General features: G+C 39.0%; 9 protein-coding genes across 14 annotated transcripts in view; 3 read left to right on the plus strand and 6 right to left on the minus strand.

Moving 5' to 3' along the window:
- Positions 1-10896: 10896 nt before the first annotated feature.
- NDUFC1 (NADH:ubiquinone oxidoreductase subunit C1) lies at positions 10897-18911 on the minus strand. The gene is made up of 4 exons (XM_083368005.1): positions 18696-18911; positions 17561-17664; positions 16626-16704; positions 10897-11732 (listed from the first exon to the last, which is right to left on the minus strand). The coding sequence occupies exons 1-3, from the start codon at positions 18754-18756 to the stop codon at positions 16645-16647; spliced, it is 225 nt and encodes a 74-aa protein (XP_083224131.1). The 5' UTR covers positions 18757-18911; the 3' UTR covers positions 10897-11732; positions 16626-16644.
- A 1376-nt stretch (positions 18912-20287) lies between these two features.
- NAA15 (N-alpha-acetyltransferase 15, NatA auxiliary subunit) lies at positions 20288-65323 on the plus strand. Of its 2 annotated transcripts, XM_083366962.1 has the most exons (20): positions 20288-20678; positions 33682-33766; positions 35843-35947; positions 37493-37650; positions 39514-39648; positions 40146-40299; positions 41460-41579; positions 43862-43957; positions 44234-44340; positions 46380-46452; positions 47003-47172; positions 47573-47725; positions 48840-48968; positions 50139-50352; positions 52585-52778; positions 56115-56223; positions 57085-57183; positions 58192-58335; positions 61921-62018; positions 62207-65323. In XM_083366962.1, the coding sequence occupies exons 1-20, from the start codon at positions 20625-20627 to the stop codon at positions 62405-62407; spliced, it is 2598 nt and encodes an 865-aa protein (XP_083223088.1). In that variant the 5' UTR covers positions 20288-20624; the 3' UTR covers positions 62408-65323. The 2 variants fall into 2 exon arrangements, with proteins under 2 accessions (XP_083223088.1, XP_083223089.1); XM_083366963.1 differs by lacking the exons at positions 20288-20678; positions 33682-33766; positions 35843-35947 and having other exon boundaries at positions 39514-39667; positions 62207-65321.
- Positions 65324-67544: 2221 nt separating this feature from the next.
- Positions 67545-75964, plus strand: RAB33B (RAB33B, member RAS oncogene family). Its single transcript, XM_083366956.1, has 2 exons — positions 67545-67940; positions 70586-75964. The coding sequence occupies exons 1-2, from the start codon at positions 67701-67703 to the stop codon at positions 71024-71026; spliced, it is 681 nt and encodes a 226-aa protein (XP_083223082.1). The 5' UTR covers positions 67545-67700; the 3' UTR covers positions 71027-75964.
- A 2070-nt stretch (positions 75965-78034) lies between these two features.
- On the minus strand, positions 78035-88839 carry LOC310643623 (uncharacterized protein). Its single transcript, XM_083368100.1, has 7 exons — positions 88608-88839; positions 84718-84886; positions 81728-81787; positions 81144-81269; positions 79588-79734; positions 78347-78407; positions 78035-78236 (listed from the first exon to the last, which is right to left on the minus strand). Exons 2-7 carry the CDS (start codon positions 84880-84882, stop codon positions 78133-78135), a joined length of 663 nt encoding a protein of 220 aa, XP_083224226.1. The 5' UTR covers positions 84883-84886; positions 88608-88839; the 3' UTR covers positions 78035-78132.
- Positions 88840-93669: 4830 nt separating this feature from the next.
- On the minus strand, positions 93670-115709 carry SETD7 (SET domain containing 7, histone lysine methyltransferase). The gene is made up of 8 exons (XM_083366967.1): positions 115204-115709; positions 108109-108238; positions 106229-106430; positions 103680-103869; positions 100971-101052; positions 99188-99305; positions 97995-98152; positions 93670-97703 (listed from the first exon to the last, which is right to left on the minus strand). Exons 1-8 carry the CDS (start codon positions 115241-115243, stop codon positions 97523-97525), a joined length of 1101 nt encoding a protein of 366 aa, XP_083223093.1. The 5' UTR covers positions 115244-115709; the 3' UTR covers positions 93670-97522.
- Positions 115710-139838: 24129 nt separating this feature from the next.
- Positions 139839-472238, minus strand: MAML3 (mastermind like transcriptional coactivator 3). Its single transcript, XM_083366959.1, has 5 exons — positions 469340-472238; positions 270542-272071; positions 146825-147061; positions 145433-145523; positions 139839-141024 (listed from the first exon to the last, which is right to left on the minus strand). The coding sequence occupies exons 1-5, from the start codon at positions 469784-469786 to the stop codon at positions 140033-140035; spliced, it is 3297 nt and encodes a 1098-aa protein (XP_083223085.1). The 5' UTR covers positions 469787-472238; the 3' UTR covers positions 139839-140032.
- A 52983-nt stretch (positions 472239-525221) lies between these two features.
- On the plus strand, positions 525222-538397 carry SCOC (short coiled-coil protein). 4 transcript variants are annotated; one of them, XM_083367732.1, is made up of 5 exons: positions 525222-525320; positions 527022-527086; positions 527169-527252; positions 528121-528259; positions 538339-538397. In XM_083367732.1, the coding sequence occupies exons 2-5, from the start codon at positions 527065-527067 to the stop codon at positions 538367-538369; spliced, it is 276 nt and encodes a 91-aa protein (XP_083223858.1). In that variant the 5' UTR covers positions 525222-525320; positions 527022-527064; the 3' UTR covers positions 538370-538397. The 4 variants fall into 4 exon arrangements, with proteins under 4 accessions (XP_083223858.1, XP_083223856.1, XP_083223859.1 ...); XM_083367730.1 differs by lacking the exon at positions 538339-538397 and adding an exon at positions 529826-530319; XM_083367731.1 differs by lacking the exon at positions 538339-538397 and adding an exon at positions 529826-530319 and having other exon boundaries at positions 525249-525324.
- On the minus strand, positions 533149-567010 carry CLGN (calmegin). 2 transcript variants are annotated; one of them, XM_083367723.1, is made up of 15 exons: positions 566954-567010; positions 558584-558736; positions 557878-557951; positions 552584-552642; positions 547843-547984; positions 547265-547346; positions 544991-545183; positions 543222-543411; positions 542632-542745; positions 541008-541164; positions 538794-539009; positions 536955-537074; positions 536630-536756; positions 535501-535592; positions 533149-533850 (listed from the first exon to the last, which is right to left on the minus strand). In XM_083367723.1, the coding sequence occupies exons 2-15, from the start codon at positions 558725-558727 to the stop codon at positions 533770-533772; spliced, it is 1791 nt and encodes a 596-aa protein (XP_083223849.1). In that variant the 5' UTR covers positions 558728-558736; positions 566954-567010; the 3' UTR covers positions 533149-533769. The 2 variants fall into 2 exon arrangements, with proteins under 2 accessions (XP_083223849.1, XP_083223850.1); XM_083367724.1 differs by lacking the exon at positions 566954-567010 and adding an exon at positions 566311-566358.
- A 3312-nt stretch (positions 567011-570322) lies between these two features.
- MGAT4D (MGAT4 family member D) overlaps positions 570323-576716 on the minus strand; it is a gene marked incomplete at both ends in the record, with an annotated part of 57334 nt that continues 50940 nt past the window's right edge. Inside the window, one exon of the mRNA XM_083368029.1 lies at positions 570323-570463. Coding sequence (XP_083224155.1) covers positions 570323-570463 — 141 coding nt within the window. The remainder of the gene's footprint in view (positions 570464-576716) is intronic.

Consider the following 576716-nt stretch of genomic DNA (forward strand, 5'->3'; position numbering starts at 1 on the left):
ATCTGCTGCCAGCATCAACTTCCCTTCATCCAGTGTGCTCCCACAGAGAGGGCCTCCTTAGGGTGCCATCAGTCAAAGAGTGTTGACTGGCGGCTCCCAAGGGGAGGGCGTTCTCTGTGGGCGCGCCAGACCTTTGGAACTGTTTACCGGTGGAGCTCTGGACGACTCCCGACCTTCGCTCCTTCCGACGTGACCTAAAAACATATTTATTTGAACAAGCCGGCCTGGTCTGATGGGTTTAGGGGTATTTTAACGTTTTGTATTAATCTATTGAATTGGGCTATTGTATTTAATATTTCTTTTAATTTTTATATATTGTATTTTATTGTATTGCCCTGTACACCGGCCTGAGTCCTTCGGGAGAAGGGCGGTATAAAAATTAAATTATTATTATTATTATTATTATTATTATTATTATTATTATTATTATTATTATTATTATTATTATTATTATTATTATTATTATTATGCCTAAGATGGAACCTTGTAGTACCCCACTGCTTACTTCTCTCTATGTGGATGTAGTATTGAGGGCGACTCATTGAGTACGGTTTGTCAGCCAGCTACAAATCCATCTGGTGGTGATGTTGTCTATTCCGCCTCTTTCTAGCTTACCAAGAAGTAGGTTGTGATCTACTTTGTCAAATGCCTTACTGAAATCTAAATAAATTATGTCAACAGCATTTCGCTGGTCTACTAATTCAGTCACTTTATCAGAATGAAATAAGATTGGTTTGGCATGATCTGTTTTTAACAAACCTGTGCTGGCTAGTTATAATTTTATTTGCTTTTAGTTGTTTGCAGATCTGTGTTTTGATTATGTTTTCCAGGATCTTCCCAGGTATTGAAGTTAGACTGATTGCTTTGTAGTTACCTGGGTCTGTTTTTTCCCCCTTTCTTGAAGAAAGGAACCATATCAGCCCGTTTCCAAACCTCAGGTACTTCCCCGGTGCTTCAGTATTTTTGAAATATACGGTGCAATGGTTCTGAGATAACATCTGCCAGCTCCTTCAGAACTCTGGGATGTTATCTGTTGGGTCCCGGTGATTTATACTCGTCAAGGTCGGATAGGTGTTCTCTTACCATTTTCTTGCTTATTTTAGTTTTTGTTTCTAGTTTGTCTTTTGCAATAATTTTTTTGGTATGTTGGACTACAATTTCTTTTTGTGTGAAGCCTGATGCAAAGAATGAATTAAGCAGCTCTGCTTTCTCCCTGCTGCCTGTTACTTCCTTGCCATCTTCTCTCTTTAGTGGACCTGCAGTTTCCTTGACTTTTTTCTTGTTATTAATATGTTGAAAGAAACTTTTTTTATTGTCCTTATTTCTGCAAGCCTTTGTTCATTCTGAGCCTTTGCTTTCCTGACTTCATCTTTGCATGTTCTGTTTAGTAATAATTACTTGCCTGTTTAGTAATAATTACTAAAAGTATAGCTACATCAGATTTCCCACCTTTTATGCACTATGTCAAGTGAAAGTGCAGTTTGCCTGATGTGCCTTAGCATGTTAGGTGATTATATAACCAACTTAATCCTGGATTAATCAGTTGCAAATTAAGGCAAGGAGGGCATCAGAAAGTTTTTCCCCTGGCTATCATGCCCTTAACTTATTCACTGCCATACTTAACTCTTTAGTCTTTTCTTTTTATAATTGTCCTTATTTGCTATGTTTAACAATCTGCATTGTTTTTTTAAATGTTTTCTTTGACATGGTGAATGATTTAAAGTTTAAGTTCGATTTGGAGGTGTTGACAAGATATTGTATTTGTTTCCATCTCATGGTGTGAAAATTTTGCTTCCATCAAGGAGCACCATTATTGGGCTCTGATCAGAGCATCAGTTGGCCTTAATCCAATCCTGGAGTAACTGACTTGTTCAACAACAACATGTAAAGAGGTTTAATTTCTGATGACCACATGCATACATCAATGTAGTTTTCCTAGCAATGTTACAGATATACTGTAGCTTTGGAGCTATTATATTTTCATCCTGCTTTTAATATACAGGTAGTTTTCGACTTACAAAAGTTCATTTAGTGACCATTCAAATGTACGACAACACTGAAAAAAGTGACTTTTCACACTTACAACCATTGCAACATCCTCATAGTCATGTGATAAAAATTTGAATGCTTGGCAATGGATTCATATTTATGACAGTTGAGTGTCCCAAATTCATGTGATCCCCTTTTGCGACCTTCTGACAAGCAAACTCAATGGAGAAGTCAAATTCACTTAATAACTGTGTTACTAACTTAACAGTTCTATTTAGTCATTTGATAACAGTGGCAAGAGAGGTCATAAAATGGGGCAAAATTGACTTAAATGTCTTGCTTAGCAACATAAATTTGAGACTTAATTGTGTTTGTAAGTCAAGACAGTGAACATACTCATACACCTGCCTCCTATTTTGTCCACAAGAACTAGCTTGTAAAGTGGGTTGGACTAAGAGAGAGTGATTGGCACATCTAAAATTCAGAGTCCCAAAGTTGCTTTTTTCAGGAGGCAACTGAACTTTCTTGTGTTTCTTTTGAAGACGTTTTACTTCTCATCCAAGAAGCTTCTTCAGCTCTGACTAGGTGGTGGGGAGTGAAAGGATTTATGTTGCTCGCAGACAGCTGGGCATTTGCATTCTTTTAGAGAGTCCTTGAAATCATTTGGAGGTTTATCTGTGTCCTCAGGGTCACCTGAGTAGTGCAAATGTGTGTGGAGCCTTCTTGGTTGCAGGATGTTTTCTGGCCTGTGTCCCTTCACTGTTGAAAACAGGCACAGGCTGTTGAGGATGAGTCTGTGCTATCTGAAACTCAAAAGAAGCACAAGAAAGTCCAGTTGCCTCCTGAAAAAAAATCACCTTTGGGACAACCATACCTGGTTGACTAAGAACCTCCATGTAAGATTCAGAGTCTTTTAATTTCTAGACCATCAGCTTATTAGCAACTATACCAAACTGACTTTCTATAGTTGTATACATTAACATCCCAATCTAGTTTATAACCCTGGAATTGTCTGATAATTTTTTATTCAAGAACCAGTCAATCCAAAGCAACTTAACTACTAAGCCCAGCTGCCATCTGGCGAGATATTAACAGTGATTTATCTACCAATCTTTAACAAACAGGCAGCAGTTGTCATCATATGCTTTGTTACTGCCTGCTTTGTCCTAACTATATTTCTGATTTATTTACAAAATATCCAATTGTTTTAAAAAAATCCCCTAGGAAATAGATAGAAATGAAACTTCAAATACACTGTATTTATTCCAATATATGTTTTGTACTTCCAATGAAAATAAAGTCAGTTTCATTCAAGCCACCAAAAAAATAAACTTGGATAAAGAGTTGTAATAGGCATTAACCTTTAAAAAGTAGAAAATTATGAAATGGAAATATTTTATGTCCCATTTTTAAATATGTTATAAAACAAGATAGTTAACTTGTCAAAGGTTTTAATTGCTAATTTAGTGTAAGAACCGTAAAGTTTTTGTCGCATAAGCCCACAAACAAATCTCCCAGAACAATGCATATGTGAAGAAAAAATTACATTGCCTAAAGTATAATAGCTTTGTTTCAAAAGCAGTCACTGTGGATGATGAATACAATATGTTTATGAACTTCATGTTTCACTTATTTTATAAGCCACACCAACCATCAAGACATTCTTTCTAATGCAGAATGTTCTATTCAATTACTACTAAAAGTATTTCTTTATAAAAACAATAAAGCTAAAATAATAGCATATAGCCAGCATAACACAACTGGAATTTGCCTGGAGGTCTTCGACCGGGATGAACAAGTGTAATTTCTTTCATATCTTTGTGTGTTGACTGACAGTCCAATTTGATACTGTAAATGAAATACAGTTTCCAAGTATTTTCTGCTCACTAAAGGTTTCTGTATATGTATATGTTTTTTTACTAAAGTATAATAAAACATATCTAAATATGACTGTTGAATTGTCTGCATTTTTAAGCAAACTGAATTAAGTACAATTGAAAGTGATTTCACTTAGGTTGTTCAAGACAGAAAAGTGTTTGATGTACAGGCAATATTCAATTTTTCAGATTCATAAATCATAAACTGGTTAAGATTTTTAAGCCGCTAATGAGAAAATTGTGATTTTCCAAATATTCCTAAATTATAAATCCAATCATCCCTGACCACGAGCTCATTCTTGTTTAGGCTGATTGATAAGAGATTGCCCGCATATGTTTACAAAAGCAAAGGGATCAATCCTGAAATAAAAATAGGGAAACACTGATTAAATTGCAAATAATTAGAATGCAGAATTTAGGCATTTTACCATTTGGATCAGCGAAAATTAAAAAATGCCAGAAAATATCATTTCAGCATAGGGACAGGAAAGAATAAATAACTGTGGTTAACTATCAATAAATTGCTAGATGACGCCAAAATAAGGAACCACATATGTTCTCTTTTTTCCTGTCCCAGATTGAGAGGGACTAAAGTACTCTAGCACTACTAGAAACCTGGATATAAGGACCTACAGCAGACATGTCAAACACAAGGCCCGGGGGCCAGGTCCGGCCCGCGAAGTGGTTTCATGTGGCCCCCGAAGCCATCCTGGAAACAGTGAGGGAACGGTCCCTGCTGCCTTGGCCCTGGCCCAGAGACCCTCCTTCTGCCAGAGACCCCCAGATCTGTCCCACTCCTGCCCAGGCCCCCATAGGCACCCTTGATGCCAATGATATAGAGCTGGCCATGCCCACCCAGTAGGCCATACACACTCCAGCTGCGCCCACCCAGTAGGCCGAGCCCACCCTGGCCATACCCACCCAGCCCCCCGAGGGCAACCACAATGCTGATGTGGCCCTCAATGAAATTGAGTTTGACACCCCTGACCTACAGTAAATCCTGAAATGGCTTTAATCCTCCCACAAATGATTAATATAGTGTAATATAATATAATCCTGTTTAAAATGTATTGTTAATTCTAAAGAAACAAGTCTGTATTTTAGTATAATTTACAGATTTCTGTACTTATCTAGACTTTTAGGTTCTGCCCATTTTCAGTACCCAGCTAGGTTTTGCCAAGCAGAAGTGTAACTATCTAAAACTGGCATTTTAAAACTTTTTCATGTTAGTTTAAAAAAAGTTCTGAAAGCAGTTTGAAAACTTCTTCTCTAAAATTCATAGTCGGTCAGTAACAGTGCCAAAAGCCCCCAGCAAATGGCAATATGAGGCTACCTTGGCTGGTTTTAAAAGCTATGAAGAACCCACCTTGATTAATACTTGGAAGGAGATTCGCCTGAGAATTCTAGAGCTGTTAATTAGAATTATATTCCAGCATAAAATGCTTTCCAGGAGATAGTGACAAGCATTTCATTAAACACCTCTGCTTCGCAAGCTATATTGGTTATCAGTTTGCTATCAGGGTTAATTATTCAAGGTGCTGGTTGCTACCTATAAATCACTACAATAAACAGAACAAGCCCACTGGGCTCTTCCACTCCTGCTTCTCTGCCTCCAGCCTATCTCCCCCACACACTTTTTTTTTGTCAAGCTAAATGTTTTCCAACTTCGGCTGCTACAAACAATGCTTCATTTTGTTGTAGATAAATGTCTCCACTCCAGCCAACTACTGTGCATTGTGGTAAGAAACTCCCTATCTTCTAGCCACAAGTTGCTGTCCTCTTCCAGATGATACAACACTAGTGGGCCTTATTCATGATGACAATGTGGAAGCTTATCGCAAGGAGGTTGAGGGGTTGGTGAACTGGTGTAAAGATAACAGCCTAGTTTTAAATACCGGTAAAACCAAAGAAATCATTGTCGATTTCAGAAAAGGCAGGCACAGCCACAGTTCTCTGTGCATTAATGATTCACCTGTGGAGATCGTTACCAGCATCAAATTCCTGGGTGTGCAGCTAACAAGTAGGCAGGCTTCGTCGCTCAACAGTGAGAAACTGGTGAAGCGGGCACAGCAGGGCCTGCACTTTCTGCATCGCATGAGAAAAGCTCATCTTCCTTCCCCTGCTCTGACCACTTTCTACAGAGAGATGATTGAGAGCATCCTGTCATACAGCATCACAGTCTGGTTTGGAAGCATCCCTGCTTCAGACAGGAAGGCAGTGCAGAGAATGGTGAGGATGACTGAAAAGATCATTGGCAGTTCCCTCCCTTCCATCCAGGACATAGCATATAAGTGTTGTTTGAACAGGGTCCGTAAGATTATCTGGGACACTACTCATCCTCTTCACAACCTGTTTTCTTTGTCACCTTCTGAGAGGAGGTTTCGTGGTATCCATAGCAGAACATCCAGATTCAACCATAGTTTCATACCGTACAGCATTAACCGTTTGAACTCTCAGGCTTCCTCCTTCCGTTATATATTCAAGTTGGACAGTATTTAATATTTTATTGTTATGTATATGTAGGGGTGTTGTCTATACATATGTTGTATGTAGTATGTTTCCGGGGGTGTCATGTATGTGCCTCAGTTTGAGAGTGGGCAACTAAATTTCATTTTTGATGTGCGCCATTGTGCCCACAGTAAAAAAATGACAATAAAGATCTTATCTTATCTTATCTTATGACCACCTTCAGAAAGGACCCCCCCTCCTCCTGGTGGCTGCTATAACAATGGATGCTTTTAAACAAGTCCACCAATGGATTCTGATGATGGCCCCTTAGAAAGGAAAACAGGTGAAACTGATAAAAATTCTTCCATTTTTTTCTTCTAGCCCAAATGATGCAAAGAATGACAAAAGGGTGGTTTCTTTTGTGAGGGCATGTAATCTCAAAGCAGGGCAATCCACTTGTGAAGGTCTGTGGTAACCAGTATGCACACAAACCTGGCTAGCGTCATTACCAGACTGGAAGAACAGATTGAAATTTGAACAGCAACTTTATAAGCAAGTTTCCTTTACAACCAGTTTCAGATGGTTTCAGACAAGAAGCTTAAAGCTTCTTAAGGAAAGAAATATTATTCCGTTCTTAATCCTTATTACTTATTTCGTATAGCAAGGCAGATGAATTAGGTTTCCAACAGATACAAGTTTGCATTGAGAAATAGGTATTTTACTGCTTTTAAATCCCTCCCCAATATATAAAAAGGTAAAAGTTCCCCTGCAGGTGCGTGCTAGTCGTTTCCGACTCTAGGGGCCGGTGCTCGTCTCCGTTTCAAAGCCAAAGAGCCAGCGCTTGTCCGAGGATGTCTCCGTGGTCATGTGGCCGGCATGACTGGACGCCAAAGGCGCACGGAACGCTGTTACCTTCCCACCGGAGTGGTCCCTATTTTTCTACTTGCATTTTTACGTGCTTTCGAACTGCTAGGTTGGCAGAAGCTGGGACGAGTAACAGGCGCTCACTCTGTTATGCGGCACTCGGGATTCGACCCGCCAAACTGCCGACCATTTGATCGACAGGCTCAATATATAGGCAAAAGTAAAAAAATAACTTCAGTGTTTACTGTATATCATCATATTTATATAATTGCATACCACTGAATCTAAGTATTGTTATCTCTCAAAACATAATAAATGTTCAGCAAAAATGATTTTGTTCAGATAAAAGGCAGATTGGCAAGCAAAATTAAAGTCCAGTACTGCTTATTAGATGGGTGATTACAAAGTACAATAACAAACAAGTGCCTTTAAGGTGTTAAGTTTGCCTTTTATAGGGTTTAAAAACAGTAATTTCTTAGCATTGAAATAGTCTGACTGAAGAAATCTCACTTTTTGACTGGGTTTGAAAGACATTTACTTTTCTTTCTGAAAATGCAAAAGTAAAAAGACAGAAAAATTTCACACTGATTTTCTAGTATAGGAATAAAGAAGACAACACAGCAAACCAACAAGCGGAATGGATGCTACACTCCTATATACAGTTACCGAAAAGTCCCCCTGAACTCACCAGGCATTGTTTCAGTTCCAAGACTGCAGTTTCAAGCCCTGAACTATATAATGTATTTTCATAAACAACAAAAAAAATTCTACAAAATTTCTGGACTCTCTCTGTATTGTGATCGGAAGGAAATGATATGCTGGTCTGGTAATTTTTTCATTTATGTTCCAATCTTTTATAACTCTGCTTTGGTTAGTAAAGAACCCTTCTCCATACATCTCTACACCTTTAGATCTCACACAATAGCAATACCTCTGAAGTACAGGAGCTTGGAATAAGAAGGCCTTCAGCACAGTAATGAGAGGTAGCGATAGGTTCTTTTTTAAATCATGCCCAATTAGATTGATTCAAGAGAGATACAAAATCACTGAACCCTGGACAGATGATTTCTTTGTATCTCCCTCTAATGATTGAGGATATGTTTGATTTTGTAAAAACACACATATAGAAGTAATATGTGAGTGCTTCCTATATTGTGTTCTATTGCTATCTCTATGCTATTACTGTGACAATTATGACTTATAAGACAACTACCATGTCTTACTTACACTATTACTATTCACTCTGAGCTTGAAGTGAGGGCATTCCATGCTCAAAGAGCATTATTATTACTATTCAGTCAATCGATCAAATTGCTTTAAAAGACCAGCAAGTTACTAATAACATAATTTTGCTAAAATAGAAATGAAAATAAAGATTGATATTGATAAGAATAAAAAAGTGAAGATAAAATTAATGTAAAATTACAAAGTACAGATATTAAACAAATCCTATAAAATTACAATTAAATTTTTGAAGAATAATCTAGCACAAGGCTAGAAAGTGGAAGATCATGAGTTCTAGTCCTGCCTTAGCCATGACAGTCAATTGGGTGACCTTGGACCAATCATTCTCAGCCCAACTCATCTCACAGGGTTGTTATGAGCAAAAGAAGAGGAGAAAGGTGTGTTGGATATATTTGCTATCTTGCCACTTATGTGGGGCTTATATGAGGTAATAGTCTGAAAAACAATTCCTAGGTGATTCCCACCTCTCTCTAGACATCTTTGCCAATAAGCAGCTTCAATAGCGGGAGCTTTGAGGTGGTTAGTAGAGTGTGGATCACTTCCACACCATTGGTTTTCTCTGCATGTTATGGCTTGGATAAGTCAGGGAGGCTAGTGAACTGTATAACCCCGTGGTGGCGAACCTATGGCACACGTGCCACAGGTGGCACGCAGAGCCCTCTCTGTGGGCACATGCGCTGTCCCAGCTGGGTTTTTATAAAACCTTTTCGCTTTAGGCCTCTGCGGAGTGCAAAAAAAAAAGTTTCAATCAATCAATTTTAACTTCTCGTGGGGAAAAAAAATCTTGCAGTTGGAATTGATTGAACTTTTTAGTCCCACCCAGTCTGCTGTTACTACCACAGCCACACCCACCCAATGGGCCACACCCACCCAATGGGCCACACCCACCCGGCACCTGACGATACATAAGTGGGTTTTAGGCTGCAGTTTGGGTACTTGGTCTCGAAAAGGTTCGCCATCACTGGTATAACCTCTTTCTCCAACTTATTTTTTTTCAACACCAATAGAGCAAGCCACTTATATATAAACAGACCAAACCCTATTCCACTTTAGCACTGATGATGTTACCTAGACTGGTAATAAAACATTTGCAAGAAAACAACCAAACTCAGGGAGCATCAAGAACCCCAGTTCAACCCTGAACTACAAATCTTTTCTATTGGAATTACTATGTAGTGATGTAGAATTACTATGTAGGGCTAAGTTTTTCAAATCTATTTCCATAACAATCCCAACTTAAAGTGGTTCTGTCCCTCCTTCATTCTAGTGTGACTGATTTTCTATCACCACATTATTGCCTCTTGATCAGGGATTCCAGGATTTGTTTTATCTTAAGTGGATAAACCTGGCAATAGCTGATAATGAGCCTTGGTGGAGCAGTGGGCTAATGCCTCCTTAAGTAACACCAGCTGCCTACAATTAGTGCAGGTTCGCATCCCACCAGGCTCAAGGTTGACTCAGCCTTCCATCCTTCCGAGGTAGGTAAAATGAGGACCCAGATTGTTGGGGGCAATTAAGCTGACTTTGTAATAATGCCGCTTGGGGTGTGTGTGAAAGCCCTAATAAGCAGGCATATACATAGAATGAAGGCTACTGCTAAGCTTGTAAGCCGCCCTGAGTCTTCGGAGAAGGGCAGGATATAAATGGAATTAAAAATAATAATAATGGAATATTTGAAAGAAGAAAAGTTTTTTTGTGCAAAGCAGAAGAAACATTGACTGTTTCTCCTTCTCCTCTGCACAATCTGCATTTTGAACCATTTGATTATTTTTTCCAATTGTGGCCTTCATTTCATTAGTTCGAATAGCTTGTTCTTGAGCAGCCAAAATTAAGCCTTTTTTTAAAAAAATGTTATAAGCCATTGCTGTTTTATCTTTATCCACTTTCCCTTTGATCATTTGCAGAAATTTACCCTGTAATGTTTTTTCTTGATGGCATTTTGTTCTTGGTTTTATTACATTACTTTGATTTTCATCTTTTCTTTCCAGCTTATTCAGTAAGTTTCAATTTTTAATTTACATTAATGGTTGTTCTTGGCTGTCTTTTATGTAATCAGCCAGTGCATGCTTTTCTTTGAGTTTGTTTGAAGTTAATGTCTACTTCTATTTCTCCAAGGCAGATATAATCTATCAATATCACTATGGAAATGTAAGCTTTCTGGGGGGGGGGGGTTGGTCCAAACTGTCCCAATTCAGCTTGTGTCCAATTAATTATTCTAGCAGTATATCATATCACAGGTATGCCACAGGTATTGATGGCTTTCATAATGTTCCCACCATTTATGATTTTAGCACTTTTCTGATTCTTTGGATATGATTTACCAATCACATTTTTAACCTGCCCATGTTTGATGTTATTCAATGATAAAATGCCGATACTTGTAGGCTTCATCCCAATAGCTCCTAATGGTTTATCCATGTAAAATTTCAATTCCATTCCAGTGATTTTATTCAAATTTATTTTTATTGTGGCACATTACTCTAGCCCAGTCTTACCATATTTGTCAATTGCTGTATTTCAATTTCTAATTTTTTATGAAGCATCAGGTCATCCATATAAAGCAACAATGACATTTTATTAGCATTTTTGCTGTTTGATAACCAAGATTTGTTTTCTTCAAAGTACATATTTTTCATTTCCAAACATCCATTCTGGTCTTCCACTGCTTGTTTTCTATAAACATTCCAATATATTTTATGACACCTTATTACTATGGTTCATCACACAGTCAGCCTGATTTTCAGACTGGATTTGGCATTTTTATCCACCTAGAGTCCTTCCCAAGGACCTGGGATAGGCACATGCTATTATGGAGGGTTACAGTTAGCCAGATGTTTAGACTGGATTTCACATTTATTCATCTATCAAGTCCTTCCAAGGATCTGAGGTTGGCAGATGTTGTTGTTTATGGTGTTAACAGTATCGCAGGGTGTTAGTTGTTCCAAGTAAAGCTGCATTTTGCAATTGACTGGTGGCAATTTTGTCAATAACTTTGTGGTTATTGATGTATTTTGTCCTGTCTTTTTATACATAACTCATAACTTATTTTCCCCATAACCCAGTGAAATAGATTAAGGTGAGAAAAAGCAATGGACCCAAAGTTGCCTAGCTGACTTACAAAAATTTTCTGTGATAAAGCTCTTGTATAATTGGAATGTTTTATCATAACTCTTGCAAGAGGTCAAATGAAAAAAAAAATGTTTCCTTCCATACTAATCAGTGTTTTATTTCAGGAAGATTAATATTAATTAGGAATAAATCCAGCTTTGATAATTTCACTGCAGAATATGCGTCAGCTATATCTTCAATCTAGAAAAATAAAATAAAAAAACATTAATAATGGTATATCCCACAATACAGTAGGATTAAAGTCATATCCATCTACAGCCTATTTATAAAGAAATAATAGTCTCAAAGATTTTGAATTAAATTATTTATTTATTTTATTTATTTATTATATTTTTATACCGCCCTTCTCCCGAAGGACTCAGGGCGGTGTACAGGGCAATAAATACGAAAACAGGATACAAAAGTTAAAAGCGATTAAATAAATGCCCAAGGTTAAAACAATAATTAAGATGTATTAAAACCCCAACCCTAACCCATCAGACCAGGTCAGACTGCTCAAATAGATACGTTTTTAGATCGCGCCGGAAGGAGCAAAGGTCGGGGGCCGTCCGGAGCTCAACCGGCAAGCGGTTCCATAGGTCTGGCGCGCCCACAGAGAACGCTCTCCCCCTGGGGGCCACCAATCAACATTCTTTGATCGGAGGCACCCTGAGGAGGCCCTCTCTGTGGGAGCGCACTGGACGGAGGGAATTATAAAATGATTACCTAGTTCTTGACAAATCTTTGTAAATTTTCTATGTTGTTATGGTGACAAAACAGTATACGGGAGGCCACTGCCCCTCAGATAGACGGATGTGAATCCCTCCTCTTAAGATGGGGTCCTGGTGGTCAGTTGGGCCTACTTCTGGTATACCTCTCTCCAAGCTGCACAGCAACAGTTCTACCCAAGCTACCTGACGCCATCTCAGGATTGGCGGTCGAATTTCCAAAACGTATGGTACTGGGAGACTTTAATCTACCTTCCCTGGGCAGTGCATCAGAAGTGGCCCGAGAGTTCATGGCCTCCATGACGGCCATGGACCTGACTCAAATTGCTCAGGACCCAACTCAAGAGGGAGGAAACATGCCGGATCTTATTTTTGTCTCTGGGCAGTGGCTAAATGAACTGGGTGGGGTTACTCCAACATCACAACCCCTTTCATGGACAGACCACTACCTCCTGCGGTTGGGCCTCCGTCACGTCACCCCCCGATGTCAGGAGACGGAACCGACCAGGTGGTTCCGCCCCAGGCGCCTGATAGACCCAGATAAATTCCAGATGGCGCTTGGACCGATTCCCACCTCCCTCTCCCACAACCCGGTCGAGTCCTTAGTTAATGCCTGGCAACAGGCTGCTTCGGAGGCGCTCGACCGCGTTGTCCCTTTGCGGCCTCTAACCCAGTGCAAGTCCCAACTCGCTCCTTGGTTCTCCAAGGACCTGCGGGAGATGAAGTGCCAGAGAAGGGGCCTAGAGAGCATTTGGAGAGCCAGTCGGTCTGAGTCTGACCGAACACAGTTAAGATCCTTTTCTAGATCCTATCTTGTGGCAATGAGGGTGGCAAAGCGCGCCTACTTCACCACCCTCATTGCGCCCGCAGATAATCGCCCAGCCGCCCTATTTAGAGTGGTCCGCTCCCTTTTAAGTCAAGAGACGGGAGAGGACCCCCTACATAGACGAGCTGAGGAATTTAGTAAATATCTGGTGGACAAAATTGCTCAGATTCGGGCTGGTCTGGACTCTGACTGGGCAGTATCTAACGAGAGGAAAACGATGAAGTTGGCCGAGTACATTTGGGAAGAGTTCGATCCTGTGACTCCGGATGAAGTGGACAAGATCATGGGGAAACTAAGTGCCACCACATGTTTGTTGGACCCGTGTCCCTCCTGGCTAGTCTATGCATCTCGGGAGGTTACATGAGGCTGGCTCCTAGCAGTTATCAATGCCTCACTGAGTGAAGGGTACTTCCCTGCTGCCTTGAAAGAGGCGGTGGTAAGGCCCCTCCTCAAGAAACCAGCACTGGACCCAGCTGTTTTAAACAACTTCCGTCCTGTCTCCAACCTTCGCTTCCTTGCGAAGGTCGTTGAGAGCGTGGTGGCACGACAGCTCCCTTTGAACCTGGAGGAAGCTGAATATCTAGATCCATACCAATCGGGTTTCAGACCAGGGCACAGCACGGAGACGGCATTGGTCGCGCTGGTGAATGATCTCTGGCGGGCCCGAGATAGAGGTTATTCCTCTGTCCTGGTCCTATTAGATCTATCAGCGGCTTTTGATACCATCGACCATGGTATCTTACTGCGTCGTCTTGAGGGGCTGGGAGTGGGAGGCACCGTTCTGCGGTGGTTCTCCTCCTACCTCTCGGACCATTCGCAGACGGTGTTGGCAGGAGGGCAGAGGTCAAGCCCTAGGCCTCTTAATTGTGGAGTGCCTCAGGGTTCGGTGCTCTCGCCCCTCCTGTTCAACATCTATATGAAGCCGCTGGGAGAGATCATTCGTAGCTTCGGGGTGAAATATCATCAATATGCTGATGATACCCAGCTATTCATCTCCACCCCGAACCAACCCAGTGATGCCCTTGATGTGATGTCCCGTTGTCTGGAAGCGGTACAGATTTGGATGGGAGAAAACAGGCTTCGACTCAACCCGGCCAAGACTGAGTGGCTGTACATACCGTCATCTCGTTTAGTCCAAGAGGTTCCATCTCTGACTATAGGAGAGATGTTACCTCCCATTGATAGAGCACGCAATCTGGGCGTCCTCCTAGATTTACGACTCAGTTTTGAAGATCACATTGGAGCCGTGGCTAGTGAGGCATTTGCACAGATTCGTCTTATATACCAATTGTGCCCCTTTTTGGACCGAGATGCCCTACGTACAGTCACCCACGCACTCGTCACCTCCCGTATTGATTACTGTAATGCTATCTACATGGGGCTGCCCTTGAAGACCACCCGGAGGCTTCAGCTGGTGCAGAATGCAGCTGCACGGGTTGTGATGGGAGCTCCCCGATACTCCCATATTACACCCCTCCTGCGTGAGCTGCATTGGCTACCAGTTGCCCTCCGGGTGAGATTTAAGGTGCTGGTACTTACCTTTAAAGCCCTACATGGCTTAGGTCCGGGATACTTGCAGGACCATCTGCTCCCGGGAACAAATTCCCATCGTCCAGTACGCTCACACAGAGAAGGCCTCCTCAGGGTACCGTCAGCTAGGCAATGTCGGCTGGCGACCCCCAGGGGGAGGGCATTCTCTGTGGGAGCGCCAACCCTATGGAATGAGCTCCCCCCTGAGCTTCGGATGGCCCAAAACCTCCAATCCTTTCACCGCGGCCTCAAAACACACCTGTTCCACCAGGCTGACCTAGACTGACAGGCATTTTAATTAATTTATATTTAGTATTTTTAATTCATTTTTTAAATTCTCTAATTTTTTATTGCACTGATGTTCTCAATTTCATTTTATCTTGATTTATGTACTTATTATATGTTTTGTTGTTAGCCGCCCTGAGTCCTTCGGGAGATAGGGCAGGATATAAATCCCATCAATAAATAAATAAAATAAAATATATGTTACAATTACTACTGTTAATCAGATAGACCATAATGTTAACTGAGTAATGTGGAATTAGAAATGTTTCAGTGTATATTGTATGTGTGCACATTTGCAAACTTGAGTCAGTTTTTTACTCTTAGAAAATGTCTGGACTAATCCCTGCAATTCTCTTGTCAAGATTTGTTTGTCATTGCCTATTTCCAGCCTGAGAGAGAGAGTAACTGCCCAAGGTTACTCAACTGGCTTTGTACCTAAGGTAGGACTAGAACCAACACTTTCCAGGCTTCAAACCTTGTGCCTTAACCACTAAACCAGACTGGTTACAGTGTAGGCTGAAATTACTCCAATCTAAATTCAGGAAGTTAACAGGAAAATAATGGGTGATTATTCCCAGAATTGGTATATTGGGTTTAATACAGGGTTTAATATTAAATGGGGCAGTGCTTTCTAAGTCTGCTACTATTTACAATGTTGGGTATCAGCATTTTTGAAACTATGTTGAATTAATGCAAAGCAATTTTTAGTACAAATAACTGTACAAAAACTTGTGAAAACATGAAAGTTGGCATTTGCAAACTCCCACATTTAAATCTAGCTGCTGTTATGGCTGTTCTCTCTTATGATATTAGAAAATGTTACTCAAGAAAATCAGATGATGATCTAAACCAAAGCCAAGAATAAACCTTACTATCATTACTTAACAATTACTAATGCTGAGAAATCTGCTTTCCACTCTTCCCTTTCTGTTCTGCCATTTATAATGGGAAACAAGAATTCTGAGTGCTAATAAAAAATATACATAAAGACTGAGTTCAGATATAAAGGTGCTTTCTCTTTATGAAAATGAGCCAGATTCTGTCCACTGGAGTTCTGAGTTCTTCAAAAACATCTGCCATAGGTTTTAGTTAATCAAAATTTATCATATCAAATCTAAAACTATGCCCAGGCTCAATCACTGTTGGTTGCAACAAGCCAGCTTTATGGTTTGAAGTTGGAGTTTTTCAATTATCAGTATTTAAGATTAACCATTGCTTAATTCAAACACTGTGCTAATCATGGTACTGCTAAAACGGAAGTGAAAACACCTTGGTTGCATTTCAATAATGTACTAAGCTTCCATACCAGTTTAATAAACATGCATACATTGCCATCTTCACCCCCTCATGTTTCTCCTTGACCAGTGACAGAGTGAAGCAATTGAATTTTCAATTTGCAAGACCCAGAATTTGAAAACCAAGTGGACTAAAGAAGAATGGAGTAAAGTCTATCCAGGGCTTTTTTTCTCATAGAATGCTCAGAACGGAGTTGGATGGAACCTTGTAGGGTAGGCAAGGTGGGTTGTATGACATGTGTGAGTTCCGGCACTGAGTCTATCACTTCGATATGGAATACAGAACACTGAATTTCTCAAGGTCTATAATATGATGATAGAAAAAGCTACATAAAGCAACACAAGAGTTCAGAAGTATTTTTAAAACTTATAAGATAGAAAAAATCAAACCATAAAGAGTAAGGATACAGAGGTTTAATTAAATACTTACCATAACAATCAGATTGGCATTAAGAATCTTGTTTTCTCCTTTCGTATTCTGCCATTTCATAATTATGATGCTTGATAAGCTAAACGATAATCATAGATAAATACATGGAACACAAAAGGTTAGTATGTCCTTATAAGCTTCTATTATTTCATTATAGTGGCCTGAATACAACTTATACATTTAACATACATTTATTTTATTTATAATATTAGCATTTTCTTAAGTGATATTGAGAAAACGATAGAATTCAAATGATGATTTTAATGTCCTTTCAAAGTCTACATTAGTTCAAATTATTTAATGTTGCCAATTTTCAGCCTGGGGCTACGTTTATACACTATGTTAACCCATAACAAGTTTGCAGTAAGCTAGAACAAAATTATTATGCATAAGCCAATAGTGTCCCCAGCTAATTCACCAAAATTGTGTCTAAAATAATCTTTGGAAACAATTCTAACAGTACCTTCCTATTTGGAAAGCTGCAGCAAGATAATTCTATATTATGTTATTTCTATATTTTGAAGGAGAACTAGATAACACGTTTCCAACCTATATCCATAATGCTTTTAACAGAGAGAAAGCATAGAGCTTCAGTCTTATCTAAGTTGAATGCAATATTCCCTAACATCGCAGTCAGTTTGGGCTGTGGCTAGTGTGCCGTAAGCACAATTAAATCCAGTTTTAAGTAAGCTTCTTCCACAATTCTATGCAACCTAGCACATCTAATCTAGAGCCGATATACCATTTCCTGTTGATGGCATTCTATCAACTAGGAAATACATCTCATATAGCTCCTTGAAGTACATTCAGGCTCATATATAAGGGTAACTATGGAAAATGATCCATATAAATGGTCAACTGATTAAAACTCAGGAAAAGATTTAAAAAATAATCAAAGGTTACTTTACAAATATTAATTTCACACATATTCTTACCATAACCCATAATAGGACCGTTGAAGAAAGACTTAGGCCAACTTTTATCCAGTTAGGATTTTTTGAATCTTCCCTTCCTATTTGGAATACTGACCGAGACAATGCTAAAATAAAGAAGTTTCAAAGTACATTAGTTCTGAAATGAATGTAAAATGCTTTTAAAAATAATTCTTCATAAATTAGGTATACATTTCTCAATTTAACCAAAAACAATTAAGTCACATTATGACTTGTTTTATTATTTGAGCCTCAAATTACATTATTTGTGTCTCAGGTTATGTTTTCATAAGACAGACAAGATAGAAATAGGAATCAATTTTAGCTGAAGTGTCATAGTTGTGAATAAGTATACACTTATTAGATGAAATTAGAATTTTGTAAAGATCAATTCTTTTCATATATTGTATGGTTAGTTATACCAGAAGAAAAGTATCATACAGTTTATTTATTTTATTAAAGAGTTTTACAAAAACAAGATTTTACAATACATCCCAAAATCCCACCCACCCCAAGTATCATACAGTTTATTGTAAAGGACATTTAAACAGCATATATTATAACAAACAGGAAGAAGTAATTGCGTTTGAAATTTAAAATAATTTGTTTTTACACAAATCTGTACCCCATTTTTTTACTACTTAAAATGATTTTCTCCTACGCTCACGTGTAATCCCAGGCCGAAAAACGCTTAAAGAGGTTCCAACGATAAGACCGTTTTCCCTTCCAAACTAATCCTAGGAGAACACTAAAAACAAGTATCTTACACAAAGTAACCCATCAGGCTTTCGATGTAAGAAAAAAGAGGAATGTAACAACCGTGCAGTAAAGGGATATGCTCATATGCTCATCACTCAGATACAAATGCCACTGATGTACAAACACACTCAACCCGCTGCCCTAATTTGACCACACGGGGCACCGCAAAATTGTTGTATGCACAGAGGCCTCAGCAAAATGGTCAACGAAGACAGAAAGGCAACTGCAGCTGAAGGTTATACATTCAGTCTAGTAAGGCGAAACATTCACACATTCAGTCAAGATGGGTAGGGCAACAGAACACTCATGCAAATTAAATGTTTTCTTCTGAAGAGCCAAGGTTCCGAAAACAAGTCCCAACCGAGACCACAAAACTCACTTGGAGTCACCTTGCTTGGAATCTGCCAAAACCGCTTCGCAGCCCGCAAGGTCGCCGCCATGTTACTTTTCCTCTCAAGAGAAGCGAGGAGACAAACGCACCAATCCAAGAGTAAGAGGGGCGGCTGCTAAAAAGATCTAAGGAAAGGATTTGGGGCGTCATCTATCGACAACTCGGCAGAACAGCTCAAGTCAGCCGTAATAGAAGCTCATCCCCACGGCGATGACATTCGTTTTTAATTAATGCCGGCTTTGGATGTTTGTTTGATGTTATGTTCTGCTGTGATTTTTATTTCGGGAACTAAAATGTACACAACTGGTGTTGTTCAAGCTTTCCTTGAAATCACTGCTGTGATAAGCAGTCTCCTAAATTCATCTGTTCTCCTAAATTCATATATTGTCCTAAGTTCATCTGCTCTAAATTCATTGTTTTTAACTTTTGTATCGATCTTTGTTTTAAATACCCTGTAAACCGCCCTGAGTCCTTCGGGAAAGGGCGGTATATAAATCCAATAAAATAAATAAATAAATAAATCTGTTAAAGTGGATTGTAGTAATCACAATTACTGATTTCCAAGCGATTTGTAGTAATCAGAAAATAATGTTATTCTAATCACATTGTTTTCATAATTAAAAGGTTGCACTAATTTTAAAAAAATCATATATGATTTCTGAATAAATATGAAGTTTTCAAATCATAAATTCTGAACGTATTACTGAGTACAGAACAGATATAAAGTTGGACTTACATGATTTGTAATGAAATCGGAACTCTCAGAGTTACAAGATTACAATCCTTGTCAGCATCAAGTGGTTCCTCAGTTTGAAAAATGCTGATCATTTTAGAGCCCATATACTGTTTCATAACTAATAACGCTGGACTCCAATTTCAAACCTCAGAGGTTTCAGGAATGCTGTCTTACCCCCGGTTTTTCCAGTTTTTTTAGATTAATAATACAAACTTGTAAGAAGTGGTAAAAAGACTCTGTATGTATGAAGTTGATTGCATGCTTTCATACTGGAGATGAAAAGAAGCAGGACATCTTAATGTCAAACTTGTTTTCCTAGCCAATTTTTAATTGGAATTTTGTGCTACAGATTCCAAAGTGACAACTATTGTCTTTTTAAATAACTAACATCTAGATTCATAGCTATTGCGATAGTGGAGATGTGTAGCTTTAAGTGTAGAAAGATATGAAATGACAGGAGTCTATTTCCCCAATGCTTTTTGGGCTTCATACAGGCATCATCTGGGCCATTGCGACCAACGGCTGTTTGCTCTGACCATGCAACCTCCATAGCTCCTATGATTTTTTGTCCTTCGGTTTCCTTTTGCAAGAATGAGTCAAGCCTTCTTCACGTGGATAGTTCTGAAATCTCCAAGGGATTCAACAGCATCACGCGTACGTCTAGACACTTTCTCAGCCTCGGAGCTCAATAAACGCGCAGGCGCCACACTGCCCCAAGACGCTGCGAGACCTTAAAGATCTATCTTATTTCCCGACTTGCCCTGCTGCTGCCATTCAAGTCTATGGAGAAAAGACAGGAAGAAGAGGGGTCATGACGCATGCGCGCAACGCCTGATGACCCGGCTGGGGAAGCCCCACACTGGCGGCCATTTTGGCGGCGCCTCCTCTCTGTGGCCTGCTCAGTTACCACGTGAACCGGCCGCCGCCTGGGGCTCGCTGCGGAGCAGGGGTAACCGGGCACAGGCATCCCGGCGGCAAGGGAAGCCGCACAAAGTCGAAGGGGGAGTTGCCGTAGCAAACGACGGCAGTGCTGGTGGTAGCGACGCCCTGGCGTGGAGTCCCTCCTGAGAGGCGGCGGTAGGGGTGGTGATCAGACAGCGGTAGAAGGGAGCGGGTTTACCGGCCCGGTCGTAGCAAGAAGGGCGGAGGCGGTGACGGCGGCGACGACAGTAGCAGAGACAATGCCGTCAGTGAGCCTCCCGCCGAAGGAAAACGCGCTCTTCAAGCGCATCCTGGTGAGTAAAAGAAGCCCTCGTCTAAGCCTGCCTACCTACCCACCCGCCCGGCGGAGTTTTCCATGAAACTGGGGCCCTAGGGCAGGGGTCGGCAACCTCGGCTCTTTTATGACTCGTGGACTTCAATTCCCAGAATTCCTGAGCCAGCTATGCTGGCTCAGGAATTCTGGGAGTTGAAGTCCACGAGTCATAAAAGAGCCGAGGTTGCCGACCCCTGCCCTAGGGGATGCTTAACAACTCCCGGGTCAAAAAACAATCTCTCCCGCTTTCGTTTTGGTTTGAGCTCTGCTGACAAATCTCTCGGCCGTGTCAGCGTTTCTTGTTCCAGAACTGCCCGTAGAATGTGTTGGGCATGCTTTCCTTCATCACGCCCCAGGGCCAGCTTAGAAGGGATTTGGTTGCTGAGAATGGCTATTTTCTGCTTTTAGAAGCAAGTAAGAGATAGACAAGCCTTTGGTGGGCGAAACAATAGGGAGAACAGAGCAAAAAAAAAAAAGTTTGTTCAGTGAGAGGCAGGTTGTAAAAAATCTGGGTTTTGTGGTTTTGTTTTTTTATTTAAAAGTCAGACCACCGTTCTTACCTTTTCTTTGGTCTGATTGCTTTGAAAACAGCCTTTCAGTTACCAAAGGTTATTTCAAACATAAATCAACTGTTCTGTATGTGTTATCTTGTAGTATTGTTACACACTGTGCTGATCTAAAATAAGTTTGCCTAATGTGATATTAGTGAATTAAAGTGATCTACAAAATTCATCAGTTTTGTTTTAAAAAAACAGATGAAGTTAAATTATTTGAAATGCAACACTTTGTAAATCTAGCAGTTCGTCAAATGGACAAATTGTTAAAGTTTGCTATTTTATCTACTTAAACTTAAGATAGGTTTCTGTCTTGAACATTGTATAATGTATACGATATTTTTCCAGCATTTTCAAATTGTGGCTTAGTAGACAATGATTGTATAATGTTAAGCCAAAACAGAAATGTCATATTACACCATGTAACTCAATCCTGTGTTAGATATCTTATGATCATCTATTTTTAAGAACATAAATATGTTCTTAGGAGGATGTTATACCCAAAATATTACAGTAATTTAGAATACGACAACTGTAAATTACAGAATGAGTAATTGGGATGGACAGAAATGATGAGGCCATTAATGTCTTCTTATATTTAGTAACTTGTCTGAAACAATCTGTAGTAAAGGAATATTCAGAAAGACAAGCTGTATCATTCTTGAATAGGTGGATATAATTAATAAGCAAATAATTCAGCTATAGGGCCGATATTTAAGATCAAGCTGTGTAACTGGAAGATACCTAAATATGCACAGTGCCTATATTTCCTTGATGTTAGGTTTTATATTTGTGTGATCAACAGTTTATTTGCATGAATGCTGCATAGTAGTCTCCAAGATCTTTATATGATACATTATGGCAATATGAAATTGCTAAAATATTTTAGTTGCAGCCTCACATTTTACAAAAGTGGAATATTAGAATATAGAATTTAAAATGTGTACGTGAATTAATGTAGGATTTTTTTATGTATCCTTGTATTCTGTTTTGCCAAGTTTGTTTAAAGTGGAATGTTTGTTGTGCCACTCAGACTTTCACATTGGGCCTTATTTACTTAGTTTTGGTAAACATAGAATTTTGTCATATGTATGATCTTTGTGCATAAATGAGTAGACAGAAGTCAGCGATTACTTAGTATTATATCCCAATTGATATCTTTGCCCAAATAAGCCAGGATCATCAGGTTTAGATCATGAGTCATTTTAGATTATGAATGCCAGTTTATTTGAATATAACACTAAAATATTCTTAAGTCTTTTTATTGACCAGAGAATATCTAGAGAAATTAAGTGGAATAAAACTTTGATATTCTGAGAAATCAGAATTCCTGACATATTTGAATGTAGCAATTTGTTCAGGTGGAACCAATTCCAAACTGAATTATTATCATAAGAAATACATATATTCATAGTAAAGGTACTGTACAGAGTAATTATAATACAGAAGTTGAAAGAATGGTTTTGGAACAGGCAGTTAGACTTAAAGAACTTGTTTTAGTGTTCTTGTCTCAACTTGATTTTCTATGTTTTAATGCTGTTTTGCAGATAAACAGGTATTTAAATTGTTTATTAAGCACATGTAATAAATTCTTATTTTTCTGCGGAAAATGCTAAATATATCTAATGACTTATCTGAATTTGTAGAACTTTTAACACTTTTTTAAAATACAGAACTAAGATAGTTTTGCTCATTTTGACAACTAAACCTAGTAGTGCTTTCTCTATGTCAGTACAAAATGTATGAATGAAAGGCGTGTATCTTTATAGTTCTGTGAAGTAGAAAATGCTTTAGGTGTTAGATATGTGAACTAGCATACTTTTAAGTATCTGTAGGAATAAGATCCATATTTTTTCTCCACCTATTTGCATGTGTACAGGTAGTCCTTGACTTGTGGCCATTCATTCAGTGACTCTTCAAAGTCACAGTAATGCTGAACTAAGGGAATTATGAGCCTTCCTCAAAGTTACAACCATTGCAGTACCCCTGCAGTCAGGTGATTATGATCTGGGACCTCGGCAAACTATTCCGGCTGCTTGAGAACTAACTGGTTGCCAAGCACCCATGATTATGTAAGCCAGGGCTTTTCAACCTTTTCACCTATTGTACTACTTTTAGGATATGGCAACATCTGAGTACCACCAGTCGCCTAGCAAGGTGTCAAAAACTTGATGACCAAAAAAAAAGGGGAAAAAGTGACGAAGTACAGGTAGTCCTCAACTTACAACAGTTTGCTTAGTGACTGTTCGAAGTTACAATGGCACTGAAAAAAGTGTCCAGCAAGACACCTGCCTGCCTGCCCAGTGGTGCTCTTCCTCCTGTCTGAGGTTTTCATTGTTGTGAGCATTTCTGTTGAGGATTGGCAGCGGGGGTGGGGTGTGGGGTGTTTGGTTTTTATCCCCCCGCCATCTTCTGGGTGGTTGCAGAAGGTTTTGGTCACTTCACATGACCCCGGGACATTGTGACCGTCATAAATATGAATCAGTTTCCAAGCATCTGAATGTAAATCACAAGACCCTGGAGGTCCTGCAACATTCCAGGTGATTGGTGGTCGTCTGAGCTCAGCAGAAGCACCAGGATTAGCACCGAGCTCCAGCTGGAGCCTGGCGCTGATCCTGGAGCTTCCTCTGAGCCCTGACAGCTCCGAAGAAGTGCTGATCCTGGTGCTTCCACTGAGCCCTGACAGCCCTGCAGCTCTAGCCATCTCTCGCTCAGGCTTGTGCGGTGCTGCCACCAGTTCAGTTCATTTCCCTCCCCCGCTACACTTTTCTAGGATGGTTGCATAGCACCTGCCAGGTACCAATGTACCACAGGTGGTACCTGTACTACTGGTTGAAAAGCCCTGATGTAAGCAACATTTGCAGTCTTCCCTGCAAGCTCCAGCTGGAGCCTGGCGCTGATCCTGGAGCTTCCGCTGAGTCCTGACAGCTCCGAAGAAGTGCTGATCCTGGCGCTTCCACTGAGCCCTGCAGCTCCAGCCATCTCTCGCTCAGGCTTGTGCGGTGCTGCCACTGGTTCAGCTCATCCCCCTCCTCCGCTACACTTTTCTCGGATGGTTGCGTAGTGACCTGCCAGGTACCAATGTACCACAGGTGGTACCTGTACCACTGGTTGAAGAGCCTTGATGTAAGCAACATTTGCAGTCTTCCCTGCAAGCTTCCCCAGAAGGTCAGTGGGGAAGCCAGCAGGGAAGGTCGCAAGCCATTGCAGCCTACCTAGAAGACTCTGGGAGTTGGCTGGAAAAGCTCCATACTGAAATTCAAGCTTTGATATGGAGTATTTTCAGGCAGCCCCTCAAAGTTGAGAAGATTCTCCTTCAGCACTGAGCTTTTTCATTCATCCCCAAAGATGAGAAAGAAGAGTGGCAGCTTAAATTTCTTAATGGATTTCTGCTTGGATTTCAGTGTGGAGCCTTTTTAGCCAACCCCCAGAGATGAGAGGGAGCCTTTCCGCTAAGAAGGGGCTGACTGAAAACTGACTGTAGTGAAATCCAGGCACAATTTTCAGTCACAGAGGATTTTCAGCCGCAGAGTGGAAAGGCTTCAGAAACCTCTCGACTCTGGGGCTGAAAATCCAAGCAGTTCTGAGGCCCTCACCCACCCTCCCTGATGCTCTCCCTTGCTTCCTTCCCCACCTGGCATGGCCTGGAGCTTTAACTGCAGCTTCCCCACTGACTTGATTTGGGAAACTCGCAGGAAGTTGTGTTGGCTAACAATCAGGGCATTCACTTAACATTAGCAACTGGAGTTACCTGGATTGCTGCCACTAAGCAAAGCAGTTGCACTTGATGACTGCATCTCGTAGCAACTGAAATTCTGGTTTCAATTTTGGCCGTAAACTGAGAACTACCTGTTACGTTTATCCACCTTCAGATGTTTGAAAAGCTATTTGTGTATGTGTGCATATTCACATCTGCTTGTATATTCTTCATTGTGCATAATAATTATATTCAAGCTTCACCTCATTTTCATTATACATATTGTGCATAGTAAATGCATTACTTTTGAGATATATATCTTCTCGGTATAATAGATCAGGGCTTTTCAACCTTTTCACCCATTGTACCATTTTTAGGAAATGGCAACATCCGAGTACCACCAGTCGCCCAGCAAGGTGTCAAAAATTTGATGACCCCCCCAAAAAAAAGAAAGAAAGAAAAAAGTGATGAAGTACAGGTAGTCCTCGACTTACAACAGTTCGCTTAGTGACTGTTCGAAGTTACAATGGCACTGGAAAAAGTGCCCCCCAAGCCACAGCCGAGCAAGACAACTGCCTGCCCGCCTGGCGGCACTCTTCCTCCTGTCCGAGGCTTTTATTCCCCCCCCCCCCCCGCTGGGTGGTTGCAGCAGGTTTTGGTCACTTTACATGACTCTGGGACGCTGACCATCATAAATATGAATCAGTTGCCAAGCATCTGAATGTAAATCACAAGATCCTGGAGATCCTGCAACATTCCAGCTGATTGGTGCTTCTTCTGGGCTCAGCAGAAGCATCAGGATCAGCATCAAGCTCCAGCTAGAGCCTGGCAATGATCCTGCCACTTCCGCTGAGCCCTGAGAGCCCGGCAGCTCCAGCCGTCTCACTCAGGCTTGTGCGGTGCTGCCACCGGTTCAGCTCATTCCCCTCCCCCGCTACCGCTTTTCTAGGATGGTCGCAGACCACCTGCCAGGTGCCAATGTATCAGAGGTGGTACCCGTACCACTGGTTGAAAAGCCTTGTAATAGATAACAAATGTTATATAACATAGAATAGAATCTGGTTAGATTTCTGATGCAGGATTTTCTCCAACTGGATAAAAACAAAAGAATTGTAAACAGTAGAAACTCTAGCTTTAAGTAAAGTTCATCAATAGGAGAGACTATAGTCCTGTGGTGGTGAACCTATGGCACGCGTGCCACAGGTGGCACACAGACCCCTCTCTGTGGGCACACACGCCCTCGCCCCAGTCCTAGGTCTTCAGCTGGGTTTTATAAAACCTTTTTGCTTTAGGCTTCTGCCGTGTACAAAAAAAAAGGTTCAATCAATCAATTTCAACTTCTTGCGGGAAAAGAAAGATCTCGCAACGTTGGAATTGATTGATTTAACTTTTTAGTCCCACTCAGTCTGCCGTTACTGCAGCCATGCCCACCCAATGGGCCACAACCACCCAATGGGCCACGCCCACCCGGCACCCAATGATACATAAGTGGGTCTGGAGTTATAAATGGTTGGTCACACGCTTATTTTTTCACCTCTGTTATAACTGTAATGGTGACTAAACAAGATAGTTGCTAAACAAGGACTACCTGTATGAATGAAATCTCTTGTGGAGTCTTTGGTGCTCTCTAAGCTTAGTTGTTTTCTTGCAGACATTAATCATCCAACTAGGTAACATCTTCAGTGCTAGTTAGTGGGGTTTGCTCTTTATTTATATATAGTGGCTTGCCTTGTCAGTAGCATCTGGATACTTCGACATCTCTGATTCTGTCTTCTATTTTACTATCCCCTGGCATTGCCACATCTTATTATCCACCCTTTCTTCTTTTCAACCATAGTTATATCCAGTCTTTATGAGACAAGACTATTGATTTGTATTCAGATGCCCCACAATACATTAACCTCATTTTCTATTATTTTTTGCAACTATATTCCTACTAATATTTCATTAGTTGCACAGATGTGAATCATTTTGACAACAGTGTTATGTCATTTATTGTAAGTTTATGCAATTTTCTTGTATGAGTTGTGTGTATGATCTACAATTTCTTCTGCTTCTTCACAGTATGCACTTTTAATTATTTGATGTTTTTTTCCCCAATTCTGGCCTTTATTGCATTAGTTCATATAGTTTGTTCTTGAGCTGTCCAGTTTTTTTTAATGTTCCAGATGTTGACCTTTGCCATGTTTATCTATCCATTTTCCCCTCAGACTTTTCTAAAAATTGACGATATAATGCTTTCTTTTGCTAGCATTCTGTTCATGTTTTTATTATATTATGATATTAATATTTTGTTTCCTGCACATTCAGTATATGGTGCAATTTTTAACTTGCATCAAAGAACAATGCTTGTTCTTTACTGTATTTTACTTAATCAGCCAATGTACCGGTAAGCATTTCTTCAACTGTTTGACTCTATCTCCATTTCTATGGGCAGGAATAATCTATCAGTATCATTACAGGAATGTAATGTATAAGTGAATAGTGGAGTCCTTCCCCAGGACCTGGGATAAGCTAATGGTGTTAGAAATATTATTGCAGGATGTAAGCTGTTGCAAATAAAATTGCCTTTCACAGTTGGCTGATGGTAATTTTGTCACCAAAATGGTGACAAGTGGTGTCCAGATGTTTTGGAATTGTACTCCAGGTGCCTATTATTGGTACTATCTTGATTTTCTTTTACCATACTCATTCCTTTTGCTGTTTGCAGGTCTTTGTATCTTGTGATTTTCTCCACTCTCTTCTATTCTGCTATCTTCAGGTGCTCCATATCCACTATCCAGACGTTTTGTCTTTCTTATCAACAATTGTTAAGTCTGGGAAAGGTGGCAGGTGCTCATCATTTTGAGTTCTAAAGTTCCAGAGCACTTTAAGTTCTTCATTTTCTATTATTTTGTGGTCCCACTAATTGTTGCTTGCAGGCAAATAGTATTACTTGAAAATATTCCAATGCCCCATTGTCTCTACTTTGTCACTGTTTCTTCAGCTTGTTTGCTGTCACTGTGTTTGCTGTTTGTTGCTATCTTCTTAATACTTATTTTGTATACATTTGTTCTTAAGGTTTGGTCTTGTGCAGACAGAATTAGCCTCATTTATATGTTGGTTTCCCGGTATGGTTCAGTAAATGCTACCAATTATTTTGCTACCCCCTGTATCAAAAAGATAACTGCTTTTGTTGACCTGTAATTTGAACTGGACTGAAAATGCTTGAATGAACGTAAGTTTAGTTGCTACATCAGGGAAATGGTTGTCTTTAATATTTCTTGATCATAGGAAACATAAGTAAAAATGATATAGTACTGATTTGCATATATTTAACTGTTAAATAAATTTTGTAAAATATAAAGTTAATTTTGAAACAAAACATGTTCAGCTCAGAGCTATTAAATTGTATATTGAAACCATGACTATTTGCAATTACAATTTTGGAACTTAATAGATTTTATAATATCTCAATCCAAAGTCACATTTCCATAAATTCAAAAAATTAATATGTAAATTAATATTCTATATTTAAATCAGTATTCTTTGTTTATCAGAATTGCTGCAATGAATGTTAGGATTTTTTTCTTGTTTTGAACTTAAACTGCTTTTGACACAAAGAAAAGTGTGATGCTGCAGTTTGTGTGAAGAGTTCAATTTCCTCTTTCAGGGTGAAACTGATTTTTATTTATTTTGGTTTTAATATTGGGAGTTAAAAAATAAAGATGTGCACTTGGATTGTTCAACATGTAAGTGCTCTAGAGCAATGGTCTGCAAAGTGGGATGTACACATGATAGAGCTCTGCAACATGATCGATTGAGGTGTGAGAAGACCATATTAGAATGGCCATTTATATTTATTTTTTATTTTTTAAAAATAAATTGGCATATTTAATATACAAAACAAGTATTTTGGGGATATGTACATATTGGCACCATGGTTCATTTTATAATTTATAGCACTATAAATGGACGTGGTCATGTGACATTGGATGTGGGTTGGATGTGGTCATGTGACATTGCACTTTGCAGCCACATTGCTTATTGATGGAAATTCTAGTTCCAATTGCCACTGTAACCCAAGAATTACTGTATCGTTACTTTGGTGTAATAGCAGAAGATCATTAAATAAGATTGTATAAATTTGACATTTGGAATATTCAGAAGGTGCTTCTGGAAGATATACAAAAGAGTTAAAAAAAACTAAGCATCTAAACCAGGGATGTCAAACTGCGAGCCCGCAGGCTGGACACATCACCACAAAACCGCGCCCACTCCATTGCCAGCAATGGAGTAAAAGTTCCGACATGTCACGTGATGTCACGTGACGTCACCAGTTTGACATGTCCGATCTAAACAATCTAAGTTGGGGGGCTTTACAACATATTCAGATGATGGTCTTCAGACTATGTTATCAATTATTCCCTGTCAGGAATACTTTTCAGAAATACTGTTATCTTATAATGCACAAATCAGTGTGAATTTTAATATTTAAATATCACAGTGTCTTACAGTGAAAATATCTGTAAATAGATACGACTCATCAAAATACAGTAGTTTGGCTTTAGATCCCCATTAGATCTATAGGAATATTATTGTCATACTAAATTATTTATTTATTTATTGATGGGATTTATATCCCGCCCTATCTCCCAAAGGACTCAGGGCGGCTAACAACAAAAACATATAATAAGTACAGAAATCAAGATAAAAATAAAATTGAGAACATCTGTGCAATAAATTAAAATTAGAGAATTTTAAAAAATAAATTAAAAATTCTAAATATAAATTAATTAAAATGCCTGTCAGTCCAGGTCAGCCTGGTGGAACAGGAGTGTTTTGAGGCCGCGGCGAAAGGATTGGAGGTTTTGGGCCATCCAAAGCTCAGGGGGGAGCTGATTCCATAGGGCTGGCACTCCCACAGAGAAGGCCCTCCCCCTGGAGGTCGCCAACCGACATTGCCTAGCTGACGGTACCCTGAGGAGGCCTTCTCTGTGTGAGCGTACTGGACGATGGGAATTTGTTCCCGGCAGCAGATGGTCCTGCAAGTATCCCGGACCTAAGCCATGTAGGGCTTTAAAGGTAAGTACCAGCACCTTAAATCTCACCCGGAGGGCAACTGGTAGCCAGTGCAGCTCACGCAGGAGGGGTGTAATATGGGAGTATCGGGGAGCTCCCATCACAACCCGTGCAGCTGCATTCTGCACCAGCTGAAGCCTCCGGGTGGTCTTCAAGGGCAGCCCCATGTAGAGAGCATTACAGTAATCAATACGGGAGGTAACGAGTGCGTGGGTGACTGTACGTAGGGCATCTCGGTCCAAAAAGGGGCGCAATTGGTATATAAGACGAATCTGTGCAAATGCCCCCCTAGCCATGGCTCCAATATGATCTTCAAAACTGAGTCGTGAATCTAGGAGGACGCCCAGATTGCGTGCTCTATCAATGGGAGGTAACATCTCTCCTCCTATAGTCAGAGATGGAACCTCTTGGACTAAATGAGATGACGGTATGTACAGCCACTCAGTCTTGGCCGGGTTGAGTCGAAGCCTGTTTTCTCCCATCCAAATCTGTACCGCTTCCAGGCAACGGGACATCACATCGAGGGCATCACTGGGTTGGTTCGTGTTGGAGATGAATAGCTGGGTATCATCAGCATATTGATGATATTTCACCCCGAAGCTACGAATGATCTCTCCCAGCGGCTTCATATAGATGTTGAACAGGAGGGGCGAGAGCACCGAACCCTGAGGCACTCCACAATTAAGAGGCCTAGGACTTGACCTCTGCCCTCCTGCCAACACCGTCTGCGAACGGTCCGAGAGGTAGGAGGAGAACCACCGCAGAACGGTGCCTCCCACTCCCAGTCCCTCAAGACGATGCAGTAAGATACCATGGTCGATGGTATCAAAAGCCGCTGATAGATCTAATAGGACCAGGACAGAGGAATAACCTCTATCTTGGGCCCGCCAGAGATCATTCACCAGTGCGACCAATGCCGTCTCCGTGCTGTGCCCTGGTCTGAAACCCGATTGGTATGGATCTAGATATTCAGCTTCCTCCAGGTTCAAAGGGAGCTGTCGAGCCACCACGCTCTCAACGACCTTCGCAAGGAAACGAAGGTTGGAGACAGGACGGAAGTTGTTTAAAACAGCTGGGTCCAGTGCTGGTTTCTTGAGGAGGGGCCTTACCACCGCCTCTTTCAAGGCGGCAGGGAAGTACCCCTCACTCAGTGAGGCATTGATAACTGCTAGGAGCTAGCCTCGTGTAACCTCCCGAGATGCATAGACTAGCCAGGAGGGACACGGGTCCAACAAACATGTGGTGGCACTTAGTTTCCCCATGATCTTGTACACTTCATCCGGAGTCACAGGATCGAACTCTTCCCAAATGTACTCGGCCAACTTCATCGTTTTCCTCTCGTTAGATACTGCCCAGTCAGAGTCCAGAACGGCCCGAATCTGAGCAATTTTGTCCACCAGATATTTACTAAATTCCTCAGCCCGTCCATGTAGGGGGTCCTCTCCCGTCTCTTGACTTAAAAGGGAGCGGACCACTCTAAATAGGGCGGCCGGGCGATTATCTGCGGACGCAATGAGGAAGGTGAAGTAGGCGCGCTTTGCCACCGTCATTGCCACAAGATAAGATCTAGAAAAGGATCTTAACTGTGTTCGGTCAGACTCAGACCGACTGGTTCTCCAAATGCTCTCTAGGCCCCTTCTCTGGCGTTTCATCTCCCACAGGTCCTTGGAGAACCAAGGAGCGAGTCGGGACTTGCCCCGGGTCAGAGGCCGCAAAGGGACAACGCCGTCGAGAGCCTCCGAAGCAGCCTGTTGCCAGGCATTAACTAAGGACTCGGCCGGGTTGTGGGAGAGGGAGGTGGGAATCGGTCCAAGCGCCATCTGGAATTTATCTGGGTCCATCAGGCGCCTGGGGCGGAACCACCTGGTCGGTTCCGCCTCCTGACAGCGGGGGGGTGTGACGTGACGGAGGCCCAACCGCAGGAGGTAATGGTCTGTCCATGAAAGGGGTTGTGATGTTGGAGTAACCCCACCCAGTTCATTTAGCCACTGCCCAGAGACAAAAATAAGATCAGGCATGTTTCCGCGCCCGTGAGTTGGGTCCTGAGTAATTTGAGTCAGGTCCATGGCCGTCATGGAGGCCATGAACTCTCGGGCCACTTCTGATGCACTGCCCAGGGAAGGTAGATTAAAATCTCCCAGTACCATAAGTTTTGGAAATTCGACCGCCAATCCTGAGATGGCGTCAGGTAGCTTGGGTAGAACCGTTGCTGTGCAGCTTGGAGAGAGGTATACCAGAAGTAGGCCCAACTGACCACCAGGACCCCATCTTAGGAGGAGGGATTCACATTTGTCTATCTGAGGGGCAGTGGCCTCCCGCGGATGGAGGGTCTCTCTGATAACGACCGCCACGCCACCTCCCCTACACTGAGCTCGAGGTTGATGTAGCACACGGAAACCTGGAGGGGGTAAATTGATGACATAATACGTTCAGAGAAAAATTAGTTGATAAGAACTTAAATCATACACTTCTCCCCCCTTCTCCCTGATGCATAGCAGATATTTTATAAAAAGCCATGTGATTGTACCATATGGGTCTTGACTTACTTCTGAATACAGATATTAATTTATATACTTCCATTTTAAAAGTTGGCCCTTAAAAGACTTTGAAAACTAAGAGGTCCTTCTGTTAGCAGAATAAAATTTGATGCATAAATAAAATAAAATTGAAATTATATTTGATATTTGGGGCAAATTTATCTGTGTTCTTTTTACCTTTTTTATTACCTATATAGTAAAGCAAGTTTATAAACTTCATAAAGATAATTCCTTTGTGGCGCTTTAGTTCTTATATGGCTTGTCAGTTGTTTACCTGTTTAGTTTTTTCCATCTTGAATGTACTATACTATATATTTAAAAATATGCTATTGTTATTCCAGCTTAGCAGGATACTTTAGGGCACACCCTTCAAGAGTCATTGATAGAATGGTGTAGTTAAAAGAATTTTGAAATCTCTTAACCTAATTCAGGTTTTTGCTGTTCTGGCATTTCAAGTTCAGTGATGGGCCGTGTGCACTGATGGAAGAAACATGGAAGAAACATAAGGAAAAATCAGAGTACATTATTTTTCCGCCATTGGGCATACTTGATATAAGCAAATTGATTTAAATTGTGAAGCTAATTATTCTTTAGGACTGTTAATTATTTAAATAATTATCAGGAATGTCTCATTTAATTTTAATAAAGTACATTCTTGTCTGATATTTTCACTCAGTTGTACCTTTTTCATATAAAGAGTTGCAAAAATTTCATAGTGTAGAAAATTGATTTATGATTTTGGCAATGATTAATCTCTTCCAACCTCATTCCAAAGTTTTAAACTAAAGTGTATACAGGCCACCCCACTCTAATTAGGTTATTCTAGATTTTCAAGAAAATAAAAGGCAGAAATTTTAAAAATTAACAGTTTGATTAATTTTGTTAACAAATAATTGCATTCTAAGAATTTTTATGGTTTCCGGGAAATGACACTTTAGTTCTTATTATTTATTACTGTGTTCGTGATCACTGGTTTACTGAAATTAAATTCCATATTTTCTGACAGTTCTTATATTTTTGCACATTTGTATTAGAAATAATAGCTAGATATGATTAGGAACACTGATGGCTTTACATGTTTTTTATATTTGTAATATGATGATTTATAGTGTTTGGACTTCTGTCTCCTTACAGAGGTGCTATGAACACAAACAGTACAGGAACGGTCTGAAATTTTGCAAACAAATACTTTCTAATCCAAAGTTTGCAGAACATGGGGGTAAGTTTTCAGATTTTCTGCATAATGCTTAGCATTGTTGCTAAATTGGATTCTGAAACTAATAATAATATTGCTATTATGTTTTATCCTGAAAGTTCAGCAATCATAAACAATATTTTAATATACCTATATTATCACTGAATTTAAACACTTAATAAAAAGAATGTAGCCATATTCACCACCACCAAAATTATGCCACCCATCAACACCCACCTAAATATAAATGACTTAGATTAATTTTAAAAGCTTCTCTGATTTTGGGAAGGACAAAAAGCAGTGGGTTACTTTTAAGTTTATAAATTCCAGACATGCAGCTGTTACAAATAAAAGTATGTGATTTTTTATTTTAAATGATCTTTTAGGTTTACTAACAATAACCTAGTTTTAATTCATCTCATATTTATTTTCATTGTCAAGTCCTGAATATGGGACAAATGTCTGCTACTTTTATGTGTAGTTTCATCCTGCAAAATCAAACTACCGTATATACTTGAGTATAAGCCGAATTTTTCAGCCCACTTTGGCTTTTACTCCAGTCAACAAAAAAACTTACCGAGGACTTGTGCGCGGCCGAGGCTTTGGTGCTTCCGGGATCGCGCGCACCTCTCCCAAGCCACCGCCGTCCGGAGACCTGCCGACGTTTGGGGAGGTTTGGGGAGGTGCGCGCCTCCCCAAACCTCCCCAAACGTCGGCAGGTGTCCCGACCTCCGCGCCCTGCCTGCCTGCTTCTTTCCGCAGCGGAAAGAAGCAGGAAGGCAGGGCACGGAGGTCCGGAGACCTGCCGACGTTTGGGGAGGTGCCCAAACCTCCCCAAACGTCGGCAGGTCTCCGGACCTCCGCGCCCTGCCTGCCTGCTTCTTTCCGCAGCGGAAAGAAGCAGGCAGGCAGGGCGCGGAGGTCCAGAGACTTGCTGAGGTTTGGGGAGGTGCGCGCGCACCTCCCCAAACTTCGGCAGGTCTCCGGACGGCGGCAGCTTGGGAGAGGTGCGCGCGATCCTGGAAGCACCGAAGCCTCGGCCGCGCGCAAGTCCTCGGTAAGCTCCGGGCGGTCACTTGCTTCGCGTCTCCTGAGGGAAGGGGGGGCGACTGGAGCGGGCGTGTTTCCTCGCCTGCTGGGCGCCGCGATTTGCCCGGGGAACGCGCGGGCCCCGAATGGCAGCGTGGAGCGAGGAAGCGGACAGCCAGGGCTTCCCCGAGAGCCGCGGCCACACAGGGTATTCCTGTGTATTCAGGCTTGCAAAATGGATCGAGCCTCTGCTGGCGGCAGAGGCTTGCAGAGTGCAGATCCAGCCTCCGCCGGCGGCAGAGGCTTGCAGAACGGCGGATCGGCTTATACTCGAGTCAATAACTTTTTCCAGTTTTTGGGGGTGAAATTGGGGGGTCTCGGCTTATACTCGAGTCGGCTTATACTCAAGTATATATGGGTATTCTATATTTTCTGAGGAAATGTTTGGGCCGGTGAAGAATCAATGTACTTGTTCACACACTGATTTCCTAAAGCCAATTGATTTCAGCATTTCATTGTTTACAAAGGAGAAATCATTCAATAATATTTTTTTCTTCCCTGATTCACCTTTCCTTTTGGAAAAAAGAATAACTTGAAGAACAAATCACAAATAGATTCTATGATAAGACATTTGACCTGCAGGCCCTGCACATAAAAATATGTTAAGTTCCATTCACAATAGCAGGTCAGGTGTAAAAGAGGAAATATAATTTAAATTTGTAGTATACTTTTATAAAATACGATATTTATGTTTAGTGATTTGATATTGTGTACTCTATGATAACAATAAAATTAATTGATCATACATGTGATTTAATGAATATACATCATTTACATTAAGTGCCCTTTTTGGAATCTAAGTAGGTCTGTTTAAAAAATAATTTATTTCAACAAGTTGAAAACATTTTCTAAAGAACAAGATTTTATTTTGGAGCTAAGGAAACAACATATCTTATTTCCTACTTACACATTGAATAGGTATTTAACAAATAGCTTGAAAATTAGTATCTGCTGATAGTGATTTCTAAATAGAAAGTGTATTTATCATTTATATTTATGTGTTTGTTTTAGAAACCTTGGCTATGAAAGGACTGACATTAAACTGCTTAGGTAAAAAAGAGGAAGCATATGAACTGGTTCGAAGAGGGTTAAGAAATGATTTGAAGAGTCATGTCTGTATCCTTTTCAAGTTATAGATTAAATTTGCAAAAGTAAATATGGAAATATGACTGCTACCTACCTATTTTTTTTAAGCTGAAGAGTTAAAGTAAATACTTTTTAAACTTCAGAATTTGTAAATAGCACTGTAAGTTCAAAATTCTTCAGCATAGATATTTGCCTTTAGTCCAGTACTTCCTTAGTGGATATATATTTGTCTGTTATCTTAAGTTCTCATAAAACTTATTTAAGCTCTAGTAGCACTGTTTCATTTCTCAGCTCTGTCTTTGATTACATAATATTTAGGTGAATTCTAATCAGTATAGAATCTTATACGGGTGATCCTCCCTTTTAATAAGCCAGGAACTCCATTACTAAGTGACACAGTTATAAAATGTGACATCATAGATCATGCTGACTTACAACTGCTATCATTAGGTGAATCCCACACAATTGTAGCATCCCACAGTCATGTTATTGCTATTTGAGACATCTTAGTGGCCTCTCTGTTGACTGTGGGAAGCTAACAGTGAAGATTGCAAGTGGCGATCCCTTTGATACTGAACACCATAGGATGCTGCAAATGTTATAATTGCGAGCAAGTGGCCAATTGCTTGAATACCAACCACATGATTGTGAAAATGCTGAGATAACTGCTGTTATTAGGTAACTGTCGTAAATCTCTCTCAGTGCTGTTGTGCTTGTTCTACTAGAACTACCTGTAATCTATAGTTAATAAATAAATAAATAAACAATCTACTTTACTGTTTATATTTACTGGTGGCTTAAATAAATACAAATTGATGATATATTGATAAAATTTTATTCATAATTATATTGAAATTGCATCAATAGTTTTGATAGTATTTTGTGGCATACTAACCTATTAGATAAAACTTGCAATTCAAATACAGTCACAGGATCTTTTTTAAATTGTATCCATTTAGATGGCATAGACTCAAGACACACAAAAATGCTGGAACCTGGATAAGTTGTTTATATCTCACTATAAGGATTTTGAAAGGTTTTATTTTGTAAAAAGAAATATATAAAAATAATATGTCAGTGTTTCCTATGTACTATTGCTATCTCTATACTATTACTATGATAATTATTGTTACAGTACACTACTACACTTCAATTGCTATTACTATCAAAATGTTTGTACTATATTCCATAAAATTGCTATTCCATTATTATTACTATAACCTATTACTCTTTAACTTATTATTATTATTATTCTATGCTCTATACTACTACTGTTATGCATCAATATTGGCTGGTGGCTGCAGAGCTCCAAAATAATGCACCTCCTCCATTGTCTTCCTGCCCCCCCCCTTTAACGGTTGCAGCTTTATTGGCAACGTTGCTTACTGGTGCAGAAGAGGGTTTAGTATCAAATGGGAGGGGAAGAAAGTAGCACAGTTGCCTGTTATTTTGATAAGCAGATGGCTTTTCCAAAGAGACATGTTTTCTAATGTTGTGTTTTGTTTTTTCTGGAAATGAGTTCAGTCACGTCTGTTGTACTTTCTTCAAAATGTAAGTCCTTAACTGAGTATCCAGGCTGGCATGTCTATGGTCTTCTTCAGAGATCAGACAAGAAGTATGATGAAGCCATCAAATGTTACAGAAATGCACTGAAATGGGATAAGGACAATCTCCAAATCTTGAGGGATCTTTCACTGCTACAAATTCAAATGAGAGATCTAGAAGGTTACAGGGTGAGTGAAGAGCAAACCTCAAGAACGTTTTATAAGTTTCATAACAAATGGCTTTTCTTATTTATTTACTTACTCATCCAGCAATCATATTTACACTCAACCATCTCACAGAATTGTGACTACATTATTTAAATAAGATGCAAGGAAATTTTTGATAGAATTCTTGTTTAGTGGGACAATGAACAAGCGTCCAACATGAGATTTTATGTATAATTTAGCATCTGCATCTAGTTCTCCATAAAATGAGGATATGTTCTGATTCCAGAGAATAATTTGTCAGGGACTGTGATAGATATGTAGTTCTTTTTTAACAACTCATTGCTTAATGACCTTCAAAGTTATAATGGACTTCAAAAAAGTTACTTACAATCCGTCCTCAAAGTTATAATTGCTATGCACACGCACACTCACACCCTATGTAGTCAGTGGCTCACATTTATGAATGGTTGCAGCATCCTGCAAGTGCAATTTGCGACATTTTTTGACATTTTCTAGTAGAAAAGAATAAAAAACACCCATTGTAGGGTGTTTTTCATTCAGGTCACATGATGACCCCACTTAACAATTGCAGTGACTTAAGACCAAAATTCTGAGCTCAGTTATGATTGTAAATCAAGAAATACTTGCACAGGTAGTCCTCAGTCTATACTATTATTTCAACAGCTGTTCAAAATTACTATGGTGCTGAAAGAATTGTGGCTATTATTGGTCTTTTGAGTTTTGGCTATCCCAGCATCCAGCAGTCACATGATTGTGATCTGGATGTTTGACAACTGGTTTACCCTAACAACAGTTGTAGCACCCTGTAATAATGTAATTGGCATTTGCAACCTTCCCTACTGGCTTCTTCAGAAAATCAATGAGAGGACGGTGGGAAAAGTTGCAAATCATTGGAGTAAACCACCACCACGCACCTTGCCCAAGCTCTTCTGCACTCAGGCCCGCCACTCATGTACCCCATGCCTCTCTCACATCCCTTTCTGACCCATGCCTCTTGCATATCCCCTTGTACTCCCCCCAGTCTCCCATGAACTTTCACACACTATCCCTGACCCTCCCCTGCATCCACATACTCTCCCCCCCACAGCAGCCACCTATCTGCCTGTTATCCACCTGGGAATTGCATTTCCTACCAGTTTTCGCACTGACGTTGTGGGAGGCTAAGAGGAAGTTACTTCACTTTACAACCATGGGATTCAATTAAGTGATGCAGTCACTCTTCATGACCTCATTGCTTAGCAATAGGAATTCCAGTCCCGATTGCCGTTGTAATTCAAAGACCACCTTTAATCATTTTAGAGACTGTATATGCATTAATTATCTTTCACAGGCAAATGGGGATCTCATTTTATCCCCAAACTCAAAGAATAGGTTTGTAGCTCTAAAGTGATCCTCTTCCCAAATCTACAAAGATTTTCATATACAAAATCATACATATTCATTAGCAGTTGGATAACCCTATCCTATTACAGCAATAGATATGTAACTTTGCTTTCAAATATCGTATTTCTGTCACAAAAATAAAAGTACAACATGTAAGAAGGCTTCCTTCTCTTCTCTTGTCTCTTTATAATTCCAAATTTTCAGTTGACTAACTTTTGTTTTATCTCAGTTATAATCAGCTGTCTTCCATATCACAAAATCGGGATGCAAAATGGCTCTCTGCCTTGTTAAAAAGTAAATCAAAATTGTATCCACTTTCTGACATAAAAATATTTAAACACAATTAGTAAAGTTAAAAGATATTCATTTTTTTACTTGATATAACTTGTTAAATAACAGCAGTATAGATTTCTGCTAGATATTGTAGAATTCAGTACAGAAGGCTAAAATATGAATTTGGTATTTATTATTGTTATACAGGAAACTAGGTATCAGTTACTTCAGCTTAGACCTGCACAGAGAGCATCATGGATTGGTTATGCTATAGCTTACCATCTGCTGGAAGACTATGAAATGGCAGCAAAGATTTTGGAGGAATTTAGGAAGACCCAGCAGGTATTACATAGATTTATATGTAAGTCAACGAGCTGTTGATGAAAACTGTAAATTTGTTATTTTATATTTACAGAAATTTGTATATTTCCAAGTACTGTAGGTAACTTAAAATCAAACGAAAAGTTCTTATCTAGGAATGTTGGATGTAACTTTAGACGGTATTAATACATCTGCATATCTGCAGAAAGTGAAGGGTGGTGTCAGATGCTTTTACTTTACCAGTTCCCATTCAGAAAAAAGCAGGACTGTTGGGTGGAGGGGGATCAGATCAGGCACAACTCATATATATGTTCAACATAATATAGATATCCCCTGTTGGATTGAAGTTAAGTTATGGGTTAATTCATTATTTGTGTTACTGAAATTAAAAATATGAATAGTACTGAAGAAGCTTCTTGGATGAGAAGTTAAACAAAGGAAATCCAGTTGCCTTTCGAAAAAATAACACCTTTGGGATATGAGTAGTACGATTTTATTTTATTTTTTTGCCTTTGTAGACCTCTCCTGATAAAGTAGACTATGAGTATAGTGAGTTGCTATTGTATCAAAATCAAGTTCTTCGAGAAGCAGGTCTTTATAAAGAAGCTTTGGATCATCTTGGAACCTATGAAAAGCAAATCTGTGACAAGTTAGCCGTTGAGGAAACTAAAGGTAACTGGGCTGTTCAAATTCTCCTGCATCTAAAACTCTTTACAAATCTTTGTGGTAAGATTGATTTAAATGTCTGAGGAATAAAATCACTGCCAGTTCTCCATATAATCAGTGCTACCGATATGATTATATGTTATTCCATGAGTAATAGAAATAATTACTCATTTGTTCTGACAAATTATTAATAGTTTGATAACTAGAAAGAATGAAGCTGGCAAGAACCTTTCTCAAATTTAAATATTATAAAGTAGTTCCAATTGGAGTAATGTTTTACTAGGAAATATTACAAAAATCTTTCATCAGTATATATTCTGAAAATTGAACAGGACCTGACCCTTCAATTTGACTTACCAACGTCAGTTTTCTTAGTTTCCTAATCTCCATACCTCCAGTATTTGTTCTCCTTGTAGTCCTAGTACATATTAACAGGAACAGGCATGTTACATGCTTTTAACATCACTTTCACTATCCTTGCCCAAAGTTGATTTTTTTCCTTAATAGTTGCTATAGCTACGGAAGAATTGAATAAAACTCATTTATTTAATAAAAATTTCTGTGGACCTAGTGTTCTTCAAAGTGAACGGTGTTTCCTTTTTATCTGGGAGTACACTCAAGAGTTCCTCCCAAGTTGTGATTTGTAAAGTGACAGAAAAGGGAAATTGTTACAATCAAAATTATATTAAGTTTTGTCTTAGCTCTGCTCATGCCCCAACAAGTCATTTAAGTTGGTCAACGAACTAAACTTAAGTGTGGTTCTCCGACCAATAAATTGTGCTTTTTTAAAAACTTGTTGACTAGATCAAAGTTTATCAGAGCACTGAATTTCTGCACTTCTGATTGTTTTTCATGAAGGTATCAGTAGACGTTTCTGTGAATGAAGTGTTCCAGAGAATTTCAGAACATTCTATCTTATAAATTCTATTAATATATAAAAGATAAGTGTTTCAGCAAGTGCATCTATCTATTTTTTGCTGTTTTATCTAAGTAATTTTTTTTCTTGGCTTGCTAGAGTTTAAAGCAAGTAAACTATGTATGTAAATGGTTTTTTTTTTCTTTCATAAGGAGTTACTTGGCACAAATGGAAATTAGAACATTGATTTTATTGGTAAATGTAAACAATACCCTATCATGGTTGATTGATAACTCTGCATTTTTAACAGGAGAACTTCTGTTACAACTCTGCAGGCTGGAAGAGGCAGCTGAGATTTATAGAGGATTGCAAGAAAGAAATCCTGAAAATTGGGCTTATTATAAAGGTTTAGAAAAAGCACTTAAACCAGGTAATGATAAGCTTTAGTTTATATAGGTGTAAATAGCTCACATTTTATATGTAAAAAATTAAGAATTAGTAAAAATAAAGAAAATGTGTTAATATCTTTTCGGCTAGTCCTTATAAACAGCAATGAAAACAAGCCTCAAACTTGCACATGTTACTCTTTTACTTGTCAGGTGTTGAGTTTGAATAAAAGGTCATTGTAGTTGGAAAATACCTCAATAAAAATAATATCAGTATTATGAATATGGCAGAAACCTGAGCTAACACTGCTAAAGCTTGCACCTCAAGATGACATGAGGACAAGGTCACATCCTCTAGTAGTATTGTATATGGAGGTGTCTCTGTAAAGCAGTTTATGGTTATTCCTGTGTAAGAGTCAGGGTAAGATGTGGAAAAAGGAGAGGTGTTTAAGCCTCATGTCACCTCATCTGCTGATTAAAAGTGGAGCATTAGAAAATCATAGCCAAAGAATGTTGGTTGCCATCCTGGCGGATATACCCAAAATGATTGGAAGATGGTATTAAGTTTCACACTGGTCTCAGCTGAGTATGTTAGTTCACCAGATGTTTTAACTTATTCAGGATTTGGTTTACTGACAGAAGCCTTTCAGAGATAATTCTGCTAGATTAGTGTCTGTTTAGACCAGGGGGTAGGCAACCTTGGCTCTTTTATGACTCGTGGACTTCAACTCCCAGAATTCTGGGAGTTGAAGTCCACGAGTCATAAAAGAGCCAAGGTTGCCTACCCCTGGTTTAGACAAAGACGAAAGATTTGCCCTCCCCCTCCCCCTAGAATGCATAGAAGTCAAAGTGTTTTGTATCCTCAAAATTAGAGGGTTTTTTCTGTGCCTTTCCAAAGCAGTTTCATTCCTTGCAAGTAGTAAGATACCAAGAATTCCTAACAGTTTTCTCTGCTTTGATGCAGAGAAAAGATATCTTTTTAAAAGTTCTAAAATGACATGTTACATCATTCATTTATGGAAACAATCAGCTATCACAGTGATACCGGGAAATAGATTTGGCTTTGTCAGGCAGCTGGTCAAAACAAATGAGATTAAAATATTTAGGAGTATTTCCCTTTCCTGCAGCTATGCCATCTTTCAGGCCCTGGGCAGTAATTAGTTTCCTGAATGAATCTGTTCTTACTCTGTAATGCCAGCGGAATCCAAAATAAAATAGACCAATCATAACTTGTTTGATCATGGACGAGAAAGCTAATAAGTTATTTACCTTTAGACCAAATCTATTATTGTAAAGCAAATTCCATGATGTATGCTCTTCCTTCATTTTATTCATTTTACCATATGCTCATTGCATTTAATTTTGAAAAAAGGCAAATAATTATAATGCTTGTAACATTAAAGTTTGAAACTGTAATTCATACTAATAGAATATCCACTTTTTTCTTTTCTTTTATCTACATTTATTACTCCAGAGTACATAATAGAATATTAAGAATCTAAGCATATTACATAAATACTGTATCAAAATAACATATTGTACTAAAAATGAGAAGATGGAATAATAAATGGTTTATGTGGCATTAATCTGTATTCATATCAGAAGCATCTACAAAGCTAACCAAAGGGTGCTTCTGGATTGAAAGGATTTGCCGGTGACAATACCCTTGTCCAGGAACACCCGATTGTGAAAAGTAACGCAATCTTCAAGGAGACTCCTCTCATGTCCCCCAGATTTAAAAGAAGATTGAGCTAGTTCTGTATTAACATTTTATGGATATACTTTTAGTTTCTTCAAATATTCACTTCTATGAATGTCAATATATTCTATACATTCTTTTCTGATTTTATTACACTGCTATACTTTTGGTTAAACTTTATCATATCTTTTGGTTATTACATGTGTATGTGCCTCTGTGTGTGATTTTTTTAAAAAAGAGCTGATTTGACTTGTCTAACAGAGTAGGGGAGATAGGAAACTAGGGTGATAAGTCAATGAAAGGAAGGTGGCATGTCTGTGATCCAATAAGAACAGTGCTTTGCTTATTAAAATATTGCTGAGATCAGATTCACAGGATCAGGCTTTTAAAATTGTGCTTAACATTTGGCCTGAGTTACAGCTGTTTAAGAAAACATAATGATCATTTTTGCCAAAATGCTGGTCATAACTGGCACTCAAGAATTATCACTTTGATATTTAGCCAAATTAATTCTGTTTTGATTCTATAGCTTCTGTTACATTTTAAAATCTGTGGCAGTTAATGTAAGATTTGATTGGCAGCTTAGATTGGATGTGAGTCTATAACAACATGATTTTGTTATTCTAGCTAATATGTTAGAGAGGTTCAAAATCTATGAAGAAGCCTGGACTAAATACCCAAGAGGACTCGTTCCAAGACGACTGCCATTAAACTTTTTATCAGGTAAGTTTTGTTTGGATACTTCAACCTATCTCTGAAAGAGGCAGAGGGATTATTTTGCTGTTTTATCATTATCTTTGGTTTTAAAATGTCAGTAATGTTCTATTTAGCCTGGCATAGACATTATAAAGTACCAGACCAGCTATGCTAGCCGGGTGTAGAATTGTAATTCTAATTCAGTACATCTAATTCTTGGTGTTCATCATTGGAAAAGTGTGTAGCATTTGTTTGGTTTGAAACAACATATTTGCATCAGAATTCACACATATTTTTCTTTAGGTGACAAGTTCAAGGAATGCTTGGACAAATTTCTGAGGATGAATTTCAGCAAAGGCTGCCCGCCAGTTTTCAATACATTACGGTCACTATACAAGGATAAAGAAAAGGTTTGTGCCATCTATTTTAATGATTTGGACAGTTTTCTAGTACAATTTTCAATCAAATAGTATGCCAACTGTAATTATTTTTGTTATAAAACTATTCATGTAATGGGCAGTGAGTATTTCTGCATATCGGTTAAAGTTTTGCCCTTTGTAAATGTGAACTAGCCACGGAGCCCCATCGGCGCGGGCAGAGACAGCCCATCTGATGGGGGCGGCTTCTGCTGGTCAAGGGGCTTGGAGCAGCAGCAGGAGGAGCAGCCACCACTCCCGTCAAAGCCACCGTGTAGACAGGGCCCACACTGGGTGAGGGCTCCTTACCGGCTGTCCCAGGCCCATCTCTGCCCTGCTATGATGCAGGACAGCCAGCACGTCCCCATGCGCTCACTGGCCTTTGTGTGTATGGACTGATGGTGTCAGGCAGCAGCTGGTCCAGCCCCTGCCTTGCCTTGCCCCGCGGCAATTGGCACACCCGCCCTGCCTCACCTCGCCTCACCCTGCAGGACGAGCCTCTGGCCCACTGCCTCACCCACCAGAGACCTCCTGGATCTCCCCCAACCCTCCCCAGTCCCCACAAGCGTCCCTCCCCACAAGCATCATCGAGGTGGCCATGCCCATCCAGTCAGCTGTGACCACCGTGGCCACGCCCACCCAGTCGGCCACACCCACTCAGCATCCGGTGATAAATAAATGGGTTTTGGGTTGCAGTTTGGGCACTCGGTCTCTAAAAGGTCTGCCATCACTGATATAATGTGATCGTCCAGTACCATAGTCTTCATTTAGCAACGGGGTCAGATAGTGACTTTTTTCAAATTCAGCATAATAAATGGCAGTTCATTTTCTAACCAATGCATGCATATAGGACAACAAAAGCTTTTCAGTATGATTAAGGTCTGGTCAGTTTCAGGCAGCTAGAGGGCAAAAACAGGAGGGCAAAAAGCTCAGGCACAGGACATTACAAGAGAGAACATTATCTGAAGGAGGCTGCAGCAACTAGTCATCTTCACAATATCTCTGTATCTGTCAGTCACATGTTCACTTAGCAGCCATTTTGCTTAATGACTGAAATGTTGGAACCCTTTGCAGGCACAAAACAAGAACTACCTGCAATTGTTGCCTCTGACCTGAGATAAATAGATGAATGAATAGATAAACAGACCAAAAAGATAGAAACACATTATAGGATATGGATTTTGAAGTCTATCATGACTGCAATTTTGCTGGTGTGAGCCAGACATGGGAGTGAAGGAAAAGGTGGGGGGAAGCTCACTTGTGGTCTTGAAAGGCAGCTGCCATGAGGCCTTGTTGAACTGGTGGGTATATTCTAAGTCCTATTGAAAGACTGAGGTATATAGATATACTAGAGCCTGGGAGAATACCTACCCCCCTGTTGCTGGTAAGTATGCTGCCAGAATAACCCAAAATTGAAGAGAGAGAAGGAAAGGAATGAAGAGTAAAAATTTGTTGCTGGAGTGGAAGGGAGATGCCAGAGAAGAGCTGGAGAGTAGAATGAGGTGAACAGGGCAAGCTTCAGTTCCTGTTTGATGTAAGACGACTGAGATGGATGAACTCCACACCCAAGATTTCGGAGCATGAAGGGCTGGAGTCTGGAGTGGTTGCAAGCTGCAGCTTCATCCTAGGTCCTGGACAGAGCAGAGAGGGAAATTGGCTGCCAGAACAATAACCCTGGTATTTGGGGGGGGGGGGAACTGGACAAAAAAGCCTAAAAAGGGAGGAGGGAACAGAAAAAAGGAAGCAGGAGATGTAAAGAGGGAAAAGTTGCTGGTAGGAACGTAGGAAGCAACATTATTCACCCTGTTGTAAATACCTTCTGTATATAGTAAAGAAAGAGTGAAAAGTGCCCAGTCATGAGTTACTGTGTCCATTGCCATCTTTACTTGAAACGCCTCTGGTCCAAAATGAACCCCATCACATTGTGACACAGATACATTACATACTTGTTTTTAGATTTCTAAAGAATAATGCATATGTTCTACAATCCATTGAACTAAAATGTATATTTATACATATATATTTACACATAGGTGGCAAGCATAGAGGAACTGGTGGTGGGTTATGAAACTTCTCTGAAAAGTTGCAGGCTATTTAATCCAAACGGTAAGTATTATGACACTGTGGTATTCGTATTGACAGTAATCACTTATTTCATTAAAAAATACGCTGATTTGGATCATCAAGCAGTTTTTGCAGTTATAATATGTAATTTTGATATCTCCATTTCCATTACTTATTTCCATAAGCTGCAGATATATTCAGGACTAGGATTAACTTGAACGTAGGATATGTTTTAATGATACCTTTGTATAAGATGATTGGGGCAAGTTTGGATTATCAATATTATTTTAGCAGTAGATGAACTAATCATTCAAATATTCAGATCTGGTCTCCATTTTCATTTTAGTGTGATATTTATGGCCTTGAAAAGTTTTCCCAAATGATATTAAGTTTTGATATATTCTTTTCATGAAATATAAACTCAAAAGAAATATACAGCACGTTGTCCGTGAAATATTCTTAAAAGAAAAAATGGAATGTGTTGTTTGGTTAACCTTAGATAATTACCTCATATTTGATTAGTGATCGAAAGTAATGTTAGTTATATAGCCTAATTTAAAAAAAAACAAACCCTAACATTTTGTCCAAACAGATGATGGTAAAGAAGAACCTCCAACAACTCTACTCTGGGTCCAGTACTACTTGGCACAGCATTATGACAAAATTGGGCAGCCATCCATAGCTCTAGACTATATAAATGCTGCAATAGAAAGCACGCCTACCTTGATAGAACTGTTCCTTGTGAAAGCTAAAGTCTATAAGGTAAATTTTCCTTGTTGTACCATTGTGTTGGAAATCAGCTTTCTCTGTGGGACTATTGGCCAGCTGTCTACTGTATTTTTCTTTTGTTTTAAACTTTACATTTTGGAGAATTTAAATAATATTTTTGAAGAATTACAAAATTATAAACAAAATATCTCTAAAATTATTCAGGTTACAATTTATGTAAATTTGCTTGGGAGTAAATTATGTTAAGCTATAGGACTTCTGACTACATTTTATGCTTCCACATTTAATTTTTGAAAGAATAATTTATGGGGCAACATAATATTGTTACCTCTGTCCTTTTTTATCCTGACATTTTTATAATATATTAAAAAAATGATGGGCCAAACTGCAGTTAATGTTATACATCTAACTTGTTTCTCTCCTGTCATTTAAGCATGCTGGAAATATAAAAGAAGCTGCAAGGTGGATGGATGAGGCTCAGGCACTGGACACAGCGGATAGATTTATCAACTCCAAATGTGCAAAGTACATGTTAAAAGCCAACTTGATAAAAGAAGCAGAAGAAATGTGTTCTAAATTTACTAGGGTTTGTTCAGCTCGTTTGTTTTTGTTTTTTGTTTTTGTTTTTTTGCTTTTATATGGCAGTTAAGAGTGTCAGCCATTACATAGGTTGGGGGTCCCCAACCCCCAGTCCATGTACTGGCAGTGGGCTGCGGCACGCCAAAATCCAGTCTGTGCAAACAAGCAAAGCCCCATCCGTGGGATGCAGGCAGAACATGAAACCACACCCCCTCCAGTCCACGGAAAAACTTCTCTCCATGGAACCAGTCCCTGGTGCCCAAAAAGTTGGGGACCTCTGACGTAGGTGGTTAACATAGATGGATGGATGGATGGATGGATGGATGGATGGATGGATGGATGGATAGATAGATAGATAGATAGATAGATAGATAGATAGGCAGACAGACAGACAGACAGACAGACACACAATAAAAATAAAAGGCAAGAGTTTTGTTTAAGTTGAGCTTAACTCTTGATGACTCCGTACGTAGCATTTTACCTTCATAAATTTGTTTAATCCACTTTTAAAGTAATTAGTTACATATCAGTACATCTTATGATAGTGCATATCATATCTTTCATGCTTTGCTTAAAAAAAGTAATTTTAATATCTCTTGAGACTTTTCCATATGGTCCAGTATCTGGGAGAGACCAATTGTGAGGGTTCTTAGATCATATTATGTCTGTGGTCTTTTATGTTTATCTAAGCTAAAGAACTCCAGATTTAATCTTTTCATTTAAGAGGTTGCTGCAACCATTTCTGAGTTTTGGTTGCTCAAAACTTTATATATCTTTCTATTTTCTACTTCAGTATGGAATTAAAGGGTTTTTTTTAAAAAAAAACCCAACTCTTTAACGTATTGCATTTTCACAAAGCAATATTCTTGATTAGTTGCAGCCAGTTGTTACCTGATCAATGTATGTCTGATGTTTTTATGATGAACTTCCTCTCCTCCTAACTGTTAGTGGGAATGGAACATATAGAATTCTGAATCTTTTGCATTTGGATCTATGGGTGTATGTGGCTGCATTTCATAGCAGCATATTTTTTTTCTGCTAAGAGCTGCTCATTATAAAAAAAACCCTTCAGAATTAAAAAATAACAATGTCTGACACTCCTGGTTTGTTTTTTTTTCTAGGAAGGAACATCAGCAGTGGAAAACCTGAATGAAATGCAGTGTATGTGGTTCCAGACAGAATATGCCCAAGCATATAAAACAATGAATAAATTTGGAGAAGCACTTAAAAAATGTCATGAAATTGAGAGAGTAGGTATTTAATGACTTCACATTAATACTTCTTGTCTTATTTTTCAGGAATAAGGTTTGAGACAGTATTTTGGTTGTAAGGCCTTATTTGTGTTGTATGGTATATTTTTGTTTTCGTTCATATTATTTAATAATGGGAAGTACTATTTTATTTCTTTGTAAGATCACATATTTCTGTGTTTTTCTGTTTAAATTAGTGGTCTGTAAGTGTGGAGAGAAAAAAATAATTTCTGTAGGCAATCTTTCTTTGTCTCACCCTTTCCTACCCCTCTGCCTGCCTGGAGAGGAAAAGATTTCAAGTGATTACTGTGAGTTTTTTGTGAGCATGCTGCACCTCCCAGCCCTAGGCTGCTGACACAAATCACATGGCTTTTGATGTATAGAAAAACAAACAGTTTGCGCTCTTAAAATCCCTCTCCAGTTTTTCTGCTCTGCCGGAATGGAAAGACTCAGACAAAGGAGAAATTGTCTACAACACAGATGTCAAACTCGCCACGTCACGTGATGTGTTGCGATGTATCGCGACTCTTTGCATTGGTGACAATGAGGTGGGCATGGCTTCGGTATGATGAAACCGGCCCATAGGCCGGCAGTTTGACATCCCTGGTCTACAAAAATTGGTGCAGTTTCATTGCTTCATTGTAGGCAAACAGCTTACTTTCTTGCAAAACTTTTGTCTCCAATTACCCTGCTCTTGGGTGGGGGGGGGGGAGAGGGAGAGACAGGTCAGGCACATATAACATGTATTTACTGTAATGACTCTAGAGAGATATAGCAAAGATTATCTTCACAAATGATTCAGCGCCACTGTAACTTTGAACAGTCACTGAATGGTCAGTAGTAAGGACTACCAGTGGCCCCTCATAATTAGCATGCCAATTTTTAAAACCTGATCTTGGCCCTCATGACTTGACTGTTGGGTTTAACTCTTAGGCAGAGATTTCTGCCCTGCCTTGTTTTTAAACTACACATTTCAAGGACTGGAACTGATGCTTAATTGTTTCTGTGTTATATGCTAAACTTTGGGTACTGTTGCTTATGTGCGCTTGTATTAACAGCATCCATCTTTATGGTGCTAAGTTCAGTTTTAAAACCTCAATAGTCATTTCTAAGTTAAGTCTGTACTATTGTGATATTGGATGCTTGCTAGATAATTACATATTATGTTAGCATTTTGTAGAAATCACAGATGACCAGTTTGACTTCCACACATACTGTATGAGGAAAATTACCCTTCGGTCATATGTAGACTTATTAAAACTAGAAGATGTACTTCGACAGCACCCATTTTATTTTAAAGCTGCAAGAATTGCAATAGAAATATACCTGAAGCTCCATGATAACCCTCTGACAGATGAAAATAAAGAACATGAAACTGATACAGGTATAAAACATACAACCTCTTTTGCATGTATGCTATATAACTTTTACAGATTGCTATTCCTGCTGTTTTAAGAGGCAGAATTGTTGGATCCAATACAGGTAGTCCTTCACTTACAATGACAATTAAGCCTAAAATTTATGTTGCTAAATGAGATATTTGTTAAGTGAGTTTTGCCCCATTTTACAACCTTTCTTGCCAAAGTTGTTAAATGAATCACTACAGTTGTTAAATTAGCAACATGGTTGTAAAGCGAATCTGTTTTCTCCATTAACTTTGCTTGTTAGAAGGTCACGAGGTGATCATGTGACCCCGGGACACTGCAATCGTCATAAATATGAGTCATTTGCCAAGTATTTTAATTTTGACCATGGCGATGCTTCAAGGTTCATAAGTGTGAAAATGATCACTTTTTTCAGTGCCATTTCACTAAATAAACTTGTAAGTCGAGGATTATCTGTACTCCTAAAAATCTTATACTTCATTGTTTTTAAAACATTGTTTTTAAAATCAGCTACAATGTCAAAAACTATACATATAACATTTTCAAGAATTACAAACTATACTGGTCAGCTCAGCAAAAATTCATAAAGATGAATAGCACTTTAGTTGATGTAACAGCACAAAGCTTAAAAGTGGGGATTTGTAAATATATCAAATTTCTAGGGTCTAACATTTCTAATTTCACAATGACCCTGGGTGATATACAGTAATAAAACAGATTCAGAACAATATAACAAAATGTTTTAAAATGTAAAAAAAAGCAATAAAACAAACTGGTCATAAAACATTCCTATAAGAAGCTTGCTACTATCCTACCCCAGATCCTGGAGGAAGAGTCGGGTTTTTAGAGTCCTTTTAAATGAGGATAGGGTAGGCATTTATAGAAATCTTTGGGGGGGGGCGCTGTTCATTCTCTGCAACAGAGAAGAGCGTGTTCCTGTTTCCCATCAGATTATGCTGTTATTGATTAAAAGAAAGCAAAGCATGGCAAGTTCATCCAATTGTATAGAATGGGCAGGCCCTTTGCAATGCAAGGCTTTATAGGTAATAACCACACTTTGAATTGCACCTGGAAGCTAACTGATAGTCAGTGTAGCTTATGAAATAGATATCTTATATAAGTGTATTATAGCATCCCCTTGATTACTTATGGGATTGCATAGCTGCTCTTGAAAACCAATTGCAGCTTGGTGTGGTCTTCAAGAGCAGCCCCATGTAGAAAATATTGCAGTAGTTCACATATGAGGTGATCGAGGGATGACTGTCTAAGAGGCCTCGCAGGCTAGGAACAGGCCCAGATGCTATACAAGATGAATCTGAAAGTGCTATCCCAGCTACAGCTGCCACTTGCTCCTTGAATAGGAGCTGCAAGTCCAAAAGAAAACTCAAATTGTGCACTGGTCTGTAATAAGGAAATAAGTCCCATTCAGGACTAAAGATGAAAAATCTCTGGACTTGCTCCAAATATTCACAACCACTTTATTTTAAGAATAGTTAAGCTGAGTCTTTCCTCTTATTCCACAACTTCCACACACTGAGGCAAGAAGTTGACATCAAGTGCCTGGCATGTGGTCAAGTTATACAACTGAGTATCGTGATATCTGACCTGGCTGATAACCTTGCCCACTGGTGTCACGTAATGTTAAACAGGAGGTCAAGAGTTCCATGAAATTACACACACCAGAGGCTCTGGGCTCAATCTGTCAACTCTCCCTCTTCATTAAAAAATGACTGGAATTAATCAAGAGATAGGAAGGGAACCACTATATAATACAATCACACAGACCCCTCCAGTCCTCATAGGTAGTGAGATGAAGGTTGTACCATCCTTGCCAGAGATCATGAACAGGTATAAGCAAATGCCACAGTACTGAAAACTGACTGAAATGATACAGATACTGTATTTCATGCAGGGCCTTAAGTATCCTTGAAAGGTTGAAGACTGAGCAAAAGTCTCCTTGGACTATTAAGTTCTCTGACTTCTAGTAACGGGGTGTATTTTTGCTTCCTTCAACATAAGTAGAACCGTTCTTCTTTCAAAGAGGCCAACACTAGAGGGCAACAATATAAGTGCTTTGGAGAAGGTCAAATTAGGGAGTTATATGTATTTAGAAGTCACTTAATTTTGAGCTGGAAAGATTTGAACTAGAAAATTTAAATAGATGCTTAATTTGAAAAAGAAATAAAAAGTGGATTTTCTTGATACACAACCAAGTGTGTTTTTCTATAAAGCAAATATGTCTGATAAAGAGTTAAAGAAGCTACGCAATAAACAGAGGAGAGCTCAGAAAAAAGCTCAGCTGGAAGAAGAAAAAAAGAATGCTGAAAAAGAGAAGCAGCAACGAAACCAGAAAAAGAAAAAAGATGACGATGATGAAGAAATTGGAGGGCCAAAGGAAGAGCTTATTCCTGATAAATTGGCAAAGGTACCAGATTGTAGTATATTAAATGACTTCACACATTTCTATACAGCCCTATTTAAATCTCATGTTAAAAACTAATTATGGTTTATTCACCGATGTCTGTTAAATATGAAATTGTGTCATTGCCATGGTTCAGGGGTAGGCAACCTTGGCTCTTTTATGACTCATGGATTTCAACTCCCAGCTATGCTGACTCAGGAATTCTGGGAGTTGAAGTCCATGAGTCATAAAAGAGCCAAGGTTGCCTACCCCTGCCATGGTTTAATCAGCAGTCCCCGGTCATCAGACCAGTACTGGTCTGTGCCCCTTTTGGAACTGCCGCTTGCCACCGTTGCTGGTCTGCGGAGCCAGAAAAATTGGGGACCTCTGATTTACATCATATATATAATGGCTTAATTGTGCAAATGTCATGAGGCAAATGCTGTAAATTACTATAGAAATTTGTTTTGTTGTATCCATATCTGCTAAATTAAAGTTTCATTATTAAAAATATTACTTTGCAATATATATCATTTAAGAGTGACTTTTGCAACAAGGCATATCAGAGCTCTTGTAGAATCTGATATAGTTTCCTAGTATTAAAGAGATAATTAACAAATTAGATCATTAACTGAAGAGTAGCAGTTCTGAATATTCATATAAAAATATTTGGCCAATATAAGGATAGGCCACAAAGTTTGTCCTTCACTGATTTTTATATTTTTATATTGAGGTTAAAATAAGGGACTGTGTGGGACCTCAAAAAAGGTATACTTCTAATAGCATGCTGTATTTAACAGAAGCTACTGAGTCAGATCGTTAGAAGATTAGAAGGCTAAGGACTTGGTAGGAGCTGCTTTTTAATTTTTATTTTTGAAAGAATTTATTGAAAATTTATTGCTAAGCACATTGGTTTGTGCTTAAATTGTAAGCCGCCCTGAGTCTTCAGAGAAGGGCGGGATATAAATGGGATTAAAATAAAAATAAAAAATAAATAAAAAAGCAATAGAAATCTATAATTTCACTTATCTACCTCTTTCAGATTGTTAAGATAGACTCTTCTGTTTTTTTATTAATGGCCTCACTGTGAACAGGCATGATGGATGTTAATTTTCTGGGATACTCAAAACAGCTAATGCTTTCCTAATCAAAATCTGGTTCTCTCCTGGGGATGAACATAGTATTATAATATATGTGATTTGCTTATTTTTTATAAAATTATTTTTGGGTTTTTTTTATAAAATAAGCTGAATTCTTACAGCTGTATCATTTACTGCACAGATAAACACTAAATTTGTACTATATATGCACAATGTTGATAATGTATGAGAGAATAGTATATATTATAAATTTTATCATCTGTTATTTATGTATTATTACTAAATACATCAGGTAAAACAATGCATAAAACAATGTATTGTATTATGGTTTTACTGAACATCTTGAGCCAACATCCATTATCCACTGGAAAAAAAGTGATAAAGCCCCAAGATAATTGGCTCCATTAGGAGTGAAAGTATCCAGAGAATAAATCTTTCTCTTCACCACAACATAAGAATTAAGCAGCATCTTACAATGGTGAAAGTTTGTAAACTCTTTAAAAGGTTCTGCAATTGTGCAGTATTATAACTTGTGATGTGAACTTCATCTGAGTTGTTAATAGTTAAGATTCTGATTAAACAAGCAAAACACAAAATACTGTATTAACAACATTGAATAACATTCATGGCCTTTATTAGAAAATGTACATGGAATTTTAAATATGATAATTGGTGTCACTTCCTTTAGCAGAATTACTTCAACCAACTATTTTTAGTACCTGTTAATCCTGCTCATCTTTCTAAAGGTGTTTGGGTCATGAAGGTCAGGGTTGTTATTTGGCTATTCTAAAATGTCAGATTTCTGTCTCTTCGGCCATTATTCTGTAGATGCATGTGTTGTTATAAACACAAGGCAGCTTTGTTAAATTTTGGCTTGCAGATAGATACACTAAAATTCTGCAGTAGAATTTTCCAGCACAATACAGAATTTGAACTGTCCAGATCCTGAGATTCCCACTGCTGTGCTTCACTCTTGGAATAACATCCCTTTATTAAAATGCTTTTTTTTTTCATTTTCCGCAAACATAATCTTTCTCATTAATGTCCAGAGGTTCACTCTCATGTCATCTGTCCACAGAAAATACTTCCTCTAGCCTGCTAGATCAAGGTGATGTTTAGCCAAAGATGAAGTTATATTTTCTCAATTATCTGCCTGATAGAGGTTTAATTAATTATTTATTTATTGAATTTATATACCGCCCTTTCCCGAAGGACTCAGGGCGGTTTACAGGGTAAGTCTTTGATACTGGTTTTGTAGTCCTTAGAGGAACAAAAGTCTATACTGAGGTCTAAAGATATATTTTGATCAGGGAGTTTTTTCCCCATAATCATGTATTCTGAAAAGGAGACTGATGATGGCAACCAACTTTTTTTTTTAAAGGGAGGGCCTCTTAAATTTACACCTGATGTCAGCTAGTTACTGGTTGGAGTATTTGACACAACTGTCACTCTTAAAGGAGGCAATTATCTTGAGACTTTATTATTTTTTCCCCAGTAGATAATGGATGTTGGCTCAAGATAATTCAGTAAAACCATGATACAGTACATTGTGTTTTATGCATTGTTTTACCTGATGTACTTAGTAATAGGATATTAAACTCTGGTCACATTTTAAGTCACTGTACTGTAGGACCAAAGATAGTTCTAACAGATTTACAACTTTTCCCTTATCATGCTACTTTTTCCCAACAGTAATGAAAGACAATTATCACTTAAAAGGAATAGATTTGAAGTGTGACTAGGTCTGTTTCTTCAGCTTGGTGACATTAGGTATTTAGAGGCTCTAGGCCAGACATGTCAAACACAAGGCCCAGGGGCCGGACGCGGCCCGCAAAGTGGTTTCATGTGGCCCGCGAAGCCATTTTGGAAACAGTGAGGGAACGGCCCCCACTGCCTTGGCCCTGGCCCAGAGACCCTCCTTCTACCAGAGACCCTCAGATCTGTCCCACTCCTGCCCAGGCCCCCATAGGCACCCTTGATGCGAATGATGTAGAGCTGGCCACGCCCACCCAGTAGGACATACGCACTCTAGCCATGCCCACCCAGTAGGCCTCGCCCACCCAGGCCACACCCACCCGGCCTCCTGAGGGCAACCGCAATGCTGATGCGGCCCTCAATGAAATTGAGTTTGACACCCCTGCTCTAGGCTTTTTATTTTATTTTCTTTTGGCATATATTTAATAGAATAATTGATCTCTATAAGTATTTTGATCTCCTTGATTTTTTTTTAATTTTGAAAGATTTTTCTTCGCAATTTTAGGTTGAAGCACCTTTGGAGGAAGCGGTTAAGTTTTTAACTCCGTTGAAGAATTTGGTGAAGAACAAAATAGAAACCCATCTTTTTGCCTTTGAAATTTACTTCAGGAAAGGTAAATGAAAATTACTACAGCCTAGGAATGAGCAGTGGTATATTTTCAGGTGTAAGGTCATCTTTCTAAAGAGACATATGCACAATTTGGTAAGAACATGAATCTATCAGTTTTCCTTACTCTGTACTTTTTTTGTTTGCCTTGAATTATTGGTATATAAATGTGCATGTGTACAGTGGTTAAACCTGTCCCAACTATTTAAAAATTACATTCAGTTTGAAAATATAATTGAATAAAATCTGTAATATTATTTAAGCATTACTTTATGTACATTAGTCACTACAGCTTAAGCAGGAACCAGCAATTTTCACAAGTAAAAAATATATATATAGGAAAATTAGTCAAAGTCTGACTAGCCAAATTAAAACACCCCAAATCCTGTAACATTTGATGGACTCTTTAAGATTTTGATAATATTAAAAACATTTAATGTTAATATTTTTAATCTAAAGCTGTGTTTTATTGATTCAGTCTGAGATGCCTGCTGAGCTATTTGAATAAAAATTTCCTTAACTTTGCCTCGGTTAAAACTATGCCATATGCAATTCAGTGCAAATAATAAGAGTATACCTGTATGTTAAGTACATTTTGGGCAATATGCCATAACTACAAAGTCCAGTTTTGCCATATTCAGGTTCTTCTTATTCTGTGCCAGCCAAGAGCTCTGCAGAGACAACCTTGTAAGTTGTTCACATCTCACCAGCTATGATATATATGATCTGTACTATACTGAAAACGGTCAGGATGTATATGTTTATTCCAATTCTAATTTCAAATTGTATTTATACTTGTAAAGCATAACTGGGTATTCTGTTTGCATTTCTGATTATGGAAATTATTTTGTAATTTTGTCTCAAACAGAAAAATTTCTTCTTATGCTACAATCTGTGAAGAGAGCATTTGCTATTGATCCTAATCATCCATGGCTTCATGAGTGTATGATACATCTCTTCAGCAGTGGTATGAAGCTATCTTACGTTACCTAGTAGTCAAACGTCTAGAAGAGATGTAATTAGCTCTTGCTAATAAAGGAAATTAATGATTTATTCAGATACATATAATTTATTTTTACTAATTATTGGGTTATTTAAAATGACTAGGATTTGCATAGTATGATAAAATATACTTTAGGCTATTAAAAATGTATGTATAACTTAATGTAACAAGCTCATTTAAATATTTGTTATTGCTGTGTATATTTCCAATGCCTCTGTTACTCAGTTTATATCCTTTGAAATAAAACATATGTGGCAATTTTTTTAAAAAAAAGTTTTATATCTGCAAAACCTTTTTTTTATAAATTCAGGTAAGCAGTACTTAACAGTTTACTGAACTAAAATATTTGATGAAATACAGGAATATTAACAGAAAGAACAGTTGGCCTGAGCTTAGGTAGTTGTGAAGGTAGATTGTTGGACAGCACTTTTTACTATGCCTTTTCAGTTCTCAATTTAAAAGATTTTAACTATTCCCAAATGTTTGTCGAAGTTCATTCTTATACTTTGTGTTTCCTTGCTCAATTATTTATCAATATTTTTATCCTCACTAGATATACATTTCTCCCCATAATCAAAGAGATCATAATCCCTTTGAAATTTATATTCAGCAACAAATGTTGTCTCCTGTTTAAGATACTGTATCTTGAGTTGCAAGCAAATGTAACATTCAGGCCAGCAAATTCTTTTTAGAATAAACAATATTGGGGTAGCTAAATCAATGATATGCCTCATTGTAGTCTAGTTTTATGCTGATATCATTATAATTATCAACATAAAGCCAGCCAACTTAATATCTTGTATTCTGTTATGAAGATGTAGAATTATTGGGCACCACAGAACAATCTGGATTACAGGAGAAACAGCATAACGTAATAAATCTTAAAATATTAAAGCCTGATAGACACAATAAATCTTTAAAATATTAAAGCCTAATAGATTTTTCTGAAATTCTATGTTCTTAATACTGTAGTTTCTGAAAGTAAAGATCTACAAGAAACGGTCAGGACAGTGTTGAATCAAGAAATGAACCGACTTTTTGGGGCAACTAATCCAAAGAACGTCAATGAAACTTTCCTTAAACAGCACTATAATTCCCTACCACATAGATTGTCTGGTATGTACTTTACTCTGTATTTAAATTGGCATTAGGATTTTTAGAATGATTTGCTGTCATCTCTTGGGTACCTTTAATCGTTGTTCTTCCTATTATTTGTCCAGTGTGGTTGCAGATCTGCTTATTTTTGTACTGTGCTCATCTAGTTCTGAAAGCAGTGCTATGACTGCATGACTTGATGAGGGATATTGCTTATCAGAAAGTTTGCTGCAGAGCCTGACACTAATTTGGGCCTGAAAAGGAGTGACTGGCCCAGGGTCAGCTGGCTTCCATGCCTGAGAGAGAACTAAAAGGAGTGGGTTTCTCCACTCCTAATCCAGCAGCTTTGGGTACTTTTAAACAATATCATAATCATATTCTAATACTAATATTTTATAATAAAACATATACCATATGATTATCAATTTTGCATACTTTGATAAGTATTTCTTTTGGGTGCAAATGAAGAATCATATGTTTGAATGCTGTCTCAAATTTAAACATGTTCTCTGCAAAGAAGTTACCCAGTGTTTAGTTCACATATCTCTTCTTAATATTAGAATTGAAACGTATTGATTCTTTGAAATCCTAAAAGACATATAGCCTAATAACTTGATTCAAAAACAGCAAAATTAAAGAACGGTTTTTAGAAATAGTCTGTCAAATGCTACAGCTTCATAGGTTTAAGCAGAGAGTATTCTGAAGTCAGAAATGTGAAATTTCAGTTGAAGTATTAAAATAATATTTCTGTTAAATCATTTCTGATCAACTTTCCTCTCTTCCAAAGAGACTGTAAGAGAAAGTATAAAATTCCAAAGAGGCTGTAAAAAACCTCAAAACGAAGTTCAGAGTAGCAAAATTTGTGGCGTGTTTGTAATTAGTGAAGATTAAAAAGAACCATTACCAAGAAATAGTGAGCAGCTATGTTTTGTTCTCCTAGCTATAAAGTGCTAATAATAATTTGGGAATTGTTTCAGTCATGTTATAAATGATACTGATTTCTGTGTCAATTTACATTTCTCATAAAGTACAAGAGATTGGCTGTTTTTTTAAGTAGAGGCTTACATTGGCTTATAAGATGATTTAAATTTACCACAAGAGAGACTCTTACCGTTAGGATAACTTTATTCTTTTCATCAAAGCTAAGAACTATTTTTCGTATCCTTGCAAAAATCTGATTTCCCATGTGCATTGAACCCTTTTCCAGATTTTGAGATAAGATAGTAGTAATAGTCAACAGAAAGTCATGTATATACAAAGGGATGAGACACTGATATGTTGCTATGCCTGCTATGCTGTGAGCCATGGCCAACTGTCCAATGTGTTGCACATGCAACCTACCCTCAGTCATGTGATTGCAATATGAGTGCTTGGCAATCTGTTCACTTATCATAAGCTGCCCCATTTGCAATCACCATTTGCAAACTTCTCTGCCAGCCTTCCCAAAAAGTCGGTGAGGAAAACCAGCAGTGGTTACAAGGTGCTGATGCCTGCCAAGAGGATTTCCTCTTATCTCTGAAAGAACTCCCTGTTGATCCATATCTGCTTGAGTCTCCGTAGCTAAAATCTAAGCAGGCACAGAGCTTAAAATCCTTCACTCCATGCCTCTGGAGAGCTCTCCATTGGTGGTGGTGGGGAACGGGGAGGGAGAGATAGAGCTCAGGTTCCACACAGGTCTGGATCTTAGCTACCAACATTTAAGCTCTAAGTCCCTTTATCAGAGATAAAGTGCATTCCTGGTTCCTGGCTGCTCAAATCCAAATATAGGTAGTCCTCGACTTGTGAGCACAATTGAGCCCATTTGAGACATTTGTTAAAGTGAGTTTTGCCCCATTTTACGACCTGTCTTGCCCCAATTGTTAAGTGAATCACTGCATTTGTTAAATTAAGTGATTAAGTAAATCTGGCTACCCCATTTACTTTGCACATAGCTCACATGACCCTGAGCTATTGCAACTGTCATAAGTATGAGTCAGTTGCCAAGCATCTGAATTTTGATCGCATGACTATGGGGATACTGTAATAGCTGCATGTGTGAAAAATGGGTGTGAGTCCCTTTTTCAGTGATGCTGTAAAATCAAATGGTCACTAAATGAACTGTCATAAGTCAAAGACTACCTGTTGCATGGGTCTTTTAAATTTTTTCTCTCCCCGCCTGTGTGAAGCTCTTCACAGAGGCGAGGAAAGAAGGCCGTGTACATGCTTGGCCCTTGGCAGCCAAAATCCAAACATGCACAGATGCAGAGAGCCTCACAGAGGCAGGAAGAGAAGGACTTTAAACTTTGTGTCCACCTGGATTTCAGCAGCCACAACAGGGAGTGCTGGGATTGCAGTTGTTGAATGAAGTGTCTTATGACCACTTTGCTGAAGGACCAAGACTCTGGTTGCAATTGTGGTTATTAAACAAAGACTACCTATATTGCCCTCTTCTTTGGCTTTAAGAGGCCATAAAATGCATTTTTGATTAGGCATTTAATAAAATGTTATACATTTGTTTTAATTTTTATTGATTTATTCCATTTGTATAGACGCCCAACTCAAACAAGCAACTCTGGGCAGCGAACAGTCATAAAACAATTAAAAATAGTAATAGTATAGTACAAAATATATATGACAGCCAGAAAAAAATAGTCTTTTATGTGTTTATTGTAAACTGCTGAGAGAATTCAGTACCCAAGAATAATATAACAGATATATTCTGATTTGTAATCTACAGAATGATATATGCATTATACGGAAAGGTGAGTATTGGGTTTTAGCCCAAAGTACTTTCACTGGAGTTTGGTTCATTGGATATTTCTGCTGGCAAAAGGGAAAGCCAGTCCTAATCCATTTTTCCTTAATACCGTGGCATCTGCACTCTAAAGCTCTGGAAGGTTGCAGGATCTCCTGGAAAAACATGGTGGTCGTAATTGAACAAACACTCTCTGCCTCAGCTCTAACAATGGGAGCTGCAATGAATTAAAGCCCTACTATTCCCAGAAAAAGGGACGCGGTGGCTCAGTGGGTTAGGACGCTGAGCTTGTCGATCAGAAGGTCAGCAGTTTGGCGGGTCGAATCCCGAGTGCCGCGTAACAGAGTGAGCACCTGTTACTCGTCCCAGCTTCTGCCAACCTAGCAGTTCGAAAGCACATAAAAAATGCAAGAAGAAAAATAGGGACCACTACAGTGGGAAGGTAACAGTGTTCCGTGCGCCTTTGGCATCTAGTCATGCTGGCCACATGACCACGGAGACGTCCTCGGACAAGCGCTGGCTCTTCGGCTTTGAAACGGAGATGAGCACCGGCCCCTAGAGTCGGAAACGACTAGCACACATGTGCGGGGGAACCCTTACCTTTACCTTTACATTCCCAGAAAAGGACATTTTTATCTACACCTAGGCTTTTATAAATAGAGGTGAAAGAAAAAATCAGCCAGCACTTCTTTTCTTGTGTTTGATCATGATTTGTAATTCCTTTGTTGATCTTAAACAGATTGGCTTTGTGGACTGATCTGTGTGCTTAGAACCTGTAGTTGGTGAGAACATAAGAGGGTCGAATATAAAAGTGAATGTTTCAGTGTTATCTAAATGTGTCTGTGGACAAGTATTTTTGTTTCTTCTTTTAGCTGCCAAAATGATATACTATTTGGATTCTACAAGCCAGAAAAGAGCTGTAGAACTGGCAACTTCACTTGATGAATCTCTAGCAAACAGAAATCTTCAGGTAAATTTGATACATAGTCTTCCTATCAGGCAGCCTTTTCAAATTTCAAACAAAATAGCCCATGGAACTACTAACATTTAGCCGTTTTCTACATATAACAATATGCACAACCATCTTAACAGAATTAGCAGTTATCTCAGTTGTTGAAATACAGGATCTTTTAAAACATGTATTTTTTTTCCTTTTAGACATGCATGGAGGTATTGGAAGCATTGAATGATGGTAGCCTAGGAGACTGTAAAGAAGCAATTGAAATGTACAGAGCAAATTGTCATAAGCTTTTCCCATATGCTTTGGCTTTTATGCCTCCTGGATATGAAGAAGATATGAAGATCACAGTTAATGGAGACATATCTGCAGAAACTGAAGAACTGGCCAATGAAATATGAACTTTAAAAGGAGTGGAATGATTTTTGGACTGTATCTGGTGTATAATATTTTTGTCACGCACCTGCTGAATTGTTCTAACTTACAGAGAATGGAAGGAGAAAAAAAGTTGCCTTCAAAGTTTTACTTTTTTTATCCTGCTGACGAAGTATATAATATAAAGTAATGTATGGCTGGAAATAGATGGCTCAATTAAAGAAAATTAAAGAAAAGCTAAGCACTGCTAAAATTGAAAAGTATCCCTTATCTACATACCCAGGTTTTTAAACTAATTTATATGGAATCTGAAGGCTTAACACCCCACTGGAGCAGGTGTGTGGCAGAAATATTACTTTAAATTTGTCTTGTTGAGATAAGTATCTCAGACAGCAAAAATGCTGTTTTAGCACTGGATCTTTTTCACTGAGCACAAAAAGTTGTTGGGGCTTTAGCATCTGACTGATTTTGATACAGAGATGATTCTACCCTTTGAAAGTATGCAATGTGAATCACTATGTGCAAACAAAACCTGCAACACATATTTAATGTAGTTGTAGAGACTGGGACTTAAAATACGAAGCAAAATAACGAAACATAAGGTGTTCAGTAAGCTTGTTGTGTCTCCGAAATTCACTGCACATGATCAGTTTGGTGTTCTTGCACCACAGTTTTTAAATGAAGGAACTGGTTAGAATATATTTTTTTTAATTCAGTTTTGGGGGAAAAAAATTGATGTTTAGATGAGAATGACAACATTGTTGGCTGATTTTTTTAAAAAAAACTGTAATGCAAGAACAGATGAATTATGCACTGTGATGTGGCACCAACTCATTAGAAAGACAGCATGTAGGTTTTCACGTACAGTGAAAATATAAATGATATTCATTCAACTATGGACTGAAATTTTTAAGAGACGAACTCCTGACTGAATTTGACTGATTGAGAGACTAATTGTTTAAAACCTCAGCAGGCCTTGTTCACGTTATGCAGGAAAAAAAAGTGCTGCAGTTTAGATACCTCTGAAACTTTTCCACAGTGTCACAGGTTTGTAATACTTGAAGCCCTACATTTCTAAGAATATATTTCTTGCTCAGTTATTTCAGGCAAGCCCATGACTTTGTAACTTTTAAGGGGCCCAAGATTTTTTTTCAATAACAGACCAGCTTCTTATCCCTGCAGTTACAGATGTAATTTCCTTTGTCAAATATAAGGTACCAAATATAATGCAATAAAATGTTTTGAAAAAGAGTTGTGTGACTATAGAATTTGAAAACTGCTGTCAGGAGATGTAGTGCAAGTTCAAGGTAACATACTATCATAAAAGATTTATATTAGTGTTGGTGAAATCCCACAATGCATAATACGACAGTGTTTGGAGACACTACTCCCCCCCCTTTGCTTTCCTTCAATAAAGCTAACCATAATGACTGCCATTGTGAACAATAATTTGCAACTTGGCAATCATGGGTGCTTGAATTAGTAAATACCTCTGTGAAATATATCCCCACAAAGATAATGCTAATTTATATGAATTAACAAAGTTGCAATCAGAAATCTAAAGTACAGTGTAGGAAATGTTAAAAACAAATGCAAGTATGAAAAATCAAACAGCTAACACTTTGTGATTTTCATTGTTGTACATCTCTTTAGAGATATCATTACTCTTTCTGTGATAAGAACAATTTAAAAGATAAGTATTGACTGATCATTCATCGTCTAGAACCTTCATCTTTTGATATATGTGCATCTAAGAGAACTGTGTGGACCCTGTGGTTAATTGCTCCCTCATTTTCATGGGCCCAGTATATCTGACAAAATCTTCTCTGTGATTAGCCAAAAGATACTGTATTAACTATAGTAATACAAAATGAGAGTCAAAGGGTAAAGCCTCATTTCAAAAACCTTGGTAACTTTATTATTATTGATTGGTTGATTATACAAATTTGTTATTTACCGTTAATTCACAGTAACAAATACTGCCTGTAGCCATGAAACCACACTGCATTCTGCATTTTTTAGCTAAAAACCATACTGACAAAGGATAAGTTTTTATATGAGGGTTAATTTGAACCCTTTTTCTTCCTCCAATGATAGTTGATAATTTAAAATGATCAGATATCTCAAATTCTGTTGCAACTCTTTCCAAGCTGTCATTTCATTTATACTTACAATAAAGGGTATATTATAGCCCTGGCTTTTTATAGGCTACAATTTCATCAAGACAGACAAATTTCCAGTAAGTTTAAAACAAATTTAATGTCTTTAAGTTTTTTAAAAGAAAAAAGGTCCCTAAGGATTCATAACATTTTTTATAAAATTAGAAACTATAGTTACAAAAAATGCTGTTTCCTCCCATTTTGCAGAAATACTAATATTTGCAATATTGTTATTTGAAATGAAGATTAGATTTCCCAAAGTAATTTAAAATTGAGATAAATCATCTCATAATTATTTAATATTCTTGGGAACCAGAGATCAAATTAAATTCAAGGTTATCTCCTCAGATAAATAAGGTATATATAAGAAAAATTCCATTCTTGATAATGCTTGTATAATCACCTTCATAGGGAAAATAATCCCTAGTTTAAAGTTAACTGCAACTGATAAGAATGTATGTATATAAAGTGTAGTGGAATGGTCTAGTGTTCAAATATAAAATTCTAAGTTTTAGGTTCTTGCGCTACAGCTCTGATAAATACAAATATTGTCATTGTGGCTATGTGCAAATCATAATGAAAAGATTAAGACTTTGGATTGTTACACTTCAAAGATTTGAATAATGAAAAAGCTGCCTGTCCATCCAGGTGGTAGTATCTACTCTTTACCATTGGATGGGTCATTTAAGCTAGGTCTGAGTTGGTCACTACACGAATAAAGACCATCAGGAAATCCCTGTGAATTATGGTAAGTTTGATATTCAGAGGAGTATCCCAAAAGGAAATGATTGCTATGTTGTTACCAAGAAACAAGTTGCCAGGAATTAAGCTTAATTTAAAGGAAATCCGTTTTTACTTAAAAGATTAACTATGTTAAAATTACACATTATAATTGGTAGAAGGCATCTTGTTTTTGCTCTTACTGCAATGAAACAAATGGGATGAGGAGGAAAAATGCAAGGACTAATTCATAATTATAGGAGCTGATTGTTGTTCTTGGTGACAAATTGCCAGAACTGTTCTGGCATCACTGTTCCCAGAATGCTCCACCACTGTTCCTAGTGTTAGTGTGCCATAAGCTTTATATCACATGCTAAATCTGTACAATACTTTTCGCAGTTACTACTTTATGGATTAATACTGTGATTATGATATCTTGTCAAAAACAAAACCTAAGGCAAATACAAGCTGCTGCCGGCCGACAACTAATATCCGAGGGTATAGATGTAACCACTACGAAGCACTCCCTACGAATACAGCAGTTCCTCTCCAAGATCACCTAATCCCAGCCCCCAAATACTACTAACGTTTTACTTCGGGAGTAATAGTTGATCATGTAGGATCAGAATACATCTCATCCTTTTCTTGACAAGGTGAAGGTTCTTAGACCACTGAAATCAGACCATTCAGGAGAGTTTGTAAGCAATGAAATTAAAATTGTTTTGCCCCTCTCTTAAGTCTTCCGGAACCTCCAAATAATCAGGCTGACAGTGTGGGCCCTGGACAATTCAAGGGTGTTTTAAAGGCACCGGATGACTTGTTGAGTTACTTCCGTGCTACGTTTTTTGTTCCTTCCATTCTCTCTCTCACTTCTTTGCGCATGTCTACTTGCACAAACATAGTCCACAGCGCACAGCAATAGCAAATAAATTTTTAAAAGCCATTGTAAATAAATAGCAAAGCTAAAGAACACTTTCAACGATCACATTTCCCGTATTCCTTCCCCCCCCCACAACATAGTTTATTGATTCAACCACAATTGGCTTGGTTCTCATCATACCCTAGCCCAGGGGTAGGCAACCTCGGCTCTTTTATGACGCGTGGACTTCAACTCCCAGAATTCCTGAGCCAGCTATGCTGGCTCAGGAATTCTGGGAGTTGAAGTCCACGCGTCATAAAAGAGCCGAGGTTGCCGACCCCTGCCCTAGCCATAAAGCTCAGTTTACACTGGCTGCGTTCGTGTGATATTACGTTTAGACATGGGAGTAACCAAACAAGTATTTCCTTACACCCATTTCTTGCTTCTCCAAATTTAGGCGTTGCTCGAATTCAACGGCAGGCGCTTACTTAGTAGCATTGCACAGCAAGAGTCCCGAATCCCAGTGCTGGGCCAGAGCCCGCTTTGAACCGGGCCGCGAGACGGAAGACGAGCGCGCTTGCGCGCCCAGCTCCTATTTAGGCGAGTGGCCGGCACGCGCGCCACCCGCCGCTCACACAGAACCGTTTCCTCTCCCTCCCCGCCCCCCCCCCACCTCCGGAAAGGTTGGGGATCCCTGCTCTACAGCAGGGTTTTCCAACCTTGGCAATGTTTAGACGGCTGGACTTCATCTCCCAGAATTCCCCCAGCCAGCATGGCTGGCTGGGGAATTCTGGAAGTTGAAGTCCAGCCGTCTTAACATTGCCAAGGTTGGGAAACGCTGCTCTACAGCAGCGTTTCCCAACCTTAGGAACTTGAAGATGCGTGGACTTCAACTCCCAGAATTCCCCAGCCAGCTATTCGGGACTCTTGCTGTGCAATGCTGCTAGTAAGCGCCTGCCGTTGAATCCGAGCAACGCCTAAATTTGGAGAAGTAAGAAATGGGTGTAAGGAAATACTTGTTTGGTTACTCCCATGTCTAAACGTAATATCACACGAACGCAGCCAGTGTAAACTGAGCTTTATGGCTAGGGCAGGGGTCGGCAACCTCGGCTCTTTTATGACTCGTGGACTTCAACTCCCAGAATTCCTGAGCCAGCTATGCTGGCTGGGGAATTCTGGGAGTTGAAGTCCACGCATCTTCAAGTTCCTAAGGTTGGGAAACGCTGCTCTACAGCACCAGATGGGAGAAAAGGCGCTAAATCTCTACAACCCGCATCTGACCACCAGGGATTCGCCCACCCCGGCGCCCCCGCCTTCCCGGCGAAGGACCCCTCCCCCGTCCTCCGCCTCCTCTCGCGGTATCTTAAAGGCTCGTCGCGGCCGCTCTTCCGATGAGGAGGGAGTGCCTGGAGCGTCGCCCCGCCCCCTGGGTGGCTGCGTGGCTGCCGGTGGCGGCAATCGCTGAGGCAAAGCTTCCAGCCCCGGGCCGAGTTTCTCTGACCGCCCGCTTTCCCCCCTCCCCTCTCCGCTGGGCGGGCCCGAGGGCCTCGCGGAGGGAGCGGGAGGAAGAGGCCGCGTCCGATGGCGGCCGAGGTGGAGGCGTCGCTGGAGCTGAGTCTGTCGGGCAGTTACGCGGGTGCCGGGTCCTGGCCGGCCGCGCGCTCCCGCATTTTCAAGATCATCGTGATCGGCGACTCCAACGTGGGGAAGACGTGCCTCACCTACCGCTTCTGCGCGGGCCGCTTTCCCGAGCGTACGGAAGCGACGATCGGGGTAGATTTCCGCGAGCGAGCCGTCGACATCGACGACGAGAGAATCAAGGTGAGCGGAGGCTGCGGCCGCTTCTGGTGGTGCTCTCCTTTTTTTTTGCCTCGCCGTCGGCGCGGGTTCGCCAGGGCGGATAAAACCCGGGGCGGGAAAAGTTCCGGTGGGCCGGGAGAATCCTCGGCTTGGCTGGCGGAAGGAAGAGCGGAAAGCTTGAGATGGGAGCCAGCGATCCTGCTGGTGATGATAGCCCTTATTCTGCTACGGTGGGTGAGGATGGCACAGGTTTACCTCACGTGGTAGAAGAGGAAAGGCAATTGGTTCTACTTGTGTCTCGCCCTTTTTTATTTATTTTTTTTAATTTTAATTCCATTTATATCCCTTCTCCGAAGACTCAGGGCGGCTTACAAGCTTAGCACAGCGTTTCCCAACCTTAGGAACTTGAAGATGCGTGGACTTCAACTCCCAGAATTCCCCACCCAGCATAGCTGGCTGGGGAATTCTGGGAGTTGAAGTCCACGCATCTTCAAGTTCCTAAGGTTGGGAAACGCTGCCCTAGCCCAGGGGTAGGCAACCTCGGCTCTTTTATGACGCGTGGACTTCAACTCCCAGAATTCCTGAGCCAGCATAGCTGGCTGGGGAATTCTGGGAGTTGAAGTCCACGCATCTTCAAGTTCCTAAGGTTGGGAAACGCTGCCCTAGCCCAGGGGTAGGCAACCTCGGCTCTTTTATGACGCGTGGACTTCAACTCCCAGAATTCCTGAGCCAGCATAGCTGGCTGGGGAATTCTGGGAGTTGAAGTCCACACATCTTCAAGTTCCTAAGGTTGGGAAACGCTGCCCTAGCCCAGGGGTAGGCAACCTCGGCTCTTTTATGACGTGTGGACTTCAACTCCCAGAATTCCTGAGCCAGCATAGCTGGCTCAGGAATTCTGGGAGTTGAAGTCCACGCGTCATAAAAGAGCCGAGGTTGCCGACCCCTGCCCTAGCCATAAAGCTCAGTTTACACTGGCTGCGTTCGTGTGATATTACGTTTAGACATGGGAGTAACCAAACAAGTATTTCCTTACACCCATTTCTTGCTTCTCCAAATTTAGGCGTTGCTCGGATTCAACGGCAGGCGCTTACTTAGTAGCATTGCACAGCAAGAGTCCCGAATCCCAGTGCTGGGCCAGAGCCCGCTTTGAACCGGGCCGCAAGACGGAAGACGAGCGCGCTTGCGCGCCCAGCTCCCATTTAGGCGAGTGGCCGGCACGCGCGCCACCCGCCGCTCACGCAGAACCGTTTCCTCTCCCTCCCCGCCCCCCCCAATCCGGAAAGGTTGGGGATCCCTTAGCAGTAGCCTTCATTCTAGGTATATGCCTGCTTATTAGGGCTTTCACACACACACACCCCAAGCGGCATTATTACATTACATTATTACATTATTACAAAGTCACCTTTTCCTTGATTTACCTTGTGGTCATTTTCAACACAGACCAAACGATAAATTCGGTATTACTTGGGAAATGGAGATGGCCCGATGCAGTGGTTTTCGACCTTTTTTTTTCCACTGACAGTGCCTTAAATGTGGGCCCCCCTCTTCCATTGCCTGCCACTGTATTTGTCCCAAGAATGCACAGCAGCGATGGGTGGAATTACTGGATAAAGGGGAATTTATAAAGACCTACAACCTTAGAAAATGGTTTCTTGTCAAAAGACAACTTTTTGCAATTACAAGTTCAGTCGAAGGTATTCATAGATCAACAATTTCCAATTTTTAAAATTTACTATTGTGTATTCTTTATTTTTATTTAATTTATATAGTTGTCCATCTCGCATGCATGACCCTAAGTGGCTCATTAAATTTATGTAATCTAACAACAATGGCCTTGTCAATTCCTGGTTAGGTCACTGCAGTGTGCTCTAATGGAGCTACCTTGAAAAGCAAAACTCTAGCTGGTCCAAAATACAGCAGATTATTTGTTGGCAGGAAGAAGTTGTAATTCTAATGTAAACCCAGCACTGCAGGCTCTGCATTGGTTACAGGTAGACTTCTCTGTACAATTCAGAATGCTAATTTAATCTGGCTTTGTATCCTGGTAGTTGCAGGAACACTAACTTCAATTAGATCCTACCCATTCAATGTCACAAAGGTGCTTTTTTCACAAGGCAACTGGACTTTCTTGTTTTTCTTTGAAGATGTTTCGCTTCTCATTCAAGAAGCTTCTTCAGCTCTGACTGGATGGTGGGGAATGGCAGGATTTATACTCCTTGCAGACAGCCATTCCCCATCATCCAATCAGAGCTGAAGAAGCTTCTTGAATGAGAAGCGAAATGTCTTCAACGAAAAGCAAGAAAGTCCAGTTGCCTTGTGAAGAAAGCACCTATGGGACAACCATGACCTGGATGACTGAGGATCTCCATAGACATTTACTCATTCAATGTGTCTGCCTTAAGTTGGGATGCTGAAGTTTCCTTTGCCACAGATGCTCTGGGCAGCCCCTTACCAAAATTCCAGACAATTCCATCATTCCCAACCTTTAGAAAAATATTAAAAACTTAAAACATTAATATAAATTATATTGAAAATATGTTTTTATTTAGGCAGGTACTGTAAATATGCTATCATCAGTTGTCCATTTGAAGTTTGGATTGATTGATGTATATATGTATGTATTATGTTCTTTCTCTTATTCCTGTTTGTCCATTTCTCACCTCTAGATCCAGCTCTGGGATACAGCAGGACAGGAACGTTTTAGGAAGAGCATGGTGCAGCATTATTACAGGAATGTACATGCAGTTGTGTTTGTATATGATATGACAAATATTGCTAGCTTTCACAGTTTGCCACTGTGGATTGAAGAGTGCAAGCAACACTTGTTCACCAATGATATACCCCGGATTTTGGTTGGAAACAAATGCGATCTGAGGAATGCGATTCAGGTGCCTACAGATGTGGCTCAGAAATTTGCTGACACTTATGGTATGCCACTATTTGAAACTTCTGCCAAAAACCCAAATGACAATGATCATGTGGAAGCCATATTTTTGACATTGGCTCATAAGCTGAAGAGCCACAAGCCACTCATGCTTAGTCAGTTACCAGATAATACAGTTCACTTGAAACCAGCATCAAAACCTACAATGACATGTTGGTGTTAACTTGCAGTATATTTGCATTTAACATTGTATTATTCTCTTTGCCAGTGCTTTAAGAATGCAATGTTTTGATTTAATAAGAATTATCTTCTGCTAGGCACTTTATTCAGTCGTTTCATATGTAGAAGTTTAGTATGTGCACTTGGTAAGCTGCAGCATCTAAATGAATGACAAAGTTTAGGGAACTGTTTTTTGTTTTTAGGGAATTTTTTAATCTGTACAAATAGATTGTTTTACAGAAAAAATGGTCTCTTAGTTTTTAGAGCTTTTCTCCAATACAGTGTGGATATTTAAGAATGTATTAAATCAGATCTCTGCCTTTATTGTTCAGTTTAAGAATACTATTTTTCTATGGAGGCCCAAAAATCAGTTTAAAATTATAATCCTAGTTATTTGGTACATAATTTTATGAAATACAACAGAAGAAAGGTTCATTATGAATAAAGTATTAGAAATCTTTCCCCTCCACTTCTTTCCTTTTAAAATTTTAAAATTTTTTAAAATTTTAAGTTCATTAATTTTAGAAATATGTATACAGTGATTTTTTTCTATTTTAATTTCTGATTGTATTGCTTGTATTGAATGTTCCAAACTTTTTCTGTTTTGCATATAATCAGGAACAAGTAATGGTTATTCCCACTATAGTGTTCCATATAATTGTTACATTTTTCAAGATAAAGAGGAAAAGAATGTGAATCTCCTGCATATTATTGGAAATAATACCGAAAATTGTAGCTTATTTGCTTGTAAGATGGTTTCGTTGCTCTAGAGGCACAGCTAGTATCGTGTTTCCCCACAAGTAAGACCCAGTCTTACTTTCTTTTGAGCTCTCAAATAAGCACTAGGGCTTACTTTTGGGTAGGGCTTACTTTTACCAGTACTAGCAGGCCTTGAGCGCATGGGGCGGGGCTTGTGCATGGGGTAGAGATGCAACGTGGTGGCAAGACGTGGCGGACCAAGTACCAGGGAGGGCAGGGCACGTGCCCTTCTCGTGCCAGTCTAGTCTCTGCAGCCCAGGATGGCTGTGCTGGGCAGCAGCGGGAAGAGCACCGAGGTGGGGGTGGCCAGGGCGACGTTCCTCCAGCTGAAGCAGGGAGGCCTTTGCCCCGGGAAGGCCGCCTTCCTGGCCAGGCCGGACCCACCTGAGAGGTGAATGGAGAGGCGGCAGCCCAGGACGGAAGTGGCAGGTGGAGCACCAGAGGGTCGGGGAGGGATCTTGCCACCTGTTTTGGAGCTCCATCGCAGTTCTTTGCTGCTACAGAGCTTGCCACACCACCACCCAGATGCCCTCACTTGCCTCAGGAATTTCAGGTCTTTATTTACCTGACTTCCAGCCTTGTCCCATTTCTCTTTCATGCTCCTCCACTGCCATGTGCAGGAAAACAAAAGTTTCTTTTTTGGGGGGGGGAGAAGGTCAATTAACCAATTCCAACCAATTTTTTTTCCAAAAATAAAAATTGTCCCACCCAACTTTTTCTGGTTTTTTTCCTAGGGCTTCTCCAGTTAGGGTTGTGGGGGAGTGAGGGTTAGGGTTACCATATGCATGGGAGGCCTGGCTACGGCCTTGCATGGGTCAGATGGGATCCGCCAAGCCTCATGACATTGCTGCATTGGGTGCGATGTGGCAAATGGCCATGGCTGGCCGAAACTGGCTGCGGAACAAGCCAAGCGGTGGTAAGGGACTGGTATACCGCTGGTTAGCAGGGCACCTATATTAATAGACTGTATTAGAAGCTTTTTGCAGTATTGCTAGTATTAGACATGTTATGTGCCTCCTAACAAGCCAAAATATGAGCCTTGATTTGAAGATGAAAAATGGAAGATAGACTTCCAAATTAAAGGATTTAACTTCGCAGAATTGATAGCATATTTAATGAATCATAAACAAGTGCTAGCCAAAATTGTCTGTTTCCTTCCATTTATTTTAAAATAGTTGAAACAGCAACATCTTACAAAGATACCAATGCTTATATCATTTAACAATTAAAATGTGTAAGGGACAGCATAAAATGGGGAAAGAAGAAATCAATATAAAATTCATGTTCAGAAATTTCTGAAAGGGCTCTTTAAAACTTTGTTATTGATCTAAGGGGCTTCAATGATTTTGCACATAAATGCTCCTCCTGGGAAAGACTGAAGAGATGAGCAGGCTATCTGGTGATCATTGCATAAGTTGCACAACTTTAAATTCTTCTCTTTTGGCAGGCAGAGATCATGGTGCATGCTTTCAGCTCACCGCTCAAGCAGAGCTTTGGATTTTTATAGAGATCATAGGTAGATAATCGGCAACTTTCTGTTTAAAGTAGCCATTTGTATAAGTTTTTATTGGTTAGCTAGATTTATTTCTGTATTTTTGTAGTCATAAAATGATTCTAGGAAAAAGACATTCTCTGTTGGATGAAATCCAACAATGGCTAGAGTTTCTTTTCTGGCTACAGCTGTTCCTAGACATTCAGTAGGCTTGAGATATGTTGTGCAGGACACATTGGGCAAATGAAAGGTCCAACTCATCTCAGCAACTTTACTAGACACTGCTGCTCTCTGTAGGAATATACGATTGGATTTCGTTGTTGTTTATGATGCCTCACTAACACTGTGCTTGACTCTTGGGAAAACAAAAACCCATTTATATATCATTTTGCATTTGTACTTTTCTTTAATTTGAAAGGAAAACCAAAGCAGCTAATAATTGGAATAGTGCTTATTATTTGAACTGTTAGCAAGTACAGCAATAGAAATTTGGCCCAGGGAGAGGAGCTATCCTTTGAAACAAAATGTTGATTAATTAGTTATGATTATAACATTTTACTAATTGGTCCACCTGAATGTGAATTGTGTAGCGATTTATTCCTGTCTGTTCAATATGTTTATTTATACATAATGTTCCACTTGTCCTGTGTTCAATTTTGGGTTAGATTAATGTTTTGGGAGCACAAGCCATGAGACAATGGAATTTTAATGAAAGAAAATAGTATCAGTGTTATTTATTAATGCTTAGAAGAACAATGGCCTAATTATCACTAACTTGTAACGTCTGTTCCTCAACAATGAAAATTCTTAAAAGTGTTTATCTTTTGTACTCATTAGGGTAACTACAAAAGTTAAATATAGTTATACTATTAGGTGGTCAAATTATATGTATTCTATTGCAAGTTAATATACTGTTGTATAAGACTGTAACATTTCAGATTATAAAATATGTTGATTGCACCTTAAATAGAATAAAATACAGAGAATGCAGTACATTTGCATGGTTGGCCAAATGTGTAAATGGATTGTGTTCAGAATTTTTAGATTTCCCCCCCCCTCCTCATGTGTGTACTATTTATTTGCATAGCAAATACGGAAGGCTTTTTATGCTTGAAATAAGGGATTTTTGTAATAATCACTTTAAGCCTTAATTATAGTTTTGATTTACATACTGTCCAGGAATAATCTTTTTTAAGAGCTTTAATGAAATGTTCTTAAAATATTTTTCAAATGAGATCACACTTTAGAGAAGTTACCCGCCTACTTCATATGCATAATCCATGTTTTTAAAAAGTGTAGAAGTTTCACTAATGATGTAAGACGGGTGTCAAACTAGCCACATCACATGACGTGTTGCGACATATTGCAACTTTTTTCCCCTTGCCGGGGTGGGTGTGGCTTCTGTGTGACACATCTGGCCTGTGGGCCGGGAGTTTAACACCCTTGATGTAAGAGCTTCATTACCTCTTAGTAAAAACCTTTGAAATTGTTACTTTCAACTAATATAAATAACAGTATCATAATATTGATAAAGTTCAACTTTATAACATTATTTCAGGACAATTTATTTTTATAGGATTACCATACAGATACTGTTTTTAATGCAAGTGATTTGTAGGGTTTTTTTCCTCTAACATAATTTGCTTTACTTTCCCCTTTAAATGAAGGATCACCTGTCAAACTAGTACAGCATTTTAAATCAATAAATGCTACCAAATAAAATTCCTTTTCTGTAGCCTGTTTTCACTATGTTTGATTGCAAATAAGCAGTTCGTTACTCTACCAGTGAATATTAGAGATTAAAGATATGAATAATATTTTTGTTGAAACTTCCATCCTTGAAATGACTATATATTTTTGAGGACTTTGCATTGAGCTTGCAACAAAATTTAGCTGTTTCAAAAAACTTGTAACTGGTTTGCTTTTTTTTTAAAAGCAGACTTTCCAGCTTAATCAGTATAAAGCAGCAACCATCAATTACATCTTTGCCATTCCATGTTTGGACCAGGCCTATGCAACTTGTAGATGGGGAATGGCTACATGATAAATTACAAAAACCCATACACAGCAATGAAATAACTGGCACACCAAACAACTACCCAATCAATATGTGGTGGCTTGCACAGCACATGCTATGGAGTGGCATGGCACTGAAGTTGGTGGCATGGTTAACGTTTGGAGGCACTCGGCAGCACCTCATTTGATTTTGGTTGAATTTTCAGCATACATGATAAAATAACTGAAGATTATGTTGCTTTGTATGTTAATGAGTTGCCATCTTGTGCTGCTGAACATGTATGTTCTGTCTCAAGCTCTCTGTGCACATGTCTGCATACATATGTATACTATGTAACATTTCTTTGCCTGGTGTAAGCTTTTCAGATAACATTTGCTGTGCTGATTGTCGAGCAAGGGATTTTATTTTTTCCACAATTGTTTACTCTGTGCAGTAATGTTAACAATACTTCATAAACTCCTATAACAACAGAAAAAGTCTTCATACTGAAGAGTAATTTTGTATTGGCTGGCGTGGGTTTTTCTTGTTCTTTCTGAGGACTTGATTTCCTGCTTCTGTGACAGAGGTCAATGCCTATTTTAACCTCTAAAGAGGCACTAATGAAAAGAATTGGAAGTAGTCACTTTGATTTCTGTGTCTTAGCTAAGTAAGCAAATTAAAACATCCCGCTGCTGCGAACCATGGAAAATTCTGTCCCATGAGGATTTGTTTAAAACTACTCCAAAATGTTTTAAAGATATTTGGATGGCTTGTTTTTATACACATCAGCTGGCTGGTAGCAGTCAGCATGGACTGTTGCTTCACCTGCTCTTGTGCTGCCAGAACGACAAGCAGGGGTGTAATATCCAGTTCCTCTGGTCAGTTGCAATGTCATGAGAGCCTGGCCCTCTTCCCCTACTATGGTCTTAAAGCATAACAATTTTAAAGGTCCTCGCTTGTCTGAGGCAGGCAGTACATCTCTTGAATAGGATTGCCTTTTACCTCCAAGGAGACCCATAGACAGAGTCTTATACTTTCTCTCAAGGACACTTATTTCACAACAGTTGTTTATATGTCCTTATCAGTGAATAAATGTTACCACTTTGAAAAGAATTGCTGGGCATGGGAGACTATTCAGAACACGTGCTCAAAGAGTTGGCCATGAGCAAATGTCAAGGACAATTTCATCTGTCAGGAGGCTAGGACTAAACCAATCAGTTTGCCCCAGCTGCTCCTCCCCATAGGACAATTTCTCTGGATTTTATCACATTATATTCCAAAGATATACAATCATTTGGGGATCATGGATTTGTTTACCAAGAAGATTCATTTGTTTCTTGCAATGGGATCTACATTCTGGAGCTTGCGCAGCTTGTTGTAGACCACACGTTTTTATATAGTAGTCAGAAAATCTTAGCTTGTGATTCTGAATTTACATCCAAGTTTTGAAAGCACTGCTTCCACTGGGAATTTGTATTCATTTTTCTTCGTCTGAAATCTAATGGGTAATTGGAAAAGATAAATTATTTGAACGTTATTTTGCTATGTCTTACTTGCAGGACAAACGCAAGTTACAAAGTTATGGTGGTACTTAAGCCTGGTCCCTGAAGTCACAGCAGTTGTGGTGCCCCTGTGGTCACATGATCAAAATTCAGTCACTTGGTAGCCCACCAGTACTTACAACAGCAGGGGTGCTTCAACTTTCCCCAGCCTCTTGAACTCCTCCCATTTGGCTCTCTCCCCCTCCCCTCAACTCTATCCTTTTGGCCTCCCTGCACAGTAACCTTCCTTAGCAGTGGTGGCAGCATTGGGGCTGAAGTAGATATCTGGGGACAGCAGTAGGTGAATGAGACAACACACTGAGCATCTGCTTCAGCTTTGGTGCCGTTAGTGTTGCCATAGCCACCAAAAAGTCACTGTCAGGGCATCAAAAAGGGCAAAGATGGGTGGGGGAGAGATTGGTGTGTGGGAGGAGTTCAAGAGGAGGGCAGTCCCTTATCAAGACTCAAGACTGGGAATAATCAAGCCAAGAATGGCTTGGATCTGGGCTGGCCCTTGCCTAACAACCCCTGAAATTCATTTGATGGCAATGGGGACAATATTGCCTATCAATAAGCAATGGGGTCATGTGAGGTTTCACTTTAAATAATTTGGTCCCAATTACCATCTTAAACCCAAGGACCACCTATAAACCAAATGGCTGCCTCTTGCAAAATTTGCCTCTAACAAGCCCTCTTCCATCTGAAACTCCCACGAAAGCCCCATTCCCAGGAATTGCCTCCAGCACTGCCGGGCAATGGCCTCCAGAACAGAGATTGTTTGCTTCCTGAGACATTGGGAACAGGCAACAAGAGAGGAGGGGACACTTCAACTCCATCTAGCTCAGTGTTTCCCAAGCTAGGCATCTGAGATTGACAGATACTAGCAACCAGAATTTTAGCAATAATAAAACTGGGAAACATCAATATAACTTTTCCATACCACAGTTGTTAAATGGGAAGCTTAAATGAAGCTTGCCACAGAATCTGCTTTCTGATTATGCAGCCGATTTTCAGCATAGGAAAGAAATCTATCTGGGAGGTCATCTTCATAGTATCAGTATTTCTAACGCAAGAAATTTAAATATAATTTTTATTCATTTTTGTAATAAAACTGTACGTTAGTCAAGTCATATATTTGAAGGTGTACATGTGGACAGAAGGATAAATAAATAATAAAAAAGAAGGATAAACAATAATGTTAACGCCTCTATTTTCAGCATCTGTTCAAGACTATTTTTCAATTTCTTTAATAATTACACACATTTAATACCTTTTAAAAATTATTAAGGGTCTCTTGCATGACATCCCCCTAGAATTTGTTTCTAGGTCAGCCTGATGTATGAAGGAGGGTCACTTATTTCATAATCTGTTTCTTTGTTTAGTTGTGGAAGTTTTACTGGAGAATTAAAAATTCTGTCTGCTTGATCTATAATGGAAGAATATAATAAACCCGTCACATATAGAAAAGGCAAACATTTCTTCCATTTTTAATATAATTTAACACTGAAATTCTAAAAAGAAGAAGAGCCTACATACCACATGAAAGGCAAACTAATTCTGTAGCTTGTAACTGGTCTTCATTATTTTTTAGATGCTCCTAAGAATGTGAAAATATTAAAAAAGGCTTGCATGTGGATCAAACTGACATCAGAATTTAGCCATAAACTTAGGATTTTATTATATTGCACACCACTTAAAAAAGTGGTTGAACTGTGTACCATAATAAAATCAAGATTCAAAATAAAATAGCAACATAGGAATCATTTAGAAGCTCTTGCTAATTTTAAAGTATTAAACATAGTGCCTAATAAAATTATACAAAGACAAGAAAAGTTCATGGTAGCACCTGAGTTTTGGAATGTAACAAAGAATCTGTTTAGAAGGTTTTCAGAGCATATTTTATTTGCTCAGTTAATTTTAAATATATGTTTTTTGGTTATGCCATTGTGCTATTGTACGCAATCCTAAAATTAGATAATGATATTGCATATACCGGTATTTAAATAAGCAGCCACCAATTTTATCTATTGGAATAGACCTAGCTCTGCCAACTCACGAGGACTGCAGAAAAGCATGCAACTATGGGCTAGATAGCATCTTGAAGGATCTCCCCCACCTTTTGAATTTATTTATTCCAGTGCCCCTTATTGGAATACAAAATTTATATGGGTTTTCTGTTTAATTGGACACCACACAGAGTTACTCTGTAACTCTGTGAAATGGGTAATTTCCAAATCTGATATATGAACAAATGAATATATCTAATATCATATATGACATCATATTTAATTACTTTACAGATAAAATACTGACAAATTCAAAAGAGTATTTTTGAAAACCATTCACATAAATAACCTGGTAACAAGCTGTGCAAAAGAATTCCTTCCAGAAGAGGAATGTGTAATGAAACAACAAGGAATATTGTTTGAATAATGAACAAAGCTTCTATTTACAGGAAACTGCAATATATCCCATAAAAGGGCACCCTTGGAACTGAATTAGGCCTTTCTAATCAATAAACCTTAACATCAGAATTGTTAATTTTTTTTCTAAATTTAAGTAACACGTGAAAATTTATCTAGCACACACATAGGAAAAATAAACCTCTTTTTATATATGTATTATCTAATGTTTGGAAAGGTCATAATAAGTTATAGAGGATATAAGCTTTCTCCATCTAGGGACTGATTGAAATCTACAGTTATTTAATTTGAATGGTGCTACAATGTGATGCATTCATGACTGAACACAGCCTCCTTAATGATGTTGATACTTACAAGTCCAGTGATACTGTCATAGCATGAACAACATGGAACACTTCGGCAGCTGACATACACAATCACCAGCACAATAAATATACTAAAAATTGATGAAATCATCATTGTGATGTTAGCTCCTTGAACCAGTTTACCCAGGACAAATACCTGCAGCTCAAAATACAGAAAATTCACATGCATGTTTTATCAAAATAAAAGGAAACAACACAAGTACTGTAGATAGGTTTCTCACCACTCTGGAGAAGATTTAGGAATGTGTGGGAGAGGAGGAATCTCCTCTTTCCACACTGATGCTATGAAAGCTACAGAAAGATTGAAATGGATATATCCAAAATTCTTAGATGCTTTTTTCCCCTAATACTGTGTAGTAAAGGTATTACAGGTTTTCAAGCAAGGGATGGAATGTTTGAATTGCATTCCAGTTATAAGTCATGTCATTTGTTAAGCGGGACACCAAATGACCACATCCGATTTTACAATCTGTTTTATAGTGCTTAAGTGAACACTGCAGTCATTAGCCAAGCCTATTGTCCACAATGGGCATTTTTTGCTGGAAACTGTAACTGAACTCTGATTTCAGCAAAAATGTACATTGGTTCATGTAACCTCAGGATGCTGCAAACTGTTGTAAATGTGGGCCAGTTACTGTGTGCCAAAATGTGATCACATGACTGTGGGGGGGAGTGACTAGCCATCAGAATTTCAAATTCAGGTCATAAGTAGTCCTGAGAAAGTCCATCATAACTGAATTGTCACAAAGTGACTGGGCATAAATCAAAGGTAATTGCTTTTGGTTGTGCTCCATGTGCCTGAATTCTCAGAATTCACATCTCTCCTGCAAGCTTTACATTTAATTCTGTCTAGTTCCCTCTTGATGGATGAGGCAATTAGATGTAGTTTTTTTTCTTATTTATTATGTAATTAATAGTAGCAAGTGGAGAAAATCGCATTATGACCACAAGTAGTCCTCAACCTATGACTTTAATTCAGCCCTGAATTACAGTCATAAGTCATGCTGATCATTAAACAGGTCATTATGTGACCACACCTGATTTTATGATCTTTTTTGTGGTGACCATTAAGCAAATCCATTGTCCATCAGAAATCAGAAATATATATCACTTTCAGCACAAAGTGTTGTAAAACATAGTCATTTGACCACAGGATCTGCAAGCAACCATAAATGCAACCAGATGACTGGAGCAGCGTCAGTCAGAACTTTAAATCTGGATCATACGTAGCCCTGGGGAAGTCCATTGTAACTTTGAACAGTCGTTAAGTGACCAGTCATAAGTTAAAGAGTACCTGTACTCTATACCAGGGATCTTCAACCTTGGCAAGTCTTAAAGTTGCCAAAGTTGAGGACCCCTGCTCTATACCATTTGGTAGCATAACATAATGCTAATATTTGGATTTGCATTGTAAACCTCAAGAGTCCGAACGAATGCTTTCCAAATAGGTTGGATTTCATTGTTTATCATGCACTAGCTGTGCATTATAGGACCTGTAGTTCAAATAATCTAAAGCACTTACTGGACACAAAATATGCTACTTACGATAGCTGAGTGGTGAGAGGACCACTCCTCATATTTTTCACCATACTCTAATGTCATAGAGGCATAAATTATTACAATTGAAGTGGTGAAACAGGAAAATACTGAAGTGATTATCATGGCATTCACCTGTATAAGGAATACAGAAAACCTAAGATTTCATTTGATCTATTTATTTTCCTCAAAGAAGACAAAATGTAGATCTTCACACTGTAACTGAATATCTCAATATGAATTAATGTATTTGATTCTATGTGAAAGTGCAAAAAGGAAATAAATCTAAAGTTGTTTAAGGAAAGTTAACCACTAAACCACTTACTAAAAATAAATGCTAAATGGCTTTTCACCCAGTCCTAGGGGAGGCAGAGGGAGACCCTTTGCTTCCTTGTGTGTGGCATTTTTTATCTTTGTCTTTTACATTTTATTGATTTGATTGTAATATCTTTGACTGTTGTGAGCCACCCAGAATCGTTAAGAATTGGGTAGTATACAAGTTTAATAAATTATTATTATTAAATTATAACACATTCATTGTGTTTTGAAATCTGCTCTTAAACAATAACAAAACAACAACACTAGGAACTCACCAGAATGGGATTCTTCCTCTGAGATGAATTTAAAGCCATAATTCCAGGAATGCTCATAAACTAAAACACAGAATGCATAGGGACAGGGTAAGAGACATAGCAAAAAAAATGTAAAATTGTATTATGATTAAATATAACAGACACAAATGTAAATCTTTAGTTGCCCAAAAATATAGTCAGCCAGAGACATTCTTTATGAGCTATTACACAGTGATGAAAAGTCCTATTTTTTTTACTTAGCCTCTCAAAAGTTCTTTTTCATCCATGGAGCCTTCTTTATCAACAAAGGCAACTACAGATAATTTCCATATTTAGAATTATTATAGATTTAGCCCTCTTGGCTGATTGGAGTAGGTAATTTCATGGATAGAGGTCCCAGCATCTTGCTGTCCTTGTTTGGACACAGAAGTTAAGAGGGGTCACGTCTGGTTAGTGACTAAACTAGTAGATCAGTGAAATGATGTGGACATAGTATACTTAGTTTTCAGTAAGGCATTTGATAAAGTAGACCACAACCTACTCCTTGGTAAGCTAGAAAAAGGTGTAATAAACACCATCACCACTAGATGGAACTGTAGCTGGCTGGCAAACCGTACTCAACGAGTAGTCTTCAATGGGATTACATCCACATGGAGAGAAGTAAGCAGCGGGGTACCATAGGGTTCCATCTTAGGCCCAGTACTCTTCAATATCTTTATAAATGACTTAGATGAGGGAATTGAAAGGGAACTCATCAAATTTTCAGATGACTCCAAACTGACAGGAATAGCCAACACCCCAGAAGACAAACTCAGGATCCAAAATGATCTTGACAAACTTGAACAATGGGCCATATCCAACAAAATGAGTTTCAATGTGGTGAAAAGCAAAGTTTTACATTTAGACAGGAAAAAAAACCAAAGGTACAAATACTGACTGGGCGAGACCTGGCTTAAAAACAGTAACTGTGAGAGGGACCTTGGAGTCGTAGACCTAGTGGGCAATCACTTGACTATAAACCAGCAGTGTGCCGCTAATACAATCCTGGGTTGTATAAACAGAGGCATAGAATCAAGAGCACATGAAGTATTAGTACCACTTTATAAAACCCTAGTAAGACCACACCTGGAATACTGCAGCCAGTTTTGGTCACCATATCACAAAAAGGATGTTGAGAGTTTAGGAAAAATTCAGAGAATTTTGATTAAAGGCTTGGAGACTAAAACATATAAAGAACCGCTGCAGCAGTTGGGTTTGGCTAGTCTAAAGAAAAGAAGAAATAGGGGAGACATGATAGCAGTATTCCAGTATTTGAGGGGCTGCCACAAAGAAGAGGGGGGTCATGTTATTCACCACAGCACCAGAGGGCAGGACAAGAAACAATGGTTGGAAACTGTTCAAAGAGAGAAGCAACCTGGAATTAAGGTGAAATGTCCTGACAGTGAGGACAATTAACCAGTGGAAGAGTTTGCCTCCAGAAATCGTGGGCGCTCCATCACTGGAGATTTTTAAGAAGAGGCTAGATGGTCACTTGTCTGAGATGGTAGAGGTCCTCCTGCTTGAGCAGGGGCTGGACTAGAAGACCTCTAAGGTCCCTTCCAGCTCAATTCTATTCTTAGTAATCTGGTTGGATGGGACTGCTTCAAGATAGATTGGAAATTGAGGGGGGGGGGAAATCTATGGAAGAAGCTAATAAAAAAATCATTTCCATATTGTTGCCAAGAAAACTTCATGGCCATGTAAATGAATAGAAGTCAAAGCTTGATTCAAAAGAAACTTTAGCTTTATATATAGGATACTATTGTTAAAAATCAGATACTATGATGAATTGCAATAAACTTTATTAGTCTCCTGTCCTAATTTTAGCTACTCTTTTACATTTAAGGAGCTGGGGTATATGATAAGCTAAATGGAGTCAGGGAAATACCTTAAGATCACAAACTAGGACAGAGGTAGGCAGTAAACTCAAACATAAATACCCACAAATCAATCCTCATTAAAGATAAATGCTATTCAGTTGAATTAAATTCTCTTTGCTGACACCAAGAAATGACACTATTTTCTAATGCCCATTCAAAGCTCACTTCATACAGGACTCAGAAATCAAAACTAGGAAGTTATTTAAATGAGCAATCCCAGCAGCTGAAATGTGGCAGACACCACACTCCACATTAGCTGCCAGAGTTTTGCTAATAGGGGACAGTTGGGATAGTTTTAAAACAGGGTTCTTCAAACTTGGCCCTTTTATGACTTGTGGACTTCAACTCCCAGAATTCCTCAGCCAGCCTGGTTGAGGAATTCTGGGAGTTGAAGTTCACAAGTCATAAAAGGGCCAAGTTTGAAGACCCCTGTTTTAAAAGGATCTTGAATAGGCTCATGGAGGATCAGATTGTCATTAGCTACTATTTTTTTTATTGCTGTTTACTCCCTCCTGTATCATAAGCAAAATGTTATAATTGTTGGAAAGCAGTAGTGGAAGGGATCATTCACAGTCCTGTGCAAGCTCCCCAGATGCATTCAAAGGGCCATTCTGTGACACAAAATTCAGGACTAGATGGCCCTAGAACTGGATTCAGAAGAGCTTTTCACACCCGTTCTTTTCTTTAATCAATTACTTATAAAGGCACATATTAGATGTGAATTCAGCAATCCAGGCAGCAAAGTTATTGAGGAGAGATGTTGGTAAAAGCATCCAGTATTGAGAAACATCAGTAATCCCAGAATCCCACTTGGCAAGATCTGTATTATATAAAAAACCCTCTACAAATCAACAAGCACATTTTGGAGCCTAGAAAGCAACAATCTGCCACTTTAAAGCAAGTGGAAATTTTTTGAATGAATCTTTCTTCTTTATACTCATCACCATGAAACGCTATCTACTTAGTTATGCTTCTTACTATGAAATCTAGGTCTTATTTGCTTGAATGTGAAATAAGAAACAGCAACTTCCCTGGAAATAACAATACGTTCTTAATAAATTCTGGGAAAAAAAGATAGAAAATGTAGCTTACCACTCCAGCCCAAATGGGTATCTTAGATTTACTCAATGCTGATTCCTTTCTGACAACACCATCTATTAATCCACTGATGACACAAACTGTGGCACAAGCTATCTGAAATAGCCCTAATATCAACATGCTTCTCTGGTTGAAGATGAAATATCTGTAGCGATCCATTCCACTGTATACAAATACACAAATGTATTCAAGTCAGAAAGAAGCACAGAGATTATTGAAAATAAGGCAGCCCCATAATAGGTCCTGAACGGAAGATGCTTGCAAAAAATGTCCATTAACATTTCTTCAAACTTTAGGGGACACACTGATATTTTTAAAGTGAAGAAGCTGGATTACCTTATATAAAAGCAAAACAAAAATTAAGCAATTTTGTCAAATTTCTTTGAATTTTATTGTGCATGATTCCATTCTTCACATATTTTTTCTTTAAAAAATGTTTGCAATTATCATCAATTCACATGGTTTGAAATGGGTTGAAATTGTCTTCTCACTTTCTTTTAAAAAGCTAGGCTTCAGATTTTTTTATTACAGGTTGTTGTTACTTAACAACAGTAATTGGGGCCAGAATTTCCATCACTAAACAATGCAATCACAAAGTGCAATATCATATGATTGCGTTACTTAGTGATGGCAATTCTGGAAGTTACCATTGCTATTGTTAAATGAGGACCATGGGTCATTAAACAAGGACCTCATGTGACCATAATTTGTGACTTTCTTTCAGTTTCCAATGAGCAAAGTCAGTGGGGAAGCCGGCAGGAAGTTGCAAGCTCTGGTTATCACAAACCTTTTCTTACCGGTAGGCAGTTTGCAAGCAGGCCAACAGGTTGGTGAGTCTACAGAGTATAGGCATGCAGGAAGCAGATGCTGCAGTGTGATACAGCATGAATGCAGTTGAGCACTGAAGGGGTACTACAGCCCAGCACTTTCCTAGATCTACATTCTCACAGTCCATATCTCATCAGCACTCTATTGTGTTTTAGACTAGGGCTTTTCAACTGGTGGTATGCGTACCACCTGTGGCACTTTGGCACGTGGCAGACGGTATGCAACCATCCTAGAGAAGTGTAGCAGGGGAGGGGAATGAGCCGAAGCAACCCAAGCCTGAGGGAGAGGCAGCTGTAGCTGCAGGACTGTCGGGGCTTGGCAGAAGCCCCCAGGAGCACCAGCAGGGCTCCAGTTGATTGGATCCAGCTGATTGGCACTTCTGGAAGCAGAACAGAGCTGGAGGTGAACTGATGAAAAAGGGGGGAAGAGCATATAAAAGGAGTTGGTTTTGTCAGGAAAGGGGGAAAAAAGACAACAGGGAAAAAGAAGGGGATGGAGAAGAAGCTGTGGAAGGAGAGGAAACAGAGACAGGGAAGCAGCAGCAGCTGTTGCTGGAAGAAAAGGTCCCCTAGTTTGTTTTTTCCAGCCAGGAGAATGCAATCAGCGCTGATAAAATGAAAAGCAGGGAGACAAGCATGTCGGAAAGGAGGTGATTTCGGAAGCCAGTGGGTTCCTGATCAGCTGGTAGCTTGAATGGATTACCATAAGGATTTTTATATAGTTTTTACAGCGTTTTGTAATTCAGAGGCTCAATTTGTATGCTTTGGTTATTGGAAAATTTTAGTTTGTTTCACAAAGGCTAGCAATGAGTCCAAAGTGTTGGCTTCCATAGGTTTAATTCCTTTAAACAAATGTAATTAATTTTACCCCCTTATCTTGCATCTGTCTATGGCTTTTAGCAAGTTTTCTTTGTAGGTAAACAGGCTTAATTTAAGGTTATCACTTTTCACAATTGTTGAGCCTTTGCTACATTGTTTAAACTGAGACATGCCTGAGGCAGCTTAAAGAAGAAAAAAAATCGGAGTTTAGTGTTTCTTTATTCTGGGAGGCTTTTGTGAGCCTTTCTTGCTTTGTGCTTGATTCCTGTGTCTTTAAGGGTTCAGGGAAGGGCCTTGGGGATGCATTCTTACTACACTGTGGAAGGAGAACTCAGAAGGCAGGGAGGAAGAAGAGGAGAGGGAGAGAGGAAGAAGGGTCAACCAACTAGCTCAGAGGTCTACAAACCTAGTAACTTTAAGACCTGTGGACTTCAACTCCCAGAATTCCTCAACCAGCCATGAGGGCTGAGGAATTCTGGGAGTTGAAGTCCACAAGTCTTAAAAGTACCAAATTTGAAGACCCCTGAGCTAGCTGGTAGTGGTGCATTTTAATAAACAAATTCATCATACGTTTGTCAGTGCAAAGGAAAAGTGATTCAGCAAAGAATTCAGAATTCTTCAGCCACCGAAGAATTGAAACCGGTACTTTTTTACTTTTTTCTACTTTTTTCTAGTTTGTAACATTTTATTAGATATAGAATAAAATACAAAAATACAAAAGCAAGTAGTAGGATACAGTGGGAGGAAAAAGGGGGGAAAAGTGAGGGGGAGAAGGGAAAAAGAACAGACTTCCTCTGTTGCAATAGAAGGAAGCATTAACATTGAACCTCAACTTTTTACTTTACCATAATATTATAAACTAGCCATTTCTATAACAACAAATGTATCTAATCAGTAAAACCCAAAATCCCCCCCTTTTTTAGTCATCAAGTTTTTTGACACCTTGCTAAGCACTGGTGGTACTCAAATATTGTCATGTCCTAAAAGTGGTACAATCTGTGAAAAGGTTGAAAAGCCCTGTTCTAGACAGTCGCACTTAAGGACATCAATTCCATATAGCCCAGAGATTTCTTATCAATGAGATAGGCAGCATAGAAATTTAATTAGTTAATTATGAATAGGATTGTACCAAACCATGTTGCATCATCACTGGAATATTATCATTATCATAAATTTATGCCCACCGAGCATTCAACAATTTCTCATTATTTGGGTAAGTGGTGACCTACAACCATGATTGAAACCAAGTAACCATATACAGGAAAGAAAAGTGGCTGTGGCCCAAAATATCAGGAACTACAGGTTCTGTAAAGGGTATTAGTAACGGGAGATTTATGGATCCAATACAGCAATGAATACAGCTTTTCTGGTCTAAGAGTCAAATGTAACTGGAATTCTTTTATTTGTAGTGCTCAGCTTCCTTCCATAAAAGAGAAACCCTGTGAAATCCAGCCCTGCTAAAAAGAATTGAATGAGCTGCTGAGGTATTGCACGTTATTTCAAGCACATGTCACTGTTTTATTAATGTTATGACACTGATAGGTTTCTTGGGTTACAGACAGTCCTCGGCGTACACCCATAATTGGGATCAGAATTTGCATTGCCAACTAGGGCAATTATTGTGTTGTGCCCAATTTTATGACCTTTTTTTATCATGGTTGTTAAGTCAACTCAGTTTCCCCCATCGACTTTGTTTGTTAGGGAATGGCAATCCTGTAAACCCAGGATACTGCATCTGTTGTAAATGCATATTGGTTGCCAAACATCCAAATTTCGATCATATGACTATGGGGATGCTGCACCGGTCATAAGTGTAAAGACTGGTTATAAGTCACTTTTTCCCCAGTGCTTTTGTAATTTTAAACAGTTGCTAAACAAATGGTTGTAAGTTAAGGAATACCCGTGCTATAAATTGAAGACACAAAGCCAGTATCATGGAAGCAAGAACTAAAATTCAAATGTTTAAGTGGTACTGTTAATGCTGTGAGTCAACAATAATGAAATATCTCAAAATAGTCAGATAATTCTTCTCCTGTCAGCCCTGGATCATTTTCTGAAAGAATATGGGAAGGTTAAAATAACCAGTAATCAGAAGCTCTGCAGAAGATCAAATAAAAGCATGTGAGACAGAAAGGCAAAAGATTTTAAAGCTGGAAAAGCAGAGACAGACACTTTCCATCTCTCAAGCACATACAGTATTTGCTTTGTTATATAGGAAATATTCAGAATTGAACTCACCTTCGAACGCTCTTCTTTCTTCCACTATGCCAACAAAGAAAAGGAGCAATTACAGGAAGTTGGGGGGAAAACAGGCACAAAGCCTTTGCACCTCCTGCCAAAGCAAAAGAGAAACTCAGCTAAACCCTGTGTGTGGGAGCAAGGTGTGTGTGTGCTCAGCAATGCCTTACCTCAGCTAGGTTTAAGCTCCTTACTCAAAAAAAGCTTAAGAAGTTCACCAGCCTGGGCCAGCAGCTACAGTCTGGTGGGAATGACTTGGCCATCCAGGGACTGTCTCTGGCTGCCAAGCCCCACTCTTTCCTTCCTGCAATCAGAATAAAATCTTGCTCCACCCACATAATGCATTTACCTGCCCTTCCCTTTTGCAGGTAGTACTTTTTCTTGTGGCCTTCCCTTCCATCTCTGAATTTAACCCATTGCATACAATAAAAAATGCATTTCCTGTAGAGGTTTGGAGTTTAATCTGTTAAGAAGTATTTAGTAACTCTACCTCCTCCCAGTATAGAGCTATTTAATTAGAAAAAAGCAATTGCTGAATGAACAGCTATCAGGGCTTCCCATAAAGAATTTATTCTTATATTTTGCATGTGGAGAAGAGACATAGTCTTCCTGATTCTTGTGCCCTCTGGGTAACTTGATGTACAACTCCCAATATCCTAAGCAGCTTAACTATTGTAGTGATAAAGGTTAATGGAATCTGTGCTCTGAAACTTATTTTATGACACAAGACTCCCCAGATGTGATGTAAAGTAACATGTGGGAAAACATCTTAATTTTTCAGTTCTACGTTTTAAGTGACTCAGCAAGAAATACTTTTTTCTCATTTGGCAGAAATTGCTTGTATTGCAATGTTTCCCATCAGAGTTCAAATGTAGAATCTTGCCCTGAGGCAACATCTGTGCAGGAGATTGGCCTTTGGAAATGTAGTGTTCCATGTAAACATAATAAGCAGGGAGAAAAAGGTGCAGAAATACAAATGAGAGGTAATTTGCACGTCATCCTCTACTTTGTAATCATGAATATGTGTATATGTTCTTCCACAATAGAGAGGGAAATAACTGTTTAGAAAGTTGTTATGGGAGTTCTAAAGCCCTGAAGATTGAAAATGGCAGTGTGAGCTCTCCTTTGAATCAAGAGTAGAGAAAATACAGGTAGTCCTCAACTTACAACCACAACTGAGCCCAAAATTTCTGTTGCTAACATTTGTCAAGTGAGTTTTGCCCTATTTTATGACCTTTCTTACCCTCGTTGTTAAGTGAATCTCTGCAGTTGTTCAGTTAGTAACTCAGTTGTTAAGTGAATCTGACTTCCCCATTGACTTTGCTTATGAGAAGGTTGCAAAAGGCGATCACATGACCCCAGGACACTATGACTGTCGTAAATATGAGTCAGTTGCCAAGCATCTGAATTTTGATCAAGTGACCCTGGGGCTGGAGCAGTGGTCATAAGTGTAAAGAAAGGGGCATGAGTCACTTCGTTCAGTGCCGTTGTAACTTTGAACAGTCACTTAACTAATTGTTGTAAGTCAAGCACTACCTATGTATCTGGGTTCTGAAAAAGAAACTTGGAGATTGGTAGCAGCAGGAGCCACTTTCTGGAAATGGCTATAAATGGAGGAAGGTCTATCCTCAACTACTCTATGCAGGTTGCAATGGGGGTATTCTTTGAGAATGTCCAAATATGGGTACAGAACCATGATGAAATTGAAGCTAAAGTCTTAACCGAGGTCTGTGGCCACAACCTGTTGTTGGCTTATTAGTTTTAGTTTCCCTTAGCATATAAACTGGAAACAGAGGTAAGAGATAGGTGTAAGTACAATTTGCTGGGGGGGGGGGGGAAGAGGGAACCTTTGCTTCTGTAGTTTGCTTTCCATTACCTCCTGAATGTATGCAAGATATTCCTTTCAAAAATTGGGGGGCTGGGAGAGTTCTTGGCCTCCCTACCACTTGCTCCATATAGTGGTTCCAATCATATTAAGCTCACCTGCATCTGAAGATCCTTTCCATCAGAAAGGATAAAAGACTAGAAAGCTGCTTCCTGAGTAGTATGTCACACACCCAGGGAATCTTCTGCAACATTGTTTGGGATGATCTGACAATTCCTGCTCTGGGCAGGGGGATAACCTTTCCAACCCTATGATTTGAAGAATTCACGATGAGTAAATTTCTAACTCTGCACAAGTTAGAATCTTAGCTATGCTAAGATTCACTATATGTAGTTATTGAGGGGTGTGTGTGGAATTTTGCTGAACTTGTGCTGTCTCTAATATCATTTGATAGAGTTTATGATTAAGATTGATTTTAACAACAGTTTTGTTGATTGTTTGGAGATTCCAGAGACAGAGCTCTATGCAGGCAAAGATTAGATAATTAAGTAAAAATAGCAAATCAACATCTGAGAAACAGAGCAAAAAGGGCTGGATTTGGATCCAATAAGCACTCTTCATCTCACTAAATTATAAGAGCAATCTAATTAATAGAGTAATCTATTTCAGCTATCTATTTTGTATGATGTATCCCCATTTCCGCTGCTTAGACTATATGTTTGCAAACAAAATGCTCATATTATCCATCACCAATAAACACTCCATGATTTCTGTCCTAAAGAAATGAAACCAAAGCAGCAAACATATACAGGTGAAACTCGAAAAATTAGAATATCGTGCAAAAGTTCATTTATTTCAGTAATGCAACTTAAAAGGGGAAACTAATATATGAGATAGACTCATTACATGCAAAGCAAGATACTTCAAGCCGTGATTTGTCATAATTGTGATGATTATGGCGTACAGCTCATGAAAACCCCAAATCCACAATATCAGAAAATTAGAATATTACATGCAATCAATAAAACAAGGAGTGTACATAGAACAATATCAGACCTCTGAAAAGTATAAGCATGCATACGTACTCAATACTTGGTTTGGGCCCCTTTTGCAGCAATTACTGCCTCAATGCGGCCTGGCATGGAAGCTATCAGCCTGTGACACTGCTGAGGTGTTATGGAAGACCAGGATGCTTCAATAGCGGCCTTCAGCTCTTCTGCATTGTTCGGTCTCATGTCTCTCATCTTTCTCTTGGCAATGCCCCATAGATTCTCTATGGGGTTCAGGTCAGGTGAGTTTGCTGGCCAATCAAGCACAGTAATCCCACGGTCATTGAACCAAGTTTTGGTGCTTTGGCAGTGTGGGCAGGTGCCAAGTCCTGCTGGAAAATGAAGTCAGCATCCCCATAAAGCTCGTCTGTGGAAGGAAGCATGAAGTGCTCCAAAATCTCCTGGTAGACGGCTGCATTGACCCTGGACTTAATGAAGCACAGTGGACCAACACCAGCAGATGACATGGCTCCCCAAATCAACACAGACTATGGAAACTTCACACTGGACTTCAAGCATCTTGCAGTGTGTGCCTCTCCATTCTTTCTCCAGACTCTGGGTCCTTGGTTTCCAAATGAGATGCAAAAGTTGCTCTCATCAGAAAAGAGGACTTTGGACCACTGAGCAACAGACCAGGTCTGTTTTTCTTTAGCCCAGGTAAGACGCGTCTGATGTTGTTTGTTGTTCAGGAGCAGCTTGACAAGAGGAATACGATATTTGAAGCCCATGTCCAGGATCCGTCTGTGTGTGGTGGCTCGATGCACTGACTCCAGCCTCAGTCCACTCCTTGTGAAAGTCCCCAACACTGTTGAATGACCTTTTCCTGACAATCCTCTCCAGGCTGTGGTCATCCCTGCTGCTTGTGCACCTTTTTCTTCCACACTTTTCCCTTCCACATAACTTTCTATTAATGTGCTTTGATACAGCACTTTGGGAACATCCAACTTCTTTTGCAATTACCTTTTGAGGCTTTCCCTCCTTATGGAGGGTGTCAATGATGGTTTTCTGCACAACTGTCAGGTCAGCAGTCTTCCCCATGATTGTGATTCCTACTGAACCAGACTGAGAGACCATTTAAAGGCTCAGGAACCCTTTGCAGGTGTTATGGCTTAATTAGCTGATTAGAGTGGGACACTTTGAGCCTAGAATATTGCACCTTTTCACAATATTCTAATTTTCTGAGATTGTGGATTTGGGGTTTTCATGAGCTGTAAGCCATAATCATCACAATTATGACAAATCACGGCTTGAACTATCTTGCTTTGCATGTAATGAGTCTATCTCATAGTTTCCCCTTTTAGATTGCATTACTGAAATAAATGAACTTTTGCATGATATTCTAATTTTTCAAGTTTCACCTGTAGTGCTCATGGAAGTTTGAAGTTCTCATTGTTTGGCGAAAACAGAACATAAATGGTCAGTTGATGACAACTGGCAGCACAGAAGACAACTTGACATATTTTTTATATCAGCCAGATTTGGGTGTCAGAAATGTATTTTAATTTATAAACTCTGCAATATTTAGCATCTATCTAATTAACATTTTTTCCACTATGGAATTATCCAAAATTTGATTCTAAGCTAGGCTTAAACAGTTTGTCTGAAGATAGAAAGAAAAGCCTCTGGTTGCCTATCATAATAAATCTCCTAAATTAAATTCCATAAAAAACATGCTTTAATGTTGAAAGGAAAACCTAAGAGATTAGTCAAAGAAGGGTCATGATAAATTGATCGTGGAATTATAATGCACTATAACCATATACATTCACCATAGCATGAATTTATTTGAGTCTACTTTTTCAACATCATAGTTAACTTATCACTTATTTCCCCCACTATGTAGGTCAAGATAAATATTTTCATAGAGATAATCATCTTATATTGTATCTGCACTAAATTATTAATTATTCTTGGGTTGGTCCAGAAATTGAAGATTCTCTGTATGTATTCTTGAATTATTTTGCTCAAAATGTTTAATAACACACAACTAAATTTTAAAATATTGATAAAGGGCAGAAAACTAATACAAAATAATACAATAAGATACATGTTGAAATGGAGACTAAAACACCATGAAAAATCCGCCCTTTTTTTTGCTTTCCATCAATGTTCACGTTTGGCCAGATGTAAACCAAGTTATCAATTTAACACTTACTATCATAGATAATGTAAGAAATGGGAAAAACTGTGTCACAACAATTCATATAATACTTTATTTTCACAATGCAGGATAAAGCAATTTTCCCTCAGAGACATTATTCTATTTCTTTCACAATGTGTTCAGTGTGTTCAATGTATAGTAAACAAAGTCCATAAATAAAGTACAATTATTTTGTTTTAGGTCACTGAGTAATAGTTAATATATTATTGAAAGTTTTATAAATACACCGACCTAACCCAACACAAAATAAGTCTCATCTGAGGAAAAAGAAGTCATTCCACTAGGCTAAGGAGTTTTTTTCTAAGTCAAGGAAGTAGATTTCTGCTAGAAGCTTACATAAGTTACAATAGGGAAGTTCCACAGAAAATTCAGAGAGAGAAAAAGCAGTAGAGAGAATGTAATTTTTTAAAAAATCTAATCAGGTTTTTGAGGGGTCTTTGGTGCTCTCTGAGTTTGGTTGTTTTCTTACAGAGATTTCATTAGCTAAACAAGGTAACTTTATTATTGGTGAGCTGATGTGCACTGATGATGTTACCTAGTTTGGGTAATGAAACATCTTCAAGAAAACAATGAAGCTCACAGATCACCACGGACCCCTCATTTCAAACCCAAGCTACAAATATTCTGCTTTATCAGTCAGATTTTAAATTGAACATATGACCATTTTATTAAATATTCACTTAAAATATGGAGTACCCCTGAACTGATGAGACTTCCCTGTGACAATTATATAAAGCAGGTGTTTGTTTCTAGATGAAAGATAAGTATTTCAACATTGAATATGCAAGTGTTCTGGATATAATTGTATAGTTTGAAACTTTAAAAAAATGGCAGTCTGCCCATTAAAATTGAATGAAGATAGGGTACCTTTACTTCAATAGATGCAAATTTTATGCAAATAAGCTCACAATGCATCAGATTTACCATCTGTTGGCTTCCTTATTTTGGATACTTAGTACCTAGGACTTCTAGTTAGCATCACTCGCTAAGCTGGGCATTTTGAACAAATGAAAATGGTTACAGGTTTGGAAAATTCAACTGCAAATAACTTCTGTTGAACTCAGTAGTAGTAGTAGATACAGGATTATACACTAAATAATTTTGATCTCTATAAATCACTGCAGGGACTATGTGAATTAGAATGTAATGAACATGTTGAAATCTAAATTAGAATATAATGTACAATGGCAAATATCTAAATTTAAAAAGTGAAACCATTTTAATGTATTCCAAAAGTGTTGAACACAGTTTTAAAAATGACAAATCCATCCTTGGTAGTGTTAAAGGTTCACAGTATACAGTAATTGTGACTGCTTGTCAGGATTGGGTTTGATTCAGCACCCCTTACAAGCACACAGCATAAGCATGACAAAAGAATGTCTACATGTTATCATTTATGAAGGTAGTGATCATATTAGCTCCCATGAATCAGTTTCCAAATACTTCTCAATTCATGGACAATAACTATATTTGTCAACAATCCCCAATAATTGCTGTCTTGTGCCAATTTTAAATTGTCTATGGATGGCAAATGTTGGGTATGCACTTTCTGGGTTAATTGCTTGGCTTCATCAGTACTATAAGATTGGTTTTAGGATATGAAACAATGTTATGGAATAATAAAGAAGTATTTGCTGCAGACTGAACTCTGTGGATATCAAGGTGATGTTATCAATGTCTATTTAAAATGTCCATTATTCTCTTGACGTAGAAATCAAATGCAGTTTTGTAAAAATTTTTTAGTAAAACTTCCCTTCAGATAAACATATAAAGGACTGAATTCTTAATAATAAACTCTAAATTTAGCGTTCTTGAATTGCATCTGGAAACACACTGACAACACAGCTCACGAAGAAATGGTGTTATATGTGTCTAATAACTGATACCATTTACCACTTGTGCAAGTGTATTCTCCACCAGTTGAAGCTTCCAAGTGCTCTTCAAGGGCAGTCTCATGTAGAGTAATCCAGATAAGATGTCACAAGAGCATGAATGACTGTCAGTACCCAAAGTGTGCAAAGGGCCTACTAGTTAGAGCTGCCACAGGCAGGAGCCAAGAGTCCAAGAAATGTGAGTTATGCACTGAGTTTCTTTAGGACAATGCAACCTCATCGATGTAATGGTATGTGGGATAAAGGAGGAGATGCTGCCTAAATCTAATAACAAATCTATTTCTACTGCCAACCCAAATTTTATGGCCCATATTTTTCTCTGCGCTTAAATACAGGTGTTACAGATTTTCCCTTGGTAAATAAAATGTTTAGGAGCCTTTTTCTTTACATTTTTACCTGACCAGTTTCTATATATCTTGTACTCTATGCAGTATCCTAGATTTAAATCCTTATGAAACCGCAATATGTAGGTTCTAGCTTTGTTACTTACAATAAAACAGTAGTTTATTGCTGTAATGCTAATTTATAATCTGAACAATAGTTCAAAATTGATACATAAATTACATAAACTATTTTGGCAGTAATATGGCTCTTTTTAAACTAAAAATTAAAATATGCAAGTATAAAGACTGTAATTAGGGACTACAGTATTACATATTTAAAATAGTGAAATAAGCAAATCAGTTTCATCAACAGAATCACCAGTCTGTTGATAAGGATCATATTCAGAGTTCTTTTTCTGCATAGGAAACTAGCAATGCAACCCTCTACATTTGAAGAAGGTCCCACTGAGTTCAGTGGTATTTATTTTAAAATAAATAAGCACATTGCAAATAGACATTTCTACTTCTACAATAGAGAGCAAATATTCTGCAAGTATATAGTGCACATATCTGGAAATCTGTTTAAGAAATGCCAGGAACTGGCTACCAGACCCCTGAAAGTTTACTATTTTTGTCACAATATTATTAAATATTAGTTAGGATTAGTAAAATGTGCTTTCATGATGCCCATAAAACTATTAGACAATCATAAGTATAATTCGCTTGATAGTAAAAATTTTGAGTTTTCCATTTAATTCTCTGAATTACTCCGGTTTTTTTTTTAAAAAAAATTGCAATGTAGGATTTCTCTAGCTACTTTCCTAGCTCTACAGAAATCTGTCTTTGATGAATATTGGTAGCTCCCAGGATCCTGCAAGTTACCAATTAAAGGCAAGAAAAAGACAGATAAATTTAGCAAACAAGGAATTTCTTGGTATATCCTTGATTCATTTGTTCTATACGAGCTGACATTATGCTCTCCAGTGTAAGAAACCAAAAACAAGCAGTAGAAAAAGCTCATATACACTAGTAGAAGTCACTCAAATGTGATTATCATGATTAAAATTATAGCAGCTCTGGTCTTTCAGGCACATTATTTTATTCTCAGAGCCTTAAAAAACCGATATGTAACAATTAATTTAAACTTTTGTGCTGACTTTAAGAAGATAACGTAAAGAGAGGTCTGTTGTGCATCAAAACAAAAAAGGCCCTAAAGCAGTATTCTGAAATTATACTGCTTTTCTAGAATATTAAACTTAGCACAATTCTATTATCATCACAATATGGCAAATACAAAATGTAGTTGCACAGAATCAGAGAAACCAAGGTACAGATAAAAAATTGGTTTTAAAGATGCTCTTTCTATATTTTGACAGCTGCTGATGCAGACTACAGTAGTTGCCAAAAAAAAAAAGCCACACTTTCTTCGGTAGCATATTAAATAATTCATTTAGCACCATTAGCTAAAATGTAAAGATTATTTTAAAGGAGTGGCTAAAACATATTAGTCTGCAAGGAACAAAAACAAAAAAAAGGCTCCCACTCTTTCTAATAGAGGGGAAAGTATTGAAGAATCACAGCATGATCAACCATTGGCTCTCCCAATTTCAGCATCAAAGATAAGTGCATAGATTCAATGTACTAAACAGGGAAACTGCTTGCATTTCATTTTTTCAGGGAAGCTTGGAAGGCTCTTAGTTCTGCCAGATACCACTCTGGTGCTTCTGGCCCATTTTGTCCAGGGGAACTGTGATCATAGCCATAAGCCACTGTTAGTTCTTCATCCTTCTCCACTGCTTGAATTGTGCGAATACATTTAATCAGTCCAAAGCGAGGGTGAACAAACCTAGAAAATAAACAGGCATGGAGATTGAGTAAAACAAGATGAAAAATGCAAGTTATTAATTTCTACATATGAAACAATAATCACTGTGGTATTACATTTACTCTAAGATCTTTTATTCTTACCCACAAGAAATAGTACTAAATCTTATTGTGGGAAAAATAGGAGGAAGGTGTGTTGGATATGTTCGCCACTTCAAGGTATGTGTAAAAATAATAAATACAGTCACAAAATCAGTGCATTAATGTGTATAATTGTAACAGTTCAAGTCACAAGCAGAAGTTAAATACTTACGAATCATAAACAGAATTTGGGGTGAATGAGTGGTTTGCCTTGTGCCCCAAAGAGGCACAGTATTTGGTTACATGGCTGTAAGGTTCTGGTACATCTATGACTGTTTCATCATCAAGGGATATCGTATTTCCATTCAAAGACCAGTCCCTGCTGTCCACCTGGCATTGAAAACAATACTGCTATGACAAATATTTATTTTTATCAAGTCAAAATTCACATGCATTTTTTTTTTAGTTAGAAAGAACCAGATATACAAACTGTTTGCCAAATGTGCCACACAAGGTAAGAGCTACGAGGGGAAAAAGGATATTCCACTCCAATATAACTATTCAAGAAAAGTTTTATACCTGCAACCCTGGGTACACATTTTTCACATTTCTCTTTCATTAATTTTACACAAAAGCTGACTTTCTGCAGGTGTGTGTGTGTGTGCTCTCAACTCAGTATTGACTCAATCTCTCTCTCTCTCTCAAAAAACAGTCTAGTGTAAATTTTTCGTCACTAGAGAACTTACAAATTTACTTAGTATTTAACAAAATTATATTACAAAATGAAGAAGGATATGGCATTTATTATTGCCAAGAATAAATGCAGTACAGGTAGTCCTTGACTTACAACAGTTCCTTTACAGACTGTTTGAAGTTACAATGGCACTGAAAAAAGTGACCTATGACCATTTTTCACACTTATGAGCACGGTATCATGGTATCACAAAATCCCCATGGTCACGATTTATGTTCAGATGCTTGACAACTGACTCACATTTATGATGGTTGTAGTGTTGTGGGGTGATGTGATCATCTTTTGCAACCTTCTGACAAAGTCAATGGGGAAACCAGATTCACTTAACAACTGTGTGCCTAATTTAACAACTGCAGTGATTCAATTAAGAAATGTGACAAGAAAAGTCATAAAATGGGGCTAAACTCACTTGACAAATTTCTTACTTAGCACCATAAATTTTGGGCTCAATTGTGGTCGTAAGTCAAAGATACCTGTATAGCTACTAGGAAATCTTTATATATCTGAAATAACAGATGTGAATTAGTGCAACAGTTATTAATACAAATGGCATAAACCTACACTCCTTCTTTCTATTTAATGAAACATTTACTATGAAAATACTACTGAAATATCAATAAGCAATGTGGAAATTGTTTCAGAAGCAGTGAAAAGATTTCTTTGTATTTTACCTCTTGATGTGTAATTCGTATGCCATTGTAAAAAGATAAAACTGTGCCAGCTTCAGCAGCTATTTTAGTAAATAAACCTTCTCCAGCATTGGAAATAAGAGACGCATCAACATAGACCCTAAATTAAAGCAATGAATAAAAATAGTATCTGATCTACAACTTCATACATGTGCATTAAGGTTTCTAGGACAGATCTTATTATACATCAGAATCTAGAAGCGAAGCTCATATTGCTAAGTGTTAAGTTTGAAATATGTCAAAATAAACAAATAGTTTAAAGTCATTTAATGGAAAAGGCTACAGTAGGCATTCGTATCATGTTTTAGAAAGATTAAAATTACACATTTCATATTATCCTAAATTCTGGATATCTGTGGATAATTAAAAATGAGTCCTAATATACAATTTATTTCAAAAAGGTTTAAATAACCTTTTTTATTCACAATTGCAATCCTTTGAAATTAGCCTTGGAATTAGTCCTGTTTAATATACAACACATATTTCTGAGTATAATCATATGAAATTATGCTGTGGGAGTAATCAGAAAAACAAATGATAGTTATGACTGTAAGATCAAAGTTCCACCCATTTTAATATACGTATATACTTGAGTATAAGCCGACTCGAGTATAAGCCGAGACCCCCATTTTCACCCCCAAAAACTGGAAAAAGTTCGTGACTCGAGTATAAGCCGATCCGCCGTTCTGCAAGCCTCCGCCGCCAGCAGAGGCTCGATCCGCCATTTTGCAAGCCTGAATACACAGGAATACCCTGTGTGGCCGCGGCTCTCGGGGAAGCCCTGGCTGTCCGCTTCCTCGCTCCACGCTGCCATTCGGGGCCCGCGCATTCCCCGGGCAAATCGCGGCGCCCAGCAGGCGAGGAAACACGCCCGCTCCAGTCGCCCCCCCTTCCCTCAGGAGACGCGAAGCAAGTGACCGCCCGGAGCTTACCGAGGACTTGCGCGCGGCCGAGGCTTCGGTGCTTCCAGGATCGCGCGCACCTCTCCCAAGCCGCCGCCGTCCGGAGACCTGCCGAAGTTTGGGGAGATTTGGGGAGGTGCGCGCGCACCTCCCCAAACCTCCCCAAACGTCAGCAGGTCTCTGGATCTCCGTGCCCTGCCTGCCTGCTTCTTTCCGCAGCGGAAAGAAGCAGGCAGGCAGGTCACGGAGATCCGGAGACCTGCTGACGTTTGGGGAGGTTTGGGCACCTCCAAAAAGTGGGCTGAAAAATTTGGCTTATACTCAAGTATATACGGTATGTTGCATACATGTAAAAAGTGACTGGGCTTGATTATGTGTTCATGACTGCCATCTTGAATTTATTTCACGTGTATGTGTGAATGTGTTTGTGTGTGTGTAATGACACACACACACACACTCAAAGGCAATATACTCAGATTGGAGTAGACAGATTGGAGTCAAAACTGTTTGTGGGAAAACAGACTAGACCAGAGATTCCCAGTTTCTCAGTTTACAACATTCTGAGTATTTTGGTAATTTTTTCATGGTGCTGCTATGCAAAACAGTGAACTACTTCAAGCTAGCAGTTAATGATCCCATAGCACCATTGTGAATTCACTGGGGTAGCCTTGTGTGGCTCAATGCACAGTTTGAAAAGGATATGACTAGACTGATGTCAAATGTGGTAATCTCAATGTTGTCATAAAGGATTAAAATTTGGGCTTGGAAATCAAGTAAATGGACAGTATAGTCCTGTGTAATCTAGTGAAATATTATTTGCAACTATTTGCACAGAAAAACAAAACTATAACAAAACGTTCTACCTCTCTGATTCATAAGGGTCAGGAAGAAGTGGACTTGTAGAAATGCAGGATGAAGTAGATTTATCAAAACTGTAAACTGGGCCTATAATAAATCAGTACAGAAAATAATATATAGGATAAAAATGTACCCAGTGTGTTAAGCAAATTTAATATCTTAAAAAATACCACTATTTTAGGATCAATTAATATAGAATTTTGCACATACATTTCAATTTTCTTCCCAACTGTAAGTAGTTCTATAGGACTTTAGCTTCACCCAAAAATAATGCTTCTTGACTAATTGCAAATCAATTCTGAATTAGGTCTATTTGCACATACTAGGTATATAAATGGATCTCTTTTTAAGTGTGCTTTAGTCTTAAATAGTATTTTTGCATGCTTCTTAAAAACTTTAAAAATTACACATCAAACAAATGGCTAAAAATATTAAGTGTCTAAAATCTATTAGGAAATATTTTCCTTGGTAACCAAATTCTAAAAATGGATCTGTTCCTAAATGCCATCACCTTAGAGAGTTGCAATATACCTATTGTCAAAGCATACACTAAATCATAATCTACGTTTTGTTCCAAAGTAGTAAGCAGCAGCCACCATATCACATCTAATTCTTTTAAAACAAAAAAAAATTAGATTTCTTCATGGTTTTTATTTATTAAATGTATATGCCACCATCTCACTATTTTAGCCTGTTTATATAACTGGGGTCCTTGAAAAAACATCAAATAGTTTTAGATAAGGCATAAACATTGGGCGCTATCTAACAAAATGAAATTCAATGTGAAAAAAGTAAGGTTCTACATTTAGGCAGGAAAAACCAAATGCACAGGTATAGTATAGGTGGTACCTTGCTCAATAGTAGAAACTGTGAGAGGGATCTTGGAGTCCTAGTGGACAATCACTTAAATATGAGCCAGCAGTGTGCTGCAGCTGCCAAAAAAGCCAACACAGTGCTAGGCTGCATTAACAGAGGGATAGAATCAAGATCACGTGAAGTGTTAATACCACTTTACAATGCCTTGGTAAGGCCACAATTGGAATACTGCATCCAGTTTTGGTCACCACGATGTAAAAAAGATGTTGAGACTCTAGAAAGAGTACAGAGAAGAGCAACAAAGATGATCAGAGGACTGGAGGCTAAAAACATATAAAGAATGGTTGCTGGAATTGGGTGTGTCTAGTTTAATGAAGAGAAGGACTAGGGGTGACCCGATAGCAGTGTCCCAATATCTCAGGGGCTGCCACAAAGAAGAGGGAGTCCAGCTATTCTCCAAAGCACCTGAAGGCAAGGCAAGAAGCAACAGATAGAAACTAACCAAAGAGAAGCAACCTAGAACTAAAGAGAAATTTCCTGACAATTGGAACAATTAATCAGTGCAACAACCTGCCTCCAGAAGCTGTGAATGCTCCAACACTGGAAGTTTTTAAGAAAAGATTGGACAGCCATTTATCTGAAATGCTCTAGGGTTTCCTGCCTCAGCAGGGGGTTGGATTAGATGACCTCCAAGGTCCCTTCCAACTTTATTATTATTATTATAAACTGACTTGAAGTAACCCCTTGATAGTAGCAATATTCACTGCCTCTAAAAGCACAGGATTTTTCTCTTTTTTCATTTTTTTTGCTTTGTTCCAGCTACTATGCACTAGACACACAGAACTGGAGCAAAGGAGTTTATAATCTGGAATTCAACAACAGTACTCTCAGAAAGGGCTCAAGAAATGGCTGCTAGATAGGAAGTCAACACAGTGCTTGGTAGGCCCCAGAAAATAGACAAAGTTTAGGAGGACAACTGGAAATTAAAAAGGCTTGACAAATATTGCTGTATTTCTTGACCTGAAATGAGACTATAGATTACAATATTTATATTTATTTTATCTGCTCTCCATTTAAAATTAAATTCATACACTTGACTGAAAAAAGAAACACAGGGGAACAGTAATTACATATGGTTCTGAGAATCTTTCCTTTCCTTTGTATATTCAGCTATTGTAAATGGAGATCTGCATTCAAAATATAAAAAGCCAACGTAACTATTAACATCAAATGTGGCTCAGTGGGTTAAGACGCTGAGCTTGTCGATCAGATGGTCGGCAGTTTGGTGGGTCGAATCCTGAGTGCCGCGTAACAGAGTGAGCGCCTGTTACTCGTCCCAGCTTCTGCCAACCTAGCAGTTCGAAAGCACGTAAAAATGCAAGTAGAAAAATAGGGACCACTACGGTGGGAAGGTAACAGCGTTCCGTGCGCCTTTGACGTCTAGTCATGCCGGCCACATGACCACGGAGACGTCCTCGGACAAGCGCTGGCTCTTTGGCTTTGAAACGGAGATGAGCACCGGCCCCTAGAGTTGGAAACGACTAGCACGCATGTGCAGGGGAACCTTTACCTTTACCTATAGGTTCACATTGCTACATTATTTAGTAAAACACATAGAATTAGCTATTGGAAGAATTTTGGCCCTAACGGCAATATATATTGTAAATACAGTACTTTAATAAAGTAGTCAAATCTTTAAGAGTATCTAGACCAGGGGTAGGCAACCTTGGCTCTTTTATGACTCATGGACTTCAACTCCCAGAATTCCTGAGTCAGCATCTGACTCAGGAATTCTGGGAGTTGAAGTCCATGAGTCATAAAAGAGCCGAGGTTGCCTACCCCTGATCTAGACATTCACACATTATGAGATATAATATAGTACATCAGTGACAACTTACTGCCTGGCACAATATCAAATTGTAGTTTTTCTTCTTCTGTCAGTATAACTTTTGCCAGTCTTGCTTCTATCATTTCACCATCTATGAAGTGTCCATAATATGCCGTCTTTCCCTCAGGGTACACATAGGCCAGCTTTTCTCCAGTCATCTCTCCTTCTTCATTAACTTCTCCAGCCAGAAACCCACCATCCTGAAAAAGAACAACAAAAGCATTTCCAAAAATTAAGGGAAAATATTGTGTGCTATTTTTTTTAATTCAGTGAAGATTATTATTAGCCAAAATCTTTAGTCTCAATATTGAGATCAGGGGTTCTCAAACTTTTTCAACCCAAATTTAAAAAGTTAAGTTAAATTTCCAGTACCCTGATCAAAAGGCAAAGGTTAGACAACTGACTTTTTTTAAGAAATTGTCCTTAATCTCTCACAGAATCTTAGACTTACAGGGAACAAAGTGGGAAAAAAACTGATCTGGACAATAAAAGTGCCAGTTAGAACTTTTATTCTTTCATTTCCTATTCTTTCATTTACTCTGACTTTTGCACCTCTCCACTCACCATTTCAGTCCTATTAATGTTAAATGCTTGGTCTGTAAAGATGAAGGGATTTATTTAAACACATACTGTATACATTTAAAATTTAAAAGGCAGAACCTGAGGAAAAAGAAAGCCCTCTCACAAGGGATTCTCAAACTGTCTACCTCTAATGGAAAATTATTTGAGTGACAGGTTCCATTTTTCAAAACAAATTACAAAATAATCAATTTTACTGTGTTTTGCTTCCAAACCAACAGCTCAACCCTAACATATTCTAACAAAGCTAAGTCACCACTGAATTTGGAAAATATGCTGTATCCAAATTTCAGGGAGATTATGACTGAAAGGGTGAGTTAAAATACAAAGGACTATATTTTTTTTTGCTCTTATTGGATTTCATATGTTGTACTAGCCTCTATTACCATTTTTGTCATTTGAATGCAATGTAACTCAGCTCTTCTCTTTTCCCAGTTTTTCTCTATCTTTCTCTATTCTCTATTTTGAGCTCAATATATCTTAACCAACAGAACAATTCTGCTAGTGGGTTTATTTGGGTTTTCAAAAAAAAAGTTTTGACAGCTCATAATTTTAAAATCTTCCAATAAAATATTAAAAAATAGTTCTGTCAACTTTCAGATAACAGAAAGTTCTTTCCATGGGCAGAAATGTTATGTGTTTCATCCTGTGCTTCTCAGCTAGGATAACTTGGAGAAAAGATTATGCTGCATTTGAGTTCATTAATTTTGCCAAACATTCATATAGCTTTTTCCAAGCTGGCAATCTTCAGATATCATGCAACTGCTATTCCCATGTTGAGAAGTAAATTGAAGAACAGTAGTCCTCAGTATGTTTAAAGCAGGCATGTCAAACTCACGATGTCATGTGATGTCCTGCGACGTATCACGACTTTTTCCCCCATTGCCGGCATTGGGGTGGGTGCGGTTTCAGCATGATGCATCTGGCCTGTGGGCCAGCAGTTTGACAAGTCTGCTTTAAAGGGTATCATACTGAAGAATATTGCATATAAAATACTTTAGTAATATGGTTCTTTGCTAATTATGGCTGCAAAGCAAGATATATTTTTTCTTACTTTCCTAGGGACAATTCAGAACTGAATGCAAAGGGCTATTATTCAGTCTTCTTCCATAGCTTAATACTGCCTTCAAACCTATTTTGAAATAAGACAGGAAAAGCATGCTATGTATAGGAATCCAATAGCATGCTTTGTTCTTCAAGTTACACAACTGAGAACATTTTGTTGCCAATGGAGGGATGTCTCCATAGAACCAGCTCCGTATTTACCAAGGCAAAGTGTCACTAGCCTTAGCATCCTGAATAGAGCCATTCATTCATTCATGAAATAACAGCAATTCTGCTGTAATTATTCTATATCAAAATTGGTTAAGATTGTCTCAAATATATTTATTAAAACCTTTATCTAAGCCACACAAGATAGTTCATGCATTTGTTTATGTGCCCAAAATTGACACACGGCAGCAAACAGTTTATGTTGGAGCCAACCTGGATCCACTCTATAAAACTCCTAAGGTGGAACTTTTCTGCATTTAAACTTGCATTGCTATGAACAACTGTATTCCACTATGCTTATTTATTTTTCTTATTTTTTAATCTTCTTTCTTGTTTTAGTTATATACTTGTAGTATACATGTATACTTGTATAATTTTTATTATATTGTAAACTTCCATTAGTCAGTCCAGATTTGGCAATACTATACACAACTGTAATAAAATAAGATACTCATTTGCATCCAAACTGTAACAAGCTACTGTATCTCCATTTAGCTGTGAAGAAGTGAACAAAATAACGAAAACAGCATTGTATTGCTGTGTAACAATTTCTGCCACTTTTGTAATGCATTTTTCATCACATATATGTACTAAAGAGATGAAGCCTGCACTGTGTTGATGTGAAGCTCTCTCTTGAACCCCGTAGATTCTTTGGTATAACTGTTAATGTTACATGCTGAAATATATGAGAAAAATAATCCAACTTACTGAATAGTAAATCCAACAAAATCCATGCCGAATATTATCTTTGTATTGCCCTTTGAAGACCAATCGTCCATCAGCATCATATTCCTGAGCTGGCCCATTCAGTTCACCATCAATGTAAGTCCCATGAAGTGCGCCTCCATCCTCATAGGTGTATATTCCCTGGCCTTGCAGACTATCATCAACATAAAAGCCTTCTAGAGTGCTAGCAAAGAAAAAAAGGATAGTGTAGAAATGATTGTTATTTTATCTCTTTTGCAGAGAAAAAAATTAAGACCCTTCCTAATTTAAGATCTGTTTACCTAAATGTGTCCTCCTTTTAAATAGAAGTTCTTCATATCTTCTTTAAAGACCTTGCTGTTTGTACCTGAGATGGGTAACAAAGTGAGTGACCTTAAGAAAGATGGACTACTTAGTGCTTGCACCACAGTTCTGTGATATTACTCCTTTAGAGTTGTTTTTTCTTTCTTCTTTGGCTTCCTTTCAGTATAATTTGACAACCTGCCCTATCGGACAGACTATTCATGTCCAAGATTTTTTTTAAATGATCAATTTATTTCTGTTTTTTGTGATGTAAATCACAGCTTTAGTTTATTTAAAGAAGGTTTTTAAAAACCTGCCTTTTCTGATAAATTTTATATAGTGAAGAGTGATACTTTGTAATATGTCTTATACATTGTGACCTTATGATATAGCTATTGCTCTTTTCCATTTAAAGAAATGGTCAGTTATTGCAAAGTTGTGGCAAAGAGGAAAGTGACTTAGTTCTAGTTCCATTTTCAGCATTTTGGGTTAAAGAGCTTAAAGAGACAATGATATTTTATTTATTTATTTATTTTAATTCCATTTATATCCCGCCCTTCTCCGAAGACTCAGGGCGGCTTACAAGCTGTGGCTTCAAATCATATACACACTATAAAGGCATCGAAATGACTTCACAGAAAAGAACATGAACTAAAGAACTTAGAAAAGATCAAGAACATGTCTACTATTTATAACTTACTTATTTTTGGTAAGAACTTAATAATTATTTTTGTTCCATATAATATAGAACAGAAGTCAAAGAATGCAGGACCAATCATAAGTTCTACAGCACAAGTAATTTGTTACTTCACTTTATCAATGAATAAATAAAATAAATAAATAAATTATCCCACCATTATAAAGCATTATATTTTTTTTTAAAAAAAGAACATTAATATTTAAAATAAATAAATAACAGTATAAAGCCAATGGAGCTTGTAACGTATCATTGTACTTGATTGCATTTTTTTAAAGTAAACCCAGCAAATAAATAGTCAGGTAGTTCTTAATTCAGGACCACAATTTGGACCAGAATTTTCAATGTTAAACAAAGCAATTGTTAAGTGAGTTATGCCCAATTTTTTACAATTGTTAAGTGAATCACTGCAGTTAAGTGAATCACATGGTCATTAAACAAATTTGGCTTCACTCACTGACTTCGCTTGTTGGAAGCTGATCGGACTGGTTGCAAATGGGATGCTGCAACCCTCATAAATATATACCAATTGCCAATCATCTGAACGTCAATCATCTGACCTCCAGATGTTGCCATGGTTGTAAGTACCTGTTGAACTTTGTACAGATTTTTCAGTGCTGTTGTAATGTTGAACAGTCACTAAATGAATGGTTGTAAGTCAAAGACTATCTCTAACATCCTAAGTCATACTGTTGATTTATTTATTTCATAGATCAACATGTTTTATGTTTCCAAACACTGTGGTTTAGAAATCATAGGTACTAGTTCAGTACGTTAAGCCTACCCACTAATTTTGATACATCATATATTTGTGTCTAAAACACTCTGGCTAAATATGAATTCAGAATCCAGTAAAAGAACTCATAAACATTGTGATGTCTACCTTCCATCAAAGAAGAAGAATTTTCCATGACCATTCTTTTCTCCATGCACAAAGTTCCCTTCAAATCTGTCTGTGGAAGAATATGTGACTATACAAAACCCATGGGGCATATCATCATCATCAAGTGTTCCTAAAAAAATAACAATAAAAAACTATCTTGAAAAACAGTGGGACTCACACAAGCAATCTGTTCTTACAAGAAACAGCATTGGACACTGATTTTATCCAGCCAAACTAACTCAAATTCCTCTAGCACATTGCCCTTATACTGCTTGAGTATTTATAAATTCAGTAGAAATATAGTATTTATCCACTTAAATTATTATTTAAGACACTGATAAATACATCTCTCTCCTCTTTCAGAATCGAATATATGTTCTGAGTGGAGAATGAAAAAATAGCATAAGGTCCAAATGACCAGCATTCTGCAAAACTGGGAGAGATTACATTCTATTAAGGAAATCTATGCATGTAGAAATGTAGCTATCAGACAAGTGCTACTGACCTAGTACATTGATGTAAAATGACTTATGCCAAGCAAATAAAATAACGCAGACACCCCCCCCCCAATAAATCATGGGTGATATATTTTCAAACTTTTTTTATATCTGCATGATCCCAAAGAGTCTGTATCCCATGAATAAACCTGCACATTTTTGATATATGAAGTAGACAAGTGAAAACATTTTGAAGCATGACACAGTGAGATAAATAAATATGACCAAATCAGATGAGTCAACACAACTCAGTTTATTTCATTATATCCCAAATTTATACAGGACATCATTTTGACAGCAGGAATGTTGCAGCAAATTTAATGCATACTGTACCAAATTTGTATGGAGTCATAGGTTTTATTTTACTCCATTTTCTACAGATCTAGACATACAAGGAGAGAAAACAGGAACTCAATTCAAACAGTGGGACATTTTTAGATATACGAGAAATGTGTTTTTATTCAAATGTATCTTTTACTGTATCTTGTTATGCACTTGTAATAATTCTTAGGTTATATTGTTTCCAATGGTTTATTTCTTGACATTATAATATTTAGTCAATTGAAATATTTGTTCTTAGTTTTGACTCAGATCAAACAAACTGTTTTTTTTAAAAAGTGCATATTGCAGATAATGCCACTTACCTGGTTATCTGCAAGAGTGAAAACTGCATCAGCTGCCCAAGAAAGCATAGATTTTATTACTGTCAGTTTTCAGACAACACTGACTTGTAATTGTATCAGACTGCATTGCTAACTATAGTTGACATTTGTTCCACAGCATCTTTATAGAGCTTGACAATGAATTATTGATCTGATAGTTTTACTTCCTTGGAATCAACATGTTCAAAGGTTGATCACATTTTGCTAAACTTTCAAAGTTCATAATACTATTGAATATGAGAGAGATGTAGAAACATTGGCAATATTTGGATTGATTAGAACAAAGGATGTTAGAGACATTGGAAAATTCTTTCAGTGTGAATAAATGTAGAGATTGTACAAATGAAATAAATAGCACAGAAGTAAAGGTGAACAAAACAATCAGGGATCTTTATTATCTCACCTCTTCTAATAACAATACTTAAAGTCAAAATGCAAACAGTCCCATTACAGCATATTTTATACCCGAGTAACAGATTTCTATGTTTGTAGCAATATGAAAACTGGTGAATGGGATTTTCAAATATATCATGTTTCTTGTAACATTTTTATGTGGGACAAAGTGACCCTGAGACAAGCAAGAAATCCCCATCATCCAAGATCTCCAATTCCAGGGAAATGTGTTAAAATCCACAGATGTGTTATTATAATTTGCTTTTGTTGTTTAAGTATAAGAATTTTAAGTAAGCACCAACTAATAAAAAATAAGATGACCACCCTCCTTCCACTTATCAACATCCTCAAAGGCCTATTTGAAATGGAAGATTTTTAAGAAGCCTCCTAAATGGCTAAGTATGCTTTCAGGGTCAACATATTTCACAAAATTAGAGCCATATTCCACAAATTTATCTTTAGGCCCATGCCCACCTCACCTCACCTGGGGGCAGGGTCTTACAACAGGCTTCTAGGATGGGCAAAATAATTTGGGGCAATGTAGTTGCTGAGGTAACCCAGCGCTTTGTCCTGTATTAACTTCCTATGTAATAGCATTTTGAATGGTGCCCAAATCAGTGTATCACCCATAAAATAAGTTTTCTTTTGCAATGCTGGGATCACAGCAGCCTGGGTTCCTGCTTTCTATATCAGCAATACTTCTACATTATCCTCAAAGTAGAACATATTGCATTAGTTCAATGTAATAATCTCACTGTAATAAGCTCATGAATCATTACTGTGCTTGAGTCCGGGTAAGGTTATAACTGGCATATTAGCTGAAGTTGAGAAAAGACCATTCTAGTCCACTCAGAGCCACAGCTGGAACCAGGTTTCAGGAAAGCGGAATATTTTTATGGATGAACAATACCTCTGACTTACTAGAGTTTAATCAGAATTTGTTTCTTCACAACCAGTTCCTAACACTTACTTAATATCTTTACAACATCCTTGACATGGTCTAAAGTGGTGATGTACAGCTCAGTATCATTAGCATACCAATGATACTTTTATCTCAAACCAATTGATAATCTTTCCCACAGTTTTATAAAGACTTTAAATAATTTGGGGAGAAGCCTAGCATTGTGGTAATCTGCACTAGAACAATTATGGGCTTGAAACTCTTCCCCTATTAATACTGACTAGCCATTCAGGTCTGATTCTTATCAACAATCTTATCTAAAAGGAGTGAAAACTGCCCCAAATTGCTGGATCAAGAGATGGCCTTTTCAAGAAAGGGTCACTACTTTTTCCAGAGCCAGGAACATCCCTATCAAATCCAGGTAACCAGGTGTACACCCAGTAGTGGGATTCAAATATGTGAACAACTGGTTGTCTGTATGGATGCTGCTTCCGGAAGTCCATTCTGAGCCTGGGCAACAAAAAATTAGCTACCGGTTCTGCTGAAGTGGTGCAAACTGGCTGAATCCCACCACTGTGTACAACCCTGGCCACTCAAATCAGCCAAGTAACACTAGTGACTAAGATCATATTCTAATACAAAGATCTGATCATCTAACCAACCTAAAGAAAAAAGTGACCCAACAGAAGTCAGAATTACTGCAGGAATTCTTGGAAGGAACCTTAAATTCTACCAATATTTATGTGAAAATAGATAATTCATGATCTAACATTATGAGCCTGATATTTCATTTTAAAGGGAAAAAATCATTTTAAAAGAAAAAAAGAAAAAGTTCCCAAATGCTACTTTCCCTCTAACAAGACTTCTCAAAGAAATAATATCCACTTAGCTGCGTCTCCTCAAAAAATGTCTTCTTAGCTATGAAATGGTAGAAAAACCAAAAAAACCCTTGAAGTCACATATGCTATGTTATGCTCTCATGTTAATGTGATAAATTAGCTGAATCAGATCTAAATTCTTAAGATCTTTGCAAAACCACTCTAAGAAGTCTGATTTGGATACTTTGCATTGATTAAATTGTACCTCTCTGTTTAACAGGGTGACATTAAACAGATTAGGAAAAGAAATAAAACAAATTTTGATTTTTGTATGTAGATCTATTAAAATTCAATGGAGAAATGCCAATATCTTGTTATCAGGAGCAAGTCTGACATACTAACCTTTTCAGATAGTCAATTCAGCCCCAGTACCGGATATTACTAATTGAAGAGCAGTGTTCTACTCAAAGTAATATATGAAAGTTCCCATCTCAACAAAAGTATCCTACATGAAATAAAATTTATCCTGTTTTCTGAAAATATTTATGATGATCCAAAAAGCTTCAGGATTGGAATGTCTACAACAAAAACATTTTATGAGTCTTGTTTTAATAAAGCCATAAACTTGTTTTCTTAGTCCAATAGACAACTCATTAAAGAACAATGGATTTTGATGCTATAGACTTTCAGACTCTGTCATGCTAATATCTTGAGCACATCATTTCTAAAAATAATACAAAATAAAATTAGGACATTGGACTCAAAACTGTCCTGAAGCACTGTTTTTCTTCATCTTTATACTTACGATTTGCTCTATTGCAGAATCTAAAGTGAAAATGCAGTATAACTCCATTCTGTACATTGTCAAAAAAGCTTTTATGGTTCAAGAGTAGAGTTTCTCCTCCTAGCCTTTAATTTGGGAGGTTTAATTTTACATTAAATAAATCTGCTTCCAGGCTGCCTGATAAAGGCTTCTTCTTCTGTGCTGACAAGTTAGGGCACGGCACCCTTTACTACAAGCATATAATCTTGCAGAATATGCTCTCTCCATGTCCAGTCATGTAACAATCTCATCTTGTAAGACATACTTTGTGCACATCAAGTACTTGTTCTGGACATGCCCAGACACATAACATACCTCCTCCTGCAGGAAGTACATGTCTGAATTCATTGGAAGGGTATGTCTCTGCTCAGTTGAAGACTATAAATAAATATTCTGCACATAGGTGTGTTCATTTTTATTATCATTTTATCCAAAAAGGCTGAAAATAGGGCTGGCTCCACTATATTTATTTCTTCACTGCTTGCTGGAGGATTACAAAAATATATGTATGGAGTTCAAAAAACAAGCTATGGCTTTAACAATTCTTTTTTCCTCCATTTATATATTTATTTATTTATTTTACGTAATTCCATTTACCGTATATCCCGCCCTTCTCCGAAGACTCAGGGCGGCTTACAAGCTTAGTAGTAGCCTTCATTCTATGTATATGCCTGCTTATTAGGGCTTTCACACACCCCCTAAGCGGCATTATTACAAAGTCAGCTTAATTGCCCCCAACAATCTGGGTCCTCATTTTACCTACCTCGGAAGGATGGAAGGTGTGGATTTTTAAAAAATCCTATAAACTTAAAAAAATCTGTTTGGGCCATATTTATACTAATTTTTAACTTTAAGGTTGGCGATTCCTGATAGGATTAAATAATGCATCAATACTTGTAGGTTTATGACTTCGTAACATATGGATTTGACTGGTGACATTATTAAAACTGCTAGTAACTCCATTATATGTTAGCATACGCTTACTAATTATAGTATACTTATAACACTTATACTTACCTAATATAAGCTAGAGTGTGTTCAGATGACTGAATACAGTAAATAGTGATGTGTCCTAATGACTCATAGTGAGAATCAAAGCTTAGATCAAGTTTTCAGTTGCACAAAATTAGTAAAATATTTCTCCTAGTAATGTCTAGCTTGTCTCTTTCTCTTCAATTTATGTGCCACTTTTTTAGATTACACACAGATTAACCTAACTGATTTTAAAGTGTAGTCCCACATTAGAATACTGTACTCAAATTAGATTTAACTTTTCCTTGTCTTAAATGAAAAAATGTTTAGTATGTTAGGGGTGTCAAACTGGTGGCCTGCAGGCTGGATGCATCATGTGCAGGCCACACCCACCCTGCTCCGCAAAGGCAAAAAACCCGTCATGTCACATGACGTGATTGAGTTTGACACCCGTGATCTAAGTCAACACATAAAAAAAAACCAGTCCACAATGATGCTCACAGACCCTTAATTTGTATGCAACCAGGAATAGAATTCCATATTTAATGAATTTACTTAAAATACATTTCATGTTTTAAATGTAGCCACTATAAACATTAAGTCAGCAGTTAAACATACCGGTAATTTATATTAGTTCAAAAGGCAGAATCTTCCACTGATAATACAATTATTGTTTCCAAATTATATGGTGTCAGGATTGCAATGTAGTTATTATTCTAGATCAGAATTAAGCAATTTGACATGTGCCATTTCTAAAAGTCTTGCTAGAAACTTCCAGCAGTAACAAATGAATATTTAAAAATCCTAAGGTATTTAAACAGAGTTTAAATATTCAAACTCTGTTTAAATACCTTAGGATTTTTTTAAGACCAAATTTTCATTTTAACATCTCCAAATACTATACATTTTAACATTTTTCATTAGAAATATACATTCACATTAAAAATTACTGGAGAAAAGTTTGTGGGGCACGGAGCTCAACGGTGTATCTCCAAAAAAAAACACAATAATGCAGGAAATTAAAGCAGTTCAGTAGGATTTGCAGTTTTAGTCACATTTTAGCCACAGGAACTTTCCAATTTATTCAAGCAATAACGAAACGCTATTTGGAGAAGTCAGTATGAGAAGCTTTTCTCACAGATTTCACGGTCCCTGAAAACATTTTTGACGATTAATTCTGAACCTCTTTAAGGCCAGTGCAGAGAGAAACTAAGGCACAAAGGTGCAAACAATAGGTTTTTAAATCCCGTCTAAGAGCTTTTTGGTCTATTAACCCAGCGTTTCCCAACCTTAGGAACTTGAAGATGCGTGGACTTCAACTCCCAGAATTCCCCAGCCAGCATAGCTGGCTGGGGAATTCTGGGAGTTGAAGTCCACGCATCTTCAAGTTCCTAAGGTTGGGAAACGCTGTATTAACCGCCGAATGTATTAATCTGGAGCGGAAAGTGCCGGATGGTAGCGGAACTTCCAGCCAGCAGATTTCAGGCTAACTGCGAAGCACGCTCCCGTCCACGCCACGCTTCTGCCCGGGAAAACACGAGACAAAAGCTTGCAGTAACTCTGGAGTTAGATCGTCCCTGCCGACGGAAGCAGCGATCCCTTTATTTAAGGGGAGAAGGTTGTTCTTTACCACCACCCCCACAGCGACTTTTCCCCAAGTGTAGTCCAGGCTGTGCCACGCGCCCCAAATCAACTTCCCAATACCGACTCCCCAGAAGGCGGCAAACTTTCGGCGTGCTTTTTTTTTGGCCCGTCAAAGCGCAGCCCAACAGGGAGGAGCCCGCTCCCTCCCGCAAAGCTACAAGGCGCAAAGAACAGGCCCCACGTTTACTCCCGCAATTCCCAGCGGAGGAGGAGCTCTTTCCATTTTCGCAACGTTGGAGACGCGCAGAGCTTTGGGGGCAGAAAAAACAAAAAAACTCTCAGGCTTGTCCCCGCCTCGGGCTGCGAACTTCCCCCAGCCCGGCGCCCGCGAGCGACTCGCCTAACTCCTCCCTCCCTGGCCTCGGGCCCAGTTCGACGCATTTACCCTCGACGGTCTCTTCCAGCGTCTCCTCGTCGCTATCCATAGCTCGGGCCGCCGAGCGCAAAGCAGTCCGCCTGCTCGGCCGCAGCGCCTTTTTGCTTTGGGTAGGTGTTCCCTGGAGCCAGTCACGCTCCCGCCTCGCCCAGCCTGAGGAGACCCGCCCGGTTCAGCCACTCTCCCCCTCGGAGCTCGCTTTGCCCGAGGGCCTGGCCACTCGCGCACGCTGCCTTCTCCGCGCTTTGTTATAGAGCAGCTGATCTGCTGACATCAACCTGGGATGGGGCTCTTCCCTGACTGACAGCTCCTCGCGCAGCCCCGAAAGCGGAAGCTCCCTACCGAGGTCGTGGCTGCCCTGGAGTCCCAACGCCGCTCCGCCGGGCAACGTTGCTTTCCCGGTGCCGCTGCGCTTGTCAGGGTCTATTTCGGCAGCGAGGACAACTCGGTTTTCTGGTCCGCTCCTTGTACGCCTTGTGGACTTCATGAGCCGCGTAGATAACGACGAGTAACTCCCTGGCTCCCAATGCAATAAATAAGTGAACCCCATTCTCTTCGTGTATTTTTGTGTGTGTGTGTGTGTGTGTGTGTTGTGTTAGGAGCTGGGAAACTAAGGTTTACCGGTATAATCTGATATTCCCCCCCCCTTTCCAAACCCTCCTCTTCTGTAAAGACATTTAGCAATGCTGGTGAAGTTTAAATGCAAGTTAGGAGGTAGGTTTTTTTTTATATACTTGCATCAGGTGTCCTGGCTATTAATTTGTACATAAATATGCTTGTAAGCCGCCCTGAGTCTTCGGAGAAGGGCGGGATATAAATGGAATTAAAATAAATAAATAAATAAAATAAATAGTAATTAAGAACTTTGATGGTAAGCCTTAATATTCAATTTTAGTGGAGAAAAAAAACTATTATACAATCATTGTACTATAAAATTTTGTTAAGAAATAACACTATAACTGCCAATAAATGTATTTAATGTCTTTACTAATTTCTAAAATCATGTAATCTTACAAACAGAATGAAATCTAAACAGTCCTGCCACATTTAATTTGTAAAATTAAATTAAAATTCATGTAAAGTTCAACATGTTTACCCATAATTTATTTAATTATCCATTGGTCTTGACTCATATAACAAACCAAACTTTAAGTTAAGTACACTGGACAGATTTACATATGATAGTAGCTTAAATTCTTTTGGCTAATATGCAGTACAGAATTTTGTGGAAACCCAATATTGGCTTCATTCATTTGTCTAAAATGTGTAAATCCAGTGTATTATTATTTAATATGCTGTGATCAAGCAAGCCGTGACTTGTTATAATAAAGTTTGATACCAGTAACACAACTGAAAAACAGTGATAAAAATCTTACACTGAATCTGCTGCACAGGGACAAAACAGAGAAAAGACTCTAGTTGATCTCTATAACCAGCAGAATCAATTGTGTGACCAAATAAGTTAAGAACTGCAAGTACAGTAAAAACTCAATGTGACTCCTATTTAGTAGTGATTGTCCACATTTCCTTTGGACAGAAGTAGCCCAAAGGAAGAAGTTACATGTACATTAAAGTTAAGATTAATTAATGTCATTTGTGTAGTGACATCATTGTCGTATTATGGTAACCTTTTTGAAAGCCCTAAGTATAAATCTACTCAAAGGAGAGATTTGATAATATTTATTCTCCCTCTCTTACACACACTTAAGAGCTCTAGGTGTTTTTATGCAAAAATTTGTATTAAAGTACAAAAACATCAACCTGACAACAAATGTATGCCTTGTTAAGGCTATGGTTTTCCCATTTGATAAGTGCACCATGAGAAAGACTGAAAAAATTAAAAAGATGTCTTTGAATAATGGTGCTGGGGAAAAAAAATCTAGAGACACATTGAATCACAAGAACGGCAAAAAATGCAATAGTAGACAAAGTAAAACCAGACTGCTCATTGGAAGAATTAATTTTTGACACATAATGTGAAGGTAAGAATAATAGGAAAAGATCCATGGAAATTGCAAAGACAGGTGACAGAAGTCAAGATTGGATCTGGTCTTTGAGGAAACAAATCAATCAATTTTGTTCTGAAGATTTCCCTGAAGCTTCATGTTTTTCTTGTTCCAGTTTATTATCTACATGAGGTTGCTAGATGCATTACGGCAGGGGTCCTCAATCCCTGGTCTGTGGACTGGTACCGGGCCACGGCATGCCAGCAACTGGTCTGCACAAACAAGCAAAGCCCCATCCATGGGATGCAGGCAGCACACAAAACCACACACTCTCCGGTGCCTGAAAAACCTTTCTCTGTGGAACTGGTCCCTGGTGCCCAAAAGGTTGGGGACCTCTGCATTAGGGGATTCCTCTGCCAGCATCAGCCCTATAAGGTAGGTAAGGTTAAAAAACAGGAGCAGAAGAGATGTTGTTTATTGTTGCAGGGTAGAATAACAATCTTGAAAGCCTGTCATCTCACTCTGCCCCACTGTCTATCAAACAATCAAGGTGGTGTTATTTGATCTTTCTAACACATTCCTCTTTCTCAAACCTAGTAATCTTTTCTAAAAGCGCACACAGACACACAAACACACACACTGGTTCAGTCATTCCTTCACCATTCCCAAGGCCAAGGGTACATTCTTTCACAGTCAGCATGGCATCATCAACATCCCAGTTGCATATCCCCATCCTGATCAATCAAGTGATCCTGTCAAGGCTTTTCTGGTGAATGCTACTTGTTAGACTCCAGATAGGTAAGAATAGTCCTGGGCTCAAGCCAAGCAAGTCCAAATACTGAGGATTCAAAGGGTTTCCATTTCCAGAGCTTTTCCACCTTTCCTTATTGAGGGGGTTGCAAAATTCATATTTTATTTAATACTAACAAGGGCATCTGGTAATTGATAAGTATGACTCATCCACATACTGACTCATTTATTAAATGTTCCTGGAAAGATTAGCTGCAATGGCTGTTTATGAAAATTATGTCATTTCTAGAAGATTAACCCTAACCTCTGGTTGAAGAACTAATAAACCTACAATATTACAGTGACACATGTTTTGAACAGATCCTTCTTGAAAGTGGCTAACAAATGCTGGCTGATAATTACTTAAAAATTTTCTTGGTTGATGCTTTGGACCTAACACTTGTATTTTAGAGTAAAGAAAACAGAACTGCTAGATGCTGTACCTTGACTGGCTGCGAAGTACAGAACATTTCAGCAGATACAGTTTACATAATAATCCACATATTTTAAACGTTTCTTCTTTTATATAACCATTAAAAGTTTATAAGTATGTTGTACTTCATCATTTTGATGAAAACAATAATTTGGATAGAAATATAGTTTGGTGGGTCGAATCCCGAGTGCCGCGTAACAGAGTGAGGGCCTGTTACTCGTCCCAGCTTCTGCCAACCTAGCAGTTCGAAAGCACGTAAAAATGCAAGTAGAAAAATAGGGACCACTACAGTGGGAAGGTAACGGCGTTCCGTGCGCCTTTGGCGTCTAGTCATGCCAGCCACCTGACCACGGAGACGTCCTCAGACAAGCGCTGGCTCTTCGGCTTTGAAACGGAAATGAGCACCGGCCCCTAGAGTCGGAAACAACTAGTACGCATGTGCGGGGGAACCTTTATTCTTTACCTTTATAGGACATGGGATTATTGATGCCAAGATTATCCAGAGCTTATTCTTGTGAACAAAACCCGTATAAAAATGTGAGGCAGGTTATTATAAATATGATTAAATGATATGCTAATTTGTTAAAAACAAATTTTACTTTTGCTCCATAACCTGGTCAATCAGCAGTTTGCCAGACCTTTCTTACTGCCTGATATTAAGTCATATTAGTGTGGCTTGGCTAGGTGAAACTGTCCATTTCCTCACATTATCTAATTGCTTTCTTCTCCTCTTTGTAGGCCCACTACCACTGGAACGTCAGTGAATATTAAGGTTGCCATTCTGCAATTTACAAAGCAGAATATTTTCTTTCTAAAACAGAGAGCTGACCTTGTTCTGGAAACACGAAAACTCATTTTCAAAGAAAAGGAGATGTGGTAAAGGTAGTGGTGGTTGAAGTGCTGGCACTGTCACATACTGCTTCATTGTTTCATTATATTAGTAGCTGTATAATCATACACGTATAAATTTCCTTTCAAATGCCACATACAGATAGTCATTGACTTACAATAATTCATTTAGTGACTATTCAAAGTTACAACGGCACTGAAAAAACTGACTTATGAATGTTTTTCACACTTACGACCATTGCAGCATCCCTAGGGTCATGTGATCAAAATTCAGACTCTTGACAACTGATTCATACTTGTGACAGTTGCAGTGTCCTAGGGTCATGTGATCAGCTTTTGCAAACTTCTGACGAGAAGTTAATGGGGAAGCCGGATTCACTTAACAACTGTGTTTCTAACTTAACTACAGCAATTCACTTAAGAACTATGACAAGGCAAAACTCACTTAAAAATATGTCTCATCAGCAGAAATTTTGGACCCAATTGTGGTTGTAAGTCAAGGATTACCTGTAGTGCTATGGCCAAATTAAACAAGACAGTACAAACAGTGGGTTTAGTTTGTGGCTACAACTCTTTCTCTTAACCTAACTTTATCTGTGATTTGTATTTCAATAGTACCTCAAGTAGAGCTACCAAATTTCAGCTGCAAGGATCAGGACAAACCATAAATAACAGAAAAGAGATACAGAACACTCCATGCTTCTATTAATGGCACACCTGAAGCACCACATCCCCTAAAGCTTGGCTGGCCCTAGTATGTTTGACCTTGATATTCCTTAAAAACAGGGCTCTTTCTGGGTGTGAAGGTCAGGAAGTCAATGAGCCTGTGAGATGGATGTTATTAATGGCTGTTGTTGCCCTTGGCAACCACTATATTGATATGTAATTTTATTGTTCTTAATGATTATAGAATTTTTAATATTGTTAGCTGCCCAGTGTCACTGTTGTGAGATGGGCGGTCATATAAATGGAATGAATGAATGAATGAATGAATGAATGAATATCTGTAGGGGATTGTACTAGAAGTCCTCCAAAGTCCCTTCCAGTTCTATTGTGATTCTGATTCTTATTTGCAGTCAGTATCTGATAGCTTTAACTATCAACTCTTCAACTCTTGTATGTGAATTTACAGTTTACTCAAGAGACCATGATTCAGTATTACAATCAATATTACCGTATGTGTTGACCCAGTTATAGCTAACCTCAAACTTACTCTACACATCAAATTCACAAAGCAGTAGAGATAATTTTGTGTAATAAATCTCTAAGAAAAAGAAAAGTAGCCACTAATAGAGATACTAAGTCAAACAATGGCATTGCATGTGATTTGTAGACCAAACAAAGTATTTACAAATTCTGAAGTTTTACTCAGGCTGCAAAGTTTTAAAAAAATAAAAAATGTTTTCCTGTGACTTGCCAGTCTCTTAATAAAAATGAAATGTCTTTTAAAAATCTATTAAAAATGTGTGAAAAAATGAAAATCATCTGCTGGATTACTGAGAGAAAAAATAAGTTCTGTAAATATTGTTTGTTAATGATATGACTATGAACTTTGCATGAACACTATACCATTTTTAGATTACAGAATTATAGGAAAAATGAAATTATGATTATCATTATGATTTATGAAATTATTTATTTATGAAGTTACGCTTGTGAAAGTCTTGTAGGAATTTACTATAGAAATGAGGAACTCCCTGAAGTTGCTAATAGGCCTGACATTGTTACCTTATTTGCCATCCATCATGTGGCATCCTGTCAGAGACAACAGTTGCCTGCTAAAACCTGGAAAACTGTGTGCAACATCTCCACCTGCTGGCATCTCCAATTGAAAAACAATTGTACTGAGCTTTTATCATGATGATTCCTTGAAAAGGTCTTACCTAAGAGGTACACTGAATATAATTTACTTCATATACGATGTTATTTATGGGAGAAACTTAAGTATTGTATCACTGATAAATGTTTGTTACAACTCTATGCTAATACAAAACTGTGAGTTAGATACAAATCTGCTGGACAACTCTGCAATCATAAATGCCAAGGGGATGAAACAAAGATTCATCTTGGCCCCATTCCTGCTTATTTGTACAAAAAGTGTTTATTAAGCATTTATAAAATATAGATCTATACACTCTGAAATTAATGGGCAACTAACTTCCTGTTCTACTTTATGCAGATTATGATACAATTTGGTCACTAAGGCAGTTTGGTTTTATGAGAGTCTTAAGGATTTAGCAAACAGTAATATCAGCCATCAAAAAGGGAAAGTCGTAGTATTTTCCAATATCACCAAGTCTTATAAACAGTCTATAGACAATCAGACCACTGAACAAGTTAATTGGTTGAAATACATAAATGTTGTTTCTTCAGTTTGCTAGAAGGAAAACAGTTCAAGTTAATTATGCCAAGAGCCTTGGTGGAGCAGTGGGCTAATGCCTCCTTAAGTAACACCAGCTGCCTGAGATTAGTGCAGGTTCGAGTCCCACCAGGCTCAAGGTTGACTCAGCCTTCCATCCTTCCGAGGTAGGTAAAATGAGGACCCAGATTGTTGGGGGCAATAAGCTGACTTTGTAATAATGCCGCTTGGGGTGTGTGTGAAAGACCTAATAAGCAGGCATATGCATAGAATGAAGGCTACTGCTAAGCTTGTAAGCCGCCCTGAGTCTTCGGAGAAGGGCGGGATATAAATGGAATTAAAATAAATAAATAAATAAAAATGCCTCTTCTATATCCCTAAGAGTACAACAGGAAAGGAATTTTACCTCTGTTGCTATTAAATTATTTATTAAAAAGCTAGCCTCACAATTTTATATGGGGCACATATGTGTAGGGAAACAATTCTACACTTTAAAAACTCAAGGAAATGAGGATTGGGTGCTACGGAGTCTGTGCAACTGTGGGGAAAAAGGGAAGACTGGAAGGCAGGCTCTCTCACCAAGAGAGAATTGTCCCAGCCTTGAAGTATCTCATTTTCTAAAACAGATGGTTTTTTGTGTTGAGACTATAGACACAAGAGTGTGAAGGTCACTACTTCAACTGCCCACAGATAAGATGCCAGACAAGATGAAAAGAGGGATACAGTACATTGCTAGGGTGGTGCCAAGCTTGATGAATTCCAGTTCTTTGGTCATCATTTCACAGATGACCAAACATAGAACATTAGAATTGGAAGAGACCTTGGAGGTCTTCTAGTCCAACCCCCTGCTTAAGCAGAAGAACCTATACCATTTCAGACAGGTGGTTGTTCAGTCTCTTCTTAAAAGCCTCCAGTGATGGAACACCCACAACTTCTGAAGGCAAGCTGATTGTAGTGTCTGTTTTGGCTTCTGCCACACACTGCTAGCTCATATTTAAATGCTTGTCCACTAGAACTCCAAAATCCCTCTCATGGTTACCAGTACTGCTATTGAGCCAGGTTTCACCTACCTGCACTTTTGGTTTTTCTTTCCTAAGTGTAAGACCTTACTTTTCTCAACATTGAATTTCATTTTGTTGGATAGGACCCAGTGTTCAAGTCTGTCAAGATCCATTTGCATCTTGAGCCTATCTTCTGGGTGCTGTCTATTCCTGCCACTTTAGTGTTGTCAGTAAATCTGATGAGTTCCCTTTCTATTCCCTCATCTAAATCATTTATGAAGATATTGAATAGTACTAGGCCTAAAATAGAATTTGGGGATACCCCACTGCTTCCGTCTCTCCATGTAGATATACAGTAGTTCCATTAAGGGTAATGTTAGGCATATGGTGATAGCCTACAATGTTGGTTGAAAATATGTAAACCATGATGTTGTGACTTTAAGATGTTAATTGGCCAATGGGTGTGTAAGTGTTCTCATGGCCATAAGAGGGAGCTAGGAACGTAGCTTCTTTCTCTCTGAATTCACTGCTCTCTACTATTACTGTTTTTGCTCTGTTTTGCTGTACTGTTGGTTTACTACTGTGATAAACCTAAACAACTGTGTATTGACCTCTGGACCGGTAAGAAGACTTTGTATTTTGGATTACTCCTTGGACTGTTGCTTTTGTGTATGACCTGGATTGTTTTATTTTTGACCGCGCATTTTTGTTTTTTACACCACCTCAAAAGTAAAGTATTTTTTGCTTTCACAACTCAGTGTACTCTTGTGGTTACTGTGTGACTCTTACTGCTCTCAGTACCCTTCCTTGTCTGTGCAACTCCTTAGTAGCACAAGGAGACCTCTGCACAACAATTTTCCTAACAGGTTACATGTTGAGTGTGGTTTGTCAGCCAGTTTTGCTTCAGTAGCATTAACATGTTTTAAGTGTTCTGAGCAAAATACAGAAATAAATACGAGATTCTCTGAAAAACTCTAGGTTTAAAATAAATGTTTGGAGAAGGATTCACATTTTGATACAGAAAGTCCTTAAAGCAAAATCCTTAAACATGAAATCAGACATTTTTCTTTTGGGTTTAATGGAAAAAGACTTCGGGGGAAAATTCAGAACTTGTATATGTTGACGGAAGCAAGAGTACTGTATGAACAAAAATGGAAGGACATTTCAATTCCCACTATGGGCAAATGGCTACAGAAGCTGATGGAGTTGGCAGAGATGGCAAAATTGACTGTTTTGTTTAAAGAAAATAATATAATTACCTTCGTTTCTACATGGAGACCGCTTCTGGACTTTGTGCTTGAGGTGGAAAGAATGAAACTTTGATTTTGGTTTTCACTGATTAGATTGATTTGTTGTTACAGAAATGGCTAGTTTTTACTGTTGTGAAAAAGTAAAAAGTCAAGGCTTGACGTTAATGCTTTAGTCTACTGCAATAGGGGAAGTTGGAAGTCAATCTTTTTTTTCTTTTTCCTCCCTTTCTCTCCTTTCTTCTCCCTTTTTCCTCCACATTGTGTCCTACTATTTGCTTTGTATTTTGTCTTTTACTTTAAATCTTAAGAAAATGTTAAAAAAATGTTTTTAATTTATATAAAATAGCATTTCTCATTTTATTGATAATATATTTTATAATAAATTGCATAAATTGCAAAGGAAACAAGATGTTGACAGAAAAAGATAGCAGTTGAAATTCAGAGAAAAAAATCCAAGAATAGTACAACTTACCAATATCTAGCTTCACATATATACCCAACACTTTAAAAAAATGCTCATTTGTGTTTTTTCCCTTCCAAGGAGTATGTTTGGTGTAATCTAAAAAAATTGACAAAGCATAGAATACAGGAAAATAATGTTAAGGATGTCATGTAGATACTTCATGAAAAAAAACTGAGTGAATAAAGTATTGCGTAACTCACTATTGAGAAAACACTCCAACTCTTTAGCGCAAGCTAAAGCTGAAATTCAGACCATCATACAAGAAGATAAATTTTGCTGAGATCAATAGAATTTACTTAATTTTAAAATAAAATGTTCTAAAATGTTAAAAACAAACATGCATAAGGTCAGGCTATTCACTGCACAGAGTGAAAGATTATATCTCTGTATATATCCCACTAAGAATCCAGTGGATATACAGGTAGTCCTTACTACCATTCAGTCAGAGACCATTCCACGTTATGACAGTACTGAATGGATGGTGATTTTCACCAGTCCTCAGAGTTCTGGCTGACCATTACATGATCACAAGCCAGGTGCTTTTCTCAGTTTACATGAGTATCACAAGGATATTATCTGGGTTTCTTTGAAAATCATTATTTATTAATTTGATTTTTAGAACTTTCTGACTCTAAGCAGCACCAGGCAGTTTGCACTGGATTTTTGTTATTGTCATTGTCATTCTTCTTTCACACGAGAAAATAATTGCAAAACACAGTATCACATTAAAGTTCACAACAGCAAAATAATATTTTAATATTTTCATTACCCAAACTAGGTAACATCATTAATGCTAGTAAGGAGTGGGGAATAACACTGTTATACATCAAGAACATCTCAGAATTCACCAACAGACTACAACAACTATGTGGAATCAGTATAGCACACAAGCCAACTAAAGCCCTCCAAATCATCCTAAGTAAACCCAGCAGCCCCAGAAGAAAAAAAACAGAAGTCATCTACAATCTTCAGTGTAGTGACTGTAACAGTCATTATGTTGGGCAAACAGGCAGAAAGCTGGCAAAATGCATCCATGAACACCAACTAGCAGTCAGAAGACATGATGAGAACCCTTTAATTGACACCATAGTGTCAATTGGAAATAGTGAACGTCCTAGACCAAATCAAATCCAAAAATGCTAGGGAATTTCTAGAAGCCTGGCACTCTGACAAATTAGCCATCAATAGGCACATAGTCATAAACAATATATACACACTGTGCAAAAGAGACAACCAACAAGTCAAAAGGACCAAAACATGTCCCCACCAATAATTAGCATCCAGATGAGCATAGATTAACTCCAAGATTAACATTGGATCAACTATCAAATAAACAATACCCCAATCAAGGAACTGCCAAACAAGGAAACAGTAAACTTCTAAGACCACCCAACGAACACTGGCAGGACAAGCCATTAGAATATAAACTAAGAGCAAATTGCACTCGTTATTAGCACTGATGATGTTACCTGGTTTGGGTAATAAAACATCTGCAAGAAAACAACCAAACTCAGAGAGTACTAAGGACCCCTCATTTCAACTCTGAGCTAAAAATAATTTCCTTTATTGATAAGCCCAGTGGAAACTTATTCTCTAGGCCAGACATGTCAAACTCATGATGTCACGTGACATCACGCAACGTATTGGAACTTTTTCCCCATTGCCGGCAATGGGGTGGGTGCGGTTTTGTCATGAAGTGTCCGGCCTGTGGGCCAGCAGTTTGACACCCCTGCTCTAGGCCATTTCAAAATAGGAGATCTCTTATTCTAGCAGACAAAAGACGATCATTGTATAAAAAAGCATAATTCCTTGAAAAACTAGTTTGGATGGATTTTTTTTTCTACTCCTCCACCTTTTCAGAGTCCTGCTTCCCAGGTATCCTGTACTTCCCAACCTCTTGTTAATAATTAATAAACTAAGCAGAGCCTCTGCTCTGCAGTTGTTCCCTAACTGGTTCTGCTTACCTCAGCGAGGCTTTGCAACAGGCAAATGACTCATCAGAGAAGTGAGAAATGGTTGCCAGGCAACCCAGCAGCCTGGATGAGAGGCTTTCTCCATGTCATAAAGCTGACATGCTTGACAGGTCTCTAGATTTTAAACATGCAATAATTTTATAAGGCAGCTGAGACTGGAAGGGTGAGCATTATTCACAATGAAGGAAACACTGGCAGGCAATGATATCACACAAGAGAAAATTTTGTAGAGAGAGCATAGACTTACTAGATAACTGACAAAAATAAGAAAGAAGAGAGGAGACACAAAGCTAAGGAAAAGAAAATATAGATGAAATGAAAAAGGCTATAAAAACTAATAATAATTTAACAAATTAGTGTAATGTCTCTTTTCTTAGAAATAAGTACCACAGACATTAAAAGCCACTCACAAAATAAATAATCAGGCTGAAAGTCTTGCCTTGTCTTTCCCCTGTTAGCATCATTACATCACTTTGCTGATGATTTTTTTATAAATCAACATAATACAGTATGTGTGTTCTCACTAATCATAAAAAATGGCGTCCCCTTGCTGAAGACAATGCTATTCTGTGTTTTGTTGTGCAATTAGAATGTGTGGTTAGAAGAAATCTTTAAAAAAATAAAAAAAGATTCTTAAGATGCTTTAAATTTAAGTAGTTGAAATTACCATTTACATAATTACCGGTATAAGTGTAGTCTGAGGCAGAACTAATGGAAGTGATGCACAAAGGATCCTATCCTAGTGGCTGCTTCAGTGAACTATGTAATGAGTGATTCAACTGAAGCAAGTTGCTTTATGGAGAAACATACTATATTAACAGACTCTGTAAGTGGGACAGTTAGCATTGTGTGTCCTATAGTTTTCTCCAATTTAAAGGGTGTAATCTTATTCAGTCTTAATTTGAGAAAAAGTCCTGTTCAATTAAGAGGGATTTACTTCTGAGGACACATGCATACATTTGCTACAGAAAAAAAGGTGATAAGGAAAAAGCAGGTTAAAAGCTATTCACATATCTTTAGAAGGGGAAAAAGACATCCTTAGAATCACAAACTAGAATCTTACAGGTCAGTGAGTTCAACTCTTGCTCAATGCAGGAATGCATTAAACAATTCCTGAAAGTGCCCATCACAACTTTTCCTAATATTTAGCCAGAACCTTGTTTCTATTAATTTTAATAAATTGGTTCCTTCCTACTCTCATCTTTGACAGGAAACAGGTTCATCTTATTTTGTATGTGACAGCCTTTTAGACAGTTTGAGGCTGCTATCATAACTGATCTTGTTTTTTTCTTTGCAAATTTAACATGCTCATCTCCTTCAACCATCCATTCCCATAGATTACCAAACTAGTCTACTAGATCGACTAAAGAGAGAAGATGGCAAGGAAATAACAGGCAACAGGGAGAAAGCAGAACTGCTTAACTCTTACTTTGCATCAGTCTTCACACAAAAAGAAACTTTAGCCCAACATACAAAAAAAACCCACTGCAAAAAACAAACTAGAAACAAAAATTAAAATAAGCAAGAAAATGGTAAGAGAACACCTATCTGACCTTGATGAATATAAATCACTGGGACCCAACAAATTAAATCCCAGAGTTCTAAAGGAGCTGGCAGATATTATCTCAGAACCATTACACCACATCTTTCATAAATCTTGGAGCACCAGGGAAGTACCTGAGGATTGGAAAAGGGCTGATGTGGTTCCCATCTTCAAGAAAGGGGGGAAAAACAGACCCAGGAAACTACAGATCAATCAGTCTAACATCAATACCTGGGAAGATCCTAGAAAAGATAATCAAAAAACAGGTCTGCGAAAAATTAGAAGCAACCAAATTTATAACTAGTAGCCAGCACAGGTTTGTTAAAGACAGATGCCAAACCAATCTTATTTCATTCTTTGATAAAGTAACTAAACTAGTACACCAGCAAAATGCTGTGGATGTAGTATACTAAGATTTCAGTAAGGCATTTGATAAAGTAGACCACAACCTGCTCCTTGGTAAGCTAGAAAAGGGTGGAATAGACAACATCACCACCAGATGGATCTTAGCTGGCTGGCAAACTGTACTCAATGAGTAGTTCTTAATGGCACTACATCCACATGGAGAGAAGTAAGCAGCCAGGTACTACAAGATTACATCTTAGGCCCAGTACTCTTCAATATCTTCATAAATGACTTAGATGAGGGAATTGAAGGGGAATTCATCAAATTTGCAGATGACACCAAACTGACAGGAGTAGCCAACCCAGAAGACAAACTCAGGATCCAATAACATCTTGAGAAACTTGAACAATGGGCCCTATCCAACAAAATGAGTTTCAATGTGGAGAAAAGCAAAGTCTTATATTTAGGCAGGAAAAATCAAAGGTTCAGGTACAGATTGGGCAAGACCTGGCTTAAAAACAGTAACTGTGAGAGGGACCTTGGAGTCCTAGTGAACAATCACTTGACTATGAGCCAGCGGTGTGCAGCAGCAAACAAAAAAGCTAATATAATCTTGGATTGTATAAACATAGAATCAAGATGACAGAAAGTATTAGTACCGCTTTATAAAACCCTAGTGAGACCACACCTGGAATACTGCAGCCAATTTTGGTCCCCATATCACAAAAAAGATATTGAGAGTTTGGAAAAAGTTCAGAGAAGAGCAACTAAGGCCTGGATACTAAAACATATGAAGAATGGCTGTGGGACTTAGGTTTGGCCGCTATTCTAAAGAAAGGAAGAAATAGCAGAGACATATAGCAGTATTTTGGTATTTGAGGGGCTGCCACAAAGAAGAGGGGGTCACGTTATTCACCAAAGCACCAGAGGGAAGGATGAGAAACTAAGGTTGGAAACTGATGAAAGAGAGAAGCAACCTGGAATTAAGGAGAAACTTCCTGACAGTGAGGACAATTAACCAGTGGAACAGCTTGCTTCCAGAAATCATGGGCGCTCCACCACTGGAGATTTTTAAGAAGAGACTGGACAGTCACTTGTCTGAGATGGTATAGGTTCTCCTGTTTGAGCAGGGGGTTGGACTAGAAGACCTCCAAGTTCCCTTCCAGCTCCTATTCTATTCTATTCTATTCTATTCTATTCTATTCTATTCTATTCTATTCTATTCTATTCTATTCTATTCTATTCTATTCTATTCTATTCATTCTGAGATTTTAAAAAAAAGGCTTAAGGGTTGTTTGACATGACTTGTTTTTGACAAATACATGGTGGCTTCTAGTAGTGGTATCATTCTTTCTAACTGTTTGTGGACAAGTTGCCTACAACCAGGAAATTTTAATTCATTTATGGTAACAAAAATGGTTCTGAACAAATCTTGATTATTCTTTTATTTCAGACAAAATCCACCCAAACTCTTCTTATTATACTTCAACCTCTTTTTAAAACATTAATTGGGAGAGGGAGATCTGTCTTTCAGGATTGCTCACTGAATGGAAAAGTAGGATTATGAGGATTAATATCATTTCAACACTGACATCATTACACAAATTATATAAATCATTGCAGAGTTTGTTGTATCAAGCTCCAATAAATTGTGGTTTCACTTTGTATTTATTCATCACCAGGCTGATCTAATTTTGTCTATTAGGGTTCCTATCACCATCCCCATAGACCAGGGGTGTCAAACTGGTGGCCTGCAGGCCAGATGTGTCACCTGCAGGCCATGCCCACCCCAGCTCCACAAAAGCAAAAAACGTTGCAATATGTCACGAAACGTCACATGACGCAATTGAGTTTGATACCTGTGCTATAGACTCAAGCTACCAGTTTTCTGTGTTCCTCTTTAGTCATCATCCTCTGCTTCCATTTCCTGTATAGCTTCATTGTGCTTCTCAGATTGTCAGTAAGCTTATTATTAACTCATACAGGCCTCTTGAAGCTTTACTCATATTTTTCTTCTTGTGGGGATTGCTTATTCCTATATTTTCATTATCTCATTTTTCAAATTTATCCTACAGTAATTCAAAACATGTACTGTCTACCTTTCACTTGAATTCATTACAATCTACCTCCCTGAACTCCCAAGGTTTCTGATTGACTTCTCTTAGCTTTTTCTCTTCCAGTTATACTGAATTTCATAATTAGGTGAATGTTTTCTCCTGAGATGCTTGACAAATTCAGTCAATTAACCAATTAGATCCAGTGTAACTGATGTCCTTATTTTTTCTTCAATCTGAAAAATCAAATTGTCAGCCAGAGAGTTAAAGAATCTGTTGTGTAGTGGGTTTCTTGGAAGCAGGAGGTGAGACGAGAGGGTTCAAACAGGAACATTGCTTTATTGTAGTAACAGGAACAGAATTGAGAACAGAGGCTTCTACGCAGCTACTTATATGGTTGGCCACTAGGTGGCAGCCAATACGTTTGAAGGAACCTATTCCTGCCCCAGAGCCAACCAATGATCGTCCTGGAGACTGCATGTCTGGGCAGACAGTGACCGTTACACAGACACCCTAATTAAGCAATCTCAAGCAGCATTCAAAGACATGTGAAAACAGTTCAAGTAAAAGGCCCAATACATTACAGAATCTGTCCAACTTTCCATTCTTAGCTGATGAGTTATTCAGCAAATATCAGGGTAGTTGACATTTCTAATTATTCTATATCCTGTCTACTCAAGACGATAAGCTGAAAGGCATTGTATACATATTCTGCAATGAACTACAATATCACTTTTGTTTTTTACCCTTTAATCTTTGCCATTCTTCTGTTTTTATTACTTTGAACAAATAATATCCTTCATGTTCCATATTACAATTACTGTTCTTATCTCACCAAGTTTCATATCTATTGAGTCATGTTTAATTTTCCATGTCAGCTTTCTGTTTATTACCTATATTTGTATGCTGATATCTGACGAATATCACTGTTCTCTCCACTACCATGTATTGACTATTTTCCATATTTATTTCTGCCACATACTTCCTGAATTGTCATGTATAACCATGTTTCTTTTCTGCTTAATTTTAGTTGCAGGCTTAATTTTAGTTCTAATAAGTTCTGCAAGACTCTTGCCAAAAACATTTACGGTATATCTGCTCTTGAATCAATCCCATTTCTGTCTAAGAATCCCTTATACTGGTGGTGTTCCAGCTGTTTCACCTTCCTACTCAGAGCTTTACTATGGCTTGTATTCCTTTGTAATGTTTATTTTCTGTTTCTATATGGATAAGAAGGAATGGATAATGATTTGTCAGTTTGAATATCTTGATGACTTTACCATTATCATTTATATGTGTGCCAACAAGGTACTACATTTCTTTCCATAATTTATCTGGTCCATAGCAACTGCTTGTATCACCATCAATTCTTCTTTTCCTCTTCAATTCTGTGCTTTAGTTTTGTTGATTCCCTACAAAATTAAGAGGCATTTCCACAGTTCTGTCAGCCCAAACACTTAACAATCTCACATTCCATGTTAATAGCTTCTAGTTTTTTCAGTCTTTTAAAAATCTTTTTTAAAAATCACTTCATACCTTTTTCTTCTTGACTCCTTTTCCTTTCTCTTCTTGTCCTGGATAACTTTCTATCCACTGTCTTCCTTGGATGACATTCTGTTAGAGAGGACTTAAAAGAGATCTCTGTGCAAACTGTATATTCTTTAATTTTTCTAATGAGCCTGTCACTTCCTCTTCAACTTTTGTCTGCTAGTAGGGTGATGATGATAGTCTGGTCCTTATTCAGGTTTCTGAGGGCTGCTCTGCCATAGCACCTGCCCTCTAGATCTTACCTCCTGAGATTAGGATGATTAGGATAATCCACCCTGCTGGTCTTTCAGAAGGCCTTAAATATCTAGAAGCCTGGCACTCTGACAACTTGACCATCAATAGACTCATAGACATAAATAACATCTACATATTGTGCAAAAGAGACAATCAACAAACCAAAAAGGGAACAGAAAGACTAAAACATCTCTCCAACAGCAATCAAGACTCAGATGAGCATAGATTAACACCAAGATTAACACCAAACCAACTGTCAAATAGACAATACCCTAATCAAGGAACTCCCAAAAAAGCTAACAGTAAACAGCCCAACCAAAGAACCTCCAAGACCACTCCCACCAATACTGACAGGGCAAGCCACTAGAATCTAACCTGAGTGCACCACACTCCTTACTAGCTCTGATGATGTTACCTGGCTATGAAACTTCTGCAGGAAAACAATCAAGCTCAGAGAGCACCAAAGACCCTCCATTTCAACCACGAGGAAAAAATATTCCCCTTTAAAAAATAATTTAAAAGCTAAAATCTAGCCCTTGGGGCACTTATAGAGAATTACTCCTGCATTAAATTTGCTACTGTGCTTTTCTCGATCTTGCTTCTATTGCTTCTGGTTTAAGTCATCCCAGTCATCCCCCAATAAAAGTAATAAGTAACAAAGGCTAACAGCCTTTATACAGCTCGAGGAAATCTTTGGACAGGACTGGGATAAGGGACCAGGGGATGTGCCTTTTCTGCCCTAGCCCTTGCCCTTTGGAACATCCTTCCTCCTGAGAGTAGGATGTCCCTGACACTGCTGGTCTTTCAGAAGGCCTTGAATACGTGGCTATGTAACCAGGCCTAGGGTCCTGAGTGCATGCAGAGTCCCATTTCCTAGCTATGTTGACACCAATGGATCGGCTGCTGTTTGGGCTTAATTTCCTTTTATATTGTGGTTTAACTGTTTGTTTTATGATTGTTCATTGCCCACAGTCACTGGTTTGAGATGGGTGGCTATACCTATTGAATAAATGAATAGTCTGAAACAAAAACATAAATCAGGCAAGACATCTTTATCACAAAATTTCTCCCCGACAATAATTGTAGTTTCCATACCTTGACATAATTATTCTGAAATGGAATGCACTTCATATTTGTCAATCGTAAAACCCATTTGTTCATCAGTTCTATTTGATCCTTCATTTTCATTATATTTTAACATCTTCAGTTCTGATTTTTAAAACAAGCTACTGTAGCAAATTCTTTTACTTTTACCATAAATTTTTCTGTTTCTTTTAATGCAGCATTCCCCGACCTTTGCAGCTTGGTGGCTTGGCTGGGACGGGGAGAGGGGAACCTGGGCACGTGAACAGCAGGCCGACACACACGCACATGCACATACAGCTGGACTGCAAGTTCAGCTGCACTCACATGCCTTTGTGCGCCGGCCTGCCACTCGCATGAGTCAAGTTGCGCCCGTGCCCGTCAGCCTTCTGCTCACGTTGCAAATAGCCCATGGCCTTTTAATGGGCCATGGCACAGGGATTGGGGACTCCTGCTTTAATGGATTCTCCAAAATCAATACCAAAACATGCCCTTAACTTAAAAGTTTATTTTTCAACTTTTATTGCTACAATTCTCTTGTCATGTATCTCTATTCAGTATTTCAAGAACTAAAGTAAACAAGAGAGACATCCCTGTGTGATCTCTTATAGGGTTTTTTAGATGCCTGATTGACAATTATTTGTGCTTTCTGTGAAGTGCAAACCAATCTTACACATTTAATAAAATTCTGTCCAAAATTAATATCTTCCAAAACTTTAAATAGGAAAGCCTAATTCTAATTGTCAAAGGCCATCTCTGCAGCTATCAAAATCAAGATGACTTTTTGTCACTGTATTCTAAAATGTCCATCACGTTTTATTAACCTTTAACTCTTTTAGCTAAAAACCCATACTGAGCCTCATGAATACTTGAAAAATTATTTTCAACTTCTCAGCTACATTATAGTCATTATGCAATATTCAATATTGACTGATAGCAGTGCTTTTTTTGGAAAAGAAAAAGGTGCTGGAACTCACACATGTCATACAACCCGCCTTGCCTACCCTATAAGGTTCCATCCAAAAAAGGTGCTGGAACTCCGTTCTAAGCGTTCTATGAGAAAAAAAGCCCTGACTGATAGTATCTTGAAGTCAAATCTTGTCTCTCCTAGTATTAATGCTAAGACATGATTTTTAATTTGGGGAGATGTCTGGAGGGAAATTTTACTGTATTTATGGTCTGCTAAAAGGGGGATCCTCTAAAATCAATTATACAATGCTTTATTAATATCCTTAAGCATGAAATCTTTTGAATTCGTATTTTTGTCAATGTGTATTCTCTGTCTGTAAGCTCCAATTTTCTCATTGGACAATTTATCATGGCCCCCAACACCTCTTATCTTTTCTTTTGCTCAACCAAGGCTGGAGATGGGCTCCTAGATGATGCTATGCTTGGATGAGTGATGCATCTGTCACATTTGAAGAGAAAATCACATTTCACCAACAATGAGATCTGCTAACATAAAGAGAAGTTCTTGGCTTTTTAGTATTTACTGTAGATCACCAAACAATCCACCAATTCCATCTGTATGTGTCACATACTATCTCAGTGCTTTTGGAAACCACAGACAAATACGTATATATATGGGGAAATTCATGGATTATGTATGTGTCTTTGTGTTGGCTATTGTTAATATTACATTTCATTCTTTTTTCTTTTTCTAGTTATGGATTCTTGGAGTGCTAGAATTAGGTTGGGTGGGTGTTATCTTCTGTCAATGGCATTTGATGGCTGATTTTCTCTTAATATTGACCTGATGTTCCATTTGTTTAAGTTCTACCTGATATAGGCTATGCTGTGATTTGTTGAAGACATTGACAAGTTCTGGGCTTGAGCAATAGGCTAAATGATCTTGAGCATCATGTAGGAAGGACAATAATAAGGGGAAAAGCAGATTTGAACACATGCCTGGTAATTCCATTTAATTCCATTTTAATTCCATTTATATCCTGCCCTTCTCTGAAGAAGGGCAACGTTAGTGGTGTTTGCTTCTGGGACTGAGAGTGCAGCCCACAGGTGAGACTGAGGGTGATAACAATGAAAGGCTAAGAGTAGAGACCTGCAAGGGCCAAGTCCAAATGGCAATGCTGTAATACTGATAACAGGGTCTGAAGACCAAGCTGGCAAGTGAAGAAAATTGGAGTTGGCAGCTGGTGATTAGGGCCTCTGTGATAGTGGAGTGGCTGAGGGCCAGTGGCCCTCATAAGGGAACTATGAGTGCATGGACAGCTCAAGACTGTGGCCAGAGCTCAGTGGTCCCAAAGCCAGAGTGGTTGACTTGAAGCAGCGGCAAATGCCCAGTGGCCTTCATAAGAGAGTAGGAAAGAACTTGGAGGCGGTTTGGCCACCTGAAGTGAAATGGAGGAGACAGTGGTGCTTATGCTAGAGGAGCACTAAGGATCCAGAATCATTTGAAGTCTGCTCCAAGTTTGAAAGCCTGGGATCAGCTAATGTGTTGGTGATAGATATTTGGCACGTTCCCTCCAGAATGAGAGTTGGATATGAAGGGGTGAGTCTGCCCTCCCTCTGGCTGACCAGTGAGAGGGACCGGGTTAGGAGGGAGTAGGTTCTGTGTGTGTCGGAAGAGCAGAGAAATGGGAGCCATCTCTCCAGGATATCTAAAGAAGTAAGTGAGAAACATTGAAGTGCGATGGTAGAGTCCTCTGTCCGAAGAGTAGGTAGGTCAGATTGGGAGGGGGAAGATCATCTTTAGGATCTAGGAAAGGACAACACATTAAATTGGTGATAGGCATGGGTTGTTTCAGGAGCCAGAAGGCAGGCCATTACAAGTAAAGATACCCCCAATGTATAGTACCAGTGGTGTGTTCTGGCTCTCTGAGCTTATTCCCAGGACCTGGATAGCATAACCTCAGAGGCCCTGGGGTTTGGCTGCTGCTGGTGAATGCCAGGTTGGTCAATAATAAGGCTCCCATTATCCAAAATCTCATTGAAATGCGAGCAGACCTTGTATACATCACTGAGACCTGGCTGATTCTGGAAGGGAGGGTTCCCCTTTTTGGAGATGTGCACAGCCAAGTTTAGGGTTTGGCACCGAGACCCTAGGACAGGGGAAGTGGGGTGTCAGTGTAATCCAAGAATGTCTTCTGGCCTTCAGGGGCCTTGCTCCCCATGTTTCTGCTTCTGAGATCCTGTTTCTGAAGCTGCGCCCACCAGATCAATTAGTGCTGCTGTAACAGCCTCCCTGCTATGTGGCAACTCCTTGCCTGAGCTACTGGAAGCCATCTCAGGGTTGGCAGTGGAGTTCCCAAGGCTTATAGTCCAGGAGGACTTCAACCTGCCATCCCTGGGTTTGATCTTGAAAGCAGCCCAGGAGTTTATGGCCACCACAGTGGCCTTGGACCTATCCCAGATCATCTCGGGTCTGACTTGGGACAGTGATCACTTGCCAGATACGATCTTCTTTTTGGAGCAATGGCAACAAGATCTGGGACAGGGATGTATTGTTAATCCTCCTGTCATGGTCAGCTCATGTCAAGTGTCCCTGAGATACTCTTATGCCACCTTCCTTCAAGGAAGGCCAAACCCATTCAAGTGGGCCATTCCCAACAACTGATGGAATGCCACAACATTCATAAGTGTGAAAAATGGTCATAAGACATTTTTTTTCACTGCTGTTCTAACATCGAACATCATTAAATGAAATGTTGTACGTTGAGGACTACCTGTATTAACAGATCTAGCAGATAGCAGATGTACTGTACATAAGATTTACTAGTTAAAGACTTCCTCATTTTGAGTATGATTCCACTATTTCGACACATTTGTGCACTTTTCCCGGTAATATAAAAAAAAATAGTTTGTGATGATTGCTTTTTCCAGATTTTCTAATTCCCTAGTTTAGACAAAGCCTTGAATTCTTTGGTGGCTGCCCACCTGAGTTCTATCCAGGTCCAGTCCTGCTTAGCTTTTCTCTGGATGAGTAGAGCTTCTGCCACATGTTGTAATGCAAGAATAAAGAACTATGTTACAGAACTGAGTTGATTCAGATAACAATCTTTTATTTTTTTCCTCCTTAAAATTGGTATTTTATTAGTTCATTTCTATATTTTAAGAGTTCTGTACAATTATCAAAATGAAATAAGCAATGTTCAATGTCAAAAGTGAAAAAAGATAAATTAGGAAAAGTTTGAATTAAAATGGAACAAGTTGCTGGCTAGGATACAGTACAAACTGAAAACAGGACATCTGAAGTGCAGTGTCACTGCAGTGTAGATACACGAAAGAAATTGCATTTTAAACAAAGATATTACATATATGTGTTTGCATGTTTGTGTATCCATGAATATATATTTATATACATATATATATAGCATAATATAATACAATATTTATTTATATGTTTCTATTTTATAGACTAGACCCAGTGATATCCGCAGATTGTAAAAACATATTTACAAATTTATTTTTTTTAAAAAAATGTTTCATGTACACCAGCACCAGAGTTAAAAAGAGCCACCACCCCCACCAATATTAAACAGTATTTTTTATTACTTGGTCCCAGTTTAAAGTATTTGGGGGAAGATTTACAAATATAATAAACTTTGTATGAGTGCATTATTAAACATAAAGTTAATTTCTCTATTATTCTAATAAAATGGAATTTACTAGAATTTGTGTAGATGAAACTCATGTTTTAATGTTGCAATCCTACAGCCCCTTACTGGGTTTAGCTCAAAGAAAATGGAACCAATTTCTGAATAAACATATATAGGATTGCACCATAAGACCTCTCTTATCAATCTTTCCATGAGATTGAGGGAGATGATAAAACATTCACTTGACTTCTTTCCTAATTTTTGCATACTTAACTGGTCACATTTTTCAGCTTCGTCTGACTGCTGCACCGCACGAAAGCTTTGTTTCTTTTCTCTCTATCTGAATGTGGTATGATTTTATTAAATAACTTTAATAAATGTGTGGATTAAAACTTCTTTGGATCTTTACATGCACTCCACTAGTGCTATGATCAGAACTCAATTTGGCACACTGTGCACTGAGTGCATGATAAAATCTATCTGTTATAAGCACACAATTTTTTGGCCATATGTCTAATCTACGGTACCAATGTGCAAATGCATTGGTCAATTTATATTTTAGTACTGACAAGAAATTAACTCTCATAAGAATCAGCAAAAAGTCCGCCAGTAATTGCAGTAGGATATGTGCCTGACTGCATACAGGAATTTTAAATCTATGCTATTTAAATCTTATATCCCAACATGAAGTGTTTGATGGGCGAAATATTATTTAAGTAAAACACATAAACTAAAACCCTGCCCCCTCCTTCATTTTCCAGGAAAAGTTGTTTTTAGAGGAGGAAAATTATGGATAAATGAAGTGTTCAGTGCTTCTCTACATGCTTTTTGAACTTTTTAAAACATTTCTTCCAATATGCACATTAATCTTGACCTGGAAATGTATAAGAGTTGCAATCAGAGAATGTCATGCACCAAAGAATGAATGGCAAAGTCCCCTCACTGTCTGCTGCTACTCTAGCAAAAATGTTATCTCTAAAAACAAATTTGCCTCAATGGAAAACTTAAGAGAAACACATAAATCAGACCCTGAGAATGCTCTGGATGTGGATGTATTTAACATGAACCCCATGTTCAATATACAGATAGACGGTCACACATATTCAATTTTCAATGTTACAAGTAATGCCAATCTAGACTCTTAAGGACCTAAAAGAATTGCAGTTAAATTCTAGTACTTCAAATTGCACAAATCTATGAAAAATATTTGCAATGTCAAATATTTATATACTGTACAACTGCTACTAAAAATTACATCAATGGATTTTTATTTTATTTTTTTAAATTTTGTTTTTCATTGATCAGTTTAGTCATTTTGAAGAGCTTAGGGCTTGTAGAAAGTAGGAAGTGTAGAAAAGAGGACATGTGTTTGAAGAACATAGAGCATAAACTCACTCTCAATCTGTCAAGGGATGCTTTGATAGAGGTGTTCAATGTACTGTATATGACAGCCAATACAGTCATTGGCCCATCTCTGTGTGATCTTTAGAGCAGTTGTTCCTTGATTCTCATGACATCTTTGGAAGATCAAGCCAACAGTTTGTATATAGCCCAAACTCACTTGAACCTGTATTTCCAGAATACAGGGTCAATATTAATGTTTTCATTTCTTTAGATCTATCTCTGTTTTTCCAATTACTTTTGTATTGCATCACTATCTTTGGAGGCAGCCAGTGAGTAATACAATTATTATACAATCTTGTTTGTCCTGCGCTGTGTTTTTCCTCATACTCAGGAATCACTTGATTTTGCAGGAAATGGACAATAGAGAAAAGACAAGCTCTTTTACTAGAATCCATCATGCACCTTAAGAAGCATTGATAGGGCACTGACTGAACTCATTCAACCCTGATATCATTATCATCACCACACTGAAACAACCTTTATGTAATTCTCTATCAGATTACACACATTGCATGGGAAAGCTTGGTATTTATTAAATTCAGAGTTAAGATCTTTGTGTTTGTCACTTATACAGTCACCTAGTTTTGACTCTCCAGCTTTATCTCAGAAGCTTCCTGTTCTGTATCCTCAAAACTACAACAGCTCTAACAGAACTGCATAGAAAGTGCATTGTTACAGGACAGCCAGTGCTTTGGCACATGGAAACTGCCTGACACTTTCTGTGGCACAAGGGCAGAAAGCAGCACTTTTTGAGCTTTTCTCTTTCTCTCTCTCTCTCTCTCTCTCTCAGTCTCTCTCTCATTCTGACCTGCAGCAGGTACACTATGGCATGGAGACTGCTGTGGGAAGTTGGCAAGGACTTTTTGTCATTGCTTCAAATTCCATCAATGCCTTCACAGATCAGCTAGCCTTGCACAGCTTTAAAAACAAAACAAAGAAACAAGGATGGACATCATCCTGCTTTCCTTTTTTGACCCCACAAATATTGGAACTAAGCATTTCCATGTGCTATGGATTTCCAAACAGTTCATCAAGTTCTTGTATCCATTCATCTCCTGGACCACTTTTAATGATGGAGTCTACAAGATTGGTGTTTTCAGTTATATTTGGAAAGGACCCTCCAGTTCCTTCATTGGTATAGCTATAAGATATGTCTTGAGTGGGATTCCTCTCGTAGATCTGACCATGGCTGCTCTGATTGAAGCTACTTCCTGGTATTTGTTGTGCAGGAGATTGATTAAAACCAGTTAGAGAAGAAACTGCCTGACTTATCGTAGGCATAACCATTGATCTGGATTGGTTATTAGTTCCTTGTTGTCCAGGGAGTTGTTGCAACATCTGTCTCCCTACACCTGAGTTCAGTGTCCGTATTGCTCCATTTGTATCCATAATAGATTGACCAATACCTTGAGGAAAATGTTGTTTAGGCAGCCTTGGCTGACTTGATTGCATTGAATAAGCAGATCCATTATTTAAAGATCCAATTTCATTGCTAGTCCTTCCAGGGATACCTTGCAGTCCTCTTACCTGCCAATTCGGTGTTCCTTGTGGCACTGGCCCCATCATATTTTGAAGCCTGGGGGCTTGTGATCTGGTCATAACTTGCCCCACAGATCCTTTCATTTGCTGATGTTGTTGAGCTACAGTAGAGTTTACTAAAACATTTGGACCAAAGCTGCTGACTATGCCAACTCCTTGTGTTGAGCCAGGCTGCCTTGGCCCCTGACTTGGATTGTGTATTATATTTATACTATTTTGGTTTGGGTGCTGCAACATTTGGCTCATTCCTGAGTTCATACTGTACATTCCTGGCTGTCCAGTCACTGGGCTGCTGTAAGGAGTCATTCCCATCTCAGACTGGCTACCTGTTGCAGACATTGCTACAGTGTTCTGAGATGCCGCCAAAGACATCATACTAGCATTCTGAGGTATCATTCTGGAAGTCCTCATGCTCTGAAGAGCATTCTGGTTTCTCACTGCAGCTATATCTTGTGGAGAACCTAAAGCAGCAGAAGGAAAAAGGTTAGAGTCAACTTCAATCTACCGAAATAATTTGCAGAAATAATTCAGGCAACCAGAAGAACTTGGCAAAATAGTTTTGCAAAATATATGCAAGAAATAATCTAGACATTTTTATATAAATATTCAGATTTGTTACATATGGGAATACCTCCTAGGCCAGTGATGGAGAACCTTTTAGAGTCCGAGTGCCCAAACTGCAACCCAAAACCCACTTATGTATCATCGGGTACCAGGTGGGCATGGCCCTTTGGGTGGGCATGGCCCATTGGGTGGGCATGGCTGCAATGGTAACGGCAGACCGGATGGGACTAAAAAGTTCAATCAATCAATTCCAACTTTACGAGATTTATTTTTCCCACGAGAAGTTGAAATTGATAGATTGATTGAATCTTTTTTTTTCTTTGCACACAGCGATGGAGGCCTAAAGCGAAAAGGTTTTGTAAAACCCAGCTGTAGGCCTAGGACTGGGGCGACGGTGTGCATGCCCACAGAGAGGGCTCTGCGTACCACCTGTGGCACCCATGCCATAGGTTCGCCACCACAGTCCTAGGCTGTGTTGTAAGCTCTGACTTGCAAAATTCTGACTTTATGATGCTGGAGTATTATTTTGCTTAGCTTATAAGCAAGATTACATGTCTCTAGAAACTCCTACCAATAAAGTCACTTTTACAGCCATGTTAGATCATAGCAATATGTCTTTTATATAGCAGACAATTTCTTTATCTAATACAAACAAAACCAAGCTAAAGGGGTGGAACTTTTTTCCAGTATCTCAGGTGGGGTCTTTTCCAGTCCTACTTGGAAATGCTAAGGATTAAACATGAACACGTTGTCTCTAAATGTAATTTTTGATCTATTTAAAAGACGTATATGGCCACCCATTTTAAGTAACTCTGGGTGATTATCAACAATGTTTTGCTAGGAAGCTCTGTCCACAGAAAATTCCAGAAAATGCTAAAATTCTATCCTGGGTTCATCTTCTCCCTATTATCCTTGTGATCACAATGATCTCCTCTGGTTTTCTCATAAAGAGAAATAATTAAAAAATATATTGTTGCTACAGGCTGAGAATAGAACAATGTGTTGTGATTTTATAGTAACTAAACATTTAGGGCTGTTGGGTTAGACGGCAAAAAAGGCTTTAGTGCAGTACACACAGCAGGTTATTCTATACTTGTACCCCTGCATACTCAGAAGCACCATTTGACCTTCAAATCTGAACTACTGCTCAGCTGTTGTTCTATATCATCATGTTACAATCTTGTTTAAAGTTTGAGGATAAATATTTTCCTGTTTTCAAAGAAGCAGAGGTTGAGCCTGATTCAGATTTTACATTATTTAGCAGCCATCCAAATACTGAAGGTCATGATTACAGGGGACTATAATTATGCAAGCATTCATTAGAGATCTATTTGGAAATGAAGAACTGAACAAGTCAACAATGATCTGACCAAGAAACTCTTAACTATTCCCATTATCTTTTAAAATGAAAACCATGTCAGAGGTTAATCAATTTGTTATTGCTTAGGTGTCATATGTGAATGGATATACAGCGTTTGTTTCTAGTTATGTCTACAGAAAAGAGAAAAGATGCTTTCTCTTCTAGATACACAGAGATTGGGTATTAACAAATCAATACTGTAAGCACATTTTACTCCACCTTGAACCAATGTTGAGGAATCAGAAAAAACCTTTCCTTATTAAATTCTAGCCTCTTCCCAATGAAAAGGGAACTGTCTGGGAGGCATGATTGTTTTCTGGAAAACAAATATGCCCTTATGTTTATCATCTCTTATTTAAAAATAGTTATAAGGATTTTGACTGTGCCAAGAGTTCAGTGTGATGCTGAATACAATAGAAGAAAGTAAAATTTCCTTGGTAGTTTTTCCTTTACAACTTTTTCTACAGTAGAATGACTATGCAGCCCATACATGTATAACATGTATTTCTGAGTTAATATCCTGCCATTTGTTTAAAAAGTCAGTACTCCCTCCTTCCATTTTCCTCCACAACAATTCTGTGAGATTGGTTGGGCTGAGGAGAGAGAAAGAGAGACTGGGCAAGGCCTGATTTTAAAAGGAACCAATCACATCTCTGTCTCTTACTCACTGACCAGGTAAGCTCAGGCAGCTGTGGACCCAGGGTCCAATGACTCCAACAGCCCTTTTTTGAAATCTCCACAACTTTCTCTAATAAAAAAAATTGCCCCGAATCAGTGGCAGAGTTTCACGAGCGTTTTGAAGGATACAGATAAATAATGTAATAAGAATAATCTTCAAAAAGTACAGGCATCCCCCTCAGAATATTCTCACCCTATCCATATGCATCATTATACATAGTGATAAAAATGATGTCCAGTGGAGGAGCCCCTGATGTAAAAATAAGGCTAGAAGACTCCAACAAATTATGTATTTTGGGGGTATGCCATTAGATTAGATGTTTCTTTTGGAATGAATTAACAGAGAATTACAACATTTTTATCTTGTAAATAAAGTTGTAAAAATATTCCATGAAATAAAAAAGCTTGTTTTGAGCTACAGGGGGCTGTGATTAGGGAAAAATAATAAGTGTATTATGGTAAATGTACATAAAAACAACTGTTTTAATAACATTCTATAACTCCTAGATTTTATTTCCATACAGTCTTCCTTCCAAAGAATTATTTAAAGGAGAAAGCTGGAAACATGGAAAGCAGGACAAGAGCAAGTGCCTTGCGTATAGGAGCAGAGATTTCCAAAACTGTGATACTTCCAAAATGACATCATCATGTGGCTATTGCCATTTCATGCTGAAGTCCGGACATCTGATGCAAGTAAGTAAACTGCAGCATTGGTGTGAAGACATTAGGCAATGTCAGCATGTCCCCCATTTTTTTGACTCTACATTGACATTCCCCTGACAGTGTTCTGCTAATCAGGGTTATGGAGGGTGAGGCTGGAGTTTGTACAACTGACTTACAAAGCTCTTAAACACTAGTCATCTTTCAGGGTATTTACAGCTTCAGAAACAGCCATCCTGGGCCCATACTCTGCTTGACTGAGGCACATTTGCTGTATTTAAATATTTTAAAGAGGATGGCGGGTTGGTGGGGGGGGGGGTAGAAGAACTTTTCTTCTATTAAATTTCCCTTGGAAATCTTTTTTAATCAGGCTTTGTCTGGCATCCAAAGTATCCATTTCCCCCATTGTCTGGGATACCCTTCATCCAGAAGTACTATATATTCTCCCATATATGCCTAGCATTTCGTAAACAATTGAAATCATTATTCCAGGGAACCTTTAGCCTCAGCTGATCTGATCTGTGGACAGCTATCTTAGTCTTTTTAGCCATCTTGTGATTTTAACTATAGGTTTGTTCTACACTTTCTGTTTGACATTACATTTTGTTCCTTATATTGATGCATACCATCCAATCTTTGGGATTGGAGAAGTTTATATCACCATAAACACAGAAATTCTCTCAATTGTAACTCTACTTTTTGCTTAGAATGTGAATGGGATAGATTTACATTTGAAATCTGCCATCCTTTTGACTTGGAAACTGTCCAGACTAGACCTTATAGTTTGGCAAGGTTTTCCAAAGTAGTTTGCCATTGCCTTCTTCCTGTGACAGACACAGAATGACTGGCCCAAGGTCATCCAGTTGGTTTCATGCATAAGGCAAGACTAAAACTCAGTCATTCCAGTTTCTAGCTCAATGCCTTAACTACTACACCAACTGGCTGTCCTCACTCTTATTAACAGCTTGCAGATTGTGGTAGGGCAGACTACATGTAATGAATATGCTTTCTTGTTTCTATCTCTTCCTACCATCTAGCACTACAAGAGGGTTAAATTTCTAAAGCAATATGCAGAATATCTAAGAGGATCACTCCACTAATCAGAATTGTTTGTATTTTTTGGGAAAATAATTTTTGTAACCAATCTTCTAATTCAGTAAAGCATTTTTTCTGCCTGTTGACAGTGAAGAGAAGGAAAGAAGCAGCATCTAGGACTATACGGTGACCTGGATTCAAAGGGGAATGGGGGTTCAGAACACACCAGGTATGCTTGTTATACCTGGCAGCAACTCCTTAAGTCAAAGATATCTTTTTCTGGATAATAATAGCCATGTGAGCCTAGAAAGGAGTAAAGAAATCAGAAATAGATGCGATGTGAGCACACTCATCTGTGCATATCACCTTTTTCTCCATTGTATCCAGATTGCTGCAAAGTCTTAGTAGCTACTGCCTACTTGTGTTAGATAAGATTGTACCTCCTGAAGATGCCATTTTAAAATAACAAAGTAGTGGCTGTTTCACATAGATAATCATTATATAGAAAATAAGCATGTAAATATCAAAGTAAGATAAGCAGCTTCTGAACCTAACAAGTATTTAGCTCTCACCTGGAAACTGAGTGACTGGTTGGACTGGATAAGGATTTCGCTGCTGTTGCTGAAAGTGCTGCCGAGGCAAATGTGACTGCTGCTGTAAATGCTAGAAAAGCAAAAGAAAAGGGGTTAAGAAGGGAAAGTTGCCTATTGGGTTGCTATGACAGCCAATAGTAGAGCACTGATACTGTTCCTTTACTAGAAAGGACTCTCCAAAGATAAGTGCTTATGTGAAGTGGCTAGTGAAATGAGCAATAGATAGCCTTGCATAGATCAAGGGGTATGATTCTACTCCAATATTCTATTTTGTGTGCTGGCTGCGCACTGGTCACCCATGGGATATATCTGCTATCATTATTAAGCAGCTCTTGGCAGCTTATTTGGCTGTTCTTGCTTGGTATGCTTTTTATGTAGGAGAACAGCAAGCATAGCTGGGAGGCAGAGTTAAACATGTCATCGACTTAGAATCCTTATGTTGTCACAAACAATCCAAGTCCACACTTCCTTTAATTCCTTTGATCCCTATCTAGCACCAATTTTGTGCTGATCACTAGTTGAGTAGAATTTTGTGCAGACTTGAATAAATGTTATCTGCTGCAATTTAATATACGGTCCTGATCCTTTGTGCCCGACACATACTTTTCAATCTATTTATTTTAACTAATAATTAAGCTTAAAACTCCTTTATTTACTGGTATGCTTATTGTCTCTGGCTCCAAAAGAACCAATTGCCTGGATATGGGATCACTGCCTTGATACTTGGCAAAACAACTTGTAACTTAATTTAAAGGCACACTTTATAAGCTGCATGAAAAAAACTTTGATAGATTTCAAAATGTATCTATATTCAACTGCTGTACTGAATATTTCCTTATTAATGATCATAATTTTTCTTATAGAACAAGTGGTTCCAGTTGCTGTACAATATATCAAGCAACTTCCTGCAAAACATTTGTTAAGTGAATTTTGCACCATTTTACAAACTTCTTGCCACAGTTGTTAAGTGAATCACTGCAGTTGTTAAATTAGCAACATGGTTGTTAAGTGAATCTGTCTTCCCCATTGACTCTGCTTGTCAGAAGGTCACAAAAGATGATCACATGACCCCGGGACACTGCAACCATCTAAATATGATCCAGTTGACAAACATCTGAATTTTGATCACATGACCATGAGGATGCTACAACGGTCATAAGTGTAAAAAACAGTCATAAGTCGCTTTTTCCAGTACTGTTGTAACTTTGAATGATCACTAAACAAACTGTTGTAAGTCGAGGATTACCTGTACTTTAATTCTGCCTGCCTCAAAGGAACTTTTGGAGATAGAATTCAAAGTGCTGCAGAGCCCTAATGCTGTCAGTGTTGGGAAGTAATGTTTAAGATATGTAGGAAAACGATATACTGTACTTGTTCCGCCAAGATGTGCTGCTGCCGTTGCTCCCTTAGCAGAAAGTGTTGCTTCTGCTGCTCCATCATTTGGAGTTGGGCCCTCTGCTCAATCAGCATTTGCTTCATAATAGCTGCTTGAGGCTGGTTGCCCAAGAAATTGGCATTGCCAGGATTTGTGCCCACATTATTGGGTCCTGAGGGTACAGCGGACTGCATGGGACCTGTGGATCGAGACAATCCCACAGCGTGCTGGTCCTAAACAATGAAATACATAAAGGTATAAGTTAGATAGTATGTAGGTATACTGTACATTAAAAAAATCAATATATTAAACATTCTCCTTTGCAAAAATTATAATAAGGAAGAGAACAGAAAACAGAAGGAACAATGCCAGAGGTCAGTCACCAACCTAGTGCTCTCCCTGTGACTTGGGATTACTGTTTACCTAAATCCTAGTCAGTATCCCATTGCACTACGTTCCATGTTTGATATCAAAAAAGAGTGAGTCCCCAAGGGATTATAAAATCTGGACATCATTATTGACCACAAAGGCCAACAGAATCTCTGATGACATAACCTCATGAAATAGAGTCTTTCCAAATGATTTGACTAGGCAGTATACCAGGCAGTAAGGTTTAGTGCAATGTTTTGAATTAAACCTGGAAGTGGTAAAACTTCTCTAAAAAATTTGCATGCTAGGTAAAAACAACTTTAGCAAAATGTTTTGGGTTTTAAAAATGTGTGAACATTTGCATTAACCACTCTGGTAACAGTTCTGCAAAATACAGAATGCGTGTTAAACTTTCTTTGGGTAAATTTTTCAACCACTTTCTGTATTGGTAAGAATATAGAATAATTCATTACAAGGCAAAGCACGTTATATTCTGAATTTCTCTCTTTTTAACTACATCAATGAGTGTCTACCAAAGGGAAAGAAAATTTGGTAGCTTCACTTATAAATAAGTGTTGGTGAGACTGTTGGTGAGACCGTTAAAAGTCGTTGGCACTGTTTGAATTTGTTCTACCAGCAGCAAGATCTGACTGCTGGCCCAGTGATGGATTCTACTGCAAATCAGGGCTGTTTCCAGAGGAGGCAGAGGAGGAGAGGATCTGGAGCTTGTGGGGCGAAGGAACTGGATGAGGCTGTCGGCAGGCCCAGAGGAAGAGAGAGAGGCTTTTGGAGGAGTTGCTGGCAGCGGCAACAGCGTCCTCCAGGGGCGAAAAGAAGCAAGGCCTCTTAAAGGAAAAGGTGGAAGAGTCAGGATCAGAAAAAGGAAAGAAGGCGAGGTTGTCAGAATACAAGCGAATTTGAGGGCTAATCCACATGGAGCCCCATTTCCATCTGTCCTGTTTGCCATCGTTCACTCCCTAGAGACTAAAATGGACAATATGAAATTTGAGCGGGCCACAAACAAGGAGTATAGTGGTGACCCTTTGAGAGCTGTATGCAACGAAATTTCATTTTGATGTATGCCGATTGGTGTACATTCAAAGTGACAATAAAGTTATCATCATCATAACACTGGAAAATCAGTCTTAACAAGTTGTCAGTGGTGATGAGCACAATAACAGATAAAGAGTTTAGCACAGGCAAAGAGTAAAGGCCAAATATCTGGAAACATGGCCAGAATTAGAAAAAGGTAGGAAAAAAGGGTTAAGAGGTAAATGTGAAATTAGGTATTAACAGCTTTTGGATTCAGATACAGGCATTTGAAAATCCACCAAAATTTTGATTTCTTCTTCCTGCCTTGGATTTATGTAATGTAAATAGATAGATTAACCATGACTTTTTCAGTTAGTCTCCCTCTCACATTTATTTGATTGAGCTGGGCAGTCATATACATTTCTTTAATAAGAAAAAATACAGGGTAGACACAGATGAGGAATGGCATAGGGGCTGGATAACCTCTTACAAGCAAAGCTCAGTCTTCTTTTGTACATTCTGAATGTCAGTCCGTATTAATTTGTGCAATCATTGTAAATGAGTGAGCTGATGCAGTAGCAAAACAGAAACACATGGTTTTTCTTCCTATCTATATAATCAGTCTCTGTTGTCTCATCATAATCATCTTTAGATAAGGTGAGGTTGATGAAAAGGTCTTCAGCATTGAAACTCACTGAGGGAAAGGTTATTATTATGATACTTTTCCAATTAAAGGTATAGCTGCAAAATCTTGTCCTACTAGGTACTTACCTTTCAAAATATTTTTTCTACTGTGTTTCATAATGATTAGAAGAAATTAACTAAAAATGGTCTGTTTTTAAACTCCCAATGAGATTTAAATAATGCAAGCTTGTTATGACTGAAGTGCAGGATTGAAGAAAGTAATCCTTATGAGTTTAGAAAAATATTCTTGTTAGTGCTCTTGTCGGCCTATATCTCAATATATACCTGCAGACTTTGGCTAGAAAACTCCTAAAAGAGTTTCTGAAATAAATCTTTATAGCAAAACAGTTCATTAACATTTTGACCAATAGCAATTATCATACCGGCAAGGATGCATAACAGGAAGTTAGAACTTAATTAGCCTAGAAAGAGAAAGTCAGAGGAAGAGATGTGCCTTTTAGAAAACATATTCAACGTGGCATCTTCTCTTTTGCCCTCTAAGGTTCAAGTGGAACTCGAGAGGCATCTACTGCAGCTCATAAGGCTCTGAGTATTGTTAAAAGCTTCTTAAGCACCCAGTAGTGCTTAAGTGGTTATGTGCTACAAAGGATGCAGTGTACATTTTTCTTCTAAATCCACCCATCTATCAAAACTGCAGGTAGCTCTGGATTAAGAGGAGTGTGAGAACATCCACTTGGCTAATGTTTCTCTGTTACACCAGCAGGTGGCATCAAGCGTCCAATTCTTGATGGCTTCTGTCAGCCTATTGGTGACTGATTGCTGCCCTGGGCGCTCTGCCTTTTCTTCCCCATTTCCACCCTCCCCTGTGCTTGCAGATGGCTTAATCATGACTACTGTTCCCTCCCCCTCCTCCTCCCCCTTAGTACTTCTGGGATAATGCTGCTAACATTCAGCCAGCCAGTCAAGTGTTACAGCACAGAGCAGGTAGCCTGGCAACTGAGAGTATAATACCGAACAGATGGTGTTCATACAGCATGATGGACATCACACACAGCAGCCTGAGACAATCCAGGAATTCTCCAGTGGTTTAAGGCCTCTTTACACAAAAAACGTGCTTGCCAGCAGCTTTGGGGATAATTTCCACCCTCTCCCTCCAATCTGACACTGAACCACTGAAATGATTTCTTATTATTTCTGTTTTGCTAACTGCACTGAAGGGACAGCAGTCTGGTGGCAGGTGAGGTGACAGATGGAGGGCGAAACTCAGGGTATTGTGAATTAATAAAACCTTATGTTAGGCATAGGCAGAGAAAGGTTGTTCAGAACAACATACTTGGGAATGTTTATGTGAGGATACTCTTCTGGTGGCAGCTGGGGAAAATTGTACAATGCATCAATTCCTTCCTGAACAGCATTCTGGTCATTCATTCCCACATGATTATAGCAGAGGTGCTCACAGCATAAAATCACTGAATGTTTTGGTGACGGAAGGGCTAGGTCTGAATGCTGCCATATCTCACCCCCTTTTTCCCCCTTCCAAACAAAGAATCAACTCTTCTGCCACTGTTGAGAGCTGCAGGCACACCACGGAAGCAACATTACACTGGCTCAGCTTCCAAATTCAATGCAGTGCTTGCTAAGGGGACTCCTGACACTTCTTCCAGAGAGCATGTTGCTCTTTACTAATGAGCTCAGGAAGCTACGACGTACCCAGGCTGTCACATTTCTAACCCTGAACAATGCATAATCGGTGACTCTGGTGGGGCTGGGAAGGAGGCGCAGAGAAGCTCAAGCAGTGATATTTTTGTGGAGGAAAGAGGTGGAGGTAAGGGAAGGGAAGGGAAGAGGCTACAAAGGCTAATGTAAGAGGTTTCTTACAAAAGCAAACGCATCCATATTCTCAGACATGCAAACCTATACTCCAGAAAGATGAGAAGAATAAACAGTTGAATTGTTTAACCTTTCTGTCCACTCGCATCTTCCTTTTCCTCCAGTTTTATTCCCCAGGGCTACCTGCCCCACCTCTTCCCCCTTGAGCAATGATTTATGGGTGAGGAAATGGGATTTTCAATGGTAAGGTCAGAAATGGCCGTCAGATGTTATCTTGCCCCCACTGCAAGAAAAACCCTGGGCAACCTTCCAGAATTTCTGCAAAGCAAGGAGGGGGGGGGGTGTCAGAAAAAAATGATACGTAGCAGCATAGTCAGTCATTGCTTGTCTTTTTCTTTTTTTTTAAAAAAAGAGAGCTTTCTTCTGTATTTAGTAGTCTGCATATGTCTGCTATAGTTCAGGAACAGCATCCATATCCTATAACTTTTAAATCAGGAATCATTAGAGACCCTTTTGATGTATCTCTCTATTGTCTCTGTGATCCAATACATAGCACTGGCCTTTAGAAGTTTGAGTTCAGATCTTTTTTTTAGTCACAGGTTCACTTGGTAAATGCTCAAGCTGTACCTGAACAAATGCTCATGTTCTGGATGCATGTAACTGCACAAAGAACTATCAATCATCATCCAACAACCTGGTAGAAAAGGATTCTCAATGCTTTTCAAGCCACCTTTTATGCCTGGCTGAATGACAGAGAGGTGGAAATAGGAGAGAAGGAGGTCATTAGAATAGATTGGTCTGGTTTTCAAAAAACAGCAGCCATAACAACACATTTCTACATTCACACCATAATTTTTATTCTAGCACACTTTAGAGGGAACATTTATTCTTCTTCAGAACAGTACAGATCGAACTGTATAAATGCAGTCTCAAATGATACTTAGAAAAATGTTTTTAGTGCAGCATTTGTGGGGTGCTTCATGAGCTAAATCAAAATCAATTCAGCATTGATTAACGGTAAAAAAAATCCTTCTATGCACACCCTTATTGCATACTTTTCTACAGAAACTAGTACATGGACAGCACGTGCTCCCTTTGAAACTTTAAAACAGAAGGCATCTCATATCAAAATCATGGTGGAGATAGGCTGTAAACCTCAAAACTAAATGAATTAGATAGACCAACTATCTAAGAGAAATAAACAGGGCTTTTTTTGTCATAGAACGCTCAGAACGGAGTTCCGGCACCTTTTTTGGATGGAACCTTGTAGGGTACGGCAGGTTGTATGACATGTGTGAGTTCCGGCACCTTTTTCTTTTACAAAAAAAGCACTGGAAATAAATATAAAAGAACACAAAAATAGGAGATATTATATACTTATTTTAAGATTCATTAAATATGGTAGGTTGACTGGTTTCAGGTCATAGCAGCACAATTACTAAGATCATATGAAGTAACAGTCAAAGCATCTGTTAATTTTATTGGCAAAATGTGTCCATCTATAGAAATAGCTATCTGAGAATTTTCTCCTGGTGGGTCTAACTTTTGAAATGAGTGGTGATCAGAGTCAGAACTTTTTCAAAAATGAACCTTTGCCTTTCAATGACTTTTTACAAGGAAGTGTCTTTGTTTCCTGGCCTGGACCTCTACTAACTTTTTTTAGCAAAATAAATTTTGGTTGTATTCTCTGCTTGAAAGGATTGTTGCTATTTTATTCTGTGACTTTGCAGTGTTTATTTTATTATTTTCATGGGAGGTTGGGCTTTTTAAAAAATGACAGTATTATTTAATATCATTTCTGCTCATAGACTATAACTTTACCTTGAAGGTACATGATGAGCAATAAAACAATCAGTGGCAACACCTTGAAAAAACGGATTTCATAGGAAAGTATGCTTTTTACCATTGGATGAAGAAATACGGGGAAAATACCGCAAAAAATAAACTTCATATTAAATTTTTGCAGTTTGTAGATAAGATAATTCAAGAAGTTGCCCAGAAATAATTATAACATGGATTCCTAGAAGGATACAGCTGATGGAAACACTTAAATTGTCAGAATATGCAAATAATATTAAGACAGAAAGTCCACCACAGATCAAAGTAAAGTCTTGAAAAAGCTAAAAGCTGCTTTGTAAGCACCTTGCTGTCAAAACCAGAGTTTGTATTACTGACAATGGCATCTTTACAGAAGGCTATAAAATGAGACCATTTAAGCATTAGAGGGAAGACACTGACTCTCCCTTTGAGGTTAGCTCAGGTGTCAGGGATGGAGGTGTCTCATGACAGGTTGTTCTGCCTTGTCTTGAAAATTAACTTCTGCTCTTAGCTGTGGCATTTGCAACATAGCCGTTTTTTAAAAAAAATCATGAAAGAATTTAATCCTTCTCAATATGAAGTCTGATAAACTCTGCACCCCACAATACATCTTAGTCCTTGTACATCTCAACCTCTGAGAGAGAATTGTTCATACTGTAGTACATGATAGGAAACTGAAAGAGAACATGGGAGTAAAGGTGAGAAAAAACTTAAAACAGAAGATTCATGGTTTTTCTGCACTGTCAGATAAAGCCTCCTTCAGTTCAGATTTTAGATTTAAATAGCAAGTCCAGCAGGACCATTCCAGAGACAAGATAATGATATTCTGTCCATGGAGTGGATTGTCAATCAACTAGAAAACATATATTCAGAATCTCACATATTGACTATTACCTTACTTTCTTTCAGTTCAGTTGCATTGTTTAAAACTCTAGGTGAGCATAAAAACATGAAGGCAAACACATTACAAATAAAACAGAAGGCAAGCAACAATTTAAAATGATTAATCACCTTTTTAAAAATGTAAGTAAATCACATTCTGCTACATTTAACCTAAAGATAAAATTAGGTTTCATTTTTTTAATGTGAATGGAGAGGAAAGCAAGCCTTATCCCTATAATAAATGTCAGGCTACATAAAATGCTGGATAAGGATGATGTAGATATATTGTTTTTCAAGAAAGTAAGGATGCAATATAGTTGATTCCACCCCATAAAAAACCCCTAGCTTTTAGAAAAATAATCATGTAATTATCAGCAACAACAACAAAAAGGGGTCACTGGGGTATCTGTGCCTCTTAAATATTAATACCAACTATCAGTCTGAGCTAGAAGCCAGTTTGAAATCCAATTTCTTTTTATTCCAGGCCTTTGCTTGCTTGCCAGGAGTAAAAAGGTATTGATAGAGAAAGGGACTACCTACATGGGGAAAACAATCATGCAAATATGTCCTTCAATTAAAAGTGGTGAAAAGGAAAACTCAAAACTTCTTTCCCCTGTGAATAAAAACAACACTCTCGGCCCAAAACCACAAGAGGTAAAAGCTTAAATCAGACAGCTCCTGATTCAAATCTCATTTTTCCGTTACCTTGTGTATAAACATTAAAACTAAATAGATATGTATTATATATTATATAGAGATCAAAGTCAATCGCATATAAAAAGGTTATATAATGCTCTTATAGAGATTGATTCAGAATCGGAGTTAGTTAAAGATTGTATGATAAAATGGGCTCAGAATATTCAAGAGCCCATAATGATGGATACTTGGGGAAAAAATTTGGGTTAGAAATGTAAAATTTACACAAGCACAAAACCTAAGAGAGAATTTTTACAAGATGTTTTATAGATGGCATTTAGATCCTAAAAATGTATGCATCCAAATCAACCACCTAAGTGTTGGAGATGTGGTAGTGAAGAGGCAACTTATTATCATATATGGTGGACATGTAAAGATGTTAAAGCCTTTTGGATAAAAATATGGTGGATTTTTCAGAATGTTTTTAAGAAAAAAATAAGATTTACTCCGCAGCTATTCTTATTGGGGATTATTTCAGATTGTACTGTTATAGAAATTAAATTAATGTTACACTTAATAACGGCAGCCAGACTGTTGGTGGCGCAACATTGGAAGAAAGAAGATTTACCTACAATAGAACAATGGATACTTAAAGTAATGGACATAGCTGAAATGGCAAAAGTTTCAGCATATTTGAAAGAACAGTCACAAGAAAAATATATTTTGGAATGGAAAAGATGGATTGATTATATTCAGAACAAATATGGGACTAAAAAGTTTCAAATAGCATATGAATAATTCTTAATAATTATAGAAGTGTTATTATAATTACTTTAGTTTTGTTATAAGGGAGTTAAAGGGTGGAAGGTTTGTTAATGTTGTAATAGATATTTAGCATATGTTTGCATAAGATTGCTATATGTAATACCCTGTATTCTGCTTTGGGAAGTCCGGGGGGGGGGCAAGGGAAGGGGGGAGGGTTGATGGGGAGGGGGGGTTTATTATTAAAATTTTGTAAAACTTTTCAATTAAAAAAAAATCCTTTACTGAATTTAGTAGATAATTCCTGTGCATAAAAGAATTTCCTATCTAATCTTCCATGACTGAGAAATCCCTGCATAAAGTATTGGAAAGCAGCTACTAATCATAAACATTACTGGACTAAATGAATCAAGAGTCTTCTTCAGTACAAGACAGTATACACACCAATTAATAATGAAATAATATATGTGTTGTTCTCTGACCTTTCCAACACACTTGATCAATGTGCTATGTACATAAAACTGTAGTTTATACAGATAACCCTTGCAGTCTTGATTATTGTCACATAAATCTTAGATCTATGGTATGTGGCCTTTTGTCAGCTAAGGACTATACTTGGTCTTGAAATGGAGCATTGGGTGATTCTGTACATCCTAAAAAATGAATGAGACCAGAACAAAGAAGTGAGTAGGGGGCTAAGGCCACCGCCAAATTTGTTTTAAATGTAACAAATATAATTTAAAAAGATGACATGCATACACACATATATATGTTCCCATCACATTGTTTGTTTTAGGAGTTAAGCAATGTTAAAAACAGCACAGAATAGTCATTTTTCCCCATTTTTTTCTTAGTTATGTTAAAAATTATGTGCAGAAGCAACTTCAGCTTTCTGTTTCTATGAGGACTCATGTACTGTTTCCGTTGTTCCATGTTGCTCCTTGTGTGATTTTTTTGTTTTCTTCAGACATGAAGTAGCCATAACTAAAATAGCTTCAGGAGTTCTTTATCTGCCATGCTCTTTGGATTTTTTTCCTTTACACAGACACATAAGACACTTTTTTCCTTTCATTCTTAACTATCTTTTAAAATAAAAAAAAATACAAGTTATTTTTAGTGTATTCTAATTTTCATTTAGTATTTTCTCTTTTTGCTTAAGATTTCTTACTATTAAAGCAATTTGTGTCACGGTGGTATATTATTTGGATTATTGCAGCAGTTTGTTAGGAGGCCTTCCTGACACTGTTGGATGGCTATTACCTGTTTTAGAGTCTTTTCCTATTAAGCTCCTTCTCTTTGGAATAGATTTCTCCTAAAAATTATATTTGGAGTTTGATCTTCTTAAGTTTAAACGGATGTTAAAACTTCTTTTTTTCACATTTTTAATGGAAGTACAAGAACTATTCATTTTGATTGCAGTATCAAGTATCATTTTAAAAAGTGGTCATGCTGAGATTAAATCATGAATGTTAAATTGATTGAATTGATTAAATTAATTGATTGAAATTATTAAATTGACACACACATAAATACTTTTTATTATTGTGATGTTACTGTTGTCTGCTTATATTGCATTCTGGTATATTTTTCGGGGCCTTTGAGTCAGGGTTGACTCCTGATGGCTGCCTGGACTAATGCCTGCAGTTTTCTTGGCAAGATTTGAGAAGCAGTTTACTACTGCTTGAGAGTGACTGGCCCAAGGTTACCCATCTCATTTTGTGCCTTAGGTAGGGCTAGAATTCATAGTCTCCTCCTTTATAGCCTGGCGTCTTAATTGCTACACCAAATTGGGTCTCTTTAGATAAATATACATAAAAATGCTAATACTATTAGACTGTCTTGTGCGAATGGTATGCATGCACCTTGGAGCTTCAGGATTTTAATACATGTCTTAGATGCTTGAATTGCTGTGCCTTTAATATACTTCATTCATCAAAAAATCAGTAGAAACTAGACTAGCATAAACTGATATTGCTAATTCCTGTTCTGCCTCTGTTGCTTCTACATCAGGGCTTTTCAACTGATGCTACACATACCACTGGTGGTACGTTGGCATTTGGCAGGTGGTATGCTTATGATGGGTCAAAAAGCACTGTAAAAAATGTGTTAAAAAAAGTTTAGCGTGAGGATGAGCTGAAGCGGTGGCAATGCAGCACAGGCCTATGGGAGAGTCAGCTGGAACCATGATATTGCTGGGGCTCTGCTGAGCGCCCAGGATCCGCACCGGGCTCCAGCTGACTGACGCTTCCATAAGCTGCACACAGCCTGGGGAAAGGAGTTAGTTGCAGCTACACTGAAGACAGAAGGAGGAGGGGATAAACATTCTTGCGGGGTGTGTACATTTGGCCTGGGGCTGCCCTGGAGACAGTGAGGGGCTGGCCCACCCCAGCCCACATTCAAAGGATAACTCCAAATCCAGTAGGCCAGAAGGCAGCCCAGCCACCATGCCTCTCCGTTTCCTTCTCCTCACCCCCTGGGCACAGACGCAGTTGCTGCTCCTCACCATAGCTAGGGCGGGACTTGTAAGTACCTCCATCCTGCAAACCCGAGTGCTTCAGACTCACCTTGCCAAGGAAGGGGGCAAGGGCTGAGACTATGTCCGATTTGCAGCTTGTCAGGGTGGTCAGAGGCTGTCCAACTTTACTCTGAAATTTCGGGGTGGGAAAGCAGAGGAGCAGCACCACGTTTGCAGGCCTGGAGGCACCTGCTGAAAAACCTTCTGCTTCCCCCCTCCCCCCCCACAGCGTCCTCCTTCCAAGCCATCCTAATTCCAGGCGAGAGCACCAGGTGAGCCACATTTTGCAGGTTGAAGCTGCAAAATAGGGCAGTATTGTGGATTAACTAAATTTTTCTGGGTTCTGATTTTAAGGTATCCTGAGATATGGAGGCCTTTGATCTTCTTCTTGAATACATAATAATAAAATAATGAGAACTAAAGTCTCAAAGGGAAGGCAGTTTAGAAAGAACGAGACCTTTTGGGGTCTTCAATTCCCTTCCTGTTAAGAGTTCCTTAATAAGGTTTGCTCTTCCTTCCTAACATCAATAAAGGTGGTTTTTCCAGAAAATATGTGAAGAGCTGTAATTAGTGATGTTTTCTTTTTGGCTATGTTTTAATTTATATATAATGTATATTTAATTGAGGAAAGCTCGGAGAGGTAGAAGTTGCCAATATGGAGGCTGCACCTTGCCCTCCAGATCTCTGTCTCTCCTGCAGATCTCTGGAGAGGAGGAGGGGGTGGCAGGGGAGTTGTGTGAGGGAAGGTTGCCCCAACAAGCCAGCATCTTTACCATGCACAATTGGAAATCGGAATTCACTTTTGAGAATGACCAGCCTCCCTTGTGCAAGACCCGGGAGTGCTGCTCCCCTGCCACCTCCTTTTGCTCTCCAGAGATCAGTCAAGATAGAAGTTGGACTTAGAGGAAACTGCTTCCTTCAAATGTCCTCCACCTCCTGCTTTGCTGGGAGGGGGCACTGGACAGGGAAACACCAATGATGTCTGAAAGAACATCTCTTTAGGGTGCTATACACACACACACAAACATTCCAAGCTCGGAGACTTGTATCCACATCTGAGCTAGCAAATTGCCAATCATGCCTGGGCTTGGGGTTGGCCCTCTCCTTCCTCTTTTGGATAAAAGTCTCCAAAACTGGAATGCAGTGTGTGTGTGTGTGTGTGTGTGTGTGTGTGTGTGTGTGTGTGTGTGCATGCGCGTGCATGTACTTGGCTGCTAGCAGTTTGGGGAGGCGAAGAGTTTGTGGGGCACTGAGTTGTCCCCACATCGAGTTAGCCAGTGCAACTTGTTCCATTCTGAGTCTGACCCAGCTGTCTCAAGTCAGCTGTGTCCAGTGAGTGGCATTGAGCAGGCCACGCCCACCTGGTGGTACTCGAATATTGCCATATTCTAAAAGTGGTACAATCTCTGAAAAGGTTGAAAAGCCCTGCTCTACATTATCTGACTTGCTTCCCAAGTAGGAGTGAGAAAGCACAACAGGTTTAATACAGGTTTAATACACCTTGGGGTTATCCTTGGGTGGTGTTGGAATATGAATAAAACACTGTTTTAACAGAGGCACAGCTAAGGGTACTTATGCCTGTCTCATTCATGGGCTGAGCATGAGATGACAGCAATACCAGGGGGACATAGCAGACAGAATATAGGGCCAGGGCATGTTTATATCACAATTAGGTCCAAATGGGGAAATGCTCTGTGTTTCCTTGTGATTAGCAAGGACAGAATGGATATGTCAACTGCACAATAGCCCCAAATAGCTCTTTTAGATTCCAGACATCTTGTTCTGGTCAAATGCAACCTTCTACTGATCTTTTAGTTGCTTTATGAATTGATTCCCTCTGCTATCTTTTTTTAATGCCTTCATTTGTAGACCAGAGTGCCATCAGTCAACCAGATAATATTTTTTGGCAGCCACTATAAGGAACAAAAGCAATGGGAAGCAGAAGAGAGAGGTATCAGAAGATATGCTGCATTGTGACATCACCAGGAGCTTTCCCATTTCTGTCCAATCCCATGTACACAAATACCTTCCATGGCAGAAGCCTGAAGCCAAACTAAACATAGCTCACATAGGCACTCATATAAAGCAGCCATTCTGCCCATATTCAATTCTTTTTCTCTCTTGCTTTTGCCTTGAACAGCTCTGTGCTGCTGTATAGTCTATCATATCATCAATCAAGTTAATGCTAATCAGATCAATAGGAATATAGTCTCTCCAAGGCTTTCCATAGTCTGCTTTTAGAATTCTAAAGATTTAAAATAAATCAAACCAGACTGAATCCTGCAAAAGTAATGCCTTAAGAAAACCAGTAAACTTAAATGTCAGCACATTGCAAAGGTGTTTACTTTAATATAGGGTACATGTCTGGCCGATCCATATAAGCAAATATATGCTGTTCCATAACTTAATAGTTCATACTAGTTTTCCTTCCAATTAAAATGATTGTGTCCAGTGATGACAAACATATGTGGCATTCACATTCAGCAGTTTAGGTCCTTAATGATACGCACGGATGCCCTTATTTAGGATGTTGCTTAGCAATTTGGTCAAGGATCTTTGTTTTGTGGAAGCCTATCTTGTGGAATGGCAGGTCTTTCTTATCACCTAAGAAATGAATAGGGCTATGTGTGGTTGCTGGAATTCATGCAAAAATTCAAGGACACAACTAACTACTTATACCAGATACAGAAAATCTACACACCCTGTTTAAATGCCAGGTTTTTGAGATGTAAAAAAATCAGACCATGATAAATCACTTCAGATTTTTTCCACCTCTAATATAACATATAGGCTATACAATTCAATTGAAATTCTTTTAGGGGGAAAATTGTCCACCGTACATGTTCAGAGAACTCAACACAACTATATCATAACTATCCAGCAAGCAAAAGGAAAATAGCTGTTGCTCCAAGTTTAGGATGACATGTGTTCCTGCTTCTGGTCTAAGCAACAATTGGCATTCTTGCCTGGCCTTACTGACTGTATTCAAAGTCAAAACCAATCCTTACTTGTAGTGATGGCATCTGTCTGGGTTATTCCAGGATATTCTGAGAGACAGAGGCAATATATATTGAGATACCTATACAACACACAGTGTTTAAGTTTCTTAGTGTTTACTAGTGAAGCTGCAAATTTTGGTAATTTTCCAAGCTGTGTTTTCAATACCTTGATTTTATAAATTTATAGTTTGTAATATGCACGGGAGTGTACAAACTATAAACCTAATCTTCCCCACCTCCTGAAACACATACATAACATATTTAACCTTATAAGCCCGCACAATCATGTTGGGGTGAGATGGGTGACAAATAAATTTAATAATAATAAATAAAAGAGTTTCCTTTTTTGCCACATAAGATCATTAACCTTGTCAGTTTTTACTATTATCGCTCATGAAATTGTAGCTATTTTATTGCCTTTTCCATCCCAACCTAGGATAGCAAGAAGTATTTTGCCTAGGATGAGAGTGGGGCAACCAGTACAAGCTTAGTGGAAGGGGCAGACTGAGCAGACAAGTTAAAGATTGTATGATAAGGTAGGCTAAAAAATTTACAAATGATATACAAATACAGCAGTGGGAAAATATGTGAACAAAGGGAGTTGAAATTTATAATGTGTTACAGTCTAAAAGAGAATTTCTATAAAATGATTCATAGATGGTATTTATCACCACAGAGATTGTCAAAAATGCATAATGGAATTTATAATAAGCTGGAAATATAAACACCAACAAGGGACATTTTACCACATTTGGGAACTTGTAAAAAAGCTAAACATTATTGAACTGAAATATATACCATATATATTAATTCAAACAATATACAATTCAGACCAAATACATATTTGTTAGGGCTGATAGACAAAAGTCTGGAAAGATTGCATGGTATTTTGTTCTTATATATGACAATAGCAACAGGACTTCTACTGTATATGCTCAAGAGTGGAAGAATTTGACAAATGGAGGAATGGTTGACAAATGGTTGAATGGTCTGGAATGCAGAAAGTGACAGCTCTTATTAGAAGAAAGATATTGGCTAAATTTAATACTAATTGGAGGCCAATTTTGGAACTTTTTGCATGAAATAAAAAAACAAAATCATGACATGCTTTGGATTATAAGTGGTATTTATAGATTATTTAAAAATGGAGGTTACATTGTAATCATAGAGCAAGAGTTGAACTCAAGTTTTATTTATATTTATTTATTTATTTATTTATTTATTTATTTATTTGTTTGTTTTTATAAACCGCCCTTCTCCCGAGGGACTCGGGGCGGTGTACAGAATAAGGTAGGCATACAGAATGAACAATAGTGAAAAAAACAATAGTAAAATACAAACTGGGACCCCAATTAGAGCTATCAGGCCAGGCCGGACTGCTGGAACAGGTAAGTTTTTAATTCGCGCCGGAAGGTGCGGAGGTCGGGGGCCATCCGGATTTCGGTTGGTAAGCTGTTCCAGAGGGCTGGCGCACCCACTGAGAATGCCCTCCCCCTGGGGGCCACCAGCCGACATTCCTTGAGCGGTGGCACCCTGAGGAGGCCCTCTCTGTGGGAGCGCACAGGACGGTGGGGTGCTGACATTGGCAGAAGGTGCTCCCGTAGGTAGTCCGGACCCATGCCATGTAGGGCTTTGTATGTCATTGTTAGCACCTTGAACTTCACACGGAAGGCAACTGGAAGCCAGTGCAGCGCACGGAGGAGAGGTGTGATATGGGAGTATTGGGAGGCTCCCAAGAGTGTCCGTGCCGCTGCACTTTGCACCAGTTGAAGCTTCCGAGTGGATCTCAAGGGCAGCCCCATGTAGAGAGCGTTACAGTAGTCTAGGCGAGAGGTCACAAGAGCATGGGTGACTGTACGTAAGGCATCCAGGTCCAGATAAGGCCGTAATTGGCGAACTAGTCGAACCCGGGAGAAGGCCCCCTTGGTCACAGCTCCTATGTGATCTTCCAGGGAGAGCTGCGAGAGCTTGCTGTAAAAGAGGTTGGAAGTCATTCTTTTTGTATGTTTTTTGTTTCTTTTTATATATTTTTAAATTTTTTTGCACCTCTATCTGCGATTCCTGTGTATACATCCTGTGTACATTCTGATTCCTTTGATATTTATTTATTAAATTTATATAGCCACCCATCTCACATTTCTCTACTTAAAACAAATCAAATACATAAAATATGCAATATAAAGGGATGCAGTGGCTCAGTGGGTTAGGACGCTGAGCTTGTCAATCAGAAGGTCGGCAGTTTGGTGGGTCGAATCCCGAGTGCCGCGTAGCAGAGTAAGCGCCTGTTACTCGTCCCAGCTTCTGCCAACCTAGCAGTTCGAAAGCACGTAAAAATGCAAGTAGAAAAATAGGGACCACTACGGTGGGAAGGTAACAGCGCTCCGTGTACCTTTGGTGTCTAGTCATGCCGGCCACATGACCACGGAGACATCCTCGGACAAGCGCTGGCTCTTTGGCTTTGAAACAGAGATGAGCACCGGCCCCTAGAGTTGGAAACGACTAGCACGCATGTGCGGGGGAACCTTTACCTTTACCTATGCAATATAATAATAAAACAACAGAAATAAAAATGAAAACATAGTGGCCAGGCGTAATTAACTTTTCTATATAACCAGGAAACTGGTAGTAGCCACATCCAGGATCTCCGATTCAGGCACAAAGTCAAGTTTTGAAACCTCATGAAAAACCAACAGGGACAGGTCTAATCTAATCTCAAGGGGGTTGATGTTTCAGCAGATGCTATGGAAAAAAGGTTGCCTTTCTGGGCTTTGCCAGCTAATACTCCCCAGCTGGCATTACCTTTCCTGCCAAATTGGGTAGGATGGTATAAACAATTGGGGAGAGACGATTCCATAAATAATCTGGTTCTAAGCCAGGAAGGGCTTTAAAGATGACAACTAGTATCTTGAAGTGCACCGAAGCACACCAGAAACCAATGCAGCTCATGGAGAAGTGGTATCACAGTAACTGCCTGTATGTCACTTGACACTTCCAAATACTCTTCAAGGCCAAATCCATGTATGGGTGCACTACAGTAGTCCAATCTGGAGGTCACGAGGGCATGAGTAACAATGAGCAGGGCCCAGGGATATGTAGGGAAAAAAGGCCACTTTTTACAAGTGCTAATTAAACACTTAATTAGCTGTGACTTACTCAAAATCATAGCAATATTTGCCTTTACCTTATCCATGCTTACTTCAGTATGTGCTTCATACCTTTATTAAACACCATCTTATGCTACATCCAACTCTATTAAAACGCCACAAAATATGAACTGTATTTGCACATCATGCAAATGAGTGGATAAGATGTATAGCTCCCAAACTACTCTCCATAGATTAATTATGTTTTCCAAATGGACACATTTATTTCTACTGGCTGCAAACCACTGAGTTGAAATAAGGTTTGCAGCAGATTAATTTTAATTAAATTAATTAGCTTATCTTCTAGAACATTAAAAATCAAAGTAATCTGCCCAAGCTTTCATGCTCACATAACACATTTAACCATTGCTAAATCACAGGTCAAAGGATGAAAACAAGTTGCAGGATGATCCAACAATCATACCTGGAACAGTGGTACAGTATATTAACTGCTTAAACATTTGATCAATAAACAAACAAATCCAGAAACAATCAAACATAGCCCTGTATGTTATACATAATCCTGCATGTTATAATAACCTTAAATGTAAACCATCTCAAGCATAGAGCTAATGAAACATGCTATAGATTCAGGCTTCTCTGCTTAAAATACCCAATGCATATTTAAACAAAATATTATCACCCTAATATTCCACACTAACAAAATCCCAACTTTTCCATTTTCTCACAAAAACATTCTTACTATTGCTCTCACATTCTTACTATTTCTCTGTGCATCCATATATTTCTGCTAGAACTCCTCAAACTTTTCCTCTGTTCTTCTGCATATTTATCTGTAAGCCACCAAGAGTCACTTTATAGGGGAGACAGGTGGCATAAAAATATAAACAAACAAATAAATGTCTTCTCTGTTTTTGTGAATATTGTTCTGTGAACCTAGCCTCATGAAGTGTTATATTCCTTTGTTGATTCTTTTATTTTTAAGACAAGTTGCAGGAGTATAAACAAACTCTCTTTGGTGTCAAGGGTTAATTATTTGTTCTGTTCTTCTGCATAATCTACCATGCTTACTTTTCCTGGAGCCCTAATTGATATGGTCTTGAATATTTGACAGAGGTTTTCTGTATGCAGCCGATTTGCTTTGCTTAAATATCTTCCCTACACATGCGCACACACACCCCCCCGCACATATGTATACAGGCATATACATAGAATGAAGGCTACTGCTAAGCTTGTAAGCCGCCCTGAGTCTTCGGAGAAGGGCGGGATATAAATGGAATTAAAATAAAATAAAATAAATAAAAATAAACACACACATAATATAACATTATTATGGCATGCAGTTAGCATCACTTCCCATCAGAAACAATTGGAATTAAGGATATAACTGCATAGTGAAGACATTCTACTAAAATTCTACCTAAAGTAACCCTACAGAGAGATAGGTGACAAATAAATTTAATAAATAAATACATAATAAAATTACTAAATACAAAATGGGATTCACATTATTTTGTTTTTGTTAATAAAGTACATTATTCCATTTACATATTATTATAATGACCATGATGTAAAGAGATGTCTGCTCCTTGGGATAAAGGTTATGATGGATCTAGTCCAGGGGTTGGCAACCTTAAACACTCAAAGAGCCATTTGGACCGTTTCCCACAGAAAAGAAAATACTGGGAGCCACAAAACCCTTTTGACATCTAAAATGAAGATAACTCTGCATATATCATTTTTTTTATCTTTGTGCTATGTATAAAAAAACTATAGTGTGTTGCATTTATGAAATCAATGAATGGCTACAAAGAAAACAATTTTTTATTTCTCCTCTGCCACTTGCCCTTTCTGGGACAGCCTTGTGTGCTCTCTCGCTTGCCTCCTGAGGACGAGGCAGTGGCGTCCCGACTGCGGGAGATGGAGGAGCCCCACTGGGCGGAAGCGCTGCTGAAGAAATGGGACCCAGGTGAGGGGGAGTAAGGGAAAGGCAAGCAGGCCGGGGAGTGACCAGGTGCCATGGGCATCGCGCCGCTAGCAGAAGACAGCTCTGCTGCAAGTGGCAGAGGAGAAATGGGGTGGCCTTTTTGGCAGCAGCTCGGCCGCGGTGTGCAGTCAGACTCGCTCGCCAGGTTGTTAGCTCCGAGTGCTTAGCTAGCAGGTAGTCTGTTAGTCTGAAGAAGCTGCCCCAGGTCCCAGGCTAGACGTTGGGAGTGAGCACTGCCTGCTCCGTCCGCTGCCTCCGCTTGCCTTCAATGCCAGCGTAATGCTGCTTTATCTGTGTATTCCGATCATAGCTGTTTTGGCTACAGCCCGAGGACCTCGGCGAGATACAAAGCAGTTGGTTGGAACCTGCAAGAAGGCAGAGGTCCAGAAGGTCCGCAGCCTTAAAGCCTCCCCTCTCCAGAGAGAGAGAGGGGGGGGAAAGTGAGTGCTTCTCTCTGTCTCTCTCTCTGCAAATGGCGGAGGAGGACTGGGAGCCACAGTAGAAGGCTGAAAGAGACACATGTGGCCCCAGAGCTGCGGGTTGCCGACCCGTGATCTAGACCAAATGATAAAATACAGGGACAGGTTTATATTGTCAAGGCCATTGTTGCTCCAGGTTTATACTCTCACGGTCACTATTGCTCCACTTTAGCAAAACTGGTGCTTTTAAACTGTCATATTGAAGAAAATTCCTGAAAATACCTTAAGGAGAATAAATAATTCAACACTAGTTGAAATAAAAGCAGACTAGTCACTGAAAGCACCAATAATGAAACTAAAGTTTAAATATTTTGGCATATAAAATTAAGGTAAGAGTTGCAGCAGAAAAAGAGCCTGAAAGAAAACAAAGAGATATTGATAATCCAAACAGAAGTTCACATGAAGGCAAAATTACAGTTACTAGTAAGCAGTCCCAGGGAAATGAACTCTAGTCACAAAGTGACTGAAAAATTGAACTACAGTAAACATGTAAAGCAGTGAATAATTCTATGCATCAAACTAAAATTTGGTTGCAGCCACAAACAGAGAAAACTCATCTGAACATATTCACTGTTTATAACGGACATTATTTACTGGCTTTGTGCTTAGATTAGCTCCTCACTGAGCATCCTGACTCTCCAAGAAAGTACGTATCTTAGTGTTGTAAATGAGGTTAATGGGCAGACAGGAGGAGCTCTCCTCTGGAGGACCCCTATTTTACTTTCTTATTATTGCCAGGAGAAATGATTTATTGTACATAATTTTAACCACTTGCAGATCTTGTGGCTCATTTTCTCCATTGGTGTTGTGATTCAGGGTCAGCCTGTGGGTTCGGCAGTTGGGTCGGACGACTCAGAGGAGGAGGAGGAGGAGGGGGGTGTTGAAGAGCTTGCTGAGGGGATTGGACAGCTTGATGAGAGCCCCCATCCAGGCCCCTCTCATCTGGTCACGACGCAGACCCAGCTGTGTGAGCCTGACAGCGTGGATGAAGATGACCCACAGCTGGCCCTGTTCAAGGACGCCCGACGCAGGAGGCAGTCAATCAGGAGTAAACAGAGGAAGGCAATGGGACTCCTCGGAAGGAGGCAGAGAGAAGCCACGCCCTGAACTGTATAAAAGGGGGAATGCGTGGGAGGGCTGGTTTGCTGAAGGCAACCGCTTGAAAAGCTCCTGTTTCTTGGTTTGTGTCTTGTTCTATTTGTTTTTGTAGCAATAAATTTGGCAGGCGTAATTCCAGCCTCTTGCCTTCTTGTAAAAGGGGTTGTCCCTGCCTTTTCTACAGGGCCGGTAGCAGGCTGGTACAGAACAATTGGATGAAGCTCTTGTCTCAACCCTCTTCTTGTTCTGGAGCTTCAAACCCTGCAGGAGAAATGCTAGCACGTCAGCTTTGCATCTTTCTAAGCCTGTTTCATGACTGGGAGTGAAACTGGCAATAGTTCTGTCAGTTTGTCTCTTCCCTTTTAGTTCTATAGGAAAAATATGAAGCTTTCTTTTCTTGACATGGAGTGGAGGTGAGACTTTTACTGCTTCAGGTGGTTTATCAGTAGCAACATTAATAAGACAAAGACAATTAAAGTCAAACTGAGTTGAAAAAAAATAGTGGGACCAGTAACTTTTGCTGGGTATACCTTTAGGAACATCTTGACAAATTTAAGGAACTTGGTTATTATTCAAGATGGACTTATTTAAACTCTTATCAAGAACGTTTTAGATCTTTTTTCAAACTGTTTCATTTTCAATGTAATTGGTGGTAAAATTAATAAAAATTAATTAAATTAATTAAAAAATGGTGCTAAAATTAATAAATAAATCACGGAGGAGCATGCCTACTTGTATTTTAAGTAGATCTACAAAAAGTGTTTCTGCTCAGAATATCACTGAGAAATTAATGTTCCCATTTTGTTGCTTAATGTTTTTATTGAAAATGGGTTTGTTTCATAGAAGTGTAAAGAAATCCCATCCATCCAATGGCTTTTTTCTGCTTCCTCCCTCCCTGGCAGCCTACATTTTGAACCTCTTTGAAAAACTGAAGTTTGGAGTCAAGGATTAGCAATTTTGTGAAGGCGGGGGGGGGGGAGGGAAGGGGGGCAGAAAAATACTGAAGAAAATATGTATTCAAATAATCTATTGTTGAAAACTTTTTTTAAAAAATGTAACATTCTTCCCACAGAGCCTTATGAAATAAAAACATCATAACAGTACAGAACCTAAAAATCATTTACATATGATACTATTAGTCTTCCATTTGCTTTAACTGGACGAAGCAATGCCTCATGGGGCTACAGTTTTTGAACCAAGGAGTCTAAAATCCAGAACCCATGACTTCTGTGGAATTGAAATTTGGCAGATTGTATAAAACATTTTACGACATAATACAAAATGTCCTAAAATATTTCCTGTGGTCAATTCCTGGTATGTGCTCTATAATTCTACAGGTCTACTTTCAAGGCAGATACATCTTCGAATATCTCCCTGATTTTTTTAAGACCCTTGCCAGGGAAGGTAGTAACATCAGAAGCTCTGCCCTTGTTTTTCTTATGTGTCTGGTTCTATTCAGTCTTGTGGGAAGCTGGCAGGAATAAATTGGAGATTATAGGGATCTGGTAAGGAAGTATCTCCGAAAAGATGACTCAATAGGTCACATCTTGTTTAGTACTAAATATAAACAGTGTGAGTACATGAATTTGGCCTCTGATTAAAATTAACAGACTGTACCACTAGCAGAATAAACATTGCCATAATACAAAGCTGATTTCTTGTAAGAGAATACATGGATGAAATATAGGAACATTATAGGGAAATGCTACCAAAATCAAAGTCTCTTTTTCCATTTTTATTTCTCTATGGCCTAAAAGAAAAAAATATCAAACCAAGTGGCATTTGTGATGGCATCAGTTTATCATCTTGTGGTTGATATTCCTAGAGTCTCAGATCTCTTTTATGGAAAATAATGGTATTTAATCCATAGTAATACAGGATTTTTTTTTAAATGAGACCATAATTACAAAATATTATGACTTGATCATAATCTGTACAACCTTGCAGGACAACGTGGGGCCCAGATATATCAGAAGAACTTTTATTACACAGCACTGAAGTGCCCTTGATGAGGGGTGTCAAACTGCCAGCCCATAGGCTGGATGTGTCATGCGGAAGCTGCGCCCATCCCAGTTCCGGCAAGGGAAAAAAAAGTCACGATATGTCGCGACACGTCACGTGACGCGATGAGTTTGCATCCCTGCCCTAGATTCTTATAAAAGAAGAGTTAAATCCAAGAAAGCTTCCAATGAAAGAGATAGTTGAGGTCACTAGGGATAACCAATCCTGAAAACTTTACTAATAACGAACAAAATAAAACAGGAGAAGGAACAGATGCCTTCAAACTATCAGTAATCAGAAAATAAATAACATAAGGGGATATGGCAGGAAGAATTCAAAACAAATCCTTTTTAACAGTGCAAGGTTGAAGGAAGATTTGTCAATGTTCTCAGGGTGGAGTTTTTGGTTGTCAGTGCTACTGTTTTAGTTTGCAAGATTTTGCTATCTGTGGGATCTGACCTGGGAATTGATCATAATTCACCATCACATGGAATTCATGGCTATTTGATGGTACTGTATTTGGCATTTTGCATCAACAAGCTTTCATATATTTGCATCAGTGTGAGGATGAAATATTTCCAGAATGGCTACAATTCACCTGATTTTTATAAAAAAATATCCTGGTTATTTTTTAATCAAATTCTCTTTTGCTGCCTTATTGTTCGCTGTTGTTAAGCAAAGCCTTATTTGTAAATAAGTCTTTCTCCTACACTTTCTTCAATCTGTTTCCCAAAATGAACTTTTTTCCCCAAAAAGAACAGGAAAATGTAGCTTTCATGTACATGTTTTCAGCTTAGCATGATACATGACTTCATTGATTGTGTTTTGTAAAATATGATTTTTTTTGGCAGATGGATAAGTTTCCATTTCATAAGCTCTTTGCTGCTTTGCTGAAAATATCATCAGCATAACAGACAATACAGAGCTAGGAATAAAAGGGAATAGGAGCCCAGGTTTTGCATTGAAAGGAACACATCCTTGTTATCTTTAGAGTTATCTTTATAAGTATTTAACTCCATGCCTCACAGTCAGTTATGTATGTTTAGGCCCTTGACTTAACAACGGTTCATTTAGTGATCATTCAAAGTTACAATGGCGTTGAAAAAAGTGACATGACCATTTTTCACACTTACAACCGTTATCGCATTCCCATAGTCACATGATCAAAATTCAGACACTTGGCAACTGGTTCATATTTATGACAGTTGCACTGTCCTGGGATCATGTGATCATCTTTTGCAATCTTCCATCAAGCAAAATCAGTGGGGAAACCAGATTCACTTAACATCGTGTTACTAACTTAACAACCACAATGATTTACTTAACAATTGTGGCAAGAAAGGTTGTAAAATGGGTAAATTCATTTAATGTCTCATTTAGCAGCATAAATTTTGGGTTCAGTTTTGGTCATAAATTCAGGTCGCAATTGTCCAGCAACTGTATTGAGTTGCTGGACAATTAACAAGTTCTTTTTGCACAGCTCTTTAGACAACCTGCTAATAATACAAAAAAGACTTCTCAAGGTTGTTATCAAGTAAAGGTTGATCTAAGGGTCACTGTATCAATGGAAGAGAAACAAACTTGACAAAAGAGGGCAGATTTTTGTTGCATAAGTTCTTCTGGATAAAATTCTGCATTTTACATGCAGTGCAAAAATAACCAGCAGCAATGCCAATTGGCACAATTGCCACTGAACTGTGACAACAGGTCTGATTTCTCGCTAATATCAGTGATCCATTTTTAAAAAATGTATGGATGTTATTTCAGGATGCCCATTTTCTTCTATTCCTAGAATTTCATTATCTTTACACATTAAAAAGGCCTTCATGAACAAAGATTACCGGTAACTTCATAATGAAGTTCTTGATGCTCTCTTAGGTTGGTTGCTTGCAGAGGTTTCATTATCCAACTAGGAATCATCATCAGTGCTAGTGGGTTTGCGCCCTGTTTTATAAATAGTAGCTGGCCCTCCAAGTGTTGTTGGGAGTGTGGTTGGATAATGAAATGTGTGTAAGCAAATAACCAAGCTCAGAGAGCACCAAGAGCTCCACAGTTCAATCCCGAGCTACATGTGTTCTCTTCTATTGAACTTCACAATGGTTTGGTTGAAGCAATTAGAATAGAAACCAACAATTCTTTTGTAAATATGGGAAAATAGGTGAAAATAGGTGACTGTGAAAGCCAGCTAAGTTGACCATGCTCTGCAGTGTCAACTGGATGCTCAGAGCTTCATTGATAAAATAACAATAAATGGCAGGCTGACAAATAGGTCTTTTACAATCCCAGTCACCAAATATAATGTTGGCCTTTGCATGTTTCTCAGTTGCTGACAGATTTGATCGACTCTTGCTGTCTCATTGCTGTAATGCATTATCAGCCCTTTAACTTAACATAGGAGATATTTCTTATCCATCATTCTTTGCCCACAGAGAAAATTACGTATCTTCCACATTATATTCCCTCAAAGATTCAGGTGGTAACAGCTGTTGCATTGTTCTTCACAGAACTGTTTGACTATATTTTTTTGTAATGGGGTTTTCATCATAGTAGTCAGGCCATTTTTTAGAAAGCTGAACATTTGATAGGATCTTTTTTACTCTATCTTTATCCCCCAGAAATCATCTCACTCTGCTGTTAGCTATTACTATCTATTATTCCATTTTTACCTTATTCTTCCACCAAGAAATTTAGAAAGGCAAACTCAATTCTCACTTAGAGAATATTCTTACAAACATGCTACAAAGACTGAGAATGAACAAATGATCAGAGCTGTGTGGAAAATATAGAAGACGCATAGTTCACATCCATACAATCTCCATGGTCTGTAGCAAAGTTGTCCCAGTAATTATTTCCACAGGATATGTCCTCATGCCACCACCTCTGTCTTATTATCAGCTTGTATTCCCAAACAGCTTTAGAAACTCCATTCTGGAAGCATTTTTTTTTCTACACTGGCTCAAGACCTCTCCTTTGGACTGTCCATAGTGGATGGAGAAGGAGGCTTAAGGTGACATGGTCTGGGTAGCAATCTTTTCAGCCCTAATTTCTCTGACATTTTCTGTGGAACCCTTCATTCCATCTGATCTCTGCACTGTGTGGTTTACAGTAAGGGCTTGCCTATGAGGCTCAAAACCCAATTTGTACGTTGGTTAAGATTAAATGGGTTGCTCGACTGGCCAATCAATTGTCATTGAATGCAAGCCCTAAAATTGCCTATCCTTGGCCTAATAATTGAAAGTGCAGTTGAAAGGACCAAGCTCCAAAACACCACTACATGATGGAAAATTTCCATCCGGTGGTCACTATACCACCTTTTTTCAATCAGGGGTCTTGGAATTTTGTCTATCTGAGTGTATGGGCTGCAAGGCATCATGACTGATTCACGTTCACTGTGGAGTGTGCAATATTTTAGATGGCATGATTTTCTATAGTCCAGGATGTGGGAAGAGCTCTGAAAGGTACAAAACTGGTGCTATTTAGTCAAGAGACATTGTGCAATGTCAAGAGACATTGTGCATTTCAATGGATTTTATTAGAAAATTAGAATGATAGATGAGCGAATAATCCAGATTTTTTGTACCAGAATTTTGCTGTCTGGTTCTCTCATAAAATTCTGTGAAAGGCAAAGAGAAAAATAATAAAAGTACACTTGAAAACACTCAAGTTCTGATATTAAGCACTTCTCCTTATAATCAAAGTAGTACACATTTTTATGCATGGCATGATAGAATGATAAGTTCTATAGGACTAAAACAATCGTATCTAAGAGTCCTGAAGGAGCTTACAGATATTATCTCAAAGGTTCTTTCTGTAAACTCTGATAAGTTATGGAGGATGGGTGTAGTGGCAGAGAAATGGAAAAAAGCAAATATTATTCCTATCTTAAAAAAACAAAACAAAAAGGAAATAGGCAATTACAGATCACTTGGCTTAGTGCAAATACTAAGCAAAATTCTGTAATAAATTTTAAATAGTCTGTTTATGAGCATGAAGAATAGGTGCTTGCTAGGAGCCAGAATGGGTTTACCAAGAATAAATTATGCAAACCCTCTTTTTTGACAGAGTGACCAATTTAGTTGACCACAGGAATGCAGTGAGCACAGTTTACCTTGAGTTGGACAAATATTCAAGTCTCCTGTGAAATCCTGTCAGAGACGATGGCAGCATGTCCTGAACGATACAATAGCTGAACAGTCATAGTTACTGAATGCATCTCATTGGCTCCCCATGAAGCCCAAATGAAGTATTGAATGCCTTACATAGGGCTTTATTCTAAGTCTGTTCTGCTGTTCACCTTATTTATGTAACCAGATAAGAGATTTTGAAGTATAATTATGAAATCTATAGACCATACAAAAATGGGGAGGATACAAATACTCAGACAATAGTATCAAGATTTAGGAGACTCTAGACAAATTGGTACAATGGGCAGCCATCAGCAAGATAGATTTCAGCAAACACAGATGCAAGTTCCTTCCTTTGGTAGGAAAAATAAAGGCATAGCTACTGGGCACTAGTATGTGTGTAAAGGGATTCAGTGATTTGGTGTTTCAACCTAAGATATGCAGATGATACCACTCTAATGGCAGAAAGTGAAGAGGAACTAAAGAGCCTCTTGTTGCGAGTGAAGAAGGAGAGTGCAAAAGTTGGGTTGAAACTAAACATTAAGAAAACCAAGATCATGGCATCTGGCCCTCTCAATTCCTGGCAAATAGATGGGGAAGAAATGGAGGTAGTGACAGAGTTTATTTTCCTGGGCTCCAAGATCACTGCAGATGGGGACTGTAGCCAAGAAATTAAAAGACGCTTGCTCCTTGGGAGGAAAGCCATGGCAAATCTAGACAGCACACTAAAAAGCAGAAACATCACCCTGTCAACAAAAGTGCGTATAGTCAAGGCTATGGTCTTCCCAGTTGCAATGTATGGCAGTGAAAGCTGGACCATAAGAAAGGCTGAGCGCCAAAGAATTGAAGCCTTTGAACTATGGTGCTGGAGAAGACTCCTGCGAGTCCCTTGGACTGCAAGGCGATCAAACCGGTCAGTCCTAGAGGAGATCAACCCTGACTGCTCTTTAGAAGGCCAGATCCTGAAGCTGAAACTCAAATACTTTGGCCACCTAATGAGAAGGAAGGACTCACTGAAGAAAAGCCTAATGCTGGGAAAGATTGAGGGCAATAGAAGAAGGGGACGACAGAGAATGAGGTGGCTGGATGGAGTCACTGAAGCAGTAGGCGTGAGCTTAAATGGACTCCAGAAGATGGTAGAGGACAGGAAGGCCTGGAGGAACATTGTCCATAGGGTCGCGATGGGTCGGACACGACTTCGCAACTAACAACAACAACAACCTGAACATGAGTGAATAGTATAATACAGTTTCCCCAAAAAATATAGTCTGCATCAACATAATTTTAGTAACAATATCAAGAAAAATGATCATGCCTTTATACTGTGTGCTCAGACCACATCCAGCACCTTACATCCAATGCCAGGCATCACATGTTAGGAAGGATACTAACCAAATGATATGTGGCCAAAGGAGAATAAACAAGATGATAAATAATCTGAAATTTTAAAAAAACCTTATTAGGAATTATTGAAATTGGGGAATGTTTAGTCTAAAGAAGAAAATACTATGGGGAGACATCATCTGAAGTAGATGAGGCAGAACTGTTCAAAGTTGTTGCAGAATATACAGAAGTAGCAGATTTTAACTGGACAAGAACATTTTCCTGACGGTGAGAGCAATTTGAACACTATTAATGGCAAATAATGGAACAGACTCCCTCCAGAACTGGTGAATTCTCTTTCATTGGAGATAGTTAAACAGAGGAAGGACAACATTGGGCAGGGCATGAGACTAGATGATCTCCAAAGTTCTTTCCAGCCCTTACATCCTGCCAATCTGGAATTAAGAATATTTGGCTGATTTTGAGCTAAATTCTAACATCAATTAATATAAGTAACTTATATGGCATACTGCTAAGTTGAAATGAAATACATTTGTGACAGATTGGCAACCATACCTAGTCAAACATTAAGCTGCTATATGCATATTAGTGCTGCACTCTAGATGTACTGCAAATTGGTATCCAAAAGGTGAGAAAGGGGAAAGATAAAACAAGCTGTGCAATTAGCTTCTCAAACTGTACTAAAAAACAAATCATGTTTGAAATCGGGGTGTGTGTGTGTGCTTCTAAACTCACTGAACATGCAATTTGCCAAATATGTGGTTGCTTGCTTTATTTAAAACATTTATATAGCCACCCATCTTATATCAAACAGACAAAAATTAAAACAACAATAATAAAACAACATAAAAACTGGATTTAAACCATCAAACACTGAAAACGAAAGCCTGGCACCAAGTTAAGCTCTGAACATGCAGTCACCTTATCCTATCCCAGCACTTGGGGGATTTTTTTTCTGTAACTGCACCCTCACCCCAGGATACAAGCTGCTACTAGTTACAGTAACATGTGAATTGACATTAGGAATCAAAATTATGCTGGATTAAAAGTTCAGCTGTAATCAGACAGATTAGTTTCTTTGCCAAGATAAACTAATTATCTGATTAATCTCACTTTTTTTTACAGGCAACCTTGCAGTGTTTTTTTTAAAAAAAACACCCTTCTATTGATGCTGTCCTTGTTTATTTGGCCATGTGCTGCACAAAAGGGTATATTTAGCTTCAGTGTGTTTTGCAGGCCTACATCTTGTAACTCAACAGGAACTCTCTGGAGTCAAAGCTAAAGATACTGTGACATGCTTGGAAATTTATGACCAGCTGTAAAAAGGGCTGCTGTGGTGGTCAGAATACTGGAGCAGTCTGGTTTTTAAAATGAGAGAGAAGGCTGAATTCAACTCTCCAATATTCTGAATTTGTGGCAGGCAAGGGACACTTGACCAGGCTTAAAATAGCCATTGAAGAAGCTCTTCTGTTGTTTGAAGTGATGCACAGACACTAACAAACTTAAAAACATAAAGTATGAACATCAAAGACTGAGGAGGAAAGGATACACTGGAGAATAGAGTAAGTAAAGTCTCTGTTTTATAGGACTTCTGGCTACTCTGGGGATGGTATCATATTTATCATGAGACACAAGAATGGGATCTGAACAAACCAGTTCAACTATTTTTTTAATATGGGAAAGTTGCTTCCTCCCATAATTCTGGCAAGATGGAGCTTTCTTCAATACCCACTGCTACACAAAACAATAGCAGATTGCTATTGTTCCTGCTCCTCAAAGACTTTTTGAGGTTGCAACAGGTTCCATTGTGAATCAAGAAAATTGACTTAACTGGCAAACAGCAAAAGGAAAATACTCGAGCTCATTGCTATGAAGAATGTGGAAGTATTGAATGGTCTCTACTTATAAGGAAGGAAACAGAAAAGCTTCTTTTTCTGAGAAAAAACTGCTCTGAGTAGGCCAAGTCAATCTTTCACTCATTCCTTTCTCATTTCTTCCATCAGCAGCTGCAGCTGCTTAGAGCAGGAAAGTATGAACTTGTTTTGTTTCAAGTTTTCCTCCTGTTCAAGTGTGCTTGGAACTACATTTCCTGTTCTTGAAAGAATGGAAGTACTATACTGTCAAGGCTAAAAATATTTTGACCAACAAAGGATGAGGAACTTCTCACTATATATAAATTAAAGCCCTGTATTTATTTGGTCCCAAAGTCAATGACAACTGCCTGTTGTTATGTCAATTAATGTTGTGTTTTACTGCATTATTGTAACTGTTCCAAGTGGAATTATGCTGTACTACCAATACAATGAAGCTGAAACTTATCTGGTTTACTGTTCTCAAAAGGGAAAGTCACATTTTCATTTTTAATTTCCGTTTAGTTTGTTGTTTTTTTAAAAAAAATTCTGCCTCAGAATCTAAATTTATTTCTAACTCGTAAGGTCTATTTTACAACTGACAGATAGAGATAAAATATTTATATCAAGTCTGTAACATGTACAAGCAGAAAATACTCTGCCCTCCAGTTACATGTATCAACAAGAAGGCAGCACCAACTTTAGCAGCTGATTGTGGGTGTTGCAGTGAGAAATATGTGAAGTAGTTCCTATAACATGAGAGAAATAACCAAAAAAACCCTCCAAAGTTTATTAACAGAAATATATAAATATACAACAGCACTAGATCTATTACATAAAATTGATTATTGATGCCATTTGTTTATTGATTAGTAATAAATAATTAAACATCATCAATAATTAATTTTATGGAGCACTGAAAGATGTCAAATGTATTTTGATCTTTCTCAGCAACAAGTTAAATAAAATGTATACACAAATGATAATGATTTTCTGGCTGCAGCATGTGGTTTTTGAAGTCTCTATCCATGTTCTCCTTTGCTATCTAAGTACTATTGTTGTGGTGATTTTGCTTAAGTTTTGTATGTATTTAATAAGGAGATCACCTTCATGGATTACTGCCTTGTCGTGGTGAAGGGGCATGTCGTGGTGAAGGGGCATGAAGCTATGAGCTATGAGCTATGCCGTGCAGGGCCACCCAAGATGGACAGGTCATAGCAGAGAGTTCTGACAAAACGTGATCCACTGGAGAAGGAAATGGCAACCCACTCCAGTATCTTTGCCATGAAAACCCCATGGAAAAGTACTAAAAGGCAAAAATATATGACACTGAAAGATGAGCCCCTCAGTTCGGAAGGGGTCCAGTATGCTACTGGGGAAGAGCAGAGGGCTAGTACTAGTAGCACCAGAAAGAATGAAGCGACTGGGCCAAAGCCGAAAGGACGCTCAGCTGTGAATGTATCTGGTGGTGAAAGGAAAGTCGGATGCTGTAAAGATTTTTTCTCCATAGGAACCTGGAATGTAAGATCCATGAATCAAGGAAAGCTGGACGTGGTCAAACAAGAGATGACAAGTCTGAACATTGACATCTTAGGAATCAACAAACTAAAATGGACAGGAATGGGTGAATTTAATTCAGATGACCATCAGGTATACTACTGCGGGCAAGAATCCCTCAGAAGAAATGGAGTAGCCTTCATAGTCAATAAAAGAGTAGGAAAAGCAATACTGGGATACAATCCTCCAAATGACAGAATGATCTCAGTTCGAATCCAAGGTAAACATTTCAATATCACAGTAGTCCACGTCTATGCCCCAACCATCAGTGCTGAAGAGGATGAAATTGTCCGGTTCTATTAAGCCCTACAGCACCTTATAGAACTAACACCAAAAAATGATGTCCTTATCATCATGGGGGATTGGAATGCTAAAGTAGGAAGCCAAAAGATAACCGGAATAACAGGCAAGTTTGGCCTTGGAGTACAAAATGAAGCAGGGCACAGGCTGATAGAATTTTGTCAAGAGAATACGATGGTCATAGCAAACACTCTTTTCCAACAACCCAAGAGACGGCTCTATACATGGACATCACCAGATGGTCAGCACAGAAATCAGATTGACTATGTGCTCTGCAGCCAAAGATGGAGAAGCTCTATACAGTCAGTAAAAACAAGACCATGAGCTGACTGTGGCTCAGACCATGAGCTTCTAGTTGCAAAAATTAGGCTTAAACTGAAAAAAGTAGGGAAAAGCATTAGGCCACTCAGGTATGAATTAAATCATATCCCTGATGAATATACAGTAGAGGTGACAAATAGATTTAAGGAATTAGATCTGATAGACAGAGTGCCTTAAGAACTATGGACAGAGGTTCGCAACATTGTACAGAGGTAGCAACTAAAACCATCCCAAAGAAAAAGAAATGCAAGAAAGCAAAATGGCTGTCTGAGGAAGTTTTGCAAATAACTGAGGAAAGGAGGGAAGTGAAAGACAAGGGAGAAAAAGAAAGATATGCCCAATTGAATGCAGAATTCCAGAGAATAGCTAGAAGAAATAAGAATGCCTTCTTAAATGAACAGTGCAAAGAAATAGAAGAAAACAATAGAATAGGGACGACCAGAGATCTTTTCAAGAAAATTGGAGAGATGAAGGGAACGTTTCATGCAAAAATGGGCATGATAAAGGACCAAAATGGCAGGGACCTAACAGAGGCAGAAGAGATTAAAAAGAGGTGGCAAAATTACACAGAAGAACTATACAACAACGAGCTTAATGTCCCTGATAACCACGATGAGGTGGTCACTGACCTCAAGCCAGACATCCTAGAATGTGAAGTGAAATGGGCCTTAGGAAAGCTGAGCAACAACAAAGCTAGTGGAGGTCACATTATTCCAGCTGAGCTATTCAAAATCTTAAAAGACGATGCAGTAAAAGTGCTACACTCAATTTGCCAGCAAATTTGGAAAACTCAACAGTGGCCACAGGATTGGAAAAGATCAGTTTACATTCCAATTCCAAAGAAAGGCAGTGCCAAAGAATGTTCAAACTATCGCACCACTGCACTCATTTCACATGCTAAGTAAAGTTATGCCTAAAATCCTACAAGCTAGACCCCAGCAGTATGTGGATCGAAAACTACCAGAAGTACAGGCAGAATTTTGAAGAGGCAGAGGAACTAGAGATCAAATTGCCAACATACGCTGGATCATGGAGAAAGCTAGGGAGTTCCAGAAAAACATCTACTTCTGCTTCATTGACTATGCTAAAACATTTGATTGTGTGAAGCACAACAAACTGTGGCAAGTTCTTAAAGAGATGGGAGTACCAGACCATCTTATTTGTCTCTTGAGAAACCTATATGCGGTTCAAGAAGCAACAGTGAGAACTGGACATGGAACCACTGATTGGTTCAAAATTGGGAAAGGAGTCCAGCAAGGCTGTATACTGTCACCCTGCCTGTTTAACCTATATGCTGAGCACATCATGAGAAAGGCAGGGCTAGATGAATCAAAAGTTGGAATTAAGATTGCTGGGAGAAATATCAACAACCTAAGATATGCAGATGATACCACTCTAAGAAGGAGAGAGCAAAAATTGGCTTGAAACTTAACATTAAGGAAAATAAGATCATAGTATCTGGTCCTCTCAATTCCTGGCAAATAGATGGGGAAGAAATGGAGGTAGTGACAGATTTTATTTTCCTGGGCTCTAAGATCACCACAGATGGGGACTGCAGCCAAGAAATTAAAAGACGCTTGCTCTTGGGGAGGAAAGCCATAGCAAATCTAGACAGCACACTAAAAAGCAGAGACATCACCCTGCCAACAAGCGTGTGCATTGTCAAGGCTATGGTCTTACCAGTTGCAATGTATGGCTGTGAAAGTTGGACCATAAGAAAGGCTGAGCGCCAAAGAATTGAGGCCTTTGAATTATGGTGTTGGAGAAGACTCCTGCAAGTCCCTTGGACTGCAAGGCGATCAAGGCAGTTTGTATTGGCAGGGGGACAGAGATCTACCCCGAGGCCCCTCACTTGTGGGGTGCCTCAGGGGTCGGTTCTCTCCCCCTCCTGTTTAACATCTACATGAAGTCACTGGGTGAGATCATCCGTGGCTTTGGGGTGAGGTATCACCAATATGCGGATGATACCCAGTTGTTCATCTCCACCCCGAGCCAACCCAGTGATGCCCTTGACATCATGTCCCGGTACCTGGAGGCGGTGCGGGTCTAGATGGGAAGGAACAGGCTCAGGCTCAACCCCTCCAAGACCGAGTGGCTGTGGATATCGGCATCTCGTACTGTCCAACAAGTTCCTTCTCTTTTGATGGGGAGGAGGTATAGCCCCCTCAGAAAGGGCTCACAACTTGGGTGTCCTCCTGGATTCACGGCTCAACTTGGATGACCATCTAACGGCCGTGACCAGGGGGGCCTTTGCACAGGTTCGCCTAGTGCGCCAGTTGTGCCCCTTTTTGGACTGAGATGCCCTATGAATGGTTACCCACGCCCTCGTCACTTCTCGTTTGGATTACTGCAATGCTCTTTACATGGGGCTGCCCTTGAAGAGCACCTGGAGGCTTCAACTGGTGCAGAATGCGGCCACGTGGGTGCTTATGGAAGTATCTCGGTACTCCCATGTTACACCACTCCTGTGCGAGCTGCATTGGCTTCCGGTTGCCCTCCAGGTGCGATTCAAGGTGCTGGTTATAATGTTTAAAGCCCTACATGGCTTAGGCCTGAGGTACTTGCGAGACCACTTGCTGCCATTGTCAACCTCCCATCGCCCGGTTCGCTCCCACAGAGTCGGCCTCCTCAGGGTGCCGTCGGCCAGGCAATGCCGGCTGGCAACCCCCAGGGGGAGAGCCTTCTCTGTGGGCACACCGACCCTCTGGAATGAATTGCCCCTGGAGCTGCAGATGACCCCTGACCTTCGGTCCTTCCGCCATGACCTGAAGACGTGGTTGTTCCAACAAGCGGGTCTGGACTGACTACGGTTTTAATTAGCTTTTTACTGGGTTTTAAATTGTCATATAATTATTGTATTTATTGTTTAATTCTTTTTTAATTTTTTTATTTTATGTTTTTAATTTTTATTGTTGTGCGCCACCCTGAGTCCTTAGGGAGAAGGGCGGCATATAAATTTAATAAAATAAATGAAATAAATAAATAAATAAAACCAGTCAGTCCTAGAGGAGTAATGTGTGGTAAATAGTGATGTAAAAAATATTAAAATGAGCAGCCAAATTGAGGATGAGGGACAGTGGGTTCCATAAAATGGGAGAAATCCTTGTTTTCTGTTCTATGTCCCTTTTGTCTTAAGATGCAGTATCTGCATGACTGTACAGAATAGAGGGTAATATTCTGGATAAGATGATCTCTGGCTATGTCATTTTGGGGCATGTTAGACATATATAAGCTTCTGTTGATCACAATGCACTTCAGTGGATTCTGATCCATGAAAGTCCTCAACTTTACATCCATCTCATGCAAGTGGAAAAGAGCAGATGAATTGGAAGAGAGGTCTCAGAAAAATCCTTTCATGCTTTGGTTGTGCCTGTGATTGTCATTTGGGGACATGTATTTAGTGCTCCTCCAAAAAATTACTAGATCTAGACTTAAACAATCAAATCTACTAGTCTCAGAAGATCACTAGATCCACAATCAGAAACAGCCTATGTAGCAGATAACTGCCATGAATGACTTTTGGGGTAGTGACTTGTTACTTGTACAACTTGAAATATAAGCTTTTCTGTCAGACATGTGCTCAGAGGTGTCCAAACCCACTCTACCATATGACAAGGCCAGAGATTGCTTTTCCTGTCAGCAGGTGATGCTATCTGGGAGAGAAAATATAGCTATAGGAATCCACCAATGTTTTAAATTGTTTCATCTAAAAATTTAAGGACAGTACCAGTTACAAGCCTTATCAGTGACGCAGATTAGAGCTCAGCTTCAGGGCAGTGCAAATTATGCCAACATACTTTTCTGTCTAGTGAAGGAGAAATACATGTTAACATAGCCACAAGGAACAACCCCAAGAAGGACTCATTAAAACTTAAGTTTTAGTTTGAGAAAAGAGCAATGAAGATAATCAGCAGACTGGAAAGTCATATCACGAAAGAGTAAAGAATGTTTAGCCTTGAGAAATTTGATAGGGATATAATAACACTCCTTAAATTCTTAAAGGATGTTACACAGGAAGAAGTACAGAGCAATTTCTATTGTTCCTGAGTGGAGGACATAGAGTAGCTAAGTTACAAAAAGGCAGACTGCAATGGACAGAAAAATCCTCTTAAGAGAAAAAAGCAGTTTTAGGATGAAAACCAATAACTTCTCTTAGCTGATGGATAACTTCACTAATAGACAGCCACGTTAATTTGGATTCTTTTTTTTCATTTAAAAAGTTTTACAATACATTTTGACTTTAATCCCCCCCTCCCCCACCCCTATCCCTCTCCCCCACTCCCTCCTCCCCGCCCCCCCCCCCCCGACTTCCCAGAGCTAAATACAGGGCATAAAATCAAAAAACAAACATAAAAACCCCTATGTTATCAACAATAAACTATAAATTCTATCTCTCTCTAGCTCATATAAAATGAGTACAAACAATATTAATATTACAAATAAAGTAGAAAAGAAAAAGAGGAAAACAGAAAAAGATCTTTACTCAAAATAAATTTTCTTAATCCCAGTCCTTATTCATATTAATTTCAAAAAAAAGGAAAAGAAAAAAAAAACTTTCACCTGCTATTTGCATTCTCCCACCTTTCTCTAATTTCCAAACAAATTCTCAGTTACGCGCCAAAAGCGCTTATCTCTGTTAATCTTAATAATCTCTGACCAAACTAAACTATAATCAAAAATAGTTCTTGCATGTATCACGCCAAATGTCTCACAGTTCCAAATCATCCTTAAGTTCAAATAAAAGTTCAAATAAAAAGAGTATATAAAAAAAAATTTAGGCAATCTCTAAGAAAACTTGTTGTTAATTAGGAGCTTACATACCCACTCTTAGTTCAACACATACTTTAAGTCCATAACCCTAATATACTTTTCTAGCAAGCAAATAACATCAATCTTAAATTGTGTAAAATATTAAAAAAGAGAAAAAAAACTTTCTTTCTCCTCTATAATAATTTTACTCCATTGACATTCTAATCTAAAAATTTAATCAGCAATCTTAACGCCCCAAAACTTTTGGAGCACCTCTGTCATGACCCCCAAAACTTCTTTAGACCGCTCTCCTCCTACATCTTCACTGTAAGCACACTTTGAAGATTCCATAACTTTCTGCTGGTCTTGCTCTTGCTCTCGTCTCGCTCTTCTTAGGGCGGCACGCGTCATCTTCTGGCCTCCTGCAGCAACCGATGAGACTGTGGCTTGATCCCCTCCAACACCATTGTCCTCTGTCTGTCTATCTGCAACATCTTGAAACTTTCCCACACCGTATCCTTTTGCAGCTTCCAAAAATGATAGTGGGGTTGCTTTTAACACATTACTATAAAAATCACGTGCCTGAGCCACAGTAACCAAACGATGTCTTTTACCTTCGTGCGTCGCCACCAACCCAACTGGAATCTCCCATCTGAACTTAATATCACGTTTCTTAAGTTCCTGTACTAGAAATGCGAAATCTTTCCTTCTCCTTAGGATCTTCGGAGGAATCTCTTTTAAAACCAAAACTTCTTGCTCAGCCACTACCAAATTAGTATCATAAGCAGCTTGAATGACTTCATCTCTAATTACTCTCTTTGTAAAATAGACCACCACATCTCTGGGTAACTTCCTCTGTCTTGCAATCCATGAATTTACACAAAAAACTTTGTCCATATTTCCCTCAATTTCAGATGCTGACTGGCCCAGTACCCCTTCCAGAGCCTCAGAAATCAGCTGTTTTAAATCTTCTTTACCATTCTCCTTTAAACCCCTAATTCTAATAGCATACTGCATCTGATTATACTGAACAAGGCTCAATTCTTCGTCCATTTTATCCCTTATATTTTCATTTTCTAATACCTTTGCTTCTAATATAGAGTTCTTTTGACTGAGATCCTCCACTTTTATATCCAGCTGTAGCACACATTCAGCTACGGATTCAACCTTAGACAAGATGTCCACCCTCATTGCTCTCAGCTTCTCTTCCATCTTCTTCTCCAATTTCTCCATTTTCTCCTCCAATTTCTCCTCCAGCTTTTTCAACTTTTCATCCATCATATCAGACATCAGTTGTGCATGCTTTCCAAGAGCGTCTTGTAAATCCTTAAGCGTCAATACCGGGGGAGATGCAGGAGGAAGCAAAGCTTGCAGTGAGGTCTCTTGCACCAGGGAAGACCCCGCATTCCGAAGAGCTTTAGAAGTTTTAGCCGCCATCTTCCCCCACTTTCACTTATTACGCACTTTCACTTTAAAGCTATAAAATCCATTGAGCTAGAGAGTAAAAATAAAGAGTCCACTTCACCTTGACCTCCTGTACCGCTCTGCCTGCATCTTGATAATCAAAAGTATTTCCTTTTGGCAGGGGTGGTTGCTAACGCCTGGCTCTGCTCCAAGAATCCCAGAGCAGAGGCGCTGCGCAGCTCGGAGCAACCCAGGCTTCGGGGGGGCTCATCCTTCAGCCGCACAAGCTCTCAGCTCAGGCGGCCCCGGAGAGCTCAACCCCTACCTGGGGCCTCACCCCCTCCTCTTCTCCCGAGGAGGGGGCTTCAAATCCATCTAAACAGCTGATCGGCGCTGTTTACGATGGAAAAACACAGCTGCGGAGCGGGCAGCCCAAAAACGGCTGTCTTTCGACGTCGCGTCGCCACCGGAAGTGAATTTGGATTCTTGCATGGAGCAGAGAGCTTGTAGAGATCAGGGGTCTTCAAACTTGGCCCTTTGATGACTTGTGAGTTTCAACTCCCAGAATTATTCAGCCACTGCCTGGCTGAAGAATTCTGGGAGCTGAAGTCCACAAGTCATCAAAGGGCCAAGTTTGAAGACCCCTAGTATAGATGGCCTAACAGAATATCATTAATTTTGTGGCTCATGAAGGGAAACAGATCTATAGGTTTAGGGATATTTATTTTTTGTTTTGTTTCCTAATAAAATAACATTTAAAAACTCATTCTCTTTTCAAACAGATACAGAAGTTTCCACTAACAGCAGTGTAAGTCTTGTGAAAGTTTTCTGGCTGAACCTGAAATCTAAAATACAATTCTGTCTGCAGAAATGCAGTTCAATTTTTCCATTGCTCAATTAATGAAACCCATGAACACAGAAATTGACTGAATGCATATTTAAAATTGAACCTCACATTTTTATTGTTTCTCTCTTTTTTGGCACTGGGAATATCAGAAGAACATAGCAGAAAACAAATGAAAGGAACGAATAGCCACATCAACAACAACAATAAAATGAAGAACAAAATATAGTAATTTCTAATTTGTTTAGGTCATATTTACAACTGATGCTCATATGAACTAATGAACTTGTTGCCATGGGAAAGTTGAAGGCCACCTATTACATCAATGATGCCTCCTATTTAATTAGCTTAGCCTTTTTTCTACTATTGTGGCATTGTTTAAATCATGACTTCCCTCTGATGACAAAATGACATTCAAAGTAAGTATTAAGCCCTCCCACCCACATTCCCATGAACTTGCGGAGTGGGGGTTGCTTTGCAAAGTTTCTTCTAGAGCGGTGGGCAGACTGATCTCCTTGCTGAGAATTTGCACCTTATCCTGGTCCCTGGGATTTTTCCTTTCCTACTTGCAGCTAAGTATGGGGTTTGGGCTACCACTCCTCCCCAAATCCTCTCTGGTTGCTCTGGTTTGTTATTACCATAAAAAATATCAAAATTAAGTTGGAATTGTGTGCCATCTGGCTGCTGCTTTTTGCATCTTTTCAATAGCCAGTGGGAAAAAGTCCTGGAGGGACAGAGCTTATAGGTAAGGCAGATTAGACCTCAGCCTCAGAGCAGCACCGGTTTTCTCTTTACTAAAGTACTGAGCTTTATATTGCCAATTTGACCAAAAAGGGATCAAGGGATCCACTGCTTTAAGTTATAAAGAAGAGCAATTATTATCAATGATCAAGAACCATTTTAGTTATAATTATGATTGTTGTTATGTGCACATAGTGTACCAGAAAGAGCTCAGTGGATTTGGATTCTGTGTATGTGTATGTGTGTGTGCGTGTACGTATGTACATACATATGTACCTCTCATAATATATGTGCTGTCCTCGTAATGCAAATAATAGTTGATAACCAATAGTTATTCATTAAAAACTACGACTTATTACTATAAAACAAAACAATGTGAAATCACAACTACCAGTTCTTTAGCTGGCTTTCATATACAACAAGTTCTTCCCAAGAATCTAAGGTGGCATAATTTATTGGTATAGCATATCTGTGGATCCAAGCAGTGTGGCTTTTTGTATTTGACCAATGAAAAGTTTGTCAATGCACAGATTTTCTAAGTACCATCCAAGACTTTTTGTATGACACTCAGTTTGCTGATAACTACTAGGACCACCATAGCTGCTTTATGCCATAATTTTTCAACTTTTCAGATTTTAATACTTCGTGATCTTCAATTCTTTGACTGTTATTTTACTATCTCCTGGTATTACCACATCAATTATCCATTTCCTTCTTTTCACTCACAGTTAAGTCACACAATAAATGTGTTGTGTGCTAAGACTTTACTAGTTTGTATTTAGAAATCATTTTAATTTACACTTGCAAACTGAAATAATTTAGACAAGAGTCATTTAAGGGTGGTGTTAGTTTGGACATTGCTTTTTTCATCACTCCACTTTTTAATCTTGTGTCTTTTTTTCTTTTTCCATCTATTTAACACTGAAAACCTGCCTTTTGAGACAGCATTCAAGTTTCCTTTTGTAACTGCTTTAATATCTTTTAAAAAGTCTGGACTTCATAATTAAACATATATTTAAGAAACATAGAACAGGCTGATCAAATAATCTAAGAAATCAGTGAAGTCCGTATATTAGGAAGTTTCTCTATATCTGGTCTTACTCCATTTCCTCAGATATGCTCAGTAAACCCAGTATCCCATACAGAACTAATTGTATTTAGTGCTTTTTAATTCAATCTGCCAAGTTATGACCTGATTCATGGTTCCTGATAACCAAATCGCAATCTCCAAAATGCACATCACATAGACAGAATGTAAAGACACAGTTTTGGTTCAGGTCTCCATCTTTTTGCTTCTGTTTCTTACCTTTACTTAAAAAGCTTCCCCCTGAATAATATAAACTTTTAAAAAAATGTCTGTTTATATCTAGGAACAGAAAAGGACTATTAGGCCATTTTTCTTCAGTGGAAGATTATTCAATGCATGACATTTGTCACTGTGTTTTATGCTTCTCAAACTATACATAGACAAGGAAATTTGCAGCTGACAGAGACAAATTCTAGAAAAGTTGAAAAACTAGATCTTTGAATAGTGTTTCCTTGTAATATAGGATATGGTTATTTCCAATTGTTCATCACTTAGCCTGATCTTTTCAAAAGAGATTAAATTTTTAGCACTGAACACAGAGTCTATACCTAATTTGGGAAACCCAACAGAAATCTGCAAAAGCATTTTCTTATATACACCGACATATCACAGTTCTGCCCAAAAATTAGGTGAGTTTGCATGCTCACACATACACATTATATAGGTTATGTACATTTTGAGATTATAAAACTTCCTGGTGACATTGTTCCAGGACTTGGAATTTGCTTATTTTGCCCGGACAATGACTCTGATTTACAAGATCTATATTACAAATAGCAGATAATTTTTGTATTAGTATCTTCATCCTTGATATATAATTTAGCCTTAATTCTTCCTCTTATAATAATAATGCTTAATGCCAGGAACTTTAAATCTTGGATAAAAGGTATCTTATCACCCTGATCCTCCTGAATAAGCAAGTCAAGCTTGATTAATAGTCTGAAACAGTTGAACATTTGGTGTTCATTTTTTTCAAAAAGAAACAAATGAGAGTGTTATTTACAACAGTGTTTTTCAACCTTTTTTGGGCAAAGGCACACTTGTTTCATGAAAAAAATCACGAGGCACTCCACCATTAGAAAATGTTAAAAAAATTAACTCTGTGCCTATATTGACTATATATAAAGTAATTCTCTTGAATAGGAATCAAATAAACACAAAGAAAGTATTTTATAATTACTTTTCAATTTTTCCCATGGCACACCAGGCAACATCTCGCGGCACACTAGTGTGCCGCGGAACAGTGGTTGAAAAACACTGATTTACAAAACAAAAAGCATTTCTGCCCTGGACATTATGAAATGAAAGAACCACTCATTTCATTAGCCATGTTTGTCTTCGTCCTAAATCACTGGTTATAATGTTCTAAGGTCTTTAAATAAGTATGATTGTCAGATGGCAAATTCTACAGTGCTGTCAAGCCAAAGTTCAACAGCCAAATACAAATTGTCAGCATTTATTTACAAGGCAGATGTAAGCTGTTTTAATTTCATCTCTGCTTTTGCAATGAGCTCCTGTCCCTTGAAAGAACATACTGTATGATACATTATTTTAAGAGTTGGATTCAAAGTGAATTGGAATATTGGTCCCTTTTAACAGCATTTGTTAGTAGCAAGCAACCACCAATAATTGATATCAGCTGAAGAGAATTGAGATTTATGATAAAATTAATCCACATAGATTTTTTTTAAAAAATCCAGCATGTTTTCCCCTCCATTTGTTATCTAGCATCAGTTCTGACCCTTTCTCTCCTTGCTCATTACTATAGCTGGTACTACAAGCACAATAGTGAGAGCTGATTATCTAGGGTAGCAGGGCATGCAATTCCGCCATCTGCTTTGTACACCAGTTGTTACTAATGTCTATAGTGTACTTTGCAGCATCCAAATGCTTATTATTGATATTGGAAAAGCAGCCAGTGGTCATTCTGTTCTCATTCTATCTTCTGACCTATCCAGACCCATTCTACTGATCTTTATCAGCTGCATTCTCTTTCTTTATTCATTTCTTTCTATGTAAATTGGGCTGAAAAAAATATACAAAAAAATTGGTTAAATAGCAAGCCTTCTTTCTATCTCTCAACTGGAATCCTCCTTCCCCCCACTTTAGAAAGCATTAGTTCTCTATTCCAGAACAGATCATCTGCTGACAAGTGACTTTTCTTGAAGTACTTTTCAATAAACTTGAAAGGTTACCTTCAAATTCTGACAAAGCAATTCATATTTTAAATTGCAATGGAACATAAGAAAGATCAATGAAAGATTCTTAAAATGAATTCACATATACATATAACTACAACTCATAAAGAAATTGGGTACTTTGGGATCAAATGATATCTAAGAAATAAAAAATACAGAGCAATGCTATACAGAAAAACAAGACACGAGAAAACAACTTTCTTTGGCTTCAAGTTTACTGAGTCACTGAAAAATAATTCAGTCTTCATTTACAGCATTCCCAAAACTGGCTTTAAATCAGCACTCTCCCAAAACTCACTTTTTAAATAAATTTCAAAAAGACAAGATTTGAGAGCGAATTTTATAAGAGAAATAAGTGAGAACAGTGTTCATCATGAGTAGAACTACATGTTTTGATTGAATCTCAAGGAGGAAATACTGCAACAGTTTGCCAAAATGTCCAAGTGGATACGCATGCATGTTTCAAATCTACTGTAAGTAAGCTTTAAATTCCCAGAGTGAATAAAGTTGGACAAAGATAAGGAGGGCTTCAAGAGCACTATGATGTAAGAAGGTTTTAAATGGCTGCTACATGCTGACTCTGACTAAAGGGAAAATGTTAACTCATATTAAATGAAGTCTTAATTTTTTTTAAAAAAGAAAGTGTTAACTAATTAACTTTATTCACTTTATTCCCAGCCCATATATTTTTACATAAACATAATTTTCAGTGAAAAAACTCCATTATGGACAAAAAGACTTCTCAGTTGATCCATGTCATCTTTAAGCACCAGGGAAGTAGAAACTGTACCCTCAGATGTAATGCTTATTTAGAAAAGCAGACATGCCAATATCTTATAGGAATCAACTGCTTTCAGACCACAGCTTGTTACAGCCATTGCTGAATATAGATTTAGAAGGTAAATCAGCAGTTCAAACCTCTGTTCCTAGAAATGAAAACTGCAGGCTAACTGCTTACCAAGGATAGCATATACATAGGTAGCATGGCTATTAGATAAAATAAGGATGCCACTGGCTCCCCGCAATGTGGAAGGAACACAGAACATTAACTATAGAATTAGGGAAAAAGCAGAATTGATAATTAGTTAAGTAGAATAAAAACCCAAACCTATAGCTTATAATAAGGGACGCGGTGGCTCAGTGGGTTAGGACGCTGAGCCTGTTGATCAGAAGGTCGGCAGTTTGGCAGGTCGAATCCCGAGTGCCGTGTAACAGAGCGAGCGCCTGTTACTCGTCCCAGCTTCTGCCAACCTAGCAGTTCGAAAGCACGTAAAAATGCAAGTAGAAAAATAGGGACCACTACAGTGGGAAGTTTACAGCGTTCCGTGAGCCTTTGGCGTCTAGTCATGCCGACCACATGACCACGGAGACATCCTTGGACAAGCGCTGGCTCTTTGGCTTTGAAACGGAGATGAGCACCAGCCCCTAGAGTTGGAAATGACTAGCACGCATGTGCGGGGGAACCTTTACCTTTACCTTATAGCTTACAATAGGGTGATGCTACATAATGTCTTTCTGATAGACTGGCTCAATGTGAGTGATCATTGACTCATGTTGTTCCCTGCCTGTTCTCAGGGTTTCCTCTAATTAGTAGGGGAGAAGATACTGGCAACTGTAGCTTACTGTATTCATTAGTTGGGCAAACTCAATCACTGACCTAAAATGACAAATGACTTACTCTTCAATAATAATAATAATAATAATAATAATAATAATAATAATAATAATAATAATAATAATAATAATAATAATAAAAATAATAGTAAGAAGAAGAAGTAGTAGTTGGAAGGACCTTGAAGGTCACCTAGCCCAACCCCCTGCTCAGGCAATAAACCCTATACCATTTTGGACAAATGGCTGTCCAGTCTTTTGTTAAAAACTTCCAGTGTTGGAGCATTCACTGCTTCTGGAGGCAGGTTGTTCCACTGGTTAATTGTTCCAACTGTCAGGAAGTTTCTCCTTAGTTCCAGGTTGCTTCTCTCCTTGATTAAATTCCATCCGTTGCTTCTTGCCCTGCCATCAGGTGCCTTGGAAAATAGATTAACTCACTCTTTTTTGTGGCAGCCCCTGAGATATTGGAACACAGCTATCATGTCACCCTAATCCTTCTCTATCTTAAACTAGACACACCCAATTCCAGCAGCAATTCCTTATATGTTTTAGCCTCCAGTCCCCTAATCATCTTTGTTGCTCTTCTCTGTACTCTTTCTAGAGTCTCAGCATCTTTTTTACATCGTGGTGACCAAAACTGGATGAAGTATTCAAAGTGTGGCCTTACCAAGGCATTGTAAAGTGGTATTAATACTTCATGTGATCTTGATTCTACCCCTCTGTTAATGCAGCCTACCACTGTGTTGGCTTTTTTGGCAGCTGCAACACACTGCTGGCTCATATTTAAGTGTCCACTAGGACTCCGAGATCCCTCTCACAGTTACTACTATACTCAGCTATTATTTAAAACTGAAAATATACAAATCAGAGCAATTCCAAATTCTAACACTTAAAATGTTAGCTCTCTGAGTAGCCTATGGCTAATGATGGAATCCATGTACTGTATAATCTAATATTACTGGCAATAAGCGTTCCAACTACAGATGGGATCTGCGCATTCTTCAGATATATGCTTTGGATGCAATTAAGTTAGACATCATCTTTTAATGCTTTTAAGAATATTTCTGTCACACAAAAATTTGAACAGATTATTTCTCCAAATTTTCAGCTACCCCTATGAGCTCAGCTTAACTAACAACATTTCTTCCTTTTAATGTAAATTTTAGAAATTGGTTATGTTTATAATCCATGCCTTCACTTAAGTCAAGTCTTTCTAATCTCCCAGTTGTCCATATCAAAAGAATAACAGAATATTTTGAGTGGACATGTTTTCTTCATCATTATAGCCTCTCAGGAATTCCAGAAAAAATATGAAGAAGACTAGAAAAAGTCTCAAACATAACATAGAAAGATATTAAACACAGAGATATTTAAGAGAGCATTCCAGCTGACTTTGTGCCTAATGCCATCTTTTATCATTTTTATTGTTTACCTGTATTTTGCTTTTATAATTGTTGAGATTTTTATTGATTTATGAAATTATGGTGTAGATTTAATTTTTCATATAGCTGGGGACAGATTTTAGATTATATTAAGATATAAATTTGGCAAGTGCATGAATGAATGGATGGATGGATGCCTAAGACACTCATTTTGGTTTATGTCTTCTTAGTTAAATAATTATAGCTACAAAGCCTCTTGAATTGACCCTTTCATGTATGTATGCATAATTTTCACTAACATTTCAACAATGTGTGCCTAAATTTCTCACTTTTCACAGATGAAAACATTCCAATGTTGTTCTTTTCTATTGAACAATTTCCACTGGCAACAGAAAACAACACAGCTCTGCATTTTGCATTGAACTGAATCAGAGCATAAATATGAACAGCAAATGCAGAATAATATGACATTATGATTAGAAGATTAAGACGGAATCCAGCTACAAATTTCTCAACTACTAAATCCAGGTTCAAATTTTTCAGCTACTGTGAACTTATAAGTGTGTATTGCGTAGCAACATATTTTCAGGCTAATATTCTTGCTCAACATAAATAAAAACCCACTGAAAGTAGCTTCCATCTTCAATCAAGTATTTAACTTTACTAAATTTCTGCAGAATTCAGCAGAAATGGTAACGTTTACTACTGAATGTTCATATTAAATGCAGCAGAATAATAGATTCGAAGAGTTCCTCCACAAATTGCCCTGACAAGGTCATTCTGTGTATTCCATTGAGTTAAGAAAGAATTGATTGAATCATAACCATCTTTGATAGATACCTGACCAAATTATCTTGGAGAGCTTCATTTATTTCTCTCCTACTTTCTTTTCTTGTTCACAATCTCATGAAAAGATACATAGCAGCATATTTGGGTTCTTAATCATTTGCTTCTTGAAGAACACGAATGCTTTGCAACCTGTTGTACAAACAACAATGACACAATAAAGTCCAGTCATTCTATTAGCAAAAATGATGTCAGTTAGTTAGTCAATCAATTTGACTGCCTGACTGATGATGTCATTACCTCGGCAGTAATTTATAAGATTGAAAGGAATGAACATATTGTGGAATTCAACTACTTCCCCCATCTATCAAGTACAATTCAGGGACAATAACCTGAAATTTGTTATTTGTAGATAGAAGAGATGCAATATGCCTTCCACAACACACAAACTGGATTATATATTTTTTATTTACTGTGTCACCTTTGCTTAATCATAGGAAAGCATTTTTAATATAATCATCCTAATTTATGCCCCCGAGTTACATTTCTATTGTTGAATCACCATAACTAACCTCAAGAAGAAAGAAATCTGTTACAATTCATTGATTCATTCAGTTTATATGACTGCCAAGTCAAAACAGCTCTGTGTAGTTTACAACAAATTTAAATTTGGCAGAGATGGCATTCTTGGCATGCTTGCCTACCGAAATCCGGATGGCCCCCGACCTCCGCACCTTCCGGTGCGATTTAAAAACTTATCTGTTCCAGCAGTCCGGCCTGGCCTGATAGCTCTTGGGGTCTCAGTTGTTTTTACTATTGTTTTCACTATTGTTCAATCTGTACACCTACCTTACTCTGTACACCGCCCCGAGTCCCTCGGGAGAAGGGCGGTATATAAAAATAAATAAATAAATAAATAAATAAATAAATAAATAAATAAATAAATTCTTGTTGTATTATTTTATTTTGGAAACAGACATACAAGGATCAAATCTGACATCTCATTGTTGTTGTTGTTCTTAGCTGCGAAGTCGTGTCCAACCCCATGGACAACATTTCTCCAGGCCTTCCTGTCCTCTACCATCTTCTGGACTCCATTGAAGCTCACGCCTACTGCTTCAGTGACTCCATCCAGCCACCTCATTCTCTTTCGTCCCCTTCTTCTATTGCCCTCAATCTTTCCCAGCATTAGGCTCTTCTCCAGTGAGTCCTTCCTTCTCATTAAGTGGCCAAATTATTTGAGTTTCAACTTCAGGATCTGGCCTTCTAAAGAGCAGTCAGGGTTGATCTCCTCTAGGACTGACCGGTTTGATCGCCTTGCAGTCCAAGGGACTCGCAGGAGTCTTCTCCAGCACCATAGTTCAAAGGCCTCAATTCTTTGGCGCTCAGCCTTTCTTATGGTCCAACTTTCACTGCCATACATTGCAACTGGGAAGACCATAGCCTTGACTATATGCACTTTTGTTGACAGGGTGATGTCTCTGCTTTTTAGTGTGCTGTCTAGATTTACCATTGCTTTCCTCCCCAGGAGCAAGCGTATTTTAATTTCTTGGCTACAGTCCCCATCTGCAGTGATCTTAGAGCCCAGAAAAATAAAATCTGACACTACCTCCATTTCTTCCCCATCTATTTGCCAGGAATTGAGAGGGCTGGATGCCATGATCTTGGTTTTCTTAATGTTCAGTTTCAACCCAACTTTTGCACTCTCCTTCTTCACCTGCAACAAGAGGCTCTTAAGTTTTTCTTCACTTTCTGCCATTAGAGTGGTATCATCTGCATATCTTAGGTTGTTAATATTTCTCCTGGCAATCTTAATTCGAACTTTTGATTCATCTAGCCCTGCCTTTCTCATGATGTGCTCTGCATATAAGTTAAATAGGCAGGGCGACAGTATACATCCTTGCCGGACTCCTTTCCCAATTTTGAACCAATCAGTGGTTCCGTGTCCAGTTCTCACTGTTGCTTCTTCACCCACATATAGGTTTCTCAAGAGACAAATAAGATGGTCTGGTACTCCCATCTCTTTAAGAACTCGCCACAGTTTGTTGTGATCCACACAATCAAAATTAATACTTCACGTGATCTTGATTCTATCCCTCTGTTAATGCAGCCTACCACTGTGTTGGCTTTTTTGGCAGCTGCAGCACACTGCTGGCTCATATTGAAGTGATTGTCTACTAGGACTCCAAGATCCCTCTCACAGTTACTACTATTGAGCAAGGTACCACTTATACTATACCTGTGCATTTGATTTTTCCTGCCTAAATGTAGAACCTTATTTTTTTCACCATTGAATTTCATTTTGTTAGATAGTGCTCAGTGTTCGAGTCTGTCCAGATCCTTCTGTATCTTAAGCCTATCTTCTGGAGTATTGGCTATTCCTGCCAGCTTGGTGTTGTGTGCAAATTTGATGAGTTCCCCATCTATCCCCTCATCCAAATCGTTAATGAAGATATTGAAGAGCACTGGGCCCAGAACAGAGCCTTGGGGCACCCCACTACACACTTCCTTCCATGTAGATGCAGTTCCATTGAGGACCACACGCTGAGTACGGCCTGTCAGCCAGCTACGAATCCATCTGGTGGTGATGCTATCTAACCCACATTTTTCTATCTTATCAAGTAGTAGGTTGTGATCTACTTTATCAAATGCCTTACTGAAGTCCAAGTAAATTATATCTACAGCATTCCTCTGGTCCACTAATATTATATTATACCATACTATATTATTATTACTACTATACTATGAATATGCTGCTGTTACAAATTGATCAAGCATTTTCTCTCTAATGTTTATCTAAACAAGAAGTTTCTGTTTCTTAACATTTAATTTATTTATTTATTTAGAATTAATATAAATTTATTTAAGTACTATTTACTCACATCTCCAAATGTTACCACTTAGGATAATATTTTAGTCAGCCATGATACTGGAATAAATTTACCATGATAATGGGCTATGATACGTTCAGCTCTAACTTTTTGTCCTCTAGAAATAAGTGTTTAGCATGAAACACTGTGGGAATAAAATGATCAACCAGTTAAAGATAAGAAACATTTCCCCCCTTACTTCCAGACTACTACCTGATACTTATAAGATTTTTTTTATTTTGTTGCATCTCTTTTGTTTGCTTTATTTAGGAAAACTGCTCATAAAGGTTGTTCATACAATACTGTTTAGAAATGTATATGCTCTGAATTAAAATAAAATTATGATTATGTATACATACACATACTATGAATTCTCTTTCATTATAAACAACATTATGAATAGAAGAAAAAAGTAGGTATGAGATTTAAAAAAGGAAAACATGGCTAAAAGTATTTTATGCCAACAGCAAACTTTTTTTCACTTCAAACCATCTGTCATGGTTCCGTCAAATGAAACTCTTCAGAGAACTTCAAGGCATTGTTTATCTTAAAGAATCTTTATTCGAGTAGCATAGCTTCGGCACATACATGGTTGAAGCCAAAATCTGACTTCTCCTCCCCTTAGCACATACTATTAAACACAATTCCCTCCTCTAATTAGCAGTCATAAATCACATTCTCCAATTAGTTTGAATTGCAGGTTTTCCATCCTGTTTTCTAGCCCACCATCTCTTATCTTCTCTTATTTCAAAAGCCTCTGAGTTCATACACTTTTACAATATTGTTATGTCTAACTAACTCCCATCACATTCCTCCTCCTCCCCCAGTATCATGTAATTCTAAGAATAAAGCATAGGAAAGAAAAAGGCTGCATCTCCATATGTTGTCAAAGCAAGAACATCCGATGTTAGCAGCATTGACACCATCCTTCTTTTAACTATGTAATCCTTTAATTCCTATATTGATTCCTTTTTGTCCTTTAAATTTCATTTTTTTCAAGGAACTCATGAAATATATCCAATCATTCTGCGTCTTTTTTTCAACCAGTTCAGCCTTCCTTTCTGCACTTGTTTATGATTTGATCTTCATTCATTTTCTCTATGTCAGAGCTTTTCAACATTTTCACTCATTGTACCACATTTAGGATATGGCAATATCTGAGTACCACCAGTCACCTAGCAAGGTGTCAAAAACTTGATGACCAAAAAAAAAAGGAAAAAAGTGATGAAGTACAGGTAGTTCTCGACTTACAACAGTTTGCTTAGTGACTGTTCGAAGTTACAATGGCACTGAAAAAAGTGCCCCCCAAGCCACAGCCGAGCAAGGCACCTTCCTCCTGTCCGAGGTTTTCATTGTTGTGAGCATTTCTGTTGACAATTGGCAGTGGGGGTGGGGTGTGAGGGGTGTTTGGTTTTTATTCCCCCCCTGTACTGGGTGGTTGCAGCAAGTTTTGGTCACTTCACATGACCCTGGGATACTGTGACCATCATAAATCTGAATCAGTTGCCAAGCATCTGAATGTAAATCACAAGACCCTGGAGATGCTGCAACATTCCAGTTGATCGGCACTTCTTCTGGGCTCAGCAGAAGTGCCGATCAACTGGAGCCTGGCACTGATCCTGGCGCGTCTGCTGAGCCCTGACAGCCCTGCAGCTCCAGCCATCTCTCGCTCAGGCTTGTGCGATGCTACCACCGGTTCAGCTCATTCCCCTGCCCCGCTACCACTTTTCTGGGATGGACGCATACCACCTGCCAGGTACCAATGTACCACAGGTGGTACCCGTACCACTAGTTGAAAAGCATAGTTGCTCTATGTGACCAAAACATCTCAACCAGTTCTTTCCTATTGCTAACAAATGTCTATATCCAAGCCACCTTAATTCATGTCTCACTCATTCTTGGTCATATTTATCCTTGCTTTACCACCCACACTTCTTATATGCAGCCAGTATATAATATTTGATAGATTTAAGAATTTATTGTTGGTAGCATATGGATGTTTATGATTGTTCTTTGTTTTTATACCTTGTACTTAGCTCTGGGAAGTCGGGGGGGAGGGGGAAAGGGGGGGAGGGGTAGGGAGGGATAGGTAGGGGTGGGGGGAGGGGGGATTGTTAAAGATAAAATGTATTTTAAAACTTTTCAATAAAAAAATATTTGGCTGGGCAAATATTAATTTCTTGCTGCAGACCATATCCTATTGTTTACCTAAGATGATTTTAGGAGAGCGGTGAGGTGCCCTAGAGGTCAAGATGCTCACTTCACACTTGGGAGGTTGAGAGTTCAATCCTAGGCAATGACAGATGTTTCTCATCAGGGCGCAAAGAGAAAATATCTGCTGCAAACTCCACATAGGCGTCAGCACAACATTTTCCTAACATTTAACAACTAGGTAGACCTCTTGCTTCATGAATCTTTGGAAGACTAGTAAAGTCCACAAGTAATTGAAAGGTATTACTTTATTTTCAAATTTCCCTTGAGACAGACAAAGGTTGTCAGGCAATTTTGCTTTTCCTTTATACAAATCAAATTTTAAACCTCCCCAGCTGCTATTTGCTGAAGACCTATGTCTTCTACAATGATTCTAAGAGCTCTGAAATTGGAAGATAAAGTAGTGATTCCTAATGGTTAGGGATGTCAGGCTTCTGGCAGCAGCCTGGACTGGACAAAGTTACTTTCAAGAATAAATCTGCCCAATTTTATTGAGGAGAACATTTAAAGTAACAATAATTCCAGAAATATCTCTCTCTCTCTCTCTCTCTCTCTCTCTCTCTCTCTCTCTCTCTCTCTCTCTCTCTCCCCCCCATTCATCCCTCCCTCTGTGTGTGTCAAGCCCCATGGGCTCGACAACTTGAGGGAAGCCGGGGGAGCACCACGTGTACCGTCCGTGCAAGATGGGCGGAGGCCATTCCACGCCCGCATCACCGGCAGCAGAGCAGCCGGGAGCCGCCACAGGTACCCAATCACTCACAAAGTGTAAAAGGCGTGTTGGGGGTGAGTAACTCCCAACGCTGGGGTTTGACAATTTTTACCCTGTGTGAGATTGCCTTTGTTGATCATTTTGGAAAAAAGCTTCTAGACTTCTTATTAATCTGAGAATCAGCTCTCACAATGTTACATTTCCAAGTAGACGAAACAGGAACCACAAGATGAGCTAATTCTGCTGTGTTAAAATATCTTGCAAGTCTGAAAATACAAATCTCCTTTCTTAGTTTATAGCTTGATTAGTGAAGGCAGCCCTTTCTAAGTTTCTTTCTGTGTCCCTTACTCTTGTGGATTCTGCCTCCTTTTATTTGATTGTTCCCTAGGAAGCATGTCTTCCCCACCCTCCTTTTCCAAGGACATTTTCACATTCCATTACACCCAAGAACTTTTGAATCAAAAATCATAAACCAATTTTCTTCTTTACAAAGATGTTAGGTAAAATGGGAGAAGAGGTAAGGTTGATAAAAACCTTGTAATCAGTCTTTTAAAGTACAAGAGGGAAAAGAATAGAAAAGGCAACTAGATTGGTCAGGGACTGGAAAACTTTCTGAAGAAGCTACATCATGAGTTTTAGAAAAAGGATTGTAACAAGAAAGACGTAAGCAAGGACATTTGAGAGTAACAGAATGCTTGTTTAGATGAAACTTTAGTGTACTCTATAAAATTTTATGCTTAAAAATGGTGGTATTAGAAAACTGAATAAAACAGAAAGTTGGATGGTTTTTGTAATGTATTGGGATTTTACTTGAACTGTTTTCACGTGTCTTTTGAATGCTGCTTAAGGTTGCTCAAATGGTGTGTCTATGTAACGGTTGCTGACTAGCCAGACTCCCTTCTCCAAGAAGATCATTGGATGATTTGAGGCGGGAATGGGTTCCTTTAAACCTATTGGCTGCTGCCTAGTGGCCAACCATATAAGTAGCTGCGCAGAAGCCTCTGATTCAGTTCTGTTCCTGTTTACCTCAATAAAGCAATGTTCCTGTTTGCAACCTCTCATCTCACTTACTGCCTCCAAAGAACTCACTACACAACAGTTTTATTAATGAATATGTTAAGACTGTATTATTATAAGAATTAGTAAAATAACTATTCACACACCATATGATAAAATGGTAAGCACAATCTTAGTTTTGTCAAGCATGGAAATCAAGAAACCCAGGCTGTTCCAATGAATATAAGAATTTATTGCAAGCTTAACCTTTCTACGAGAATCTGAACTACTAACAGTCAAAGCAAATAGATAAGAGTCAATGGAATTCAAGGTGGGCTGGACTTACTGTAGATCTCTTGTGGGTGCGAAGGGACTCAAGATTGATGATGCTTTTGATTCGTCCCTTAGGCTCAGCCTGGTCATCTCATAAAGGTTTCTTCATTAAAATGAAAGTAACAAAAGCATCATGTATGTATCACTAAAAGGCAGCATTATTCAATATGGAAGGCTAATTCTACAGATTCAGCTGCAAGTTCAGCCAAGTAGACTCCTGTATCTATTCAAAAGTTAGCTCCAGTTCATATTCTGGAGAAATATGTAACAAAATATATGCAAATCATGAGCAAATATTAAAAAATGTACATTTCAAGAATCAAACCTAATAAGTATAAAAACAAGATAATGAGAAAAACCAAGCACTACATATACTGGCAAAAAGGAGAAATGGAGATAAGGTGAAATTGATATATTTACTGTATTTACCCTGAGGTTAATTCTAATAAATGCTGATTTCCATTAAAGCCTTAGCTTTGACCCATTTCAGGTTGTAGAGAAATAACAAACATATCATTTACATTCCTTGAAAGATATGTAGGGCTTCGGATCTGATTCCAATTTTTTTTGAGTATATGGAGATGCAAGCAAAGTATTTGTATGCAATTTCCTTTATTTCTCTCAGAGAGCACAGCTGCTCTCTGTGGCTGCCACATAAAACATCTTCTTGGAATCAAATCCAAAGCACTGCACAGTCTTAAGAAAAGATATTGTGAGCTGATATTTCAAAGGTAATCCTCCATTGGCCATTGCAAAAGGAAAGAATAAAATCTTTTGCTCTTGGTGGCTTGTAGCTGGAAGCATAATTATGCCTTGATTGGAATACTGTTACTTTATGATCACATTCTGTTTTGTAAAAGCATTATGCCCACGTGTGGCTTTTAAATGCAACCGTCCTACTGGATCCTTATAGCAAAGCAAACATCAAAAGCTTTAAGTACTTGGCTCTTGAACACATCTGTTCTAAAAGATTTTGAGTAATACTATGGCTAAATAGGTACAATCAGTCCAAACCACCTCAAAGGGTTATTGTTGGGAAAATAGGAGGAGGAAACTATGTTGAATATGTTCACCAGCTTCAGTTATTTGCAAAACTAATAAAGGTGGGATACAAACAAATATTAGCCCACAGAGATGGTGTCACCTGAGCACTAAACTGGTAGCCATTTTAGTTAACTTCCCAACCTTTTCACTCATCTCAGCCTTTCTCTGCAGGCTCCTCCCAAATCACACATTTTCTCCTCTTTGGAAAGTACTACTTGATTACCATTCAAATCAAATCAGCCAAAAAATCAGTGTTATCTGAAAATCATGTTGCTTCTGCTTGGTGCAATGCTACTTTTATTTTATATTATTTTATTGGTCTCTTTCCCTTTCTTCCTCACAGGTAGATGGGGGCTAACGGCCTCTGCAGCTGAGCCACCTGAAGTGGTGCACAGTCAGAAAAAGGATGTTTTATTTTTCTCTGCCTATGAAGCAGTTTTGCCTCTCAGAGCAATTACCGCAAATGATTTATGTGACCAGTCAAGAGGGCCTGCCAGGGTTCTTATTTCATCTATTTAAAAAAAAGTACTCTGTTGGAATTTTATCAGGAAGCTCAGATTAAACTGACAGGTACCTTTTGTTTTGTTCTTGGAAGACTTCTTTTGGAATCATGCAACACATTCAAACATTGGGAAAAGAAAGCGTAACTAAGCTCTTCCCTCCCCCCACCGCCTCATCTGCAGGCCTCCTGCAAGTGTGTGTCGGGGGTGGAATCTCCCTGGCACTTTAAGCAGAGTAGTTTTAACCTCAGAGAATGATCCTGGATTCTGTCTATTTGAAAGATTTCCTTTTAGTTGACTAAAGCCACAAAAGATACATGTTTGCTCTCTGGTACCAGTCATATTTAGACTGAGCAAACTGATGAAGGCTTTGCCTGGACAAGAGAACAATTTTTGAACTGAGCTAGGAAAAAATCCAGACAACCTTACATAGGGAGCACAGTCAGTCTCTGTCACAGAGGCAGACAGAAGCAAAAGCTGATTGAAACGCATAGGCTGTGTACACAGCCCTCTTTCGAAGGTCTCCGTGGCAGAAACAGGTTTTTTCACAAACTTAGTTAGAAAGAAAGGGGCTCAGTTGAAAGCTATGCGGCTAGCTCTACCAGAATTGAGCAGCAGAAATCCAGACAATCATTTGATGGCAGCGAAGTTTTCTTTCCTCTTTGCTGTCATCTGTAATCTAGCTCTTTCTATGTAGATCTGGTAAGCTTACTGTATACAGTTTCCAATCGTCTTCCACTTACAGTAGTGCCATCCAGATATATCAGGCTACAACACATCCAAGGGAATTAAAACTGGAAAGGCTTTATTAATAAACTGGAAAGGCTTTTTGCAAATATATACACATAAGTCTCTTATATATACTTTAGCAATCCTTACAACCACCCAGAAGAATTAAGAAATCAAAGACCCCTTTGTACAACAGCACTACCAGTGTCATATCATCCTAATACTCATTCTCTGTGCTAAGCCTTTGTGTTAACATCAGGCTTCATGAACTGAGTGTGCTGGCTGGAACTCAAAGTATTGTAGACATAACACCACTAGGGTGGGGTTTTGATTCTTTCTGGTAACAGATGAGGTGTTTATAAACTGTTCCTAATTTTCTCCATTGGAAATATATACCAGACTACTGCAGCAAATGCTGGTTATTCATCTAGCCTCTTTTCTGCTTTTAAACAGCTGCCCTTTCTATTAAAAATCCAAGTATTGTTGCTTTTTTAAATCAACAAGTGCCTCAAGAGCCAATAATAACTTACAAATCCTTAACATTCCAAAAATTCAAGTAAATAATGTTGTAAGCCACCTAGAATCGCCTTGCGGTGAGGTGGACAGAATAAATGAATGAATAAATAAATAAATAAATAAAACTAAAATCAAAATCTGCTACACAGGTGAAATAATTGGCTTGTGTGTAGTGTTACTTAATGACATTGCTTTACATATACACTTTTCATGCTGACAATCTATCAAACAACAGCAATAAAAATACATGTTAAAACAATAGGACTATTACATGTAACTTCTATATGTTGTAGTTTCAAAAAAACATTTAAACCTATATTATCCCCAACAACAATAGCTAATGGAAAGACCTACAAGGGTAAAGAAACAGGAAATCTTAAGACAATAAAAACACAAGATTGTGTTTTATAAAAATATATATTTTAGGATTTAATTTTTTTATAGCAAAAATACTCAGTTTGACTACTGAGAACAGATTTTCAAGCATACAGTGAGCAAAGGAGGTTTAGGTAAGTTATGGCAAATTGTCCAGGCCTCCAGAGTCATTGGAGAGTAAACTCATGAAGGTAGCTTAATCTTCAACCAGAATAATAAATTGAAATTGCACTGCAACTTAGAAGATTAGTTTTCCTGATATATGATAACAGATTTATAACAAGATTTAACATAAATAAAAATCTGTTTTGTACAGAACTGCATCTCAAGGCTTACAGCCTTCTAGCAAGCCCACAAAACAAACTGCACAAACTAAAGGATACTCAGGTTTCAAACCAACAGAAAAATCAATAATATAAGTTATTGGATACGGTAGCTCACAAAACAACAAACTTGACTGATACAAAACTCTGGAGAAAATTGTCTGACAAAATAAGAAGCCAGCTCACTCAGTCAAAAATCTTGCAGTGGCCAATTTGTGCCAGCTTAAGAACTAAGTCTGTAAACTATATATCACATATATTTTATGTATGCAAACAACGTCCCGACCTCCTCAGCTTTAGGAAGATACAGTATTCTTAACTGCAGGGTTATGGGAATAATTTCTAGACCTATTTCCTGGATAATTTCCTGGACCTATTGATCATGTTCTGAGGACACTGAAACAAATTATATGGGGGAGGACTGTAACTCAGTGATAAATATGTCTTGCATGCAAGAAAGTCTCAGGCTGAATCTCAACATGAAAAAGGATAACGTAGCAATTGATAAAAATAATTCTATCAATTTCTATAAAAATGGCAAGTTCTGTGAGGGGTGGATTGATTGTATGATCTGGTATAAAGCATCTTCATATACAAAAAGACTTTGATTTGCAGTTGTTCATAACTGAATATTGAAACATATATTCATGCAGATATGTAGATCTGTTCTCCAGGAGTGAGTCCAGGAAACAAAAAGGCATTTATATGTATTGCGCTGCTATGTTGGTATGGCTTTAAGATTTTCAAACTCTTCAGGATAAAGTGCTTCCATTCAGCATGACAGCTCTAGTATGAAAAAATAAAATCTAACATAGAGGCAGCTTCATGAGATACTGTACAAGGCAGGGCTCCAGTAAAGAGAAGCAACTCCTCCTCTGTTCGAATTTGTCCTGTTTTTGAGAACAACAGAACCAAGTCATGAGTCTTACAACATATTTTCAACAGACTATACTTGGTCAAAATTGAACAAAATCATGGTGCTTCTTATTTATTTTATTGCTCATGTGGCCAGAACATGACAAGAAGGAAGAACAATATTCCAACTGGGCTTCAGAAATCATTAGTAGGCCCTACACGTGTAGATCCAAAATCTGATTATTCCTATTTTAATTTTTATATAATATGAAATAGAATGATGAAATCATATTTTTGTTTCATTCATGAGCTGTATATCTAAACAAATAATCTAAAAGGAAATTACAAAACAGTAGCTAAGACCTAAAGGTCTTGTTTGCAACGTTCTAGAAGACATGTATGTCTTTTTCTATGTATGGTAGGAAGACTGGCAACTCTTCCTTCTTATATATTTCCAAGGTAGAGATTACTGGCATCACTGATTTACTGAAATCAATAAAGGTCATTGTAATGTATTGGGATTTTACTTAAACTGTTTCACGTGTTTGTTTGAATGCTGCTTAAGGTTGCTCAATTGGTGTGTCTGTGTAACCGTCACTGACTTGCCAGACTTGCTGTCTCCAAGAAGATCACTGGATGATTTGGGGCGGGAACGGGTTCCTTTAAACCTATTGGCTACGGCCTAGTGGCCAACCGTATAAGTAGCTGCGCAAAAGCCTGATTCAGTTCTGTTCCTGTTTGCCTCAATAAAGCAATGTTCCTGTTTGCAACCTCTCGTCTCGCTTCTTGCCTCCAAAGAACTCACTACACAACAGTCATCTTAAATACTTTCCAAGCACAAAGACTGAGCTTTTAAAGAAAAAAAGACCTCAGTTCCAAAATTTGTCTTTCTCTCTTTAGAAAATGAGCAAATATGTACATTAGCAGCTTGGCATATGGATAATTTCCCAGGTTAGATGAAAAAACTGAGCCCAAATTCCATTTCATACTTTTGTTAAAGAATCCAGCAGTGAGGAGTAAAAATGATGAGCTGTAATTTAATGTAAAATGAAAAATAGATTTTACAAACTAAAACCTATCAATGGAGTATACTATGAACATGGTTCAAACAACAATCAGCTCAAAGAGCACCAAGGACATTGCAGTTCAGCCCTGAGGCATATATATTCTCTTTTATTAAAGCCTATCAGACATGACTATAAATATATAGCAGAAATGTTTAATTTTGCTTAAATGGCTGTTTCCTCAAATTCTACTTTAGGTTCTGATCTCTTGAAGACAAAACAGGTTCAGCTCAATACTCAGTTTTCTAGGATGTGAGAGTAGTTTCCAAGAACAGAAATTCAATCTTATTAACCTAGGTGTAGGGTAATCTGATCAGGAATCTTTCAGGGAATTTCTACAGTACCAGTTTAGCATAAGGATGAGTCATAAAATGATTAAAGAAAGATCCCTCTTTAACCATAACTTATCCTGATTTTCAATTCCACAATAAGGAAAAAATCTTACTGGAACTTATGATATTACCATTTAAAAATGATTAAATTTCAAAAGGGAGAATTTGAAATCATGAGAATAAGGTCAACACAATTTGAATATTAATTCAATGCAAATCACAAATCAGGTGTAGGCTACCATTTATGATTCTTGCCAGTTTGATTTGAAGCAACCTGACTTTAGAAATTATAGCACTTAAGGATGAGAATTTAGCCTTACATAATTGTCTACATAAGGTTAGAAAATGCTTTCTGAGGCACAAGGAAACTGATATGTTGATTTTATATTTCAGAAATATATATATTTGGATTGTATTGCTGTGCTTTGATGAAATATATATTTGAATGGCTCACCTATATATCATATGAACAATCTCTTGTTCATTTAATAACCAAGCAGGGTGATAGAAAGATAGTTTAAGACTTGTATGGAGTACCAGTCTCAATTAGCTTGCTGGCTCATCTAATTAAGAAAACCACAATTAATAAAACGTGATGCAGAGGCTGCCCAGAGAAGCCCTTATCCCCAACAGGTATTTCTTCAACATCATTAGCGGTTCACTTTCTTAAACCTTCCGGCAGATCCTAAGGCTGATTTCCTCATACAAAGCACATTAACACTCCCCACACTTTTGTGTCTGCTCATCAAATTAATGAAGCACATTGAGAATGAAAAGTCTTATAGTAGTAGAGAGCAACTTTTCAACTTTTTGACACAATCTTCCCCTTCTGCCTCTCCTCCTCCTCTTTATTATAATACTGTATAAAGAAAGCACAACTTCTTCCTTTAAATGAAAAGGGGGAAGTGCAATAAAAAGAAGCCTAGTAATTCTGATAGAAGGAGATATCTGTCTATTTGAGCATCTGGATATGAAAAATACATAGCTGCTTTTTTGGGCAAGGATTTGCCGATGCAATATTGTTTACAATGGCCAGAGTAACAGCTAGTGTTTTTGCATTGCTATTTCTGACTTTCTTAAGGTCAAGGGATCATATAAAAAAAGTAAAAAAGTACATATATGCATAAAGAAACTCAATATGCCACAGTATCATCAATAATAATTTCTGTGTATGTGGGTTGTGTGAGTGTGTTTTGCAACTTGTGCTAAAAAGGACAGCTGTCTCTTGTACAGAGCTGCTTTGAAAAAGTATAAAAAGGATGATGGGGCTGCATTAAGGATTTTTTCATTCACTGATATCTGAAGAAGCAATTTCCACTCTTCAACCTGTGAATATCTCTCATCATATCACTGACCTAAATATAGACAATATTTCAAGCCAAAGAGAAACTGGGGAAAAAGTCCTATCCTAAAGAAGTGAAACTACAAAAGGAAACTGGCAAAGAAGGGCCACGTAATCATTTGAATTAAAATGAAAAATAAATTGATGTTCTAGAAGAATTCTTTTTATGGGCCAATTATTCTGTTCCAAATTTTTTCATATCTGCTAGCAGCCCCTTCTCTGGGTAAAATGTTAAACCTGACAAAGCATGCCCTTAGTTTATGTCTGCAGGACTGTTTTTAAAAAAGCCCATTTATTCATCATTGCCTTTGTGGTCTTCCATTACATGGACATGGTTTAGAAGACAGATAGAGTATCTCAGATGGGTGACAGACCCATGAAAGGTGGAAAGAAAGTAATGAGTGAAGCAAGAGATCCCAGCAACGGGAGAGTAACATTCCCACAAATCCTGTCATCACTGCAAAAAAGTTAAATCGTTTGTTATGCAAGATACAACGATGAACTATATACTGTAGATTAGCTCAGTTGTCAAACACTGATAACAGCCTGAGAACACAGGCACTGAACTAGTGGACAGGTGTCACTAGCCACAGCTGTGTGTTTTAGAACCATCTTTAAGAGATTCCTCCTGAAGCAAAATGCTGGATTTCCCCCCAGACCCCAAATAATAAGATTTGGTACCTGGAATTAATATTTATGAAGCACAAATTATTGTACAAGTTCACAAATAAGCAAGGGAGATCAAGGAAACCATAAAAAAAAAACTACAGTAAGTGTTCAATGGTAAAATTGGGATAAACTGTGAGTAAGGTGCATTGCTCAGTTCTCTTTGATGTAACAATCGGGATACTTCCATACCATTCATGTTTGATGCAATGTGAAGTGATCTACAACTGTCTGTGTTTCTACATATTTAAAAACTGAGAATTTGCAGAGATGTTTGAAATCTAGGTATGTCTAAATATTAATAAATAATAAAGTTGTGATAGTGGCTTGACATATGAGTTAGGGTTTCCAAGGTGTTCAAGATCACCCTGGGAGTATTTCTAGATGAAAACAAAATCAAATCCAAATAATATGTATATTATAACATTATAAATGCCACCAAGTAAATAGAATAGAACCTGGTGTCTCCTCATAGAATAATATACTGCACAATAACTTTGCCCATAGCAAACATTTTAAAAAATAGGAGGATAGCAAATTTAAAAAGGGTACAAGAATTGACTGCAATACAATGTTCATTTTTGTTCTTTTTTCCTGATCATTTTGTAGTTTTTTTTCCTTTTCCTTTAAAGAGAAATATTAACCCTGAAGAAAAGAAAGTGGACAAAAAGTGTAGGAATATGAGAGATGCACTAGACAGCCACTACAGCTAAGTTTATAAACTAAACCATAATGTGGTTTGTCTTACTTTAGTTTAGGATGTTATATTAATATAGTTTAGAGAAGATTATTTTTTTTTAAAAAAGGTTAACACAATACATAAATGCAAACTTATGCCACTTGAGAAACTGAAACAAAAACACATTGTTCTTAGGTCGGATAGTCTCACACAGGTGATCTTAAAAGTCAGTATTTGAATTTTCTGCATATATCAGAATAATGCCAAAGTATCTTGTGATAAAATGCTATAAAATTAAGATCTTTTCTGACATACCTCACCCTGGCAGCCAATTACACAGTTTCAATTCAACATATACCAGCTGTATCTGGACAGAGCCAGGAAAATGCTTGTTTAACCCTTTTCCATGTTTGTCCTCTTTAGTTCAAAGTTTATTTTAATTGGTTTTAATTATTGTCTTATCTTATTTAGATATATTTTAAACCCTTATAACACGGGTGTCAACCTCGCCGCATCACGTGATATATCGTGACTTTTTTTGTATTGCTGAGTTGGCTGTGTGGTGTGTGGTGGTTTGAGTGCTGTGTGTCAGAATAAAAAGTTTTGGGGATAGCCATTACAGAGAAAGACGTCAAGCAGCTGTTTCTCTTTTGCTTTTCTTAGTGTTGTGGTGCTGCAGTTCATCGGAGCTTGGCACTCCACAAGCAATTCCATCAACAGACATATTGATCTACAACCAGGATATGAACCCCTCAGAATCCAAATCAATCAAACAGCCATCCGGAGACAGCACCAACCCTCAAGCCCCTCCCCCCCAGCAGTTGACCTTCCGATGACCCTGACCTGATATAATCTCCCCATCACAAGACCCATTACCAGCCTCCTACTGATCACTCACTCCTGACCCATTAATTCACACTCTCCAACGACCCTGACCTGAAGTACCTCCCCATCACAAGCCTCTCTATGATGACTCACACGTGGCCCATCACAATACTCTCACTTGACACTCCCACACGTGAAGTCCTTATATAAGTAGAACCCTGACACAGACACCCACTAAACAGTGCTGAAGATGTTACCTAGCCTGGTAACAGAACATTTGGAAAACAACCCTCATGAACCTTCACCCTCATCCTGTACCCGAGCTGCAGATATTCACCACTATTGCAGACTTCAGCCTTATTGGGTAATAATATCTAAAATATTAAATCACTAAAGATCCAGCAATGACTGTTCAAATTAATATATAAATATAGAATGTGGACATATGCAGCACCATTCAAATAATCATAGAAATCAAATCTGAAATGAAATCACAATCCTTTTCACTAGGTGTAAGCCCAGAACGTATCAATAAAAGTATTATAATGCTTTTGGCTATGAATACAAACATTGCACTGTATTCAACAATATCTAATTGGGAAATTGGAGATTATAAAGCAATGGCAAAAAAATAAAAAAAAATTATATAATAAAAGATAAAAGTTAGTAATAATGGCTATATATATAAAATGCAGCAAGGTAAATACAAATGCTTAGAGTATGGACTATAAATATTGTAAATCAGGTGAGGTACAAAAACGGGGAAGTCAGAAATCAAATACTTCTTTATGCTACTTTTATTAGGTTTTTTTCTCTACTTATTTTTTACTCTTTTTCAGTATTTACAAATACCAGTAGAGATTTGTCATTATTATACACACACACACATATATAGTGTGTATGTATGTGTATACGCATACATACATACATACGCATACACTATACATATAGTAAAAGGTAAAGGTTGCCCCGCACATGCGTGCTAGTCGTTTCCGACTCTAGGGGCCGGTGCTCATCTCCGTTTCAAAGCTGAAGAGCCAGCGCTTGTCCGAGGACATCTCCGTGGTCATGTGGCCAGCATGACTAGACACCAAAGGCGCATGGAACGCTGTAACCTTCCCACCATAGTGGTCCCTATTTTTCTACTTGCATTTTTACGTGCTTTCGAACTGCTAGGTTGGCAGAAGTTGGGACGAGTAACAGGCGCTCACTCTGTTACACAGCACTCGGGATTTGACCCGCCAAACTGCCAACCTTCTGATCGACAGGCTCAGCGTCCTAACTCACTGAGCCACCACGTCCCTTTTACTATACATATACATACACATATACTGTACATATACCTATACACATACATACACAGTGTGTGTGTGTGTGTGTGTGTGTGTGTGTGTGTATGAATCTTCATGGAATGGACATGGAATGGAAGAGGGAGTCAAGCTATTCTCCAAAGCACCTGAAAGCAGGACAAGAAGCAATGGATGGAAACTAGTCAAGGAGAGAAGCAACCTAGAACTAAGGAGAAACTTCCTGACAGTTAGAACAATTAATCAGTGGAACAACCTGCCTCCAGAGGTGGTGAATGCTCCAACACTGGAGGTTTTTAAGAAGAGACTGGACAGCCATTTGTCTGAAATGGTATAGGGTTTCCTGCCTGAGCAGGGGGTTGGACTAGATGACCTCCAAGGTCCCTTCCAACTTATTATTATTATTTAGTTTTGTGTCTTGGTTGTGTGCATAAGAATTCAAGTAAATGTGATAGTGCCTACTAAACAGTGCTTACTGTTTAAAAACATTTCTATTTGGGCTCTCACAACATAAGAATATTATTCATTCTTGATTTTGCCACCTTTGACAGGAGTAACCATTTGACGTTTTATATATGTTTTGCGCTATCACTCATTGTACAATTATCAGATAAACACTTTACAATTTCTCACTCAAACATATGGAAAATCAAAGGGTGATTTTCTCATATAACCCAGTTTCTTTAAATTATTTTATGTAGATATCATAGTTTGTGCTAGTGAGATACCATTTGTTCCTTTTTAATACCACAACTGAGAACACTGAACTTGTACTGATAGAACTATTAAAGGCCACATATCTTGTTATACAAATCTAGTGGTAGAGATAAATTTACCCTTTCAGCCCTAACTAAAATCAACAAGGATGTTGCCATTCATTTCACCACCATGATATATATAACGCCCATTTTCATGTAAGAGAACAGATGAAGCACTCAGAACAACTATAACCAGAAAAATATTTAGTTTTATGAAAAGCCTAAACAATTTGACCAAAAATTTTTTTTTAAAATTTTTCAGTGACATAGCTGTGTTAAATTTCCAGATCAAAAATCATGGCACCTTAAAATCATGACGAGTCAACTTATTCACGTGCATTTAAACTCTGTTTAGTTAATGCTTATCAGAAGCATATTTCAAACCATGAAAGAAATGGCTGAAGTACAGTTCAACGTAAATTATCAATACATTAATATCAGAGTGAAATCAATCTGCATGCATTTTGGACTATAATATTGAAATTGGCAAATTGTAATAATGTTGCTTTGTATATGCAGACTACAGAACCACAGAAATTTGGAAATTTGTAAAAATAGAGAAAAGAAAATCGAACAATCAATTTTAAGGTTTCTCTGTTGAACTCTCAAATCACAGTGTGGGATCTTAGTTATAATTAAGAGAAATTTAAAATAAGAGAAGAGAACAAATGTATACACCACTATTAACAAAAATAATAAAATAAACTAGATAGGAAAAACACACAGACTATATCTTCTGGAACTCTTTCCATTAACTTTACCAGCAGTAAATATGGAAGGAGGTCTGTGTTTCCTTCTGAGTAATGCAGTAGTGGGGTTCAGCCAGTTTGGACCGGTTCAGTAGAAATGGTAGCTAATTTCTTTTGAGTTCAGAGAACTGCTTGACATGTGGCAGAAACGCCACCCCCTCCCACCCCTAATCGAACCCATGCAACTCATTCTTTCCAACTCCAACACAGTCCTCTGTCACTTCCTCCACCGCCGTGAGCAGTCCCACAAACTAAAGAAGTTTATGGAACAAGATCTCCAACTCCGTGGCAGCAGAGAAATGTTTTCCAGATCTGGTGCTCTAACTGCCGCTTCGGTGGCTGTGTGGGCAGAGCTGTGAAGAGGGCTCAGAAGGAGAGTGAAAGGGAAGAGGATGGGTGGGCAGGTGAGGGGAATCTGCTGAAGCCATCTGGAGAAGAAGATGAAAAGCAGGCCTTGCTGTCAATATTCAGCATTTCTCCTAACAGCTTTATCATCCTTTCGATCAGCTCTTCTTCCTTATCTTCAAATGTGTTCTAAGATCTTGACAAGTAAGATATCTTTTTCATTTCTGGTGTTACCACTGAATCTTCTAATTTTTCATTTGTCTGTATCTGTCTGATAATTCCTTCCTTTAGGTCCTCCATCTTTGGATCTGTTTCTTCTAATTTTCCTTCTGTTTTCTGGGTTACTAGTTCCTTTTTTGTAGTCATTGTCTAGATTTGTAAGTTTAGTTTAGAAAATTGTTCTTTTATATCATTTGCATTATTTTTAGTCTCATCGTGAAATAAAACAATTGTCTGTTGGATTGATTTCAACATAGAAAGAATTTATTTCCGAGATTAACATTTTCTTGTTGGTATATCAAGCTGGGAGCTTCAGAGACAGGTGTTAAAGATGATTTTTTTTTACCATTTAAGGCTAAGTATGGAACACTCATTTTGTTTTTGTATGTATCTTTATAGTCCAGTAGGGTCCCCAACAAAGATAAGCAGCCCAAGAGATTTTTCTCCCCTTTTCCCAGCTGCAGTCTTCAAAAGTGAAAGTTTCCAAGAACAACAAAGTCTTATCTGAGTCTGGGCTTCAAGCCAAGTTCCCTTAGTGCCGTGGTTCTCCACGAGAGATGTCTTCCAACTTTTTAAATCCAAACTTATATTACAAACTTTTTAAGTCTCTTTTCTAAAAATGTCTCAAAAATACTTTTAGTCCCCAAATTTCAAAGCTATATATCTATATTGGTTCCAAATTAATCTTGTGATTTTGTGATTCCCCCAAGCAATTAGTTCGCCGCTTTTCTTTTCCTGAGGTAATGGGGCAGAAATTTCCCTCCCCTCTCTTATTGAGGAGGATTCTTTGCTTTGGGTAGTTTTTTCCAGGAAAAAGTCTTAAAATCATAAAGAAAGGATAAAGTTTCACCCAGTTCCATCCACGTTGCTCAAAAGTTGCTCATTAGTGCTTATTTTCTTCAGTTGTCAGCAGCTTCTGACTGGCCACAGAAGTGTAGCCAGTCTTTTCCCCCGCCAGTTTGGAGGGCTTCCTCGGATCAAACGGAGGGGCTGCTGCCCTTCTACGATCAACGAAGGTCCCCTCCTTCATCGCCTCTCCAGGGCAACCTTCGACCCTTTTTAGGGTCCCCAACTGGGCAAAATTGAACGTGAAAGATGGAGCCCCATCTTCCTGCACCAGCATGCCACGACGCCTAACCGGAAGTCCAAGAAAGCTCTCTTTGGTTGCTTCTGTATATTTGTATGCTATTATTTTCCATATCAGAGCTCATCTCAGTTCAGTTTGTTGGAAAGAAGAAGAGGAAGACAGTAATACTATTTTATTTTTAGTTTTAGAATATTAATTTGGATATTGCAACAACTGTTTATGATTTGCTCTCACATTACCAAACATCAAGTATTACTTGAAACTGCAAAGTATCTTAGAAAGGATAGATGTCAACTTTTCATGCTCTGAACTACTCCACTGAGATTGGTTTGTGCTGGTGAACACTCTCATATCTGTGGACTTGCAACACAAGAGTTGAGTTGAGAAAAATCAACCACTTCAAAGGAAGCTTAAGGCCTTAGCTGAGAAACACTGAGCAGAAGTGAAGTAAAGGGAGGAGGGGGGACTGGGAAGAGGAGCATTGAGTAGTCATCAGGTCACATACATAGAATGTGCAACGGCAAACTCAGTTTACAAAGAGACATCTGTTCCATTACTTCAACGCATTGTGGCTAATTACATCCTGGCCCGTCTGTGAAATGACAGCCACTTATTCTCCAGTGAACCATAAAATCTGTACATGATCAGTTTTGAGAGAGGAGAGACAGAAGAGCATAGGGTAGGAGGAAGAGTGGGGAGAGGGAAAAAGGAAGGAAAGGGCTTCAGGAAAACATCTGATGCTTCTCTTACCAGTTCAGCTTGCCAAAGATTCAGCAGCTGGTGAAAAAAAAGAGAACCGTACAGAGAAGCCCTGACAAAGGACTCCCATTCTGAAGCAAAAAAAAAACAAAATCCTTGTCTCAGTAATAGCTTTAAACTTTTTGTTCCTTGGATTCAGAAATATATATCTAATATATTTTAGTTATAATGTAGTTATATTATAACTAATATGTTAGTCGTAATATTAGTTGTATTATATAAATTATATACTGTTATATTAGTAATATTATAACTACTATAAATTAGTTAAATTAATTTAACTTAGCTTAAATTATGTAACTCACTAACCCAAATGTGCAGTGACTTGAAATAAGAGTATGACTTCTACTGTAATTTGATATAAATCTCCTTCTTTTCAATTTTTTAAACAACAGTTTTGTTGTATGGCTCTCTTTAATGAAATGGGAACAGCGGGTCAGGAAATGCACTTGTATGCATGTACCTAAGTGCATATATGTATGCACATTAACCAGTGCTTTTCTGCCTGTAAAAGGCTGAATGTAGCTGACAGTAAACATATTTATTTATTTCTTATTTAATTAATTTAATTTACAGTAGTAACTAGGTACTCATCATTAATTGGTTCCAGAAGGCATGAAAACTACCAAAACAATGGGTACCAAATTTTTCCCCTAAGGAATCATGTAAATAAATTTAATGCGTTCCCATAGCAAAGATAATGCACATTTTAAGGCAATGTGTAAAGAGATAGGGTTTAAATCATTACTTTACATGAGAAATAAACTTAAAAATTAATAAATACTTAGGTTAAATAAAAGCTTCACTTTACCTGTGCTGATGGGAAAAAAAGTGCAAAAATACACAAAATAATCACAGAAGCTAAGAAAAGACTGCAAGGGGATGTGCCAATGAGCAAGAGCTAGCACATGACTATTGCATGACCTTTTGTTATGGTTAGAGTCACAAGGCAACTGACACCGACAAGTTCTAGCTTATCTAGAAGTATCAAGTAAATGATGAGAACCAGGACAAAATTTTCCTGTCAAAATGAGTCAAGTACCAAATTTGACGAGTTTCAAAGCAGTTGAGTACCAAGATATGACTGTATTTATTAAATTGATTAAATTAATATGCCATCTCTCTGATAGGGCCACTCTGGGTGGCTTACAGAACATAAATAACGTGTTTAAAATCCTATAAAATGATAACATCACAGCTAAAAACCTTAACTCTTTTCCTGAAAATGCAAGTGCAAGGATAACCCTCTGAGAAAACTATATTCCATAACTTGGAAGCCATACTGTACCAAAAAAATGCCTCTCTTACGTGCCTGCTAGTGGACCCCCCCAAAATAAGGAGAACTTTTAAGATGGTCACTTCTGTTGACCTTTTAAAAAAAATCTTTCTAGATTTTATACGGTGGAATTTTCAGAGATCCATATGGACTAAATCTGTCTGTACAGGATTATTTTGACAATATCTGCCATATCAGATCCAGACAAACATTGAGGTTATTTATTAATTTCTTCTCTGATAGTAAATTCTCCTTATGAAACACTAAGGAATTCTGGGTGTGCATTGCACAAGGCTAATAATTCCACAACAATCCAGTTTAAAGGTTATTTTCCAAAACATTCAGCAACTGGTAGAGCTCTTTTAAAATTGTTATCACTTCCTCTTTTTTCAATACAGTAAGTAAAACCAGAAGCCACATAACTGTTAAATTTTATTTATTTCTGAACCGCCAAAATGTACTAAGTGGTGCACAGAAATTAAATACAACCTTTAAAAAAAGAGTGAGAAATGGAAGATCACCGAACAAAATACAGAGATATGGAATCTGAATGGCCTTAGCAAACTAAGATGCTCCTCCTTTGAACCAAAAAATTTCTGAAAAATATAAAATCTAAGCAGCAATATAGAAAAACTTGGATCATTATTTTAAAAAAGCTAATCAGCTTCACATTTATTTATTTAGATTTAGATTTAGATTTAGATTTATATACCGCCCTTTTCCCGAGGGACTCAGGGCGGTTTACAGGGCAAATTAAAACAATACAATATATACAGGTTAAAAGAAATTAAATTAAATAGCCCCAAAATAATTAAAAATTAAAACCTTAAAACCCTCAGTCCAGGCCGGCAAGCTCAAATAGCCAAGTTTTTAGGTCCCAGCGAAACGAGCGAAGGTCGGGGGCCATCCGGAGTTCCACAGGCAGCTGATTCCAAAGGGCAGGCGCGCCCACAGAGAACGCTCTCCCCCTGGGGGCCGCCAGCCGGCACTCCCTGACCGGCAACACCCTGAGGAGGCCCTCCCTGTGGGAGTGCACAGGACGATGGAAAGTTGATGCTGGCAGCAGGTGCTCCCGAAGATAATCCGGACCCATGCCATTTAGAGCTCTATAGGTCATCACCAGCACCTTGAATCTCACCCGGAGGGCAACTGGAAGCCAATGCAGCTCACGGAGAAGAGGAATTAAATGGGAGTATCGGGAAACCCCCATCACAACTCGTGCGGCCGCATTCTGCACCAGCTGAAGCCTCCGAGTGGTCCTCAAGGGTAGCCCCATGTAGAGAGCATTGCAGTAGTCTATCCGGGAGGTCACAAGCGCATGAGTGACTGTACATAGGGTGTCTCGGCCCATTTGATAAGTGCTCAGATAAGGGACCATCAGGAAAACTCAGAACTGTAAACTACATTGGAAAATAGAAAATAAATCCCAGGAAGCAATGGTGAAACACTGCCATGTTGTCCCCAGAAAACTATATGGGTGTCATGATGAATTCCCAGGAGTCAAGCTCAATTCAGAAGTGACTTCATATTTTTTAAATTATAAAACAGGCATCCTCAATTTTGGAGAAATGGATCTGGAAATCTAACCACACTATGTCATGATAAAATGTATACAATGTATATTTATTTGTTTGTTTGTTATATTTTGTATTTCTACCTCACCCATCTGCCTCCAAGAGGGTCTCTGGGCAGTGACTAGATGTCTTTTACGACATCTTTGCCTGACTAGTTCAGTGTCTAAACTAGAAATCCAGAAATTTAGAGTTTGAAAGCATGGTTTGTCCAATCACCTAATATCTGATAGATGTACAGGTAATCCTTGGTTTACCACAGTTCGTTTAATAATCTTTCAATGTTACAATCACCCTGAAAAAAGTGAATTATGAATGTTTTTCACACTTACAACCATTGCAGCATCCCCATGGTAATATGATCAAAATTTGGATGCTTGGCAATTGACTCACATTTATGACAGTTGCAGTGTCCCAGGGTCATGCAATTACCTTTCAAAATCTTCTAATAAGCAGTCAATGAGGAAGCCCCATTCACTTAACAACTGTGGCAAGAAAGGTTGCAAAATGGGGCAAAATTCACTTAACAAATGTTTCACTTAGCAACAGAAATTTAGTCCTCGTTAAGTCAAGGACTACCTATACACATTTCATGCTATTTTTTTAAAAAAAATACTTGTCATTGCATGTACAGTTGCACCTGTCTTTTGCCATTCATCTAAAATTAGCTGTAGAAACAGAAGTGTCCAGTGCCACATAATAGCAATACCTTCTTTGCTGTGTACTACTTTTCTGTAGTTGACATGTGACAATCTCAAGGCACTTCTGATTACCACCAGTGTCTACTACCAAATGTTTGCAATCCTCCTCTATTGCAGAGGACTCCCATTGTCTCCAAGAAATTCATACTGCTCAACACCACTCCTAAGACCAACTGTATTACACCAAGTCTTCTCAGTCTCCTAAGTGTAATTGCTGGAAAGTCCCTGCCAACCATGTGTATCTTTCTACCAGATTTCTTCTCTCTAAGTCTATACAATGCTTTAAAAAGCTGGAGAGCAAGTGAAATTGATTACTCCCTAAAAATGTAAAAAAATCACTTTCTAGTTTTCTATGAGCATATTCTAACCATAGTAAATAAATAAAATCCACGTTTACACCATTTACTTGTTGTCCTGAAGTGTTTCTCTTATGAATCACGTATGCCATTTTGACTGGAGAGGGGAATAATAATTTGAGGAAAATATGTTTGGGTTTCTGTGCAGGAAGTGCAGACTGGAATATTCGGGAAGACTAGTTACATATACAATTACCTTGAAAAGCAACATACTGTATATGGAATTTATGTCCTTTAGTGGCTCCATCTGCAATACTTACATATCCCCACACTGTCCGACTGGCCATAGATTCCACTTTTGGAACCTGTCAGTTCCTATGATTGAGGTGGGAAGGTGATTAAAAGAAAAGGATAGCGCAAATTTTTATGTGACTAATGGGACAGAGGGATAGCATCTTGCTGAAAGAGAGAGAGAGGGAGAGAGAGAATGCTCTAGGGATGGCCAGTTTCTGATGGAGAAGATAAAGTGTGTCCCATCCTACCAACTCATTCCTGCTACTTGGTGTCAAGAGGATTGGGAATTAGGAAAGCCTGAAAAAGAGAAATCTCCTTGACTTCAATCAAAGGCCAAAGGAAATTCTCCCACATATGAATACAGTACCTCAGACAGAAGGTGATAAGGACTGGAAGACTTGGCAGATTTTGGCAGTTAATCTAGACAAAAAAATGGAAATCCAAGAGGGGCACAAAACCTACAGTCTTCTATGACTGATAGTAAATAAGAAGAGATGCACATATTACCTCTAGATTCAAAGGGGGAGGAAAGGAGAAATAATTAACTGAAACTGCCATGAAAAAACCTAGCGATACTCAAGCCAGAAACACCTGTTATATAAACACTGAACAGATGTCTCTGTTTATCCAAACTAAGAAAAGAACAGTCCCAGTCCATTGACTTGAAAAGCAGGTCTAGGATTAAAACCTGAAGCAGATAGGGATGCGTACACAAACACATGGATTCATAATTTTATTTTTGTGTTCTGCAGTATACAGAACTTCTGCACATGTATGAGTCTTATCTGCCATAAAGCAGATAACTAGCATACCATATCTGTGAAGCTTCTGTTGTGAGCAAATCCTGAATACAGGTTTCAATGTCTTGAGTGTAAAGAATTATTGCTATGACTGATGTCAAGTCTGACCACTTGTTTGAAAATCTCAGCAAGAATGTACATTGGATGATCCAACAGCCTTTCAAAAAGGGTACTTAAAAGAGATTGCTCTTAAACTTGTCAATCAAAAGGCAATTTGTTGTTTAAAAGACAAGATTGAAGAAGAGGAGAAACATGGCAGGATTATAAATGGAAGATAATATTATTTGAACATTCTCTTCACTACTCTCATGACATTTAGTGAATGATACTAAGTAAATGTAAGAAAAGCCTGAGACTTGAAACATATAGTAACTATACTCCTGTAAGACTACTTGGCCAGCCTAATAGATATGGAGAATAGTTCAAAAACTGGCTGTGTTAAATAACAGAAACTAATGAAAAATTAGAATTTGAAAGCTAGCTTAATTCTTCAGGTAAGCTAATACCATTACAACCAGGTATGTTCAAGAGTCAAGATTTAAATTGGCTCATAGTCATGGTATAAAAATGTCCTACATTATTCAAGGTGGTAAAATAACAGGAATTGTAAAGAGTTTCAAAAGTTATCCATTCCTAAAAAATTGTCAACAAAATGTAAATAAGGTTCAAGTTAACTAAGTGTAAAGTGAACCAAATAGAAGCAAAATAGCCCATATACTATGGTGGGTTCTGAGCTATCAACAATTGACCACTAAGGAATTTGATTTCTAGACAGAAAGGTTGATAAAAATATTGTGCAGCTGTCAAAAGGGTAAATTCTGAATTAGAGTTAATCAGAAAACAATTCACAAATACAATTGCCAATATAGTAAGATCTTTATAAAAATCAATAGCATGATCGAATTTGGAATATTATGCATAGTTTTTACTACAGCATCTTTAAACAATAATGTTATAAAATGAATCTGTTAGTCTGTCTGTTTGTCTGCCTGCCTGGCTGCCTATCTGTCTACCTACCTACCTACCTGCCCACTCATCGACCCACCTACCTACCTACCTACCATAGGGACTAGGAGGCTAGAGCAGGAAAGATAGCTATATGTGGGACTGTGAATAAGGAAAAAAGCTTGGTTAAAGGGGAAAAAGAGGAAAATTATGATAAATTATACATAATATGCATGAACTAAATACAGATTTTCCATGACATTCCTTTTCATAAAATGGCAAGAAATATATGACAGATACATTAGGAAACCTTGATTTTGTTTGCAAATAATAATATTAAAGATTCTAACTACCAGCAAGAATGCGTCCTTACGTTTAAAGAGCACCTGTCATTTCAGATCCATCACAGCAGCTCCTGTTAGCGGGCATCCACTCACCTGCTACCCACCATGTCCTTCACCTCGTTGTGTCACTGCCGCATCACCAGCTGTCCCATTAAAGTGAATGGGACTGTCGGTGAGTCAACAACGGGTCAGAGGAGGAGCTGCAGCAGGACAGACATGACAGTTGCTCTTTAAAAATTAAGATTTAAATCGAGTTTATTTAAATCAAGCCTTTTTACTAGAGATTTAAATCTTTATTTAAATCGAGTTGATTTAAATCAAATCCACCCTGCTTTTAAAAGTGGTTTAGGTAAAATTCATAGATGATAAAGCTATCAATGAGCTCTAAGTCATGCTAATTATAGAAACAGCATGCATCAGTAGTAACGACAAGTGTCCGCAGCAAACCAAGTTTGTGTTAAAATTATGACAGAGATATCATGACACAAACCCCATCCTTACATACTTGTGTTCTGTTTTCAGATGCAAATAAGTTGTAATTTTTATGTCATGACACCAAGATGGAGATCATGAACATCACTTGCTATATTTTCTCCCATGCAAACTCGGTGAAAGGGGTTTTCCACAGAAATTTGGTGGGTATCTGTAGAAAATAGGATTCTGGAATAGACAGACTTTTGCTATAATTCTGTTCTAAAAGACGTTATTTCCAATATGTTATGTAGTAATTTATTATCGTACATACAGTTTGTAACTCAGCATTAGTGTATTTGTCATGGTACTTTTTCTACATATTTTTGTGTACTGATGATGGAAATGATGCTGACATCACTTCTGGTATGCTTGTTTGACTATAAAATTACCTTTTAAAAAAAGATATTCAAAATGGATCTTATTGAATCTCTTCTGTGAAAGAGGTTAATGCCTACATGTTTGCTAAGTAGCCATTCCTTTGATGCCAAAATCATTAGCAGCTAAACTTGTTTGTTTTCCAGAAATCACAAGATAGAATTTGCTGAGACCTTCAGTAAGCAGAGGAGTCCCTTAACATTACTCCTTCCAACTGCCTACAATTAGCATCATTTTTTTTATGAAGCTGAAGTCATTAGCTGCCACAAAGAGTTAATGATGGGTCCTCCCTTACAAAAGCAATGATCCCGTCAGGAGGAGGGGCTGGTGGCACATCTCACTCTAGGGACTAACTCTGTGCTCTGAGGGCTACATATCAATAAATCCATCATCAACCCTTAGTTTTATAGATATAGACAAAGTTAATACTTAATGTTTGTGGGCACATATGCATAAGTGCAAAAGCTTCTTGCTTCCAAATATCAGCTCTGAAAGAAACAGCTTTTTGCCATTGTTCTTATTAACCTTTCTCAGGCCAAACAGTAACCTCGTTCTACTCAGGAGCACATTTAGCTGTTCCCACAATACATTATCTATTGAAATAAATATGGAAATCAGGCAGAGCAAGTCAGCCAGACTGAGATAAATTCATCATTCACAGGCTCTCAGGGGAGAAAAACCATGCATGCCCCACCCCCCATGATTATTTCTGAAGCACTGAAGGAATGGCAGTATCACTAATGAGGCCAGTGCTCCATGACTGCTGATTATAAATGACCTAAAAAGAAGAGGAGGTGAGGTAGAGACAGGAGGGATCTCTTGTCTGGATAACAAGGGGAGGAAAAGCAGGGAGAAGAACCAATTGCTTTCCTTATGATCTAGAAAAATACCTGCTTGACTCCACAACAGTGGGAGGGAAATTGTGGTTTCCCTGCTGATTATGGGCAAAACCAAAGATTAAATTCAAGTACTGCTTTGGAAACTATGAAAGCAAACCACACCAAGCTCATACTGGAAACATTTGTCTCCCAAAAACAAATTTAATTCAGTTTTCAAGCAGTAATATGGATTTCAATTTTAAAAATGCAAATTTGACTTCCGGTGGTGACGCGACGCCGAAGACAGCCGTTTTCGGGCTGCCCGCTCCGCAGCTGTGTTTTTCCATCGTAAACAGCACCGATCAGCTGTTTAGATGGATTTGAAGCCCCCTCCTCGGGAGAAGAGGAGGGGGTGAGGCCCCAGGTAGGGGTTGAGCTCTCCGGGGCCACCTGAGCTGAGAGCTTGGGCGGCTGAAGGATGAGCCCCCCCGAAGCCTGGGTTGCTCCGAGCTGCGCAGCGCCTCTGCTCCGGGATTTTTGGAGCAGAGCCAGGCGTTAGCAACCACCCCTGCCAAAAGGAAATACTTCTGATTATCAGGATGCAGGCAGAGCAGTACAGGAGGTCAAGGTGAAGTGGACTCTTTATTTTTACTCTCTAGCTCAATGGATTTTATAGCTTTAAAGTAAAAGTGCGCAATAAGTGAAAGTGGGGGAAGATGGCGGCTAAAACTTCTAAAGCTCTTCGGAATGCGGGGTCTTCCCTGGTGCAAGAGACCTCATTGCAAGCTTTGCTTCCTCCTGCATCTCCCCCGGTATTGACGCTTAAGGATTTACAAGATGCTCTTGGAAAGCATGCACAATTGATGTCTGATATGATGGATGAAAAGTTGAAAAAGCTGGAGGAGAAAATGGAGGAGAAGATGGAGAAATTGGAGAAGAAGATGGAAGAGAAGTTGAGAGCAACGAGGGTGGACATCTTGTCTATGGTTGAATCCGTAGCTGAATGTGTGCAACAGCTGGATGTAAAAGTGGAGGATCTCAGTCAAAAGAACTCTATATTAGAAGCAAAGGTATTAGAAAATGAAAATATAAGGGATAAAATGGACGGAGAATTGAGCCTTGTTCAGTATCATCAGATGCAGTATGCTATTAGAAATCAGGGGTTTAAAGGAGAATGGTAAAGAAGATTTAAAGCAGCTGATTTCTGAGGCTCTGGAAGGGGTACTGGGCCAGCCAGCATCTGAAATTGAGGGAAATATGGACAAAGTTTTTTGTGTAAATTCATGGATTGCAAGACAGAGGAAGTTACCCAGAGATGTGGTGGTCTATTTTACAAAGAGAGTAATTAGAGATGAAGTCATTCAAGCTGCTTATGATACTAATTTGGTAGTGGCTGAGCAAGAAGTTTTGGTTTTAAAAGAGATCCCTCCGAAGATCCTAAGGAGAAGGAAAGATTTTGTATTTCTAGTACAGGAACTTAAGAAACGTGATATTAAGTTTAGATGGGAGATTCCAGTTGGATTGGTGGCGACGCACGAAGGTAAAAGACATCGTTTGGTTACTGTGGCTCAGGCACGTGATTTTTATAGTAATGTGTTAAAAGCAACCCCCCTATCATTTTTGGAAGCTGCAAAAGGATACGGTGTGGGAAAGCTTCAAGATGTTGCAGATAGACAGACAGAGGACAATGGTGTTGGAGGGGATCAAGTCACAGTCTCATCAGTTGCTGCAGGAGGCCAGAAGATGACGCGTGCCGCCCTAAGAAGAGCGAGACAAGAGCAAGAGCATGACCAGCAGAAAGTTATGGAATCTCCAAAGCGTGCTTACAGTGAAGATGTGGGAGGGGAGCGGTCTAAAGAAGTTTTGGGGGTCATGACAGATGTGCTCCAAAAGTTTTGGGGCGTTAAGATTGCTGATTAAATTTTTAGATTAGAATGTCAATGGAGTAAAATTATTATAGAGGAGAAAGAAAGTTTTTTTTTAATATTTTACACAATTTAAGATTGATGTTATTTGCTTGCTAGAAAAGTATATTAGGGTTATGGACTTAAAGTATGTGTTGAACTAAGAATGGGTATGCAAGCTCCTAATTAACAACAAGTTGTCTTAGAGATTGCCTAAATCTTTTTTTTTATATACTCTTTTTATTAGAACTTTTATTTGAACTCAAGGATGATTTGGAACTGCGAGACATTTGGCGTGATACATGCAAGAACTATTTTTGATCATAGTTTAGTTTGGTCAGAGATTATTAAGATTAACAGAGATAGGCGCTTTTGGCGCGTAACTGAGAATTTGTTTGGAAATTAGAGAAAGCTGGGAGAATGCAAATAGCAGGTGAAAGTTTTTTTTTCTTTTCTTTTTTTTTGAAATTAATATGAATAAGGACTGGGATTAAGAAAATTTATTTTGAGTAAAGTTCTTTTTCTGTTTTCCTCTTTTTCTTCTTTACTTTATTTGTAATATTAATATTGTTTGTACTCATTTTATATGAGCTAGAGGGAGATAGAATTTATAGTTTATTGTTGATAACATAGGGGTGTTTATGTTTGTTTTTCGATTTTATCTGGGAAGTCGGGGGGGAGGAGGGAATGGGGGAGAGGGATAGGGAGGGTTGGATAGGGGTGGGGGAGGGGGGATTAAAGTCAAAATGTATTGTAAAACTTTTTAAATAAAAAAAAATGCAAATTTATTCAAACTGGCAGGAAAAAAAGGTCAGGACTCAAGTAAGAAAGGCTTCACTTTTATGAATAAGATCATATAAGGATAAAAATGCTCTAAAGCACAGGTGTCAAACTCAATCATGTCACGTGATGTATGGTGACATATCACAACATTTTTTGCCTGGGGTGGGCGTGGCCTGTGCGTGATGCATCTGGCCCACAGGCCACCAGTTTGACATTCTTGCTCTAAAGGATCATATATTTAATAATCCTGCCAGGACTATTTACTCTAGGCCAGAGGTCTCCAAACTTTGGGGCACTAGGGACTAGTTACATGGAGAGAGGTCTTTCCATGGACTGGAAGATGCATGGTTTTGTGCGCTGCTTGCATCCTGCGGATGGGACTTTGCTTGTTTGTGTGGACTGGTTGCTGGCATGCTGCCACCTGGTACTGGTCCATGGACTGGGGGTTGGGGACCCCTGCTCTAAGCTACCCAATTCAATTTTCTGGTGAAGCCAAAATAAGTTTGAAGAACAGGGTTTTAGTTATATTTTAAGAGGCCCATTCAAGTATTTTGGTTATCACGTGAGATACTTGGAACAAGAGTTGTAACACAAAGCAACTTGGTTGGCTAAAAAGGCAGCATTTTCACAAATACATTTTTCCCCCATGTTGTTGTTGTTGTTAGCTGCGAAGTCGTGTCCGACCCATCGCGACCCTATGGACAACATTTCTCCAGGCCTTCCTGTCCTCTACCATCTTCTGGAGTCTATTTAAGCTCACGCCTACTGCTTCAGTGACTCCATCCAGCCACCTCATTCTCTGTCGTCCCCTTTTTCTATTGCCCTCGATCTTTCCCAGCATTAGGCTCTTCTCCAGTGAGTCCTTCCTTCTCATTAGGTGGCCAAAGTATTTGAGTTTTAGCTTCAGGATATGGCCTTCTAAAGAGCAGTCAGAGTTGATCTCCTCTAGGACTGACCAGTTTGATCGCCTTGCAGTCCAAGGGACTCGCAGGAGTCTTCTCCAGCACCATAGTTCAAAGGCCTCAATTCTTTGGCGCTCAGCCTTTCTTATGGTCCAACTTTCACTGCCATACATTGTAACTGGGAAGACCATAGCCTTGACTATACACACTTTTGTTGACAGGGTGATGTCTGCTTTTTAGTGTGCTGTCTAGATTTGCCATGGCTTTCCTCCCCAGGAGCAAGCGTCTTTTAATTTCTTGGCTACAGTCCCCATCTGCAGTGATCTTGGAGCCCAGGAAAATAAAATCTGTCACTACCTCCATTTCTTCCCCATCTATTTGCCAGGAATTGAGAGGGCCAGATGCCATGATCTTGGTTTTCTTAATGTTAAGTTTCAACCCAACTTTTGCACTCTCCTTCTTCACCTGCAACAAGAGGCTCTTTAGTTCTTCTTCACTTTCTGCCATTAGATTGGTATCATCTGCGTATCTTAGGTTGTTGATATTTCTTCCGGCAATCTTAATTCCAACTTTTGATTCATCTAGCCCTGCCTTTCTCATGATGTGCTCTGCATATTCCCCATGTAAGTTGTGTCAAACATTCAGTATACAATAGGTTGTCTAATATGAACGTAAACCGATTTACAGTGACTAATTTGTCATTTTAAACTGAACTAAATTCCGTGCCACAAATAATTAAGGTCAGGTATTAATAATGCAGTATATGACAACTATTCATATACTCCCTTCATAATTATTATATCATGGTACTTTATTGTGCTCCTAGCTTCACAAAATGTCTCCTTGGTCCCCACTGCTGAAATCACTGGAGGTAGGGGAAATCTTAATAATATTATGACACACATAAAGTGGTCTTGGATACTATGTAGGCCCTAACAGTATCCAAGACCACTTTATGTGTGTCATAATTAAATATGTATGTATAATTCTCTGTGGTAGCCAGTCATGTATCAGTGCAAATTATTCCTTTCTCTGCTCTGCTGCATCTAGTGTCCTCCAAAAAACCTCAAGGGACTCCAGAGAGGTCAATTCCTGGCTGTCAAAGTTTCTCTTCTTGCTATCAGATTTATAGTAACAGAACATTACATAGGGAAAAAAACCCCTAAGACCCAATGTCTCTTTTTAATAGGTTCAATTTCAATTTCAATTGCAAAACAAAATGGTTATTGTAATCTGAATTACGGTTTTGGATGATATCCACCATCACTTAACTATATATAAATCTGTCAGTTTCAGGGTCATTCAGTTTTTTATTGTCCTGACAAAAATTGGTTCTGGCCTTACTTCTCTTTAAGCTTGCAAATTAAGCAAAAGAAATCACACAAATGTTCTGCATTTTTGTGATCACTTTCATCTAAGATATTCTCCCTCTTTTTTACATTTTCCTTTATATTTTCATTTTATATCCATTTTTGAAGTGCAAAAACACATTACAAAAATCTTAACAATATATATTTAGCACAAATCCTATATTATTTTGTCTATACGTCTGAGAATTGCTAGTTGTTCAAACAACCACTAAACAAATTTCTTCACCATACCTAATTAACACCAAGTTTTTGATTATAAATTACTATTAAATCAATTTTAAACAAGTATCATCATTTACAGTTATCTGAGGAAAGTGACAGAACAAAATACCTTTCTTCCTGGACAAAACTACCGAGATAATGAGTGGCATTGGCAGTTCATCCATATTTAGGATATAACATTATGATTCAACATGGGACAATTTTTAATCAACCACACAACATCTAAGTTGTTCATTCCACCCAGGGAGAAAATAATGTTGGAGAGGAAAAAGGTTGAAGTTGGTTGCTGAAATAAATTAAATCCTTTCTTTCTTAGATCTATGAGCATAAAATCCAGATGTTCCATCTCAGTCTGCTCCAAACTGAGGATGGTGAGCCATGAGTAGCATCACCCCAGCCAACTATTGTCTAACCATTGTCCAACATATCTGGATAATCAAATGTTGGGAAAGCGATTCTATTACTGATTTTTTTTCCTGAAGGATTGTGATCTGAGGCTGCAGCTTAAAAAAATGTGGGCAATACAGACAGCTAAACTAGTGTCATGTCAATTGGTAACAAGGCCCCTGCCACTTTTACTAGCATTAGGTACATTGCAGATAAAAACAAGCCACCCAGCGCTGCTCTCCACAAAGGACCCATTTGTCAACACAAATAAATGTGTTGTGTGATCCCTGCAGCTTCCTCTAGAAGTAGAAAGTCATATTTCTTACAGTTTAACAACCACTCTCTAGTAACTGCTAAAGGATTCTACTGTATTTTTAAAGCATAAAAAATAATAATCTTCACACAGAACTGAAAACTGAAAGCAAGCAAAGTGAAAGAGAGAAATTGGTTTATTTGATGGGTGCTAAGTCAAATGCCAAACAGACATCTTTTCTCCCCCAGACATCAAGATAGCAATATAAACAAAACAGCAGGGAAAATAACCGTTGGACTGCAGATTCTTATCATACTATATTATGGAAGACTGTATTTCAGGAGCTTGAAAACTCACAATATTATTTATTTTTCTTAAAATAACAAATTATAGTTATGATTATTATATTATTTGAAATCAATTAAAGAGGGACATTGCACTATATTTTTAAAAAATCAAGGTGTTTGTTGATGCAACATTGACCCAGGAATTGGGAGGATCATAGACCCAATGGTGTTAATGTGGATTCTAGAAAATCAGAAACATGCTGGTTTAATACTTAGGAGCTTCTGCTAACTTATATATACTGAGTAAATTGACATTTGCCTTAAAATGATAGCAATTTAGAGGGCAGAGAATGTTTCTGAAACAAGACAGAGTAGATCAAAGACACAACATACCAATGGAACTACTAATTTTACTTCATGGAGTTATTATGAAGATAAAATGGCAGAATTCTATTACTTTGGGATATTTCATAGAAATATTTTTTTTAAAAAAAGCAAGTTTTAAGTTCAGGCAATTAACATGGAACTTTTTGTAATCTCCAGAAGTGGATAGGAACCATTTCTGTTTATCCTGAACAGTTCCTGAATGCTACTGTACTTCTAAGCTAGATGTCCTCATTCTGATACCTTCAATGTATCAAAACAGTAAAGGCAGGCTTTAAAAAATTGTTTTGATGTACAGTTCCATCACCCCAGCCAGTTGATAGGAATAGCAATCTAGATGGCATTATTCTGGACATCTTATGAGATGAAATTGAGAGAAAGAAAAAGATACCAAACAAATAAGGAAAAGAAGGTTTGAAAGCAATGGAAAATATGAACGGGGAATGCATAAGAGGAAAAGAGTTAACATTTTGAAATAAGTGACCTTAGATAATCCTCCAGGAAATTCATTCCAAAATTAGAGTGGAAGAATCAAATTTTAGTCCAATTTGTAATAAAAGTAATCAGTAGGCATATAGAAGGAATTTCCAAGCAGCTGCCACAGGAAACACAGTTCACTACATTTTCAGATGGCTAATGAAGAACCCTTTGTCATGGAGAAAATGTGATCATTAAGCTTTGTGATCATTAAGTGTCTAAAATGACTTGATGGCACATAAATCAATTCATCAATGGAAAACCCTAAAAAGTCTGAATGCTGCTAATTTCCTCCTACCTCTAAATAGGAAACTACCAAAACAATTGATTCATATCAATTTTATAAGTACCACTATCGCTTACATAAAAGGTTACAAATCAAGAAAAGTTAAGTGTTTAGCACCCAACACTTGAAATAGCATATTGTCTCCATTATGAAATTGTGGGTCAGTGGACAGTAGATCTGAATTCAAGTATGTTGCCTTAAATTACAAAATCTAAAATTTAAAAATTCTAATGTCTTGGATATAACTTTCCATAGCAAAAATGAGTCACATGGGCAGAAGTTGCTATGAAACTAGAGGGCGATACATTTTTAACTTGTAAGTACAGAATGCAAAAAATATTTCATAGTCTGTAATGGTACTAAATTGAAATAAACATTGGAAGTAAATGAGAGGAAATATTTTCTGGACTCTAATAGGTTTTAATTAATTTATACTTTGATCTCAGTTGTCTGAAGCAATAATGGATGTTTAATAATCAACAGAAAAAGTAATGCTAATGATCTCATACTTCCTGTTTTTGTGCTTCTGTGTTATGCCCAAAGTAGGAAACTTGCAAATCTCCTTTGTGGGGAGGTGAATATGCTTTAACAGCATCTGGAGTTCATCCATTCTTCCATGGACAAGATTAGCCTGAATGCTTGGTGTTGTACAAAACATGCAAACAATAAGTGATAATTCATTCATACTTTCTATTCCTCCTTCTGTCCACTACCCATGGATATTTATTAAAAATATCATTGTGATCACAGTTATAAATTTTCAGTACATAATATCAGGCAGATGTCCAATTAAAACAACAGTCTTTTTGCTTATTAAAGATATACTAGTTTTAATATTTTTGTAAAGCAGGTTCACATTAGCACAGTGATCCCCAACCTTTCCAGCTTGGTGACCTGGCCGGGGGGGGGAGTGTGTGAGTGGCCGGCACAGGTGTGCATGCACTGGTATGAGTGGCAGGCATGCAGCCCTCCACTCACATAAATGCACCTTTGTGCAGGAGCACAAGGGCCCACCACTCTTCCTTGCCCATCACTCAAGCAGCCCAGTTTCGAACAGGCTGTAGACCAGTAACAGACTGTGGCCCGGGGGTTGAGGACCTCTGCAGTAGAAGATCAAATTATCCCACCTGTCTTCTTAGAATAGATACTCCAGCATATTTTCACAAAGCTAAACAAGATATGTGTGTGTGTGTGTGTGTGTGTGTGTGTGTGTGGTTTTTTGTATATGTATGTAATTATTATTAATACTAATGGGACTTACTATATTTGATAAGCATCTCTGAATGATAGTATCACTGATATAAAAGAACAAGATGGCCAACATACCGTCATTATTGGCTTATTCAGTTAAAAATTCATGTGAAAAAAGTGTGTCCATTTAGATACCAAATAACTTTCGTTATTTTCATTACCATAAGAATAACCACCCAGACAAATCCCTATATGATTATAAATGCATTATTAATTTAACAATTCACCATTTAAAACTGTAAATGTGATGTAGGAACTATAGATTCTGTATGGGAACATTTCTTGGTTTTTCTTAACATTACATATATTGCATGCTCCTCTCGTGGTATTTAGCAATCTTCTCTGATCTGTTGCCTTCCAGTTATTTTAGTCAACAATTCCCATCACACACAGTCAATGCAGCAATTGGGAAAAACTAATCTTGAGTCTCACATGTTAATTTATTTTCCAGGCAAGCCCCTCTGTAGTGAATAGAAGGAAATTCTGTCTTCATAAAAGTGACATGCTGGCAAATACCACTGAACCAACTCTTTCTATCACCTATCTATGCATTGGTCAAGAAAGACAGGCAGTTTGGTGTGGTCTATCAGCTATTTATCCATGAATTATAGCCTTTAGCATGCTACTTTCAAATCTTGCTATCTCAATTATAATATTTAGTAAGAGGTTAGTGGTTTTCTTTTTATATATCTCTATTCGATGATACTGAAATTTGATCTAGTCAAGCATTCTGTTTCTTGCCAATTTCTTTAGAAGTTTAAAATGAGGATAGGAAGGCAACTGCAATTGGTATTCATGGTTACTGCCTTTGAAAACATGATTTCATACAAAAGAAACAGATATCCATAATTAAGTGGCATACTGGGATCTAAGATTTTAATTCTTTAAATCAGCAGTGGGCAGAAACCAGGCTGGTAGAATATTATAATTAAAACTCATGAGATCCTTAAACCAAAACAAGGTATCAATCCAGTGTAAAGAAGACTTAAAATTAGAGAATTCCATACCAACATATTTATTTTGTGGAATAGACTAATATATTAATTTTTATGCAAAAATCCATGCATTGTCACATGACACTTAATTTCAGCAGTATAATTTAGTCAGTGTCATTTATAACAGCTGACATTTTACTGATTTATTGCAAATCAACCAGTGATGTACCAATGCATCCAGATCTGTCCTTTTATAAATAATTATGATTTTGCTTTTAAAATCAAACTTTACCAACTTCACTGCAGTTTGGAGACAGAAATTTGAAAGTTCAGCACAGGGCCATTCTTTAGTGAAACATAGCTGGAAAGATGAACATTATATAAAAAATCAAGACATCTAATCTGATTTCCCCTTCAGCCATTAATCATGTCATTTAAAACATTTAGGTAATTCCCATTGTTCAAGAAGGTGAAATTTAGAAGTGACTTCTGAATTAATTTTTTTTTCCTTTGTCATTTGCAGAAAAGTCTGGAAATATTAAATTCCCAAAGTCTAGGTTATTTTTTAAAATTCTTAAATAGCTATTCTATCATTATGTTTTAAATGATGTTCCCCACATAAGAAACATGCAAAATATTTTAAAGCAAGGGCATGAATACAGCTTGGATAAGCATCCCCTGAGGTGTCCTCTCTCAGATATTTGGGAGGGGTGGCCTTTGTGATGCAAGGCATCTCAAGCCATCATTTTCTCAAGGACAAATAACTTAACTCAAGTGTTTATAGCAATATAAAAAAACACCATGTCTTTGTTCTGATGTGATGAGACTGGTCAAAATAAATTATTTGCAATACACACCAGTTCTACTTTCTAGGGACCTCATCAATCATTTGAGGAAGAAATACACATTTAGGAATTTTATCTGACTATAGACATCATGTCACCTCCTCACAGAAGCTGCCAGGAGCAACTGCCCTAAAGAAAGAGGATTGCATCAGATCTGCAGATGATGGGGTCTTCTCAGTTCCTTTAAGAAGATAATTCCCAGTACAGCTAACTATTAAAAGAAATGTGAAATCTTAAGAAATGGTGCTTGAGATATTTTTTCCCTTCTCATCTCTTTTTTCCAACCTATATCATGCCTTTATTTGGACTATAAGCTAACACATGGAAATATTCTGCTTTTATTATTTTAGTATAAGCCACTGTCAAACCTTGTGGGACATAGGATGGATTACAAATAAAAAAGAATCAAAAAGTTCCATTTTATTTTTCCAGGACAAGTAATTTTGATCAACAGGCTTCCTTCCTTATTATTTATTAAATATGAAGTTTTGTCGCTTGTGCTTTCCTACTATACACTTTTTAAAAAAGATATACAGTTCAAGTAGTTTTTAAAAGAAGCCACTAATAAGAAAATACAATGCTTAAAATATGTAATACAATTACCCATTTCTTATGCTGGTCTATAACCATAATAAAGATTTGATTTGATTACACATTTTGAAAAAACACACTCGAAGCCCCCAGTAAAACAATGTATGAAATAGTAGAGAAGTCTTAAAACGCTATAAATTATCAGAACATTTAGGTAATTCCCATTGTTCAAATATTCATGTTTTTACTAGGCATTGGAAGTGAAAGAATATTTCAACTTGACAATTATCATGCGGGCATCTGTTTCGTGCTCATTTCTTGAGTTAAGGGAAAATTCTGTAAGACCAAGAAGTATGAGTGCCTTAATAAAACAGTTTGGGATTTTACTGCTTCCTGTGAGAGTAGGGAAAACTTTCTGTGCTGGGAACAACTTTAGGTTTTCTGTATTTTATAATTGTTTATCAGTATCTGCACCCATTCTATTTGTACCGTATATACTTGAGTATAAGCCGAATTTTTCAGCCCACTTTTTGGGCTGAAAAATTCCACTTCGGCTTATACTCCAGTCAACAAAAAAAACTTACCGAGGACTTGTGCGCGGCCGAGGCTTTGGTGCTTCCGGGATCGCCCGCACCTCTCCCAAGCCACCGCCGTCCGAGACCTGCCGAAGTTTGGGGAGGTTTGGGGAGGTGCGCGCGCACCTCCCCAAACTCCGCGCCTTGCCTGCCTGCTTCTTTCCGCAGCGGAAAGAAGCAGGCAGGCAGGGCGCGGAGGAACGGAGACTTGCCGACGTTTGGGGAGGTTTGGGCGTCTCCCCAAACCTCGGCAGGTCTCCGTTCCTCCGCGCAGACCTGCCGACGTTTGGGGAGGTTTGGGCGCCTCCCCAAACCTCGGCAGGTCTCCGTTCCTCCTGCCGACCTTTGGGGAGGTTTGGGCGCCTCCCCAAACCTCCCCAAACCTCGGCAGGTCTCCGTTCCTCCTGCCGACCTTTGGGGAGGTTTGGGCGCCTCCCCAAACCTCCCCAAACCTCGGCAGGTCTCCGTTCCTCCTGCCGACCTTTGGGGAGGTTTGGGCGCCTCCCCAAACCTCGGCAGGTCTCCGTTCCTCCGCGCAGACCTGCCGACGTTTGGGAAGGTTTGGGCGCCTCCCCAAACCTCCCCAGGTCTCCGTTCCTGTTTGGGGAGGTTTGGGCGCCTCCCCAAACCTCCCCAAACCTCGGCAGGTCTCCGTTCCTGTTTGGGGAGGTTTGGGCGCCTCCCCAAACCTCCCCAAACCTCGGCAGGTCTCCGTTCCTCCGCGCAGACCTGCCGACCTTTGGGGAGGTTTGGGCGCCTCCCCAAACGTCCCCAAACCTCAGCAGGTCTCCGTTCCTGTTTGGGGAGGTTTGGGCGCCTCCCCAAACGTCCCCAAACCTCGGCAGGTCTCCGTTCCTCCGCGCAGACCTGCCGACCTTTGGGGAGGTTTGGGCGCCTCCCCAAACGTCCCCAAACCTCGGCAGGTCTCCGTTCCTGTTTGGGGAGGTTTGGGCGCCTCCCCAAACGTCCCCAAACCTCGGCAGGTCTCCGTTCCTCCGCGCAGACCTGCCGACCTTTGGGGAGGTTTGGGCGCCTCCCCAAACGTCCCCAAACCTCGGCAGGTCTCCGTTCCTGTTTGGGGAGCTTTGGGCGCCTCCCCAAACCTCCCCAAACCTCGGCAGGTCTCCGTTCCTGTTTGGGGAGCTTTGGGCGCCTCCCCAAACGTCCCCAAACCTCGGCAGGTCTCCGTTCCTCCGCGCAGACCTGCCGACCTTTGGGGAGGTTTGGGCGCCTCCCCAAACGTCCCCAAACCTCGGCAGGTCTCCGTTCCTGTTTGGGGAGCTTTGGGCGCCTCCCCAAACCTCCCCAAACCTCGGCAGGTCTCCGTTCCTGTTTGGGGAGGTTTGGGCGCCTCCCCAAACGTCCCCAAACCTCGGCAGGTCTCCGTTCCTCCGCGCAGACCTGCCGACCTTTGGGGAGGTTTGGGCGCCTCCCCAAACGTCCCCAAACCTCGGCAGGTCTCCGTTCCTGTTTGGGGAGGTTTGGGCGCCTCCCCAAACGTCCCCAAACCTCGGCAGGTCTCCGTTCCTCCGCGCAGACCTGCCGACCTTTGGGGAGGTTTGGGCGCCTCCCCAAACGTCCCCAAACCTCGGCAGGTCTCCATTCCTGTTTGGGGAGGTTTGGGCGCCTCCCCAAACCTCCCCAAACCTCGGCAGGTCTCCGTTCCTCCGTGCAGACCTGCCGACCTTTGGGGAGGTTTGGGCGCCTCCCCAAACGTCCCCAAACCTCGGCAGGTCTCCGTTCCTGTTTGGGGAGGTTTGGGCGCCTCCCCAAACCTCCCCAAACCTCGGCAGGTCTCCGTTCCTCCGCGCAGACCTGCCGACGTTTGGGGAGGTTTGGGCGCCTCCCCAAACCTCCCCAAACCTCGGCAGGTCTCCGTTCCTGTTTGGGGAGGTTTGGGCGCCTCCCCAAACCTCCCCAAACCTCGGCAGGTCTCCGTTCCTCCGCGCAGACCTGCCGACCTTTGGGGAGGTTTGGGCGCCTCCCCAAACCTCCCCAAACCTCGGCAGGTCTCCGTTCTTCCTGCCGACCTTTGGGGAGGTTTGGGCGCCTCCCCAAACCTCCCCAAACCTCGGCAGGTCTGCGCGGAGGAACGGAGACCTGCCGAGGTTTGGGGAGGTTTGGGGAGGTTTGGGGAGGCGCCCAAACCTCCCCAAACAGGAACGGAGACCTGCCGAGGTTTGGGGACGTTTGGGGAGGCGCCCAAACCTCCCCAAAGGTCGGCAGGTCTGCACGGAGGAACGGAGACCTGCCGAGGTTTGGGGACGTTTGGGGAGGCGCCCAAACCTCCCCAAACAGGAACGGAGACCTGCCGAGGTTTGGGGACGTTTGGGGAGGCGCCCAAACCTCCCCAAAGGTCGGCAGGTCTGCGCGGAGGAACGGAGACCTGCCGAGGTTTGGGGACGTTTGGGGAGGCACCCAAACCTCCCCAAACAGGAACGGAGACCTGCCGAGGTTTGGGGACGTTTGGGAAGGCGCCCAAACCTCCCCAAAGGTCGGCAGGTCTGCGCGGAGGAACGGAGACCTGCCGAGGTTTGGGGAGGTTTGGGGAGGCGCCCAAACCTCCCCAAACAGGAACGGAGACCTGCCGAGGTTTGGGGAGGTTTGGGGAGGCGCCCAAACCTCCCCAAACAGGAACGGAGACCTGCCGAGGTTTGGGGACGTTTGGGGAGGCGCCCAAACCTCCCCAAAGGTCGGCAGGTCTGCACGGAGGAACGGAGACCTGCCGAGGTTTGGGGAGGTTTGGGGAGGCGCCCAAACCTCCCCAAACAGGAACGGAGACCTGCCGAGGTTTGGGGACGTTTGGGGAGGCGCCCAAACCTCCCCAAACAGGAACGGAGACCTGCCGAGGTTTGGGGAGGCGCCCAAACCTCCCCAAACAGGAACGGAGACCTGCCGAGGTTTGGGGACGTTTGGGGAGGCGCCCAAACCTCCCCAAAGGTCTGCAGGTCTGCGCGGAGGAACGGAGACCTGCCGAGGTTTGGGGACGTTTGGGGAGGCGCCCAAACCTCCCCAAACAGGAACGGAGACCTGCCGAGGTTTGGGGACGTTTGGGGAGGCGCCCAAACCTCCCCAAACAGGAACGGAGACCTGCCGAGGTTTGGGGAGGCGCCCAAACCTCCCCAAACAGGAATGGAAACCTGCCGAGGTTTGGGGACGTTTGGGGAGGCGCCCAAACCTCCCCAAAGGTCTGCAGGTCTGCGCGGAGGAACGGAGACCTGCCGAGGTTTGGGGACGTTTGGGGAGGCGCCCAAACCTCCCCAAACAGGAACGGAGACCTGCCGAGGTTTGGGGACGTTTGGGGAGGCGCCCAAACCTCCCCAAAGGTCGGCAGGTCTGCGCGGAGGAACGGAGACCTGCCGAGGTTTGGGGACGTTTGGGGAGGCGCCCAAACCTCCCCAAACAGGAACGGAGACCTGCCGAGGTTTGGGGACGTTTGGGGAGGCGCCCAAACCTCCCCAAAGGTCGGCAGGTCTGCGCGGAGGAACGGAGACCTGCCGAGGTTTGGGGAGGTTTGGGGAGGCGCCCAAACCTCCCCAAAGGTCGGCAGGAGGAACGGAGACCTGCCGAGGTTTGGGGAGGTTTGGGGAGGCGCCCAAACCTCCCCAAAGGTCGGCAGGAGGAACGGAGACCTGCCGACGAGCCGCGGCTACACAGGGTATTCCTGTGTATTCAGGCTTGCAAAATGGCGGATCGAGCCTCTGCTGGCGGCAGAGGCTTGCAGAACGGCGGATCGGCTTATACTCGAGTCAATAACTTTTTCCAGTTTTTGGGGGTGAAATTGGGGGTCTCGGCTTATACTCGAGTCGGCTTATACTCAAGTATATACGGTAATCTATACTGAATTCATTCAGAGACAAAAATTATACAAAGTAGGTTGAGCTGGTACTTGCTATAGAACATTTTCTGCTAATCTTGAACCAAGCTCAATATTTGATTATTATCCCTCCCTCTTATTTTTGTTCAGGTATTATGAACTGAGAGGAGACATCAAGTGAGCACTCAGGAACTCCATTTCTTGCCAACATCACTCAAATAGTATTACCTTCTCACAAACAATTGCATGTTCAACACATTTATCTAGAAATGGGAAAGCTAACATGAGTCAGGCTTTATGAAAATTGGCTTCCACTCAGATCCACACATTATCAATGTCCTGGCTTAGTCTAGTTTATACTGCTAGAGGAATGTTGGCAAGTGTTATGTACTGGGCTCTTGAGGAATACCACGTGGGTTGCTGGAGCAGCTAACGGCTCTCCAGCAACCCAGGCTAGATGTCTCCTGTGCTGCAAATTGGCTATTTCCAGGTGGCAATGGTTGATTCAAACCTATTGGCTGCCGCCTAGGGGCTAGACTATATATTGCAGCTAGTTGCAGCCATTTCCCCAGGACAGTTTCTGCACGAAATAAAATATGAGTTACCTTGTATTCAGTTATGCGTCTTCATTCCTGCGCCAAAGAACCCGCTATTTAACAGCAAGGGTGATATTCACAGCAATTACATGGTGAACACTCTGGATTTATAATCTGAATGGGACTCCTGCAACTGTTGATATGATTTTAAGTTCAATTCCTTTACAGAACCCTGCCACAGTACTCTTGACTGTTATGAGTTAAGTTTCCATTAAGATAAGAGATACATATCCCTCATCCTCATTCCTTTAAAAAAATGGACATATTCTTGAAAAGGTCAGAAAGACAAAAAAAATTCTTTTTTCATTGCTTTTTCCATGCACGTTCTGCCATTATACTGTGAAAAGGGTCCAACCTGCAACAGTAATTATTAGTTAGCATGCAGAAAAATCCAATCTCCATTGGCTACTATCAAAGACTACTGACTACCAAAATTGGGCAATGTTAGTAAATAATCAAGACAAGATAAACAAATAGCCTGCTTTAGAGTAAGAATGTTCCATCTCTGTGTGTTTCAGATCTAAAGATCATGTTACAATTATATACTGTTCGTTCTTGGCAGATCTTTTCCTTTAGCAAAAATCCTTTGCAAATGTGTCAAGAAACTTTTTGAACTTACAATGACAGAATATCGATTATATTCTAACACATTCCATTTTCTAAGTATCTCTCTTCAAATTATCAAAATATATTTTTAAAAATCTAGAAAAGCCAGTCAGAGAGGTTGGTTGGGTAGTTGCCTATTGCTTCCTTGGAATTTACAGCTTCATAGAATAAACGCTAGCTGTTTTTGCTGAACATTAAGTAGTAACGAGAGGAGTAATGAGCAGAGACAGCATTAATTCTTTTGAAAGGATTTCCTAGGCATAATATTTGTACAGTACCAGAATATACTCTTGCTTTCTGTCCCTTCTCTCTCTTTTTCTTCTCTCTCTCCACCCCCTCACTCTTTGCTCTCAGCAAGATTGCCCTATAACACGGGTTGTCAACCCACGGCTCCGGAGCCACGTGCGGCTCTTTAAGCCGTCTCCTGCGGCTCCCAGTCCTTCTCCGCCATGTGCAGTTTCGGAAAAAAGTGGGGCTAAAAAAGTTCAATCAATCAATTCAAACTGCTCACAAAAAAATCCCTTGTGAAGTTTGAATTGATTGGTTGAACTTCTTTGGTTTGTGGGACTGTCCACAAGCCATTTGTGGCACTGCCCACAAACCTCTTTGCTTCTTCGGACTGCACGTGGCGGCAGCAGAGGAAGAGACGGGAGGACTGGAAAGGTGAGTGGGCCTTTTTTTCTACCTGCTGCGCAGGTGGGGGCGGCCAGTCTCGGGGTGCTCCAGGCCTGCCTCTTCCCTGCCTGGCAGGTCTCCTATCGCCCTGCTCCACTGCCACCTCTGCTAGCCCAGGGGGGGTTTCCGCCGGGGGTCTCGGAAGCTTCCTGTTGGCCCCTGCCTTTTGGCTGTCCCACGGGCAGCAGACCTTCCAAGAGATTCCCCCGCGGTGCCTGCCAGGCCTGCTGACCTTGGCAACAAGTCCAAGCCGTTGGCGCACCTCCCCTGTTGCCTTTTGTGCAGGGACCCGGAGGCATCCCCACCCCCGTATGGGGATCCGCAAGCCTCTGCCACCCCCTTCTTTCTGCTGCCTGGCCCAAACGAAGAAAAGCCAAAGGCAGCAGCTCTGTAAGCCTCTGCCTCCCCCTTCTCTCCACTGCCTGGCCCGAATGAAGAAAAGCCGAAGGCAGCAGCTCTGCAAGCCTCTGCCTCCCCCTTCTCTCCGCTGCCTGGCCTGAACGAAGAAAAGCCGAAGGCAGCAGGTCCGCAAACTTCTGCCACCCCCTTCTCTCCGCTGCCTGGCCCAAACGAAGAACAGCTGAAGGCAGCAGCTCCACCAGCTTCTGCTTCTCCCTTCTCTCCGCTGCCTGGCCCAAATAAAGAGGAGCCAGCCAGCAGGCAGGCGGTGCTGCTCCTGCCGCCAAAGTCGCCAAAGACGGCAAGTGCAGCAGCTACTACGCCGGTCCCGGAGCACCTCCAGCATCTTGGCGAACGCGCTAGGCTGCTGCAACAGCAGCCACTGCCGCTGCTTTCCTATTGCTTCCACCCAGCAGGCAGACAGTGCTGCTCCTGCCGCCAAAGTCGCCAAAGACGGCGAGTGTGGCAGCTACCACGCTGCGGCAGGAGCACCTCCAGCATCTCTCAGTGAGTGCACTAGGCCTCCCGAACAGCAGCCACTGCCACCAGAGCGATTGCCCGGCCTGCTGCAATAGGGTGGCAATAGGTTGCTTTAAACCTATTGGCTGCCACCTAGAGGCCAGGGTATAAATTGCTGCATTCACAGCCCTGTTTCTCAGTTCAGTTCCTGCACCCAAATAATGATTCTTGCTGAACTCACTCGCCTCATCTCGTCAATCAAGCAACGAACGCAGTATCTAAGAACAACAATAACAGTAATCACAATAGAAGTAGTTTATCATTAATTGGGGGGGGAACTAGCAACCTTGGCCTCACACATTTTGTCTTTAAAAGTTTTCAAACAGCATTGTTTGAGAAAATGATATGGCATAGGTGCCTCATTCCCTCATACTTTCTTGTGCTATATACTTTTTTAAAGACTGACTCTCATTTTTACATAAAGGAAACATTTTGCCTTCAAAATGAGCAAAGCCAGCTCTGTTGATGCCAAGTTCTGAATAGTTAACTTGTTATTTAAAAATTCACTTTTTGAAAGCTTGCTGATGTATATTAATGGGCTGACAGAGAAGGAAAATTGAGAGATACTAATTTATGCAGGTGTTCAACCAGCTGCTGCAACTGCATTTCAGTTTCTAAGAACTGAACTGCATAAAAACAGTATCTTTTTGACATATTTTATTAAGGATGGATTGATCTGTTCAGTCTCTCATCATAAAATAGATTTCAGGGAACTGGTTAAAGCTATTTCTAGAATTGATAAACTGGGGCATATTCTTATATGTGAAACTTTTTAGTTTATATCGGCTTGTATTTTTCTGGCATTTTAATTGCTGCAGAATTTAAGAACAGCAATAGCTCTTAGACTTATATACCACTTCATAGTGGAGTCATGGAAAAGGCTAATTTTTCTAATAAGTCTGCCTAATTTTTTAAAATTATTAGTGAAACTATAGAGAAATAGAAGGATCGGTAATAGCCAGTTAATAATATGATGTATTGCAGTGATTCTCAACCTTTTCTTCACCATGTACCCCCTTTAAATACCTTTTGTGGCCACAGACCACGGCCACGAATCTCCAAGACTTAATTCAAGATTTAAATAACATTTCTTCAAAGCCTTTGCAGACCCCCTGTGCTGAGATTAGTTTGAGAACCACTGATGTATTGAATACACTAATTTTGAGCAGGAATAAAGAGCATAGAGAGCATTTGACTCTTCAGACTTTTAAATTGGAGGGTATTCTTTTAAGTTAGAAAATTTACAACAGGGGTTGCATTATTATTTTAAAACTCTACTACACATCTTCCTCTTCTTTCTGCTTGTATCTTTAAAATGAAGGGAAAACAGGGAACTTCTAGCTATAGCTGCAAGAGGAAAGAGGCTTTCTTTACATTTATCAGGTACATATGAAATGATGCTGGATGCAGTTTGTTATGAAGAGCTTTGAATAACTGAATTCCCTTCACTATAAAATGTATATGTATATGTCAATACGTATACACCTTTGATAAAAAATAATGCATTATGCATTATAAATTCCATTTCTCCAAACCATATTATGAGGCAAGATCAAAGATTTCAAGTTGTCTTTCCAAAGTCATCCTGCTGACAAATTGAATTGTTTTCAGATCCCATCCTTTACCACTATCTTCAGATATTTTGAGTCTACTTATAGAATGGGAGTTGTACTTCAACATATCTGGAAAGCACAAAATTGTGGAAGACTAATTTAGAGCTGATTTTTTTTTTGCCATGATAACACTTCTATATTGTCAAGGTTCCAACTAATGAAACCACACAAAGCAGAACTCAGAGGCTTGAAGTTTCCCCAAAACACATGTTTATTGGATACATAATATTAGCAAAGTCAAAAATGAAACCAACTCTGAAATTTCCCTAGAGATTCGAAGTAACTAAAAGTAACACTCCCCTCTCCTCTACTATGGTATAAATCATGCTACCCAATGAAAGCAATTGGTGGGCTTCTCAAATTGTCCTTGCGCCTCCTTCCTGTACCTTCTGGAATGACCTTGGTTCCCATAGGACTGGTCAGTGTTTTGTCAAGCGATACAAATAGCAATAATACTTCCCCCTTTCTTCTCCCATCTATGTGGCAATTCAGAATGAAAAAGATGGCTTCAGCCAGGTTCGTTTCAGAAGTTGACACATATACGAATATGAGCCTTTATAAAACCCAATCACAAGTTCAATTGAAAGGGTTACTTGGGGGTATATTATTAAAGGGATAGATTTTTCTTTATCCTGTTATTACTGTAGTTGCTAATAGCATTCCTCTGAAAGATAACTCTAGTATCTGGTCTACATGTAGTCTACTTCAGAAAATGTTTATAAAACTAGCTTAAACTAGAAACAGATGAGTGCCTTACACTGGATTCATCTAACTATAATAATGTCCTGTTATACTGCACCTTTTATAAGGACTCAAGGACCCACTTTATAACTCCTTACCCAGGAAATAAGAATGTTATTAGATTTGTAAGATTCAATTTCCATAAACATAGCTAAATTTTGTTATACTTCCTGTAAAATTCCTGTAAAAAACTTTATTTAATGATGAATTTAGCACCAAGTGTATTATATTATCTTGTTTCACTTTCACTTTTTTATTTTTAATGTGCTTTTGTTTGCTATTTTGGTCAATGACCTTAATAAAACCATTCATATTCATACCTACAAGACAAAAATATTCCTGATATATTTATTACCCAATCCTACAAATGGAATGATTTTGTTTTGTTTATCAACCCACAAATTATTTAGGATTATACAGATTATACTGTTTCAGCTACTGAGTCTAACCCTCTGCACAGCATATTTTTATAATATAATGATGACTGCAATGGTATATTTTTCCAGTCTAACAAAAGAGACTGGAAATTGCTCTGGAAAAAAAAATCAGATAAAAACTACTTACGGTAGTACAGTACTATCAACTCAGACTATATTACCAGGGTTATATTCCAAGAACACATCCCTACCATTATTCTACCATATCTACGTAGTAATGAATAACACTGCATGTTTGATTCCTAATTAAAAAAAACCAATATTGCATTTATCCTTATTATTATAAAACTTCTGTGAATGATGCAAAGATATTATTAGCTTTTTTCTGAACCTCACAGAATACACACACAGGCACACCAATCAATAATTAGATGCTTAATTCCCATATGACTACAATGGAAATTCAGGGCTTTTGTACATTCCCTTTGTAAACAATCTAGAAAATGTATACAGATGTGTACATCAGTAAATGACATAGCTTGAAGGAGTACAGCTCCAAACTACCTAGAGCCTTTGCCTATGATACAGTGGAGACAAATTTATGGGTGGACTCAAAAGCAAATCTTGATAAAAGACTACAGCTAAAAAAGAGAAAAAGATAAGCTTTCAGGCACATAAAACTGTAAGTTGCTATTTAGTGCTGTTGAAAATTCACTTGTACACTGAACTAGAATATATTTCAGAATACAAAAAAGCTCCAGTAGAAATAGTCTTTTATAAATATTTTGCTCATTTGCTTACTCTGAAAGAAGCCGCTGCCAGATCAGATCTTAGTTGTTTAATCTATTTTCTCCAAGCATGTGTGCTTAGTAAATTACATATTGTAAGCAACCTCAGGGGGCAGAGTTCCATCCTAGTTAATTCATTTTCTTGCATTTTGATGGGGAGCACAACAGCATGGAGTAATCCAAAAGTAGCCCCCAGTTGCCAAGTTTTTAAGCCATTAGTTGCTGCTGATTTTCAGCAGATACGCCACTTCTGTCCTGCTTAATGATTTAATTTTAAATATTAATGATGGATGGATGGCTTTGTGTATAGAGATGACAATATCAACCACTGCTTCTCACTAAAGTCCTACTAAAAATGCAAGAGGAATTGTGCAAGAGCTACTTACTGGTTTAAATATTGTTAATCAACTTTTAAACAGCTATTACCCAACATGAATCTAGAATACTGTAAACCATCTGAGAATACATAAAAAGGCAAGTGAGTGCAGCTGGAATCTGCACAAAAAAGCACAAAGCAATTACTTTATACAATACATTTTTAAAAAAGTTTGTTTTGTTTTCTTTTTAAAAAGCAGGACTGGCCAATATGATGCCCCAAACTGTTAGGTTCGAATAGACGATCACACCGTGAGGTTTGATGCAAGAACGTTTATTAACACAAGCATAAGTCAACTGGCAATTAACCGTTTAACTCCCCTTTATATAGTCTGCTACATTCAAACAGTGGCCAATCCCCGGCCCGGAAACTCCCGCCTAAATTGCATTAGCCAATAATTGCACTCAGAGCTTCCCGCTTCCAGAAGGCCCCTTTAATTAATCTACAGACACAACACCCCTTCCCCCCCACTAATGTTATTTATTAACATAGTCTCTCAAATATGATGGTGGCTTGTGAACCCTGGTAGGGTATCTATTACTCTTGTTGGCAACTGTCTCATTTGCTGTCTGGGCATTGGCACCTGTCCCAGATGTTTGGGCCAAGGGCTCTGATGACGCACTGTTATTGTTTTGTTGTTGTTGATTCTGTTGTTGTTGTTCTGGACCTCTATGAGATGCCCTTGCGGAACCCATTGGAACCAACTCCCAGTCATCATTGCCCAGCTGAGGCCCTGTGTAAGGTAGCTCGGTTTGTGTTTCACCTCCACCCTCACCAACCCTAGTAATTGTTGAGCTCAGGCGGTCAGGATTGAGTATGACATCTTGGGCCTGTGTGTATTGGCCCACATCATTTTTTACAATTTCAATTTCTGGGGCCCTTTTCCTTAATTGGTCAATATGTCTCTTAATTACTCTATTCCCTTCCCCCTCAATAGAGTATGACAACGGCCCCGTAACATCAATGACCACTCCCGGTACCCATTTGTCTCCCGGACCATAGTTCCTGGCCCACACTAAGTCCCCAATGTTGAGAGACCGGGTTGGTATAGCCGCCTCAGCTTCAGTGGGTAGTCTGTCAGGGTGAAGTCTGTCCAGCTTTGTTGTTAATCTTCTTCCCCACCTCATCTCAGCCGGGCTCTTCCCTGTAGCTGTGCAGGGTGTAGTATGCTGTGACAAAAGGAATTGTGCCAATCTCTGTTGCCAGTTGCCGTGGATGATTCGTTTCAGAGCGTCTTTTGTTGTTCGGACGTTGCGTTCAGCCAAGCCATTGGTGGACGGGTGAAAGGGTGCTGAAGTCGTGTGCCTAATCCAATTGGCCTTGAGGAAATCCTGAAATTCAGCAGAGGTGAATTGGGGCCCATTGTCAGAGACAATCACGTCAGGTAACCCATGGGTGGCAAAGAGGCTCCTTAAAGCCTGAATTGTTTTAGCTGATGACATGGTTTTAACAGGCACAACCTCCAACCACCGGGAAAAGCTGTCTACCACAACTAGGAATGTTAGGCCTTGAAATGGCCCTGCGAAGTCAATATGGATACGTGACCAAGGATTCCTAGCCGCCTCCCATTTGTGTGTAGTAATGTGAGCCTGTTCCGGCCTAGATCGTTGACAAAGGTAACAACCAGCTACGCACTCTTCAATTGCAGTGTCTAACCCAGGCCACCACAAATGGCTTCTAGCTAGAGCCTTCATGCGTACTATTCCTGGGTGACCATCATGTAATTCAGCTAATACTGACTTCCTATGAATCTCAGGAATCACCACTCGGCTGCCCCACAACAAACATCCCAAATGAGATGATAATTCATCCTTTCTCCTAAAATAAGGTGTGAATTTAGGGTCTGGATTCTTATTGGGCCATCCCCCCTGAACCCATGCTGAGATTCTGTTAAGTGTTAGATCTTTCTTAGTGGCTATGGCAATGTCCTTTGCAGTTAATGGGCACTCAGGTATTTCATGTAATGACAGGATCTGGCCCGCTGGAGCAGGATCCCCCTCAGTGTCAGTTAGGGGCAACCTGCTTAAAGCATGTGCATGGCCCATTTCCTTGCCTGGTCTATGTTTTAGGGAGAATGAGTATGCTGAGAGGAATATGGACCACCTAAGCATCCTAGGGGACATGATCTGAGGTGTCTGCTTATCCGTAGTAAACAATCACAATAAGGGTTTGTGGTCAGTGTAAATGGTAAAGTTCCTACCATAAAGGTAATCATGAAACTTTTTTACACCTGCCACTATTGCTAAGGCTTCCCTGTCAATTTGGGCATAATTTCTTTCAACTTTTGTGAGTGTTCTAGAATAATAAGCAATTGGCTTTTGATGACCCTTGTCATCCATATGGCTAATGACAGCACCAACACCATAAGGTGAAGCATCACACGCTAAATAAATTGGCTTATTTTCAATAAAGTGTGTAACAGTGGAATGGCTAGACAAAATGTCCTTTAACGTTTGAAAACTGATTCTATGTTTTTCCTGCCATTGCCAAGGGGTTTTCTTGTCTAAAAGTCTATGTAATGGTTCAGCTATAGCAGCTTTATGTGGTAAAAATGTATGATAAAAATTAACTAATCCTAAAAAGGCTTGTAATTCAGCCTTGTTCTTTGGTTCAGGTGCCAATTTAATTGCTTTAATTTTTTCAGTTGTTGGGTGAATGCCCTTCTCATCAATTCTAAACCCTAAAAATTCTGTTGATTTAACTCCAATAAAACATTTTTCCCTTTTTAATATAAGTCCTGCAGCTCTAAATTTCCCCAGTACCTGTTCCAACCGGTCAGCTAAGATTTCTTCAGTTTTTCCAGCAATCAGGACATCATCAAAGTAAGGGCATACACCAGGTATGCCCTTTAAGGTCCTCTCCATCACCTCTTGAAAGATGCCTGGAGCTGCTGCAATTCCAAATTGAAGCCTGTGAACTCGAAACGCCCCCTTGTGGGTTACAATTGTTTGGGCCTCGGCGGCTTCCTTAGACACGGTAAGCTGTAAATATGCCTGCGCCAAGTCGAGCTTGGCAAAGATGGCGCCGTCCTGGATCGTCGCGAGGACCTGCTTCACCGTTGGGACCGGGTAAGCGTGTTTTTTCATTCCTAAATTTAGAGTGGCCTTATAATCGGCACAAATCCTCACATCCCCATTAGGTTTAAGGGGTGTGATGATTGGTGTCTCCCACAGGCCTCCCTCGACCGGTTCAAGTACGCCTTGGCCTACAAGCTTATCAAGCTCGGCCTCGATTTTTTGCTTAAGGGCAAAAGGCACCCTCCGGGCCTTCAATCTAATAGGCTTTACAGCGGGGTCCAAATTAAAATTAATGGGGGGGCCTTTATATTTGCCTAAAGATCCATCAAATACGTCTGCGAATTCGTCGCAAACAGATTTGAGGGTCTTACTTTGAATTGTATTTATTCCCCCTACCCAAATTCCTAAGGCAGGGAACCAATTAAGGCCTACTAAACTAGTTCTTTGGCCCTCGGTCACTAACAGGTCCAATGATCCATTGAACCCCTTATAATTAACCTTAATGGTGATTTTTCCCTTAATGGTTATGGGGGATTTTTGGAAATCGGCTAACTGGATTCCTGTCGGTTTAAGTGGAATTTTGTGACCACTTTCCCGTTCAATGTACTTCAGGGTTTCACATGAAATTATTGATACTGAGGCCCCTGAGTCTACCTCCATTTTGCAGGGTATTCCTTGCAACTGGACTACAATTTTTAATTTAGGCCTCAGTATGTGATTTATTTTTTGTTGTCTTATGTGGTTGACTCTCACCCCCACCCCGCGGTTGGATTGTTGTGCCCTAGGTCTAGGGGTCTCTATGCCATGCTCCCGGGGGGTTACCTTACCTTCGGCCCAGACGTCCATTTCGTGGATTCGGTTGTCTCGCGTCCGGTTGCGGCAAATGGCCTGGATGTGGCCGGTCTTTCCACACAATCTGCATTTTGCTGTGCGGAATCTGCATGTTGATCTGGGGTGGTTGCCCCCACAGCTACCACATCTGGTGTCCAGGTCTCTTGGTCTGGGCAGGCTGTCTCGAGGTAATCTTTGCGCTGCTTGTGACTGTTGTTGTCGGGCCTGGTCTGGTACTTCGGTGCGCTGTGGTCTGGCTGCCATCTTACCGAATCGTCTGGAGATCTCAGCTATGTCGGCCTCCCATTGCTGGTCCACCTCCCCGCTGTCCACATGGCTTTCCAGATTGATTTCGGCTGCAGAGCCCATGCTGTTTCGGGGGGGTCTCGCGTTCCCATTGATTCATAAGTCAATAACTCATCGAGGACTTCCTGCAGATCTCCCGTGGGCTTGGCGATGATTCGATTTTGTAGATTCTCGTCCCGCAAGCTGAGCACCACTCGATCTCGGATCCGGATCTCGAGGTTGTCATATTTGCACCTCAAAGCCGCCTCTCTAACCGCTGCCACGAACTGTGTAATCGATTCACCAGGTCTTTAATTCCTTTTTTCAAAAATCCATCTCCAAAATAATTCAGACCTTTTTGGCGTGAAGTGAACCTTCAATTTCGCCAATAAGTCTGCATACGAGACGCTAGAGACTGGCAGCGGTTGACACAGGCCGACGGCAATCCGATACACGGGCGTCCCGCTAATGGTCAGAAGGGCCGCGGCTTTCTTTCTGTCGTCCGTAATGCCGTTTACTAACAGGAACCCTTCGACCTGGCCAACATATTCTTCCCAGTCTTCTGGAAATCGCGGATCAAACTCTTTCAGCGAGCCGACTTGTGCCATTGTGAATGCTGTTCGGCAGCGTTGTACTTCGGTTGACTGCTTCGAATTTTCCCGCCTCGCGCACAGCTGATTCCGCCGTTCCTTCACCGATCTGTCGTCTATCCCATCCTCGTCGCCAATTGTTAGGTTCGAATAGACGATCACACCGTGAGGTTTGATGCAAGAACGTTTATTAACACAAGCATAAGTCAGCTGGCAATTAACCGTTTAACTCCCCTTTATATAGTCTGCTACATTCAAACAGTGGCCAATCCCCGGCCCGGAAACTCCCGCCTAAATTTCATTAGCCAATAATTGCACTCAGAGCTTCCCGCTTCCAGAAGGCCCCTTTAATTAATCTACAGACACAACACAAACCGTTTCCTAAGCTCTCTGTAACCAAATATTGCCAAAAATTGTGACATATGTTTCCTTCATCAAAGCCCTAAAATTGATTTCATGAGAAACATGCTTCCCACCTGTGCTCCCTATTCCAAATTCTGGAAAAATTAACAGATTCCATGGATGGGAAAAGCCCACTTTAAACTAGGAAATGCTGTTTCAGAAGTCACATTTCTCTCCATTCTGCATGAAGAATCAGTCTCTATTACTCAAAGAAAGGATTTTTGGCTTGATCTGTCTCCCAGCTGCTATAAGCACAGTACCATACTAACAAAGAAGCCCGAACACAGAATTGTCAACATGTTAGTAATAGGGACTTGGAAGACACCAGAAACTTGCCATCATAAGGAACAGTGAAAAATGACATAACTCTTAATTTTCTTTAATGTTTGTGAAGCTCAGGAAGGGATGTGCTTTTCTGGATGAACCTGAGAGGGCAAGGCAAGGCACTCACTTTTGGCTGGCAAGTAAGTACTGGCTGAGGGTCAGTTCTCTGTTCTCAGCTATTAGGCGGAAAAGGTAAATGTTATTGGCTAGTAGTGGTTTTCTTGAATTTTACTCTCAACCGTAGATTGCAGGGGAGCCGTTGATCATCGATTGCTGATATCTGAACAGATCTGAAAATACCCTGAATTTGATCTTAGTGGTATCTTAATTTTGGTTCAGAAAGATTAGGAGGTGGCACAATAGGTCATCTGAACTGCCCCCTGTGCTGCAAGAAAAATGTGAAGAGTATTGCCATGTAATGCATATAATGTAGGAAAGGTTCCTTTTAGGCCATTGACTCCAACTCAATACATGGAACCAAGTTAAAGCATCCCTAACAAACGATTGTCTAGATTCTGCTTGAAAACAACCATTACTTCTCTGAATAATTCTTTTGATGACTGAACTGCTTATTAGGGTTTTTTTTTCTACCATTCAGTTAGATTCTGTCATACAGTATATTGTAACAGTGAAAAGTAGTTGCTTTATAAAAGATTATTTGTTTTCTTATATGCTCTTTTTGGAGATAAAATGAGCTCCGAACAGACAAGCAAAACTATGGCCTAGCTCAGGGGTAGGCAACCTTAGCTCTTTTAGGACTCGTGGACTTCAACTCCCAGAATTCCTGAGTTAGCACAGCTGGCTCAGGAATTCTGGGAGTTGAAGTGCACGAGTTGTAAAAGAGCCAAAGTTGCCTACCCCTGACCTAGCTAATTAGATCTCTGTGAGAAAGAACAAGATTATAAAGTATTCTATATGCTAAAAATACTTTAAAATGATTAACAATCATGCTGCAGCGTGTTCCAAAATAATTATTGATAGCAATAGTTAAAAGTGAATATAAAGATCTAGCTAATGTAAGAGTTAACATGACATTGTCACTTCCTTAAAAAAACCACTTTTTGGGAGGAAGTGTTAAGATTTTCTGTGTTTGATATTCAATAGATATTGGCATGATGAATACAGATATAAAATTTTCTGAGATTGTTTTAAAAGAGATATGATTAAAAAGTAAGCAATATATAAATAAAATATCAATACAATGTAAATGAAAAAGTCCTCACATAGAACTCAAAATACCAGTTTTGAGTTGCCAGATTGTCAAATATCCATCAGATGTCAAATGAGAATGATTTAGAAAGCTTATTAACATATATGTTAATGAAAACAAACACCACAATGTTATGGTACAAGCTGAGTATTTTCCTATATGCACGGGATACACGATAGTTCAATAAGGTGATGTGCTAGAGATATTACTGTAAAGGCTGAATTCAATGCAATTATGCAAAATTACTATCCAGTATCTTTTAGAGGAGGAAATAAATGATTGAAGGTCTTTCTTATTTCTTTATTAATGCTACTTTTATGCTGCTTCAGTTGGATGAATCCATTAGTTTACAATTACAATAAAACATATAACATATGACAATATAAATTATACAACCTATAAAATCATAAACAATCAACCCAATTAATTCATAATATCATAATAAATGATAGTGCCACATACTTCCTAGGGTATCTAATTATTGGATCCTTAATTCTTCCTTGAATAAACAATTTTTAGTAATTTTTAATGCAGTTCTTGTTTCTAAGGATAGGAAAAAGGTAAGGAATGAGAAATAGATGATACTCACTTGTCTTTACAGTCTATTTTGCAACATATATATTTTTATAAGATTTAAGATTTTTTTCTTAAATCTTAATGGAACACCATGTTGCTATACACTCAGTTATAGTAAATAGCACCCACTCATTGAAAAACATCACACTGTACATTTCCAATATAACTTTATACATATCACTGCACTTTAACAAACTCCTCATTCTTTACCATTCATATTTTCTTACTGAGAACATAATGTCCATAGGCAAGGTAAAGAGGGATAAATGGAAATATGTACATGATTATCTCATCATACAATTTACGATTTACATATGTGTACCAGTGTGATACAAATACATACTTACATTTGTGTGGTGACATGATCAATATACTCATTTTGAGATTGTTATAGTTTCATTTTATGTGAAAAAATATGTCTGTTCCTGCATTTCATGGGAAAAAAATAGCTGAAAATTTCCTCACTTTGTTTGAATTGTTGTTAAGACATTAAAAACAAAATAAAAAACACAACTAATGTTTCACATACCTGAAAAGAGGTAAATTGACAAACTAAAGTTAAAAACAAGTGAATAGCCAGTTTCCAATCCATCAATAAGCAGAAGTTTATATTCAAAGGAATATAGAATAAAGATCAGAAATTACTGTGATTTTAAAAAAAAAACTTGAAAAAGCATGATTGGGATCATTAAAAATCTTGATAAGCTAGGGCAGGGGTGTCAAACTCAATTTCATTGAGGGCCGCATCAGCACTGCGGTTGCCCTCAGGGGGCCGGGTGGGCATGGCCAGGGTGGGCGTGGCCTACTGGGTGGGCATGGCCAGCTCTACATGGTTCGCATCAAGGGTGCCTATGGGGGCCTGGGCAGGAGTGGGACAGATCTGGGGGTCTCTGGCAGGAGGAGGGTCTCTGGGCCAGGGCCAAGGCAGTGGGGGCTGTTCCCTCACTGTTTCCAGGATGGCTTCACGGGCCGCATGAAACCACTTCACGGGCCGGATCCGGCCCCCGGGCCTTGTGTTTGACATGTCTGAGCTAGGGAGTCGTATCCCTACCTCACCCATTTCTGCTCTCTCCCAACATCTGTTGTGAACATTGGGAAGTATAACATTGAAATGATTGCAGATATGTAGGGACCAGAGAGGCCTCATTTTGCAGGATTCTGCCACTTTTGTCTCCTTTTTGGATGGAGAAACGATCAGTTATCCAAGTAGTCAGTGGTTTGGATGACAGGCTAATTGGGTATATTAATTTAATCCCAATAAAAACTGGAATGTTTAAAGCTAATTAAATACCATTGCAAAGAGATTTCATTCACTAATAATCTGACTCCTGTTCTTTAATCAGTTCACAGTATTCTGAGAACAGCATCAGAGTGAGGTCATGGAGTATGGATAACTGACTTTAATCCCAAACCTTCTGGTTCTGAGGCAGACATTGGTTTCTAATAAAAAAAACACCACAAGATACAACCTGTCACTGCTGCAACTGAATGAGGTAAAAAAGGGGAAAGCAAACAGGTAGGGCAAATAGTGGTGATACTGGTGATATTAAACACCAGGAAAAATTGTTGGAAAAGGCAGAAGTTGAAGTATATGCTGACTATGTATTTATGAATAGTAAGGAATTTGTGCTAACAGGGCATGCATTAAGTGTATATATGTGCCTAGGATGTGAACGTGAATATGTAGTCTATTAAATGGGGAGGGGAGAGAGAGAGAGAGAGAGAGAGAGAGAGAGAGAGAGAGAGAGAGAGAGAGAGAGAGAGAGAGAGAGAGAGAGAGAGAGAGAGAGATAACCTGTATAGTTAGGACCTTAGTACAAAAGCTGTATGACTGCCCAGAGAAATGTCCCAAAGCCAGTGAAATTTTATCTGATTTTTGTCATGTAAATGAAGAAATATTCTCATTGAAAAATCATGGAAAGGGGAGATAATTTTTTAAGAGAAACTTTTGTTTCTATAGGAAAAGAGCAAAGAGGCCTTCTCCTTCCACAGACCAATTTTTTTTAGTTGCAGATCTTGACAAGCTAGCCCTGGGTGATTGAGTTCTTCCTTTCTCTCCTCTTCAGCCTTTTCACTGCTTCATTAGCATTAAAATCATACTCTTACAATACATCTGCCATGTAGATCCTTTCTAGCCAAAACAACCTCTCTCAAGCTGTGACTGCATCTGCAGGTGACACCTGTGTTCCTTTTGAAGGCAACCTTGGAGAGAATAAATCCAACCCTTTTATGTAATGACAAAATCCCTTTTAAGGTGAAAGATTTATTATTTATCCAAATACATGAAATGTAATCCCTGTATTTTCTGCAGATGTAGTTAGTAACTAAACAGACATAATGGATACTTTTGAAGCACTATCTATTGGGTCCTACCCAAAGCAATTCCTTTAAAAAAACAAATACAAATCAGGAATTTTGATCAGAAAATGTTACCAGAAGTCCTGAATTCAAATTTCTTTCAGGGATGGTGACTCAGAGCTAGTCACAGCATACCTTCATTACCTCACAGGATATTCATGACTCCATGTGTGTTGCGTCAAGCAGTTGGAGGAATGGCAGGATAAAAAACCAAAATAGAGAAATGTCAAATGGGAAAATAGTTGATCTTCCTTATGGAGTTCTTCTGAAAACCAGTGTAACAGAAAATGTAAAAGGATAATGGGTTAATTATTAGATTTTTAAGCTTTTAGCCCAGCGCTTCAGGCATAAGGGAGCAGCACACTGATGATAAAGAGAATATGGCTATTGAGGGGGGGGGAAGACTAAACCCCTGTATTAATGCTCAGCATGAGGTTCCTTTGTCAGACTGTGGGGGATATATGGCCAATTTCCAAACTGCTGGTTATAAAATGTTACTTATGTTACATGCCTCTTTTTCTCTCGGTGTGTGTCATATACAAACATATCCACACACAAAGGTGAAACAAATGTGCAGGGGAGAAAATACTGGAAATGGGGAATGAGCAAGAAATAAAGAAGGTTTTTCCATTCTTCTACAAGAGACAGAAGAAGCTACTCTGCAAATTATCCTTTGAGGGGAGAAGATACTTAGCTTTTACCAATAAGCCTGTTGCTTCTTAGTTAATGAATCTCCTTACAGGTTTCTGCTACCTGGAAACGAATTTAAAAGAAAACTACTCCAGTCACTGGCATAGGAAAAAACAGAGCACAGAGCAATTTCAAAAGTGTAGGGACACCTCTGAGTCTTTTACAGAAGCTTATCAAGCAAAGTATAAGAAAATTGTCAAATGATTTATGAATCTTTCATGTTTGTGTATGTGAAACAATGTTTGTATACATAACTAATAATTTCACTGATACTGATACACTTATTTGCTTCATTTAGATCATACTCTTCTTTCAAGTATTTCTAGGCTTGCAACAATCAGAATGTACTGGCAAAGATGAAGGCCAGTGAGATTTATATCACTGCAGCAAGGCAAATTTTATAGTGTCTGCAGTGGAATTTGCTTCACTTAGCTGAGGGCTGCAAATATCATTGTAATAAGCCCAGCTTAGTCAGAATTGAAATAAGAACATCTTAAAAAGAAAAAGAAAAACTTTCAACAGACTTATAATGGAAAACTTCTACTAAAATCCGAAGGCAAAAATCTATTTTAAATTAAAGTTGCTGGAATAATACGGAAAAAATGTTCCACCGAATGTTGGCATATTTGGAACAGGAACAACTGGCTTACCAGAACATGAAATACTTGATGAATAAATACTGAATCACAAGACATAAAAAATGAGAGGCAAAAAATATAGATTTTTCCATGTAAAGCTAGATAGATATACCGTATAGCTTGATTTTTGTTCCAATTTTCTTCCACACACTTTTGCCAACGGTAAGATTTGGGATGGGCAACACAGAATATGCCATATATTGCCAAGCACTGGCTTCCATTAGTCGCAGCCAACATTGTTATTGGCAGTGCTTTTTTTGTAAAAGAAAAAGGTGCCGGAACTCATACATGTCATACAACCTGCCTTGCCTACCCTACAAAGTTCCATCCAAAAAAGGTGCCGGAACTCCGTTCTGGGCGTTCTATGACAAAAAAAGCCCTGGTTATTGGTGACTAGATGTGGGAGTTGCTGATGTCCAGCACTTTTTGGCAGAAGGTAATTCTGGAAGCAACATAACTTGTTTAGTTAGTAACATTGATTTTGCTTCTCAGAAGGTTGCAAAAGGTGATCACATGACCCCGGGACACTGCAAATACATGCCAGTTGCCAAGCCTCCATGGGGATGCTGCAATGGTTGTGAGTGTGAAAAACAGTCATAAGTCACTTTTTCAGTGCTGTTGTATCTTCAAACGGTCACTAAATGAATGGCTATAAGTTGAGGGCTTTCTGTAACTCCTCCTTTTGGTGCCAGACCTCTCAGGTATTTTACTGAATAGCACTGGAAGAAGCCATTCAATAAGCATGATCAAGAAGAACTAATCTCTTACTTAGGAACCATAACAACTTTTATATATTTCTTTAGAAAGTTCAGAAGATTTGTACCAACCCAGTAAGACTGGTTAAAATAATCAATTGGCTAGAATGGATATCAACAAAAAACTATGTTTATAATTTTTTTGTGCTGAACAGATATTAATGGGGCAGGGGCATGGAATTTCCTTTTTCTGAAATATATTTAGAACCGGAAATATTCCTAACTGTAAATGAATGTTAAGTGTATTCTAGTTTCTGCAGGAAGATCTGGCAAATGAGATACTGCCTCTTCTTTTGCCCCTCCCAAAACATACAGCCTCCTTAGAGTATCAGGAAACCAGGGTGGGGATTCTTGTTTATATATTATTTTTGTATCAAGGTGAAGAAGAGAAAAAGACTCTCCTATACAAACATTTCAGAAAGTGTTCATCTGAGAGCTTGACTTAACATCATTCCTGCTTTGCACTGAAGAATGTATGAAGAATGTATACACATTCACTTCAGCAGAAAGGGAAAAAGAAATATGGAGAAAGATTGATTAGGGGTTAGGAAAGTTCCTAATACAGCTACAGCAGACATGTCAAACTCGCCATTGCTGGCAATGGGGTGGGCGAGGCTTACACGTGACGCATCCGGCCCGTTGGCTGGCAATTTGACACCCTTGTGCTAGAAGGTATTAGGGATTAAGCTAGGATTTTCATGTATATTCAGATAACAGATAAATTTTATTATGGGAAGTCACTATCATCAGATGTTAAAACTGCCAATGGAACTAACACAATTGTTTTGTTGTTTGCTTTGATTTGTAACCTTAATAAACAAGGGAATATAAGTTGGACTGAGGTGGAATATAAATCCTACCAAATCAACAAGCAAATGAAAGAATGCTGCAGAATGAAAGTGACCAATCAAAGCTCATGATTAAGTACAATGATAAACAGTTCAGATTTTCATTGCAATGATCCTAAATGTATAAATGCAAATGTATTCCCATTACCAATCATGTTTCAGTAAAAGCTCCTTTTGGACAATTCCTGTTTCAAGAGTTTGTTCTTTCCTAAGATGTGGATTGGGGTGGGTCCTGACAATAAGCATTTTATTCACAGGACAGTGTTTTCATTTAATTGAAATTAACATTTGGCCTTGTTTCTTCTGACAGCACCCTTAGTCCTAATAGTGTAATGTTCACTAGATGTACTGTCCTTGAATATTAAGCAAACAGAACACCTTATCAGGGCATTAGTGAGCAATGCTGTCTAGTGAGAAACACTATTTGTGATGACACACATAAAATCCAATAATGTTTGAGAATCCTTGTCCAGGTCATACAGTATACTGAAAAAAGTCCTACACTGTAGAAAATTTGGCAATGAGCTGGAAATCATATTCTATTGTATTTAAGAATGTATATATTTCTTTGTCAGCCAGTAAGCTATTCACCATTAGCCCCACGAAATTTAGTTAAATCCCATTATTTGCTTGCTCCAATCTTTTCAGACTTAGGTCGTATAACTTTCTGACTGTGAAAGCCATGTTCCAAGCAAGGAACAGCAGAAAAATTACCCTCCATGCCATGCATAATACTGCCAAAAATAGGACAAAACTATTTTCTATAACTGATATAATTTGTAACAATTATGTTTTTAATAGTTCTTTTCCTAGAATTGCTTTCAATTTGGCATCTTGCTTGTCCATTCATTTTTATCTCAAATTCAGAGCCAGTTGCTGGTTGTCTTCTAATCGTTTATACCTCACATACACTCATACTATCTACCTTATCCATGTATTGCCCAATTTCGGGTTTGGGATTTTGGGATTATCTTTATCATATAATGTCTCTATGATGAAGATTTGGGAGATCAATTCTATATAAACATGTGCCCTGATTCTTATACATTGCTCAAAACCTCCCCCTTTTCTTTTTGTCTCCTGGCCTGTTGTGCTGGACTGAAGTAGGGTCTTACTAAAGGAGCGATCAGGACCCCCTTTTTAAAATGAAAAGCTAAAGACTCTTTTATTCAATCTTTGCAAGTTCTGCAAGACCTACCCTTGAATATAACTGATTAAGAAGAAAGGGACAGTAGTTGTCTAACTATGAATTGCTCAGCAGTCCTATCATTCATCTGAATGAGGCAGAGATAAAGATCAAATGGAGCTCCTTTTTGCTCAAAGGGTCTAGGTGAGTTCAAATGTTCTAAAAATGTACTATATACAGAATCAGACAATTTTGTTATGTGTTTAAATGCATATCTTACAAGAAATTATCAGCACATAAATGTGGACACAAAATCTACTGCCTATATTCTGAAGAAAAATTCATATGCCATTTCCCCCCACTTGTGGCCTTTTAACCTAGCCCATCTAAGAGAATTATCTATTGAATTGCAGAAGATAAATCATATCATTTGAAAATTCTTTTAAGGATCTAGATAAGATTCCTATCATTGTGTAACAATAATTCTTTTGGGGGGGGATAAAATATTAAAAACAAATTGAAAATGACAAATCAGAAACACATCTGGGCTTTCACAAGTGTAATTTATTATTTTAATCTTATTACTAAATATCGTAATGGCTGTGAAAGTTGGACCATAAGAAAGGCTGAGTGCCAAAGAATTGAAGCCTTTGAACTACGGTGCTGGAGAAGACTCCTGCGAGTACCTTGGACTGCAAGGCGATCAAACTGGTCAGTCCTAGAGGAGATCAACTCTGACTGCTCTTTAGAGGGCCAGATCCTGAAGTTGAAACTCAAATACTTTGGCCACCTTATGAGAAGGAAGGACTCACTGGAGAAGAGCCTAATGCTGGGAAAGGTTGAGGGCAAGAGAAGAAAGGAACGACAGAGAATGAGGTGGCTGGATGGAGTCACTGAAGCAGTAGATGTGAGCTTAAATGGACTCCAGAAGATGGTAGAGGACAGGAAGGCCTGGCGGAACGTTGTCCATGGGGTTGCGATGGGTTGGACACGACTTCGCAGCTAACAACAACAACAACATTTCATGTCTGAAGAAAACAAAAAAACCCACACAAGGAGCAACATGGAACAATGGAAACAGTGCATGAGTCCTCTTAGAAACAGAAAACTGAAGTTGCTTCTGCACATCATTTTTAACATGTCCATGGGGTCGTGATGGGTCAGACACAACTTCGCAACTAACAACAACAAATATCGTAGGTCTAAATATTGTACTTAATCAGTTGGATTTAACTCTTAACAATTTAATTGGAGCACACATTTCTTGATATGGGGTGATTTCGGAACACTGACTTCAATAGATTCATAACCAAAATCACTACTCTAATTTTACGAGGTTCCAGTTCACTAGCTATACAACTATTTGAAACTGAAGTACTATATTACAAGGTCATCCAATGGAATGACCTGGCAACAGGTTGAAATACTTTCTTACAATGTAATGAAACTTACAGGTTTCAATACAGGATGTGATGATGAATCAGCTGATTTGAATGGCTTAGAAACAGGCTCAATAAATTAATGAAAGATAATTATCAATAGCTATTAACCATCATAATTAAAATAAAACTTTCATTGTTGAAGGAATATGCATATGATTAGGAGATTCACAAAGAATAGGAAAAAGATTATCCCTCATATCTTGACTATACTTCAGTCAGAGAAACCATGAATGGAAAAAACAATTAAATGAATTAAATAAAACAATGATTGGAAACTAACCAAGGAGAGAAGCAACCTAGAACTAAGGAGAAATTTCCTAACAGTGAGAGAAATTAACCAATGGAACAGCTTGCCTTCAGAAGTTGTGGGTGCTCCATCATTGAAGGCTTTCAAAAAGAGACTGAACAACCATTTATCTGAAATCTTATAAGGTTTCCTGCTCAAGCATGGGGTTGGACTCTGAGGTCCTTCCCAACCTTATTATTCTGTTCTGTTCTGTTCAGAATTTTTAATCCAATTTTCTTTGATTTAATTATGTCCTCTAAATCAGGGCTTTTCAACCTTTTCACCCATTGTACCATTTTTAGGATATGGCAATCTCCGAGTACCACCAGTTCCCTAGCAAGGTGTCAAAAACTTGATGACCAAAAAAAAAGGAAAAAAGTGATGAAGTATAGGTAGTCCTCAACTTACAACAGTTCGCTTAGTGACTGAAGTCACAATGGCACTGAAAAAAGCCCCCCCCCAAGGAACAGCTGAGCAAGACACCTGCCTGCCCGCCCGGCGGCGCTCTTCCTCCTGTCCGAGGTTTTCATTGTTATGAGCATTTCTGTTGAGGATTGGCAGCAGGGGTGGGGTGGGGTGTGTGTGTTTATTTTTTATTCCCACCCCTCTGCTGGGTGGTTGCAGCAGGTTTTGGTAACTTCACATGACCCTGGGATATTAAGACCATCCTAAATATGAATCAGTTGCCAAGCATCTGAATGTAAATCACAAGACCCTGGAGATGCTGCAACATTCCAGCTGATCGGCGCTTCTTCTGGGCTCAGCAGAAGCACCAGGATCAGCGCTGAGCTCCAGCTGGAGCCTGGCGCTGATCCTGGCACTTCCGCTGAGCCCTGACAGCCCTGCAGCTCCACCTGTCTCTCGCTCAGGCTTGTGCGGTGCTGCCACCGGTTCAGCTCATTCCCCTCCCCCGCTACCACTTCTCTAGGATAGTCGCATACCACCTGCCAGGTGCCAATGTACCACAGGTGGTACCCATACCACTGGTTGAAAAGCCCTGCTCTAAATACCTAAAGCAAGTGTGAGTATTTATTTGCCAGAATCCTAATGTTTGATTCGATGGAAATGAGTATGGGAGACGGAAAATTCTGTTTTAGATATGGGGAGAATTCCTGTCAAGTGTGAAAAAAAGCTCTCAGTCACATTTTAGAAACTATGCGTGCGCACGCACACACGCACGCGTGTGCACACACACACACAGTTTTATGAAAATATGCAGAACATATACTGAAAATGAGTTATACACATTTGTGATGTAAAATAGAAATGCTACAAAGCAGTTACTCATTGGATTCTTGTTATTTATCCTTTCCTCCCACGTATTTCTAATTTCAAAAAATGCAACTACACTTTCTATAACCTTTAGAAGAGCAGTATTCTCATAACCATGAGGTTAAAGTCTTTGTTTTATTATATTTTTCTTCACCCATAATTTTTTTTGCTTCTCTCTCTCTCTCTCTCTCTCTCTCTCTCTCTCTCTCTCTCTCTCTCCCTTTCTCCCCTCTTTCTTATATTCATGGACTTGACATTTTCTATTCTCATTTTCAGTTTTCTCACACAAGATTTATTCTGTTGCATCCATTTTTCTTGTACATTTATACTGAAGAAATCAAACGTTTTACCATTACTTATCCCCACAGAGGTAAAGTTAGATACCACTAACTTTAAATACAATATCACTTCTACATTTTCTTTCACAGATAGGGAATAATACAATTCACCCACAACTGAAATTCTAGAACTGTACTTGGACCAGATATTTTCAAGTTTGAAATAAAAATATCAGCACTGCATATTCTATTGCACCACATACTTTATTTCACACATGTTGAACCAGGTCAATTAAAAATGTAATTGTGGCACTCACATAACATGCTAATCTGGGTTAGTTTTTATTGTGTGAATATGTGAACTTTAATATTTATGAGAATCTATGCATTTGTTGATTTAGGAGTTAATACATTCTGTAAGCTTAGAAAAATGGGATAACTCCCTAACAAAATCAAATGTTACTTGGCCAGCCACACTGCCTCTGCTACTAGACATTCCTTTGTCTCTCCTATTTTAATACTGAAACTTTTCTTGCTCTGGATTTATTTTATAGCTCATTATCTTTTCTTCTTTCAAGCAAACCTAAACCAAAGAAACTTTACTAAGTTATTTCTCAAATATGTTTATAATTTCACTTGATTATTCTAGTTCCTTTTTAATTGTGTTTCCATACAAATTCTTTTATAACACCTGGAAATCACACAATTGCTATTGTATTATTCAGGTTTTTTACTATTTTAGAGAACATCTGTATATTACATGCAGGAAATGTCAATGTTATGTTCACTGCTAAAATGTGGAGGACAAATTGTGGTCCAGGTGCTTTAAGACAGGGGATTCCTAGCTCTCACAATCCAAAAGAAATGTGCTTGTAGCTATTCTGCCTTTTAGTTGTAATAGATTTGGTAGAAAATGATAGGAAGGATATACATTATATTTGGACTACTTTATTTATAAACTTCCACGATAAAGTAGGAAAATTCTGCATAGGTTTCTTATAAACATATCTTCAGTGTGAGATATCAGAGAAGATAAAGTCAAATACAAGCAAAAGAAGATTTGATAGCTGTATCCATAGGGCTCTGCAGCTTAGAAGTTGTATTCTCTGAAGAAGGCGCATATCTGCAATCAAAAAGATTAATGGTACTGTATATACTTATGGTAGCTCTGACCCACAGGGTGATTACAGTACAGCACTATTCTATTAGTGACAATGTGTAGACTATTATAACAGGGAAGAGAAACAGAAGCTGTGCTCCATTTTCCTTTGTGCTTTCCTGTGTAAAACTTCCGTTTTGTATTCTTGTACATAGCATAGCTTGGTAGCGCTTTAGATTTTTAAATCAAGTCTTTGAACTTCCTCCCTCCCTCCCCCACTTCTGGTCTTTCTCAGTCACTTGTTTTCTTCAGATATAGTCTAGCTCTAGCTCAAGAATAAAAGTACATTGCTAATTCCAAGGATAGCCACTTGTGGCAGGGAGAATATTGCTGTTACTATCATATATAACTTTTGCTAGAAGATAAGCAAAAATTAAAAACAGTAAATATTTAGAAGAATTGCTATCCTTATTTAGAAGTATTGCAATAGAACGCTATAAACATTTTGAAACCCATCTTAGGAATGAACCTCAGTGTAGTTCTCTGATGCCAGGGAAATGGGCTGAATCCTAGTCTGTATATTGGCTCGGGAATTCTGGGAACTGAAGTCCACACATCTTAAAGTTGCTGAGGTTGAGAAACACTGATCTACAGAACATTGTTGTAGTATCTCATGAGGCAGGGTTCTCAACAGCTGGGAAAATGTTATGGTTTATTTGACATATATATTCGTTTATTAAATGTTGTCTTTTTTGTTGTGTCATCTGTGGATATTTCTGTATCCGTCTGTATTATTCCTTATTATAAAATTGTTACTGTTTTGCTTTTCTCTGCTCAATAAATCCTTGAAGCTTCTACCTCATGTTTGTCTTCATCATGTTCAAATACACAGACCTACCACTCTGTGGCAAGACATAATAATAACAGACAACTCAACGAATATTCAATAGAAGTCCCATTGTTTGGACATCCATGTGTCAATATATATGGGTGTTTAGAGTGTTTAAGGTATTCCATAAACCAATATTTTTCAGTGTGCTTTCTTTCAAAGTGTTGGTTATGCAATTGTAAGGAACTTGATTCCTTGTTTTTCAGTATTTATCTTGAAAAACAAATTACAGCTGTAAAATTTGTCTGATATCATTAGAATAGAACTGGGAGTAACACTCAAAGCATTTATATGGGTTACATTACTTACAGAACTGATAGCAGATATTTGGCAAAGCAAATAGTACTTACTTCAGGCTTTTAAGCTAAGAAATGAACCATTACACTCCAGAGAAATTGTATTCAGGAGAAGATTATACAAATTCCACTGGTTGTTGGGCATGGAGAAATTCTGCAGATTTCTGAGTTTTTCTCCCTGGACCTTCAATTTAACACTCTGCCAGTTGTCTAATTACTACTATTCATGTTGAGCTGTATGTATGGATTTCTCTCCAGCCACACACACCTTTCTTTTTTTAGTATAATTAATGAAGCTCCTCAAAGCTTAGAAAACAAGCTTGAAGCATCAACTACACTCTGGCATATAACATGAAGGCTATGAGCTACTAATCTCCTTGCAGGATGTTTATGTAGCCAATATATTTACACAGAGATTCAAGTGCCACATCGCAACTGTTAGATTGGAAATAAATAGGGAAAATGATCTGATTAAGCCCTGAATATCTATTAATAGTCTTATACAAGAGTTCCTATGTGGTACTGTGAGAAAAAAATTCATTAACCATAAGAGGAAAATGTGAAAATAGATACAAGACCCATCTTCAGAATTCCCCTTGTTTACTTCTACATAAAGAACTGTTTGTTTTGTTCTCTCTGCATTAATATTCTTTCCAGAATATTAAAACCAAATCCATACAAGATTATTTCTGCTCCTTTCTTTTCACACTCACACTTAAACCTTATAAAGAAAAAAAAACAGGAGCAGAAATATAAACTTAAGAATAATCATGTTGTGGGGACTTTCACACTTTCCTCTTAAGGATAGTGAAATATTTTTTCTCAGAGTACCACACGGAATGCTACAGAATTAACAGAACCCATCATATTTGCGGGAACAGAAACAAGTTAATAAAATTTGACAAATTAAGTATTTGTACATACTTTCCTCCATAAATAAGGCTATCCTTCCTTTAATACATCTGAAGCTAGATTATGGTAGTGCTAAGGGTCTAATCCAGGACTATTCATATATATTGGAACTAGTAATCCTTGATCAACAGTCAATAAAAGGAAATTTAGGAAATGTAGTTGCTTCTCATTTAGAAAGCAAAAGTTCGGGCCAGGTTTTTCTACCAGGATAATCTTTTATCAGGCAACCCTTAAACATTTACAGAAAAAAAAATGTAAACACAGAGAGGAACATGAAAACCTAATAATGATACTAATTATGCAATGATATTGTCCTATGCTAGAAACAATTTCAAAAAGAAGCCCATTCCTTATTATTATTATTTTTATAAACCAATGAATAAAACCAACAAAAAATAGTCTGCCCATCCTTGAATCCCTTTATTTCCTGAGGCTGAATAAAATCAGACAGGGAAGGGCAGAATTTCTGTAATTTTATGTTATCAGACGATCTTTTCCCATCATTGTGAAGAACAATTATTCCTGACTGCTCACGAGGTCAACTGACAAACATTTTTCAGGAAAGCAGCAAGAGAAAGAAGGGGAAATACATTCCATATGGAAGGCTACTGTTTTACCTTTCCCACCTAATTCATTTTTTAATCAGTATGCCTATAAATTGGCCCACTGGGATTGCAAACATCCTTCTATATACAGTAGAAAGATTAGATTTCTATTAGGTTAGGTCATTTGAAGATTAAAAGATACAGGGTTCAAAAGGTAAATATAAGGGGATTTTTCTGAAACTGGGATGAATTTTTTTGCATCTTGATACCATGTTTTGTGTGTGTATTTACATATATGTGTAATACATATATACATACACAAATGCCGCACTTGACAGTGCAATGTTAAAACTATTGTATGGTTTGCTGTTGGCTATAGAGTGGTGATTAGAATGGGACCTTCAGCAACAGTGTTTCTGAATTTCCTGTTCTCCAAATATGTTAGGAAAGAACATGACAAGATTTACAATGGTGGCCTGATAATACATTTCTCTATCCTTGCTGAGACCCCAATAAATCTAAAAGGCTGAAGAAGGCTTGAAGTTGGAGAAACCTGGTTTAGAAGATGAGTAGGGAAAACTAATCATTGGGAATTAGCATGAGACTAAAACAGGTAATAGTTATGCGATTTTATATTACTTATAATCTGCAGGTCTGTACTGTTTTACAGTACATGCACGGTTTCCCAACCTTGGTAATGTGTGGACTTCAACTCCCATAATTCTCTAGTCTGCCTGGCAGGGGAATTTTTGAAGTTGACGTCCATACATGTTAAAGTTACTAAGGTTGAATAACACTGTTCTATATGAACTGAGACCATTATTAAGAAAGAAGGGATTGGATATGTTAATCAGGGACATGAAGATTACACTTTATATAATAAAAAGAAAGAGCTAGATCAGAGCTTTTCAACCTTTTCACCCATTGTACCACTTTTAGGATATGGCAACGTCCGAGTATCACCCGTCGCCTAGCAAGGTGTCAAAAACTTGATGACCCTCCCTCCCCCCAAAAGGAAAAAAGTGATGAAGTATAGGTAGTCCTCAACTTACAACAGTTGGCTTAGTGACTGTTCGAAGTTACAATGGCACTGAAAAAGATGCCCCCCAAGCCACAGCCAAGCAAGATACCTGCCTGCCCGCCCAGTGGCACTCTTCCTCCTATGCAAGGCTTTCATTGTTGTGAGCATTTCTGTTGAGGATTGGCAGCAGGTGTGCTGTGGGGGATGTTTGGTTTTTATTCCCCCCATCTGCTGGGTGGTTGCAGCAGGTTTTGGTCACTTCACATGACCCTGGGACACTGTGACCGTCATAAATATGAATCAGTTGCCAAGCAACTGAATGTAAATCACAAGACCCTGGAGATGCTGCAACATTCCAGCTGGTTGGCCCTTCTTCTGGGCTCAGAAGTGCCAGGATCAGTGCCGAGCTCCAGCTGGAGCCTGTTGCTGATCCTGGCGCTTCCGCTGAGCCCTGACAGCCCTGCAGCTCCAGCCATCTCTCACTCAGGCTTGTGTGGTGCTACCATTGGTTCAGCTCATTCCCCTCCCCTGCTACCACTTTTCTAGGATAGTCGCGTACCACCTGCCAGGTGCCAATGTACCACAGGTGGAACACATACCACTGGTTGAAAAGCCCTGAGCTAGATAATGAGATCACCATGTATTTCAGTCCAGATTTAAATAAGTATTTCATGTATTAGATTTTTCTCCTCATAAGCAAAAATATTATTTTTTGCAATAGTGATCACATCAACTCATATTGGAAAGACCGCAGTTTTATTCCTTTGGTGAATATCTAAAGTCTCAACTGTTTTTAAAACTTTCAATATTTCAATATTTTAAAGGTGACAGAATCAAACTGAATAACTATCTAAAAACAATCTAAAAACCATGTCAAAAACATTTATGCAACCATATTTCAATAAACAATTTGCTATATTCTATGGCAAAATTGAATTGTTGTTGTTAAACAAACAAATATTAAATGGTTATTTGTTCATTTCCTTCATCATATTAATACACCAGGGATTTTGAACCAGTGGTACAGGTACCACCTGTGGTACATTGGCACCTGGCAGGTACACGACCATCCTAGAAAAGTGGTAGCAGGGCAGGGGAATGAGCTGAACTGGTGGCAGCACCACACAAGCCTGAGTGAGAGATGGCTGGAGCTGCAGGACTGTTAAGTGGTACAATGGGTGAAAAGGTTGAAAAGCCCTGTTCTACACCACCCATCTCAACTAAATGACTCAGAACAGTTTATAATTAAAGAGATATCATATAAAGTATAAATAAGAACAGACTTAAAAACAGAATAAAAGGGTTAGGGTTAATATATTAAAAGTTAAAGAACTCAAACATGGAAAGGACATCCTCATGACAGCATTTCCAAGATTGTATATCACTCTTTAACTCCCATGCAATTGGCAAAGCCAAGCCTTAACACTCTTTTTGAAGGCCAGTAGAGAAGGGTGTTCACCTCAGTTCTGGAGGTAAGGTGTTCCGAAGGGCAGCAGCAAAGAAAGTTCTCTTCTTGAATTCCACAAACTGAAATTATTAACCAATGGGATCCGCAACATACCCTCTCTGCCTGTCTAGGTGGGATGGGACAATGTAATTGGGATCAGGTAACTTAGCCCCATGCTACGAAGGACTTTAAAGGTGAATTAGACCCGGAAGCAAACTGGCACTCAGTGGAACTTGCATAGCAGAGGTGTTATTTGCGCAATCCTAGGAATGCCCAAGATTGCTCACACTGCTACATTCTGCACCAATTACAACTTCTGGATAGTCTTTAAGAGCAGTCCCATATAGAACACATTGCAATATTCCATTCAGGAGATGACCAGGGTATGAGTGACTTAAAAGATTTTCTCAAATCAGGGAAGGGCATAACTGGTGCACAAGATAAAGTTGATCAAAGGCCTTCCTAGCCATGACTGCCATTTGCTCCTTGAGCAGGAGTTCAAGAGGACCCACAGATTATACATCAGATCCATCTGAGGTTGTATAACCCCATCTAGAACCAAAGACCATAAACCTCGAGTTTATAAAAGAGTCTTCTCTCACAGCCAGTCCATCTTACCAGGGTTCAGTTTAAGCCTATTTTTCTCCAATCCAGACCCTCACAGCCTCCAAGTATTGCAAAAGGGCATCCACAGCATCACTTACTTCAGCCAAGATGAAGATATATATCTTTGTTTAATCAGTATATTGATCATGCTTCATTTTGTGGCAATGTATGATCTTTTCTGATGGCTTCATGTAGATATTAAGCACTGAGCCCTACAGCATGACACAAAACAGAGTTGGACCTCTTGCTCTCTGATAACACCAACTGGGACTGTCCCAAAAGAAGGAGGTGAACCAGCACAAAACTGTGCCCCCATTCCCAACTGCTGAAGCCTGCCCAGAATGATATGTTTGGTGATATCAAAAGTCACCAAGTGGTCAAGAGGAGCCAAGATGGATGCACTACTCCTATACTGCTCCTGTCAGAGATCATCCAAAAGCATGACCAATGCTGTTTCCATCTCAAATCTCAGACTGAAACCTGACTGGAAGGGGTCCAGATAATCTGTCTTATTCAGGATCCTCTGGAGCTACAGAAAGACTGCCTTCTCAACCACCTTCCCTAAGGGGGAAGATGGGAGACTGAACAAAAATGAAAAATGGTAGGGTCCAGTGATGACTTCTTGAGAAAAGTATACATCAGCGGCTCTTTAAATGGTGCTGTAACATCCTCTCACTAAGGCTGCATTAACCATCACTAGCTCCACCTGCATATCATCTCCTAAGCAACCTCTAGCTGCTAGGAGGGGCATGAATCCAAATCCAAAGTGGCTATACTTATAATCCCACTTATTTTATTTTTTTATTTTAATTCCATTTATATCCCGCCCTTCTCCGAAGACTCAGGGCGGCTTACAAGCTTAGCAGTAGCCTTCATTCTATGTATATGCCTGCTTGTTAGGGCTTTCACACACACCCCAAGTGGCATTATTACAAAGTCAGCTTAATTGCCCCCAACAATCTGGGTCCTCATTTTACCTACCTCGGAAGGATGGAAGGCTGAGTCAACCTTGAGCCTGGTGGGATGCGAACCTGCACTAATTGCAGGCAGCTGGTGTTACTTAAGGAGGCATTAGCCCACTGCTCCACCAAGGCTCCATATAACCCACTTTCCCAGGTCCAACAAAATCAAACTTTTCCCAGGTAACTGAGTAAGATATTCCCAAGGTATCTCCAACAGACTTGCTCCATGCTTGGTTTCCAATTGAAAATGGATTTGAGTGATTTTATCCATTAGATGCATTGAAAATTATTCAGCTCAACCGTGAAGATGAACCTCAGAATCCTCTTTACCCAAAAGGCAATAGGCAACCCCAAACAGGGCCGCAGGATGGCACTTTGCAGATGCAAAACTGACAATTCTTCACTCTTAATGCTATGAGGTAACTCTTAATAGCAGCTCTAACTTGTAATCAATCAAATTCATCCCTTGTCTTCCTCCATTGAGGTACATATCGAATCCTTTTTTACTCTTTTTAAATTAAAATCTTCTGGCTAATCTGGAGTTGGTTGGTAGAAGTCTGTTCAAGCCCACTGATTTCACATTCAGTATGGCACTGGCAAAATATGGCTTTCCCAAACTATAACACCCATCTAAATACAGCAAATATCAATCAAAAAAACATTATCAAAACAGATTACATTTTATCAAATTTTCTTGTACTGTTATTATGGCAGGAAAATTCATGGTCATCAAATTTGGAACCAAAAATTGAAGTTCATATATACATACCTTAGCCTCCACAGCTAATTCTTTATCATGAATTGGGTAATTATTTCACTCATTATATAAATTTAATGTTATATTAATTTTATATGGTAGTTAAAGGGTCACAGTAAAACTATATTAGAAATCTTGGTAACTTTTGAGAATGAACTAAATATCTGGAGATGAGCATTCAAAACTATTGCCAATATACCGTAGATTTCGTAGTTATGTACTGACAGAAGTAACACTAATTTAGGAGAAAGTTGAGTTTAAAGCTACTAGAAAGTTATATGTGCATAAAAACAAATGCTCTTTTTAAAGAAGGCAAATACAAAGAGAAAGTTCAACAGTACACAAGTTTCTATTGCATTATGTTAATTCACATGAGCCATTCACAGAGAACATTCTCTGTGCACACTTACCTGACCTAGAGATGGAAGAGTTCCATAAGCTACTGGCTGGTTCATCATTCCTTTCTGCTTCAAAATAAGCATGCGCTTCTGCTCCTCACTCAAAGATGTCATTTGGGCCTGAACTGGTGGCTGTTGGGAAAGCTGTTGCTGTTGTTGCTGCATATATGGCATCATGGGACTCTTGTTGGAATTGGACATTGGTGGAGTGATCCTTTGACTAAGGTCAGCATTGAAATGAGACAGAGGTTTAGTGTTGCCATAAGAAAGCATATTGCCCTGTTTGTTCAAAGAGTTTGTACCCAGATTATTTGGCTGCTGACTAATCATATTGATATGGTTTTGAGGGAGGTAGTTATTCATTGTATTCTTTTGTGAGTTGTTTGCCGTGGGAGGCACTGCAGGATTTTGGTTGTTAAAGGCTTGGGGGTACATCATCGGGCTATTTGGTTTATCTGTACTGAAAGGTCCTCCATAGGGACTAGATGGAGGTCCCACTGGAGACCAGCTAGATACTTGGTTTGGATGCTGTGGTTGTTGCTGCTGCTGCTGTTGTTTCTGCTGCATGAGCTTAGCCCGCTGCTGTTGCTGGGCTGCCATCTGTTTCAACTGCTCAGCTGGAGATAAGTCAGTGCTAGTCACAGTCACTTGGCTAGGCCCTGGGCCTGCTGTTGTCACTGTTGTTGGATTCATGTGGAAACTATTGCCTGGTCGTGACTGAGTTTGGTTTGAGGGATGTGCTTGGTTGGGAGTCTGAGGGGATTGAACCACACAGTTTGCTAGTGAACTGTCCAGGCTTGGAGCAGGAGGACCATTAGAGGCTGAAGGCAGGGTGGAACCCGCAGGGATATTTGAAAAAGGAGGCCCTGATGATGAAGGTCTTACCTGGGGAGAACCTGTTGGTAAGTGAGCAAATGGAGAGTGACATGGATCACTTTTAACACTGGCAGTTTCCTGAATCTCAGTGGCTGGTCTCGGAAATTCAGGTTCCTTTTTCTCTTCAAAATCTTCATTGAACAAATCTTGTATATCATCTTCTGGAACAGTGTTAGCTAGCTCATCTATTAATTCCTGCCACTCCTGATCGTTCAGGTTAATGTCTGAAAAGAGTTTATTCTGATTGGAAAGGGATGTGTCAGAATTGTCAGTGCAGTTAGGATCATCCAAAGCCTCTTGTTTCAGTTCTTTGTTGCTACTACTGTTGTTGTGCAGAATGTTAAAACTATCTTCAAGCTCGGTACATCCATTGATTGGGAGTTTTAGGTCAGAAAGTCCACCATTTTTACCTAGGTCTTCCAGGGTGCCCTCATGAGCTCCACTGTTTTGCAGGGGCAAAGATGGCTTTAGGTCAAGCTGGTGAAGAGGAGAAATAGAAGACAAAGGCAAACTGTTTGGCAAACTGTTGACTCTCTCAATCCCAGGTACATCTTTCCGTAACCGCTTATTAGTTGGAGAGAAGCTTCTCTCACAGACACCATTCTGCTGTTCTCCATTGAGGGGTGAGCGTGCTCCTTCTAATTTTCTCTTCACTGTCTCTTGAAGCTTAAACAGAAAAGAAAAAAATAATTGATTCAAGATTTGTCCATTTCTACCTTTTATAAATCATCATAACCATATATAGGAAGTTTTACTAATTTATTATGATTCATAAAGATTATGTTGTTTCAAAACATTTTGAGTTGGATTTCTGAACTTTATTTAAACTTATTGGAATAATACAAAACTTTAGAGAAACAATTTCTTCTCACAAATGGACATGTATCATTGGCAATGAGAGTTATTACATTATTATAATTAGCTATAAGTTATTCTACTATATTAACCAGAATGAAGTGGTAGACTGGAATGGAGCCACTAGTTCAACAAGTGCTCATATTTCAAACACTAAAAATTACCATATCTAGTAGCAGCATACATGTCTGAGACTTTTTCCTAGCCATCTCCATAATATATCCATTTACAATGTAAGTAGGAAATTTCCAGAATGCAGCCTTATGTAACTCCCCCACATGCTATGTAAAGAGGCACTGTTGAAGATTTCCCATTGCACTTTAATTTCAGAAGTTTTTATACCAAGGCTTTTAAAAATACTATAATATCACAATTATCTCTTTCGCCACATGTTGCTAGGCAAAACCAATAAACAAAATTAAACAAATACTGTAGTCCTCAGTACAGTTATTTGAAAAACACTTTTCCTACTTCAACTTGCAAGAAAATCTAGTGATTTCTGCCAAAAGATTTTCCTTTTCATTATATATGTACTTCACATCAGTTACAATATATACACCATAGTGCACAGGTCGGCAACCTGCGGCTCCGGAGCCACATGCGGCTCTTTGAGCCGTCTCTTGCGGCTCCCAGCCGCCCGGTGCGCGCGCACCTCTTCCAACGGGCAGTGGTGCGCGCGCACCTCTCCAAATGGAGAGTGGCACCGCCCGTTTGGAGAGGTGCACGCGCACCTCCCCGAATGGGCGGAGGTGCGCGCGCACCTCCCCAAACCTTTGGAGAGGTGCGCGCGTACCTCCGCGCGAATGGGCAGCGGTGCCGCTCTTTCAGGAAGCCCGCCTCGGCCCGTCTGTGAAGCTGCCGAAAGCGGCAGCTTAGCAGACGGGCCGCGGCAGCTTCCGCAAAGAGCGGCGCCCCTGCCCATTCCGAGAGGTGCGCGCGCACCTCTCTGAACGACCGGAGGTGCGCGCGCACCTCCCCAAACCTTTGGGGAGGTGCGCGCGTACCTCCGCGCGAACGGGCAGCGGTGCCGCTCTTTCAGGAAGCTGCCGCTTTCGGCAGCTTCCTGAAAGAGCGGCGCCGCTGCCCCTTCGCTTTCGGCAGCTTCCTGAAAGAGCGGCGCTGCTGCCCCTTCGCACGGAGGTACGCGCGCACCTCCCCAAAGGTTTGGGGAGGTGCGTGCGCAACTCCGGTCGTTCGGAGAACGGGCAGCGGTGCCGCTCTTTCAGGAAGCTGCCGCTTTCGGCAGCTTCCTGAAAGAGCGGCGCCGCTGCCCCTTCGCTTTCGGCAGCTTCCTGAAAGAGCGGCGCCGCTGCCCCTTCACTTTCGGCAGCTTCCTGAAAGAGCGGCGCTGCTGCCCCTTCACACGGAGGTACGCGCGCACCTCCCCAAAGGTTTGGGGAGGTGCGCGCGCAACTCCGGTCGTTCGGAGAGGTGCGCGCGCACCTCTCGGAATGGGCAGGGGCGCCGCTCTTTGCGGAAGCTGCCGCGGCCCGTTTGCTAAGCTGCCGCTTTCGGCAGCTTCACAGACGGGCCGCGGCGGGCTTCCTGAAAGAGCGGCACCGCTGCCCCTTCGCACGGAGGTACGCGCGCACCTCCCCAAAGGTTTGGGGAGGTGCGCGCGCACCTCCGGTCGTTCGGAGAGGTGCGCGCACACCTCTCGGAATGGGCAGGGGCGCCGCTCTTTGCGGAAGCTGCCACGGCCCGTCTGCAAAGCTGCCGAAAGCGGCAGCTTTGCAGACGGGCCGTCGCCATCGGGCAACCGGGAACCGGTTCCATCTCATTTTTTTAAAAATGGCAGCCGCGTGCGTCCGCGCATGCGCAAAAAAACTTTTTGCGCATGCGCGTGCATGGACACACGCACGCGGCTCCCTCTTTTTTTAATTTGTGATGGAACCGGTTCCCAGTGGCTCTTTTTCTTTTTTAGGTTGCCGACCCCTGCCATAGTGGAACATTTCCCAAGATAATGCATCGAATAATCAAGGCAAGTACTTACTACCTTGAATAAACAGTCAATCTTTTATTTGTAAAAATGGGCAGACCACCTCAGTCAAATTAATTTGGATGAGAAAAAACAGCTAGGATGAGGTAGGGCATGTTGCCATTTCTCCCCAATGCAACCTGTCCTTAGATAGGATTTATATTGTTTCTTCCCTTTCAAATGCATGATAGACAGAAAAGTATTTCATGGGACCTTCAGTTCAAGAGTGCAGGTTTTATGTAACAAGTTCACTGAAACATGCAGTTCCCATACCTTTATTTTATGTAGTTCACCATACTATCATCTGAACATTCAGAAAATTAGCAATCATTTATTATAGTGCCTCTAAGCAAGCTGGTAAATGTGATCTCCCCCAGTTAATGCCCAAGAGACCACACAATTAAATTTTTATTTAAAAATGTATAATTGAATAACAGTGACAAATCTCAGAGCCCTTTTTTTGTTCACATTTGAAATGGGGCCTCATTAATACTTGGATGGCATACTTCAACAAGATGTTACTGCTACAGGCTTGATGACAATGTGATTATTATTTATTATTACTTATTGAATTTACCTACCGCCCTTCTTAAGATACAGTTTGATAAGAAAGTCTTTCGCGTATGAATGTTTTCATTATTCCACAGTATGAATGGTAAGAAATTTCTTTGCTCATATGTGGGCAAGCAGTTTACACCCTCATCACATTCTGGGAGAAAAATACCCTGGCTGATCTACATTTCTCACACATACCTGTCTCCTTTTCAGGGTAGAGTTACCAGATAGATGAACAAGCAAAGAAGGATACAGACAACAGGAAAGGAGGACACATGGAGGGGGCAGGGGGAAATACCCTATTTAACTTTCTTGGGATCCACAACAAAAATTAGAGTGAAAAACTGCAAATAAACAAACAAAAAGTTTTTCAGCATTTAGGAAGACTGTTTTTTCCACCACAGGAACGCACTAGAGCTGTTAGGAGGCCTTTAGCATGTAACTGATAAAGGTCTTGTCAATTTCAGGCAACAGGTAAGCTGCCCAGGGTACTTAATCAAGTAATTAAGGTCACAGGGCTGAGCTTGTTAATTTGCGGTTAGCACTTAATAGGGAAGCGATGGGCCCTGGAGAAAGCTGCTCAAGAAGAGATAACTTGTTAAGAGACTCAAAAATCCTCACAATGTTTGATTTTAAGGCTATGCCTGCTGGATGGAAGACAAAAAGATGGATATGTCCTCCATTTCCTGGACATCTGGTAATGCTATTTCAGAGAGGGAAAAAAAAGTTCAGACTTTTAAAAATTCTTCTTGTACTGAGGATTTCCAATAACTAAGCAAAATGGTTGCTAAGTAACTCAACATTTTACGACGTTGCTTGCCGTAGTTGCTAAACAAATCCCTGCACTTGTTAAGTAAATCTTATGGTTGTTAAATTAATCCAGCTTCCCCCATTGACTTTGCTTGTCGTAAGATGTCTGGAAAGGTTGCAAATGGCAATCACATGACTCTGGAATGCTGCATCCATTGTAAATATATGCCAGTTGCCAAGTGCCTGAATTCTGATCACGTAACCATGGGGATGCTGCAGTGGTCGTAAGTCACTTTTTTCAATGCCGTTGTAACCTCGAATAGTTGCTAAATGAATGGCTGTAAGTCAAGGACTACCTGTACAGATTCTTGAGTTAGGCATTTGATTCTTTGTCCCTTCCATCATTATAATTAATTTATATTTTTTGGAAGTCCCCAAGGGCTCTTTTTTTTTAGTCTGTATGCAGCCCTCCTGCTTCTGGATTATAACTCCAACTCCTATTATCAGTGCCCAGCATTTTGGTTATACTGGCTTGTGATGATGAGAGTCTTATAATATTTACTGCATCCGATTGTTAAAGTCTGTTTTGGAATAGATAAAAGGTAAAATGTATGGGAATATTTTTAAGAGTCCAAATAATCTACTACTTTCTAAACATGTTGAGACTCTAAAAAGAGTACAGAGAAGAGCAACAAAGAGGATTAGGGGGCTGGAGGCTAAAACATATAAGGAACGGCTGCTGGAATTGTGTATGTCTAGTTTAATGAAGGACTAGGGGTGACATGATAGCAGTGTTCCAAAATCTCAGGGGCTGCCGTAAGGAAGGGTGGCTTAATCTATTCCCCAAAGTGCCTGAAGGCAGGACAAGAAGCAACGGATGGAAACTAACCAAGGAGAGAAGCAACCTAGAAATAAGGAGAAATTTCCTGACAGTTAGAACAATTAATCAGTGGAACAACCTGCCTCCAGAAGCTGTGAATGCTCCAACACTGGAAGTTTTTAAGAAGAGACTGGACAACCATTTGTCTGAAATGGTATAGGGCAGGGGTGTCAAACTGCATCATGTGGAGGAGGCCGTGCCCACCCCAGCTCCAGCAATGCGAAAAAAGTCACTATACATTGCGGCACATCACATGATGCAGAGAGTTTGAAACCCGTAGTATAGGGTTTCCTGCCTGAAGAGGGGGTTGGACTAGAAGACCTCCAAGGTCCCTTCCAACTCTATTGTTATTATTGTTGTTGATGATGTTGTCGTTTGTAATGTTTTCCCTCACATATGCACCCACCCACACACACAAAAAGACAACCTTATGCCCACCCATACGCCTCTACAGTATATCCAGGAATAACTCATCTTAAAATTCCTGAAAGGACTGCAATGGGCAAATCACAGAATATCTGCTACCTAAACGAGGGACCACATTCGCCTGTCGATAACATTTTCGTCCGCTAGAAAAAAAGCTGCTGCATTTCATTCCACTAGCAGCAAGTCATTTTTCAGAAGAAATTAGACCAAGATGCCTGTTGTTATAGCAACAGTCAGAGCTACTTACACCACCCCCTCCCACCTCCTATTTGACTTTAGTGGGCAGCTATTTCAATTATGTATAGGGAGTGACCACAGCGGCTGCTGTTTAGTGATTTTATTGCTTCTTCAAAACAAGCTCAGAGGCTGAATCCTCTTTCAGTGTTTTATCTGACCATAAAATTCAAATAGACTTTAGCATTTTACCCTGCCCATCTTGCTCTAACACAAACCTGTTGGTTGGACTGCTCACTGACAGGGGAACTCTAGCTGCTAATATAAAGCTTTCAATCTGCCTGCGTAGACAAGGCTGCTCCCACTGATTTTGCTGTCCTTAAACTAAATCCATTTCTTTCAGGAAAATAACTCAGCAAAGACTGACCAGAGGCCAGTAATAAAAGAAGAGCCTCCATGAAATTCGAGGGGCAAAGAGTCAATGGATTCTGCTAACCCTAAGATCCTGAGTGTCCTGTTGTTTTGAGATTTTTGGCTTGGGAATCCATTCAAGGATAGAAATATTTTGAATATTTTGAGATTGGCATGAAAGTGGAAAGGAGTGCAATTTTATTATATTTTTCTTTCATGAGCAATCTTAACAAATATATATTCCTAAGAGCTTTGGTTAAGACAAATGTTAAAAAAAGAACAAAACAAATCCTATGATTTAATTCTCTGTTAAAACATGGGTGGCTTTTATTTTTAATGCCATTTCAAATGAGCTGCTAAATCATTTGTGCTCAAATGAACTTACATTCTTGTAGTAATAATTAAGAATTAGGATCACATAACAGGCAGACTGAGATGTAGCTAGAGTACCTCCAATCTTAATCCCTATCCCAGCAACTGACAATTAAAAGGCATTGTCTATATTATATTACTGCAGTATTGGAAATAACAGTGTAGATCCCATGGTGATTCTGGATTTCACACTGTCTTAAACAATTCCATGACATAGCCAGTGAAATACTCTTGGCTTTAACCAAAGAAGATTAAAAAAAATGACTCCATTGGACCAAGGTATGATTCCTCTCAGGGATAGATTACTGATAAAGAGGAGAGGATGAAATAGCCATTGTATATTACATTTTAAAAACAGCTCTGCAGAGTAGAACTGGGTGGCAAATACCTACCTCAAAGTAAAATATTTCCAAGTTCCTTGGGAAAGTACACAGCAATTACAAGCAAAGATATATTTTATTTTCTTCATCCTAAAGTATCTATAAGGTAAAGATCAGTTAAGCGAAGCTCCGAGTGAATGCACCCAGAGTTTCTTTGGTGGCCTTAGAGAAGTGGTTTACTAAGGGCTATGTCTCGAACAAATGATAATTAAAAAAATTATTTGCTATACTTTTATCTGATCTTTTTTCTCATCTGGAACACAAGAAAACATGGTCTGATCTCTAGTGTGCATGCACACTATTTATTATTTATTTATTTATTTATTTATTTATTTATTTTAATTCCATTTATATCCCGCCCTTCTCCGAAGACTCAGGGCGGCTTGCAAGCTTAGCAGTAGCCTTCATTCTATGCATATGCCTGTTTATTAGGGCTTTCACACACACCCCCAAGCAGCATTATTACAAAGTCAGCTTAATTGCCCCCAACAATCTGGGTCCTCATTTTACCTACCTCGGAAGGATGGAAGGCTGAGTCAACCTTGAGCCTGGTGGGATGCGAACCTGCACTAATTGCAGGCAGCTGGTGTTACTTAAGGAGGCATTAGCCCATTAGCCCACTAACCAGATCCAGGTTCATTTTACTTAAAAAATTAACTTCCACTTATATCCTGGGATTAAAAGAATGTATATTTAAGGAGTTTACTCAATGTTTGTTATCATGAAGAAGGAATTCATGTTTTAGGTTGGCACAAGGTTTTGTGCAGGTAATTTCAGATCCTAATCATTCTCTTCATGCGAACTATGCATGGACTTCACTTCACATTGCAAGAGAAACTGCCCTTGTCAGTCATGTTGATATGTGAAACTCCTGATGCGGACTACATTTAGGCTTGATCTCCTGGGATGGCAAGATCTGTATACTTAGTAAAATCAATACAAGTTTCACAATGCAGTAATGCATTCCGTTTTTAAAGTGAATTTTCCAATCACTGAAAGATTCCAATAAGAGAGCAATCATTTTCAAAAATCTCATTTTATAAGATCAATGTTATTCTTAAGTTTTAGAGTAATATGATCTGATTAATTTAATGTACAATTCATAGAATTTCTATCTGGGGGTGTGCATGTATTTTGTTTGCACTTGTGCATTACATTTACATCAGTTTTTGATTATGTCTGCAAAACTTAACAGTGTTTTCAACAGAAACAAGTAAAAAGGCCAAACTGTTATATCTTCTGTATAATTCTTTTCTACAATTGTACTGTATGTCTCTATTCATGTTTAGATGATTTGTTTCCTGGATCAGGAGTCCCTGCACTCAGTCGTTCGGACCCTGGTCATCTCATGGTTGGACTACTATAATACACTCTACATGGGGCTAGCCTTGAAGAGTACTCGGAGGCTACAGCTGGTGTGCAGTGCAGTGGTGCAGGTAGTTCTTGGGGCCTCAAGAATGTCCCCTGTACAGCACTGCTCTGTGAGCTGCATTGTCTGCCATTCTGCTTCCAGGTCTAATTCAAAGTGTTGGTAACCACCTTTAAAGCTCTTCATGGCATGGATCCAGGATACTTAAGGGACCATCGCATCCCATTTGGATGGGCCTGTCCTACCTGTGTCCCATTGGCCCAATTATTCTGGCTAGGCGGCGACGGCGGCAGCGGCGGCGACATTTTGTATCACTCTACCTGCCTTGGGCCGTCTTCGATTGCTGCCTCTTGGCCCGCTCTTGTTAGACCGTTTGCTCGCTCGATCGCTTGCCCGACCGTCCGCCCGCTCCCGCCTGAGCCTTTTCGGCCCGTTTTCCATCGGCGGCGGGAATGGCTGGATCGTTTTTTGTTCCGGCGGCGTCCTGGTGGCGGCAGCAATGGCGGTGGCGTCTGCAGTGGCGCTCCGGTGGTGGTAGCGGCCTTGGTGGCTCAGCAGCGATGTTGCACTCGACTTGTCTTCTCCCCCGTTTGGTTTGCTTGTTCCAGATGGCCTGGCACCCTCACTGTTGCTGGTGGCCCTGGAGGTTCCTGGGTTAGCCGGTTAACTCCGGTGGATCCCAATGGAGCCCAGCGGTCCCTTGAAAGACCTATGCTCTCCGTGGCACCTGTTGTGATTCCGGTCGGTGCCAATGGATTTTTGGACCTAAGGGAGTTAGACTCAGTAGACCACAATCTGGAAGGCCCCAATGATTGCAGAACTGAGGGCCCATGGAGTTGTGGCCATGAACAATCTCCTGGAACGGCAGAGCAACGGAGGACTCGGCGGTTTAGCAGTGCAGACTTTGATGGCGTACTACGATGGATTATTATACTACCATACTTCTGCCTTCGGACTGTTGCTTATTGTCACCCACATATCATCCCCTAAGGATTCAGAGTTCCCTGGGTAATAGCCACCGTGAGAGGGTGGCTTGAACTTACATCTGCTGCCCCTAGAGGTGAGAGCTCTAGGGGACATGCTATACCCAGGATGGGTGTCTCAGACCCCCCCCAGGAATAGGCCTTGCGACTGTCGTGAGAGGACGGTGGTTGGCCTGTCCTGGGGGTGCACCCAGCTGAGTGGCAGTGGCTGGGTGGAGGGTCGGGACACCTATTTGTCCTCTGCTTAGACCCTCCTTACTGACTATGGACTGCCTGCATCTGGACTGCTCTTATGCCTTATCTTAGGTATTCCTCTACGGACTTGCTCGCCCTCAGGGGTGCTCCCCCTTCCTGGGGGCGACCCGCCTTTCCAGCCGCGTACAATCTCGAGGAAGGGCCCACTTATTGGGACCCTGAGAGATGGCTGGGCATGGGTAGGGGCCTCCGACGTAAACCTAACAAGAGGACCCTGGTTTGTTTTTTGCCGAAATTTTTTCAGGGGTTAGGGAGGAGGGAGGGTACTTCTTTTGGTTGTTTGGACGAGGGGGGCAGTCCAACAACCTCTGTTCAGGCTAGTGCCGAGGCGGATCGCGGGGGGGAGGAGCGGGGGCGGTTGCTTCTGGGGCTCCAGGGCCAGTCGTGGGATTACCTATTCCCACGACGTTAGGGAATGGCAGCAGGTGTAGGAACAGAGGGCCGTATCGATCTCAGGGAAGGTCTCTCCGCTGCTTACAAGCAGTGAGGCACTCCAACCCTCTGGCTCCGCCCCGAGGTCCCGGGAGTGAGGATGTGCAGCCTCCTGAGCTCCGGCTGGTGTACTTGAATGCCAGGTCTGTCGTTAATAAAGCTCCTCTCGTCCATGACTTGGTCGAGGGTGAGCAGGCGGACCTGGCTTGCATCACGGAAACTTGGTTGGGCCCAGAGGGCAGTATTCCTCTGGTTGATCTTTGCCCACCAGGTTTCCGGGTGCTACACCGGCCTCGGGCTCAGGGTAGGGGTGGGGGAGTGGCTGTTGTTATGAGGGAGACCTTGTGCCCACGGGAGGCCACCGTTCCCCAGATAGTCGGGTGTGAGTCTCTCTTTTTGAGATGCGGCCCTGGTGCGCAGTTGGGCTTGCTGCTGGTGTACCTTTCGCCTATTCACGCAGCAGCAGCCCTGCCTGAGCTTCTCGATGTCCTCTCTGGGTTGGTGATTGAGTTCCCGAAACTTATAGTTTTGGGGGACTTCAATCTACCATCTCTGGGAGGATCATCTGAGTTGGCTCGGGAGTTCATGGCTTCCATGACGGCCATGGACCTGACGCAAGTAATTTCGGGACCGACTCATGAGGGAGGCCACACCCTTGACCTAGTTTTCTTATCTGGACGGTGGTTAGATGATCTTGGTGGGGGCTCCCCAATTGTTATGCCCCTGTCATGGACCGATCATCATCTCCTGCGGCTGGTCTTCCGTTTTGCCACCCCCCGCCGTGGGTGTGTGGAACCTATCAAATGGTACCGCCCCAGATGCTTAATGGATCCCCAGAGGTTCCAGGCAGCGCTGGGGTCCCCACCTGCCTCCCTTGCTCACAGCTCGGCAGACGCCTTAGTGGAAGCCTGGGAAAGGGCAGCCACTGAGGCTCTTGACCGAGTTGTACCCCTGCGGCCCCTGACCCGGTGCAGATCCCGTCGAGCCCCATGGTTCTCCGTGGAGCTCCGGGAGATGAAGCGTCGGAGACGGGGCCTAGAGAGCGGTTGGAGATCCAGCCGATCTGAATCCGATCGATTGCGACTAAGAACCTACACTAGGTCTTATCTCGCTGCGATAAGGGAGGCGAGGTCTAACCACTTCGCCACCCTTATCGCGTCCGCAGATAATCGCCCGGCCGCCCTGTTTAGGGTGACTCGCTCCCTCCTGAATCAGGAGGTGAGGGAGGATCCCTTGCAGGGTCGTGCCGAAGAGTTTAACCAGCATCTGTCGGACAAAATTTTGTGCAACGGGAGCTGCCATGCCACCATGCTCTCAACAACCTTCGCAATAAAGCGAAGGTTGGAGAGAGGATGAAAATTATTTAAAATAGCTGGGTCCAAAGCAGGTTTCTTGAGGAGGGGCCTCACCACCGCCTCCTTCAAGGCGGCAGGGAAGCACCCCTCACTCAAAGAAGCATTGATCACTGCCTGGAGCCAGCCCCGTGTAACCTCCTGAGCCGCATAAACCAGCCAGGAGGGACATGGTTCCAATAAACACGTGGCGGCACTTAATCTATCCATGATCCTGTCCACTTCATCTGGAGTCACAGGGTCAAACTCCTCCCAGATAATATTGGCCAGACCTGTCGCTTCCCCCACGTCAGATACTGCCCAATCGGAGTCCAGACCGGTCCGAATCTGAGCGATCTTGTCCAGCAGATGTTGACTAAACTCCTCGGCCCGTCCCCGCAAGGGATCTTCCCCTGTCCCTTGATTTAAAAGGGAGCGGGTCACCCTAACAGGGCGGCCGGGCGATTATCTGCGGACGAAATGAGGGTGGCAAAGTAAGTATGCTTCGCCGCCACCATTTCCACAAGATAAGATCTAGTGAAAGATCTTAACTGTGCTCGGTCAGATTCGGACCGACTGGATCTCCAAACGCTCTCTAGGGCCCTCCTCCGGCGCCTCATCTCCCGTAGGTCCATGGAGAACCATGGAGCCAACCGGGACCTGCGCCGGGTCAGAGGCCGCAAAGGAACAACGCGGTCGAGAACCTAAGAAGCAGCCCGTTGCCAGGTGTCAACCAAGGTCTTGACCAGGCTGTGGGAGAGGGAGGCAGGAATCAAACCAAGTGTTGTCTGAAACCTTTCCGGGTCCATCAGGCACGTGGGGCGGAACCACCTGGTCGGTTCCACCTCCCAACGGCGGGAGGTGGTATGACGGAGACCTAGCCGCAGGAGATGATGATCTGTCCATGAAAGGGGCTGTACAGATGGAGAAACCCCACCCAGATCATTAAGCCACTGCCCGGAGATAAAAATAAGGTCGGGCATGTTTCCCCCCTCATGGGTCGGGCCCTGAATAATCTGGGTCAGGTCCATGGCCAGCATGGAAGCCATGAACTCTCGGGCCACCCCTGATGTCCCCCCCAGGGAAGGTAGGTTAAAATCCCCCAGCACCAAAAATCTGGGGAATTCCACCGCCAACCCCGAGTGTCGAGTAGCCCGAGCAGAGCTGTTGCCATGCAGCTGGGAGAGAGGTATGTGAGCAACAGGCCCAACTGACCACTGGGGCCCCACCTTAAGAGGAGGGACTCACATCCGCCTATCTGAGGGGCAGTGGCCTCCCGCGGACAAAGGGCCTCCTTAACAACAACCGCCACCCCACCGCCCCTACCCTGAGCCCGAGGCTGATGCAGCACACAGAAACCTGGAGGGCATAAGTCAATCAGGGGGACTCCTCCCTCCGAGCCCAACCAAGTTTCCGTAATGCATGCCAGGTGTGCGTCTTACTCCTCGATCAAATCACAGATGTTCATGTGCTAGAATTGTACCACTATTCTTTCATTAATCATCTATTTCTTAATCAACCTTGTTAAAGAGGACCTTGGTTTTGTGTATGGGCAAAATTACTTTAAGTTCAGATAGCAGCAAATCCCTGACCACCTTTTGTTTAAACCATTTCCAAAGAACCCTCTTTGATTGCTTCCAAGATGAATTTCATAAAGATTTCAGGCATGTGTCTTAACAAGCACCATGGCATTTTCTACCCTGTTTTAAGTGCTGACCAGGAGTTTTAATATATTTCTACCAAAGTTTCTTTTTGATTTTTGTCTGATAGGAGTGATCTCATGGTTCATTTTGATGGAAAAATAGGTAGATAAAGATTTATATTATTGCAACTCTACCAAAATGCTGACACTTATTTTCAAAGTTTTATAGCATTTCATTTCTACTAAACCTTTGGCAGCTGTCTGGAAGCCATTCCAAAGTGCTAATTTATTTTAGCATTAGACCATTTTCATGGAAAGAGTATTAAATTCATTCATAGTACTATCCAAAGTGGGACAATGAACATGTAATCTGCAGTTGTCATAGACTAAGCTACTATGAAAAAGAACACGAACAACTTATTTTGTGCAACGAAAGCCACAAATGGCTTGGTCTTCCCTGCATAGTTTTGGAACAAGCTCTAGTGAAGCAAATAAGCTGACAAAGAGGCTCACAGTCGACAGGCTTTGAAAGAAATGGGGATGCCAAGAGGAAGGGTTTATGTTTGACATTTTTTCCCTGAGGGTATAAGGGAAGCTGTGTGCACTAAGAGCATAGAGCAGAAGGTCAAATTATACTACAGAAAAAGCACAGGAATGAGAAGCTGGGTATATGGTTCATTACCTCTAGAATACTGCCATTGTATATATCAAAAATTAGAGAGAAAAGAGAGAACACTTAGATTATAATGTGGAGAATATAATCTGGGGCCACATCAGTCCATGTATGCCCACACCAAGCCTTGGATGCATTTTCAGAGACCCACAAAACTATGTATTCTTATTGTAACAAGGGAACATTGTTATATATCGTATATGGGAGTATTCATACTTAATTAAATTAACTTTAATTACATTTGGATTTAAATTAAATATTTGGCTTCCACTTGTAGTTTGGAGGGTAACCTCTGACACACATCCCAAGATCAACGGTGCAAAAAAGTCACTGCATCTTTGTTACAACACCATCAGATAAATATATAACACCCCTAATACAAAATATGATCCTTATTAAGCAAGAAGGTTATTAACCATTTAAAATTTTCTATGCTAACCCAAATTGTTCTACATTTGTTTGTTCACCTGGGGCACTGTAAGACATTTTAATGTTTATTGGCAACTCATAGGATGCTGGATCCTGCTAGAATGGTGGGGCTTGGTATTTCATCCAGTGCTACAACAAACATGTGATGTATAGTAAGACAGAGGCCATAACATAGGAGTTATTCTTGCTAAGGCGCTCAACACATCCTCCCCACATATTCACAAGAGATTCTGGCATCCTTGTGTAAATATTGATTTAGCCATTTTAAGAAAGTCAGGTTCATGGTTGACATTTTTGGATAGTCAGCACAGCAACTGTGAATATTAAAGTTAGCATTGTTCATATAAAATTTAATTTTACTCATTTAACCATTTAAGCTTTTCCAACTGCTGTCAAAAATGTACACCTGTTATCAACAATTGAAGAGTCCAATTTTCTTACTTGCTTTTTGAACAAAAGCCAAAACTACATTTTGCTGATAAAGGGAAATGCAAAAGAAATGCTAATAAAAACACTACCCAAGCAGAATTTCCATAACCTGGAAAAATGAGTTTGATCACTGGAGGGCTCTAATATTGTTTCAACTGCCAAAAAAAATCAAAAAGTTGAAATAAAAATTATTTTAATGTATGTGCACAGAGCATTCAAACATGCGACTATATAAAGCTCCATGGATGTACATATACAGTCAAAAACTGTACACTGAATTTTCAGCAATAAGGAATGGTGATACCATGTTTCTTCCAATTCTAATAAACATCTAAATCAATCTGTTAAAATTTTTGCATGGCATCACAACATACTCAACCTTGCATAATAGAATTTAAAATAATTGCTTGGGTACTCTCTGGTTCCAGTCTAGTATCTTTATCTGGAAGTAAGCATCTCAATTCTCTCCTCTCACTTAGCTGCCAGGATATTCTGGTGCTACTCTTCCATTTCTTTTCCTTGTTGGACCAGATGGTTTAAGATTACAGCAGTCAGATGTTCCACCAGACACTGCTCTTACTCTAAGTAACATCCAAGTAATCCTTCCTTACTAATTACTTGTTCAGTGACCATTTGAAGTTGCTATAATGTTTGCTGAAAAATGAGATTTACAGTCAGTCCTCAAGGTTACGGCCATTTCACAGGATCATGATTTGGCACTTTATAACCAGGATTGTAACCTGGTTGTAATCATGGTTGCAGTCTCCCATGATCATACCATCACCATTTAAGACCTTCTCTGCTGGCTTCTCACATGCAAAGTAAATGGGGAAGCTAGTAGGAGGTTACAAGTCATGGTCGTATGAAATCACACTTAACGACTCACAGTGATTTGCTTAACAACTGCAGCTGGAACAGACCTAAATCGGTGTGCTCATGTGATGTTTAATTTAATGATCACATCGCTTGGTAACAGAGTTGCCAGCCCCAACTGCAATAGGTAAGGGAACACTAGCTGTATCTAGAAAGACATATTTTTTAAAAAAATATTTCCTCTGCCTTAAAGATCAAATTTACAAAAATGAATGTCTTCAAAACCATCTCTTTTCCATTTAGAGTTACTATGTGAGTTCAGCATCTTGGATTAGTGCTTTAAGAACTTTGCGGATTAAGAGGAGAAGAAAATATTGGATACATCATCTTTGCTTACCAAAGTGATACTTTAATGGTGCAGAATAGAGGAGGGATAATATAATGACCTATTTTCCACCTCTATTCTGCTGCTGTGTACTTTAGGACTGTCCAAAATGTTTACCCACTTTATTCTTTCCAGTGGCTCTGGAAAATTCTGTATCTTTTACTATATTTTATAGCTAATATTAATTCTTAAGATATTATTCATGTCTTTTTCATTTGTCTGCTTTTGTCACATTGTTTTTTTTTTGTTTGCTGATTTTAATAAAAAAAAAGCTGTACTTCTCTAACTGAATTGAAAGTCTAACTGTGTATTCTTTCTTTGATGTGGACCTAGGGATTGGGAGCGTGCTGGGTGCAAGCTAAACTGGATATTATTACCCGCAGTAATTTTCCAAGAAAAGGAATCCCTGTTTTGTGAGCCTCCCTTTGTCAAGAAGTAAGCAAACAGGGAATTGTGACCTATGCTCTAATGGCAGATAGGGGAATGCAAAGTCTTAAAAGAAAACTATAGGCTTTAAGTCTTGTGTGTGTTCTTAGGCATTTAAGGGCTACTATATTTACAATAAAACTGTTACAGTTATTGCGAAGAGCTCCAAAACTGCGCTTATAAGTGGCGTAGCAGTGTGGAGTGCATTACTCATCACCAGGAATGTCCCATGCAGCACTGAGCAGATGCCTCTGACAGCCACACAATAAAAGTACACTCTCCTATTTAGGAAAGGAGCCGAACTTTTAAGAAACATTTTGAAGCTCCTGGAAAAACTGAAAACTAAATGAATCCATGATAAAAATAAGATAACAAGACATATGCAACTTAGTTTAAAAGTATATTGAGTTATTCGAATTTTCAACTGTTTTGTTTTTAATCTATTCAATTCCAAATGGAGTTCCTATTGTGCAAAATAATAGAAAAATTGGACTAGAACCATTTCCTAATCAGTTAAACAAAGGGGCTTTATCAGAAAAGTTAAAAAGGATAGCTGGTGCTGCCCTGTTAATCTTAGCAAGCTAAAGTCTTCAGGGTTTTAAAATTGTAAGTGTTGTTTTAATGTAGTACATCAGGCTGTTATACAAAGCATCATGGCTTTTTGCTTTCTTGCCTGAACAAATAATTCTTTCAGCTGTTCGGGAAAACACCTCCTCTTTCTTCACTTAGTGGAAAAGGGGGGTATAAAAAAGCTCACTTAAAAAAATGCACACTGTTGTTTTGAGCTCTTCATCCAGGACATGTTAATGACATTTGAGTGGGAGGTTGATATTTTAGCATAGTGAGATATTAATGAATTGTTCACATATTTCTGTCCACAACAGTTTGTGATCCCCCTCCCCATTTTGTATTCTACCAAGATACTCTCCATATTTTTCTAACATTGCAGAATTGCCGTGCACCCTTCTTCTTTCTCCATTTACCCTCCCATAATTTTTCTCCTCCCGGTACTCCTGCACAATTTTGCTATAAGCAGCAACCACTAAACAGCACCAAATGGGACTGTCACTGTCTTGTTTCCTGGCCCTAATGGATGCTTGTTTAAACAGTGAGGCTGTTTGCATTGCTGCAGCTCGCTGCATGTTAAACACAATCCTCTGAAATCCTACACCAATACAATAAAGGTATCAGCAGTACAGCATGGGGAGGCAATTACTATAAGGTCCCAAGTGAGCCTTCTAAGCTGTAGGAAGGAAAATTTGATCGAACAACTAAAAGGAAAATCTGATTCAGCTCAGCATCACGTGGAAGACGCAAGGCTTAACTGCAGCCAGGTCTGTGGAGGGCAGGAGGAAATCAATGGAAGAGCTAGTGAGAGCAAATGTACATTGTTAAGAGGAGCTTTAAGCATTGCCTGTTAGCAAAGCTGTGCGTTGCAAAGACCAACAAAGAGACTCCCCTTTCCTTCTTCTCCTTGTCCTGGAGACTTTTATTTTAAAAAAAAATGCAGCCCGCTACTCTTTCAATTCCCATCTTTTACCAATTTCTGAAATATTTCTCCACTGACAAAAGTTCCTTTTCTCCCATAAAAAGCAGTTGCATATCAAGGGGATGAGGCAAACATCTGAGCAGCAGAAGAGCAAAGTTGCTATGATTTTTATTTTATTTTCAAGAACACCGTTGCAAGTTTATCTTTGAAAGCTAGGGTTGGGGAGAGATATCCAGCTTTCACTCTAACGACAGTCAATTTGAAGGCCTTAGAAATTCCACATCAATTCATGTTATTTTTTTTTTAAAAAAAAACTAAAATGTTGAAAAAAGCCCCACTTCCTCTAACTTAAAACTGATTATCAAAAACAACAGGAACTACTGCTTCTAGTATTTTAAAAGCTAAAGCTTGTAGAAAGGGCAGCTTTTCTGATTAAGCCGGTCAGTTTCCTGAATACATGCCACAACTACATTAACTAAGAAGCTTTGTTACACAGGAGTGAACTAATAGTAATAGCTTGGCTTTCAGGCTTCGGCAAAACTTATAGTCAATAATGGAAGGGAAAGCCAATAGTTACTTACCTATCTAGGGTACACTTCAGACATTTACTTTACGAAAAACAAGAAAGGGACAACATGAGAAGATCGACATGGAACAAAGCATCCAGATGTCTAATATAGATGGCCAAGTCATTATAGAGTCATCCACTACATATTTTTCTTGGTAATCTCTATGAACGATGGCATAGTAGATTGCATTCAAATGAATGCACATCCATCTGTGAGCAACTGTATTAAAGGGTCAGTGAAGTGCACTCTCAACCCAACTGATTACTGTAGGCTCAACAAAATCCAGAAGGGGAAAAGCCCTTGTTTTTTCAGGGTAATTTCTGTGGTCTTGTTACTATTAAAGTGTTATGTCAAAAGTTTGGGAAACTGCTAGAACTGTGTTTTAGAAGCATTTTTGTAGCTGATCTATACTCAAAAAATTCATTACTTTGGAATAGATACTAAAAATCCTTGGTTTTATGCTTGCTAATTTTCTCTAAGGTTATGCAACCACAGGCTCTGCAAGGAAGTTTTGTTGCATAAGTTCCATAAGAAGAATTCTCCTGGATTTAAAGAAAGAAAGAAACCCTAACTATCCAAATAACTATAGAATTCCACAAAATGGTCTCCTGGCAACTAGTTGCCTCCAGTGTTTGTTTCCAGCTCCTGGAATTCAGTGACATTTGACTACTGGTGCAAGTAGCTTTTGATAGTTCAGTTTTTCAAGAACATATAGGTTGCATATGTAAGCCTAAACTAACAGTAATAATTAAATAAAGCCAAATAAAGGAAAAGAGATATAGAAGAAACCAGGAATGCTTAATTGGAATGGGATTGTGCTGCACAGGAATGTGGCTCCATGTGATAAATTCAGTTTCCTATCTTATAACATAAAGCTATGATATATGGACTAGATAAGTGTAAATCCAATGGTTTTGAAGAATCACAGTCATTTGAAATTATATATGGCACAGAATACATTTTCACCTAATTTTTTAAGTAGGCATTTTTGTGCAAACTGACTTAGTTAAATTAGCTCTTCCTTGGAGAATCTTCTCTCTTTATGAAAAATATGTATATGTAAGAAAATATTATACTGTATGTTTCTGACAGGTAGTAGCTTTCTGATCTGCATTCACTGCAGGTATGAGCATGCATATTTAACTGTCAGGGTTATGTATGCAAATTCATTCCCAAAGAATCAGAAAGACTGAAATAGTATTTCTCTAGTGTGTTCACATAAGGGTTTTTAGACTTTATTCTAATTTTGCTGCATTCCCTGTGAAATTGCACAGATCTTTAAGCATATAGTTGGACATGTGTGGGCCTCCAAGCAACAATGCACTAGCCTCCTCAGAACAAACATCTGTTCTTCAACGATGCAACAAGCGCAACACAAATGAATGGGGTTTCCCAACATTTTTCTTTCTGATTTGAGACAAATCATTATTCATCAAAATATATGTTCTAAATATTTGTAAACAAAATACATAGAGGCTATGGGTTTTATAGTTCCTGAAATAATAGCTCGGTTAGAACTTCAGATATTTTTTGAAGTTCCAAAGTAATCACTATTTTGAGGAGGAGAAACTCTAAGGAGGCTTTACAAGATTCCTATCATGGTTCCATTAATTTATAAAGACTGCTGATTTTCTTATTTTAATCATCAACAGCTTCTTAATTCCTGTTGTCAGTTTCTATGCTATTTTTAATTTCAAGGGAAACCTTTGATTACTTATCTCTCTTAATTTAAACATAGTAAGTAAAAATTAAAAGTCTCCTCGTCTAACAAAACAAAGAAGGGAGGGAGCCATTTTACTACTAGTAACTTATAACTTCTTTACATCATTAATCAGCAACTGTTGAAATGATATAAACCTCTCAGAATTTCTATTTTAGCACAACAATGGTTGGATAACTCTAGAACACGGGTGTCAAACTTGCCACATCACGTGACATGTTGCAATGTATTGCAACTCTGTTTGCATTGCCAGCAATAGGTGGTCACAACTTCGATATGAGGAAACCGGCCTGCGGGCCAGCAGTTTGACACCCCTGCTCTAGAAGAAGCTGTAAGTTATTACTAAAGAAATGAAGTAATTAAAATATATTATTCATGGGCAACCAAAAAGTTATTCATAAGTAATTGTCCCAGATGAAATCATCAAAAAAGAAAAAAATTAGCTTAAATACTGAACAAGAAACTTTTACTTAACATTAAAAAGGATCTTTGCGGAATAGGACTTGTGAATAAACATCACAGATGTTAGTGAAGGAAATGTTAGAGAGTATAAAGCTATACTGGGTGTTTTGTGGAATTTTTTAATTTCCCTTAGACTGATCACAAAAAAGCATTATCAGAGCAAAGCTAAACAAAGCCCTATAAGAAACCATATTTTACAATCTTATTGACTTTTATTTTACCTCTTTTTTTTCTTGAACCAAACCTTTTAGGATGTAAGTTTCATAGCTTCTTTTGGCATCTACCACTTTGCATCAGTTCAGATTCATGGAACTTCCAAACCTCAAGTATTGGACTCTGGCAGTTTCTGCCTGCAAAGATTGCTGCATGAAATCTTTTAGAATCAATATTGTTCCTTCTCTTTACGTATGCATTTTTCCTTGAACATGAGCACACATATCACAAATTCTCTCTCGCACACACGCAAACAAACACACCCTCAAAGTCTGCAATATGGCTCAGACTCTACAAGTACAATATAGATCAAGTGTGTTCTGGACAGCCTTTAAAAAAAATGTAGTAGGTATGCTGCCATTCAACATTCAGTGGTCCCACTGCAACAGCCCAGCTCTGGTAAATATTTACATAATCCAATTCAGCTATTCGAACTTCAGGTGTTATAATGATATTATAATAGGCTGCTCTTGACATTCAGTATATTGTTTTGCTTCCTGAGGTCAGCCTGAGATTTTGTTTGCAAATAAGCAGTTCTGACATGGATTGTAGAAGTAAACAAAGAGACATAAAGATAGATGTATTGCTGCAATCTCTCCCCTCAACAAGACTTAGAATTTCTATCACCAGTTTGCAAGAAAATAAACATCAGACTCCCACAGCAAACAGTGGGTATATCTTTTGCTGATATTCTTGCTCTTAGCTTCACCTTTAAGAGAAGTATAGTTCCCTTGAGAAACAGTGGACACTTCAGGACATTCAAATAGTGCTGCAGTGCAAAACTCAAATGGCAAGCAAGGTGCAATTAGCTAAAGATAAAATTCTTGAAAATAAAACCTAAGAACTGCTTCCAAAATAAAATATGTTACAATTAATATCTGAATAAATACTTGCTCTATGGAAACTTTTCATAAAGAATTGATTATACAAAACTAATATTGGAGCAAAATCCATTGCAATAAAGTAACAGATAAAAACATTTGATAAAGCTATTAAACACGACGTCACCTGCAGTTTAAAACCCTTATTAAACTCAAATCAAATCAGTCATTGGTGTCAAAATGTGAACAACTCAGGAAAAAACTACCAAAAAGTACTCAAATATATCTGAGTTCTAGACTAGAGCTTTACATAAAACAACATTTTGTGTCTTTAATCTATAAAAGGCACACTATATAAAACAATTATTCAACTATAACAATGCAATCATCTTGAGTCTGAATTAATATGCATTCTAAATTCGTAGATGTTGCACTGCAGCACATGCTAACTAAACAGCTTAACTGCAATTATCTTTTCACAATAACCTACACCGAAATAAGAGGTGTGGCATGTTTCAATTTTGTTATTGTATCAACTGAAGAAGGAATACCTGCTAGCTTTCTGCTTGCACTGGAAGTGGCAAGCTTGACCTGTTCTAAACCTGTTACTTCTCTCAGTTTATAGGCAAGAAATCATTGTTGAGAGTTATGGGGTAACATCTCAGCTGTTGGATCTACCTGGGGAAATGCAGGTTCAGGCAGGGAAGCTCATTGTGCGACTTGACTAAGTTCTTCTTTTAGTTCAGCTTCCCTTCAGGATTGTTGTTGCTGTCTTCTCCCAGACTTACTTACTTACTTATGAATGAATGAATGAATGAATGAGTCCTTAATGTCAAACAATGATTGATTAAATGTAGATAGCTGGAAAAAGACAGCTTTTGAGGTAATTATACCATTATGCATATTTCCAAACAGTGCGGATAGCCTTAAAATTGTGTGTTTGTTTGTTTGTTTGTTTGTGTGTATATAAACATGCTCTCCCAGTGAAATATGCTTCTTATAATTACTGCACGTTGCTTTAGAAAATATTCTCTTTCCAACAGCAACTAAGCATTGTAATAAATAAATATATGTGCAGGCATACATTAGGATTCTTAGTTTGGTTTTTCTGACTATAATTCCTACTTCTTTATCACCAAAGAATTCCATTATACTGGTTTCGTATTATTTAATAAAAACATATGAATGTATTAGGTATCTTGGGACAGGTAACTCGAAAAATGGTTTAAGCAAACAAAAAAAAGAGCAAGTTCTCTGATTAATATTCCTTAAATTGGAAGTGGCTCCTTATGAAGAGGTCTGGCAAAGTGAACTGGGTTGTTATCACTCCAAAATTAAATATTAACCAAATATTCAAACCCAGAGTGCAAAACTATTATGTATCACACATAAGGTGTACTTCTAAGTATGGAGATTTTAAAATCTCATACTGAAATTTTCAGTGGTAAAGGCAACCTGTTCAGAATTGCACAAAATCCATGCATATTAACACCCTGTTGCTTTTATAAGCGTATCATAAAAATAGGCTTGAGGGGAGAGAAATCTTTACAAATGTGAGGTTTATAGCATGCTATAATTAAGTTCACATAGTGAAAGAGGATGCATGGTTTTATTCTAAATATAGCAGAAGCCCTTTTTATTACGCAATTTTTCCCTCCTCTTCCCCTTTTAACAGGGAAAAATAAAATAAAATAATAAAATAATGAATCACCAATATTGTTGGATGGCCTCTTTACCATTAAGGTTTATGCAGCAAATGAAAAGAACTATATCAAAAAACTTTTGTTTTCTTCCCCCTCTTTTTTTTAACGTTTATTGTTGTGTTGAGTTTTCTGAAGGCAGAGGAGGCACTCTATAGATTTTTCTATAGCAAATTTGAACAAATTGAAGCCTGGGTTGCAGTCTACTTTGTCTTCCTCTGTTATATGTATTTGCTATAGAGCCATTAGATGCTTACTATTAAAACAGTGGAACACAGCCACAACCTCTGTGGATTTTCAGAAACTAAAATTTGGCAGAGAACCCAGCTATTCAGGGAAGATATATATACTTTTGCAAGAAAGGGAACAAAAACCTTATTTAACACATATTGATGATGACCACCAGGGAAGGGGGGAGAGGCTCAAAGCAAAGAAAGTGAAAGAAAAGATACAATGTTTGCTTCAGAAATCCAAATCTGTTTTAAAAATAGTCCTCAGAACAGAAGCTTGGTAGGATTTTATTTGCCTTTAATAACCAAGGAAATTAGTGAGATCATAGCATGCTGAAGAAAACGTACAGATCTAGAAAGGAAAAGAAAGCAGTCTTGATGCCAAAAAGACTTACAAAATGGATTCCATATCACTCAGAAAAAGGTACATCTGAAGTAAGAAGCCATCTTCTCTAGTTGACAGATTGTTTCTCACCCCATCCTCATATCATTGGAAGGACCAGGTTTTGCCTTCAAAGTCTGAAACTGTGTTGAATCAGAAACTAACCTATCTAAGAGCAGAAGCCAAAATCAGAACCATTCCACCATTAATGGTAGTGTACTGTAGCAGATGGATACCAAAGGATTTTTGTTATATGACACCATATTGCTCTGCTCACCCACAGTATAGCCATGGTAAAATACTATTAATTCTGACAAGTCTTTGGGACTCCCATCAGATGGTTTATTCATATGTTTGTGGCCCCATAGCATATTCTGGAACTTCTACTTAAATCACTTTGTATTATCAAAATGTGGCCAGATGGCTTTAAATTATTGCATATAGTTTCTGACAGGGTATCTGTGTTACATAATATGCTTCAGAACAATGTATTTCATTGTATTCACTAAAATCCCAACTTTTATATGATAAAAACATCTTTATCAACTTTGTCATAATCTGCAGGTGAGGGCAGAGGACACCATTTAAATGTTATAAGAAAATGGACACTAATGCATAAACATTTATGTCAGATTGGGTCTGTTTATATGTTAGAAAACTTCAGTCTAGTTCAGTATTATTTAGAGTTTACTTTGTTACTGCTTTGAAACCAAATAGTCCCTTTATATAAAGATCAGGGTAAATATGTTTTGAAACAAATAAACTAAACATTTCTGAATAAGAAACCAGCTAATACAAACTGGATAGTTACCGCAACATATATTGTTGAATTGATCCCTGCTTTTTGTAAATGGTCTGTGTTTTTTTTATAGTTTTTATAGTTTTTCCAGATACACATATTTGACTGCTGCTTCCAAAACATACAGGATGGCAAGGTTAAGATATAAGAACTTTTTACAGATTTTACAGATTTTATTTTATTTTATGAAATATATGAGAACCAATCTGGTGTGGTGCTTAAGGCATCAGGTTAGAAACTATAAGAACATGAGTTCTAATCCTGCTTTAGGTACAAAGCCACTGGGTGACCTTGGCTGGCCATTTTCTTTTGGTCCTAGAAAGGAGGCAATGGCAAATTGTACTTCTGAAAAACCTGCCAAGAAAACCATGGAGATTACTCTCTGAGAACTGGACGTGACTGAACAGAAGAAAAATAAAAGAAGTATACAATTCAGCAAGCAAATTTTGAAAGGTATCTCCAAACTATCCTTTTTATTTCTGTAGCTTTTATGTAGGTGAGACATTGTAAGAGAAGAGTTACGGTATACTAATCTATGGGAGTAAAAAATTAAGTTCTGGTAGCACCATTTCACACTAACTTTATTAAAATCTTTTAACTGAAAAAAAGTTACTTAATTCCTTCTGGTTTGGGAATATCATAGATTTCCTAAGAATTCCAATTTCCATTGGATATTAAAAGCAGCCAAAAAAAGGTTTTTTTAACAAGTTACATTTCTATAACTCACATATAGATTCAAGTTCTTGCTGCTGCTGCTCTGCTGCTGCTGTCACTGTTATTTTTACTGAATCTATCCATAACCCAAATCAGTTCTTTATATTTTAAGATTATACTTCTGAAATCTTCATCTATTTTACTGTGTCCTTTCAAAATAACGCTCCCACAATATAAAAAATATTCAAACTATGCAATTATAATGCAAAATATAATACATACTACATGTAAAACAGTAACAGCAGAACCAAATGGCTCTATTACTTAAAAAACTGAACAGAAGAAAATTTATCTTCCCAAGAAGCTCCTATGTCTATAACTGTTAGCAGCAGCACCTACTGGTTTTTTACCTAGTACTTGGAGAAGAAAATGGAACAGCTTGAGAGATGCTGTGTGCATTGCATGCTGTGTGTTTTCTGTTTCTCTTCACTAGGACAGGGCATGAGTAAAGGTAAAGGTTTCCCCTAGCCAAGGGGTCTGCAACCTTGACAACTTTTAAGACTTGTGGACTTCAGCTGGCTGAGGAATTCTGGAAGCTGAAGTTCACAAGTCTTAAAGTTGTTAAGGTTGCAGATCCCTGCCCTAGCCATTTGTGTCTGTCTCTAGGGGGCAGTGCTCATCTCCATTTCTTAGCCAAGGGAACAAACATTGTCAGAAGACCCTTTTCATGGTTATGTAGCCAGCATGACTATATGCTGAGCTTGTCAGAGCGCCTTTATCTTTCCCACCCATTTGGTACCTATTTATCTACATGCATTTACCTGATTTCGAACTGCTAGGTGGGCAGGAGCTAGGGCAGGGGTCAGCAACCTGAAACAGTGAAAGAGCCACTCGGAACCGGTTCCCTCACAAAAGGAAAAACTGGGAGCCGCAAAAAAATGTGTGCACATGCGCATACATGCGCACATGCGCAGAACAGGGTTTGACTGAAGAGTGGAGCCAAGGCGAGATATGCACCTACCCTGCATATTTGAATTGATTGGTTGAACTTTTTTAGTCCCACTTTTTTTTCTGGACTGCACATGGCAGAGGACTGGGAGCCGCAGGAGACGGCTGAAAGAGCCGCATGCGGCTCCGGAGCCGCGGGTTGCAGACCTGTGAGCTAGGGCAAATAACAGGAGCTCACCCTGTCACACAACACTTGGGTCTCAAAAGGACAAGGATGCCAGGCTCAGTGATCAAATGGAAGATCAGGTTACTACTTGAAGTAAGAGAGTCCTAAAATGTTTAGGGATTTAGAGACCAAAGTCTAAACACATCTCATATTAGTTCTGGAAATAAATAGGTAGCCAATGCAGCTACAGAAAATGCAATATGCAATGTTGTTTTATAGGACCATTAACTGGAATGTGATTATTAGTCATGTATGGTGAATAACTAGCCATCTATTACCTTCTGTAGCACATATTGCAACATGGCTCTCCAAGTATATACATGTGCATATATCTATCACTGTAGTCCACAAATGGCTCAAACTCCTGAAATCTGAATTGCTCTCTTTTGTTCTCTTACTTTCTTATATTTCAGTTGTTCTTCTAGTAAAAAAATCAGCTAAAAACATCTACATTACACAGCCCCAAATCTGAACTTGAAATATTTTTCAGCAGTTCTTACAAAAGAAAGAAAATCAAGATAGCATGTATATGAACAAATCTACTATTTCCCCCTAGGCTAAATTCTTTGTGGTTTCTTCAGTATTGTGCATACATACCTCTGGTGTTTATCATCAGCAATTTTCAACATGCTGACATGGCTAAAAGTCACCACAGAGCCGACGCTAGCAAACTGGGAGAAACTTAAGTGGAATCACTATGATTTTTCAGCCTAAACTTTGCATTTTTCCAACAGAAATTAACAAGGCGCCTGGTTATCATGGAAGAGGATTTGATCAGTGCAACTTGGAGTAGACTCTCTCACCCTCTTTCTTCACCTTCTCTTTCATTAACCAGTAGAGCTTTGTTCCTGATGTTGCTATTTTAATGGCTGATGTAAGTAAAGCTGTGGGAGAAGGAGCCATTCCCACTATAATGGTTACCTTTCTCCCTGTGCTGTTCACTCAAGAAGATTTCATGCTGCTTCCCTATTATCTATCTTGCCATATTTTGTATATTTTTATAGTTGTCACCTGGCATTACTTTGTTGTTTGATTAATTCAATTAGTGTAATGCTCTAACTTAAAATTACATAAAATACAGCTGCAAGCCCAGAATATTCAGGGTTTCCTTTTAGTTAAATGAAATTGGGGTGGGTGGGTGGGGGTTAGTTAACTGAAATATTAAATTCAAACATCATTTTTTAAAATTATATTGAATGCCAGATGTCTTTTAAACTCTCTCCTCCAGTATTTTTTTAAAAAGGTGACTAATAATTACATCACTCATCAGTCCTTCAAAGTTGAAATGCTTAGAAATTTCATAAATAAAAGAATACTTGAAATTTTCTGCAAAGTTTCTAAGAAGGAAAACACGAAAGAAACTGCTGTTAGTATAACATGATGCTTAATAGTCTAAATCAGGGGTGTCAAACTCTCAACGTCACGTGACGTGTCGGCAGTTAGGAACCCTAGTAATTTATTACAACTTACATTTCAAAATGGAAGGAATACATGTAGAAACTCTTATGTATAAATGTTCTAAATGAACTTTATGATAAAGGCTTCATAAGGTTTATAAAACCTAGGGAATTCCTCTTTGGACTTCCCATAACCTGTTTTGTGCACTACCAACATATGTGATTATTATCAGCCATATTGGAAACTCTATTCCACACTATCTGAAAGTAATTTAACTAAGGAAAAAAAATTCCTCCATGTATTAGAGGTTCTCAGTGCAACAAGAAGCTAGAAGCTGTAAGAAACATTGGCAATAGCCTGGTTCAACAACTGAACCCACGTAACAATTCTAGTATTCTAATTACTTATATACAGGTTGTTCTTGTTTAGTGATAGCCTTGTATAGTGACAACAATAGTTAAAAGGAACTTTCAATCAATCCTCACGTTTATGACTTTTGAGGGTCTGTAAAAGAAAGAGAAGCTGATGTAAGATCACGAACAAATCGTAGTTTCATTTAGTGACTGCTTTGCTTAACAACCAAATTGCTGGTCCCAATTGTGGTTCTAAACAAGGACTACATATACTAGATGCAGTCTATCTCAAGTACTTTATAAATCTTAAATTTATATAAAACTATATAAAACTTAAAAGCAAAAAAAATCATGACATTCTAACAGAGGTTGCTACTACAAATGCAGATGAGACTTTTGTCACTTTACAGATTAACATTATTGTAAAATGAACTTTTTTAGTTAAGAATCTATTTTCCCATGTGCATATAATAGAGAGTAAAATGCTTATTACAGCAAAAAGCCTTTTGTATTACTGATGTATCTTATGTGGCACAATCATATCTACTTTTAAGAAAAATTCACACTGATTTAAATAAGATTTATTTCCAATTGCACACAAGCTGCAACCATAGTCTTGGTATATTTATTGGGGCACAAAATGAGTTGCCAGATAAATTACCCACTATTCTCTCTTTATGGTAATACAAACTGTAGATTAGATGTTTGCATCTGTTTGCATTTTTTATTTCTAATAACCAACTACCATTTAAAAACCTTTTTCTCCATTTTGTAATAACATTAACATAAAGTTCTCCTTCCTCATCCAGTGACCAGTATTGACAAAAGCAGAGTTCTGTTTGTTTTTGATCAGCAGTGTAGAATGTAGATATTGTCTTAAGTCAAATATGATTTGTATAAACTGGAAATAGTCAATAATGGCATAACGCATGTGTAAAACACGAGCTTCACATTATTATTGTGGGGGTGGGAGTGGGGTTGATGGTGATGATGACAATGACCCGATTAATCCACTAGTCTGAAAACTAAGACTATTTGTTATCAGAGGAAAATATTTTTCCACAAAGTATCCCTATTAGTACTGCAGTTGTGAATATGGACCAAAACTAAGATACAAAATATTACATTGTAATATATTCATTATTGCATAAGCTGTTCACATGTCCACATCTGTTCTGATGCATTATTACATTAGATGGGAACCAGAACTTGTCACATGGAAAAGGAAGAGAGAAACCACCTTGAGGTCTCCCACTTTCTACCATGTTAGTTATCTCCAATTGCTGAGAAAGGTGATAGCTAGGCTGCATCTCACAGGCTTTCTTTCTTGGCAGGAAAGACCCCCACCCCAAGTTCACTTTCTAGCCCTCATCTCTGTTTCAAAGCTGAAGAGCCAGCGCTTGTCTGAGGACGTCTCCGTGGTCATGTGGCCAGCATGACTAGACGCCAAAGGCGCATGGAACGCTGTTACCTTCCCACCGTAGTGGTCCCTATTTTTCTACTTGCATTTTCACGTGCTTTCGAACTGCTAGGTTGGCAGAAGCTGGGATGAGTAACAGGCGCTCAATTATGTAAAATTGTGGACATGTTACTGCTAAACTGTATAAACTTTTATTGAAATTTGAAACAGAAGATGAACAAATGAAATAGTGTATGATGAAATGGGTTAAAATCTTTGGGTGTACTATACAAGGGAACAAGGGAAGAATGTGTGGATGAAAGGATTGAAATTTTCACTGTGTTAAAAAAAAGGTAAATTAAATTTAAGAGAATTCTTAAAGAGATTATCTATAAATGATATACTGTTAGTATCTGTCGACAGAAAAATTCTCTAAAATGTACAAGGGTGCTTCTAATGTTTGCTAGAAATGTGAACAACAAGAGGGACCTTTTATTGTGTTTGGTAGACCTGTAACAAATCTAAAAAATTGGGGTCAAATACATACATTAATTCAGAAGATCTTAAAAATATAAAATTGAAACCAGATGTACATCTTTTGGGACAAACAGTTGTAAAAAACTCATGGAAACTTGTTTCTATCTACCGGTATGATAACACCAGACAGGTTTTTATATATGTACAATGGTGAAAAGATCTGACTCAAAAGATCTGATTGAAAGTCTCATTTGGATTTTTTGCAGGAAATAGAAAAAAAGAGAAATTATGATATATGGATTTATTACTAGAAATAACTTTCATTTTCTGTTATCTACTATTATGTTTTAAACTTAGACTTTAATGTAAATTTATACTTATATCTGTTGTAAAAGAAAGCCAGAAGTCATTTATTTGGGTTTCTTTTTCATTTTTTACATCTTCCCCTCATCTATCTGCTATCTTAATTACTAATCCTTGTATTTATTTATTTATTTATTTATTTATTTATTTATTTATTTATTTATTTATTTGCTATTGTTTAATTTACTGGATATGCTGCCCATCTCACAGTTTGAGGTGGGAGTTTTTAATCTCTTTAATTTAAAATCTAGTAAAGTTATTTCAAGAAAAAAAGAACCTTCTTCCTCCTTCTATTGATTCTTCAGTCTAGTTTTCCTCCATGTGGAACAGTTGAAACCAGTGCTTTTTTTGTAAAACGAAAAAGGTGCCGGAACTCACACATGTCATACAACCCACCTTGCCTACCCTATAGGGTTCCATCCAAAAAAGGTGCCGGAACTCCGTTCTGAGCGTTCAATGACAAAAAAAGCCCTGGTTGAAACTACCTTATTTGTGCATGCAGCTTTAATATTGCTTCCCAAATTCTGCCCAGAAGGGAAGGCTTCATTGGAATCATCTATGTCGCATAGGTGTACTGTAGTGTTTCTGGTTGGAAAATTGAAGTTCACACCTCTTAAAGTTGCTAAGGTTGAAAAACACTGGTGCAGAAAGTACAGAAGATGTCCTTGATGGAAATATGCAAGAATCATTGGATAGGGGTAAAGGGCTGACATTTCTTTTAAGTCCAGAACAATGAGATAACATTGGAAAGCAGCTCAGCTGATGATACTTCCTAATTCACTAGAGTGTAAGAAGGAAAGGGAAGACAGCACAATCAAACTTGTAAGATTGTGTTATTGTAGTGAAATCTCAATACAATATTTTTAGGTTTACATATTTTTTACGTATTGCCGGCGTCAACTTCCCTCCGCCCAGTACGCTCCCACAGAGAGGGCCTCCTCAGGGTGCCGCCGGTCAAAGAATGCCGACTGGTGGCCCCCAGGGGGAGAGCGTTCTCTGTGGGTGCACCGGACTTATGGAACCATCTTCCGGTAGAGCTCCGGATGGCGCCCGACCTCCGCTCCTTCCGGCGCGACCTTAAAACCCATCTCTTTAAGGAAGCGGGCCTGGCCTGAGGGGATGGGGTGGGTTTGTTATTATGACTTTAATTTTAAATTTGTACTATGGGCATTGTTTAATCATGTTTTAATAATTTTAACTTTTGTATCTGTCTTTTACGTATTGCCCTGTTAACCGCCCTGAGTCTCTTGAGAGAAGGGCGGTATATAAATTAAATAAATAAATAAATAAATAAAATAAAAGACTTTTTTTTTACTAGGCAGTTGGGTAATTCCTGTTGTATAATAGCTCAAATGCGGGAGATTTATGTTCCCTCTCCCTTAAATCTGTCACCTAGAGCAGGGTGAGTATATGCCTTTATGTTAGGACTGCAAGAAGCAGAAAGCAGATTTTTGTATGATTGTTATTTGTAATGAAATTTTACATATGTTTACTCATATGCAAATTGTACCATCAACCAGCTATGTACTGAACTGCAGCCTTAAACCTCCACCTGAATCCTCTTTGGCATCCCTTTGTACCCTGATGTTATTATTTAATACTATTATGTACAAGGCCTAAAGGCCAAGAGCCACTTCAGAAATTGTGTCTTCCCTAACAATAATTCAATGCAGAGCTCAGTCTTTTCTGTGTGACCACCTCAGAGCATAACTGATGCTATCACAAGTTTCTTTTCTGTGATAGTGGCTGCATTTTCTTTCCACAAAGAGACTGTGATGATAGGCAGAACAGGAGGAGGCTGTTCCACTGTTTGCTCATATCTCTCATTAACTGGTCTTTCACAGTATAAAACTTCTAAAGGATTAGTAAATTAATAAAATTAACTAATAGGCTCATAGAATAGTAAATGATAGATGCATGGATAAATTATTATTATTATTATTATTAATAATAATAATAATAATAATAATAATAATAATAGGAAGAAGAAGAAGAAGAAGAAGAAGAAGAAGAAGAAGAAGAAGAAGAAGAAGAAGAAGAAGAAGAAGAAGAAGAAGAAGAAGAAGTTGGAAGGGACCTTGGAGGTCATCTAGTCCAACCTCCTGCTCAGGCAGGAAAGCTTATACCATTTCAGGCAAATGGCTGTCCAGTCTCTTCTTAAAAACCTCCAGTATTGGAGCATTCACCACCTCCAGGCAGGTTGTTGCACAGGTTAATTGTTCTAAATTCTAAATTGTGGATAGGAATAGGTAAGTACACAGCTGCCATTTCTCAAAATTAAAAAACAGCCCAAATATGCAGCTAAATTAACAATTGCCACAAATAAGATCTTCCAGTAGAATCATATACCAAATCCATAATGTCCTCATCCAAGAAATTCAGCTACCCTCTATTAAGATAAACTCAAGTGTTTCTCAGTTCAAGGATGCTTAAGAAGGCTTGTCTGTGAAGTGGCAATTTACCAGCGAATGAGGGACACAGTTATAAGTTTCTTCCATTTTAGTTTCCATTTAAAGTCATTAAAACCATTTAGAACCTCCTTTAAAGATCAATCAGTGACTCAAATAAAAATATTAATGGGTACACAGATATTCTTTCAAAATATTTTCTTGGTTTTTCATTGAAAAAGTTAAAGAGAGGTAACTTCCTTCTTACTGTAAGTAGGAAATTTTTCCATATAATTTTATTAAGGATTTTGATTACAATAGTAAAAACAAATACAAACTAAACTAAAGAAAGAAAGAAAAAAAATAAGAAAGAATGAAAAGTGCAAAAATTTCCCTAATGTTATCAGTCGATAAAAGAGACGGTTGGAGATTTGTACTGTGAGATGTGCATGATTCTATTAAAGTAGCTTTATAATAAAGTAGAGTAAGCTGATCTCATTGAGTTTCCTATGTGGCCTACCTGACATGCCACCAGAACTTTGCAAATAAATATCTTATTTTAATTTTGATTAAAAAACCCAACTCTATATTCCTTTCTTTCATTTTTAATTATTAGTCCATTCAAACATTGCCAAAAGGATTAAAAATTTTATTTAATTCTTCTTTACCTCACCCTACAGACCTTCAAGGGTTTAACAAGCTTCTTTTACAGATCCAACAAGAAAATATTTTCCAGGTATTCTCTTAGTTTATCATTTGTATTTCTTCCTTAATGTTTTAAACTTCAGGCAATTTCTTTTATATATGCAATCTTTTCCAAATCATTCTCTTGGCTTATCATTTGTGATTCCATTTTCAGTACTTTCTCTGTCTTGTCAGACAAAATCTGCCCCACATCTGACATTCCCTCATTGACAACTTTTGGACATAATCCATCTATAGAATCAGATTTCATTACCATCAATGTTGATGTTGTAGCTACTAATTTCTGGATCTATTTACATATTTTTTAATATTTCCAGTGTTATAACATTCACCCAAAATTTGTATGTATTTGTATTTTTTTCTATTTAAAAACTTTAGTGCCCACTAACTTCCAGTTTCTAAAGTCATGAAGTTGCTTATCTTTGTTTTAAACCTAGATTACTAAAATAACTCTAATTCCCATGAGAAGCTATTTATTTTTTTAGTTAATTTCAAAATCTTATAGTAAAAAACAATATTCCAAATTTAACTGGACTCTTAATCTACTTATATATTTTTTTAGTTATGCATAAGATCAAAATCTTATTTAGCTTTTTTCTGTTTATTTTAAATTCTTTAGGTTCTTAAGTTTGTAATTCATTTTTCTTTTGTTTAGAGCTGAAGCTAAAGCCACCTGGTAAATTTTCCAATTTGTTGTTCTAAAGATTTCTAACAGCTCTATAATGTTTAATAGGCAATTTCCAAAAGAGATTAGAAAAAAAGTTGAAAATTTAGTGTCTTTTAAAAAAAACTCCTCTTTTGTTGCAGGACAAGATAGCTAATTCCTTTGTCATCCAATGTTCAAACTGCTAAGCTTGTAAGCCGCCCTGAGTCTTCGGAGAAGGGCGGGATATAAATGGAATTAAAATAAATAAATAAATAAATAAACCCAAATAAAGCTGTCTATGGAGATTCTTCTATTCCCCACCATCCAGTCAGAGCTGAAGAAGCTTCTTGGATGAGAAGCGAAACATCTTCAAAGAGAAAAAAGAAAGTCCATTTATTTGCCTCATGAAAAAGCACCTTTGGGCCAAAGAAAGCTGTTGTCCTGCAATCTCTAGGAGCGACTATCTGGAGGACAGGTGATCTCCCATCCTGTTCATCAGTTCTTGGGTCTTTGCCACAGTAGTCAGCAAAGACTATTCACTGCTGAAACGGCAATAGTTTTTTTCCATAACTGAATATTAACTGTGTGAAGAAAGTTTCTGGATAAAAGAATGAAAAGCGCAGCAGAAAAAGTAGGGAATTTTAAAAATTGAAATTCTTATACAGGAGTTGTCAAGAGTACTTTTTGTTAAACCTTTGCTTTTCTCTTTGTTATACACCCATACTTAATATTTTAATTAAATTAAATATTTTAAAAATAAAAATAATATATTGATAAGATTTGTTCTCTAAGCAAGACTATTATGAAAACTGGATGCAGAATGGGGAATTCATAAAGGCAGCTTGATTGCACATGGTATCTTTGAATCAAGACCCATCATTTCTGAGTTAAGTCTGTTTGCTTGGAAATAGGCATTCTCTGCATATTTCATAATTCCCCAGGGAAACCACACTGTTTTCATTTTAATTCACTGCTTAGGTTGGCTAGTTCATATTTACTTAATGTTTTAGCATTTTTAAATCAAATATAACAATTAAAAGAAAAACAGTATTTTTCACCACTGGTAAAGGCCAGAGAGCTCCCCAATATGAAAGCTGTCCATTTATTCTTTAGTTAAACTTTGATCTGGAAAGGTATAATTTGGACCATTAATAATTTGTTTTTAAAAATGCAGCCATGTATCACTAAAATGTTACAGATAAAATCATCTTGCAGGTATAATTTCTCATAAATAAAATCACAAAAGTATTTGGCATGTAGGTAAGTATAATAAATAAACAAAATATAAATAAATAACAAATAATTTTGAAATTAGAATTCCTGCTTTTATACTTCTGATTCTTACTGTTTACACATGAATAACATTTAGACCTGATCTTATACCACATTAATGAACCTATACAAATTGAATTATGAATGTTAATTTAACACAAGGTAGAGATATTAAACACACAAGAATATCACAGTACTGCACATTTCAAAAATGATTCAGAAGAAAAGCTTTGGAACTTATGCAAGGAAAGCACCATCCTATTTTCATTAAAGCAGCCCCTCCTTTTTCAGGCATCTCTATGAACTTCAGAAAAGGTGTGGCTGCTTTAAGGGACACATTAACTGGAATGAATAGCCTGAAAAAGGATGGGTTGTTTTAATGAATAGCAATGAGGTACTATGTTCACCAATGGTCTAAAGCCATTCTTCTGAATCATTTTCCAAGCATGCATAATCCTATTAAATGTAATTACTTAATTAAAGTTTAATCAAAGTTCAATCAAATTAAGTTTTGGTTCAGTCCCCACCTATTTCATGTTCCTTCCCTGCCTACATTTTGGAATGCAGCCTCCAGCATTTCATTCAAAGACAAAACATAGCCCTCAGCCCTGCCCCATCCCCCCAGTTAATCAATACTATAGTATAGAAAAAGTTTCCTGAAGTTATGGGTATTAATAGGCATCTCTTATGAATACTTTTAGACAAATGTTTATGCCCTAGGACAAATATAATAGGAACTATGTCAGTGAATTCTGAAGTGCATCCCTTCCAAATTCATTTTTCTACATGTACTGTTTTCTTGTTCTCCAGTGTCTACGCTGTTTTAAAACAGCATTATGCTAGAGATAGGACTTGCCAAGAGATCTGAAAGAAGGCACATTTGCTTAATATGAACAGACTCTTCACCCATTCCATATAGCTTAACAAAGTAATGTAACAAGACTCTGCCTGGTTCATGGGCTTTCTTTTATGAGCTTCAAAATTACTTCTCAGTTGTTCCTGCCACAAAAAAAGGAGTTACACAGCCTGTTCTTAATTGAAATATTTGGTGCCTGCTGATATGTTCAAACACATCCACCAAATCTAGATTATTCACTGGCAATTAAAGCTATTAAGTCAGCAGACAGACAGTAGGCTATTTCATTGTGATTTGACAAAGCCAGCTGTCTTGTTCTCCCCTTCTATATGACAGCACTGTAATTAACGGTAATCAAATATGATTTGGACTAGGTGTTGCCTGCCTGCATTCATAGCCAGAAAGGTATCCTGTCACTTGCGTAACATGGACAAAGGAGATTGTGGAAAAGTTACACAAAGAAAGCACCAAGAAATGGGTAGTGGGGAAGATATTATTTCTTCACAGTATGTTTATCAGGCAGGTTGTATCTTGTACATTAGAGAATTCAGAATAAACCAGAAGTTTAATTTGGTAAGTTAGAGCTAAATGCAAACAATTAAGTTAAATTACAAAAGGCTGATCAAGTAACATTATGAAATGTACTAATAAGCATAATTATTCTTAGCACACATATTCACTGCTTCAGAAGCATCTATAACCTCCATTAACATTAATGGGGGCTCTCCTCATGCATCAGGCACAGACTGGAACCTAATAGGGCATTACAGCTTCCAAGTGCTGTATAAACATGAACTAATTAGTTCCCATAACCATGCTGCATGGTGGGTGAATAGGGATGTATTAAAATATACATTAAAAAAGTCTCACTATCAGGGAGTACTGGAAATCTGCTCTGTGACAGGAACCAGTTAAAGAATTGCTCTAGCACCTAGATTGAGATATATTTTGCAGGTCAAACTGGGAGGCCAACTGAAGGAAAATAACATTAATGTTGCTACTGGAATGCTTTGTGACCATAAGGTTTTTTGTTTTGTTTTTTTGTTCTTGATCAGCCTGAAGGTGAGCACCAATTGTTAAAAGATTAGGTTGGGCTTTATGGTTGTGAACCTCCACCGCATGGAAGAAGCTGAAATTTCATTTTTTCCCTGAACAAAAATCACTCATTCCCAAGCTGCCATACTGTTTAAATGATTACAGGATTTAGTATTTGAAACAGAAATCAAATAATTTAAATGAAAAATGATATGTCAACAGAATACATTTATTTCAAAAATAGTCTTTTACAATCATGGAGAAAAGAAACGAGAGCTTTCTGCCTGCTTTTGCAGGACATCTTCTTTAAAATGCTGAATACTTTTGAACAAGTTTATATAATAGATTACACGAGTTGTTATGGCTTGTAGGCGAAGCTTTCCTTGGCATCTTAAGCATTGTTAGTCTACAATCTCAAAACAATAAGGAGGTTGACAGCACCTTTTCTGACTAACAAAAATATCAGTTATATCACTCTCTATGAAATGACTGCAGCTCACAAATGCTTATGCCTTTTAATAAATTTTAACATTTTAGTCAGAAAAGGTGCTGCCAGACCCCTCCTGAATTTTGGCATCTTAATCGGGTCAGAAGAGCTGCCACAGATCTTTCTTCCTAAGGGGGCCTGTCTTTTCCCATCCCGCATTTTCTGACACTGGAAAATACTTTGTTCAGACAAGACTTTGATTACATGTTCCTATGTTACCTGCTCTTGTTAGTTTAGGTGCCTCTGTTTTTATCATCTCTTTTAACTATGTTATTTTTGTTGCAGATTTCCTACTATGGAAAGACAAGCATAATACATCGTCATCATCATGATCATCACCATTATCAACATCATTACTAGAATGTCTGCAAAATTTAAGTCCCCCCCCCTCCATTATTGAGTAGGGAGACATATAAATCTAGCAAATAAACAGAATATTTTCTCTTTAGTCCTTTTACTCAAGTAATTAAAAAATGTGTAAATTGCTCTTTTCATTTTTTCTTGCATCCATAAAAGCCTATGTTAACATTGCCCCAAGTACAATGTCTAAGCATGACTTTTATGGAACATAAAAGGCAGGAGTCTTCAAATTTGGCCCTTTTATGACTTGTGGACTTCAACTCTCAGAATTCCTCAGCTAGGCATGATGGCTGAGGAATTCTGGGAGTTGAAGTCCACAAGTCATAAAAGGGCCAAGTTTGAAGACACCTGATATAAGGTGATGGTTACAATATTTGTCCAAAATATTTACAATTTATTTTGCTCTCCTGCTATAGCTTTCTTCAGTTCAAGATACCATATACATTAGTGTAGAATAGACAATTTCTGGACTTGTCTAAAAAATGCTCATGCAAAAGTGTGCTGCCGGCATCAACTTCCCTCCGTCCAGTGCGCTCCCACAGAGTGGGCCTCCTCAGGGTGCCTCCGATCAGAGAATGTCGATTGGTGGCCCCCAGGGGGAGGGCGTTCTCTGTGGGCGCGCCAGACCTGTGGAACTGCTTGCCGGTTGAGCTCCGGATGACCCCCGACCTTCGCTCCTTCCGGCGCGATTTAAAAACTTATTTATTTGATCAATCTGGCCTGGCCTGATGGGTTTGGGGTTGGATTTAGTTTTAACACATTTTTATTATTGTATTATATTGGGCATAATTATTTAATTCTTTTAAACTCTTTTTTAACTTTTGGATTTACATTTTGATATTTATTGCCCTGTACACCGCCCTGAGTCCTTCGGGAGAAGGGTGGTATAAAAATTTAATAAATAATAATAATTGTCTGTTCCTTCATTTAAAAGGTTATACAATGTTCTGTTCTCTTTAGAAACGTAATTGATTAACTTATGCCTTGATTACTTTTTGGTAATCATCTGGATAATTTACTCTACACTGAAATGTTAACGTTTATGGTGATCCTTCCCCTTCATGGATTACTGCCTTGTCGTGGCGAAGGGGCTTGCGTAATTCAATGAAGCTATGAGCTATGCTGTGCAGGGCCACCCAAGACGGACAGGTCATAGCAGAGAGTTCTGACAAAACGTGATCCACTGGAGAAGGAAATGGCAACCCACTCCAGTATCTTTGCCATGAAAACCCTATGGACAGTACCAAAAGGCAAAACGATATGACGCTGGAAGATGAGCCCCTCAGGTCGGAAGGCGTCCAATATGCTACTGGGGAAGAGCAGAGGGCTAGTACTAGTAGCGCCAGAAAGAATGAAGCGACTGGGCCAAAGCCAAAATGACGCTCAGCTGTGGATATGTCTGGTGGTGAAAGGAAAGTCCGATGCTGTAAAGATTTTTTCTCCATAGGAACCTGGAATGTAAGATCCATGAATCAAGGCAAGCTGGACATGGTCAAACAAGAGATGACAAGACTGAACATCGACATCTTAGGTATCAGTGAACTAAAATGGACAGGAATGGGTGAATTTAATTCAGATGACCATCAGGTATACTACTGCGGGCAAGAATCCCTCAGAAGAAATGGAGTAGCCTTCATAGTCAATAAAAGAATAGGAAAAGCAATACTGGGATACAATCTTCAAAATGACAGAATGATCTCAGTTCAAATCCAAGGCAAACCATTCAATATCACAGTAGTCCAAGTCTATGCCCCAACCACCGGTTCTGAAGAGGATGAAATTGACCGGTTCTATGAAGCCCTACAGCACCTTATAGAACTAACACCAAAAAATGATGTCCTTATCATCATGGGGGATTGGAATGCTAAAGTAGGAAGCCAAAAGATAACCGGAATAACAGGCAAGTTTGGCCTTGGAGTACAAAATGAAGCAGGGCACAGGCTGATAGAATTTTGTCAAGAGAATACGATGGTCATAGCAAACACTCTTTTCCAACAACCCAAGAGACGGCTCTACACATGGACATCACCAGACGGTCAACACAGAAATCAGATTGACTATATGCTCTGCAGCCAAAGATGGAGAAGCTCTATACAGTCAGTAAAAACAAGACCAGGAGCTGACTGTGGCTCAGACCATGATGAGCTTCTTGTTGCAAAGTTTAGGCTTAAACTGAAGAAAGTAGGGAAAAGCACCAGGCCAGTCAGGTATGAATTAAATCATATCCCCGTTGAATATACAGTAGAGGTGACAAATAGATTTAAGGAATTAGATCTGATAGACAGGGTGCCTGAAGAACTATGGACAGAGGTTCGCAACATTGTACAAGAGGTAGCAACCAAAACCATCCCAAAGAAAAAGAAATGCAAGAAAGCAAAATGGCTGTCTGAGGAAGCTTTGCAAATAGCTGAGGAAAGGAGGGAAGCAAAAGGCAAGGGAGAAAAAGAAAGATACGCCCGATTGAATGCAGAATTCCAGAGAATAGCTAGAAGAGATAAGAATGCCTTCTTAAATGAACAGTGCAAAGAAATAGAAGAAAACAATAGAATAGGGAGGACCAGAGATCTTTTCAAGAAAATTGGAGAGATGAAGGGAACGTTCAATGCAAAAATGGGCATGATAAAGGACCAAAATGGCAGGGACCTAACAGAGGCAGAAGAGATTAAGAAGAGATGGCAAAATTACACAGAAGAACTATACAAGAATGAGCTTAACGTCCCTGATAATCACAATGAGGTGGTCACTGACCTCGAGCCAGACATCCTAGAATGTGAAGTGAAGTGGGCCTTAGAAAAGCTGAGCAACAACAAAGCTAGTGGAGGTGACAGTATTCCAGCTGAGCTATTCAAAATCTTAAAAGACGATGCAGTAAAAGTGCTACACTCAATTTGCCAGCAAATTTGGAAAACTCAACAGTGGCCACAGGATTGGAAAAGATCAGTTTACATTCCAATTCCAAAGAAAGGCAGTGCCAAAGAATGTTCAAACTATCGCACCATTGCACTCATTTCTCATGCTAGTAAAGTTATGCTTAAAATCCTACAAGCTAGACTCCAGCAGTATGTGGATCGAGAACTACCAGAAGTACAGGCAGGATTTTGAAGAGGCAGAGGAACTAGAGATCAAATAGCCAACATACGCTGGATCATGGAGAAAGCTAGAGAGTTCCAGAAAAACATCTACTTCTGCTTCATTGACTATGCTAAAGCCTTTGATTGTGTGGATCATAACAAACTGTGGCAAGTTCTTAAAGAGATGGGAGTACCAGACCATCTTATTTGTCTCTTGAGAAACCTATATGCGGGCCAAGAAGCAACAGTGAGAACTGGACACGGAACCACTGATTGGTTCCAAATTGGGAAAGGTGTCCGGCAAGGCTGTATACTGTCGCCTTGCCTATTTAACTTATATGCAGAGCACATCATGAGAAAGGCAGGGCTAGAGGAGTCAAAAGTTGGAATTAAGATTGCTGGAAGAAATATCAACAACCTAAGATATGCAGATGATACCACTCTAATGGCAGAAAGTGAAGAGGAACTGAAGAGTCTCTTGTTGCGAGTGAAGAAGGAGAGTGCAAAAGTTGGGTTGAAACTAAACATTAAGAAAACCAAGATCATGGCATCTGGCCCTCTCAATTCCTGGCAAATAGATGGGGAAGAAATGGAGGTAGTGACAGATTTTATTTTCCTGGGCTCCAAGATCACTGCAGATGGGGACTGTAGTCAAGAAATTTAAAGACGCTTGCTCCTCGGGAGGAAAGCCATGGCAAATCTAGACAGCACACTAAAAAGCAGAGACATCACCCTGTCAACAAAAGTGTGTATAGTCAAGGCTATGGTCTTCCCAGTTGCAATGTATGGCAGTGAAAGTTGGACCATAAGAAAGGCTGAGTGCAAAAGAATTGAGGCCTTTGAACTCTGGTGCTGGAGAAGACTCCTGCGAGTCCCTTGGACTGCAAGGCGATCAAACCGGTCAGTCCTAGAGGAGATCAACCCTGACTGCTCTTTAGAAGGCCAGATCCTGAAGCTAAAACTCAAATACTTTGGCCACCTAATGAGGAGGAAGGACTCACTGGAGAAGAGCCTAATGCTGGGAAAGATTGAGGGCAATAGAAGAAGGGGACGAAAGAGAATGAGGTGGCTGGATGAAGTCACTGAAGCAGTAGGCGTGAGCTTAAATGGACTCCAGAAGATGGTAGAGGACAGGAAAGCCTGGAGGAACATTGTCCATAGGGTCGCGATGCGTCGGACACGACTTCGCAACTAACAACAACAACAACATGGTGATCCTTGGAATGCCCCTTAACCTGTCAATTCTGAAACTACCCACTGCATCAACTTTTTCTTGGAAGCTAAAGTATTGTCTCTTTACTTTTCTATTGTCCTTGCTGGAATCATCACAGATTCCTTCATCCAATTCCATCTTAGTATATGAAGCCATAAATGATGTCAGTTTAGATTAGAACTTATGAATTATGTACTGGCTGGACAGTTTAAATGTTAACACAAATGTGGGGTTTTTTTAAAGTATAGGAGTAATAAGGAACTAGATCTATCACAGGTCTAGGACCTTTAGGCTCCCATCATTGGCCGCGCCAACTTGACCTCCAGCCACCCACCTCAGCCCATTCACAGCCAACTTTCTTCCTCCACCAATGGGCCCCTGGCCCTCCACCCTGTCCATTCAGCCAGGCCTTTGGCTACAAGGGACAAATAGCCCCCATCCAGTGGGGTGGCAGTAGAAACAATGGTGCTGCAGGGTAGGATTGTGATTGAAGATGGGCGGGATGATTGCAGAGGCTGCATAAAATGCAAGAATTTTTTGAAAAGTGCTGCAGCTGCTCCACAATTTTTTTTTAAAGCGGCTGCATTTTCCGACCAATTGGGTGGCCCCGGAGCATAGTCCTGAAAGATCAAGCAGAGGGGGATGGGCCCTGAATTATAAAAAGGTGTCAAGAGGGGGGCAGACAGGCAAGAGTATGTTGGGAATGACCAGAAAGGGAGGAAGGGGCACCTCTAGGGGGCTTCGCAGAGACAGCTTGGCTCACAACTCATCCAGCTTCAATGAAATGAAAGGAGGGAGGAAGAGAAAGCCCAGCGCGGCTTCAGGAGTTGGGGAGGCGCAGCAGGTGAACGGTGATGGTGTAAGGCTTCTGGAGTTAACATCTCCCTGAACCTGCCACTGATCGCACACACACACACACCCCAGTTGTCATCCCCAGCCTCATGGAAGGCTGCAAGAAACTCCTATCCCAGCTTCTCTTGTCTTTCTCATTCTTTTCATCCCCTGCCTCTGTCTTCCTCCCTCAACGCCCCTCTTGCAGCCTTTTGTGGTGATTTTTTTCCAATCTCTTTTATTTTCCTTTTGAACAAAGCCTATGGGCAGTTCAAAAATGTGAAAAAAAATAAGTAAATGATCTATGATGAATGGGAAGTCTTTGACAGCTATTGACTGGCGAAAAAAGTACAGTAATCTAGTTTGATAAGGAATTGATAACTTTGTTAAGTTCTCCACATTTTTATTTCAGTGTACATGGATACACAAATGATTATATTTGGGTGAAAGAAGGAGGATGTAGGGCAGTATTTATGGATTCAGTCAGCCAGGTGCCTGATATAGCCCTAAAGAACATACATATTTTCCATTCCTGCTATATTGGGTATTCCTTCTTCTGCACTATTTAAAAAGTTATCAGAATATGGAAAGCTAAGTAAGTATTGACTACAGCAGGCTACAATATGAAGAACATACGTCTCTATTTTTTTTAAAAAAAACTTTTAATGAAATAAACACAGAATGAAAGAAAGCTGTGTTACTTTCAAGTTGGCACTTGCCCAATATACTTTTTATAAATATTTTTTATAAACAAGAAAACAATTATAGACACCAATTCTGCAGGCAAAAACCTTTAGATATTAATAGTAATTTAACTGATCTATCACTGTATACAGTATTAAAACGGGTGGAGTACTGCTAGTTAAAAAAAGTCTACAAAGAAGAATACAAAGAAGTAGTAGTTTTAGCAATATTCTATTTTCTATTAAGGATACCAATTTATCCTTAAACATAATTCAAATTTTGGCAGAAGAACAGTTTAGATTAGAACAGCTATCTCTTTAATATTTAAAATTCAAATCTACTTCAGTTCTACAAAGGGATGTTTAAAGGGTATCATGAAGATTGAGAAGGAGAATACTGTGTATTTTGTCATACTGTGCATTTTGTCTTATAATAACTAAGCATCAATTTACATATTTTGATTTTTGTCCCATCAGTACATCCATCTAAGTTGCACATAATTTTGATTAGATCTAGTCTATATAAATGGAAGTTCTGCCAGTCAGCTTTTAGATCAGACTTTCCCACTTACTTGAACAAAACCACATGTGTTTAATATTCTACTCTTGTCCTTTTTATATTATTATTTTATTTACAAGCTAATCTCAGCACTTTGATTTTTTTACTTCTTAAGACTAAGGTTTTATAAAGTTAGATCACTACTATAATTTATAGTATAACCATATAAGAAATAAAAAGGTAAAGGTAAAGGTTCCCCCGCACATGCGTGCTAGTCGTTTCCGACTCTAGGGGCCGGTGCTCATCTCCGTTTCAAAGCCGAAGAGCCAGCGCTTGTCCGAGGACGTCTCCGTGGTCATGTGGCCGGCATGACTAGACGCCAAAGGTGCACGGAACGCTGTTACCTTCCCACTGGAGTGGTCCCTATTTTTCTACTTGCATTTTTACGTACTTTCGAACTGCTAGGTTGGCAGAAGCTGGGACAAGTAACAGGCGCTCACTCTGCTACGCGGCACTCGGGATTCGACCCGCCAAACTGCCGACCTTCTGATCAACAAACTCAGCGTCCTAACCCACTGAGCCACCGCGTCCCTTTTATATAAGAAATATACCTCAGTATATTTCAGATCATTGAAAGCATCTTATCTATCTGGATCTGGAAGAAATAAGGGAAAAATTAGACCCCAATCTCATCAAGAGGGTGGAAGAGTCAAAATATGCTAATAATCTGCAATATTTACAATAAGTGATTTAATTCTTTAACTCATCCTCCTCATTCTAGGGATATATATTAACATGAATTAATAAACATTGATATTAAGTTAAAAATTAAAGTGCCTAGATTATATCAAAAAGATATATCTAAATAAAGATTGCTTCTAAAATATAGTCTTTTTCCACTAATTTGGAATATCTATGATTTCAAAATGGAATTATCAGAAAAAGATTGCCACAGTTTAAACTTGCTTTATTTCCTGAAAAAGCATGATGTACTAATGCTTTCATAAAAGCTCATGTTTCCACCTGCCCTTTGTGCTCAAACAGAATGTTCCATACATGTTTCCCAGGATCATTCCAAGACTTTGTTCTGTGTTTGGCATTGATCAGTATTATGCATTCACATTAGAATAGCCCACCTCAACTGGTACTCCAAGGGCTCCCAACCTTTTCTATTCCCCACACCCTAGAACGCTTCTGATATATTCTCGCACCCTTTACAAAAGTTCAAAAATAACGGCAACGAATACACTATAATTTTGAAAACCCAAGTTTTTGTACCACATGGAATATCGTCTCGCACCCTCGGGGGGGGTACGAACACCCCCGGTTGGGAACCCCTGCAGTACTCTTGTCACATTGAACTAGATATACATAGATAGTTTACAATCAGGATACAAGAGTAGTGAGAGCCAGTTTGGTGTCATAGTTAAGGTATCATGCTAGAAACCAGGAGTTTGTAAGCTCTAGTCCCACTTTAGACACAAAGGCTGCTGGGCCGATTAATTTTTTCTCAGCCCTTGAAAGGAGGCAATGGCAAGCCTGATTATTTCACCTGGCGGGGTCCAGGAGGAGGGCCTTCTTAGCTGTTGTTCCTGCCCTCTGAAACATCTTGCCCCCCCCCCCGATGTCAGGTTGGCCCCAACCCACCTATCTTTTCATTAGGGCCTAACATGACTTTGCCAGTCAGCTTGGGGACCCAGTGGGGGAACAGCGCAATGAAGGTGGTTGATTGAGTAATAACAGATCCCCCACTCCACCTCATGTGTCTTTGGTTTAAATGTTTATTTTTAACTTTTTATGTTTTAGATTTTCATTATCTGTAAGTTACCAGAGTTACCCTATGGTAAGATGGGCAGCCAATACATTTTATAAATAAATAAGCCACTTCTCAAAAACCTTGCCAAGAAAAGCATAGGGCCTTGTCCAGGCAGTCTCTGAGAATCATCCTTGATTGAACTAAAAGAAAAAAAAGGGTAATAGCCTGTTTTACTACTGCTCTCCAGCCACTAGTATTTAAGATATATGCTACCTTTGATTCAATAAGTAGTAAAAAACTATCAAGACTGGAAACGATAGATAACTTTATCTTCCATGATAAAACATTTTAAAACCACCTATATTTCCACATCTGATGGTAATTAATTTCATACAATGTATTTACATACAACTCTGCATTACTGAAAAAAAATGAGAAGTGTACAGCAACTCAAACGCTGTATTAAAGACAAAAACACAATACAATATACAAGAACTCCTTTGAATTGTAGGATTTCCATTAATGAAATAGCATGACGCTTGACTCCAATTAGTGACACATTATTTAGCAATAACTCAAATTAAAAATACTATATTTTTCATTGTTGGGAAATAGGAAGGAGGATGAACAAGAAAAAATATATATTCTGGGAAATCGTGTTCCCCGAATCTTTTTTTAAAAACTTAATTTAGGCTAGACAAAAGTGCCATGAAAGTAAGTTAGCAGATCTTTAGCAGCTGCCAAACCTTATAGTGTAGTGCAAGGGTAGGCAACCTTGGCTCTTTTATGACTCATGGACTTCAACTCCCAGAATTCCTGAGCCAGGCATGCTGGCCAAGGAATTCTGGGAGTTGAAGTCTACGAGTCATAAAAGAGCCAAAGTTGCCTACCCCTGGTGTAGTGCATGTGACTCATTGCTAGAAAAGTTATAGCTAAAGGGCAAGAGGTGGACCTATGTGTGAAATATGTCTAGCAAACTAATCTGATGATCAGCTCAAGCAAAGCCAGTCTGCTTCATGACACTGTTAGTAGATTTTTGCCATTAAAATCAGCTAAAACAATAAAGCCAAGAACAAACAAAATGTCTCCTCCATGTCCTTTCCACAAATTATAATAATTGCCAGTCAACAGAGGTGTAGGGTTGAAAAAGATTACTTTCAATATAGTTTGACACTACCATATGCATCTCTCAACTAGTATTTTCAATTACTAGCTGTTTAACATCCATCTATATGCAAAACTGCATTTTTCTACCACCTCTGTGCCCTTAAACAATTATATTCCTGTTCTTGTTAGTGGGTAATAGAACTAGATCCTTACTAAGTTGTCTTATATCAAGTCTGAACATCAGAATAATGTTCCTGGCACTCTGTAGGTATATTGCAATTAAATGACCATGGTTGTGTGATTCTGGAAGTTGAACTTTCAACTTATCTGGAAGTTGTTTTAAGCAGTTATACTTGCCTGCATTTGTTAAATATTGAACTTGGGTGCCTGAAATGACCTAGTATGATCCAGTGCATTGTATTTTAATTTGTAATTCCTATATACATATTGAACTTCAAATGAAATTTTATAGAAACCCACATATTGAATAAATACTAAAGCATAGTAATCTTAACGCCTTATTAATTTTCATTACTGTTCTTATAACATAATCTTGTAGAGTGTTTCAGAAACCAGAAAACTGCACACAGTTACAGAGGAAGGGCAACTATGGGAAAGGAAGACTAGGAAGAGTAAAAATGATATTGGCTTTTCAATATCTATGCTGGAGGACAACAGTGCCTATGAACAGGCTTTGCTTTTGGGGCAAGACAGGGCTTTTTAGCCAGACCTGCTCTTCTGAGAAAATAATCTTGGCTCTTAACATTGCTGAGTAGCAGTTATCTATGCATCAACACGAGGGCTTCATCTACACTTTAAACTGTAAATAACTTGTAAATGTATTGCTGTTTCCACTTTATTTTACAGCTTCCAGGGCTTTTTTTCCTCACAGAACACTCAGAACAGCGTTCCAGCACCTTTTTTTTTTTGTTGCATAAAAAAACCCCTCTATTGGCTTTAGGAGTAAGCAATCTTGGCCCTTTTTTAAGACTTGTGGACTTCAACTCCCAGAAATCCTGAGTCAGCCACACTGAGGGGAAAGAGAGAGCTTTCCAAGCTGAGCCATGCTGGCTCAGGAATTCTGGGAGTTGAAGTCCTTGAGTCATAAAAGAGCCAAAGTTGCCTACCCTGCACTAGAGGAGGACATTAAAATTATTTACAAGGTTACTTTAGGAACTAAACTTTTAGAATCTAAAACAGCTAATTCAAAAAAGCCAACAGGAAAGAACCTCACATTTTTCATCTGCTTCTGTCTTTTGGAAGGTAAAATTAGATAACAAAATAATCTATTTCCTATGTTAACATCTCTGCAATGAAATCAATAAAGGTAACAGGAAAGAAATGAGAAACATTTTTCTCAATGTAATATGTCTAATTTAGCTGATGCTAGAAAAAATAGTATCTTTTGTACACTCTTGAAAACTATTTTGAATCTATAACCATCTATTACAACTAAACCACTTTAAATTAAACAATTCTTAAGAATGATATATTCTTAATTTGGACTTTACTTTTACTGTTTGGACTGTTGTGTGTTTTGAAAAATATATTATTTAGAATCTAGTCATGTTGCACTTCAGTCTTTAAATAATTAACCTAGTATATACATAACAATATATGATGTTTTCCATGGTGAGCTTAACATCAATAACATTTATTTAAAAGGCTAAAATAATTTCTGGTGGTATTATCTGTACATTAAAATTTTGTTTAGTCACAATCTTTCACTTTTCACATTCTGGACAAGCAGTGGTCATGTATCCTAGCAAAAGATGTTACATATGTGCATAAGCGTAGTCAGTAGCATATGCCTTTTTAAAAATATCAAACATGCAAAGAAACAAAAATAAGTCCAAAATATCTGTATTACATCCAGAAATGCCAACTTTGCAACCAATATTTCTCATCCATAACTATGGCACCCTAAGGATACCTGCATACATGCAAATGCTTCTTTGGAATCAGTAATGCAGCAGGGATTGTTTTTTCCTTCCAGTAACAGATTGCTGGGAAATACCAAACATGGCCTTGAGAATTCCAATGTTTGTTACAAATTTTTCTGGATGTGGTTGGAAAGAGGCTGTTTGGAGCCGGAGACCACTGCCATGAGGAACACAGCTCTGGGTTGGGGTTCGGAGCAGCTCCGGGTGGGGGCTCAGCACGGGGAGGGGAATCCCCACGGTGGCTGTTGGGAAGGGAATCCCCGTGGCATGTGGCTCCGAGCCGCAGGGGCGGGGGTGCAAAGGACGGGCGGCGACACCGTAGCAAGACACCAGCATCGCTCCTAGTGACAGCACCTCTGAGTTCCGGCACCTTATTTCTAGAAAAAAAGCAGTGACAGCTTCTATTCCTTTACTCCAAAGATAGGTTCAGTTTGGATTGTGGATGCCATGAAGATGTATTGGATGCCATGATTGTTATGACTAATAACAAATCAACCATTTATCAAAAGGAAAACTTTGGGGGTGGCTCTCCCTCTCTAGTTCCTCTGCTTGCCTTTGTCCTTTTCTAGGTGGGGACTGCATTTCCCAACAATGCATTGCACTACAGTGACTCACTATTTTAATTTTTCCACAGGGCCTTTAGAAAATTTTTTAAAAATCAGAAGTTGCTAGGAGTAAAAATGAAACCAAAAGTTAGTCTCGTTTAAGAAAACTATTTTTTTTAGTCAGATGGAACAGGAATCGGGTTTCTAATGGAAGAATCTGCAGGATCAAGAAAACCAGGACACCTTTATTTTGTAGCATGGTTTCCTTGGCTAAAACAATGGACAATGGCTGCTCTTACTATTTACTTGTATTAAAACATTATGTTTCCAGTCAGTGGGAAAGGGAAAATATTGTGCCATTCACAAAATTAAGAATTCTTGAATAGGAAATAACAGTAAATGTCATGGAAATAGTTAGTCACAGGGTGGATTTGATTTAAATCACTAGTAAAAAGGCTTGATTTAAATCAACTAAATTTAAATTGTAATTTTTAAAGAGCAACTGTCATCTCTGTCCCGCAGTGGCTCCTCCTCTGACCCGCTGTTGATTCACCGACAGTCCCATTCACTTTAATGGGACGGCTAGTGATGCAGCAGTGACACAACAAGGTGAGGGACGTGGTGGGCAGCAGGTGAGTGGATGCCTGCTAACAGGCGCTGCCATGATGGATCTGAAATGACAGGTGTTCCTTAAATGTAAGGACTCATTCTTGCTGTAGTTAGAATTTTTAATATTATTATTTGCAAACAAAATGAAGGTTTCCTATTTATAATAATAAGCTGTCAGGTTAGTAAAACAGCGATATCAGAACCGATTTTAGGTTAATAGGTTAATCGCACATAGTTGGAGAACTACTCAAATTCTTTTATTTAATTAAAACACTTAGAGCCTGGTACAGATGCATTTCTCTTCAAACAATCATACAGTTTGCAGTGTACATAGATTTGCAAAACAATGGGATAAAGGAATATTCCTAACTTTGTTTTTATAATTTATCTCATGGTTACTGTAAAACTGTGTGAATGCATCAACGCAGTGCATATTATCTCAGCTTGCAGAGCTTGGATTCATTGAATGAGTTTATCAAACGTGTAAATATTGCAGAACGTACAGCCTCATGCTACATATATTTCATGCTGAATGAACTAAATCATTAATGTATCTTAAATAGAAAACTATATTTAGATAGATTTTTACTCCAAAAACATTTTATTAAAATAAATTTGATTTAAATAAAAAATATGATTTGTTTTTTTAAAAAACCATTGGTTATTATCCACCCCGGTTAGTCGTGAAGGGGTCTCCTTCTGTCAGGCATGAACAACCAAAGCTGTATGAGCAGAATTCAAGCTGACTACTTTATTATGTTCTGCCTATAACACAGAAATCTCCCCAGTCTGGCAGCCTGATCCAAGGAACTTAATGTGGTCAGTGCTAGCTCTTTTGCAGTTACAGTGACTTCAGGCTATCTATATGCTTGTTCCCTCCTTCCTGCCAGGTTGGGTGATTCCCAACACCTATACTGGATATGTTCAAGGGTAGTAGACAGCTATCTGTTAGGTAAACTTAAACTGGATTTTCACATTGAGCAAAGTTCAACTCAGTGGCCTTTAAGATCCTAATATGCTTGTGTCTCCAACTGATTCCGATATAGCTAAGAAGCTTCCATGTTTTTTTTCTCAGGCATTTGAACAGGTTTCACAGATGGCTCTTTGTTGGCAGAAGTGAATACTGAAATATTCATCCATCTGAATTCCTCATCCAAGCCAGTGTTCTAGCATCTGTACATAAGGAGTCTAACAGGAAACAGAACCTAGTAAGGATAGTGATAATAAAAGAGAATTTAAGGGAAAAGAGAAAGGGGGATAATGTTGATTCCTCCCTTCAATTTGTTTTTTTGTTTTTTTTTTTTTTTTGAAAAAATCTGGTCTGTCTTGTGTGTGAATATTCCTCTACTGCTTTTTTATTTAGAATCCATTATTTTGTTATTTTTCTGAAATATAGCTAATTAAGATACCTATGATAAAACTAAAGGAACCAATACTCTGTTATCAAGTTGTAAATACAAGTCTCACTTTTGCTGGAAGATATATAACTTGGCTAATCATTAAATATCTCAATAATGCTTCCTAGTGAACTTCATATAAAATTGTGTAGTATCAAATATTTTTTTTTAAAAAAATCAATTTCCAACACTGCAAAATAAAGATTTTATTCTCCCCTTGTGTAATATGGAGAAATGCAAAAACATTTTCATATTATTTATTTAATCAATTCATATAGCTTCTTATAATTATGCCCCTGGGTAGTGTTGATAAGATTAAAACTCTGAAGTTCAGAATGGAGTAATGGTGTCCAAGGAAATCCAGCTCAAGGCAAACCCAGCTCAAACTTTAACAAGCACAAAATCAGAACAACAGGCTTACCTAACTTGCAGATCTCCTGCCCAAGGGAACATTCAAGGATTCTTCAGGAATCTTCAAAAATTCACAAAATGCTAGTACAGTCAAAGCCCCTGATAATCTTAGGGAAATAGTTTTCCAGTGCATACTTTCTGGGTTCAGCCAGATGGCACTGCATAATTAATTGGACCTGTTGAATCTAGTGGGACAGGCAGAAACACTTGTTTCTGTTCCACTAGTAATGCAGTTCTACAAGTAATCATATGACTACTTTTGAGAAAAAAGCCACATAAAAAAAGAAAGATGGCTTGAAAGTCTGTGTTTAGTCCATCTTTCAGCAAAGGTCTGCTCCATATATTATGTTAGCCTAGTAAAAAGCATGCAGGAATGCTGTGATTCTGATTATGTATCCACCTTTGTTGATAAAAAATTTGTGTTACTCAGATGAAACTGCTTTATCACATTTGCCTCCAGTTGCTATTTTTCCATACAGATTTAACCACTTCTGTTAATGCTGCTGGCAAGCATTTCAGAGACTATTCAAATGCATCCAGATCCATTTCCTATGACAGTGGCAGAAGAAGAGAGGATGTCCTCTCTATAGAACACTTTTAGTTTAATTGATTTTCAAGTTGCCCTTGAAACAACCATTTTGATGCCTGCCCTACGAATCTACAAATATGACTTACAGTAGATGAGGGAATTGAAGGGGAACTCAACAAATTTGCAGATGACACCAAACTGGCAGGAGTAGCCAACACCCCAGAAGACCAACTAAGAATCCAAACAGATCTTGACAAACTTGAACAATGGGCCCTACCCAACAAAATGAGTTTCAAGTAAAGTTTTACATTTAGGCAGGAAAAATCAAAGGTACAAGTACAGATTGGGCAAGACCTGACTTAAAAACAGTAACTGTGGGAGGGACCTTGGAGTCCTAGTGGACGATCACTTAACCAGGCCTGGAGACTAAAACATATGAAGAACAGCTGCAGGACTTGGGTTTGGCTAGTCTAAAGAAAAGAAGAAATAGGGGAGACATGATAGCAGTATTCCAGTATTTGAGGGGCTACCACAAAGAAGAAGGGATCACGTTATTCACCAAAGCGCCAGAGGGAAGGATGAGAAACAACGGTTAGAAACTGATCAGAGAGAGAAGCAACCTAGAATTAAGGAGAAACTTCCTGACAGTGAGGACAATTAACCAGTGGTATAGCTTGCCCCCAGAAATCGTGGGCGCTCCATCACTGGAGATTTTTAAAAAGAGGCTAGACAGTCACTTGTCTGAGATGGTATAGGTTCTCCTGCTTGAGCAGGGGGCTGTACTAGAAGACCTCCAAGGTCCCTTCCAGATTCTTATTCTTATTTCTATTCTATTCTATAGTCTAGTCTAGTCTAGTGCAGGCCTTTTTATCTGATCTTATTCAATCCTACATTTTTTTACTACAGAAATCCAATCTTTCAAGGATTCAAACATCTACATTTTGTGATTGTGGGTCTTGTACTTCAAAGGGTAAAGTAGTTTTTAATCAATTAATAGCTATTAGCAGGGGGGGGGGAAACAGTGATTCCCAACTAATTTCTCAGGTTTCACCCTTACTCCCCTCGCCCCAACAGCTCTTCTTTGTCAAGCTTGTGTCTTCATGATAATTTTTTAATTAATTCTCACTGTCATTCCCAGAACTTTTTTTTAATAAGGTACAGTTAGGGTTAACTCACCAAAAGCTGGCTAATAAAATATCCACTGGATGAAAAGGGGGGGGGGGAGACAAAGCAGCTAAAGCAAAAGTCAGCACAAGAACTTTGTTGAGAAAAATGGAAAGAAATGGAGGAAAGGAAGCAATCATTCAAAATAGTGATGTCTCTATGGCAATATGTTAAAGACCTAAAGAATGCTCAGCAGGCAAAATCTGGGGGTGGGGGTGGGGAGGAGGCACAAAACCCACATAGTGTATCTCCCAATAAACAGTATAAGGAGGAAAAGGGGAGGTCTGTTGAAAAGAGGCTGAGCTAGAGACACGGGAGCTGAGTCAGCTGCAGACAACAAGCTCTGAGCTCTTTAGCTGAGTAAATGAGAGGCTGCAGGAGGGTTTTCCCTGGGCCCTGGCATGATTGATTCCACTAATGATGGGGCTTTGTGACTTTTCACTAGCTAGTAATAGCTGCCTGAATAGGTCGAGGAAGAAGCTTGCTGTGCAAATAAATGAGTAATGACCTGCAAAGCCCTCCCCCATCTTGGCGGGACTCAGGACAATGCAAGCTTTGCTCTCCCTTGGCTCAGGGCTGTTTTACACATCCCTGCCATTGGGATGAGTGAAAGAGCCATGTGTTTAAAGGCATCCTTTCCCCCTTGGGAATAAGCCTGCTTCGTGTGGTTCAAGAAGAGCACAGGCAGGCTATGACTGGCTCTTTTACAGACAAGCAGGGCTTTTTTTCTCATAGAACACTCAGAACGGAGTTCCGGCACCTTTTTTGGATGGAACCTTGTAGGGTAGGCAAGGCGGGTTGTATGACATATGTGAGTTCCGGCACGTTTTTCTTTTACAAAAAAAAAGCACTGCGGACAAGTAATAGCTATAATATTCATAGTAGCAGTTTGATGAACCAAAGGCTAAGAAGAGATTCCTTACTGTTCTTCCTTCTCGTGTGGCTCCATGTATCTGCATTTCATGTTATCCATGTGAATCTTCTATGTATTTATATTGTTAAGTTTTTCCTGTATTAAAGTATCTGATAAATTCATTCATGAAGTATACTGACCCTCTCACACTCTCTAAATGTCTTGCCAATTGTAAATTAGTGACAGAGCTAGGTACCAACAGAGCTAGGATTTTCCAAGTTCCCTTTCCTTGGGAGAAGGGCTTATTAGGTATTTGTTAGCAATGTCCTTTGGAAGACTTACTGGGTTTTGATGCTCACATTCATTGAAACCAATAGTACCAATGGTATGGATGATTACTGGAGAACAGTAGAAGTAGACAGTGTATACTTTTACTATTGCAAAATAAACAGAAATCAAAAACTGATATTACAAAGTTGGAACATTATTCATTTTTCATCAGTTAAGCAGTATTTTAAAGCATGCGCCTCTTTTTCTATATTTAGTGAGGCAGTTTATTGCTAAGTCTTCACTGAGGGACTGTTTTAGGGACTATTTGCCTGCAATATGTACACAAATTTATATACTTAGTTTACAATGTTTCCTGATCTTAAGAAAACTGACTTAAAAGTGAATAATTTAATTGAACAATACATGATAATATACGTAGGACAGGTTTTGTTTAAAAGACTTGAAACACATTTAAAAAATTCCCCTCTCTCTCCTATGGATGATGGTATGTGTCTTCCTCAACCTTAGGTCCTCAGCCTAAGGTATTTGAGGATTCTGCGCAATATCTTAGCTGCTTCTATCACTGCACTCCTCTAGACAGACAGCTCTGATGTCATTCTCGTTTTGTTTTTCGGAGCCATTCTCCCAGTATAGGATTCTCAGTCCCAAGTGCTCCTACCACCCCTGGGACCACTTTTGTTTTCCACTTTCTCTCTAGTTCCTCCTTCCAGATCTGCTACTTTTCCAGCTTCTCATACTTTCTTCCTGGCATTGCTGTCACTTGGCACTGCTGCATCTGTCGCTGCTGCGATTTTCTGGTCCTCGTCACTACTGCACTGTTTATTGATCGTTCAGTACCTGGCTGTCTACCTGGATCTGAAAGTCCCACAGGATCTGTTATTCTGCACTACTTTCTGTGGAATCTTTATCCAAACTTGAGATATTCTAGCTTATACACTGTGCAGATGATCCTGAACACAATTCCAGTTGGGTCGGACGATTCAGAGGAGGAGGAGGGGGGTGTTGGAGAGCTTGCTGAGGGTGTTGGAGAGCTTGCTGATGAGAGCCCTCAGCCAGGCCCCTCCCATCTGGTCACGACACAGACCCAGCTGTGTGAGCCTGACAGTGTGGATGAAGATGACCCACAGCTGGCCCTGTTCAAGGATGTCCGACGCAGGAGGCAGTCAATCAGGAGTAAACAGAGGAAGGCAATGGGGCACCTCGGAAGGAGGCAGAGAGAAGCCACGCCCTGAACTGTTTAAAAGGGGAATGTGTGGGAGGGCTGGTTTGCTGAAGGCAACCGTTTGAATAGCTCCTGTTTCGTGGTTCGTGTCTTGTTTTGCTCTATTTGCTTTTGTGTTCATAAATTTGGCAGGCTTAGTTCCAGCCTCTTGCCTTCTTGTAAAAGGGGTTGTCCCTGCCTTTTCTGCAGGGCCGGTAGCAGGCTGGTACAGAACACCACTCTACTTGATTGGGCCCTTCAGTGTATTCTGTTTCTGCCTGCATGTTACAACCTGCCACTATGTGTTGTACTGTCTCTGAAGTCTCTCTGCACAGTCTGCACCTTGGTCCTATCTAGTATGATAGACCCCTGCTTCTATGGATTTGGTGGTCAGTGTTTGTTCTTGCACTGCTATGATGAGTCCCTCAGTGCTGTTTTTAGTTCAGCTTTTTCCAGCCACTGATGGAAGTTCTCAGTGTCAGCCACTTCAGCTATCTGTTGATGGTACATCCCAAGCCGGGTCTAGTCTTGCCATGGCACTTTCTCTATTCCTCCCATGTCTGCTGCTGCCTCAGGCAGGCTTTCAACAGAATACATCTTTAAGTGCTAGCTTACTGTGGCTTTGCCACCATCAGATTTGGTGAGGTGAATGTTGTGTGTGTATGTACTATGAAGAACAACCTCAGAGACAATCCAACAAATAGTGCCAGGATGTAAGATGCAGGCAAGAACAGCTAATGGGACAACCAAGTATATGCATAGTGGATTTTCACCTTTGCAGTATTCTTTTTTTCTCATTTCCTTTTGAAAATTTTGTATGTACTATCAACAGATAGCTGAGGTGGCTGACATTGGGAAATCCTATCAGTGGCTGGAAAAAGCTGGACTAAAAGACAGCACTGAGGCACTGATCATAGCAGCACAAGAGCAATCACTAAGCACTAAATCCATAGAAGCAGGGGTCTATCATACTAGACCGGACCCAAGATCCAGACTGTGCGGAGAGGTCTCAGAGACAGTACAACACGCAGTGGTAGACTGTAAGATTCAGGCAGGAACAGAATACACTAAAGGGCACAATCAAGTAGATAGCATTGTGTACAGGATCATCTGCATAGTGGTTGTGCCACCCAGTACATAATGAATGGCACAATCAAGTATAAATAGTGGATTTTCACTTTTGCAATGTTCTCTTTTTTCCTTTTAGAAATTTTTGTATATAAAAGAAACATAATTTTACAATGTTATCCAGCCTCACGGTAAATACTGAAATTGTGTGGACTGGTCAGTGCTAAGTAAGAGTTGTAACGCCTTTTCAGTGTGTCAGCCCCAGCCTGGGTCATGACTATTTGGTGGCAACTAAATTTGGCTAATTAAATCAGGCTTCATTCCACCTTGCTAGGACCTGCCAGGAACAGTAGTTTTTGTGTTTTATGAATCAGAATTGTGGCTGAAGAAGAAAATGATTTGGCAAATTTAGTTATACTCAAATACACTGCTTTCACAGAATTACTCTGATCTAATAATTTCTTTTATCAGTTTTCATGAGATTTATAAGACTGATTTCTTATGGGATATATGTGTGATTAGATCTCAGCACAGGTGGAAAAGCAACATGCAGACTTTATATCTACCGAGCTCTCCAAGTTCCAGTTTGAGCATATACATTTTAACATGCTGAAGGTTACTTTTTATAAGATAGAATGTATTTTGAAAAATCAGAAAAAAGAAACTTTTAATGCTGAATTCCTATTTAGGTTATAAATATAGGTCCATATCGCATGTGGACCTGGTCTTTTCTGCCTGACAATATATAGTATATTAAATGTTGATGTGTCTTTCAGAACAATTGTCTTATTACCAATTATTCATTGCCAGTATGTAGGCAACATAACTTAAAATAAGCCTTTTCTGTTTAATCTCTTTTATCTAAAATAGTTTTAAATCTCTTTTATAAAGAAAGAACTAGAAAACAATACCAAAAATAAAATTATTACATATTAATATATTGTAATCCAGATTAGGAATGATTAAACCACCATATTGATACTCCAGATTTTTCAAATGCTTTCTTGACCAAGTATTGGCATATCTTCCTGTTGAAGAACATTCGGATAGTCCTCGACTTACAACCATTTGTTTAGTGACCGTTCAAAGTTACAACAGCTCTGAAAAAAATGACTTAGGAGCAGTTTTCACACATATGATCAAAATTCAGGCACTTGGCAACTGGCATGTATATATGACAGTTGCACTGTCCGAGGGTCAGGTGATCACAGCTTGTAACTTTCCCAGCTGGCTTCCGACAAGAAGTCAATAGGAAAAACCAGATTCACTTAATGACTGTATGATTCACTTAACTGCAGTGATTCACTTAACAACTGTGGCCAAAAGGCTGCAAAACGGGGAAAAATTTACTTAACTGCCTCATTTAGCACAGAAATGTTGGGCTCAGCTGTTGTCATAAATCAAGGACTACCTCTATAGAGAATTACAGCAGAAAAAGTCTTCATGGCGGTTAGAACTACTTGGGGGATGGCTGTCCAATCAGCCATAAAAACCTCTTCTTAGGCCAATCCTGCATTTCTATTTTCAGTAGAACAAAAAGAAGGGAAGTAATTAAGTTTGCTGATGTTACTCAAATTCAATTCAATATAACTTCCCAAATGTCTGTAATGTTTATTTACCCAGGAGATTAGGAAGGGAACTGCAAAAACCTGTTACATACAGGCTAGTAAACTGATGTTCATTATGTGGAATCTGAACTAATTGGCCTTATAACTAGATATTGATTCTAAACTGCAAGACTCATTCACCAACTCTAGAAGTACACAGCAAACAAAGAATTACCTAAGTATTTATGCATAAGCATGCTCAGTGCTATTAATATAAAAACCCTTAATTGATAAGGTTATTTCTAAGGTAAATAAATGGTCAAAGGTTCCACAGCTAAAACTGTACACCCAGGTTAGAATTGGCCCACCTTGCCTAATAATCTGTGGAGACTGTGAGACAAGCTAAGATTAAGCTGTGACATAGCAAATTATGAATAAAATCTATTTTTGCTCCTCCTGTTTTAATTGAATAAAATTCTAGAGAAAAAGCAGGAGGAAGGATCAAAATTCCATGTGCTCATACAGACATCCCCTAAACGCCACTGAAAATGTTACCTAGCCTGATAATGAAACGTTTGGAAACTAACCCACAAGCTCGGAGAACGAAGCTGCATTCTCAAAATTCCATGTGCTCATACACTTTTTCCATACTTGCCAAAGTAAAGCCAGTGGATAATTTAAGATTTTCCCAAGTATTAAAATTTTGCTCTTTTTAGACAGTTTACTAAAAAAACATCCCATGTAAAATAGCTTCGCAAATTAAATAACTTACCAAATTTATACTACATACAAAAAGATCTTTTCAATGTTTAGAATGTTCACTTTTTTAATGTTAATCAAAATATAATTTTACTTTTCATACAATTATATTCAGCTTCATAATCAAATAGGAATTCAATGGAATGCTTCAGTATTATAATGAGTCAAATTATTATACCTGTGTCTATGTATAATGGATTTCTGCAAACCAATGGAAATTATCCTGCATGCATTATTTAATTATTAATAAAAATACCAGGCTGCCTGTTTGGTTGTGTTTCTGCTGGGTTTAAGCTGGTTAGTCTTAATGCTTTTAGTTAATGTGAATGTTTAATTCTTTGGATCAAATGGTATATAATTTCTAGGAATAATAATAATCCCCCAGTGAAGCACTACCTTGATGTGTTTGTGGGACTTGCATGCTCTAAGAAAAAGAATGTTATGATAGAGGTTCGGCCAGAGATCAAGCCAGACAAAGAATGTCTCTCCTATAAACAAGAAGGTGAGACTTAAAGAAATCTATACCGGATCAGTTATTGCCCAGATCAACAAGATTGCACTAGATGTTGGATCTCCTGGACATCTGGTGACAAGTGGACTTCAGGACTGTTGGCTGAACAATCAGGGTCAACTCCTGCAGGACTACTGGAAGAAAACATGCTTATCAAGCTGAAGTAGAAACCTGAATAAGAAAAATAAGGACAATGAATCATGTCCTTTATCTGTGTTGTCAAACTATTTACTATGGAGCATAGGTGGACATGGAATGTTGCAAGAACACCAGATCATTGAAGAACAAAAATGGGGATTGTAAGAGTATCTGAGGTATAGTGATGACCTGAAGTAAGTATACCGTGAAGGCTTACTGAATAACCAAAGAGACTAAACTGGTCTATAAGAAGACCAAATGAAAAACAGATAAAAGGCAAAGTATTAAGGCAAAGTATTAATACTTTGTAAATTAACAAAAATAACCTAGTAAGCAAAGCAGATAACAAGATCTGGCAATGGTTAAGAGCAGGAAAGCTGAAAAGGGGGACTGAGGGATTAATTTCAGTTTGCACAGTTCCGAGCCTTAAGAACAAATGCATAGAAAGGCAGAATTGAGAAGATAGCAACATACAGCAAACACCACCATCTTGTTAGCTGCTGTAAGAAGATAGCGCAGACTGACTACAAGTAGTGGCATGACAAAGTAGCAACAATGGTGCATTGAAATATCTGCAGGAAATACCACTTGCCTGCAAATAACAACTTTTATGGGACCACAAAATAGACAAAGAAAATGAAGAAGCTAAAGTGGTCTAAGACTTTATAATTCAAACAGACAGGCATCTGCCACACAGTACCTTAGATTTAACAACTGTTGATAAGAACAACAAAAAAAGTTTGGATAGTGAACATTGCAATACCTGGCAACAGCTGAATAAAAGAGAAAGCAGAATCAAAGACAATGACTGTGGCAAAAGAAAACTAAGATAGTACCAACTGTAATAGACAACCTGGGTGTAATTCCAGAACAGCTGGATCAGCACCATTGGCAATGACAAAATCACCATCAGGCAATTGCAGTAGACAGCTTTATTTGGTACAGATTACATCCTGCAACAATACCTTTAACATTATTAAACATCAGCCTATCCCAGATCATTGGGAAGGAGTTAGCTGAACAAAAATGTCAAATCTAGTCTAAACATTAGGCTTACTCTGTGACCAACCATAATAAAAATATTGTTCTTTGAGACATTAATTTTTTCCCCATTTTTTGAGTTGAAGTTCATGCTATTTGTCCTTTAAAAATGAAGACTGATAACCGGTTACTCAAAAGCTTAATATTAAAAGAGGAACTTCAGTTCTATGTGAATAGTGCAATGGATAAACAATGGCTAAAATGATGGTGATGATGATGATGATGATGGTGAAATCATCTTTATGTGCAAGTTGTATATTCTTGATCAACTCAGGATCCATAGACATACATTTCTTGTGGGAAAATGATATATCAGGAATATCACATAGAAACCTGTTTATTAGTATTACATTCAATTATGTCTGCAGAGGACACAAAGAAAGGAAGCTTATGAAAATAACATTGTATTAATGCAATGGAAGTTCTGGCCTTTTTGTGTATGTGCTGTGACATCACACACACACACATATAAAAGGACACTGAACTTGCATTTGTGATGGTGTGATACTTTTGTCAGTTTAATGAAAACAGCGGAGTAACAGAATAACAGATTTGGAAGGGACCTTGGAAGTCCTTTAGTCCAACTCCCTGCTCAAGAGACTTAAACCATGTCAAATAAATGGCTGTCCAATCTTTTCTTAGAAATCTCCAGTGATGGAGCACCCACAACTTCTGAAGACAAGTTGTTCCACTAATTAATTGTTCTCACTGTCAAGAAATAAAAGATGCCTCTGATTACATTTTGTTTTAGAAAGATCATAGTTTTCTATTACATTGTCAACCATTTTTCCATTTAATCTAGTTAAACAGCTTTGTCTCTTGATCTTTATAAGTTGGCATTCATATATTTCACTTCCCTTGTGACTATTTTTAGAATCTACATTGTTCTCCACAAAAATATATATCCAATAAGGGTGACGCATCTGCACCAGATTTTTTTTCTATGCTATAATTTTAAATCCAAAATTTATGTGGACCACTGATGCATTCAGTCACAAAGAGTACACCAGATGTCCTGAAATATATCATACAATGATGGTATTTGTGGTATCATCTATCTTATAGAGGGAAAGCTACAAAGTGAGTACTAAAAAGTCCAAGACTCTACAGTATTTAAATAATCCCAAAGTAAAAGATTAAGAAGACAAAAAAGCGTCTAATTCTATTGACAAAAGTCTCTATATCTATTAACATTTTAGGCTTCCTGATTAAAATATAGTATTATATTTCAGATCCAGAAGGTAGTACGAGACTCATGTACAACTCCATAGCCATTTAATTCTTGCATGAAATGAAAATTATTTTCCTAGGTCTTGCTTATTTACTTATTTTATTAAATAAAATTTATATGGCTGCCTGACTCACTTAAAATGACTCCAGAATGCTTTCAAAGATACAAACCCAATATAAAAGCAATAAAAAAAGAAATTAATCCCCCACCCCCACGTGATAACAACCAACCAAATAAGCCATCTGATGGGTTTCATCCCACTCTGGCATCCCCATCTCATTGGCAAAACCAAGCCTTATGAAAGAGTGACACAGTGGAACCAATCTTATGGAAGAAGGTAACTATTGTTTTCATTTTAAAATGTATAGGTTGTTTTATGGAACAGGATTCAAATCTATACAAACACAAAACAGAACTGCTTCTCTTAATGGGGTGTAAATTACAAAAAATATATACAGTAGAAAAGAGATGCACAGGACTCATATTAACGATTCAAAGAAAAGGAGGAGAATTCTTTAATAGCTTATTAAAGCATTTCATTCTTTTCAATGAAAAAAATGGCTTTTCACAAGTCTGGACATGGAAAGATGCCTACTGCCAAACAGTTTTCCAGGACGTGTGATCCCTGAGGCCTCAGCATTCATAAAAGGATATTCCGATGTGCAAAAAATAAAACAAAACCCAAATGTTTTGTTTTTTGCAAACACACACACACACACACAAACAGAAGAACTAAAAATAAGTAACATCTGGTCAGTGGATGCTCTCTTTACAAGGGATTTTGTAAACTCATATTTACTTACATCATTTATCAAGATGTTTAGAAAATGAACAGCATTCATCTCACAGTTGTTTTCTTCTTTCTTTTAATCACCATTATTTTTTGAAAGTTGATTAGCTATGGGAGTTATTCATTAGCTGCGCTGCAAAAAATCTGAATTATAAACACTCTGGTGGTGCTCTTTTCTAATCAACACACCTTGAATACTGTAATTAATATCAACATGATCAAAACATTACTTTAAAGGCGAGAACCATACACCCCTGAGTCTCCTTGAAAAAATAAATGATTGAACTCTTAAAATGACCTAAAATTGTCCCCAATGAGCTATTCCTTCCCTTTCATTTGAAAGAAAATTTTCATACAATTATTACATAGAATGGTCAAACTATTGTTCCTAAACTAAAAAATTCTCTTTTTAACCTATTTTTCCCCCCAAAACCAACCAGCTTACAGGTAAATATAGCAAGTAGGACTGTATACTCTTCAAAAATGATTTGGGAAAAAATGCTTCTGACATTGTGCCAGCAAAGCATCTCAAATACTTATTAAAGAAGACATTTTTAAAGCTTCCATGCTAGTCAGAACAACAATGTTATTGCTCTATTGGTTGCTCAATTACAACTATTGTTGATTTTTTTTTCTATATAAATTTAACATTTTTACTGTTTTACTGTTTAATTACAGAAAAACAGAGTTGGAAGGGACTATGGAGGTCTTCTAGTCCAACCCCCTGCTCAAGCAAGAAACCCTATACCATTTCAGACAAATGGTTGTCCAATCTCTTCTTAAAAACCTCCACTATTGGAGCAACCACAACTTCTGAAGACAAGCCATTCCAGGGGTTATGTAACGTATTGGTCTTTATATGCTGTAAGTGCTTGCTTGTGTTGTACTGTTTGCTAATTGCTTAACTCACGTGTATGTTTTGTAATGGTTGCTGGGCTGGCCTAGACTGGCTGTCTCCAGCCGGTTAAGTAGGTTTTGGGCGGGAAATGGTTGCTTTAAAATATTCTTAAATATTCTTTTTTAATATTTGTATTTATTTGTATTTTATTGTTGTTAGCCGCCCTGAGTCCTTCAGGAGATAGGGCGGCATACAAGTCTCATTATAAATAAATAAATAAATAAGTTGGTCGCCGCCTACCAGCCAACCATATAAAAAGCTGCACAGCAGCTCCTAGTTACTTCTGTTATGTTCTGACCTTCAATAAAACCTGTTGCTGTTTGAACCTTCCGTCTCGCTCAATGCCTGCAAGAACTGAATACACAACAGGTTAATTGTTCTCACTGTTAGGAAGTTTCTCCTTACTTCTAGTTTGGTTCCCTCCTTGATTAGTTTCCATCCATTGCTTCTTGTCCTGTCTTCAGGTGCCTTGGAGAATAGGTTGACCCCTTCTTCTCTCTGGCACCCCCTTAGATATTGGAACACTGCTATCATGTCATCCTTAGTCCTTCTTTTAATTAAACTAGACATACCCAATTCCTGCAACCGTTCTTCATATGTTTTAGCATTCAGTCCCCTAATCATCTTTGTTGCTCTTTTCTGCATTCTTTCTAGAGTATCAACATCTTTTTATATTGAGGTGACCAAAATTGGATGCAATATTCCAAGTATGATCTCACTAAGGCATTATAAAGCGGTATTAACACTTCGCTTGATCTTGATTCTATGCCTGTTAATGAAGCCTAGGACTGTGTTGGTTTTTTTGGCAGCTGCAGCACATTGGTGGCTCATATTTAAGTGACTGTCCACTAGGACTCCAAAATCCTACTGGTATTCCTCCTATTTTCTACATCATTTCACATATCCACCAATTGTTGAGAGATTAATTTAAATAAATAAATATAAATTAGTTTAACTCCCAATGCAAGAACTTAAATACAGTCAGCTTTTACCTCATTGGTAACTTCCATATATGTTATGATTACAGATTCCAAAATTCCCAGCCACTATGAAAAGTAGACATTCTGGGAGTTTTTATACCAACATACTGAGAGGTCATTCATTGGCATTCTTCAGTCTCATGAGACTATGGTATCATGCTCTGGAAAGAGGTCCTAAAGCAGCATCTGTTGTGGCTAAAAAGGCCAATTTGAGAGTGGCAGTCCCTTTCAAACTGAGGGCAGATACAATCTGTCCCTTTTCCAGCCCCCAGATTTCGCTGGTTCCGGGACTGCCGGGACTGTAAAATTGCATCATTTATGGCCCTCACTTCTCCCAATGACATTGTGCATGGGAATAATGAATACAAATAATCCAAAGCAACAAGAAATACATCTATATTAAAGAAGCAATCCCCATATTTGAATTCTCACAGCTAAAACTTAGATGAGGCATGATAGAGACAGACAGACACAAATTTTGCTTCATCCATACTCAACAGTATGAATAAGAATGCCCATCCAGGAACAAGCAAGGATCCCTACTTAGAATGATCCTGCTGCAGAAAATGTTATTTTTTACTTCAGTCTTCAACTTCAGTCCTATTTTGTTTTGTTTTCTTACTGAAAACACCAAGAGGTTTTAAGATCTTCAAATAGCAATCACCAGAGAATTAAAATATGGTCAAAATGTTCAAATAATGGAATGAAGTATTTAGTTAGTTCCTTAATTTCAAACAAATAAAACAAAACACCTACAAAGTTTTTTTTTTATTTCAAAGAAGCCAGCAAAAATTATTTGCTTTACTTGCATGGGACAGTGGAACCTACTTTTCTTACAAAAATGTGCAGAGCACTTTGTGTTGTTTTGTTTTCCAAGGGAACTTTTCCCCATAGGTTTGCCAGGTACCTAGAGGAGAAGCTCTAGTAAAACCATTAATTTCCAAAGAAACTCACCATTGCTAGTAAATTACACTCATTTTTTATAGACATTCCATTATTTGTTTCCAGTTTATTTAGAACAGGTACTGTGATTTATTTTTTTAAGGTATTGTTACAAAAGTCTGAAATTAAATGCAATATAACCATTGGTTTCATCACTTTCTTTCTCTTTCCCTTTCTGTTGTATAACCCAGAAAACAGGACAAGTCCTGATTTTCCCCCCATATACAGTAAAAGCTTCATTTGCCTTGAAACAAGCTATTTTAATTGCTTGACTGAAGGAGAATAATTGTTGACTAAATCAACTTTCTATTTGGGCTTGGAAAGTAAAGTGTGAAAGTTCAAAATGACATTTAGAACATCTACCTGTTTTGCCACTTATTTGGAAAAAGACCTACCATTCACATTTCACATTATACAATGTAAAACTCTAAACACTTCAAAGCAACTCTATACAGAGTCACTAAAGCAACATATCAGCAACTCTGGCCCCAAACTGAACTTGTCACAAATCTGTAAAGGAGAAAGATGACTTGACAAATTTTCAGTTCCTGCATAAGAAATACTCTTCTTTTCACAAAGGTTTATCCCCTTCCCAACTGTTTAAGTGTCTCTTAAATTTCTCTCCTGTAGTACCTACATAAAAAATACTCTTCATAAAGATTTACCCTCCAAGATTGTTTAAATGCCTCCTAAATTATTCTCCTTTGGTGCTATATTCAACTCTGCTTTGATGTTTAACCTGTTTCACAAAACAACACATAAAAACCTAAAAGAAATTATAAAACATTGCTTGATAGTGAAGGTCCTCTTGGATTCTGTAGTTTTGGACGGTTGGGACTTATTCTAGTCATTCTTGTTTGGATGTGAGATAAATGTCAGACAAGGTCCTGCGTGCTTGTGCCACGTGAGGGAAAGAAAAAAAAAAGACATTCAAACATAGCTTCTCTCAGTAGGCTCGCAAGTTTTAAACGTAGAGCGTTCAGTTTAAATTCCCACCATTTACAGTTGAAAAGACCAAGCAGATGATACTAAGAGAGCTTCTGCCTGAAATTCTAGGGAGCTTCAGCCAGTCAAACCAGGAAGTACTAATCTACAGGTAGGAGATAAAACAATCATATATTGCACAAAGTGCTTCCCCTGGCCTTTGCATAAATACTGTATAATCATGTCCTTACTTTACCAGTCCATAGTTACGGGTTCCTTACCTCAATTCAGTATGAAAATAAAGCAAAACCTTTCTGCTTCCAGATATAGTTTATCCATCATTTACTTTTCTTACATTGCTAAATGATTTCAAGGCACTGAAGCCGTTTCATTGACCCATACCACGCCAAAAGACTTACAGCAGGCAAATAAATGTGCATTTTTCTGGCATCATCACATTAGATATTCAACCAACCAACCAACTTCTGGCACACTCCTAGCTGAACTCTCCTGTTAAATAAACAAAGTAAGAGCTGGCCACCAGACAAAAGAAGAATTTGTTCCCCTCAATGATTTTTCTGCTATGCAGTATGTAAACTGATAGGAAACAACCAGCTTTCATGTACATTTCTTGTTCTTTTATTATTTGTAATGATTTTCCTGGATATCTATCAAAAGAATATATTGTTCCCAGGTGCTATTTTACTGAGTCTGATTAATGAACAAACCACGGAGCCAACAAAAATTAAAACTACAAATTAAGAGCAAGAAGACTTAGCAGAAATAATGACAGAGAAATATATATCCAAATAGTGTGCTGATAATGAGTTTTTAGAAAATGCCAAGATTCGCTAAACTGCCGACAATATAGAATCTTTTCCTATCATATCTAGGGCAAACCTGGGTTACTCACAAACTATACACTGAACCAAAAAATAAAGTTAAATATTGACTCTGTCTGAGATTCTTATCAAGTAGAACTTTGCTGACAGTGAAAATTAAAACATTGTTCATTTGGAATTGGTGGGCAATGTCTGCAGCATTCTTACCATTTTAAGACCCCTTCCCATAATATCCAAGAAAGCAATTTGGGGTATGTTGTTATTTATTTACCTATTACAATCATTTACAGACATCTACTTTACAAGGACCTTAAGATGATAATTTTGGGGCATTATCATCATCATCATCATTAGTAAAACTACTACTATTTACCTTGAACTATCTAGGAAGCCTAAATATGAGTGACCCAAAGCTTGACAGAACAGGAATGTTCTTATGACTTTCTTGAGGGCAGTCTGATGGAGTCAGCCCCTGAGAAGATGTATCATCAAGCCTGTTTCCCTCATTTTCTTTGGAACAGGGATCCTCAATATTATTCATTTATTTAAATGATTTATGTAACTGCCCATCTGGGTGACTCTGAGTGGTTAACAGTTGATAAGACAAGATCATCTTTATTGTCATTTTTTACTGTGGGCACAACAGCACACATCAAAAATGAAATTTAGTTGCCCGCTCTCAAAGTGAAACACATACATGATACACACCTAAAACATACTATTTATTTATTTATTTATTTATTTAGCGTATGGCTGGTCACACACAGAATTAAAAGCATTTCATATTTACAAGTTAGAACAGTTAAAACAATTTTTTTTTAAAAAAAGAAGCAATTATAAAACCTAAGAGGAAAACAGAAATAACATTTCAGAGTTTAATGTCGAGTTTGGAGATCCAGTCAGTAGCTGCCGTTGTTACGCAGAGGAAGTCCTTAAAATCTCCTGGGTATCTTCTATTAGTGCATTACCTCACTATATGTTGGATAGTCTGTCAGGGAGCCCCGCAATCACATTGTGCTGAAGGTGTCTTTCCCCATATCGGCACACACCCCATGAGTCGTTCTAATTCTATACTATATAAAACATACGTATAGACCCACACCCCTACATATACATTAAAATAAAATATTAAATACTGTCCATCTTGAATATATAATGGAAGGAGGAACCCTGAGAGTTCACAAGGTTAATGCTGTATGGAATGAAACTATGGCTGAATCTGGATGTTCTGCTACGGTTGCCACAAAGCCTCCTCCCAGAAGGTAACAAGGAAAACAGGTTGTGAAGAGGATGAGTAGTGTCCCAGATAATCTTATGGACCCTGTTCAAACAATGCCAATGATCTTTTTGGCCATCCTCACCACTCTCTGCACCGCCTTCCTGTCTGAAGGACTGTGATGCTATATGACAGGATGCTCTCAATCGTCCCCTGTAGAAAGTGGTCAGGACAGGGCAAGGAAGATGAGCTTTTCTCATGCGATGCAGAAAGTGAAAATTTCCAAAATACCACAATGGTATTAATACAACATAATTCCACCAAGCTCCTCAAAACACCTGATCTTCTACAATCATTAGGTTTACCTAATAATATCTGACATAAGGTGTGAAAGAATTACATTTTTAAGATTTCTCAGAATGCCAATTTGGTCAGGGTCATTTGAATCTCAGAAAGAATGGTAGCAGGCACTGTGACCAAGGAGGCACACTTCTTTAAGTAGGAGCTATGAATCCAAGAGAACCCCTAGATTCAACACCAATTCTCTGGGAGAGTGTTATTTCATTCAGAAATAGAGACATTGTAAACTCTATTTAACTAAAGAAGCATAGGAAACTTCCATTCTTCTTGGTTATTCAGAAATGGACGGCATGAAAGGCTAAATCCTTATTGGTTTATATGAATTCACAATAGCTCTTAGTTTCTGAAATGGTAACTGAGTAGTTACTGAGACACCTTTTCTTACAAACACACAGCAGAGTGAAATAATATACAACAAGTATCAAACCTGTCCTTCAGTAGGCCGAGATTTAAGGTTCTTACATGTATTCTCAAAATGCTACAGAAATGCAACTAGAACATTATTTTTCAAGGTCTGATGTCTGCTGCTCTGTTCAATAATTTTCAACAGATCTAATCAATGTAACAAACAGCTCTGGAATTGCTAATTGAGCTGTGAATCTTTTCCCCTCTTAATTAAAAGTTTAAATAATGAGTCAAATTACAGCTCTGGTGAGAGTTCACTTTAGAGCAAATAAGATAAAAAGCAGCAAGTAAAAAAAATGCCTAACATTGATAGAAATACCAAAGATAGCGACATTTTTTCCTCACGTCTGCTGCAACCACAAATGTTCTTAATTGTGGGATCTTGAATACATCCATGGAAAATGAAGTCAGCATCCCCATAAAGCTCGTCTGCAGAAGGAAGCATGAAGTGCTCCAAAATCTCCTAGTAGACGGCTGCCTTGACCCTGGACTTAATGAAGCACAGTGGACCAACACCAGCAGATGACATGGCTCCCCAAATCAACACAGACTGTGGAAACTTCACAATGGACTTCAAGCATCTTGCAGTGTGTGCCTCTCCATTCTTCCTCCAGACTCTGGGTCCTTGGTTTCCAAATGAGATGCAAAAGTTGCTCTCATCAGAAAAGAGGACTTTGGACCACTGAGCAACAGACCAGGTCTGCTTTTCTTTAGCGCAGGTAAGAAGCTTCTGACATTGTTTGTTGTTCAGGAGCGGTTTGACAAGAGGAATACGACATTTGAAGCCCATGTTCAGAATCCGTCTGTGTTGTGATTCAGGGTCAGCCTGTGGGTTCGGCAGTTGGGTCGGACGAAGGCAACCGCTCAGATAGTGTTTCAAAGCTCCTGTATCTTGGTTCGTGTCTTGTTTGTTTTTTGTAGTAATAAATTTGGCAGACGTCATTCCAGCCTCTTGCCGTTTATAAAGGGGTTGCCTTTTCTGCAGGGCCGGTAGCAGGCTGGTACAGAACAGTCTGTGTGTGGTGGCTCTTGATGCACTGACTCCAGCCTCAGTCCACTCCTTGTGAAAGTCCCCAACACTTTTGAATGGCTTTTTCCTGACAATCCTCTCCAGGCTGCGGTCATCCCTGCTGCTTGTGCACCTTTTTCTTCCACACTTTTCCCTTCCACATAACTTTCTATTAATGTGCTTTGATACAGCACTTTGGGAACTTCCAACTTCTTTTGCAATTACCTTTTGAGGCTTTCCCTCCTTATTGAAGGTGTCAATGATGGTTTTCTGCACAACTGTCGGGTCAGCAGTCTTCCCCATGATTGTGATTCCTACTGAACCAGACTGAGAGACCATTTAAAGGCTCAGGAACCCTTTGCAGGTGTTATGGCTTAATTAGCTGATTAGAGTGGGACACTTTGAGCCTAGAATATTGCACCTTTTCACAATATTCTAATTTTCTGAGATTGTGGATTTGGAGTTTTCATGAGCTGTACGCCATAATCATCACAATTATGACAAATCACAGCTTGAACTATCTTGCTTTGCATGTAATGAGTCTATCTCATATATTAGTTTCCCCTTTTAAGTTGCATTACTGAAATAAATGAACTTTTGCACGATATTCTAATTTTTCGAGTTTCACCTGTAGAACAGATGAAAGAAAAGAAGCTGAAGAACAAGAAGACCAAAGAATACTTAATCAAGAAATACCACTTAGAAACAAGGAAGATCAAGGAAGCACTGGAAATAATAAAGCAGCAAATAATAGCTATAGCCAGGAAAATCAGTAGATACAAAGCTCGAATTGTAAATTATAGGCAGAACCTCCAATTTCAATCCAATCAGAAACGTTTCTACCAATGCATCAATGGAGAAACTGCAATGAATCAGTCAGTACCTGACAAAGAAGAAACAGTGCAGTTCTGGAAGCAGATATGGGATAACCCAAAGAAACACAACAATGATGCTGCTTGGTTAAAAGAGGTGGGTGCAAATAAAACAGAAGTTGAAATGAAAGAACTAGTAATAACAACAAAAATGGTAGAAAAAAAAGCAAGGAAAATCAAAAATTGGTCAGCACCAGGTGAAGATGAACTGCATGGGTTTTAGTTGAAATATCTAACTGTTATATACCCACTCATTGCCAAGCAGTTCAACAATATACTACAAGGAGGAGAAATTGAAAAGTGGCTAACAACTGGGAAAACCTACCTAATAACGAAAAATCCAGCAAAAGGGGCAACACCAGGCAACTACAGGCCAATTACCTGCTTACCAACAACTTTCAAATTGCTAACTGGTGTGGTAGCTGATGCAGTACAACAACATCTAGTTGAAAACAATCTCTTTCCACCCAAGCAGAAAGGAAACCGCCCCAACAGCAGAGGAACAAAAGATCAACTCCTAATAGACAAAATGATCTTGGAAACCTGCAAGAAAATGAAGACCAACCTGAATGTGGCATGGATTGACTACAAAAAGGCATTTGACTCTCTGCCACATGACTGGATAATCAAGTGCCTAGAAATAACAGTAGAAACATCAGAAAATTTGTGCAAAGATCGATGGGACAATGGAAGACACAGTTGCAGGTCAATGGTGAAAGACTGGGAGAGGTTAATATCAAGAGAGAAATATTTCAAGGAGATTCATTATCACCACTACTATTTATTATTGCACTGTTCCTCTGTCAACAATACTGAATAACTCAGGACATGGCTATAAAACATCAAAAACATCTGCCAGACTATCTCACTTCCTTTACATGGATGATCTGAAGCTGTATGGAAAAACATCATCTGAAATAGAATCGCTGTTGAACCCTGTCCGTATATATAGCCAAGATATTGCAATGGAGTTTGGCTTGGACAAATGTGCCACACTTACTCTCAAACAAGGAAAAATAGTGAAAACTGAAGGAATCAAGATGCCCCACAAAAATAACATTAAAAGTCTGGATGAGGAAGATTACTACAAATACTTGGGTATCCTTCAAGCTGACAAGATCAAGCACACTGAAGTCAAGAAAAGGATTAGAGGTGAGTACATCAAGAAAGTGAAGAAGATCTTAAAGTCCAAACTCAATGGAGGAAATACCATGAAGGCAATCAATACCTGGGCAATTCCAGTCATTAGATACACAGCTGGAACAGTGGACTGGATTCAAGCAGAACTAAAAGCAATGGATAGGAAGACCAGAAATATAATGACAATGAATCATGCCCTTCATCCACACAGTGACATTGACAGACTCTATCTACCAAGGCAAATAGGTGGACATGGAATACTGCAAGTACATCAGATGGTTGAAGAAGGAAAAAAATGGCTTTGGAAGAATATCTGAAGGACAACGATGAAGATGCCCTGAAATTAGTATATCAGGAAGGCTTACTGACTACTGGAGAGACCAAACTGGCCTACAAGAAAGACCAAATGAAGAACGGAATAGAGGCATGGGAAGACAAAGCACTACATGGCCAGTACATTAAAAAAATAGCTGGAAAAGCAGATAGTAACAAGACTTGGCAATGGCTAAGAGCAGGAAAGTTGAAGAAAGAGACCGAGGGGCTAATTCTGGCTGCACAAGACCAAGCCTTAAGGACAAATGCACACAAAGTCAAAATTGAGAAAACAGCAACAGACAGTAAGTGCCGCCTATGCAAAGAAGCTGAAGAAACAGTGGACCACCTGGTAAGCTGCTGCAAGAAGATCACACAGACTGACTACAAGCAGCGGCATGACAAAGTAGCAACAATGGTGCACTGGAAGATCTGCAAGAAATATCATTTGCCTGTAAGCAAGAACTGGTGAGATCATAAAAGAGAGAAAGTCATAGAAAATGATAAAGTTAAACTGCTTTGGGACTTCAGAATTCAAACAGACAAGCACCTGCAACATAACACCCTGGACTTAATAATTGTCGGTAAGAAAGACAAAAAAGTTTGGATAGTGGATGTGGCAGTGCCTGGAGACAGCAGAATAGACAAGAAAGAACTGGAGACGATAACAAAATACAAAGACCTACAAATAGAAATAGAAAGACTGTGGCAAAGGCAAGCAAGGGTAGTACCAATAGTAACAGGTGTCTTGGGTGCAATCCCAAAACAACTGGAGCACCACGTGAACACCACTGGCATTGACAAATTCGCCATTAGTCAATTGCAAAAGGCGGCCTTACTAGGAACTGCTTCCATCCTGCGACGATATCTGTAATACCATCAAACATCCACATCTGCCTATCCCAGGTCCTTGGTAAGGACTCAATAGGTAGACAAAAATGCCAAATCCAGTCTGAACATCTGGCTGACTGTGCGATGATCAATAATAATAAAATAAAAATAAAGTTGGAAGAGACCTTGGAAGTCTTCTAGTCCAACCCCTTACTATGGAAAGTAAAGTTCAGTAATCTGGGAAAAAGCAAAAGCAAAACCAACAACACACTGCCATATTAGTGTTCTGAATGTGAATTTTGAACACTGAGGAAACTCAACTAAGAACATTCTGAGAATAAGCAGGAAAAGGATGAGAGAAAAGGATTCAAACATTGGGATAATGGCTTCTCAAATTTATAGTCCTTTCCCAGAATGTAGCAATCTATTGAAACCTAAATAATATCCTGCTTTTTGTTCACAACTACACTTGCAGCAAGGCTTATAATGTTCAGGTCAAATTATCAAAAATAAATTGGCAGATGCTAAAGTTGTGCATTACATTTATAGATCTCTAACATTAAAATGTATACAAAAAGGAATTGTACAAAGAGAGGTACAACGTTATTAGATTAGTGGACCAAAAACATTTATAAACACTACATGTAAAACTATCTCTCAATTCTGTCTGTAAACAATATATGCATTATGACTAAAATGTGTCTTAACATCAGCAAATGAATCAGTTACATTTTAGTTGGAAAACATAAGAAGCAAACCAGCAGTTTCCGGTAAATTGAAGTTTAATCAATCTATCTACTCCCTTCGTCACCTATCAGATTGCAATACAGAAGCTGTTTCTTTTAGTAACAGAGACTACTATAAGGCTCTGAATTAGATCCTATCTAATGACATTAACTATCAATAGTGACTATAGTTTTCTTAGCTAGACAGCTCAGGGGAAGGGAAGTCTGCCTCTTTGATTTGTTTATTTTGATATATCAAAGGTGTCCATAGGGGGTCAAGAGTCGGCAAATGATGAAAGCACTATCAGGCTGCTACAATACAATTTCCGTTCCCTTTGAAGGTGTGTCAGGATGTTGTTGCATGCACATAGGCAAAGAACAGAACTTGCCTTGCAACAGCATGAAGCTGCTTTCGTGATTTTAGAAAAAGGCCTCAGATCCTGCAGATGTGTCTGAATATACCAATAGCATTTTTCCCCCAATTAATGTTATTCCAATTCATTTTCCAACCTAAGGGAAGTTTGATATGGCTATGTGCAACAGGAATTGTCTCAGTATGGTTGCAGGAGAGGGTGGTCTTATTCAAGTTTTGGCAATCCGGTACCCTGGGAGTTACACAACCCTCCATTTTGAACCATATGTCTGCATTAATTACAGTCAGAGTGTGTAGAACAAACATGCTTTTGTCTTTAAAATCTGTGCTGGGTCTCCAGTCAAAATGGTAGAATATGAAGCTGTTAATTAGAAATCCCTGAGTCTAGAAAAATTTTGGATGACCTGTGATGAATGGCTACCCCTAAGAAGCAGGTTGATAAAATATCCTTAACTGACCTCCCTCCCTTTAGGCAAAATTCTGTAGTATTTAACATTTCCCTTGCCAAATACTCCCAAATATTACTCTTGTCAGGGAACAAATTCATTTCCATAAACCCATTAGTCAGCTGGGTCACAAAGTATATTAGGTACAATGCTATAACACATTTCTATCCCCTTCCCAGTGTTTTCCCCACGGTCCTCGCTACAAAATAGAGTCCTTAATGCCCACTTGTCAGTCTCTGAGTTCTTCTGTAGTCTCAAAGGTGGGAGCTTCGGCATCAGGAATGGTTCAATGCTGTGGTCAAGAACTGCCGGCTTGACGTGGGTCCAGTGGATCCTGGCGTCCTTCTCAGCTACCTTTATGACTGTTTGAGTTGTTAGGAGGATGTGAAAGGGTCCTTTCCACCTGGGTTGCAGCAGGAATTTCCGAGAAAATGACTTGACCCAGACCCAGTCCCCTGGCTCAAAGGGATGGAGATTCTCTTTGAGCGGCACTGTCTGTATGAAGGTGCTGTTTCCAGTCTCCAGAATTGATGGTGCAGGGCTAAAAGATAGGATGATAAGACCACCTCTCCCCTCTCTAGGTTAAGGGAGTGGGAATCTAAACCCTTTAAGGCAGACATGTCAAACACAAGGCCCGGGGGCCGGATGCGGCCCGCAAAGTGGTTTCATGTGGCCCGCGAAGCCATCCTGGAAACAGGGAGGGAACGGCCCCCACTGCCTTGGCCCCAGCCCAGAGACCCTCCTTCTGCCAGAGACCCTGAGATCTGTCCCACTCCTGCCCAGGCCCCCATAGGCACCCTTGATGCAAACGAGGTAGAGCTGGCCACGCCCACCCAGTAGGCCATATGCACTCTAGCCACGCCCACCCAGTAGGCCACGCCCACCCTGGCCATACCCACCCGGCCCCCTGAGGGCAACCGCAATGCTGATGTGGCCCTCAATGAAATTGAGTTTGACATCCCTGCTTTAAGGTGTTGAGAGGGGGCAGACAAAGAGTAATTTGAAAGGGGAAATGCCCAAGTCTCACCTAGGCTTGGTTCTGAGGTGGAACAGGGCTACAGGTAGCATTTGGGGGCATAACAAAGTGTGTCTCCTGACAAATTTTGTCTAGGTCTTAGGTTTCATGTTCTGGCATTCTACCCCACCCCCCTGAGGCTGGCTGGTAAGGTACATGAAGGTCCTGGATCATCCCTAGAACCTAGAACACATGGGGTACAAAGTGTTTCCCTCGGTCTATGTCTAAGATGCTGGGTACTCTGAACTTTGCACTACATCCTTGAATAGGTGCCCGGATGTTTCAAGTGCAGTGGCATGATGACAGGGGAAAGCTTCTACCCAGTGGGTAAATTGATCCCTACACACTAGAGCGTATTGAAAACCATTAGCTCTAGGTAGCTGAATAAAGTTGCAGAAGGCAATGGAAGCCAATGAGTCTCCTGTCTGAAACTTACCAAAACTCTTCCTGAATGGTTGCTTCGTATTTCTCAACACATAACTCAGCCTCCACTTGCTCTAGAAAATCCTGATAAGGGATTTTTGGGTAGACCTTTATTGAGTGAGCGACAGTGGGTGCAGGGATAGGTTGTGTGGAACCCACTTGGCTGTGTAGTCTGCATATTGGTTACTTTTAGTCAGTGCTTTTTTTTAAAAAAAAAAAAAAGGTGCCTGAACTCATACACGTCATACAACCCGCTTTGCCTACCATACAAGGTTTACTTTTGTAGTTGAAAAAAAAAACCCTTCAATTTTTAGTGTATCTAAAAGACTAGGATTTTGTTCAAGGTAAGTTAATACTAGTATTGATGTTGCCATGCATTGTGTGGCTTTAAATTACAAGATGGCATTTTTATTAATCTTTTGGGACATTTACCACTGGCATACCCATTTAGTTTAATGAGTGGAAATGTCAGCTTTCTATGTGGAATGAAATTGGCCCAATAAAACAAAATTTGGTTGCTTTTAAAAGATTGAATTATTTTTAAGAAGCTTTCAAACAAGGTGGAAAAATTTACATTTGGAGTTTAATACGGATATTGACTTGAAACAAATTAAAGTTGAAACTTTGTCAGTGAACAGATTACTTTTAATTTACCTTTAAATTAAACCCAATTTAATAAATAGATCTGATTAAACCTTATACTGTAGGTCTGCCTTTACATCTGACTTAATACATAAATTAATATATATTATTAATAATAATACTGTAAAACCTCCAAATCACAAGACATCAGCTTTATTACTATTCTTCCCCTCTGCAGTTTGAATATAAAGTATAAAAGACTAAAAAGAGATTTTTGTAGACATCCCAGCCTTTGAACTACCCAAGGAACTGAAACAGCAAAACTTTGCCGTCAGGCAAGCTTCCACGCCAGCTGCCTCTCTATCCTCTCACTTTACCTCTTTTTAACCTCACACCCCACCTTCTGTAAGGGAAGGCAAAAGGCTCACTCACTCTCTCATGAAATATGGCCTCCATGTTTATGTGTGTCTCCCACCGCCACCATCGGCTTCCATACCACATGTTCCGGCCCAGCCAATCAAGCCACACTCTGGCTGTGGTACTCCAGTACATTATGGTTCCTCCTAGAGGAGACGGACAGTGCCAGAAGGGACACTGCTCACACTGGGCATTTTCAAAAGCAGACTAAGACAGGAAGGGCAACAATAGGAAAAGAATGCAACTCTGGAAAATCCATCAAAAAAGGTGCCGGAACTCTGTTTTATGACAAAAAATCCCTGCTTTCAGTGATCTGGGTATTATCCTTTCGATGGGCTTGGCAGTGTATTTATTTATTTATTTATGGCTATGGCTGAGTGCAATTAGATAGCTTGTAATAATTTAGAAACCAAGGCTGCATGGGCAATTGGGTGTCCTGCCAAGGTTAGAAATCCCCATTGCTTCCAAAGAGCATCTGTGGCATGGCAAAAGCTGAACGCATATCTAGAGTCCATATATATATATTGGTAGACTGGTTTCTCATGGCTTCACATGCTTGGGTCAGTGCTACCAATTTGGTGGCTTATGCATTGTGTGAGGGTGATAGTGGAGAGACCCAGACGATCTCGTACAGGGAGGTGAATGCAGCACCGGTGACTTGGGTCCCCTCATGCAGATAGAATGAACCAACAGTGAAGAGTTCCAGGTCTGGATTTTGCAGAGGCACATCAGTCAGGTCAGGTCGCGGCAGCTCAGCATCGTGGATAAGATGGAGGCTGTCATATAGGATGCTCTCCATCTACTCCACTGGCAGCAGGGTGACTGGATTCAGTGTAGAACATCACTCAAAAGTTATGTCGTCTGTGGTGAATGGCTTGGCTTCAGACTGTGCTAGTCACTGCTAGGTGAAGGCTTGGGTTTAGGTTTTAAGGAGAATGGTGAAAATGTCATGTGCAACCCTTAATGTGAGTGGGAGGCCAAGGATGAGGTTGATTGAACGTTTTACTATTTCTACAGTTGCAGCAACTACCCGCAGGCAGGGGATGGTTCCCTGAGCTACTGGGTCCAGTCGGACAGAATAATATGTTACTGGTCACGTTGTGGCACCAAATTTTTATGCTAATAGTCCTGAACCCACCCCCTGATTTTCGTGTATGAAAAGTATGAAGAATTTCTGGTAGTCTGGCAAGCTGAAGACTGGGGCTGAGGTTAAGGTTTGTTTTACTTTTTCAAATGGTTGGGCCAGTGATTTAGTCCATAAAATGGAGTCATTTCCTTTGTTGTTAACTGAACGAAGGGTCTAGCCAGCTCCCCAAATGAGAAGATCCAAAACCTGCAGAATCCCAGGACTCCCAGGAGGGCTCTAACCTGGCATTTGGTTCTAAGGGCTTCAAGCCCAATATAGTCCTGACCCACTCCGATACTAATTTGTGGGTCCTGGGGGAGATGATATAACCCAAGTAGGTCACCACCCTTTGTAAATACTAGAGCAGCGATGGCAAACCTTTTAGAGACCAAGTGCCCAAACTGCAAACCAAAACTCAGTTATGTATCGTTGAGTGCTGGGTGGGCATGGCCCATTGGATGGGCATGGCTGCGGTGGTAATGGCAGACTGGGTGGGACTATAAAGTTCAATCAATCAATTCCAACTTTGCGAGATCTTGTTTTTTCCCCCGTGAGAAGTTGGAATTGATTGATTGATTGAACCTTTTTTTCCCCCAACACAGCGGTGGAGGCCTAAAGTGAAAAGGTTTTATAAAACCCTGCTGAAAGCCTAGGACTGGGGTGACGGCACGCATGCCCGCAGAGAGGGCTCTGTGTGCCACCTGTGGCATGCGTGCCATAGGTTCGCCACCACGGTACTAGAGGTTTGTAGATGATGCCTTGTGTCCTCTTTCAGCCAGGCAGTGAAGTATGAGATGAGTATGTTCTACAGTCATCCTCTGTCTCAGAGGCTAATAACAAGTCTTCCACATACTGGACTAAGATTGATTTTCATGGCAGGTGGATGGATGACAAGTTTGCCTTTAGGAACTGGGAGAACAGGGTGGGTGATTCCATATACCTCTGAGAAAGATGAACCCAGGTGTATTGCTGGTCTTCCTATGTAAAAACAAACAGGTATTGTGAAGCGAGATCTACCAAAATGCTAAAGGAAGCTGCACAAAAGGTCTATTACTGTGAAAATGGTTGCTGAAGCTGGTATTCCGGTGATGATAGTAGCTGAGTTTGGGTTGTGATGGGGGTTTCCCGATACTCTCATGTAACACCTCTACTCCGTGAGCTGCATTGGCTTCCGGTTGCCCTCCGGGTGAGATTCAAGGTGCTGGTGATGACCTATAAAGCCCTAAATGGCTTGGGTCCGGGATATTTGAGGGAACACCTGTTGCCGGCATCAAGCTCCCTTCGTCCTGTGCGCTCCCACAGGGAGGGTCTCCTCAGGGTACCGCCGGTAAAAGATTGCTGGCGGACAATACCCAGGGGGAGAGCCTTCTCTGTGGGTGCGCCGGCCCTTTGGAACCAGCTGCCTGTAGAGCTTAGGACTGCCCCTGACCTTCGCTCATTCCGCCGGGACCTGAAGACCTGGCTCTTCGAGCTTTCTGGCCTAGACTGAGAGTATTAACTGGGGTTTTAATTGAATTTTTAATTGTAATTGGGTTTTTATTTCAAGGGTAGTGTAATTATTTTAATTGTTTTTAATTTTTGTAACTTGTTGCATTGTTTTAAAAAAACCTTGTGAACTGCCCTGAGTCCTACGGGAGAAGGGCGGTATATAAGTTTAATAACATAAATAAAATAAATAAATAAAAATACCACTGGGGCCCTAGGTATCATATATGCATTCACAAGCCTCAGATTGTATACAAAATGAAAAATAGGGTTGCCCTCTGAGCAATCTGTCCGCAACAAAACTCCAAGGTTCCTTTCTTCAGGCTCCCACAATCCACAGTTTTCTCTGCACCACGAGGTGAAGGTACATTTCAGCCTGTGGTCTGCTGCCTCTGGGTTTTCAGGCAAATAGCCCAGGAGGACTCTTGTCAGCTGAAATTTCTCAGAGTACCTTTTTTATCTGGACCCTGCCCAGTGATTCCTAACTGACTGCCCAGGAGCAAGCTTCTCACTTTCTTTATCAGTTTTTCTTCTACTCAATCTCTGTCCTTCCTTTGCAGGTCTTATGCTCTGGCCAAACCCCCTTGCTTTCCAGTCATGGTCCTGTGGGACTAGCAGTGGGTTTGGGTGCAACTAGGAAAAGCATGGAGGGAGCAAGATCCAGCTGTGGTTGGGGAAGAGCTCCTTTCTTTCATACACACACACCCCTTTTCACTTGCTCTCTCTGGGCCTCAGAAAATCTTAGCAAATTTGCGGTACTCACCTCTTTCAAGCAGCCGTCAGGTTCAAAAAGTCCCACAACTCCCTCTACTACCCTTATCTGATTGGGCACGGTCCAGGGAACCCACCTACAGACAAAGAAGCCTGTTGCCGGCTACGTGAAGGCTTACCTGGGCCCGTTCCATTGGCTAGGTTAGCTGGAGTCCCTTCATGGCTGCCAAAATTGTTGGAAGTTGAATTCCAGGCTCATCCTTCCAACTGGAAAATGAGGCAGAAATGCCGTCTTAGCAGAAATAAAGAGGTCGAAGCAGGCTGCTAGAAAGGTGGTTTGATTTATTCAGAAGCGAAGTGACAGACAGCATTTGGTTCTGGGACAGCTGACAACCAGGTTTGGTGAGCAAATGGGTTTTTATAGGATTTCGGGGCTTTGTGATTGGGACATCACAGCTTTGTTGTACAATAGTCTTAAATGTGTGTTTTTTAAAGTTCCAATTGTGGTGGTTTAGCTCCTAATGTGATTGAAGGGTCATGTCCTGCCCTTCAGGTTAAGTGGGGAATGCAGTTTTAAGTGTTGTTGTTTGTGTTTTAATCCATTTAGTCTTTGGCTTCTTGCGAAACCTGCAGCTGGCAACATTCTGTTTATAAATAGGCTATAGCCAGCGGCACTTTCTCCTCCTGATTGGAGCTATTCTGGACACTTGGTATCCGCTCTCAATAAGCATTCCACTTTTGCGAATGGATACAAAGTATCTGATTCGTGGATACTTGACTTGTGTGAAAATCACTTCAAACTGCTTTCCTAGTCTGCGAGAGAGTGCAGCTTGATTTTTACGTTGTGGGAGGTTTTTCTGTTCCTTGGTGTGATATTCCTTCCAGCCTAATTTTCCTGGGAGGGAGAAGCTTCCTACAGTTTGATACTAACACCATATAGCAGAGATCCATGTTTCTTGCTCCCTAATGAGCCTAACTCGTTGAGGATGTTGGTCATTGCCATAACCAAGTCTACAGCTGTACAAGAGTCAGGAAATATCAAATATATTTTTTATTTTATTTTATTTTTTATTTTAATTCCATTTATATCCCGCCCTTCTCCGAAGACTCAGGGCGGCTTACAAGCTTAGCAGTAGCCTTCATTCTATGTATATGCCTGCTTATTAGGGCTTTCGGCCCCCCCCAAGCGGCATTATTACAAAATCTGGGTCCTCATTTTACCTACCTCAGAAGGATGGAAGGCTGAGTCAACCTTGAGCCTGGTGGGATGCGAACCTGCACTAATTGCAGGCAGCTGGTGTTACTTAAGGAGGCATTAGCCCACTGCTCCACCAAGGCTCTTTTATGACGAAAAATATTAGGAAAACATTTATGGGATGAAAAATTTATTTGCATGCACACTTTTTCTTCACTGCAAAAATGGGGAAAAGCAGATAATATCTTTTAATAAAGTGCCCTTTGTAAAAGGCACATCATGATAGAGAATACAAGGAATAAGTTTTCATTAAAGTGATAATGGAAGTGTAAAGTTTTAACACCTTATTCTTTCTCCACTGGCACAGCTTGGGTCTGATTCCTTTAACAGCAATCTTCAAGAAACTGTAGTTACTTGAAGCCGAACTGAACTTTGAAACATGAAACAAAACTTGACTGCGTATTGGGAGAAATGACATAAGAAATTAAGGGAGTAGATAGTTTTTGCTGAGTGATTGACAGGGAATACTGCAATAATTTGAAGTTATTTATACAACTATATTTATTTATTACCTTGACCTGCTTAGACCAAAAAAAATTCCTAGAACTTGAACTCTGCACATTCAGTGCTACTACACTGTATGGTCTAAGATGTTTCCCAACTTCATGCCGTCTAAATGTTCTGGAATTAAATGGAGTATTCCTGAGAGCCTGCAAGATCAAGTTCATCATTTATTAAAGAAACTCACATGGTTATTTTATTTTAGCTCAATTTATTTCATATGGTTTTTGTGATGGTAAAAAAAGAACAACGAAGAAAAGATTGTTACGTAAGTACCTGGAGAAAAATCTGACAAATGTTTCTTTCATAATGATTCTACTTAGTGTTAAGAAAACTATTAATCTTATGGGTATTACTGCTGAACAGGAAAAAGGGAATTCTGACGTCTATAATCAAAACAGTAGATTCTTGCAAGACATGTCACTTGTCCCTGGTGGAACTGAAAAAGATTCAGAAAAGGGAGAGTCAATTGGAACTTTGAGAAAACCGAGTGGTTCTATGAAGAACCATTCTAATACCTTAAAGGATTTCAGCGGGTGACACCCAGGGATAGGGCCTTCTCAGTGGGAGCGCCTGCCCACTGGAACCAGCTGCCGGTGGAGCTGAGGACTGCCCCCGACCTCCGATCATTCCGCCGGGGCCTGAAGACCTGGCTCTTTGAGCTCTCGGGCCCAGGCTGAGGAGAAATTTATTTTAATTGGGGTTTTTAATAGTACAGGGTTGATTTAATATTTTTTAAATTGGTTTTTAACTTTTGTATGCTTGATTTTTAACTCCCTGTAAACCGCTCTGAGTCCTCAGGGAAAGGGCGGTATATAAATGCAATAAAATAAATAAATAAATAAATAATACAGAAGACCAATCCAGTTCTCTATCATAAAGGAAATGTTATGATGAATTTGTTACAAGAAGACAGAGTCTGCTTGGATGTTAAAAAAAACATTCTAAACAGCAAACGGTTTAATGCTATAGCTACTTAGCTGGAGAAGTGGCAATTAATTTAATTTAATTGGGTTTTAAAGTTTTAATTTTTGGGCTTAAATTTAATTACTTGTTTTAAATTTATTTTAACTTTTGTATTGGATGGTTTTAATTGCCCTGTAAACCGCCCTGAGTCCTACGGGAATAGGGCGGTATAGAAGTCAAAATAATAAATAATAAATAAATAAATGTGCACCTTTATCGGACGTATTCAAGCAGAGACAAAAAAAAGAACAGCATACATCATGGAAAATATGTTTGGAATCTGAACACAAATGTGACATTCCCATCCAGTTTGTCCACTTATCCTTCTTCCCAGGCTTCTCCTAGCATTAGTGGTCATGACTAACAATGTTGCCTTTTTCCCACTGACTCCTATTCTAATGCACTTCTATCTAGAACTTGCATAGATTTAACAAGCATGTGCACAGAATGTGTGACAAATCCCAATCCATCTGCATTTATATTTGACTGGACTGGGCAGGTAAACAAGAAGAGTAAAGAGAAAATACTGTACCCCCTTTCTTCTGCATCAAGAGAAAACTAAATTTTCCAACCCAAAGCTCCAACACTACCATTAAGAATTTCTGAGCTTGTATGTACATTGGCAGACCTATTGAACTCAAATAAGATACTGAAACTATCTTTTTAATCACTTGCTTATAATCTATGCTTCTCTAAGACTAATGGAAGAAGACAAAAATTTGGATATGGGAGAAAGAGAGTAAGACAGGTTAATTTTACTACATATATTATTACTGCTTATTCGTTGACAAAGAGAATAACTAGGACACAAGTATACTCTGAAGAAATAGATCGATTGAAATTCAGCTTTTCCTGACATTCCTGAAATAGCTGTGCTTACATCTGTTCAGCAGAATATTTCATTTGTTGTTCTCAATCCAGACTGTACTTTTCATGCACTCATTGATACAAAATAAATCCTGCAGACTGTATAAAAATTAAAGCTCTGACTACAGTTCAGGAAAACAAAATGATAGCTAGTACAAACATTAGCATCAGGGAGCAGCAGTATTTTTAGGGAGGCGTGTATATTTAAGGATTATACCATTTAGTGAAATTTGGGAAATGCCAAACAATGCTTTTTAGGCCATTCAGCAGCTTAACAAAAATCTCATCTGGCAATGTTGATAGATTCTTTGTGTCTGCCACAGATTTCAGATATAGAGTGCACTTTGCCGTAATAATTGCTCTGGCTGTCCATTCCACCCATCAGATGATAGAAAACTATCAATCAGGCTAAATGCAATGTGAGAGAAGTCTCTTTAGCCAATTAACTGGTAATGAGAACATTAGCCACATATCTTCTACAGAGGGCACCTTAGCAATTCTAGGAGAGCCCACCAGGATGACAGTTCTATCTTCATGAGTAATAGTGATCATATGATACCATAAGAATTCTTTGCCTTTATATAAAAATCTAAGCCAAATCATCCATTTCATACTCTTAAATATTTTAAAAGCTATGCAAGATTTTATATTTATATCAGCTTATTTCTCCGTCTAAAGATTAGCACTCTTGCACTATTCTTGCACAAACAGTATTCAAAGCACTTCAACATTTTCCCAGATGCAAATTGCTGTACAATATTAAATAATTTCTTTTTCTATGGTCAATACTAATACTGTATCATTTTCCCCTTTTTCCCCCCTACAAAAGAATAATATTACTATAAATTTCATCTGGAACAGGAAAAATTAACTCTGTTACTAGTTAAATACAACCAGTGAAAATTCCTTCTTTTGTTAAGCCCCTTCCAGAAATACATTTAGGTTGGATGAAACATGGATGTGTAAGCAATGAAATAGTAATGTGAAAGAAATCACCAGAACCATGAAGAAAATAATTCAAATAATTACCAATTGCCACTTCTGCCTGGTGGCATATTTAAATTCTATTTCTCAATTCATCTGTTGGAATTCATGCCTTTTGTGCAAATGAAAATCACTGAAGTGACAAAGCAAATACCCTCTATGATCTATTGTTAGGTTTCACCATCTTACAAGATTAATCATTTGAAATTAAAAAATAAATTGAAATTAATCATCTGATGGGAAACAGCAGTATTCGTTCCTTATAGTTTTGGTTGATTTCAGAAGAACCAGATTCTTGAACTTTAGACAGGAGATGAGTTATAATGATACAGACAATTTGAACTATTTTAGGAATGAACAAACTGGAACAAGCACATATGTGAGAATGTACGAGATACAGCGATATCCTTCCTGAAGTAGATTCTTGTGCCTATTAGACTGCAACAAAACCAATCAGCAGGAGTGTGTGTTTTTTTTTTTTCATTTATGGATATACTTGGCTTTCGCGTGATGCACCATTTCAACAAGAATAAATTATATTTACTATCATTTATTTTCTTAATTTATTAATAAAGTATAATGTTAAAATATAATATTTGACATATTAACATGCTAATAATTTTGGAACTTTCTTGATGATTCACTCAATGGTTTGAGGGCTACATATAGATTTAATCTCAGGCTGTGAACCCCTGGCCTACAGCTGAAGATTCTCTTCACACAGAACTCTGCATGTTATTTCTTCACATGTTTCAAGGCTCAACTCCAACACTGGCTAAACTCACAGATTCTGCAATCAAACTTAATGAAGCTTTGATTGAGATTAAGCTGACTGGCCTGTGAATGATTTTTTTCCATTGAGATTAAAGGGTCTATTCTCTGAGACAGACATAGTAAATATCCTGGATATGTGTTTATGTGATGCCATCTCTGAAAAGCAACTAATTTATGAATGAGGTCAGACTTTTTGTCAACTTGTGTGTGGACAAATCTGTTTGTTTTTCCAAAATTACAATGATAGGTGCATACATTTAGTTGCAGGCATTGCTAACTAAACCCAGCTCTAATGTTGTAGTGAGAGGTTTCATGCAGAGCTAATGTTTTCCAATAACATTTAAATGTTTGGAAATGGTCAAGTCAGACTCCAGTGCTAAAATGATTCTTATATGTGTCTGTCCCAGGAGATCTTATAAATCAGGTGGTTTGGACAGAACTGCAGTCACGGGAAGGTGGATATGCATTCATATATTTCATATTCTCAACAAATGATCATGGTAAGCAGGCAGCTCTAATTATTCAAAATCCTGAAAACAAATATTAAGTTCCATGAATGTTCATTACTGAATATAATCAGAGCCATATATATATCAGCTGCATCTGAAACACAAATAGGTTATGCAGTAATACTTACTTGCAAAGTCCAGAACAGAATAGTTGAAGAACACTTCAGTAATTTAGTATAGCCAAAAATATGTCTACATCTAAACCTCACAGAAAAAGTGTGTAAATATCTGAAACCCTTTGTGTTATAAAACTCCCCAAATGTTACTTAAATTAACATTTAAAGCAATTTACCCTGTAGAAATGGATCAACATTTCCAAATAGTGAGAAAAGAGACAGAGTTACCTACATTTCATTAGGAAGTTCCAAGCTCTGGATCAGTGGGAGGTCTGGCTCTAGCAAATTTACAATAAAGATTGCTTCTATGTATTCTCTGCATCTTAGAATCAGAGTAAGATTGTGATCACACAAAAATAATTGGCTAATGAACCTGGCTTAAGTGAACAGAGCAGATATATAGCTATCATACACGGAATGATACTAGTCCAGGGACAAAAGTGATCATTACAAAGAACAGCTAAGGGCTCAGCTTCCTTCTATTATATTTCCTCGTCAATGTAAGATCAAGCCCCACTTTGCTATAAATGGTAAAATAGCAATAAAACAAGCAAACAATGACTGCCATCCTCAAGACCAATTTGAATTTTGCTTTGAGTTATTCTACATCCAAGCTATGCTGGAAAGATGACAGAGCAAAAGGAAATTTTTTAAAATCCCTTTTTGAACTATGTGATTTCACTGTATTATAATTTTGCAATCTTAACTGAATTATATAAAATCCTTTTTTAAAAAAAGAGGGCAGAGTCTGAGTGATGTGGCTGGGAAAGAGTGAATGAAGCAGAAGGGATTAACAAGTGGGCTGATAATGAGAAGTGGCAGGGAATCAATAAGTCCAGTTCCAAGGGTGAAGTAATCTGATAAAATGCACCTTAATATGAATACTAACCATTTGTAAGTATGAACTCAATAAAATAGGAATGAAGGAATGCACTAATCAGATGATTAAAATCTATTTTTCTAACTGTTGTTTGAAAATATTATTCCATTTCTCCATTTCACCTCTCATTCAGCCCTGTTATATTTGAAACATGCAATGAATTTCAGATGGAATATCTTAAAAAGCGCTTAGATGCCATGGTGACAGGCACATTATAAATACCATGAAATAGAAAAAAGGAGATGAGATAGAGTTAAGCACACAGTGGATTCCACATAAAGATATTAAAACAAAGCTAAAAACAATTATAGGAGTGCTTTGCAATATAGCAAAGCTTTAAGCAAAAACAAAACACACCTTAGTTCCGGAGTAGCAATCCATCCAGCTGCAAGAAATCTCATTTCAACAACCCAGGACTGGCTTCATCAGTCACTCTGTGTGCAACATTTCTACAGGGAAATTTTTGAAGCCCTACAAAGAGAAGCACCATGGACCAAAAATTCTAAAGCAAAGATTTTTCACCATGGAGAAAATTGACCTAATTTATTCACAAGGCAAATTGCTAGGTTTGCCTTTCAAGATGTTTTCTCCCTTTCAATCTCCTAAATGACAATACTAATTGAAGGAGGACAGTCTTGTTACTACTGTTGTGATACTAGTGTACAGGTGAAACTCGAAAAATTAGAATATTGTGCAAAAGTTCATTTATTTCAGCAATGCAACTTAAAAGGGGAAACTAATATATGAGATAGACTCATTACATGCAAAGCAAGATAGTTCAAGCCGTGATTTGTCATAATTGTGATGATTATGGCGTACAGCTCATGAAAACCCCAAATCCACAATCTCAGAAAATTAGAATATTACATGCAATCAATAAAACAAGGAGTGTACATAGAACAATATCGGACCTCTGAAAAGTATAAGCATGCATATGTACTCAGTACTTGGTTTGGGCCCCTTTTGCAGCAATTACTGCCTCAATGCGGCCTGGCATGGAAGCTATCAGCCTGTAGCACTGCTGAGGTGTTATGGAAGACCAGGATGCTTCAATAGCAGCCTTCAGCTCTTCTGCATTGTTCGGTCTCATGTCTCTCATTTTTCTCTTGGCAATGCCCCATAAATTCTCTATGGGGTTCGGGTCAGGCGAGTTTGCTGGCCAATCAAGCACGGTAATCCCATGGTCATTGAACCAGGTTTTGGTGCTTTTGACAGTGGGCAGGTGCCAAGTCCTGCTGGAAAATGAAGTCAGCATCCCCATAAAGCTCACCCCTGGAAGGAAGCATGAAGTGATCCAAAATCTCCTGGTAGACGGCTGCCTTGACCCTGGACTTAATGAAGCACAGTGAACCAACACCAGCACATGACATGGCTCCCCAAATCAACACAGACTGTGGAAACTTCACACTGGACTTCAAGCATCTTGCAGTGTGTGCCTCTCCATTCTTCCTCCAGACTCTGGGTCCTTGGTTTCCAAATGAGATGCAAAAGTTGCTGTCATCAGAAAAGAGGACTTTGGACCACTGAGCAACAGACCAGGTCTGCTTTTCTTTAGCCCAGGTAAGACGCTTCTGACGTTGTTTGTTGTTCAGGAGCGGCTTGACAAGAGGAATATGACATTTGAAGTCCATGTCCAGGATCCATCTGTGTGTGGTGACTCTTGATGCACTGACTCCAGCCTCAGTCTACTCCTTGTGAAAGTCCCCAACACTTTTGAATGACCTTTTCCTGACAATCCTCTCCAGGCTGCGGTCATCCCTGCTGCTTGTGCACCTTTTTCTTCCACACTTTTCCCTTCCACATAACTTTCTATTAATGTGCTTTGATGCAGCACTTTGGGAACATCCAACCTCTTTTGCAATTACCTTTTGAGGCTTTCCCTCCTTATGGAGGGTGTCAATGATGGTTTTCTGCACAACTGTAGGGTCAGCAGTCTTCCCCATGATTGTGATTCCTACTGAACCAGACTGAGAGACCATTTAAAGGCTCAGGAACCCTTTGCAGGTGTTATGGCTTAATTAGCTGATTAGAGTGGGACACTTTGAGCCTAGAATATTGCACCTTTTCACAACGTTCTAATTTTCTGAGATTGTGGATTTGGGGTTTTCATGAGCTGTAAGCCATAATCATCACAATTATGACAAATCATAATATCTTGCTTTGCATGTAATGAGTCTATCTCATATATTAGTTTCCCCTTTTAAGTTGCATTACTGAAATAAATGAACTTTTGCACGAGATTCTAATTTTTCGAGTTTCACCTGTATAGCATAAAATTCATGTAGTTTCAATCTAGATATAAAAAAAATGGAAGTGGGATACAAGGAAAGGATGGATCCAACAAAAAGGAAGTTGGGATCCTTTTATAGCTTTCAAGCTCACTGTATCAGATCTAGAAGAGTAAGTAACTTCCAACTATGTAATAGGTTAACCATTCACAAAATGGCAGCAGGTGTAACCAAAACCAGAATATGAAAATAATTACTGCAGAAACATTGAAACATTAATCACTGAATAAATCAGCTTTATAAATTTTTAAAATGTTAACGTGTTCAAAAAACGCAATCCCTCACCTGACTCTTTAGCAGCAAAATCTTGTAGCTATGCATTCTATCAATCCTATGGATCTTAGTCTTACATATGTGAGTGCAGGAATAAAGCCTAAAAATGCTAAATACCACCTTTTAAAGCGAAATAGAAGGCTGATAATCCAAGTGGTTTAATAACTGCAGGATGTTGGACAACCTCTCCAGATAAAGAGCCTTGGTGGAGCAGTGGGCTAATGCCTCCTTAAGTAACACCAGCTGCCTGCAATTAGTGCAGGTTCAAGTCCCACCAGGCTCAAGGTTGACTCAGCCTTCCATCCTTCCGAGGTAGGTAAAATGAGGACCCAGATTGTTAGGGGCAATTAAGCTGACTTTGTAATAATGCCGCTTGGGGGTGTGTGTGAAAGCCCTAATAAGCAGGCATATACATAGAATGAAGGCTACTGCTAAGCTTGTAAGCCGCTCTGAGTCTTCGGAGAAGGGCGGGATATAAATGGAATTAAAATAAAATAAATAAATAAAATAAAAAATATATTTGATATTTCCTGACTCTTGTACAGCTGTAGACTTGGTTATGGCAGTCTTCAGGATTTATTTTATTTTATTGGAAGAGTTATCCAAGTCTTTTAAACAATTTAAGTCTGGATATCAGGCTGCTAAAGAGTTAATGGCTGGAGGCCTGATATAACAATAGTCTACCTTAGATTTGGGATGAGCAGATATGTTTTTTTGGGGAGAGAGGGATTGATGACTCCTCAGCTATTTGAGGACACCAGCTGGTCTTTAAATATAAGGTGTAACGTTAGATTCTAATACACAGTGCAATAATAGTAGCCTGCTTCCAGCAATACCTGCCTGGGACATTAATAGTAAGCATTCTCTGCAGATATCTATTCAGCAAGCTCAGTCAACAATGAGAGGGCAAGGAAAGCAGGTGGACATATCAGGAATCAAGGGTAAATAAAATAAGGGAAAAATAACCTATCTGCCATTTTGACGAAACTATTTTATAGCAAATAAAATTGTGAAATATGATAACTAGCAGATCAGAAAGCAACGTTTACTCTTCAAGCAGAGGCTAGATGAGTATCTATCATGGATGTTTAATTTGCATTCCTGACTGAGTAGGCAGTTGGACCTAATTATCTAAGCAGGTCTCTCCAACTGTATGGTGCACATGGAAATAAAACAATCTTCTGCATCCTCTGAAAAACTACCTGCTGCTCCTCCTCTAATTTCTGCTTATTCCAGATTTCAATCTTATGGATTCTTAGAGATGGAGACAACCAGGCCTTTTTTTCTCATAGAACGCTCAGAACGGAGTTCCGGCACCTTTTTGGGATGGAACCTTGTAGGGTAGGCAAGGCGGGTTGTATGACATGTGTGAGTTCCGGCACCTTTTTCTTTTACAAAAAAAGCACTGGAGACAACAATATAATAAATACAGTGGAAAGTTCCTTCCTGTTCCATCTATCCTATTTAATCTGTTGAAATAGATTGTACATAATATACCTGTACCTTTTGAAAGACAGCTTATTAAATTTTTATAAGGAGACAAAACAAACTTGTGTTTTGTCTCTTTATAAAATGCAGGGCCACAAAAACTTTTAATAAGCACTTAATATTAATTACAATATATATTTTCTTTTTTGAAATCTCTAAACTGACCAAAAAAGTGAAACAACACAAATTTAAAGTTTTCAAAAAATAGAAATTATGCAAAATGAAATTTGACATCTATTCCTGCCACTAATTGAACATGTTACTGCGATAAAAAAGCAAAAGCTTTTATGCAATCTTTTAACTATATCATCTAGCTCTTTAATAGTCTCTTCTTTAACTATCAGCCAATTCGTCTCTTTTTTTAACACCAAGTTCTCATTTTTTCTATTGCACAGAAAATCATAAAGAATTTCCATTAAGACCTGAAGCTTTGGAAAGCAAAAATTTAGAGCACAGGAGTTTTGCTTTTCAAAGAATACATTTTTACTTATTCATCAGGAAGAATAGTTTTGGAATCATAAACTGAAATTTAAGATGTGAAATAATTAAATCAATTTATACATGTGAACATACAGGCAGACAGGATTTCACAATTCACTGCTAATATATCACAGAGAAGGTGGAATGACTTTCAGAAATGTATGGAACTGTCCACTTTATACTGCCTATGTGGAAACATTCCAGCAAGTAAAATAATAACAAGGTGCTAGATTGGAAGACAAAAAGACTTGACAAAGGCTTTCACTGGCTTATGTTTGCTCTATATTTCTACTCATAGTTTACAGAAATATGAAAATCTCATAGCATACTATATATAAAGTTTGTGTCAGCTTCCATAGATCTGATAAAGCACACATGAGCAGATTTTTTTCTGAATATTACTACCACACATAATAAAATCATACTTTTTCCACATTAGGTATTGAAATGAAAAGGTTTTCAATAAACCCTGTTTCTAATTGTGACCAGCTTGCTTCAAAGCATCTGGCACTAAGTTCTTTCCTACATATTGAATAACAAACATTTTGTACTAGTTCTTGCTCTATCTGTAAATTTGTGCTCTCACTGTCTTGCACAAAGGATAGTTCTAGTCAAAGGCACTGTAAATCCATAGAATTTACTTGACCTACATCCATCGGATACGACTTGGGAGGTGGAGGAAGAAGTCTGTATAGCCTCTGCCAATTACCCTGCCTCAGAATGTCTGGAATATACGAAAACCATGTCCCTAAGCCAAGCCCATAACAACAACAATAATAACTGCTGCAAAAGCAAAGCCAGAAAAAGATCCTACATCATTTCACTAATTAGAACTTGGAATACTGTACTGAAAATAGGGGACGGGAATAATATATTCTCTTTTCTGTGTATGTAAATAGGTATTCCAATTTCCTCTTCATACAGAAAAAAGCCATTTATTCCCTGAGAAACCCATGGCTATTAGGAATAACAGTCCATATTTTTCCCTTCTGCCTAACCAATTCCCTTTGGAAATGATGGGAGGGGAGAGCGAATGAAACAGACAGCTCCTCTTTCTTCAGCTTTTAACAGCTTTGGGAGGTCAGGATGCGATTGGTTCAGCTTTGTGTGCGATACGGAGCTGTTCACTTAGCAACAGCAAGCAGAAGAAGCAGACAGCCACACCACCTGGCTCACTTGAGTGCTTAAAAGATTTGCTCTCTTACAGCACACAAACAGCTCCCTCTAAGAAATGCTTAACTCATCTCCTGGGGCACGGGTGAAGAATGTGGTGATCACCACCTTCCATTACCACAGCCAGAGAAAGTTACTTCAATTCCAGATTATTAATAGAAAGACCTAATCAAAGCCTAATGATAAAAAAAGAAAAAGCAAATTGGCAGGGCACGTTTTTAACATGAGTTGAAAAACATGAGATCTTACACGAAGAGAGGAAAAAGGCATATGATAGATAGATTAAGGTAAAATGGTCACTAAGATTTCTGTTCCTTCACAGTTTATTTTTTTATTTTTTTTTAATTCCATTTATATCCCGCCCTTCTCCGAAGACTCAGGGCGGCTTACAAGCTTAGCAGTAGCCTTCATTCTATGTATATGCCTGCTTATTAGGGCTTTCACACACACCCCCAAGCGGCATTATTACAAAGTCAGCTTATTGCCCCCAACAATCTGGGTCCTCATTTTACCTACCTCGGAAGGATGGAAGGCTGAGTCAACCTTGAGCCTGGTGGGATGCAAACCTGCACTAACTGCAGGCAGCTTGTGTTACTTAAGGAGGCATTAGCTCACTGCTCCACCAAGGTTCTATGTGCCTTGTCCAAAGCACCTTTTCTCCAAGCAAAAATATGGGAATTCCACAGATTTTAATCCTTTTCATCATCATCATCATCATCATCTTACAATTTGCAGCATGAGTTATTACATGTGTACAGATTACACTCTTGAGTTGCATCAGAAAAAGGTAAATTCCAAAATACAAGAGACACAGATGGCTCTTAATGAATGGGTTCCAAATTTCAAAACAACTTGGTCATCCCTCTTTCAGCCATTATACTAACTAGACTAACTTCTAACTAATTACCTGACACTGAGATTTCAAAGAAGGGAATCTGGCTTTAATTTCTAAATTCTTCCTATGGAGTTGTACACTAGAGCAAATTAAAATATGATTATTACCAGCTATTTTAGTTAAAGAAATCTTACTTTTTCCAGATTATTAGTTCTAATGTCTGTACAGACATTGTAGGAATACCACATATTTAAATACTTTTTAAAGAGAATATAATTAGAAAGAGTAACATCAAGAGAAAAACAATGTGTCTGGAGGATGCTAGGTTAGGGAAGTTGGAATATATGAACAGGAAACGTCTTCAAAGAACAATGAGATAATCACAACTAAACACAAAGAAGTGTAGTGAGCATGCTGATAAAGACTTGTCCACACCACATTTATATTAATTCTGGATAGGTAACTGACCGTTTTCAGTTATGATTTTCTTCTTCATTGCAGATATGGCTACAGCATGAGTAAGTAACCAATGGTACTCCAAATGCTGAACTACACTTCCCAGTATCCTTTCCCATTGGTCATGCTTCCTAATGTTATCATAAGTGTCCTTACAGCATTCCTGAACATGAATCCTTCCAGAAAAGATCATTTTAGGGCATTTTAGTTAGAGGGATAAAGCTTTAGGTTGTCCCATAGGAAGAAGAAACAGGGTTTCTTGGGAATATTTTTCATATTTAAATTTAATTGTTTCTTATTATAACCAAATTATTAAGATTCATGAAATAAAAAGAAATGAAATAAAAATCATAGAAGATAATCAACTGGTATTTAAAATAATTACATTTTAAAAACAGATTTCAGATGCTACTTTTAAAAAGTAATCTTAATAACAATAAACTAAAACTGATTGAAGTATGTAGCATTCTAGCAATGCAATAGCATTACCAAACATGCAGTATTTTTAATACACTATTTTTCTGAAATGAGGTCTAATAACGCAGCAACATGTACTACAGATCTTACTTACTATAGATACTACTTCACAGTTTTCCTACCAGTTAGGCAATATCTTCAAGTAAGCAAGTGTACTCACTATCTTTGCATGTAAATATAGAAAAACAAATAGAAATTCATTTCTCAGTTCCCCAATCCCAACTCCAGGTGTACACAATTATGTGTAGCAAAATACAAAGGGCTATATTAGTGATTTGGGGTTATGCTTGTTAATTATTAGAAAGTTTTAGATACAGTATATGCTTTGCAAAGTAAACTCTGCCAATTGTTATAGTAACTAAGTATAACACTCTTTTATTCAGTAACCCTGGATTACTTTCAAAATTAGAATGTGATATAAGACTGTATTCCTCTGTATATATTCTACATGATACATTCCAATGCACTTAAATGAGTTAGTTCTGGGTAAACTTTGTATTTCACTGATTACAATTTTTGAGCCATTTGATTTAGGCCAATTATCGTGTCAAAAGAACTATATTTTTTCTATGTGTTTTCCTATGGGTGTCTTGTGTTGACAGAAATCAATATAATAAAAGTACATCAATAATATCAATAAAACATAACAATCTATCAACAAAAAAGTATAAAAATTAATCAAAAATCAATTAAATATGGAATGTAACCAGATCACCCATTAAAAGGCTGAATGAATAATAAACACTTAACTTTTTATCTAAAGCAGGGGTCCCCAACCTTGGCAACTTTAAGACTTGTGGACTTCAACTCCCAGAATTCCATAGCTGGCTGGGGAATTCTGGGAGTTGAAGTCCACAAGTCTTAAAGTTGCTAAGTTTGGAGACCCCTGATCTAAAGGACTGATGTTGTTCCTTGATTGGGGTGGGGGAGAAAAGGTATCCATACATAAAGCTACCCCTCCTTGAAAACCTCTTTGTTTCTGCTTGCCTAAATTTTGAGAGCAGGGACTACAGAGAAGGTTCCTACAAAGCATACAAAGGCACCGAAATGACCAATCCTCACCCTTATGACTATTGCAGCTTCCCCACAGTCACGTGATCATGATTCAGCCACTTGTATTTATGATTTCAGCATCTCAGCATTTTACAAACGTCCCAGCCAGCTTCCGACAAGCAATGAGGGAAACTGATAACGTGATTCACTTAACAACAGAGGTAATTCATGTAATGATTTTGGCAAAAAAGGTCATAAAGTCAGAGACAATTCATGTAATGACTATATCACTTAGCAACAGAAATTTTGGTCCCAAATTTGGTCATAAGTTGAGGACTACCTCTAGGATTCTCAGATCCGAGGTGAACAAATCTGAATGGCCACCTAATGACAGCAAACAGATGCAGAAAATTCTAATTCTCTCTTTGTTGCCTTCTAGTGATTGCTGGATTTTTGCAGCTCAGATCTGAGACCCATAACAGTATTTTAAATTCATTTTGGAATCTTCACAGGGGAGCAACAGTAAACTTGTAATGTGCTCAATCTCAAGTCTTTAGAAGTATGATTCAGTATTCCAAACCTTGGGAGTTGTCCCACGGAATTTGGCAGGACTAGCTTTGGAGTAGAATTACATAAGATTGGGCGCATGCATGCTTATCAGCCACTGTAACATGCATGCAATTAGGTGTGATGTGTATTTAAAAAGGCAGTGTAGTTTTCAATACTACCGTGCCAATTCCCAACTTATATTGAGGGGTCCTTGTTGCTCTCTGAGCTTGGTTGTTTTCTTGCAGGCTTTCATCACCCAAAGTAAGTAACATCATCAGTTAGTATCAGTGGACCAGCCCAAGAAGAACATAGGCCCCGTCTACATATTTTACCTGTTGCTTCAGAAGCTGACTAACACTGATGATACCTAGTTTGGGTAATGAAACTTCAGCAAGAAAACAACCAAGCTCAGTGAGCCCCATTTCAACCCTGAGCTACAAATATTCTCCTTTATTGGTACCAACTTATATTCATGTACAGTAGGAGTCTCTTTAGTTTAGCATTCTCCAAATTCTGTGGGTGGTGGGTAAATTTGAAATGTTGATATCATGTAGGCATTCTTACAAATTAGCTGCCGTGTGGGATGAGTATGTTCCTTTGAACCTCCTCTGTTTCCTCAGGATGCTCCCTATCAAACTTCCAGTTTATTTTTGTCTTTTTTTCTAGACTAGGGAGGAGAATGAATATGGTCATGTCACTAAACAAAGCACCATTACCAATAAATGCCTTTCTTGGTGATTCACAAAGCTGTTTGGAAAAAAAATTGAGAAAGTCTCCACCTTCAAATACGGGCATATAATTTTAAATTGGAATAGTTCAGTTACTTTTATTCTTGTAACCTATATCTTTCAGTGCAATATACAGTATCTATGATAAGCTTGCTTGGAAGAATTGCTTGATGATGAGCTATCTGCCAAGAGCTTGAGAGTCCAACTGCAAGGCTAGGTATTCACATCCCACCACCTACAGAGTATCTAATAACACCTGGAGTGTCATTTAAGATCACTTTGTGTCAGCCCTACAAGGTAGATCAGACTCTGAATCAATATTCTTAATTCTTTGCTTGTAAAAAAAAAGCACCTCTCCACAGCCTGCAGAGAAAGACAGCTCCATCTCTCCTCATATTGGTAGAAGAGCAAAACGAATACAAAGTGAAGGCTACACTAAATCTGAGGCATGGTGAATTGACAGTTCATGAGTTGAACAGAGCAACACACAGCTGGTAGCTATATGTTGCTTGAAATGAAGACATGCCAATGAAGGAATGTACTTAATTATTGTAGGCAAATTCTGCAAGAGGTATAATTTCAGTTCAGCTATGCTGTTGATAGGAAAAGTAGCATCTTAAATACCGCTGCAATAATTGGTTATTTGAACATCCACTTACTGTTGGTACTACAATGATGTTTGGCAGATAATGGAGTGCCCTGAGGATCTCAGCCAGACAGAGATCTTCTGCCTCTCTAGAAAGAGAGTCAGACCTTCAAGATAGATCAGAGAAGTAATCCAATGTTATGTAGGTCATTACTGATTTATTGTAAGGCTACAGGAACAGAATTTTGCAAATCTGAATGTACTTCTGAATACCCTCTCGCCTTTATCTTCACGAGAACTAGCGAGGGTCTTGTTTGATACAATTAGATTACATTATTGTCCAGGACTCAGCTCTCTTTTATCTGACTATTGTCTTGGTAGCAGCTCTTCCTCCTTTCCATCAAGTGTGTCTCCTCACCTGATCTTGGACTTTCAGTTATTGGACTTGTCAGAGATGAATCCATTTTTCTTAAGGCTACCCTTCCATCTTTCAAATATCCATCCAGAGCATGTAAAGGCCAGCCAATGTAAAGCCTTCCAATTCCCAAATATATTTAGTACTTATACCAGCATAAAGTCACAAAACTTTCAGTGCTGATTTCCCTCTTGAAGATCCTACTTTCTAAGGCCACATTAAATAACAACACTTCTATTTCACTTACTTTATTTAAATAATTTATAAGTATGCCTATCTCAACCTAGTGGCTAACAATACATAAAAAATGTAAAATAAAGCAAAATAAAATAACCACAGTACAACCCATGTTCTTCCATTCTATTACTTTACCACTGTCACTTTAGATGGTGAGGAAAAACTTCCCCCAACCATTCTCAGTCTTACAACTTGGCCATCATCTTCAAAGCTACTTCAGGGCTAAGTCTTGGAAAGAAAGTGGCCATTGGTACACAACGTTTGAGCAATTGTAGCATTGGCAGTTGCTGAACATGCTACAATGCCTAGAACTGCTAGCCCACTTAAATGGAGAAAAGCAGTTCTTCATCTTCAGTGAGGCCACCTGGTGCTCAATAATGGCAGTTATGGAAGAACCAACTATTTATCCCATTGCCAACAATCCAACTACTGCCATTGGAGAACATCTCTGCTATCACTTCTCTCTAAATGTCTTGTGATATATTTCAGCATTTAGGCAATTCTTACATTTCCTTCTCCTCTTTGCTCCTCTATCTTTAATTCCTGCCTTCTCCACATTTTACATCCCTCCTTTTCCTCCACATCTCTCTCCTACTGCCTCCTTTTCTTGGACTCAGAGTGTCGAACTATCCCTGTATCGCTAGGTCCCCAGCAGGCTGTTCTGCAAATATTTTTCGTTATTCTCTGTTGTTCTCTCCCTGCGGCATTAAAACTGAGCAGAATCATACAGCTGGTGAAATGTTTCCAGATTTTTAGAGAGCTCTAAGACTGTCGCCATTTATCAGCTCCTTATATAAGATAAATCAATAAAAGTTTCCCTTTCAGAAGCTGAGCAAGAAAGGTTGTGGCAAAGAGAAAGGAAGGCTGTGCGTAAGAGGAAGACACTTGAGGGCTCAGACAGTGATCCTTATTGCAGAATTAAAATAAAACAAATATAAAGGGATGCTCCAAATTTTCATATAGGAAATACTGAGGATGTCTTACGGAAAGAGGGACCTCTTGTCCTTCAAACTTGGGGGGAGGGTTTAAAGTTTAAACTTACAACTATTGTGGTATTATTGCATCATTTTATTTAGTTCAGCTTACATATAAACCATGCATTCATTCAGTTCCATTTGCTCATAATCGAAATGACAACGTCAATATATTTCATTTTATTCATATTAGTTAATCTGAAAAGGAATTTGCTTTGTTACTTTGTTATGAGCAACATGGAAAACTTTCCCCCTTCACCAGCCTGTAAAAGTCTTACCAGCCGCTTGCTATTATATCCTTTTAACATTCTGTGAAGAAGTATTTTCTTCACATTCAAAAATACAATAGCAATACTATGAAAAAGCGGAAACATTACTTCCTTAGACAAAACATATACAATTATATATTCAGGGGGAAAAGCAGACCCTATAACTGTCTAAGGACGAGGGGATGCAATGTTGGCTGCAACTGAATCCATTCTCTGGATTCAGTTTCTGATGCCCTGTTCGAATTAGATGAAAGAGATGGTGGTGGCTGCTTCCTTACAGGTTAACTCTATAAGAGGTAGCACCCCAGGAGAGGTACCACCATATGGGTGATGTTTTGGGGCGGCTCATTAAATAATGAGGTTTGAAATAACGGGAAGGGAAAGACAATACTGGAAAACATATGTGTGTGTGTGTGTGTGTGTGTGTGTGTGTGTGTGTGTATAGGTAAAAGTAAAAAGTAAAAAGTGCTCGTCGTTTTCGACTCTAGGGGCCGGTGCTCATCTCCGTTTCAAAGCCGAAGAGCCACCGCTTGTCCGAGAATGTCTCCGTGGTCATGTGGCCGGCATGACTAGACGCCAAAGGCGCACAGAATGCTGTGTGTGTGTGTGTGTGTGTATATATATATATATATATAAAATGTTAAATGTTTGTTAAGCATTCAGAATACACTTGCTTAGTCCCAGACACGGGACAACGACGACAAGATAGGGGTATGAATTAACACACTGACTTTAATTATTATAACAGAGGGCAACGTATGTGGATCATAATGTCACCTGTTAAATAAATGTAGACATATGTAGTTTTTGTCACAACTGGCTGTTTTGGATCCACATCTTCATTTAAAAGCACACTTCAACCAATCTCCCTGTCCAAGAGAGGCGGCAAGCTGGTAAGTAATGTATTCAGAAAAATTAAAAATTCCTGACCTGCAACTTCAGTAGTAGTCCTTGACTTACAACCACAAATGAGACCCAGATTTCTGTTGCTAAGTGAGACATTTTTAAGTGAATTTTGCCCCATTTTACAACTTTTCTTGCCACAGTTGTTAAGTGAATCACTGCAGTTGTTAAGTTACTAACACCCTTGTTAAGTGAATCTGGCTTTCCCATTGACTTTGCTTATGAGGTAGCAAAAATGGATCACATGACCCCAGGACACAGCAGTTGCCAAGCGTCTGAATTTTCATCATGTAACCATGAGAATGCTGTAACAGTGGTAAGTATAAAAAACGGTCATAAGTCACTTTTTTCAATGTCGTTGTAAGTTGAGAACTACCTGTACATTCTATTCCGCAAGACTCATATCCACTGGATTTGCATGTAGCTAAGAAACTACAGGAATCTCTTCCAAACAGCAGACAAATGCCCAGTAAAGGTTCTCTCTCAAACTCTCTGAGAATATAGAAGGTCCAAGGCAGGCTGGGAACTGATGGCAACTACAAATTATAGCTATGCTAATTTAAGTCCTTGTACATACTATTGTTGAGAATGGATGTGATGAATACTGTAACAGATCTAAAGCATTATTATAATATGGAATGCCTGTTAAGATTGGTGAGCCTCTCCCAATATTTCTTAAACTAGCATCAAAAAAGTAAATTAATGTAATAATAAATAACATCTCTGCTTTCTGAACTGCGTGGGTTGCTAATTAGGTGCTGGTGCTGGTGCCACCTATAAAGACCTATATGGCATAAGGCCTGCCTACAGCAGGGGTGTCAAACTGCCTGCCTGCGGGCCGGATGCATCATGCCGAAACCGCACCCACCCCAGCTCCGGCAATGGGCGGAAAGTCGCAAGACGTCGTGACACGTTACATGACATTGCGAGTTTGACACCCCTGGCCTACAGTAACTCCTATAATACCTGCTCAGCTGATCCAATCAGGCAGGGTTGGCATTTTCCAAGTTTCATCTATTAAACAGTACCTATTAGGACTCTACAGCAACACCTGCATTCTGGTGTGAGATTCCCTCTAAGGTTAAAATTACTTCCAACTTATTGGTATTTCATGTCCTTTGTCTTGACAAACAGCTATTGCTAAGCACATTGATTTGTGCTTTAGATTGTAAGCTGCCCTGAGTCTTCGGAGAAGGGCGGGATATAAATGGGATTAAAAATTAAAAATGATTGAGGGCCCACTGCTTTTTTCCCCCTTTGATCCCATCTGGCTTTATTATCTCTACCAATGTTGTTTTTGTTTTGTGTTGTTCTCTTTTAAACTTTTTAAATAATCTGTAATTCACCCAGAGTTTCTGGGTGTTAGACGGTATATAAATGATAAATAAATACTAATATTGTAATGTCTAAATACAAATAATTAATTTAAAAGCATTCTTAGGTGAGATTGACTGGAAACAATTAGGTGAATTTGTTCTTTTCCATTCTTGCTGCCTTTACTTCTTGCTGGTTGGTGTAAAAAAATGAAAGAGGATTGTTTCCCAAGGTTTTTAGGCCACAATATCCATGCATGTATACCTGCTCCCAAATCATCACTAACAGGGACAATCAGCACCAAATCAGGAATTGACATAACAGTTTTGGAATATTTTATTTTGGATCTTCCCACCAATAGCAGTTTATTGGACACAAAAAAAAGGTGAGCTGATAGCATCACCCCCAAGTCCAAATTTGGTGAAAGGGCACCAACATGCCAATTCTCATACAAGGATTAGAAATATTTTTGTCTATTAAAATGATTTTACAATAAAATAGTCCCAATGAACAAAATCATCCTTAACTGACAGGTTTTGGAAAAAATATTGACATGAAATACTTCATCAGAAATTATCCCACAATATTTCTCATCTTGTATTTAATTAAAAATAATTTGCATTTATCAGAAAAGATCCTTTGCTTCAAAGAATATTATTTGTTATGGGAGGATACAGATTAAGCTGCACTGGGTTTTACATAGGAGCAGGTAAAGTGTTGCCAGCTTTTTAAAAGGAAAATGACATTGCCATTTCACTTGGATTTTCTCCCATCCCTCAAGCGATGTATCTTTAGTTTGCTCTTCAACAACTGGGCAACTTGTCTAGCAACAGGATGCTACACTAAAAATAAGTCTCCCATTTTGCACCCTTATTTACAAATGACAGCTCAGTACATGCCTCTGCAATCTTTGTAATGTGACACTCCCAACTGCATAAGCTCAACAAGCCAAGCAGGCCCCGGAGACATCTTCTTTCACACCCTTGCTCAGATAATCCAAATAGGAGTCAAATACATCCTCCCGAAGCAATCCCCACTGCTTCCTAAATATATTTCATTGCTTTTAGTGATCATGGTAATAAACAGTCAAATGTTTTGCTTGTTTTATTTGAATTGTTTTTGTTTGACACATAAAATATGGAGTTTTTTTTCTACAAAGTTTAACAAAAACAGACCAGAATGTGATTTATCAACTTAGATTTTTTTTAAAAAAAGACAGCTATCCTCATTAGTGAAGAAAAATAAACTAATAAGTTCTCCAAGACTAAAGACTATAAAGCTGTGAGTTGTACGCTGGTTACATCCTTTTCTGGACCAACAACCCCTACTCACAGTCACTCATGCCCTAGTCACCTCCCACCTTGACTATTTCAATACGTTCTACATAAGGCTACTCTTGAAAAGCATCCAGAAGCTCCAAGTGGTCCAAAATGCAGTGGCCTACATGTTTTGTGCAGACCCCAGTGTGTACATGTGTCACCTCTGCTGCGGGATCTGCATTGGTTGCTGATTTGCTTCCTGATGCAATTCAAGGTGCTGTTTGTCACATTTAAAGTCCTTTGTGGCTTTGGACCAGGTTATGAGGAACTGTCTCCTGCTGATCACATCCACCAGACCTATTAGAGTGGGCAGACAAGGAATGTTGCGGGTCCCATCCCCTAAGGAGGTACAACTGGTGAGACCCAGAAGAGCCTTCTCCATGGTGGCTCCTTCCCTGTGGAACATCATCCCTGGCCCCCACTTTGGCAGTCTTTTCGAAGGCCCTGAAGATGCAGCTTTGCCAGCAGGCCTGAGGAACCCAGAGTGTGATGGAGCCCATCAAATGGCTTCTTTAATCATGTGCTGTCGCCAGGAGGGTGTGGAGGGGAGTTATTTTTTTCTATATTGTGTTTTTATTGTTTGTAAGCCACTTAGAGTCACTGTGACTCTATTTTCTAAATAAATAAATAAATAAAGTTGTAGAACAAAACATAGGACAAAATTACATTTAATCCGTTGGTTCAAAACTTTCAAGTAGATTCTAAAGACAAATGACAAAACTTATCTTAGAAGAGGTATTCCTCCCTATATGTAAAAAAAGATAGATGGAATAACAAGTAATGTAAATGTTAACACTCAGTAGTAAGCCTGTATGTGCAATTTAGCTACAGTATGGCTTACTTTTTAAATGAACACAGACACTTTACAGGTGGAGGCAGCCAATTCCAGCTTTTCGATAAACCGTGAAAGACAAACCATGTCTTAGTATCACAAACTGAGTCATATCTGGAAGATTGCAAAGCTACCATAATATGCATATTTACCTGAAAGTAAACCCTTCTGGTTATAATGAAGCTTACTGTAAAGTAAACATGTGTAGGCTTGTACCATCAGCATCAATAGTGTAATCTATTAAAAGCTGTTAGGAAGCATTTGGTATAATAGCTGTTTCATGTCACACCAATGGTAACAGAACAGAAGCTGAGAAAGCATAACTGCTAATGTCAAGCAAGTAGGAAAAACTATAGAGAATCCAAATGCCTCAGTTTCTTTTTTAATAGTTCAACAGCATGATCATCTGGCAGTTGCATTTCGTAAAACAATGGAAGAATGGCAAAACATTCCAAATTAATAGAGTGAAAACTAACCAAAGACTAGTGAAGTGATCAGATTAGATAAACTCAATCACACAAAAGTTTCAAAGTCAGCATGAAGAGTTGCACCTGATATAAAACATTTGCAGTAACATTTTAAGCATCTTTTCAGAATGCAGCCATGTGACTGTAAACCATGATTCGCAGGTGACCTTGGGGTGAAGCTATTTGTGATGTATCTGACAAATTATGATGAAACCAAATTTGCCTGAGTATATGATGTATGCATCCAGTAGGTATGTATGTGTGTACACACACACGTCTTAGTATTACAAATATGACAAATTTCAAATATTATAATATTACAAATTGAGTCACATCTGGAAGATTACAAAGCTACCATACTATGCATATATAAAGAACCCTGAGACTTCATCTTATGCATGCTCCTATTACATTATTTTTAATTAATCACTAGCTAGAGCATTAAAAATAATAATTAAACATTAAGAAAGTCTGCAGGTTTTTAAAAACAAGGAGCTAAATTGTTTGCTGGTGCAAAAAATATAACAGCAAAGGTGATATAAGCCAATACAAACAACTACCTTTCATAAAGATACAGGATTTTGCCTCCTCATAATCTCTCACCTTTATAGGATGTGGAGGTTAAAGACACATATGGCTCAGCTTTCTCAAATTTACTTTTACCTGCATAGGTCTGAAATTAGAACAAGTACTGCCATATGTCTTGCTTCATTAAGCTGCATCTCAGACATTTTAAACAGCTTTTTCACACCGATCACGATGACAGAGATTGTGAACAACTTTAATTAGTAGAATGTCATGTTTTCTTCCTCTGTACCTGAAAGAATTAGTACATAGTTTACACTCCGTGCATATGTATTCATAAATATAAGTGTATAATTATCTACTGTATATACACCCATATGCACACAGCCAATGTAACATAGTGGCTCAAACATTAAGTTTGGTTGCTGGAAGAATAACTACTGGATACTCATCTAAGTCAGGAGCTCTTAATTTGTAGACCACAAAAAAACCTGGATGGGAAAATAATTTTATTTTCACTAATTTATAACAGAAATTTAACTTGTCATTGGTTTAATGGATTAGAAAGAAGCACATACACTATTATATATTTGTTATTTTGTAATCAGTTGATAATTGTACATGAGCATAGCTGGTTTCCTTTCTGAGAAGAGCTCTACAGGTTTCATCACCGGGGTCCAGTGAACAAAATGGGGAATTATTATTCCCCATTATTCCCAACTTGCTTTATTGGAGGTGAAGCTACGGAACTTTTTGTGAAAATATGGAATAAAATATAACAAATAGCCAGGTGCACATTTATATGCATATTTAGCACACAAAAATGGGATATGCGACAAAACAGATGTTCACCAACCCAAAATTCACAACCCTCTTTGTAAGCTGTTGATACAGAGAAGCCAAAAATGCTGCTGATATTACCAAAAACAGGGCATGGGAAGCAGAGCTGTGGATAGGGAATAGCCTAAATTCACTGAATTGCTACAAGAGCAATTTCTTTTTCTCGTGTCGTTCAGCATACATTCAGTCACCAAACCATTGCCCGTTGTTGTTAGTTGCGAAGTTGTGTCCGACCCGTCGCGACCCCATGGACAACGTTCCTCCAGGCCTTCCTGTCCTCTACCATCTTCTGGACTCCATTTAAGCTCACGCCTACTGCTTCAGTGACTCCATCCAGCCACCTCATTCTCTGTCGTCCCCATTGCCCACTTCCACTTCCACTTACAAACCATTGCCCACTTCTACTTAAAATTGTCACATTGCTCTCTTTCTGACTTGGCTTAATTTATTGTCATTTATGTAGCATCAACCTCTTTTGCTAGTTGTTTATGACTGCAATATGGTGTAATTAAAAAAATAACACTGACAGAGCAATGAGCAACTGGAAAAGATGAATACACTGGAACATTCTGAGTCTTCAAAATCTCCAATTCACTTGACAACATTTCATCAACAAATACATAATCTCAAATATTTTTTTCTAAAAGTGAGATACTGAGTTTAGGATACAAGATTGGATTGCAGGCTGTGTTAAGGCCTAATTTGAATAAATCACAAAGGAGGCAGGTTCACAAAACATACTAATTCAAAAACCATAGCTTGAAAATCACAATAACAACAGATTAGTGGTTTGGGCTCCACATTTAGCCCAAATCCACCACCCTCCAATTATGTTATAGTGCAATGTGTGAACACTGTCACTAAATATTTTAAATATCTGATATTCTTCTTACATGGCAGAGATGAAGAACATAATTATTTTTTTCAGATTTCATTGTATACATAGATATGCAGGCGATGCTTTTCTTTGGTAAATGATTTTTGATAACTGAAGAGAAAAGCAAATATTCAACTAGTACAGATTTCCCAGTATGTAGATTCTGTGATAGGGAAAGGCATCATCTATTAAATTTTTGTCTGCTGTGTGTCTGTTAAAAGCACAATGCTTTTAAGTACACTTACAACCCTGTGGGTATCCTATTGAGATTGCTTCAATCCCTTCAATGCTGAAGAGCTGCTGGTTAGGTTTTGCAATGAAAGTCAAGCATCATGTAGCATGTAGGGAACATCTGAACTGCATCATGTACGCAACATCTGAACTGGTATTCCACTTGATAAGGCCAAGGACTGGGTGACTATTGTAAATAGCTAAAGAACTGAAATGGTTAGGCATTCATAAACATTATGGAGCTTGCAGCTGCATACAGTACAGACCTTAAATAACTAACTGCTAAAGTTTCAGCCATTAAACAGTTCCCACTCTCAGGGGGGAAAAACTTTTCAGCTATAACTGCCAGTTTATTTTTCCAGCATACTATTTATCTAATGATAATGAATGGGAAAAGCCATGCTAATGTTAATGCAAGATTTAGGCAGTCTGAATCCACCTGAGAAAATGTTTGGCTGCCAAGCCTTTGCTGACATAAGGACTTGGTCTTTATAATTATCTGCACAGAAGAAAGTCAGTAAGAAAAGCAGGCAATAGCTGAACAATTGCAAAACAATGAACAAAAACAAGGCCTGCTCAAGTTTAAAGAGTGATGTATTAGTAGCCCCATTACAGACCTTTTGACAGAACGTAAATTAGCAGTGATACCTATCACATTGCACCAATCACAAAAGGCCCCAGAAATCAAGACAGCTAAACTACTAATCTGGGATGATCAGAGGAAATAGAGACAGTGAGAAAAAGAGAACAAATTCAAAAGAAATTTTGAACAAAGAGCAACAGGGCAATAAATGACCAAAACTAAAAGAAGATTGATAATGTCACAAGAAATCGTAATGTGTTCTGGAGAATTATGGCAAACAGTGTGCCAAATGGAACAATTTGAGGAACACAGAGAAATAAGTGAAGTGTACTGTCACGACTAGAAGGCTGAAATTTATGGGCAGCCTGACACCAGGAAAGCATGTGCTGGTTATTATAAATCATTGCCTCTATGCTAACAAAGAATTGTAAATTTCACAGTGAACTCTTAGGGTTGCACTCTGAACAAAAAGAAGTCAGTCTCAATCCACTGATAAAGTTTTGCTTTATAACCAAGGTTTGATATCTGCAGACACATCTTGCATTACATAGAAAACATAAATGTCTCTATAACCTTCAAGGAAGTCACCAACATGTAATAATATGTATTGAAAATCCAAATGAATAAATTAAGCCTAGTAAAATACAAGCATGAAGGATATAACAAGCATAATGACTTACTGGCATGTTTATACACATAATGTCTCCAATTTAATATTTATAATACAAGGCTATATTCCGGGCTAAACTGGATGCTGATTATTAGCGTTTTGATCAATGAAAACTCACATCTGTTTTCCTGGAAACCAAGCCTGTTGCAGCCCCACAACACAATTTAGAGGTACTAAATTATGGGAGATTAATCTGGATACTTATTTTTTCTAGCTTTTTCTAGTATTGTTTCACAGCTAGTGTTCAACTTCTTAAAGTCCAGCTGGATATATTGGGTTACGGTTAGAAAAAAGCTACTACTCTTGAGAATTTCGGAGACAGGTCACAATAAAAATTACATAAATGTAGTAAAACAAGGTAAAATAATGTCCCAAACTTTAGTTCTTAATTTTCAGTTTTTAGAAGAAAGATGCAATGTATAAAATTTATTTCCAGAAGTTTATTTACAATTGGTGTTTTAAGCTGTCCTGGTATTCTCTTTTGAACCCAAATTGTGATCATATGATCATGGGGATGCTGAGATTATTATAAATGCAAGGACCAGTTGTAAGTCATTTTTTTCAGCACCATTGTAACTCTAAATCAGGCGTGTCAAACTCACGACGTCACGTGACGTCACACGATGTTTTGTGACTTTTTCCCCATTGCCGGCAATGGGGAGTGCGCAGTTTCGTCGTGATGCATCCGGCCCGCAGTTTGACATGCCTGCTCTAAATGCTTACTAAATGAATCACTTTAAGTCGAGGACTACCTTATTTCTAAATCTTCTGGCAGTGTTGGCAGCTATAATTCAACACATAAACTCCCTGTTAGAATACAGAATATATTATACTATAGAAATGTTAACTAAACTCAAGTTTGGAAATTAGTTTCTTCCCAACTTTTGATGCGCACCCAAAGAGAACATAAGCAAAAGGGCAATTCATAACTTTACTATTAAAAATATATCATGTACAGAAGTGGATAGAAGCCAATACCTATCAATGATCTGCTGGTAATACATTTTATATATCTGCTTGCCATGCTGATGGAATGCAAATCCTGAAGAAAGTGAGAGAGGATCTAAAAATCTTCTGCTGCTACATCAGCTGAGTTTAAAAGTTTCTGAATGATACTAATCCTCTTTCCATTCAATTTACCTTTCCAGAAGAATTGATACAATTAAGAAACAGAGAGGCAACCATTGTAAATAGCATTATAAATACACATGATTTATAATAATGTTCTCTGGGGAGTTGGGGAAACATTGCTTCCAAAGAGAATTTAATAAAAATCTCATCAGTGGAAGGAAAAAAATGCAGGATTGGGAAAAAGAGGGTCAGATAACAATAAGTATAATAAATACATGATGCATAACAGTCTTCCTTTAATTTATGGATCAGGACTAAAGTCCTGTTAAATTAAGGACTTCATGGAAAAAATGTACAGTAGTTAAAAGAAAAAAATAAACTTTTAAGAAATAGATATGCTCTGGAATGACACTCCGCTCATGAGAAAGAGGAAGAACGAGATGATTCATTAAAGGTAGCAGGAGAGCTATTAATGTTAAGAATAGAACAAAACATAGCAACAGACAGAATTCATGGTGATATATATGGAAAGAATGGCAAAAAGAGAGATTTGAGTCTAAAGACCTTACATTCAAATTATACAAAAAATGCCTGCATAAAATAATTATCCATAAAAATGTCTATTCATAAATACAAAACAAGCATAATTATTTTTTACACTGCATTAAAATTCAGTTTGAAATAACTTCACAAAGTTTCCATTACAAATATAAAACTGGAAGAAGTACCCAGCCATGAGCCAAACCTTGGATAGGTGCATCCCCAGACAGATTTATGGTTAAGCATTTATAAGTGCCTTGCCAGCTGACAATTATATACAAATCTGCCTTTATACTGTATGCATGCATTTATAAAGAAGATTTATCTATTTATATAACCACTGCTCTGGGGATGCAATGAGAGAAGTCTCCATAAAGCCAGACATAAAGAACACACAAACTGTGAATTCCTCTTAGTGGGAAGACTATGACCTTCAAGCTTCTGACATACCAGATGCCTTTTTGTTTCAATTACCAGCATGACCTGGTCTTATCTATACCATCTTGCAACCTCAATTATAATTTGTGTTTTGTCAGATTAATACAGATTTCAAGGAATCAGATTTTCTATATTATTATGTGATACTACATATGGTTAAGCAACTTTATGCTCTCAAACTCTTTTGAAATTGCACAGTTTCTTGCCACTGGCCATCCTGGACAGGGATCATGGAAGATTGGGAAAGAAAAATAAACATGGCCTGTCATCGCAATGGTAATGCATAAACAAAAGGTCCAACACAGTATTATTTATTTATTCATTTGTTTATTTATCTACTTATTTATTCATTCCTTTCTTCAGAAGCATGGCATAACCTAAATATTTATATGCTCTGATGTGACATAAGCATATTCCAATAACAATAGAAAAATATGGAGAACTATAAATATTTTATAATCTCAGGAAATTTAATCGCTTTCCAAAAACTGGTTTATTTATTTATTTATTTATAGTTACATTTATATACCGCCCTATTCCCTGAGGACTCAGGGCGGTTTACAGGGAATTAAAAATCCACCATACAAAAGTTAAAAAACCAATTAAAAAATATTAAATTACCCTGAATACATTAAAACCCCCAATTAAAATTTCTCCTCAGCCTGGGCCTGAAAGCTCAAAGAGCCAGGTCTTCAGGCCCCGGCGGAATGATCGGAGGTCGGGGGCAGTCCTCAGCTCCACCGGCAGCTGGTTCCAGAGGGCAGGCGCTCCCACCGAGAAGGCCCTATCCCTGGGTGTCACCCGCCGGCAATCTCTCACCGGCGGCACCCTGAGCAGACCCTCCCATAATATTACATATTATGTAATATGTAACATATAAAACGTATAATCAAACTGAAGAAAACTATCTCTAATGTTTCCATCTATACCCTAAACTCATTTTGGAGGGCATCATCCTTTTTAGACAGGCATGAACTTGGATTTATGATAAATCTGAAATTATAATAAATATTTAGTCTTAACTCTCCTCTTGATATACAGGACAAAATTAGGAATATACCTTTGTTATAACTTAAGAATGGTTGCCATTACAAACTTAATGGCCACAGAGTCATTAAGATCCCTAAACTTCCATCTTTTTTGGGTTGACATCCAGCACCCCCTGTGTAAGAGTAATCTGAGTTTAATTTCCTACTTTTGCTTGTAAGTATAGGTAGTCCTCAATTTACAACAATTTAGTGACCATTCAAAGTTACAACGGCATTGGAAAAAGTGACTTATGACCGTTTTTCAGTTACGACCTTTGCAGCATCCTCATTGTCATGTGATCAAAATTCAGATGCTTGGCAACTGGCTCATACTTAAGTCCCTGGCTGTGTTCCAAGGTCATGTGACTGTATTTTGCGACCTTCTGACAAGCAAGGTCAACAGGAAAGCCCAATTTACTTTACAACCGTGTTATTAGCTTAACAACTGCAGTGATTCACTTAACAACTGTGGTAAGAAAGGTTGTAAAATGGGGCAAAACTTTTAAAAATGTCTCACTTAACAGAAATGTTGAGCTCAATTGTGGTCGTAAGTTGAGGACTACCTGCAATACTTTCCTGCCTGCCTTCTCTGCCATCTGCTCAGGCTACTAACGAAACCCTGACATCAGAATGCAGCAAATGGCAGGCCAAAAACACGCCTTTTTAATGATAGCTCCCCAATTCTGGAATGCCCACTGACTTTCCAGCAAAATTATTCTTTATTCTTCTTGGTCTTTTAATAATGCTGGAGTGGCATTTTAAATCTTTTCATTGTTATCTTGTTTATTTTAATGGTTAAATTTGAATACAAAGCTTTGGTAGATTTGTTGGAAAGGCTTTTTCTGCCTAATTACAGTTAAGTATGATTTTGCAGATGACGGGACTATGCAGAAAGACTTTTGGAACTCAATGTCAGAAACAGGTAGGTTCACAGAAGAGGATTCTGGAGAATTGCCAGGAATTGCTGGCATAAGATATTTAAACAAAAGTCATGGATTCAAATAACCAGCAAAGTTCATATGCAGTAGAAGTTTTGTGTATCAATTAATAATATAATTTTAATAAAGAATAGGAAAGTCATGCCATACTAGGATAATGTGGAATATGATCTTGAGGAATGTTATTTGGAGTCTATCTAATAATCAAATTTGTAAAAAATGTTATTTGTATTGGTAGTAGTAGTAATAAAAGTAGTAAAGCATTCATACAGAACTAAGGATTTGTGACCTTGAAATATCACCGTGCTACTGTATAACTCCCAGCTTCTGTTATTATTGGCCAAGATAGCTGGTACTGATGGGAGTTATTGTTCATCAATATCTTGAGATAGTTTCCATCTCTGCTGCATTAGTAAACATTTCCACCATGCTTTAGAAAATAATTCGCACACCATTTTTTGCAGGAGCCAGGGTATCCTGCCTCCAATAGTTCAGTGTAAATCCATCCATTATGGCCTCCTTTTTTGTTGCTGTGGGTTGTATGGTGGTTATAAAACAAAGTGTCATTTGGCTGAGCATTTGAATGGCTGAGAGTTATCCTATGCTTCCACAACCAGAATGCACTGTTCCCACTGCTCATAAATATATGAACCTTGATATGGGTAAACAGCTAGAGAGAAGTTCCCTGAGGATGGGGGCTCCAGGACAAGTCCCAAAGCTCGGAAGACAAAACCCCAGGTCCCGGTGACTGATCCAGATTGGATCCTGCAAAGTAAACGAACTCGGATTCCTTTTTGTGCCTTAATATCAGCAACATGGGATTTCCAATAGCATAGAGAAACATGCCTATAGAATGCCAACTGTGTTTACTAATTTCCCATTAATGGGAATATTTTACAGTGAATAACAGGCTAGGCCCATGGTGGCGACCCGGTGGCACGCAAAGCCCTCTCTGTGGGCATGCGCGGCATCGCCCCAGTCCTAGGCCTTCAGCTGGGTTTTATAAAACCTTTTTGCGTTAGGCCTCCGCTGCTGTGTGCAAAAAAAAAGTTCAATCAATCAATTTCAACTCACGGGGGGGGGGAAAGGTCTCGCAAAGTTGGAATTGATTGATTGAACCTTTTAGTCCCACCCAGTCTGCTGTTACCACCGCAGCCACGCCCACCCAATGGGCCATACCCACCCAGTACCCAACGATACATAAGTGGGTATTAGGTTGCAGTTTGGGCACTCGGTCTCTAAAAGGTTTGCCATCACTGGGCTAGGCCTTGACCAAAGAAATCAGATTTTAAATGACACGACAGTTAGCAAACACACTTTCTTGTGAGTCACTCTCTAGCCATTTTCCTCAGTACCCAGAAACTCTCAAGGGTTTCTGCTACCTGAAAAAAATACCATAAAGCTATTCAACACTAAGTTCAAATGATACAACATTAGTCTGGAATGTTTAGATGCAAGAGTAATCAATTCATTAACTGAAATTATATTTTGAAAGGGTGCTCTTCTGGATTTTCTTTTTCTTGTATTTCCTAGTTGGAAAAAATGTCATCTTTGGATTTCAGTTCAGGCATGTTTTTGTTTCCTTTAAAATAAGGAAATGGCATTTAAAGAGCAAAATACAATATATTTCAATTCCTCAAACTGCTACAAAGCCCATACTGGCACCTGCACTTGCATTACACAATAAAAATACTCAACTGTTATAGTTGTGCTATTCTAAAACTTTTTTAAAATTCTTTTTCAAAAAATCTACATAAGCAGCTAGTTAGGCCAACTAGACGTTTCCCCAGAGGTCTTTTAACAGCATGAAAGTCTAAATTCCAAGGCTACAAACAACTCCACAATTCACTTGTCAAAGATACACTCCAACTTGTTAAAGGCACTGCTGCTTCTTTATTTCTATAGGGCTCACACCTGAGGTGCCTCAAAACCATACAGGTGATCCTTGGTTAGTGACTGTCAATTTATTGCAGTGCTGAACAAGCAATACTTTCAACCTCAAAGTTCTGGCTGTCAAAGTGTCTCCATAGTGTTGTGACTGCAATCTGGGTACTCAACATCCTGCAGTCACATGAATAGAATCTGTGAACTTCTGCATCAGTTTCCCATAAGAAAAATCAATGGGAAGTCAGCAGGAAATCATGGTCACGTGAGATCCTTACTTAATGACTCAATAGTGATTTGCTTAACAACAGTAACTAGGAAATGCCATAATGACCCTTGCTAAGCAACATCACACTTTATGATTACATCGTTTAGTAATGGAAATTTCAGAAAGGACTACCCGTATTGGAACTAGGGAGGGGGTTATCTTCAAACATAAATTAAATATGAATTTTAGTTAGTACAAATAGGATTTTTAAGAAAGTTTGCTTGTACAATTAATTCTTTTTTGTCAGTGTTGCATAGTCTATGCTTTGCTAAACATAGTTTTAAGTGACTGCAGGTGAATAGGGGAAAAACTGTAAATTTCTGACCATCAGCCATTCCCTTCTATACTTCATACCTAAACCTCACAAGTCTTCAAAATGCTCTCATTCCTTTATCAAAGACAACTCTTGCAGAATACATTTCCTCTATGATTATTACACAGTTAAGCAAGAGAGAGAGAGAGAGAGAGAGAGAGAGAGAGGGAGGGAGGGAGGGAGGGAGGGAGGGAGGGAGGGAGAGAGAGAGAGAGAGAGAGAGAGAGAGAGAGAGAGAGAGAGAGAGAGGGAGGGAGGGAGGGAGAGAGAGTGTTTGTTTCCATCATAACCTGTATTAGAGAGCACCATTATCCTCAGAAATCTGTCCTAAAAGCTAAATTGTGCTACTAAAGCATAGAACAGAGCAGCAAACTCGGGGCTTGGCAGTCAGTGTACTCTAGAAATTTTAGGCTACAACTACCCTGATACCTGGGTGCTGAACAAGCTGATGAAAACTTATGGGAGAGGTATAGATGACAGCACCAAGATACCTAATGTAACTTGCAGGTAATTCTCAGTTAATGACTACTCATTCAGGGACCATTTGAAGTCATGACAGTAGAATTCAAATGGTACTTTCGGCTAGTCCTCAAAGGTTCTAGCCATCCCAGCACTCCTGGGGTCATGCATTTGTAATCTGGGCACAAATGGCTCAAACTTATAACCAGTTGTAGCATTCCATGGTCATGTGATCACTATTTGCAACCTTCCTTGCTGGCTTCCTACAAGCAAAATCAATAGGGAAGCTAATAGGGGAGATTTTGATAAGTCTCCTGCATGCAGCAGCAACCACCCCAAGCTTTGTCATGGCTCACACTGCCCTGGCTTGCTAGCAGCCTGGAATCTGCAACTTCCTGCTGGCTTTCCCACTGATGTAGGTTTTTGGAAGCTGGCAAGACGTTGCAAGGAAGTCCTTGCTTAATGACCCATCTCACTTAACAACAGCAATACGGACTGCTAGGGTTGCCATCACTAAGCAATGAAGTAATGTGACATTGTGCTTTATGAGTTCATTGCTTATCCACAGAAATTCTAGTCCCAATTACCATTGTTAACTGAGAACTACCTGTATTAATTAACCATAGGACATATTAACAGGTGCATCTCCTACCTAAAAAGTTTTAGCTAAAGCAAGGAAAAACAATACACATGAGAGTGACCATTTATGGTACTCTAACCATTTATAACATTGCACACTTTGTCTCAAAACTTAGAATAACCTGTGTTTGCAAGTCTTATTCTTTCTCCCATTATGTGTCTTGGAACAATATTGAGTCCTGCTTTGAACTAAAGTAATGTAAATTGTCTCATGTTATTCCATAATGTCTGGACTTAGGTTTTTCCTTTGTTGTTTCAGAATCAGAGGATAACTACAAGCATTTGAAGCGAAACTGGTAAGAAATTTCAGGTGCATTTATTTCAATAAACAGTAAAAACATTAGAAGTTGCTCCTATCCTGTGACAGAAAGCTTTGAAAGTTAAAGAAGTTATAAAAGGGGCCAAGAAGGGAATTAATTTCAAGAAGTAAATTGTGATCTTATTATTCTAGAGTTAGAGCCATTAATCAGGAGAATTCATGAACAATCCCCAAGAACCACTAATGTTATTTTCTACAAAACAAAATAGAGGGGTTTTTTTGTGGAATAAAGTAGTGCCCTGGTTCTTCAGAACATGGGTATAATTCACTCATAGATAAAATATAAAAATAGAATTATATTTAAATAAAGGTAAAGGTAAAGGTTCCCCCGCACATGCATGCTAGTCGTTTCCGACTCTAGGGGCCGGTGCTCATCTCCGTTTCAAAGCCGAAGAGCCAGTGCTTGTCTGAGGACGTCTCCGTGGTCATGTGGCCGGCATGACTAGACGCCAAAGGCGCACGGAACGCTGTTACCTCCCCACCGTAGTGGTCCCTATTTTTCTACTTGCATTTTTTACGTGCTTTCAAACTGCTAGGTTGGCAGAAGCTGGGACGATTAACAGGCGCTCACTGTGTTACGCGGCACTCGGGATTCGACCTGCCAAACTGCCGACCTTCTGATCGACAAGCTCAGCATTAAAATAAAGCAAGCATCACTAAATGCTAAGAAGAAAACCAATTTTTATGTATGCCAAGAAAACCATATGAATGAAGATCCTCCTTGCCTGTGGGGTAACTTTGGGAAGGTGGTAGAACTCACAGCATGGTTTCTCATTCTTTCAATGCTGTCAATCAGAAATAAGAGTAGCAGGAAAAATATTGAGAAAAATTGGGTACATTTTATTCTACAATTGTTGAATTCTAATTATAGGATTCTGTTTTGCCGGTTTCACTAACCAACTACTTCCGGGAGTAGTTAACTTACCCTTGTGCACCGGCAGTTCAGAAATGTGGCTGACTTGATTTGTTTTGTAAGAGCTATTTTTAAGTCCTTCTGCTGCTGCAAAAAATGCTAGCAGAGTGAATAGAAAAAGAAAATATGCCGAGGCCCAATTAGGATCAGTACCCCAATATTAAAGAAGTGAGACAGTGACGGAGTTGCTTGAGAGGCTCCAACATATTTTGGGGGGCGATTCTTCATCCAAGAAAGAGGAAAAGATTAGGAATCATATATAGCACCAGGGCTTTTTTTGTCATAGAACGCTCAGAACGGAGTTCCGGCACCTTTTTTGGATGGAACCTTGTAGGGTAGGCAAGGCGGGTTGTATGACATGTGTGAGTTCCGGCACCTTTTTCTTTTACAAAAAAAGCACTGTATAGCACTGTAAGTCATTGGGAACCTCCCAGCACGTAGCTTCTGATTCTGCACAGTAGGATTCTGACCCAGATACAGAACTTCAGACATCCAGACACAAGTGAATCAATCACTCCATACAAAGACTCAAAGAGCAGAGAGGAGGAAGAGTGCTAGATCATCACCTATGACAGTTGCATAGGAGTAATGGTTTATTCAGAAACAGATTATCATTTATATAACATGAGTACATTTCTCTTATATATGGGTATGGGTAAATATATACTTTCTTTTGAGAGCAGTCAACAGAATTTCATTTTTAATGTGGCCCAGTGTGTTCACAGTAAAAAAAAATGGCAATAAAGGCTAGCTTATTTACCCTTTCTGGAACTAACCATGATCTATATGATCTGGATTTGGATGAAGGACACAAGCTTCCTGTATTTGAGCATTTGCCTCGAACATTCAAATGCTGGATAATTTCTGTGCCAGTCTGCTTAAACTTTAGGAAACCTGATCTGGGTTTGGGTTTGACATTGCCTTTCTGTTCTGGACTTTAACATTCAGGATAAAATGTTGTGAGCTCTGAATGGTAAAGCAGGGGAGCATGTGCAATTTATTTATCTTTTAAGGAAAAGAAAAATCCAACAGAAATCTATGGACAATCATGGAAATTTCAAAGAGTTTCATAACTCAAAAACAGCTGTAACAGCAGCTTTCACTAAAAAGTATCCATACATTTTGGTGGCTGAAGAGTAATAGTAATATCCCCAGCATCACAATTCTGTTATAAAATATGCAATCATGATATACATATATCATTACAATATGATAAGTTCATTCTTCTCCAAATAGTAATATAAATCTAATATATATCAATTTCTCATAAATGTTTCAAATACCATAAGCATCCTTTAATATTCAAAGCTGTGAGAAAACTGTTTTGGTCTAGTTAATTGTTCTGTTTGGCAATTAATACTAGTGTATGTGTATGCATATGTATGTATTACTGTAATGTATTGGGCTTTTTCTTGTTAAGGGAACATCACGTGGATTAATTGCTGGTAGGTTGTTTAAGCAGGGAAGCTGGCTAATGGCTCCCAGCTCCTCAGACAACCCGTCTCCAGTGCCGCCATTGGCTGCCTCTAGGGCGGCAATAGGTTGCTTTAAACCTATTGGCTGCCGCCTAGAGGCCAGAGTATAAATTGCTACATTCACAGCCCTGTTTCTCAGTTCAGTTCCTGCAAGCAATAAAGAATGATCTTTGCTGATCTCACTCGCCTCGTCTCGTCATTGAAGCCATGAACCCCGTATCTAACACTGGCAACGAAGGTGGGATCCTGCTCCTCCAACTGAGCTGAAGAGTCACTAGGGGAGAGGCTGAGCAGCGCCACGGTTGGCCTAGCACAGCCACGCTAGCGACCACACTCCCAGAGGACCAGACCCTGGGCAATGGAGGAGCAGGACATGAAGACATCGAGACCCAGCTGCGAAGACCAGCAGAAATGGCCAAGGTCGGAAACCTGGAAGAATTCGACATAACTCACCCAGAAAGATGGTCCTCGTATCTATCCAGGGTCGAGAACTATCTTCGTGTGAATCAAGTTGCCGAGGACGGCCTCAAGGCCGCCACACTCCTGTGAGCGTGCGGCCCAACCACGTTTGACATTGCGGAGAACCTGTTCGCGCCAACACCATTGGAGTCCATAACGTTCATGGACTAAAAGGAGAAGCTCGGCGACCACTTTCAACCCAAGCTGTCGGTAATCACTTGGCGCCATGCATTCGAGCAGAAAATTGAGCAGCCAGGTGAAACAGAGTCTGAATTCATCGCGGCCTTGAAGCAGGCCGCACGCCTGTGCCAGTTCTCCGATGTCGAGGAGAGGCTATGAGATCGGCTTGTCTGCAGTCTCCGGAATTGAGTTACAGCAAAAACTCTTCGCTAAAGTGACTCTGTTGTTCCCAGATGCTCTGAAAGAAATCATGGCGGACGAAGCTGCCGCCGGGGCCGTATGAGCCATGCGGCCCGCCAAAACAGCTCAACTCGCGGAAGCCATCCACCATGAGGATGCCGAACACACAGAAGACCCTGAAGACGACACAGAAGTCAACAAGCTACAAAGACACAACAACCAACAACGTCACAGCGACAAGCAACAAGGGGCGACTTACAAGGCAGGTCCCTTCCTTAGGTGCCCAGGGTATGGCGGCCACCACCAATGCTCAGACTGTAGGTTCTGGACAGCCATGTGCTGGGCCTGCGGAAAGACTGGCCACATCATGTCCCGTCTGCAGAGGTCGCCAGAAAGACCGGCCATCGAATCACCAGTCGGACATCCCGACCAGGAGAGGTACCGGGGCCCCAGGACAGGATAGCATGGGGTTTTGCTCCAGCCGCAGAAGCATTTGCCGTACAGGAGCTCACCGCCCCATTAAGCCAAAGTTTAAACTTCAGGTGGAGTTGCAAGGGGTCCCCTGCAAGATGGAACTGGACACGGGCTCCGCCATATCTATTATTTCACTAGAGATTTAATTTCGTTTGTAATCGCAGTAAGAGATGGGCCAAGCTGAGGCCTTCTAACATTATACTAACTGATTTGCAAAATGTCAGAGTCGCAGCCAAGGGTGAGGCCACAGTAGCCGTTAAATTTAAGGGGTTTTCTTGTCACCTGGACATTGTCATGGTAGGGAGTCAGCGAATGAGCCTGATCGGGCTCAATTGGTTTGATGCACTAGGCATCCAAGTAACCGGAATCAATCGGACACAAGTTGCGAGTCTAGCGACAATATGCGAGGAATTCGCAGATGTGTTTGATTCAGCTCTGGGGACACACACAGGCCCGCCAATAACATTTAAACTAGATCTTACTGTAGTGCCAGTCAGGATTAAACCTCATAGGGTGCCATTTGCTCTTAAACACAAGATAGATGCTGAGTTAGATAAACATGTTGAACAGGGCGTACTACAGCCAGTAGATGGGGGTGAATGGGAGACCCTAATTGTAACACCACTAAAAGCCAATGGGGAGGTCAGAATCTGTGCTGATTACAAATGCACAATTAACCGTGCACTCAAAAAGCATGCATACCTGGTGCCAGTAGTAAGCCATATCCTGGCATCTTTGCAAGGTGGTACCATTTTTGCAAAATTAGATTTGGCTCAGGCCTACCAACAGCTCCCTGTTGACAAGGCCACAGCCGCGGCACAGACAATTGTAACCCACAGGGGGGCGTTTAAAGTAAAATGCCTGCAATTTGGGGTCAGTGTAGCCCCCGGCATTTTTCAGGGCATTATGGAGCAGACGCTCAAGGGCATTTGGGGGGTTTGCCCCTATTTTGATGATGTGCTCATCGCCGGTGAATCCACTGAGGTGCTTGCAAGGAGGCTCAGAGCCGTCCTTCAAAGGCTGCACGAAGCAGGCCTCAAGCTTAAAAAGAATAAGTGCAGTATTGGAGTCCCTTCAACTGAGTTCTTGGGTTTCCGTATAGATGCTGACAGCATCCATCCTGCTGAGTCTAAAGTAAAAGCCATTCAGATGGCACCCAGTCCCAAAACGAAGAGAGAGCTGCAGGCATTCCTAGGCCTCCTAAATTTTTACCACACATTCCTTCCTAACAAGGTCGCAGTGGCAGAGCCATTACACCGGCTCTTGGACAAAAATGCTGCATGGAAGTGGACTAGTGTTCACGAAAAAAGTTTTCAGGAATTGAAGGCTCTTCTGTCAGTCAGTTCTACGATCACTCATTTCAAGGAATCAATGCCAGTATGCCTAGTGTGTGATGTGTCTCCATATGGGGTGGGGGCAGTCCTAAGTCACTTAGAGAGAGATGGAACTCAAATTCCAATTGCTTTTTATTCGAGGACACTGTCCTCCGCCGAGCATAATTACGCTCAAATCGACAAAGAGGCACTGGCTATAGTAGCTGGAGTAAAAAACTTCCATGACTACTTATACAGCAGGGACTTCACGGTCTTCACAGACCATATTGGGGTTATTCACTACAGATAGACACCCCACATCTTATCCCCTAGGATGCTAAGATGGTCCATTTTTTATCGGCCTACAGCTTTAAGCTAATTCACAAACCTGGCAAGGATATGGGCCATGCAGATGGCCTGAGCAGGCTTCCACTGCCACAAATTGAACCAGATCTGGCACCAGCGGCCCGCGTTTTGTCCATTCAGGACTTGCCAGAGTTTCCCCTCCATGCGGGGGACATAGCTGCTGAAACGGCAGCAGATAAGAATCTAAGCAGAGTGCTATCTTGGGTACACACGGGGTGGCTAGATAAAAGCCCAGGTCCTGAGTTTCAGAGCTATTTCACAGGGAGACATGAGCTCTCAGCTCATAAGGGTTGTATTCTTTGGTGGAACAGGATTATAGTTCTCACCTCATTAAGGGACAGGGTTTTGCAATCACTTCATGAAGGTCATCCGGGTATTGTTCGCATGAAAGCTTTGGCAAGAACCTATTTATGGTGGCCAGGATTAGATAAAGCCATTGAGGCTCATGTGCATGGGTGTTATACATGCCAGCAATTGAGGCCTGAAATGCCGCACACTCCCGTTCACAGGTGGGAGGAGACACACCCCCCCTGGTCGAGGATTCATATAGACTTCGCTAGGACCTTTCAGGGTCAGCTTTTTCTTATAGTGGTCAACAGCCACTCTAAATGGCTAGAAGTTATACCAATCGCAAACGTGACAACTGCTAGGACCATCCAGGTGCTTAGGAAACTCTTTGCAATTCACGGGCTGCCAGACGTCGTAGTGTCCAATAACAGGGCCCAATTTACTGCAGCAGAATTTCAGGCATTCCTGAGGGCAAACCTCATTAGGCATGTGACATCGGCTTCATTTCACCCATCTAGTAATGGTCAAACCGAACGTATGGTATGCACCACGAAAGAGTCATTGAGGCGTATAGTGACTGGGGACTGGCACCACAGACTGGCCGACTTTTTGCTTTGCCAACATTCCACACCATGCACGGCAATGGGGAAAAGCCCAGCAGAGCTGCGCTGGGGGAGGCGCCTAATCACAAAACTGGACAGGTTGCACCCAAACTGAGTGGCAGCTGAGGCCTCTTGCCCAAAACCCCCGAGGAGGCTGTAAGTGGGCGACGGGGTGTGGGCCAGGAACTATGGGCATGGGAACTTGTGGGTGCCAGGGAAAATCAACAAAATGTCAGGCCCTCTCTCATACGAAGTGGGCCTAGAGGGCGGGCGAGTCGTCTGTCGCCATATCAATCAGCTTAGAAAGCGTTTCCCAGAACGGTCACAAAGTGAGGACTTCATCCCAGGTCCCATCCACGGACCACAAACTGGCAGCCAGGCCGATCAATCCATAGGCTCTGAGGCGCCAAGCAGTCAGAGCAACGGGGAGGTGACCGTAGAGGAGGAAAGCCCAGGAGTGCAACATGAGGCCCCTGATGGAGAAAGCCAACCAGAACTCTACAGCTGCTGTGCTAACTCTGTGGAGCAATGGGACTCTGGGGTGGGCCGTCCTGGAAGGGCCAGCCAGAGAATTCCGAGTCAACCAGACTCGCTTGAATTTATGGACACTGGTCTACCCAGCCTGGCGGGCAAGCTGGTAGGCCAGGAAGTGCCTGGATCTCCCAGGCATTCCACAAGGGTTCGCAAGCCTCCTGCATATTTACAAGATTTTGTCTGAAATAACTGAGCTGTGATGTTGTCTGTATTATTATTGTGCTGCTAGCTAGGAGACCCTCTGTATTAGCCAGTATGGGAAAATATGGATATTGCACATTACTGTTGTACCTCTGTAAGCTCGTATTGCTGTAATCATTCTCATTGTTATTATAATGTTTGCACATTCTAGGGGGGAGGGGTGTAATGTATTGGGCTTTGTCTTGTTAAGGGAACATCACGTGGGTTAATTGCTGGTAGGTTGTTTAAGCAGGGAAACTGGCTAACGGCTCCCAGCTCCTCAGACAACCCGTCTCCAGTGCTGCCATTGGCTGCCTCTAGGGCGGCAATAGGTTGCTTTAAACCTATTGGCCGCCGCCTAGAAGCCAGGGTATAAATTGCTGTATTCGCAGCCCTGTTTCTCAGTTCAGTTCCTGCAAGCAATAAACAATGATCTTTGCTGAACTCACTCGTCATTGAAGCCACGAACCCAGTACCTAACAATTTCATTGTTATTTGCTAATTTTATGCAGTTCAGAAAACAGTGTACCAATCTTTAAAAATAGCACAGTAGGCAAAGAGCCAGTTCTTGAACTATATACAGTATTTAAAAACATCTGACATTCACAAGTAGTCTGTCATCAAAACACTTAGCACTAGCTTTCCTCCATCCACACCTACCACTTACTATACTATGAGACTACATATCCAAGTTGCTTTTTAGGTCCTTACACACACAAGGAAATATTACAGAACTAAGTCAATACAAGTCTGTTCCAAGGATAAAATAAAACTTGTCTCAACAAATTAAGTTTGCTGTTTAAAACAATGGTAGTTTTTTTAAAAAAATGAACCATTTTAATTTGTTGATCTCACCAAAGAAATTAGTGAAGAATGAAGCAACTATGATTGTGCAGCTTTCTTCTCTTCAATCAGAAAATATTTCCTTCCTGTTTGCATCTAGCATGGAACAACTTGTACTCTGCATACTACTGTATGCTATACCCTGGCAACTAGAATGGTAAGACTGCAATTTTGAAAGATAAGCTGACTGCCCAGTGTAGAACAAGTCAAACGATGGGTAAAAGTAAGTACAGGGTGAAGGACTTTTCGTCGGGGCTTTTGCTAAGAACTTGAGCACCCTTATGTATATCAACTTGACAATCATTCTTAATTCTTCTGATTTAAAGAGTGGGTTTTTAAAATATCATTGCTCATATGGCACTGTTTAGAGTGTTAATTGTTTATAATGTCCTCACTTCATTCATCCCACAATCAACACAACAAGAATGCCTCACAGCCACTGCAGCTTTTCCTAATCTGTCAAGAGTTGGCATTGAGACTTCCGGTGGCTGCGCGGCGCCGGAGACAGCCTTCCTGGGCTGCCCGCAGCTCAGCTGTGTGTTTTTTCGCCCGAAACAGCGCCGATCAGCTGTTCGGGCGAATTTGAAGCCCCCTCCTCGGGAGAAGAGGAGGGGGTGAGGCCCCACATAGGGGTCGAGTTCTCCGGGGCCGCCTGAGCTTGGAGCTTGGGCGGCTGAAGGATTGAACTCCCCCGAAGCCTGGGTTGCTCCCAGCTGGCCAGCGTCTCTGCTCCGGATTTCTTGGAGCAGAGCCAGGCGTCTGCGACCACCCCTGCCTGAAGAAAGGACTATGGATTAAAGGAGCAGGCAGAGCGGTACAAGAGGAAAAGGTGAAGAGGATTATTTTATTATACTCTCGAGCTTGATGGACTTTTTAAACTTTAAGTGAAAGTGCGTCACAATTGAAAAGTAAAAGATGGCGGCTAAACCTCCCCCTAAAACTCTTCGGAGTGGTGGATCTTCTCCGGTGCAACAATCATCATTACAGGCGTTGCACCCTCCTGATGTACTGACACCGAAGGACTTACGAGATGCTTTGGATAAACATGCCCAGGTACTTTTGGAATCAATTAATCAATCAATGGGTGATAAATTTGCACAGATGGAGGAGAAATTGGAGAAACTGGAGGAGAAAATGGAAGAGAGGATGGAACAGAAGTTCAGCGTGATGAAGGTAGACATTTTGTCTTCAGTGCATAAAGTGGCGGAATGTGTGGAAGATTTAGATGAAAAAGTGGATGATCTGACTCAAAAGAATGCAATATTAGAAGTTAAAGTACGGGAGAATGAAAATTTAAGAGACAAAATGGAAAGGGAGTTAAGCCTTGCCCAATATTACCAGATGCAGTTTGCTGTTAGAATCAGAGGTTTAAAAGAGAACATTAAGGAAGATTTAAAGCAGCTGGTTTCTGAGGATCTCGAAGTGGTATTGAACCAGCCAGCATCTGAAATAAGAGCAGCTATGGATAAAGTGTTCCGTGTAAACTCATGGGTTGCCAGACAGAGAAAGTTGCCTAGAGATGTGGTGGTTTACTTTGCAAAAAGAGAAATTAGAGATGAAGTTATACAAGCTGCCTATGATGCTAAAGTTGTGATTGCTGATCAAGAAGTCTTGGTTTTAAAAGAAATCCCTCCAAAGATTTTAAGGAGAAGGAAGGACTTTACATTTCTTGTGCATGAGCTCAAGCAACGAGACATAAGGTTCAGATGGGAGATTCCAGACGGGCTGATGGTGATGTATGAAGGCAAAAGGTATCGGCTGATTACTGTGAAGCAAGCGCGTGATTTCTACAATAATGTTTTAAAAGCAACCCCATTAACACTTCTGGAAGCTGCAAAGGGATCTGGAGAAGGAGAAGGAGAACATCAAGAGGATGAAACAGAGGAAAATGGTGCTGGAGGAGATCAAGCTATAACTTCTTTGGATGATCCTAGAGAGCAAAGGGTAACGCGTGCTGCTTTAAAAAGAGCAAAGAAAATAAAAGAACAAGACCAGCAAAAGTCTTCAGAATCTTCACAACGTACTCATAGCCAAGCAGTGGGAGGAGCACGGCCTAAAGAAGATAGTCCTATCAAAGCAGTGCTTCAAGAGCTTTGGGAGGATATGCATGGCAACTAAATTTTTGACTTGGAACGTTAATGGACTAAATTCACCACAGAAGAGAAAGAAAGTTTTTCAATATTTAAAACAATTCAAGATAGATGTTATATGTTTGCAAGAAACGCATATTAGGGGTATGGACCAAAAGTTTTTATTGAACTCAAGACTGGGTACGCACTTTGTTGCCTCTGCAATGAATAAGAAAAATGGAGTGGTTGTTTATATTAAAAGTGCCATAACAGCGGACTTAATTGAAGCAGATAAGCATGGAAGATACGTACTGATAGACTTGTTGCTAGAAGGCAAAAAGACGCTTTTAGTTGGACTGTATGCCCCTAATCAACAACAACAACAGGCTGACTTTTTTAGTTTACTTCATACAAAGCTTACCCAGTTGGATTATAAATCTTTTATTTTTATGGGGGACTGGAATGGTGTTTTGGATGTACAGATGGATAAGGCTGGAGCTTTTAAGCGCATTCCAAGTCATGCTAGACTGCCTAAATCTTTTTTTGAAATGAAGGATGACTTGGAACTGCGAGATATTTGGCGTGAGAGACACTTGCAGGAAAAGGATTATACTTTTTATTCTGATAGACATCAATCTTTTTCGAGGATTGATTTTATTTTGGTGACTAATGACTTTTTTTTGAGGACTAAAAAGGTGAAGATTTGTGCAAGAACTATCTCTGATCATAGTCCAGTTTGGTTAGAGATTGATAAGGAGAAAAGAGATAGGCGCTCGTGGCGTGTAAATGAGAACTTGTTTAGAAATCAGAGAAATGTGGAAGAATGCAAACAGCGGATGAAGGATTTTTTTGAAACTAATATGAACAAAGGTACCTCTATGGATATGGTGTGGGATGCTAGCAAGGCCTACATGAGAGGGGTGTTGATATATATGAATAACAAACATAGACGTGCTGTGGAAGCTAGGAGGAAAGAACTGGAGAATGAAATAAAGGAAAAAGAAAAGGCTTTGATTTTGAACTCAGAGGATGTGAAGACTTAGGAGGCTATTAAATTGTTAAGAGGACAATTTGATAAATTAATGGCTGACCAAGTGGCAACCAATCTGCGGTTTGCCAGGCATAATACTTTTTGCAACGCTAATAAACCAGGTAGATGGTTAGCTTATAGACTGAGGGAAAAACAAAGGGCTTCTAATATAGACAAGATTGAGCATAAAGGAAGGGTTGTGTTTCAACAGGACCTTATTAAGGACGCTTTTGTGGATTTTTATTCTAAATTATATGCTAAGGAGAAAATTAATGAAAAAGACATTGATATATATTTGGAAAATGCTAGCATCCCGGTTCTTACGCAAGTACAAAAAGAAGGGATTAATCAACTGATTACAGAAGAAGAAATTTTTACAGCAATTAAGGAATTGAAGGTGGATAAAGCACCAGGTACGGATGGCTTGACTGCGGCCTATTACAAAAATTTACAATTAGAAATGATAAAACCGTTAAAGGAACTGTTCCAGACAATCCAGAGGGGGGGAAAGGTGCCACCGTCTTGGAGAACAGCTTTTATTTCTTTGATTCCGAAGGAAGACCAAGATGCTACTCAAGTTAAAAATTATAGACCGATATCGCTTTTAAATACAGATTACAACATATTTGCTAAGGTTTTGGCTAATAGACTGATGAGGGTTCTGCAACAGGTGATTCATGGGGATCAAACGGGGTTTATTAGTGGTAGGCAAATGAAAAATAATGTGAGGCATATAGTTGATGTGTTAGAGTTTTTGGAAAGGAACAACCAGATCGCTGCGGTGCTAATTTTTTTAGATGCTGAAAAAGCTTTTGATCAATTGAATTGGAAATTTTTGTTGAAAGTTTTAGACAAAATGGATTTTGGGGAAAATTTTCTACAACCGATTAGGGCATTATATCAAAAACAAACTGCCCGAATTATAGTTAATAATAGCTTGACAGAAGCATGTAATATTGAGAAGGGCACAAGGCAAGGGTGTCCGTTATCGCCCTTGTTATTTGTGTTAACATTAGAGATATTATTGGTTAAAATTCGGAATTCGGAAAAAAATAAGGGGATTCAAATTGGAGATCAGGACTACAGATTGAGAGCATTCGCAGACGATCTGGTTGTTACAGTGACCCAGCCAGAGAACTCTGTTGTGGACCTGATGGAGATAATAACACAATATGGGAAGGTTTCTGGATTTAAAGTTAATACACAGAAAACCAAAATTTTGGCCAGAAATATGACAGTTTCGCAAAAGGCTCTCTTGGAAGGATTAACTGGATTTGAGATTGTTAAAAGGGTTAAATATTTGGGGGTGATTTTGTCACCCTCTAATACAAAGCTATATAAAAATAATTATGAAAAACTATGGGGGAAAATTCAAAAAGAATTGGAGAGTTGGGAAAAATTGCAATTGTCTTTGTTGGGACGGATTGCAGCAGTTAAAATGAATGTCCCGCCTAAATTTTTATTTTTATTTCAAATGATACCGATTCTTAAGAAAGATTCTAATCTGGAGGAATGGCAGCGAGGTATCAATAAATTTGTGTGGGCAGGGAAAAAACCACGAGTTAAACTTAAGATTATGCAGGATACTCGTGAGAGAGGTGGCCTTAAATTGCCTAATTTTAAATTATATTATGAAGCTGCTGCATTAGTAGGAATAAGTGACTGGATTAATTTGACGCAAGGGAGGTTATTAAATCTTGAGGGCCACGATTTGTTGTTTGGCTGGCATGCATATTTGTTGTATGATAAGAAGGTAGACAACGTGTTTAGGGTGCATATTTTAAGACAGGCATTGCTGAGAGTTTGGAAGAAGTATAGACATAAGTTAAGTTGCAAGATACCATTGTGGGCAATTCCAAAACACGCAATAGAAAATATACATGCTGGCTTTAAACATGATGTGACTACGTACAAGGAGATCCTCAGTTTGGAAAGAAATGTTTGGTGTTTGAAATCATATAGCCTCTTGCGAGAAGAGAAGGTTGTTCAAAATTGGTTTCAATATACTCAGTTACGGGCCAGGTGGAAAGAAGACCAGAAAAATGGATTTACAATGACTGATGAAAATTTGATAAAGCAAATTAGAAATCAGGGACCAGCACATATCAAACGGATATATCTTGCATTGATAGAGATTGACTCAGAAACAGAGCTTGTTAAGGATTGTATGATAAAATGGGCCCAAAACATTCAGGAAGTTATCACAATGGACACGTGGGAAAAGATTTGGGTGAGGAACGTAAAATTTACTCAAGCTCAAAATCTAAGAGAGAACTTTTACAAAATGTTTTATAGATGGCATTTAGATCCTAAAAAGCTTGCAAGTATGTATCCGAATTATCAGCCTAAATGTTGGAGGTGTGGGGATGAAGATGCAACATATTTTCACATATGGTGGACATGTAAGAAGGTTAAGGCTTTTTGGATAAAAGTCTGGTGGAATATGCAGAAGATTTTTAAACAGAGGATAAAGTTTTGTCCGCAACTTTTTTTGTTGGGAATAATTACAGACGCTACAGTTGTGGACACCAAGTTGATGTTGAACTTAATTACGGCGGCAAGACTTTTGATAGGCCAATATTGGAAGAAAGAGGAACTGCCGACCATAGAGGAGTGGACTTTAAAGGTTTCCGACCTGGCAGAGATGGCGAAGATTTCGGCCTATTTGAAAGATCATTCGCAAGAACGCTATATTATGGAATGGAGAAAATGGATTGAGTTTATCCAGAATAAGTATAGGGTTAAGAAGTTTTATGTAGCATTTGAATAAGTCTTCTTTCGTCTTTTTTTCTTTTCTTATCTTAGTTTCTTTTTTTACATATTCAATATTATTAAGGCTTGTTTTATCCTATATAAGTTAGAGAGTGATGGATTTTAGAGTTTATAGTTGTTAGTATATGATTGTTTATGATTGCTTTTTATATATATACCTTGTATTTAGCTCTGAGAAGTCCGGGGGGGGGGGAGGGGGGGAGGGGGGGAGGTAGGGAGGGGGGAGGAGGGAGGGGGAAGGGGGGATTCTTAAAGGAAAATTGTATTTTAAAACTTTTCAATAAAAAAAAAAGTTGGCATTGAAAAGCCTGGCAGCTCTCCAGGAGTTCTTGGCTTTTTTTATGCAAGACATGGTGCAAGGGGCTTTTCTTGCTTGGCTTCTGTGCTGAACATAGAGAAGTGAAGGAATGGTAGCACACACTCACGAGCATATGTACAACTTCTTGCCACTTCTGTTACCAAGCAAATGCAAGACTGTAAGCTGATGTAAGACATGGAGTTTAAACTTTTACTTTTGCTTTATGAGAAGCTGATAAAGTATATTAGATTTATATTAATATTTGGAGAAGAATGAAACTATCATGTTACTTACACATATTATATATCATGATTCATGGTAACTAAAAAAATTATAATTCTGCAGGTTTTTCCATTCCAGAATTCCCATTTGAACTCCTATCTGCGAACAGACTGCAGTGGATACTTCCAGACAAAGCTTTTAATCCTGTAATCGTATTGCTATAAAACATAGAATGTTATGGGGAAGGTGGAGTGACAGGCAATAGCCTCTGCTATTCCACTACATTTCCCAACATTTTCACCTATAAAATTAATCTTCTAGGAATAGAAAATTAGGCAGGCCTTTTCAAATGGTAGTGATAAAATCTGATCATCTGGAAGCACCTTTTATTTACTAGCTGAATACACACCACTATGCAAACTTGCCCCCAGATTGCAGTCAGTGACAGCTTGATCATCCAGGGCTAGATCAAGTATTCAACCTTATTGCCACCACCCAGCCAAGTGCACCATTTATCTTGCCCATAATAGAAAGAGACTAGATGGAAATGGAAGATTTGTGTATTTTTGAAATTCACAGCCTTTGTTTTTTAATTTAATTTTATTATTTTATAATTGATAAAAATTGAGAATTAAAATATTATGAAAATAAAGGCATGGTAGAAATCTAATACAGTTTGAATGAATTCACTCTGATATTGTTAAATATTTGTTTTGGAATTACTTCTATTTATTAGAATCTTATCACAAAAAGTAGCATGTAAATCTTTAAGGCAAGTCACAACAAATAGTTAAAACAGCATAGGTATAATCTAACAGAAAATAGATACAGTATAATAAACAAACAACACTCCCAAGATAGATGTTTCATTATTAATTAAAGCAATCTAGTTTTAAGAAGCTATGGACTTAGAACTGTGTTATGAGGAAATATACATTCCTACATTCCCATGTCTAATTATATAATCATCCTCTTATGTTTGCAGTACCCAATTTCAAAGTCAGCATTCCACAATTTGATGCCCATCAGAGGTGACATATTGCAACTCCCTTTGGTCCTAACATAAGTTGCTGAACAAACATAGATATCATACCGGTTTAGGGAAAACATTCTAAACCAGAAAAAAGTCTACATTTGTGAAGTGCAAATAACCAGGAGCATTCATTGAGTTCCAAGCACAGAAGTTTATTATTGCTACCTCTATACAAGAATTTAATCAGCTAATGGTCCAAGCTAAATTGGCACTAGATAAGGGTCAACAGAATGGCAACACAATGCCTCCAAACTGATGACATATTTAACCCCGCCTTCCAAGTCAACCTATTACATCCAAACAATGGATTTTTCTTATACCATGAAAAGGTGATTCACAGGGTGCCTCCCATTTTTTCTACTCATTTCAGGAGAGCAACTACACAACTGTAGAGATTCAAAGCTGCTCCTTCAATATTGGGGATTCTCCAAACACTGAACTTCATGTTAGACTTGTGCCCAAGTAGAGCTCTGTTCATTGAACAAATAATAGTTGAACTATAAAATACAAGCAGAAACACCCAAAGTGCTCCTTTCAACAAAGGATGGTCATTGTGTTGCCATACTTACACGAAATCTTTTGGGGATTCTTAGGCTTTATCTTTACTTAGTTAAGAGTGATGAAATGCAAACAAATGAAGATTTCATTTATTTAAGGCAAAAATTGTATGTTACTCTCCCTTTTGTTCAGTCTTTTAAATAAATATGGTGGGATTAGAGAAAAAAGTGTGGAAGTGTTCATTTCTTTCTCCCCAAACGAGTACCGTGGGTTCCAATGCAGATTCTGATCTGGAGCACAGTGCAAGTTAAGATCAGGCCACCCTCACTCACACTTGGGAAGGAGACTGAAATGATAAAAGCTGCAAGGGTATGAACAGCTAATCCACAATGTACAGCCCTTGTGTGTGGCTCTATGATCATAGCAGTATATTAGACAGGTGAAGAAATAATGCCTCTCTCTTTGATTTAAATGAGCTTTCAAGAGGCAGCATACCTGGATAATAAAAAAATAAAGAAGACTGCATTCTGCTCTTCTTTTCTAACTCCCAGTATTAACCTACATTGCCTTACACCTTGTACTTCCCTTCACCTTTAATCAAGATAGTATTTCTTTGTACTCCAACATATCCAAAGGGCAACAGGCCAGTGAAAGCTGCCTACAGTATATCATAGTACTGGTCAAATTTTCTTTTTTACTGATTTGGTCCATTACAGAGGTTTCTGTTGCAATTAGATTTCAAGAGTACTTCGCTGGAAAGTATTAAGCATATCTACCCTCCATCCTAACTGAAGTAATCTAAGCAATAAGAAGTTTGGCTTTATTTTATTTATAATAATAAAATGAGTGTAGTTAACTCTGGACTACACTGCTATGTATTTTCCAATGTGTTATAGCAGAAAAACAAATCAGGATTGTGAATATAGCCATCTATATTTGAAATCTGAAACTGCATGTTTCTCTTTAAGCAGATACAAAAGCCTCTGGATTCTCAGTTAACACTGAAATCTATCATGCTATCATGCTGAACGGCATGTTGCATATAATGTTCATGCATATATAAGAGGTCTCAACTTACAGCTACTTATTCAGCAACCATTCAGTTACAAAGGAACGGAAAAAAATTGACTTAAAACCAGTCCTCGCACTTATGACCATCATAACATCTTGAGTCACATGATCAAAAACTGAACAGTTGACAATCAGCATGTATTTACTTTCTGCATTCAGAAAGTACTCAGACCCCCTTCATTTTTGCCAATTTTGTTATGCTGCAGCCTGATTCTACAGTTGTTGAAATTCATTTTTTGTCTCATTAATCTACACTCAGTACCCCATAATGACAAAGGGAAAACCTAATTTTAGAAATGTCTGTGAATTTATTAAAAAGAAAAAAACCTGAAATATCACATTGGCATAAATATTCAGATCCTTTGCAACAACACTTAAAATTTAGCTCAAGTGCCTCCCATTTATTTTGAACAGGGCCCCCCAACCTATGGTCTGTGGCCCGGTACCAGGCCGTGGCCTCTCGGCCACCAGGCCCCAAGAATAGCTGGCGAGCCCCACCCACTTGCCGTAGCACCGCTACACAGGCACTAGTGGCCCCATTTGCGCATGTGTGGGGACGGTAGCACCACTACCAGTGTCACACAGGCGCAAGTGGCCTGTTTGCATATTCATGCACACGCTAGCACTGCTGTTATGTGTGCACCATTTGTGCATGTGTGTGCGGGCCACGCACACACACATTTCCCTGCTGCTCCCTTTCCTTCCGAGCCGCCAAGCCGGAAAGGTTGGGGAACTCTGCTCTTGATCATTGGTGACATGTCTCTACACCTTGATTGGAGTCGACCTGTGGTAAATTAAATTGATTGGACATGATTTGGAAAGACACACACCTCTCTATATAAGGCCTCACAGCTGGTAAAGCAAACTGTAGCCACAAGGTAAAAGGAACTGCCTGCAGAGTTCAGAGACAGGATTATTGCATGGCACAGATCTGAGGAAGACTACAATAACATTTCTGCTGCACTGAAGCTTCCTAAGAGCACAGTGGCCTCCATAATTCTCAAATGGAACAAGTTTGGCACAACCAGGACTTTTCCATGAGCTGGTCACCTGGTCACGCTGAGCAATCAGGGGATAAGGGCTTTAGTAAGAGAGGTGACCAAGAACGTGATGACCACTCTGATGAGACAGAGATCCAGAAGGACAACCATCACTACAGCCCTCCACCGATTTGGGCTTTATGGCAAAATGGCTAGACGGAAGCCTCTCTTCAGTGTAAAACACATGAAAGTCTGCTTGTGGTTTGCAAAAAAGCACCTGAAGGACTCTCAAGACTGTGAAGAATAAGATTATCTGATCTGATGAAATCAAGATTGAACTGTTTGGCCTCAATTCTAAATGTTATGTTCGGAGGAAACCAAGAACCGCTCATCACTTGCCCAATATCAGCCCAACAGTGAAGCATGTTGGTGGCAGCATCATGCTCTGGGGGTGTTTTTCAGCAGCAAGGATAGGGAGACTGGTCAGGTTGAGGGAAAACTGAATGGAGCAAAGCACAAGGATATCCTCAATGAAAACCTATTCCACAGTGCTCAGTACTTCAGACTGGGCCAAAGGTTCACTTTCCAATATGACAACGATCCTAAGCACACAGCCAGGAGAACACAGGAGTGGCTTAAGGACAACTCTGTGAATGTCCTAGAGTGGGCCCAGCCTGAGCCCTGACTTAAACCCTATTGAACATCTCTGGAGGGACCTAAAAATGGCTGTCCACCGATAGTCACAATCCAACCTGACTGAACTTGAGAGGATTTGTAAGAAAGAATGGCAGAAAATCCCCCAATCCAGGTGTGCAAAGCTTGTCATTTCATCAAGGCTGCAATTGCTGCTAAAGATGCTTCAAAGTATGAGTGAAGGGCCGGAATAATTATACCAATGTGATATTTCAGTTTTTTCTTTTTAATACATTTAGACATTTCTAAAATTCTGTTTTCATTCTGTCATTATGAGGTACTGAGTGTAGATTAATGAGAAAAAAATGTATTTTAACAACTGCAGAATCAGGTAAAATTGGCAGCATAACAAATTGACAACAAAAGTGAAGGGGGTCTGAATACTTTCTGAATGCACAGGTGATTGCCATTTGAGACCTTCCCAGCCAGCTTCTGACAAGCAAAGTCAGTGGGGGAAGCTGGATTCCCTTAATGATTGTGTGATTCACTTAACAACCGCAGTAATTCATTTAACAACTGTGGCAAACAGATTGTCAAACTGAGTGTGACTCACTTAACAATCACCTTGCTTAGCAATAGAAATTCTGGTCTCAATTGTAGGTAGTCAATTAATTTGAGGACTACCTGCAAAGATGTCACTATACTGTAGCTCTCACATGCAAACAAACCTAACAGCTTGTAGACACAGTGATTGTTTTGAAATTATTGCAAAAAAGAAAAGAAAAGAAAGCAATACAAGCCTAGTTAAGGAAGATCAGTTTCTCTTAACCATGGAGTCACAAATTCCAGTATGCACAACCCTGTAAACAATCACATGTATTTTAAAATTGAGGTCACATATCCAGTTAGTACAAGAAGAACAAGTCTGCCCTAGGCAATTCTGTGTTTAGTGCAGGAATTTGTTGCCTTGAAAGAATGTTGTGAAATTGAACAGAATTGTCTACATTAAATGGTAGGTCTTAAATCAGATTTCTTGGTGATAATCACAACAGCAAAAACATTGACATGGGAAAAGTAGATACTGAATGAAAATCATATAATCTTTTCCTGCTAAGAGCTGTAAGTGAAACTGAAATCTGTAACTATCCAACTTCTCCTCCACTTTTAATCCTGGAAAACCAAAGGAACATATCTCTCATATGAATTAGGAAACTGGCTAGAACAAGTTTTGGGCAGTGTTGCAGCTTGTGAAGGGCAAAAAAGTTGCAGTCATGAATTCAAGCGACAGTCATTTGTTTTTATCTTGTGAAGTGTGGAGAAGCTGACTATGGGGAGGAGGGAGGACAGAACAGAGGAAACCACAACAGCAACCAATATTTATAGTTTCTTAGCAGATGCATCAAAGGCTTCTGCATTCCTGCTTAGACAGAGCAGTATCACTTGCCAAACATTTGGCGTGTCCCGAAGAAGTTAATGCACAGGGTAAAACTTGAACATTCAAAGAGGGTTAGATATTATAACTGTAGCTGGTAGAATTTTTGCATCAAGATTGTAAGCAAAGAGATGATTATTCCATCTCATGGAAGTTATTCAAAAAGTGTAAAAAAAAATTCCAAAATGATTTTGGAAAATAATTGAAATCAATACACACCTACAGGTGAAACTCAAAAAATTAGAATATCGTGCAAAAGTTCATTTATTTCAGTAATGCAACTTAAAAGGGGAAACTAATGTATGAGATAGATTCATGACATGCAAAGCAAGGAACCGCTTGTCGGTTGAGCTCCGGATGGCCCCTGACCTTTGCTCCTTCCGTCGCGATCTAAAAACCTATTTATTTGAACAAGCCGGCCTGGTCTGATGGGTTCGGGGTTTGGGTTTGGGTTTTAACATAGCTTTTAATTACTGTATTATATCGGGCATAATTATTTAATCTTTTTTAACTTTTTTTTTGTATTTTGATATTTATTGCCCTGTACACCGCCCTGAGTCCTTCAGGAGAAGGGCGGTATAAAAATTTTATAAATATAAATATAAGATAGTTCAAGCCGTGAATTGTCATAATTGTGATGATTATGGCTTACAGCTCATGAAAACCCCAAATCCACAATCTCAGAAAATTAGAATGTTGTGAAAAGGTGCAATATTCTAGGCGCAAAGTGTCCCACTCTAATCAGCTAATTAAGCCATAACACCTGCAAAGGGTTCCTGAGCCTTTAAATACTCTCTCAGTCTGGTTCAGTAGGAATCACAATCATGGGGAAGACTGCTGACCTGACAGTTGTGCAGAAAACCATCATTGACACCCTCCATAAGGAGGGAAAGCCTCAAAAGGTAATTGCAAAAGAAGTTGGGTGTTCCCAAAGTGCTGTCTCAAAGCACATTAATAGAAAGTTATGTGGAAGGGGAAAGTGTGGAAGAAAAAGGTGCACAAGCAGCAGGGATGACCGCAGCCTGGAGAGGATTGTCAGGAAAAGGCCATTCAAAAGTGTTGGGGACTTTCACAAGGAGTGGACTGAGGCTGGAGTCAGTGCATCAAGAGCCACCACACACAGACGGATCCTGGACATGGGCTTCAAATGTCGTATTCCTCTTGTCAAGCCGCTCCTGAACAACAAACAACGTCAGAAGCGTCTTACCTGGGCTATAGAAAAACAGACCTGGTCTGTTGCTCAGTGGTCCAAAGTCCTCTTTTTTTTATTGAAAAGTTTTACAGTACATTTTTGAATACAAAACCCCTCCCCTCCCCCTCCCCTAAAGTCCTCTTTTCTGATGAGAGCAACTTTTGCATCTCATTTGGAAACCAAGGACCCAGAGTCTGGAGGAAGAATGGAGAGGCACACACTGCAAGATGCTTGAAGTCCAGTGTGAACTTTCCACATTCTGTGTTGATTTGGGGAGCCATGTCATCTGCTGGTGTTGGTCCATTGTGCTTCATTAAGTCCAGGGTCAAGGCAGCCGTCTACCAGAAGATTTTGGAGCACTTCATGCTTCCTTCTGCAGACGAGCTTTATGGGGATGCTGACTTCATTTTCCAGCAGGACTTGGCACCTGCCCACACTGCCAAAAGCACCAAAACCTGGTTCAATGACCGTGGGATTACTGTGCTTGTTTGGCCAGCAAACTTGCCTGACCTGAACCCCATAGAGAATCTATGGGGCATTGCCAAGAGAAAGATGAGAGACATGAGACCAAACAATGCAGAAGAGCTGAAGGCTGCTATTGAAGCATCCTGGTCTTCCATAATACCTCAGCAGTGCCACAGGCTGATAGCTTCCATGCCATACCGCATTGAGGCAGTAATTGCTGCAAAAGGGGCCCAAACCAAGTACTGAGTACATATGCATGCTTATACTTTTCAGAGGTCCGATATTGTTCTATGTACACTCCTTGTTTTATTGATTGCATGTAATATTCTAATTTTCTGAGATTGTGGATTTGGGGTTTTCATGAGCTGTACGCCATAATCATCACAATTATGACAAATCACGGCTTGAACTATCTTGCTTTGCATGTAATGAGTCTATCTCATATATCAGTTTCCTCTTTTAAGTTGCATTACTGAAATAAATGAACTTTTGCACAATATTCTAATTTTTCGAGTTTCACCTGTAGTATAGACCCAAAGTCAAACTGCACAGAAGCAGCAAAAGACAAAGAACCCACTTCATGGGCCATGCTCCAATCCACTGATTCAAGGGTTTATGCAAGGCAATCAAACCAATCACTTAAAATATAATCTTGGCATTTTAAATTCCTCCACATAATCCTGTCTTCTCAGCCACTGACCGAAATGAATAAAAACAATGGGGAGAGGGTGGGAATCCTTTAACAAAAGATGCAATGTGAAAAAAATTGGATATTGCAAAGAAATGTTCTGCCTTTGTATCTTTGACAGACTTTTACAAACATCCTTTTCCCTCTAACCCTGTTATTTGATGAGCTCTTTCTCTTTTTCTAATTTTCTTTTAATACATTTGTATTAAAAAGAGAGAGAGAACCCTTTGAAGCAGAAATGGAGATATTATTCAACACTAAGGACCGTGTTTTCTGGTTTCATTCCACTGATTTGTCTACCCTTCCTCCCACCCCACCCCATTTAGACTCTCCCAGTATAAAACAAGATAAAATCAAGAAATATATGAAAAGACATAAAGGAAGGAACAACTCCAAAAAAGAGAGAGGCAGATCCTGTTGTGACTGTGTAGTGGCTAGGTCCTGGACAGCAGAAAAACTGAAAATGATAAGCTGCTGGAAAATCAGGAGGAAACAAGAGAGGAAGTGACTGATATGGACAAATAGAGGAAATTGGCAAATGAGCAACAAAAAGCCAGTTCAGCATCCTTCATTCTTTTGTGCACATTCCAGGAAAGAAAAGGAGTGCTGTTGTTTCTCAAAGTAAAAATCCCCACCAGTGTCATTTTGCAATACCCTTGCATAAATATGCCACCTCTTCTTCCCTCCGCTCTCCCATAACACTGGATGTTTGTTATTTCAGAGTACTCTTACGCTGGATTTCTCCATCTTTTTGCACTGTTTTTCAGAACTGGTGCTGCACCTTTTCATTGTTTTTGCTATCATTTCAGGTACTAGAGTTTTACTCCAGCTCCCTCCCTGCAAAGGACTATCACAGTATTTACCTGGGGCAGGGAAAAAACCATCAAAAATGTAACTCTCTAGCATTTCAGTGGTGGATTGTTGTTGTTGTTTTAAAAAGTAGTTTACAATTAAAGTGCAAAGTCTTGCCTCAAATGCAATAGGCCAGTGATGGCAAAACATTTAGAGGCTGAGTGCCCAAACCACAACCCAAAACCCACTTACTTATCGCAAAGTGCCAGGGCCGCATCAGCATTGTGGTGCCCTCAGGGGGGGCATGGGGGTGTGGCCCACTGGGTGGGCATAGCCTTCTGGGTGGGCATGGCTGTGGTTGTCACAGTAGACTGGGTGGATGTGGCTGGGATGGGCATGGCCACTTTGATGTTGCTCATGGGGGGACGCCTGTGGGGGTTGGGCAGGGTTGGGGGACATCCAGGGGGTCTCTGGTGGGTGGGGCAGTGGGCAGGAGGCCCAGCATATATGGTGGAGGCATGCAATCCTAGCTGGGACTGAGGGTCCATGGCACCGATGGGGATCCGGCTTTCCCTGCTCAGGGTGGCCTTTGGCTTGCTGGGTGTGGGCGTACTCTACCACCTCTCCTCAAGCTTGCTAGCTGGCTGCTTTGCCTCCTTTCTGCTGGGTGGGGCTGCCGCTCCTGGCGGCGACGGCAGCCTAATGGACCTGTGCAAGGTGCTGGCAGCAGCAAGGTGCATGTCATAGGTTTGCCACCACTACAATAGGCATACAAACAGCAATGCTTGAGTGACCAAATATAGGAGCACTAAATACAGATCAAGAAAACAGAGTCCCATTCTCTCCTGTAGAGGAGTGAAACTGAGTCTTCCTGCCTGATAGACCTAGTTAACATCCCCACTTGCAGCAGGGAAGATATGTCTTAAACTAGGAATAGCCCTTATTTCCTTTTTTTCCCCATTCTTTGAAAAATAGGTGAATATTCCCCTCTCTTGCAGGAGAAAAAGAACATCTGTAGAAGCTTTAAAGGCAACCTTATCTTTTTTGACAATGATTCCAGGACGGGTACACCACACAACCTTTTCCAGGCTTAAGGACCTCTTTTCATCTTTGAATGGAATAACCATGGGTGACTTTCCAAAAGTGGTCAGAAACAGGCTGAATATTAATTTTAAGTAAAATTAAAGTAAACAATATGATTATTAAAGCTGCAGAGGATAATGTTCCTCTATTACATTAAAAATTAAATGTTATCACTGCCTTCTGGAGAGATGGTATCTAAAGTTTTACTGTGCATTGTAGGTTGGCAGCCCTGGAACACAGCAACGTAACGTAGAATTGAACAGTTCAGGATATTCCAGAACAGACTGAACAGTACAGAACGCAGCCACTAGTTTAAAAGAAAGAAATTCAGTACTATTTAAAACATTGCTGGACAATTAAAGAGTGTGATACATATGAGTGTTAATCCAAATGAAGTTGCTCCATTTCCTTCCACCCAATCAGATATGCCAGGGCCTCTGGGAACAACACAACATACAGAAATCCAACAGGTGAAGCCTTTTCTTCCCTTTGTTTCCATGGCAACAATAACCAAATGTCTATTAAAATCTCTGCCAAAGAATGCAGTTGTTAAAAGTACAATAAAGTGTAGAAAACACACAAGAAACCCCTATTTCTACAGTGCAAATTTCGTCTTCCAAAGTAGAAAAGGGTTGATTCCTAGTTTTCAGAAGCCTTGTAGACATGAACTATACACACATATATATTCATAAAGCAGTTGAATATTATAACACCTATTATTCACATACTGTATTCTGAATACTAAAGTCAAGTGCTTAAGAAATTTACTATTCAAATATAGTTATCAAAGATAGTTATTTAGCTTCAGCTCTTCAGTGTTTATATCCTATGAATGATCTTAAAGGTTAAAGTCTTGCAGTACATACTTTTCTCGTGACATTGTCCTTTTAAAAAAGTCTTCTTTTTGAATATCTGATATTTTTGTAAATGATTTGCAACTATCTGTTACACATAAGATCTAAGCACTGTTTTTAGCACACTACATGTTTTCAGTTAAAAACATCCACATTTCATATGCGCATCTGAACCAAGGTGTTAGTGGTTTTGCTAACATGACATTCATTTATTGACATCTTCCAACTCAGGCAGCAGGAGGCAACATGATTGCAAGTAAATTCCAACGAAGCCTGAAAAGTAATTGTTTTCAATTATGCTGACATAATTCTAAACTAACATCTGGAAATGCAGAGATCAATTTACATTTGCACTGTCAAAAAAGTGACATGAAAAATAGACATTTTAGACAAGGTATCAGCAGGTGGCAGCATCTAGCCAACCTTGTCTGGGCATGGAAACTGAGCAGGGCTGAGAAAGGTTAGCACTTGAATTGGAGACCACAAGGAAATGCTAATTATGTAGGCTAGTCCAGTGTTTCTCAACCTTGACAACTTGAAGATGTATGAACTTTTTGTTGGCACTGGAATTCTGGATCCTCATGTTGCCAAGGTTGAGAAACATTGGGCTAGACTAAGAAACTGAGAAAACATCATAAAAGAAAGCAATGGTCAGCCTAATCCATATTACTGCCAAAACATTACATGCACATATCCCTAAAGCCACCAGAACTTAATTTGTAGAAAACTTTATTTCAGGTAAAAAGATCTTCTAAACTTTCTTCAGAAAAATCCAACTCTCATTTTAAAGACTGCATTTCAGAATATAAGAAAAACTTTGTGTGAGTTTTGATATAATGAAAGCCATACCTCTTAAGGGCTCAAAGTCTCTTTCTTTTTCTAAGCTGCTAATTTACTAGCTCTGAGCTGTTCAGTTGTTAAATTTACTGCCGGATTCCCCTTGTTGTATCTCCAACTCAAAAAATAATAATCTGCTTTCTGTTTTCTTAGTTCAGTTCTCCCTCAGCATTGATTTACCATTTTGCCAAATGCTACAAGTCTTAACAGTTGCTTTAACTATGAGATGAGCAGCATATATATTTAATAGATAAATAACCTATTACAGGAAAATATGAGTCCAATTGATTCCCTCCTCTTTTGGAAATAGCCTTACATATGCAGCTGTAATTAATCTTTGCCTGAAATATGAATAGTTTTCACAAATACATGAAAATAAGTGTGCCTCTTTATCCTATAAACAGGAATTCTAAGAAATAGCAAGACTCGGATTCTTCAGGGTGGAAAAACAACTGAGCATACATAATAAAATAAACTCACAGAGCAAAACATTGACCTCACAATATTGTGATTCAGAGAAGTGGTTCGCTTTCAGGAGGCCTTGAAAATACAGCAGACACAAGACAATCTTTTCTTGCTACCCCCCCACCTGTGAGGAATTCTCTACTGCATTTATAAAAGCAGCTTGATAAAAAACCCAGGAAGGAGAGAGAGATGAGGAATGCAGAGTCAGTCAATAATTATTTTATCTGGTAACAGGAAAAGTAAACAGCAAACTGGCTTATCTGAGTTCTTTCTTATTTCTTTTTTCAAATGGCAACTCAAGCCATTGCCTCATAAGGGCAGAACACTAAGATACAGAAGGAATGACATCTAATGAGGACGTAGAGGAGAAATCTTGTAGAGGAGAAATCTCAGAACTGTCACCCTTCAACTTAGCAGCTGGAATGCATCCTAGGTGAATGTTCTTTTGTAGCAGAGCCAAAGTAGTTACTTCCATTGCTACTCCAAGCCACAGCTCCATTTGCGAAGCCAAATAGGCTGTCTGAATGTCTGCTGAAATCAAGAATACTGTTACATGTTAAGAGTGGGATCAGTGGAAAGTATGCAAAGACAGCTACCGTGGCTTCTGTTTTCAAAGATAACAGTTGAGGCTTTTTGCTCAATAAGGACAGGAAAAAGAATGCAAAGAATATAAAGATTTTTTTAAAACTTAATTTAAAAAACACAGTGTTTCCACCCAGATTGCTATCTTTTGAATGTCTGAAAGCTCCATCTGAGAAGCTCTGAGCATCTGACACGTAATACAAACTGAATAAGTTTCCATTACAGCACATTAAAATCACTTGCATCTTGGACATCTCCAAGTGAAAAAGTTTATGCCCCAAATTGCAGACAGCTGCTGCTATTCAGCTTCTATCATCCTGGAACTAAATCATATTTCTGCCTTACACCAAATTCATATTTTTAATCATAGTATAATGTCCCTCATTCCAAATAAGGTAAACCCTTAGGTAGCTCAAACAGTTCTATGCCTTTCAGCCAAACCATATACACAATCATACACACAAGCACCCTTTCCTTATATGCCTTACATGCATTGAACCAGTAATGAATCCTCTAAATGTAAGTCCTTTAAGAGTTCATACATAATCATTCACCTTTGTCTGTATGTGCATATGTGTGCATGTGCATGTACATGTTCAAATCAGTTTTTTTAAAAAAAAAAATCTGTCAACTATCTGGACAAGTCCATGAAGTTTTCTTCGCAAATGGCTTGCTATTGCCTCTTTCCTAGGATTGGGAGAGGATGACTGGCTCAAGATCATCCAGTAAACCAGTATTCTTCAACTTGGTACTTTCTAAATGAATTAAGAGTTGTAACTTCCAAGCTTCCCAGCCAATCAATGACCTTTCAGAAAAGGTATTGTACTTTTTTAAGGAGTGATTTGAAAGAAGAAAGTAGCACCAAATACAGTTGCAGAGTAATAGCAATAGCACTTAGATTTATATACCGCTTCATAGTATTTTACAGCCCCCTCTAAGCAGTTTACAGAGTCAGCTTACTGCCCCCAACAATCTGGGTTCTCATTTTACCGACCTCGACCTCGGAAGGATGGAAAGCTGAGTCAACCTTGAGCTGGTCAGGATGGAACTCCTGGCAGTGAGCAGTGAGTTAGCCTACAATACTGCCTTCTAACCATTGCACTACCATGGTTCTTTAGAATTAAGAGAGAATTCTGTATATAGGAAGAAGCAAAAGAGAATTGAGAAAATCATACGATAACCCTAAAAAGGACAACAGAGCAAGGGCAGGAATGTAACAAGAATCAAGAAGGAAACATTTATTTTTTGCCATACTGTATATTCATGTTTTCTAATCTATCCCCCTAAAAGGAAAAATATAAAAAGAACCCTGGGTTAGATGAGAGACCTATCATCAATTTTAACAAACAGATGTTGCATAGATATTCAGTGCACTGTATTTTCCTGTCACATTCCCCAGCAGCTAGAATTCACAGGCATATGGCATCTGATGCTAGAGGTAAACTAGCCATTGAGATGCCTGTCTTCCGTGAGCGTATCTGATTTTAAGGCCAATCAAATTAGTGATCACTAGTGCTTCCTGTGGTAGTGAATACTATAGTTTATGCACAATGTTAACTATTATATCCTTTACCTACTCCCTGAACTATTATTTTTATCAACCCATATTATTTTTATAAACAACCTCAGGTGTTGAACATAACTAATACTTCTTTCTCCTCCTATTTTTCCTACAACAAACAACCATGTAAAGTGAGTTGGCTAGAAAGAGGTGGCCCAAAGTCAGCCAGCCAGCTTTCCTGCCTAAGGTAGGATAATAATTCAGAGTTTCCTGGTTTATAGCCTGGCACTTTAACCACTGGCAAACTGGCTCTCAGTGTCACTGAACGCCATAGGTGTAAGATGATCTTAGATTCTAAACATTTTTTTTAGTCTACTAGTGTATTTTTAACTCAAAATTGGCTACTGTCTTAAAATCACTGTAGGAACTTCATGGGGATTTGAACCTGTATCTTCCCAATTTTAGAACAACAAAGTAGCCCAGCCTTCACTACCCAATGTATTCAAAATGTGTACAACTAAATCAGGGGTCCCCAACCCCCAGTCTGTGGACTGGTATCGGGCCGTGACATGCCAGCAACCAGTCTGCACAAACAAGCAAATCCCATCTGGGGATGCAGGCAGGACACAAAACCATGCACTCTCCGGTCTATGGAAAAATCTTTCTCCACAGAACCAGTCCCTAGTGCCCAAAAGGTTGGGGACTTCTGAACTAAATGATGAAATTCCTGTAAATCCTAGCTACCATAACCTAAGGTACCATAACCTATAAGATGCTCAGGAATTATGAGAATCATCAAAACCAACTGGAAAATACAATTGCTCATTCTTGCTGTCATGATTCAACTGCACGTGGTAGGCAACCTATGGACATCTTTAAATAAAGTATCACATTATTGGTAAACAAAAGAGGTAATTTTTTAAGAGGAATTCTTAACATAGATTGGACATGAGAAATTATAGAAATCAAGGCAGAAAATGAACCAGATATTTATACAACCAAAAGGGATGGATGGATTTTTTTCAGTGTCATACCCAAGGAAATGGCATTTCCTAGTAGCTCTGAATAGACAGAGTGCCTGAAGAACTATGGACAGAGGTTCGCACCATTGTACAACAGGTAGCAACCAAAACCATCCCAAAGAAAAAGAAATGCAAGAAAGCAAAATGGCTGTCTGAGGAAGCTTTGCAAATAGCTGAGGACAGGAGGGAAGCGAAAGGCAAGGGAGAAAAAGAAAGATACGCCCAGTTGAATGCAGAATTCCAGAGAATAGCTAGAAGAGATAAGAATGCCTTCTTAAATGAACAGTGCAAAGAAATAGAAGAAAACAATAGAATAGGGACAACCAGAGATCTTTTCAAGAAAATTGGAGAGATGAAGGGAACATTTCATGCAAAAATGGGCATGATAAAGGACCAAAATGGCAGGGACCTAACAGAGGCAGAAGAGATTAAGAAGAGGTGGCAAAATTACACAGAACTATACAACAATGAGCTTAACGTCCCTGATAATCACGATGAGGTGGTCACTGACCTCGAGCCAGACATCCTAGAATGTGAAGTGAAGTGGGCTTTGGAAAAGCTGAGCAACAACAAAGCTAGTGGAGGTGACAGTATTCCAGCTAAGCTATTCAAAATCTTAAAAGATGATGCAGTAAAGTGCTACACTCAATTTTCCAGCAAATTTGGAAAACTCAACAGTGGCCACAGGATTGGAAAAGATCAGTTTACATTCCAATTCCAAAGAAAGGCAGTGCCAAAGAATGTTCAAACTATCCCACCATTGCACTCATTTCTCATACTAGTAAAGTTATGCTTAAAATCCTACAAGCTAGACTCCAGCAGTATGTGGATCGAGAACTACCAGAAGTACAGGCAGGATTTCAAAGAGGCAGAGGAACTAGAGATCAAATTGCTAACATACGCTGGATCATGGAGAAAGCTAGAGTTCCAGAAAAACATCTACTTCTGTTTCATTGACTATGCTAAAGCCTTTGATTGTGTGGATCATAACAAACTGTGGCAAGTTCTTAAAGAGATGGGCATACCAGACCATCTTATTTGTCTCTTGAGAAACCTATATGTGGGCCAAGAAGCAACAGTGAGAACTGGACACGGAACCACTGATTGGTTCAAAATTGGGAAAGGAATCCGGCAAGGCTGTATACTGTCGCCCTGCCTATTTAACTTATACAGTATGCAGAGCACATCATGAGAAAGGCAGAGCTAGATGAATCAAGATATGCAGATGATACCACTCTAATGGCAGAAAGTGAAGAAGAACTAAAGAGCCTCTTGTTGCGGGTGAAGAAGGAGAGTGCAAAAGTTGGGTTGAATCTTAACATTAAAAAAACCAAGATCATGGCATCCGGCCCTCTCAATTCCTGGCAAATAGATGGGGAAGAAATGGAGGTAGTGACAGATTTTATTTTCCTGGGCTCCAAGATCACTGCAGATGGGGACTGCAGCCAAGAAATTAAAAGACACTTGCTCCTCGGGAAGAAAGCCATGGCAAATCTAGACAGCACAATAAAAAGCAGAGACATCACCCTGTCAAGAAAAGTGCGTAGTCAAGGCTATGGTCTTCCCAGTTGCAATGTATGGCAGTGAAAGTTGGACTATTAAAAAGGCTGAGCGCCAAAGAATTGAGGCCTTTGAACTGTGGTGCTGGAGAAGTCTCCTGCGAGTCCCTTGGACTGCAAGGCAATCAAACCGGTCAGTCCTAGAGGAGATCAACCCTGACTGCTCTTTAGAAGGCCAGATCCTGAAGCTAAAACTCAAATACTTTGGCCACCTAATGAGTAGGAAAGACTCACTGGAGAAGAGCCTAATGCTGGGAAAGATTGAGGGCAATAGAAGAAGGAGACAACAGAGAATGAGGTGGCTGGATGGAGTCACTGAAGCAGTAGGCGTGAGCTTAAATGGACTCCAGAAGATGGTAGAGGACAGGAAGGCCTGGAGGAACGTTGTCCATAGGGTCGCGATGGGTCGGACACGACTTTGCAGCTAACAACAACAAAGTAGCTCTGAAATTATTTAATAAATTTAATGCCAGTCATAGCTAAAATACTTCACTTTTGGAAACAGGGTGCCTGTTGCAGATAAAATTTATATATATAAATATATAAATCATTCTGGGAATATCTGCTTTCCTGGCTGAAATTAAATATATGGGATGTTTCTCAAAAATGCCAGTATTATGCTTAGCAAGGATGGGTGAATATACATTAACTCAACCATAAGGAAAAGCCCTTATGGTTGATTGATTTAAATCTTGATTTAAATAGAAACAAAAAAAATTTAAATCACACTACTTGTTCTGTAATCATCACTTTTTAAATGCAAAAAGCCAATGTTTTATAAGTCAACATTAGTGACAATTACTTATTTGCTAAATTTCATTTGTTTGGATCACAATGTGTGCAATTCTTTTTCCCCAAGTATTCATATTCCAAGATAAGACTTCATCCAATCAAATTTAATATATTGGATTCAATTCCACAAAAATTGCCCCATAATAAATGCATTAATAGAAACAGTTTCATAAATATTCATTTAAAAATTTCAGAATGCAATTATTTAGAATGCTATTGATCTAATTTGCCTTCAAATATCAGTGTTTTTAATTTTACTTTTAAGAGCATTTTCTCCAAATGGAAAATATCAGCATCTATACATGTAGAGATTATGACTTCCAAAGCAAGATATTTTTAACCAGCTGCTATCAGTAGTTCACCTGAACAATAGAAAAATAAAAAAAATATGTCCTCAGTTTTCACATGAATATTGTACCAGATCTGGCACAGGCAAACCATTTTCCTGTTATTGTTTTAACAGGGATATGTCCATGGAGTCATAAAGACTTGCTAGAAGAAACATTTACTTATCAAATAGTAGTAGTCTTCCAATTAATATGTTACAATTCATTTAAATTTGAGATAAAACAGTAATGGTTGTAGTGAAGTTGTAGCTTATGATGCTACAGCACAATGATTTGTCACTTAGCTACTTAACTCCCTGCTGCATATCTCCCAAGTCACTCTCTAAAAGGTCTCAAACAATTACCGTCATCATTTGCATTTCAATGTGTACCATCAGGCGGGAACACAGAGAAACAACATAATAGGAAAAGGAAACATGGCAAATGATGGTCTGGATTTGAATCAAACAAGGTTTTATGTTGCAGGACAGAAGCTTATTCATTGGAAAGGAACTAAGATTAGCTAGGCTTCTAGCTTGCTTTTTAGCAGAGATATGTTACTTACTGAACCGATCGTGCTGATCTTTAAATGTAAACTACATTCATATCAGTGGAAGGTCATCTTAGGCTGCCAATTCTATATGCATTTATTTGGGAATCACATGCAGATGAATATGTAAGTAGGAACTATTTTCAGATAAAATAAAATCACTTAACTCCCTATTCATGTGTATTATATTTTAATTTTAATCATACCCTTATTCCAAACAGGTTGTAGTGTACTAAATTATCTTTTTTATTTATTTATTACTTGCACACAACAATCCAAAACCACCCAGCTGGCATTCATGTCTAAGTTACTGCAAATGAGGCTGGATACAGAGAAAGTAACTTGCATCTGATTACCGGGTGAACTTTATTGCCAAGTGGGGATCTTAACCTGGATACCTCCTCTATCCTACTTAAAACAACATAAACTATAATTGTCACTAAATCTCTTACCATATGCTAGTGTGGGCTGATGGGAATTGAAGTCTAAAACATCTAAAAAGAATCAGGTTTTCTACTCCTATATTAGTTCACCAACAATCCACTCCAGCTGATGATCTTCAAGTATGTTAAGATTACAGTCCCAAGTATATGCATCAAGGAAGGCTACCGGTATATTAACTCATACACTTGGGTAAATAATTTATGAAAAAGTCCCACTGTGAAATCTGTCTTCAACTACTAATATGAATTCTCAATATAGGCATAGTGTCAATAAGATGTGGGGGTTTTTTAAAAAAGATACATGAAGTGGTCTTCCGTTTATATCAACAATTTAAGTATGATATTTTGTTCTTTTAAATCCTCAGACTGAAGTTTATGCCAGTCTCATGCAAACATATTTCCCAAAGTCCAATTTAAAAAAAAAACTAAATGTTCAAATTAAAATTTATTGCCAAAAACCAGCCGCTTTTATAAGCCACCTGATTCAGAATATTTAGTGTTTAAGCAGCTGATTTTTCTTTGACACAATTGATGGACTACTATGTCAGCCTTCTTCATCTATTACCAAGCTCAGAATGACGTTCCACCACAATGTAGCCCAAAGCAGCAGATAGAGAAGGGCTATAGCAGGGGTCAGCAACCTGAAACAGTGAAAGAACCACTCGGAACTGGTTCCCTCACAAAAGGAAAAACTGGGAGCCGCAAAAAATGTGTGCACATGTGTGTACATGCGCGCATGTGCAGAACAGGGTTTGACTAAAGAGTGGAGCCAAGGCGAGATATGCACCTACCCTGCATATTTGAATTGGTTGGTTGAACTTTTTTAGTCCCTTTTTTTTACTGCACATGGCAAAGACTGGGAGCCGCAGGAGACGGCTGAAAGAGCCGCATGCGGCTCCGCAGCCACAGGTTGCAGACCTGTGGGCTATAGTAAACCACACGAACACAAAAAAGATAAAATTTCTGCAATCATAGTATGCTGATTTTCACAAAAATCATTTCTTTGGTTCTTCTGATAAAGAAGAAGGATATTGTAGATTCACCTGAAGAAGCTTTTTGGATGAGAAGCGAAACATTTTCAAGAAAAAAAGAAAGTCAACTTCCGGCACGACGTCAGAGGCAAGCGGAGCGGTAGGGAAGGTTTTCCTGAACCGCCGAGCTTTGTTTTCTTCTTACCAAGCGGCTAAACGAGTCGTTGCTGATCGTGGAGCGATCGGTAAAGAAGGATAAATGTTCGGGCTTGCCGGGGGTAGTGCGAATTTCCAGTGAAGTGAAGGACAGTCCTGATCTCCAGTAAGAGAAGAGGGCCCTGCCGAGAGGACATCGGGCCCACCGCCATGACAGAGGATTTTTTCTTTTGGGGGAATGGAGCGGAAGCGGCATTGGCACTTTACTAACTGAATTGCGAGGGAGGAACGGATCGCCCTCTTTAAAACTGACTTCGAAGGGATTCGGGAGGTGTAAGGCTTGATTGCGGCTGGAAGCGGCAGAATAGTTTCCTTTACAAGCAGCTCGGAGGTGGTGTGAAGATTGGGGGAGATCGGGTACTGGACCGCTTGCTGAGTTAGTGGAACTGGCTGGGCGCAGCCCTTTCCCCATTTCCAGCATATTTGGGAACCTTCTCGGACTTTTGCGATCTACTTTGCCTCTGCGATTTTTATAAATTCGTCCGATAATAAGCTGGCAAGCGACAGGAAGCTACCCTCTATCATCTCTCTTCCAGCTTGGATGTGGACTGTATGGTGACTAAGTTATGGTTATTAATTAGCCACGGGGAGCTGCAGGAGAGCGTTATATGCTAGTTTGGAGGAGGTTTGTCTAGCTCCTCATCTAAAACCGGGAAGAAGCTTCCGACATCTACATCGTCAGCTCCAATTACAACTCCCCCTACTCCGCAAAGATATCTAAAAGCTGTGGCAGCAGTTGAGAAGACACCTATGCTTCAAGGAATTCAGAGTCTGCTATATTCCATACAGGAAGTTATGATAAAAAATCAGGAGTCCACAGCGAAGGATTTGGCTGAATTGAAACAAGAGATGGGGGACATGCGTGGAGATATGAAACAAATCTCTGCAAGATTGAATGATGTCTGTATGACAATGGAAAGACATGAGGGCCAGATCCAGGAAGTAGTTACGAAGGTTGAAGCGGTGATTGAGAGGTGTGAGCTGCGACAGCTACTAGTTAATAAGCAGCTTGAAGATGATATAGTTCTGCTCGAGATGGAGAAATCTGCTCACATCCTGAGATTCCAAAATGTTAGGGAAGAGCCGGAAGAAGATTTAGAAAAAAAGATGGTGGAGATGGTGGCAGGGTTGCTGCAAAAGGACAGGCAGATGGTGCACAATGGCATTGATGAGTGTTTCCGGGCGTTTACATCATTTACTAGGAGACAGAACCTCCCGAGGGAAGTTCACGTAAAATTTAGTAAGAGATTGCTACGAGAAGAGGTATATCAGAGATCGAGAAATCAGGTGATAAAATATGCGGGCAGGCAGGTCATTATTTTGAGATAGGTTCTGAAGAAAGTGTGTGATCGAAGATGGAATTATCATGCCCTGACAACACAATTACGTAAATATGGGGTGAGATACAAATGGCTTCTCCCAGATGGGCTCTTGGTGATGTGGCAGGGGAAAAGAATACGTATTGAGACTCCCCAGGAGGCTGATGGGTTCCTCGAGAGTGAATTTAAAATTTGGGAGAAGGATGGAGGAAGAGAAGATTTAGATGAGGTAGATAGCAATGGCCAAGAGAGAGAGTTGGAGGAGAAGGGAGCAGTAGGAGGAGAAGAAGGAGACGAGGAGAGGAACCAACGGGATACTAGACAGACTACTAGAGCAAAGAACGTAGATAAGTAAGGATGGGGGAAGAAATATGTCTGTTTTCATTAAATATAAATGGTCTAAATGTACAGGAGAAGAGGAAGCGGGTCTTTAAGAATTTATTGAAATTGCATATGGATGTTATATGTCTCCAGGAAGTTCACATTAAAAAGCAACGTGAATCTGTTCTGCATTGCCCAGAACTTGGTGAGCTATTTGTGGCGCTAGCGGATGAGAAGCAAAAAGGCATGATTTTTTATGTTAGGAATTACTTGGAACCAAAACTAATCTATAAGGATGATGAGGGAAGAATTTTAATGTTGGAGATACGCATAGGCCGATTACAGGTCCTCTTGCTGGGAATATATGCCCCAAATAATGGACAATATGATTTTTATCAAACGGTGTATCAAAGGCTTAGTGGTCTACAATACGAACATGTATCTATATTAGGCGATTTTAATGCAGTAATTGACAGGGATTTGGACTATAAACTGGGGAATAGTCAAAAGAGAGGAAACAGGAGAATACTTCCGAAAGTGTGCGCAGATATGAGGGACAAGCTGGGTCTTACGGATATTTGGCGAGCGTTCCACCCTCAGACAAATCAATATACTTTTTTTCCCCCAGGCATGGATCGTGGTCGAGACTTGATATGGTGTGGGTAACTACAGATTTAAAAGCTTGTACGGTAGCAATTGAGATAGAGCCTAGTATTTGGGCAGACCATAATCCACTGTTGGTTAGATGGAAAGGTGATACAATTAAAAGAAATAAGAGGTGGATGTTGAGAACAAGTATCTTGACAGAGATAGAACTTCAACAGATGGTAAAGAGAGAAATGGAAACCTTTTTTATGGTCAATGATAACGGTGAAACCTCGATACAGAGCTTGTGGGATATGGCTAAAGCGTATATGAGAGGGTTAGCGATTAAATATATAGGTGGAAAACAAAGACAGAAATTTAAGGAGAGGGAAGTGTGGGTAGCAAAGCTGTGGACCGCTGAGAGAAGTCTACAGACTAACCCGCTAGATGTTAAAGCTAAGGAAGCGGTAGATGTTAGTAAACATCAACTTCTTTTATTAGACCAACAGGAGTTAGCTCATAAACTTAAAATGGCCAGACAATACCACTTTGAGCATGCCAATAGGGCGGGGCGGTGGCTTACCTATAAATTAAAGAAGGAAAGGGAAAGTAGATGGATAGATCAACTGCAAGATAAGAGAGGGGTTATACAGGTGGATAATGAACGGAAAAAAGAAATTGCTCAGGAATTTTTCTCACAACTCTATGCAAATGAGCATATATCTGAGGAGAAAATTAAGGAGTACTTGGATTTTTCGAACCTCCCCAAACTTCCAGAATCAGCTAGGGATTTGCTAAATAAGGATGTTATGGAAGGAGAGATAGAGATTGCGATCAAGGGACAAAAAACAGGGAAAACCCCTGGTACTGATGGTTTACCAGTAGAGATTTATAAAACTTTCACAGATCTCTTTATAAAATATATGAAGGAGATCTTTAATATGGTCTTGAAGGAGTCTAAAGTTCCTAAGTCATGGTTGGAAGCCTATATTTCTTTGATACCGAAAGAAGGGGTGGACCACACTCTTATACACAACTATAGGCCCATTTCACTTCTTAACTCTGACTACAAAATCTTTGCAGCTGTAATGGCGGCTAGACTTAAGCGATACCTCAATGAATTCATTCATATTGATCAAAGTGGTTTTTTACCTGCTAGACAGCTAAAAGACAATGTGCAAATTATAATGGATGCTTTGGAGTATTATGAGGCCCACCCTGAAAAACAGGCAGCGTTTCTCTTCTTAGATGCCCAGAAAGCCTTCGACAGGGTCAATTGGAATTATCTTCTATCACAATTGAAATATATGGAGGCTGGCGATTATTTCTTGAATGTAATTCAGGCCATTTACAGTCAACAGATCTTGGTCAACTGAGAAGAGTCGGATGAAGTGACAATAGTGAAAGGCACAAGACAAGGCTGCCCACTTTCTCCAATGCTGATTGTTTTTACTCTAGAACCTCTACTTAGGTCAACAAGACAGGATTTGGGTATAAAAGGGCTGAAGATTAGAGAACAAGAATACAAAATACAGGCATTTGCAGATGACCTGGCCTTTGTCTTAGAAGACCCACTAACTTCTGGCTGCCGACTTATTGATAGGATACAGAAATTTGGTGAAGTAGCTGGATTACGAATAAAGAAAAAACGAATATTATAGTCAAAAACATGATGGGAACAAAGAGATTAGAACTACAAAATACCTTGGACTTCCAGATAGTTCGTAAAATCAAATATTTAGGTATATGGCTGTCCAATAGATGTTTCTCAATAAAGGTGGATAATCATTTAAAATTGGTCGGACAATTGGAGAAGGATTTAGAGAAATGGGGTAAGCTACAACTTTCGCTAATGGGTCGGATAGCTTTGATCAAGACCCAGGTCTTGCCTAGATTGGTATTCCTTTTTCAGATGGCCCCGGTTAGACTGGATAAAACTTTTTTTAGGAATTTAGATAGGAGTGCTAGTAGATTTATTTGGCAGGGCAAGAAACCCCGAATTAGATTAAAAATGATGCAGAAACCGAAAGAACAAGGTGGATTCGGAGTTCCAAATTGGCAATACTACTATAATTCGGCGATCCTGGTATGGGTTCGCAAATGGGTCAGATTGGCGCGTAAACGTTTGTTGGCAATTGAAGGTCACGATCTCCAGCAGGGGTGGCACGCCCACCTATGGTGGGAACGAGGTAGACTCCCAGAATATTTTACTAGGCATTACTTGTGTGGAGTTTTGATTGAGATCTGGGCCGGAATTAGGAAAATACATTATAATAAAGTGCCACTTTGGACCTCACCCCTGGAAGCTGTGATTTATCCAACACTATACAATTTTGAGAAAAAGCTGACCTACAAAGAGATATTAGATTCAAATGGGAATTTAAAAATAAAGTTATCACTTCAGGAACAAGGGCTAAATTTAGATTGATGGACTTATATGCAAATTAGGACAGACAGAGGCCTGGAATTTGCCGAGAGCTCCATACCATGGATAGGATTTTGTTGGGAGCGGATGATAAGATCTTATCTAAATGTTATAAAAAATTTTATGGCTATGGAAGAAGATGAAGAAGATGTGAAGACTTTGGTCCATGCCTGGGTGAGAGATTTAGGTTGCTCAATAGATACTGAGAGGTGGAGCGAAATTTGGATTAAGAACATTAAATTAACTCAGTCAATAGCATATAAAGAAATATATATAAAATGACATATCGTTGGCATTTGCCGCCAGCCAGGCTAGCCAAAATGTTCCCGGGAACATCCTCAACTTGTTGGAAATGTGGCGTCAAAGAAGGCACATATTTCCACCAATGGTGGACCTGTCGAGAGGCTATGAAATTCCGTTAGAATATTCAGAAATGGCTAAGTGAGATGTTGGGGTACCATATACAATTGTGTCCTGAGGTATTCTTATTGGGGATGAGACCACAAAATATAAACAGAACTGCGTGGTACCTGTTGCTACATATAACCACTGCTGCAAGATTGGCGTGAGCCCAATATTGGAAGATGGATGTTAGCCCACCCGATCAAATAGTAATACAGAAAATAATGAACTGTGCGGAATCAGATCGGCTTACTATGAAGTTGAGGGGACGAGGGGACACAGATTACTATTTATCTTGGAATCAATGGTATAATTGGATGTTAAAAAGAGCTTTTAATTGAACTATTCTTCTTTTCTTTATGGTTGTTTTCTTATATGTAACGGGACAATATTATTCCTCCTCGCACTGTGATGTAGACTGCTATTGATTTAATGTTTGTTTTTAAAAAAAAAGAAAAAAAGAAAAAAAGAAAGTCTAATGCCTTTTTAAAAAGCACCTTTGGGACAAACATGACCTAGAGATGACAGAATTTCCATAGACAAAGTTATTAGCATTTTTTTTTCATTATTCTTTTCACTACTTCTCAATTTGAAGATAGAAAGGTGGAACCTGAGTTCTTTAAACATAAATATTGTATTTCTTGATGCTTTGATGTATGCTTGTCATTTAATGCCAATGTCGTATTATATGAGACCCATCGTTAGCAATATTTTTCTTATCATCCTACAATTTTATAAAGTACATATGAAGAAGTTGTTGTTTCTTTGAGCTTGGCTGTTTTCTTGCAGACATTTCATTAACATTATTAATGCTAGTAAGGAGTGGAATTTGCTCCCAGTTTTATAGTGCAGGGGTCCCCAACCTCCCAAGTCGCAGCTGCACAAGAGTGGGCAAGCAAGCACTTGCATGCAACTCTACTTGCAAGAGCAGCAGGCTCTCATGCTCACGCAGAAAGCTCCATTTGCACCAGCAGCGGGTGCTCACGCTTGTGCGCAAAGCTCCATTTTGCACAATCGACAGGTGCAAATGGAGTTGCGCATATTCACGCACGTACCTGCTGCTCACACAGAACCATCCCCTTCCTCCCCTTCCTGTCTGCCAAGCTGGAAAGGTTGGGGACTGCTAGTGGCTTGCTCTGTCAATGTTAATTTTTGGTGAGGGTGGTCTTAGGGGTGTCAAACTCAATTTCATTGAGGGCCGCATCAGCATTGCAGTTGCCCTCAGGGGGCTGGGTGGGTGTGGCCTGGGTGGGCATGGCCTACTGGGTGGGCGTGGCTAGAGTGTGTATGGCTTACTGGGTGGACGTGGCCAGCTCTACATCATTCGCATCAAGGGTGCCTATGGGGGCCCGGGCAGGAGTGGGACAGATCTGAGGGTCTCTGGCAGAAGGAGGGTCTCTGGGCCAGGGCCAAGGCAGCGGGGGACGTTCCCTCACTGTTTCCAGGATGGTTTTGCGGGCCGCATGAAACCACTTCGCGGGCCGGATCCGGCCCCCGGGCCTTGTGTTTGAAATGTCTGTCTTAGAGCTTCTTTGTTTGGGCTGTTTACTGTTGGCTCGTTTGGCAGTTCTTTGACTGGAGTATTATTTATTTGATTGTTGGTCTGATGTTAATCTTGGAGTTAATCTATGCTCATCTGAGTGCTGATTGCTGGTGGGGAGGTCTTTTTGTTCCCCTTTTGCCTTGCTGTTTGTCTCTTTTGCACAGTATATAGATGTATGTAGATGTGTCTATTGATGGCTAATTTGTCAAAGTGCCAGGCTTCTAGAAATTCCCTAGCGTTTTTGGACTTGGCTTGGTCTAGGATGGTCACAATTTCCCAACTGAAACATTGGTTAAGTCTGTCACATGTTCTGAAATTAAAGAGTTGTCATTATGTCTTCTGACTGTTAGCTGGTGTTCATGGATGCATTATCCCAGTCTTTTGCCTGGTCTCAGAGATTCTTTGATTGGGCTATGCAGGACAAACAGGAAGAAGACTGGCAGAACAATTCACGAACACCAACTAGCAGTCACAAGACATGATGAAAATGCTTTAATTTCACAACATATGGACAGATTTAACCATAGCTTCAATTGGGAAAATGTGACCATCCTCGACTAAGCCAAGTCCAAAAATGTCAGGCAATTTCTAGAAGCCTGGCACTCTGACAAATCAGCTATCAATAGATGCACAGACATTAACAACATCTATAGTCTAAAGAGCCTTATCACCCAGCCCAAAAAGGAACAAAAAGACCCAAAGACATCAATACTAGCAATCAGCACCCAGATTAGTATAGATTAACTCCAAGGTTAACATCAGACCAACAATCAAGTAAACAAGAAACTGCCAAAGAAGTCAACAGCAAATAGTCCAATCAAAGAATCTCTAAGACCACCCACACCCACACTGACAGGCAGACCACTAGAATATAAACGGGACAGTAAACAGTACTCTTAATTAGCACTGGTGATGTTGCCTACTGTAGTTTGGGTAAGGAAATGTCTGCATGAAAACAAGCAAGCTCAGAGAGCACCAAGGACACCCTCTAATTTATTGGTAAGTTTGTTCATCAAATTGGAAATATGTAGTTAGGCAGAGGTTTATGAGATCCATAATCCTGTGCGTTTCAGGAAAAACTAATATAGGTGCTAAAATTGGGTGGGAATTCCTTAAAAAGTATGTGTGTGTTTTTTAAAAAAACCTAAGTAAAGCAACTTCGTGTCAAGCTGAATTGCTGACTAAGTAATGGGATATGTCCATGAAATTTTCTTTGCATGATTTGATACTCTCTTCCTCTGGCATATTTCCTTGGAATGTTTAGAGCCTGCAGCCTTGGAATCTCTGTAGTCTCACATGCAAGCCCTAACCAAGTCTGACTCTGCTTAGCTTCTTGAGATTAGCCGAGGTTGCAATAAAAAGCACAGTATTTGAGTGTGGACGAGAGTGGAAACAGCCAGAAGCAACCAGTATGGCTGCACAAAATGCTTAAGGAAAAAAACCTAAAAACAAAGATTACAGACAAAGAGTGCATTTAGGTACTATGGATTTGAAGCAATGGTGTAAAGAAAGCTAAAGCTCCAAATGAGATGAGGCTAGTGAAAGATTCAGAGAACAAAAAGGATTATAACTATGATTAGGCATTAGCTATTTATTTTAAGTTGCACACAAAAGTTTAAGCATGAAACTGTGTTTCAATGAATCAGAAGTGAACAAAAATTGAGACAACTTGAGCATGGTACAAAGTTAAATATGATTTCTCTCTGCAACTCTGAATGTGTTCTGGTATCTATAATTGTCTAAAAATTCAAGATAAACTACGTAATAGTGAATATTGCAGGTGAGAAAAAATTAGAATAGCAGCTTCCATATATTTCCTGTGACCAGCTAAGAAATGTTCTTCTTATTCATTTTTTTTCATTTCCTTACAGAATGCTTCTCAAAAATAATCTTAAGATTCTACATTCTTGCCTAAACATTTGCATGTAACTGTATCTCAAACTTTGATATCTGGAAAATGGATGATCCACCAGACAGCTAGCAGAACAAAAATGTTGCCTTCTTCAAAAAAAATAAAAAATAGGGGGAGGGAGGAACTACAAGCCAATCATTTGACATTGGTAACTGGGAAAAGTGAACAGCAGATCAAACAATTAATAGGTAATCTGATAATAACCAGAAAGCACCATGAATTTGTTAAGTTTTGCTAGATTAACATCTATTTTTAATTGGGTACCTTCCTTACAATGGGAAGTACAGGAATGACTTAGTCACAATATATTTTGATTTCAGCAAAGTATTTCATGAAATATCCCATAATTACCCTATGAATAATTTGTATAACTAATTTTAGTTGCTATTCCCTTCATTTTTCTTAAAGGATCCTTAAATGTAGCAGTCAAAACTCTACACAATATTTCAAATGTGTTCACACTGTAGATGTGTTCAAAGACATTATAACATCAGCATATTTATTATTTCTTTCCTAATGATCCCTAGATGGAATTTGCCTTTTTCACAATTATCACCAAATGAACTATTTACACATCAGGCTACAGATGAGCTGCTCACATGACAGTATCAGCCCAAATCTCATTACTGACTAGACAACACTGACTCATTGGGTCCTTGTTTCAGATATATTTCCTTACCAGATATTCCTGTATTTGAAAGATTGAAATATTGTGTAGAGTTTTGACTGCTACACTTAAGGATGTTGTAAGAAAAATGAAGGGAATAGCAACTAAAATGTATGAAAGTTAAAATAATTTTGTATTAAAATGTTTGTGCTATGGACTTTTCAGCTAAAAATTAAATTAGGATTAGATGATAGTTATACAAATCATTTCCTTCAACAATGGCAAAATTTCTAATACACTTGAAACGTTGTTAAAAATTCAGGCATATTTTCAGAGAAGTATCTGTCTTGAAAGTAGCCCAGTCGGCTGAACTGCATAGCATAGTTGGATATCAGGGACTGACCACAGAAAGGCTTTATGGCATTTTGTATTATGACAGAAAATGTTTTATGATAATTTTTGTTTAAAAATGTTTTATATTTTTTTCAATTCTACAGGAGTCATAGGTCCCAGATTTTGGATGCATTTTGTAAATTATCCCATTTGAGTTACCTTGCTTGAAAAGGTTTTGCCATATGATGCACCATTTTGTTCAATTAGAGGTTACAGACATGAGAGTTTAGAAGTATGTAGATGTATTTTTAAACTAGTTGGATCCATTTCTGTTCCTGGGTTCATATATTGCACAAAATAGCTGTTTATTGAATAAACCACAAATAGCTACCTTCAAAAGGCATATTATGCAGAGTGAAGTTAATGTGTGCATGGAAGCCGCTATGTATGTAAAAACAGATTTTGCTCCAGCATGCTTCATTTTATACTCATTTATATCAAATTATAGATGCTATTTATTTTGCCCTTTCATTCGTTTTGGAAAATTCCTTTTGGAGCTATTGAAACCTCCTTTTCTGTTTTTCACATACTGTGCAGTTCTTGACCTAGGCAGATTTGACTCTCCCAGTTCTACTTATTCTGAATACAGCTAGCTTCAAACTACACCAGGAAACTTCTCTTTGCTGCTGCTATTTACCTGACACACAGGCCATGGCAGCTGATTACAATTTCTGAGAATTTGCCTTTTGCAGCATACTGTCAACCTTTAATAAGATTTCTATGGGAAAATAATGTATATTATTATTTTGTGTGTATGTTTGTTTGAGATGTATGCTACCAGCACAAAAACAACTCGGGGCAGCATACGATTACACAAAACAACAAAAGTAATCCATTAGATAGTAGAATAAAACATCAGTTCTACAAATTCCAACAAGGCCATTCACAAATTAAGATAATCACATGAGAGAAGAATATAGGTGTTATGTACTGGGCTCTTGTGAAATACCATGTGGGTTGTTGGAGCAGCTAATGGCTCTCCAGCATCCCAGACTACTAGTCTCCTGTGCTGCAATTGGCTATCTCCAGGCGGCAATGGTTGATTCAAACCTATTGGCTGCCGCCTAGGGGCTAGACTATATATTGCGGCTAGTCGCAGGCAATTCCCCCAGTACAGTCACAGCACGAAATAAACTATGAGTTACCTGTACTCTGTTCGCATCTTCATTCCTGCGTCAAAGAACCCGCTATTTAACAATACGTCTTCCTGATTAAATAGCTGGGGGAAAGCTGAGTCTTTAAGACTTCCTTATAAAAGGAAAGCGGAGTCAGAGCCATGCAGATTTCAAGGGAAATGGTATTCCATAAGGCAGGCCCATCAACAGAGAATAGATATTTCTTGATTGTCATAAGAAGACATTGCTTAAAGACAGGTCCTGGAACTTGCCATCTCTGTATTATGGGTGAGAGCATGATGAATGGAGACAGACAGACCTCCAAATAATGAAGCCCTATATGCTATAAAAGGCTTTAGAAGTGATAACAAGCATCTTGAATTGTACCCCCAAACCTATTAGTAGTCAGTGTAACTAAGGAAATGTGTTATATAGGTCTATTAAGCTGCTGTCATAAGTACTTGTGCTGCTACATTTTGCACCAGTTATTAACCTGATTTGTCTTCAAGACAGGCCTATCCACAGTGTGTGGCAGAAACCCAGATGAGGTAACCAAAGCATAAATGACTAAACAGATCTTCTGATCCAGAAAAGGGCACAGAGTGGCAGCAAGAAAAAAAGTTTGTACAGTCTCTCTGAGTCATGGCTCTTCATACAGGTGTTGTGAGTCTAGGAGATCCTCACATTATGTATTAGGTCTGTCTGGAGAGTGGAATCCAAATTCACAACCATTCAGTCTTACTAGGGTTACCAGAGTCTATTCCTTCCATTCTGGGCCACTCAACCTCCTCCCACTGAACCACAACTTTAATAGCATCACTTAGATGCTATTTTAGTTTACTTTAGAGTTATGTGTAGTTTGTGTTCTGTTCTTTTTTTGATTTGTGTTGTCTGATGTAGCACCTTGGTCCTGGGGAAACGTTGTTTCATTTCACTGTGTACTGTACTGTATATTGTTGAAATGACAATAAAGTCTACTACTACTACTAGACAAATAGGGGTTAACATTTAACTGGATATCATCAATATACTGTTGATTCCAAACTTCATGCTGACAGATGACCATATCCAGTGACTTCATGTAGTTGTTACTCATGAGTGAGAAGAGCCTTTATATACAAGGACTGGACTTCTCCTTTAATCAACATTCAACACTGAACACTGAAAATCATTTCAACACCATGCTTCCCACTTCCAGCCCCTAAGCTGGTCCAGAAGGATATCAATTAAAAGCTGCCAAGAAATCAAGAATCAGGATGAGTGTGTCACTGCCATTTCAATCCCACCACAAGTATCTTTTTTGCACAAACCACTTTTATTGTGCAAGGAAATGTATGGCACTCTTGGGCAGTACCCTAGAATCCCACTCAAATCAGTTTTAAAAATCCTAACAGAAGCATCTATATTACACAGAGTACAATTGGGAGATTGCAAATAAAAGAGAACACATGCAGTAAAGCGTTGAACTATTTAGTTATCTTGTTTTCTGGCAGATGTTTCATTACACAGGCTAGGACTAGGTAATACCATCAGTGAGGGGTTTGCTAACTGTTTACATGTAGTAGCTTGCCCTGCTACTATTGGTGATGATGTGACTTCCTGTTCGATGGTTCTTTGATTAGGTAATTTCTTTCCCCTGATTGTTTTATATAGTGCTGTTTCCTGCTTACCTGTGTGTTGGCTGCTGAGGGACATACATTCTAAGTTGTTTGCTTCCTTCCTAGATTTCTGACTGAATCTTTTAAAAGATATATAAATAAGATTTAACTTTATGTTTCTATTGATGGCTCATATGTCTGAATGCCAACCTTCCAGGAAGCATTTTTTAATTCAGACTACCTTCACATATCACACTAAGGCAAGCTATAGTTTTGTTTTAAACCACTGGGTTGTAAACTATGAATTATAATTTAGCACAATGTAGAAATGCAGGCAAAATGCAGAAAATGCAGACTTCACAGAGGGAGGAAGTTCTCAAATAGGCAGGTTCTAAATTTTGTTGGGCTTTGATGGAGATAATCAGATTGTCAAACTGGACAGCAACAAGTCAGCAATCTCTACAGTTGATGCAAAAGACAAGTGACATTCTTTTTAAAATGGCTTAGTCAGAAATTTCAGAACAGTTAAAGTAGCCTTCGTTAAACTGAGCGTCATCCCAAGTACCTTAATAGGACTACAGGTAAGAATTCTGGGATGTGGAATCTATATAACTGTAGGGTATCCAAATAAGAACTAAGTCCAGTTTCTGCTCACTTTTCAAACACTAAATGTACTGCAATTACTTGGTCTTGATACAACTTAAGATCATACAAACAAACAATTTTCTACAACAACCATAATTGGCATAGAATTCTCAACTAGATTGAAAACATTCCCGGCTACTTGTTCTTGCTTCAGTTCCACCTTTACCAACATATTCAAGGAACAGCTGTTTCATATATCTGGAATTTACTACCACATACTTGGTTATTATTGGTCCTGAACATCAAATGCAAATTATCATGACTATACATAAAACAGAAAGGAAGAAAAGGATTTGTGCTTCAGTTACAGTACACTGTAAATGTCTGCTTTTCCTTCCATTTAGAAAATATTGTAGTGAGATACACATCAGTAGATCATCTATTTAAATATATATTACTACCAAGAATTCATAGTTTGTAAGCCAAATTAAGGGACGCGGTAGCTCAGTGGGTTAGGACGCTGAGCTTGTCGACCAGATGGTCGGCAGTTTGGTGGGTCAAATCCCGAGTGCTGCGTAACAGAGTGAGTGCCTGTTACTCGTCCCAGCTTCTGCCAACCTAGCAGTTCAAAAGCATGTAAAAATGCAAGTAGAAAAATAGGGACCACTACAGTGGAAAGGTAACAGCGTTCCGTGCACCTTTGGCGTCTAGTCATGCCGGCCACATGACCAAGGAGACGTCCTCGGACAAGCGCTGGCTCTTCGGCTTTGAAACGGAGATGAGCACCGGCCCCTAGAGTCGGAAACGACTAGCACGCATGTGCGGGGGAACCTTTACCTTTACCTTTTAAGCCAAATATTAGTACAGCAATTTAAAATGGCTCCAAAAGCTCGAGTTCCCTCAACTAATTTTTCCTATGTTACTCTGATAGTTCAACTTTCAGGTTTTAGCTTATTCCAAGACCAAGGAACATAAGAATATCTATTGTTTTGTATCTCCACAACTGCAAGTTAATAATGTGGACGCTTTAAGACAGAGCACAACATATATGCATCAGATCTGCCAATTCTTTAAACTAGACATATACTTTAAAAATCTAAACATTGAACCCAATTATATTTCTAATTTGATCTTATCCACTCTAAAATACAGAGCTACTTTAGGGAGAAATTTTAAATTTCTAAGTACATGAAAAACTCTGTAAAGAAGTAAATCCAAAAACCTTAAGCGGGTTGAATGAGAGTATCAAAAGTAAGGAGGAAAAAAAATGCAGAATTTGTACTAGGATTTGCTGACCTTCAGGGGTTATGACAGTAACAAAGTACCATAAAATGGTTATAGCCAAAAATAGAACAGGCAGCCTTGAGAATATTCCAAGTAATAAAGCTTTTTTTTTGTAAGTGTGCCACAGCCTGAGCTGGTCACACTGCTATTTTCTCCCAGGTGGTATCAAGAAATTTAGAGATTGCACAGAGGTACTAAAGTACTTTCAGTTTAAAGATATGCTTGATATCATGAGCATATACAATAGCAGAATTTACACTTCTACATCTTCTGTCATTCAAAAGCTATGTATAGTCAACAGTTTATTTCTATCAGGCAATCCCAGTAAACAGTATAGTATTTCCCCCCAGATAACATAACAGTTAACATAACATTGCAATTAGATCCCAGTGGCATTCACTTCCTTAAATTAAGTGATTCACTTCCTTAAAACAAGGAATGCTTTTCTTTGATTGTACAAATAAGAATGCACAACCAGTGATTCCAGAGCAATATCCAGACATACATTACCCACTTTCTGCAGCCTTCAAATCTCCCTTTCACTAGGATCCTAAAAACTGTTAACAAGCTTACTTGCCATTTTGAGATTTATTTATTGCAACATTAAGTTGCCTCTATTTCCAAATATTGGCAGTTTGCAATGTTGTCCAATACAACCAGAATAAAAAAAAAGTTATCAAAGTCAATCAAAATTTCAGTATTCTTATACTCAAAACACCAGCAGCAGCATCTTAATTATCAGGAAAACAGCACAATTGAACAGCAAAATATTTGTTTCCAATGTCTCTGTGGAAACGCACCATTTTAACAACCTTTAAAAAACAGAGCACAGAACGGTTGTTTCGCAGCTTCATTTGTCCTATCTCAAATTATCCCAACTCTGCTGAATCTTATTGGGTAGGCAGATTCTACCTGGTAGAGACAGTCTTGAAAGTTCCCATTCTAAAGCTATATAGAGCTTTATAATGAGCACTCTGAATCATACCTGGAAGCAACAGCAGCCAGTACAACTAATGTAACAATGGCATAATATGGCAATACAAATAGTATTCAACTTATGAACACAGTTGGAACTAGAACATCTGTGGCTAAGTGATGCAGTGAATCCAGCTTGTCCCACTGACTTTGTCAGAAGCCCCCTGTCGCAAATGACAATCACATGCCCCTGGGACTCTACAACTGTCGTATATACATGCCAGTTGCCAAGCACTTGAAATCTGATCACATGACCATGGAGACACTACAGTAGTCATAAGTACGAGAACCAATTGCAAGTCATTTTTTTCAGCACCACCACCTTGGTGGAGCAGTGGGCTAATGCCTCCTTAAGTAACACCAGCTGCCTGCAATTATTGCAGGTTCGCATCCCACCAGGCTCAAGGTTGACTCAGCCTTCCATCCTTCCGAGGTAGGTAAAATGAGGACCCAGCTGACTTTGTAATAATGCCGCTTTGGGGGGGGGGCGAAAGCCCTAATAAGCAGGCATATACATAGAATGAAGGCTATTGCTAAGCACATTTGATTTGTGCTTAGATTGTAAGCCGCCCTGAGTCTTTGGAGAAGGGCGGGATATAAATGGGATAAAAAAAAACTTCAAGCAGTTGTTAAACAAATGGTAGCAAGTCAAGTACTACCTGTAGTGGTTTTCAAGTGACCTTCAAGGGAAGTGCCACTTAGACTAAATCATAATAATTCAAATGTGAGGTGATTATTGCTAGTATTGTATAATCTGCTAACAGGAAACCCATGAACATTGTAGTATAAATTCTACACACAGTATATCAGAGTTAAAAAATGAAGAATATCTCCCCACAAAACCAGCCACCCTGTATTGAATATGGTCCTTGATTATTAAAATATTCTGACAAAGAGCATATAGGCATATCTCTTACATGCATGGCACTCCACAGTTAGCAGAAACATTATGCTGCAGAAAACATTTATATCTGAATGTGGGAAATGTAGTTTACGTTCTTGCTTATTTAACATCTCTCAATATAAACTATCATTAACTCTTGTTATTATAATAAATTAAATGAAAACAGTCCATGCTTTCCTTCTGCAAGGATCCAGATGCTACTTCAGTTTTCCAATGTTCTTTGCATTGTTTTATCATTGCAAGTAAACTATGTAAGGAACCCAAGTGTTCAGGGTGACTTGTAGCCAAAAAAAGCATCAGCAACATGACTTGGTAAATGACTTAACGTTCTTGCATCACATTACAAACAAGCTAATGTACACTTGATGAAGTGTAAACTAACATGAGTTGATTTGAGGTACCTGGCATTAAACCTAAATGCTTGCTGTAAATGGTATGTGTCAAGGCTAAAACAAAATGTAACCAACGGCAGTATTTTACTGATGCTGTTTATACATGTTGTTAAAACAAATATCAAAAGTAGAAAGCAATTACTATTTCACCTATTTTATTGATGTTCCACAACTTTTTACTCCAGGAGATATGCAACACTGGGATACTAAATTAATAATAAACATTCCCTGTAAATAAAACTATTGTAATTATTAGTTTTATCTTCCATTACTATGTATAAGAACTCAAGGAAGCATACATAATGCTCCCTCTATTTTTTCTCACAGTAATCCTGACAGTGTGGTGGCCCAAAAATCATAGCCCAAAAACTACTATGGCTGAAGGTATACTAGAACCTAGAGGTTAAAAATAATTTAAATATCACACTGACTCTTTCTCTGTTCTTATACCCATTAATTATATGCACATTATAGAAGCTGAAAAGAGAGAAATAAGGAGAGATTAAAAGAAGACCCCAAATTTTGCATTTGAATTTGCCTTTTCAGCAAGCACAGTGACATGCAACATAAACAATTATTTCACGTCAGAAATACAGACTGATATTGTAAGAACATGAAAATCTTTTCTTCCCATTATGAAAAATAGGCAATCCAAGCACAACTGGATTTCTAGGAACATGTTCCAAACACTCTCAACTACCTATCACTAGGGAGGAGGACCATCTCTTCACAAAATGTGTTTCAAGATGAGATGACCAGTTACAGATCCCCGATTTATCAAAAGGCAAGTGATAAGAATGCATTCAATACCTTCTAACCAAACAGAGACATTTTACCTGTTATAATAGATTATCTTGTCAAACTTTTTCTCAGGTAGCAGCTTTTCTCTTTTTTAGGGTGTTTTTGATTAGTGTATTTCATTGTGAGAATGTGGAAGAGGCATTTATCCAGAACAGGACATAACAATTTAAAAAGCAATGCACTATACAGTTAAATAAATAACTTTACTCACATCCTTGGCCTAGACAAAAATGTCCAACCTTTTCTGGATTTCTGCATTAATAAGCTTTTGATTTCACTACAAGTGAAAAGGGTTCAGGGCTTCAATCGTACGGTCACAGTTGCAATCATGACTATTTTTTTTACTCTCCCCAGGATGGGTCTGCCAGGGACCACAGTGCAAAAAGTAATTCTAAAATTTATGTTAATGGCCTTAAATGTAACTTAAAATTCAACATTTAATATTATTTTTAAACAATGTATTTGATAATTTGCCCTTTCTCTTAGTTTTTTAAAGTAGTAATTAAAACTTTCCCATAGGGAAATTACAGTTTGAGATGAAAGTGTTAAATGAAAAGTAATAGTAAATAATAATTAATAATATGATAGTCAAGGAAGACATCAAATTTCTGTTATTTGTCCTCATGCATAAAACAATTCAATATTTGAGATTTTGACTCATTTTTATTATCACTGCATTTCTTGATAAAAAAAATCAACCATGAACGTTGATTTGTTATCAGTTAGCTAATTCTTACAACTCAGCTTATAACAACTGAGGATCTCCATAACATGCTGTTTCAACAGAACTGAATGTTGAAGTAATTGTACAATAACAAAACTTGTCCTCTTTGCTTAGTTTTCCTATCCTTGACCTTCCAGGTGTATTGGGACTACAATCCTAGAACTGGTCAACTAAGTCAGGAATTCTAGGATTCAATTCTCAATAGATGAGGAGAAACTCTCATAACTTTAAGCAGAAAATGTTGGAAAATGTTGGAGACTGTGTCTTGGAAATAAAAAGGCAGTTTATGTTCAGCTTTTGTCTCGGTCAGATTAAGCACGAAATATAAAAAGAGAACAATCATCTCTAGGCTGTTCCAAGGTACAATGAGTAATTATTACAAAGCACTTTATGGTTAAAAAGATTAACACTAAAGAATAGCCATTATTGTTTTAACCTAGGTTTTCTTTTTAAATTTTAACTAAAGTAAGCTCTATATAGATGTTTCAGAATGTCTTTTTCTCTGTATCTCTTAGTCCTTTTCCTCCATCATTTTAATGGAATGTCTGTAAATTTTACTATCAAACAGATAATGTTGGTCAGGACTACAAGACAGAGCTGCTATAAACCTTTGAGGTTCTGTGAGTTGATAGTTTGGTATCTGGAATATATTTTTCCTCTGTTATTTTCCATATAATAATGTCATCTCAACTTCTCTGAAGTCTTGAATAATTACGCAAATTCACAGTGCACTTCTTAGCAGATTACCTCCCTCCTCAAGAAAATACATGAAAATATGCATATGCCTAAAAAGCCATTTATAAATTGTTCTTTTGTTTTAAAACAGCTCTGCCAAAAGAGACTAGTTTTTTCCCACCTGATCCTACAAATACTGCTGGCAATTTTTCCCCCCAATGCCTCTAACATATTTTCACTTAGCACCAGTTTGATGTATAAGATCTGACAGCCAGGCAGTTATAGGCCACCTGCATCACTGTTGCCATGACAACACTGAAAGACAATCCATGATCCCATGCCCTGGTCACACGTTTCAATACAGCTTATCTGTCCAAAGCCACTGAGTCTAATGGAAGAGAGTAATTACAATCTTCCATTCATTGTCAAAATTCTTGCCATATAATTCTCTTCAAAATTATTTTATTCCTCTCAGATGGCTGCTTTACACACCAAAAAGGAAAAAAAAGCCTGAAGGAAATTTCGGGAGTGGAAGCAGAATACAAGCACACCTTTCCTTTGCTAGAGCAAAGCGCTGTCCACAAGCAGAACAAACCAGCCAGTAAAAAGGATAAATCGTGCCTTTTGCCTTCTCACCCATTCACATTCATACATCATCTCTGGCTGTTTGTTCAACTTCAGAAGGAAACAGTCCTTTCAGAAGGATTTCTTTTCCATGACACAATGAGAATACAGGATCAAAATCCTGTATCCTCATTAGCAAGGAATCTAGATAACTGAATTCTGATTATGCTGCAAACAATGATATTTCATTTTAAAACTCTATTTTGTATATTATTTGAATGTAAAGATTCAGGTTCAATTCTCCAGTTAACCATAAATACTTGGTGGCTGGTTCACACAATATACTTAACCAGAACTTTAAAATGTAGTGTTTTTTTCTTACACTATCTTATGATTGATTGGTTTTCACCACTGTTTGTTCACTTGTGGCTTAACCACAAGTGAATCCTTTTGCTCTGCTTATGATTATAGTCATGCTATTCTGGAAAATGGGTTAATTCAGTAACAAAGTAAAAAATGTTATGCAAAGCCCACCTTTCAGCAACTTTTAAACAGTCACTGGATGTATAGTGTCAACAGATCTGAAAGGAATCCCTTCATCACACTTTTTTATTATTTTCTTTCAAAATTTAAGATAGGAAGATTGGCTACTTCAAATCTACAAGCATAATTTATGGTTGTCATAAGATAAAAACACAGAGAAAGGCAGGGTAGAGTTATGATTATGAAGGTTACAGAGAAAATAGAAGTGAGCAAGGAAAATGGAACATCTTATAAAGGCTGTTCACATGTCACCAAACAATATTCTGGCATTGTTTCTACATCAGCTATTATCTCTCAGCATAAGTAACCATAAAGGTCTGCTAGAAAGAGAAGATTAGAAAAAGATGAATAATTATAACTTGGCTAGGGTTTGAAGCTATTTATAATATAGGTAGAATCAGATCTACACCCAGGACCAGATCCTAGTTTCTGCTTTCTAAATATCCCCTAGCATTGAAGCTACCTATAGTAGCATATTTCTAATTATAAACAATGGCTTTATCTAATATTATAGAATTTATGGTATTTATGAACAGATAAAGTTGTCTCTGAATTTAATTTCTATTAATTGAAAAAATAGTAAACTGCAGTATCAGTTATCAGAATGGAGAACCTTGACCATAATGCTGGTCCCCAGCTTGCCACAATGTCACAAATGAGCTCAGGTTAAGGAAAACAAAAGCTCCGTGGATTCTAAAGGTTGATGCACTTATGTGGCATGGCTGACAGCCTTTTATGAAGCTCAATTCATAGTATATGCAGTATTTAAAAAACAGAACAGGACAAGTGGGACAGAGGATCAGCTTCCTGATGTTTCATGAAGTAAGAAATATCCTGAAACAATTTCCAGATATAATATATTATATAATGATATGATTAAAATATGATTAAAACATTTTTATAATTATACTGTGATCAACCATGTCTTACTTAACTATATATTTAAGCATATATTTCAGCAAAATCCAAATACAATAAGGTGCCTCCTTAATCTAACTAATTGGCCAGTGAAAATATGGTACAGATGTCTAACTCAGGCCAAGTCTTAAAATACTGAAGAAACAAGGGTCCAGCTGGGTCTTCACCAAGCATAAGTGAGAAGCAATTGCTCCACTGTAGATAGGATTACTTTCCCTTCCCTCATTCAAATACAACATGAGTTATCTATCAAAATTCCCATGCCCATGTTCCTTCAATCATGGTCAGATATGTGACTAGAATCCATAAATCTGCTCCTTTACATAGAATGCAAAAGCAATATAGAAATAAAAAGACTTGGCGAAAAAATGCACTGAAAGAGAAATAATCTCAGGAGATCAGTTTTTAGCCTAAAAATCATTTTGTAATTTCCATCAGAGGTGCACATGAATACAAAACTTTTTCTGAAACTTTAAAAAACAATAAAGGCACAGGAAGCACTACTAATGTGACTAGTGTGGATGCAGGCAACAATTATTCAGAAGTGTTGAATTTCTTTACTGTGGTGATATTTATAATGGACAGATAATTGTACTTGTATTATTATTATGGTTCGTTGCACAGCCAACCAGATATTTAGACAGGATTTGGCATTTTAGCCACCTACTGAGTCCTTCCCAAGGACCTGGAACAGACAGATGTTGTTTGATGGTATTAAAGGTATGTTCTAAGCTCTTCCAAGTAAAGCTGTCTTTTGCATCTGACTCATGGCAATTTTGTCAGTGCCAAAGGTGTTCAAGTGGTGCTACAGATGTTTTGAGATTGCACCCAAGACAACTACTAATTATTATTATTTAGTGTCATCTTGTTAAAGTCACCTTCCTGCTAAAGATTACAAAATAATCATCATAACAGAAGTGTGACATTGGTAAATATTTGTGATGTAATAACAGAAATCTTCACTAGAGTTTTGTTCTATTGAGTCATTGCAATCCTAAGAAGCCACAAGAGACTAAGAGACAATACACCCAATTAAAGGTGGAGGAAGGGAGGCTAACAAAATGAGCTAATTTGGAATTTTATAAATCAGCCTTGGAGAAAGGAGTCATGTGGCATACAATGAATTACACTGTAAAAACAGCCTTGTTGGATCAGTTGAGACATAGTCAAATATTTTTTCATATTACCAACAAGATGGTCCTGGTGCATTTGCAAACAGGAGAGAAGAGACACAGTCCTTTTCTATTGTTCATACCAGCAACTAGATTTGAAAGCATGCTTCCCAAACCCAGAGGTAATTTTGCACTTTCAAAACTAATAGGCCTCAACAGACTCATCCCCTGAATTTAACCAATCTTCATTTAAAGCATCCGTGTTAGTGGTTAGCACCAAATCTTGTGATAATGAATTCCACAGAATAATTATGTACTGCTTGAAGGTGTTTTTTTCTTTTAACTCTCTTAAATTGCCTTCCAACCAGCTTCAGTTTCATTGCATGATCCCTTGTCCTAGTATTTTGAGAACGGGAGAAAAACTTCTCCCTGTCTACTTTTGCCATGTCACCTGTGATTTTATACATCTTGATCATGTTACCCCATTGTCTTTTTTCTTAACTAAAAAATTCCAAAGTCAAGCCTCCAATCATTTTAATTGGCCTTGTGGGAAGAAAAATCAGGTCTCCAGGTCCAAGCTGGAAGTAAGACACTGGAAATAAAATGGAGGGTAAGATGCTGGAAATAAAATGGAGGCTGCTAACCTCCTTTTCTAACCTTGGAACTAAACCTGATTTTTCTTTCAACAGCCTCATCTATTTTTTTTGGTAGTACTATAACCTTTTTCAAATGTGACAAATAGAACGGTATTCAGTAATCCAGATGTAGACCTCCCATCAGTTTAAGTGGGAATGCTAGAATGTTGACAATTCTATTTTCAATCCATTTTCTAGTAATTTCTTGCTATAAGGGCTGAAAGTGCCACGGCAGGAATCATTACTGTTCTGAGCAAACAGAACTGTTTTGTGAACATGGAAGAGATGTCTCCAAGTTTCAAGGCTGGATGTAGAGCAGCCAAAGTTCACTAACTTCAAAAGGCAAAAGCAGAAAACCAAAGATCTCTAGATCTCTCTCTTTCTGCTAAAACCGTTACTGAATGTAGGATTAAGTGTTTGGTGAATTAGAGACTATGTAAAGTCTCACAGCACCATAGGATTTTTTTCTTCACATTTGCTATACACTACATTGACATTTAATTAAGTTATCCACTATGACCCAAGATCTTTTTCTTGATTAGTTGCCAACAGCTCAGATCTGAACAGTTTATATATATGAAGTGGTTTGTTTGTATGTATGTCAACCTTACACCCACAAAATGAGCTACATTTGCCATCTAATTAACCATGCAGCCAATTAAAGTTGATTCTAATAGAATTCTTCTGTTACTACACTGAATAACACGGTTTTTCCATAAACTTGCTAGCACGTTGTTTATCCCAAATCCAGATTATTTATGAATATTTTTAATCTCTTCATATACAGCTGACTAGACAAATCTGTATTTTCCAGGTTCTATGGGCCCTTTTTAAAAAATTGGTGTTCTGATGGCTATCTCCCGGTCCTCTTAATATTAATCTGGATTTAAGAAGGAAGTGTCCGCAGATAACCTCAGGAGAGAGGCATATAACCCTAGCCTTGTTTTAAACATGAAAATTGGCACCTGGAATTTTACCCAGAAAGCATATGGGAGCCAGTACAGCTGATACAACAATAGTATAACTTGGAGAAACTACAGGGTGACAGAACTGCACATGCTGCTACATTCTGAACCAATTGCAGATTCTGGTTGGTTTTCAAAAGGAAGCCCAAAGAAAGCACATTGCATTATGGGCACTTTCCCCTATAAATTAGGTTCCATAATATTAATGTTTTGTACCAGATCATGGTCACTGTAGAGTGAAATTCAAGGTAGCCTACCCGTGTATATTTCATGACTATTTTAAGTCACGGTCTTTTAAAAGGCCTATGTATTTGGGGATTTTGTGCATGAATTACTCTGGCAATGGTAACTCAGTCCATTTCCATCCCTATTGTTATAAAATTTCCTTGCAAGCCTGCCAGATATTTTTAGCCATCTCAAAATTACCTCACATTTTTGATCAAGTGGGCAATAGCATATTCCTAATTCTATTGTATTATTGTGAGAAGATATTGACACAATTATTCTGGGGAGAAATCTGGTCTTCCATTGATTTTCTAATTGGCTCATTTGATTAATTCAAAGTGGCCAAAAGTTTTTTTTTGGGGGAAAAAACCTACCTCTAGATCATGTGAGAATAGCCACATTAGTTCTAAGAGGCATGCAGTACAACCAACTCTGAGTGCCCAACAGCAATAGCACTTAGACTTATATACCGCTTCACAGTGCTTTACAGCCCTCTCTAAGTGGTTTACAGAGTCAGCATATTGACCCCAACAATCTGGGTCCTAATTTTACTGACCTCAAAAGGATGGAAGGCTGAGTCAACCTTGCCTAGTAAATCAGTGGCTGTGATGTTTGACAAGCTGAAAAAACAAAACCAAGGTATAAAGAAAAATATGGTGACTAAATCATGGCAACAAACCACTTTAAAAGGAAATCTGTAAAGGAGACGTAGGGCATTTTCCCATGGAAATGGAGAGAATATGTTGCTTATCTGATCTGAAACCCGTAGAAAATTGTTAATTTCTATCCTGCCAGTATAACTTCTATTCTAACCTGATTTTGGGTGTGCAAGGCATCTTAAGTAAATCCACTGGTTAAACAATCTGGTTTTGCTGACCTCCCCTTTTTAAAATTTACTAGCCAGAGGAATTTCAACAGTATGATATAGCCAAGTAATACCAATTATGTATGGAAAAATATACTTTAGGACATTTCTCCAGAGCTGTATTCCTCGTGTCCTCCAACCCACAGAATAGTGTATTGATATAATTTGTATTGCTCACACAGCTTCAAAAATGAGGCTGGGGAGTGATGCTGTTCTTAGAAATATCATGCAAGGCAGTACTGGGATAACAGTATTCCCTGGCCCCTTTCCCACCATGACTCATCAACCATGGAGGAAAAACACCGCCAATTGTTCCTCATAATGTGAGGAAGAGCACAGTTGGAAGACTAAGGCACATTCCACTTCATATTATATTCCTTCGTTGCCCTTGGACAGTCATCTGCATTCTTTTCATAGTTTATTTGCATAGGATTATAGAACTATTGATCCCCTAAATAGGGGTGTCAAACTGCCGGCCCGCAGGCTGGTTGCATCATACGGAGGCTGCGCCCACCCCAGCTCCAGCAATGCAAAAAGTTGCAATACGTCACGACACATCACGTGATGTGGCGAGTTTGACACCCATGCCCTAAAACATTAATAGCCTATCTCAAAAGCAAACAAACACTTGAAATACCACTCTGTGCAAGCCGGATATCAACTTTCTATGTCACCTCAAGTCATTGGAGGCAGGGCTCAATGGGAGGATACTTAAAAAAAAAAAGAAGATATCTTACAGATTCTCAAAGCAACTGGAAGGAGCTTGCAGGCAGGTTGGTAGATTTCCTTTCTGCTTCACCTGTCTCTCCTAAACTGGGTCTACTTATCAACCAAAATTTTGCTTGTTTGTCTTGATACTGAGTGTATTGGTATCCTAGAAAGTCAGCATTTATTTGGAAATCAACTGTCTTCCAAGGAATCAATATTTCCATGTCAAAAACAAAAATCAAGACTGCACAAATCAAGTGCCAATCTTTCTCACATCACCAAGTCAAAATGGCTAGAGAGCAGTGGCTGATAATTCAGTGAGGAAAGTTGATGAATAGCTTGCTAAATGATTATATTTCTAGGAAATGAATTGTGCCCTCTCAAAGATTATTTTTATGGTTAACAGTTTTGTTTTTAATATTTTTAATTTTTCTTGTTTTTGTGGTTATCTTTGTATTGCTTTTTAAAAATTCTGTAAGCCACCCAAAGTCACAACACTGAGACAGGAAGATATATCAATTTAATGAATAAATTTTAACAATCCATAGCAAATTAATGCAGCCATTATGTAGGAGCTGCGCAGATCCTTGCCCTGACTGCTTCATCACTAGCCATGTTGTAGATTATTCATATGTCAAAACTTGTGTTAAAAGGAGAAACACCATTTTAACAACTGGGGCTTGGATGAGACTTACATGACCTCATTAGCAGATGTCCCTTAACAAGTTAAGAAGGCATGAGAACAAGTCCTTACTATTGTTATGTTCATGATGCATACATTAATGCATTACTTTACTTTCCTATCACCAAGAAGGTGAAACTAGATCTGTGGTGTTTTTTCCAAGGCAATTTTTTTCCAATCTGACTCTGAATATAATTCCCCACCATCTTTTCAGCATACTGTCTGGCATAACTCTACAAATATGCAGGGATTCAGACTGGGGCACTGATTACCTATAAGCGTGAGTAAACAGATCATGACATCACACATTGCAAATTCAGTGCTACAGTACATCCACACAAAACCATTCTTACATGTACTGTAAATAATTTGGGGATTATAAAGTGATAAATTAAAACTTGTGAGATGTATTACATTTCATTCTCCCTGCTTTCTTTTGTTCTACAACTATTCATTTCAAACAGTTAATAAAACTTTTCTCTGCAAGTATTGTACAATTATAGCAAACAGGTCACCAATCAGCGGATTCATATATAAGATTATTCAGTTTTATTATGACTGTGCTGTCTAAAGGTCAAATGGAAAAGAGCAACTGAGAAGGGAATTTTGCCAGAAGTAATGCCAACTTCTGACGTAGGAACTCAGAGTTTAGACACAGGGTACATGAAAAGAATAAATAAAGAAAACAATGTTCATTTAATTACATCTCTTACTATATAAAGGATGCAATGGTTTTGTTAATCTTTATATGAAGAACCTACACACTGTAAACAGCAGCTCAAACTTGGGGAAAATGGTATCTAACAAGTTACAATGATTAGAAAAAAGTTTAGCATAGTGTAACAAAGTACTTCTTAAACCACATTCTGTGGAACAACTTATTCCCCAAGCAACGTATTTTGCAAATTTGTCCTCAGCTCCATGAAAAGGCTTTTTGTGGCTTTTGGATCAGTTTAGCCAAGTAAGTACCGCATGCATGAAGAAAATATGTTGGCAGATCAGTTTCTCAGAGGTCACATTGTTAAATTTCTGGGGGGGGGGGGAGAATCCCACAAAAATGTTTGGTTAAAAATTAGAAGAGAATAAGAAATTTTAAGTGAAAAGGCACTGACTTTTTTCATTATTTTTTTTTAAAGTATCTTTTAACTTTTATTATAACCCATACCAAATATTGAAATAAGCCAAATACTACATTAGCTCTTTGAGCTTTTACCTACTGCTGGATTGGAGTGCTACCTACTCATTGTTGAGTCAGCAGAAAATATAACCAACGTGAAAATTTGCTGTCTCAGGCTGCCACTCCCTATCCCATCTCCATTCCCCATTTTAAATCTGCACTCATCTGACTTTCCACCAAAATTGTAATAACGACTAACAGATTCTGTACATCTTAAAGCTGCCCTTGGACTCTGTTGGAGTAAGGAAAACACTACTCAAATAGTGTTCATACATCTAAGGAGAATGTAAGCCTGGATCACTTTCTGGCTAGAGAAAACATGAAGGGAACATTACAAGGGACACAGAAGAAAAAAGATGCTACCATGCCAAGTTGTGCCATAGTTTAGATGTAAATGGAGAGAGCCTAAGATTTGAATATACCCTATTCCAAATATTGATGAAATATAGCTTTAAATGTCAGCAACTACAGATAAGTATGATTTGTAACTGATGTATAGGGCAGGGGTAGGCAACCTTGGCTCTTTTATGACTCATGGACTTTAACTCCCAGAATTCCTGAGCCAGCTTGGCTGGCTCAGGAATTCTGGGAGTTGAAGTCCATGAGTCATAAAAGAGCCAAGGTTGCCTACCCCTGGTATAGGGGATGGGAAAAATAATTATTGTGCTTTAATTCAATTTTTTCCTCTCCTCCTCCTTTAAACAAACACTCCAGAACTCTCATGTTTATTTCATTCACTATATTGCTGGGTGTTATATTGCTTTGTAAGATAAACTGATCAAGGAAACAGCCAACATATTTTACCATATAGTGAATTAACTCAAAAACAATTTTAAAAATGCAGCAAGCTATTTGTATCTGCTGCATGCTTAGAGAAAGTTCAGAGAAAACTGAAAAAGGTAAAAAAAAAGTTCTAGAATTTGTGTTTCGAATTTCCAGTCACATTGTAAAGCGGTACACTATTTCCAGTTTACATTTTTATTTGAATTGGGTTAGGATTTTTTTCTCTCCTGTTTATCATGTCCAAATCCCTGCAGTTTTCTTGGCAAGATTTTTATGAAATGATGTGCTATTGCATCCTTCCTAGAGCTGAAAGTGACAGGGGTGTCAAACTCAATTTCATTGAGGGCCGCATCAGCATTGCAGTTGCCCTCAGGGGGCCGGGTAGGTATGGCCTGGGTGGGCGTGGCCTACTGGGTGGGCATGGCTAGAGTGCGTATGGCCTACTGGGTGGGCATGGCCAGCTCTACATCATTCGCATCAAGGGTGCCTATGGGGGCCTGGGCAGGAGTGGGACAGATCTGAGGGTCTCTAGCAGAAGGAGGGTCTCTGGACCAGGGCCAAGGCAGTGGGGGCCGTTTCCAGGATGGCTTCGCGGGCCGCATGAAACCACTTCGCGGGCCGGATCCGGCCCCCGGGCCTTGTGTTTGACATGTTTGGACTAGCCCAAGATCACCAAGCTGGCTTTGTGTTTAAGAGACTAGAACTCACTGTCTCCTGGCTTCTAGCCTGATGCCTTAACCACTACGCCAAACCGGCTGTTTTTTTCTTTCTGATTTTAAATTACTTTGAGGGGGGGGAAAATGACGGCCTTATAAAGTCGTCTTCATCTGCTTTATCGAAATACTCTTAAATTTGTTAATCTGGGATATGATGATTTAGAAGCAGTTGTTTAAAAATAATAGCTGAGAACCTGATTTCAGGAAATTTATTTTTCAGAAACTTTCAGAAAAAGATATCAAACAATGGGCATCATGATTTTCTATTCCTTTTCAATTGAGTCAATGTAAGTTTTGGCTAATTGCAAAGAGCAGCTTGTGTTCTTCAGCTGCTATTTAGTGATCAATTACTTATATCTAAGGTACCAGAATTTCTCACTTAAAATCAGGTGCAGAAGCTAGCAGAAAATCCCCCCACTATATACTTTAAAAAGGCAAACCGATTCATTGTTTCTTAAGTGCTACATGGGGATCTCCTATCAGCAGGTAACAATTTGCTTCTAAATGGTTCAGAAAAGGAGGGAAATATTAAGTGAACACTTACTGGCTCCAGCATTATGATTAGGCTGCTTTTCTTTAGACTCCTTGAACATTTTTACTTACTCCATGACCTTATATTTAAAGCATATCTTTCTCAGTGTATTCTCTGGAATAAAATCTTTGTTTAAAACTCTTACCTTAAAAATACACACAAACACACACACACAAGCCACATGGCCTACCTAGGCAAGCTAATATATATATATACAATAGAGGTTTTTCATACTACTTGTAGATATGAATTCCCCAAATATTAATAAAACATGTACAGCCTTGCTCATCAAAACCAGGGCTGAGAAGAAATCACCCAAGTAGAATTCTTCCTTTGCAGCTTCTAGAAATCAAGAGCTCCTCTGCCCAGTCAAGACTTTTATCATTCAACTGTTTGATATCCAGAAATGTATGATGGACCATGACATAAATGAAAAAGGACTGTCTCTTTTAAAGTTGATGCTATTTTTTTAACCATAATAGTAATATTACAGAATGGTTTGGGAACAAGGATTCAATCAGTGTTAGCATTTCAGCCTACAGTCATGTTGATCTCCACTGTAAAACAAAATATTCTACAATACTGTGCGTTGAGCTTATTTTCTACAATCCCCTATCTGGAATACTAGTTTTTCTTATTGAGGAATTGAAAAAGGGCTCACAAGTCCTAGATCTTCTGTAACCACCACAGAATCTTTTCTTGTCAGCATGATTTGCATCTTCCATTTACAAAATTGCATTCCTCAATATTGTACTCATGTTACAAACAGCTACAGTTCAGATCTGCTAAGAGTTCAACACATGTATTCATTTTTATTTTTTTTGCAAACATTCGGTCTCCAAACAAGTTATATTTGGAACACATACAACCTAGGCTGTTTAATTGATGAATAAGTCTACCCACAATCTAAAGCATATGTTGAGTACATGCTATGTTATGTTATGCTATGCTATGCTAATGGGATGTCTTATAGTATAGCACATAGTGTCCCTTACTTCAAACAACAATGTGTGAGTTTACCTATGTTCAATCAGCTGGGGTAATTTGGAAGAAGCTACATGGACGCAATGGTTTTTTACACTGCACATTTTATATCAGAATTTATTCCATAAAAAGTATCTTATAAAATTATTTTAACAGAAATATTTCATCTATAAATTATACATAAAGATTACATTATAGTTCAAAATCTACATAAATGTTATGAGAAGGGACTCCAATATGCAAGGCTTTAATTTCATGTTTGAAAACACTGCTTGCAAAATTCATGTAGACATTTAAGCTCAATAAACCTGTGTGATTTTACATAGTCAAACAATTTGATATAAAGCTCCTCTGTTAGCAAAACAAAGAATAGATGGAAACTGGATCTCCTGCACAAAAGAATTGTTTCTAGTCCTTTCCATAGGCAGGAGAAAAAACACACACAATAAACATAAACATTGATATGATAAAGCATACATTTTATATATCACTGGAATTATTTCATGATTTATTATCTTTCCTGTAAAATAGTTATCTACTTAGAAGTTCCTGGATTCTTGTGTACCTGTCAATTGGTTCCTATCTGGCCTGTCAGAAGCCCAACATCTATTTTCATAGTAATCTAACAAATTATTTACCCAAAGACATAGCAACTAGACAAATTTCAGAGAAAGGCCAGGCTATCAAATGAAGAGATTCTCATTATTTACACCAAAGACAGGGAACTCACTGCCATTCAAATGGTATTAAATGATAGCTTTAAGTAGTCCTGTGACCTTACCTTATCTGCACTTTAGTAATAGCATGGACATAACTTGGCAATCTTTTTTTTCTCACCATTTCTCTATAACATTGCCTTCATTGGAGAGCCAGTGTGGTCTAATGGTTAAGGCACTGGGCTAGAAGCCAAAATTTTGACTGTAAGTTCTAGTTCTGCCTTAGGCCAGCTGGGTAAACTTGGGCCAGACATTCTTTCAGCCCAACTCATCCCACAGGTGGTTGAGTGGGAAACGTATGAGGAAGAAGGAGTATCTCTGTATGTTCACTGCCTTGAGTTATGGATATAAATAAATAAACAAATAAAATATTTTTCCATCTCATACCTGAAACAAAGTCATTCTTAATTGTTCTTTTTCAACAAACTGAAAGTTTTACTGTCTCTGAAATCTGACACTCTTTATCAACCATTGCAAGTGGGTTACTGAGCAATCAGATTACTCCCAAGAGATAAATTCAAGCTAGCACATACTGACCGGATGCTTTAAACAGTTATAGGCACACACTTCCTCCCCCAGTACCCTGGGTACTGTCCTCCAAAACCATTCTGCTTTGGGTAGGAGAATTCAGTTCTTTTAAATCTGCCTTTCCTTCTGTATCTGCCAGGTATGGGAGTTAATCCTGGATGGGAGACCTGGATCAGTCCCAAAACAGCAGCTGACTAGCAGTAAATAGCCTCTTATGCAGTACAGCAACAGAAGGCCAATTTATGTGCACACACCTAGTGCCTATCAATTGTTTGTACTGTTTTTGAACATAGGCAGTGTTCTTTTGAAAAAGCAGTCAAGCCTTCTTCAGTAAGTCTGAACAACTAAAGGGGTTGCACCATGAAGAAAGAAACCCAATTAATGTATTTCCCCCACTTTGCCAATTGCTTCAAGCCTGGTGGATAAACAACTTTCTCTTCCCTTTTGCCTTGGACCCCCACAAGTGATCCTCAGACTGACTCAGTAACTTTGTGAAGGTAATAGGTTTCCATCTCCTGCCTTAAATATGAATAAAATAGTGTACACATTTCCTTTAAAACTTCCGTGTCCTGTACATGTTCTTACCTTTTCAATGTTTTTCCTCAATGTGTTTCTCAATACATTTCATGTCAGATAGAAAATCTAGAAGTTGCTTCAGTTATAAATGTGAGAATTTGAGTGTTTCTTATTTTTCTCCACGATTTTATGGTCTGTTGGACATTTAGGTATCATCTTTTCATGCATAGAAATCATGCTTGAATCAACATTAAAAAACATTTACGGTAATTAATTTAGAATAGTTGAAGAGACTAACTAACATACCTTTTTTAAACCACAGGCAAAATTTTATTTACTTATTCATTTATTCATTTATAAAATTTATTGGCTGCCCATCTTACGATAGATCAACTCTATTATTACAGTATCTAAAATGATCAATTATTTCTCATCCTAGCACTTCAAAGTTGTCATTATCATCTTGATTTGCAATCTATACACTAGTTTGTACTTCACTAGAAATAATTATTCCTCATTCAAAACAAATAAGCTCCTATAGTGTTACTACAGATATCAACAGAAATCCAAATTGTTACCTGCCTGAGCAGGGGGTTGGGCTAGATGACCTCCAAGGTCCCTTCCAACTTATTATTATTATTATTATTACAGTTCAGACTGGGTTTTTTTTCATTGTTCACTTTCACTGGTATTTTCACTTAACACCTGATAGATTTGGTACTCAGAAGAGTATGTTATGTTCAGTCCAAAGAAGTCACAATGATCCTAACCTCAGCTTCTGAATTAGTTGCCTTGTCTATATTTGCGACACCTCTGTATAATGAAATAAGAGTAATCCAGAATGAAAGCCTTGAATATTGTGTTCAACATATAATTCTTAGACAGAGACAATCCATTCTTAGAAGCTACTTCTGGAATTATTTTTGTTGGAGAAGCAATACTTGGAATATATTAACACCATGCTGGATAAGATAACAGGCCCACTATTCCAAATTCTTTTTCCAGTAGTCAATCAATGGGAATCCACAAGCAGAACAGTAACACCCAGCAATGCCTGCAGAGATATCAAAACATACAAGATGGCAAATGCCAATATTAAATATATAAAAGAGGAAGAACTTATATAATAATGTGACTTCCACCCACTTGCCTGTTTTGACCTCATCTCATGGATGTTGCTGATAACTCTATCTCATTCATAGTCCCCAAAAATGAGCTTCAAGAGGAAAAAATTTTCATTGTTCTTTTGTATTTAAACCACCATAAAGACTGATCAACAAACCCAATTACTTCAGAGATTCTATTGTTCATACAGCTTCACTGTATGAAGTGAACTATTTCTTGCTTGTCCCTGCATTGTATTTAACCAGTAATTACCACTTCATAAAATGTCATATTTAATCTGACTTCTAAATGAGAGCTTCACATCAACTTAACGAAAAGAAACTCCAAATAGCTTTGCGTGTTTGTTACAGATAAGACAATACTTATCTACTTAATGCATTTAACCACGTTATTATGCTTTCTTCAGCAAAATTCGTCCTGTTTACTTTATAATGTAACCTTTATTATATTAACCTTTATTAATATTACTTTAACTAGCTTGACATTTCCTGAATACCTAAAGTTTTATTTTATTTTGCCTTGCCCTTGATAGAGCAGCTAATCTTAAGAACGCTACACATTTTTCTCAGGTGAGCAGTCCCATATTTGTATTCTTTTGGAACTCTTGAATAGGTATTATTCAAACCAACAAAATCTTTAAATTTGCTTCTTTGCCTCTTCAGCTCATGTTTCTTTTCTAAAGCTTCTTCTCTACATTTTCTGGAGATATAGAGAACCCTTTCAGCTTCCAATTTCTCAACCACATGTTTTATCACTGATATATTCAAATTTTATTTCAGTAATTTTAATATTAATGATTTAGTCCTCAAAATTCTTTCTTACACAATTGCCTATTCGCATTTATTTTATGCAAGGTTATTTTTTCTGTATTATGTCAAGAATTGAACTTTAAAAGGATTTTTTTTCTAACATTATCCTTGATATTACCCATTAACATGCAAAGGACAGGATTTGAGTCACCTTTACTGATATGCAATAAACATTTTAGCTGAATGTCTATTACCATAGTTTGGTAACATTAAGTATTCCTTCAACAGTTTTCCTCTCCTGAACACAATTATGACTGCATTGTAGATTATCTGACATGTATTGCACTTTGGGGGAGGGGAAAGGGACTGTTTCCCTCTTATTTTTAAATAAAATATGATACATAAATAGGATTTGAAATGTATTATTTCCAATCAGTCCAATAAGACTCACATTTATCACAATGCTTGGTATTTTTTAGGGGAAAATGCAGGTTGTCCATCGTCTGGCTGGTCCCACTATCAATTGTTCCAAGATAAAATGAGCGTATGACTTTTTTCTGTGCTCATTGCTACTCCTCCTTCCAGTGTTGATCTCAGGATCACTATCCTAGCCCAGAATCCTAAAGTAACAAGGGGCAGGCAATATCATAATCTGGAATAAGAAATTATAAAGGGATAGAACTTATTTTCTAAATTCTAAAATATGGGTAGAATTACATTTAATTATCGTTAGAAAGCTTGTTAATTTTAATTTTTCCACTAATTTTAGTAAAGCTCAAAATAGGTCATTTCAAGAGCATAACTTGAAGAATTACACTTTTTTTTTAAAGAATCACATAATATACTGACTGCTTCACCACCACTGGCAAAAATTCTCCTACATCTAACTCCTAACTAGAAATGTTAAGAACTAAAGCTGGGATCTTTCCCCTTTAAAGATGTTGATATGCAGTAGAGTTCATATAGCTCTTCATAACTCAACAAGAAGAACCCAGATTAGTACTATCAGGTTCCTACTACTGAGATTAAATATAAGTAATTTGCCTGAGAATACAAACATCTGGCACAGCTAGGGAATAAAGACTTAAAATATAACCCTTCGAATTTATGATACTCCTTTCTTCAACATTACACATTTGACTTTTCTCACTACTGAATTAAAGTGTTATCCACTCATCCTTAAATTTGTGACTTCTTATATTGCAACTATTGTACCCGTACTCACAGAGTAGTGTTATTCTGATTTGTGAATATACACTATAAATAAGAGTATAAGTAAAACTATTATTCCTCAACTCTAGTGCTGTCTCCTTTCTTGCACATCACTGTCATGAATTTATAGCAGGAGAGGATATGATTCCAAAACTCTCTGTAAGCTATCTCCTTAGTTAAAATAATGTGGAAAAAATATGAGGAAAAACACCAAGGCAGAAATGAGAAGCTATCTTTTTTGTGTGTAAACATTTTATTAATTTTCTAATTTTACAATCTTAAATATTTAATAAACAACATGTTATCTGGGTCCATTGATACTTCAGTGGTACATGTTAACTTTCTCATTCTAGTTCCAATAATACACCATCCAGTGCTTCCTTGATCTTCTCTTCTTCCGGTGGTATGCATTTTTCCACACTGGGCAAATACAATTCTTGTTATTGTTAATACATGTACAATTAAATATAGACATCTTCATCACATTTTTCTGGTATTATACATAATATCGATAATGTCAGTTTATAATATGTTCTAGCCAAAATATATCTCAATTGCATTTGCACTTAAAAATCCATTTGTTCAATCAGTATCTTGTTTTTCCCACTTTTTTAAAAAAAATTAATTTCCCATCAATGTTCAAAATATCTCTATCACTTATAATTTTCTCTGAAATGAGAAGCTATCTTGTCATGACAGCACAACTAGCAAGCTGCTGGGCAATCATCTTTTTTACTTCAGGAGGAAGTAAGGAGGAAGTGACATATTGACAAACATAGAAAAACTGGGAAATAGACAACAAAGATAAATTCACATCTTTTATAGTCTTCTGGACACTGACATAAAGATAAAGGAGGCTCCTGCATCTAAAAGTGAAAATACGAATTTCAGAAAACTGTCAAATACAATCGTGCAAATATCGCTCCCTCTTCCTTCCCAACTGGAATAATGGACAGTCAACTCAAACTACGGGTGACCCTTAATGACCATAACCAAATAAATTATGTATATACAAGAAAACCACTTCCAGACATCTGCCCTGAAAAATATGGTGCCATCTGAACAGACTCAGGACAGGCCATGCCAAAACTAGAGCAAAGCTCTTCAAGTGGGGAATGGCCAAGAGCTCACATGATTGTGGTGCACCTGAATAAATAACCCATATAGTTCGAGAATGTCTCCTCAGAAAATTTCAAGGCACTTGGGATGACCTCATTGCAGCCACACCAGAAGCAATTAGGTAGTTAGCTTCCCTAGATATTGAACCCTACCATCTATCCCAGGGCTTTTCAACCAGTGGTACGGGTACCACCTGTGGTACATTGGCACCTGGCAGGTGGTATGCAACCATTCTAGAAAAGTAGAGGGGGAGGGGAATGAGCTGAACCGGTGGCAGCACTGCACAAGCCTGAGCGAGAGACGGCTGGAGCTGGAGGGCTGTCAGGGCTCAGCGGAAGCGCCAGGATCAGCGTCAGGCTCCAGTTGGAGCTCGGCACTGATCCTGGTGCTTCTGAGCCCATAAGAAGCACCAATCAGCTGGAACGTTGCAGCATCTCCAGGGTCTTGTGATTTACATTCAGATGCTTGGCAACTAATTCATATTTTATTTATTTATTTATTTATTTATTTTAATTCCATTTATATCCCGCCCTTCTCCGAAGACTCAGGGCGGCTTACAAGCTTAGCAGTAGCCTTCATTCTATGTATATGCCTGCTTATTAGGGCTTTCATACACACCCCAAGCAGCATTATTACAAAGTCAGCTTAATTGCCCCCAACAATCTGGGTCCTCATTTTACCTACCTCGGAAGGATGGAAGGCTGAGTCAACCTTGAGCCTGGTGGGACTGGAACCTGCACTAATTGCAGGCAGCTGGTGTTACTTAAGGAGGCATTAGCCCACTGCTCCACCAAGGCTCAGTTATGACGGTTACAGTGTCCCAGGGTCATGTGAAGTGACCAAAACCTGCTGCAACCACCCAGCAGACGGGGGGAATAAAAACCAAACACCCTCCCACCCCACCCTCGCTGCCAATCCTCAACAGAAATGCTCACAACAATGAAAACCTTAGACAGGAGGAAAAGTGCCACCAGGTGGGCAGGCAGGTGTCTTGCTCGGCTGTGGCTTGGGGGGCACTTTTTTCAGTGCCATTGTAACTTCAAAAAGTCACTAAGTGAACTGTTGTAAGTCGAGGACTACCTGTACTTCATCACTTTTTTCTCTTTTTTTTTTGGTCAAGTTTTTGATACCTTGCTAGGCGACTGGTGGTACTCGGATGCTGCCATATCCTAAAAGTGGTACAATGGGTGAAAAAGTTGAAAAGCCCTGATCTATCCTATTGTGATTCTGTAGCACTACATCATGGCGATTTTATCATGTTTTTACCCTAATTTAATATTTTACTTCATCTGTTGTATTGTCCATCTACTTTACATACAAGTATTTGCTGAAGCTTTATTTAAATTGATATTTACGTTTGCATATAGTAGTGGCCTAAATTGTGGAAACCTTGGGGGAAAAATGTACATTTGAGGTTTGATGGCTAATAACACCACTTTGTTTTGGAGTAGTACCATAAAATTATATATCATAAATGTAACACAACAAAGTTTGTTCAATAATTTGTATTCTATGAAAAGTTATAGTCAAATAACCAGAAAAAGGAAGCACAACTTGCTTAGGTTGATACCAGGTAGCTTTCCTTCATCTGATCGTAGCCAATAAGCATGACTGTTTAGAGAACCAATCAAGTGTCATCTTGTTTAGGCAATGAGCCAATCAGATCACAGTAGGATTTAATTATTGTCATGTATTGAAGCTGAGAGGAGGACATTTGTCAGTGTGTTAATGTGATCGCTATCAAGTTGGTTGAGTTTTTTTGTGTTCTTTCATTTAGTGAGCTTGTAAAACGTAATAAAATTAAAGTAATGGTGCAAAGAGTTGACTGGTTGTCCAGAAAGCGATGTAAAATAGTATTATTAAGTGAACACAGCTACAGTTCTAAAGAAATTAGAAGAAAAATTAGTGGAAACTTAACCAAAGGTGGCATTTCTAAGTTTTTGAAGAGGTATAAGGAGACTCAGTCCCTATAAAACCACACTGGTAAAGGCAGGAAAAGGTGCACAACAGCAAGTAATGATAGAAGAATCAAGAGACTGTGCTTACGTGACAGAAGAAAATCATCTGGGTGTATACAAGATGAAATGGCGCAATGCAATGTGAAGTTGAGTGCAAGGACTGTTCGGCGCAGACTGCAGGAATTTGAGCTAAAATCTAGAATTCCACAAAAAAAGCCAGTTTTATCTCTCAAAGAAAGATTGAAAAGACTAAACTGGGCTAAAACCCATGTTACCTGGACAGAGGAACAATGGGACAGTGTTATTTGGAGTGGTGAGACCAAGATCTCCCTATTTGGTAGTGATGGCATAAAATACGTAAGAAGAATCAGAGAAGATTTGCATCCTGACTGCATTGCATGTACCGTGAAACACCCAGTCAGTGTTATGATCTGGGGTTGTATGACATCCAAAGGTGTGGGCAGAATTTGTGTGATTAATGGGAATATAAATGGCCAAAAATACATTAATGAAATACTTGAGCCCAAACTAAAGCCTTCCACACATGATCTTTTCCAAGACAATGAAGCATTTATATTTCAACAGGATACAGCTCCATGTCATGTTGCTGCTGTGTGCAAAAAGTGGTTTCAAGATAATCATATTCCACTGCTGGAATGGCCTAGGACAGTGGTGGCAAACCTATGGCCACTCCTCCTCAGCAGCAGTGCCCCCAGAGGAGAGTTGCCCCCGAGCACAGTCCGCGCAGAGCAGCACAGCCAAGGGCATGGCAGCCAGGCAGCGGGGACAAGACTGTGCTCTCGCGCCGTCACACGCAGATGATGCTGTGGGCCATGGGTGGAAGGCGTGGCTGCCATGGCACTGCTGGGTTGCCTGGGTGATCTGTGGTGGGCCGTGGAGGCGGGTGGCCATGGGGGGGCGCAGAGCGGGGGTGGGCAGGGAGGCGGGGGCAGTTTTGGGGCACTCGGTCTCTAAAAGGTTCGCCATCACTGGCCTAGGAATAGCCCAGACCTTAACCCAATTGAAAATCTATGGAGCCGACTAAAGAAACTTGTTAGTCAGAAGCGACCCAACAATAAAACCCAGTTAATAGAAGCAATCATCCAATCTTGGTTTCACATTATAAGAGCTGCAGTACTAAAGGACTTGGTTCACTCCATGGGAAGACAGTGTAAGGCTGTAATTCATGCTAAAGGTTACCCAACTAAGTATTAACTGACATGGTGATAATTTTTGTATATCTCATTTTTTCTATGGTGATAATTTTTGTATATCTTGTTTTTTCTACGTTTCACTTTTCTTCAAGAATAACTGCTATTTTAATAGCAAATACTTCATAAAAGTTATTGCATTACATTCTTGATTAAATTATCTTTCCATTGATATTTAATTTTGTGGTACTACTCCAAAAAAAAGTGGTGTTAGCGATCAAACCTCAAATGTAGACTTTTCCCAAAAGGTTTCCACAATTTTGGCCACTACTGTATATAATGTGGTTTATTAGAGTTGTAAATCAGCGATTGTATGACCTTTGAAGATATATTCATATGCCATACACTAATATTATGATTGTGGAAAGGTGTTGATATCGCCCCCTTTTTCCTTACAAAAATAAGAAAGCCCAGCTTCCTTCTCCTCTGATTTGTTAGAAGCTAGGAAAGAAGTTGGTGAAAGAGGAGAAGAGATGAGTACCTAATGACAAATATAAATGGATGATCAGTGCTTAGCCAGTAATCAAAGGGAAAGAGATGTTCCTCCATTTTCCAGTGGTTTGTGATATCTGAACACAAATAAAAGTAAAGTAACCTGACCTCCAAAAGAATGATCAAATATTAGACTTTATATATAGACCTTGATTTTGTGATGAAATATTAACAATTTAAGAAGGAAATGTTATTTAAAACCAACACACTTAAAGATGAATTTAGTCTATTTCATTTACTATTAGCCCAAGGCAGAAAACATGGCCTCAGTCCATGACTGCAGTACTATATTAAAGCACTAGTGGGCCCAAAGACACTATGTCAACCAAAATCCAATCACCCAATTACTCACATATTTCTATTCCTACCTACATCACTCCATATTCACTTTTCTTACACACACACACACACACACACACACAGAATCACTATAAGATTGCTTCTTCCATTATGTAATCATAAGCATCCCTGTCATGTTTTTCCACATCTTCCCCAGTGTAACCCTCAGTCTATTTCCTCTTCCTCATACCAATTCTCAGCTCTCACCATCTCCTGCTGAAGTTCAACTGGATAAGGCTTCCATTCTTTTCAATGCACTGGATTGCCCTGAATTCATTTTGGTCATGTCAGTTTTCATACTCTGTCCTGTTGTAGAACTGTTCTATCACATCAGACAGTGGTCATAAAATCTGTCCCTTTCTCTTACAAATTGGGGCAGTCAATCCAAGGCACTGGTCTCTAGCCCTCCAAATCGTTATTTCCTAAGAAGAAAAGTCATTTAAAAGTCATGGGCACCAACAGGACTCTTCACAGGAAATGAAGAGGTACAGTCACAGATCTTGCAAAGTACAGGGGCACCTCCGGGCAACCTATGCTTATTCCAAGATTATGGAATAAGATATTTTCTATGTGAATAGGAATAACTCTGCATAGCACAATACATATTTATACCTTCCTACTTGATCCAAGGTGGTTCAGTAATTACAAACAGCAGTCATAACAAAGTGTATGGAAGATACTATAACTAGTCTAGCAAAAACAAAACAAACATTTTAGCATCAATATTTCTTTGAATGGAGATAACAGTAAACCATACTGGTCACAGACACTCTTAATAAACATATCGCAATCAGGGTACAAAATTGCAATGCTTTCATGTTTTCTGCTTAGAAAGCTCTTCTAAATCTATGGAATATAAGACTTAAGACACTTCTGCATACTTCAATTCATAATCACTATGGCCTATAAAAACTAAAAATTAGTTAGCATTAAAAGGGGAAATGACAAGAGCTACATGTGCCTCCTACTCTCTTTTCAGATACTATTTTCTCCTAGTTGGATTTGCTTCAAAAGCTAATTTCAGGCTAAAAGAAAACTGGTGTTGGGAGAAGGGGCAACTGCAGGAGTTAAGCCACACAGGCCATGGTGAGAGGATTCCCATTCATCTTACCTGCTCTTAAACCTGAAGTTTCAACACATCTCATATTTGGATTTGACTGCTCCAGATATGGGTTTAAATAAATAATCAGACGCCATGTCTCATTTAGCCTTACTGGAAAGTTACTTCTGAGAAAGCATGTGTGCAAGAAGATTGTCAGTACAAAAGATCAGAGATAGCTAAAAAAAATTCTATCACAAATGAATTCCAATATTGAAAAGCAAGTGTGGTAGATTATAACACTAACAAAAAGAAGATTCTCAATAGCTGGTGTTACTGAAGCATGGTTGCCAAACACAGCAAATCAATAAAAGAGCAAACATGGAGTGCATCAAGAAAAAGTTATATTTCCACAAAGTGGGAAACACGAAAGCATATTAGCTTGCTAAGAATGGAAGTATTATTATTTCTTATCCCGCTTTTATTATTTATATAGCAAATACCTATAGTAGTCCTTCCCCGTTTTGCCCACAATAGCCCTGTGTGGTGAGTTGGCTGAGAGTGACCCAGTTGGCTTTCATAACTAAAGCAAAACTAGAATTCAGTGTTTTCTGATATATAACATGGCATAATGGTGATCAGGAAAATACTTTTAATAAATTGCAAATGCCTTCTCACTTCAATTTTTAAAAAGTAACTAGTTTAGCAGTGAGAAATATCCAACTCTATGAAAGTAATATGAAACTAGATTAAAGATTAGGCTGATAGAGGAAAAAATTGCAAATAATTCCTCAATAAACCTGTGTACAAGTTACTGTTCCCTAATTTCATATTTTTTTTTCTGCAATCATCACCATCGTCATAATCATTTTAGCCGTTGTCTATCTACTGCAGGATGAATGCCTACTCTGCATGTTTCCAACCTATACGGTCCCAAGAATGGTATTTTCAGCAAGCAACCCAAATTTATGAATATTCAATTATGCACCTCACATGTGCAATATCTTATACAAGGATGAGAAGCTTCTGTTTTAAGTAGAGGGCTAGATTCTCAGAACCTCCACACTAAAGTTATGTACCTAAAGTCAAAATCAAACACTGGGAGAACCAGAAATAGCAATGAAGTATTTCTCCTCTTGTGCTACCTCCTTTACTATTTCTGCTCCAGAAAATCCTCTTCTTCTACCATCACAAGGAGCATTTTGACTGGATAAAATTAACACCTAAATGGATTAGAACTAAGGGTAAACTAAGAAGAGGCTGTACACTAGATCCAAACTGCCACATATAAGAAATCCTATCCTTATAGCAACCTCACTCAGAACTGCAAAATAAAAAAGACATTTCTGAAGTTTTCCATACTTTACTTTTTCCCGTGAGTTTCAATGTTTCTGTCACTAACACAAAAAGGCAAAAAGACCCTCAAAAAACATGCCACTGTCCTCACTTCAACTTATGTAAAAGCTCAGATGGTATAGTGGTTAATTTCTTGTATCATGGCTTAGCATAAGATAACCTTTACTGTCATTTTTTTTTTACTGAGGGCACAACAGGTGGGCGCGGTTTCAGCATGATGCACCTGGTGGGAGGAGCGGCAGTTTGACACCCCTGATGTAGAGTAACATTCTTATTTTTTAGAATTCATATTACAGCATGGTTTGAGTTTGGTCTGGTGGTTAAAGCACAAGGCTAGAAAGCAGGAGACCTTGATTTCAAGTATGAAAGCCAGTTGTGTGACTTTGGGTCAGTTTCTGTCAGCCCAACCAACCTCACAGGGAAAATTGTTATGGGGAAAATAGGAGGAAGATTTGTTGAGTATGTTCACCACCTTGACTTATTTATAAAATAATAAAGGTGGGATAGATAAATAAATAAGGCAGGCTAAGAAAACACTAAGGTCTCTTGACATGCAGGAGTCTTAAGCTCTGAATACATGAAGCAACCAACCTGCTCAGCCCCAACCAGAATTGTAAATTGGCATCTTTAACAAGAAAATCATTGCTTTTGTGTAGAAAAAAACGTTGTCTAAATTTTGCTATTCCTAGCTGGAAAAAAGCAAACGCAATCAATAGTGACTGGATTTCTAGTGGAAAATATTAAAACTAAAGAAATATCCATCACGGACATACCAGCTGCTTTAAAATTTCTGTTGGAAGAAAGCTAGCTTACTCCAGAGGGCACATTCAAGCAGCTAATCTCTTTATGATAATAATGAGATTCAACAGAGCTGTACCGTCCCACTTCCCGTGATGGGTAACACCCAACCGTTTAACTAGTGAGGCAGTGAGTTTAAACGGGAAAGGAAATGGTTGGAATGTGAAGCTTGTTCGCGTTGAACCGCTGGACCGCTACGTAGTGCTGCAAATGCAAACCCTATTGGGAAGCAAGGTGCGGAAACAGCTAGAGGACTCAACCCTAAGCTGATTACTGAACAAAAGGTTTCCCTGATGCACCCCAGTTTCTGACTGGCTTAAGCCAACGCCAGCATGCAAAGCCTCGAGAGTTTCCTGCGAGCAAAATAAGTGCCTCCCTTCATACTCTTCCCCGCCCCGATCTGTGGGCCCTTTTCTTCCCGCCTTTCTTAGCAAGACTATTTGCGCGCCTGATCGAGAGCAACGGCGGAGCGTGCGCAACGCGAGCTTGGGGTTGAGGGCGCTCCTCTGCCAGTCTCGCCATTTGCAGGGCTGGAGAACTCCCCCAGCGTTGTCTTCCTCAAGGGTGGCCTCGCTTTCTCATCTCACGCGCCCGCCCACAAAGACTTATGGTGCAACCTCCTTTCTTCCTTTGAATGCCGTTACTGAATCTTTATTTTTTGGTGGAAAAGATTAATCCCTCAAGAGAACGTACTGGCAACATTCTGCAATGGTCACTACAAGTCACTAGTTCTAGTAATGGTTACTACATTACTAGTCCCGCTCTAGGCATTAAAGGGTTACTTTGGACCAGTCACTAGTCATTCTTAACCTCACATGGGCTTTTAGTTGTGGGGAAAAGGGAGGAAGGAGTGTTGTGTTTGCCTCGAGTTATTTTAAAAATAATAAAGACGGGATGTAAATAAATAACAAAAATGACTGCTACAAGCAACAGAACTTTTCCCTTGTTCAGAGCATAAAATGTCATGCGACGCTTAGAATTTTAATTCTGCCTCAACATCTTTTTCCATGTGCATATGAGACAAAATTATTTTACATGCATTCTCGTTAAGACCAATTTTCAGAAGGCAGGAGAAACAAAAATCAGTTTATTTCTGGTGTGCAAAAAAAGTGGGTTTTCTTTTCTCCACCCAGGCCTAGAGAAAGAACCTGACAGAATCTGTGTGCTCTGTGGAGGAACGCACTTTCGGGAGCATTTAAGTTCTTCTCTAAGCCGAGGTTTCCCAAATTAGTTAGGAGTCCAGCTCCCATTATTTAAGACACGCCCGACGGGCCGAGGAGAATAAAGGTTGCAGCCCAGTGTACGTAAGGAGCCCGCGGCGAAGGCTTAAGAGAAAGCTTAAAAGACCACTGCCCAGAAGACAAAGCGGCGGGAGGCGTAGAGAACGACGGGCCCCGCCTGGAGCCGGCCTTTCGCGCGGCGGTGGGAGGGAGAGGCGGGCCCCACGTAACAAGAAAGACGCGCGCGCGCGCGCGCAGCGCCAACAAGACTGTTCAGTCAACAAATTGTTCCTTTCCCGTCGTGGGAGGAGCCGCCGCCGCCGCCTTTAGCAAGGCGAGAACATCAGTTCCTTTCTCTTGCCACCCGCCCACATTCTCTTGTCGCCGCAACACCCATCAAGTTTTCAGGCTGTCGCTCTGCGGCTAACCCCCTCGCCAATCCGCGCCTTCGGGTCTCCCACCCCCACCTTAAAAGGGGGGGAGAGAAGAGGCGTGCCGGCTTTGTCAGGCAGACGCCAGCTGGTGGGGTGGCCTTCGGAGGGGAGGACCGCACAGGGGCGGGGGGGGATGTTTTAACTGTCTCCCGGCAGCTACCGATTCTCATACCAGCCGTAGGAAGAAGAAAGCAAATGAAGCATAAACTGCCCCTCTCCTTTACAAATGAGCACGTGCTTTATGTGGCCTTGCGCTAGAGGTCAGCAACTCCGACCAATTTGGCCAAACGCTTGCCGTGGCAAGCCTCTGTGGCGACGTGGTCGCGAGTAAGCAGGTCCCGTTACTCTCGAGTAAGTGTGTTTCTGCATTGCACGCTTGGAAGGTTTGAGGGCCGAATACAGGTTTTAATAATTATGGTAAGACGCAGAAGTCTTTCATACCGCAACCCTTGCTCATTCGGTTATGTACATTTAAAAGACTTCAAGTAAACAAGCCCGGAAGTACGGCTGCCAACTGAACAAACAATGCCTCCCTTAACCAAACTAGTGTACACAATCTGCATTAAAAGCGCAAGATTTCAAAATCTCTTCCAACTATGCTGTCCTTATTGGACTCTACAACGGGAAAACGGGCATTAACGAGAACAGATCCGTTAACTCGGATTAGCCTCCACGTCTAAGATTTCACTCTTGTATGTTTTCTGGGAGTAAATCTCGGTGAACGCCGTGAAGTCCGAGTACGGTAGACTTGCGCAGGGGTAACGGTATTAACCCACTTCCTTCCCGTTATGCTCCAGTAATAGGCTAATATCGCTAGCCTTGCGCAAGTCTACCGTACTCGGACGTAAGCCCTACGATGTTCAACGAGATTTACTCCCAGGAAACGTACAAGAGTTAAATCTGAAGATTTGGGGGGGGCGGGGTGAGGAGGCTAACCGATTTAGCCAGAGCAGCTAGCACGAAACGATTCTTCTTGAAAGGTATTCAATAAAAGCTTAAACAAGGTGCACTTTGTTTTCCCACAAGCTCGTTAGCCCCTGGTGTTACCCGCTGCCTGCCCTTTATAATGAGCGCGTTTTAGCAGCTGGTCTTGGGAAACGCCACTTGCTACTCAAGAGTCATTACGCCACCAACAGACCAACTGCCGCCCCTTTGCTTTTCTCTTCCGAGTCTTTTAAAAGACCAAGAAAACTTTCGCGTTTTGCTTTGTTGTTTTTTTTAATCCAGCCGAGGAAGTGGCCGATGAGTGGCTGACGGACGCTTTAAAGCAGGGGGTCTTCAAACTTGGCCCTTTTGTGACTTGTGGACTTCAACTCCCAGAATTCCTCAGCCAGCCTGGCTGAGGAATTCTGGGAGTTGAAGTCCACAAGTCACAAAAGGGCCAAGTTTGAAGACCCCTGCTTTAAAGAGGCTTGATTGGGTTGCTTCACCACCCATACACTCACGCGCTGCCGGTCAAGGAAGAGCCTGCCCAACTTTTCTTCCGAGAGCTGTCACTCCCAGCTCTGCAGAGCCAGCCCACAAGTTCTCCCTCCGCTGGATTTAAAGAGGCAGCGACTCTGTTCCCCCCCCCTCCACACGCGCGCCCTTTTTTTTTTCCCCTTTCATTCTTCCAGACACGTACCCGCGCTCGCTTTTGCACAGGCGGCGCGTCCTTTTCTTGCTGTCTCCGGCTCCGCTCAACGGCTTTAGGTCGTCCGAAGACTCTCCGAACCCTCCCAAGCTCTGACCCCGGAGGCGGCTCTTCCAAAATACGAATCACTTAAGCACCCATATATATATATATATATATTGTCCGGTGGTCTAAGGCAGCGTTTCCCAACCTTAGGAACTTGAAGATGCGTGGACTTCGACTCCCAGAATTCCCCAGCCAGCTATGCTGGCTGGGGAATTCTGGGAGTTGAAGTCCACGCATCTTCAAGTTCCTAAGGTTGGAAAACGCTGGTCTAAGGAGCCAGGGGCTAGGAGGGAAGGCTGCTTGAGCGGGCGGTGTGTACGAGACGACATTCCTTCTACAGTTATTTCGGAAACCCGTCGGGGAGTTGGCAAAAAGGGAGCGCGCGGTTGTTGGCCGCCTCCGCCAGGCAGAGCTTTCAACTCTTCTTCCAGCGGTCCGCTTTGCTTCCTGGATTCCCTTATTAGTTATAGGACCAAAGTTTCCTCTCCCCGCCCATTCCCCGCTTTCAGCCAAGCATCCCTCGCTCGCTCCCCTCCCAAACTCCCACAATCCGTTCAGGCGAGAAGCGAGAGCGAAATGAAAGAGCGCCTGCCCACAAGGGCGCCGCAGCCGCCCCCAGCCCCCTTGCCCGCCCCCTTACCATGATCAGTGTGTGATTCCTCTGCTCGGCTGTAGCAGGCTCGGCATCTTGGGGCTGTTTGCTTGAATGTGGTTGCTTGCCGCCACCGCCGGAGTTCGATTTCTTGGCCCTTTGCTCCAGGGTCCTCTGGTAAAGGCTGACTGTGTCCCTTCGCTCCAGCTCCAGCTGCTCGGCCTGGGCTTGCTGGTACCTGTTCTCGCAGCTGACGTGATGTCTCCGGCAGCCTTCAATGCGTTGCCTGAGCCTCTCCACCACGGTGCTGTGTTTGGGAATGCCGCCGCTCCCGTTAGTACCGCCGCCGCTATGAGTAGCATTGTGGCCGGGAGGAGGCCCGTGGGGAGCGCTGTTCACGCCGATCCCGGCCCCGCCGAGACTGCCGCTCAGGTTATTGTTGAGACAAATGCTGCCGCCGTTGGTGGCGACAGCGGGGGTTGGAAAATCCCCCATCCCTTTCCCCGTGCACACTATTTTGGAAGAACTTTTTTCCCTCTCCCCTTTTACACGCGGGCGCCACACAGCTGGCAGAAACGCCGAAGGAGGGGGAATCCTCCTTTTGGGATACTCTCTAGCGGGCCATGGAAACGCTAACAGACCCAAGCCAAAAATGTTTGGGGGGTTGTAAACAACGCAGCAAAACCTCTTTCTTGCCGATCCTCTCGGATGGGAGGAAGGGGTTAAAAAAAAAGCCCAAAGCCGGAGGTGCTGTAAGGTTATCGCCAGACACAATCAACAAACAGAAGGTATCCGAACACAGGGAGCACAGCCGCCGCCGCCGCCGCTCGGTTACAAACTCCAAGGAGGAGAGCTCAGAGCTGCTCCCCTTTTAAATAATCCATCCTTTCCGAAAGAAATTCCGGAGCGAAAACCTTCTTGGTCTCCCCATGTATTAAAACGGAAAAATAGGAAGGGGGAAAAAACGTCCCCAAAAGCGGTATGTAGAGATAGAACCTTTCCGCACTTGCACGTTCACAAAACACCTAGGACGGGCACCCACTGGTCAAGGAACACACATGTACAACCCACAATGCATTCACACCTCACACCATCCGAAGACAGGCAACGCCGCTTTCTTAATTGTGTTTTCTTTCCGGGGGAGGAGGGGGGGAGAAAAGGGAGGGGAAAAAAAGTTTGGGTGTTTATGCCGCACCGTGTTCTCAAAAGTACTTTGGCTGCTCGGTTGTATTTTTCAACAGGAACCTTAAAAAGCAAATCCTCCGGCTGGGGGGGAAAATCAACACGTGAACAATCCGGGCCGATCTGCAAAGGTCTGGCTGGCTGAAAGGACTGGCAGAGCGTCGGCGGAGCTGCTACACGCAGAGCGACCGGCTCGGGTCTCTGCTCTGCCCGCTGCTTCTCCTCTGCCACCATCACAAGGATCAAGTGCGTTACTCTTCCACCTCCTCCGCCTCCTCGTCCATGCCAGCGGAGTGATACCAGGACAAGAGCGCTCAATAAACAGAGCCGCAGCAGCTCCAGCTCCTCCAGGCCGTGAGGCAGTCCCGGGGACAAGGTGCAAAATCCGGCCCGGACCTTTTAGCCAGCAGGAACGGACCCGACGATCCCCACCTAATTCCCCCTCCGGCGCCTACTCGCGCTGTTCGTTACCTTGGGCGGAAAATCAGCTCTGCCGGGACGGAACAAGAAAGGATCCGAAGGGAAGCTGGCGAGGCAGTCAACTTTTGACCTGGTCGCGTGTGATATATATGTGTGTCTGTGTAATATGCGTGCTTGTTTGTGTCCGGTTTCCTTATTAAGCTTCAGTGCAAGCCGAAGCTGTGTATCATGTTAGCCTAAATTCTTGCGTGCTACATTGTCAGAATCTGTGCATGGCTCCGCCAAAAGGGAGCAGCCTCTTCGCCTGCCTTGTCTGATAACCTTTTCCACATGGAAAAGTAAAGACGGAGCGGAGGAAAAAAAAAAGAGGCTGGCTTTAAAATGAACCCTGATAAGCCTCCCTTCTCCCCCCACCCCATTTGGAAATATTCGTTGTGAAATGATTCGTGTTAGCAGTCTTTTACTCCCTCACTCGAGAGTAAATACATGTTTCCAGACAAACTTATTTTCAAGTTGGTTTCAAGATAATCTCTGTAGCTTAAACTCCAATATATATGCATTGCATGGTATTTTCTGTTGACATTCTGTTACACTGTTAATTCAGTAGGCTCAACTTTATTTATTTTTTTTAAAAAAAGATTAGGATGCAAAAGGCTGCCCCCACTTTTTTTCTATACAAGACTCCCAAAGAGGTTCAGCACAGAAGATAAAAATAACCACTTCTATGTTGTTTATTGCCTTGTAACATTTGTAACAAGAAAAAGATTAATGAGGCAAGGAACTTAAAAAGAAATCAGGGCAAAAAGAAAATTAAACATATGCTACTTGCCCCCACGCAAGTATATATATATATATAAAATTTAAAACAATTAAAAGTAAACATTTACTAGGAACTAAGGCGTAATACTGTATTGCAATAAAGCCACATTTACCTTTTGTACCCATATTTATTCCTTACTCAAATTACAACAAAATAAGAATTCAAGTGAGAACTGGTAACAATCTGAAGTATTTCTGAACTTTCTATTTTTAAAAAAGAAAGGTAAATGTTTATTGGATGAAAATTACATTTTTCCAACAACACAGGATTGCTAACAAGTGAGAATTGTGTACATGTTTATCTTATTTTGTATATAGGCATAGTTAATACTACCATTGCCTTCAAATAAAAGTTTCAGCCTAAATAGATTTCAACAGGTTTAAAGCTGTAATTCTCTACTGTACTTGGAAGTATTTCTTCTCCACCCTTACATTTCAGTGATACTCATTTAAGTCAGTCTCTCAACTTTTTGCAGTTGAGAATAAGTATTTAGAAAATGCTGAGACCACTCAAATACATGCTGTACACCTGTTTTCATTCTTAAGAGCATGTAAGTTCACATTCTTTTGTGAGTAAGGTAAGGATTATGGTATTATTTGGAGATACTCTCCATCCTGAAAGACTTTAAAAGTAAGTTTGATACAAAAAAATCAATTCAGAATTAAGTATTTGCCACTTGATTGTATCTGTCTCATAACTTGCTGGTCAAGAATTTGACAGAAATCTCTCTAATGGCAAATAGGAGCAAGTAGATTTTCAGCCCAATAAAAGCATGCTTTTATACTGTACGTTCTTTAATGTATTTCCTATTTGTATATTGGAGAATGTGTTGCTTGTGTAAGATCACAATTCGACATGCAAACTCATAGTAACTGCTTTTGGGATCTGCTTGCTTTTGTTAGTTTTTTTGAATGTTAATATTTATTACATTTATATGCTGCTGCAATGCCACAGGAGTCTTGTCAGTTCTGTAGGAATATAAAGAATATTAAGACATCTACGGTCCAGTTGAAATCATACAAACCTTAAACATGCAAACCAGAACATCCAAAAAAACAGTTTCAAATGTATTGTGGAAGAGCTCCATCTTGAACTCTGTAAGGCAGCCAAAGTCTGGACTAAACTCACCTCTGGTGGAAGGCCTTTCCAGGGGGCTAGCACTGCTACAGAAAAGCAGTACTTCTGTTTTTCAACTCCCCACATCTCTAAGTGGACAACCACCAGCTGTTTGTCCCAGCAAGCAAGAAAGTAACTTGATGCCAAACCATAAAGAGCTTTACAGGTTAACACTAGCATTGTTAATCATAGCTCAAGCCAATAAGAAGCCAATGCAAACCCTGCAGAAGAAGAGTAATGTGCTATTATAGGTGAGTGCCACATAATAGGCTGCTGTGCTTGGGAACAACAGAAACTTTCTGAGTTCTGTGTAGAGTGGGTTGCAGTAGTAATGGGCATAACTATTGTAGTTAGCCATATTACTAGTTGTCAGTTTCAAAGTTTGTCCCGCTGTTATAGGAGGGTTGGTTCCCAACAGCCCTCTATTTCCTTCCTCTTTCTCCCCTCGTGTTTCCTTATTTCAAATTATATTGGCAAATTAAAATCTAGTTGGAGTGGCTCAGTTCATTTAGCACTACATAAAATGCTTGTAATAAAGCATTTTTCGATATGTTTTATTTTACATTATTTTGAGCTTGTGAGATATCCACATGGGATGCGGAAGGAGGGACACACAAACACACTGAAACCCAGGTGGAGTCTTGGAATTATATAATAGTATCAACCTACTCATTTCATTGTCCATGGGGTCGCAATGGGTCGACACGACTTCGCAACTAACAACAACAACAACTCATTTCATGCTAAAGTGCCCTGACCTGGTGGATGTTTTCCTCTGGGTTGGAGACATTTGGTAGCTGGGTGCAAAAGTGTCAGAAGGGGGGGGGGGAGTCAAGTTGGCTAGAGCATCCAGCATCCATAAATCAAAACAATACAATTTGACAGGGATACAATGGAATCAGGAATTGGCATTGTAGGTAACTAATTTTAATATACAAGTAGCAATTTTATTATAACATTTTTGTGCTGAGACAAAGAAGGATTGATGACACATTTACTCAGCAGCAGAGAAATTGCTGATATTTCTGTCCTGTATGTAAAAGATAAAACCTTCATAAAGCTTGGTGATATCATGGACATATCCATGTAATTTTCATGGCAGCAGTGCAGAGGTGGTTTGACTTCCAGAATGTGTTTTCAGCTTCTCGGTGAGTGTACAGTCCTGGCATGTTTTGGTGATCTCCCAAATACTCCCAAATATGAAATGGGCAGTTCTACAAATATGATAAATAAAACAAATATACAGTAAGTATTAATGAGGTCTCAGACCCTCCACTCTTTTCTTTAAGATCAGTTAAAGTTGGCATTTTATGTATAGTTAATTCCATGTTGGCATTATAAAGATTGCTTTTTGGCAAATATGAATCATTAGTTTATAATAGTCTTCCCCTACATGCCGTATTCAAGATTAGTTAGAACTGCAAGTGCAGAATTCCCAGCAGGCTTGAGAAAATTCTGGTGTAAATGGTTCTAAAATTAAGGATGCAGCAAAATATTAGCAACATTTATTTTTCTTTTTACAATCAATATCTCCTAAATGACGTTTAGGAGGCATAAAAGAATATTTAAAATACCTTTCAGCTTTGAGGTTTCTTCTACAAGACTAGTCAGCCCAAATATGTAAATATGCTACCAGGGAAAATTGATGGTATAAAACAACAATATAAAAGCAATTGACCAGTAAACATTGTAAATTCAGGTACTCTGGAATATGATCTCTAGGTAATGATTGATCACAGTCTGGAATCATGTTCCAATCAAGAATTTAGTCCTTTGCTGTTTCCTGTTCATACAGTCCTTTTTGTCAGCCATGAAAGTAATCTAAGATGCCAGTTTTTTTTGTTTTGTTTTGTTTCCCTGAGAAGACCTACTGTATGTAGCTACTCCTCTATACCCACTCTGTAATTCAAGAATGTACAGAAATGACATCAAAGCTTGGTATGAAGATTTGTATTGCACCTCTAATTGAATGACATTAATATTTTTGAACAAAATTACAGCTAAGTAGACCAGAGAGCAGGTGCAAATGAGTTTCACTTAGCTTTTCAGTAATATTTTGTGCACTTAATGTTTTATTTCACATACAACCTCTGGTCGGAATATGACCCATTAGCTCTATATTTTCATATTTTGTTTAAAGAGAAAGAGAAGCGGGTATCACTAAACTGTTTAAAATCAAATGGCTGTTTTTCTGACATATTGGTGGAGGATTCCTGCATTAAAAAAATATTCAAGAGAGTGAGAGGCTAATGAGCATTAAAACAAATGCACAGAACTGCCTTATACTACAATTAGGAGACAGCTTATTTGATCATACTTGCTGCATTAAATTCTCTATTGCCCAGTTGCCAAAGTTCACAATGCACATAAATATGAAACCTGAACAAAACTTAAAATCTTAAGACTTGAGGAAAAGCCTTTAGTGGCCAAAGGTCACAAGGAGACAGCAATCAGGCAAAAAGGGCAGGGCTGTGTCATGGATTCAACTAGAATTGTTCCTAGGAGCTGAAGTTAAATAAATAGATGACTCAATTTTTCTAATTCTCTTTTTAATCTGTGGTAGATTTTACAGTTTTCATGTAAATCCACTTCCAAATGGGAAGGAATTGAATATTGATTTTCAGCAACTGTAGTCAGCATGATTCTGGAACACATGATTCTGAAGCTTCATGTTGACTTTCCCAATTAAAAACAAAGAAATGAAAAACACAGAATAAAACCTAAACAGCAACAAATGACAGCAGTTGGTAAGGCAATAGCACCACGGGTTGATGCACTACAATATCAAGGACAACAAAAAGACTTTATCAAAGTATCACAAAGAAGGCATCGGTGATCTTTGCAGTGAAAGTTGTATTGGGAGGCTGCAGAGCCCCAAATATAAATGAGCTGCAGGCAAGGTGCAGGTGATCCGCCCTGCTTTAGGTAGATATGTGGAAAACTAAACTTCGGACCTTTTATGTCAAAAAGCATTCACCCTTTTACTCAACAACAATATCTCTCCAAACTCCTCAAATTGAAATCTTGGGGTGGGTGGGTGGGTTAAGAAACAGAAAAATCTGTTGTGTTTCTGGGCTGAATACCAACATCATCTTGCAGTGTCATCTGTCTTCAATTTTATGTAACTGGGCTGCTTTGCAATTAGGGGAAGGTCCAAGTCAGCAGCAATTATGGTTTATTTGGATAAATTGATGACATTCCCAGTAGCAATGGAGGAAGAAGGTTAATAGGGAATGGTATTAAGGCATTGAACAACCAATTTCATCCATCAGGCAATAATAACAAAACTGGGCTATGACTATCCAGCTAGATCTGTCAGTGGACACTAGAACCAATTGAACACTCACATAAAACCTCATTCTGGAGGGAGAGGCATCGACAGAAATATCTGTGACAACATGAGTTTCAGAACTCAGTGATGGAAAAGAGTTTTGTATGAAGACCATTAAACTTTTCTCAAATCAAAGAACACATCCCAACCATTAAGATAATGATAATCAGGTATTTGAAGCAAAGGAAAAATATATTTAATTATATATAACACAGTTAATGAATGTACTATCTATGATTTACTACTGTTCTACCATATTCAAAGTTATATTTTTGTGGACTTCCGGTTTGGCGTTCAACGAGACGGGTGGAAGAAGCCAGGGCTCTGGCTTCTTAGGCCGATTTCGTTCTGCCTGGCGACCCACAGGGGTCGGAAAGTTGCCCTGGAGGAGCAATGAAGAAGGAGGGATGCCTCGAGTTTGGACCAGACCAACTGAAGAAACCCTCCAAAAGGACAGAGGAAAGGCTGTAAGTCCAGACAGCCCAAGTCATCACCAGCTGGAAGAAAAGCGAGGAGCCACGGTGCTCCGCTAAAGAGCTGATTGTCAACAGCTTGCTGAAACTGGGTGAGCCTGCTCTTTCATTCCTTTTCCTTTTGGACCTAGAAATGTTGATCCCCTGATTGGGAAGAGCTATGAAGTAAAGACCCAAGAAGGACTAGGGGAGAAGAGAGTTAAAAGAGGTGAGAAACAACAGGAGGGGGGGAGGATTTTAAGGAAGATAAAAGAACTTTTAAAAATTGAATTTAGACTGACTCAAAGAAAGACTATCCTACAGGATGTAAAAAAATTTTTAGATATAATTCCTAGGGTAAATAACCTATAAAGAACTTTAAAAGAAAAACTTTGTAATAATCTTTTCAAACCAGATATTGACAAAACTGTGTATGAGGACATCTAGTGGTGAAAGGAGATACTACAGTAATACTAAATAATAAAAGAACCTGAAAGTGTTTGACCTTGAAACAACACCTGGTGTAAACAAAGTGCCTTTGTGTGAGATTATAAGTGAAAAGACTTACTACAATTATATCTGTTGACTCTGGATATAACCAAAACAGGAATTACTTGGAGACAGTGGGCGTTTTACATATGTGATTTGACTGGAGGTTTTGGATTTGGCCTAAAATAGTTGGCTCATTCTTTTTGGCTGGATTTTAGCCTAAGATAGTTGGCTTTTTTTCTCTTTTGCTTTTTTTACTTTGTTTTCTCTCCTTGAGATGGCTCCTTTCATGGTTTGGATTTTAGCCTAAGATAGGTGGTTGGAAAAAATGAGTACATCAAATCTCACCAGACTTATGAAAAAGACTTCCTCTGCACCCTCTGTTGGAACATCTACCCCAGTGTTTTTCAACCACTGTTCCGTGGCACACTAGTGTGCCGCGAGATGTTGCCTGGTGTGCCGTGGGAAAAATTGAAAAGTAATTATAAAATACTTTCTTTGTGTTTATTTGATTCCTATTCAAGAGAATTACTTTATATATAGTCAATATAGGCACAGAGTTAAATTTTTTAACATTTTCTAATGGTGGAGTGCCTCGTGATTTTTTTCATGAAACAAGTGTGCCTTTGCCCAAAAAAGGTTGAAAAACACTGATCTACCCCAACAAGCCAGGGATCTATTGAAACAATGTTGCAGCATGAGAAAATAAGCACTGCTCAAAATGACATGCAAACTACATTAAAATTAATTCAAGAATCAATACAAAAAAAACATGAAGAGGCAAAAAGTAATTTCGGTAAATTAAATGAACAAATCTTGGACATAAAGACACAATTTGAAGTCCACTACCAAATGATTGCTAAAAAATAAACAAAGAATTCAGAAAATGGAAAATATATCAGATGATATTGACAAAAAAATGGAAGTACTAATTCAAGAAAATGAAAAATTAGAACAAGTAAATCAAAATCTAGAAGGAGTGGTGGCGATCTTAGAAATGGAGAAAGCGGGACACTACTTAAGATTTCAAAATATTCCCAAAGACAGAGAAGAAAATAAAGCAGTTGTAATTATTAATCTCCTGGGAGAGGCTTTGAAAGCAGACAGAGCAGAGATGCAAATGGAGATAGATGAAATATTTTGAATGAATTCAAGTTATGCAAGGAAATATAAACTACCCAGAGAAGTGCAAGAAAGATTTATAAAGAAACAATTTAGTAGATGAAAAAGGTTGCCTACAATTTAAAAATGAAGAAATAAAAAAGATAATTAAAGAATATTACACGAAACTGTATGACACAGAAAAAATTCCAAGAGAGAGAATGATCCAATATCTGGAAGAAAATAATCTTCAAAAAATTTCAGAAACCTATAAGATTATGATAGAGGAAAAAAATAACAATGATGGAAATAACAGAGGCCATAAGAAGACAAAGAAATGAGAAAACACCGGGGCCAGATGGACTACCGGCAGAGTTATATAAAGCTTTACAAGACATACTAAGTGAACCGCTGAAAGACATTTGCAGTGAACTTTTGTTGGAAGCTAAACTCCCAAATACATGGATAGAAGCAAATATTACCTTAATACCAAAAGAAGACTCAGATTTAACACAGATAAAAAATTATAGACTAATATCGTTACTAAATGTGGATTATAACATTTTTCCTTCAATAATGGCAGAGAGAATGAAAAGATTCCTAACTGAATTTATACATTTGGACCAAAATGGTTTTTTGTCAAAGAGACAAATTAAAAATAATTTATGAGTGATAATGGACATATTGGAATATTATGAATTATATCCAGGGAAACAACTGGCATTAATATTCCTAGATGCTCAAAAGGTATTTGATAATGTTTCCTGGCAATTTATCATTCAGCAATTAAAAATAATGGACTTTGGACAGAACTTTATAAACATGATAAAAACAATATACAATAAACAAACAGCAAAAGTGATTGTGAATGGAGACTATAATGAGAACTTTGAGAAGAAAAGGCACAAGGCAAGGATGTCCATTATCTCCATTGTTATTTATTTTCATTTTGGAAGTTCTAAATAGAAATATTAGACAAGATCTAGAAATTAAAGGACTAGAAATAAAAGGCAAAATATATAAATTACAAGCATTTGCTTATGATTTGGTATTTATTATAGGAAGAATCTTTGGAGATGATTCCTAATCTATTGGGAAAGATAGAACAATACAGAGAAATGGCAGAACTGAAAATAAACAGAGAAAAAACCAAAGTAATAGTTAAAATCCTTACAGATAAGCAAAAAAAGTCAGAAAAAACAGAATTGCAAAAAGTTAAAAAGGTTAAGTATCTGGGAATATATTTAACAGCAAGATGTTCAATGATAAAAGAAGATAATTATACAATATTAAATCAAATAAGACTGGATTTGGAAAAATGGAAAAACTTGCAATTGTCAATATTGGGAAGAATTGCTACAGTGAAAATGAACATACTACCGAAAATCTTATTCTTATTCCAAACAATACCTATAAAACTTGAGAAAAATTCTTTGAAGACTTAAATTTATTAATCTTGAAATTTATTTGACAAGGAAAGAAAGCTAGAATTAAGTTGAAAATGTTGCAAGATGCCAAGGAAAATAGAGTCTTGGTTTACCAGACTGGGTTTTATATTATCAAGCATCTGCATTAACATGGGTAAAAGAATGGATAACTCTTAAAAGTAAAGGGCTGTTATATCTGGAGGGGCATGATTTACAATTGGGGTGGCACGCTTTGTTATGGTATGGGGAAAAAAAAGTTCATAAATATTTCCAAAATCACTACTGTATATAAGAAATGCATTATTAACAACGTAGGAAAAAATAAAATGTAAAATATATTTGAAAATTCCAGGGTGGTTGTCAACAATGGAAGCACTTGTACACCCAAATTTAGTGAGCTTTGAAAAAATCTGGACATATAAGATATTCTAAACTCTGAAGGGAATTTAAAATCTAAACAAAAAATGGAAAATCAGGGTATCAGTTTATCATGGTGGGCACATTTACAAATGCAAGCCAAATATGATAAAGATGTTAAACTGTATGGATTTTATAAAGAACAAACTGTGTTTGATAAGATATTGTTAACTTCTGATGAGAAACTAATTTTAAAAAATGTATAATTTTCTATTAACTTTGAAATTGGAAAGTGAACAAGTTAAATAATGATAAGATGGGCAAAAATTTTTGGATACAATATAGAATTAGAAAAATGGCAAAATTTATGGGAAAGAAATTACAAACTGACAATGTCAACTTCCTACAAAGAAAATTTATATAAATGTTTTATAAATGGCACTTGCCACCAGCAAGACTAGAAAAAATGTTCAAAAACGTGTCAGATAGATGTTGGAAATGTAAACATAAGTCAGGCACTTATTATCATGTTTGGTGGACTTGTGACAAAGTAAAGAGTTATTGGAAAAAAATACATGCCTGGCTAGAAAAGATGTTGGGAGAACATGTAGATTTTAAACCTGAACAAACAAAGCATATATTTGATTTTGCATGTCACAACAGCGGCAAGAATTATATTTGCACAGTGCTGGAAAAATGAAGGAATACCATCAGATGAAGAAATAATTTAAAAAATACTAGAATGCGCAGAGATGGATAGACTGACTATGAGTGAAAGAAGAAGAAGAAATGGAATATTATCACACTTGGGACTTATTTTATCGATGGCTAGACTAGAGGAAAGAATAAAGGATTAGGAATTAAATATGTATTAGCGAATGTAAACTCAGACAGCACGTTTGTTGAACAAGTATTATTGAATATATGAAAAAAATCAATAAAAATCTTATAAAAAAGAAAAGAAAAAGTCATAGGTCAATTTGTAACTTTGAACGGTCACAAAATGAACCATTGTAAGTTGAAGACTATCTGTATGTATATCTTCTCTATAATCTGCATTTGAACTTGAAGATCTCTCTTTTCAACTTTCTCTAAATTTGAGAGTTAGTTGAAGATATTAAATTTAAGTTCTACATTGTGTTCTTATGATTTCAGAATACAGTGAGGCTTTCCTGGACTGCTGGGATGAAGAAAAGAAAGATTGAACCCATTTGCATTTATATATATAAATTCTGAAAATTAATCCCAATTCTGGAATACCAGAAAAATACAGTGATTTCTCAACAACTGTATTAAGACCATACAGGTGGAGAATCAACATATTAGCCTTGGGAATGCTAGAATCCAAGAAGTTCAGGTGTAAGAAAATATTTATTTATTCATTGTATTAGCCACCCAAATACAATGGATTCTAGATGATTTACAAAACCAAAAAGCCCATAGAAATGATAAAACATCAAACCACATAGGGAGCTCAGATTAAAACAATCTTATAAACAAGACAAATCAAGCAAAATAGGGGCACCAGAAATATAATAATTAATATAATACTCATAAATAGCTAATGACTCATATACTATATTTACAAAAGATGTACAACAATAACAAAAACAGCTGTGTTGGTTCTTGAGAACAAAAATTAAAAAATGCATATTGTGTATTTTAGCACTGATCAGAAGCGTTTAAAGTTTTCCAGAATCGTTTCATGAGACAAGCTTATTTTGTGCCAATTTTTTGGGCTGTCATGAAGGTTTGCTGAACTGAAAGATTATTAAATGGTCTGCAGCTGGGCGCTGGAATGACTGACAAGAGCTGAACAAGCTACTAGGTAAAGTGACCATTGCCCAGTGGGGAGTGTTGTCCAACATCCAGGCCATCCTGCTGTTCAAGAAGATTGAAACCCACAAAATGAAAAAGTTAGGCAGGTGACTATGGATGCCTGCCAGATGCCTTGCATTGCAGGTGACTGCTGAAAGCAGCCTAACAGGGTGACCTGTTAAATGCTATGGCTAGGTTCTTTCCCTGCGTAGAAGCTGACTTTAAGGAATGCTGTGGCTGGTTGCTTGTTACTCTAGCACAGGGGTCTTCAAACGTGGCCCATTTATGACTTGTGGACTTCAACTCCCAGAATTCCTCAGCCAGGCAGTGCTCTAGCTCCTTCTACCAGACACTTCTAACTGGGTTTAGGAGGGAGCAACAGCAGAGTGGCAGGTTACTGTGCAGTCCTTTCACCCACCAACATAAATTTTGCCTGCCATCTGGGTAGCCCTGAGAGGAGAGAAAGAAGAGGGAGAGAAGGAAAGAAGAGGGAGAGAAGGAAAGAAGAGAACAAAGTGACTCCACCTGTGTTGAATGCCCTGGGAATGCTCTGATTCTTCCCTCTAGGTGAGAACCAGGGGAGGAATTGTTGGGGAATGAATGAGGGGAATTCCCTCTTGCTAGTGGTGTTAAGTCGTAGCCGCCGCGTGGACACAATGAAGAGACTAGGTACATGATTGTTCCTTTTATTGATTATATAATGGAAGCTCTAGTCCTACCCTCGTCAACCCCTTATATACTACTGATGCCCACCAGCTGACCAACCCTATTACTCCATTTTCCCGCCTATCAGGTAACACCCAACCCGATGTCGTATATTTCCCGCCAGACAGGTTTACCTATCACATCACCTGGGTGATGTCAGTGATGTTAGGTTGGCTGTGCCAGTCAAGCATCCTACATACACAACACCCCTTCCCCCCACGAGAACAATTACTATCCAATCAAAACACCAACAATCACCTCCAGTTATGGTCTCACGTAATCCTTAAGATAGGCCGGAGTTTTGTGAGTTCTGACGGCTTTCCGGCCTCCGTATTAGCTGGCTTACTGTCCACAACATTCTTTTCGTGTGAGGACTCCTTTCCCACTGACTGTTCTACAGTCTCTGTGTGGTGTGTGGCAGATTCCTGATTAGGCCGTCTGGCTGTGACTGCTTTGCTGCCAACTTCAGTTGTTCCTTGCCTAAACCGAGGTGCAGTTACATTTGGTACAGAGAAGGCTGCCGTCGGTACTGGTGGTTGTAGACCCACTGCCAAGTCCACTTGTGGTTCACTGATTGGCCTTTCTTCCATCTCTGAGCGAACCACTTGTTGTTGAGGTTGTTGAAGTTGCAAGGGTTTATGGTCTGTGAAAATAGTGAACTCTCTTCCATACAAATAATCATGAAATTTTTTAACGCCTGCTACTATTGCTAATGCTTCTTTATCAATTTGAGCATAGTTCCTCTCTGCCCTAGACAACGTTCTGGAATAATAAGCAATGGGTTTCTGTGACCCATTTGGTTCCAAATGGCTTATTACAGCTTCCACTCTGTAAGGGGATGCATCACAAGCTAGGCAGATTAAATGTGTCACAGTGGAACTACTGGACAGTAACTGTTTAAGGTTCTCAAAACTATTGTTGTGAACCTTATTACACGTCCAAGGTGTTTTTTTTTATCTAACAGCCTGTGTAAGGGTTCAGCTATAGCAGCCTTATGTGGAAGGAATGTGTGATAAAAATTAATTAGCCCCCAAAAAGCTTGTAGTTCTGCCTTATTTTTTGGTGCAGGAGCCATTTTTATAGCCTTAATTTTTGATTCAGTAGGGTGTATGCCTTGGGCATCAATTTTATAGTCCAAGAACTCTGTGGATGTTACCCCTATGGAACATTTCTCCCTTTTAAGTTTAAGGCCAGCTGCTCTGAATCTCTCCAAGACAGCTTCTAGCCTGCTAGCTAAATTTTCCTCATCCTCCCCAGCAATTAATACATTATCAAAATAGGGGCATACCCCAGGAATACCTTTCAATGTTCTCTCCATCACTTCTTGAAAAATGCCTGGGGCTGCTGAGATTCCAAATTGTAATCTGTTTACCTTGAACGCCCCCTTGTGGGTGACGATGGTTTGGGCGTGCACAGTTTCCGTAGCCACCGGTAACTGTTGGTAAGCTTGCGTTAAATCTAACTTTGCAAAGATGGCGCCGGACTGCACAGCCGAGAGGACAAGCTTCACCGTCGGAACCAGGTAAGCATGCGGATTAATTGCTTTATTTAATGTCGCTTAAATAAAGCGACATTAAATAAAGCAATGGGGGGTGACAATGGGGGTTTCCCAGGGCCCTCCTTCTACCGGTTCTAACACCCCTTGGCCTACTAACTTTGCTCTCCAGTTTGCTCTCAATTTTGTGTTTGAGAGGGAATGGAACTCTCTGGGCCTTAATCCTGATTGGCAAGACCTCAGGATTTAAATTAAATTTAATGGGGGGGCCCGTGAATTTTCCCAGCGTCCCATCGAATACGTCTGCAAATTTTTTGCAGACATATTCGAGATTCCTTGACTGAATTGTATTTATTCCTCCTAACCAAATTCCTAGTGCCCCAAACCAGTTAAGCCCAATTAAACTAGCTCTTTTCCCCTCAGTTACCAGTAATTCCAATGGGCCCTTAAACCTTTTGTAACACACTTCTATTGTGGCCGTGCCCATTAATTTAATCGGTGCCCGTTGGAAGTCTGTTAACTGAATGGGAGTGGGTTTAAGGTGGATCCGGTGGCCGCTTTTATTTGCAATTGCAGATAATGTCTTCCAAGAAATTATGGAGACAGCAGCCCCGGAGTCGATCTCCATCTTGCAGGGAATTCCTGCAAGAGAACCTCGACTCTGATTTTTGGGCCTAATAATTGGTGAAAAGAATAGCGAGTCCCGGATGCCACCTTTTTCCCTTGGTTACAGGTGAGTGCCAATCTAAATCATTTATGAAGATGTTGAAGAGTACTAGACCTAAAACAGAATCTTGCAGTATCCCACTGCATGCTTTCCTCCATTTAGAAGTAGTTCCATTGAGAACTACAAACTGAGTGCAGTTGGTCAGCCAATTGCAAATCCGTCTGGTGATGTTACTGTTTATCCCATATTGTTATAAAAGAAGTAGGCTATGGTCTACTTTATCAAATGCCTTATTGAGGTCCAAGAGAACTATATCCACAGCATTTCCCTGTTCCATTAATTTAGTCACTTTAGCAAAGAAGGCAATAATGTCTGTCTGGCATGATTTGTTTCAATAAATCCATGGTGGTTTCTAGTGATTGCTTTGTTCATCACAGAACACTATGCTTACATAGGAAAAATATATATGATGTAAAAATAGCCATACAAGTTCTCGGTGTGATTGTCATGACAGAAATCTGCCTGATTAAGAAGACTATTTAATGCTGAAATATGCAGGAAAGCCAGTGGAAAAAAAGTTATTCAGAGTAAGACCGCCAAAAAACATCAATATGCTGACAGCACGTGCAGTCTAAATGTCTTTCAGTGACAAGTTTCTGAAGGGTGGAGTAAAAAACCCTAATCAGCACTTAATCACTTATGTGAGTTAATTTTTGAGCTTTTCACTGTCAAAAGGTAAAATGATCCAAATCTAAAATAAATCAATGTACAGCTAGTGCTGAATAGCATAAGCTGCCATTCATTAACCATTACAAAATCCTTTTCAGCATATTATCATACTGCATTCAAAAGCTGAAAGCACAACAATGAGCCCTTAATTAAGGAGTAGAACATTTTTCTTTCAGGAGGTTCATAGTGGCCACTGCTGAACTCTAAGGTGCTACGTACAGTACTTGACTTGGTTTAGTGTGTCAAGCAGGATATACCCATCCATTCACACATTCTGTTTCACACAGAGAGAAAACCATTTCCCTAGCATAGATTGCTAGGAAAGAGGCTGTTGAGTTGTGTTAAATCGCAGGTCGCAAGGAAGACGAGACAGCCGGGGGGTAGATGTAGCAGACTTTTACCTTGAACATAACTCTTATCAGAGAGTTAGCAGCTGCCTCATTTAATAACTGTTCACAGTTATGACAGTGATAAGAAGTAACTTCACAGCCAATACCTTTGCAGGTCTGTAAACAAAGGAAATCTGAAGTAAGATCATAAGCATACTTGCAGTTGCATTTAATGATTGGTTCATTTAATGATTTGAGCTACTATTCCCAATTGTGGTCTCAATTGAACTATTGCTATTGAACATTGTGGGGTTTCTTCTGAAAAATATAAAAAGATCGCATGCCAAATAGTTCTGGGAAAGGCAACATTCTCTCAGTCTCAATCTATTAAAAAGAATAATAGCCACCCTAGCTAAATTACAGTATGTATAGTATTTGCAAAGTGAAAAAAATGTTAGATAATATGTCACATTAGTGAGGTGGGCAGCATATAAATTTAATAGATAGATAGATAGATAGATAGATAGATAGATAGATAGATAGATAGATAGATAGATAGATAGATAGGATATGTATATGCTAAACCATACTGTCCTAATCCAGCTATGTTTAGTTGTGAGTTAATTTGTGAGAGGTGACAAATCCCTCAAGCTATATCAATTCAGAGGAGGCTCATATGAGAAAGTGCTGTTCTCCATATAAAATATAAATATGAACACACAGACCTGAAGATCTACTTAAATCAGGGGTGTCAAACTCAATTTCATTGAGGGCCACATCAGCATTGCAGTTGCCCACAGGGGGCCGGGTGGGTATGGCCAGGGTGGGCGTGGCCTACTGGGTGGGCGTGGCTAGAGCGCGTATGGCCTACTGGGTGGGCATGGCCAGCTCTACATCGTTCACATCAAGGGTGCCTATGGGGGCCTGGGCAGGAGTGGGACAGATCTGAGGGTCTCTGGCAGAAGGAGGGTCTCTGGGCCAGGGCCAAGGCAGTGGGGGCCGTTCCCTCACTGTTTCCAGGATGGCTTCGCGGGCCACATGAAACCACTTCGCGGGCCGGATCTGGCCCCCGGGCCTTGTGTTTGACATGTCTGACTTAAATAAACAACTTACTCCCCTATAATCCCATCCAAAGTACCTTGGAGTAATATTGGACCGGACTTTCTCCTATAAGATGCATCTAGAGAATATGGCAGCAAAAATCGATACTAGGAATAACATACTCCAGAAATTATGTGGAACAAAATGGTGAGCTTTATATGACACCTTCAGGACATCAGCACTAGGTTGGTCTATCCCACAGCAGAATATTGTGCCCTGTATAGTTTAACAGCTGCCATATTAGTAAATTAGATGCCAGACTATAATCCATGAGGATGATAAGCAGATGTATTGAAACCACTCCTGCTTGCTGGCTTCCTTTTCTGAGCCATATAGCACTGCCAGCTTTACAAAAATAAGACGCAGTAATGAGAGAATATAGAAAATATATGAACAGCTCACCCCTACCAATCTTCCTCATTTATCTGCAGGAAGACTCAAATCTAGGAAGCCCCCACTGGCACTTCTGCAACATTTGCCCAACAATTTAAACATTGAATCCCAAAGGAAAGCCAAATGGGTTGAACTCACAGACATATAAATGACCCTAGGTGTCGGGCTTTGAACTACCACATCAGCCATGAACAATCCTGAATAGGATTCGCACCTCACATGGCGACTGCCAGGACTCTCAGTATAAATGGGGCTTAGTATCCTCCCCTCAGGCTGACTGCAGGTCCCACATCAAACTGTAGATCACATCGTGACCAGCTCTAAACTGAGGGAATACATGGGTCCACTGATTTTTTTTATATATAAATGAAATGTTAGTTATATTAGTCCATGTTTCGTATGCCATACACTAAATAAATAAATGAAACCTTTTGGTCTTTTCCATGAAGCACATAGTTTTCCTTTGGTTCTATAAAGAAACATTTACACTCCCCCGTCAAGTGCAACTTGCTGTTTTTATTCCTATCTTTGGGCGAACAGCAGGAACAGAACTGCTGCTCAAAATGGATCACTAGGAAGAGGTCCAGACCCTGCAACAGAGTCTTTGCTCAGTTTTTAATAACAAAGGAAGTTGTTGCACTCTCCTCTCCTTCTAGAGAAGGCTGTCAAACTGCTGGCCTGCAGGCCAGATGCATCACATGGAAGCCACGCCCACCCCAGCTCCGGCAATGGGGAAAAAGTCATGATATGTTGCAATATACCACGTGACACGGCGACTAGAGACACTAAGAAACTGATGCCACCAGAGGTTTGTTCTGAGTTAGAACTTATATTTACTTTTTTAAAAAAAAGCATAGAGAGGGAAGAACTGGGGGTGGATAAATGTTACTGAGTCTGCCTCTCCTACTTTTAAGGTAGTGTTACTGAAGAGAATGCAAAATAATGGATATTATTCACAAGTCTTGTCTGAGTTATATCCTCCTGTTTCTTGTTTGATTCTTCTCCCCATCCCAGTTTGTGAGTCATCCTGGTATTTAGAAACAATATGTAATTTGGCTTTATACCTTTTATTTTTTAAAAAAAAAGAATGCTGAGTAGTCTATCTCAGGTGCTTAAATCTTCCTGAAAAAACACACTGTGAAATTAGTACAGCTAATACAAGATTTTTAGTGAGAAAATCAACAGAACAAGTAAGAGTTGAGTTTAAACATTAATTGAAATAACTGAAGCTGGGGAGAAAACTCTTCACGTACATCGTTGGTAATTATTTTTGGCCCCTAAATTTTTGAATTACTTTAACGTCTCCAAAAACTAATGATATCATGATATCATTATAATGGGCTAAATTTTGGCAAAACAATTTGTAAAAAACTAGACCAATTTCCACAGGGCAAACTGTCAGAAAATTTCCTGGAAATCACAAATTGGACAGCTGTGAGTGCCCGTTCTTGCTGTAATGCTGCATCAAGTGTCTGAGATTTCTTTTAAAATTAGACTTATTTCTCCATTGTAAATGTTCAGTGTAATGCAAATGTGTATGTTTGAATAAAATTTGAAAAAAAAACTGAAAAAAGTGTGATAGACTTAAAAATGTAGATACTATTATTCTTTTAGGAACTCAGTCTAATATAAAATGGCTGGAAATGAAGTAATTTAATAAATTAATTAACTCATTTAAACAACTTTAATTTTTAAAATAGCAAATATGTATTTATGATTATATACTCTATGCTGGTAAATTGGATGAAAAGTTTCCTAATACAAATGGCATTTTCTTATCTTCAGTTTTAAGAAGGTCCATGATCTTCTGCCAGTTATTAGCCATGCTAACAGGGGATTGAAGGGAACTGTAGTCAAACATGTGGAAACACCAAGTCCATGCAATAAAGTGAGATCTTCGTCAGTAAGTAGTATCCATATATCTTTGGTCGAGTTCTTATTCTATTGATGGACCTTTCTATCATGGTTACCAGACAATTTAGGTGTGAATTCTAGTGTGTATCACTATGTGAATCAGCTATACTATTAACTGCATGCTCTGAGATTCAGTGCTGCCCAGCAGTTGCCAATAAGCCATTTTCAGTCCACATTATACAGAACAGAATAGCCCTAAAATACTTGCTCAGCTGAGAAGCTGCTATCATTAACAGGCTTATGGATCTAGAAGTGGGTGACATAACATCTCTGTTCTGCTGGACACAATACCTGAAATTCACTGTCTACCAGTACCACAAAGAGCTACAAGGAAAAAGAAAAAGTAGTCACAGAGAAAAAAATGAGAAGCTTGTGTCCCGAGAAAATACTTTGTGGAATTCTTTGGCTAATGTAATTGAATTGATAAGGATTATTTCTGTGAGCACTGACATCTATTTTATGCATTCCTTTCAGTCAGGAACTATAGGGCTAAAGACCTGACACATGCCATTTATCATAATTAGCAGTAATATTTATATGGGCTCTCAAAGTATCTCAGTCTCCCCACAGCTTTGCAGACTGACTTTAAGAGTCATCTCCTCCAGAGAAGCTGAGTACCTGCCTTTCATTCAAACTAATTAATATATTAGAGTTACTATGCATGCACAGACCCTCCCCAAACTATTTTCTGAGAGGGAAATACAAAATCATATAACTAATTTAAACAACAAATAGGGGAAAAAAGATATACTCTTTTTTATCCCAGGGACCAGTAATTCACTAAAATAACCTTACTCGTCAGAATAAAGTAATTTGGTTTCTCATTGTCCAACACATTGCCTGACTATAACTCACTGAATAAATCAAAGTTTCAGTAGAATGTTATGAATAAAATTTGTTGGAAAAGGTGAAGCTTCCCATTAGCTGGCCTGAGTTTTTATTCAGCAATTCCATATATATTTATTGGCAATGGGAAATTTACACTGTTTCATCATGGACTTTTCTTTAATTCTCCAATTTAGCATATACTGTACCTCTAGACTTTCAGATAATCTCCCGTCTAAGTAATAAAACAGGCCTGACTTTACTTATCTTTTTGCCAGCAGCCACGATCAGCAAAACACTTGTTGTTGTTGTTAGTTGCGAAGTCGTGTCCGACCCATCGCGACCCTATGGACAATATTCCTCCAGGCCTTCCTGTCCTCTACCATCTTCTGGAGTCCATCTAAGCTCACGCCTACTGCTTCAATGACTCCATCCAGCCACCTCATTCTCTGTCATCCCCTTCTTCTATTGCCCTCAATCTTTCCCAGCATTAGGCTCTTCTCCAGTGAGTCCTTCCTTCTCATTAGGTGGCCAAAGTATTTGAGTTTTAGCTTCAGGATCTGGCCTTCTAAAGAGCAGTCAGGGTTGATCTCCTCTAGGACTGACCGGTTTGATCGCCTTGCAGTCCAAGGAACTCGCAGGAGTCTTCTCCAGCACCATAGTTCAAAGGCCTCAATTCTTTGGTGCTCAGCCTTTCTTATGGTCCAACTTTCACTGCCATACATTGCAACTGGAAAGACCATAGCCTTGACCATACACACTTTTGTTGACAGGGAGATGTCTCTGCTTTTTATTTATTTATTTATTTATTATTTATTTATTTTATTACATTTATATACCGCCCTTTCCCTGAGGACTCAGGGCGGCTTACAGGGAGTTAAAAACCAGCAATACAAAAGTTAAAAACCAATTTAAAAAGATTAAACTAACCCTGTGCAATTAAAAAAACCCCGATTAAAATAAATTTCTCCTCAGCCTGGGCCCGAGAGCTCGAAGAGCCAGGTCTTCAGGCCCCGGCGGAATGATCGGAGGTCGGGGGCAGTCCTCAGCTCCACTGGCAGCTGGTTCCAGAGGGCAGGCGCCCCCACTGAGAAGGCCCTATCCCTGGGTGCCACCCGCCGGCAATCTCTTACCGGTGGGACCCTGAGCAGGCCCTCCCTGTGGGAGCGCACTGGGTGAAGGGCATTTGATGCCGGCAGCAGGTGTTCCCTCAAATACCCCGGACCCAGGCCATGTAGGGCTTTATAGGTGATAACCAGCACCTTGAATTTCACCCGGAGGGCAACCGGAAGCCAATGCAGCTGTCTATGCAGTGTGCTGTCTAGATTTGCCATGGCTTTCCTCCCAAGGAGCAAGCGTCTTTGTAATTTCTTGACTACAGTCCCCATCTGCAGTGATCTTGGAGCCCAGGAAAATAAAATCTGTCACTACCTCCATTTCTTCCCCATCTATTTGCCAGGAATTGAGAGGGCCAGATGCCATGATCTTGGTTTTGTTAATGTTTAGTTTCAACCCAACTTTTGCACTCTCCTTCTTCACCCGCAACAAGAGGCTCTTTAGTTCTTCTTCACTTTCTGCCATTAGAGTGGTATCATCTGCATATCTTAGGTTGTTGATGTTTCTTCCGGCAATCTTAATTCCAACTTTTGATTCAACTAGCCCTGCCTTAATACTCCTAATTCTAGTGCTTTGGAGTTGTAATTAAGAAACAGGGCTGACAACCCAAACAAAAATAATATTTATCTAATTTATCTAAAGAATCTTGGTGGTGTGATGGCTCAGTAATTAAGACACTGGGCTTGTCGGCTGGAAAGCCAACAGACCAGGTTCAAGACCTGAGCATCTCACAATGGTGTGAGCTCCTGTTCTTGCCCTACTTCCTCTTCAAAAGCATGCAAATGTTCAAATGTTCATTTGCAGTTCAAAAGCATGCAAATGTGAGTAGATAAATAGGTACCACTTTGGTGGGAAAGATAACAACTCTCCATGACATCATGCTGGGCACAGGACAGTGGAAATGTTTTCGGACAGCATTGGTTCAACGGCACTTGAAATGGAGATGAACACCACCCCCTATAGTCAGGAATGACTAGCAGAGTAAAATCCACAGGGACTCCTTTACATTTACCCTTACCATCACACACAATAGAAAAAAATAGTGTGATATGTTGGAATGCTTAAATATCCTATCTAACCAGCAAGGATTATGTGTGGGAAATTAGAATAAAGTTGAACAAAAATGTAAACCCATAAATTCAAAGCCTTAGATTTTAAAAGCAAGGCAGTTTTCCCCTAAGATATCTGACCTAGTGACGGTTTATCCCCATAGGACCATTGCCACTAACTATCCTATGAAGAAAGAAGAGGAAGGCAAGGAACACCTATTCAAGAAATCTAGCCTATCTCCTATACCAGACATGTCAAACACAAGGTCCGGGGGCCAGATCCGGCCCGTGAAGTGGTTTCATGTGGCCCGCAAAGCCATCCTGGAAACAGTGAGGGAATGGCCCCCACTGCCTTGGCCCTGGCCCAGAGACCCTCCTGCTGCCAGAGACCCTCAGATCTGTCCCACTCCTGCCCAGGCCCCCATAGGCAACCTTGATGCGAACGATGTAGAGCTGGCCACGCCCACCCAGTAGGCCATATGCACTCTAGCCACACCCACCCAGTAGGCCACACCCACCCTGGCCATACCCACTAGGCCCGCTGAGGGCAACCGCAATGCTGATGTGGCCCTCAATGAAATTGAGTTTGACACCCCTGTCCTATACCTTTCATACAGAATTACAGTATTTACTATCAACAATTAGCTACTACATCTGGGCTGCAAAAGTCAGGAAAATCACGAGATGGCAACAAAGCAGTATAGGGAGAGGAAAGCCTCTTTTAGTGACCGTTCAAACTGCAACCACAATTAACCAACATATACCCTATACATTGCGCTCAGTGCAGGACTGTCCTGCCTCTCCTTCCAAATTACTTTAAAAATGCAAATCTTTACATGGGCAAGTGGTGACACCATCAATCATTGTGTCCTGGGGCACTATATTAAGGTGACCAATCGTCCTCCTTTAGGGAGGACAGTCTTTCTTTTGTAAGTTCTGTCCTCTCTCGAAAAGTGTCCTCGTACATGTCCTCCTTTTCGATATTTGAAGACTAATCTGTAAATCTCCGTATTTGATCGATGCTGATCCAATCCGTTGCATATGATGTGATGTATTTGTATTTGACATGACGATTTGTCAAGGCTCGGTACAGTGCAGCGAGACGCGATTATGAGATGCATGCGCTCTGCACAGAATTGTTTTGAGAGAGTGCGCCGCGTGCAAGAGTGCGCTACAGGCAAGTGTCTTTGTTTACTTTTTACCGAACATGACACAGCACACATACACGCATTAGACTCACTTCTTTCTCAGTTAATATTCAATCATACATAGGTGAGCACAATAATTCACATTTAATTAATTCATTATCTATTTAATAATTTCCAAATATGTATAATTTTATTTACAAGTTTATTTGCTTATGTTATTGTTTCAGTTTTAATAATTAATTTTATTTATTCATAATGAATGTGCTTGCATCATTCATGTAGCTCTATATTTTATTTTAAATTTCATTTAGACATGGAAAAATAAAAAAGAGGAAATGCCATTTCAACGATAAATTGAATAAGCAATTTCCATTCCTCATATCAAAGAAGGATAACATTGTTTTCTGCAATATTTGCAGCGGAGAATTTTGTATTGCAGTTGGGGGCAGAGCAGCTATTATGAAACACTTGCCCATCAAGAAACATAAGCAATCATTCAGATGCATCTGCTTCCAGTTGTAAAGTAACAAGTTTTTTTAAAACTTCAAATTATTCTGAAGATGAAAAACAGTTAGCTGCAATGGAGGGAACATTTGCATTTTATACCATAATTCACAATCAAAGTTTTTGTAGTATGGATTGTACAACTAAATTATTGAAAAAGTTTCATGATGCTAAATTTTCATGTGCCAGGACAAAATGCGAGGCTCTTATTAAATCAGTATTTAAAAATTACTGTGACAAAATACTTACATAAGACTTGGAAACTGCAGCATTTGTAACGGTTGTATCTGATGCATCCAATCATAATGAAACTAAATTGTATCCAATACTAGTAATATATTTTAATGTTACCAAGGGCATTCAAGTAAAAATTTCAAATTTAGAATCCATTGAGGGCAAAACTGCTGAAATTTTGTCAAACCATCTATACAGAGTAACAAATGAAAACAATTTGAAATCCAAAGTTGTTGCACTAACAGCTGATAATACAAAAACAAATTTTGGTGGGCGAAGACGCAAAGGGATGAATAATGTGTATGTAAAATTACAAGATACTGTATACTCCAAAAGAAAATACTAGGAATAGGTTGTAATGCACATATTTTGTCAAATGCAATCAACACGGCATCATGTGCCATGCCAATTGATGTAGAAGTAATAATAACTACAATTTATTTGTATTTTAATCATTTTACCATTCATGTGGCTACTTTAAAACAATTTTGTGAAGAAGCAAATCTTCAATACAAAAAACTTTTAGGATATTCAAAAGTTAGATGGCTTGCTCTAACACCTGCTACAGAGCGTGTTCTACAATTATTTGAGCCTCTCTGTTCATATTTTTTAAGTTTAGACAAATGTCCTAAAATCCTGGAATCATTTTTCAATAATGAAATATCTGAGATATTAATGTATTTTGTACATAATCAAGCATCTACTTTTCACAAAATGATTCAAAAGATTGAAGGTGAACACATTTCAGCTACAGAAGTTAGTCTTATTTTGAATGACTTTATCCTTCAATATAAAACTCGATTTGAAGAAACATTTCTTCCTTTAGTTATAAAAAGAAAATTGTCAGACTTAGAGGAATCAGATCCGGGCATAATGGAAAATTTTATCAAAGAAGCGCAGAATTTTTACCAAACATGTTTTCAATATATTGAAGAATGTGCTCAAACAAACATCACAGTGTTTTTTGACTTCATTGCAAGTATATTGGACAGATATTGAATCTTGTGTTGAGTTTTTATCTGAAGAAATGCCAGACATTAAAATAGATGACAATTGTCTCTTTGAAGAAACTTGCCATGAAATTCAATATGAAGGATATTTCTTGTTCAGATATTTCCAATATATTGTTAGAAGATGATACACTGACAAAAAATATTCATTCAATGGAAAATTACTCATTTAAATAATAATTAATAGGCATGTAAGCATAATTACAATATAAAATGTTATTGTTACAAATGTTTTTTATTATGCATTTATCATATTATAGTGTATTCTGTATTATTGTTGCAATGAATAAAATGTTTCTTTTATTTACTATATTTTTTTCTTCAATTTATTTGTGTCCTCCTTCTCATTGTAGAAAAGTTGGTCACCTTACTATATACACTTGAGCTGATCTTGGGTATTATGGGAGAGAACTTAAAAGATTCTTGTTGAGTTTAATTGTTATTTTTCCATTTTTTAAATTGTTTCATTGTACTACTACAAAACATAAATAATGCATTATATTATTTGGCTACAGTGGTATTTATACAGTATTGACTAGAGATTATTATTACTCTAATATTTGATAAACCTTTATAGATAATAATAATTGCAATGCTTTTTAGTTAAATATCTGACTGGATTCCACTCATTCATTGCCAAGTATTTTAACAATATATTGCAAGGTGAAATTAAAGATTAGTTAACATCTGGCAAAACAATCTAATAATAAAAGATCCAACAAAAGGGGCAGTAGTAGACAACTGGAGGCCAATTACCTGCTTACCCGCAACTTTCAAATTGCTAACTGCTATAGTAGTTGATTCAGTCCAACAGCATCTAATTGAAAACAAATTATTTCAAATTGAGCAGGAAGGAAGCTGACCCCAACAGCAGAGGGACGAAAGATTAGCTCCTAATTGACAAGATGATTTTGGAAAACTGTAAGAGAAAGAAGACCAACTTGAATATAGCTTGGATTGGTTACAAAAAAAAAGGATTTGACTCCTTGCCACATGACCGAATAGTTAAGTGCCTAGAAGTAACAGGAGTTTGTAGAAAGATCAGAAGCTTTGTGCAAAATGATTTCTAAAATGTCAATGTTGATAAGCATACATTTTTAAAAATTTTACATCAAAGCTAAATGTGGCATTAATAATAATAAAGCACATCAAGGTGTTTGTTATACAATAAAGGATTCTGTCTTAAGCTTAATACACACACACACCATATATATATATATATATATATATATATATATATATGGATCTTTGGTCATTCGGGTTTTTCCCCACGTAGAATTGAAGGTGTAAGAGCAACGTTTCGACGAAATCCCATCCGTCATCATCAGGCTGGTGGCTTCAGCTTCCTTCTTCTGGGAGAAGCATGTGGTAGTGGCTGTTTGTTCCTCTTTTATATATATATATATATGGAAAAAAATGAGAAATTAGCAACCAAATATCTCTTTTTAATTTTTTGTTTATTTTGTATTGCCTCTTTTTTCTGGAATAATATTTTATACTATTTTATCTTATAACTGTTTATATGGTTTACAAGCCACTTTAGGAAGATTATTATCCTGAAAGATGAGGTACTGTATAAATAGGTGAAAATTATTGAATGATTAGGTATAAATAATAAATACAATATAAATTGTAGTAAAAGTATTAAGTGACTAAGTATGCATATTGACATGAGTTGCATGTTATCAAGTATGTTGATAATGCAATGATTCTTAAGGGAAAAAAGAATTATTTTTCATTCTTTGCTATAAAGTAGTACTATCCGTTTTGCCCATTTAAAAAATGCAGGGGAAAAAAGCAAAAGTTTTGTACTCGGTGCTTTTTTTCTAAAAAAAAAAAAGGTGCTGGAACTCTCATCTTGGCGGGCGCAGGAGGCGGAGGGGGGGCGGTGCTGCTGCAGTCACAGGTGCGAAGGGTGTTGGCGGCAGGCTCCCCTCCCTGGGGCCGGAGCCGGCGTGGCTGGTGCTGTGGGAGCAGCAGAGCCCACTCTATATGGCGGGGCTGCGCAATGCGGGCAGCGGAGGCGGTGCAGGCCAGGCGATGTTTTAATCTTATGATTTTAAGATTAACATATTTGGGGCTTCTCGAGGTTGGAGAAGATTCATCTAGATTTATACTCTGAGATTTTTTTAAATCTCTGAAAGTCAAGATGTTTATTTAAGCTTTTTTTTCACTACCCGTTTTGCCAGTGTAATTTTTTTACTCTTTTTTCCCCTCATTAAATATCACTAGTCAACTAAACTAGCAAGAATATGTGGGGGGGGGGAATCACAAATTTTGTCTGGTTAAATCCTTTTAATTATATATTGGCCTGTCTTATAATTCCGAACAATATTTTAGATGAGCTCCTCTCTCCCTTATGTGGCAATGGTCCTACTAAATAAAAACTCAATTAAATGTCACTGGTGGAGCCACATAGCCCACCTAAATGGTGGCATTAAGAAATGCATCTGTGCTCTCCTTCCCTCAGGAATGGCCATGTGAAGAGGAATCCTGGGAGTTGAAGTCCACAGGTCTTAAAGTGGCCAATGTTGGAAACCTCTGTTAAAAAGCATACGGAAATATAATCCCCATTCACTATTTCCAAGTGTCAGTATTCCTGCCACAGATTCCGCCTTTCTTAAGAGAAAGGCAAGCAACTCCTGAGAAAGATAGTGTGTCATCCCCAAACAACAACAACAACAACAAACTGAACGGAACTGTCAGAATTAATTATTGTCCTTGAGGCTTCTTCTGCATCTTTCTCTTATTAAATGAGCAGACTATTAGGATATGTATGAGCCTTCAGAAAGTAGAGTAATAAAGCAGAATAATATATGACAATAGATAATACATAGTAGCTGCTGAAATCTAATACAGTACTACATATTTAATATTTTACCATATCAATATTTTGCTGTTTCTTTAATACATATATTGTTTAGAACCTTTCTTTTATTAAAGGAAATGCCAGGTATTATACAAATTTGAAATCATATTTAGAATCCTGCAAGTTTGGTCCTTTTATCAAAAAATATATGAGGTTGCCAAAGGTAGAAGGTAGAAGAAAAGTAAGTATGAGTTCATATATCATTCCAAAATATGATATGGGGGTTGGGCTTGGCACTCAGTAGCATCAATTATTTTATTTTATTTTATTATTTTATTTTATTTTATTTTATTTTATTTTATTTATTTTATTTTATTATTTTATTATTTTATTTTATTTTATTTTATTATTTATTTATTTTATTTTATTTTATTTTATTATTTTATTTATTTTATTTTATTATTTTATTTTATTTTATTTTATTTTATTTTATTATTTTATTTTATTTTATTTATATGCCATCCATACTGCTATCAAGTGACTAAGGGCAGCTTACAGTAAGATAAAACAACAATATAAAATTTTAAAATGTGAAATACATAGGTTTTAGCATTAATAATGTTAATATCTTAGTAGAAAACTAGCACATAGCTAAATTTTGTGGAGACATTCCAACTAATTCATATACTGCAAGATTGACATTGGTCTAGATCAGGAGTGTCAAACTTGCAACGTCACATGACATGTCGCGACATATTGTGACTTTTTTCCATTGGTGGCAATGGGGTGAGCGTGGTTTTGGCATGATGCATCTGGCCCATGGGCCGGCAGTTTGATACCCCTGGTCTAGATTATATAAATTTAGTGTAACTTTATACTTTTTTAAACAATGATTTATTGAAGAAATCATAGTTTACACACAAAATTCTAAGCTACAAACCATGGTTTATAAACAATAATGGAGAGTAAATCAAAATCAAAGAAATGACATAATGATTTTGTGTGCTATGTAAATTTATTAACAGATTAATATGCATCTAGGCAAAATAGCAAACATGGATTCTGTTTATATGCTATCAATACAGATATGATATCAAGTTTTGTAAATTATTCCAATCCAGACTGAACAACTGAAATCAATTAATTTGTTAATTTTGCTAAGGGGAATCCCTGGAAACAATTTCCAGAAGTTATCCATAAGTGCTGTGTGTGCTTTGGAAATGATTTGGAAGAATGTTTGGATACCTGTCTGTGTGTCTGTGTGTCTGTGTGTGTGTGTCTGTGTGTGTGTGTGTCTGTGTGTGTGTGTCTGTGTGTGTGTGTCTGTGTGAGAGAGAGAGAGAGAGAGAGAGAATTTTGGGATGGCTTTCACATGCTTGCAAAAAATATTTGGCCACTTTAACAAAATGCAGTTATTTTAATGAGCTGGCCCATTAAAAGTAGATGTGTTTTTTCAGGTTCCCAGAGAAGCCTAAAAATGACACACCTGCTTCAAAAAGATAGTGTTATAACTTTTGTATATTTGTACATGTTTCTTTTGAATAATTTTTAAGGCATGTGGAATCCTAATATCAATTTAATTTGATGTGCAAAATCAAAGGCAAACAAATGGATTATGCCACAATAAATATATAATTTTTAAGACTTTGAGAAATGGCATCATCTCTGAAAAAATTATAATAAGCATTATATACAGATATGTAAGTGTATAAACAAAAATGAATTAGATAAACTTGTTAATAAATGAAAATTTGATTGTGTTTCATGAGATTTCAGTCTTGAAGCAGCCATCAGCTGAAAATATTTTTTTGTTGTTGTGATGAATTTTTACATACTTTTTAAAAATAATTTACATTCTTGAAATATACAGTATAATAAGCATAGAAAAACAACAGCTAATAAGGTAATAAAGTGCAGGCAAGATTTCAAAATAATTCTGATTTTTTACTCCCCCAAAAAGCCAGTATTAAAGTACAGAGGCAACACAATGCCAACAAGAATATTCCCATTAACATGAAAGCTAGTCTATCAGAAAAGGCGGACAAAGGAAAAAAAATGATGCTTTTGAACTGTGATACTAAAGAAAATGTCTAAGAATATCTTGTACCCAAGATGAACAAATCATCTTACTAGTTGAAATCACAAGTCACAAAGAGTCAGAAGTAACTGATAATGATAAACCAGTATTCACTGCTTCAATGGCTATCTTTGATAGACATTGAGTCATTAAGTCATATTATTCACATCTTCCATCATGAATCTTTCGCATCTTCAACGTAGTGCCTATAATGATGAATAGATCATATTAGAGCAACAATCATTCCATCCCTCCAGCTGAGAATTCCCCTTCTCCATTCCATTATACTGTACACTCATCTAACACCTTGGGATAATTTGCATTCTCTATTCTGGGAAGTGAGCAGAATTGTCTCATCAACCACAGCCAGCAGCCTGTGATCTGACTTATTGAGATGATTTGCATATTCCGGAAGTATTCTGGAAAGTAAGCAGAAAATCAGCTGGGAACAGCAAGAAGTTGGACTTTATCTCATCAGCTCAAGTTTCAGCCCCAAACTTAACCAACTTATTAGCTTCCCTCCTCCTTCTTTGTTTTTAGCATACAGGGTGTTATGTATGCAGGCACCTGCATAGCAACAGCCACCAGGGGGCGTTGGCCTGGACAGTTTCGGCGGGAAACCTAGGGCCAACCCCATTGGCTGTTAGCTTACCTGGCCAGGTATATAAGGAGGCCAGGTAGCCCTCATTCCCCAGTTCACTTCCCCTTCCAATAAAGAGCTGAACTCACACACCGGCTGGCGTCTCTCTTGCGTCGGACCCACTACACAATACAGGGCACTTTTGTTTATTTCTGTTTTGTATGTTTGAGGTTTGTTTGTTTTACTGATTGCCTTTTCCAGGGCTTTTTTTCTCATAGAACGCTCAGAACGGAGTTCCAGCACCTTTTTTGGATGGAACCTTGTAGGGTAGGCAAGGCGGGTTGTATGACATGTGTGAGTTCCGGCACCTTTTTCTTTTACAAAAAAAGCACTGGCCTTTTCTAAGAGAAACAAATGAGTGTACAAAGGGAAGAATTGTTTGGAGCTGCACAATCTTCAGGAGACCCATACAGTAGACATAGATAAAGAAGCAAGTACCATGAGAACCTCCAGGTATGTGCCATATTCTGCTGCTACATGAGGAGGACTCCAGTAACATCTGGACTGAGTGCAAATTAATTCTGTTGAAGAAAGTGAAGAATCTGAAGACATATCCAGCCTACTAAAACTCATCAGGGAAGATTAGGAGTTTCTAGACAAAGAGAAAGGTGTTTCTAAAAAGAAGGAATAAACTGGTAGAAAGAAAAGGAGAAGAACCGGCAAAATATAACCCAGAGGTAACCAAGAGATAATTCCTGTCACTGGAGCTGGACAATCAATTTCAAGTGTTCTTCTTGGAAGGTGTCTTAATAGAAGAATTTTTGCCCAATATTCCAAAGACTTGGAAGTGAGGAATAGGAGACTCACTGGAGAGAAGAACTGTCTGCCTGACAAAGGGAAGGTGCTGTCTCCCAGGTGTAAAGATCCAGGATGTGATGGAGAGGTTTATACAACTATTCAAATCTACTATTACACTTTTTGTTACATGTTGCAACAAATGACAGTGCTAGGGAATGCCTAAAACATTTGCTTGTTTGGTAAATTTATATTGGTGTCCATCTCCCATATGTAACTCTGAGCAACATAAGAATTAAAAACACAAAAACACAATAAAAATCATTAAAACATTAAAATAATTAAACATTTAAAAAAACTTTAAAAACCATAAGTAGAACAACACATTCAGGTTTCCTAACAACATAGCCATTTGCAGGCTCCATACCTTTAATCAGATCCCTAGAGCAGATGACAAAGCTATGTTTCAGGCCTTCCAGAATGCCACCAATCTGACTTCAGGAGGAATGATGTTCCAAAGGGCAGGTGCCATGGCAGAAAGGGCTGTCCTCTTGGGTTCCATCAGATGATGTTCCTTTATGGGTAAGATCCATAAATGCCCTTCCTGCCAGACCTGATGGGCTGATAGATGTGATTGGAAAGAGACTGTATCAAAAGACTATAGGAGCTGACAAAAAAGGAATAAGAGTTCAGAGTGCAGGTGGTGCTTTTGTCCATACTTTCAACTGAAGGTTATTGCTGGAGAAAGATGAAGGACTCTGAAGTTGAATGGCTGGTTTAAGATATGATAAGTGGACCATGGTCTACACTACCTAACATGAAGGCTTTCTGGTGAGAGATGGATTATACCTCATATCTCGTAAGGACTGGGAAGAACATGTTTGAAAGACCTCTGGCTCAAATCATCTGGAGGTTGCATTGTACCTTGAATTCACATGGAACAGAACAACTATTTGACTCTTCAGGTAACATGATTATGCTTGTACAACAAACTAATGTAAAATATGTTTTGCTTGCTTGGAGTTTAGCATATGAGATTAATACAACCAACTATGATTTATTCAATAAACCAGGACCAACTAAACTATCAACAATAGCTTCAAAGGAATGAAATTCACAACAGAAAAAGAAAACAAGTTCCCTTCCTAGATATCTTCATCAGCAGAGGTAGTAATGGCAAACTAGAAACACAAATCTACCATAAAACTACCCACACCAATCTAATGCTCCACTACCAAAGTAATTAGAAATTAGGGCTAATGCAGTCAATATAAAGAGGTGGTAGTGATTTGTGGGTCCTTTTCCTTAAACAACTAGAAGTTAGTACCTCACTCATGGCCCTATCTGAGCTATGAGAAAGCCTTAGTGGAAGTGACTCATATCTTGACAACACAAGGTTGGACTACTTCACATGATGCTGCCTTTGGAGATGACCTGAAACTAAAGGTGATACAAAATGCAGTTGCTAGACTGTTGGCAGGACAACTTTGCCCATTTTATTGTGTAGTGGGTCCGACGCAAGAGAGACGCCAGCCGGTGTGTGAGTTCAGCTCTTTATTGGAAGGGGAAGTGAACTGGGGAATGAGGGCTACCTGGCCTCCTTATATACCTGGCCAGGTAAGCTAACAGCCAATGGGGTTGGCCCTAGGTTTCCCGCCAAAACTGTCCAGGCCAACGCCCCCTGATGGCTGTTGCTATGCAGATGCCTGCATACATAACACCCCTCCCCCCTTAGAGAAGAGCCACATAACAACAACAACATGCAACTACTATAACTATGAGTATATATATAAAAAAACAGTGGTGTCCTTGTGTGAGGGTCACTTGCACACATAGTCTGACAGGTAGGCTGGTGTCCTCTGTGGACGGGTGGATCGTCTGGGTGTGCTTGGCCCCTGGGCTTGGACCGTGGGTTCCTGAGGCCTTTGTGCAGGGCTGCAAGGAACCGGCATCAGGAAGTCCTCCTCCTCTGGTCCCTGCCCTGTGATGTCCTCAGCTGGGTTGACCCCTCCTGGAGTGTGGTCCTCCTGTTGATCGTGTGCATTGAGTTCAGGCACGTGTGTGACGCGCTCAGGGACTCTTCCTCTGAGCTGATCGATGTGTCGCCTTATGCGTCTGTCCCCCTCCACCCCTACAATGTACGAAAGGGGTCCTGTTTTCCCGACCACCGTCCCCAGAACCCAAGGATGTCCAGCCCCATAGCTCCTTGCCCAGACCAGGTCCCCCAGGTTGAGGACCCTGTGTGTGGGTGATGATGGCAATGGTGATGGTAGTGATGCTGGTGGTGATGGTGATGATGGTGATGTTGCCCTTCCGGTTTCGGCTGCTACCCGGTCTGGGTGTAGGCGGTCCAGCTTGGTGATGAGGCGCCGTCCCCATCGCAGTTCTGCTGGGCTCTTGCCGGTAGCCACGCATGGTGTTGTGTGTTGGGCTAGTAAAAATTTGGCCAGTCTGTGGTGCCAGTCCCCGCTGATGATGCGCCGGAGTGCGTCTTTAGTCGTCCTTACCATCCGTTCGGCCTGCCCGTTGGTAGATGGATGGAAAGGCGCGGAGGAGGCGTGCCTAATCCAGTTCGCCTTCAAGAACGCCTGGAAGTCAGCAGCAGTAAACTGAGGCCCATTATCAGACACAATTACGTCGGGGAGGCCATGTGTGGCAAAGAGAGCTCTGAGCACCTGGATTGTCCTCCCCGAGGTCATGTTGGGGACAGGGACTACCTCTAACCACTTGGAGTGACTGTCCACCACTACTAAAAATAGTTGACCCTGGAATGGCCCCGCATAGTCAATGTGAATGCGGGACCATGGCGTGTGTGTGGCCTCCCACCGGTGTACTGGTGCATGTGGCACTTCTGGCCTGGATCTCTGGCATGTATAACAGGCCTTGACCTGATCCTCAACCTCCTTGTCCAACCCGGGCCACCAGAGGTAGCTCCTAGCCAGTGCCTTCATCCTGACCACCCCCGGGTGCCCTTCGTGTAAGGAGTCCAATACCCTGGCGCGTAGTGCGGGTGGAATGATGACTCTGCTACCCCAAAGGAGGCACCCCTTGTGTGTGGAGATTTCATCGCGCCTAATGAAATAGGCCTGAAACTCTGGTCCCGGGGATTTGTCCTGCCACCCTGTGCAAACCCATGAGTGCACCCTGCCCATGATGTTGTCTGTGGCTGTGTGGCTGGCAATGTCCTTGGCAAGAACTGGACACTCGGGTAGTTCCTGCAGGGCTAGGATCTGTGTGGCTGGTGCTGGGTCTGGGTCGTGTGTGTCTAAGGGGAGCCTACTTAGACCGTCTGCGTGGCCCATCTCCTTCCCTGGCTTGTGCACCAGCTTGCAATTGTATGCTGCAAGGAAGATGGACCACCGGAGCGGGGGACAGAATCTGGGGGGTTTGCCTGTCTGTGGTGAACAGGCCCAGGAGTGGTTTGTGGTCCGTGAAGACAGTGAACTCCCTGCCATATAAGTAATCGTGGAATTTCTTGATTCCTGCCACGATTGCCAGGGCTTCTTTGTCTATTTGGGCATAGTTTCTTTCTGCTCCGGACAGTGTCCTAGAATAGTATGCTATGGGGACTTGTGCCCCGTTGGGCTCAAGGTGGCTTAGGACAGCGCCCACACCATAAGGGGATGCATTGCAGGCGATACAAATGGGCTTGGACTCGATGAAATGGGTTACTGTGGACTTGTCCGACAGCAATGCCTTCAGGGCCTTGAAGCTCTGATCATGGGTGGCCATCCAGGCCCATGTTGCCTGTTTGTCTAGCAGCCTGTGGAGTGGTTCAGCGATGGCTGCCTTGAGTGGGAGGAATGTATGGTAGAAATTCAGCAGACCCAGGAATGCCTGAAGCTCTGCTTTGTTCTTGGGTGTGGGTGCTAGTTTGATGGCCCTCACCTTGGATTCTGTGGGGTGGATTCCCCTGGCGTCTACTCTGAACCCCAAAAATTCTGTGGAAGGAATGCCTATGCTGCATTTTTCCTTTTTGAGTTTGAGGCCAGCTGTGCGCAGCCTTGCCAGCACTTCCCTAAGCCTCCCTGCCAGTTCCTCTGCTGATGCTCCTGCGATCAGGATGTCATCAAAATAGGGGCAGACTCCTGGAATGCCCTTGAGTGTCTTTTCCATAACCTCCTGGAAAATGCCGGGAGCAACGCTGACTCCAAACTGCAGCCTGTTCACCCGGAACGCCCCCCTATGGGTTACTATGGTTTGGATGTCAGCTGTTTCCCTAGTGACTGTGAGTTGCTGGTACGCCTGTGCAAGATCAAGCCTTGCAAAGATGGCGCCGCCTTGGAGGGAAGCGAGAACGTGGCTGACCGCGGGAACCGGGTAAGCGTGCGGGTTTAGGGCGCGGTTCACCGAGCACTTATAGTCGGCACAGATCCTTATTTCCCCGTTGGATTTGAGGGGGGTCACGATGGGGGTTTCCCACTCCCCTCCATCTACGGGCTCTAAGATTCCCTGGGCCACCAACTAGTCTAGTTCGCGCTCGATTTTGTGTTTGAGCGCAAATGGGACTCGCCGTGGCCAAACCCTAATGGGGGAGACGTTCGAGTTAAGCTTGAATGATATGGGGGCCCCAGTGTACTTGCCTAATGACCCGTCGAAGACGTCGGCGAACTCCCGGCAAACGGCCTCAACGGAGTCCCCCTGGATCCGATGGATCCCGGATACTGAGATTCCCAGGGCCTCAAACCAGTCCAGCCCGACCAGGCTGGCTCTGCGGCCCTCTACCACTACAACGTCCAGGTGCCCTTCGCAACCCTTAAACCCCACTGAAATGGTGGCCTCCCCCTTCACCTTGACCGGCGAATTCTGAAAATCGGTCAGGGTTAATTTAGTAGGCCGTAATTTAATCCGTTGCTTGCTCCGGCTAATTATGTGATTAAGGGTCTCGTCCAAAATAATCGAGACCGCTGATCCGGAGTCAAGCTCCATGCTGCAAGGGACACCTTGCAAACGGATTGTTAATCTAATTTTGGGTTTGAGCAGCCGGCGGCTACCCGTGTGGTTAATGGCCAGCCGGCTCTCGACATAGCCAATTTTTGTTTTGGTGGGGGCCCCAGTACCTTTGAATGGCGGTTCCTCCGGCTGCAGCTCGTGGATCTCCTCTCGGGGGCGGCGGCTACGGCAGACGGCGGCTATGTGGCCTGTTTTCTTGCAGGCCCGGCACGTGGCGGACCGGAATTTGCAGAGGCTGCGCATGTGGTTCCCACCACACCCTGCGCACCTCTGGGGAACGGCAGTGTTGCTGGGAGGCCTGGGCCTGTCTGGGCGTCTGGCTCGCTGGTCGGGGGTCGACTTCCGCTGGAGGAGGTCGATGCTCAGGTCGTCCTCCTCTGTGGCCCCTTGCCGGTGGACGCTGGTTGCCTGGTTGCTGGGCCCGGTTCCCTGGCAGGCTTGGACGGCCCCGCAGGCCGCTTCGTGGGCTAGGATGGCGTCCTCGGCTTCCTGGAGAGAGACCTCCTCTCTTTCGAACAGGCGCTCCTGCAACCGCCTGTCACGTAGGCCGCAAATCAGCCGGTCCCATAGTCGCTCCTCCAAATTTGTGAACCTGCAAGCGATGGCAGCTTCCCGCAGGGCAGCGAGGAAGTCGGCGCCGGTCTCGTCGGGGCGCTGGTCCCTTTTCTCGAATTGTGACCGTGCAGCCACCTTGGAGCGCCGGGGCCTGAAATGTGCGTTGAGCCTGGCCACGAGGTCTCGGTACGCGACGGTGTTGATGGCCTCCTGGGGGAACAGGTTCGCAGCGACTTCCAGCAGCACTTGGTCCCCCAAGGCAGAGCAGGGCGGCCGCCTTTGCACCGTCCTCCGATATCTGATTGAACCGCATGTACAGTTCAACGTGAGCCAGGTAACGGGTCCAGGTTTCGGGGCGGCGGGTCTCGAATTCGCGGGGTTGTCCGGCTCTAGCCATGGCGGCAGTTGGTCGTGGATGTGGCGATTGGCATTGCTGGTTCGGCTGGCGGTCGTGGGGGGAAGAAGGAAAAATGCCTTTTCCTTCAGCTCGCGGAGCGTTTCCCCAGTGACTTCAGCTCTTGGTCGACAGCAATCCCACCTTCGTCGCCACTATTGTGTAGTGGGTCCGACGCAAGAGAGACGCCAGCCGGTGTGTGAGTTCAGCTCTTTATTGGAAGGGGAAGTGAACTGGGGAATGAGGGCTACCTGGCCTCCTTATATACCTGGCCAGGTAAGCTAACAGCCAATGGGGTTGGCCCTAGGTTTCCCGCCAAAACTGTCCAGGCCAACGCCCCCGATGTCTGTTGCTATGCAGATGCCTGCATACATAACACATTTACTGTAAAATAATCATAAATTGGTACTGTTGCACTGGTTACTACTGGACTTATAAGCCAAATTCAGAATGCTGGCCATTAACTTCAAAGCAACATAAGGATAGACTGGGAAACACCATGCCAGAATTGAATTTGCCTAACTGGGTAGATCAAGGAAGGGCCTGTCGGGAATCCCTGGTTCTTGCAGAATATACAAGATCTGGATAAGAAGATAGGGCTTCCCTCTACTGACCCTCATTTTATATAATTTATGTCCCCAGAGGAATGAGTGCCCTCAACACATACACCCTTACTTTATGGAAACAAATGGAGACAGTGCTATTCTGTTTGCCTTTGACACAAGCTGATTGTAGACCCCAACAGAGAATTTGATTGGAATATAATTACATTTAATTTTATTGTATTTTATATACCTTATGTTGTATGTTAGCTCAGACTCCATCAGGATTGGGGTAGGTTAGAATTGCATTTGTTAAGTGCAACGTCATACTAATGTAATCATGGGTATGTAGGGTTAATGAATAAAGCCATGCTTTAGGTAGCTTGAAACCATGTATTAACAAGGTGTGAAATGGGAATAAATTATTTGTGGTTCTTGGCTTATTATTTTTTCTATTCCCTGTATGAACATCATTACTAGCATTTAATAATGAAAGGAAAATAAACATTGATCAAACTAGTTATGGTTACTCTGTTTAAAACAGTCTCACTTGTTTCTGGCTGTTAGGCAATGGTTTACCATACAGCTCCTATAATTCAGAATTTTATGTAGCTGCAAAAACAAGGCTCTTTTTTTGCAATCAGTGTTTACCCTGAATGAATCTATAAGATGTCTTTTGTGTGTGTGTGTGTGCGCGCGCGCAAGCAAAAAAATGTGCAGGCCAGTTCATAAGCTTCAGCCACAACTGATTTTAGGTTTTTATTCCTGTTTATTTCACACACCCAGTAGCATGAAAACACAGGCCCTGACCCAGTTGTTTTTATGGTCTAGTTAGCTGCTTTAATCTTTTGTGTGAAAGATTAGAAGATGCTTCCAGCTGTTTCACCTAGAACCAACTTCAAAGCAACTCTTTGTGAATTGTTGGTGCAATATAAGAGTTCTGTTACTGTTTGTTTGAGACATCTACAATGCATTTATTGAATGCTACACATATTCTAGCAGTGAGGCTTTAGGAAACATTGAAAAGAAATGTGTTGAAGGACAACGAGAATGGCAGACAAAAGCCCGCTTTCCTTACAAACTTGTATACTCAGCCACCATCTGTGATGTTTTCTGTTGGTCATTCACCTAGCTGAGATTTTAGCTGTGTCGATTTTTCCCCACAGGGAAACAAAATCTAACCATCCAAAACAGATAAAAAGTTATAGTATGGGGGAGAATGAGCTTTTAAGGAGAAATAATGAGTGGTTTTTTAAACTGCATATGTTATTCTTATATCCTCTGGTAAATTTCTGTTTGAACACTTCGCGTTTACCAGGTTACTGAATAAATTACTGAATATGAATGATTAGCAATGCAATAAAACAGAAAAAGAGAAGCCAAAACCTTTATAAAAGATAGGGTGATTGGTTGGTTTCTCTACTCTGGGGCCCATTATATTTTGTTAAATGTAGAATTCTCTTTTCAAAAAATCCCAAAGAGAACAATTTAAGAAAAATACAATGTAAAATAAAATCAGTAAAATCAAACGTTTATAAAAATGAGTAATGGCATTGTTTATATGACACAAGAGTGTTAACACAACACTGTGAAAGGAGCAATGTGCTTTAATCAGAAGATAATCCCAAACTTTAAAGGTGAAAAAGCATTTTTGCCAGATTAATAAAGCTCAAACAGTAAGAACAATTAATCAATGGAACATGTTGTAGGAAGAAAAGTCTTCATTAGAGTTCCATCCAAGCCAGGGATAAACAACATGGAGACTGCTTTGGGAAGAGGGTTACAGTTTATTGCAGAAGAAAGTCAGACAGGAAGATGGATCCAACAGAAAAAAGGACTGACCACATGTGTGTAGTGGGTTTTTATACCCCCTGGACTCTATTGTTTGTAGTTATTTCCTGTTCCTGTTTGAAGCTATTTCCTGTGTGTCCTGAGTCCAGGTGTGCCCTTCTAGGAATCTTGCTGGTTGTGGGTGTGTCCCAGCCCCTGCTTCCCTGGGGCTGGAGTGTGTAGCCTTTGTCTACCTAAGCTCCTGGCTCCAACCTTCTTGATGGTTCACATTTGCATGTCTATAGAACTGGTTTTCTGCTTGGGGGGGAAGGAGACCTGAGACTATTAAGAAAACTCGGCATGCTTTCCTGGTTCTTCAATTTCTTTTTAGGAAATATATTTTTCTGCCCTTTTAATATTTCCTTCTCTGGGGAGCTGACTTCCCTCAATCTTGCCTCCCAGAGTTGTGGGTAATCCATCGCTGGAGGTCTTCAAGAAAAGATTGGAAACCAGTTGTCCAGGATGGTATAGGAACTCCTGCCTTGGGCAGGAGGCTGGACTAAATGATCTCCAAGATCCCTTCCAGCCATATGTTCTAAAAGCTTCTAAATAAACATCAAATTTAAAACACCACATTTACTAATGATAGTTTTGCGAATGAAGAATAATTTATTTTATAGTAAAAAGTCTACTTCATTGTTCTTAAAGTACAAGTATTAAAAGCATTTGCATAGCACAAAAATTAAAAAGAAATAAATTTAATGGTGGAGCTCTCAATTATAGTCCATATTTTTATTTTTTAATCATTATTTCAGTGGTTAACAATATTGATAAGTTTAATAATTCAAGAACAACTCAAAGCAGCACTTGAATTCTCAGAAATAAACCACACTCACAAACCCTTCCACTGGAAATATTTGAGAGAGTTGAAGGCCAGACCCACCCAAATCCAATCAAAAACATACCCTCATTTGAGTTTCATTAAACAACACCAAATTGGAAAAGTATAAGCAGTTGAATTTTGAGAAGTTAGATTAGCAAAATTCTAAATGAATGAGCAGGAAAATTGTGGGGAAAGAGTGGTTTGAAAGAGAGGTAGATCTACTGTAAGTAACATTTTAGGCCCAGAAAAACAGGTTTGTAGGATCTTTACTGTGAATTAAAATAGTAAATGAATAAATAAATAAACCAGCTTTGTTTTTAACCACGAAGTGAAAATATTAAAGCCAAAAGCTCCCATTCCAATATCATCCTAAATATAAAAGGATTTTTTTCTCTTAACAATTGCTTAACTTTTTTTTTTAGAAAGAAAACAGCAGCAGCAACAACAACAACAAAAGACTGTCAAATGGAGACAGATTCTTTTGGGGGGGTTTCTTTTGCTTTCCTTGTTAACTTTCAGTGCTGGTGCTATGAATTCCTGGCAGCTCAACATGGTCCTTCCTATGTATGCTGAGGGTCTCTCACAAAGACGAAATAATTCGACAAGGGAGTGGATTCTGGTGGTAGAAGGATAATTAGACTTTTTACTCTCCCTGTTGCTCTGCCTCCCACATCTCTTGGCTGTACCCTTAAGAGCAGCTGAGCTGCAGCCAAGTTCTGCACACTCCCCACAGCCAGCAACTTCCTCTGAAGCTGCAGCCCATAATTATCACCAGCTGTTCAGAGTTGTCTGAGAGCAGTCCAAGCAGCATCTTCGTGCCCAGAGAGCAGTTCCATCTCTTCCCCCCTCTACTCTTGAGCTTGGCTGCAGTGGAGAAGCTTGCAGGAACCTCTCCAAAACTTTCAGGAAAACAAAAGCCAGGAGGTTCTTGGGTTTGCTGTACTGCACCAAGAGAGGTGTTAAGTGGAGAAGGCAGCTTGACTGCCTGGCCAGGAGCTACCTTTGCTTGCATTTACACGAATGGTACATGCACGTGTGCCTTGGCACTGGCTGCCAAGTCAGATTGGCGCTACTTTACCCCAATAAGTGTGGCACATTGTTTCATGACATCTGCAAGTTTCCTCTGTAGAAGCATTGTATTCCAGATGTTCTGACACTGATGGTAGAGCCCAATATAACATCCTTCCCACTTGTCAGTTTGCCTGTGCTATCTCCGCCCCATCAATTATCTGAAGGAAGAATGCTGAGCTGGATGAATGGTAGGCCTGAGTCAGCAGTTTGATGTTCTTATGACAGCTGATTAAAAAACAACAACCATGCATTCAGGTAGAAACTATGTCCCGACAAGCCACTACACCACAAACTAACCAACCACCTTTTAGCTTAGTGTGTTGTCTAAACACAGTCAGTGTGATTACTTTGTTATCTATCTATCTATCTATCTATCTATCTATCTATCTATCTATCTATCTATCTATCTATCCCATTTCTATATACGCTCCTCAACCAAATGACTCTGGATGGCTGACAATTAAAACAATTTAAAAACAATAAAACAATAAAACACCCACAAAATAAGTTAATCAACTAAGAGTAAAGCCAAGTAACAAGGCCCTTAACACATTACAACCCATAGGCCCAGGTTTTTAAGGCTCTGTGAAAAGCCAAGCGGGCTGGGGCCATTCTAATCTCCAAGAGGAGAATATTCTATAAGGCAAGGGCTACAGCATGATTTCTCGTGAACTCTAAACATTGGATTAACTGAATAAATCATGTGAAATATGTCATGGAAATACAGCAGCAAAGTTCATAAGGGTAGATGCACCAGTAAAGTTATAAGGAGTCCAATTAAACAAGAGGGAACTTTACCACTTGTGGAATTATATGGAAGCTAGGTAATGAATGCAACATGTCCATTTTTTTCTAAAATAAGGAACTTTACATGGAGAAGCAGTGAGAATACCCTATATTTCATTCTTTCTAACTTTCCACCAAACTGTTCCTCTTCCTGGGTGAAAGGTTTTTCGTTGCAAAACTGCAGCAGCTTCATTTTATATCTAGCAGGGACTATGTAAAATTCCCTGAAGCCAGGAAGGGGGAATTTATAACCTTCCAAGTTTGGTGAGCTACTGCTCTCAGGACCCCCCCACACCATTGCCCATACTGGTAGTTGTAGCTGGATAACATAGGAACAAATTTAGTTTTTAGTTTTAAACGGTCCTTCCTTCCCTCCCTCCCTCCCTCCCACTGGGAGTCTTTGTGGAGCTGGGATTATATATGCTGTAATAAATAAAGAAGTCAGATTATAGCAAAGTGTGATGTGTGAATGCAGCTCAGTTTACTTCTGTATGAAGTTAAGATCATGTGGGCCATTGGTGGTTCTTATAGACGTCATGAGAATATCCGACACAACCGTCTTATTATTTCAAGCATACAAAAAGAGAAAAGTAGCTCTTATATCAACACAGTAACCTCTGAAAGGGACCTTGTATTTGGAAGCAAAAATGTTTCACCGAAGTTTTATATTTCCTTTTGTCACACAGTTAATTTTATGTGACTTTTTGTTTCTCTCTCTATCTTTTTAGGTTCCAGTTCTATGAATGTTTGGCCTTTTTAGTTCAAATCACGTATCTAATCACCTGTAGAAAAGGATTGCCTTAAAAGTTGTTGTCATGCAGGCTGTTCTCAAATGAAAGAAGAGAAGGCTTCTCTTATGCTCATGGATTGCACATCAGCTTATAAAAAGACTTGCTTTTCCTTTGGAAGGTGATTGTTATAGATGTAACAGGCATTTAAGCCGTCCCTTCACAAGCCAGAAATTACTAATATGAGATTTGAATCCATTAAACTAGGCAGATATTGATATTTTCCTGCAGTGATTTGGAGGGAGGAAACAATAATGCCACACGTATCAAATCAGTAGCAATCATGTGAAGGAAGTTTCAAGACTACAAGGAAAAGGTTCAGTGGTTCATGAATCTTTAGTTATTGATTCTGTGCTAAACTAGGGATTTTAAGAGTCCTATCTTGTTTTAGCTTATTATTTTGTCCTGGAACAAATTAATACTAAACCATGATTGAAAAATCACAATATTTGGATTCAGTTTGTGTGACACTCAAATCAAATCAAATCAAATCAAATCAAACCCATGCTGGCTCTTTGAGCTATCTGGCCTGGACTGAGGGGTTTTAATGATTTAAAATTGTGATTTTGACTTTTTGGGGCTATACTTAATTTTATTTTATTTTAATTTTATATTGTATTGTTTTTAAATTCTGCCCTGTAAACCGCCCTGAGTCCTTCGGTAATAGGGCGGTATATAAACCGAAAAAATAAATGCTATGATGGGTGAACAAACCTCTTAATAGAAGAGAGAATTACTGGAAATAAAGGAAGCTATATATTAAAGTAGGAAAATAATTGTACTCATTAGCTCTCTAAAACATGCTGAATGGTATTAATCGAAGATATATACAAGCATACAGATGGAACCAGGTGGTCCACAATATGATCATATTGTGAGAAATAGTATTATATAAATAAACTCATTAATTTTATTTAGGCCTTTTAATTGCCAGAAGGCAAGCACAGGTTGGAGGCTAGAGGGGACAGAACAGGTGAACCCCCTCAAGAAGATAGGTGGACAGCAGCAATTATGAAGCTGCTAACCCAAAACAGAAGAGGACGTGTATTGGCTCAGCCAACCCCTACAGCCTTCACTACCAATGAGTGAAAACTATCAGCATGAAATGTGAGGTCCATGTTGCTAATTCCTATCCTGCAATCATGTGATCTCTCTCCAGATCAATGGGTGACAGACCATACCCCCCACACACACACATACACATACACAAGTGGAACAGTTTACCTTCAGAAGTTGGAAGTTTTTCAGAAGAGACTGAACAGTCATTTGTCTGAAATGGTATAGGGCAGGCATGTCAAGCTGCTGGCCCGCAGGCCGGATGCGTCACGCCGAAACCGTGCCCACCCCATTGCCGGCAATGGGGGAAAAGTCCCGATACGTCACGCGACGTCGTGAGTTTGACATGCCTGGTATAGGGTCTCCTGCTTGAGCAGGGTGTTGGACTAGATGACCACCAAGCTCCCTTCCAGCTCTATTCTGAATTGAAAGCATGCACACACACACACACACACACATACCCCAGAACAGCTAAACATAACTTAAGCAAATCTCACTGAGGGGTTGTAATGAAATTAAGACAACATTATGGGGACACGGGGTAAAAACTATGTTGCCTAGAGATACAGCTCCCAGTGTGTGAAAAGAGATATAGCTCTGTGTGTGAAAAGGCTCTATGATTACTAAATGGTGGTAAATAATCACAATCTGCACATGTTCAAAAACACTGTTCTTAGCTGCATTATTTTGGGGAATTGTGGTCTTAAAATCAAATCCAAGTTTAGCTCTTCTCAAATTTCTGCCCTTTGTTCTCAGAAGTAGAAAGGCTTCTGACTGGTGTAGGTTTTGGGATTCTGAACCTATGCCTCCCCTCTTTTTTGGGCCAAAGCTGTCATCAGCAGGAAACACACTGTGCTGGAAAAGTCTCAACCTGCTGCTGGTTCTTTGTGTGGAATGCTGGCTCAGCACCATTCTCCTTCCTTCTTCCCAAGCTGCTCTTTTCCCTAGTCTCTGTCAGGCATCCAGCTGCTGACAAGCAAAGGGGGAGTAAGGGAGTTGAACTGGTTGGTTGCTTAGAATACTTTCTGCCTTGTCCCTACAGATTTGCTGCTACCTGCAGCAGCTCTGCCATCTACTGGCCAAATATAATTCATGCAAGCCCACAAGAGAGCGAGGTTGGTCCTTAAGTGAATTTTAAATGGATCCTGGTCTCCAGAGAACAAAAGAATTAGCCTTCTTTTCCCCCCAGGCTTCTTATTGGCTTACAAATGTCAGCCTTAAAATTCTGAGTAAAGAAAAGGAAAAAAAAAGATTAATTAATGTGCAAAGTACGTCCAAATACTTTCAGTCTTAGATGCATGGGCATTTTCCCCCCAATAAACTGAAAATCATTTCTAGCCAAAGTGTCCAAATTTGTTATCTAGATTTCTTTCATAACTATAATTTTTGCTGTCAATATAAGGAATGTGATTCTATTGTTTTCAGAACAATGCATGCAACTCAGCAAAGCTACAATTACAACAGCTAAGAGAACTGTTTTCTTCAATAATCTTAATAATTTCCTTTGAGAGACAGACACGCACACCCACATATGGCAATTCCTATTCCTTTTGTACTATATATGTTGTCTGTATGTATGTTGTGAGTAAGGATAGTAGTATATCACATAAGCAACTAACAGCATGATATTTCACTAAATTGGGGTTATGGAGACAATTAGCTCACACTGATTCTGCTTCTGGTGGGATTCTGATGCTAGCAAAGGAATGTGATTTAATCAGTACTGGCTCCATATCCCCTATACCAATTTTTAGGTTAATAACACATAAGTTGTATCTGCTGCTGTTCAGTGGAGTGGGGAAAAGGCAGTGACAACAAATAATATGATGGGGAAAGTAACTAAGAGAGATTAAGAATCTCCCAGTAAAACACTGTATATCAAAGAGAGATAGGGATAGCCTATGTCCTGCATTTTAAGTATGAGACCTTTGATTTATGAATAATATCTCCATCAGATTTCTCAGCCCTTCTATAAAAACTTAGTAGCCATGGACTGAATATGGAAGTACTTGAATATGGAATCTATCCAATTTCCACAGGAACCTTTTGATCAAGTGTAGTTCCTTTCTTTCTAGTCTATATCAAGCACTATGTTTCTTGTTCTATTATATTACTTTCAACTCAGGGCAAGAGGCAGTTTATTGGAAACAGGAATCTGCTATAATAACTATGCAACATATATTACATATTATATAAAGTTATATATATATAACTCTGAATACATTTTATAGCAAAGAATTATCAGTTTCCATTAATTTGTTTCTAGGAAAACTAAATTATGAATAATTGCTAGAATCCCCCAAAACTTCCCCAAAACAAAACTCCCCCCAGTTTAGTCTAATAGTTAAGGCACTAGCCTAGAAACTAGGAGACTGTGAGTTCTAGTCCCACCTTAGGCATGAAAGCCAACTGGGTGATTTTGAGCCAATCACTCTTTCTCAGTACAACTCAACTCACAGGGTTGTGGTGGAGAAAATAGAAGGAGGAAAGAATATACCGGTAGGTATGTTCACCACCTTGAGTTATCTCTGAAAATAATTAAATCAGGATAAAATATCTAAAAACTGTCAAGTTCAAATGCTTCATAAAATAGTGGTCATACAAGTGAAAATTCACCTGGATGAAAAAACTGAAAATGTACACTAACATAAAGCATGATCCTAAAGAACTGTAATGGCCACAGGATGAAAGGCAGGTGGATCTTAAATGTCTTCTCCCAGAAACTCCTATCATATGATATATGATATAGATTATATAAGGCTTTGAACAGATTAAATATGCTATTAATTTGCTACTAATATAAAAGCAACTCTACAGTCAAATTCTCTGCATTTTTTCCTGTAACAGAAGACCAGAAGGGACAGGATAGATTAATATCAGTTGAGATATGATCCTCATGCCTAGTGCAGATTCAGATTCCACATATGAATGTGAATTAAAACTTGACATGTCTGAATGAGCTTGCCTGCCGATTTATTACAATTCTATTGCAAACAACAAACCTTCCAGTACTGAGGGTTTGAACATGGAATCATTGAAAAACTATTAAGAAACAAGCCATAAAGAAATTCAGCTATATTGAATTCAGGGAAAACCATTTAAGGACAGATTGCCCAAGAGAAAAGTATAGCAAACCTCATCTGTATATTCCTACCAAAAAAAAAAAACATAATTTGTCCACCAATGGTCCAACTTAACTGAAATACTCTGTACCTTAACTGTTCCAGTGAAACCACTGAGACAAAATAATGTTCATTTGGTAACATGGTATTCCATATACAAGAGCCTGTAGAACATAGTGAAGCAGAACTGGCCATGTGTATAAGTGCCTACAGCATACAGCACATATATATTAATATCCTGAATGAGATTCTAGAAACATATTAAATTGAAGTGGGATTTGGAGAAATAATTAAAAAGCTGCTACTAAAGATACACTTGAGGATGATAATGTGATAACGTAAGTAAATACTTAAATAATTCTAAATATGATATGAATAGGATATGAATATCTCTAGGTCAATATTTTCCGTCAGACAATTTTAATATAAGAACTTAATTGAATAGGCTAATTCTTCAAGGATTATCTTTATACTCATGGAGACCAATGAAATAGTATTCATGTTTATCAAAAAGTTTTTCCTATTGCTACTTCTGTTTTCCCTGAAAAATTTGAATTAAAGATTTTGTAATATTCTTTGTTTCCAGAGATCTTATTCATTCTTTTTGAGGCTTCTCTGATTTTTTCCTTCATTGCTTTAAGACAATTTTTATGGCTTTTGAGCTATCACTGTGTGCTTTGTTCTCAGTTAAAGGATTACATTATTAAACCATGTTGCTCTCTACTCTTCAAAATTACAAAAAAACAAATGAAGTTATATAATTTGAATTATAAAATGATATTTTTTCAGTTCAATCCCAATCAGTAGTACAACAATTTAGACTTATAATAATCATGTTCAAACATATTCAGATTGTAATTACTTTTCCTCTAGTAATGATAGCTCATATGATTGGATGATTGCCTATTTGACTTTGATAAGTCTCAGAGGTCAAAGTAGAGATAATTACAGACATCTGTTTTTCTGGAAAATTGTTGTTGTTGTTAGTTGCGAAGTCGTGTCCGACCCATCGCGACCCTATGGACAATGTTCCTCCAGGCTTTCCTGTCCTCTACCATCTTCTGGAGTCCTAGAAAATAATATTTAAAGTGACATCTGCAGATAAGTTAAAGAAAATATTTTGCACATTAAAAAAAGGATAAAAATGTAGCAAAGAACTGAATTGACCATTATGTCAAAATGGAAGTCCGAAGAGAGCTACTTTAATATAATGCTAGATATGAACTGAAAATCATATTGCTTCAAATATTGAATCATTCATGAAACTCACAGTTTAACTTTAGTTAATCCAGCCATCCTACCCTATTTTACAGATTATTGTTAGTAGTTAATTGTAACTGCTGTGAAGCATAATGTAATAGAGAATGTATAGGATACAGATGGGATCAGCAGTGTACACCAGTACTCAGAACCAAGTTTCTAAATGAAACAGAACTTATTCTAAGATAAGTATAAATAAGAATTTGACCTAAAACATTCCAAAAGAAAAAAAATGTATGCTTCAAATATAACATATGCATGTGAACCCTCTTGAAAGGAGCCAGCACATACCAAGGTTTAGTTTCTTAGGCCATAGGCCATTGGAGACTAATGGAGTTTTAAATAGTTTCAATAGATACATCAGACATTGTCACCAGGTCTTAAGGGGCATTGCTGTAGGTCCCTCACTCTGGTAGCTCATTGTACCAAACTGCTGGGTCAGAATTTATGGGGGGAAAGAAAATTTTCTGACACTAGCATTTGCAAGTTCAAGTTTTCCTTGCACTGCTGTTAATAAATAAAATAATAAAACCTGTAAAATTTAAGATGTTTGTTTATTGATTTATTTGGTGCTGCCTTACACAACTTTTTGCCTTCCAATTTAGCAAACAGAACTACAAAATTGAAAGGAACAAGGAGCAACAAAGGAAGAACATGGAAAATCTCAACCAACAACACAAAAACATATATAACCAACATCAAGTAAAATATTCCAACCACTTAGGCAATGCACCTCGGAGAAAAGGTGGGTCTTCAAGCCCCACCCCACCCTCAGAAATCTTCCCCACCGAGATTTCAGCAGGAACATCCGGAAGGCAGAGACTGCAACAGAGAAGAGCTGACTGGTCCCTGATAGAAGGCATTACCGTAATTGAAGGCACTTGGAATGTGTTCATTTTATCAGCTTCTATCAGCCAGGAAGACATCACAGGAGCTAGGCAGATCCTTAAATAACCAAGCCTTATTAAACATTTTTAACACAAACATTTAGGATATACTTTGTCTTCTTTTTTCTTTCCAACTTACTCATAATAATGGACAGAAAGAAAGTTAAACTCTGCCACCCATGCCTGACTTTCTCCTTCCTGAAGAGGATATTTACTTTGGGAATTGTAAGAAGGAACACAATGTTTTTAAGTGGCAGAGAATAATAAATGTTCAAAGTGTCAGCAGAGTTCTAACAGTTTTATTAGAATAAGTATTGAATAAATTTTCTAGGTAGATGTGTTAAACCAGTGCTAATACTGATAGCTGGAACAACATGATAGGATACGCAAACTGCTTGTGCTTTTCTCTACCTTCAAAAAGGTTAATCCATTTACTAGGCTGACATTTATTTCATCCCTGTTCCCATTGAACACCACACATGATGTCTGCATACAATGGTAGACTGTAGAGATCAGGGCTTTTCAACCAGTGGTACGGGTACCACCTATGGTACATTGGCACCTGTCAGGTGGTACGGCAACCATCCTAGAAAAGTGGTAGCGGGGGAGGGGAATGAGCTGAACTGGTGGTAGCACTGCACAAGCCTGAGCGAGAGATGGCTGGAGCTGCAGGGCTGTCAGGGCTGAGCGGAAGCACCAGGATCAGTGCTTCTTCGGGGCTGTCAGGACTCAGCGGAAGCGCCAGGATCAGCGCCAGGCTCCAACTGGAGCTCGGCGCTGATCCTGGCACTTCTGCTGAGCCCAGAAAAAGCACCGATCAGCTGGAATGTTGCAGCATCTCCAGGGTCTTGTGATTTACATTCAGATGCTTGGCAATTATTCATATTTATGATGGTCACAGTGTTCCAGGGTCATGTGAAGTGACCAAAACCTGCTGCAACCACCCAGCAGACGAGGGGGGAATAAAAACCAACCCCACCCCACCCCCACTGCCAATCAGCTGACTCAGGAATTCTGGGAGTTGAAGTCCATGAGTCATAAAAGAGCCGAGGTTGCCTACCCCTGGACTAGACCAATTAATGTCTTTGTTGTCCCCTTATTGTTCCATACTGTAAACATACACTCTCTGACTAGCATAAAGGTCACTGTAGTGAACGCAAGCGCTTCTGCCCCCCCCTGCTCCCCTCAACTATATTCACTTACGGGCAGAATATCTAAGTCGGCATCCACTCATCTCAGGACTTTTCCGCACTGCTGACTTCAACTGCTGGTCTCCCAGGTTTAAACCTGCTAGAAATGAGGATGGATTAAGAAATCCTTTCTTGGATTTCAGCTCCTTCAGATCCACTTTGGCTCTAATAATGGCTGGTATTCTATCCTGACGTCAGTGACCTCAGCTCCCAACGTGTGGATTCCCCTCCTGCTTTTCCATTCCCAGCCACGCCATGATTGTGAATGCCAATTACTTTCCTTCTGTGAGTATGTTTTATATCCAGTGCTACATATTTTCTCTGGGGCTACTTAAAGCAAAAAAGGATTTTTTATATTCTTTTTTTTTTAAAAAGTGGATCCCTGTCGTGTAAACATGAAATGGTCTGGATTTTGAAATAATTTTGAATGCATAGGGTGGATGTAATCGTTTGTGGGAATGATTTTGGGAGACAGTGGAAGTGCCACAGACTAGATAATGGTCAGGTAAGAAAGGCCAAGCCTGCAGAAGAAATGGAAATATGGCAAATATCTCAGAAGGGGCACAGCCTAGTTTTTTGAACTGTAAAGGCAAGATTCTGTTAATGTAACCTCCCAATAGAGCTAGAGCTTCTGGGTGTACTGCTTCTCTGGACTACTTCACTAGGCTGACAATATAGGTATCAGACAAAAGGAATGGAGAACTAAAACAAATATACACCATGTTTGAATTAATGGCAGAACATGCAATGTTTATATTATCAGTTACGCATTGCCATGGGAATTATCCCATCTATGTGTAAGTACTGTACTTCTTGATTCTAATTTCAAAAACCCTGAACAATTTGAGAACTTGAAGGATTGTCCTTAGGCAAACCACTCTGCCTACACTTTTAACCCTTGGTGTAGCCGTAAGCACAAAGACGGGTCTTCTCGCACACTAGAGAAATTCTCTTACAAGTGGGATTCTACAGGTTCCATTGGTTCAACCCCATTAGGAACTCATTAGTTTGCTACACTTTTTAAATGTAATTTTATAATGCACTTGAGCTGTAGCTCTTTTTATAATCTCTCTCTACAGAGCTGAATACCATTTTATTGTTACCACCATCTGTTAGTTTAATTTAACTGTGGTAGGGTTTTTAATTATATTTTATATAGTTATGTTTTAATTTGAATATATTTCTGTTTTATAAGAATATTCTCTATGGTGAGATAAAGATTTATTAAATGCTATTAGTACAACTAATGACAAATCTAATGCCCAGTCATCAGAGCCCAGCAGTTCTGGGGTTTCTTGCCACCCTGCAAGGCAGGATGCAGCATGCTCAAAGAAATAGAGATGGGGGAGACAAGTGGGTGGGAGGAGTTGAACATTAAGTCCCTCACCTTTCTGAGACTCAGGGCTAGGAGGGACCAAACCTGGAATGGCTTGGACTGAGGTGAGTCCCCAGCAAATGACTTGTGGATTTGATTAATGACAGGAACAGGAAACGCAGAGATTGCCTTTGCTAAGTTATCCAGTAATGTGACATTGCACTTTACAACCCCATCACTGACCAATGGAAATTCTGGTCCCAATTATGATGTCAAGGACTACCTGTAATTACAGGTATTGACAGAGTCTTTTAGATTCAGAAACTATTCACAACCAGGTTTCTTTCTTTTTTTAGAAGTCATTATGTTTCCCAAGCTAGATACGCCTTAACCAGGAGAACTAAACCAAGAATATCCCATTCCAAATAGTGAACGCTAGAAAGAAAATTTCCATATTGGGCTGTTGCCTGGGACAAGGGCTGTAACTGATACTATAGCTCCTGTGCATTAGGTGTAATTTTGCAGGTCTGTAAACAAAGGAAAGCTGAAATAAGATCATAAGCAGACTTGCAGTTTCACTTAGTGACTGGTTTATTTAATGACTTGAGTTGCTATTCCAACTGCGGTCACAATTGCTAGTGAACATTGGGGGTTTCTTCTGAAAAATATAAAAAGATTGCAGGACAAATGGTTCTGGGAAGGGCAACATTCTCTCAATCTCAATCTTGATCTGTAAAATAGAATAACAGCCATCCTAGCTGAATTAGAATAATAGCCATCCTAGCCGAGGTACTCCTCGACTTATGACCACAATTGATCCCAAAATTTTGATTGCTGAGACGTTTGTTGAGTTTTGCCCCATTTTATGACCTTTCTTGCAAAGTTAAGTGAATCGCTGCAGTTGTTAAATTAGTAACATGATTGTTAAGTAAATCTGGTTTCTCCATTGACTTTGATTGTCAAAGGTTGCAAAAGATGATCACATGAGCTCGGGAGACTGTAACCATCATAAATATGAGTCAGTTTGCCAAGAATCCGAATTTTGATCATGTGACCGTAAGGATACTGCAATGGTCATAAGTGTGAAAAAAGGTCATAAGCCACTTTTTCAGTGCTTTGAAACTTTGAAGGGTCACTAAATGAACTGTTGTAACTCGACTATCTATATGTATAGTATTGCAAAGTGAAAAGGTAATATGTTGCTTGTTAGTAAGATGGGCAGCATATAAATTTAATAAATACCAGTAAGTAAGATATGTACATGCTAAGTCAAATTATACTAATCTAATTATGTTTAATTGTGAGTTAATATTGTGAGAGGTGACAAACACCTCAAGCTATATCAATTCAAAAGGACGCTCATTTGAGAAAGTGCTGTTCCCCTCATAAAATATAAATATGAACAATAGACCAGATCTACTTAAACAACAATGTACTCCCCTATAATCCCCATCCAAAGTACCTTGGAATAACATTGGGGTGAACTTTCTTCTATAAGATGCATTTAGAGAATATGGCGGCAAAAATCAATACTAGGAACAGCATACTCCAGAAATTATGTGGAACTAAATGGGGAGCTTCAGCTACCACCCTCAGGACATCAGCACTAGGTTGGTCTACTCTGCAGCAGAATATTGTGCCCTGTATAGCTTAACAGCTGCCATATTAGTAAATTAGATGCCAGACTCAACAACACCATGAGGAATATAAATGGATGTATTGAAACTACTCCAACCTGCTGGCTTCCTGTTCTTAGCTATACAGCACTGCCAGCTTTACAAAGGCAAGATGCACTAAAGAGAGAATATAGAAAATTTATGAACAACTCAACCCTACCATTGCACAGATTTTCCTCATTTATCAGCAGGAAGACTCAAATCCAGGAAGCCCCCCCCGTTGGCACTTGTACACAACTTTAACATAGATTCCCAATGAAAAGCCAAATGGGTCGCTGAACACCTACACATAGGCAGATATATAAATGACCCCAGAAAAACAGGGCCAGGCTTTCAACTACCACATCAGCCATGGACAATCCTGAATAGGATTTGCACCTCACATGGCAGCTGCCAGGACTCGGTATAAATGGGACTTAGTATCTTCCCCTCAGTCTGACTGAGGGTCCCACATCAAACTGTAGATCACATCAGACCAGCTCTAAACAGGGAATATATGGGTCCACTGATTTTTTATATATACGTATAAGCCGCTGTGCTTCAATGGTTAGGTGGCCTAGACATTGGTATTTCATAAAACATTTTAACATTTATATTTTGTTTTACTAATCTAGGCGAAATGTTAATATTTATTGCTAGTCCAGGGATAGGCAACCTCGGCTCTTTTATGACTCATGGACTTCAACTCCCAGAATTCCTGAGTCAGCACAGCTGACTCAGGAATTCTGGGAGTTGAAGTCCACGAGTCATAAAAGAGCCGAGGTTGCCTACCCCTGTGCTAGTCCACGTATGATATGCCACATATTAAATAAATAACAATTTTCTTCAGCAAACTCGGGTTACATTTCAGGTGTCCTTGCAAAGTTTTAGGTACAAACTTCTCTTCCACCTCCCAACTGACATTTCTGAACCAACCATTATTTACATTTTGCCACACAATTTTTAAAGCAGGGTCAGAAATTCAAAATACTGCCATTTCCGACAAAAAACAGGCTTGGTGTGTGTGTGTGGGGGGGGGCTTAGGCCAGTTCGGAGTGACTCAACAGTTCGGGATCTCTTACTACAAACGTGCTGCCTAATTAGGAAGGAGAATTAAAACAGAAGTATGTTCTCGGAGGTTTGCCTTCTTTCGCCTATATATCTACCTATTGCAAAAACACGATTCTGCACCTTTAAATCCGTGACTTTGACCATTTCCCCCTCTCCAAAAAATAAAACTCGGACTGAAACCTATTTGCTGGCGCGGCTTTTTAAGAGAAATAATTAGGACCGCACCCCTGGGAAACAAAAAGTGGGGTCTGGATCTGAACAGGCACTCTCGCCTCCCTTTCAATTCCGTTCGCGGAACTGCTCTCATCCGCAGCAGCAAGCCGACAAGTGGAATGACTAGGGCAGGGGTCTTCAAACTTGGTCCTTTTATGACTTGTGGACTTCAACTCCCAGAATTCCTCAGCCAGCAAAGCTGGCTGAGGAATTCTGGGAGTTGAAGTCCACAAGTCATAAAAGGGCCAAGTTTGAAGACCCCTGGACTAGGAAGTGTCTGATGATGTCTCTCGCCGCTTATTGGCTGTATCGAGAAAAGCCGTTGCCTTTTTTTTGGGCCGTGATTGGTGACGGCGAAAATCTCCTTTCTCATAAGCCCGCCTTTTCTACGTGTTCGCTCCCGCCTCGTTGTTTTCATGGGACAAGGCGCGTGCGCTGCTGGTTGGCCGAGGAAAAAGATTGCGCAGGCGTAGTGGCTGCTTTTGAACTCGGCTGGGGTCGGAGTGCCGGGCTATCCTGTGGCAGGTGGGTAAGTAGGCGAGCGCCTCTTTGGCAGGTGACGAAATCGGAAGAAAGAAGGGTCGAGCGCGCGCTTCTTGCCCTGGGGAGTCTTGCCGAAGCTGAGACGCGGCGTGGCGATGGGAGGGGAATTAGCCGGAGGGTATGGATGATGGGTTGATGGAATGTAGGCAAAGGTTGCTTCGTGCCAGGATGCAAAACCGTATTTGCTTTCGAAAAAGAGGGCGTATTTTCCTCCGAATAGGGCCTTGCAGTAGAAATGCGAAGAATCCCGCTTAGACTTGGTAGGATCTGTCTTCAGATGTGTCGGAAAAAGCATCTCTCTCCACCTCCCTCCCTTCGTCTCTGGTAACAGGGGATCCAATCCAGTCTTTAGAACACAATAGCATTCAACCATGACAAATTTGAAAAATACAAATGTATTAGTACACTGACACAACAATTTGCGTGAGCTTAAATGGATTCCAGAAGATGGTAGAGGACAGGAAGGCCTGGAGGAACGTTGTCCATAGGGTCGCGATGGGTCGGACACGACTTCGCAACTAACAACAACAACAACACAATGTGAATATACTTACTGTATACAAGTATGTATATCCTGTGTTGTTAGCTGCGAAGTCGTGTCCGACCCATCGCGACCCTATGGACAAGGTTCCTCCAGGCCTTCCTGTCCTGTACCATCTTCTGGAGTCCATTTAAGCTCACGCCTACTGCTTCAGTGACTCCATCCAGCCACCTCATTCTCTGTCGTCCCCTTCCTCTATTGCCCTCGATCTTTCCCAGCATTAGGCTCTTCTCCAGTGAGTCCTTACTTCTCATTAGGTGGCCAAAGTATTTGAGTTTTAGCTTCAGGATCTGGCCTTCTAAAGAGCAGTCAGGATTGATCTCCTCTAGGACTGACCGGTTTGATCGCCTTGCAGTCCAAGGGACTCGCAGGAGTCTTCTCCAGCAGCACAGTTCAAAGGCCTCAATTCTTTGGCGCTCAGCCTTTTTTTATGGTCCAACTTTCACTGCCATACATTGCAACTGGGAAGACCATAGCCTTGATTATACACACTTTTGTTGACAGGGTGATGTCTCTGCTTTTTAGTGTGCTGTCTAGATTTGCCATGGCTTTCCTCCCGAGGAGCAAGCGTCTTTTAATTTCTTGGCTACGGTCCCCATCTGCAGTGATCTTGGAGCCCAGGAAAATAAAATCTGTCACTACCTCCATTTCTTCCCCATCTATTTGCCAGGAATTGAGAGGGCCGGATGCCATGATCTTGGTTTTCTTAATGTTAAGAAATATATATCCTGTACAGAGTATTAACTGAAATTGCCCTAAAATATATTTAAAATGAGTTGAACCCCAGATAATCATTTTCATTTTAGGATGTGCTCCTTTGGGCTGCAGTAATATTTGCTTGAAGAATTGTTTAAAGTTTTAAGAATGTGTATATTCTAAAAATGTTATAAAAAGTTGGGAAGTGGGTAGTTTTAATATGTGCAAAATTCTATCACTTTTCTAGAATAAAAAGTATAGCTATTTGTCACTTAACCCAGCATTTATAACTACTGCATCATCTTTTTTTTGACATTCTTAATGGCTGCTGAGTCTTGCATTTTGAAGTTTGGGTAACAAGTGTTGTCCATCTAAAATATTAAACCAGAAAATAGTGATTCTATGTATGTGCATATTATTGATACTGTTTTCTGTCCTTCAAACAGAACATATCAGAAGAAGCTGAGGACTGAAAGGATCTGTTTAACAATGATGAATGCGGATATGGATGGTAGAATGCATTTTACTACTATTTTTGCTTTTATGTATGTTGTAATATTTAACTGTTCTAAAGATTATGCATTTTTTATCAGCTGTTGAGACTGAAAATCAAGTAGAATTAGAAGAAAAAACACGACTTATCAATCAGGTTTTGGAACTGCAACATACACTTGAAGGTTAGTTTCTTAATTTATATGCATAACTTAATGCCAAATTATTTTAAAGATAGAATGTTATTAATAGAAAAAGTAAACTGATTGTGTAAATATATTTGAATATTTCCTTTAATTCTGTGGGCTAGGCTAATAATATAATATTAAAATTAATAGTCTTATACCCATGACTGCAGTTTAAAAGCAGTGCTTTTTACGGAAACTAGAGCAATGAGGTATATTTAAATGTGTCTGTCAGTTCCTTTTGACTCTGAGTAAGTAACTTAGATTACTATGAAGGCTGACAGATTAAGGAGTTAAGATATTGTTGTCCTGGATGGTTTGAGGATTCTAGCACTGAACAAGGAGGTTGGACTAGAAGACCTTCAGCTTTATGATTCTATGAAATAATTGCAATAACTTCTGCTCCATTTATGGGTTCATTTCAAGATTTCTTTCCAACATTTAATAATTAGTTGTGAACCAGGATATTATAAAGCTCACCTTTTTCTAGACCAGGGGTAGGCAATCTCGGCTCTTTTATGACTCATGGACTTCAACTCTCAAGAGTTGAAGTCCATGAGTCATAAAAGAGCCGAGGTTGCCTACCCCTGTTCTAGACAGACCTGCCCTGGTGAGAAATCTTTAGGAAGTGACAGGTCATAGGACATTTTTGGTTTTGTCATCCTGACTTTGGTATGCCCTACCTGATAACAGATTGGTTGGGGGCTTTTTTGTAACTATGCACATACATTTATTGGGGTCATTGTATGGATTTCATTATACAATTGCCTTTGTATTTTTAATGACTTTCAAAAAAAATTGCATTTTTTTAAAAAAAAAATGTTCTGCCTAACAGTTGGCTACTAAAGACCTTTACATGTCTTTACAGATCTGTCTGCAAGAGTAGATGCCGTTAAAGAAGAAAATTTGAAATTGAAATCAGAAAATCAGGTTCTTGGACAATATATAGAAAACCTCATGTCCGCCTCTAGTGTTTTTCAGACTACTGACACAAAAAGCAAAAGAAAGTAAGGCGCTGGTAACCAAACAATACTATTGTATTGCTGCTGCTTTTGTTTAATTTTAAATTACACAAGGCTACATAATACTGTAGTTCGTATCATCATTGTATGAAAAATTAATGTTAATTCTAGACATTTTACTTTTTTTAATGAATTGGACAAGTCTTTAACGTCAGTTTTCAGCAACATAGCATAGAGAAAATATATTTATTACTAGCACAGTCTGAATACAAGTGCTTTTGAAAATCAGTTCTGCTTTTATGGTTAATGTCATACATGGCCGAGTACTGTATTTATCATGGTTTTTATAGTATTACTATTTGCTAGCAACTTAACACAGTGTTGTGCAGAGTGGTATGAAAATACTTCTTTGGAATGAATTATTTGCATGACTTCTCTTAGTTTTCAAAAAAGTTGTACATGTCCATCTCTTATGCCTTCTCCAGAAAAATCTATGCTAATTCTTCCAGATGAAGAAATAGTTTAGCTTGTTGAGTGGTGGAAGGTAATTCTTTTAAACGAGGATGTAACATAATGTATTGCTTGCAAAATTGTAAAGAGGAAAAAGAGCACTATAAAGCTTGTTATACCACTCTCTGGAACTAATAAATTATAATTTTAAAAATGTCTTAAAGTTCCTTTTGCTTATTGGGCCGGTATAATGCTGCAGTTGATTTAAGTGTGTCCTATTTACAGAACACTTAGTTGCATAGCAATATTATCAATTATGCAAGCTTAGGAAAAATATTCTTGTAAACAGTTAATAAACATATTTATGAATTTTCACTAGTTATATACATTTACTGCATAATTCCTACTAACTTATAACCACATTTTAGCCCCGCAGATGTTTTGCCTTACAGTAATACAATGAAATTAGGGTTTTTCAAGCATGATACACATCTCTCTACGAAAATACTATCTGCTACAGAGATGTACCAAATGTCTGTCTCTGATACACTTCAAGCAGTTAAATGTAGTTAAGGCTTTTTATAATATACTACTTTTCCAGATAAGTAATTTACTTAAATGCAGGTATACGCACAATGACATTTCTGTGAATATATATAATAAGGCTGTTAAGAAATTATCAAATTTTCACTAAAGGTGAGCTGTAGGGAATCATTTTATTGTCTGGTGTCACTTAAACTTGGTTGATATTGCTAGAATGAAAATTGCAGTCCTAATGGACTTGGAAGAAGCAACAATTAGGTTTTTAGAACAGGATGTGGCTTCTGATTTGATTGGGTTCTAACGTTGTTTGGGGTGTTTTTTGCCATTTTTCTTAATAGTAGTTTGGGGATGATTTAATTTCTATCCTAAGCAATAGTCTACTGTTTTGTAGGTAGGTGGGTATTTCTGTTTTGGGGAGGACATAAATGATTTAAAACAGTCTCATAATTGGTACTCATTTAGTAGGTTTGAAAGAGTGTCTTTTAGTGAACTATGTATGTGTTTAATGCCTTTTTCTTCTGATGAATCCCACTAGAAAAATATTCTAGAATTTTTTTCACTATTCTATGAGGAATGTTTTTGAAACTAATTTCACCTTCTCCATTTCCATTAATCTAGTTGTCAAACAATCTGCTTAACTAGCAGTTTTCCTATCCCCTCTTCCTCTATGGATATGATGCAAGTGCAACATTTCAGATTCAAAAGGAAACCTTTGGATTGTATAGGGACAGAATTGATTGGTGATTAAGTGCCATTTTACCTTGGTGAAATGCATGGGTATTCCTCCAAATTCTTTATATCACTTCATACATTTGAGAAAAGTAGGAATGTGAAGAGAAGAACTGCTTGTGAATAGTTGTGAGTTAATGTAGAACAAGCCAAGAATCATCTAGTCTTGAGGTCACATGATCAAGAGACCTGAACTTAAAGACAAGCATCCATTTGCTCGTAGGAATTATTTCTATCCAGTTTAAGACTAATTCAAACAGCAGAGTGAGAAAGTGCTATCTAAAGAAGATTGTTCATGTGATACTGAATTTAAATGTAGTATTTATGATTGTTTTAGTAAACAAATCCACCACTGGGGCTTATGTTCCACAAATCTCAGAATATATACCAAATAAAGATTTTTTGAGTGTATTTTGGTCTGTTCTGCATCTTTTAAAATGTTATTTGGAAAATAAACCTTAATAAATATTACAATAATTTCTATGAAAAATGGTAGAGCTAAACTGTTTTCAGCATCTTGTCAAAAATACTATACAGCAGTTATGAAAGATTCCCAAAGAATAGCCCTTACTCAGATAAAGGCCATACTCTTGATCTATAAGCATTCAGTTAGTAATGCTTTATTACAGATGATGAGGTTTCCATTGTTCTGCATAATGGTGATTCTTTGTCACCTAAGCAGTGTTATGCAAACTGCAAACACAGATTAAGAAATAAGCCAAAATTATGGAACAAACGTGAAGAATGGAAAAAGGGAGTAGAACTAAATCTAGTCTATATCAACACCATTCATACCTCTTTGTGTCTTTCTATCAGTGGTTCTACCACATCCATGCATCATGCACTTCATTTACTTTCTTTTGTTCTTTTAAACTTTTTACTCTCTTTCAGAATCTCACTCCAACTACAACTTTCTTAGCCTCTTTTTCTCTCAATCATACTCATACACATTCATTCAACATCCATTCACATTTAACCCCCCCCCAGACTTCATAGGAGACCTATCTCCACTGTGTTCAATTTACTTTTGATTTTCTTCACACACCTGTTGGTTCCCTGTAACAGTTTATCAAAAGCAGAGAAAATAACTTTTTTTTAACATTTATGTCTAGCAACAGGCCAAATACTATCTTTCTTTTAGCATTTGAATTTGAATGTATTAAAAAAATGTCCAACCATTTTCCTTTCTTTAATAAATATTTTATCTCAGAATATACATTAATCTATTTGCTCAAGCTTTATGCTGCAATAAGTAATTCAGTTTTCCCCATTAACCACAATTGCCTTAGATCTTCAATACAGGTATTCCTTGGCTTATAACTGGTCGTCTATTGAACATTTGCAGTCATGACAGCCTTGGAAATGATGCTTTATGGCCTATAAAGCACTTCTGGCTGTCATAAAATGTTGTGCTGATTTTCCCAAGTCATATGACTGCATTTTGGTCACTTAGCAACCTGTTCACATTTATGACCTGTTGCTAAGCGCCCTGTGATCATGTGATTGCCATTTCTAATTTTCTCTCCTGGCTTTCCCAGTCAATGGGAAAGCCAGCAGGGAAGATTACAAAGGGAGGGAAGTTGGCTTTGAGGTCAGTTCTCCCACCATGCTGATTTTCCCTCCCTATGCAAGAGGAGGAAATTTAACAGGATCGAGGAACAGGCCTCAGATTTGGCAAAAATGCTAGCAAACACCAGCATTCTGAGCCTTTCAAAATGAATGTCTACATTTATTACTGGTATTTAAGCAAACACCATCTCCACTCCTCCAAAGGGAAAAACACTTAGCAAACACCAGTATTCTGAGCCTTCCAGAATGGTGTTTGCTAGCATTTTTTACCAGATTTGAGGTCCATCCTTTAGTGTACTGGGGGATTTTCCACCAGAGGGTGGGGGGACAGCTTGGGTATCTGGGTGTAGTAGCATTTGGCTTAAGGACCACAACTGAGAGCTGGGATTGTGGTTGTTGAACAAAACTGTCATGTGGCATCTCACTTAAGTGCTTTGCTCAACAGCCATGATTTTGGGCCCAATTGTTGTAAGTGGAAGACTACCTGCTTATTAGTTTTCAAATCTATACCTCTTGTATCATACTGTATTCACTTCAAATATTTGGACCTTGAAGCAACACATAATGTATATATTCACACCCAAAACCAGACTGCTGGTGAAATGTGATTTAGAATCCAAACGATTTAAAGGCAGTAAATACAGTATATGCAGAATTGGAATGCAGTGATAGAGAAGGAGCAATGGAAATTTCAGTGGAAGAATATTACATTCATTCCAAACATTACATTCAGAAAAAATAGTGTGTTTTATTGTTGGTATACTATCTCTATTTTGATTGCTAAAATGTTTAATTTATTTTTAAATAATTGCTGGAAAGGTAATAAGCTGATAGGATAATTTTTTCATATTTGATGGCAATGTTATAAAATTCAACCATTCTGAAAAATGATTCATGCTAATTTGAAGGAAATTTTGAAAAATGAATTCTCATTTCAGTCTGCAATATTTTTACAGGTAGTCCTCAAGTTATGGTGACAATTGGGACTGGTATTTCTGTTGCAAAGTGATGCTTTCTTAAAATGTGACATCATGTGACAACACCTAGCAAAGGCAATAAGGACCATGTGGGTCATTGATCAAGGACCTCATGTGAACATGACTTCCGACTTCCTTCAGTTTCCCTGTTGACTTTGATAGCAAGGAATGTTGGAAATTGTGATCACATGACCATGGCTCTCATGTTCACTTAAGTGTACAGATATAAAATAATCCTGTTCTGCAATAAAGAACCTTCAGACAAAATAGCTTTTTAAAATAAAAATGTGTTAGTGGGCACCCAAAGATAAGAGATCCTTGTTGTATTCATTTGCTCAAGATAACCCAGAAGCGAAATTCCTGCAGAAAATGTGCAATCCATTTCTGGAAACTCTAATGCTATTCTAGTGATTTTTCATTTTGCACTGTGTTACACATTGAATGTTGACAGTTCTGAATATATAGCAAAAAATTAAGGGTTAGTATTATTAAAAATAGTTTATTTTAAAAAATGTGATTCCAATAATATACGCAATAATAAGCTTCAAGTTAAATAACAGGTTATATTAAAGATTTTTATTTAGGAATAAATATAATTTAGGAACTAAATTGTACATGGATTATGTCAATCTGGCTTGAAACATAAAACTATAAAAGCATGAAAAATTTCATGTACACAAGTTACATAAATACAGTTAATGTTTTTCCATTTAAATGTAAAACGTTTAAAATTAATAACCAAGTGCTTTTTTAAAAAAAAAAGCAGCAACTATAACAAACATCAAACACACATTACAACAAAATGTAAGTAAATATTACATTTTTCAAAATTGTCATCAATAGCCAAACACAGTTATTGCATTCAGGTCAAAATATCAAAATGATTTTTATCTTTGAAGTTTTTAACTCTAAAGCTTAAAAACAATATATAGAGGTAGGGAAAAAACATTAAAGTAAAAGTTTAAAGGATAATTTGAAGCCAAACTTCTTTCCAAACAATATTATTTAAATAATTTTAAAAAATATTTATAATGATTCAGGCCTATTGCCATTTTAAAAAAATCATTTATCAAGTAAAGAACCAGATAACGTAACAAGTAGTAATGTTTCTTCAAAATTAAAATGAAAAACCTGACAAGATAAAGACCGTCTGTAAAGTAGGACTTAAAATCCAAACTGAGTTCAGTCTTTGTTTAAGAGTTAATAATCTCCATGCCTGTGCCAGTGTTAAAACAGTATGACTGGATTCTGTAACTAGAAACATAAATAATACTAGATGGAAGTGTGTTAGTCTTTTCGAACTCTTCGTTTACGTACTGATTTTGTAGGTCCATCAACAGACCCAGTGCTTTCATCTGCTTCTCTCATCTGGTGGGGAAGGAAAATATAAACGAGAGTTGTCAAAATAAGTTATGGTTCATTATTATCCATCTTGATTGCAACCAAGTATTAAGTTTACTTTTGAATATATTTCTTTTTAATAATGTTTTTATTTCTTAGAGCATTAAGAAAATCAATAATTACTTTGCATTTATAAATATGGCTTGCTTATGATTCTTTTAAGCATAACTTGTATTACTTATAGAAAGATGGAATCAAAATATAGGATACTTATTGAATCCAACATATTTGTCAATATGGAAAGGTGATTTTTTTCCATATTGACTTAACGTATCTGCTTTCTAGTGTATTTAGATCCTAATATAGTCTAAATTCACTAGAACTCTAGTATTTCAGGAAACAATTACGTCAGTTAGAAAGTTATGGAATGTAATGTTAAATAAAAAAAGATTTGATCCTTTTTCCCATGCTAAATTGACTTTCTGGAAAACCCAACTTTAAAAAATTGGGAAAAGATGGTGGTATGGAAAAATTGGATGGAAGCAAGCATATGGACCAATTGATAGATAATAATGAATTTTTAACATGTGCTGTATTACAAAATATATCAAATGTAACCCAGTGGCAATATTTACATATTTACAGTTACATTTGTTAACAACATTGTTAGCCTTTTCACCTGAGATACTAGAAGACCTGGTTAAATATTATATATTTAATATATATAAATAATAATAATAATAATAATAATAATAATAATAATAATAATAATAATAATAATAACAATAATAATAATATATAAATATATAAATATAATAAATATTGTTAGCCGCCCTGAGTCCTTCGGGAGATAGGGCGGCATATAAGTCCCAATAATTAATTAATAAATAAATAAATAAATAAATAAATAAATAAATAAATAAATCTTTTAGCATATCTAGCTAGCTATCATCAATAAATCAAATTGATATGCAGATGCTGAGAAACAAGTGGAATAAAGAATTCAGTTATGCAATTATATACAGCATAAATAATGGGACAGTATCTTAATTTCTGCAGCAATGGTACTAACAGTGTCTCTAATTATGACTTATGACTTTACAAAAAAAATATTTAGAATTTATTGAACTCCATTACATTTGAACAAAAAAAAAGATTGTCTAAGACAGCTTATGATAATAAGATAATGCTTCTTTACTGTGTATATTTTTACAATGTCCTATATTTAACAAGTTTGGGGAGAATGTAGTGGACTATAAAACATGACTGTGTCAAAAGCTAAACTGTTTAGAGAATAATATTCTCTTGAACTATATATCTGGTACTTGGAATTTGATAATTGGATTTTGACAACTATATATCTAGCACTTGGATTCTAACAACATCAATGGATTCTCTGTGTCCTTACTATGGGTGAAAAACTGATATTACAATACATGAAAAATAAATGTATGGCTCCATTTACTCAACACATTGAAGACCTGACTGCACTTACTACTTTTGAACAAATTGCATACAGACCTAAATTTTGTGTGGACAACTATAATGAAATACGAAAGTGAGGGGTGCTTTTCTAGATCTAACATATTTCTGCTTTCCATTTTATTCTATTTATACCTTAAAGAGAATTGGCGGAACTAAAACATTTTACACTTCTGTAATTCTAGTAAGCCTCACCTCATCCTCTTCTGAGTGAGATTTATTATCCTCTTCCTCTTGACTTCTTTCAGCAGTATCATTTTCTTCTTCATAATCATCATCTTCACCACCTTCATATTCCAAGAGACAGTAATTATTAAATTTAGTACAGTTAAGGATGAAAAATATAGCAAGGACACATAGATTGTCTGATAAACAAATAACTACAATGAGTTCTCAGGCCAGTTTGGTACAGTGGTTAAAGCACTAGGCTAGAAACCAAGAAACCGTGAGTTCTAGTTCCACCTTAAGACACAAAACCATCTGAATTCCCTTAGGCCAGTCACTCTTTACAAGCCCTAGAAAGGAGGCAATGTCAAACTACTTCCAAAATCTTGCCAAGAAAACAGCAAGGATTTGTACAGGCAGTTTCAACTGTCAATGCTGAGTCAAATGTACACACACACACAAAGGACGAATCTTTAACGTATACAGTAATAAAGTCTGTCAATTAACAGATTACATAATTATTCAATCTCACATTCATATTAGTTAAATTTCGTAACTAATTTTATCTCAATCAACTTTTTTGTCATTTTGCATTTGGGTCATAATAACACTTGGAGAGAACCTGAAATGGATATTTATAGGATGAATAGAGCAAATTGAATGCATGTCCATCCTTTCCCCTCCCTTTATGATGCTGATGACTTCCTGACATTACAGTGGCTATGGATAAGGCCATTCCTCCCCTTTCCTTCTTGCTATGCTTTCTCCTGCCAAGGAACACTTCAGACTTGTTTTATTTTTTTCTCCTTCCCTTATACTTCTAGAAAAAACATATTTTGGTCCATGTGCAGAATAGCTCTACATTGTTTCATTATACAGACCAAACATCTATTCCAGATGGAATGCATGGAGCAGTTCATACAGTATACAGAACATCTGAATACTTTCAAATAACCACATTGGAAATGGACTAGTGGGATTATGGATTTTATTGAGGAACTCTGGATGTGTATTAAAGGGTGACATAGACTATATATAAGTATGGAATATTTAACAATAGTTTTTCAGCTTGGAGTACGTTTTAAGTGGTTCAGCAACTAATGTAAGCTACGATTTTGCCAGTTTATCACAGTTTCAAATAAATATCAAAATCTCTTACCTCCTTCACCAATATTTTCACTGAGTTTTTTAATTTCATCCTTCTCTGATATGTCTTGTTCTAGTTCTCCTTTTGTAATTAGCTTAGCTAAATCAGTTTTTTTGTAGTCTATATCTTCATCCATTTTCTAAAATAGAAGGATTAATTATCTGATATTCAGACTTAATTTTTTTTCAAAACATTACAAAGCAGTTGAATGTCCCATGCTTGCCAATTTCCTTTCCTTCTTTCTTTCTCCCACTACAATATATTTCTAAACATATTTTGAGAGCCAAGAATAGATCAAGCAAATTACTGATTTTTATAATAAAAATGAGATAGATACCTTGGATGGCCAGCAGAACAATATGCCCATTCCTATAGGTAGTGCCAGCGTTAAGATATAAATAATCCAAAGCCACGGGCGCTCTTCTGCAGCAGTTACCAACTGGCTGAACATACCAGGCTAAAAAAGCAAAGGCGTGCACTTATTTTAGAGCTCAAGCTTCATGGAATTTTCTTCAATACATTATTTTTTTTAAAAAAATGTTGATCAATCCATGCGCTATATCAATTATAAGCAAGAGTGTTAATATGAAAGAAACGTCTTAACAGAAAGAAGCCACTATCTTAATTGTTATATCTCAAATCAATAACTAAAATTGGTGGATCACATACCTGGAGGAAAAATATAGTCATTTGCTTCCTGTTAGTGATTAAGGTAACTAATATTTAAAAATAAAGTTTTGTTCTCAAACAGATTTTATTATAATCCAAGAACCGATAATACAATGTTGTATTTTTTAAACAAGAATTCCTCTCTATTACATTTTTTTAATATTCTTTGACCATTCTTCTCATGCTAAAATCAGGCTACAAAATATTCTAAGAAAGGAAGGGTCTGCCTATTATTAACATCTCTTATGAAATTTCTCCCAGTTATTGGTATGAAGTTAGTTACATATTTACAACTAATACATATATACATACATAGATTCACAAGTGGCAGCTGTATTTAAAGGGCTTTGGCACAGAAATATCTTGTGCACCACTTGCAGCCATTCCTTGATTGAAAAATCATGCTCACAATTATTGATGTTATCGTTACTTCCCATTCTACATAGGCTGTCCCTTGGAAAGAATTTGGAAACTACATTTCATACAAAATATGACATCTGAGGCAGTGGTGGCTGTTTTTCATTATATTTGGGTGACAACTGCACTGATTCCCATTGAGTTCTGAGTTCATTCCAAAGTGCTGGTTGTCACCTTCAAAATCATACATGATTCTGAACTGGGTATCTGAGTGACCACCTTCTATATTTGTCCTGTGGCAAGAGGGGCACCAAGCAAATTTAATAAATAAATTTATTTTATTTAATAAATAACAACACTCATCTACTATCCAATCAAATTGAATAGGGGAAGCTCCCTCCAGGTCCTATATATTTGTGAACACCATCTAATGGGACTTAGAAAATGGGAATTTTCAATCACTTCCCAAATGTCTTGGAGCTCTATCCTTACAAAGACCTACCTCTTCACCTCTTCACTCATGGATCTTTAGCAAGAAAGAGAGTACATAAATAAATAAGATGGGAGGGCAAGGGAAACAAAGCCTTTCACCGTAGTGAAATCTAATCTTTTAGCATCACAAACCTATTCAAGAAATGTTTGTCATTAACTCCTGAAATTATTTAACTAGGATATCAACTTTTTTTCCTTCAAAGGTATACAACACTCAATCTCTTGATCCACTAGATTTGTACTGCGTAAGTGGCATGATGTATGGGTATTATTATATTCAAGTGATGATTATTGATATTGTGAGCATATGTATAAATCAAACTAGACAGAAGACCTGACCATGAAGACAAGAAGTTGCCCAAATCTCAATAAATTTGTTTACTATGTTAAAAAAATCAAGTGGCATTTTAAGTGCCTTGTGTAAAAGTAAACAAAGCATAAAAGCAAGATTCTAAGGTTAATATAATCAAACTCATCCATGGGCAATCAGAAAGATTGATTAGGAAATCATTATTAGTAAATGTATACAAAACATTGAGCATAATCAACATAACATAAACATATTAAAAATTATGGGAAATTTGAAATGGTATGCATTTCAGGATTTTTTTTGCAGCAACTGTATGTATTTTGAGACAAAAATATAATCAATTCTCACTTCGTTGGCACTTGCAATCAATTTTTTAAAGCCCCAGCCATCTGCTGCCCATCGATCAGCAACTTCTTTGTCTGAACATATTATGAAGTTATCAAAGTAAATATTAGATGTCATAGACCAGAGTTCTAAACCCATAGCATCAACAGTAGTCATCTGAAAAGGATGAGCATCTTCAAAATAATCAGGATTAGGAATTTTCTGAGGACTCCATATACCCTGTAAGAGGAAAATAATAGAATCCATTTGAAAGAAGAAAAACATTTAATAATCTAATATGACAGATAGAATGTTGGCAACCGTTCAAAATGAAGCTTCCTATTATTTTAGAGTGAATTCTATAGGTACAGATAAAACAAAAGTATTTTTTACATAATCCAGCCTCTGGTTCCCATTGATGAATTCAGTCTGTAATATTTTATGGATTGGAAAAGAGGGCTTAGTGCATCAATTAAACTAAAATATTAACCAGTCCCTGAATTGTATTTGTGGGACAATATGAATAAGTTCTTTCCCTGTATATTTAACCCCTTTTTCCTTTCTTTATGGCATGAGTAAACGAGGCAGTATAATTAAGCCCAGCACAATTTTCTAAACTTGATGAAATTGAAAACAATGGTTTATTAGAATTTTTCTCATTTGACTTTTTTGCACAGCAAAAGAAAGAATAAAAAATCAAAATCTAAGTTGAGGTTTGCTCATCCAAACAAGGCCACTGTCAATTGTTTTAATGATAAGAAGAAATATCCTCATGACATAGATAGCTGCTTGTGTTAAAGATTTATGATTTTTATATTTCATTTGGACTAATAATGTAATTCATACATCATGGTCCAGGATCTTTTAAAGCAGTGGGTACTATTTCCCATTATGTTGCAAATGTCAAAAATAAAATTAAATAAACTAGATTTTATAATAATTGGACATGGTGAGATTTTAGTTTTGACCCAACAGTATCATGTACAGATGCTACTTTGCCAATTCTCTATAACAGACATGTCAAACGCGTGATGTCACATGACATCACGCAATGTATCAGGACAGTTTTGTCATTGCCAGCAATGGGGTGGGTGCAACTTCTGGATGACGCGCCCAGCCCGCAGGCTAGCAGTTTGATACCCCTGCTCTAGAATATAAGTCCTCTTGTGCTTTCAAATAAGTCTACACTGATCAGATACCTTCACAGATTCCATTAAACAAATCCAACTCTATTTGCCTTTAGAAAAGCCATTAAGACCTGTCTTTTTTTCCAGGTATTTGGATCTAGTGAGTGAAATCTCCTTTTGATTGTTTAATTATCTCATTTGTCTATGGAGATTCTCAATCACAGTCATGAGAAGCATTTTTAAAAATAAAACCAAGGAAGTCCAGTTGCCTTTTGGAAAAAAGCACCTTTTGAGACAATTATCACATTTGTACACCATTTTGTATTTTATATACTGGGTTATTTTTTAATACTTTTTTCCTATTTATTGTTTGCTTTTGTTGTACAGCATCCTCAGTTTCATTGGGTTTTTGTTGGGAAGCACTATAAATCCATTAAATAAATATATAAGAAAATGTATATGAAAATTTTATTAATAAATACATGCAGCTTTATGAATCCAAATAAAGATCAAAAGTCATCAACTTTAAGATTTTTCTTTGTTTTCAAAGAGATAACACAGTGCACCCTTTATCTTCCACTTCTATTTTTTATTACATATATCAACATCTAACTCAATTTTCCCAATGCTATTCTATATATTTCTTTTATAGTTGATATGAAGCACATACACACAAAACAAAGGTACAAGCATAATTGGGGTAAATTTCATAAGAATAACAGTTCTTGGAATAACTGCATGAGGGACAGTGAGATACCTAAAGCAGCCCACTGACAACAAACTGTTTAGTGAGATAAGAATGATGATTATTGAAATGGCAGGGATTTATGACAGTTGTGAAAGCATGAAATAAATCACCTTAAAAGAGGGCATGGCTGATTAGATGTTGGTACAGAAATACAATCTTTTGCAAGTATCATATGTATAAAATTGACATCAATCCACAAACAGAATCTAATCTAATCAGCATACATTTTAACTTCTAGTTCTCCTACCATGCAATGATGATGTGAGATTTGCATTTTAGTAACGGAACAGTTAAAAAAGTCCATTATAATTCCCAACAAAATATATAGCAATCAACATAATATATAACAATTGTTGCTTTTACCTGATAGTTTGGATTTTCTATCATTGGCGGCTTCCATTTTCCTTTATAGTTTGGATTGTTCATCATGGGATGTGCCCATACCCCACAACCAGGTGCAGCTTCACATTTTGGATTAGGAATCTGTGGAGCTTCCCACTCCCCATCCATTTCTTCATCCCTATAAAACAGATAAATATATCTATTCAAAAAACATTTTTTAAAAAAGGATGAAACTATAAATAACAAAAACATGCCTTTCCTCCTATCTGTTTCAACTGCTTAAGACATAACTGAAAAGTTAATAAAAAAAATAAAGATAAAAGTTTCTCCTGTCTAGTTGTGCCCAACTCTTGGGGATGGTGCCCATCTCCATTTCTTAGCCTAGGGAGCCAGCATTATCCGAAGATATTTCTGTGGTCATGTGACCAGCATGACCATATGCCAAAGGCCATGGAACGCTGTTACCTTCCCACCAAAGTGATGCCTATTTATCTACTTGTATTTGCATGCTTTTGAACTGCTAGGTGGGCAGTTCAAAATATAATAATGACACATAAAATACGTCAGTTTTCTCTAAGTTGACATCTTGCAATCAAACTCTTGCATCCTGCTAGTGGTTTTAGTGTTTTCACTTATTCATTACTGCAACATACTGAAAGAGAGAATGCAGATGTTTTTCTCATATCTCTTAAGGTTTTTACTTCAATGAAATGTATAGTGCAATTATTAAATATTTCAGTTACATGTGATCTATGAATCAATGGATCACATGCTACAGATATGTTTAAGATCCAATTCTTGATAGAGCAGTTAAAATAATTTCTAATTAGCATATAGTTGTGGTGGCAAACCTATGGCATACGTGCCGCAGGTGGTATGCAGAGCCCTCTCTGTGCCCCAGTCCTAGGCCTTCAGCTGAGTTTTATAAAACCTTTTCGCTTTAGGCCTTCACTGCCGTGTGCAAAAAAATAAAAAAGGTTCAATCTCAATCAATTTCATCTTCTTGCAGGAAAAAAAAGATCTCGCAAAGTTGGAATTGATTGAACTTTTTATTCCCACACAGTCTGCCGTTACCACCGCAGCCATGCCCACCCAATGGGCCACGCCCACCCAATGGGCCATGCCCACCCGGCACCTGAACATACATAAGTGGGTTTTGGGTTGCAGTTTGGGCACTCGGTCTCTAAAAGGTTTGCCATCACTGGCATATAATGAAAATATCATTTTAAGAAAGCTTAAAACCCCATTTTTAATCCAAACCTTTCTGACTTGGTTTTAGAATCCTGCCTGAGATTCCAAGTGGTATTGATTGACATTAAATTCTGGAGGAATATGCTAGCTTTTCTAAAGTTCTCCTTTCTGCCCATAAAATTAGGTAAACAACATTTCAAGTAAATAAATAAACTCTTAACATTCCCTAATGCACAATGCTGAGAACTATTGCTCTTATTTGATATATTAATTTTCATACCTTAAAAGATTCAATTTTCAGTTTCTGAACTAAACTTAATAATCAGTTTTTACATATTTAAATACAATATAAAGCAACTAAAGCCAGCCAATAAAGCAAAAGATAAACACAATTTAAAAACTTACAGATTCATAAATAAATATCTTCAATCTAATCTGTTACAGTAATAATTACCAATCTTCTGGTTTTTCTGCATTTGGATCTGGAACGTATTCAGGTTCATTATCAAGCCATCCTTCAGGTTTAACAGCATCAGGATCTTCTATGTTTGGAGGCTCCTCTTCATTCCTTAAAATTACAAGCCAATTTTATCACAAAATACATAAAAGAGCAGCAAGGTACATTACTATTATGAGTACATTTGTTCCTCCAGAAAAAAGGTATGGATATGAAATATATTTTTCTATATTTGCATATTTTATATATTTTAAGTCCTTTTATTATAGAAGTGAATCAAAAGAATACTGCTACACCAACATTAAAAGTGAAAATCTTTGCATGTGGACAAACATGCAGTCTTATTAAAGACTGTTAATCTAGGCTTTCTTTATTTTGCTAAAAAGCACTAAGTGAAAGCCTTGGTTGATCAACAATGATGATAACTAGAGAATACTATGTGTAAGCATAGCTGCTGAGAAAGATGACATTTAGAATATTGCTGTAGGTAGGTAGATAGGAAGGCTAAAAATCCACTCATATATAAATGAGAGACAGTAGTACACCATCAAAAGGGGGAGGAGGGAGCAATTATATATTCTCTTTACCAGTCATCTGGCTTTACAGCATCAGGATCAGGTATTTTAGCTCTCTCATCCCAATCTTCAGGCTTCTTATCATTAGGATCTTCTATTTCTTTTGGTGGGTTTACAGGTGGAATCATGTCTTCTAGGAGATTTCCCTTGCTGACAACTGCTTGGTCAATTAATACTTCAAAAGTATTATCAGGTTGCAGCACTAAAATATAGTAAGTTAATATATTAAATCAGGCATGTCAAACTCGTGACGTCATGTGACGTCGTGCGACTTATCGTGACTTTCCCCCCATTGCCAGGAATGGGGTGGGTGCAGTGTTAGTATGATGCACCCGGCCTGCAGGCTGGCAGTTTAAATGAAGAAGAAATTAAATGAAGGAGAAATTATAAAAATATTTTTCATAATCCTTAAATATTTATTAGAAATAGTTTGTTTGTGATTTTCCATTTGAACCATATAATCAGCCTGAAAATTATGCCAGTTCCGAATATATATATATATATATATATATATATATATATATATATATATATATATATATATATATATTCAAATGAATTTTCTTAAAAGAAATTTATTCTGAAATCTCTCCTTTAGCTATATGTGATTATAAAAATGTATTCTTAAAATATATTTTGTATGTTTTAAATATTTTTTTTTTCATTTCAAAACTGCCATCTTTGTTCTTTTAAAAGATATTTCTTCCTGTTGTATTATTATTAAAAGCACAACACTGAACCTCATACAGAACATTTTTATCCCTATTTATTCATATGTTATAACATGTTATGTCAGTGCACCTTTCTCTATATGAAGAATTCTTAGGATTTCACTTTATTTACAAAGGCAAACAAATTCATATACTTAATAGATATATTCCTCAAAACGTCTCAATTTCTATTAAACTGTCATCTTGTATAAAATGCAAATATCATATATGATCAATTATCTGAAAATAAAATGATTTTGGTCAATAACCGAATGCACCTAGAATAAGCTTCAATTCACTTTAAAGTAATCTTAATTATCCTATGCAGCAACATCATTTAATCTGAGGGGAACTATAAAACAGGATTAATGCTGGCAAGTAAACAATCAATATTTTCCTAAAGATTTTTACCAACTTGAAACATAACTCAGAATTATGGGAGTTTTAATCCAACAATGTAGGGCATCAGATTGAATAAACCAGTGCTTTAGATTTTAACCCATATAAAAGCCCTAATGTACAAAGCAAATTTAAGTAGAATTAAAGACTTCTGGCGCTCTGAATTGCAACATCCTTTTATTTGCAAAATTTCAATACCCTCTAAGTTCTGCCATGAGAACATGAGCCCCACTGCTTTCATTAGTAACCGTAAGAAAACCTATCTTCAAGTATAAGAATTCCTCTAATTTTCATTATGAATTTGAGATAAGGAAGTATCTAAAGTTCCCAGTTTTCTAGAGTTACCAGTGGTTTCCTTTATACATACCTGCTTCTATGGTTATAATGAGCATTTTCCTATAGCATTAAGTGCAAAAAGGCAAATGACATTATTGAAACAAAGAGTTCTATTTCCTTTAGGTTTTCTCTGAAGTCTTTGTCCTATTCTTCAAACATTCACAGCAATATTAAACTGTTACCACAGAAACGGAATATTCCCATAATGACCAAATGAAAATTAATAGTTCTTTAAAATGGAGAACATATTCATGTATTTTAAATATATGCTTGTGCTCTAGTAAATATTTCCATTCTATCTTATTTTTCTAAATTGAGGAATGTAAAAAAAAATACCAAGGGTATATAGATGGGTCTTCTTGTCAGTATAAATTTTTTTCAGATCTACATCAGGACGTTTGGCATGCTTCTCCTCATAATCCCCAGTCTTAGGATGTTTATGTCTAAAGATAAAGTGTAGTTTATAGTCTTCTCCACATTTATCTGGCCCAAACATAATTGTGTATGATGTTTTATCATAGAAGTATTCCTGCAGGATAAAAATGAATACAATATTTTGGTTGTAACAAAAAATATTTTGCAACAAAAAACACTAGCACTAGTTAGAGCTTGATATCTCCTTATTTTAAATATTTAAAAGAATGTTTTTTTAGAAATTAGTAGCATTTCTTTAGTTGCAGTTCATAACACATAACATGGAAAAAGCAATATATAATTGATAATTAATGTTCAGAGACCTAAAAAGATAATTATTTGACCTTCTGCGGTTGCAGTAGCATAGGAATTTCCTGCTGCGTCCTGTTCCAAAAATAGGGCTCTTGCAAAAAAAATGTGGTTGAAAAACAGCCAAATGTATATAGCAGCAAGCAGAAAATAATAATTTCATCTGGTTCTAGAGATTTAAAACTAACCTTCCAATGAGAACTTCCAAGGCTCATTGTGTAAGCAAAATAACTCACTTAAAAAATGAATAAAACAAGTCTAAGTTTCTAATGGGAGAAGAAAGTGGCAAGACTGAGTCTGAAAACACACATTACAGAAAATTAGATTCCCCCAGTGCCTCCCTACAAGAGGAGAAGTTGGCCAACATCTTGGAATGTTTGTGAATGCTTCATTCTAGAGCCTTGGTGGAGCAGTGGGCTAATGCCTCCTTAAGTAACACCAGCTGCCTGCAATTAGTGCAGGTTCGCATCCCACCAGGCTCAAGGTTGACTCAGCCTTCCATCCTTCCGAGGTAGGTAAAATGAGGACCCAGATTGTTGGGGGCAATTAAGCTGACTTTGTAATAATGCCGCTTGGGGGGTGTATGAAAGCCCTAATAAGCAGGCACATACATAGAATGAAGGCTACTGCTAAGCTTGTAAGCCGCCCTGAGTCTTCGGAGAAGGGCGGGATATAAATGGAATAAAAATAAAAATAAAATAAATAAAATTCTAAGTCCCCTTCTTCCCAGTTCCATGACCCAGAGGAGAACAAATGGAACTCGTTTCATACTTCCTAATGCAGCAGTCTCCCACCTTTCTCGCTTTGCGGACAAGTGTGTGGGGAGAGGGGATGATTCCATGCAAATGGCAGGTGAGCGCACATGCTCGCACACTGTGAGGGCAAGTGGCGCTGCACACACGTGTGTGCTCACCCACCATTTTCACAGCCCAATTCTGAAAGGGCCGCAGCCCAGTGGTTGGGGACCCCTGTCCTAATGCACATATACATTCAGAGATGCAATACAAGTACAGAGCATAAACATAGAGAAACAACAGGTTACAGTACTACCCAGAAAAAATACGTCTCTCTCCCTTATGGCCACTGCTAATAAAAGTACTGGAAAGAATTTCAGAAGCCATGCTTAACATGCTTTCCCTTGTTATAATTATATAACATATCAACATAGGGCAAATAATTTAAATATTAATATATTAATGGCTTAAAATTAGAATTCCTGTATTTTCAAATCCTAACTCAAATTTTGGAATAAATTAATACAAAAGTAATAAATTTTAGTTAACAACAGATTATTCGAACTTATCTTTGAAGCTCATTAATCTTCAGCCAATTACAATCTTTCACCTTAATTATCCTTGCAGAACTATTACAATAATGAAATTGGGATAGGCAAGAACAATTATGTACACTGAACTTCTTGGGACACAGGAGGGATATGTCAGATTATTATTTTTCATTTTATTGTGATTTTTTAAAAAAACATGCCAGATGAATAGGATTTTTATATTCTGGATCTTTTTACATACAATTTCAAACCTGCTGATTGGTATCATTTTATCTTTTCAGATTGAATTTAGTTTAGTTTTCTATATTTGTATTATAGTTTTATAATACAAACTACTAAGAATATGACTGAAGGATGAGAGAAAAAAATAGCCATAAACAGCAAACATTCTAATTAATGAAACATGCATATCAGGCTAGTGTATGCTGACTTACTAAAAAAAATAATAAAAATTGAAGTAAGTTATCTATCAGAGGAAGCGGTGCCTATTTGTGTGTGAAGCTCAGTAATAAAAACTGATTATAAGTATTGAAAGTTTGGAAGTTCTCCTTCCAAATACTGCAACATGACTGATCAAATCATCTCTTGCAGTTATTACGTACCAGATCCAAATCGTCACTTTTGGACAGAAGTTTAACATATGCACCACCACAATCAATGCCATCCTGAAAGTTCACTTCATATCTGCATAACAGAAACACATTAATACTCTTTTGCAGATAAATATTAAGTTTCTTTAGCTAACAATCCCCAGCTACTTAGGTACTGTGTTATGCCATTTTGTCAATTAGTACCTGTTATTCTCCCTGTGATTGACCTAAAACATCTTTAACTTGTTTTGAACATTTAAAGTTATAGATTAATATTGTACTCTTTTTACACCAAAATAATGATAGTGCATTTTGAAAACCAGATTATAGAAGTGGAGGAGCATTGTTCTTATGGTCCATCGCCCAGGTAGATGTTTAAACTGGATATGGCAATTTTATCCACCTAGAGTCCTTCTCAAGGACCTGGGATGGGCAAATGTTGTTTGGTAGGCAGGTATTGTCGCAAGATATATTATTATTATGGCTGGTTGTACAATTAGCCAGATATTTAGACTGGATTTGGCATTTTATCCACCTATTGAATATTGTGGTTATTATTATCATTATTTCACATGTAAATATATACTTACTGAACAATCAGTGGCTTAATATCAAAAACAAATGGCTTTGTTAACATAGTTGATATTGCATGATGTTTTGCTACTGATTTTAGTACCAATCCTCTGTCACCAGGCACCATGTTTTCTTTTAATGGTTCTATTTCCCACCTTCCTAAGTGAGATAACAGCAAGAGAAGAGAAAAAAAGTGAAATTTTACAAGCACTAGAAGAAATCTATCTATCTATCTGCAGTGGTGGCACAATAGTTAAAAGGCAGTATTGCACGCTAATTTTGCCCACAGCCAGCGGTTCGATCCTGAGCAGCTCAAGGTTGACTCAACTTTTCATCCTTCTGAAGTTGGTAAAATAAGGACCCAAGATTGTTGGGGGCAATATGCTGACTGTGAATCACTTAGAAAGGGCTGTAAAGCACTGTGCAGTGGTATATACCTCTGCATGCTATTACTATCTCTAGCTAGCTAACTAGCTAGTATAAAAGTAAAAAATAAGCACCAATGAATACAAATACTATCTGCCAACAACCCACCAGCCAAAGAGTACTTTTCTTCTCTGTAAAATGGAACAGTTAAGTCATCAAAGCTTTCCAGAATCAAAATAAGTATAAGGTTGCTCACAAATCTGTCCAGGATTAGGGCCAAAGTTCAATGTCTCTTATATTCAGATTAAGTTACATTTGTACAAAGACAAAAGCCAGATCTTGTGTATGATCTCCCAAATGTGCCAGACCGTAAGTAAATTGGATCAAGTCCATTATTGTTATGGCAGCCATGACCTTAGGGCTGTTTCAGATACCCAACCAAGGGGAGGAAAGATTAAGACTCCCAATACTTCCAGTTAGAATAAATCTATTGTCACCTTAGCAACCAGATTGAGCAGTCTTGGCAGGAATGCCACTGTGAACTTGGGGGAACAGTACATAAGCAGTCAGCCCAGCTAGTCCTTCTAGTCCCAATTTAAAAATAAGGTATTGAGTTCAGTAATGATTCTTAATGCCAACAGAATCTCACATATGACTAAAAGAACCCCTCACCCTGATGTTAATTTGAAATCTGGATGGGTACGTTTATGAAAAAGAGTCTTTGTCCTCCTCTTCTGCTGCCCAGGTTTTGACTGTAGAGGCCAGATCAGCCCTCTCATCCATAATCAAATCATGGATGAGTAAGGTTTTACTATAAACAAACCTGGCATTAAAGAGCAGCAATTCTTGGATTCTAAATAACCTGGAACCTTGTTCCCCGGTATGAAAAGTGAGAACTGGAAGGGGGGAAATCATATAACGATGTCAAACCCACTTACCCTAAATGCAGCCCACTCACTCTCTTCTGCCATACTTTTCTTAGCTCATCATAACCAAGTACCATTTTCTATTTCTGGAGAAGCAATGGTAGACTTAAGATAGCTCTGCAGAGAGCAAAGCGAATGGCTGCAGTAGAAAGAGGAGTTGGTGAAAGAATTGGTTCCTCAGAATTCTTCTTTGGAGCAAGGGCAGGCTGGGATTATCCACAAGTGCTCCATACAGAGGGTCCCCAGGAGGAAACCATAAGACAGCAGTCTTCAGTGGGTTTTAGTACTCTGGGGGGGTGGGGGTGGAAAGATCTCACCTAAGTCACACATCAGCATCTTTAAAGGAACACTGAGTTCACATCCTTCCTCTCTTAATCACCTTAGGAAACTGCTTGTTAATGGTTTTTTAGAAGTTAAGAAACTTGAGAAAAGGCAGGTTTCATTACAACTAGGTGCATTTCCTTCTATCCTTGATGAAAAAGGTTTCCTGCATGTTTAAGGATTTTTTAAAAAATCAATCAACAGCCAAGGAGTGATTATAACGTTGATTTTGAAAAGTTATGAACAGATTAATGGGATAGATGAATCAAAAGACTATTTCCTATGGGTTGTTCAACTTTTTATAAAAATACGTATGAAGATTTTGAAAGTAATTATAAAAAATCCACCCATGGGAAAGTGTTGATTCAAATATATATATATATATAGTGAGGGAACTTTGAAGGTTGACTAGAGGAAACCAGACAGAGCTAAAGATTATAAATAAAAGAGAGGGAATCTATTAATACAGGGGTGTCAAACTCAATTTCACTGAGGGCAGGATCAGCATTGCGGTTGCTCTTGGGAGGCCGGTGGGTGTTGCCAGGGTGGGCGTGGCCTACTGGGTGGGCATGGCTGGAGTGGGTGGGCATGGCCAGCTCTACATCATTCGCGTCAAGAGTGCCTATGGGGGCCTGGGCAGGAGTGGGACAGATCTCTCTGGCAGAAGGGGGTGGGATCATGGCAAGTGCCAAGGCATGGTCCACTGGAGGAGCCTCACTGTTCCTCTCAGGCCATGCCTAGGGGGGGGGCCTGGATGGTGGCACAGGCTGCCCAGAGCCCTGGGCAGCAGAGGTCAAACACCCAGCCCGGCTCTCGAGCACCCGCAGCACCAAGCCCAGCCCCACTTCCCCAAGAGGGCGCCCAGCTGCACTTACCTCCTACTCAAGGCTGCTGCTGCTGTGCTTGCTCTCCTTAGTCAGATTGCTCATGATGGGTACAAGGGCAAAGTCAGAGGGAGGCCTATTCCCTCTCCAAGGGAGGAGACTGGGCTTTGTATTCAAAGCTTCCTTAGCAATAGGATGGGAGACCTCCAGGATAGGCCAGGAGGAGGGGGCAAGGGGATGGTGAAAGGGCAGCAGGGCAGGACTAAGGCAGGACTTCACTCAGACCCTCCCTCTCCTTCCTTCCTTTCTAAGAACAGAGTGCTGGGAAAATATTTGAGATGAGGAAGGGAGAAAAACAGGCAAGAAACGCAGCTGGGGAGGTGTCACCCTTCGTGAGGAATGAAGAAATGCACCATCACCTGGAAGTGCCCAGCACATGGCCCTCGCCTACTTCACATATTGGTGGGCTCTGGGAGAGGGGATGCCATGAGCAGCGTGAGAGTCACCATTACCTATGCAATGCCACCCAGCCCCCAGCCTGTCCGGTTTCAGTAGGCAGCAAGGCGCTCTCCTCACAGCGCCAAGAGGCTGAGCCAGGTGGCACAAAGAAACATGACGATGCCCAGCCCCCAGCCTGCCCGATTTCAGCAGGCACCAGGGCACTCTCCTCAGTGCGCCAAGAGGCTGAGCCGGGTGGTGCAAATGTAAAAAGAAGCGCGATGCCACCCAGCCTGCCCTGTTTCGGCAGGCAGCAGGGTGTTTTTCTCACAGCACCAAGAGGCTGAGCTGGGCGGTGTGAATCCAAAAAGAAGTGCGATGCCACCCAGCCTGCCCGATTTCGGCAGGCAGCGGGGCGCTCTCCTCACAGTGCTGAGAGGCTGAGCCGAGTGGTGTGAAGCTCGCCAGCTTTGCACCTTGCTGCCTGCTGAAGCTGAGCAAGCTGGGGGCTAGGCAGCATTGCACTTCTCATCAGATCCACACCACCCAGCTCAGCTCTTGGCGCTGTGAGGAGAGTGCCCCACTGCCTGCCAAAACTGGACAGCTGGGAGCTGGGCGGCGTCACGCTTCTTTTTGGATTCATGCCGCCCGGTTCAGCTTCTCAGCGCTGTGAAGAGAGTGCCCCGCTGCCTGCCCAAACCAGGCAGGCTGGGGGCTGGGCGTCGCCGTGCTTCTTTTTGGATTAGTGCCACCCAGCTCAGCCTCTCGGTGCTCTTGAGTAGAGCACCCCACTACCTGCCGAAACCAGGCAGGCTGGGGGCTGGGCAGTGTCGCGCTTCTTTTTGGATTTGTGTCATCTGGCTCAGCCTCTTGGCACTGTGAGGAGAATGCCCCGCTGCCTGCCGAAACCCCTCCCCTGGAGCCCATGAAGCCAGATATGTGAACTAGGCGAATGCCATTTGCTGGTCACTTCCAAGCAATGGTGCGTTTCTTCATTCCTCACAAAGGGTGACACCTCCTCAGCGCACGCCCAGGGAGCAGGGCTGACGTGGCAGGGGATGGTCCCTCACTTTTTCCAGATGCCCTTGTGGAGCTAAGACTGAATCCGTTTCAGCATAGATGGCCACCACAAAATTGTACATTGGCTCCCGGGGGCTGTTCCCTCACTGTTTCCAGGATGGGTTCACGGGCCACATCAAACCACTTCGTGGGCCGGATCCATTGACATGTCTGTATTAATACAATACAGCAATATTATTTGACTGTGGAAGAATTCAAGGATATTTTGGGAAAATGCACTAAGAAATGACTCTTGTTTGCTACTACAAAAATAGATTTAAAAGAAGCTACAGAAGAGGTGCAGATTTTATTAGACAAAATAGAGACCGGGGTTGATTTCAATATGGATTTAAAAATAGATTTTAAAATGCCAGATTACAAGAATGATATGGAAAAAGATGTCACACTGGATTTACAAATGAAATTGGTCGATATCTTACTAATTAAAGGCAACATACATAGGAATAATAATAATAAATTAGAAGAGTAACTTGGATAGCTTTCTTATGTTGGAATTTCAAGAGACATGCTAAAATACAGTAAAGGAATTTCTGAGTGGAGACAAAATGCATTGTCAGAAGGAACTGCTTTTGCTTTTAATCTTAAACTGTCTTCTTAGAAGTCCAAAAATATACTATTGTGATAAAATGATTGAAACTAGGAGAAGTGCAACAAGTACAATCTGCCATGGTGCAATTTGTATGGAATTTTAATTAACAATATAAAAAAGAATATACATGAGAAGTGCTAGAAGTTGAAACAAAATATCCAAATAAACTTACACAAAGCAGTAATTCATTAATAATACTAAGTTTATGCCTTACCATCATACTTTGCAATATTTTCATCTGTATCCTCCTTTTTGGTCTGAGATAAAACCCACCTGTTTAAAAACAACAACAGCACAACCAGGTCATACAATTCCTGTGAAGCAGAATAGTTGTTAATTATTTTAATCTACCAGGAGGTTTAGACTGTCACTTGTCACTCATTTAAAGTTTGGTCTGACCTATATGTGGGTAAATTTGAAATGAGGTGCTAGAAAAGTTTATATCAATTCAGATGGCAACATTGGGGGCAGAGGGAGTAAATGTTGCTCCTTAATACAAAAAAACCTGTAACAAGTGAAAACTATATTGAGAATTAAATTGAAACTGTTCTCTGACCACTCAATAACTAGTGTTCAGAGATGATTAAAATTATTTATTTCAACACATAAAACAATAAAAACAGCAATATGCATTAAAGATAAAATAATAAAATTTAGAAATTTTCCACAACCATTCCAACTAGCTACAGTAGGGGGAGATATAAGTCACAGGTTTCACTTTCCTGGATTGGCAAAAGACCAAGTGCTTTTTAATTCCTTCTATTCCTGAACTGCTTCTATTCAAACTGCAATTATAAAAAAAATAGAAATCTTAAGAACTAGTCTATGACTTATTTCTTTACATTTTTCCCAATTTTGTTCAGCATTGGGTATCTTGTACTATAAAATATGACATGGCTGATTTTTAAATGTCCCCAAATAATTACTAATTATCAGATATAATTATAAATAATCAACATGAAATAATAGAATCATTCACAGAGATGCAGGTCCTGGCATAGTGCTAGAATAAAACCATCGTATTCTTCTAAATTTAAAGCTGATTTTTAAAATGGAAACTTCTGGCTCACTCAAAAAGCTCAATTTTACCTGTCTTTGCCTAGTTTTCCTTAAATTAATACCATATTATTTATCAATGTATATAAATTATCTTATGGATTCTGAGAATAATACATCTCCTATAAATAGAAGTTTTTCTTATTTTTGGATTCAAATGTTTCTTCCCTGAGAGGTAAGAAATACAAAATATTTCCACAGCTTTCTACATTAGGACTTTCCTAATGTATTTTTCTAAATAGCAGTTTTCATGACTGTTGATATAAATGGTAAAACTACATGTTTAAATTTGAGCAAGAATAGCTCAGAATAAGTCTCATGTCATAACTCTACAAAAAGGTATAGATTTAATTGATATTATTATTCCATTATTAAATTATTAAAATAACAGTGGAAGAAAACATGTTTATTACAACTGAAAGTAGGTAGTTCATAAGTAATTCATTTTAAATGTTTTTTAAATATCAGTTATCAGTATAAATTACTACTCCATTTAGTTTTATCATCGTTGATAAATTTTATAAATAAAAAATAACGAATTAATAAACAAAAACAGTTTAAATCAAATGTGATACAACAATCCTTAGGAGCTTATGCTTCTAATAGTTGTTTTATTATTGTTCAGTTGCTTCCAATTTTTCATAATTCAATTGTAATTTTGGCAGAAGTTTGTCTTGTAAACCTATGCTTGCATCACTAGTGGCAGTATCTAGCTACAATGTCGTCTGTTAATCTCTTTTTTAATTCCCTGATTTTTTTCCAGAAACAGAGTCTGATCTAGTGAGATTATTTCAGATTGCTTGGAATTATGTACCCCAAAGAGTTAAGCTTCAGATTCATTATTAGTGCTTCCAATGAGCAGTGAACTAGAATTGGATGATTTGCTCTTCTTTGGTCCAGTATATTGCTATTTTCTCCAGCTTCACAATTCAAAGCCCTGGATTTTTCCTTGTTTGGCATTTCCGATGATCCAGCTTTTCCAGCCATATATTCAGCTGGAAAAAACAAAATCCTGATGATACCATACCTTTGTCAGTGTCTTTGCACTTGTAATATTTTGTCTTGTCCCGACCTAGCCCCTTTTCTTCATGGCTTCAATCACTATTCCTAAAAAGACAAAATCTGCACTACTTTAATTTTTCCACCTATTTGTATTGGGCTGACATTGTCTGTTCATGAAATATATTTTTAATATCAAGCAGCAGACTGCCTTATTCACTCTTTTCTTCCACCTTTAACAAGACATCCCTTAAGATTTTTCACTTTTACTTATTGAAATTGTAACATACTGTATTTGTAGGTTGTAGATATTTCTCTTAGCAATTTTAATTCATATTTCTTCTAATCCTGCATTAAATACTATACAAAGTTGGTGCCGTGGGCATTTTCAGGAGCTTATGTTCATCATTCTGGTCATCCTAGCAGACATTGGTGTTTGGTGCATTATTTTTCCAAATCTGAATTATTGATTTGTATTCTGTTTTAACTATTGTTTCCGATCAGTTTATAAATTCTTTAATAGGCAGATGAGTCAATCCAGTACAATATACTACAATCTGAAGCCAAAGACTTTGTATAACCAATAACGCAAAAATGTTTTTTAAAATATACTTGTAATTTCCATTATCACCGGATATTAGTGATATGATTTCAGGTGCCCTTTGCATCTTCTGAATCTAGCTTGTATTGAATTTCTGGTATTATTGCAAAATATTGAACTCTACTAGCATGTGAAATAAGTACAACTCTTTGATAGTTTGAATATTTTTAGTATTGCCCTTTTTGGGTATTTGGCAAACTGATGTTTTATAGATCCTTGCCCACTGTCATACATATTTATGAAATACATGTAGTCTTTAATGGTATTTTCTTGTAAGTTTCTAAACAGTTTGGTGGTGCTTCGTCAATTTCCGCAGCTTTGTGATTAGCAATATTTTCTAGGGCCTATTTAACTTTACGTTCCAGAATGTGTGCCACTAATTCAATAATCAAGCCTTCATATGTATCATTAATCTAGGAATTTTGTAAGTCTATAGTTTTTCCATATATTCTCAACATCTCTTTATGTATTTTTCTCCCTTTCCTTTCTTATGCCTATGTTTGCATGAAAGTTTTTCTTAATTTTTGATTTTTTAAAAAATAAACCTCTTATCCTTCCCATTTTATATAACGAATTTCTTTGCAATTATTTAGATTTGTCTCCTGTTTCTTATTGTACTTCTTTGGGCAAGTATCCTCTATTTTGCTTTTCACCCTTCTGTTTTAATTATACTAGAAAACAGCTATTTTTCCCTTTTGCTTTCTTCATTTTGAGATACTTTCTTTGCTTTATCTCTAATGAAGTAATGAATTTCACCTCAGACATAATCAAATCTAATACATTCTTTCCTTGTGTTGCATAATTAATTATAGAGAATATTGCCAAGATCACATTTTTTTTACAATTTTGTTTCCCTTAAGTGTAATCCCAAATTGAAATAATAAATCCCTCTAAAATTAAAAAAAAACATATAGGAAACACATAGAGAGAACTGTCTCCAAAGAAGAGGGAAGCAGTGCCTACCATGACTGCTATTTAAGAGCTTTAGGGCATTAGAAATGAAACTGACTAGTTATTGGAGGGGTGGGGTGTATTAACTAATATAAGGAAAACAGTAATAAAAGTATAATTTATTATTATTATCATCTTCTTCTTCTTCTGGATAATGCAATGATGAAAAGAGGAGCTGCTGAATTTTATGGTAGAGATGCATTTTAAAATACCATATTTTCCGGCGTATAAGACGACTCGGCGTATAAGACAACCCCCAACTTTTGAGAAGATTTTCAAGATTTTTCGTCTTATACGCCGGAAAATACTTACATGCCAGTTGCCAAGTGTCCGACACAAGCCCGATTTAGCCCCGTCTGATACAGATGGTGCAAAGCCTCCCTTTTGAAGCCCAAAGGGGCTTTTCCTTCCACCCACCCATTTGAGAGCACATTTGCAGATGGAGCAGCCACGCGTCTGGAGCCAAGCCCCGCCCAGGAGGCAGTCAGCCAGGTGGGCTCGGAAGACGCGCTGGAGAGCTGGGCTTGGGGCAGCCATGCCGACGCTGGCTGGCGAGGGCCGCTGCGTGGTCTGCGGGCGAGAGGGGCGCCAGGCCCGCCGGAAGTCCCCGGAAGTTCCTGGAACGGCCTGGCGGCAGGTGGGCACTCCCTCCCCAACCCGCCGGGGAGCGTCTCCCAAAGCGCAGCGTCTGGCAGCCGGGAGTCCGTCGGCCTGGTCGCTGGCGAGCTGGCCTGTGGCTGGGGCCGGGGCCCAGGAACCGGTAGCCGGGTGCGGGTGGGGGGAAGGAAAGCCGGGCACGGGCTTCTGCGGCTGGTTGCGAGGCCGGATGCGGGCATCTGCCGTATCGCTGGTGAGTGGTCTCGAGGCCCCGCTGAATGTCAGGCCTGCCGGGTCCGACATGCCACCCCCTCTACCCAGGGTCCTCCTGCAGGGGTAGAAGACAACTGCCAGGAGAGATAGCAGGTAGCAGGGCGCGCTCTGCTTATGCTCAGATGCCGCTTGGGTGAGGGGGAGGGGCTTCCTGCCGCTCCCGGGGTCTGGTGTTCGCAAGGGGAAGGGGCTTAGAGGCTCTTGGGGGTGGGAAGGGAGAGTCACGTTGGAGGGGGGACTGGACTAAGGAGGCTTGAAGCTGCTTTGCACGAACGGGGACGCTCGACTGATTTATGTACTATTTTCCGGCGTATAAGACAACTGGGCATATAAGACGACCCCCCAACTTTTGAGATTTTCATGGGTTAAAAAGTCATCTTATACGCCGGAAAATACGGTAGAATTAATGACCATCACTTCCTCAAATGAAATAACAGAGCTCTCCTTCCTCTCTGCCTTAGAAACTTGCATTAAAATTGAAGATGATGGATATGAGAAACTTGTGGAACTAAGAAACGATGGGAAAGGCAAACACTGGAAGGGAAATGGCTGCAATGGAGGCTGGCTAGTATCAGAAAGGGAATGTGCCTGTGCCCCTTAATTCACTCCAAACCTATCTTTGATAACATTTATTACTGGTCAATTGACTTTATTTCCAAGTTAACAAATGGGTTTTTTTTACAGATCTGGAGGCTGTCCTTGGACAATATTAAAAAAATTCACCTTCTTTATTTTATTTTTATGTTTTAATATTTTTATATTAACACAGCTAATGACAACTTGTCAGAGATGAGAACAATGTAATGTTGCCAAGGGGAAAAATTGGTGCCAAGACTTAATTATGCTATAGTCAAGTAGACTGGGGAATAGGATTAAGAAGCATCCTAGTTTCATTTATCTTCATTATTTTTATTTATAAAAAACTCGATCCAAAACATGTGAGCAAGATGTAACTAATAAGCAGAAGCTGTAAACTATCCATCTAAACTGCAAATATTCATAACTTATGGCTTTTGTTGAGAAGCACTTACCCAGACAATATTGCATCATCAAAGTTTTCAGTAAAGTACACTTCTCCTATAGGCTCTGGTGTTTTGTATACAACCTACCAAATATTTACAAAAATTATTTAAAAACTCAGAATCAGCACCTACAAATGAATACATTAAAAGTGCTAAAAGAAAATTAAATATCTGTGCATTATCAATCAAGAAGTTCATGCTATCAACAGAATACCAACAAAGCATGTTTCTCTCTGGCTTTTTTTTTCCATCAGAAAGAAATTCATGGAAGGTGTTCAACAGTGATAGATTATTTTTAGAGCATAATTTAGTTTTTCAGATATGCACAAGGGTAGCATTTACCACTATCGACTCAAACAATCACAATCTAAGTTTTACATTTCTAATTTATTTATAATTAACCTTTATATTCCAAAGCAAATCAAGTTTAATTACTAAAGTATCCTAAATTTATGGAGCAAATTAGTTCTTTGATATTTCAGAAGCTAACACATCTATTATGTATGAGCTTTCATATAAGCCTTCATCATAAACTACACAAGGCAAAAGCAGATGTGAAATAGCAATATATCAAGTTTGAATTATTTTCAGAAAAAAATATTGAATAGGTACCAAATATATTCACTGCACACCTTTTTACCAGTTCATTGAGAATTTAGAAGTTAAATTTGCCAAAATCTAGGAATTAGATCTAGTTTATACATGAAAATTTTACCTCCATGGAAGATCTGCCTGTCTCAGTGTTAGTGTCTTCTGAACTTTGGTCAAAATTTTCTACTTCAACTTCTGGATCTTCAGATTCTGCACTTACTGAACATAATAGTAAGAGACTAAATAATAAATCCCACTGATGTTGCATTCTGACCACCTGTAAAATGAAATTATGACAAATGCATCATTATTTAAAAAATCAGATATTTAAAGATTAAGATAAACCAAACAAAGCTACTACTGGGATTTTCTGCTTTTAACTTTCCAGACAACTAAATTTACTGGATTAATCTAGATGCTGAAGCTGCAATGTGAACATAGGCATAAGAAAAAAGGTGATTCATAACCCAAACTCCAATTTTTTATGTTCCAATTAGAAAAATTATAGTTTCTTATACTGTATACTTATTCCTAACGTAATACAAAAAACCCCAATATTCTTATTCTCAAAATAGTTTTAATTGTATCCATGTTTAACTGTCATAGATAAACTAAATATCTCATTTCCAGTGAATTAGATTCACATGCAATATTCTGTGATCAACCGCAGGCACTCTAACATGTCATCCATATATATCACATACTAGAGTGCCTGCAACTGATCACACAATATTGCATGTGAATCTAATTCACTGCCAGCCTGGCAATGAAATACTTAAATTTGTCTACATATGCATGCATGCATGCATATATATATACATATATACATTCATGCATACATACACACATATATAATTACATGGAGGATGAAAATAAACAAGGAAAAATAAGGAAATTCTTCAAAGATCTATGAACTACGGTGAGTTCAGAAATGGTACAATGGAATGAGTACTGTACACTGCAATTCTATACAATAATGATGTCAACATCAAATGTACTTTAGATTCTTCCTACTTATAAGACCCTCTACTACTAGAACATGGTCCACAATGTGATCATTATCAAGTCAGAATGCTAAAGGAATTGATGTAATATGGCAAGCAAATTACAGAAGGATCTGCAAAGATTCTAATCAAACTATGCCAGCAAATCTAAAGAATTGCCAACAAACTAGAAGTAGTCAAAGAAATATCTAAGAAAGATGTTAAAGAGCATTTAAATGATTACATACAATATCCTTAATATCACATATAAGAAAATAATGTTTAGGATCATTCAATGCAGTTTATAGAACTACATGGGAGATGCCAGATGTTCAATATGACTTTAGATAAGTCTAAGGAACATGATACATTTTTGCTGATGCAAGATGGATAATTTAGAAAACCAAAAAGAAACAGTACATGCTTCTTTCGATATACAGGTAGTATAGCACAATTGTCATCAGAATTTCTGTTGCCAAACAAGGCAGTTCTTAAGGAGGTCACGTCCAATTTTAAGAGCAATCTGGTTAATTCATCCACATTTTAACTGTAAAAGTAAAAATAACCCAAGTGCATACAAGGTACCGTATATACTTGAGTATAAGCCGAATTTTTCAGCCCACTTTTTGGGCTGAAAAATCCACTTCGGCTTATATTCCAGTGAACAAAAAAAAAGAACTGTCCCTTCGTTCGGAACAGGCTGCTGAGAGAAGGGAGCGGCAGAGCCTTGCAGAGCTGGTAGAGGTGGCGGCAGTCCAGCGTTGTTTCTCCCCCTTGTGCATGCGTGTGTGTGTGAGACCCACGGGAATGGCTGGTAGGGAAGCGGCATTCCGGCATTCCCCCCCTTCCTGTGTGTCGGGCCCACGGGGCTTGACACACAGAGAAACGCAAATGCCGGACTGCCGCCACCTTTACTAGCCATTCCTGCGGGTCTGACACACACACACACACACACACACACGCACGAGGGGGAGAAACAACGCTGGACTGCCGCCACCTCTGCCAGCCCTGCAAGCCGCTGCCACTTGCAGGGCTGGTAGAGGTGGTGGCAGTCCAGCGTTGTTTCTCCCCCCTGTGCGTGCGTGTGTGTGTCAGACCCACGGGAATGGCTGGTAGGGAAGTGGCATTCCGGCATTCCCCCCCTTCCTGTGTGTCGGGCCCACGGGGCTTGACACACAGAGAAACGCAAATGCCGGACTGCCGCCACCTTTACTAGCCATTCCTGCGGGTCTCACACACACACACACACACACACGCACGAGGGGGAGAAACAACGCTCTGGGCGGCAGAGGCCTGGAGAAGGAAAAATCGGCCGCAGCCTCGGGGTCGGCTTCTCCGGGGGCGCCGTCGCGATTCTGCAGGGGCCAGGTAGCAAAGACTCGCCAGGGAGGACGGGTGCCGTTGCAGCGCCCGGGGAAGCGTACCCTGCTTGACCCACGGCCGGCGGGGGAGACCGGTGCAGGAACACGCCAGGGAGCCTCCGCCGTGGGGAGGTGCCGCCACTGCCTTTCGCTCCTCCACGACTGCGGAGGCTTCCCGGCAGCGACGTTGAGAGCCACAAAGCAGGAGCGCCCACCGGACGGGTCGCGGCTGGAGGGCCGACCTTTTTCCTTCCGTGTGCGGAGCGAAGCGCTGCGACTGCGTCGTGGAAGCACCACCCGAGAGTCTTTCGGGTGGCGGATCCAGCCCCGCCACGGGCGCTGAGTTTGAAGAGAGGCTGGGCCTCCCGCTGCATCAGCCGAGAAGTGGAATTGCCGGTCCTCGTACTTTCTAAAAGCAGCGGGTGCAGATGCGCTGCTGAAATGTTCAAAATCCAACTTTTCTGCTTTTTGAAACGCATCACCGGCCGCTCCGTGCAGAAGCCCAGATTCGGGAGGGCTGCTTGGCTTCCACTTGAGCCCATCTATGTCCGCGAGCCCCCCCCCCACTACCCCTAGACCTCAGCCTGGGTCCCCTGTCCGACCCGGAGGAGTATTTTTTTAAAAAAACTTCCATCGGGATTTGTTCCTGGAGTTTAAATCCTTGCAGTCCGAAGCAAGAGAGAAAGCCGCGACCTCCTCCTGCGGGAGATTCTCTGCCGGCTCCGAAGAGCTCGACCACCAATGCCGGGGCGGCAGAGGCTTGCAGGGCTGGCAGAGGGGCGGCAGTCCAGCGTTGTTTCTCCCCCTCGTGCGTGTGTGTGTGTGTGTGTCAGACCCGCAGGAATGGCTAGTAAAGGTGGCGGCAGTCCAGCATTTGCGTTTCTCTGTGTGTCAAGCCCCGTGGGCCCGACACACAGGAGGGGGGACGCCGCTTCCTTACCAGCCATTCCCGCGGGTCTGACACACACACGCATGCATGAGGGGGGGAAACGCCGGACTGCCGCCACCTCTATCAGCCGTTCCCGCAGGTCTCACACACACACACACACACACACACACACACACGAGGAGGGAAACAACGCTTGACTGCCGCCTCCCTAGCAGACCTTCCCTGCGGGATGTGCTGCCAGGAAGCCCGGCATCCTGATAAGCGGACCCTGCGAACCGCGGCTGAGCCAGCTCCGGGATGCTGCCAGAGTCAACGAGCGGCTCGTCGTGGCACAGAATATAGATATGTTGCTAAGAAGGGGCCAAGTTATACTTATACTCGGCTTATACTCGAGTCAATAACTTTTTCGTTTTTTGGGGTAAAATTGGGGGTCTCGGCTTATACTCGAGTCGGCTTATACTCAAGTATATACGGTAACTCTATAAAACTAAAAAGGAAGGAAAATATCTTTTTTTTAAAAAAGCATTAGAACTAATTTTACTGTTCAATATATTCAGAAATAAATCCTACTATTATTTCCGGGTAAATGAGATAGAAGACTAGAAACTATATTAATAATAGGAGGGGTAGAGAGGAAATAAAACATAAATAAAAATAAAAACAGACCTAGGTACATATAAAAAATTAAAGTCCCCCTTTTTGGGTAACATTTACTAGTTAAATCAAGTGTAAGATAATTCCAGATTGTCAGCCTTCCATTGCCCATGGCTTCTACAATTAAAATGAGGACAGATTGACCAGACTGCTCTATTTTCCAAATATGTAAATATACCAAGAATTAATGGGAGGGAACAGGCTTGTGAATCTACAGCATCAACAGCATTTGTAGAGACCTACAATCGATGAGCACTTACTCTTCCTTGCCAACAACTGGTCACCGAGAACTAACAGTGCAACAGTGGTTGTTTGCATGTCAGCAACAGGTAAGATGTCTCAGTCAGTGATTGCAGACAAACTTATAATGGAGGAAAACACTGTTTCTTTGACAAGTAATACTCAGAATTTGAACATAAGAGTTTTTCACAAATGAAGGCAAATATATGTGTCCCAGATATTGAATGTGGGTCTAATTTGGCCATGCAGGTACAAAAATATCCAGGGAAATGATTGAAGCCTGGGAAATTTGCCTCTTGTCAGTTAACAAGAGTGGTGAATTACCACCAGCTTATTGAATGCTTAGGAGCCGAGGGCTTGGCAGTGCAAGGAAACAACAGCCAATCGCCAGCCATTAATACACTCATCAGCCAATAGGAAGGTACGACTCACAGAACAACCCAAAGCACATATTTCAGTAGAGAGAAATTCCCTGAAGATTGGCTCCAGCATGAGTCCAAAAACTCAGAAGAGTAAATATCAGGTCCTGGTGACCGACCCAGATTTTATCTCGCATAAGATATTTTTTTTGTACAACTACTGAGATAATCAGTTTTCTCATAACGTAAAATACTAAGTCACAGCACTGGTAGAGACCTGAATCAATCTGTATAGAATCTGAATGCCGATCAGAAAACATCTTGGGAATCAAATCGTTTTTGGCAATATTTACTGTAGATATTGAAGTTTTTTTCCACCAAATTTTTAATACAATCAGATATGCACTCTGGAATGGGAAATGGGAAAACAAATAAGAAAGAAGCAAGACTTATAGTACCTTAAAGAATAGCCATGCAAAATAAATATATTAGACACATTCAAGCAAAAGTACAAAAAACTAGCAAGAAATTAGAAAAAGACAGCATTACCCTCAGCATTAGTTCTGAGGTAGATAAACAATTAACTAGAAGAAATAATTTTCTTAACAATACTCAAAAAGTAAATGATTCAGACCTGTTTAGAAATAAGCAGAATATATATGAATATTTTTGGAGATAAACCTCTACTTATTGCTGGTTCCTATTTTGAGAATCAAGATAATCCAAGAAAGGGTAAACATTATTTTCTCATCCATTGCAAAAATAGTCCAAGACTAGATCATTATAGTCTAATCCAGGGGTAGGCAATCTCGGCTCTTTTATGACTCATGGACTTCAACTCCCAGAATTCCTGAGTCATCCTATCTATAGTAAAAGGTAAAGATTCCCCCGCACATGCGTGCTAGTCATTTCCAACTCTAGGGGCCGGTGCTCATCTCCGTTTCAAAGCCGAAGAGCCAGCGCTTGTCCAAGGATGTCTCTGTGGTCATGTGGCCGGCATGACTAGACGCCAAAGGCGCACGGAACGCTGTTACCTTCCCACCGTAGTGGTCCCTATTTTTCTACTTGCATTTTTATGTGCTTTCGAACTGCTAGGTTGGCAGAAGCTGGGACGAGTAACAGGCGCTCACTCTGCTATGCGGCACTCGGGATTCGACCCACCAAACTGCCGACCTTCTGATCGACAAGCTCAGCGTCCTAACCCACTGAGCCACCGCGTCCCTTATCCTATCTATAGTACAAGCTTTTAAAATATCCTGATGCTCCTAATACCTTCCATTTTTCATGGAGCCAATTCATTTTAAGGTTACTATAATCGCAATTAGTCATCTAATTAATACATTAACCAAATATATGCTTTCTTAACATTATCAAGTCCACTCTTTTTACTGAATTTTGCTCTACCTGAAAATTTCTATAACATTGGTCCAAAGAGTTTTAAAGCAGAAATACTTGGATTAGAAGATCATAAATCTCCAAAGTTCTATATCTTTTATAGTTCTATTCAAAATCCTAATACTACTTTGCAATTCTGAAAACAGCACTACAATATGTGTAGTCCTTGCTTAACGACCCACCACTTAATGACTGGTTGAAATTATGAAAGGCTGAGAAAGGGGTTTACCACCTATAAAGCATTACCAAGTCACAAAATGTCAGGTGCTTCCCCATGGTCATGTGATCACAATTTGGATGCTTGGAAATCTGTTTGGACTTATAACTGGTTGCAAAGTGCTCTGCAATCATGTGATTGCCACTTACAATCTTCCCTGCTGGCCTCCCCAGAAGTTCAATGGGGAAACTGGCAGGGTAGGTTGCAAACTGCTGCTACCTGTCAAGAGGACTCCCTCCTGTCTCTGGGGGCTGGAAGTCCCTGCTGTTTGTGCCTGTCTGAATCTTAGTAGCCAAAATTCAAGCATGCCTGGACCCCAAACTCCCTCTCTCCACCCGTGCAGGGAGCTCCATGAAGGCAGGAGAAAAGGACACACACCTCCATGCCTGCCTGAATCTCAGCAGCTGAAATGCAAGCATGCCCAGAACCCAAAACCCTTCTCCCTCTCTTTGCAGAGAGCTCTGAAAACATAGGAAAGGACTCCCAGCTCTGTGCCTGCCTGAACTTCAGCAGCCAAATCTGAGCAAGCACGGAGCCCTACATCTTTCTACAGGCACAGAAAGGGATTCTCTTTGTTTAACAATCTGTGAGATCATTTAATAATAGCAACAGGCAGTGTGCATTGGGTGAAATAGTCATATGGGCATCTTGCTTAATGACTGCTTTGCTCAGAGGCCAAGACTCTGGTTCCAACTGTGGTCATTAAGTTAGGTAGTTGCAAATAAAGGTAAAGGTAAAGGTTCCCCCGCACATGCGTGCTAGTCGTTTCCAACTATAGGGGCCGGTGCTCATCTCCGTTTCAAAGCTGAAGAACCAGCGTTTCTCCGAGGACGTCTCCGAGGTCATGTGGCCGGCATGACTAGATGCCAAAGGCGCACGGAACACTGTTACCTTCCCACCATAGTGGTCCCTATTTTTCTACTTGCATTTTTACGTGCTTTCGAACTGCTAGGTTGGCAGAAGCTGGGACGAGTAACAGGCGCTCATTCTGTTACGCGGCACTCGGGATTCGACCCGCCAAACTGCCGACCTTCTGATTGACAAGCTCAGCGTCCTAACCCACTGAGCCACCGTGTCCCTACCAGTAATTTGTAAATACACATTCTTTATTCATATATACATGTCTAACAACTTCCTTATTTGACCAGAGTAAAGTAATAAAGCAACTGTTAACCTGCTAACAGATGATGCGCTTATCTTTTAGGGATACTTGCTTTATACACTAACTTGCCTTATTCTATTATTGAGGTTTTAATTGAAAACAACTGCCTGGTTTTGAAAAAACACAGAAAATATCAAGAGTCACATATCTGAGATATTTTGAAACTCCTGTGCTAAAACAAAATTGTTTAAAATAATATGAGCATAGGATAACAAATGCCCAACTATGTGTACACATTATTCTGGGCTCAGTGAACAACAAAGACAAAGGGAGACTGGATAGAAATAAGTTATCTAAATAAAACAGCGATTCTGATTCCATTGACATGGATGGTATACAAGTTTCATTTTTTTTAGTAATTCAGTAATATATACACCTGCATGCATCAAAAGAATTACAATATTGTAAGATACTAATGTCTACGGCAAGAAATTGAAAGCAGTGGGGAGGGGGGAAATACAGAATGGTTATTAACGGATGTTAAGATTTTTCTGAACCTCCAAAACTGAAGCAGACTGATTGCACCATTAAAGAGCAATTAGATCCTCCTTAACAGATTTCGGATGTGTGTTTGTTTTGGTGTGTTCCTACCTAGGAGCTTGCTTCTCCCCCTTTGTTTAGAATCACAGCAATTCCACGTTTGCTCGATGATGGTAAACAAGCAAGCAGAAATGAGCCGATTAAGGACAATTAGCCACAGCTTCGCTTAAGAGAGGTAATTATGAAGACCTCTGATCGTGGCGGCTCCGAAGCCGCTGCAGGGCCAGCAACAAACCGCTGCCACCCGGGCTCCTTCTCCTCGGATACGAAAGCTAATTGCTGTTGATCTCTGCATCTCCCCCCAGGAGGAACGGCTCTCCGCGGAGGCAGCCCGGTCGCCAGAGAAAAGCGACTGGCGCTGCATCCCTTCGGAGGAGCCACGGGGCGGACTAGGAGAGAGACTAGCCTCGCTCTCTCATGCTCAACCTCTCTCCTCACGCCGGGGACACGGAGGCCGAGGAGAACTGATCCAGGTCGCAGAGTAACCGCAGAGTAACGGCAGAGTAACGGCTGCGCCCGAACGCGGAAAGGGACGGCGGAGGCAGCCCCTTCCGCGCGCAGAGAAGAGCTTAAGGGAGGTCAGCGTCCGCTTGCCGCCTTGCAGTGGCTGGCTCGGTCAACCTCATCCGCCGCCAAAAACCCAGAACCGCCCGCGGGACGCCCCTCCCAGAGATCCTGAGACCACAGCCGTTACCTCCCGCGAATCCAGTCACCGTTTCCCCAGCTGGAAACACGGAGGCTTCCACAGAGCATCACCTTAGCTTCCCAATGCGCGTGCGCCACGCGTCCGAACCGGCGGGCGTCAGGGTGCAGGTGCTTAGCCTGGCAGCCTCGACCAATCACAGCGGGACGCTTAGAGATTTTTAAAGCCAATCACGGCGAAGGGATTCGTTCCCATTAGCAAACTAACCCAACCCCGAATCGGTCCGCCGTTCTTTGAGAACTTAAACGTGGGCGGTCTGTCCAATCAGGTTGGAACTTTTATTGCTACTGATAGGGGAAAGAAACCCCCAAATTATTTTCATTTGCACCACAGTTGCCGGTTTAGGTCCAGTATAGACCGTTGAAAACTCAACTGGCAGATTTCGATATTTTTTTTATTTTAATTCCATTTATATCCCGCCCTTCTCCGAAGACTCAGGGCGGCTTACAAGCTTAGCAGTAGCCTTCATTCTATGTATATGCCTGCTTATTAGGGCTTTCATTCACCCCCCAAGTGGCATTATTACAAAGTCAGCTTAATTGCCCCCAACAATCTGGGTCCTCATTTTACCTACCTCGGAAGGATGGAAGGCTGAGTCAAACTTGAGCCCGATGGGATGCGAACTTGCACTAATTGCAGGCAGCTGGTGTTACTTAAGGAGGCATTAGCCCACTGCTCCACCAAGGCATTTTTAAAATGCATTTTTTAATTTCTCTTATCAAAGGCATACATCTTCCTGCAAAAGTGAATGCAATGCAGCAATTAATATGTTAGACTGGGACTTGGAGACTCAATTTCAAGCCCGCATATACCACCCATATACCGTAAAAGCAGGACAAGAAGCAATGGATGGAAACTAGTCGAGGAGAGAAGCAACCTAGAACTAAGGAGAAACTTCCTGACAGAACAATTAACCAGTGGAACAACCTGCCTGCAGAAGTGGTGAATGCTCCAACACTGGAAGTTTTTAAGAAGAGACTGAACAGCCATTTGTCTGAAATGGTATAGGGTTTCCTGCCTTAGCAGGGGTTTGGACTAGATGACCTCCAAGGTCCCTTCCAACTACTTCTTCTTCTTCTTCTTCTTCTTCTTCTTCTTATTATTATTATTATTATTATTATTATTATTATTATTATTATTATTATTTATCAAGGTAGATGACTTTTGCTCAGTTCAGTTGATCTCGTTTGTGAAACATTTGTTATGAATATATGCAACTGGAATATTTCTTTGAATGAAGAAATTAAACCTAAATGAAGGAGCTCTACATTCAGTCAATCTTTCCTTTGGTCAAGCACCAGCATGAAATAGAGGCAGTCAAGCAAATAATAAAAGAACACACCAAACAATATCTCAGTGATGTTCTAGGTCAGAACATATAATATTCCAATCATATTAATACTAAAGCTAGAATTCTAACAGTCAATATTCAAGGTAACAGTTATTTTCAAGACAGAGTTTGATCTGATAGAATTGGCATGTTGAAGGATTCAGTATGGCCTGGATATTTTACTGTGTCATGATAAGATACTTTTTAAAGTATATATTTATTAAACTGTGGTTAACAAATACTGTCAAGAAACTAAGTAACACAAATCTATGATCGAGAAAATATCTCTGTTGGCTAAAAAGTCCATTAAAATGGATAATATACTCAGTTGCATTTGCCAAAATGATTAATGATTCACCTGTGAAGATGGTTACCAGCATCAAATTCCTGGATGTGCACTTAACAAGTAGGCTTGCTTGCTCGCTCAACAGCAAGACACTGGTGAAGCGGGCACAGAGCACCTGCATTTTCTGCGTTACATCTTCCTTCCCCTGTCCGTACCACTTTCTACAGAGGGACAATTGAGAGTATCCTGTCATACAGCATTGCAGTCTGGTTTGGAAGCATCATTCAGACAGGAAGGTGGTGCAGAGAATGGTGAGGATGGCAGAAAAGATCATTGGCAGTTCCCTTCCCTACATCCAGGACATAGCACAGAAGCGTTGCTTGTGCAGGGTCCATAAAATTATCTGGGACACTACACATCCTCTTCACAACCTGTTTTCCTTGTTACCTTCTGGGAGGAGCCTATGTGATATCCTTGTGAACTCTAAAACTTTCTCTTTCCATAATGTATTCAAGATGGTCAATGATTAATATTTTATGTTATTTATATGTAAGGGTGAACGTTATTACATATGTTGTATATAGCATGTTTAAATGTGTTTTATGTATGTGTACACATTTGAGGCCAAGCAACTAAATTTCATTTTTAATGTGTGCCAATGTGCCCACAGTAAAAAATGACAATAAAGCTTATCATCTTATCTTAAGTTTGGATCCGTTGTTTAGAGGACCCTCCCAAAACAAATGGAATTGTATGTGGTAATTGCTCAAATCAACCTAAAATATTGAAATATTTTCAGCCTAACTTTTCATTTCCTTATTTAATTTCTTCCATGTTGGTATATATAATTTATTAAAATATTCTTAATATTTTGGATAATAGTGATCTTTAAATATTTTAAAAATGTTTGTCCTAAATCTATAAAAAATAACCTGAGGGGGTTTTTTTGGGGGGGAGAATATTAAAAAACATCAAGTGATTTGTGGAAATTTACTGAGAATCCTAACACCTCAGGATTTCTCAGTAACCTTTTTTTGAATTTGTTTTATTAGTTTTTATAGGATTAAAAAGGAGGGTAGGGAAACGGGGGTTTGGGATAGGGTAAAGGAAAGGTTGGGGGTGAGGGTTGGGGTTTCCCCCAATAATATTCAATATTTGGCAAACAGCATGGCTGGGTAAATATGCATAAATAAAGATAATAAAGCTAACAATAACACTGATAGGTATAATAAATTATCAGAAACAATACTAAATTTTCAATGTATGATATTCTTACTCAAATAAATTCAAAATTGCATATCACATTCCTTTCTCTCTAACTCGTTTATCTAGCCATTGATAAAATTTATTCCAAGTTCTATAATAAACTAAATGCTCTTTCTCTTTAATCTCTAAAGTTAATCTATCCATTTCTGCACAATCCAATATTTTCTTAATACTTCTTCAGTCGGTAACTTTTCATTTTTCCAATATTGGGCATACATAATTCTTGCTGCTGTCAATACATATTACATTAAGTATCTGCTCTCCTTATCATAGTTGGGGCCTATCATTCCTAAGAGAAACAATTCTGGTTTAAATTCTATTTGTTTTTTAATCATCTTCTCTAAGCATAAATGTATCTTAAGCCAAAACCTTTTTGCTTTAGGACATGACCACCAGATATAATAAGTACCTGGTCTTTGATTGCATTTCCAACAAACATTTGAAGTGTTTTTAAACATTTTAGCTAGTCTCACTGGTGTCATGTGCCAGTCTCAGTAACTTTAAGATAAACTAGACAATCTGTGATTCCCTTGGATCCTTGTTTCAGAGAAATTTCCTTAACAGATTCCTCAATGCCTTTAACAATGGCAGAACGTCTACTATAAGAACTTGAAAAGTCCTTAAAAATTCAGAGATTGATCTGTCTTGAAAGTAATCCATGTTGAATAGTATAACATAGTCAAACATCAGAAGTTGACCACAGAGAATGTTTTATGACATTCTGTACTGTGTCATAAAATTCCTTATATTAATTTTTATAGCATAGAATGTTGTATAAAATTTGACAAATTTTAACTGGGGGGGGGTGTTTATGGGTCCCGGATTTTTGGCTGCATTCTGTAAGTTAGTCCATTTGATTGAAAATGTTTTGCCCTATCATGCACTGTTTTGCCAGTGACAGAGACAGGAATTTTAGTAGTATACTGGACATCCCATGATCTATTGAGTCATACTTTCAGTAATATTTTCTTAACAGAGTGCTCAATGGCTTCTACAATGAAAGAACTTCTAATGTGTTGCCTTCAGTGGAAAAGTTGAGATACATTCAGAGATGTATCTGTCTTGAAAATAGCCCATGTTAATCTGTACACCATAGTCAAAACATCAGGACAGGAAATGTCATGACATTTTGTATTATATCATAAACTATTTTAGGATAATTTTTATGTCATAAAATATTTTATAAAATTTGTCAAATTTCAATTCCATGGGAATCATGGATCCCAGATTTTGGACACATTCTATATCTATAAGATAGGATTGAGGTACCTTGGTTCAAACATTGTTGCCCTATAATATACTGTTTTGCACAATTGAAAGTTATGGGAGTGAGACTTTTATTAGTATATAGTTTGATGAAATTCAACTCTCACAGTTCCTCAGGGTTGGGGAGTTCCAAGAGTTGAAGTCCATACATATTAAAATTATTGAGATTGAATAAATACTGCTCTAACTCCTTCTTGGTAATAGTTCAGGGCATTCAAGAGAGTCAAAACTATATTATCTCCAAATCAATTTAAAAGATAGGTCTTTTTGTCCAATTTTATCCCATAAATCTGATCATTGGATTGAAATGCTATTCACCAGAGCTTCACCAGCTGATTGACCAATGGGAAAATGTGTAGCAAATTACATCTCTGGCAAAGCTTGGAGGAAATTTTACAAATAATATCCAATATTAGACAATTCACTTGTGCTTAGGCTGGTGATGGCTTTTGAAATCCTAAACTACATTCCAATGCAATATGTTTGCAAAACAAAGAATGCTGTATGTTCAGAATTAATTTTAAAATATTACAGAATCCACAGACACTTAATTTTGCAACCTTCTTCTTTTTAATTATTTTGATTTTTCCTGTCTGGTTATAGAGAACCTATTCTAAGTTATTGGATTTATGACTTAGCACACATACAAAAATCTCACAAGAATGAATGGTTGCATTATTGCTGTAATACATCCAATCACATAGTGAAAACACCCAAAAGCAATAGCGAACCTTACCTTGGAAAATAAATTTTAATTATTTTTCTATTTTTTTAATGCAGTGCAAAAGTTTCAAAGATCAAACTTATACTTCCAAGGAGCAAGTGGGTGATCCTAAACAGGATCTAGGACACCTTGGCTGGCTAGCTCGGTCCACCATTGCCAGCTCACCACTGCCAAATTGTCTCTGCCAATTGACTGCCACCAAGTGGTCGCAGGACAACTCAACATGGCCAATTTGCCATGGGGACAACTCGCCGTGGGCAGCCGAAGTGTGGATAGGCAGAGCACAGAGTGGTGGCAGCAGCAGCTGCAGCCTCAGATTGCTTGAAGAAAAGGCAGTTTATTCAACAGCATTTGGCAATTAAAGGTAGGAATAAAACTACAGTTTTGAAGTTGTTACTTTTATAGAGCAGCCTTTCTATTGTTCACAGAATGTGGGCAAACCCAGCTTGGATTTTGGGAATTACTAGAGGACACACAGGTCCTGTAGAGAAGAAGACATGGCTCGACTGCCTATAATCTTTACCTTTTGTAAGTCAGTAATGTACACCTTGGGAAGGAGGGGTTTGGTGTGAAGAAATGTGTCATTGGAATGAGGAACTTGTAATATCTAGAGGGGATTCTCATTTAGTTAAGTTGCTGGTATTTGCCAATTTTGTGTTTTGCTTTGTTAGTTTAGCCTATGTGTTAAAAGGCTTACGATTTTTTGTTTTAATATCCAGAGTTCGTTGGAAGATAAAATAAGGAAGATAGTAAAGACATTATTGGTGTGTTTGTGTGTGTGTGTGTGTGTGTGTTGCGGTGGTCCTCCTACAGTCTTATCACATATTGTTTATAAAATCCTCTTTCTCCATAAAAAGCCTTCTAGTAAACTGCCTTACCTATTCTAAAGTTTCTTTGCCTACTTCAGCCACCCTTCTCCTTGCCTATAGAAAACCATTTGCACAGTTTGCTTGTACAGATAAGCAAACAGTTACCTTCATTGTATATTTTCAGACAGAAAAGAGGTCAGTAATAGTGGCATGTACACAAGCTTTTCCAAGATTATAAACAATACACAAAGTACATCTTTTGGACTAAACCTTGAGTATATAGATAAGAATGGTACGTTTTGCTACAAAATATGTGATTTCCCTAATTTCTCCTTAAATACCTTATACGAGATTTCTGTATATATTCCATACTTACAGAGGTGGGTTACTGTTTGCTTAACACTTTTAAGTAAAATATTTTCACATGGCTACTATTCTCTTTCATTTCTTTATTTGGTTTTGAATTACACTGCTCAATCTGGACTGGGTTTTTTCCCCCATCATATTCGTTATGTTACCATTTGTTATTATTTAAATATTATTTATTATTATTTAGATTAATACTATTATTGTTATATTCTAACCCAGCAATGAGGAAAACATACATTTTGTCCCCTCATAAACATTTTTACCAAATCCAAATAGTCCATTCCTACTTTGGCATTGGTTTTATATTAGCATCCTTGATGGAGAACCAAGTTGCTTTATTTGCCCCTCACTGAAAGATTTCCATTTTGTCACTTTAACTATTTGAGCTCCACAGGCCTGGGTGGAATGCAGTCTTGGCCTTGCTCACTTTGGACAGTGTATTCATTAAATGTGTTTACTGCATACAGTTGTAGGAAGGGGAACATCTATAGGACTGTTTTCAGCTGGAGTTGATAAACCTACCTTAGAAAGATATGGAAGATGGAAAGTGCACTAATTTGTTCTTTTTTCTCCCGTCAATTTTCCTTCTTGAGAGGAAATACCTTAAATTGAATAGAGCTATGCCAGCTGGTGATGACTGATGCAATAATATATATAACATCAGTAAGTTTTATTAATGGAGTAAAATTCAATTATTCCATTAGGGGTCACAGCATAACCAAATAAATGTCAAAATAAAATAATTCAAAGAAAACTAAATATTTAATAAAAATTACCATCTGAAAGAAAATGTAAAAGTATGTCATTTTGGCAAGATCATGTTTTATTATTTTTATTATTTTTGATGTATTGCTAATCTACTATGAATGTGTTCACCTGTAATTTTTACATCTGGCATATAAACGTGTATTTATTCACAAATTCTGTTGTCTACAACACATTTTCTGAAATGTTTGTACAGGTATAGCCTTTTTTCTTCAGATAATATAAACATTTTAATAAAGAGATTGTTGGCAATAAATTATGATTACAATAATTTCAATTATTGAAAAATTAATACAAGTCAATATTCTCTGTGTATAATGTATAATTAACCTTTCTCCCAGTTCCACCACACAGTACGGTATTAAGAAGAATATACGGTAGCATTCTATTATTAATAATTTTCTTGCTAGATGGCACTAGATGGCCTTGTTTCCATACTGCTTTTAGGTCGTTTCAAAGTCTCAAAGAAGTCTGTAATTCTTTATATTACGTCTGTATAAATATCTGCATTAGAAAAAAAGAGAGGCTATTTCTCAACATGGTAAGTACAAAGTACACTTACAATTCACATTCTCTCAATATCTTTACATAATTTCCTCCAAATACCTCAGCATGTTATTTTGGAAATCTTTTAAATATAATAATACCCATTTAAAAATGTAAAATTTCATGCAGTAATTGTATCAAAAATTCTGATTGAGGATGCATCAATAACAGGAAAAAAATAAAAAATCATTAATAGGTAAAGTTTAGAAAGTGCTACTTCATTATTATTATTATGCTTATTTATTTTGAAAATTAAATAAATGGAGAACAGCTTGCAACCTCTTTCTAAAATAGAAATTCAAAATAATTGTGAATGCAGAAAAAAGTCTGAAAAGGCTCTATTTCCTCCAAATTGATTACAGAAACATATTCCTAAATGCATTAAAACAAAAAGCTTTTTTAAATCGTTGCAACATTACTAACAATTTGTACCTACCTCACTCAACAGTATCCATTTGGGAGAACTAGAATGGATAAACAAACGTAAAGCTTGTATGTTTCCTAAAAATGGGAGAATGGCACCCTTTGCTACTCCATCTTCAAAGTTATCTATTAATAAATGAAAATATTACTTCTGGTGTATGCTGAAATTATTTTTTAGCATAATCTATATCCTGCCATTAAAAACCAAAAATGGTGTGCTTTAAATCAGAGTAGAAATATTTGTGTAGGTAACTGACATTCATTTTCAATAAAAAGAATTGCAAACCAAGATTAAAGAGAGCCAGTTTGGTCTAATGATTAAGGCACCAGGTTAGAAAGGGATAGATCATGAGTTCAAGTCCCACATTAGCCCTGAAAGCTGGCTGGATGATCTTGGGCCGGACACTCTCAGCCTAACTCACTTCACAGGATTGTTGTTATGAGAAAAATAGGAGATGTGTTGGATATGCTTGTCGCCTTGAGTTATTTGTAAAAATAATAAAGAGGGGATACAAACAAACAAATAAATAAATACAATAAGGAAATACAAGGATTAACAAAAACTTACAAAAATTCAATGCCTTGAAACACCATAAATGTGTATGCCTTGAAAAAATATGTAAAACTGTAAATGAAATTAAACTGATACATTGCCACCAAATGTAAATTTGGTGCACATCTCTAACAGTGTAATAGTGAACATGCATAATTAACACCAATATAAAATGCTGTATTTTCTTTCTCCGCCCACAGCTTGCAATGCCACACCATTTCTGCTTATTACCTGGGAAAACACCCAGAAACCTGGATAAATAATAATCATTTTTGAAGAATACAAAGTTGATCTAAGCACCCTCTAGAGCTAAGTAAAGGAAGACAAGGAAATACTATTAATTAACATCAAATCTCTGATTCAGATGAAATATGTGCTAGCACTATTGAATCAAAGATTGAGAAACAACTACTGAAAATTATCATGTAATATCCCAAATGGAAAGATTTTTTTTTATCCACAATGACTATTGCTAAAATTCAACTGTGTCTCCTAATGTTTTGTTCTTATAGTACCTTACTACCTCCTAAAAGATAGCTTCTGGAATTGGGACCCATCTGTAAATGTATTTAATCTTTCATTAAATAGGTAATATAATTCTGGGCAGTTCTACTCCAAAGTAAATCCAAATACAGTAAATTCAATAATGAATAAATATAAAATGCAACTTTACTTTCTGAGTACTTATTTTCTCTATTACAACTGAAAAAATAAACACATTACATCTGTAGTTAAGTCTGAATATTTTATATTTTCTATTTCATTTGTAATGTTAATTTATATTACTACACAGGCAATATATACTGTATATTTGAATAACGTTAAACCTGAAATATACACTCTACATGAGGTTTCTCTTGAAGACCATCTGAAAGCCTTAACTGGTGGAGAGAGTGCATCTATTATGGTGTATATTGTATTTTTGTTCTATAAGCTGCATTGGTTGCTGGTCTGCTTCCAAGTGCAATTCAAAGTCCTAGTTTTGACCTTTAAATCCCTACATGGCATGACACCAGGTTATCTGAGGGTCCATTTCTTCCTGATTACATCTCTCATCAGGTCCAGCAGGACAGGTATATTGCAGGTCCCACCTACTAAAGAACTCTATCTGATCGGACCCAGAAACATGCCTTTTTAGCTAAATCTCCCACCCTCTGGAACATCATCCTGACCCCAGATGAGGTTGGTTCTATCTTTGCTAACCTTCTGGAAGGGCCTCAAAATGTGCTTTTTTCCAACATGTTTGGGGATCCCATTGGAAGCCTGAGAGGTAGCTCTATTGGGCTTAAATGATTGTTATTCTCCTGAAACCTTGCTTTTTAAAAATTCATATTTAATTATTTTACTGATTGTTATAGAGTTTTAAATAATGTTGGCAGTGCCCAGAGTCACATTCAGTAAGAATATATATAGTCAT

This window comes from Vipera ursinii (genome assembly GCF_947247035.1).
Source record: "Vipera ursinii genome assembly, chromosome: 7".
NCBI classification, from domain to species: Eukaryota; Metazoa; Chordata; class Lepidosauria; order Squamata; family Viperidae; genus Vipera; species Vipera ursinii.

What these genes read in the sequence shown, in the direction of transcription:
- NAA15 (XM_083366962.1), top strand. Translation starts at nt 20,625, where the DNA reads ATGCCGTCAGTGAGCCTCCCGCCGAAGGAAAACGCGCTCTTCAAGCGC. An exon ending in AATTTAGGAAGACCCAGCAG is followed by an intron (nt 39,649 to 40,145) that starts GTATTACATAGA and finishes TTGCCTTTGTAG; the next exon opens with ACCTCTCCTGATAAAGTAGA. An exon ending in TATACAAGGATAAAGAAAAG is followed by an intron (nt 44,341 to 46,379) that starts GTTTGTGCCATC and finishes ATTTACACATAG; the next exon opens with GTGGCAAGCATAGAGGAACT.
- CLGN (XM_083367723.1), bottom strand. Translation starts at nt 558,727, where the DNA reads ATGCAACATCAGTGGGATTTATTATTTAGTCTCTTACTATTATGTTCA. An exon ending in GACCCATCTATATACCCTTG is followed by an intron (nt 543,412 to 544,990) that starts GTATTTTTTTTT and finishes ACTATATTTTAG; the next exon opens with TGCTGCAACCTGATAATACT. An exon ending in TGTTCTGCTGGCCATCCAAG is followed by an intron (nt 536,757 to 536,954) that starts GTATCTATCTCA and finishes CTTCTATTTTAG; the next exon opens with AAAATGGATGAAGATATAGA.
- RAB33B (XM_083366956.1), top strand. Translation starts at nt 67,701, where the DNA reads ATGGCGGCCGAGGTGGAGGCGTCGCTGGAGCTGAGTCTGTCGGGCAGT. An exon ending in TCGACGACGAGAGAATCAAG is followed by an intron (nt 67,941 to 70,585) that starts GTGAGCGGAGGC and finishes TCTCACCTCTAG; the next exon opens with ATCCAGCTCTGGGATACAGC.
- MAML3 (XM_083366959.1), bottom strand. Translation starts at nt 469,786, where the DNA reads ATGGGGGATTTTCCAACCCCCGCTGTCGCCACCAACGGCGGCAGCATT. An exon ending in GGAATCACACACTGATCATG is followed by an intron (nt 272,072 to 469,339) that starts GTAAGGGGGCGG and finishes TTTCTGTTTAAG; the next exon opens with CTTCAAGAGACAGTGAAGAG. An exon ending in ACCAGTCACTCAGTTTCCAG is followed by an intron (nt 141,025 to 145,432) that starts GTGAGAGCTAAA and finishes CTGCTGCTTTAG; the next exon opens with GTTCTCCACAAGATATAGCT.
- SETD7 (XM_083366967.1), bottom strand. Translation starts at nt 115,243, where the DNA reads ATGGATAGCGACGAGGAGACGCTGGAAGAGACCGTCGAGG. An exon ending in GCTGGAAGAGACCGTCGAGG is followed by an intron (nt 108,239 to 115,203) that starts GTAAATGCGTCG and finishes TTATTTTTTTAG; the next exon opens with GAACACTTGATGATGATGAT. An exon ending in GACCCTTATGAATCAGAGAG is followed by an intron (nt 99,306 to 100,970) that starts GTAGAACGTTTT and finishes GCTTTAATTTAG; the next exon opens with GGTCTATGTTGATGCGTCTC.
- LOC310643623 (XM_083368100.1), bottom strand. Translation starts at nt 84,882, where the DNA reads ATGGATCGCTACAGATATTTCATCTTCAACCAGAGAAGCATGTTGATA. An exon ending in AGAGGAAGAATCCCATTCTG is followed by an intron (nt 81,270 to 81,727) that starts GTGAGTTCCTAG and finishes TTCCTTATACAG; the next exon opens with GTGAATGCCATGATAATCAC. An exon ending in ATTAGTTTGCCTTTCATGTG is followed by an intron (nt 78,237 to 78,346) that starts GTATGTAGGCTC and finishes CTTCCATTATAG; the next exon opens with ATCAAGCAGACAGAATTTTT.
- SCOC (XM_083367730.1), top strand. Translation starts at nt 527,065, where the DNA reads ATGATGAATGCGGATATGGATG. An exon ending in GATGAATGCGGATATGGATG is followed by an intron (nt 527,087 to 527,168) that starts GTAGAATGCATT and finishes ATTTTTTATCAG; the next exon opens with CTGTTGAGACTGAAAATCAA. An exon ending in GACACAAAAAGCAAAAGAAA is followed by an intron (nt 528,260 to 529,825) that starts GTAAGGCGCTGG and finishes CCATTAATCTAG; the next exon opens with TTGTCAAACAATCTGCTTAA.
- NDUFC1 (XM_083368005.1), bottom strand. Translation starts at nt 18,756, where the DNA reads ATGGCGGCGACCTTGCGGGCTGCGAAGCGGTTTTGGCAGATTCCAAGC. An exon ending in TCCAAGCAAGGTGACTCCAA is followed by an intron (nt 17,665 to 18,695) that starts GTGAGTTTTGTG and finishes TCTTTATTTTAG; the next exon opens with CATTGTCTCGGTCAGTATTC. An exon ending in CGGTCCTATTATGGGTTATG is followed by an intron (nt 16,705 to 17,560) that starts GTAAGAATATGT and finishes ATTATCGTTTAG; the next exon opens with CTTATCAAGCATCATAATTA.